A 576,716-nucleotide genomic window follows, 5' to 3' on the forward strand; every position below is an offset into this window, starting at 1 on the left:
CGTCTTGAAACTGATTTTTTTTCCTTTTCATATTTTTTGGTCTACAGTAGAATTACATGTTAATAATAACAGCAAAACAACACCCAAGCTCATTGTGAGAGTAAGTTGGTGCCACATCCATGATGCAGAAGAGAGAAAACAGACAACAGAACAACTGCAATCAGTTTTTCACACACAAAGCATATTCGAGGGCAACAGCATGGTTGATCAAAACAAGTTTTGGGGGGCAAGCAGCAGAAGCTGTAGGCCTGGAGCTACACCAGCAACCAGAGCCCAGCCTCTTGCCTTTACGGGTGTCCTGAGGGACAACAGTAGCTCAATTTGCCATGCGGCTTTGCCATTCTTGTCACCTGGAGCAACAGCTGAACGGCCACCTACTCACCACTAATTGCACTCCTGGTTTGATGGAAAACCAAAAGGAAAAGGAAAGGTAAAAGGCTCCTAGCTGGGGCCAAGGCTATGTCTTGGTCACCTTGGTTGATTTGGCAAACCACCAGCCAGTGTGAAATTGGGATCAACCAGGGAGGGCGCCTGGCTGGCAGGCCATTTGGAAGTAGTCTAGAAGCAAATTCAGACTGCCTAAGGTGATGTGACAGATTGCTTAGCCTTCTCCACCAGGGAAACCATGATGAACTCTAACAGGGTAGTCTGGGATCATTCTGCTAGCATAAATTCTCTAAGTTCAGCAGGGATGAGAAAGCATACATTCTCCATTGCTACAGAATTGCCTTTGTAAATGTCAGCATCACCAGCCACCAGAAATGTGTTCCCTACAAACACAGCCATAGCACTGCGACTGAAGCTCCATCACGGTTCCTGGCATCTCCTTTTTTTTTTATTTTTATTTCCACTGGAACTTCTGAAACAACATTCTCTTCAAGGGTAAGCTATACAGTTACGGTAGAGTTGAAAACATCACTAGCATCTTATTGAACTATAACTACGCCACACAATCCCAGCAAATACTCAAGCTGATCCTCAGTAGTGCTTGTCAACGTCTAGGAAAGGAACATACAGAAAGAAGATGATCAAACAGTAAAGGGAAGTTCTGGTTTGGATCTAGCCCACTGGCCAAAGTGATTTTCATTCAAGAGAAAAGGTGCAACAACGAAGCAGGATGACAAATGGAGGAGAATTATGGAAGTTAGTGTTTCTCCATCTGGAGAAAAAAAATAGGGCATTAAGTTATGCGGCATCTCTAATCAGCAACATATGTTTTGGCTTCTTAAAATAAACCTCAAGTTATCCTTGGTTTCTCAGTCAAGCACTGTCTACATGGGGCTTTAGTACCATGCTGAAAAAATTGAGTTTGTGCTATATTTAAATGCAGTTCCAGTCAAACTAGTTTCAAACTGACCATGTAAAAAAGGAACAACCTATTTAAGAGCCATTTAAAACTCTACAATCGCACTTACGTCCAGGAACTGATCTGGTTGAGCACTGTAACTAAGTGGGAACAGAGGCTGGAATGTGGCTTTCTGAAATGGTTTGGTTCTTCTCTACATGGACGAGACTGCTTTTGTTGAAACTGAGTCAGCTGGAATCAGGTTTAAACAGGCAGAATTCAAACCCCATTTGGGAGCATGGCTCAAAGCCCTCTTCTCCAGGTTGCAGTACTTTTTTTCAAAAAAAAAAAAACAAACTAGTGCAAATGGCATCTTATCACAGCATTGCAAGCATGCAGTGTTCCTCTCCTTGTCCAAACACGGCTGACAGCAGGTCACACCACAAGGGAGGAATATGCAGCAATCAGTCAGCCAGAACAGCTCAAACTACAGAAGTTCTTTATTTCACCACAGCAGGAAAGGCACTCTGGACACAGCAGGCTCAGTAAACCCTCAGCTTCACTTTTTTTTTCTGGAGCAGTCCACTACTCCTCTTTGACAATGCAAATCTACTCTGACAGTAGCAATATATGCAGCTGCCTTAAACGACAAAACAAAACAAAACTCACCTAAACAAAAATGGGGACTATTGGCTCATAACCCAAATTAACTTCAGTAGACAGACTTGATTTCCTCCCATATCATGACTTCGTAGCCGTCACCACTCTTACAGAAGCAAATGCCACTTAAACTAAATGTGCTCTCCTGCCACTATGTTATGCTGGCTCTCAAACGAACTGTGCTTTTGACGGGCATCCACTGCCTTGTTACTAGAAGATGGCCTTCCAGTGGTATTCATCTTACAGGAGTCCTGCAGATGGCTCAGAAAGAGACTGCCCTGCCTGCTCTCATGGGAAGAGTCATTCAGTAGTTCACCTAACACTACCTCAGGGGACATCTCCAGTTCTTCTCTTCCAGTACTTCCAAGCCGCGATGGATGAAATATAACTAGGAGTGGAAATCTCAGTTTCCCAGACAAGCATATCCTTATCTCCAAAGTCTCTTTTGGTTCCAGACAGACTTGCTCCTTCTCACCCAGGACCCGCCTCTGATATATTACTTCTCCTCTAGTTGTTCATACTTTCCTCAAACGAGGCAGTCCAACAGACTGACCAACAAAACCAGCTCTGTGTAAGGTCTGTACCACTGCCCATTCCTTGGTACTAATGGAGCCAAAAGGTCTTAGCTTCAGGCCTAAGGAGAAATTCAGGGTGTGAATAGGCCTGTGAACACCTGATTACTGTAGGCTTTCCTTAGGAATTGGATGCCTGTCTCCCCTCTTTTGCTCATGAAACCTCCGTGCACATCAGACAGGTGGTCCCTATACCGCAGAACCAAAGCAGATGCACTCCTGTGTTACACTCTTCTCCTGGCTGCTACACAGAGCATTTTTCATGATTCTAATCTGCCTTCTAGCAGAAGTTGTAACCATAGTCTTACTGAAGAGATTCAACACAAAATTTTGATAGTTTGTAGACCACAAAGAGCTACAGCAGAGATGGACCTTGCTGCAAATTAGTGTTGTTTTGTTTTGTTTTGTTTTTTTCCTCATATTATGCTTGTTACGAAGTCAATGATCAAGGTATAGGCCAACATGCATCATGACTGTAAAATACTTTCCAGCTTAGGATTCTGTTTGGTTCCAGCCAAAAGCCTTGGTAATGCTTGACTATCTGTTTGAGGAGAGAAATCAGACTGAAGATCTAAAAATGCCGGAGAGCATCTTAGCCCAAGCAGGAATATTCCTTACTGTACTGAATTCCACATCGCCCTTCCTTGTCCACATCCCTCCTGCTCCCTCTGCCCCCAAAGGCTTGAATGGAACATCTTCAATCGAGTGTTCAGAATGACTGTTTATTGCACCATCCCCATTACAGCCTTTGAAAGAAGTGCTTTATTTATTTATTTTCAGTGACCTTCCCCTTTGGTAAGCCTGCTTTGTGGCTTCACTTCTTGAGCTGAGAGATCATGCTTACACCCAAGGGATACTGATTACAGTCAAACATCTCTGAGGAGATCCGATCTGACAAGGCAGGTTTTGAGCAGATTTTGAACTAGGAATTGGTGTCTTCATGTTGAAGCCTGACTCTGGTGTTGTGCTAAGCAGTTCTCTTAACGCTCTCACAGCCGCAAAGAGCACTCTCTAGGAAAACGGGGGAAAAGATCTGTAGCACCCTGAAACCTGTGATGCCTCTTCTGTTTCCATTATAGTGCTTTTGTTACTTTATTATTATTATTATTATTTTACAGAAGCTATCCAATACAGCTATCTCAGTGTCTGACTAGTTGCTTAAAGTAAAGGTAACCTCAGTTCTCTTCCAACCTGGTCAAGTTTAAGATACATCCTGTTTTCTGTGCCCATCCCTTTCTCTTCTCCCTTCCTGCTTAATTGGCCCCTTCCAATCCCACCACATGTAAATACATTTCAGTAGTGCAATGCAGTGCAGTGCAGTCATACTTAGTGCAAAAATAAAAAGCCTTATCCAGACCAAAAAAGCACAAACTCCCTCCCCACCCCACCCAATCCCCCAAAAATCAGCTCTCAGTAAAAGTACACGAATGCCCCAAAACAAAGGGGGATTTGCAGTCTCCCAGCCACACTTTCACATGCCTTATTTTCTCTCCTCCTCCTGCTCAACGTAGAGATCTCGTTAGTAGACAGGACATTTACTGAAAACATAATAAGCTGAACAACTGGAAATGGAAAGGAGACAAGTCATTGTCTGGGGGCTGCAGAAAGAAGAGAGAACTAAATGGATACAGCAAAAAGGTCAGTAGTGGTTTTACACAAACTTGTCAGATGCAAACTTTGCAAGGGTACGCCTTGCAAAGGGCATGTGTAAGTGTGGATAAAAAACCTAAAAAGCTTCCCTGTTCCCAATATACAGTCCTTATTTTAACAGTGCCCAAGCTAAGGTTCTGTAGTGCAATCAACTCTTCAACGTGGCAGCTCTCTGTGGCCACCCTAGAACAAATGGACAGATCGACACTAACTTCAGTTTTCTCCCTCTCACGCAGAGACACACATGCGTGGACAGCTCCTTCCCTCACCCTTCAAATACACAAGCAATATATATAAAGGTTTTTTTTTTTTTCATAGCCCTTCTAGGACTATGGTGGGAAAAGCAGGAATTTTAATGACAGGCATATAAGCTCTTACGTACCTAAACATGAAAACACACAAGACAAATAAAATAAAGCTCGCTAGTAACAAAGGCAAGTCGGTTACTGAATCCCAATCAGCCCATACCTCCCCATGCCAATTGATCTGTTTTAACAAAATAAAACGTCTGCCGGGGCTTGCTACTCATTAAGATATCACTTGGGAAAACACAATAAAGACCTTGGGATACTCACTGGTTTGGAGATTAAGTTCAGTCTGGACAGCCACAAGAGCTTCCATCTAACCCTCATAACAACGAGAAAGGACTGTGGGGAACCACTAAAATCATGTAAGAGGCCACAACAGGGAAGGAGGAGCAAGAAGGGGAAATGTATAGAAAGAGGAACACATTAGGGCAATTCCACTGCTGCTGTATGAACCTCTCTGCAATTGCTTGGTACATAGAGTACATTGCATGATGCTTCATCTAGGCTTAGGAACGTGCTTCCTCATGCCTCTTTTCTCCTATTCCCGATCCTTTGTTGAAGACTGCAGCCAACCAAGAATGTAAACAAAAGCAAATACCAACAAATAAACCAAAGAATATATGAGAAACAGGTTCCTCCTTTTTCTTGGTCTTGCAAAGGTAGAAGAACTGTGCCCTCGACTCCAGACACACAGATACACTCTGTTTCATTCTAGTGCAGAAAAGATTAATGGGCTTTCAAATGCACAGAAATAAGGAAAGAGTCTAAGAGAAGGAATCTAAACAAGGGTGCAGGGACCCTGAATATCCACCTCCAAAGCAGAAAAAATACCATAAAAAATAGAGACTGTAATTGAATTGCTAGGCATGGCAAGGGGCCAGCATCTAAACACACTCTGTCTGGGTGCATTGCTACAGCAGTGTGTCCCATGTCAAAGCATACACAAGACACAAAACTGATAAAGCTTTCTAGCTTTTCTGTAAAGTCTGTGAATATCAATTTTGCCTCTCTAATCATCAGCAATGAGTTTTCTTGCTGTTCAGCTGGCTGTACTTTGAGGGTGCCCAATCTGCTTGCTGAAATGCTAGGCTCATGCCAGACTACATGGGTTCCAATCCATTCTCCTGCACATACGATGCAATAGCATGGTTTTTAAAAAATGTCTAAAGAAAAGCTTGATGTGTACTCTGCATTTGGGGTTATATAGTCAGATGTTACAAAGAAGCAACTTTATTTTACCCACAGAATTACAGAAAAGGTATGGCTAGAGAGCTTCTGGGTAAAGTAGTCAGAAACCTTGAATCAATTAACTCCAAATATCACTGCTGCAATGACAGTGGGTCATAGCTGTCATTCACTCCCCAAATGTTTTACACTGTTTTGGTAATAGAAAAGTGATGTAGCAAGGCTGTAAATTAGGGAAAAGCAATTGCCGTGTTTCATATACATATACACCAGCTGTTGTGGCTCACTACTTAATTATTGAAGACAAACATGCTACTATTTACCTCTCTCTGGACAAAAAGAGTCCCATGTCTTGTTCAATGGGAAGCAGCCTTCTGAATTTTGAAGCCTCCCAGCAAAAAGGAGAGACCATTTAATCACAGAGCCCTTAACACAGGTAAAATCTGTCCAGTGGAATGAAATCAAATCTTAGGTCAGTTTTACGAAGGATAAAAATTTTGGGCAGAAACATGCTAAATTAGCAGGAGCAGTCCTGTGACATCTTAACGGATGTATATGAAACTAGCTCTTCGGACTATGACTTTCTGTAGGACTACATATGCTTTCCCTGTCTGAGAAGATGCACTGAAGTCAACAAAAGATTACGAGTCACGCCTGGAGAATTTAGCCCAGTGAGTATTGGTCCGATCAGTTTTCAGGATTAAGCATAGACCTCACTGGTGCTGACAAGAAAGGTTATGCAGTACATCCTTCCTGAGCTGAGCAGCCTATTTATCTTATGTTTGGCAACAAAAGCTGATTATGGGTGGAACTTAGGGGAAACCACCAATTTTCTGCCTCATTTCCTTGTAAGAATTTCTTTGAATCTGAACTTTGGAGCAAAGATCCAGGGGACTGAATGCTCAGCGTATGTGGAACTGGGAATAAATCAAAGATTTAAAAGATTCATAAGAATTTCACAGCAGTCTGACCTACATCCTGTCATTAGGACAAAGGAAACAGGGCACCCCAAAAGACAATGAAACTTGTTGAAGATGCTTGTGAACAAGATTAGTTCTGACTCCAATAACTGAAAGAGTGACATCTCTTCCCTCAATACATAGGAACTATACCTTTTTAAAAAACAAAGATAGTCATAAAAGAAAAAGAAAGAGCAGCAGCAGATGCTGAAGATTCAGTCTTTTCCTCTAAGTGGTGTGGGTGATGAGCAAGTCTCTTGTATGGAGTTCAAACACTCCTCTTTCCTGGGAGCCCCCCAGTCTTTGGTGCAAGCACCCCCGAGGTGGGGGGACTCTCCTCTTGTTCAACCTTGCAGTGAAGAGCTTTAAAATCCCTTTCTGTCCCTGCACAGTAGCACAGAGCAACGTTCTCTTAGTACAAGGTTCTCCCTCTCGTGGTGACAGTGTTACCTACTTCAAATGTTGTGTTCCTCAAAAGCTGTACAAAACAGAAAAGAAGTGCAAAAGGGAGCTGAATACAAATGCTGTCAGCTACAGAAACATGAGACCATGGCTTGCATTAGCCCAGAAGGTCTGCTCGGTCAACGAGGAGATGGGAAACAAAAGAAATAATGAAAACCATATACTAGAATAAAGCTAATACTTGGACAGGGGCTTCCCTTGATGTTTATATCATTCAAGGAAAGTCTCCAATGCAAGATTGTATAAAACTGCAAAGCCAGTATCACTTTCTGTTTTCTGTCTCATCAGAAAAGCAGAAAATATGCACATATGAAACGAGTTTCTTAGAACAACACAATTCTCAAGACTAGTGTTTCTTCAGAGAATGAAAAAGAAAGGATACATGTTCAAAAAAGCAAGATTTCTGGATTCACAGATGACTGACTGTCCTTTATGTTAAAGATATGTTAAAATAGTGTTCACCAGCCGATTATTTTGTTAGTTTCACTTTCCCTTAGGCAATTGTATCTGTACACACTGCATTCTAAAAGTACAATCTCTAGTGTGGATAATCTACCTGTTTGGTACCATCCTGTTCGTAAAACCACTTCTTAGCCTAAAAATATAAACTGTAAACTGTATAAGATGCAAAATGAACTGAGGTGCTTAAAAAAAGCATTAGGAAAAATAAAAGGCAACAAGGAAGTTAAATCAAGAAACATATTAACTAGTAATTATCCTAAATGAATTACTGAACCTTACAAAGGATTAGCAGGGGAAGCGTGGAATGGGTATGCAGCCACTTAAATGAGCAGGCATTCTCAGTGATGTGAGAACACTCTCTACTAAAATATGTATGATTTAGCACTCAAAGGAAAAGGCAAAGACCATGGTCAGAAATCGTGGACCACTGAATCAGCACTCTGTTGCAGCAGCTAACTGGAATTAATTTGGGAAATGGCACCTTTTTGGCTTAAAGGGTCAAACATCATCCTTTATGTAATAGGGCAAAGTAGTAGTCTCTTCCTTCCCTCAGAAATGGATATACAGAGAATAAAGACAAGCCAGACTTAGAAATCACTGCTGGAAGACCGTGACTTTTAAACTGCAAGTAGAAAGAAAAAAGGACGTGGTAGTGGCCTCCACATAAGTGCAAATGGCAGATGATAGGAGTCTGTAAGAAATGCCAGCACTTGATGATTCCTATGCTTGAAGTTCTCATCTTATTATCCCAAGAGGTGGAATAGTTAACTCTTTCCCTCTCTTCCCACTCCAAAATCACTTTTAAGTTTACTGATTTTCAGTAATACATTTTTTCTCATTCTCAATGTTTGTAATTGATGTGACCATCTCTTATTTCTTCCAGTCTTTACAGTTAGAAGAAATGAGATACAATGAATACCTCCTCCACAACCCTCATCCACTTGATCTTGCACGTTGTCATTTAGGAGTGATATGTTATTGACCAAAGGAATGAAGGTCAGCTGAGATGTACCTGAATCAGAAAAGCAACCATACTTGTACAAAGTTTTGATGTGGACTCACTGCACGGGCAATCTGTTACAAGATGAGATTTCAGAAAGAACACCCCAAGGTTGCCACGACGTTTGGGCATCCATCAGCTTCCTCTGGGCTCTTTGGATCTAGATGTTGACATATCCCTAGTGACATTTTTTTTCAGTAGCTCCGTGTTGATAATGAAATCCTAATGGGTCTGACTCAAAGTTCAGAACTGACTGGAAGATGATAAAGGCAACACTCACCTTGAAAAACTTTTGAACTGAAACTCTGACTTATGGAAGTTTGTTGTCATTTGAAAAAAGGAGGATCAAGCGGATGAGGAACGATCTAATTGTGATATTAATAGTGGTGGATAGAGGTATTTTGTATCCAATTCCTGTCAAAATCCACTGGCCACATTCAGAATAACTGTAAAATAGAATAATATATATTCTTCTAAGTGCAGGGAAGAATTTTAGGAAATCTTAAGACTTTGAAGAAACAGATCTTGGAAAGAGTGAAAGACCTCTTGCGGCATCTTTCTCCAAGGCTAATAGTAATGGAAGAGGAAAGTCTGACATACACTTTTACAAATGAAACAACAGGACATCTTTGAGGAGAGCTAATAGATAATCTTAATTGTTTTGACTTATTGTTCTTCTGATATGAAAGGGATAGCAGGGAACAATATCTAACTTTTTGTAGAGCCTAATACTGTTTTACCTTTTCTTAAAAAAAATTACTTTCCTACATCTCGCTACACAGAAATTTTAAAAAAGCCTGAAAAAATACGTGTAAAGACAATAAAGAAGCCAATAATATGAAAAAGCACACTAGAGCTGTAATAATGATTGTTAAATGCTTCAAATAGCTGCAGCAGTTGATTGGGTTGTGAATGATACATGTGAAAAATAATTCCTCTATGATCATAGGCAGATGCAAAAGTTAAATGATTATACTATGTATATATATTGATATAGAATTGCTATATATATTGTGTACTGTATGTTCTAGCTTTCAGAAATACTGTATTGTAGTGTACTGTACTTAACTAAGCAGATCTAAATAGCAACTTGTCATTTTCCACAAAGTCACTAGTACTGTTAACAAAAACCAAAAAGTCTATTTTCTCCAGTAAAAGAAATACGTACTGTTACAGTCACAGACATTTTGACTATAGAGAGACAATGTACATTAAACCAAAGAAAAACCCCAAACCAAAATAAAAACCTCACCCCAAAATCAACCAGCCAAAATTGTTGCATTTATCGTCTTACTCAAAAGGGGAAGGGAAATGCCACCAATATAAGAAGAGGAATAACACTTACTCAACTTTGTATGAGAGAAAATGAAAGGAAAAAATAAAATAAAATCATCAATTACCCTTTCTGTGACGAGGACAAAAGAACTCCAGAGTGAAAAGAATAAAAAGCTACTTCAGAGCCAACACGATACCAAAATAGCCAGCTGTAGCTAAACATACTGATTCATCCCGCTAACAAATTGAGAGCAAAATGAGTTCCAGAAATCCCTCAGTTCTTGTGGATTACATGCTGAATGCTCTCACCAACCAATGCCTTCTTCTCCTGACAACCTACCAGTCTTCTAGACACACTAAAGATGTTCCTGAAAGGATTTTGGCAAAGACCACGGGAGAGAAAGTTAATTGTTAGCGACTGCACATTCTGCCTACATTGTTTTTCCTGCTTGTAAAGATATTCATAGCCAACATATTGCAGAGTACATGAGGTGGGGAAAGAGCTGTTTGATGGGGCTCTGGATACAAGAGATTATTTTAGAGCCTGTACGTATCAATACACTGCATTGCTAACTGTTTAATGACTTGGTAATTTTTTACTGTCCTTTTTGAGGGGAGCAAAGAGGCAAGCGGGATTACATTGTTTGCATTTGATTCCCCTGTCAGGTGAACATGATGAAATTCAGTGGAAATGAGTGACTGAACTCAAGAGTATAGCTCGAAAGCTGCCAGTCCCCTGGCTGTCCCTTCTGCTGGTGAAGCCTGCTGAGCAGCACTGTTTTATGTATGTTGTGGCTGCAAGACCCTGCAGTGCTCTGAGAGGCACTCATAAAAACACACTGGACCAGGTCTGGGAGTCAAGTTTTCAATGAGGGCAAATGCTTTGTTTGGGCAAATGTTCAGTTAAGGGCATTTGGCCAACCAGGTGTGTTTGGTGAATATATGTGTACACGCATACTGTTAAAGTAGCGTGCTACAGGTTCCTGCCAGTGCTCCACAGTTCATGTTGTAACCCTTGTTTTATTTAAACCCTTCCCTGACCCATACCCAATTAGGAATCTGTAAAGCCAGAGCTAGCTAGCTAGCTACCTACACACGCACACACACACATGCATACTCACATCTGTTGGCATGTACACACACACAGAGGCCATACAATTTAGTTTCATTTGAAGATCCCATAGATACCATCAGACTGTGTGACAAATGAGAACCGAAAAAAAGACTTCATGGGTGAGTGAGAAGAGAAAAGCTGTGATGTATTTCAGGGCACTTTTGTGACTGTAGTCCTCCTTCCTGAATGTGATGCTCCTCTCTAGTCAAACAGAATCTATTGGGGGTATTTTTTAAGGGACTTTATAAGTGCCAAAAAAAGAACGTGGTAATATCCAGGTGGCAAAAAGGAGTGAAATGAAATAGGTGCCTAGTTATATGTATAGACCTCAGAAACATACCTGTCTGTTTTGTAGGAACAGGACATTGCAGAATCGGACAGCTGCGTATAACAGTGAGTATCTAACCAAGCTCTGCACTTTCCCCAACTGTTGTGTGACTGCTGAACGTGGCAAAAATCACCAAGTCAAATGCAAGAAGTGTGCAGTTCTGCCAGGAAAACACCTAAAGCAGTAAATGCGTCGCTACCTTGGTACCAGTTTTTCCAGCATGGTGAGTCCCAGTGGGGACCTTATAGGGCTACCTGAGCCCAACCTGACAGATTATTTACTAGAGATGCTTGTGGTGTGGTTGCACAACTGGGTGTGAAACTTCACAAGGAGGACTTAAATCTGCAATGAAGAGTGGAAACATGAATACATGTATGGGCTGCAATGGACAGTTCTCACACATGATGGGATATTGCTGCTTCTTTAGTTTTTGTAAAGTAAATCATAGGAAAACGATTGAAGTGCCTACATTTATTTCCAGTGATGTGCACACAACCCCAAAAGTGCCACTACAGATTTCACTGATAGAAATTAAGAATGGGTTTTGTCAATGGAAAACAGCTTTTCACTGGGTTTCTCTCATGTGGATTTATTTCACTGACATGGGTGAGGCTGGAGTCACTAGTCAAATCACACAGCCTTACCCTCATAATATTAATTTGGTTTAGAAACAGGATTTATCCTTCAGTATTTTACAGGGAGCTAATGCCAACCAACCAACCAATATAAAGGAGATCACTTTGGAAGAGGACCAAACCTGCAGCTGTAACAGAAGGTAAGAAACAGCTGAGAAGCAATGTAAAGAGACCCCTATGTGTCGCTAATAATTCTTTACTCCTCCCCTACCCTTTCAAACAGGAAAACACAATATAATGCATTTTGAATGAAGGGAATGTTATAGACGAAACTTTGCTACAGATACAAAATGTAAGTATACTCCATGCTGCTCAGATGCATGCATTTTAAGGCAGAAATTTTATCTCAGGCTGAATTGTATTCATTTCCAAAAGACATATTTCACTGCTTTTTGCTTTTTAAAAATTAGTTAGGGACAAATGTGTAAATTGGAGAGGTTAAAGTCCAAGTTAACAGAGTGTTTGGAAGACCTTCCTGGCCTGCTTACCTCAGTTACACTCCTTTTTTTTTTTTTTTTTTTTTTTTTTTCTTCTTTCCCTATTTCAACTTACTTGCTGCAGAGGTCACAAGAGCTACTGACAGTCAAGCGTTTGTTATGCTAAATATTCCTGGGGGAAACATTAAGATTTTTCCTTGGGCATTTGTACTTGTGCACAAAATCTCAGTTCACTGACTGCAAGGAAAGGAAATCTGTTAGAGAAGTAGACTTAATTCAAGCAGTGGAAACTGTGACCATGAGATACTATCAGAAGATTCATGTAACACTAGCAGAATTCTGTGTATCTTGAGTCAGTCTCTTGTTATTATTTTAGAAGTTTTTATAGATAATTCTAGGGGAAACAGGCATTTAAAAAAACATGACTAATTCTGCTCCTGACGTGACTTTTTTAGAATTTTGGTTAGGATTATTTGATTCCCTGTATTTTATAACAAACCTAGGAAAATCTTCATTGGAATTACCAATTGCAACATGAAGAGTGACTTAAAGCATATTACAGGTCAACTTTACTATTTTACCTTATTTACAGTAGATGAGTCAACTCTGATTCTCCTACACCTGGACTCTTGTAATGCCTGGGGATCAAGTACTGCTTCTGAGGCTTAAGTGCAAAAAGAAACATGCACCATTCCTAAATAAATCATGGAAAAAATCTGTCTATATTTAACATTGTATTTTTTTTCCCACTGAAAATATAAATTTTAAACCAAAATTATCGAACAGTATCCTAGTAATGATAAACTTTAACTCAGAGTGGCTGCATGTCCAGGTATTCGCAGACATACACAGGGAAATAATTCTTTTGTTCACCACAAATTTTGCACTTGCGTAACTTGTGTAACTCCAATATTTTCATCTAAGTTACTCCTGATCTGTACTGAAGGAGGATCAGAAACAGAAACATTGAATGCATAACATTTTCTCTGTTCCTAGAAGCACTGATCTAGTCGCTTAGTTATCAGCATTGGGAATAATTAGGTGGATATATACTATTACTTAACACATTTTTTCTTATTTACATTTTTTTCTCAGAAAAATGAAACAGATTCTCCTTTGCATTTTACAATAGGTCTATGAGAGCAAAGCATTTCTGTTTTGTGATAGATCATCTCTCTGTCAGTGTCACACTTGTGGATCCTATTTGTCTGTTCTGCACTAAGGAAAAACATAACACAACTTTTTGCTTTGTCTGGAGTATATGCATATTCTTCAAACTATTTCATCTTAATTTTTCTCCAAATTTCCCACCTTAGCCATCTGTCTAAATACGGGGACTCCTTTGCTCCTGCTGAGATAAACTGGATCACTCTAAAGGAAGTTAACTGAGACCTTACGTACTACTTCTGGCAGGACAAACAAGAAGGTTAACTGCAGTATAACTGACTTTGCATGGCCAGAGCAAGCCACTGATGGACACAAATTGAGCATCAGGCCACCTTATGATACTTAACTGTCTTATTGGACATGTCATAGACATTTGGTCTCTACCCCTCTGCAAGGCCTTCCCACCTGATTTTGTTTTTTTTTTTTTTTTTTGTCAGGGGGACACTCAAATACTGGGAAGGGTTTTCATTCCATTTATAAACTTGGGACTCCAGATTTAACATATTAGTTGTAGATTCTCTCCTAAGTCTTTTTGCAGCAGAGTTGTGATCACTTAGGGGCTAAATCCTACAGAGTGACAAGCCTCTTGGGATCTGAGGAGGCTCAAAACCTCTCAGAGCCGAGTTCTCATCACGTTACACCTCCTTCAGGAATTTTCACAGCCAGTGTACCAACAAATCTGGGAATGTGAAAAGTAGCTATTTAGCTTTAGGCAGACGAGACGCTGTTTCAGTTAGGCTACCTGCTGATTCATTTCTGTCAGGTTTATTTCAATAGCTCAGAGGAGCTGGATACTGAGTTGACAGGGCTGGATTACCAAGGTCTAGTTTTCCTTGACAGAACAGTCACCAGGTACGAAATTGATATTATACTTCTTTTTGAGTAGCAAGTCATCTTGAGCACTGAGAGCTGTAAGATTAGCTTCACATAAAACTGTCTAAAAGGTCACAGTCATAAGCATACTGGAGGTCTGGTTATGTCTGAAATGGTTTGGGTGCTTCTGTTTTTGGACTGGATTCAATGCTCCCGCAAAGAGTATGTTTTGGAAGAGGGATGATCCCTATGGGATTTGTTTTCTTTACTAAGAAAGCCAAGACACGCTAGTATAACACTAGATTTGTTCCTCCACCATGTTAATGATGCAGAATTAATCGAGTAGCTCAAGTCTCACTGAAATCAGTCAGTTTGGGGTGAGTAAGAGTTGTGGAGGCTGATAGTATGTGGGTTATCTCAACTCTTCTTTGGATGAAAAAGAAATCAGAAGAAGAAAAATGGGTATCACTTGGCCTCTGATCTTAGAGCAAAGGGAAATCTTATTCTTTTAGAGAGTGAATTAAATTATACTTTTCCCTGTTAGCTTACTGTGAATTTGGGCTGATTTTGAAAGTATCTGACAGCATGGGCCAGACATGGGCCTAGTGGGAGCAAGACAGTTGTTGAGAAAGTGTCCCCAGAGCAGCTCCTACAGAACAGCTCTATTTCCCTTACGAGAGACTAATACTACGTGTTTTATGAGAGGAGTGACCGGCTCAAAATGCTCATATTACAGTTTCTGAAGACTAGTGTACTCTCCTGCTACTTTCTCATTATGTACAAGTTGTACTTTCTGTGCCTCTGGAAAATATCTTGTAGGAGAACCTCATTCGTGCACATACACACGACACACACACACACACACGCACACTTGCTTGCCGTTCTCTCCTTCCTGACCAGCAGACACTGACCTTGTGGTCCTGCATTCCTTGTGGATTCACATTTCCCAAAGAGAGGCAGACTGCAGGGGAATGGACAAGAGAAGACAAATTTTGGTCCTCTGATTTATACTTCCATGTAATACAAGAACAAGGGTGCTTCAATGAACAGCAACAAATTTAACCAGAAAATGAATCATTTCTACAAGGCTGTAATTAAATTGAGGAACTCACTTCCATAGGATAGCATTGGGGCCACCTAGCAATTAATAAGCTAGATCTCTGTAGGATAATGAGAATTATCTGCCACAATATATAATTTTTATATGGGATAAAAAGTTAAGGCCATCAATTATTATGTCTTCAGGTTATAAGCAGATACATATCTCATAGGGATTATAATAAATCTTCTCTCTTAGGCTTACTACTTTGTAATTATCCAACACGGGTCTTTAATCTTCCTCCCAATCATCTGTACCTTGCCACAGAGTCAGAGACCGAACACTGGGTGAGGTGGACCACAGGGCGGGTCTGCTCTGGCCATTCCTACATTTTCAATTGACTTCACCAGCCTCAGCAGCAGTAAGAGAAGGCACTTACCTCTCATTTAACCTAAGGCTTCCTAATTGCACTTTTGCCTTGTAGAGAGGCTTTGATTTGTATGCTTGAATCTGTGCCCCACTTAATGCCCTTTTCCATTGCCAAAGCAATATAAAGAGAGCTTTAGGGGAAGGGAGAATCGGGCTCAAGGAATGCAGGATATTGCATGCTCCAGCAGAGGGATGTGTGGTACTGTCAACTCTTTCTCATCTACCTCATTTTACCTGGTGTTTTGAAGGAAACCTTTCAAGCATACTGAGATGGATGCACTCAAAAACTGTCGACAGCAGTTTGTAGATCATTGGGACTACCAGTGTCCTACAGGTATTCTTTCTAGTAAGGAATATAATAGCAATGCATGAAGCTTGAAAATACCTGTAACATTCAGCTACTGTAGGTGTTTCCACATAGGAAATATATATTTCTACAGACAGGAGGAAGCCTTATTAAAGAGAAGTTAATGTTTCAAAAGATAAAGGGGTCTATGTGTGAGCTCATAGAAGGGCACTTAAATATGGAAGTGATCAGATGAGCACTTTCAGCTACATTTACAAGCAAGCTGCAAGTTGCTCCACGTTTTACAAAACTTAGTCACTAATTTTTGAGCCTGGAAGTTTGATAAAATCAGGTTGTATTTCAGGCAGGTATTTGTGAAGACCTTGACCTAAACTGTCCAAGAGATTTAGAACACAATTTATATGCCTTAGCTTTACTTTAAGGAGTTTACTTTTTAATTGGCACCTTTCATTCATTCGAAACCAATTTTTAATTCACTTAAACACTAGTATTTGGATTTTGGTGGATGTAAACCCTGATTCTTATTTCCTGTGTACTGAAATCTCTTCTGGTATCAGAACCATATTCCAGAATATGCTACATTTTGACCGTGGTTGACCAAATTTAACAATGACAAATTAAACAGCTTTTCCCCAGACCTCAGATGGCAAATGAACAGCTACAAATTTTTAAGCTGGGTGAAATTCATTAATTCCTCATATGGGAGAACACCAAACTTTTCAACACTAAAGATCTCAGAAAAAAAAAACTCCTTTTCCCCAGAGAAGCGTCTTCCAATCCTTTTGTACAGCTTCACATTCCCCACTCTCCTCCCCATCCCTGTCTCTAGAACCTGTATTTTCTGTACAGATTTAATGTTTCTTCGCACAGCAGATACCAGTTCTCCCTCTCTGTGTCTTAGGCTTAGTCTTTTCACTTCTTGGTTCACATGTCAGCATTTATTTTACCAGTGCAGTTATAAAAACAATATTTTTTAACTAGCTTGTGCTCCTCCTGTAGCCCAGCCAAACTAATGTAGATTCTTTGTGAAAATCCTTGAACTACCTGAAGAAACTGGTGACAAAAAAAGACATGACCACACAAAAGGCTCATTCGTTCTGGCACTTGCCTCAAAGTCTCTTTACGTTGTCTAGTGCAAGTGAGAATCGGGCCTTGGACATTTAGGATCTGCTGAACAATACCTTGCAGGTTACAGAAAGATTCTGAGAGTGAAGTATCTGTCGGGATTTTTTTTGCCCATAGTAAATCAGCAATGGAACGGGCCTAGAAGGTAGCAACGAGGTTACCTGTGCTGAATCACAGACATCCGATACAGAAGCTGCAGGTGGAAAGAACACACAATGTTTTATGTGCAGACCTATCGAGTCAATATTTAGAAGGTTGTCCAGCATCAAAGAATGTCTCATGTGAAATGCTCAGTGTTCACAAGCAAAGTTCTGTAAACTTAAGAAAGCTTAATTTAAATATAGACACGAGTAAAAGCTAAACTAGCCTCTTTTTTTTTTTTTTTTTTCTTTTTGCATATTTTTGTTAGGTGCTTCTTCTCTGCCTAAAAAATAAAGTCCAGAGTGCAGCTGGTGCAAATCCTAGCTATGGATTTCAAGCAAGACAAAGACAGTGTCAGACACTGATCCAACTGAACTAAGGACCCATGTACTTTGGGAGTTGGCTTTGGGGGAAAAATTCTCACACAGATACACAGAAGACAACTAGGGAGAACACCAGCCCAAACACAATAAAACAAAATACAGAACACCAACATGTATATGCAGATCAGGAATCAATCTGTCACACTGATCCTACATTCCTTGCATAGCTTTGCATATGCAGAGAATGCGGGATGTGGCCCTTCAGTTAGACGTTTTTGCAAATGAAGAAGGGAAGATTATTTGCAATGGTAACCTTTTAAGTTATTTTGGCATCAGCACAAATTACCAGGGGCAGGATCAGATTCCCACACAAATATGGAAGCTCTCTAGCGAGCAAGGCAGGGATGAGAGAACAATACAGCAGATTACTTCTTGTCCAGTGACCAAAAAGAAGGGAAATCCTAGTTATTACACACTTCCAAGACTTTCATTACATTTTCAAAAACGAAGAAAGAAAAGAAAAAGACTACAAACTCTATCAGCCTCAAAAACAAGGGAACGTTGCAAGAAGCTATCTTTCTCAAAAGGAACCTCCCTTTGGCAGAAATAAATTCTGAGATGGAACCAAAACCAGAAACAACAGAACCTTGGTAAGAGCCAAAAGAGAACCACGTAACTCAAAAAACAAAGTAGCAGTTCAACCCATACTGCAGGATGCACAAACTCTAGTAGATAATCCCACAGATGACTTCACAGAGCCCCTCATCGACCCAGGTAATTCTTGATTCCATTACAAAAGAGAGAGAGAGTGAAAAAAATAATACTTGAAAAGAAAATTAAGAAACATCCTTCCTCTTTTTTAAAATAAAAATCAAGATCATCTCCCCTCCCCCCCTCTATCTGGAAGCAGGTTAGCTAACCTTAACAGTCTCAATTTAAAATAAAATATATATTTATATATATATTCATATATATAATAAAAGAGAAGATATTAGTGGCAGTGTACGCAAAACAAAAAAGAAAACAAAGAAAAATTACTTTTAACAATCTCACTTTTTTTGTTTCTTTTTTTACACAAATACTGTTGTAAATATATTAAAAAAATCAGCATTCTATCTGGTAAACGTCACTTTTGCCCCTCTATAAAATTTTGAATTAAAAAAGTCCCAAGAACTCTTTTTTTTTAATTATTCCCCTCCCCACCCGCCCTCTATTCCTCTTTCTTCCACAAGAATAAATCCTGATGCATTTTTTTTTTTTTTTGCAAAGATTGTGGGAACTAACCCTTCTCTTGTACCTAGATCCATAGGTTGCAACCTCTGATATCTTTGATTTTCCTCTGTGTTTCTCTTTGCCTTCTGTGAAAGTCCCTCTTGATTGTGCTGAGGCCCTGGGCTCAGCGAAGACACTGAATAAATTACAAAAAGCCACCGTTGCTCGTTGTCTGAATCTTCTTGGTTTCTGCTGTAAGGTGGTGGTGGTATGGGAAAAGCAGCGGGGAGGGTGAGCCAGAGAGCGTGGGATGGAGCAGAATCCAGGTGAGGAACCTCTGATTCTTTTTTCCTCATCCTGCAGGGACTCCACACTATCCAAGCCACACTGCCTTGCACTCCCCTCAGCCCTTTCGTGTGTTTGTGGATGCATGTGTGTGTGAGAAAGCAGACACGTGGTGGAAACCAGCAGGGCCTTGTTTCCTCTGGTTGCTGCTCAACCAGAAGCAAAATATTCCACAGTTCTAACTGGATACTGTGAAGTCCAAAAGCGGTCAGCATTGTGAATTATGTCCATTGAAACACTGCGAGCGGTGTACTTATAACGACAGTAGGCCTTGTAGATTTTGTAATATATTTTGTTTTGTTTCTTTTCTTTTTCTTTTGTAGTGCTCTTCACAAGTGAGAAAAAAGAAATTGTTTTTTTTTTTGTTTTTATTTTTTCTGTCTGTTTTTTGATTTTTTATGTTTTTTTTTTTTTTTTGTTTGTGTTTTTTTTTTGTGTTTTTTTGTTTTTGTTTTTGTAGTAAAGAAGGGTTGTATTTAGAGGCCAGTAGCTAGAGATCCAACCAGTGGAGCTCATGAAGCACTACCTGGCCTTAAGGCCACCATCCGAGGGAGGTTGGGAAAATTATTATTCACCCAGCCTCCGGAAATGTAATGTACCAGCAGGCAAAAAACAGTTCTTCATGTAGTACAAAAACAACAAAACGAAACGAACCCAAAAAAAAGGAGGAAAATAAAGGTAAAAATGAAACAAAAATCATTTCTTAAATTCTAGTGCCATAGCTTTTTTTTTGTTGTTTCTATTTTTTTTTTTTTGTTCATAACAAAGAGAGAGAGAGATTCTACTTATCCGTCTGACACATGCATCCTCATGTGGTCGTTGAAATGCTCGATTTGGTCAAACTTAGCTGGACAGACAGAGCAGACGTACGTGGTCCCCTCCGTGCAGGCCACCACCCCAGCAGGGACGGCCCTGGCGCCGGTGCCGGTGGCTCCAGGTGTGCCGTTGGTGGCACTGTGCAGAGCCACATGCCTCTCCAGCAGGGTCTTGTGGGAGAACTTCTTCTTGCAGATGTAGCACTCGTAGGACTTCTCCCCGCGGTGGAGGCGCATGTGCACGTTAAGGGAGCTCTTCTGGGTGAAGCGCTTGTTGCAGATACTGCACTGGTACGCCCTCACGCCAGTGTGCGTCACCATGTGTTTGATTAAGTAATCCTTTAAAGAGAAGGAGCGCCAACAGATGCTGCATTGGTGGGGTTTCTCACCTGCCCGTTGCAAAAGACAGAGAGAGAGAGAGAGGGAGAGAGAGAGAAAGAAAAACAGACAAAAAAGAAAGAAAAAAAAAAAAAGATAACAGAATTAAACCAGCTCTGTACGACTCTTTGCAATAAACTAACGGTGAGTCTTTGGAGAGATGCTTTGGCTAAGAAGGTGTCGTTCTGTTAAAAACTGTTTTGGAACCCAAAACTTAGTCTGACCAGAGGTTTCACAGTGCTTTACTGTGGAGGCTGCAGGTATTCCCAGCTTACACACAGTGAAAAGCTGAGGTGATTTGCTCAAGCTCATGGAGCAGGCACTGACAAAAACAGGAGTTAAAAGGTGCTGGCATCTTCTACTCCCAGCTTCAATAGCACAGCCTCTGCTGCCCCAGGCAGGGAGGAGGAATGCTGTGTTCCTGTCTTGTCCTCTTACGCCTTTCTAGCAAGATCTTGTTCAAGTTATTTTACCTTTCAGTGCTTCTGTCTCCCTACCCGTATGCAATAAAAACATGATCTACCAGACCACTGACTTGTAACACACTCATTTTTGGTAAATTGCTTCAAATTTCTCAGAAGTGCTAGAGATTGCCGGGGGAATCCAATTCTTCACGATAGGTTTACATTTGCTGCCTCATTTTTGGTCAATTCTCTTAGCTGAATTATGGACAAGAGTAACTGAAAAGGGTACCTCAATATACAGGATTGCCCAGCCAGCACAACGGAAAGGGCGGCCTAACACATGAACATCCATGGTAACAGAGATGAAACTTAAATGACCTGACCACCAGATAAATAAAATTCCTAACCAGGTAAGCCAGAGATGTGAACTCCGATCATATCCGGACAAAATACAATCAGGCAGCATTAAAAAAGTATTTAGCTGAGCACATATAACTGATTTGTCCAGACTACTTGTAATTCCTCTGCGTGCGCACAGTTCTTCTGGGAGACAATGCCACAGCCTTAGGCTCCATAGCATCAAGCAACATTTTCATGATACATGGTAATTCATCATCCTCAAACCTGCTAGGGCGAGAGCCTCCGTGAAACAATTAAAACAATCCTCTTGTTTCACCAAGTGGAAAACTATTTCCTTTGGTCATTCTGCCATCTCCTATCTAGCAGACATCCTCTTCTTTCACATCCTGCTTCCTCCTTTTTACAATCTGCTCAGGACTTTTATATCCTGAAGAGTCAATTTGCAGAGACGATCACATGCCTGTAGTAATGTGTCATTTAGTCTTTGCATAGTGAGATTAAAATATGCTACTTATACTCAATTCTAAAAGGAGATCATTAATATGGATTGGATGGGAAGGACTGATCTTTTTTTTTTATCACCTCTAAGTCTTTCTTTTTATTTCACAGTTTGCACATATGATGGCAACATCTGTGGACGGATCCACATGCTGCACTTCCTTGCACCAATGATGAGTTTGTCCCAACTTGGTCAAAGATACTTGGTCAAAACCCATTAAGTCCTTACTTTCCTGTCTTTGCTGAGCAGAGTGGTGAGTTTAGACAGGCCAATATACTTGACATGTGCTATCTGGAAAATGATGGTGTGTCAGCTATAATCATGTCAGATTAATTTACAAGAGACTGATTACATTTGCAACACTCATTTTTGCCTCAGGCAAGATATCTCCCAGAGTTTTTAAGAAGTTGGTCTCCTTTGCTCTAGACCCTGTTAAGACTATGCTATAAAAACACCCTAATTTTTTCCTGCACATATTTCTAAGATATGCTGTGTTCTGGCTTTTTCTAATTTTATCTTCTAAACCTTTCTGGGACTTCTTCTGTCCTAAGAATCTCAAAACTTGTAATGTTTTCTTCTTTGAATGTGGATTTATATGCTTCCTTAGCGATCACTGTGTTGCCTTTTCCAACTGCAGATTTTTTAGTCCATGATTCTTCATCTTGAAGCCAGGTGTTCGGTGAATTAGATGTGCATGTTCTTCCTTTTGGTTATTTCCTATTTGGTTGGTTTTAGCCAGTAATATGGGACAGTTACTGAGTATTGACCACAGCGTGATACATAGGAGGAGGCAATGATGTCTTATAAGGTGCATGGTGACTGCATACATTCTAGCTCTGCGTTTCCACAACAGTGCATGTCTGAGAACACCACTGTGGGCTACATTAAAGACAGCCTGCATGGAACATGGCAAAACATCAGTCTCCAGCCTGTTTGCATCTATATGAAAGGAGAAAGGGAGGTAGGTTTGTGTCTACACTGCAGTGCTTTCATTGCATATAAAGCTGCATCAGAGTATCATTCTTGGAAGTATAAAAACATAGAGAGATTGGGTGAACTTTAGCTTGTTGACTTATGTTTTCTGATTAGACTCTTCCATGGAGCCCTCCTGACAGCAAGACTAATTCAAACATGTGCATCTCCCAGATCTTCCCCCTTTTTCCTTGGATCCCTTTCAGAGCCACTTCACCTGGCTACTTTTAACAGGGCTGAGCAAAGTCATCCTGACAGTGGGCACAGCTGTCTGCACTCAGTTTTTTGAGTGTCCCCGTCCAGCAATGGACAAGGTAAGAGTGGCATGCTTTCTTCAAGACTGTACCTACAAAGGTTATTTTCAGAAGGACTTTTTTGAAGCCCTGCCCCCTGTTGGTCAAGGTGCTATTCTTTTCCCAGATATTCCAGAAACCAGTTAGTTCCTAAATGAACTTGGAAATCATTTATCTACACTATTCTTTCCTTGCCACTGGAAGTTCATTATTTTTGGCTTTCTTAGACACACACAAACTAAATATGAATTCATGATTGGAAATGTCTATCAATTTCCTTGGTTGACTATCCATAGCAGCTAGGTCTTTCTTTTTGGTTCCTTTTATCCCACTTTAAATACCAAATGTAGTATGCAGTTGAGGGTGGGGGAAGTAAAACACCTAATCTCAGTGAAATTATTTGTGACAAAAACCTTTCTAGCTTTTAGAACAAGGATGCAGGCAGATATATTTTACTGTGTTTTTAATGGGATATTTCTCTGAAAAATGCAACACCATCTACACGGTATTTTAGCTACTCATCCACAGCAGAAGGATGGAAGACATAGACAAAGGGGTAGTCTTGGGATTCAGAATTCTTGATCCTTGCAATCATGCATTTTGTACCGGTCCTGAGGAGTGAACCTTTCTGTATATTATATGTATACGTGAATGTACAAGTGTGCCTTAGATTTCTAAAGGATTTTTAAATTTAAATGATAATTATACATAAATAGTAGTTAAAAGTTTACATACACACATGGAAGTTAAATTTATTTGATACAGTAGGGAGGCATGATTTACATTCCTCCCATACCTTAGGCAATTTCTCTAGGTTCTACTCCATATATCATAAACCCAGCATGTATTTTAAGACCTGATGTTAACAAAATGACTGCTTGGTGAGAGAAATATTTACACTTTCTCTAAACTAAAATTTCTCTCCAAAGTCAAAATGAGCTGAGGGCTAAAGCAAGCAAAATTTTGTCTTGAACCCAGAACAGTGTCTTCATTTTATATATATATATATATATCCATGTTTTTAAGTCTCATAATTCAACAAAGCTAGAAAAGGCAGTTTTGGATTAGTAGCAAACATGGTTACCTATTTTGTCTCAAAAGACGATATACTAAAAAAAGTTACATTTTTTAGACAAAAAGGGTGCTGTTGTTGTGTTACATTCATTATTTTAAATTTTTCTCTCATCAACTCCTATGTTTCTGTAACCACAGACAGCAAAACATCTGGCTTACCAACAGACAGGGAATTATAGCAATGAGCTTCAGTGAAGTACAGAAAAACTTCCTGAAAAAAAAACTCCAAATTTACTTCTTTATAGAAATATGTGAAATTTAGAAAATATGTGGCAGAGTGTGTGTAACACCCAGGCCTTGGACCTACTGCTGCAACTCCACCAGGAATGAGCTTGGGGACAACAAATGCTTACCATTTCCTTGTATGGAAGCAGGACACATTTCATTCCAAGCAAAAAGCGCTTGTTTCTGCACCATACACAGTTAGGCCCCTCTATGGGACCTGTGTGTGTCCACAGGGGCTCAACTTCAATGCAGTCAGCTTAGACAGTGTTCGGTGAGACCAGCTCTCTGGGCAGCCTCTCCCTCCTGCTTGGGGGCTGGCAGGTTGGGAAACAGAACTGAAGTCCTTGTTTGTAAAGGACCTTCCCTGGCTTCGCGTGTAAGCCAAAGGGACGTACTCTTACCTGTGTGTACAAACATGTGCTTGACGTAGTTCTGTTTGGCGGTGAAAGTCTTGTTACAGAGAGTGCACTCGTAAGGCTTTTTTTCGCCTTGCCCACCAGCTGTGCTGTGGCCCGCAGATGGGGCCAAGGGCTGAGGGGCTGGCAGCTGAGCAGTAAAGGTTGACAGGCCAGGCTGGGACACTGTCACAAACTGTGTCTGTTGGCCAGCTATGGGCTGGGGCAGGCTGAAGAGAAAAGGCTTAGGGCCGCTGCCAGCAGACTGTGTGGTGAAAAGGGCAGGCAGGTAGGTGTTGCCAGCTGTGCCAATGACCTGAGTGTTGCTGGTCAGAGTCAGTGGCATCCTCAGATTGCTGGTGAGGGTTTCTGTCTGGCGTAAGTAGATCTGTGTGGTTGGCAATGGTTGGGCAACAGTTGTGTTGACAGAAGGCTGCAAAGCCCCCTTTTCGGTGCTGTTATTGACTGTGAGCACTTTGCTGTCCATTTCAACGTCATTGCTTCTCTCTGGTGAGGAAGAGTTGGCATCTACTTGCTGCTGCTGCTGCTGAGGCTGAGCGCCGTCAGCAGGGACGTCGTTTTGATCTGCTTGAGAAGGTTCTTGCTGCCCATCCCGGCCCAGACCAGCCATAAATTGCTGCTCCACGGAATCGGGCTCAGTGCCAATGGAGGAACTGACTCCCGAGTCAAAACTCTCCCCTTTGGGCTCACTCTCAGTGCCTTCTGCTTGGTCAGTGTCCTCAGTGCATTCCTCAGACTCGTTGCGCTCAAGGATCTGCACCCTCTGTTGGCCGTAGTAGTCATAGTCATCCTCCATCTCCTGCTTAATATGGATGTTGCCCATCAGGGTTTGAATTCGGACAGGGCGTGGTTGCTTGCGGCAGTGTGTGGTCTCTGGAGTGGTGGAGAGGTACCGCTCCATCTGTTGCGACCGTTCGTGGATCCGGGTAATCCAGCTGGGGTCTTCCATGTGATGGTCCCTGGGGAGCCCCAGGGCTGTTTCGTGGTGGCTGACCACAGCCCCACTGTAAAAGGAGCGCTCCCCGCTGCCATTTTGCATGGAACAGGCATAGAGGGCTGAGTAGATCCTGTCCACACTGTGCTGCGAGTGGCTCTGCAGGTAGCCGGACTCTGTGTCGGTGCTCTGCCCCGAAGTGCCTGATTCGGGTGTTCCCCTGGGTGTCTCCTGGCCAGAATCCTGAATCACCGGGTAGACCTCTCCCACATTTTGCGAGACAATCCTTGTGCACTCATCAATCACAGTCTTGATCTGCAGGATGCTGGCAGCTGTGAGGATTTGGAGGGCCTCTGATTGCGAGACCCGCAGCACCCCACTGTACATGAAGTCAATGAGCTTTTGCACGGACTGGACTGACACCACCGAGGGGATCTCGATGTCGCTGTAGCCCAGCAGCAGCTTGTCCTGGAAGAAGGGGCTGCCAGCCGCCAGCACGCAGCGGTGGGCGCGTAGCATGCTCCCGTGGATGCGGACCGTCACGTCACAGAAGTGGCCACGGTTGCGCTGCTCGTTGAGGGTCTCGAGCACAGAATTGCTGAAGTTGTGAAGGTTGATGCTATGAATGCGCTCTGTCATCCCCTTGCAACTGATGTTACCTGTAGCAAAGCAGGTGACAAAAAAAAAAAAAAAAAAAAAAAGAAGAAAAGAACAGATTGGGTCTTGTCCTCTGCAGAGACATAGCCAGGACATTGGCAAAGGTGACTGCCCACTGGGTAAAAAAAAAACAGATTATACTGTAAAAATCACAAAGGCACCAATAAGAAGACATTGCCTTTGTAAGGATAGAAGTAAACTTCTGCAATTCTTCTGCAGAAGCTCATGTTCTGAATTTTTTGGACAAAAGCAAATAAAAACAGGTGTAGCTGGCCTAAGTTTCAACCACATTCCTGGGCCTTGGACTTCCTATCAGATTATATGGCCTTAAAAAGCCTAGAGCCAGCCAACTGCAAACACTGAGCTGGATTTTAGGCTGTTTGGATGTGGACCTACTCCAAAAACGATCAGATTCTTACTTTAACGACCCTTTACTCCAAGTTGTTAATGCAAAGGGTCAACATAAAAATGTGGTTTCTATCTAGATCGTCATTTTAAGGGATTTGGATCCTAGGTTTTATGCTACAGCTATTTGTACAAAAAGTTGGCAGTCACTTTGCAAAAATCCAAATCTGGTTCAAGATTTAGACTGTAAATGTTCCTAAAATCCCACGCACAGTTTTGTCTGGGGCTGTGGTTTAGAACATTTGCTACCCAATAGTGACAAACAGTCCTCTATAAGAACCCAAAGCAAAAAGTTAACATGAGCTGTCCCCTTCATTTTTAGCATATCCCAAGTTCTGACTGGCACCAGAATGTCATCATATAAAAACAAATGTTCTCCTGCTGTTATTTACTTGACAGAAACTGGAAAATTACAGACATTTACTCTAAGGAAGACTTTGTCTTAGGTTGGCTGAATGATATAAACAGAGAACAGTTTAGAAAAGCACCTAACTAATGGGTACAGAGCCAACATATCCTTCAAAATTAACTTTCACAAGTAACTTCTTAATCTCTCAATCCACTTTTCCCTCTCGCTATCTTGCTGTCTTTGGTTGTAACGTTTCTTTTTTTTTTTTTTTTTTTCTTTTTCCTCTACCTATTCTGTTCTTTACTCATTTTTCACCTGTTTAGCTTTTCATGGCAGAAACTACATTTTCATCTTTTAACTGTGAATAACCAACTGCCCTTTGAGTGGTAAACAAATGAAACACTATTAATAAATTATCTCTCTTAGCATTCATAGTACATCCATCACCTTGGCTCCCAGAAAACTACGCTTAGGAAAGTAATGAAAAATCACCCCTAGTATTATGGGCATTTTGTCTTGAATATTCCTACCTAGGTTACAACTCCTTTTACACAACTGGTTGTTAGTGTGTGAGAATTTGAAAATGAAATTTGGTAGAGAAGCATGAATAAATTAAACTAGCTTATTGTCACTGTCTGTTTTAACAGAAATATAGAGAGCAAATAAATGAGACTGAAAATGGTTTCATATACATGTTTTTTAACCCCAAAATGTCCCTCTGGTCCAGCCTAAAGGGTGCTTCACGTCTCAAACTCAGGCAGTAAAACAATGTGCACTGCAATTTGCAAGAAAATATGGAGTGCTCCCTCCTCTGCTTTTTCCTTCTCATTTATCCATTCCTGCACTCAAGCACCTTTTATTTTGGTGCTTCAAACAGAAACCACCTTGGACACAGGCGGTCATTTCAATTCCATGAAGCTGATGATACTAAAAGGGAAGCATAAAGGTCAGGAACTGGAAATCCTGTTGGGGCCAAGCTGAGTGAAGAAATCAGATGCTAACAGACGCGAACTAGCCAGTATCAGAAAGGTACTAATTTCCATGTGAGGTCAGAGCACTAGGGAGATGCTCAGATAGCAGTAACAAGGAGGAAACCATTAACAGTATCGTGGACGCTGTGAATTACATCTGTCTTGTTCATGAGCTTTGTTGGGAAAGCTGAGCTTTTTCCTCTGATGAGACTGATCACAGAACTGGAAAAACATCTCAGCAATTAGGAGCATTTCCTTCAAGAGCACTGTGATTACTATTACCAAAAAAAAAAATAATGTACAGAAGAGATCTATTTCCTCCTCCTTTCAGCCAGAATCATTCAGCCAGAGGCTTCCAGGGTAGATCCTTTTTTTTTTTTTTTTTTTCTTTCCCAGCATGTCAGAGCACACAAGTATTCAAAATGTATTTAAAAGAATAGGAATCCTCAATTTGAAAGGACGAGAGCTTGGCAAAAGTTTTGTGTTTGTGAGTACACAGAAAGGTGGAAGATTAATGACAAAAACTTCTTTTCAAGACTTACAGTAGGCAACGGCAACTGATTGCATAGCTCCCCATTTATCTGCATCTGCCTTTGAGTGCTGGCCTATCAGTATACTGGAAATCTTTCTATCAGTAAATATTGATCACTACTTGGTCTGCCCTATTGCTCCCTTTTCATGCAAATAGGTCTTTAAGATGTTCCCTTGAAAAGGGAATGACATATAGTTTACGTTTGGTTTTGTCAAACTACGTATTTCATAATAAGAAGAGCATCAGTCTAATACAAAAGCAGTCTAAACCAAAAATCACGCCTTGTACATGCACAAGGTCGAACATGCTACAGACAGGTCTCTTGACTTGAGTTGGTGCAAGGAATCCTGACTTTGTTCATATGCATCTTGGCAGACAACAATAACTTTGTTGCCCAGGCTCTGAAAAATGCATCCTCAGACCCAGCTCCTTTTCAGAATGATTTGCATCCAAAGTCTGGGAAAGTAAATTTCGCAACCTGGTCACAGATCATGTACAGAAAGGAGGAAGGACAAGGTTCACCTCTAAGTTTCAGCATACCTCCTCAGGTCCCGGCTGGAAGGAGTGAGAGTTATGTAACCACAATACATTTGATCATTAGCTACTGATGAAAACAGCCAGAGTTGATCAAGGTGAAGAGGTCTGTGCATGTTCATGAGAGACTGGTGTGAACAGCTCTCCTATAGGAACTGATCTAGGATGCTAAATTCCTTGAGGTGTAGGGACTAAAATAAAAGTCACTTGAGTCACTTCATGTAAGGCAAGGAGCACCTTTAGGTTGCTCCTAGTATAACAGTGCTTTCCCTTAAAGATCCTCTTCTTATTTTTTTTACTGCTTCAAGTGAAATTGGAACATCAATCACCTCTTCAACTGATTAACAACTGAGATTCAGTCCTTAAGAACAAAACACGAGCAGTAGGTGGAAGAGACACATAAGAAATGGTAAAACAACTAATGCAGATTTTGAGGATGTTTTTTCCAGGCCACCTCCCTTGACTCTTAACACTGAAAACCAAACCTACTCAAAGTACAGGCAAGCAAATCACTTGCAGTAGTGTCAGGGATGCTACAAACCACAGCAGCATAAAAAAGCAGTAATTCAGTATAACAACTTCTAGAGATCGGTCTGTAGCAAAATTCACTGTCCCATGAATTCTTCCTCTCTGTAGGGAACTGTGTCCAGATCCAAGTTTTGCTCTTGCTCCTTACTGTACACTGCTGTAAGCAAATAGTCCCATAAAGGGGGACCCATAAAGGGGTGGACTTACCAACGCAGGCTTAACTCTAAAGTAAATGTGGCATTCTGACAGAGAATACTAGAGCCTTGGACAAGCCCCAGTGGCTGTCAGTTCTGCACAAGTTGCACACACACACATGCACACACTCACCTACTCGCCGCACTGAATGCCTGGCTCAGGAAAAAGATTGCTGTCTCAGGCTCGTCTCAGACCTGCCACTCTTTTAAACTTGAGACAGTGGGAGATTTTCTGTGAAATTCCAGGGGTCTTTGTTAAGTGTCCTCCTACCCCCCTTCCCTTTTTTTTTTTTTGTCCAGTAAACACGACGTAGAGAACCCAATGGACTCATTCTGAGAAACTCCTGTAAAATGGTTTTGTCCCCTTTCTGTGAAGCAAGTTCTGATTGGTCGGACATTCACAAACCATATAGGAAAGAATGGGTTTGAAAATGCAAAGGCCATTCTTACCCAGATGGGCAATGAATAGGCATTTGGCCAGTATAAAAAAAAAAAAAAAAAAAAAAAAAGTAAGAATAAAAAAAAAAAAAAGAAAAGAAAAAACTGCACATTTGCAATCCTCCTGGGACGCAATTTGAAGCTGGCACGGCATAAAGGTGAAACATTTTACTGTGCAACTTTGAAAAAAGCTCCGTTTCCCCATATGCAAATGCAGCGATTAAACTGTCAGGCTATTCACAGAAACATGCATGGAATTCATCCTCAACGAGTAAGAAGGAGCACAACATGGATGGGAAAGGGAAAAACTTTTGTTGTGTAATACATGACTGAGTGCTTAGATTAGTGTTTCCCTGAATCTCATCCACCCCTCCTGCTGACTTTTATACTAAGGGTATTCAAAGGAAGGCAGATTTTACCATGAGAATAACAGTGACAACCTCTCCAAGTACAGTACCAAAGGGGAAGGCAATGGCAGAAGGAAACAGCGGGCAGTGGAATGCTGGAAGATGCTATAGAAAACGTGGAAGTGCACCCCTGAGATATATCAAGGACTGCCTGAAGGCAGATTTCTATTCGCCAAAGCTACAGCACATAGACCTACATAAAGCTAGAAAGGTATGGCTCATAAAAGTGATTTTTTTTGTTTGTTTGCCAGAAACAGAGAGAATGATCCCAGCGAACACATGGTGTAGCAGAGCTACAAAGATGTATGGAATACTGCAGGTAATACACAAATGACTATGTTGTACATTTTAAAATGTATTTAATAAGGTTTTTTTTTTTTTTTTGTACAGCCACTAGATGTCCCTTTCTGCAAAGCCAACGCTTGCTGTTTTAAAGCTCATAACCGAACGATATCACAGAATTTGATTTTCTCTAGTGTCCTTTAAAATCACTGTATCGCAAAGCTCATTGCACAGTAATGAATGACCATTTCTAGAAACAGTGATGAGGAAACCACCAAAGCTATTGTAACTCAGCAGTAGCTCAGCGCATGGCCTTTACCTGAAGCAAACTAACTCTGATGCTGGAATCCAGGCTCTTGTTACTGCGTAGTCTTTCACAGGAATAAATAGCAGAGTGAATCCCAAAGGCTCTGTCTTACTTTCATCCTTAGAGGGTAAAATGAACAGTTGCCCACCAAATGAAAGAGTTGGTGGGGTTGTAGAAACATATATAGATTGAGTTTTGGACTCAATTTTTCTTTAAAAGCATTCAGAAAATTGTTAGGCAATGAATCTTGTCTAAGTATCAGTGAGAAGAACTATAACTAAAGTATCAGTGAGAAGAACTACAACTATTTTGAAATTGCTGCTTACTTTGTCTCGTTCCTGACGAGCTTCTCAGGCCTTGCATTGAGAATACACAGTCTGGGAGACAGAAGAAAAGCTGGAGGCATTGTATCTCCTATAGAATATGTGCATCTGTAATTCAGTCATTAGCTTCTGGAAGCACCACAAACTGAAGTAACCTGCTGCTGGAGACAGCATCATCATCTACTCCTTCCTCTAATCCTTGGTCTCCAAATCAAATGTTGGAGGATTACAGCCTCCTAGTTGAATCAAAAGGATGCACTAAGTTCTTCACACAGTCATCTAGTCTATTCCTCTTCCTTGTGGTGGAAACAATTTACTTACACTACTTCTTCAGCAACTCACCTAATGTTTGCAAAAACCACCGATGTGGGGGATTTCCACTCTCTCCCCCGACAGACTGCATACTATCTTTAAAGTGAGAAAGTTTTCCTAGTATTCAACTTTGAAACCAATTAATCATCCTTTCCTCCAGCAGACACAGAGAACTATTGACTATTTCCCTTTTCATAGTAGTCTCTTATATACTGGAAGGTGCCTCACATTTCTTTTTTAAGCCTATTTTTTCTAGAAAATCCAAACTCAGTTCTCTCAATCACACTCACTGGACTTACATGTATGTTCTCTTCTCATTCTTATCTTCTTTCATATTCTATCTAGCTTGTTCTTCTTTCTTTTAAAATGCAGTAGATAAAGTACTAAAGTAGGTAGAATACTTTAGCTGAGTGATGTGAATGAACAGTTGCCTGAGACATCTCATATACATACACTTTAAATACCTTAAAGAATAAATAAAACCAAGCAAATAAAGTTCTGTTATCAAAATTAAACACTACAGATTTTCCTTAAGGAAGGCATGTCTCTGAAGAATCCTTGATTTAGGATGAAGAAATCTCAACTTCTGCATAAACATGCCAGTTCAGGGGAAATACAGCCTGTCCATCACAACATATGAAAAACCCACAATTTCCATAGGAAGTTTTCTCATTTCCATGTATCAGCGTCCCAGCCTTAGCAATCATAACCATGGGTGCTTTCTTCGGTTCCAATGACCTGATTTATCCCTAGTGATGAAGTTTTTATGTTCTGTTCTTCTCAAATTAGTTACCCTAAAATAAAACGACATTAATAGAGTAAAAATATGTATCTAGTGTTTCCATAGACAAAATTAGTCCTGCATCAGGTTCCAACTCTTTGGGACCAAATTTATTGGAAGAACACTTTTTCCACTTAAGGAAGTGGCTTGAATTTCAAATCCTGAAAAAAATGGCAGTGGCTGACTTCTTAGTATATGTATTTCAATGATGCCAGAGGGGCCGATGTAGCCAATCCTTTTCAGACTGATTCTCCTGAATATTTGGCCTCATTCTGAAAAGGGACCTTCAGGGGAAAAGCTTGTGCAGAGTTTCGGGAACACAGGAAGAACATTTGTATCCTCAGCAGGAGATCTGACCAGGAGCAGCCCCTGCTTTCTGTTGCTTTAAAGGTTTGCTGGAATTTTCACCCAATCATCTGCTTGAACATCTTGAAAATCAGTATCTCCTTCTATAATATCTATCCAAAACAAACACCAGATGACACTACACGAATTGCCCTAACCCTACCAGATTGTTGTTAGAATCAAAATATGTAGCAGTCTACATTTAACAGGAAGTACTGTATTTTTACCAGCACAACATCTATTAATGTGTCAGTAATATACTCTATGGAAGAAAAAATCACTGTGTTCTGAAAGCTGTCAAACTTCTCTAAATTTCATAGTCTAATAACTACGTTTATTTGAAAGACAGAAATGCATGCACACGCAAGCACAACCTTATTCTCTGAGGAGCAAACATATCGAGTAGATGGCTAATAAGAAGGAGTTTGTTTAAACTTTGCTCAGAAGACAGGCTTTTTCTGCAGACTAAGCCATGTGCAGCAAGTTTCCTGTGGACGATTTATTTAGCTAATTGCCCAATCCCTTTTTAGCACCTACCTAATGATGAGATACCTATTTTACATAAAACTGGAGACAAAACCATAGGTGTCCAGTACATAAAATTGCTTCTATATCCAGTGGACCTAAATCCCAAACGTCAAGCGTAAAAGCCTCTATTTCGGTCTCCGTGCTTGGCAGTGAATCACCTCCCTGTGCTTTGCCTGGAAGTCTGCAGGCGGAGTCCATCAGCAGTAATCCCATTTACTGCAGGACCTGCAGGGCAGCAATGTCTGTGCCTCAGTGTGCTTCACATGTAAAAGAGGGGTAGCATCTCGCACCTACCTCTGCCAAAGGACTGCCAGCCTTCGTTAATCTTTACCAATTGTTCTTCAGACCTCCAGGATTACCAAAATAAAGCTTTCTTCTCACACTACTCTAGTGCTTCGTTTTCTTTACAACTCTCCTGTGGTGAACATCCTACTTAAAACTGCAAAACACCAGGTAAAAACTAGCTTCAAGTCATAGTATTCTGGTGACCAAGGGCTTAGAAGTGTTATAGGACATTCACCTATTTTTATGTTAAAGAAATATTCAATCTTTTGACAGGTTACTTATTTTTCCTGCTAGTTTGTATTCTTGCTATTTTGGGAAGTCCAGATACTTCAGAGAAAAGAGTGCTTTCAAAAGCCACTTTTATTCTCAGGCACATATTTGAGGTACAGTCCAACACACCTCCCTTGTGAATACTGGCATGCACTCTGTTTTACTCAATTCTCTGCTCCTCTCTCAACTTTCTTTTGCAGACCCTTCACTGTTACGGCCATGCCAATATATCCCTGTAGTGCAGACACAAGCCTATATGGATGGAGGCTGCTTTATCCGTAGGTATCTACAACACCGACAAGCAACATACACTATGTTAACAGAAGAACCACCAAAGCTGTCATCATTACAGGGCATTTTACCAGGATGGCAAGGTCATGACATGGGTGATAATTCTTATGCTCCTGCAAGCTGTAATCAATGTACATTAGCAAAAGTCGGGATCACCAAACTCCACTGAAACCCAAAAGTGAGAAAACTGCAACTGCCCTCTTGTAATAGGAAGCAGAGAAGGCCGTGTGGCCACATGATGGCACCATTTCCTAGGAAGAGAAACCAGGCTGCGCTCATCTCTTCCTCGTTATGGCACGTTTTAATATTCTAAATGAAAACTGTTTCAACTGTGTTCGCTTGTTCCCAGAGAGCTCATGCACGATTATGCCAAGCCCCAGCATGGCCCAACTGTTTTAATTGGCTATAAGTTTAAGGCAGCTGGGCTCTTTAAAAACCTAGGTGCGTGCATCTATTGCTAGTTTTTCTCTACGGTGCCAGGTACTGTTACTCATAAGGCGTGCTGAGGATTTGCAGTGAAAGAGTTACCAGCCACGTAAGAGTTAAGATGGGCCAAAAATGCCCATGAAGTTACTGTGATAACACTCTCCGTTTAAACAAAGGTTAGGGGGATGCTTCTTGGAAAAAAGGATAAACTTTTAGAAAAATGGAAGTAACCATGATGATGTATTTTGCTACTTTATGGTCCCGATTAAAAGCTTACTGTATTAATTAAGAAGATTTCCACCTGTTTCAAGGGCTTCTGTTTAAATCTTAATGGCATATTTCACATTGCAAACCTGCACGAAAAGTGAACAGGGATTCCTTTTGGTCATCTCACTGTGTTGGATCGTATACATTTATGTCCTCTCAGAAATCTTGTTCAGGGAGGAGAAAGGGCTGGGATTGGGGGGTGGGAGCTGAGTGTGGAGGAGGAATGAATTAGAGGGATAATAGGTGCAAATACATTAAAATGTGTCGGCCAAAAGAAACAATTGCTATTCCATGAACTCTTCAGATTTGCCCTGTATTGTTAGGTTTTCCCCCAGGCAGAAAGACAAGGAGAAAAAGCTTATCAGTTGGAGTGTGGTTAAATACAGTAAGACTAAAAGCCTATGGGCTTTGGTTAAAAGGAAAATATAGATTAAAACCTCTTAAGATAATTACCTGTTTAGAAGATTTCTATTCAAGCTAGAATCCTCTAGGGGAGTGGTTGTAGCAGTCTGTTAGGAAAAGGGTGCAGTCAGAAATGGTTGGCTTTCATGGGAGAGCTGCAGCCTGTGGAAGAGCACTGCTTATACCCTACGTGTTTCCAGAGAAAGGTCTTTAGAAGTAGGAGATTTTGTTCTGGTCACAGAAGTAGTGGTTGATGGGAGTAAAAAGGAACGGATGAGAAGCTGTAAATGCCAGTCCACAGGACCGGGAAAAGAATTCTTGTCTCTCTTCCAGTAGCTGTGTCTCAGTTCTGGGTAGAGGAAAGCTATCACATGAAAATGCTAGGTTTTATTTGGTTATTTTTTCCATTTATCTTTTTTACCTGTTAGTAAAAGGGTAATTGTTAACTAATACAACTGGGTAGTTTGGTGAGCATCTCAACTTAGAAATACTGTGAGGCAGATACTCATACTGTGCTAGACTGTGGCTCCTTTATTTTGAGTTTAGGGGGTGAGTGTTCAGGCCTGCTTCTGATTCAGATTTAAATATCAGCAGTAAACAGTATAAGCTCACATCAATGATGCTGACGGCCACAGGAAAAGTTTCTGTCCTCATTGAGACCTCTTCAGTTCCTGGCAGCATGCATATTCCAAACCCACCTGCTTAGTTTTGATAGAAAAACATAGGACAGAATGCTCTAAACTAACAAATGACAGTACTAACCAAGATCATAGCATTCATGGAAGACTTGATATCATGAGATGGATCTGTAGCATTAAATGCACATTGCTGCTTCCTTTTTTTTTTTTTTTTTCTTTTTTTTTTTTTTCTCTGCAGGGAAAAGGCCCAGGAATTGCATGTATATGCATGCATACAGGTGATACAAACAGGTGATACTACTGTAGTACTTAAGAGTTATTTCACAGGTGTGCCTTCAGGCACATTCTACCCTTTGCTCAGCCAAAAGACGTGAGTGATAACATCTGGGAGTTTTACTTTTGAATACAGGGAGGGCTATGCCCTGTTTTGAAGCACTACATAGGATCAAAGCACAAGGTATTTTTTGTTAAAGTTGACGTGGTTGCACACACAGGCATGAAGCTGTGGGGAGAAGTCCCTTGCTCTGTTTTTATTTCCTCTATCATACCCCTTTTCACACAAAAATTGCTACTTTGTGTTTTTTTTCTCAATCTGTGTAACATCAATAAATTACACGTTATCACTCCTATCATCTAGTTATAAAGAGCCTTTCAAGATTTTTAATAGATACACAATATTGCTGCACTTACATTTTCACTGGTAAGAACTCCAAAATAGCTGTTGTGAGATTACTCTTAATTTATACTACTTCTCTCTTGTGGGTTTTCAAGAAGAAGCATTTCACCACATGCCACAGATTGATACGGAGCATGTATTGAGCATCCCAACCGGGCAGAGATCCTTTCAGTGTTTAATACAACAAAGCTGGGATGAGTAGGGGTTCTAGGATTTGTTTATTTTTTATTTTTCTTTCCATAGGCACAGCTAATTCCTCTAGGAGCTATTTGTGCTGACAGATTAACTAGAGATCTTGAATTCTCTTTATATTCCAGTTCCTGAGTGGTGGAGACGTAAATCTAGATCTCATGTTATTTTAGCCTTCTAAATGACTCCATGGACAATGAAAAAAGCATAGAAGGCATAAATAAAAAGATGGTGCAATGGCATTCTCTTTAGAAACAATCACACTTGGTGTACTGTGGAACCCAAACGCACAAGGCCAGCAAGACCACATTGTCGTGTTTCATTGTACACCAGGCTGCCAAGACAAATGCCATGATAGAAATGAAGGAATTTAGCAAGAGTTCACTCCCCAACATCCCCTAGTACACTTAATAGACATTAATAGGTGTTATTAAACAGTATCTTGCTTAATGTTTCAGGTTCTCTCCCAGTACCATGTTAAGACTTCACCACGTAAGCTGAGACGAAAAAGCTCCAGCACCAAACAGAGCAGTGATGAAAAGGAACAGAAGGTGACCAAGTCTATTTTTACATCTGTAACTTTGGAGTTGCATAGTTGCAACAAACCAGGTAATTAATGCACCACTCAATGCTTCCCAAAGCATTGAATGTGTCTCCTTATAATATTGGAAGAACCACCCAAGAGAGATGTAAGCACTGAGGTATGCAGGGTATTAATAACACACAGCAAGACAAAAGAAGATATAGATGTAGCTGTTTTAACTTTCTTCAAGGAAGAGTCACCTGTCAAGCATATCAACATCTTTTGTGTTTGACTCTGCTACAAAAAGCATCCTTCTGTAGACCATAGCAGGGAAATGGTACATTTGGCTTAGGACTGAGGAGACAAGAGCAGTTGCAGGCATGCTTAAAACATGAAATAGAAATGATCAACATGATTATGCTTCATACCCTTTGAGCAGATTATATAAAAAGGTAGTATGGGCATGTGCAACTTCAGGAGGGAGAATTAGCAGAAAAAAAATCACAAAAACAAAACCCCAAAACAAGAGGAAATTAGTCAGAAAGAGTCTGAAAGGAAAAGATAAGGAATTAAAATCTATAAGATCAGCAGGGAGGTGGCCTTAATAATACCTTATTAGAATCCATATCTAAGGACAACAACAACAACAAAAATAAGGAAGAAGAGAAACACTACAATGGTTAAATAACAAGGTATAAGAGTTCAGCAAAGCTGACAATGTATCCTTCCAAACACAGAAATCATGCCCAAGTAACACTAATAGAACAGAGCATAAACTGTTGCATGCTCGATGTAAAACAAAGATTAGGCAGGATGAAGAGGAAATGTAAGGAAAAAAACAGCTAAAAGTATGAAGACTGATATCGTAATAAAATATTCTTTAAATGTATCAGACAAAGAAAGCATACAGGGCAATGACTGGTACCTAAAAAGAGCATTAGATTACGTGGACTGATAGATTAAATAGGCAAGAAGCAGACTCGGTAGGTTAGCTAGACTAGGGATCTATGAAAGCAATAAAGGTAATCCAAGAAGTTACAGAAATTATCCAGTGGAATTTGCATTTTTTTCCTTTAATTTTCAGAATGGAGGATGATGGGAGAAGGAAAGCTACCTCAAGGAGGTGAAGAAGAAAGCACTGTCCTGGAGATTGTTACTGAAAAAAAACAAACACATCAAAACTAAACTAAAACAAAGAGAAAAAAAAATCCAGATCAACCAACCTACCAGAAATCCCAATGAAGGAATATTAAAATGTCGTAACAAACAGTGATAAACACTTCGGAGTTGTATAGTGTTCATTATTCACTCTTTTCATGAGTGAAATAGTTGAAACACTCATGTAATACATAAAGGAAGGATTTATAGAAGACTCATAACTTGAAGAATGGCAATGAAAATCAGTGGGGGCAGACTCTGAAGACATGAACAGGTAAACTCAGAAACACGCCACATATGTTTTACTTGACAGTTGCAGTATGTCTCGGTGGCTGCAGCATGAGTTAAAAATGGAAATACCATGGTATTATCAACCTGGTCACCTCACAAACTTAAGAATGGAAACTATGGAATTTTAAAGAGTAATACACCTCTTTTCTTCTTCCCTGAAACTTAGAAATAATAGACATGCTGGGGACATATCTTCAGGCTCTTCCCTGAAATCATGAAAGCTGGAAGCTTGCATGGTGTTTTCAAACCAAAGCTGAAATTATGCGTGTTATCACTTATAGTTCTCTAAGTGGTGACCACTAAGAAAAGCCCTGAATACCACAAGCCAGTATTACAGTGTCATCAAATAAGAGAATCAGCATTTAAGATAATTAGATAAATTTTAAAAAGCCTGTATGTGACTTATACACGTGATTTATGCATCAGTAAAAGTTAGGTTCCAAAGTCACTCGGTTGCTTCTGAAAACATACTCACTGACTTCATAACTGAAGTACCATATGTTATTAGTCATTTCTCATGAGAAGAAAAGCCCGAGAGACCAACCTGACAAAACTCACTTAGTGTACTGATTAGGAATACAGAGACCAGTTCCTATCAGTAGGACAACATTATACAGCACCACTTCTTCAGTGGATTGTGACAGCTTTTTCAAGAGAGGCAGGGCAAGCTCAGCTTATAGTTTTACATACCTTTACTTGTACTTACTTCTGGCTCCAAACAATTCAAACAAAACACATCTCTTTCAATGAAAACACAAGTCATTCCTGCCTGATGCTTCTTTGATAATATTACAAACAGAAATAAAAGCCTACAGGATGCAGAAAACACCTATGACTTGAAAAGCAAAGTGTTTACTAAGCAGAATTCTGAATGTTCTACAAGATAAACGTATAGCTACCTCTTGTGAGATCAGTATTTGAGAACTATGGATGTCCTTGCTTTCAGCTTAGCTTCCTTCAGAAAAGGCTCACATCATTATTATATTGTCTACAATAGGTTATCTAAACATACATCCTTTCTTAGGTCACCAAAAACAACCTAAAAATACTCAGCTCTAGCTAACACGTAGATAACACATAGATTAGCAAAAATACAGATGAAATGACAATTAATGTACTGCCTGCCACTGAAAACAAGGAAACTGGTAGAATCAGGGCCCTCCTTCTCCCCTCAGTGTAGAAATTGTTTCAAAGCTCCAGAGCAGTTCTTAGGGAATCATAATCACACATTTCCAGAGGCAAAGAGGGAAGACCATAAGGGCACATAACCATTCTCTTCCTGCCACAGAGCCTCAAAGAGGAACACAGGAAACCTAAAACATAAAGATGAGGCCAAACCACCTTAGGATCCATCTAGTCTCTACATTAGCCATGGGCAAATCAAACCTGTTGATTCACGAGAAGGAAATGGACGATCCCTCTAGCTGCACAAGAAAATTAAAAGCTGGAGTTTCACACCCACTCGCAATGCTCTGTGGAGTTTAGGAACCTCTTGAGGTTCCCTCTCTGCCTTTCCCCACTTTGCTGGAAGGCTAACAATCTACAAAAAGCAGAATTTAGAAAACAGCCTAATTTCTAATTTCCCATCCTGTGAAAGTTAAAAACTCTGGAATTGGACCAAGTCAGCCACATCACTTGAGGACATATGGACAAATAGTTCAGATCTAGTTCATTACCAGAAGTGCTTATAAAATGCGTTGTATTCAATATATAAGAACTCTCTGGCCCCTTGGTAAAACATTACTTATTAAAGTCCTCCCCATCACAACAACTTGCCAATGATTATTTCATGGATTTTTCAAAAGTTATCCATGCCTCACTGTTCTTTGCAACTTTCATGCCCTATCACAGTCTGAGGTGTCTAAGAATTCTGTGTTCTTTAAAAATCACAACATTTGCTCCAGCAGTGTTTCCAATAATTGTCCAACCTGCCTCCCAGTCCCATGGAAACTCTTTGCTAAGATGTTACTTTTCCCTTGTCTGGAACAAATTCCTACACAGATGGACCATCCAACGTCTAAGAATAACTCTTTTAACTATCAATAGAGACAAAGAGATTCAGCTGCACTTTTCCCATGGGATTCCTTTAAGTTTGGACACATCTGTTAAGATGCATACGTCAGAGCCTGAATGAAGTTTTTGTCTGATTGTATCTCTTAGCACTTGTGGAAGTTTCTGCCAAAATTATCTTATCTCTTGGCACTTGCAAAAATATATACTGATATATGCTTTCTAAAGGCCTCCTGAAATAAGCGGCCTATACAGACCAAATCAGTTTAAATAGAGAGCAAAGTCCCGATGACTTCCTTTCCTCCTAGCAAAATCTTTAGAAGCTTTACCTGAGGGAGTTCAGCCTTCGAATCTACTACCAACTTTACGCATCCTCTGTCCCTAAACAAAAAAGTGTGTGGAAAGTTGCAAACAGCACCAATCTCATATACTTTACTTGGCTTCTCTGTAACCTTTCCAGAACCTGTGCCTCCATACTCAGCTTTGTAGTTTTTTGCACAAACACCTTTCTTCTGAGCAAGCAGCTACATCTGTTTGTGACAGCTGAGTAGCTAGAGGTGTTTGGAGCTCTATCAACTCACTCTATGATTTAATTCCAAATTAATTCAAAGTGGTGCTTTCTATTTGCCAAGCCCTACATGAAAACAGTTACCTCATGAAGCACCTCTTTCTCTAACCTCTTTCTCCAATTGCATGGCATGAGCTCGCATTTTCCAAGACTGAAAAAGATGAGACCTGGACACAATGTGTCCTAAGTTCTGGATTTTGCTTCGAAGATAAACCTGCACTGGAAATACATCATAATGTTCAAAACCAAAGTCCTAGAACAGTCAGAAGCAATTCAGTTTCATCGTGAATAAGCAGCACCAGAAGCAGCAGGTAGAATATACTACATTAAGCCCTAAATTAAGTTGTATGTCACATATGACTTCACTCAGATATTTTTTTTCCCCCCACTAGGTACTCATTTCAGTAAGACTGGCATTCAGACTATTGCTTAGGCTTTCTTCACCTCTGCCTTTTACGGGCGAGAAGCAGATGGCTATCATGGAGCTTTTATTTCCTATGCTTGGAAAAAGTATTTTGATGTGAATCATTCCAAAAGCACCCTGATTTTTTAAAGTAAATTGGCTTATGAATATTTCTCATAATAAATATGTGGTGGTGTTTTCTGCCAAGCACTAGTGATTGTGCATGCAAAATGGTCAGTGAAGATTTCAAAGTGATTTGAATAGGTGGCCCATAAAATCCAAGTCTTTTTTCCAGATACATGAATGAGGGCTTATGGAGCCATCTGTACATCAGTACATTTTTCCAAGAATGGAAATACCCTCCGTGCTAACTCTTTCAGGGTGTTTCTAATATTTTGCATGAGACAATTCCTCTCAAACTTCCTGCCTAATCCTAGTTTCTAAATAGAGTATTTATCATCCTACCCCACCAGAATGAAAAATGCCCTCTTGAGAATGAAATATAATCTGCCCAGTCACAAGGGTAGAGGCTGCATGGTGGTCTGGGCAAGGGAGGAGAAGCAATCCTGTAGTGTTTAGAAGGTAGGGAGAAGGACAGGAGGTGATGCTGGCCCAAAGAAGGAAGATATCATCACAGGTCCAAAAGCTGAGGGCAAAAAAGAGATGTGGCCATGTAGTTCTGAGAGGAGGGGAAGAGAAGGGCAAAGGGAGGGGTTCTAGTGTGAGGGGAAAGGCAGGGGAGGACAGAGGTAAGGAAAGAGTTTATAATGACAGGAAAGCACATTTTTAAATGTTGGGAGCTACAAATACTCATCTCTTGGGTCAATGAATGTGTTCCAGCAGAAGGAATTGAGGCAACATTAAAAAAAAAAACACACAAAAAAAAACCAACACAAATACATAACGTGGTAGATAGCTGTAGCAAATATGCAGACATAAATTCATCATGCCTTATTTTGTCTTCGTGTGAGAAACTGGCATTGCTATTTTGCAAGAGCATGCCAAACACTAATTATATGCATACTGCCCCAAACAAATACAGCCTGATGAAGGTTATAACCCAGCATAAATAATGGAGGTTTTTCCATTGGTTTCAAAGCACAAGGAATCAACTAACAGAGATCAACACCACAAGAGGCTTTATCATTTCTTGAATTTTTGCAGGACTCTAACTGTATTTTGGGAACTAAATTTCAACAGCTACTGAAATAGGAGAGTATTAATGTTGAAAATATTATTAAACTTATTTACTGAAAAAAACAACTTCCATGTGAAAGGAGCATCTATTCTGGGTTTTAAGTTTTTCATTCATATTGGTACTGTGAATTTAGTAGGAGTGAAGGTGATTTGGGGACATTAAAACCTTTGGGGTGTAAAAGGCTGTTTGTCCACAGAACAGGTAGAGCATGAAAATCTGTAGGCTCCACCTCCCCATGGTGCCCTTTGCCAATTTTCCTCACCCCTGAACTTGGCCACCTCAGAAAGCAAAAGCAGGAGGTCATTCTCTGAGTTCCCTACAATCCCTGCTGGCCTCTGTCCTAAGGTTGCTTTCATGGGTTTCTATTTGTACTGTCAAAAAACATCAGTGTGAGGTTTCAAATCCCATTTAGTAATGAACTCTTTCATCTTTGTGAATGGGATAAAGAGATTCTTTGTTTGAAAATAAGGATTATATTTTTCTTGTTGTTCTGCTCATTTTTGCATCTTTTCACAAGCTTTTTGTTTCCAGAAAACATTACAAGACAAAACTGTACCCCGGTTTTAACAAAGAGTTTGACATCTCCAATTTGAAGAGAATTCTTACATACACTAAATAGCATGCTGCCTGCTGCTCAATTGTTTCACGTCTCTTTCTTCTCCCCAAATCACCAGGTGAGATTTAGGAAAGTCTCCCCAATGTTTTTATCAGCTCTATTAAAACCAAGATCTCTAGAAGAAGCTCATAATGAATACAGTCAGAAGCCAGCAGGAATGAATTGCAGCTAAAGTGATTTTGATAGTGATGAGCCCTATAACCCAGCTGCTTCCAAGTTTGGCCCTGAGGCAGGATTTTTAAATTAAGAAAAGAAAAGAATATACATACTTTTTAATCTGATTTTTTTTTTTTTATTGTCATGCCCTGATTTTTTTTTATAGGCCTTTGCAAAGTCTGGTTGGCTTCTGAGCTCTTGAAACCTGGCATCATCATCTTTCTTCCTCCTTTTTTCCCCTTTGTAAGTTTACAACATCCTAAAACCACCACAAAAGAGGTAAGCTATATTTTATACAACTAGTGAATGATGAGGTTGACATCACCCTCTGTGTTCCTGCCCAAGAGACTTTTAGGCAGGGACCACTATGAAATGATGTCGTTTTGAAGACTTGACAGGGTAAGTGCTGACTTTTTAAAGCATAGTTTTAATCATTTCTCATTCTCTCTCCTTTTTTTTTTTTTCTTTTTTTTTGGGGGGGGGGTTGAAAATTTTGCATGTCCTTATGTCCTTTAAAAGTTAATGTCCTTTAAAAGTTAACCCATGCTGAGTAATCTGAAAGTAAATGCACTGAAAACAAGGGTCTTAGGCTGCTACAAGCACACAAGTTCACAAAGATCTTCCAGAGCCCTCACATGCTTTATATGAACCCCTCCACAGAAGCACTTTTCCCTGTCTTGGTGGAAATCCTTTACAAGCCAGAATGTTAGAGCCAGACACTTGTTTTCTCCCACTGGAAAACAGTACAGGCTGAAACTCCCTGCCAGTAGATATGCTTGGGTAATGAGAAGCATATGACTACCTGAAGACGAGTAACTACAGTTTTAGTTTGAAGCAGACACGCTCAGAGGGTTTTCCCTTTTTACTTTATAAGAAGTAGGAGCAGCCAACATGCTCTCATCTTCCCTCGGCTGGCTGCATTATTGTGACCCTACCGCAAAACACTGTTTTAGGGATAATTTCCAAAAAAGGGAAAAGGTAAACCCTGAGGAAGTCATGCTTGTGCCATTATGGAAAGATCATCCAACTGGCTGGAAAGCCTGTTCTGCAGTAAGGAACGTCTTTTCAAGAACCCTTGTGCAACCCAGCAGTGTGTTGGTGTACTCACAATCAGATGACCCTGTGTGTGCGTGCAGGTTTGTTGGTGAATGTGGTGAGTGGATGAGGGCCGGGTTCAGAGACGGAACAGCTTCAAGGTTCAGGCAGGGAAGGCCCGGCTTGGCGCTGCATGCACCCGTCTGAGTAATCTCATTCTCCTCAGACGCCTTCTGGTTTTCAGCTGTCTTGGGTTTCTTCCTGAAAATAAACAAAGAGACCTTTGAAGGGACTGACTGCATATTTGGGAAAAGGCATTTTTAGAATCTGTTAAAGATAACTTTCTTTCCCCCCCCCTCACCCTCCCTCTCTCCTCTCTTTTCCCTTACAGGGGAGGGAGGCAGAGAAGACTCTCCTCCATGCTTCTTGTTTGGAAACAAGCTGCTCCTTGTTTTGACTCTGATGCAATGGCCCTGAGACTGTATTACAGCAAACAGGCCAAGAACGAAGCTCCTCATTCTGCCCCTACTGATGACATATAAAATGAAACTAGTCCCAGTGGTTTAGACAGTTGAAGCTCCATTTGACAAATATTAACTAAGGCTGCAGCATTCTGAACAGAAAGTTATACAGGAATGCAATAGACTTGTCTGAAAAGCAAAAAATATGCAAGTTTCCAGTTCAACACAAATCAGGACAAAGACTCATAGAGAAAAGCAGTGAAGTAATTTTGATATGCAGAGGTCATCTAAGTAAAGCATTAGGATTTGGAGCCTGAAACAACAGAGAACATGCACGATGCATGCGAATCCCCAATGCCTCTGCCTACCCAGAACCTTGTGGCATTTTGTATACACAAGGGATTAAAGCAAGTAGTGATTACTCATTACACAAATGGGGAAACCGAGGCACAGAGAAGAGACTTGATGGACTTTGGCTCATACAGCAAGTCCTCTGTACAGGCAGGCAAGAACCTGGATCTCCTCTTTGCTTTTCTATTTTAGACTTGAGAGCCACACTTCTGATGCTCCCTCGAGGCAGGTAGCTGCCGGGGGGACCTTGGGCCACAGCCTCTAGCAGGGGACACCGCTGCCATAGCCTACAATGTGGCCAACAGCACCCAGATAAACATTTGGCACAGGGTGCTGCTAGAGCCATGGTAGCGCAGCCTGGCATCCACCACTTTTTTGTCTGGGTCCATGCTGGTGACAGAGCTCCTCTCGATGGAGATGGAGACAGGTCCTATGTGTGAAGGGACAAGCCAGCAGCCATTGCCAGCATGGGAAGGGCTCCCCACTGCATGTGCGTCCACCTGGGACAGCTTGCAGGCGACACACTGAAAAACGTGATTTTTGAGACCTGGCAGGGCTTCTGTCTCAATTTTGAGACAACCCAGCCTTACAGGGACAACGTGGGGCAGCGGTACTCCCGCCGGGCCGAGCAGAGGCCCGGGCCGCTTACATAAAGGCGTTATATAAGGGCGGCACGCCCGACCGGGGGCAGGGCCCGGGCCCGCCGCCATTTCCTGGCGGTCGCCGTCGGGGGGCAGCAGGCGCCCAGGCCCGGCCCGGCTGCCGTGGCCTCGGAGGTGTCACCTCGGCCGCGACTGAAAGCTTCGGCGGGTGTGGGAGGGAGAAGAAGAAAACAAAAGTTAAACGGGCCAAAAAGAAATAAAACAAATCACGACGACCTTCCCCCTCCTGCCCCTTTCCTCCCCCTGCTCCCCTCTTTTCACTAACAACCCACAAGGTGAAGAAAAAGCGGGGAGTTTTTAGTTTCCTAAAAAAAAAGGAAAAAAAGTGATGCACAACACCCCCTGCAGAGGCCAAAATTCCCCCAAATGCTCCCTCTTGTCCAGAAGGAGTGCTTTTGGGTGTTGCAGGGGTGGTTTTCAGGGGAACCAAAGGTGATCGTGGGCAACACTGCTCTGCCTGAGAGTGCTGGTAGCCCAGATGTGTTTCTTTTGGGTTACTGGGGTTAAAAATCCCCACAGCAGACACACTGAGGCATGGACTGAGGGCACAGCCGGCTGCTTTCTCCACATATATAATCAATATGCTCAAAATAAGCCAGGCCAAAGTCTAATTGGATTTAAATTAAAACAAATAGGAGATGACAAAATGGACCTTACTTAAAGTTTTAAAGGTATAGGTAAGGGCTGAACCAATGAACTCTATATTAAACAGAAGGAAAAATCAAAGTATTTTAAAACATATTTTTCCTGAAGAGTAAACAGAGCACCTCATCACCACAAGCTCTGGCATCCCTCAGTCTGTTCCCCATCCTGTCACCACGATCCACGTCTTGCTGCATAGATGAGGATACATGAGATGTATAGCTTGCACGTGAGCATGTATAATTTAAAGTGCACAGACTGCATATGTTTTGTTCATAGCAGTCTGTGTAGCTCCTTGGCATACTAACTCTGGTAACTCCCATTGTACGCCCTCACACGTCGCATGTCCTGACCCCATGACTTTTCCATGTGCACCCAGCACGTGCTGGATACTGCAGTGTGTATAAATCAGTGCTTTTTTTTACAGCATTGCTACCCAAGAAGCTTTCAAATAGAATGGCTTTTGTCCAGGCAGCAAACGATATACATAGTCAGTTAGACTCTGGTTGTGTCTGGAAGCTGAGCTCCCATATTTCAGCCCAGAAGTTGAACACTCAGAGTATGGCCTCTGACTCCAGCTCTGTCCATGCACAAAGCTGCTTTCCCTGGGCTGGACAGTACTGTTATTTGCAGGGTAGGGGCTCAGTCTGAGCAAGCACTGTCTGTTGGTTGCTAACACATCCAGAGTGTTTTGTTAGACCAAGCATGGACCAAAGCTGAGCTTTACTTCATCATGATCAGGCTGATCCTGTGTCTACCTCCCAAAATTCATTAGAGGAATAGGTTAGAAATACTTGAACTACAGTAGTGACACCAATGAGGCTGTGCACATCATCCCCCTGACTCTTCCTTTCCAAACTTGTGTATTTTCTACCTCGCTCTGCAGGCTGATGCTATATTATCGAGATGCTCTTGCATTGTCACTTTTCCACATCAGCATCCTGCAGTGTGGAGACTTGTCCTCGCCTGGATGGGAAGAGAAGCAATGGTACTGACTAGCACTAAAGGCAATACTTTTCCACAGCAGTTCTCCATTTCTCTTATGCTGTTTGTACGTGCCCTGTACCTCAGTACTACCTGAAATGAACACAAACTTCCACGTAAAGAAGTCTGAGAAACAGACTTTACAGTCTGGGAAACAGCCTATAAAGAAACTCAAACGAGGTTCTTCTCCGGTCTACAACATCAGACCGCTGTTGTCAGTTACGGACAATGGGCCAAACCAGAAACACGCTCCTATTGCTCTAAGTATATTGCTATCTTTTGTTCTGCTCTATCTCCCATATAAAAACCTCCTATTGCTATGACCTCCACCTACATATTCTACTTAAATATTCATACATTCACGTACACAGTCTATGTATATTGCTATCTTATTGCTATATTCTTCACAAGGAGAGTTGTTAAGCACTGGATCAGACTGACAAGACAGGTTGTGGCACCTCCATCCTTGGAGATTTTCAAAACTTAATTGAACAAGGCCCTGAGTAACCTGATCCAGCTTGGAAGTCAGCCCTGACCTGAGTGGGGAATTGGACTAGAGACCTCCAGAGGACCCTTCCAACCTAATTTCTTCTCTGATTGCATAGTTCTTCTATGAACACTTCCATCAGTGAGCTCTCTAATAAATCTCTATGTTCCAGAAGGTAAAATGGGACACTAACCGTGGAAGAGTATGAATGGTCTTAGCTATGTCAAAGAAAAGAAAGAGGAGAGGAGAGGAGAGGAGAGGAGAGGAGAGGAGAGGAGAGGAGAGGAGAGGAGAGGAGAGGAGAGGAGAGGAGAGGAGAGGAGAGGAGAGGAGAGGAGAGGAGAGGAAAGAAAAGAAGAAAAGAAAAGAAAAGAAAAGAAAAGAAAAGAAAAGAAAAGAAAAGAAAAGAAAAGAAAAGAAAAGAAAAGAAAAGAAAAGAAAAGAAAAGAAAAGAAAAGAAAAGAAAAGAAAAGAAAAGAAAAGAAAAGAAAAGGCACAGGGGTGAGAGTGAAAATGAAGCAAGTAATAAATATTGATTGTGGAGCCTTCCCAAAGTATAGCTACTTATGTACTATGCCTGGACTTCATTGATTACAAACCTGGACTGATTATTTCAATTGTGGAGGTCAGTCTACCTTGTTACTGTAGTTCATGTGAGTAAGTTTTCCTCTACAGACTAATCCTGGAAAGAAGAAGTTTGCTATTATTGCTACAGTCAATGAAAGTTGCAAGATATTTGTAGAAGACTTGGGAATTTGCCCTTGGAGCATGTGGGTCCAGTCTGATCCCCAGTTATCTCTCTGAGCTCCTTCTCCACACTCACCTGTACTGCATTACAAGCCCTTCCAAATACTGCACGCACTCTTGAAACTATCAGAGGGCTATCCTCATCATCTTTGCTTCTTGTGAAGGTCAGCAGAAGGCCAATATAGCAAAGAGAAGGTACTTCTTTGTATGAACCTGATGGACAGACTCACAGAAGTTGGGGACAGAAAAAACACTGGCTTTTCCAAGCTAATCTGAGTCTTGAGGGTCACTACAGAATTCATACTTAGTACTGATTTAAAAGAAATGTATCCAGTTGAGTTTTAACCATCCTACTTACTCATCTTTTTTAAATGATGTGTCCTATGTGCAGACATGTTTATTTGTTGGTATTCATTTTCAGCGTTCCTTTGTGTGTGTTGTGTTACTTCTCATTATGTTCATTTACACCACTTAAAATACGTTCTCTTTCTTGACTGCACACTCTCCAATACCTAATATCAACCTAACTACATCCATTGTCATCCCTGAACAGAACTGTGTGTATTAGTGTAAAACAGGACCTACAATCCCTACCAGCTTTTTCTTTCTGTTTCCTCAAACTCCTCTGTCACTATCTTCATTGCAGTGAGGCATTCCCTCCTTTCCATCTACCTCAACCCTACGGTATCACACGCTAAGGTCTCGTGTCTAACACACTAAGACGTGGACAATTCACAATATTGCAGCTACTGCAGTGATTGCACTGGACACAAAGTAGGATAGTCCCCTTTCTACTTAACTGGAAGGCAGAACAGGTAATATTTTGGATGTCCTAATGTTGAGAGCTATCTAGAAACTAATTCCTACCACTGAGCCTTTCAAACTCCTGCTACCTTTACCCCTTCTTGCTGCCACTAATGCATTTGGCCTTCCTGCCCCCAGTTCTCCACTTGCTCTCCACACATGATTTCTTTGCATACATCTCCCCTGCAGCCAATGCTTGAGTTTGGAATGAATTTCCCCTTGATGGGTTAGCAAGTTCTTACAGCTGAACCCCCTCAAATAAGCTCTCTGTCAAAACCAGGTAATGTAAGTTGTTGAGCTTCAACTACTTTTTACAGGGCAGCTACCACAAATGCTTGAACACACCTTTAGGGAAGGAGCAGCTCTTTGTCCTGCGGAGAGAGCAGGTTAGCAACGAACAAACCAGCTCAGGTCTTGGATCCTGTGTCGCTGCACAGAACCCACAGCAGTATCCTGGCTCTCAGGGGAAGCTATGATACTGTGACTGTACAAGAATAATACTACATAATGAACAATAATGAGGCAGTTTTCAGCCTCTGAATACAGGGAGGGCTGGGTCACCAACCAGACCTTTGTTCATCGCATACTAAGCAGCATGGAGGGAACATGCCACAGGGTTGCTGATGTTAGGAGTGCTGCTGCTGGTTGAGTTTGCCCATCCATGTTCCAGGTGTTATTTCTCTTCCTAGCTGATACTGCATCACCTTCTAGTAATTGCCCTCTGGTTGCCTGTACTGCCCAAGCACTGTACTTAACTCACTAGTGAACAGTTTGTCTGTAACCTTAGTAACCCACACAGGCTGTATATAATTAAAAAAAATGGCTTCTTGGACCCTAAAAATACCAGGGTGTGAAAACAATTCATGTCTGGTTTTAAGCAGTATTTTTTCCCAGTGCTGTGCTGCACATTCTTCCTCTGCCTGTATGCGACTAACACAGCTCCTGATAGCAGAGCTTATCACTGCCAGTGTTGTGTCTCTTCCAGACGTGACATTGACAATACATATTTAGAAACTGACAAAGTGAAAGAGAGAGATGAGTATAATCACTGAATAAAAAACAAAACAAAACAAAAAACCCACAAAACACACCACGACAACAAACAAAACCAAACAAAACACAAGAGCAAAAAGCACTTAAATCTGCTCAAAGCCCTCACCTCAAAATTCAGGGCACACTGAATTTTGGAGCCACAGGTGGAGCTTCCTGAGACAAGCTCGCTTTAAAAAAAAAACCCTAAGCCATTCCAGTTTTCCTGCCAGAAGTGTTGCTTCAGTAGTAAGAAGTCCTGCACAGGCTGACTGCCTGAATATTCACACAGCTTCTCTGATGATTTTGCAGCCACATTGATCTTCATGCTGTTACAGCTACATGAGTGGCAGTTTGTTTAAAATCTCTGATTGCAAGTTTGTATCATACAATAGAAAACACAAACTCCTGAAAACATCGCCATAAAATGTAATATGAAAGAGAAATCCCAGCAGAATACTGCAGAACAAGAATGGGAGGCATGGAGAGCTGACAAGAGAGGCCCAATGTTCTTGTGCAATAAAAGCTTGGAAAATTTAATCAACGCAGAAAAGTAAAATAAACTCCAAAATCCCTTACAGGAGACTGATTAACATAATCAAGTTAAACTCAGAGATTAAGTTCAACTTAGATTGAAATTCGCTGGGTCTGTTTCAGACCTGAAATGGGGCTGATATGCCCCCAAATTTGTCCGTTTTTTCCATCTAAACCACAAACCTCATAAAAGTTACTCCCTGCCTATGAAACCTGCCTCACTTACAACCTCAGAGCATCTTGGCTACAGCAACACTGCCACAATACTGGCAAGCGCTGAGAATTGATCATAAATCAAAACTATGAGATCTACGGGGAAAAAAAAAGCGGTGCAAATAACACACAATTGATCGTCTCAGAGCATAATAGAACCACAATGCAAAGTCAAAATTGTCTTAGAATCTCAGGCAACTTTACCTATGTAATCCAGCCAAAATTTACCAAATTGTAATGGCCTAAAGTAACTTCTGTCCAAATTAGAGATGACTCAAAGCCTGGAAAGAACAGATTAAACCTTTAAGGACTTGCAGTAAATTCAATCTGCATTGCATGAAACACCAGCGAGAGGAAAGGTGTCTCATTAAAAAGTAATAAGAATAAAAAAGAAGATAAACACTCTGAAGACAAACATGGATGAATCGACTACAACAGCACGAACTAGAGCAGGGAGCAGGGAGAACCTGCCAAACGAAAAGACACAAGCACATCAAATCAGCCATGGCTGAACTACGCTGTGAGGCTACGACTTAAATATTTAACAGCTTTTTATTGACATATTTTTTTGCCCACATATTTCCTTGTAAGTTTCAAAAGCAAAACTTAGCTTACACTCATCAGTAATGCTCACAGGTGCTGCAGTTTGTTTTTGTTTTTTAAATGTCTTTTTTTTTTTTTTTTTTTTTTTTGCTGAAACAAGCAGTCTTTTATAAGAGATAAAATATACTTACAGTGGTTTCCAAATGGTATCACTCTTCAGGTAAATTACTCCAAGCCTTGGACCTAGTGCAGACGTTCATTGGGGCAGGGAACAGAGAGAGGCTGTGTCTGTACCAGAAAGAACCAAAAGGAAAGGTCAGGGGGGAAATAATAATTATTTACCAAGAGCAAGAAAACTTGCTGCAATGCTAACTGGCATTCTCCACTGTCAGTACAGCTGGCTGGAGCCTGGTTCAATCTCCCCAGCCCCCATCTGTAAATGACAACAGAATCGGTCCCCGGCTACCACAGGCTACCCATGCAACCTATTCTGGTGAAGTTGGGACAGAGAGGACGAGCCAGCAAAAGGCTATCAGTAGGATTCATTCTGAGAAGTTGCTCACTCTGACGGCATGAGCACGGAGAAGTGATGGAGAGCTAGCACAAACTTGGCACCAAAATGCATCTCATCAGAACAACAAGGCTAGTCCTGTTCAGAGCAGCAACAAACACTTCCTTAGAACTAAAAGGCAGGAAAAGGAAGGAAAAAAAAAAAACCAACAACCTCCTTCGCCTCTTTTGCTGTCTTTGCATCACAAAAATGACGGCTCACATCAAAGCAGAAACCCCACTTATCTCCCATCGGCCACCAGGTCGACTGCAGTGAGGCCAGTGAAACAGCTTATTGTCAGCCCTTCGGGAAAGAGGCAGCTCAGCAGCAGCTTTAAGTCTGAAACGTCCCGAGCTCAAGAGGGAGTTGGGCTCAATGGACTAACACAGAAGTGGATCCAAAGAGAAACCTCAGCTCCAGTATTTGTTAGAGGGTGATTTCACCACCCAGACCTAAGTTTTTGGGAGTATTTACATTTTTGGGGGACTTGAATCCTTCGCTAGACTAACAGAGCTCCTCCTTTGCTAACTTCGTATGATCTTTGGGTGGCTCGTTGTGGATGTTGGAAATGTGTCTGAAGTTAACATCCAGAGACAGAATTAAATCCTGCTTACTTCACTTATGCAAAGAACTCCTGGGACATCAGCATATTCAGTCCTACCCACAGTGAAGCCAATGGTGCTGTTTCCATGAATAAATAATTTTGCCTGCTCTGATCCGACAAGAAAAGCAAATATTTGCTTTATCAAAGAAATCAAGGAGGTGAACAAAAAATGATAAGAGATGTAATTGTTATTTCACAGGTAGTTAATGTCACTGTGCAAGTTGGAATTTATGTCTGTAAATGCAACACAATAAAGAAAACCCCACTGTTAGTGCAGCAGGAACACTGGAATGAGTGCCAGCAGACACAATGAAGGATTTTAGATGACATTGGAATAATGTGCTTCACAAAATATACATTCAGTTTTATGTTCAATTTACACATTTTGTAATGATGACGCTTACTGGAGACTGGGATATATGCTACATACTCATTTCAACAGGCTACACAAAATCCATCAACTGCACTTCACAGGGGCTCAAAAACCATCTTCTTTGATTCCAGTTTTTGTGGGCTCTCCCTTCTTGAGGCCTGCTTTGAATTGCAGATTGTGAAAATTTAAACAGAAAAAAAAAATCCTCAACTCAGCCTGAACCTCTGACTTTCACCGGAGTTTGGAGTGGAACCATATGCCAGCATCAGGTTAGCTCAAAAGAACTGCACAGAACAGTGACACCTTTGACCAGCGCGAAGGGTTGAATTTCAGAAGTGCAATAATGCCCAGCGATTCTGCAGATTGAAGTCCTTGCTAACACGCAGTGTGGCTTACTTTCAAACTCTCCTTTCCCCTTCTGTGCGCACCCCACCTATTCTGTTAATGCTGACCTCCCTTCTTTTATCCACTTTGAACACATCTGTCTTTTGTCTGGCTGCTCCTCGTCTTTTTCAGGCATACATCCTGCATGCCTTGAAGAGTGCCCAGTACTTCAGTCGCCATGCATTTTTAACTTGTACCAGAAGCAGAAAATCACAGGATCGGGTCTTTAGTCTTTACTTCGGCAAAACTCCTGCTCACTTCACTCCTAATTTCACACAAGAGAAGTCTAAGAACTGAATGTACTAATCCTGCATATTTTGTCACCTCTCTCTTTGTGTGTATCATTTATTGCTCTTCCAATCTCTGGGATTCCAATCCAAGTGGCTCTCTGTCATAGCGCTGCCTAGCACTCAATCTGGCTTCACATCAAAGGTCAGGGAAACAAGTTGTTAGAGATGGGCTGTTCAAAGTCTTCTACAAAATCTGTGCACTAAAACCCCCGTGGAAATCTGCGCTTAGAATATTTCCATTTTTCTTCATCTTTTTTGCTAGGGCTTTGGAAGATACATCTCTTTTCCTCCAGCGTGATGCACGTAAAGCACTGAGATCATCAATGGTTGGCAGGTACGTTTTAAGTACAAAACATCAACAAAGCTGGTGGTGCTTCAGAAGACATGCAGAGCACCACAGAGAAGGAAACACCCCCAAAATTGCTAAAAGTTTTTATCTAGCTAGAGAAAAAATAGAGGAAAATGATTTTTTTGACCACGAGAAGATTGGGCAAAAAGAGAGACATGCAGGACAGCAGGCAAATTTGATGTGTGGCACTGGGTTTAGTCACTTTTCCCCTATCTACCTGGGCTCCTCTATTGAGAAAAGGAAAACATTAACATCCCTGCTCCACGAGGTACTGTGTTCTTAATTAAGATCTTGGAGGATAAGCTTTCTGGATGAATGCATTCCAGAAATGCAGACTGCTATTACTTAAATATTCCCACTAACAATACTAACTCGGGCATTTTATATAACCTCACATTTATTCCACCTTGCTCTTCTCAAGCTTTATCTGGTAATTTAGAGGGTGTAAGAAACATTAATTGTATTACTGCTTTTATTAAGGAAGGTCCGTTTTATGATAGCAGTGATGTACTACAGATTTTGATTTAGGATGTACACTTCAGGTCAATTTCTATAGTGGCTTCAGTGGAGACACAGTGGGCATAAAGTCAGCAGAAAATGTGGTACTTTACATAATAATGCTGATGATTAATGGGCTCCCAAACCATAACTCCATATTCTGATGTACTGGCCCTCCTCCTCCTCCCTCCTGAAATTTGTGTCTTGACCCTTTCATCTCGTTTGCCACCTTTCCGGAGCCGTTCATTAATCAGCACCATTGATCTGATGCGGTCTGTCATATCCTATTACTTAAAACACACACAAGCAAGCATTGGCCTGACTCTGATCTTTATGCAACACACCGCCACAATATTTCCTTTATAGAAGGCTGAAATACTATAAACATCAATTTCCTGTTGGTGCTCAGTCCTGAAATTTGCTTTTTCTAAGTTTGTTCCCTGTGGGACGTTTCTGTCTCTGCCCCTAATTACACTTCTTTCTGCTCAGAGACATCACCGGACCCTTTCAGTATTCCCTCTTTGTTCGGGGCACCCACACGTTCGACCTGCAAGACACAACCAGCAGAATAGCTCTTTCTCTTCGTGCATGAGCTTGAGACCTGGTACCACAGTTTTCTGTTACTTTCTTTTAGTGACTCCTGATCAAGGGAGCTCAATTTTTTTTTAAGTTAATTGCTATTTATTTTATCCCTGCAATGCTTTTTCCCCCTCGTATCTTCAGAAGTCTGCTCCTTTCTGCCTTCTGTGTGATCCCTAGTAATGAAAAAATTAAAATATGAGCTTTTTGTGAGCTTATTTCTGATTATTATTTGCTGCGCTGGCACAGCACAGTCTATCATGAGGCAATGGAAAATAAGAACTCGCTAGTGCCACAGAAGTAAGCATGTCTGATCTTAATCCACATATTGTACAGGTCTCTTGAGTAAGGTGGGGTCAGTTTTAAATGACGCTTTCACAATCACGGATATATTTTCAGACTCAGCTGTCTAGGTTAAATGCAATTCTTTTTTGCTTACTTTTTCTCTGCAGGAGTAGCATTTTGGGTGAAATTTTTAAAGCAGCACTGAGAAGGAAAAGATGAGAGCAGTGGCGTTAACCATCAACAAACGTGACTCGGGAGCCAGCTTCTTGCATGAAGTGGGTGATTCCAGATGCACTTTACTGTTTCCTTTTCAAAAGAAAGCACATCCTCTGACTAGGGCAGGCTGTGGCATTTATGTTAAGTGAACAAGGTTAGGACGTCGGCTACCTGCAGAGGTAGGTATCCGACCGCAAGGTCTTCAGCAGAGATCAAGATGCGCTATTATATACACGACACCTTTCCATCAGAGACCAGAACTCATGCCATAGAAAACAGAAAAAATTACCAGCACAGGGCACATTATCAGAAGGCCACAGTGTGAATTTTTCTCAACAGTCAGGCCTTCATCTGTGAGAAGAAACCGCTCATTTCTGTACTCTACTGGGAAAACCGTATGTCCACTATCTGTTAAGTGGGCCTGAAATTCAGAAATTAATTTGTTAATGGATTAGACATTTGCAGAAAGCCTGTTTAAAGAGGCTGGACTGCTCTAGCCTAGTAAAGGCCAACTTCCCATAAGGACATCTTTGCAAAAGTACTAGAGAAAAAAAACTCTCCCTGAAGTCCCGTGGGTTCTTACTGAAATCTGGAATAGCAATGCAGTTTGTAGTAATGTCTACATCACGTTCCCAGTGTTTGTCTCACACACCCTCTATGACTTGTCTGTATCTGCTTCTTTTTCCCGTCTCTCACTCCTTTTTATCTGAGAGTCTAAAATTTCACTTCTCTTAACAGGCAGTTCTTTTCTTCACTTTGAATTTGGCACTTCGAATGGGCATTTTCTAGGGATCACTTTCATCTGATGATTCTTCTGATATTTCTTGCTATTTTGCAAGTGGTATTTCTTAATGCAACAACTACCTACACTTAAGAGCTAAGGTCCAAAAGGACAACTCTTCTACCAACCTTCCCCTCTGCTTCCTATGCTGGACACTCCCTCCTGCCCTAGCCAGTGGTACAAGGCCACAACCACGAACTTTTGGAAATGTTCTCTCTCATTTAACATATATATTGAGTTGATGCTTATTTTCCACTGATGAAGATCTCATAATGCTTGGTGTGTCGGGTGCATAAGTCCAACCTTTGCAGAGAAGTAGGTTAGATAGCACATAAGCAGAGTGTAGGTCAGTCTCTTGGCTAAACCTCGCTGTGGGCAGACAGTAAAGTCAAGGGGTGCACCTTCCCCCTCATCATAAAGGACCAAGAGAGGAGGAAGTCCAGCCCAGCTACTCTTTGGGTTTGGTCCTGAAAAAAATCAGGGGAGACGGAAGAGCTCTGGCAGGCACATGAGGAAGCTGGAGAAACAGAGGAGATGTTGGAAATTCAAGCTTAGAGCAGGCACATTTACACACGTTTCGGCTTAGATATTTATGGAGAGGGCCTCCTGGCCCCCATGGCTCTGAAAGGAAAAAAAAAGACTTAAGAAAGCCATGAGGTGCTACTTAGTAAAAAGATGTTAGACATCTGTTAGGACTTTGCACTCCTGATTTGAAATGCTGAAGATAGCTGGTACCTGAAAGAGGCGACTAAATGTCAGTAGACGGTAGGCTTAATCAGAGCAGAAGCAGATCATTGAAAGGCCTGATGTAACATTCAGCCAGACATTCAAATGAACACAAAAATCTACAGTGCCAGACTGAACCATGACAGTGTGTCAGACTGTGAGTTGTCTTTCACAAGTGGTAGAGAAAAGAAACGGTATTGTACGTGTAGATAGATACACACTTACATGGCAACAATATATGTGTACAGTTATAAACACAATTACTATTTTTAAATTATTCTGGCAAAATATTGTTCTCTATAATGACACAGAATTCTCCACATTCCTGCAGTGGAGCCATCACAATCGTTTCTCAATGCTCAATGACAACACGTACTTCTTAAAGCAGTTCATTAAAGTAGGGCATGACTGGGGGAAATACGTAAGGTCATGAATTTATTGTTGCTGTTTTCAAATATGGGGTAAATCTATGCTCAGTGGAACTGCACCTACATGAACCTTCCATGGAACAGACTGATTTCTGGATCATCCTTGTATACCGCTAGTGTTGTTGAGTTTTAAATGCTCATTTTCTACTGATACCTACTATTACTAGAAGCAGTTTGAGGATATAAGAAGCCCCATGCATTCATGTGCTGCTGCAGTAGGTTACAGTGCATCAGGACTATAGTATGAAACTCAAAAGGTTGATGGGAGGGGAACAAGGTGAGAGGTTTTGAAGCCATGAACACTGAAGAGGGCCAGCACAATCAGAATATTGCCTTGTTACCAAGAAGAAGGAACTTGGACAACATGACCCTTACTTGCTCTCCTAAGCAAAGTTCTCACAAAAAAACGAAGGTGCAGTTGTGCTGCAGTTATCACCAATGTTTCTGCCACTGAAATATGAGTTGCCATCACTGCAATCACCAGAGACGAAAATGTGTAGAAATTAAATTGTTACAGCAATATATCTGCCTAAGCTACTGCTTTGGCTAGATGAGCCAGATTAGCTCATGACAGATGAGCTTCATGAACATTTCATTGCCAAGGAACCCTGTCAAAATATTGGTGATTTCTCCGAATCTGTTCAACATCATGGAGATGTCAAACGAAATCTGAAAGGACATTATTTTTCAGGAAGAACAAAAACAATGAAAGCATATGAAGAGAATGAGCTGAGTTTTTTCCTCCTCCATTATACATTGCTGTGGTTTGATTGACTGCTGTCCTTGCAAATACTTTAGCATACACCCTGAAACCCTTACTCCAGTAGATGTTGGTGAACTGAATGTCTGCAAAAAATACACATCTCCGTGTTCCAACAACCAGGATTGCAAATTGATAATGTACTTTTACCAAGTTGCAGGTACTGTTTCATCACAACACGTATCGCAGTTGAGTTACACTATTCATACTACCGGCAATGGTTCTACCATAATCCTCCTCACTCATAGTCGCAATGCTACAGAATTGGATGTATCCAATGTCTGGCCATCACATTTGTACTTCTCATCAATCACAAATCTGAACTGCATTGATATAATTATGGTAGGTGATACACAATGGTAACTGATAAAAATCTTAGAAATCAGACTCTACTTCTTCAAGGTTTGTTATTTAGAAGACACAATGAGATACTATTTACCTTCATTTATGGTATAATTCCACGCAAGCCAAAGGAATACTATGAGATATAAATTTTGATGGATTTGATCCATTTGTCCCAGAATAAAACAATTTGATCCATTTGTCCATTTGTCACAGAAAAACAAAACAAAACAAAACAAAACACCACACACAAACACAAAACACACACACACACAAAACAAGATAGATTAGTAAATAAAACTTCTACTCATATATCTGGTTTTCTCAAGAACCAAGAGCCAAGCTATCAACCTGATAAACAGAAAAATCAAGTACCCTTCCCTGCTCTCCTCTCCTCCAAAAAAAAAAAACACCACAAAAACATCATCTTTGGGGAATTCTCCTCTCTCACTGAGCTTTTATTATGAGACTTGTTTTAGAAGGAGCAGAAGAAACTTGCTACCTAATCCACCGATGCCTCTGCTAGAGGAAGATTTATATTAAAGATCATGTCTGCCTACATTCTGAGGGGCAAGGTCTGAGACAAGGAGCTTTTTCCTAAGATTTTAAGATTCATAGCACTGCTGCCCAAATGCTGAGCTAAACAACGATGTTACTGACAGTCAGGAAAAATACTCAAATGATTTAGAATTTCGTTGTTGTTGTTTTGGATGACTGTCTCCTGTCTCTGAAGATTTCCCTTGCAAGTCAATCATTAAAGAGTCAGTAACCAACACAATGAAAAGACTAGGTAAAAAGAACCACAAACGTGTTTTCCCAAATATGCATACCGTTCTTCCCGTGTGCTTGCTGCCTCTGGCCTCAAACTGTACAAATGAAAGCTTGTTTGATTTATGTCAAAAACTATATATAAAATATCACACAGGATCCACAGAGAAACAGAGCCACTCTGGGCTTTGGTTTCATTACCCATTGAGGAATAACTGACTGCAGCCTTGGAGTACGTAGAACTGATCAAAGCGTTTGCTTCCTCACAAGCAAAGAGAAACCCACTGTAGATTTCCTGTTTCATGCTTCAATGCCAAAACACAATGAAAAAAAAAGTTCTAGATGAACACGTGAATTATTCTAAAACATTGTTCCATCAGATCTGATGGCTACGCGCATTTGCGAAGCTCGTCATTTGAAATGTCAAGTCACTGACAGCAGCGTGTCCTGAGGTGTGAGGCATGTTTGTGATGATAATAGTAATTATTATTATTTTTAAAGTTATGTATCATCTGCATCAAAACAGGATTTTTCTTATGTATATCTGAAATGTAAAGATGTCAGTGACAACCGTGTTATTCAGGTCTGGGTTTTAAATACCCTGTGCTAGAAAAGGTCAGAGTCAGGATATGACTAAATACCATTTCTAAAGCGCTTTGAGTTATTTTTCACTTTTCTCCTTAAACTTCATGCAGTGTGGCTGATGGAAAATGATTACTAACATTAATAGTAGCTGAAGTGATTTCTACTCTGCACAGCATATACAGCATCATGCGGTAAGGAAAATAACAGCTATAATTATTGTTATTCTTATTCCAGTATTAACAAATCATAAACTCTTGGGATTTATTGAAATTCAGCTCTCCTCTGAGCCTCTCTGAGGCTATTTCTCTGGTCATTTCAAAACTTTCTTGAATGAAACTGAAGGCAGTTGGCTCTATTGCTGGATAAGTTCTGCTAACGTAGGAGGGCTGTCTCCTGAGTGCTAAAAAGACCATTTCCAAATCTTCAGCATCTTCTTCCTTGACAGCAGAAGTTACTACACAGAATGATTTAGACATTGCTGAGATGAAATTTTGCAGGAGATCCAGTCTTCCAAGAGGAGACGTGGTAAGGAATGGCAGTGACTTGTGGGGACCTAATAACAACTTCCCCACCTTTTATTCCTTGAAGGTCACACGCTGTAGACAAGCAACTCTTTGGTGTTTGCTCTGGTGTTCTGAACGTAACCCTATTTTTTCCCCATAAGAAACAAAGTTCTGTAAAGAAGAGATTGGATCTTTAACTATAGGCAATCTGACAGCTACCTTACTCCTGCTATCTCCCAACAGAAATTGTCATACGAAAATGGCTCATATGAACAAAATCATGAAGGAGCTTGCAGATATTTTGATCTCTGCCACGACCAGCAAGAAGTACCATAGGAGATGGATCAGGAATCTTAGCTGTAGGGGAGCTCAGAGCTATTCTAGTTCAATCAGGTTTCACAATTTGCTCTAATGAAGAGCGCTGGCAGAAGTTCAAAGCTACTCCAGGTCTCGACTCTCCCTCCACATTACTATAAAAATGACTGTAGAAGTGTTAACTGCAGAGGAGCCAAAAGTTGTTTTGGTTCCAGCCTTCCCCAGCAGGAGTAACTGAGAAAATAGAGTAGGAGTGTTAGTTCTTCTCACAGCTCCCTCAGCCTCGTGCAGAACACCAGAGACGCCGCCGGGAACACAGCAAAGCGTGCCCAGCGCTGTCCCCTGTCCCAGCTCCTCAGCCGCTCCCTGCAAAGGCCATGGATATGGGTGCATCAGCTTGGTAACACCCCAAATACTTCAGAATTACCATTAACCTCTGCTGCTGATAACCCCACGGCTGCTGGAGAGGCAGAAGTTATCAGGAGAATGGCTGTATTCAGCCAGCATTGATTTCTTCAGCCTTTTGTCTGTGTCTGCTTTCTGTCTCGTTTGGAGGTGGTTACTGTTACTACAAGTAGCATGAATCATGTCTCTGTTAAAAAACAGAGCTTCAATTGTCTTACATAACCCCTGGTAACTGAATGTCTAATAATAGCAAGCCATTTCCAGGTAGGGAATCTGTCTGTGTCCCAGACCCAGACACATGCGCGCGCATGCACACACATATTCATATTACTTTTTACACCTCACTTCTGGGAAGGAGAGAGCTTTTAACATGCAATGTGACAGTTCTAAGCTGCAGGACCTGGCAACTACTATTTTAAAATGCCATTTTTTTCACTTATTGCCTTGAGAAGCTGGTCCAGTATGAGCAATTTGCTTCGCAGCCCAAGCAGCGAGAGGTAGGGAAAAGAAAACGTAACAGCAGTGTTTGGTTTTGAGAAAGCATTAAATGGCAAAGACCGTGGCTGGATCTTGACCTGAAAGGTTAACTCTTGCTAGATGTGAACTCTCCATCTGTCTCTTAGAGAAGGCTCACGTTTTGATAAAGCTGTTACTTTCCCTAGTTCTGACAAACCTTTATGTTTTAATTCCCTCAGTTCTCCCCTTGATACAGTAAAGGAAAATATGCAACTCCCTCATTAATACAAGGCTAGTAGATAATGTTGCAAATCAACATTGAGGTCTTCCAATGAAACTTTTTATTTTTATTGTAACCCACAACTAGTAAACAGAAAGGAGGAGTTTCTAAAGATTATAATGGCCTCATAACAAATCTGAACTTTTCAGTAGGAGGTCAAAGAAGAAATTCTCCCTGGTAATATTGCTGCTGTTCTGTGAGACATTGGACTGTCTCTCCTCTTGCCAAATGGGACAAAATTTTGCTGTAGAGAAATGTGCTGTCTGGCCCATCAATTGTAGTATCCTGATTGTGGTTAATAACTAACTTAAGACTCTTAAAAGGAAGAGAAAAATGCAGATGGAATGGTTCCAGGCTGTTTCACAAGGTTTTCCAAAGAAACCTGTTCCTCTGACCTCTCTTACCATCAACCAGCATATCTTGGCACCTCAGTTTGTATTATATGGTATTACCAACACAATCTCCTACGTTTTCTTGCTTTAAGAGATGGATCAGAGTCGGGGATTTGGAAAGCCAATTTCACATCTGGATTTTTCAGATTTGAGAGATCAGTTTAGGTTCATCTCTTCACATTCAGGGAATTTGATAATAAATAGTTAAAAGCTTAATGGATGACATAATGAAAAAATGTTTTCCTTCAGCTTTTATTTCTAAGGTTATTATCTTTTCCAGCTCATAAAATCTTTCTTGTAAGTTTGTTGGAAGTATTTGAAAATAGGAAGGTTGAACAGATCAGATGTCAGACTCTGGTTCTATGTCTACTTCTGACCAAGACGTACCATATAACCAGACAATAACTTTGAAGAAATCCATATTTGCCTGTTCTGCGACCTGTGGACAATCATTGACAAAGTGGTATTGTGGGATCAAGAGTCTTATTAGCGTCCTGGATCCACCAACCACTGGACAGTAAAGTCTGAACTGAACTACAGCTAAATAGTTTTTGAACTCATGAACTGATTGGACTGGTCAATGGGTGCACACTGGCTTTCATGGATGCCCTCCAAGTAAGTTAGTCTCTAATATTCATATGATCTCAGACGGATTTCTGTGAGTACAACTGGGAAAAAAAACAGACTGGTACTTTTATTTGTTATCAAATAAAAACCAATGGTTGAGCAGCCACAAGCCTACTGTGAAAAGTCCAAAGACCCAAGCAAGTGAAAAAAACAAATCAAACAAGAAACCTGCTGAGTTGTAAACTGTAGTTTATCAGTATCATGCAGTCATGATGAGCTGACTGTGTTACTGCCCTAGGGTAAGAAGTTCTTACCTTTTCTGCAGGAAGTCAAATTAATTTGCCTTCACTATCTAGTAATCCCCTTGTCAAGCAGTAAGAAATTCAGATATTGGCCACTGTGTTACAGCGTACTATTTAGAAAGTTGAAAGAAAGAGAGAAATGAACAGAAACCACAGATCATGCATGAGTTGCTGAACTTGCAACACTCCCTCTAGAAAAACAGGATTAATATTTAAATTGCTGATCACAGTGCTATGTCCCAGATTCCAGCTAAGCACCTGGGAACACAACACACCTTGTTACACCAATGGGACTGCAACTCCCATTGAAAATGTTCACCAATGTTCACACAGTAAAGGGTTAAACCAAACTTGATCTCAAGTTTATAAAGGCATCCTAACTGGCTTCAAGTAGACACCAAACATCTCTGCATCTGGAAAATGGAGCCTGCAATTGACTGTTCTGTGCCATCTGCTCTCAAGAACATTTTCTGCTTGGGAGTTGCATAAGCAATGAAAAAAAAGCACACAAACAACTTCCTGTACCACGTTTTTGGTCACTTGTAATGACGCATTACAAAGTAAACCAGCTAAATATGCACAACTGTGCCTCACTCCAGATGACAACATGTATTATATAAGAGCAATCCCTGACAGAAAGGCATTTACTTTAAAATATCACGACACGAAGAGCACCCAAGGGTAAATATTCACTGTATGTGAGAGTTGGGGGCAAGTGACATGGAGAATTTTGCCTCCATCTCAAAGCCCAAGTACAGGTTAGAAACTAGAAAAAAATTAAAAAGAGTACTTTTTTTTTTGATTTACAAAGTTAGACAGAATTTGTGGCATCTCCTTCTGTAAAGGGGAGTTTAACTTGTAATGAATGTAAGCTTTTTGTTGTTATTTAATATCCCTTTAATGTGTTTTAGATTCAAAATTATTCCTATCCCAAAAGCTTTCAAAAACATCATTTGTTTAGACTCACTTTGTTTGTCTGTTGGGAAGCCATGGCCTGATTTAATCTCATATTGTGACATAAATAAAACAATATCCACAGGAACTAGAATAGTTTCACCAGAATAAAAATATCTACCTCTGAATGGGTTTCCAGCCCTTTAAATTGGGTAAGTATGTATGAGTTGGCCTGCTTCTCTGATGGAGCCGAATGGAGATGTATTGGGAAAGCCCACTATCACTGCAAGCACAGGGAACTGCTGAAGAAGAAGGGTGACTGAGACCTAAAATGAAGCCAGGTGCTTAACTAAAGGAAGGGAGTTTGCCTCTGCCTTGGAGGGTTTTTGGTGCTGAAGTTGAGACGAGTTTCCCCACTAATGAACAGACTCAGGCTATCAGTTCACAACCCTTAACACTGGATCACCCTACAATATAGATCTGGCCCACTTTGGGCATGGGCACGTGATCGCATTACTATCAAATTAGCAAGAGTTTATGTTGCTGCGAGAGAACAGACGATATATAATCTAGCCTGAAGTCAGAGTGGCGCAGACAGGTGATATCTGATCTGGCACAACGCCTGCCATATGAAGTTAATCCATTTGTTCTGAAAACATTTGAACTGGTATGTGAATTTATCCTAGATCAACACTTCATGTTATATGGCTACAGTGTTTTCGATCAGGTATTATGACCTGGATCCACTGTACCACCAAACCACAGCTTCAGAAACTGTTTATCCCAGAGATGTTATATCGGCTCAACTAACTTCATCCATCTACAGGAAATTTGGGGGTGCAAACAGCTCCAGGGGAGAGGAGCTCCCATATACCTGAGAAGCAGACGGTCCTTGTAAAGACTACCCTAGTACAGAATAAAGGGGTTTACTTCCAAATCAGCATCTACTAGTGCCAACAGGCCGAACAGACTAAGAACACCATATTCTCTGATTATCTTCAAAATATGGTGTCTTTTGTTGTTAATATGTGTTTTTCCTAGATAACAGACCCTGTAGGCTAGAACCTGCAGGACTAGATTATTCTCAGGAGAGCAGTTCATTTCTACGGAAATATCTCAGCCTGTGGCAAGAAAGTCTCAAGTTAATGCAAACTGTTTTATGATTTCAGCTGAATTAAGCAGGTGCACAGTTCACGTGGGTCACCTCTGCATGGGAAGGAACATCAATATATTTTCTGTACCTACAATTCATTAATAACAGAACCTGGTTCATATCCTCTTTGCTACAGCATCCTTCCTCTGCCTCCCTTTGCCACCTAGCCCCTTCCTCCTTGACTAATGCCTTACACCTCCAGCCATCAGAGAGACACCGAACAAAATTTTGTTCATAATTATACTGGTGAGTCTCCTCCAGTTTTCATGAAAGTTACATCCTCATAAATGAGAGCAGAATCCGTCCCTCTGTCTTTTCCAAAGGAAGACTAACGATCAAATAATTTTCTCACATCTCTGTTTGCACTTTCACAGTCTGGTTACATTGATTTGTGTCTCATAAGTAGACATTTCCTTTGTTGGTTACAAATCAATGTTATAGACCTAGCCTGCCTGCACATTTTTCCCTTCCCTCTTACTGTGTGAAAAACAAAGTGCAGCTTCAATTCTTCTTGCTTTATAAATGCAAACTTCCTTGATGAAGCAAAAGAGAGAAAAGCAGATAAAATTCCAGCTCTCCTGCAAAAAAAACAGGAAACGTCTGTGCTTAAATTTCTAATTACTAAGATGCTTTATGGTATGATAAACACCTTTATCATTCCAGTCCTGCCACGGTTTTGTTAACCTAGTTATAATCCTCTGCTTCAGATATCACAAGATTTCCCATAGCAGCCCACTGTGATATCACAGACAGATATGACTTCATGGCATGAGTAAGGAAAAAAAGAGGCAAAGGTTTTAGTCTGCAGCAGGACTGAGCTGCCACACAAAGCTCCTGAAAAGGATGGAAAAGAAAAGGGTTTGCAATTGGTTACTGAGAGGCAGTGAGCTTTTTGACTGGAGTATGAAAATACAACATTGAAGATAGCTGGGTATTTTACTACAAATGGATACGCATGATAATAGAAAAGGAGTAGTAAGAAACAGAGCCATCAATCAGAATATACCAAGTGAAAGAAAGAACAGGTGTAAATGTGGAACATCTCAGTTTGATTTGCCTTTATTAAAAGAGCAAGAAAAAAAGAAAAAAAAAAAGTAAAAGCAGCTTCAAGTCAATCTCATCAATTTTAATACTAAGAAGAAGTTTAGGAAATGACAGTTCCACCAATGTGATGGAAAACTCAGGGCTGCCAAAATAAAAATAGAAATATATTAGAGCTGGCATCAATAAAAATAATAATAATAAGGTTTAAAGGATGTGAGATCAAAAAGGAAAATAAAAAGTCTTACAAATATGAAACAAGGACGGCTACGCTGCCATCACCACCATCAAAGAACATCTTCAGAATTCAAAAGGGAATTTTATTTATTTTAAAGAACAGCTCTATGAATCAGGAAATCTGGGTCCTACTTACACCTCTTCTGGGGAATCTATGCCTGGCCTCGAGAAAGATATTTCAGTGCTCTGTGCTTCAGCTTCTCTGTAAGGCCAGTCAAGTTAATAACAGATCAACTTCACAAGCAACTTATAAAGTTTAATTCACGAGTGTTGAGAAAATGCTTTGAGTTCTTTATGTAGAAACTATTGTAAGGAAGGAGAGACAAAAAGGAATGTGAGGATTCAGGTAACGCTTAAAAAAGAGATTCCACAACTCAACCATTTCCTGGAAATCACAGGAAAAGAACAAATCACTTCCTGCCTGGATTTTATTTCCAAAGGAAGCTTAAAGTTTCCCAGCCAAGTAGGCAATGTTCTCAGTACATTCCCCAACATTACCTCCCCTCCAAAATAGGTAAATCAGCAACTAAGTGGTAACAGGGAGCCCTGGCTTTGCTGTTTGCTTGCTCAGCCTCGCTCCCTCCTGGACTGCAACCCTGCAGCACTGTCTGCGTGTGCCCCGTCCCAGCGAGGCAGCGCAGTGCAGTTGGCCTGGTGGGAAAAGTGCTGAGGAGAAGTTATGGCCAACCACATCTCCCATTCCCTCCTCACTACTTAAACAGCTCAGCACAGCCTCTTGCCAGCAGCAGTTCGGGCAAGAAGCCACAACTGTTGCTCTAAGACTTTGGGGACCAAACACTCAGTCTTTTTGTCCCACCATTCCTCAACTCTAGGCAACTATCTGCTTTGCTTGTGTTTAAAATAGGCTTTCTAAAACTTGTGGGTATTGTAATAGTAGACATGATAGATTGCCAATGATAGATTAAATCCATAAACTAGGTTAGAAAGAAAGAAGAAAGAGACATGAAATGAGCAGACTAAAATCAAGAGAGTTATAAGAACAAACCAAAACTATTCTGAGTTGATGCAACTTTTCCAAACCATTTTACTGAAATGTAAATGACAAAGCTACAAGGTAGCCACGAGATGGACCTGCAGTACCAAATCCATCCAATAATGTTGTTTGGGTTTATCATTGTCATAACTCTGGTTTCTAGTAAGAGTTAATTATAAGGTAAGGACTCGAGAGGCAGAACTGCCCATACTTGGGTTAGTTTAGTGATCAGGAATACAGTCTACCAATAAATCCAAGCAGTGATATCTTTCCAGTTCAAGAGGACCAGCACAACCATGTTCACCTATAGCATGGAGGAATCTCAGCATGCATTTCGATGCAACTATATTTATAGCTACTTGTTTACAGCATATGGTGCCTTCCACTCTACTCTGCACATTTTTCCTATCTTGCACTATCAAAGCTACCAGACAGTGGAGAGGTATGTATCTTTCCCTTATCTTATCCTGACCAGGCTTCACTAACAAGGACATAAATTCTGCCTTTTCAATACCAGGCTGCAATTAGCACGGAGGTCGTGACACTGCAGTTAGCACAAAGGTCACAGCAGCTCGGCTACTCAGGGGTTTCCACATTAGAGTAAAGCAAGAGCCCAAACCACTCCGGGCATATGGAAAGGTATAAGCTTCTATAAGTCTGCATATATGCATGCTAGGAGTAAATATTTAAGTAACAAACAGCATGAAAACATGAGAATGAGAAAAACAAAGTTGGGAAGCACAACAGCGGTCAAAATATCTAATTGCCAGATGGACAAAATAAATTTACCTGGTGGTGAGCACTGTGAAGAGAAACGAAGTCTTGCCTTTTACATTTCATGCATTTTTAGAAGCTGCTCAGATTATTTATTTACTTTAATCTGACGTCAATTCTGCTGACAGTAAGTGCTAGACCAAAACTTCAACTGGAATACAAACACCTTAAAAAATTCCAGGTTATCTCAATATGGTGTTCCTTCTTGGTTCTTTATATACATACATTCATACATATATACATATATAAACACCAGAAAGTGAAACACTGTGGTTCTAGTCACCTGGAGACCAGATCGAGGATTTTGCTGCAGGCTCATGTTACTTTAAAACCTAGTCTCACAAAGGCTCATTACAGGTCAATGTGATTTCTTTCCCTTAACATCTCCAAGGAAGCATCCTTCCCTGCCTTGGATGGACTTAGGTAGCCAAAGGTGAGTGCCGGTATTTGCTACACGTTGGAGCAAGTGGCCTCAAAGTCCCAGCCCATAGGACTGGCTCCGAAAGCAGGTGTAGCTGTTAACTGCAATAACTGAAATACATGTAACGTGAGAGGCTTATATTCTTACACTTTAGGAAAAAAAGGGGGAGCAAGGGGACTGGAGGAGCCTGAAAGGAAAATTAATAAATTGAGATCAATGGAAGCAGCCTGGAAGCTGCTAAAAAGTCTCTTTTAAGAGCCACAGACAATGGCCACAGTCTAGACCTAACACACACAGAGAGAAAAGTCAAGACAAATCAGCACCATTAAAAGCTAAGTAATCACATCACATAACAGCGAGATACAGCAACAGTCTCTCTGTCTGGGCTCGGAGGTGAAATCACCTGGAATGTGACATTTGTTTCTGGGCACCTCCTCATCAGAGTGATTGGAGAGAGTTCAGAGAAGAGCCACATAAACCGCCAGGGTGGTGGAAAGACTGAGCTACCAGGAGACGAAGAGCTACATCTGCATAGCCCAGTTACATGCCAATGGCTAGCAGACGAAGGGAAAAGCAGGAAAACAAGCTGGGTGTAATTAAAAGATGCAAATGCCAGGGGAAGGGAAGAGAAGGGAAGGGAAGGGAAGGGAAGGGAAGGGAAGGGAAGGGAAGGGAAGGGAAGGGAAGGGAAGGGAAGGGAAGGGAAGGGAAGGGAAGGGAAGGGAAGGGAAGGGAAGGGAAGGGAAGGAGAGAGGATAACTAATAACAAAAAGGTGTACAGATAAAATCAAGAGCAGTAACATAAAGATGAAATTCCCGAGAGCAAATAGTGTAGAAGAGCAGGCTCCTTAGGGAAGGAGCTGAAGGTTGACTGTGTGTTTAGGACTGTCCTAGACAAAACAGTAGACATGTGATGCACACACAATCCTTCATTGGCCCTGGCGAGATGGGCTGAGCAGGTCCTGATTGTTTTTCCAGTTTGATGACTCCAAGGTACACTGTGTTTTTCTGGCCTAAAAACCATCCTTAAAAAACATGGAAACCCGCGAAACACACTTTGGCAGGTTAGATGATGATTAACCAGAAGGAGACTAAAATTAATGTTTGGTGGATAACCCTGTGAATTAGATGGAGTTGCACAAGAAGAAAGGATTAGACCAGCAAGGAGCAAAATCTCAAGGGTTGAGGAGGTGGCTCTTTTAGCATCAGATGGTACAATCAGGAACAGCCAGAGGAGTGGATAATCCATTGCATGAAGAGGGAACAGCATGTATGGATCAAGCAATGGATCTTACAATAACGTGGGGGAAACAGCTTAAAAGAATATGTGACCTCCTGAGCTGTGAGTTGGTCAGCCAGTATCGAGGAAATATAAGTGGCCGCACCACAAACCCAGAAACCTGACCTAGGCTCTCCTTGTAAAGCATCCTAAAAAGTCAATGACAAAAAGATCGAGCCTAGCACTCTTCCATACTACTGAACAGTGGATATAAGCTTATAAAAGAAAAAAAAAAAAACAATACTCCCATTACTTAAGTATTAAAACACAGCAAAAAGCTGCATGCAGACAAAATCCATCACAGATCCATGCAGGGGGTGGCAGTGGAAGGAGGGCAAGCGTCTAGAAATGATGAGATGAAACGCTACTGTCACTTCCCATTCATAACCCCCCAGCAGCAAGGAGTGCAGTTGGGAAAACCACCAGCTATACCTGAGACATAAAAGTTAATACATGAAGCAAAACAGATCCTGACTGATTTCAGCCTGCTCTGGAAATATTCCTTAGCTTTTTAAATGGGAAAGAAAAGAACTTTTAGATGAAAAGCAAGGGGAAGGTAGAGACAGACAAATAAACTTGATTTTACTGATAATTTTCAGCAAGGATGAACTCTGTCTTTATAGCAGTGGTGTTATTAAAGACGAAAATTAGGTTAGTGGCCTATCTATTTGAGTGTTATCTGTTATTCTTTTTATATATTTTAGAACCAAGGCTAAAACATAAAGTTTCTTTGGACCAAAGACACTGATTTAACTCCCCTGTGGCCTTACACAGGAGTTTCTATTGCAGACCCCAGGTAGCCCTGACAGTGCACCACCTCCTGGCACAGTCAGCTTAGCCTAAGGTCTAGGAATACGCCTCTACTGACTATGGGATCCTTTTATGATGTGAAGGAAAAAAATCCCACAACACTTCAGGTGACATTACACAAAGTTCATCTCTGTTTGTGAATTATTTTTGCACTAGCCCTCCTCACTGGCTCAAATACGATACGCAGAAGACTCCCTTTGTTCTACCTTACTCAGTGGTGCTTCCTGCACAAAATCCTAAACATAAACTCAATGCTGCTTACTGTGCAAATCATGCACTGGAAACTGAAGGTCCAACAATATGGAGATTTCAGAATCAGTATCAGATAATGTATTCTCATTAGTCTTCAGACCATTGCAATTCCTTCCAAACCCCATGATTTAAAGATTGGTTGTCTCCATTCATAGCCCAACTCCACAACCCCCTGTGCTGGCACAAGTGGGGGACTTGTGAGCTGCAAAGTGTTGGAAAGTCTGAGTAGCCAGAGCGGGATGTCTGTTCAACTGGTTTGGTCCCTGCAGCCCACGTATTGTCAGGCCCCAGCCTGGGCAGCCTATTTCTGCACTTTCTGCAGTTCCCCTCTAACTAATTGTATGTACCTGTCTGTCTGCAGAGCCAAATATAGCTCCTTCTGAAAGAACAGAAAGGAATCCCTGCTGAGCGTAATGGAAGACAAGGCTGCCATGTGTCTCACTGGTGCTGCAGAGTCCTGTGACAAAGGTGGCTTGAGGCTTGTGTGTTCATTTTCCAGCTGATACACATTGATAACTTGACCTCTGCACTTAGAAGCTACATGCAATGTTTCATTGCTTACCTCAGCTTCTACAGGCCCCGTATCTTAAAACCCCACGTATGTCACCGCGGACTTTCCAAGCAGCTGACAGACAAAATGCTTCTGACAGCCATTCTGGCTAGGGTAACACTTAAATATGAGGAGGAAACACAATGCTGCTCGCTCCCTCAAGTGCAAGCTAATTTTAAAGTTAATGCTGTAAGCCCATGGAGATGGGATGCTTTAATGACCATCAGCCTGCCCAAAACCAGCGCTCCTAACCCCATGGGTAGTGCTGACGTGACTGACAGCTGAGAGCTCTTCTAAACACCAAGCAGAGTACTGCAGTCACTAGCAACTCAAACTGCTTAAAATGGTGCGATTTTTATCACTTTGACAATACTTACGACAATTCTCTTTAAGCATAAAGGGATTTTTAAAATTTGCTAAGATTTATAAAATGATGCTGCCTAAAAGTTTGATGGGTGTATGTAAACTGATCTTTGAAATCACATCCAAAGAACAGTCTGATTGTGCCTTATATCAACATTAAAAAAGGTCTCTCAACTCACAGATATGACTTGGGATCTCCTTCCCTTGGTTTACGGAGCCTCACACTCAGCTCACTTTCCCACTTTCCTTTTTCCCTAAAGTCTGGGAAACAGATAGGGCTTTTCCCCCAAACATAACAATTTTTGACTTCCTCCGAGAAAGGGAGAGAAACGAATGTGATAACCTTTGAGACAAGGAGTGTGAGAGATTCGATGTCTGAGCTGATCAAGCTAATTTGTCTGTTGAGAAAGAGACCAAACCCCCTGAAGTCCCTCAAAGATCCAAAAACATCTCTTAGATTATGCCTGAAAACAACCTGGAAGTCGCTGCCATCCAGAGAGCACTAACACATTAAATGCCATGGCAGAAAATATACTACGCAAGCAAGAAGTTGCTTTGTACATGAGCTGAAGTTTTTAAACCATCCCCCACAGAGATAATCATAGTAAGATCCATAACGAGAAAGATCTTGTTACAATTCCTCACCAAACACTAATGTAAACAACACCACGCTTCTATATTCAGAAAGCATCTACATCCCTGACAAGTCTTCGGAGTTTTGAAGGCCAGAGAAACGAAAGCTATACAAATGCAAGCAAGTCTTAATTTCCAGATACGGGTATCTTAACAAGTGAAGGGTGAATTAGGATTTTTTCCTGGTACATAAAGTATGAGGTACCAGAATACCTAATCTCTAATTTATGGCTGATTCAGCTCCTGCTAAAATAAGAGATGCCGGCGGATCCAAATAGGAGGCTAGGACATTTCAAGAAACCCCAGAGCTATTGCCAGGTCTGACTGGCTATGATACACAAAGATGCTTCTTCAGGCAGGAGCAACGAGCGTGGCGGCACCCGACACGAACCGTGGTCCTGCTCGAACAGCCCCTTTTTAGCAGGGATCTGCACAGCCTCCCCTGTGCTACTGACTTTCTGTATGCTGCCAGCGTAGGTGCACCTACTGCTGGTGCAACAGATGTTAAAGCAGGAAAACCTGACTCCCAGCGCGGAGGGATTAATGGGGCATTAACATTAAGGCCCCAGTTGTGGCCATTTAAATGCTAACAGCCCTAAGTAAGTTAGCCAAAACACAAGCTTGCAGTGCGAGCCACTAGAACTTAATTATAGAACATTTGGGGCCAAAACTTGCCCCAGGATATGCATGAAGTCATCCTGATGATGCTAATGGAAACCCATGTGCTATATATTAGAAAAGCAACTGGTTCTAAAAAGGGGCTATTTTAAAGCAGAACATAACAGGTTAGTTTTTGCTGAACAGTCCTTTTACTATTTACATTTACAAAAATAAATCACGTCACAGATGCCCCGACTCATCAGCTGGACTCTGATTTACATTCTTCGCTAATATTCCTGCAAAAATCAGCTAAAGAAAAGCTTGGTTTTGAAGCCTAGCATGTTGAATTAATGTTCTGTTAAATCTGGCAGATTTTGTCCATGGTTCTCTATTGACCCTTGTTGTAATTCTCCTTTTGACGCTCTTCTGATGCACCTTTTCCCATCCAAAGTGCTTTTCTGCTTTTCATGGTCCAGAGATGCTTTTTTTTTTTTTTTTTTTTTTTGACTGAGCAGAGTGTATTTTCACCTCCTTTTCACCTCCCAGAGCAGTATTTCAGGGCCCATCACGAGGTATACCATTAAACCTAAAGCACACACGTGGCTCCCCTCGCATTGCTGCTAACAGGCCTGTTAGATTTCAAAGCTGCTGGGCAGCAGCAGGTAAATGCAGCTTTTGTTTTAGCAGCTCAGTTACAGCTAAGTGAGCATCTGCCCTGGCTGTACACAATCAACCTTCTATTTCAGAGGGGTGTAATTGTCAGTACATTTGCTGCCCTTTGAAACTTGGTGCAAGGCTTCAGCCTGAGGCCCCGCTGCAGCCTTTAGGACATTAAAAGCCCCATCCTTCGCTGCTTGCTACCATATGCCATTATTTATATCCATGTAAAATGAGAGGGGAATACCTCACTACCTAAAGCTCCCAATGATCTGTTTTGTAAGGGATTCATTAACTATGAAAGAGGCAAAGCTGGAGAAAATCAGTGTTGTTACATGGTTCTGTTACTTTCTATACACAAAATACTGAGCAAAACCCTGCTGTCGCTTTACAGATTTTCCCATTCCTGTGGACAGGATGGGGGCTCTAGAGAAGCGTGCAATCAGACTTTGGTTTTCAGCTCTAATGCATCTTTTTGCAAAGTGGGAGCTCAGCTGGCTTCATCTGCCACTTCTCTTTTAAGAATGTCACCTGTGGAAGTTATGGGACCATTCACTCACATCCAGCTTCTGGTTCCCCCAGAAAAGACTTTTTATCACCTCTTCTTCAGGGAACGCATTTGTACTTCTGTTTTATGTCTCCATGAATGGCCCAGATGCAACTTTGGAAGCAAAACTGGGGTGAAATTCAAGATAGTAGAAGTTCCCTGCCTTCGTTGTGGACTGCCTTGTGGCCAAACAGTTTTCCTCTTTAAAACCTAGATGCAATCTGTGTCTTGCATTCATTCCTTGGTCTTCAGAACATCCCTTTGGGAACAGGCAGCAGAGTTATATGGTTTACAGAGAAACAAGGAGAAAGTAAAATAATAAACGTCCACTAATTGCAGGCACCCAACCTGAAATACTTGTAACTAGATTTTGGAGGTCTTTTCATCGCTGCAAGTGTGTTCAGAATAGTTCCCACAAAGAAGGCTGAAAAGTAATCAGCACTGAACCAAAATCTAAGAATGGACAATTTCAAGCTACTTTACCTACGTGAAGTTATTTATAGCATGTAGGCAACACATACCTGCATTTGAGAAAAAATATCCAGCCTCTCAGTGCACACTGACATTGCATAGCATATGCATTAGTGTTTAATGAAGTGTTTGGGGTCCATGCTAACTTTGATTTGTAGGGCTTTAAGTCATGCAGCTCCTGCGATGCTACTGTATGCTGCTATGAATACAGAGAAGAATTTTTAAGACCAGCTGAGTGCGTTACACTCACAACTCTCTTTATTTCAAGGTAAATTGTGAGTTTAATCTCTTCCAAAGTTTTCAAGGATCCTATCCACCTCTTCTGGGCAGATATTCTCAGGAAAGGATGTAAGCTGTGTCCTCCCTTTCCATTGTATCCATTTGCCACTCTTTTCTTTCTGCCTATTCCTTCATCTGCTTTTCCTTTTTTTTGTCTCTATTTATTTCCAGTCTTTCCCTTATCCTTCCACTTGTTTGCAGCTTTCAGATACATATTTTGTAATACTCTCTAATGCACACTTTTTTTTTCTTCTGCTGTTCCTACTCACCACTCCTGGCACTGTCAATGTCATATGCCACCACAGTATCTGGGCTGTAATTTGTGTGTTTACCTTTACCTTGCATTTATTATGATAAACTCTGTCTCCCGCCCTCACCTTTCGTTAACTCTGATTTCCTATCCTCTTCAGTTCATACCACTCCAGAAAAGGCAGGAGGGGGAATTAAGTGCTTGTGGAGGCAGTGCTGGCTGTCACTGATTGATTGACAACGAGCACGGTGCCTGCAAGTGCCGAGATGCTGCAGTTTGTAGAGTGAAGGGAGACCTCGGTGCCCGCTACGCCCTCCTTGATTGGAGAGACGTTTTGAGTGTGACTGCCGATCATTGTTAGCCCAGTGACTCCCTGCATTCTCCTCACTTCCTTCTCCCAAGCTGTCAGACTGGCAAGGCTCAGGAGAAATCACAGGTTTCCTAATTGCATTTGTGCCTGCACAGAGAAAAAAAAAAAAACTTAAATACAGGCTGGTCAGATCTGTACTGATGATGGAGAATGTTGCGCTCCATTCTGTGCTAGTGCGGGCTCTTCAATTTGTGCCTGGCAGCTTCCTTGTTCCCGAGGACAGAAAGATAAACTGTGGCTTTGTATAGATGGGGAAGATGACAAAGAGAAAGGAGAGAAAAGGAAATTCATTACATTTATCAGCACAAACACTTTCTCAAACGATTCCTGCATTTCATGTACCAAGTCCCCTCCATAGGTGTCTTTCTCCTGGATGGCTGCATCCTGGATTCGTGGAAAGAGCTTGTGCCTTTATCCACACAGCATGATTGAAGACCTTTCATGGTGCTGGTCTGTCTGTTCAGACTCTTCTGACTACTCGCTGCTCAGATGCAAGGCACCACGTACCACTTCCAATGACATTTCCTCAGTTAATAATGCCTCTGCTACTCCCTCCCCCGTTACAGTGAGAGGCTGAGAGGGGCTTTGGCTATTTCAGCAGCGAGTTGTGCTTTGGCAGCCAGGTGAGCCAGACAGGAACGCACAGCAGCAGCCAGGCTGGACTCGGAATCTGACTCAGAAGTGTTGAAGTTTTCCTATGATCGCATAGGACAGATCGTTCTTTTAACAGGCCATTTTTCTAGTCTAACCAAACACAAGGGTTGACTAAGTCAAGGTGGCCCAGAAGCTCTTGGGAATCCCAGCATGTTTAATGATCTGAGAGAAAGCAGAAGCCACGGGCAGTCAATCTCCCGGGTTATGGGTGGCTCTGTGGGTAGCCTTAGTTTATGCAGCTCATTGGTCACGATTACTGAAATAACAACAAATTGCTTTCTTCTTTTTTATCGCAAAGTCTCCTGGGAAGCTTATTTTGCATACAGTGACTCAGAATGCTGCCTGCTAAGCTGCACGTACTGTATGTCTGTCTGGAACAAGTCAGGGTAATTTGTCCTCTTGTTTACAGCAGCCTATTTATAATGGTACAGAGTTGACCCAGGGATACACGAAGTCCCCTCTCTGAACTCTGAGAAAGGGGCTTTTCACCCTCACCACAAAGCCCAGAAAGCTACAGCTCCCTCAACACCGCCTTCCAGTGAAGATGATCACCAAGGGCAACAGGGATCAGAGTGGCTGGGAGCAGGCTTTGATGAAATAGATCGACAAGAACACTTGTTGTGTCATGAACACAGCGACACCCCCCCCTGCCCCAAGTTGATGTGAGGCCCAAAGAATGGAGGACAAGTATCCTTGCATATGTAAGGATGGTAGTATCCACTCTCACTATTTTCCCCAGAAATAAGTTGTTTGCAGAGGGTAGTGTCCTCAGAGAGACTGCTTTCAAAGCTCAAAACTGCTAGAATGAAATCTATAAAGCCACAACCTTTCTCTGTCAGCCAATTTCATCTCTTAATAATATCTGTTTCAGAAACCACTGTATGTCACATATGTGGAAGGGATATGCATGTAATAAATCATACATGTGCACTCTAAATTAATTTTTCACAGGAGTAATTTTAAGCGTCCTACATTAGCATCTCCTGCTGGCTAACCTTTTCCCCCAAGAATTAGATTAACTCCAAACAACCGCTTCTTCCCATACAATGAAACAAGTTTGTTTTTTTTTTTCCGTTACAGATATAGCATTCCTCCTCAAACCTGCAGCCTAAGCCTAAAGTCCAGTCTATATTCAAAATGTTGTCTTTATATTCATGTGCAATTTCTATCTCACCTTAGAAGAAATGGAACGTCTCTGCTGTGGAAAAGACAGCAGGTTTCATAATCAGATGTGTCATGCTTATTTTTGACCCTGTTGTAAGATCAAAACTAGTGATTATATGAATAGATTTCACATGTTTCTTATATAAATATCGACATATATGTCTGCACACACACATGCACAAAAACCTCCAATAATACATATTCATGCATGCATACACATAAATGACTAATTAATCTTATTTTTTCATGTATATATAATTACTGACTTGAGTATATATTTATACTTACATGCATACACTCACATACACAGCTTGTATGCATTTTACACTCATTAAATGCTTTCTTCCCGAGCTTTGTGCTGTCTCTTTTGTGATATCTGAAGTATCTGGCTGAAGATGAAGGGATAAGATGAATTACCCCTGTACTTAAGAAAAGAGACCCAATATGCCTAAAGCTTACCTAAAATATTTTTCTGTAATCTATGTATCATTAAAGAATACAAAAAACTTTTCCCTCCATCCTCTTTTATTTGCAATGAGCAACACCATTTGGAAATGGAGATTACAAATCTCCCAAACTCATGTTAATAACACTGTGTGCCACATCAGGAATACCATTTCTACTATAGCATTCTCCATAACACAAGCTGAAGCAGGCACTGACTCTTCTGCCTTTGCTCGCAAGCCTCTCCTCCACAGTGCAATTTCTAGTATCTCAAGCTCCTTAATGCTTACAAAGAAAACAGCCTTTTTTCCTGCTCCCAAATTCATTTTTCTTCTCTCTTTTCCTTTTCAGATTTTAACAATTGCATAGATTTTTTTTTTTTAATTTCACCACATATCTGACTGTAAATTAAAGTGGTCCAATGCCCTCAAAAAGAAATTTTCATCTCTGAAACAATGACAAATACAAGGTGTGAATTTTGCTATGACAATAAGAGTTCCTCAGTCTACAAGACAATCCTTTCATTTTCAAAGAGGATACACGGAACAGGGTTAGAAGCTCGTGCAGTCCTGAGAGATCAGCAACACTATATATAGCAACACTATGTACAGAAAAGCCCTAGATGTAATTTTCAAATTATTCTAAAATATGTTTACAGTTATTCCCTATCTCTAAGGTTGGTCATGAAGGACCAGTAGAGTTGATTGAACAGATGAGTCAGAATGGAAAAATGTAACCCCTTTTTACTTATGTTACCCAGGTTTTATTTATTTTTTAATTATATTGTTATTCATTTGTGTGTGCTGAGCAGCTAGGATAATTGGTTTATATCCCTTTGGTGATATATGAAGGATTCATTTTTTTTTACCATCATATTTATGCTGTGTGTCTGGTCATCTAAGTCATATGCTTCCTGTTTTTAACTGGATGACAAACTTTTCAAACAGGAGGATAGATTCCAAATGATGCATTAGCATTCATAATCATAAAAGTCTTCACCTGCACATTTCTGAAATATTCATTAGGAGAGAATTATGGCAGAATAAAGCAGAATCTGAACAAATATGCACAGACACCATTTTGTGATGTTTTGCCAGGCCAGAGATTAAAGACATTTTAGAGACAGAAGAAGAGTACAAACAATTGAAATGGGGAACTGTAACATTTTTGTAAGTGGTTTTACTTTACCACAACTTTCATATTATGAATTAGACAGTGATATAAAATGTGATAAAATCATGTGGAAAGTTTTATGTTACTAACTTATCATAGACTTCTCTACTGTCCAGGAAAGTGACTCTTTCGAACTTGTGCCTTTAAAAATGTTATTATGTCAGGTGTCAAATATTGTTCAGCCACATTACACCACTAAGAGAAACCTTCCTATTATTAATCATTTTAGCCTGTGGTTGTATTTTGTAGTTTCCTGGCAATCCCACTTCAGGCCCTTGAGCTTTCTCCATCCAGAAGGAGTGGGAAAGAAGTGGAGGTAACAAATCTGGTTATTGGTTGAGAGCCACACACAGCTTTCCTTTCCCAGAGAACAGATTTCTGCAGTAGTACGTGATGGTGGTGGCAGCAGAAGAGTCTAATTTGGAGTGCAGCAACTTTAAACGTTTATTCCTTGGTCTTCTAAAAAAGAAGCCTTTGAGCTCATTTGCATTATAGTCTCTCACCACACCAAGAATATGGCTGGCAAAGAACTGCTTTCCCCTAAGACAGCTCCATTTTCACCCTAGTAGACCTGGCCACGACACCCAAGGGTGGCGCAGGAGGGGAACGCTGCGTGGGGCCGGGGCTGGAGGGGCGAGTGGCGCCAGCTCTTCCCCTAGTACCACGGACAGAGCAGGCAGCCCTGGGCTTCCGCTGACAAGAGCAAAACGAGGCCAGCGAAGAGCAGGAACTTCTTTCTTCTTAGCTACACAGGATGATCAGACTAATTTTTGCACCCACTAACCTGTTGACTGGCATTCTCGACAGTCGCTTGTCTTAATCACTGTGACTTGGAGGGAAAATAAAGGAGAAAAAAAGGATAAGATAAACTCCAAAAGCTGTCAACAATGATTTCTTCTGATTATGAGAGCTGCTGAGATCATATACCACTGACATCAGTAGAAACCTGTGCGTAGCTCAGTATCCATCAGATTCCAACACCCAAAGATGTGATTAATGTATTCTGATATGAGTCACAAAACTAACTCCTTTGCACAATGCTTTGAAAATTATACTTAAGACTGGGAGGAGAGCTGGACCTCACCATTCATCTTATCATCATCCTCTTATGAGGGAAAAGCATTTTGTACAACCAGTTCTATACCCTACTGCTTTCATATTAGGTCTCACTCCAAAGGTCTGCATTCCCAACATTTCTTTCTTTCCTGGATACTTATGTGGGATCATGTAGCTGTAGCATCAGCTCATCTCAAAACCTTTAATATGTTTTGTCTCATAAAATCCTTGTAGATCACTTAGTGCTAGCATTCCATTACACAGAGTAAGAACCTAAGGCTTGGAGAAGTTAAGTTACTTGCCTAAGTCACTTTTAATATGCAGAAATCTGAAAATCAGACTTTGGAATTCCAACTCAGTGATGATTTAACAATTGCAATAGTTATGGCTTTCCACTTCAGGATTAAAGACCCTCAAGACCCTTTTCTCCTTTCCTCCTATGTCATTAAATCAGATCTTGCAGCTTTGTCATTTCTTATTGTAGCTGGTATTGGCCGAGGCTGTAGTGCTGAAAGTCCCAAGAGCCAGGAAACACCCCCACAGGACTTTTAACTTTTGACCCTACCTTCTTCCTTTGCTTCACTGAATTGCTTAACATTCCATGCATTCCAAACATTTTGCAAGCTTGAGTCTGAGTTTCTCTATGGGCAGCATCAGCTATTTTTTGTTTTGGCAGCATTTTCTCGTGGTGTTAAGGTGAGATGCACAGAGAGCACCGAACACCTATTGAGTCTTTTATACATCTGAACTCATTGCCTACAACAAGATTCACTCTCACAGACCATTTAAGAGCATGGCTGTTTCCTAGACCCATACCTCCTTTCCTCCGTTCTCTGCCAGGATGTTCTACTGCTCTGTTCAATCTCTGAGTGGTTGGTCTCAAGACAGTGCGTTTTTCCCTCAGCTCTACTGTCCATGCTCTTGGTGGCACAGTCACGTGCAATTTAGATCACTCAAACCCATCATTAAGAGATCTTGTATGCCAGCAGAGATACCACAGTAGACTGAGACCATCATGGTCAGGTGTCATAAAAAGAAAAGCATGTTTGGCAGCCACAAGCTTCATTACATCTCTAGGAAAAGGACTTTTACAAAATGAGGCTCCCTTGGTGCAAGAATCTTGTCTATGCACATTTCTCTACAACTTCAAGAACAGTCCTGGAGCCAGATGGCTAGCAAGTGAGAAGCAGGCTGAAGGTTCTTCTCCTGATGGAAACAAAGCATGAATACCAGTTACTTTCAATACCATGCTCACTGTGCTTTGGCATTAGGAGGCATCCTTATGCACGGATTTCTTGCTTTCTAGTGTTTGTATGTTCTGGCCCAATGCTGTTGCAATGTACATGTTAATGAGTGCATTTATTATATAGCTCACTGCACAAAGATTTCAGTTATATTATAGAAAACTCCCTAGTACTGATTTTTGGATCAGATATTTTCTGCATGTATTTGGAGTCTACTGCTGGTTATTAAGCAGCTTTTCTCAATTTTTTTGCTCTTGGTTCTGTCTGGGAATAAAGCTTAAGATGGGTCTGCCCTCTACTACTACCTTTTTTTCCCCCTCCCCTATATCCCAGACTACAGTGTAGACCTCTCTTAACCCAGTGAGACAAGATAAGCCTTTTCTGCCTGGCAGCGTTTCAGAGACATTAAGTGTAAGAGAGAAGGTAAGTAATTCACCATGCCTCCCCATTTCTGTAATGGGGGAGGACATCTTGATACATTTACAATACTCCTCTGGGGATATTTCATCAGTTATACCTAACTCTAATGGACAATAATTGATTTGAACTTTCTACTTAGCACAGAGCTGTAAACAGCTTCACTCCAGGTTGCAGCAATGAACTGGTGTTTTGTAAAATGGAGAGAAATTTGGAAAACTTCTGCATCGGTCTATTAAGTAAGCTAACACCTGAACGATCCAGGAATAAACTAACTTGTCCTCTCAGTTTTAATAACTTGGAAAGCAGTTATTAACCTAAATTATACATTTTTTCATTCTAATATCTCTCCTTTTTTTTTTTTTTTTTTTTTTTTTTTTTTTTTTTTTGTCAGGGTTGACATTTCAGCTATTTCATTTACTTTCAGCTGAGATTTGTTGAATCAGGATACAGTCTGAGAAGGTATTTTAATTGCTCTATTTAATGTCAGATGCTTATTTTTGTAGTTCTCAGAGCAAAAAGTCTAGAGAACTCTTTGTCCTGCTGTAGTCGTTAGACAACATTTGCTAGTGTCTAAAGTCTGTCAAAAAAATAGCATCCAAGGCTCTCGGGGTATTCCCCTCCCCCTCCCCCAATCAATTTTTCTATTGGTTGGTACCTTGGGCTGTTTTATTCCTGGGCATGAAAGCAAAATTCCATCATTTTTGAAAATTTGGCATATACAGCATTATATTTTTGCCAAGGTTTGCAAAGTGAAAATACAGAGTTCTTCTTAGCTCTGCTAGGGAATAACTAAGCAGCCCCTGTTATCACATGCTGTATTTTTTAATGCCTGTTGCATTAGAGATTATCGCAAAAGGTTGCAACTGGGGCAAATGATCACATCAGTAATCCATATTTTGAGATCCCTACTTCCAACATACTGATCATTATGGTGAGCTATGAAAACACTTTCGCAAGGCGTTAACAATTTGTTAAAGATAACACCAATGCTCACAGAAAACTGACAAGCAAAGCAGCTTTGCTTTACGTTAATAATGCTAAGGTTAGAATTCAGGCAAGCATGAGCAAGAAAAGCCAAAACGATGACCTTCCCATTTCAGCCTTTTGTTCCTCTGAACAGCAGATGTCATTCTGCAAGACTGTATTTATGCACTGTTTTGTTGCATTGAGACAGAGAAAATTGTCTTGATTTTTTTTTGTTTTTTTTTGGATCATAATCTGGGACTGGTGCTGGAACAATTTACTGGCCTTGAAAGCTTTCCTACAAGGCCACAGAAGTGTCTCTAACGCAGGCAGGTCGGAAGATGTCAGATTTCAAAATCAAGAAGTTCTAGCTGCCACTTCTGCCTGACGATCTGAATCAGATCCCAACCTATTTTCAGCTGGTATGAGCTCTGGGAGCCTATTCCTCACAGGCCTTTCTCATTTTGGTACTCATTACCACCACGGACACTGGCCCTCTGAGCAGGATCAGGCCTTTTGTTTCCAGTTTTTCCAGCTTGCAACAGATGACTGAGATGTACTGAACCAACATAGCAAAAGGCAAGACAGTCACCAGAGTAACTTTAATACCGTGAATGATTAGGACGAATAATGAAGAGCAGCCTAAGTGCCTTCAGAAAGTTGACAACTTTGGTATTTGGTATGCAGTTCCTGGTGTTTTAAGAGATAAAAGCTGCTAATTTCCTGCTAGTCCCTTGTTGCAGAAGAGTTTTTGGCATTCATCCCACACCAAGTTAAGGAGTTAGTAGCAAATAGTAGGTGCAAGTGTAAATTTTACTCTCCGGATTGTGTCCTGGTGCTACAAACACAGCAACGGGGAAACTGGACTACTGCTGTTAGCAGGCTGCATTCTCTTCTGGAGTTTGTAAATAACCGATTAAACGGAGTATTTCCACATTTTGAAGGTTATGTGAACCAACGTTGAATGCCAGCATGCTTCTGCTTATTACTGTGGTGCTTTTGTTTTCTTAGATTTTTTTTGTAGCTCAGTCTACCTTGACTTTATAACGAGGCACAGCTGTATTTTGAGTATTTTCTGATGAATTACTCAAAGGGACACATTTCTGGACCCAGTGCCTCAATTTACCATCTTTCTTGAGACAAATTTGCGATTTGGGAATGGCAGAAGACGAAGAAAGAGAGGTGCTGGCAGGAAGGATTTCATCTAAGCACTTCACATTCCAGCACATTTCAGGCAGAAACTGTTAAAAGGAACTGGCTCTTCTAGTATACTCCTTATCATGAAACCACAAAGACAGACTGGACTCAATTATTAACTTCTGTAGTGATAACATTTCCCCCATCTCTCCTATCCCCGTGGATATCCCAGGAAATGGATGCTGGATGCAATACATGGTACCAGCTGTCAGCTTGTGCTTCATAGAACAGAGCCTCGCTGGTAGCAGCGAGCAGCAGAATATCCTGGCATTCTGTGCCTCGAAAGGTGCCTTTCCATGGAGGTGACAGCTGAGAACAGAGGGCTCTCCTCTTCACAACAGGAGTCTGCAGGAATTTAAGCAATCAGGCACTGACAGATTCTTCCAAGCAAGTGGAAACAGCCAGTGAAGACTTAGAAGCCTACGAAAATCGTAGATGTTTTTAACTACAGTAGTAAACAATTTTGAAACTACTGAAACACGTTTTACTAAATACATTTATAAGATCACCTCTTGGTCTTTCAAAATATTAGAGCAACCCTTGAAACTCTTTGTATCTCTAGCTAATTTCAAGAACAGATAATTTTATTTTTATTTATTTATTTATTTATTTATTTATTTTGCTAGGAGCACCATCATCTTCTTCTCAGTCCTCTGAGTGCCCCAGGATTCATATGCAGAAAGATCCTAGATGATACACCACTACTTACGGTTGTTTCCTTTTCTGTACACCCTCTCCGAATGTGGTCTAAAGAGGATGTTAATCAGTGGAAAGTCATAAGAGTTTCCAGTATATACAATGATGACAAATGAAAACAAATTCTTTACAACGTTGCATCCTTCCTATCCTGTAATATTTCCTCTCTTCTTTAATAGCAGCCCTGCCCTTTCCCCCTCAGACTCCTGAGCATAAGTGCAGAACCTCTTTCTATGGGTTTTCTTTTCCAGTCACCGTTGAGTCCTTTGTTCTGTAACTTTTATCTGAGGCTTATCAACCCTTCTAATGGCTCTGCTTAGACCTGTGCTTTAGGAAAAATACTTCTTGGGCTTCTACAGCCTCTTACACCTTTGCCCAGGTAGGCATGCTTACCCTTCCTTCCTGCACTGAGCAATGCGTGTCTCCATGACTCCTCTGGGCTGCTTAAGAAGCCTCTGTGAATCTTTTTATTTTGCCACCTGAGTTTTACGGTCTTCCCCTGGATTATCTTTTTTTTTTTTGCATTTCTTTAAGCAAAAATAAAGTAGGCTACCATAATGTGTCTGTTCTGGTATTCAGCAGTATCAGAACTGTTTCTGAAACAATTCCTAAACACTTCAGTGTGGGCCTGGGCCAAAGACCAGTTCTTTAAAGACATGTTATAAATGGAAATCTTCTCCTATAACATATACTATTGGCAACAACTGATTCCTTCCAGCCATTTCGTAATGAAAATATTAATAATTTTAATTTACCCAAGTAAATAATTATAGGTGCAACTTTTAGGCTCTCACAATATTCTCATTTTCATTAAATCGTATTAAGGGAATGCAATGAAATGCATTGTGATGAATTTATTTTCATGAAAACGGGAAGGAAAAGAATGAATCCAGTAAGACAAGATGCCAAGATCTTTGTAAACAGCAACCTTGGAAACCTACCTCTTCCCATTCTGTTCAAGAAATAAATCCTGCACTGAACTGGCTTAACCCAAGGTGCTCCGATCTTTGGAATTCAAATTAGACAATTAAATTTTCAAATAAGTCTTAGATACAAAACCATCTCGCATATGGCTCCTAATGATGATCTCCAACAAAATATTGCTAAAGGAAGGGATAATTTTTATTGCTCACCTCTCCAAAACTTTCCCCAAATGGCAGCCCACACATCTGATCTTGATATTTTTCACTTGTGATTCTGGATACACGCAACAATTGTCTGGGAAATATTGCAAGGTCCCTTTATACAGGGTGAATTGGGTAAAGAGTCAAAATAAGTGGTGCCAATCCTTTATCCATCTGGTTTATGACTGTTCCAGATGGAAGGAAGCTATTAGAACACCATTCTTAACTCCCAGCAAAGGCAGAATATAGTCTCCAAATTAATGATTTACCATATGAGCGACCCAAGCTTAGTCAGAAGGCCAAGAAAGTACTTGGCCCACTCAAAAATGTTCAGATCGGCCCCAAAACGGAAAAGACCAGATTAACAGTTCCTGAAGCCTAGTAGCTGAGGGAGCTAGGACAGCTTGACGGTGCCTGACAAAAGCAGGACAGAAGTCAGCCCTTCCACTCCCGTGAAAGTTAAAAATACAGGTCTACCATCCCCTACATGTTTTAGGACAACCATGCTCTCCTGCAGCAGTTTCAAATCTGGCAATATGGACCCAGCCTTTGACACCAAGCATTGCTTCAAATGAGAAAAGCTACTGAAATGGATTACCTTCATTTCTTCAACTAAGCGCCCTACTTAACCACCAAACTGCACCAACCCCGTGAATAAAAATGTTCCATTAGCAACAGAAAACACACGGCGAGTGTGGACAACTGGGGCAATCGAGAACCGAGTAGATGGGGGGTGACCAGCGGGGTCCCCATCTGCCAGTGCAGCTGAATGGCAGGGCAGGGCACAACTAAGCACACAAAGGGCTGGAAGAACAGGAGGAACCCAAAGCTTCGAGTGACACCTAAAGGCAGCTGGGATAATAGAGACCTTGAAAGAGGTCTTTGAAACGGGAATGTGGAGCAGGGAGAGCAGGGGGACAGGAAAGGCATAACTGAGGATTTTTCTGTTCGTTAAAGTAAGTAAAATACAGCCCTCGCTCATTATGGAGGCAGACAGCCTAGCCAAGCTGGTACATCTCATCAGCCTATTAATAAAGCTGCTCTCGAATCTAGTTTCACAAGGCAAGCCATTGGAGTCTGTGCTTCCAACGTGTTGTACAGACACAGGGCTATGGAAAATCTCACCCTCCGGAGAGACCTGAGTGAGGCAGTCTTTTTCATTAATACCAAGTCTGCACAATGAATCAACAACAGATTCAATAAGGCCAGGAAGAGCAAAAATAGAGCTTCTGACCAAATAAAAGACATGTAATGAGATCAGAGTGAATTTAATGGGAACCTCTATTCCACTGAATAGACAAGGTCCCAGACATCCTCCTTCCTGGGTCTCAGGAGCTAAGCCAATAGACTTCGAGTTGCATCATTAAGTTCAAAATCAGATGAACTGTAATTGAAGTAAAAGTCTTATTTTTGGCTTGTTGATCAAAATGGAGATCAGATGTGCCTGAGGGCATGATTTTCATCAGGACCTCAATGCAATCCTTGATTTCCAGAGCACTGCACCTGCAATGAATCATGGGCTCAACTAGGAGCATATTAATACCCAGTTACCTGGTGTGCAGGTGGAAATAGCAAATGCAATATTTAAATGCTTTAAAAGCACCTGCCATTTATTATGAACACAATTCTTTTCGGGCACAAAATTGCATCTTAACTCACACATGCCATTATTGAAAATCATGCCTGATGATTTCAAAATAGTATATTTGCATTTGTGCCTACATCCTGATAGCCTTTCATTTTCCCTCCCTCTAACAATTGGCCTAAAAGATCCTCCTCCTCCTTGCTAAGGAATCTAATAAAGCAGAATGATCTCCATGTTGTGATCTTAGCAGATCCATTAAACTTATGGGAGAGTACAGCAAAGCCACATCGACCAAGAGCAGACCGTACACTGTAACTTGCAGCCAAAGATCACTAGTTAAATCCACAAAAAGCAGTGTGTGGTCCCTCCTTTAATATGTAATACAGCAGACGATGGAGAATTGAGAGAAATGAGAAATCTTGTTCTCATGGGTGAAGGGACAGCCTGTCATCCTCCCAATTTTTTCCACACATGAGTAGGTAATAAATACAAATTAGCATCCATTGTCCTAATGTCTTGAAGCTTGCCCTCTTAACTTAGTGTAACACACAGATTCAGCACATCCTGTGGGATACGCTGGTACCTAGGCAGAAGAGAAGATAATTTGGGGGTTTGGTGATTTGGTGCAGACAAATGAAAGAAATGAATGGCTTCTTCATTTCACTTGTTTCCTGCAGAAGAAAGCATCTGCATCAAAATGAGTTTAAACATAAGGGAATACATTTTCAATGTGTTGCACAGGGATTTAGCCACATGACTCCCATTGATGTTTATGGGAAATGAGTGGCTAAATCCCCATGTAATAGGTTGAAATTTTAGCCCAAGGAGACTGACTGTGGAGCAACTCGTCAAGGTCTTTGCTTACAAAAACTGTGAGCGTATCAACCATTCTCAAATACCATCTCTCTTTACTGATATATAATCAAGTGGACCCCTTGAAAGGGACCGGTGAAATTACCTCTATTAAAAGGTCACTGAAAACCTTTAAACTGCTCTAGTAGTGAGCACATGAACATGATCAGCGGGTGAAAGGGCATGTCAAAGGCTGACTTTTGTGTTGATCATGTCACATTTTACATGCTGACGCTCTCCTGGAAGACAAAAATAAGGGGTTATTGAATGATTTAATGCTTCAAACTTCACCAACAAAAGGCTTCTAGCAGCATGGACATCCTGCTATAAAATGCATCAAGAAGAGCTTCTAACCACAGTTAGTCTCAGTAGGTTGCAAGAAAAGAAGGAAGATGCTAAATCCCTTGGCTTTTCTCCTGCCTTAAGGAGGATGGAGATAAGCGTCAGATTAAAGTGAGAGAATCTCTTCTGTTTTCCAATTACACAGATACAGGCCTACCGCTAGCCAGAAAATTTTCAGTAGCCAAAATTTGCTACAAGATCTGCTATATGAGTATCAGATTAGAGGTTTAACTAGAAAATACAAGTCTAATTCTCTCCTCTGACATATGACAGTTACTTCTCAGGGTAAATTTGCAAAGGGCAAGCTTTCTTCTGACTAAAATACATGGTTGGGGTAACAATGTTTCTGAGAGCTGCATCCCTTCTTGCACCCATGCCAATGAAATTCTGCAGTCATTCTTCATTCCTTCCCCTCACGAAAAGGGTGTTCAGGAGCAAGTATGGGGAAAAATAAAAAGTTATAACATAGCAGATGAATAGGTTATTGAGGCACTAGCACAGGTTACCCAGAGAAGCTGTGGATGCCCCATCGCTGGAGGTGTTCAAGGCCAGGTTGGATGGGGCTTTGGGCAATCTGATTTAGTGTGTGGCACCCCTGCCCATGGCAGGGGGTTGGAACTGGATGGTCTTTAAGGTCCCTTCCAACCCGAGCTGTTCTGTGGTTTCTATGATTCTATAATTATATTCTGTCATCATAGAGTTAGCTTAAAGGCAGTTCTTTTATAAGCAGGCTCTTTATAGACATGCAGCCAGCAAAAAGATTGCTGTGCTTCTCTAATTTTTGTATACAGCTGCTGAGAAAAAAATATCTTCCTATAGAGGTCAGTATTCATGATTATCATACAGACGTGAGAAACTTCAGAAGGTTTTGACTACAGAAAAGAATATTATTCTTTTTTTTTTGACAATTATAAACCATCAATCAGAGGCTTTTCATGAAGTTAGGGCAATGCACACCTATTTTTCTTTAGCCATCACACTATAGTTTCAAAAGATAAACTGCACTCCTCTGTGTATTTCAACTCTGAAATACTGTATATGTGAAAATTAATCTGGCAGACGTCTGAATCTGCAGGCTTCTGGGATGAGCAAATGGGTACAGTTTTCTTTTAACTGTTTTTTGAACCCCATGTGTTGAGAGAAAACAACAGAATGGAAATTGCTCATCAAAATGTTAACTTGTGGCACGGCAGAGCCACAAAGCAGGTGTGTGGCATGCCGTTCCCTTCGCTGACATGCCTACCACATGTCACCCAGTTCTGCCACCTCCGTCACTTTCTTTTGGAATCTCTCCTCCTGCAAACACTGAAATGTGGCTCGATGCGGAGTCTAGCACAGAAGTGACATGACCTTTTAGAGAGCCGGCAGCTCGGGGAAACATTCATTTAGGATAATGCCTCATGGAATAATCCTTTGGATTAGTGACCACGGTCTTCCAGCCCAAACATAAATGTCTTTCAGCTAATACTTTTGCTATTAGGAGTGTATCTAGTCAGAACAAAATAATACAATCTTGCTAATTCGAGCTAACAGCTAGGATGCTGACCTATCACAAATAACTGAATTTTTCAAATTAGCAAACACTTGAACAGACAATACAAAATATAAATAAATAAAGGATAAAGCATCACAGAGCATACTTTGTTCATTTATTTTGACAACTGCTTAGGTTTAATTTGTGAAAATACTTTACAGTGTTCTTGTAAATGCGCTGTGATGAACTTTCTAAAAATAATGAAGTCTTCATAATCTTTGAATGAATGTCTATCTTTGTGGTTCTACTGCTTGCGGCTGGAAATGAAAGCTATTAATGCAGAAGTCACCCTATAGGGTGACTGAGATTTTCAGAAAAAAAATGTGAGAGAAGAGGTGTCTTTTTTGACTGCTCTTTTTTTTTTTTTTTTTTTTTTTTGTTCACTGTGCTCTGTGCACTTGGACATCAGAGACCGCAAGGAGACAAAAATGTTCCATGACTCCTGGATCCTTCAGTCCTCTGCTAAACCTCTGTGAAGGATCACTCAGATCTCCCTAAAACATCTCATGACAAACACACGATTGTGCCCTGGTCTTCGGTTCCCCCCTCCATTTGCCTTAACAAACTTTCACTGGGGTCTCAATGTGATGTGCTAAATTCCAAACACCTGCAGCAGTGCTTCCCCTGGGGTTTACATTTTCTTTCCGTAGCTAGAAACAGAGAACAACAATGACCCGAAATGGGCAACTTTTGAACTCTCAGCTATTTCGGTTTTGTCTCTCACAGTGACTGCTGGTCGTTCCTCTCACCCACAAAGTGGAAGCTGAAGAACAACAGGCTGAAGGCAGGACACAGCAAGCAGCTTGACTGAACAGACAGCAGCCAGGGGAAACAACCACTGGCTGGATGGGAGTGGAGAAAGCAGAGGGCTCGACCCAAATAGCTGCACAAAGCATTCCTAATAAAACATAACACAGCAGCAATCACCATCACGATATTTACTACAGTGTTAGTGTAGTTCCCCACTCAGGTGTCACAGTATCCCGAGGTTAAAATGGGGCGGCTCTTGCTGTGCAGACGGCAATGACGGGAATTTCAGGCTTGCCATTTTCCTGTGGCCAGAGAGGTAAATAACTCCCAGACGTAGTTTGATTTCAGCCACAGCATGGCAAAGGGAGAACCAAGTCATAGCTCCGCAGATAGCTCCAAGTCAGTTGCTCCACTGGCAGCCTCTGACTTTCCTTTCTTCTCAGGATGGAATTTATTATCATAGCTCTGACTTCATTCTTAGTGGCTGAAGCTGTGTCCAGATTTCTCTTTGCCCAGATTTCTCTTTGCTGCCTGCTTAGACTATGTGGGGGCTATTGCCCTAGAGGATCGTGCTGTTTGAGGACAATAAACAGCTCCAAAAGTCCATTATTTCTCTTTAACCCTCATCTCCTCATTATCATTTTGCATTGGTAAATATGAAGTGCAGACAAGCAGTGAAAACAGAAGACATAAAGTACCCACGACAAAACACAGAAGCATTAAAGGAAAGCTTCCTATCTTCTTTACTTACAGCTGAAGTTAGCTGACCCTCTAGAAATAATAAAACTGAAAAGCAAAAAAGTTACAACAAGAAGAGATTCGATTTTTTTTTTAAAGAATACCTATAACCTACATTGCACTGGAGAATCCAAGTCCCCAGGAGTTGTTGGGAAACATGCTGTATAGCTTTCAAAATGCATACCAACCTACCAACATCATACTATCAGCTGAGCTGCATTAAGAGCCACCTGATGCCCTGAGGTCTAAGAGCGTGGGCTTTCAGGGTATGCAATGTGGGTCAGACCCCTCCCTAGGTCTGGTGGGCATGACTGTCTTGGTGTGAAACTCACTCACATCTTCAGCATTACCGAGGTAAAGCTTGAGAATATATTTTGCTTAGGACAATTTTAACAGGGAGATGTGTCTTTAGAGGAAATGCTGGGGTGAAAGAATGCTAGGTATCGTTCAGTATTTTTTCTGAAATTTCCCGGTGCTGCTCTTATTCAGGATTAAGTTTGACTTTATTTTGTTGTACCAACAAACAAACAACAAATCCAACTCCAAGCCATTAAGTCTAAATCCACTGGAGTTTTATAGCACTACTGCTTAAGTGGGAACAGACCTCAAATGCTACTTCTCCTTTTCTGAAAGCAGAAGACCTTAGCACTTGAGCTCAGAAGCTTGACCATTAATTGTTTGTATTGCAGAGCCTATGACATACTTAAGTAGCTGAGCATAACAATAAACACAATAGCTAGTTCATTAAATCATTCTTTGTTAAGACTTTCCAAAGCTTTGGGCTTAAGCCTCTTAAAATTGAAATCATTATGCTATTTTTTTAAACAAATGAGCAAACATAATTCACACAAAAAGGGGAAAGCACAACAGAGTCTTTGATGTATGCATCATCACTGTGATGCCTCACTGAGATTAAACTATATGTCTTAACACCGCTAAGAGGTTTCAGCAGCTCTTTCCAAGGCAAAGCTAAAATCAGGAAAGGCTATAAAGTGCTGCTGTTGCTGTCACCTCTCCTACAACAGCTTTCCTTGGCCTGTCACATCACGAGAGAGGCTATCAATAAACTCTGGAGAGTAGTGTTTGCAGCTTCTCTTGTTGTGTCTGTAAGATCCTGTCAAAACCTTGACTTGTTGACACATCCTGCCAGGCTCTGAGGATGACTGGGGATGATGAGAGGTGGACGCAGGAGTGGAGGTTTGCTGTGCTGGGAGAACTGGTTCTGTTAACTCAGATGTGCTGGTGCCCCAGCTTGGAAAAAACAGGGCCAGGCTATTCACTGCCTTGCATTTAGGCAGGTATTTCACACAAGGTTATTTAGAAAAGGCTAAAATACCTTCAGAAAATGCTACACGGATGAACACACCAAATTATGCTGCCTTTTAAATAAACTCACAATCCCCACCCTTGCTTTTGCCACAGCTCTGGCTGACTACAGCTTGTTTCTCCTCTTCGTGCCAACACTGCAGCCGCACTTGTAAGAACTGCGTTTCCCTTTCCCCATAAAACAATCCTGCACCTTTTCTCACATCATATGTCACGGGCAGAATCTCTGCCATTCCCTTCTTATGAATACCGTTAGCATGTGAATTCACACACTATTAGCATGAGAACACGTTGTAAGGAAAGCAGAAGAGATGTGCAGAGCTGAGCAAAAGGCTTAAAAGGAGAAATTGTCGTCTTATTTTCCCACTGTTGCTACTACCTTCTTTTTCCCTTCCCTCAGATGTGCTGGTTATGAGTTTCTGTATTATGGCTGTCGGACTTTAGAGCCTGCTTCTGGGGGGTGCTGAGCACTCCCTGTTCCTGATGGGGTTAATGACAGCAAATACAAAAAAACAATGGGTGTGTGCTCAACATCCTCATCTATTAGCTCAGTAAATCACTTTCTTGCCATTTTTACCATTTCTTAGAATTGCTGTCATGATGAATTTTAAGCCAAACCTCACACTGACAGGCAAGTCACAGAATTGTGGCATGGCAAAGGATTCCTGCTCCGCTGCATACCAGCCTCCAAGGCGTCCTTTCTGAGAAAAGGAGGGTGAAAAAACAAAACAAAACAAAACAAAACAGGGGAGAGGGAAGAAGAAGGGAAAGCCCAGCTTCTTTTTCACATATAAGGTTCCTCAGCCTGAGCAGAGGGCTTGCAAACTATCTGCTTGGGACCTGTTGAGGCCTCAGATCTAAGACTAGGCTTGCCTCTCTGAGCAGACACAAAGCACATACGGCTTTAAAGAAAATGCATAAATGAATTGAGAGTTAAAAACTACTAGAGAATACTCCCTGGGATTATCTGTACTATCAAGACAGGAAAACTTTGCAGATGCTACTGTCTCTCTAGAGGAATAAATGCTTGCATTTTAATATTCTCAGCAGCTGGTTCCTGTTGAATGCCATCAGGATGATTCAGCCACCCACCAGGAACACCAGTAGCAAGTGCACACACAGAAATCTGTAAAACTTTCTACTCCCGATGCCAATGCTGTTACTTCGGCCGAGGCTGATCTGTATCAACTATTCTCCATTACTACCAGCAGCAGGTTTAAGCTCACCCTGGGATGGTGAAAGAGAACAGCTAGTCCCTGGTGCTGCCATGCTCAATCCAACCAGCTGCCCCCTCTATTAGCAGTGCTTCCCACAATCTATATCCGTAGCAGCGCACTCTGTGGTTACCTCATTCACCTTCAGCCTCGCCGCAAGCAACATATCTCTCCTGTGAGCTCCTCTCATCAGAGTAATGCTTTGGGCAGTCTGATGTCCTTCCCCCTACAGTGGTCAACATCCAATGAAAGGGACATCACCCTATAACAGACTTGGTTTCTATATGAGACTCAGATGTGACAGATTACTTCCTTACCCTGCTTGATAATCAATTTAGCTCTAAAATCTGCTCTCTCTCCTCATTTTTGAAAAAATCAACCTCAGTGACATTCTGTCTGTGGTCTGCGGACCACTTCCAGGTGTTTTATGGAGGTGGATCTGTCTAACAGCAATAACGAAACATTTATTTTTCCACAAGCAGCAATGCTTCCTGACGTTTGTTGACCGGGTCAGATCACTCAAGGCTTCCTCTAATCCCACTGAAATAAATTTATGTCTCTCTTTTGTCTGCATTTCTTGGAAGTAGATTCAACTGCGATCCCAGTTGCAGAACTGTACCTAGAGAGGACAGAAACTAGGGAAGACAGAACTAAACAGCAGAGCAACCTGGGGAGACTGGGCCACCCATGACTTGAGGTCCGATAGCAGGGGAAGAGTCTTTCAGTTCTACTTCATGTGATGATTGACAGCCAGACACTGGAAATAAACAGCTCAAATACAAAACAGTGGGAAATTAACAAAGCAGCTGCACCCATCTGGTCAATAATGCACATTCAGTTTTCCTCCTTGATGCTCCTACCATTCAGCTGAGTACTAAAGGTGCTACAGGTGGACAGAAAAACAGTATCAACACCTATTCTAAAATGATAGCTTTTAATTTCATCATCACAGAGCATCCTAATTTCACTGTTGTCTTTGAATACTTTGAAGAAACAGCATGCCTTCAACGTGGAGATAAATGTTAGCTCAGACCAAGCCAGCAGCGTTGGTCTTTCATCAGGAATGACTCCAAATATCGGTGCCATCTACATACATAACTACTTAAGTAATCTCTCTAATAAATGAAAGAAACATAGGTTTATTACCTGTGCCAAGATATCCTAATGTGGAAAACAAGCCAAAACAGAGAAATCAGGGATTGTGCATGACTGACAGAAACACTGACAGAAACATTATGTACACAAGAGTTTTAATGTCAGATCCCTGATGTACCCATATAGCTTGCGACACCTACTGCTGACTGCAATGATATTCATCCCAATTAGAAGTGATGCTATCATTTTCCTTCCTTGCTTCACGAAGAATATCTTCAAGAAGCAGTGTGATTTCCAGAATCCAGGGTGGTCCCTACCATGATCTCACCTTAAATCAACAAAGTTATGGAACTGCCACTTGCTCATTCTAATGAGTGAAGCAGTTAAGTGCCATTCAGAGTCAGCCAGGAGTCTGTGCATGAATATGGAAAAGAGAGGCAGGAGGGCAGCAAAAAGTGAGAGAACAACCTTCTATACCAAATTAAAAATGCTAAATTTTAATGAAAATTTTAACTGCTTTCACAGTTTCCTGGTATTTCATCTCAGGAAAATAAAAAGGAAAACTAAATTTCACAGAAATTGAAACAAATGAAACTGAGAGTTATCTTTGATTAAATAATAAAAACACTTTTTTTTTTTTTTTTTTTTTTTTTTCCTGCCTTGAAGAAAAGAGTGAGAGGAAAGGGAAAGAGAACATTTTCATTTATTTTTTACTTTTCTTTTTTTTGCAATCAGTAATGAAGTTTCTTGACCAATTCTTCCAGTAAGCTATCTCATTGGATGCGATGTGGAAATGAGGATCTGTTACCCATTATGGTTTCAGGACTGAGAATGGATTGGATCATCTTCTCTGTTATTTTAGCCCCAAAGTATATTTTAAATAGCCTTAAAGAGAATGAAAATTCTTCTCATACCAGTGACAGGCAGAAATGGCTTTAGAAATGACTTTCACGTTTCCAACAGTTTTTGCTTTCTTCCCTGAGTAAATTTTTTTTTCCTTTTCTTTTCTTGCACAACTGCAAGGGGATAGCCTTGTTTGAAAGATGTCAGAATACAACCCTCAGTGATCCATCAATCAACAAGAATACCCAGAGAAGTGTTTCTAGCAAGTAGTGAGTGTGGTGGAGTTTACTTCCATGGACTTCATTCAAATCAGTGACAAGTCAGCTACACAAAACCAGTCTGAAGGGCTGGCTTTTTTTTTTTTTTTTTTTTTTTTTTTTCTTTCCATCTTTAAGTGTACGACAAAGGCATGTATCTTCTTGAAAGCTAACTCTGATTGGTCCAGATTGGCAGCATTTCAGTGCTTGGCCTACAATGGCAACTTAGAAATTATCTTTTGTCTCACTCTATTTTCCCAGATCAGTTAGGAGTTGGCATGTGTTTTGAAAAGAAAACCTAAGTCCTTTAGAAAAAAGTATTTTTTTTTTCATAATAGAAACCAACCAGAATTTTACCTTGGCCGGAGGATTTTATCAAGATCTGAGAAGAGAACACTAATACCTTCAAAGTGAAAAGAATTAATTACACTCACACACAGCACTTTTGTAGCACCAGTGACAAGCAGCACCAGAATTATTGCAGAGGTGAAGGGAAGACGAGAGAAACGACACAAAATTTGAGGTGAAGATGCAAGAGCTCTTTATACTGAGATATGTGAAAACCAAATGTGAACACAACCTTACTGCTTGCGCCTAATGGCTTCGTAGCATTTTACAGGCCATATCGATCCAATCTTCTCAGCTGCCCCTGAGGCAGGAAACCACTGGCTACTTTCGGAGTGGTTTGGAGCAACTTGGAACAAGGGTACTAAGGGACTTGTCCAAGACTGAGCGGAGAGAGGGCACCGGGGTGAGGAACGGGTCCAACCCGTGATGCTCCAGCCCCTGGTGCGAGCAGCGGTCCTGCTACAGAGGAGGCTGATGGGGACAGAGGGAACTTGAGAAAACCGAAAGTACAGTTACCCTCAGAAAGTTTTACCCTTTTCTTTGTTCCTCTGTCATTAGGAAAAAAAAAATAGCTATGTATGTACGAAGAGCTTTCTCTCGCCTAATTAGGCCTCCCTTTCGTTATGCCCTGAACACTGGAGTTTTAATCCTGAACACAGAGGGGCCTTGGGCAGAAAATTTGGCCAGTCTTTTTCACAGAGTCTGAATGCGTTCAGACCCTTTAAAACCATACCAGCCCCTCACTAACATGAAGATTAAGCAGTACATTTTCAAAGCCATAATGAGCTAAGCCCGGTGGCCTCCTGTGAGATAGGAAACTACCCACTGACTGAGAAGCATTAGTCCCTACTACCCAAGGTGAATTACCGCTACTTTTTGTTACTTTCTTAACATAATTTGGTATTCCCCATTTGTCCTGACCTTATTGACCACTACAGACTACATTTGTTTCTTTACTGTATTTTAATAGCTTTAGGATGCTTCTCTCTTCACACTATTTTCTGTATCTATTCTGAAGACCTTTGCTCTTATTTTCCTGCTTCTTTCCCTCTTTATAACTGGATCTTCACCTTTGCCCATGTATTTCTTTCATTTCTGCCTCACCTCACAAAAAAGAAACCCACTGCTTCTGCATACTGCTTCTCTTCTAGGTTTTGCCATTTTTTTCTGCCACCAATAATTCCTCACATCTCACTTCAAATTCCACTAGTCAGTATCCCATACCTTCAAACTGTACCATGGCTGTCAAAAATTCACCACCAATTAGCCTGACCAGTAAAGTTTATTGATACCAAGTATGGGGAGAAGATTTCTGACAGTAGAGGGCTCCTTGATACATCAGGCAAAGGAGTAGCTGAAGTTAGACGGCAAATTCAGATTCAGTAGAAATGAAACACACATTAGACTTTGGAACAGCTGACTTAAATAAGTGGTTGGGCTTTACTTAAGGACTTCAGGATTACCTGTCTTTCTGAAAGATACGTTCTAGCTCACCAGAAGATGTGAGCTTTAAGAAATGCAGTGGGCTTTACCACATGAAGGTAAATAGACAGGACTACCACAAGGGTCCTTGCTGCTTGACCATCTTCAGAGATGAAAAGGCACCAGCATCCAAGCTGCCTCTGAGTTTGCTTGGCAGTCTCACCCATTGCTCCCACCTGCTCGTACATGTTGGACACTCTGGGATACATTCTTCCCTCCTCAGCTACAAGGATATTTCTCCCTTTTTGCTGGGGTTTCTGCTTCCAAAGCTAAGGCTTTCTGGTTGTCTTAAAAATGGTGATTGCATTCCCCTACAACCCATCCATATGCAGAGAGAAAAACAGGAATTTTTACTTTTCAAGAGTCTTTTCTCATTTCACAGCTCCGGTCCCTGCCCCAGTGTCTGCTCGGGGCTTTTCCTGACTGCCTCCAATAAAATTGACCTACTTCTCCGTGGCTCAGTGAGGTCCCCAGAAGCATCAGGAAGAGCTCAAGATTAATACATTTTTTTCTACTACATCTTTGAAAGACCTTAGCAGCCACAGAGCTGCTAGGCCCAAGATACATAGAGTTATCAATGACTCAATTTACATTCAATTACCATTCGGAAATTCATCTTCGTCATCATAACTATGAGAAAATAGAGTCATGTCTTAACTATGGTACAACTAACAGAAATGGAACGAACCAGTACCAAGTAAGTGGACTTTTCAAGATCTGTTTAAATTCATTTTTAACCGTGGGTTTATGGCATTGCAAAAATTTACTAAGAAAACATGAGTTAATATTTGTCCAGTACTTTCACATGAGAAGTGCTGTTACTGTTGTCAAAAAGTCTACTGTGGACTTAAGTAGCTGTGAGAATGCAAAACAGTTTAAAATGTGAATAGCTTTCGTAACTAATAGCAAGTAGGCAATATAACAGATGGCAACTCACATGAAAGATAAACCACATCTTAATAACAATAACTTGCATTCGGAGGGGTAGTGTTTCCTAGCAGTTACAGCACAGGACTGGGATCCAGGATTCCCATGTTATCTTCCTGGCTCTGATGCTGACTTGCTGTGCACTGAGAAAAGTCACTCAACATCTCTGTGCCTCGGTTTCCTCATCTCCAGAATAGAGATAAATCTTACAAGTACCACCAGGCTGCACAAGGGAAGAGGCTCAGGTCAACACTTTTTATAACAAGCATTGTGAGACAAATGAAGGTACGGGAGAGAAGTGTTTGCTAATGCTGTTCTGACCAAATTCCAAGGCGGTTACTTTGCTCGGCGCTGAAATGCAGCCGTCCCCGGAGCGGGAAGTGGCAGCTGCTTAACTACGCTCCACACCATAATGATATGGTTCAGGCCAGGAAGTGAATATCTCTGTACCCAACTGACACTTCAGAGGGAATTCAAGGAGGCCAAATATAATTACCTTAATTGAAATTTAGCCAGGACATTATGCAATCTTTAACGGCGGTCTGAATCTCTATTTTATATCTCCGACAAAAGGGAGCACCTACGGCTCTCCAGGTTTCTGTCATCATTCGTTGGCACATTATTTCGTTTTGATCAGAAAAAAAGAGAGCTTCTCAGTCTCTGTTTCTGCTTTGTGCAGCTCTACAGAGTTTCATGAAAGTCCTCCAAAGCAAGCATCAGAACAGTCTTACGATATCTGACGTGAGGTTAACACAAAATTAAGAGGCTTCAAAATAAATGTTCCCTTTTGTTTTCTGCTATATATCTTTTTGTTTGTTTGAGTGATAGATTGCATTTTTAACTGCATCAGCAGCAGACACTCTAAGAGCATCAATTTTGCCATGCTTTCCAGACAGATGTTTCACCCTGAATTTGGTGACAATTTCATGCTAACAAAAGTTGGAGAAGTGGACCAGGAGGGAAAAAATGACCAGTAACAGAGGAGAAGATTCCTTGCAGTGTACAGCCTGGTGCTTCAGCAACGTGCAGGGAATAGCATAAACTAAAGCACAAAACCAACTTGCTGGCTCATACCATTAGTGGGGAAGACAGCCTCAGATGAGCTCTGTCTTGCTCCTTCCAGCTTTATAGGGTTATTGTGGCACTGACAATTTTCTGTGGCTTCTGAAGATTATGGGGATATATCTCAACAAGCCAAAAAAAAGTCACAACCAACCAACCAAGCAAAAAAAAAAAAAAAAAATAAAGAACAGCTGATCTCACTGAAGAAGACTCTGGCATCTTCCTACACAGTTTTCATTGGTATTTCCTGATTCTCCAGCCAAAGAAATCATCACAAAACCATTTTTTTCTGGGAGGAGGGGAAAAAAAAATGTTTCTCACGCTAGCTCTTTAGGCTTTATGGGATATGTAGTTGAAATTACCAGGTCAGAGTGCTATGGGTTCTATTCAAAGGACTACATAAAGAATATCCTATGTAACTAACTTACTGCTCTTCGGATGGTCAAAACTGAAAAGGCCATCTGAGCAAAAATCAAGTTCTGGAAAGTGCCATGAGAAATTTTACCCAGAGGAAGTGGATTCTGCTTCTGCTGGCTTCAGTGGAAACATAATCACTCAGATTTATTAATTTTTCTTTAAATATTAAGTTCGTATAAAGAGATGTCTGGAAATTCCATGTTATTATTTTCAAAAGAGATGAGCTCGAATCAGAAAATCTGGATCTGGATGCCTAATAATGCCAGAAGTTCAGGAGAGTTTGGACCGACAAGGCTGGCTCAGGCAAGTGTTGAGTGTTTTCCCAGGATTTTTTGAAGGCCAATACAAGGCTTTCAAAGAGGAGAGAGGCATGTGCAACATGGCAGAATTACAAAAAAACATCGCTTGGAATTTCCTGGGTTTTGTGAGATTAAAATTCTAAGTCTAATTAGTTTAAGGAAATTAGCTCCTTATAATTTTAATTTTGTATTGAAGAAACACTAAAAAATTAAAAATCGAATGAAAGGGGAAAAATTAATGGGTTTCAGTAATTAGTTAACCAGAGAATGCTCCTGTCTTAGTGTGACTGTCCAACACACATGAAAAAAAAAAGAAAAAGAAAAAGAAAAAGAAAAAAGAAAAAAGTAACCAAGACTTTCTTCATATTTTCCAAAATAATATAAGCTTCACCTCTGAGCTTGGAATGAGTCCTTGACATTTCAACTCAGCTAGCTTTTTTAGTGGTAAACCACTGAAATTGGTGTTTAGGTTGAAATATCATCTCACCATAACACTAATACAGACACAGAATAAATACATGTGTCCTGGCAAAAATAAACCTGAATTTATTCCTTCTACTGGCCACATCAGATTTACATGAGTTTTATGCACTAATGAAACGTTAAATGAAAGGGAAACCTCTTCTGCAAGCAGACGTTTTCACCGAGTGCTGAACTAGAGATCCCTGACACCGGGAAGCAACAGGACAACTTATTACGCCGCTGGAAAATGTATTTCTCTTAACGGTGGTGATCCCGTCTGAGGCCCCACGAGCCACACACTGGTGCACTAAAGAGACATGTGTTAGACAAGCTGTTTTGTCCCTTGGCTATCACCCTCCCAAGCACTGAATAGATCCGGATTGGGCTGGCTTGTGAAAAAAAAGTCAGATGAAAGCTGTGAAATTAAGCCAAGTCAAAGCACAACTTTGGTGCAATTCCACCGATTCCAAGTTATGCTAACAAAACTTCATCAGCAACGGATCTGGCCTACCCGGCCCAGCCCAGAGCCGTGCTTGGAAACCTAAACGCAGCACTTGGCTTGAAAGTTTCTGCGGCCCTTCACCGTATTTATGCAACCAGGTAGCTAAATATGTGTCTTGCCATTATTTGAGCTTAGAGTAACGCTGAAATAAGACGCAAAGCCCCAGAAGTTTGAGAAGAGCGGGCTTTTTCTTTAACCAAAGCTGCCGAAATAGCCACAAACCCACAAGACCTCACGTGGCCACAGCTCTCGAGCTTTGGCCTTGCCGCTGAGCTGTTTGCTGACTGTTGAGGCAACCGAATTCACGGGCGGCTATGAGAATGAGCTCACAAATAAATATCGGCAGCTATGACGGCTGGAGCGTGCGTAGGGTAGCAGGGAACATAATGTACCATGCATGAACAGCATGCAGTTTTGAAACGTTTGTAACACTTATTTCAAAACCAAATTTCTTCCAGCAAAGTCCGGAATTCCTGCCTCAGGACCACGAATGTGCCTCGGCACAAAATGTTAAAACAAAGCCAGGTTCGAGTTTCTAGAGTAAGAGAGAAAAGGCAAGGAGCCTCAAAATATTGTCTGAGGTCAAAGACTCTCTTCCTTCTCATTCAGATTACCAGTGAAAAGGAAAGATCTGCTGTTGAGAGCAAATAAGTGACACTTTAGACAACTGGTAATTTTCTGAAAGATCTGGGAGCATATAAATATAAAGTTTCAGACTGCAGGAGACATCTCAACTCAGGTCTAACAACGCCACCACAGAGCGCACGCACCTCATGTTGTGGTTTCTGGTGTCCAGTCCTAGAGGATCACCCGAAATCCCGATGTTCTAGCTCTGTTTTTAATTAGCCCCTTCTCAGGAAAACCTGTACTGGCTTCAGTGGGAAGGTGCCTCAGCTAGATAAGAAAAAAGAAACACCACCACCTAGATGTGGTTCAACACGGCGTGAGCGAAATACAGTTGTTCCTGGATTTGTAACAAAAAATCTGTACTCTGTACCTGCCTCGCACACAAGACTGCTTTTGTACACCGGCCTAAGTATACACCAGTGAGTAAATGCTAAAACTTATAGAATATAGTCAGCTACGCTAACAGGAGTGTCAGTACGAACTGTATATATGGGCAAAAACACATACACATACTTCTCCCTGGAGCGGGGCAATCAGCCCGAGCCCAGCCAGCGGTGGAGCAGTGTGAGTGGTGGCACGGCTGGCCAGCCAAAGCACCCACCTCTTACAGAAAGTGTCACTAACTCCTTTGTGTCTCTGCAGAGCCAACAGGATTTCGGCTGTGACGATCGTACCAAATTCAGATGGAAACAACGCGGAGTTTCACAAAGACACAGCAGAAATTACAGAGGGAGCAAAGTAGTGTAAAAAGCTCGTTTTCTGGTTTGCTTGCCAAAGCATATTACAATTCAGGGTGCACAAAAATGAAACAAACAAACAAACATTGAATTCCTCCCAAACACTCTCAACACCCCCCCCCCCAACCCTCTCATTTTGAAATGTGTTTAAGGATTTTTTTTTCCTTTTCCTTTAAAAATCAATTCTGAACAATTGTCAAAATAAATCCCTAGTTCAAAAACAGAAATGAAAACATTGCATAGGAAAGTATCAAAACAAAACATTACCTCTGTTTTGGAAAGACAGACCTTTTTTCTCGCAACAATTTAATGTCTTATGGCAACTCATTGTTTCTGTTGACGTGACTTTGCATTTCCAGGTAAAAAGTTTTCGAGCAGTGTTTATCTAAATAATGCATTGCTAAAACCAGCACAAATAGGAGCAGAAGTCATCTTGCTTAACTAAAATGTGACTCAGTATCATAAATATTGCTCTTCTACTTGGCTATCCACCTCCGATTCCTAGTTGCTGTCTGGCTCTTTCCGTCCTATTATTAGGCACCAGCGTTCTGGTACAGCAAACTTGTGTGGATGGCATGCATGAAGCAGCTCTAATTTATACCTCGGACTTTATCCTGTATTCCCGGAGCGCAGTATTTCATTTTCTGACGGCGCTAACTTCCCCGTTCCTCACCTAAATGCAGAAAAGCCCAGCATACGGCTCGCTACCCAGCAGCTTTTCAAAGTCAGTGAGTAGAAGGTGCCCAAATTAAATAAACAAACAGGTAAAAGTTTAGGGAAGTGGAACAAACGGCGCAGGTTAGCAGGGGCAGCCATAGGCAGCTCCGTGTTCTTGCTGAGACTGATACAGGTGCATCCTAACTTCACCAACCAGGGCAGGAAAGCCAGAAGGACAGACACGTGTGTGTGGACACATCGACAAGTGAGAGAAAGGGACGAGGAAGAGGTAAAAGAGAGAAATAAAAAGGAAAGGTGTTTGTTATTTTTTCAGCTCTACAATGAACTCCAATTTTGGCAGAGGATTAAAAACAGCCCTTGGAAATAATTAATTTTTTTTTTTTTTTATTTCTTCTTTTCTCTAAAGCTTCAGCACAGAAAGAGGGATTATAAAAGGAATACACTCACACAGGCACACGTAAAACCGGGGGGGAACTGGGGAGAAGGAAATGAAAGGAAAAGAAAACAAACAGACTCCTAACAGGCCCATACTGCTAACGGGAGTCCAAATAAAGAGTCATATGATATCTGATAGTGCAGGACACGTCGCCAGGAGCTGGAGCGGATTGCCTACAGGAAGAAAGAGCCAGTGTGTGACTGCTCAAAGAGCTTTTCTTTCCCCCCTTTTTATTTTTTTTTCTTGCCCTCTCTCTCTTTTCTCCTGTACTGTGAACGTGTTGCTCTCAGGTCAGGTCCACGAAGAGTCCCCAAAAGACGGCTATCGTCTTTCTCTGCACTTCTGGAAGCAAGGACAGTCGCTGGGAGATGCCTTCTGGTTGAGATTGAGGGGGACTAAATCTAGATTTCAGCTCTCTCTGCCCTCCCTCTTCTGTCACCAGCTCCATGGTTGCAGATACAAAATGCTCACAAAAGCATGTTATATTAAAAAAAAAAAAAAAAAAAAAAAAAAAAAGAGGGAGGGAGGGAAGAAGAAAAAAGATTCAGGGAGGGAAAAAATAGAGACTGCTTATCCTATGGAAAACTTCAAAGGCCAAGTCCCATTTCAGGGCTCTTTTGTTTAGTTTTCCTCTGATTTTTTTTTTATCTCTTTTTTTTTTTTTTTTTTTCTTTTTTAAGAGTGAGAAAGCAATAGAGAGAAGTCACAGAAAACACTCAGACCATGAAAACCGTCAGGAGTTGGGAAAACTCTCCAGAGGAAGGAGGAAAAGGAGGATTTAAAATAAAAGAAAGGGATTTGTGATTTGCCGAAAGTTCATCTATTTCCTAGGTTTGCCAACAGAACAACGAGCTCTTTTTGGAGCTCCGTCCGTCCCCCACCAAGCGTTTTACGAAACCCGGTGGAGCCCACAAAGTACTTTCGAGTGGAGGCTGCTCTCCCCACTACCCACCCAAAAGCAGGGCACACCGGGCACCTGCAGGGAAGGGATCCTGGGCTGAGAGCAGGGGGCTCGAGGCCGCTCACCACCCTCCTGCTGCTGCCAAAGCCGTGCTCGCCAGAGCCCTGGGGAGGGAAGGGCCCTGCCAGCACAGCCGGTGGGGTGGAAGCCCCTACAAACACCAAGCTGTGTTTTAGCTGGCGGTTTCCCTCGCCATGCCTGGTTTTACTTCACTTTTGCAAGGGACGGGCTGTGTCCACCGGGACTTTTTGCCTCTACGGCACAGTGGCGTTCCCACAGCGGTGCAGGCAGAGCGAAAGGACGCAATTTCCCCCCTTTTCATCGTCTGAGGATTTGTAAGCGCACTAATTCTCAGTGTACACTCACACGACACAGAGATGTTGCTCAAAAACAGTGCCACAGATACATCTGTGATACCTACGTTGCTGTTACACACGACCTCTTCCGAGGGAAGCCTGCAGCATGAATATAAAAATCAAGGTATTGTAGCAACAACGCTCTGCATCCAGGAACGATTGTTGTAACTCTCTGGTAATTTCACCTAGTTCTATATAGTGCGTGCTGATGATTCTTACGGGGTGGATATAATCTACAGCTTCCTCTCTTGTTTTCTGTTACAGCTGATATACGATGCAGTTTCGAGACTGGTAATTTGTCAAAGCCCTGAAAATACAAATCAATAAAGGAAGGAAGGCAGAATTTGGCTAAATAAAGCACTTCCCCGAGCTACTGAATTTGCACTGGTATATATTCTCAAACATGTTCTCAAATCCTAACCATTGCACAGAAGACAGTGTAGAGAAGATATCATGTATGTTATATACCAGATGCAATAAATTTCCAGTCTAAACACCTCCTCAAATATGATGCATTATTCCTTTTCTATACGGTGCGTGGAAAGGTCTATGCCTTTTCCACATAGCGAATACACAAAGAGTGTATATATAAAAAACACAGTCAGAAGAACAAAAAATCTCCAGTGCCAGGAGGTCCGTCCCAAAATCCTCAATTTGTGGCTCTAGGAGAGAAGTAAACTCGGAGGACGAAATGGAGCCCTTGGAGAGAGGGTCCCATCTACCAGGAGGAACAAACAAACAAACAAACAAAAAAATCCCTGAGCTCCGACTAATCATTTGAGCTGCCAATGAGAGGTGACTTTTAGACAGATGGTCAGGGAAAAGCTGAGTCCATGGACACAGACGTTGGTGCCCCATCTGTATTTTAGGATCCCAGCTTCAACAAGCCATTACCAACTTTTTTTCTAAGTGACAGAAAGTGAAAGATTTCTGTTCTCACTAACGTATTTATTTCTCAGTGAAACCACCCCGTTCCCTCCTCTTTTTCTTCCCCTGGTAAGAATTTATTGTTTAATTTTTTAAGTAAACAGAAACTGCTCACAGTACAACTTTTATGCCAAAAAAAAAAAAGAAAAAAAAGAAAAAAAAAGAAAAAAAGACTAGGTAACTTGGCAAAACAGCAATCGGATTTAAAGAGAGAGTGAAAAAAAGGGAGAAAAGAACGACATATCAAACTCACTTGGTCTCGTCCCCCTTCCATTCCTGTTCTTATTAATTCCAAATTACAATTTGGAGGTAAGGGAACTGAATTTCCTTTCAATCTATTTTGCTGCTGCCACACATTCTCTGCCTTGCTTCTGTCTCTTTCTTTTTAGGAGGGAAAAAAAAAAAAAAATCCCTAATAAAAATAGAAAAACATATCTCCAGCGTTAAGCTCGCTCTCCCCCTTCCTTTGTAAAGAACTCTTTGTTCTCTAGTGAAAATGCTGAAAAAATCCCCGGGCTCCCTGAAACAAGTGCAAAACACTTAGAGGCTTTTGGGCTGGCTGGGAGCCAGAAACCCTCCCGCTGTCTGGTTAGGAAGAGAGGGAAGCGAGAGAGAGAGAGAGAGGAGAGAGAGAGAGAGAGAGAGGGAAAAAATTGGAGCTTCCTTTAATAGACATAGGAAGCAGGTCTTTTTTTTTTTTTTTTCCTTTTTTTTTTTTTTTCAAAACTGGCGGTCAAGCGTTAAGTAACTCCCTGCCTAAATCCACCTGCTAGCGATGAACTTGGGCAAACCTCCCCCCCCCTCCAAGTCCCCCCCGGGGGTGCACAAAGAGGAGCCACCGCAGCACCGCGCTCCAGCCAGCCTCTGCTCCCCGCCGCCCCCTCCCCGCTGCCCTGCTTCCATTCTCCCTGCTCCCGGCACCACCGATGCCCACAGCTCCTCTTCTCTTCCCCCTGCCACCAGCCACAGACATACCAAAATACCACGCTCGCTCCGGCTCCTTACAGAGCAGAGAGGGGGGGGAAAAAAAATTAAAAAAAAAAAAAAAAAGGAAAAAAGAAGAAAAAAAAAAAAAAAGGAAAAGAAAAAAAAAAAAGCTTTTCCCATCTCGGTTGCGACAGTGATAAGGGGTAGGGAACATCTCATACCTGGTGTGAATGCTAATCAGCCAGGAGTTCTCCTTTTTTCCCAAGACAGGGAACTGTTTCCTTCCAAATTTATTAGAACCTCCTCCACTGCCTCTTTGAAAAACCTTCTTTGTCACCCTCTTCCCAAGTCCTGATACTTCTTTAAAAAAAAAAAAAAAAAAAAAATGGCTTCGGAGCTCCTTCTATTCTTGATATTGATTCTCTCTCTCTCTCCCTCTCCCTCTCTCTCTCTTTCTCTCCCCCCCACCCCCCCCACCCCTCCTCCTTTCTCCTGTCTCTGTCTCTTCTGAGTGGTCTATTGATAAGTCCCTAGAGGCACTGGGTCAGCCTGCCCGTAGGAAACCAGACACAATGCACAAATCTCCGAGTGCCATTCTGCCATCAGCAAGCAGACCACGTTTAGGAGAGAGGAAAAAAAAAAAAAAAAAAAAAAAAAAAAAAAACACAGTAGAGCAAAAGACAGAGAGAGGGAGAGAGAGGGAGAGAGTGTGAGAAAAAGACTGATTGGAACAGGAGGGAGGGAGGGAGGGAGGGAGGGAGGGAGGGAGGGAGCGAGGGAGAGAGAGCGACACTGCCAGTCAGGTTAATCATCCCTACTTTAATTAGCTGTTCGGCTTAGACATAAAACAATTGAATTTGAATGATCTGTCAGTGGGCTCGGCTGAACCAAAGGGGAAATGCGAATATTACAAAAAAGACTGTTGGTGTATTCAGATAAGCCAGCCTGGAAAATCCTCAAAGGGTAACTATTAAAACTTACCACCAAACAAAAAAGTACCGAGTCAGATGGCGTTATACGGGGGGGCCCTCTCTGAAAAGCTGGGAGATCCCTTCCCTCGCCTTTTTACACGCCCCACGAGGTTTCACCGACACGAAGATGCACACGTTCCTGGAGCCCTCACGTCTACCTGTCCCTGCAGGGTGGCAAGGGGAGTTCAGATTCCCCTGCTACTTCTGGCCATAGGAAGCGAGACCGCGGCGCCACTCAGCTGAATTTTTCCTGGTGGATCGGTGGAAATTTCTGATTCTGGGACTACACAAGCTCCGGGAGCGTATCTCGGCTACGGATGTCTACATCCACACAGATAAATTGAGTATCTGCTCGATACGTACAGAGATGCTGCGAGAAGGCAGTGCCAGGTAGTGGAATAGATGAGTCCCAGGCACCGGGAACGGAAAAAAAAGTTATACCTAAAAATAGGTGGCAAAGCAATCTATCCGTTCTAGCCCGGGTTGCAATCTGAAGTGCAGCTCGAATGGATTAATCCTGGCGATAAACAGCGCGGTGGCAGCGCTGCGTGGCAGGCAGGGGAGGTATTTATGACACTTCTGCAAAGTCCTCTTCGGAAAGGTGCGGACAGGCGCCCGCTCCCCCGCAGAAGCCAGACGGCAGGTAACGCAGCTGCTGGCACCCTACCCTGCCAAAACCACCCCTTGTCAGAGGCTGGGGACTTTCTCCGTGTTTCAGGGCACACACACACACCGTTGTCCCCCTCCCCTAGCTTGTGGCAGCAAGGCTGGGGGTGAATTGACGGTGCGAGGCAGGTAATCTTCCCCGTGTTTCAAATACATCCTCTGTATTGCAAATAGGGTTACAGCCATGGCAGTGGACCCATAAATTCCCCATCGGGGCTATGAGCATCTCCTGTACACAAACTTTTAGACGGGCACGGCTAACCTGCAGGCGCTGCTCTCAATACGAAGAGAAAGCAGAGAAGGAGTTTAAAACGCGGCTGGCTGCTGGTCTTCAAGAGGGAGCTCTGGGATTCCCTCTCACTTTGCATTTTGGGTACGGATGCTTAAAAAAAGATACCAAAAAAAAAAAAAAAAAAAAAGAAAAAAAAAACAGGCAGAAGCCTTAGCAACTTCTCTACGTTAATTTCATCATCTTTTCTACGCACATCTCCAGGCAAAATTAACATCGTTTTTTATGGGTTTCGCTGTTAATGGAGAACTGCCAGGTGGTGACAAAATTATTAATTCCCTCTATCAGCCTCTGCTATGGGAAAAGGTGGGTTCCTGCCATTTTCCACCCCTTAAAACGCAATGTCCTGGGCGGCCCTATCCCATCTGCCTACCAGGCAGTTGGTGCCCGTTTACCCAGCAGAGAACTGGCCAGGTTCAGCAGGAGAGAGGTGCATTGCAGATGCAAATGGGGCACTGCACTTAATGAGGTCTGCTAAATGCTATTTGTGAGTTTGTGCCCCCAGCCTCCCCGAAATACGAATTGCTCCCGTTTGAAATACATGCAGTCCTCTAGCAGGATTGTGGGAGGTAAGGCACTACCAAAGAACGATAAAGGAGATTTCAGAGGAACACCATGCCATCAAAGGCCTCAACTGCTTTCCAGACGAGATTTTGCAGAGCACTGTGACACAGACAAGCAGTTTTCTCTTCTCTGGGTCAGTACCAAACTAATAATCCAGCAGGGTGCAAAACAGCCCTGGGCTGTGTTTCTAATGAAATATGCAGAGGCTCTGACCACTTGATGCAGGAGTTCAGTGGAAGAAGCAGTGTGAAGTCATGTAATTACGGGCTACAGCAATGGTACAAGGGGCCCTCAGTAAGGTTGCACGGGCAACATTAACTGTGGCATTTCCGAACTTTTAAGTGCTTGACTTTGTAACATTAACGTTACCGTAATGCGCTTTCAATATAATTTCTCCGGGTGTTCTTTTAAAGCGAGCTCGAAAACCAAATGCCATTCCCGCGGAGCCACCGATGCTGAGGCACCTGCGGAGCTGTAATACAGAACTTCACCACCGCAGCCGGCAGCGTCCTCGGCAGCACGAGTCGAACCTGCTTACGACGTGATCAGCCACTGGAAGCGTGATGCTTTCTCCATGGCTCTGGTGGTATTTGCCTGACCATGGAAACGCTGAGACACAGGAGCCCTAGGCTGAGTGCCCAAGAGCACAGAAAAGCGCACGGCTGTGGGGAGAGACCCTTTGGTCTCTGGACTCAGTAATTTGTACCTCTTCTGTTGCTGTCACTTTTGCTTCCAGCCCCTCCATCCAGTTGACTCCATGGATTCCTCCTGCTTTCTAGCTTGCCCTCTCTCGTGCTGTTTCTTCTTCCCTACACCACTCCTTGTCAGTCTGTTCCTCGTCCCATGAAACTAAAATGAGCTTCCCCCCAAATACCTCTCCTCCATCCCGGGCATGGATGGGCACTGAGAGCACAGGAAAGCAAGCTGCTCAGCATGGTAAATGAGGCTCCGTGGTGTTCTGGGCTGCCTTAACTAGACCACTTCTTGCAAGACTGTTTAAAAGTAATTCGGGTATCATAATTTGCAATCCACAGTGTAGACATATCAAAATGTCCTTGTTCTCATTTCCAGTGCTTGCTGCCATAGCAACCCTTGGTCAAAAGGAAATTTCCATTGATATCAGAAGGAGCAGCATTTCACCCAGGTGAGTTTTTACTATGTGGCACGTATTTTATTAGCATGTCTTCCTCATGTGGTGATCCCCAAATCTCCTATAGTGCTTCATGTAGAAAGTGCTACTGTCAAGTCCTGCTCTCAGAAGGTCCTCTTCTACTAGAAGCTACGCAAGTCTACGACCTCCTGATTTCTATGAGAATTTCAACCAAGAGCAGACCCAGAGTCTAAATGCAAAAAAAAAAAAAACAAACAAACAAGAACAGCTCCAGAAATGTGCAGCATCTTCCCCTCCTGAGATTTTACCACAGCTTTTAATTTAGATACATGATGATGATCTCTTTCTTTGCATTGCTCTCTCTTGCTTGCTCTTCCTTCGTATAAATCACTGCATGCATCAGGGAGGTTTAGCCCAAGAAGCGAGATCTGAAAGCTCTATCTGAGCCGCTGAATAAAGTTTGCTGTTTCCTGTGGAAAAGGCAATCAGTGCTGCAGCAAGCTTTCAAGCTCTCCTGCATGATACCCACTCAGTAGGAAGACAATGTGGCAACAGAATTGGAATAGATGTTTAAATATGAGAACTGTAAATGGATTTGCCAGTGGCAAATGGCAGGATTTATGAAGGGAAAAGCCACCAGAACAGCTCCTTGCTTTCTGACTTCTACTTGTATTACACAGCGGCAGCCAAAAGGAGGACACGAAGCAGCAGCAGACTGGGATGGACCTGGAAATGACACAGCGCTCGTTCCTTTAATGTATATGAAGTGTTCTGCAGCGCAACTCATAACACTCAGCACGGCTGACACGAGCTGACGTTAATGGGAAATCAAGAGATCTGGGTGGCACGGAGAAGAATCTGGTTCTACAGAGAATGAAGTGCTCTGCAATGAAGGACAGTTAAGAGCTCCATCTACCTGAAAAGGGGGTGTAACTATGTAATCTCAGGATAAATTGTTTAAGTGTATTCCTTTAGATTTATGGGCTTGTACTCATAAGCAACGGAGTTGCTGCTTTTTCTTCAGAGATGTAAACCAGCACAGCATGTTGCAGAGGGTGAATATATGGTTAGCTTCCCATTCAAAACAAATCAGAAAAAAAGACTGGAAACTCTACCCCTTACAGAAGTCTACTCCTTGCTCACGAGAAGATCTTCTCAGCATGCAACCATTCCTAACTTACACTACTATGCTTGGTAGATAGCTTTGTATGCTAAGGTGAGAAAGCTACCCTGCTCTGCTCCTAACCCAGTTCACTTCTGTCTTGTATGCAATTTGATTTTCTGAGGCAAACAAAACAAGACTGTTCCCTGTTGCTTTGATGACCAGAGCTGGCTCTGCCTTGTGTATTAAATCTCTATCAGGTATCCAGGACTGGTTCCTAAAGAACCTAGTACTGACACTGGGCAGTTCCCACGACAATTCCTTTCTGAGATTTGCTGACAGCAATGAAGTATTAAGGGGAGCATCAGAGAGACTCCATAGTTTTTTTCTGTCACTTAAACAATACAAATATAATGTCCTATGTTGTGGAATGAAAAATGAAAATATTGCAAATTGGGCTGAGAGATATATTTTTGTTCTTTTTTTGCAGGTTACCACCAGCAATAAGATGCTGCAAAGTGAGCCATGCTCTCACAGGCACCAGTGTTATCCCCTTACCTTCACTGGACAAGCAACAGCGCAACCTATGGGAGCTCTAAGAAACATCTGATTGAGAAGATAGGAGAAGAGCAAGACTGCTGCCTTTCTTCCTCTTCAGTGAGCGTTTTCTTAATGAATTAAGGAACTCTGATCACTGATTAAAAAGCAGATGAATAAAGAGGTGGCTTTTGCAGGCAACATATGTTTTCTATACGATTCTGTGGGTGCTTATCGTGAAGGCCTCAGAAGACTTCTAAACAACAAAAACATTAACTCTCAACCTTGGTCCACCCTCCATCGCTATCCATACTGTTGTTACCAGATTGTAGTATGTCTGCTCCAAAATTAAAATGACTTAAGCAGAACTGTGTGTTATGTTCAGTCTACTCTATGCTGGTCTGTTCGGTTGCAATCTATTCTGTGATTTCTGAAAGAAGTATCTTGGGGTGTCAGGAGCCTCAATTTTCTCTCATTTAATTTTATTATTTAAATTATTATTATTTAAATTATTTTATTTATTTATTTTTTTCTCTCATCTTAATTTTCTCTCATACTTGCATGGAAAGACAATTATAATTTTGATGTGAAGAACTTTAAAGCAGATGTCTGCCCCACTTCTGTGATGCTGATGTGAGACATGCCATATAACCCTCTTTCGAACCTTGGTCCTGTTGCACATTCTCAAATCTCATTTCCTGCACCTCCACACAGACATATACTGTGCCTCTGCACCCACTGTCTTCCCTACCTAAAGACGTCTCGTTTCTGTAAGCTTTTCCATAGGCTCAACACTAAGTAAAAATCTTAATTATTCCTCATTCTTCATTCAAGACAAAACCTTTGTAGGAACAGTATTACAGTATTAGCAGTTTTAGGAGTTGCACAGCCTCAGCATGCCAAAACCACGAGACTCCCACCAAAATCATGAGACTGTTTTCTGAAACTACGTTGGTCCATCTTACTTCTTAACTTTTCTTGCTCTCCCCCGGATGACAGTGTGAAATCAGTGTTGCCAATACCACAGGGGAATACTGATCCCACTGAGGGGCTCTGGCTTCTTGCCCAACAACAATTTAGTCTAAAACTACCCAGCACCTCCTCTCTATCAGTTCTGCCGAGCTCTGTGACACACACCAAGGGGTGAATTTCTCCATGCTCTATCTCCAAGCTTTCCTTTGCTCCTCTGCAGTTTCCCAAGCCTATTCTCTGCTACAAGGGTCCCTACTCTGTGTATACCACTTTCTTTCTTAGGCTTGGATATGAGCGGAGCATGTAGCCAAAGAATCAGATGAGAGTGTAGAGTTCTGTCTCTTCTGTAGCAGATATGATTGTCCATCATATCCTTGGGCTGGGGGAAGCCATGAGGAAGGAGGACACAGATAGGTTGACTGCCACCTCCGCTCTCTCCACAGACACAACTACTACCACCAAGGTGAATGGAACAAGACAAGCTCAGGAAGAAATTAAGAGTAGTTCATCACTCATTTTTCCTGCTTGTTTGTTCCTAATCATTTTGTAATACATTTCACTGTTAGCTTTGTAATACAGAAAGACAGATCCTTCTGGTTTGACCACATGATGGCTACTTTTAAAATGGCTTGCTATATTCATTCTGGGGCAAGTCTCGAACTCTTCCTCCCTCCCTCCAACTCATTGCTTCTCTTCTGGTTTTACTGGTGTGTGTCAATTCTCCATTAAATGTTCTCTGACAAAAAGAAAAGAAGGGACAACAGAGGCAGCTTTCGCTTTCTTTTGATGAGATTGGGGGCACACTGAAGGAAATGCCAAAAAAAAAAAAAATCAGTAATTTCTTTTTGGCCAATACAACACCTCTTGCAGGCTTGAGCTATGCAAACTCCTATGTAGCCCCTAGCACAAATCAACATAGCCTCTTTTATGTTCTTCTTCCGATATTTCTCTCTGACCGTAGAGAAACAGAATATTGCTGTAGGGCAATGAACTCTCATATTGCCCTTGACATTTCTGCAATCCATCTCCCTGAGTTGGGAGACCCTTTCACAGATCTGGAACCTCACCAGCATAAGGAAGAATTAGTATAATTAAGAATTAGACACAGGGTCTCTAAAATGGGAATCATAACAATGACTAACGTCACAAGAGTGTTTTCAGAATTAATTCATGTAAGTAAAGCACTTAAAAGATAAAAATGAAGGAGCTGCCACATCAGATTAGACCACTGCTCCATCTAGTCAAACGCCCTGTGTACAACAGAGAGCAGTGGTGCGCACAGGGCAGCAGAATTAGGGTCCCTACCCTGTGCAGGAACAGGGTTTGGTCTAAGCCAAAGGGGGAGGGATTCGTGGTCAGGGAGTGTAGCAATAGGACAAGGGGGAATGGCTTTAAATGAAAAGAGGGGAGATTTAGATTACACATTAGGAAGAAATTCTTTCCTTTGAGAGTGGTGAGGCACTGTGCACGCTGGCACAGGCTGCCCAGAGAAGCTGTGGGTGCCCCACCCCTGGAGGTGCTCAAGGCCAGGCTGGATGGGGCTTTGGGCAACCTGGGCTAGTGGGAGGTGTCCCTGCCCATGGGAGGGGGGTGGAACCGGATGGGCTTTAATGCCCCTTCCAACCCAAACTAGTCTGTAATAATGTGGCTCTATGACAACCCTCCTGTGAAATGTCACTACTTTGGATGATTTGATACTTCCTTTTAGTTCTTATATTTTTTTCAACTTTATGAAACATCCCAGTCTGAAAATAAATTGTATGGGTTTGGATGGGTTTGCCTTCATGTAAGGGTGGGGTTTTAAAATTGATTTTTACTTTTGTATTAAATGTGCAATGGTTAATAGAAACAACACGGCAAAGCCCTGTTAAAAGATAGAGCTACAAGGTATTTTAGTCTATGATTCTACTCTATTCTGTATTCTACTTCAGGACAGAGTAAGGAAAAAAATAATTAAAAGATAATCTGTGAAAAAAAAGAATTCCCTCATAACTGACCAACCTAGAAATGAGTCTTACATTACTGGGACTGGATAAAGTATCACCAGTGCCGGATTATTACATAAGAATATGTTAGTAATGTAGCAGGAGTCTAGTCTTTTAAGATGTGAAAGAGCGTTATCTAACCTCTCCGCAAAGTTCAGGAAGAAGAGCCATATGTCCAAATAATCATTTTCTTGGTGGTGTTTAACATGTCAGTTTTTTTTAAGGGGCCTATTTCAAGTCAAAAAAAAAAAAAGTGTGAAATGCATTTCGATTTTTTTTTGGCAAAAGCAGCTCATTTTCAAGCTTGCAAGGAAACAAGAAAAACAAAATCAAATGTCAAGTAGATTTGCTCTTTGTTGTAATTAATACGCAAGCATTTGCTCGTAGATGGTCCTGAGCCTGCAAACAAGTAGCGCCAGTCGTGGTGCTATTAAAAATGAGTAGTTCTCTAAGAATCAAAGGGCCAAGTGTTCAGCCAGTGAAAATATTCAAATCAATGGCCCTAGGCCAGTTTACATCAGCTAGGGATCTGACCACAAAGGAAGGATGGCAGGAAGCAGGATGACCGAGGACGTGCCACGTGTTTGCAGGCTTGGGCTCTGCGTGCTAAAAGCAATGCAATAGCATAGAAAGGTAGGATGGACTTTTTTCAGAGAGGGAGGTGGGAAACGATTAACTGAAAATAAGGAAATTGCAAAGCTCTACATGCTCGCACAAATTCTGGTCAAGGAGGTTAGATGAGATTTCTCTTTGAGTCAGAGCAATGTAGTGGATAAAAAGGCCCTGTCTAGCCAGGGGGATTTCCTGAGGCCATCGCAGACCAGCTCAACACGCTGTTAAGAGGCTCGTTTTCATGAGAGGTTTTGTTGCATTTGTAACGCTTGCTCCAGGTCCCCCAGAGCTTTAAGTGCCACATCACAGTGCTACAAGCGCAGTGCTGAATGCCTGGCACGGGACCAGGCATCTTCCCTTTCTTCTCCTGATTTCCTCAAGTCGGCAGGTGGGGCTCCATGGCTCCATCTTGTTTTGATTTGGGGGGGTATGTTTTTCTCCAAGAAGGCTGAAGAAAAAATTCATGTTGAATATTTGTTCTTCCCCTCCTTTCCCCCATGTTGTTCTGTGGAGGCGTTCAGAAAGAGAGGGAAAAGGTTTTTTTTTTTTTTTTTTTTTTTTTAATTTTTCTTCAAAGGGGCTCACTATTTTTCCTGAAATGGGATGCTGGAAACAGCTCATCACCGAGGTCTGCTGGCCTGAGATGTGCTCGTATTTACATCAGGGTGATCCAGTAGCAATTCCACTGAGGTCATTGGAAGTGCTCTGGCATCCAGCACCCCTCACTGAACGCAGGATCAGGCCAATTGCTCCAAACTGCTCAGTGAGAACAGCAATGGTTCAAGCTCTGGGCCAGGGCATGGATAGGTGTAAATGGATACAGGGCAGAGAAAATGTAAACCTGTACCAACTCTCCTGGTAAGATGTTAATTAAACCGCCAGAACTTGAATGTTGGACAGAGGAAGCAGGGGGCAAAGCCAGCACATCAGAAAGTGCTACCAACGTTACTGCGTGATAGCAGCTGGGAAAAGAGAGAGTCAAGGCAACGTATATTATTTTGTCACTTGTTTTCCCACAAACTTGTGTTTGCACACAAGTGTAATTCTCTTCTTTCAATCAGGTCACTGCTGAATTTAGCCCTATAGGTTTGAACAATCAATTATTTTTCACAGTATGACTACTTCATTTCATGACTGGTTTGAATGGCAGATTAGGTCTAGATTAAATAATGTAACTATAGACCAGTAGTAGGTTATTGCTCTATATAAAGTTGGCGTATCACTGAGCAGGTATTACTTTTTAATGTTTCAATGTACTTAATAACTAATAACACTACATTGTAAACTGGCAGGCAGATTAACCATCACCTTAGCACGCTACAGCCAACACCTCCAAATCACTTCTCCAAAGAGTCTTGTTCAGCCTTTTAAATGGTCAACTCTTTCGAAAAGGTGAGGAATGGAACCACAAAAGACTATGCAAAGAAAACTGTTTAACTCTGAGCAGCAGCACTCAGGTTGTATAACTGTAGGTAAATGCTATGCCTCAGTTTCCCCATCTCTACATAACACTGTTACCTAATTAATCAATGCTATAAAGAGTACAAAGTTCTTTTTAAGATGCATTTCAGCAGACTACTTGAGGTAGATATTTAAAAGGGTTTTGCAAGAAATCTCTTAAAAATGACCTTTATATTAAAATAAATACGTGCTTATGTGTTCTGCCAAATCAAGAACTGTTCCTCAGTTTCCTCTGTAAATAAATGGTGAAATGCTGAAAATATGACATCTCTACTCAGGGAAATCCACGGAAAGTTAATTCATTAGCAATTACCCACAGAAAACTCTCAGGCAGAAAGTCTTGGTGGAGTCACGTTAGATACTACTGATAACTGAGGCAGAAGAGGGCCAGAGCTCACCTTGCAAAGAGTCTGGAGGTTCCTTGTAACAAAACCTAGAAGATCTAAACTGCTGTTTGGGCAGAGCAGCAGGGCCTGGGAATGCTGAGGATGTGCTGTGCTCTGCTACCGCAGGAGAAAGGAGGGCTTCAAAACTTGTTTCACTAATGCCATGTCTTATTACCAGTGAGAACCACAGACTGCTTCTACTCTGTTGAAAGATGTCTCCTTTCTACCACACAGATGTCTCCTTTCTACACTGGAAAAGTAAGAGTGAGAAAAAGAGGTAGAAGTGATGAAGGAAGGGCACATTTTCAGAGGAGAGAAAACTGCAAAACATTCAGAAGTGGCAAAAGGCCTTTACATGAAATAAGAATACTGGAGATACGTAAACTACATGGGCTGCTCAAATGTCATATTTAAGTTCAGCTGGTCATATGAAGGATTGGGAATGATCAGTCTGGGTTGAAAGGTACAGACCAAAATCAAGGAACAGGTGGTCTCTTCTGATATACAGCAGAAAATCTTGTCCTCCCATGTATGATTATTATGAGGTCTGAAACAATGCAGACAGAGAAGACAGGCGATATACATTATTGAAATAAACTGGAAGCATAGTTAAAGGTTACTAAGACTTTTTCCCTCCAGCTGCCATTGATACAAAAGAATAGATGAGTTAATGTCACTTTTTGTTCCCTAAATTCTAAGATCTGATGACTACCAGGCTACAACATTGCACTAAAAAAAAGGACTGTTTTTTACTTAAAAGCACAAAAAGTATACAGAGAGAGTCATTTTCAAGGTCAGAGGGTTGTTTTGACATTTAAGAAATACTAAAACAGCTTTTGGCTTTTAAATTTGTAAACCAGAATTACTTCCTCATCTGAGAGACAATCTGCCAAATTTCTAGCTGGCCACAGACTTCTTAGGGTAAGCTAGAATTATCAGATATATGAAGTTGTCTAGGTGCATGCCTCTGTGATTTTAAAATGAAAAGTTGATCAACCTTAGAAAAACACAGTTTCTGAGACCCTTTGTACAAATAACATGCTTCCCTGCTTACAGCAACTAAAGAGACAATCCCCTCTAATAACCATTTTGGTACAATATTTTGCTAACTGCTGGAGAACTGAATACCTTGAGACGAATATACTAATGAAAAAAATAGAGGGAAACAGAGAAATTTCATACACAGAAGCCAAGTAGCTCCTTTTATTTTATACCAAGGCTTTGATCCTCCCACCAGCCTTGTTGCAATACAAACCAATTTCATTTAATACTGTATCTGACAAGCCAGAATTCTCTGAGATTGCAAAACTCTGCTAAATCCCAGTGCAAACTGCAAATGGGCTGGCAAAATGTTTCACAAAGAGCACATGTGCAGGTGGGTTATACATGCATTGGTAGCACAACCTTGTCATGCAAGCTCAACAAAACTTTGGGTTCATATAGTATGAAAGAGTCAATATTGTTATTAAAGACATACAATGGAAAGCATGCCTGCACATTGCCACCTGTTGCTCTTACTTTTCCTGCCTGTGCCTATGACTCTGTTCAAAATAGGTTGCAAAACCCATTATGTGCATATGGAGAGGTACCTGCCTCTCACTCCAAAATGGCAACATTGATTTTTCTGTTTCAATTAGGCAAGAAAAACAAAATTTTCATTGCTCTCTCTCCACGCTTTTTTCAACCACTCCTGGTAAAGCTTGAAAAAAATTCAATCAAAAAAGGTGACCGCTCAAGATGCTGTCGAGCACAGGCAGACACGCTAAACCATAAATCCCTGCTGGAGTGGAAGGGCCATAAAGAGGATGCTCCAAAGTTTCTGTTGCATCTAACATACCTCTCATGTGCACCTGTGCTATTTAAATGATGTCAACTCGTGTATACAGCATACTGTTATGGAAAATATTTTTTTTTCTAAGACTCTGCTTACTGGGCTTTAGTTTGTTTCTCCTATTTCTGTCAAAGTTTAAATGCAATTGTCTTTAAAGGTCTGTTGTTTCCCTTCCTTTTTTTTTTTTTTTTTTTTTTTTTTTTTTTTTTTTTTTTTTTTAAGTGCTGTTCATACCAGCTAGTGAGAAAGCAGAGAATTTGCCAGCCTGCAAGTCCGTTGTACTGAAACTGCTCTGGGCTTTACAGGATGCAACTCTTTCTCCAGGGAAGGATTTATCTCCAACAGATTAGCAAACTCACTGACTTCTGCCTTTTACTAATCCTTCTCCTCTTTCCTCTATCCAGTCATCTCAACACATCATCCTCTGGTCACCAAATATTAAAAAAAAAAACAAAAAACACAACATACTATCTAAAAGATGACTCAGGAAAGCAAGAATGAATGACTTCTGATAAAAATATCCATGAACCTGAAACTTCCTGCTACACAGGGTATGTACATACAAGAAAGAGAGAGTTTTGTAACAATACTGCCCAGCATTTGAGTCGTTTTAGCATGAGAATCACAAAATGCAACAGTGGAGAAATTTTGGACCAGAAAATTATTTATAAAGCAGATGAGGCAACGCTGCTAGTGAAACGTGAAGACCCTCATTTCTTTCTAATGCCCGGTTAAAGGCTGGTTCCTTCTAATGCCTGGTTAAAGGTTGGCTTAAGCTGTAGCTTTGTTGACACTAGGAGAACAAGGACACCTTGTTGTGAGAACCACTGGCGACACCAGTCATCTCAAAGGGGCAAAAGATGAGGTGGAAACAAAACTGAGGTCCTTCATGAGCAAAGATGGTCAATACGTAGGGCACGCAGACAAAGCTTTCGAACAGTTTAGAAAAGATTGATGGTGGCCTTCTATGCCGAGGGGATTTGTGGAGTTAAGTGCTCCTAGCTGGCTAGATACATCTTTTTTTCTTCATGTGAATCCATAGTTCGGGTGAGCAGATTAAATCTAATGAAATCTGGGGCTGCCGCAAATATGCCTGGAAAAATGGCAAGCTGAAGTCTGCCTCATGATTACCATTTCTCAAGGACCTCAGATCAGCTGTGCTTAGAAAATGAAATGATATTTATGTCCCGCTGAAATATCAGCACTGAATCCTTAACCTGGGCTTGCTGCTAAAAATCTTCTGCATAATGCACGAGGCAGCCTGGCTCTCCCTTCCAGCATCGGGCGTTGAGCAGAGCTAAAAGGAGCGAGCACCAAAAAGCCTGCTTGATCTGGAAAGCCAGACATTGGCACTCTGCACTCTGACAAGGAGTGGGCTTGTTAGGTGTGAGCAGCATGCCTACAAAGCCACAGATAATAGCTGAACTTCGAGATGAACGGCATTCTGGAGAGCTGGGTCATGATCACCACTAATATACGGAGGGAGAAAGCGAGGTGCAATGACCGGAGATTTCCTCAGCATCGGAGGGAGCTTTTCTGATAGGGTTAAAGTGAAAATTCATGTCTCAGTCCCAAGAGCAAACCACAAGCTCATATTGCTTTTACTACAAACAGATTTCCCTTCACCATACTGTACTTCTTGCTGACTATTCAGTATGGTCATCCAAAAATACTCCTATTTGTGTTATTTTTCACACACACCGCCCTGAAACAAAATTCAGTATGAAAGAAGAGCAGTTTCCTCCAATACAGCTCCACATCCAAACTAAGCAGCAGTAAAATGGTATTTATTCACCGACTGAGGTTTCAAACAGTAAAATGATTGTTACTGAGTTACAGATTGGACCGTGCCCTGAACAAGACCCCAGAATACGTCTCCGGTGGCAGCTCTGTCACCTCGACAGCCCTCCTGTGGCTTAGGCCCAGGGGCAATGCTTGAATTCAGCCAAGTGTCACAGTTGCAGGGGGCAGGATGGGCCAGAATTTGGCTTTGGTATTAAGGTGGGAGACAGAAAGAGGTGGGTTGGGTACCTGTGCCCAGAGCCTGTGGATGAATGAGGCTCTTTCTTCACCTGCCACGGGAATCTGGGAGAGCCTAGCCCAGGGATCGGCAGTGCCAAGTGTGCCTCAGAGCGCAGCTGCACTTCAAAAGCTGAGCAATCTGAAGGCATGGGGGTGTTCAGGAAGGGTCTTGGTTTTGTTTTCACTTCATCTTTTGCCCCTCTGTGACTGGTGTCATGAGCAAGATGGCCAATATGCAGGGCACACAGTCAAAGGGCCACAGGTCAGCAGGAGAGCACCTGAAGAGCAGCACAAGGGAATTTCAGCTACTCCAGGCTATAAGGCACCTTCATCAGGGGCCCAGCTTAAAGGTCTCTGTGCTATCAAGAGGGCCATGAGGATGATCAGAGGGCTGATCATGACCAGAGGAGCACCTCTCCTATAAAGACACGCTGAGGCAGTTGGGGATGTTCAGCCCAGAAAAGGGGCTTGGCAGAGACAGCGGTCTTCCTGCACCTAAAGGAGGCCTACAGGAAAGCTGGAGAGGGACTCTCGGTCAGGGAGTATAGGGATAGGACAAGGGGAAATGGCTTTAAAATAAAAGAGGGGAGATTTAGGTTAGACATTAGGAAGAAATTCTTTTCTATGTGAGGGTGGTGAGGCACTGGCACAGGCTGCCCGGAGAAGCTGTTGAAGGCCAGGGTTGGATGGGGCTTTTGGGCAACCTGGTCTAGTGGGAGGTGTCCCTGCCCTTGGCAAGGGGGTTGGAACTAAATGGTCTTTAAGGCCCCTTCCAACCCAAACCGTTCTGTGATTTCAAACACAGATGTATTCTCTTTCTACTTGAACTTTGGCAAGCCCCGTACCTTTCTCCATGTATTTGTTTTCCTGTTTGAATATGTGATATTCAAATGAAATATAAATATTAATATTTGATTAACTCACAGCTACAAAGCTTAGTTCCTTAAATTCTGGTACAGATCTTTGAAATCTTTGAAAAACTATATAAATATGAATTCTTTTATTTTTCTAGCATTACATTAACGACCGTACAGTGGAAGTTGATGAATTAAATAATCTCTGTCTATATTTGCTTATATCTTTCTGAAACAGTTACCTTTCTCATGCCTTGTCTCAATCCAGAAATGACATTTTTGGTAAAGCTTTGCAAAAACCCATTCAGCTGTTTTTGAGTCATCCAAGTATGTAAAAAACAGTTTCCAGCTGTTAAGTTTTCCATAAGCTTTTTTTTTTCTTAAACACGCTTGTATAATTATAACACAGCTTTGTTTTAAAACATCAAACTTGACACGTACATAGTCCTGAAAGAGAAGTAGCTGTGCTGCCATGTTTGAAACCACTTGGTTTTGAAATAACAAGGTTATTACCATATTAAAATATCTTTCTTTTCTTAAAGATTCTCCCAGACTCTAAGCTACAGATTTCTAACTTTAGACACCACTGAAACTTCTCAATTGTGTAACTGACCAAAAAAAAAACACACCACACAAACAAATGAAGAGAAAGAATCATTATTCCTGCAATCTGAGCAAGATGCAACACAGAAGACCGGTGAACACTGTTTACGATGGGATCACGCTCAGTCCTGCCTATTGTGCACTTTGTATACACATACACACTCTCAAGGAGAGCTGCTAAAGCTCTGGCATGATCTTCTCGCTGGAGAGAATGGCGATGGCTGGAGCTCTGTGCTTGGCAGCCCTGTCTGCTGGCTGGTGCCTCCAGGCTGCTCCTGCTCTCTCTCCTCTCAAGATCATGCTTCAACTAGCAGTACAGACCTAGGGTTATCCTCTCTCCAAAAAAATTTGGAGTTGTCACTTATGGTGAGACAAGGACAACTGTATCATTTCCCTTCATCTACAATATGTGGGCTCTCACTGCAGTGGCAATAGCTTTCCATAAATGCTCTGAATTCAATTTACCATTGCATACCTCTGCAGTTTTACTATTGCATCTTTGCATTTGGGTAAAGAATGGCATCAAATCTGACTGGAGAAGATTCTTCGCTTACATTCTGTCCAGATATAAGTGCAATGACTTGATACCAACCAGTCATTTACTTAAACATTTCATTTCACCTGAAGCATTTCAGTTTTTGATGTCTTAGTGAAGTACATATTGGTCCAGAGAATATTAATGGTGGCTGAAACAGGAGCTGCAGTTTGATTGATTATTGCATTACATGTGCTTTGCTCTCAAAACTATTTTCTCATTTGATGATGTAAAGGCATATGTAGTTTTTCTGCCTTGCACAAACAAATAACCTCAGCACGAATCCTCCTATTAGTTTGCAATAACTCTTTCTATGCAACATTTATGCAAAAGGAAAGTCACTGCAAGCGCAGGTTTCTGTATGGGGCTAAAGTGATTTGTACAGCCAAGAAGGGGCTCAGTAGCTGTTTCTCAGTCAAAGTAAACAGCAGTAGCTGCACATATTCTCCTACTGTGCAGGTGTGAGTCCAGAGAAACTATCAATGTCAGTGACACAACAGTGAATCTGAGAAGTCAGTCTGACTCATCTGGAAGTAAAAGATACAACTCTGATGGCTTTCATGGAGATAAATGTGTGCACACATGTGCATGAATACATCCTTCCTCACTTTACACTATCCGTGCTTTTATCAGTATATCTATAACTTGTTCTTATGTCCATTACATTGAGAGGCTTTTTCAATGTATTTCAAACCACAGCAAACATGGACAGTGCTCAACAAACAAAATGTCACTGTAATATAATTTCAGGGAAAAAACTCAGCAGCTCCTACCCATCAAACTGTCTTCTCTATGTACTATATTGCCTTGGTAAACCCGCAGCTAGGGAACATGCAGTGAAAGACCCTATTGTATGGAAGGGGCAGAGGTAAGGTTGCTGTGGGAACCTTAACTCTAAATTTCCTGAATTTACGGAGATTAAAATCTGTCTTCACGTCACATTAGCATACTTTTTGTGTATACGGAACATGGCCTAGGCAAGTGCATTGTTTCTAAAGGAAAAGGTATGTTATTGGGTAAATAGATGCCTGCACATTTTGGCAAGTGTAAGCTACATAATTCACTTCTAATCAATGCTACTGGATTCTGAAACCAACTAATAAGATAATGAAGTGGAAAAAGCAATAAAATAAAATAAAATAAAAAGTAAGCTATGCTGCATGCCCCACTATTCTAAGCTTCAGTATCAAGACAAAATATGGGTAAGAGTTTGCCATTTGCTAGTTGTTAATAATCATCATCAGATCTGCCAGACACTCTTCAAGGGCTCTGTCTATCTGGACCAGGTAGATGCTGCAATACACAAAGGACATCACATACAGAGAAAGAAAGAGTGTTCGTGGACAATGATGCAGCAGTCTTAATTAAGATTTTCATTACTGATACATACATTAAGGTTTTGCTAATGCAAGTGCCTAAGCACTGTCATGTGTAGGTAGATGTCTCTGATTTTATCTCTAGAAACCCTTTTGCAAATCATGCGAACACTCACCAGCCAAGGCTCAAAATCAGCTCACCTGCCCTTTGCTATAATGACAATGAAAAATAATAAATGATACTTTATTTGTGTGCCAGATGAGAACTTAACACTTTGTAGGTGTCAGAATGAATAGGATTCTGCAAAGCTGTACTATGGTGTATTGAAACTGATTTGCATCTCACTTACACCTGTTTGATGTTGATGTAACATCATGAGCTTCAATAGCATGAGTGTAGCAAATACTCGAGGAAAAAGGAATGAAAGACATGGAGGTAAATGGAAAATGGGATAAAACACAACACGAGTTTCCGAAGATAGACTGTAGTAGACTAACCCAGTAACTTTCTTTGATAAATAACTGATTATCCAGACAAAGGAAGTGCAGTAAATTTAATCTATCAGTAAAGCATTTGATATAGTATCACAAGGGAAATTATGAATTAAGATGAAGATTAGTAAAAGGATTGTAAAGTGAGCAAATGCTTACCTGAAGGGGAGTTTTGAAAAAAGAATTATTGGGCAAGGTGAAGGCTATATTTCCATAATTTTTAGTTAAACATAATAGCATTTTTTAAATTAATAGGTTTGGGAGGAGTGGGTGATTTTTCTTTATGAAACCCCTTATAAAAGGAGGGGACATCATAAAGTAGGAAAAAGAAAGAGTATGCTTAACAGACATAAAAGGATCAATCACCTTTAACGAATTGCTCATTAACAATATTTAGGCCTTATTCACCTGGCAGGAGAATAACTTTCTATAATATTTCCATGTTATTTCTATGGTTCTGTCCTTTGGGAAGTTCAAAGATGCCACAGGTCTCTCAAAAATGCCAGAGCAGTTTACTTGTGCAGTTGAATTAGGCATCCAGTTCATTTTTATGCTTTTAAAATATTGTTACACCCAGAACAGGAAGCACATTCACCTACTAATCTGCTAGTTGAATGCCTCAGATTTCTTGCTTGAATACTGGACCCTGCCTTCCAGCAAAATGCTGCTGGAATAAGATCTGGAGGAGAAATATTGGGTGAACAGAGGGACTTACAAAAAGAAAGCACCACTTCTCCCTGAACACGTCACATGCTTTTCTTGATCTATTCAGGCTATCACATTTTGTGAATTTCTTCAACAGGACAAACTGGGCAGCCCGATAGCAAGGCTATGATACTGCAATGGCACACTCAGTACCAAGATGATATGCAACAAAATATAGCCATGCCAGGAAGTAAGGTGAAGGCAGCGCTACAGAAGTCACAGTAGAAGGTACCAATATGAGGTTAATTTGAGGCTCCGAAAGAAATGATCTGCTAGCATATTTTCAATGAGCTCACAAAAAAAACCAGGATTTTTGACAATCTTCCCTGAGGCATGCCTCAGTCTACAGGTAATTCAATGACTAGAATTGTTACCTTTCCATTAAAGTTCATTGGAAGAAAAGCTGCATTTTTCTTTTAGTCTTCTGTGGCAGAATTTTATTCCTTAGTGTCATAACTAGATCATGCTAAGCATGCATGGACATTCACAGCGAGAAATTCACACTGAGAACCAAAACTTGTAGGATTTAAGTGCAAGAATTGAAAAACAGTTTGTCAAATATATTATTCTTTGAGGTTGGTTATATGCTGATCACACATAGAAGGTATCCTTCACACCCTTCAGTGCTTATTGCAGAGCATTCAGAATGTAACACATTAATTTTTGTCTTTTATCTAAAAGGGAGTTTACTGCAAAAAGTGAAATTCAATTAATCTCTTTTACCAGTATCAAGGATAAGCGAAGACAGATGAATATGAAATTTAAACACATATCCAGGTCCAAATGTTGCAACTGATCCTTACTTTCGTGATTGGTTGAGGCATGAATAGTTTTAAATTGTATGTTATTTGAAGTTGGGATTCCAATTTTGTCTCTGACAATCAAGCTGTTTAGCATATGCTTAAGAAGTTAAAACATTAGAAAACAGTATTCAGAAAACGGATACAGCCATTCTATTAAATTTAAACTCAATCTGATGGAAGAGAAGTCAGCAAGATCTATTCAAATCCAAAAGCATTTTCTTCTGGTTGTGTTCAAAAATCTAATATTTTGGGCATGCAAACACATGAAATGAAAATATTACCTGGGGGGCTCTATTCATGAATTATATTCAGCACGATATTATCCAAAATGATGGAGGGAAGCAGCAGTGAGCATGAAGTTCAGAGGAAGAAAACATTATTTCTTAATACACTATGAATCTTTTATGTCTAAAATTTCCCATTCCCACCAAGAGGTAAGCCAGCCTTCATGAAGCACATCCTGAGGACTAATCAATGGTCACATATGTTTTGCCATGTACATCTGTGTAATGGCACACAGGTAAACTAAATAGCAGATGGCTTCCATTTCTTTTTTTTAAGTGAGAGAGGTGGAAAGAAAAGGGAAATGGTTGAGATGCTCTTTAAAGCTCGTTTTCAATCATGGTGCCCTATATGTAGGATGTTTAGCATAAATGTGGAGACTTAGTCCAGCATTTCGACCTCTGTAAGAACTTGCATTTCCGTGTCAGTCCCACTAGTCAAATTTACGACCTTTTGATCAAGAGATGGTTTTTGGGAAACCAACCATTTCTGGTTACCTGGCTTTATAATAACCACTCCTCCAGTGCAACTTTCTCTTAGTACTTTTTTTTTTTTTCCACATTAAATCTGGTGCGTACATTTTATGGAGACAGGTATGTGCCCATTTTATGTAACATGACGTTAAAGCTGAGTGCCTCAGAGATTTTTTAGATAAGGAGAAGGACTGACAGTACATTTCAGGAAAAAAAAAAAAAAAGAGAGACATGTGGTGATATAAATGTAGAACAGCAACATGCTTGCCCAAGTTGGAAGATAATTTACCGTAACTGCAAAGGGAATATTCTGAAAAGCTCTGCTATATTCTGTAGTCGTGCCATTTTGCACAGTGATTTCAGACCTAACAAACTGGACTGTCTCAATATTTGGATGGTTGATATTGTTCAAACTGCTGTAGGCAATGCTGCTACTGCCTCAGCAAGGTGGTCTTTTCTATCCAAATATACTGAATTATGCCAGTGTGGAGTAAGACAAAAAAAAGGTGCACTAGACGATTACATTTTCTTTGTCCTTTTCTTTCTTTCTTTTTTTTTTTTTTTTTTTCTAGCTAAATCTAAATACTATACTTCCAGAATTTTCTAGTCTAATGTCCAATTTTTCTGCTGTAACCTGTTACATTTCAAAGAAAGCTAACACTCAATATATTATATTACACTAATTTGATGAAAAATAACCAGAACAAAAGAATCTCCAATAAGCATAATGGCAGAAAGGCGTGATATTTCCAGCTGTCATGCTGACCAGTCTCAAATTCAACCTCATTCAACCTCTGTGGATATTTTGTAGGTATTACAAGCCTAAGCAGGTCACTTACATGCCTCTGTCATAATCCTCACATCAACTTCACAGCTGTGGGTAGCCATTATTATTTGTTAAATAATTTGAGTATTAACAGTGAAACTAATGCTTGAATGAAAAACTGGTATCAGATGTGGCCTTTTTTCCCCCGGCTACTTCTCTGGTTTTCTGGATATTTGGTCTGTTTTTATTAAAAATGTTTTAGAACAAACAAACAAGCAAACAAACAAAACCATGAACTTCAAACTTCATAAGAGTTGTTTTAAAGAAGATAATTTTTTTTTCATGCAAGTCTATTGCTTAAGTCCATTTGATGGTTATGTCTTCAGACATAGAATTAAGTTTGAAGTCCTGGCAATTATTTAAGAATGTTCATCCAGGGGTGGATTTTCAGTCATACAGTTTGATTTCTATACGCACTTCAGAATATAATTTCTACTCCACTTCTGTTTCTGTCTTGTTTTACCATTTCTCTAATTTGCACACACCAAATAGAGGGTCTCTGCCCATGTTTTTTGCTTTTTTTTTGGAGAATTCCTTTTCTTCAGGAGACATACAATAGCTGGGAAAATACTGTCCTTTTCCTGTCTTAAATTGCTGTGTAGGTGACAATTCCCTTTGAACCAACTCCTTACTCTTGTAAGTGGATAAACTGATTCTTCTGGATAATTTGTATGTCAATTTATTACACTAAATGTGCTAATTCTTGAAAAATGAAAACAGCTCTCAAAAGCTGTTGTAAATACAAGAATTAGTACATCTAGATTTTTTTTTTTTTTTTTGTCATTTTGCAAATGTTCATTTTTGATTCATTAATAAGCTTGATCTGGAGGTTATTATCCTCCTTTGAAGTAACGGAGAATTTCTTAAGAAACCTGAGAATAGAAAAGATGCCTCCTCCCTGTTCCTGATGTAGCAATCATAGTTGTTATGCTGAAGTTCCTCATCTGCAAAATAATATGAAGCACACTAACTAAGTAAAGAGGTTCAGATGCTGCTATTCATAGATATTTCACGATGATGGTTTGGATTGCTACCAGATGACAGTTTGGTGGTGAACAAGTACCAACAGCAAGAACATGTACAGAGAGAGATATCAAAGGCTATTTGAGCATCATCATGTCTGATAAAGTGAATACGTACTCTCAGAAACTGGCAACTGGCAGCCTGGAACATTGCTGGGTGTCTTTTGACACACAAATCACTGATCATATGATGGATGGTTCTCATAACTATGATGAGATCAGTAAGATGCTGCTCATCTTCCCTTAGGTCATCATTACTTGACCAAGTATATCTTCATGAAGCTGAGGAATAAATGACACTTTTTTTTTTTTTTTTTTTTAAGAGGATGTCAAAGCACAAGGATCAGGATCAGTGCAGAATCTAATCGGAATGATGCTGGAGTTCAGTACACCCCAGTTAGATCAAGGAAATGAACAGATGTCCATGGAATCAGGTTAACACAACATGCAGTTTCTTTGTATCTGGATCACTTTGTGGCATTTTTGCTTTGTATTTACCCAAAGATAACAGCAGGTAATCCTTCAATATTGTGTGAGTTCCACCTGAATGGGTAGTGCTCTGGAAGTAAAAAGAGCATCCTACTGCAGCTACTTATCCTACAGTACGTGCCTATCTTACTGCAAAGCACCTTAGTATTGTCAATACTGTTACATGGTGTTGACAATATGATAGAAAGGCTCAAGACTGGTAAGAAGACTTTCTTCCATGAAAAGGTCTATTTTTGACAAAGAATCCACCTGCTTCTCTCAAAACTCCCGAAGACATTCAAGTGGAGCAGAGATTAATTGCATTCCTCTTAAGTGGGAATACTGCTTGGGGAGAGATACATGAAATCCCTCCACCTCCAAAAAGCAGATGACATATAGACAGACAGACATGTACATAACCTGCGGGAGGAGGAGGAAGACTCTGAATCAGCAGCAAGCTGTGGGTAGGGATATGAGAAGAAAGCCCAGCAGTGGGTACTGAGGCAGAGGGCAGAACAAATCAATTATTATCTATAGATTGACAGGTACCATTAACAGCTTCTAACGTGAAAATGTCCCAATTCTACTTTTTTTTTTTTCTTTTCTGTTACCCAAAAGGACTTAAAAGATCAGTGGCCTGAAGGACCTACCTTACAGAGAGAAAGGAGAGAGCCAGTACAAGCAATACAAACTTTACACACATGCCTGAAATAACGTGAGGCTCCTGTGGAGCTGGCTGAGTTGGGAATGGAGGAGCACAAAGAAGCCCTCAGCTATAGAATAAGCCTGACTTAAAGAGGCAAGAAAGTGTGTGACTCGAGCCATACAGGTCAAGAAACAAAGGGAAATGACATCTTCATAGTCACACAGCAAAGCACTGTCAGAGAGGGATTTCGGCTCTGGGTTTCCACGTGCCTATCCAACTTGAAGCTAGCTTGTTGCTTCCATCAAAACTGCCTTGCACACAGCTACCTCACACTGCCAAAGCAGAGCAGGGATAAACTGGTGAATTTGTACAAATGTTGATGGCATGCAGTCCCTGCCACAGAAATAAACGGCTGCACCGCTGCTGCAGGAAGTGTTCACACAAGAGGTGTGCCTTTCGAGTCCCTGAGTATCATTAACACTTTTTATCGATATCATGAAGTTCTGCAACAAAAATAATAGGATTTGTCAGGGACCGTTATGAACCGCCTCTGCTGGATAAATACATAATACATGATGGCAAAGGTCTGATGGGACTTTAATCAATTGCCTTTCTGAGTCAAATAAATGTCACATTAGACGTAAGCCATGTTGTATTCTGTGGGGGCCTCTGCTCCCCTCGTCTCACAGGCCTGACACTGCCACGGGGAGCTATGCACGCGCATAGACTCCTACTTATTTGTAGCAAATATATCAGAGGAAAACGGGAACAGCATGTTGTAAATTACAGATTTGGGACACCTTATAATGAAATGAAAAGGGGAATGGAAAGAAATATGGGGAGATCACTGGCATGAGAGGTCAGCTCAAATACGTCTCCTTGGTAGTTGGCATTGTCATATCACCTTTGGCAGTCACTGCAGCATATCTCATGTTTTTGCCCATAGGGCGGGGGAGAAGCAAGTCTGCCATTTCTTTCTGCATGGCAAAAGTACCGAGTCAACTTTAAATGTTAAAGTCACATATTTTAGCTCTGCCATCAGCAAAAGAAAGCTCTTTGTTTCAGCATGCACCTGAAAAAATTCTGAATGTCTCTTTGCACTTCAGCATGCCTTTGAAGGAATTCCAACAATCAGAACTCAAATTGAACTAAAAGTTGCAGTTTAATTTCTCTCCCAAATATAAAAATGCTATTTTTTCTTACTGTGCTATGCCCTTTTTTTTTTTTTTTTTTTTAAATTTTAATTCCAGGCAGCACTTTAACAGCCATCTACTTTCCTCTCTGAACATGTAGTAGACACGAATTTAAATTGCAAAATGGAGATCTGAAGTAACACAAAGTCCAGACAGATTTGGACATGGAGTTCTAAACATAAATTTAGAAGTCCTCATTATTTTTGGCAATAGCTCCAGCTTGAACACCCCAAAACAGTGGCTTAAAATGCTGGTGGACATTTGGAAAACTTTAGTCTATCTTTACTTTAGTAAATATTATGATGTGGTAGTTCTATATTTCCCTTTATATCACAACAAAAAGCTTCATTGTTACAAAACAGTAGATTTCACTGCCAATATGTATTAAAAACTCAATGCAAAATGTAAACTTTTGTTCTAAATACACAAAACCATCACAGATTAGAGCCTGGCAAGATTAAAAACTAAAAGAAAACAAACAAATTCTCCCTAAGTTCCATTCCCCGTGCCCCCAAAAACGAAAAAGCAAAACTCAAATGATTATTTTTTTTAAATCTTCCTGTTCCAGTTCTTAAGAACACAATTATCTGGATTTATGTTGTATTTTCTCCAATGAAAAAAGTCACTGCACTGATAACTTACATAGCAGCAGCCAAACGCAAGTGAAGGAGAACAGGCAAAAACAGAACCCTACCTAATATTTTCCAAAGAAACTACTAACAGGCTTTTAGTTCTGATATTGTTAGGTGTCAAGGTGAATACAGCATATTTAGTTTACCCAGATAAGAAGAGCAGGTTGGTATTAGGTTGGAAAGGACTGTGGTAAGGAAGGGTTCTATGTCATGAGGGGAGGTATCAGCAGGGGTGGGCTGAAATGCTAGTTGACTGATTCCTACACTTGTTTAACTCTTGCACAGCACGGAATACGACACGCTTTATTCTCAGAGCTCAACCACACAATACCCATCACATCAAATATGTCCCCAGATTTAACAGAAGTCCTCCAGAAATGCACATATTAATTCCAGATCAATTGATCACACAATGTCACTGAACTAAGCCTGAGTCCCATAAGCTGATGCTGCATTATAATTCTGGACTGCTGCACCAGTAAAACAACTCAGTATTCACTCTTATGGCCAGTAACAGAGAAGTTCACAAGGGCTCTCTACTGCTGTGAATGGAACTTGAACAAAATGTATAACTCATATTAATGAAAAGTATAAAATGTTTGGAAACAAATACTTACAGAAGAGACAGGAGAGGTTCCTTCGGAGGAAGGCCACAAACTGATTGTGAGTGATCTGTAAAGAAAAGGGAGAAAAAAAAGAAGAAATTATGAATTTAAGTGATAATAAACACTCTAAATGATATCAAGATAAAAAAGGGATTGAGGAGGCTCACAGATGGTAGCAGTTCCCACAGGAGAGAAAAAAAGTGCTTAAAACTCACAAAATGTATAAATTTTGGAAGTTTTGAAATTACCTGACCCCAAAACTATATAGCTGAGAAAACTGTTAATGGCGGAGGAGCTTTTCAGTCCTGTGATAATTTCAAGTCAGCAGAGACTAAATATCCTCTGGTGGCTGTTCAACAGTCTCCATGAAATAGGCTTGTGGCTCCTATGGACAAATGCTCTTATCACAAAAACACTGCCAGATTTGAATGGCATCCTTCTTAGCAGCCGTGCCAGATGATATAGGCCTCTGAAACAGAACTCGCCTTCTTGATCCTGACCTTCACAGAAGAGGGGTTAGGCATATTATTAGGGCTGAGGATGCTTACATTACAGCTGATAGCTGCACAGAAAAATTGTGTTGTCTTAGTTCCTTCTGTCAACACAGTATCTTTTGGACTTGACAGATTTGTTACCCAGAGACTCCTAAGAAAAAAACAACACAACAAACGGATGTATCAAAGCGGAAAGGCTAAAGGATTACAAACTTTTGGTAGACTAAAGGTCTGGTTTCCCAAGTCTACTAAGGAATACTAAGCTATACGGCCAAAATGTATTAACATAGGATTAAGGAATGGACAAAATGAATTAAAACTCTGAATTGTAAGAAGAAGATACACGCCTCTTTGACAACGAAAACAAAGGCAGATGCTCCCAAAGTGTTTTATGCTACAAATCAGTCCTGTCCTGCCTTTCCTTCATCAAGCTGAAATAAACTCAGGCAGTCAGACCAGACAGTGTTCTCTGAAAGATTGCTGGTCTGGGGACCAGAAGCACGGTGCATAACGGCCCCGGGATCCATACGGTGCTCTCTAGTACTTAATTCAAGCCATGGCTCTCATCTACTGTTTCCTGTCCAGGTACAGGGAGAGATTAGCTCATTACTCAAAGCAATTAAAAATATTCACAGAAGTACGAACCTAAGTTGAGATAGCGAAGGAAAATGAGGAGCTGTCACAGGAGAGAAAGAAGGAAGGCAGGTAGAAAATCTATTCGGAGTTATAGCTATTATTTGTAGGAATTTTGGGCTTGGTAGAGGAGAGTATGAGAAAAAGCATGAATGCTTATCTACTGTTTGGTCATCTACCCAGGAAGGTAGAAGAAATACAGCAAAGAGCAGAGAGAATCATCAAAACTGCAGGTCAGCAAACAAGATATTTATAGCATTTGTTGGATAGACTATCCTGAGAGGCCCTATTTAGCTGCAAGATTTCTCTTTAAAGAAGAGAGGAAACTGATTACTCCCACATTTAAGAAAGATTTGTATGAGACAGATGACAGGATGGATTCTGCCCAGACTGAAGAGCTGAAGTGTCCCAAGATATGAGATGGTCAAGATCAGGCTGGTAGAGAACAGGTCACTATTTATGTTATTTGGAAGAATCTGTAACTGATAAACTTTAACAGGGAAGTTCAGGTAGAAAAAAACATCCTTTTCTAAGCATGTATCCCTTATTTGCATTTTAGATGGCTCCTGAAGATTTGAACATGAGGCTCACGGACACATCTGGAATAGACTGTATGCAAAGGACTGCAATGGCTGCTATTTGGGAAGTACTTTTTTAGGGTTTTGGGCAGCTGGGACACTGAGCTGCACCATAACAGAACCTGAGACAAAAAGTTTGAGCCAAAGAATGTGTCTGGGAGACCCAGAGCTTAAAAAAAAAAAAAAAAAGAAAAGACAAGAGAAAAAAAAAAAAAAAAGTAGGAGGCATCCAGCATGGGAAAAAAAACACAGAATGGAAAATTTTAGCCTAGTGGTTAGAGTTTGGCTGTGTTATAAGCAATATAAAACAAGTTCTCTTAAGGGAAAGCATCAAGCAACTTTGATGACATGGATGCCAAAGAATTCTACAAATTATGGTCTGAGACTCTGGAGGTGCTGAGTAATGACTTACACCAGCATTACCATAGAATTTGCTGTAAGGAATGAACAAGACTGTCATACCTAATTAAAACTGTAGGGTAATTTTAGACAGGAGGAATATACTAGAAGCTGCAAACTAGAAGCTGGCAAATCGTCAGAACTGAAAGACCATAATTTTTTAAATGATCGCAATTGGTCTGGACACTTGATTACAAGTTTTGTTCAAAAGAAAATACATAAAAACAAAACTTTCCATGTAAGTATTTGAAAAACAAGACGTGTCTGAGGAAACTATGATTCATTCCAGGTTAGATAACTGCAGCACACGTATGCTGGAGAGAAGTGGGCCAAGTTCTCTTCTCACAGCCTTGTGCAGTCTTGGTTGAAGCCATGAGCAGAACTGGGGTGAAAATTTTCATCATATGACACTCTTTGTCACTAGAGATGGACATAACCTAATTACACTATATTAACACAGTAGATTTCTTCAAGATATACTATTACATGATAGATAAAAAATGAAGTCTAAGAAAGCTGACCATTTTTCTCAGTCCTCCAAGTTATAAGCAGAATAATTACCCTTCTCTACTTAAGTCATTTGTTTCCCACCCAGTATTGCTCTATCTGGTGGGGTGGAGAAAAGGAATCCACTGATCTTTTTCATATTCAATTCCCAGTGTTAATTAATCATTATTACTTGGAAGCTGTTTTGGCCATTGGACAGGATAGCCAGGGGCTAATCTTAAATCTGCGCTTGTGTCATTGTGGCCAGATTCAGCCCACTTTCTCTTTCTTTGCCTTGTGAATAAACTCCATTTAAATCACAAAGACTAAGAGACAAGTAAGGCCTAAACATTAAGGATATTTAGGAATCTATCTCCCCATGATTTTAATGAGAATTAGGCTTCTAAATGTTCAATGATTTCTACTTACGGGGAGTTAAGATAGTGAAATCCAGTCATCTGAGCTACTTTATGTATGCAGGTAATAGATTTATGAGTCTAAATACAATTTTCAAAGGTGACTTAGGCATTCACATCAAATTCTACTGGAAGTTAGTAAAATTTTGGCTGTAAACCACCTGGGGACTTCAGAATGTTTTACCTGTGTTAACTTAAGTAGCACTTACTTTCAATTAAATTAACATCTGAGGTGCCAAAGTCATTTTTGCAATTGGCATTTAGTTGCTTCTAACAATTTATTCACTAAGTGGCTTGAGTTAACCTGCTTTGAGTGCCTTCTTCTTCGTGGTAAATCAGGACAGAGATTCTGCTTCATTTGTGCAAAGTGATTTAGGCTCTTTCAGATGTATTGCATTACCAAGATGAGAAATGATTTTCATTCAACCCCTTTGCTGGCAAAAAGCAGGCAGGTTATGAACTACCTAAACAGGGAAGAGTGGCAACAGATTCGGATAATCCCAACCTGACTGCTCTTCCCTCAAAACGTTTTCAGCCTTTACCAACAAGGAACCAGCAAAGGGCACAGATTTATATGACACCTACTCAGGGTATTGAATCTGAGATGTAGAGTATTGCCATACACCTTTCTTCTGGTTGCACTGCACCTGCTCTGTATATAAACTAGAATTTAATCCTAGCAGAAGATGAAGACAATAATTTACTAGAGAATCCCTCAGTTCAAAGGAGGCCAAACTGAGCCACTGCCATGATGGGAAAAAATGGTAAAATGGGAGGTTGTTTCAGCTGAAATTCAGCAGAGCTCTGTAAATGATCTGAGGGGGCAGAGAGGCTACACTGACATAGCAGAGACGTGTCTCTGACATAGCAGAGACAGATTACAGTAAAATTAAATTGAGGATTTTAGTGGATATAATTGTTGTTTTTATATATTAATGAACAACAATAATACGTGATTCTAAACTGAATACCAGGTTTGACATTTAATCTGAGCGCTCGTACTATCCATAAATGTTCATAAACGTCACAAGACCCCAACCCTTTGATTGAATTACAATCCAGTATGCAATTTAGGAAACATGGATTAATCTACATAGATTTATATTTCTCCAGGTTACATAGTTATTTGTTGATTTATACCCTTTCCCCCTAAGTGTTCTTTTCATCGAGAATCCAGGAAAATACATGCAAATCTTTAATAGGAGAGCAAAGGAGAGCAGCTCAAGATCCAGCGACTAGCAGCAGATGGAAACTTAGTTCAGTGAAACCTATACTAATTATCATTTGCTTTTTGAAATCACCTCTGCTAATGGCCAGCAAGATCTTAGTCCCTGTGATATCTCCTATTACCTCCACATTAACTCTTACTACAGCCAACAATCACCTAACAAGTTTCTTGGCAAAGCTGTGCAATTAAACTGCCTTTCAATCATCTTGCTGAGGAATCCAGAAATGGAAACTGCTTTAGTATTACAAGTTAATTGCAAAAATGCAAAGGAAGGCAGTTAAATGTTATGTTACCATCCATCTCTGGGGCTCCCAGCACAAGAAATACATGAACCTGATAAAGTGGGTCCAGAAGAGAGCCACAAAGATGATGAGTGGGCTGGAGCACCTCTCCTATGAAGAAAGGCTGAGAGAGCTGGGGTTTCTTAGCCTAGAGGAGGCTCTGGGGAGACCTCATTGTGGTCTTTCAAAACTTAAAGGGGGCTTATAAGAAAGATGAAGAGAGACTTTTAACTGGGATAATAAATCACTAATAAAAGTGATAGGACAAGGCTTAATCGTTTTAAACTAAAAGAGGGTAGGTTTAGATTAGGAAGAAATTATTGTCGTGAGGGTGGTGAGGCACTGGCACAGGCTGCCCAGAGAAGCTGTGGGTGCTCCATCCTTGGAGGTGTTCAGGGCCAGGCTGGATGGGGCTTTGGGCAACCTGGTGTGGTGGGAGGTGTCCCTGCCCATGGCAGGGGTTGGAACTGGGTGGGCTTTGAGGTCCCTTCCAACCCAAACCATTCTCTGATTCTGTGATACCAAATGTATGAGAACATCTTAGCCACAGATGTCACATGCGAGGCAGGGAACTACATCAAAGTGACATATAGATGAAAATGATCTTAAATATCTTCTTTTCCTTCCTTCCTTCATTCCTTCTTTCTTCCTTCCTATCTCTCTCTCTCTCTCTCTCTCTCTTTCTTTCTCTGTGGTCATGCTACTTGAGGTGACCACCTCTTTTACCAACCAAAATATCTAGAATTCCATTGCCATTTATATTAATAAGCTTCACTGCACAATGGTATCTGCTTGGGGACTGATAATGACACCTACTTAAACAATGTGTTAAAGCACAGAACAAACCAAAAGGCCAACCAGGCAGTAGCACTTCCTGACATCCTCAGAAACCAGGCAGTAGCACTTCCTGACATCCTGCTCCCTTTGAAATCAACAGTTTTCTCAAAGGATTATATAGGCCAATTCCCATTTTCCTCTGCATTTTTACTTCTGTGTGCCTATGAGAAGAGGGACAATGCCACAGTGCAGCCCCTGTAGTTGTGAATTCATTCATTCATTCATACATATATTAAGAGAAGGACTGTCTGCTTTATCTAATTGGAAGGGAAATAAGCATCACTCTGTTGACTTAGTGCTAGGGAAGTGATGAACTGAAGAGATGGTTTTACAAGTGACAGCTTACTCCAGTGAGGGAGAAAGCACAAATGGAAGAGGGTACTGCAAATTGGGCTTGAGGGGCAGTTACATGGTCATGTATCAAGTGTTAGCCTACTACACTGGAGAATCAAAATAAAATGATTTTTAAAAAATGACAAGGATTATTTGTACATGTTAGAAGTACGGTATATTACACTGAAATGTAATTTCACATGCACTTTGGTTACAAATCATTTAAAAAAATTGAATGTACTCCTTACTAAACATGTGCACACTCCTTTTAATGAAATAAAAAAAAACAACTAGTGGTTCTGCAGAGAATGTAACAGAGACCTGAGAACAATTTTGAATCACAATTAATGAGGATATGCCCATTACTCGTTTTCCAAAGATTGTTTAGATTGTTTGTTTAGAAGATACAGTCCACAAAAGGTAACAGAAAGGGTTAACCGGCTTTTTATTCCTCCCTTGAACTAGAAGACAGAAAGCCTTGCTGTTTACCTTATCACATATTCTAATGGGTTTATGAATAGCCATATCTTATGTTTTCTTTAATTAGTATGTAAGTAACTACTTAAAATAGTTGTTAAATCTGGACCAGAAAGCGTAATAAAAGGAGAGTAGTGATTTTGTTTTTCAATTAAAAATAGCTAAAATGTTAGCCTTGTCTTTTTCAAATTAAGAAATATGCAATGGGCAAGGGATACTTTAAATATGTGCTATGCATGCATGCACACACAAATGCTTTTATAAACCAGAAACTTCACGGACCCTTAACTAGAAAATACAAAAGAAGTCTTGAAGGAATAGATTTTTCAACACACATTGCTTGCCAGGAGGACTGGATAATATTATATTTTGATAAGACCAAAGAAATTAATCCAAAGTTTGGACTTTTATGTTTCTGTAAGCTAATTCAAAAAGACACCAAGTCAAAGAGCTGTCTCGTTCTGTCGCTAACTCAGCCCAAAATAAGTCCTACCAGCTGTTCTCAGTGAAAACAATGAGGTAGATGAAATAAGAAAAGGACTCTCTTACATTTGCAGACTGAACTCTAATTAACATCCATCAGAGGTCTCCAGCTCCCCAAGAAGAACTTCAGTCAAGAAAGGTCTCTATATAAAGCACCTCTGAGGAAAACATCTTTCAAAGAAGAGCAGGAGAACTCTCGGAAGCAACATCACGTTACAGCTTCAACAGCAGCTGCTGTAAGAGGTTCAGGGTGAGAGCAAAATGAGCAAAAAGCCACTCCCCCCCCCCCAAAAAAAAAGGGTTAAATATATAGTTGTTTAAAAATTTAAATGTAGCATTTTGAGTGTGCATCTTGACCTAAAGATGGCATGAAACATTATTATGATTAATTTTCAGTAACTCTGACTACTGACTGTGTCTTTGAGGATTTAGTAAAAATAAGGGAAACCAGGACGTTGGGTTGGCAGGTACCTCCCAGCACAGCGTGGCAGAAGGAAGCTGCCCACCACCACCCATCTTGTGCCAGGGCACTTCTGTGCACCACTGCCCCAGAGATGGGCACAGGCAAGCAGGTGCTGTGCTTCTTATGTGCCTGGGGATTAAATCTGGGAAACAATACCTGGGAATGGAAACAGATTACCTGGGAATGAGCAGCCATCACCAGAATAACCCATACTGCCTACATCTGAGTGCCCAGGGGTGCTGTGCTGTAGCATATCTTCTGCTTCTCTACTTGGAGATTTGCAGCTCCAGTGCACAGTCCACATTCCCTTCGCCCTTTCTTAAGTACCTGTCCTGAATTGAGCGGTGCCCAAAAAGTTGGATTACACGCTATAAGAAAGTACAGTCAAATAACACCAAACTATTTAAGCAGACTAAACTTGAGTAACTGAAATGTTAAGCTGAAAAAGTATGGTACGAGGAACCAAATGCATCTGTATTAATAAAAGCAATTAGTGAAGTTTGGCTTGTTGTCTCCTATTAATAATGAGATAATTGCTCTAAACTCTAGTGATACATATAAATAGGTTACTGATATGAGGAAGTGACCCTGGAAAATGAGTTTAAGTTATTGGTTGGGAGCTTTCTGTTGCTAATTACTTTCTTTCTGGGTATTGATGTTCCTCTAGGATGATCTGATAAATCTAGCAATGTTGTGATCACTCCTCTAAATGGTATCTTTGGATCATGCGTGGTCCCAAGAGCCATGACACTCCAGTGTACTTTACGTAATTTATTTCCAAAGTGAGACGTGCTGACTCTCCATAATATTTCTTTCATTTTAACATCTGACTAACATTCAATTTGGGACATAAGTACTCCAATATATCATTTTTCCCTGAAGGCACTGCAGATCAGAACTAAAGGGCACTGAGTTTGTGAGCACCATGAGGCTCAGATAACGGGGTGGGCACTGTGAAGCTTGGCTGAGGGAAGCTGCAAGGGGACTGGAGGGCAGTGCAGAGCTCTCAGAAGCCCCAGCCTGGGGTTATGCTGGGCTTGAAAAATCTACCTTGCTCTCTTTGGAGAGAGCTGCGTAGTCTATATAGTGTTTTAGGACTTGAATATGAGGGTGTCTGTGAAATCAGGAACCAAGTGGCAGCAAGATCATTATGGAAAAGTGTAACGATGTCAAATCCCTAATCACAATCATTTAAAGAAAATGTCAGGATGTTTTCCTAACGGCCTACCCAGAAGAGAAATCATGACGTGAATATATGAAGACCTATAGGAAAATGCTAACCTGACAGATACCAGGAGGAGCAAAGCCTTGAAAGGTACCATACGGTTTGTGCTCTCTTCTTTACAATTTGTACAGCCTCAAACATACACCGTGTTCTTGTGACAGGATGCAATGCTTGGAACTAGACAAAAAGCATTACAGAAAGTATTTCATTTTCCTTTAAACCCCCACAGGCCCACTGAAGTCACCAGGGTTATGCAGCTGCGCCGGTGTGTGCAGTAGTAAGCCCTCAGCATCTATAAAAACAGGTGAAACATGTGCTCTTTCTGAGTTTTCCAGAAGGAAGTCCAACTTTTTTTTTTTTTTTTTTTTTTCCTAAAAGGCCATAATCAATACTTTGGAATTTATTTTTCACCTGCTTCTTTTCACTCTATGCCTATTAAAGTAAATCAAAACTACCATATAAAGACCCACTAAAACAGCTTCTGGGAACAATACTCTTCATTTTATATTCGGTATGAGAACAGCGTACTCTATAGCATGCAGTTAGTTTTGTGACACGTGCCCTGAAAATTGAGTTTCAGGGGAACTAAATTTTTCGTTGCCTTTTTAGATGGGGATGGGTGCCTGAAGAGGCAAGAATGTAGTCTTTTATCACAGAATCTGATTCCTCTTAACATTGAATCTGATGCCATTTTATAGGATCCTGTCCCTAAATTTAAATGTTACTGCAGATTTATCTAAACAACCTTTCTCTTTCATTCCTTATAATAATTATTATATATAATAATAATAATAATAATAATTATTATTATTATTTTTATCATTCCTTACAGAAAGAGGGCTTTAAGTGGTGCAGCAGCCAGGTAGCTTAGATGGTCATTTCACTCCAAATCTTCAGTCTTAACCAGGATGACCATTTGATAATTTAGAGAATGATACCAGCTATTTGGCTGAATCAATTTATTCCAAAATGCAATTGAAAAGAAAAGATGCATGTCCCAGTCAGACATAATATTAAAGTAACCACACTGTAAGTCCCTAGCAGCTTTTCTAATTGGTCTCATTATCTGAAGCGACACTGTTCCAGTCCTGAACTTCCTTTCTTGAAACACCAAAACATTTTGAGGTATCTCAGCCTGGCAATTTCATTCAGTCAACAAGTGGAAATAATATTTATAAATGAATGGTGGGAAGGGCTTCAAGAATATCTGACTTACTTTGGGAGTTTTCCAAATTTTCCAGGTTTATCCAAATCCATACAATTCATCCAGGGGGGAACTAACGTGCCTTGAAGCTCTGGAGCTCGATATGCATAGTCACCGGAGTTTTATTTACAGAAAAATATCTGCCAATGAGCTGAATGCTACATTTTGCTTTACAGAAGTCATCCTTATTCCCATTTTATGGAATGAACAAATGAAAGGATAGGAAGCTAAACTGATCTTGAAGTCGATCAATGCTAAATGATAGGAAGCACAGGAAGAGCACAAAGCTGCACCAGGGGAGGTTCAGACAAGACATTAGGAAAACTTTCTTTACTGTAAGGGTGGTCAAACACTGGAACAGGCTTCCTAGTGAGGTGGCTGATGCCCCATGCCTCTCAGAGTTCAAGAGACATTTTGATGATGCCCTCAATAACATGCTTTAACTGTTGGTTAGTCCCAAAGTGGTCAGGTAGTTGGACTAGAAGATCCTGGTAGGTCCCTTCCAACTGAACTACTCTATTCTATTCTGTAAAGCAAAACTGAGAAATGATCTCACATCTTCTGATGTCCAGTTTAGAGCTTTAGCCACATGAAGTGAGAATAAAAATCCTTAAGGAAACCTGAAAAGCCATCTGCATACTGCTTTCAATGAAGAAAAGCTGATCCCTTTGATTGCTGAAGCCAAGCCGAACAGCAGACACAGAGATTTCACAAAGTCTCTTAGTGGCGAGCCATAGTTTACATTATTTATCAGCTTTCCTACAAAGCGTTAAGTGTCCATTTCACAAAGACAAAACCAAAAGCAAACAATTCCAAGAACTCATCCAAACCCAGTTTACATAGTTCATTGCATCCATTTTCTTCAGAAAAGTAAACCTTTCCTTATGGGTTGGGTTTGAATATAATCATTATACCGTTTTCCCAGATCAACTGAAAATGCAACAAGTTACAGCAATCAAAAGGAAGTTCACAGGTGAGTAAGTTTAAGAAGCAGCACAATAAACTAACATTATAGTATAAGAACATGTCACTTCTATAGATGGACTCTATCTTGTAAAGCAAATGCAAAGTTACATTCAACGTTAGTTTGGGAGACAAGTGGGTGGAGGAGGAAAGAATCAGATCCAAGGGACACTGTATAGCACAAGAGCAATGCTAGCTTTATTTTGCAACCCATTATTTTCATAAGAACATGAATCAAAGAGATAAACTATGCCAATTTCTTCATAGCTGACTTGTTACAGGATATTGTTTGAGTCTTCACTAATGACTCCTTGAGGTTGGTTATTACTGTGATTAGGAGTTGGGAGGATAGAGGTCTGAGACCTTTCAAAGGAAACATTTTGTTCAGAACTGTTACAGAAAATAAAGTCAGCATTGCAGTAACTTTAACAACCCAACCAGAATAATGGTCTGTGCATGCAGACTGCGCTTTTGCTATTTTAAATGAGGGAGATAAACTCTACATAAGATGGGAAGCCGAGATAACCAGCTATTCAGTCTTGGGGATCAGAAAGCTGTCAGCCTGAGAAATATGAGTATCTGTGGAAACACTCTGGAAAAGGAAGGATAGTGAAGTTATTAGCAGGTGGGGAAAAAAAAAAAAAAAAAAAAAAAAAAAAAAGGCTTTAAAATTTGCTTTTGGTTTGTGGCAAAGATAAATACATCAAGGAATCTGAGATGCTTCTGTACCTTTGGCAGCATACTGAGATTTCTCTTTATGCAAAAGCAGGGTGTATGCAATGCTATTCCGCTCTGACAGTTATCCCAAAAAGACCAGTGGTCATGCCCATCACTGAGGTCAGCATGAAAACTCCTACTGGCTTCATGAAGAACAAAGCAGAGGTAGTTCTACACTACCGCATGCTAGTTTGTGGCAACGGCAGATAAAAAGCACTGCTTGACGATGAGGGCAGGTTTTGTGGGATCTGGTCCCCCACAGACTCCTTGGTCAATTTAGTCATAAAACCTTAGTATTCTCATGCCACAAAACTGAGATTATAACAACTCAGTTCCTCAGATGGTATATTGTGAGGGAATGCATTTGAAAATTAAGAATCCTTTTCTTTCCTTATCAACTCTATTATTTACCAGTCGTAGCTTTTTTCACCAGCGTCTAGCACTTACCAGAATGGCAGGGGAAGGGCTGACAGTGTTTGCCCAGACTCATTTGGTACCTTAGAGACAGAGCAAGGTACCTGACAAAGGTATCATTATACCCCGGTGAAATTTCACTGGAGGATTTTGAGTTAACCACGTATTTGAGAACAACTAGGAGTTTTCCTTTGTCAAAACACTCAACAGTTTCCTTGTTGGCGCAGGTGAAACAGTGAAAAATGCTGTGGAGAGCAATGTCTTCTCTAGCCAGAACTTTTTAATACACACAGATATTAACAAACCAACCTGAGTGCTCTATGAGCTAAGCTCGTGTCAATATCCTGAAAGACCCTCCAGGAAAAGTTATGTACTAGTCTAATAAACAGACGCTATTTGCTACGATAGCTATATAGAAAATGCTTGTGCTTCCTCAAAATATGTTTTCCTGGGGAAAGGACAGAGATAAGACATACCATGTAACCTTGCAGATGATCACTGTTTTCTAGCTTCAAAGAAGGGAAACTCATGCAAGCAAACAACCGCTTCCACCCGCACCGTACGAAAGCGATCACTGTGAAGGATTTAATGGAATCAGCTTGTCAAAATGATGAAGCTGAAAAAGCTTTTACAGAATATGTCCATGACAAAAAACTTTAGCATAACGTATATAGTGCAGAGTGGTTTTTGTCATGGCAAAAAGGAAGGAATATCATTAATTTAGACACTAAGTGTAAGGTTCTGCTGAAAACCTCCATGGGATAAATCACAGGAATACAGCCTTGACCAGACAAATGGAGCCAGGCAAGTCCCAGTTCTTGTTAGAAGTTATCGAAAGTGCCATTGAGTTTTTAGAGTCTGTCATCTCCGGTAGATGATAAGAAAAGGGTTGGGCTGTTTTCTTCAGATCTACAAGCATCTGGCTACAGTCTTGCTGAGGCATATACATGATTGGAATCGAAAATGAGCTCTTTTAAAAGTGCTCCTTAAAGGGACCCTATTCATACACAGTACTTTCTCCCCAAATCTTTTATGGGAAAGAAGCTCATTACGGTCACACAGACAAATGCTGTATAATCTTTCACCCTGTCCACTAGCGATGTGTTCAATCCAATTTACAGCACTTCCCGCTATTCTAGTTCTGGACTCCCCACACAGCTCTCCTAAATGCATACCCATCCTGACCCACTGCTCCCCACCTGCTGTTCTTTCAATTTCAGGCTTCCCTGGAGCACTGACTGCCATTCATGCCTAATAGCAAGGTGGAGCAACTTGATTATACAACTCTGAAAAGTAAAATTTCTGTGCCTTTTGTGCTGAAATGCCATAATTAAGATACGTATTATCGTATGTTGGAATGCTCCGAGATAGCAACGCAGTGGCCTTCACTTCAGGAAATGACATTTTGTACCCGTGACAATTTATATTCATCGAAAAAAAACCAAAAGTTTCTGATTGTAGCTCCTTTAAGCTTCCTCCATAGCTAGCTGATCCATCTATCCCTGTTCCTTTCCTCCATCTCCACGTCAGCACTCAAGGAAGTAGAGGTTGGTAATAAGTACAGAAACATTTTCAGGGAATCATTTACTTGGCTTATTCACGTCCTTTGCTTTTGGAATGTCCACTAGCAGACTGCATATATATATATATATATATATATTTTTTTTTTTTTCAATGCAGCCTATTCTTTTTATCTACCTTGGGCAATACTGTTCACTAAGCACCTGCAGTCTGCTTCAAGTACTTGAGATTTGGAACAGGGGTGCAGAGGTGGGATCAAGCAATGCAATCAACCACGTCACACAATAGGTGAACAGCATTGTTTTTGCTTCCTGACTGGATTAATGTTAAACCCTTGAGCCCTGAAACCATGTACTCAAGCCTGTGCTTAACTTCAAACGTGTGAATGCAATGGGACTCAAGCATGTAATTAAAATTTAACCTTTATTTCAGGTTTTAGTGAGTAGAAATGGACTTACGCATGTGCTTAAATGACTTGCTTTGCAGAGACAATTTATTGAGCTGAAATAAGAATTGGGAAGAAGAGATGAAGACATCATTGGGATTTGGATTTATTCAAGATGAGAGGGGAGAGAAATGCTTCTATGGAATTATAAAAGTGAATGACTTCTTTTGGAAGAGAGAAAGCATTTTTGATACGATACTCCTAGATTTACTGACATTCTGTAGCTTCCTGGTTAGGGACGCAGTTTAACTTTCTCTCACATTTTCTACTTAAGCTAGTCACATATGTATGTCCGTTGCCATTTGCAGAAGGTCAGGACAGCTTCTGGGCTGCTTCCTTAGACTGCACAACGCAGGTGAGAAAGGTGTGTAAAGCCACATCTCACAGCGCTCACCACTTAGAGAGTAAATACATCCACGAGCTGATAGTTCACTATCTAAGAGAATACGAGCATGTGATTTTAAAGTGGGCCTTTTACCTTTGCTAGAGTAAAGCCTGCCTGCTCGCATGTTTGCACAAAGCAAACACATGAAGGGTGTGACCACAGCCGGAGCAAACTCATTTGTAAAAGTAAGCGAATACTCATGGACTTTTGGTGTGTGCATGCGTTAATGTCCACACAGTTGTTCTTTTATTAGGTATAAATGGCCTTTCTGGTTGACACTGAGAAACTGTACATCAGTGTTCATCGCAAGGAAATATTCACATCTGCCAGCCTCCCTCCTCTGTCAATACAGCCACGTCGAGGCTATGAGCTGGGGTGACTCCTAAAGATGATGCAGGGCTGACAACAAAACCTTGCATCAAAGGTAGTATTCTCTGCCTCTGTGAAATGCAGGCATTTTACAAGCCTTTCTCCTTAAGGAATTAGGATTAGACTTCAAAGCTGCAGAACAAAACAGAGCCATACAGGCACACAATTATTAGGCTAAGTCCACGGATGATGATACCAAGGGGTTTAACGTTCATGAGATCTTTTCAGACTATTGTAGCATCCTCTCTGTTCTCAGAATCCTCTTCCCTGAGAGTGCCTCCAACCCCTCGTGCAGCGCCCACTGTATTAACTGGCATGACATTGCCATGTGTCCCCTGCCACACAGGTGCCATCATATTCCCACTAGGAAGGTTCAGTACACATCTTTCATTTTTTTTAAATAAGGGAAGGATTATAAGGTACTAAAAGTATCTGGCACAACTCCACTAGTCCCTCTTTCACCCCAATTCTCTTCTGCCCAGCTACTCATTACATCAAGTCTAAATTAATTTATCTTAGGTAAACATCCCAGAAATATTATAAACAAAACCAACTCCTCTTCAACTTGTTACACTTTTTTTTCTTTCACATTCTTTACAAACAGAAGCAGAAAAAAAAAATAATATATGTACATAACAGCAAATGTTCTCTCACTATTTTTCTTTTTTTTTTTTTTTTTTAAAAAAAAAAAAACAAACCACTGTTTTTATCTTATATAAACAGTGGTGATGGAATTATAAACACCATTATTCCACCTCCATGTTAATACTCTTATTATCTTGCATAAACAGAAGTGAACAAATACGTACATGACACCAATCAATCCTTAAAAAAAAAAAAAAAGAGAAGTTTTTATCTTTTATAAACAGCGGAGGAAGAACTTAATGAATTCAAAATGTAGTTTTCCTGTTTATATTATTATGATCCGAAAGTAGAAACCAAATGGATGTATATTCAACATCGCACGAGCTGTCAGTAATGAAATACTTTCTTTCTGCATACTTCAAGAGTGAATGCAGTACTGGTGAAATCTGCTGGTCCAAGAGATCTGAAAACTGATGGCCTGAGTTTATCCATGGAACAGGCAGGCAAGGAGCTGTGCTGCATTCCCCTATGATACTTCTGCCAAAGTTCTTCAACCCCTTCCTTGAAGAGCCATCCAAGATAAAATATTATAGCTCGGTCTGTGTAGTGAAGTTAGTACTTGGTCCTTCTGCCGAGATTCCCAGATATAGGGGGCCAATTAATACAGATGGGTTTTGCGTAATGTGGACACCTGCCACCAGAAACTAGGCTCAGACCCCTAAGTCATTTCACAGAGGCCACCCAACAGCTGTTTGACAGCAATGACTTTGGGGCATGAGTGACCTAGGTCAGATATAAACGTGTAACTTCAAGCTGATAGGCTCCATATGTCAGTACTAATCCCCATAACCACCCACGCCTTCTGCTTTCTTATTTTTGTGTGTGTTTGTTTCTGGCTAATCTTCTAAAGCCCATCTCGGAGCCTAAAAGATTTTTCCCTCTACCTCATATGTCAGCCTTAATGGGGTTGAAGTGCTATTTCAACTTTTTTCCCCTCTACCATGCCTTCCTCTGGTGGATCACCTCTTCCTTTGCTTTAGTCATGCAGATTGTACCACCCTGAATTGAAAGGCAACTGAGCTTCCCAGAAAGGACAACTAGAGCAGACTTTTTTTTTTTTCCTCAGGTCTTGCCTCTTTTCAAAAAGGAGCTGCTCTTCAGGTTCATGATGTTCACTGCTTCTGCTGTCCTTTATGGAAATGAAATGCGTTCTGTTTCAGCTAGGCTAGGTATAAATGCATGCTAGGTTCTCCTGCACAGCTGGGTGCAACTGGCAGGCCAAGTGATCAGCCTTGCATTTCTTTGAAAAGCGTTTAGGCTGAGGTTCCAGCCAGAGGACAGCTGCCTCAGGCATGGAGGTTTCAACTCATATCCTGCTTGCCCACTTCCCACAAAGTTGGGACCTGGGTATTCGAAGAGAAGATCCCTTGAAAAATTAGGACCCAATTCCACTGTACAGATTTTCACAGGTGTTAAACAAGCATGGTTTGAACCACCTGCTAAAGGGCAAAGATCTCTTCTAAGAGTTATTCCATTTGCTAAGAAGAACAGGGAGGAAAACCTCTGTAAGAAAATTCAGGGGAATTAGGGTCAATCAGGGAGTGCAGAGTCCCTCTGTTTCGGGACTAGAAGAAATACTTTTGTTTGGTGGCAATCTGCTTAGCTGCGTCTCAGAGTGTGAACAAATGTCCTTAAAATAATAATTGTTCAGATAACTGGGATGCTCTGATTGTGAAAATAGAAACAGTGTTGTCTCCCCTTCCTTCCCCCCTTTCTCGTTCCTGTATTCCATTGACTTTCTATATTTGCACATACTCTGAGCCCCAGTTAGTGACCCTTCTGCTTGTTATCAGAGAAAAGCCCTGAGATGCAAAGACCTGGACAGCAGAATCTCTCTCTGAATTTTCCCACTTCGTAGGGACGTTTAAGTCTAAATTTTGCAGCATAAGCCCCCTCTATCTAAAAAGGCTTCTTAAAACACCAAATTAAACACACAAGAGAGAAGTAAGGCCTTTCTGAGGAGGGTAGCCAAAAATAGAAGGAAAAAAACATATTTCACCATTTGTTTTGAAAACACCAAAAATGATTAAAACATATTATAAACGAAACTAAACTAAAAAAAAAAATCTTACCATATGAACAAATTCCCTGCCAAGTTCCATTTTTAAATCAAAGCCTTTTTAGGCTCATATGTTGAAAAAGAGAGTCTTAAACTAACAAACTTATGTAATGGATTTTAAAAAACTGCACAGACGTGCTTAACTGAAATTGCCAAATCTGTTAGGACTACATGAGAAGAGAGGAGGAGGAAAGGGAAGGACTCACAAAGGTTTGGGATTCATCTGTGCAACTGCCCCCAGATTGAGACTCCCCTTGAAGATGATTCCAACTTTCAAGAAGCCAAGAAAGATGACTCACTCTAATTTAGTTTTTACCCCCGCCCCCTTTCAGTAGACCTCAAAATTTGAGACAAACACAACTGGGTTTCCTTACCCATAGAACAAATGACAAACTTACATGTGGATAGGAAAGGGAAAGGAAAAGAGGGGGTGAGTGAGAAGAGAGATACAAATATATCCACAAAGATTCTCAAACAAGAGGCGAAAAAGGTTAGGGAGATTTTGGGGGTTGGTAGAAAAATATACACTGCAAACTAGGACAAAGAGATGCATCGAGTGGTGAGCAAAAAGCTGTTAAGTACCATGAGGGGAAAATTTTTGAAAGACGATTGAATGCTCTTACATGTACCCAGCTTTTGGATTGTTCCTTTCCACCTAATAAATATTAGGTTTTGCATTAGCTGAGAGGCTATCATTATGCTTAAAGTAAGTATAAAGAAAATTTCAAGCGTAAGAGAAAAAATCACTGAAACAGGTCTGCTGCAACTGAAAAGCCAGTCAGAGAGGGAGTTCTCAGCCTGCCAAACCTTTGCTGTCCCAGCAAGGGCTCCTCGGTCCTTCTCAGGCACCGTGTGTCTTCTTCCCTTCTGAAAAGCATCCAGATGTTGCAGGTCCATGCAGTGATAGTTCTACTACCACAGGCAAAGTGCAGCATCCTCTGATGTGCTCAGGTGCACCTGTTCTTCTCTTCATGCCAAATTTTGGGTGGCCAGGAAGGCCTGCTCAGGTCGCCCGAATGATCTTCCAAGTCTTCTTACGAGTCAGTTGCGTTCCTTCACCTGACATCTGTCCAGGTCAACTAACAGGCCTCTTTCTTTCCCTTTTAACAGGTTCCCCAACCAAGCTTTGTTCCTTCAGGATTTAAGCCTTAGCAGGAACAACAAAATTACTTCTGCATCTGGTGACTGTATGGTCTTGCTTCCCTGGCATGTCTCCGCGTTAACTTCCTGGTGTTCAGACAAGATTGTGCCTGGATCCAGATTTAAACAGCTCTTCAGAGCACGTAGCTGGTTGGGTTGCTCAGAGGCAGTGCTCTGATTCAAGCCTATCTCTGTACTAATCTGACAAGAATGCCGCGAAGACCAAAGGGTAAAGAGTTATAATTACTTAGTATCGTAATTATAGGAGGGCAAAGGGGGTTCTGTTGCTTTTTGAAAATTAAAAATGTGTGCAAGTTCAAGAATACTTTTCTGTCAAATTTACACAGAAAAATAATCTCGGTTCATAATGATGAACAATGACTTAACTAGAAAAATAAATCACAGCCAGAAGGCAGGTCCCAGGACTATGCAGTCAGCAGAAGATATAAAATCCCTCATGATATAAGAAAAGTTACAATAGGGCCACAATAAACTATCCACGTTCAGTGGCCTCAGCTATTCCCTCTGTTACTCCCGCACAACCCAGACATCTGCAGATGTTTCTTCCAGTCACACTTCTACAACCACGAGGCCTACGAATCACACCGTCGATGATTCCTGCTCTACCCCACCACCTCCAGGGGCATAACCTACAGGGAATTGGCCTGTCTGGGATGAGAGAGTTTAGAAATCACTTCAGGAATGTCTCATTATAACCGGATTTGTAGACTATTTATACAGGCACACGCAGCGCTATTCTTTATACTCCTTGTTTACATTAAGGTTCCTGACTTGGAGGATCTGAAGCTTCGGGTCCCAAGGAGCCCTCTCCCACAATGGCACTGAGTCACTGCCTTGTGCTGCCAGCTGCATGCAGCGGCCTTGATGCTTTTCACCTCATTTTCACCTCATTTTCCCAAAAGCAAAGCTTGGATTCAGTTTGCTGAAAGGCCCCAGTTTTAAGTAGCCTTCAATTCAGGCCGAGCAAGGTCTGATCTGAGCTTAACTATGACATTGTCCCCATAGCTTTAATTATTACCAAGCGATACATCACCATCGCCCCCAAAGTGAGGAGTTGCACCAGGCCTACAAAGCAACGGCATCTGAGTCTGAGTCCAGCCTCTGGTCCTGATCAAATCTTTAAAATGCTTTTTGCCTAGGGAAAACAGTGATGAAACAAAATGCCCATGCAAAATTAACCCCTTCTCGGTGACTATCAACAGCATGAAACACGACACAGTAAATTAACCTGCAGTATACACCTAACTATAAGAATATAAGCAAGACAAGAGGCTAAAATGTGCCTTCATTTACATTTACAACTGTATAAATCTTGTGTGTTGTGCAGCTGAAGTCAGATGTTGGTTCAAAAGCTCTTAGATAAAGGTCTTAGATGACAGATCCTAGAAGGTCCTGAGTTCTCAGTAAAGTTGTGGGTGCTTCGCACCTTATCTTGTGGAGTCACCTGTATTTTGAGCTTCTAGATTTTAAACTTCAGAAATTATCCTCACCAGTAAAAAATTGAGAGAAACCCACACTTTTGCTTAATAAAATAATAATAATAATAAACCAACGGTACAGCTCCCCTAGCTTCAGTTCACCTTTTATGCGTGTATGGAAGTATCTCTCTGGGTAGAAGAGCATGGTTGTTCTGGGGAAAACGAGTAATTTCCAGCTGGAGCACCACGCAAAGAAAAAAATTTAATTTGATCAAGGGAGCAATCTCTCTTCCATTCTCAAATCAGTGTTTGCTGCCAGAAATGGGAAAGCTGTGGCTCAAACCTGTAAATGCTTGAGAAAACATGATGGTTTGCAATAAAACGTGCAAGCGCTTTAGTTACAGCCACCTCTTTAAGTGGAAGTAGAGAAGGAAGCATGGTCTAGGGGCTACTGAGGCTTCACAAAATTACCATGAAATTCTACCAGCCCCAAGGCAAATAACTACCTAAGAGCAGTTTTCCTGCCATGGCTATCTGGCACTAACAATCTGATAGTTCTGTGATGAGCAACAGTGGAAACAGAAGATCTTTTAAGCCCGCCATCAACAACTCACCACCCCCCCCACATCCTTGCACCCTACAGAAAACCGAGGTTTTGCAAGAGTTGTTTAGAACACCACGAAACAAGAACACCCGAGCTGTAACCCCATTTTTCCATGGGAACCCACAGCGAACCCCAGGGCAAATAAGTTCATCCAAATGCTCCTGAAGTCGTCTGGAGGAGAACTTGGTTTTCCACAGAGTTAAAAAAGCATGAAAAAGTACGGTAGGAGACTATTAAAATGCATCACCACACTGCAGCAACACTGTGTTCTTTTAATTGGCCCATTCCTTTAACAGATGTTTGAGCAGTGGGCTGCAACGTACTATAGCTGAAACCCACAAAAAATGGACGTGTGCATTGTTTAGTTTTTGGAAAGTACTCTGTGGCCTTTTAGAGCTGGGACATAAACGTAAGGCATACCTGATCCCAGCTCCCAGAAATAATTAAGAGCCAGTGCCAACGTTTATTTCAAGTCTGATTTACAGTTCTTGTCAGTATAAATACAACTGTCCTTTTCTGCCACAGGGAAGGGTGAACTGCATTAGAAAAAAAAAAAAATAAATGCAAACCAGTCTGATCTTTTACCCGGAACGCTGCTGAGTAACTAATCCTTTAGCCGTTCCAGTTTGGGAATGAACAACAAAGGCACCAGGCATTTTGTTCTGAGAACTGTTGTATATTTGGACCTTGAATCTTTTTCAATTTTTAAAAATGTTGGTGGAATTAGTCAGCTCTTTGTTATTAAATACATACAATGAACTTTTGGAAGAAAACAAAACAAAACATTGTTTAGAAATACAATGCATTTTGCTAGGCCTGTGACACTAAGTGAAAAAAACCACTCTGTACAATACAGCCCTTAAACAACTTCTTGTCCAGTTTTGCAAATAAAAACATTCAACGAAGTGCCTACCTCTCTGGATTGTTAGCCAAACCGATCTTTCTAGTCCTTTAGCTACTAGTACTCAGAGGAGAGTCAAATGGACAGAAAACAGGTGAGGAGTCTGGCATTATCTGCAGAAAGTCTGGTCCCTCAAAATCAGCTTTGCCTTTGATTTAAAGAAGGCAGCATTAAATGTGGGATTACATTCTTTGCTTTGACACTCCCTTGTATGATCTAGACATTTCCTGCCTCAGTTTCCCCTTGTCACCAGGGAACAACTTCAGCCATAAAATGAACTCTTGTTTTTAAATGAGAATATGTCATGGTCAAAATGAAAAGTTCTGGATCACTACAAAAGTTCAAAGAAGGGAAGAAACTGAAATTCCACTAGCCTTAACACAGTCAATATCTCAGCAAGATACTGAGCGCCTTAGCATAAAGCCTGTGCCTGTAGTGAGCTTTCTTACATCTTCTGCTTATATTTCTGAGAAGCAAAAATCCTTTGGAAAAGCAAAACTGGATCAATATAGAAAAGAAGGGCTCTGAAGGGAGTTTAAAGAAATCTTGCTTGCTGCAACTCCCCTGTTGACCATTGAAGCATGAAGCTTAAATGTTTCCAGCCAAGTCTTCAAAAATACATATACATTGTGGATCTCCTCAGAGCATTTTGTCTTTCCAAATCTAATAGTAAGGTAGATACACTGCATTAGGTACAGAACATCAGATCAGCATTCCTGCTGAGCAGATGGAGCACAGATGGAGAAGCAACCTGACCTCAAAGCTAGAGCACAAGGAACTGGTACAACTTAGAATCAGTCCTGGGCATCGGGATGTCTAATGTTGGTGCCACCCCCAGCTCCCTATCCACCACTGCTACAGTGATGCCTGAAATGCTCAAGAAGCAGATTTTGAAATGCTACTGCTCACAGTTCAAGACTATAAAGGAAGTTAGAAGTTGTGATGGTTTTCTTCAAAATTTTGGGTAATAAATTGTGATGGTTTGGGATGCTTTAGAACAAGCTCAGATATTTGCAGAGTTGGGACAGAGCACTGAGTTTGGGGAAATAACTTCATTTACCAGACCACTGCAAGCTGTCCCCACTTGTGAGTCAAAAATCTTGGGTTTTCTGCTTGTCTGAAGTGAATCTCTCACCATTAAGCTTCAGTGCCATAGCAGAAATTGTACAGCCAGAGGAACCTGGGCTTCCCCCAACTCCCTCAATAGATTCTGTGTTCATTATCTTTTCAAGTACTTGTACTATCCACACTGAACCCTTCTTCATTCTTGCCACAACTATCTTTTAAAACCCACAATAAATTAGAGGGATGTACATACGGGTTGGAAATAGTGCCACAGAAAAACTAAGGCTGAGCTCTAAAAAGGTATTTTTGTTCCTATTTCCCAGTAATTGCTATGGATATTCAGCACCAAAAGGGGAGTTAGGTGCTGAAATGGAGACCTTACTCCAGCTGACAATCAAGCAGGAGGAAAACAATACAACAGCTAATTGAACTCAACACCCAGCTTAAGACCCCAGACCATCTCCTCGTAGGCTACAAGAGTGGAAAGGAACTGTGCCATTTGATACAGATGTCCTAGAAATGTTCCCCTTGCAATGACTGTTCACCCTTTTCCCCCTATATCTTCTGCTTTGTTAAACTGTGTCAACCTGTTCCACTCAAACTAGCTTTATCATCAACTTCATCTGCTAAGAACATGGTAAGCTCAGTTACCAGAATATCGTACAAAAATACTAGTAAGAGTTTGGCCAGTCAAAGGTTCAGATAATGTAGGAAGCTTTAATAGGAACAAACAGGCTATAAAGGACACATACCAATCTGAGATACATGAAAGTTATTCTGTATCCTAAGCTAAAATAAAAATTGCTGAAATGAAAGCTGTAAGTGATGCTTGGACTCAAAACTGGTTATTCTGAAGTGCAAGCAGAGGCCTCAGTGTCATTTACACTATCACTTTCTTGTTTTCTTCTTTTTGTACTAAATACCATACGATGGAACATATCATGAAACTGAGTATCAGCTGGGTGCATACAACAAGGACTACTTGAGAATTTTCCAATAGAACATATGGCCATTGGAAGATGCTGATTTATCAAAAGTGAAACATTGAAGATACAATTTCAATTACTTTTTTTTTTTTTTTTTTTTTTTTTAAGAAGAAAAGGAATGATCTTCTACAATCAAGTTAATATTGCATCTCAGTATTGAACCTTTTAGAAAGTTTTTTATTATTCAGATGGAATTGCACAATAGAAAACAAAAATAAAAGGAGAAGTCAGAGCAAATGCAGTGAGCTTTTAATGAACTATCAATTAATTTTTTTTGGAGCAAAATCATGGGCACTTATGCCAGAAAATGAAAAACAAACAAACAAACAAAAACCCACAGAATCCTACAACTCTCTGAAAACTTGAAAACCAATTCTTAGTTCTGCATATACAATACAAGAAAAAAAAATCCCTTCAGCTTTGCTACGTAAATGAGAGCGGTATACATGGAGATAGGTCTGTGTTTCATAAATGCTGCAGAGGTGTGCTGTTTCAGGACCATCTGGGGCCTGGTAAGAAAAGGAAATGACAGGGAAGAAGGAGTATGGCTTAGTGAGCTGTCTTCTGTATAGGATCTCCTGACAGAAGCAATATCAGTGTAGTCCACTGTAGTCCTAAGGCTACAAATAATTTCTGCAGTGGCATCAATCAGTTTGTGGGCTGGGACAACAAGGTCCCTTGCAGAAGGGAATAAATGGGCTGAGAAGTAATGAATATTAAGGGAATTACTGAAGCTGCCGGATACATCAAGGTTACATAGTCCCTCTGACTTTTTGCCTGACACCACAAGACTGGATCTGCAAAAAAGCCTTGCCCGGGCTATGTAACGGAAGGATGAGAATGTCCCTCCTGACATGCATTTCAGCACAGCCAGGCTCCTAAGTGCTTCTGTGGATCAGGGCCTGATGGCTCTGTGTTTCTACAGCACTACTACGAAGCCCATGCCTATTTATGCAGAGTTGGCATGAGGATCAAGATCAGTATTTCAAAACGTGGAGGCACGGCAAATACCGTACAAAAATATAACCTGAGGTTAAATTCCAGAATGCTCACCCTCACATCTCCTTGCTGCTGATATGCTATTCCTCAGCCCCTGCATTTGTCTAAGTAGTATGGCTGTTGAAGATGAAGCATTGCATTTTGCGCTGACTCCGGTGGGGGAGAAGAACCATCATTCCCATAGCAATCAGAAAATGAAAGACATACGAGGACGTAGTTCAGGCATGAGAAAACCTTACCCTAATTGCTGATTACTAAAGTACCATAATGTGCTAGAGAAGAAAGGATTCCTGAGAACATCAGGACAGGACATTAGCAGATTAATATTAATCTCTAGAGTTCCAGATTCATTTCCTGTCCATGCTAATGTCCTCTTGATTACTGCAGAAAACAATCACACAAAAAACTTCAATTATAAACAGGAGAAGAGACTTAAAATATTAACATTTTTGAAGCTTTCAACCAAATACATATAATTAAATGAAAAGCCAGGTTAATGCAATGTTAAAGTTGAGGTTTTAATTGTGCAAAGGTCATGGTATTTAGCATCAAAGTTCATCAGTGCAATTAAACATATTGGGCCAAATTCTGTTATCAGTTACATTGGCATAAACTTAGAGCATCTTTATTTTATTAAGTAGAATTATACTAGAATCATGCTAGCATAAGGAAGGCAGAAGTCGATTCCACATTGGTGTGTATAAACACTCGAACTTCCTCACAATGTATGCAATACACAAGCCATATAATACAAAACACTATATGTGTATTAAAAAATAACATTGTAGACATGTACAGTGACATTTAATTACAGTCTGTGCAGAAGTTCAGTGAAAAAAAAAAAAAAAAAAGCACTGCCTTTTCAATTGCATGACACTTTATCATTTGTCAAATTATTTCACATTGTCCAGGACAGCGTCATGAAAAACTGTATCCAGTGCCTGCAAGACAGCGGAAGTATATTGATTGTACATTTGCACGAGTAATATCTGAATCTTCACACTGAATTATCATCATTGCACAAGTAAGGATGCACTTTCCAAAGATGGCCACATTTTGTCTCTCTAGCCTTGCACTGCATGGTCAGACTTGCATATGCACTCATTCGCCTATCCAGTGCAACCACAAAGGACTGAGCTGTTTTCCTGCAGAGAACAGGATACTGAACACCCAAAAGCTTTGCACCCATAAACAGTCCTGCTTCTGAGCTAAGTGCAGCCAACAAGCGTGCTTCTCTGCACAGAACTGCATGTCAACAAACCTCCGTTGAAGCCTGTCTGAAAATCCAGTATAAAATGTCCTCATTCTCTTTTAAAAGACAACATAATTTAAAACAGGAGAAAACAGAATAATAATGTACTTTATTGGAATAAGTAGGTCATCAAAAAATAAATGCGCCTACGTTTATTGGAACGTCTAGTCCTCATAAATGGCTTAATGGATTTTTTTCAAACTTACTGAAACATTATTCACCTCTGAGCTTAGAACAAGCTTGAGAAATTTCAGCCAAAAAGGTAATTGTTTCACAAAGTTATAAACCACCAAAGATAGGGGGCTTACAATAAAAGTGCTGTTTCAACCATAACTACAGTAAATACAGCTAATGAATAAATGTGGTCTGGCAAGAAGAAATACAATTTGAAAAGTCTGATGTGGCCTGCACAAAATGCAAGAAGGTAATCGAGTGAGTAAATGTCAAATGAAGGATTATCATGTCTTCTGAAGAATTCATCTCTGCAGAAGATTCAGTGAAGGACCTCAAGATCCAAAGGCAGTATAGCTACATTTAAAAGTGAAGAAAATCTCTCTATTAACAGCAGTTGCATCCAATGCCTGAAAGCAATAATGATGCATCAAAGCTTACGTATTACTACGTAAAAGCTTACGTATTACTTGCACTGGTAATCTCTAACTGAAATCATGATAAGACCCTACTTTCTTTCTCTTCCAAAACCTTCCATGCTCTAACAGCACCAATCTGCACATTCAAACACAAAGATATTGTATTTCCAATGGCAACTCTTTGTATGGCAGCCCTATAACTCCTATTGTAGCCACCTTGGGATATATTTACATATCTGCAGTATTATTATCTGTACACATCATGTCTTTGTGCTCTAGAACTGTATAGCCAACAAAATATATGTTTGATAACACAGCAAACAGAAAAGATAGAGAAGTTATAATTACTTGGCTTAGGTATAAAAGAACACAGCTTTTAGAGGTTATACTTTTGCTCAGACAGATTTCTGGATGATGAAGACTGCCCAGCCATTCCTACTAGACTAAGACAGGCACTGCTTTCAAACACCTTTATCATCTACGGCATAGTCACAAGTCCCTGCTTATATGCATGCACATGCAGTCTCAAAAATCCTTTACAAAAAGGGTAGAATTATTTTATATTGGATTGAAATTTCCCCTGTATATAATGAGGAGGTACATGTTCTTCAGCGTCATTAGATATCACTAATTTTTTTTCTCCAGCTATCCTTCTTGAAAAATAAAACATAATGCAGAATCCTTAGGAGAAAAATAATCTCACAAAACTTTGGTTCAAGATACATAGGCAGAAAATGACAAGGAAAGATTCAAAATGACCATCGGTTTTGCCTTGAAACCCCACCACACCCATACTTCAGCAGGGCCCTTTTGGTTCAGCTGTGGAACGCTATACATCAACTGAAATGTAGATGTCCAGGTACTAAGGCTGCTTGAGGAGGATTTAGCAAGTGATAGAAAGTTATTTCTTCCTCAACTGGATTTTACAAACTTCTACACCAAAATAAACTATCAACCAAATTTCCAGTTGTGGCAAACTATAACAAGTTGTTTAACTTGTGAAATATTACGTGAAAGGAAATCAGAACTCAGTTTCGCAGTTGATATTTGGGCTTTCCAGCCTGTGAAGTCAAGGGGGAGTTTGAATGAGGAAAAGATGGGAAGATCACAATGCTGGGATCCTTGTACCATCTCACTTCTAACAACAAAGATGCTATTAAGGATACTGGATCATCATTTCTTTATACCCATTCTGCTGAACTTACTATCTTGCACAAAAGGAAAGGAAGCAAGTAACGTAATGAACCACAATCGCCTTAATTAGTGTTGCAATTGCAAACAGTGCCACAGTTATTTAAACATTAATCCAGCAAAGCTTTAGCTCACTCAAGGTCCCCCTCAAATCCTACATCTAAGCTGCCTTTTGCAGGTGTTTTGCTAGCTAAAATCCTAGAAATTTCTCCTTGTATAATTAATTCCACCATATGCTTGGTATAAAATACCACCCTCATCTCTTTCTGAATAACTTTTATGGGGAGTAGCAAAAGAACTCGACTAACTGTCAAACTAATTCTAGGAAGAACAATGATTTAATGCTTGTGTTGTGAGATCACACTTTCCCAATTCAAAGGTTTTAAAAAAAAATAATTTTTTTTCTTCTATTTTTAGGGGTGCTGAATTGCCAATAATCTGACTCAAGGCACACTGAACTCAGTGGGAATTTCTCTGTCAACTCCAATTGGTTTTTATCTGGACCTTCTAGAAAATACCATTAAATAAAAAGATATTTATTAAATCATGATATATTTGTTATTTCAATTTTTATCTACTTCTTATAGCATGCTATCTAAAGCACTTCCAAAACACTTCCAAGTTATAAAAATTCCTAAATTCTTATGAAATGTCAAGTGTGTTGAATTCCTCCTCGTAACTACAAGCAGTTCTATTGCTATTTGGCACAGCTTTGCTAGAAAATCTCTATGGTTTATGCTTATTTTGTTGGAGTAAAGATATCTGAGGTTTTGTAATTTATAGATTTGGTTTTTCTTTTCTTTATCTGTTTCATGATTCAAAAACTCTGAAGATTGACACCTGCAAATAAGAGTGACATTTATTTTTAATTCAGTTCAAAAATCTATGTTTGAAATTTTAGAAAGTGAACATCCCTACAGAAACATTTAACCTACATGGGAATAAAGATCTTACTAAACGAATTATCTCAAACCAAGGGCTGTGTATTTTGCAAATGAATTTTAGTATGTTTCAACTAAGATCTAAATATTCATTCTGGTTTTACAACACCTAAATGTGTGGCCCAAGATTCTTTTTGGCTAGTTGATATGCTGTTTCGACAGCTTGATATTTTATCATTTCCTTCTTGCTTGATTCTTAGAGCCATCTTTTCTCTCTCAGTGTCACTAAATGTACCATTTGGAAGCACATAATAGCCAAAACATAATATAAAGGAGAGCTACAGTCACTAGCTTTTCTCTATGCCTGGGCTGGTGATGTAGGTATCTTCTGCTGAGAGGCTGTTTATCAAGCCAAGCTATGTGTCCTGCTGAATAGCTGAAGTTCCCATTGCAGCTGATTTGTCTGTTCAGTATTTCAGTGTGAACAAGATGCCCGCCAAGCCTGCTATCCTTCAGGTTTATCTCTTCCCTGTTCAGCAAACAGCATAATGACAGTATTTGTGCTGTTGTGACTTACAATGCAACACTCATTGTACAAGATTTCTCTATCCTTTACAAAGTCAGTTGAAATTTCCTATTTTTCTAGTTCCCTCTTATTTATGCCCTCTTCTCCTCAATACTTGTCTTTCGCCTTCCTCCTGGCTAGTTTCTAGTGTCAGCTCCTCAGTGTGCCAGGCTCCTCTAGTATGTTCCTGAGAAAGAAATCTCCCCTACTGGAGTGTAATGGTCCCTCCAGCTCAGACTGAAGCTGCTGAAAGACCTCTTTGGTTTCAGAGCAGTAGACTGCAGCCATATCAGCCCCTGACATGCTTCCTGACATGACTCCAAACTGCTCTGGTGGGCAAGCCGGCAAGTCTTGGAGGTGGCAGCAAAGGTCTTTAGGTGAATTGCTATAATCAAACCTAACAGCAGGCAGCAATCAGGATTTGAAACAACATCCAGTGTCAATGGAACATACCCTAGTCTGCTAAGGTGCTTTTGAAAACACCTTCAGGCTATCAGTGATATCATTAAGCACATACATGCTTTTGATAATCTGGCATCCAACCACTGGATTACTCTACTGCAGAGTCTCTTTAAACGGAAAAAGTGACAATAGCATACACTTGTAGCCAAATACAGCGTAGGAAGCCCTACTGTGGCTGATATTCACATCTTATCCTAAATACTGAGGTACAATCCAGAGAGGCTACACTGCCACGCAGCAATCCACTGTCTGGTTCTAGGTATCTGGTCATCCCTGCATGCAAAACCCTATTCTCAAGAAATAACTGCAAACTATTCGGTTTCTGTAGAAAGCAAGGGTGTCTGTGAATCTCCAGACATTATTTGCCCCAGGCAAAACCTGCATTCACTTCAAGGGTTCAGAGGTTATTGTTCATTTACTTTATGAAAGCATTTGTTCCAGTTTCAAAATATAGCAAATCTGAGAATTATGAAACATCCCTAGTCAGTCAGATGTCTGCGTATCACCAACAATCAGGACAGCAGGCCATTGCAAAGCTCTGTTTTTTGGAAAAAAATCACTGCTCAGAAAATTTTTAGCGATGCTTAGAAAGTCACAGGACCTAAATAGGTTCTCCACGTCAACAATAAAAGACAAAGCTTAAAAACAAAGATTAGGTTGGATAATCATATGGTTAAAAACAGTCAGAAATCAGGGTTGCTATCCACCCTAATTAGATTTCGGTCTCCAAAGTAGCAGCACAAAGCTCTTTTCGTACAGGGAGCCGAACAGTAGCTCTCTCTGAAGTATTGTGAGACGGTAGTAAGGGTTCAGGAAAGCTCCATCCTCCAAACCTCTTTATTTATCTGACCAGGAGCAGGCAAAACACTCTCATTAGCACTTGCTCAGCTCCAAAGTCCTGGTTATAGCGTGCCCACTGGCATTTCGTGACTCCCGAGAGGGATGACTGTCTGTTTAACAGCAGTGCCAGCCTCTTCCTATTCCCCCGTTCCTGCTGGCACCCTGAGGCAAGCATCTGGGAGTGTATGCTGCCCCTTTCTGAAGCAGGTGCAAAGAATGGTAGTCAGCGTGTTCGTTCCCCATGAGCCTGCTACAGGCAGACAGAAAAGCCTGGAAATCCCTCCAGTAACCCTCCCGGGGGAGAATGAGAATTTAGCCAAGTGCACTTAAGACCAAAATTGTTGCAGAAAGGAGACACATACACTTGTTAAAATCCGTCTGCAACACTCCCTCCCATCCTCCCCTTGCTGTGGACTGATCTGGATTTCTAAAGAGTATAATTATGTCTTGCACAATGATTATGAGCTTTGGGAGCTCTCAGAGAAAATTTCCTCACTGCACATGTGGCCATTGGCTGACATACCAAACATATCACTCCGTTTTTTATTTTTTATTTTTTAAACTCTGCATTTTGCTGGGAGGGAGGCCAAAGAGAAAGGACAGACATCCAAGCTCAAGGCCAGGTTCTGCACTACGTGGGTACGTTCTGGAGGCCAGAGGGAGAAACCACAAGACTGATCTTTGTTCACTAATGCTCCTGATCCTCCACTGGCCTTCCTACAATCGACAGCAGGATGCCCAATCTATCCACCCATCACCAACAGACACTTCACCAGAAATGTATTGATGCATTCTTGATTTGCCCCTCCTGTTATATGTTTTCCCTTAAAAGGCATACAAAATAGATTTTGTCTTCCCTAAAGCAGATGCTCAGAATTCATTGTATGCCCATTTAGCGACGCTAAGGTTTGCAATCATTGTCAAGCTACCTGGAGGCCTTAAAAAAACACTGACTGGCAAAATGTTAACAGCAAAAATTACCCTAGTACACTATCCTCCTTTCTAAGTGGATCCTGATGGGCTGGACATCAGCTTTATCAATGGGAGATGACTTTGAACTGAGTACAATTAATATTTTTATTAAAAAAAAAAGCACTTTCGTGAATGAGACACTGTCTGCTCATGCGAAAATGGCACTACTACATATCACAAATGATACAGCCATTTGAGAATAAAAGATACTATTCCACCTGCATGCTGTGAAAATTTCAAGCCACCTGCACTTGGTAAAATGAAGGTATGTAAGAATAGCGTCAGTCAGTCAGCTTGTATGCCTGAGGGTAATGGACATCATCCTTTTTCCCATCCAAGTCACCATCTTTTCCATTTCCAAAGGGCCTCCAAAGATGAAAATGAACTTGACAATCATTCTGCAAGGCATACTGATCCTGATTCTTCCAGTCACTTTGTAATTCACTGCAGATGGTGAGAGTGAGATGTTTACTGGCTGGCAGGTAATGAGCCTCGTTGTAGATAATAGTGATGGACGGGCAATCTTGCCTGCTGACAAGGAGGCAACTCAACATGGGTACATGGCATTCATCCATGACTTCATGTAAAAGGATAGCTGTGACAATGTACACAGGTTATAAACTACCATCCTCTGTTAATGTCAGCATGCAGCTACACTTAAGTCTATCCAGTTCACATTTAGGTAGCGTGGAATTGATCCTGATTGTCCATGAAAGTAGAACAGGCTCATTTGTGACCTAATGTTTACTGTTCTATAAGAAGAAAGTTGATCTGTTTAAACATCTAGATATCCCCTCTTCCCAGGTAACACCATTCATCACAGCTGTCAGTGCTTCTTTAAACGAGAAAGGACCCTTAAGCATAGTGTAAAACTCTCCAGAAGAATTACGTATGCCATTGCCAAAAGCAGGAATAGTTCCTTGGTTTTTTTTTTTTTTTTTTTTTTTTTTTTTTTTTTTTTTTCTTTTTCTTTTTTTTTCCACTGTTTTGTTTTTTTGTACACACGTTGTGAAAGGCCTATACACACGGAATTATAAGTCAGTACTTCCATTTCCCTCCCCACCCCCGTGTAAAGGAACTCATATTAGAGACCTACATGCTGTCCTGATTTTATCTCAGACATAAGGGTAGTGGATTTGGACTAGCTCAGCCATTTGATGAGATATACTTAAGCAGCTGGTTCTGAGGGAAAATCAGAGTAATTCAGAAATGCAACAGAAGATAAAGAAAAGCCCTAACTCCACTTCCCCTCTCCTCCTAACTTTATGAAGTGAAAATAAAAAAATCACATACTTAACCAAATACCATGGATGTCTTTTGTTTCAGCAGAATACATTCCTCTCGAAGAAAGGCAGCATGGTTCAAATTAATAAAATACACATCTTAAAAAGGTATTTGTTCTCATATATGTCTAAATATACACACATTTAAAAACTGGTATTGTCATTCTACAGATAAATAACAATTAGTCTTAATTTTCCTATTCTGAATCAAATATCCTTTCCCTCTTTCTCTGGTGAAATCTGATCATTTGTACTGTACCTGGGCTTCAAAACTTGATAAACGATCCCAGTGCTATGAAAGTTTCATCCAAAACCTGTCTCTTCATAGATTCACTCCAGATATTCTTTCTGCTTTAAAGACGCATGTGATCAGTGCTTTGATCCTTTCTCCCTCTGCTCTATTAGGGGTACCATCTCTTCAGGGCTTGCAGCTTATAAAAAGACCACCATATTTTTGATATGCCTTTGATGTTGTCTTCCAAAGTATCTTTGATTTTTAAGTTCTGTTCAACTCTTTCGCCATTAACCTTGATTTCACTTAGGAATTAATAGATCTATAGTTTTCTTGGAAAGCTAATTTAGAAATTCTGCTTTCTCTTTCGCTACTTTTTCCCTCTTACTTGGGAAGGTAGGTGACACTACAAAAAGCTGACCAGCGTTAGAAAAAAAAAAAAAAAAAGAAATTATACATAAGCTAATGCTTTTCTTGCATTTTCAAGCTTATTGCATAAGTGAATCATTAGACTGCCAGCAAATGAAATGGTTCTGCATGATGATAACGAGCCACACAGACTTTCCACTAGGTCACTGGTGACTGAAAGTTGTTACTAATAGATGACTCCTCGATAGGACTGTAGGCTCAGTCCCATGCTTGTAGATGAAATCTCCCCCACATATGATAGTTGCATTCCCCCTTCTTTTGACGCTCAGCAAAGAGGCAGAAGCTGAAAAGGTCACAGGAACTACATTACTTGAAGTAAACTAAACACAAGGCAGTAGAACACTTACTCAAGAGGAGAAGCTGGTGTTGTCTTTCAGGTCTCTTTAGTAGGTATTTTCAATTCTTAGCTTATGATAGTTGAGATTTAATCCCCCTCCTAAGGCACCACTAAATGTGACTGAAGATTCATGTTCATTGGGATAAATAGACATCTGAAGGCTAAAAACAGGTCAGCCATATACGCACACACACATGCCCTACAGGATTTATTTATGCATCCTAACCATGTTCAGGTAACATTGAAATACATTTCAGGTTCTTGAAGAAAAAAGAAAGAAAGAAAGTTCCACCTATGGAAGCTGTAACTTGGTGTGCCTTTATTTGAAACTATCCCACTTTCTTCCCACTATGTCCTTTTTTATTTCCTATCCTTTAGAGAAAGAACTTAGAGGACATTATATCCCCCTCCTCACTAACATGAAACAGCTATAAAAGGAGACGAACACACTTAGGAAGTCCCTGAAACAACCAGCATGTGCATACCCATCCTGTTCAGTATCTGCATAGGGTCAGCACCGTAGCCTGTTGCCTTCGCTAAGGCACCACCAGCACAGTTTAAGGGTTCCTTCCCAAGAGCGTTTGTGACTCCACCACAATTATCATTCTGCCTTAACACTCTAACACCTAACCCTTGGGACACCCAGAGCTTCTGATAAGACACCACAACGAGAGAATCCAAATTCAGCTCATAAGATACGTGCCCCTACCAGCGATCTTTCCTATCACTCATCGCACTCGCAATCTAAATCATCTTTGGCAGAGAAGCACGGGCTGGGTGCTACATGACCCGCTTGCAGCACTTCTCACCCTCCACCGTTTCAGCGTATGGTCTAACGTCGTGGCTTGCGAGCCTCATCTGAGGCTCTCTGCCTAGCCCCATGGCCAGGCACGGCTCCTACTGTATCATGCCTCTCCCAGAATCTTAGCCCTGCTGGAAAGCATTCAGCATTGAGAGGACCCGTCTTTATGCTGATAACACTAAAATATAAAATAATGCCAACAGCTGGTGCTACAAATGGCTTTTAAAAACGATGTTCATTCACTAAAATTCCTCTTGCTACTTTTGACATGAAACACGCAGTCTCTAATTATTCTGATCAAGACGGTGAAATACAAAAACAAACTTTAATTGTGTTTAACAGATATTTAATCAGGACTCACTGAACTACAGATTAAAGCTGAAATTCATAAACCATAATTACCCAATTGTCGCAAGCTTTTTGGTCCACATTCTGCTTCCGTCTGGGCGTCTGGCACTTTGCCCCGAATTTCTTTTAGTGTCTTCTCAGTTTCATTGCTGTTCATGTTTTCCAGCAGAGATTTAGCACAGATTATAAAATATCTGTTCTTGGCAACTTTACTAGTTGTTTTTTTTTTTTTTTTTTTTTTTTCTTACAAAAATTATATCCCACCTATCCCCTTCCTGGGGCTGAATGAACAGGCACACCCTGTGGGTTATTTCTTGTCACAAGCTGCCCTTTCCTCCTACCAGAGTCCATGGTATTCACCTATTCTGTTCAGCTTCTGATTCCCTGACCATCGCCGTGCAACCAGAGCACCGTCCAGATATTGCTTCGAGGGTGCCATCTCACATATCTACCATGAATTATTCCTTCCTCTCGCCTTTCTCCAGAGATACAAGTGGGTGCAATATGGTTTCCTATTTTGGTAGGGTATTTTAATGTGCTCGATGCCCTGTATTTATATTTAAGAAAGCATGATGGAAGATATACTCTTCCCATGGGAAGCAGCAGAGAGTGGTGAGGTATACGCTACCCACCAGTTCCTGAGGGAATTAACTGCACAGGCTCCGACTGCCTCCTGAGAAAATTACAGATTGTCCTTTAGCACAGAGAGACTGATTGTGCCAGAGAAGCACAGTTGTTGACAGTAATTTTTTGGGCTCCATGCATTATGTGCGGGTTATGTGGGTACGCTGAAGGCAAGGATTTGATTTAACCTACACGGGGAAGCAGCATCGATACCCAGTGTTTTTACAGTAATCTGTGCTCCCAAGCACATACAATCTGGTGTTTTTTGCTAGGCAGAGTTTTCTAAGTCCTGAAGTCTTCATGCCCAGCTACAATAAATCGTACTCTAGCAGAAAAAGGATGAACCTCAAAGGTGAAAGCAGTGCCCATTAGGATGAGATTGATACACTCAGCCTCCAGGAGAGGTTAGAGAGTGGTACTCCATGATGCTTTGTGGAACCTTAGCTTCTGCTCCATAAAGACATCTACACTATGGATCATGTGCCCTCGACAAGACATTATATTTTATTTTCACAGTGGACTTCCAAGATTTGGCAAAGCGTAAGTGGAAGAAACACTAATCAAAAAATTCAGAGAACTGACAGCCAGAAGATGAAACTAGAACTACAGAAGCTTTCTTGTGCTGCTATTGTACTGCACCAGAGGTAGGTTCTGCACAAAAACAATGCTGATCTTACTGGATATTGATGGAGCTTAGTTGCATCTTGTTTATTAGCCTATCTTTTTTCCACAAAGCTGCTGATATTGCCTCAAAAATCCACGACTCTTCAAACTCCGCGTTAGAAGACTCCCTGAAAAAAAATCCTTCAGTCTCCACTGCAGCACCTCCCTCATCAAGAATCATTCCCAGGACTTTGCAAAGGAAGGGTATGATGTAGCCTCTAAGAAACAAGAACAGCAGCTCACCAAATTGCAGCTCAAGCTGGCAAACACCAAAGATATGTTACCCTGTCAGAGCAGTGAAGTAGGTTCTGATACTGGCACCAGGCAGAATAGCCAGCTTACTTAGTGGTGGAAAAATAAACTGGTGAAGATAGGGTCAGCCTTAACTCCTCTTAAATTTGGGGCATTGGGAGTGGAACAGACATGGATAAGACAACACTGGGGAAGCATGGGATCTCAACCTTCTGTTGAGACTCTAAAACAAGTCAGCTTGATAAGAAATGAGATGTCCTTTCACGCACATCTGTGATTGATTTTTCTCTTAAGAGTTGGAGTATTTTTGAAGAACTCTGAGTCTGGAAGAAGATATATGGAACCACGTACTGAAGGTCTTCCACATATTTGTCCCCTACCGACATTAATAAAATTCAAACATTTTTCTTTGTCATCCCGACCTATGTGAATACAAGCTAAACCTTTACCTATTTTCCTGGACCTGTTGTCAACTAAAACACAAAACGTACATGAATTTTTTCCACATCTTTCACATTTTTCACTATCAAACCCAGTATTTCATATGTTTAATTTGATCACCATCATTTTGCCTAGCTTCACTTCCACCTCTTTTGAAGAGCCAAACAGTTTTCTTCTGATTCCCACTGAATCAGTAACATACCTTCCTCAAAAGCTCCTTTACAGCAAGTCTTAGACAAGCAACAATGTACTACTTCAGTAGTCACTGATGCATGTATATCAAACTTCTTTTTTATTTTTTTGAAACCTTCTCTGAAGCCTTCAAGACTTGACTGACTTCAATGCCTCTGCAAGATCCTGTATCTGACTTCACAGCAGTCAGACACCAGACTGGGAAGATAGACAAGAAGAAATTTGTTATTTCTTCTGTTTCCTCATTTCTTTTCCTACCTAAGAGAGATTTGATTCTTTGTGTCAGCCACACGCTATGAAGTCCAGTCACAGTCAGGTCTTTGCATCTCAAGCTGAAGGCTGATGAGAACACGTGCTACAGGATAGCTGATTTTTCACAAACAAATTGTTTTGCAGTTTGGCACAGTTGTTTGTCCAAGAGTTTCAAGCTCTATATTTAAACGGTGATAAAGAAATTGCTATACGGTGTTAGTGTCATTCTTCATTCAGACTGTTCCTCTGAAAACAGCCTACAGCCTTTGAGATGCGAAATGTATTGTTTTAATGTAGTCAAGGTCCCTGCTTGCTACATTGCTAAATCTATTTAGCAGATTCTTCTTGGTATAATCTGTCCCCAGACCTAAGGAAGCTCAGTGATTTTAAGTGTTTTAAACTAATGATAATGGTTAGTGCTGAGAACAGATGTACCTGGCTGTGGTGTGATCTATTCTATTAGGCTGTTAGGAGCTGTGTATTCATATTGACTTACCATTTTATGTCTATTTTCAAGGTGTGATGGCTGCATGGGGTGTAGTCTGTTTTTTCCCCTGACATAAGATGTATCATCATATGTGTATTTTTTGATACATGGTGACTGCAGAGAGAGAAAGAGAGGGAAAACATCTGCATGGTTGTTTGCATGCCTTCCTAAGACTTTGTATGTCTGTTCCAGCTGTCCACTGGCAAGATTAAGGGAAGCAGTGGTATATACCTGTCTTCATACAAAACCATAACCCAGAGAATGGTTGCACATATTAGATGAGCATGCGAAGAGTTTGGCGACTATGCTAGGTACTGTAGAAGTTTACTTTTCTTGGTGAGAAAGCACTGTGCATGAGTGAATTCCCTATGGTGTCTGCACTGATAACATGCAAAGCGGAGGCTGTTTTACTATTCTGCTCTATCCATAACACAACAGAATGTAAAACTCTTCAGTCATATCAATAAATGGTGCTTCACTTCCCTTCAGCACAACGGAGTGAAATTTCCACTGAGAATTATTTTCCCGATCATATTGTGGGCTAGGTGTCACCATACACAAACATCTGCTATTGCCACCCTCTGGGGAGAATACAGTATTTGGGTTGTGCTATAGGAAGCCTTGCATCTTAAGACCTCACTTCTCACTTAGGTGTCCATCAACACCTAAGCAAATCCTTCCTGCTACCACGGAATATACTACTGACTCCCTGCCAGTAGGACTTAGAGAATTAAGCTCTTGCAGAACAGAAGCAGCCTGCAATCTGCCTTGTCATAGTGCAATAGGAGACATGCTCACTGAAAACGAATGCAGCCTCCTTAAACATCTCCCATACATGCGACCATTTCCCTGTCAGAGTTCAAAAAGCAGACAAATGCAATGCCACGTGGGGGCTCTAGCAGAGACACCATCTCCTCCCTGACTAAATGAATGGAACCTGCACAACCCAATGAGGTTAAAATCAAAGACCATGAAAACAACTAAAATATGGACAAGCTGAGAGAGATGCAAACACCAGACAAGACACTAGATCTGAACAGAGATGTGTAAATTCCTACCCTGATCTGGAAAGATGAACTGCAGGTGTCAGCGCAGCTGGGCCACGTTGGGCCAGCACACCATCAGCTCAACCATATTTTCAGTGTGTAACCCAGTTCTCATCCTCTAGGCCAGTGCAGTTGTGCTGCAGGCTAAATCCAGGAGCCTCTCTGTCTCTGATGCTTTGGCCATGTTGACTAAGGCAGAGCCCAACTGAACAACAGGAACTATACACTTAGGCCTATATCTTCAGCTCTCTTAATCAAAGAATTACACCAGTATCAAATATTTAATTTTTATTTAAATACAAAGAATTTTCGTCTCATGGCTGTAAAGAAAAACAAAAGAGAAGAAAATACAGCCGAGATGTAACTGATAGTCATGTTCTGCGTTCACTAAACCACGTTCTGGGCACATTGTCTCTTTACAAATAAGTGTGCATTTTTACAAAAACACTACAGGTTAAATACCTAGGCCTTCGCTTCAGAAAGGAGATGATTTTGCAATGAAAAGTCAGAACCTATAAAGATAAATGTTAATCTATGCCTGACCTTTGAGGCCCTGCCTATACTCGAATTTTCATTTTCTTCTCCTGTTCTTCTCCTCATCTCCTTCCCCATCAAGTCCATCCACCACAGAGGTCAATTTGCCCTCCACAGCCTCTCACAACAAGTGCCACAAACATCCTTCCATTCCCCAAATCCTTCTTAAAGGGTTCTTTCTCCTGCCAGGATGTTATACACATGCAGGGGGGGAAAGGCCAGGTATCTTACATTTAATAATTATCTCAAAGAGAACACATACAAAGCTCATTAAGAATTTCTCCCTGGCAATGAGAAGGGAGTAAGGACTGCTTGCCCACCTCTAGGAGATTGCTCTGTATCTGAAGCTGGCATCTCTGTTTCTGCAGCTGGTACCACCATTTCTCTCTTTTATTTTACATTCTAGCTAATAAAGTTCTTTTTTTAAAGCCTGAAAGGAAAAGGTGTTTTAGGAAATCATGTTTTGGTGGAATCAGGTATTCCTCAACAAAAAAAGGGCAGTTAGCTGGGATCTTACACACTAGGATGTGATATTGTATCAGCTTGGCTTCAGTTACAGTTTTAAGGCATATTTCTTGGCTATGCTGTTGAGAAATTTCTGAGACTTTGGTTTTAAACGGAAATTGATGCTGATATAATTCAACCTGAAGATCATGATAGGAGAAGATCTAAAAATGCTTCCTTACCTTACATTACTCTAGTGATCTTACTCATCTCCCTTATGTTGTTGTTATGCATCCATGTTATCTGCATATACTGGACTGTGGGTCTTTGCAAGAAGCAGCCGATACTCCTGGGTAGGTGTGGAGCACCATGCACTGATGGAGCTTTTTAAACCTCAAGTAATAATAGTGGCAAGAAATATCATCTGGAAATTGTAAAATTCATGACCATAATACCCTAGGCAAGGAGAATAGCAGGATCCCAAAATGATTTAGGCATTTATACATATATTGAGAATATATGAGAAACTCCCCTCAAGTTTCCAACATAAATCAAGTGCTTAGGTCATTCTGGCATCGATCATTGCTGAGCGTCTTGCTCTTCTCTCCAAAGCATTCATCACAAGACGTTGTGAAGGACAGGGTGCAAGGCTAGGGAAGGCCAGTGCATCTCCCTGCCTTCTCTCCTCAACACTGCCACCGCTGAGCCCTGCAGCACCACCATTTTGGGTAGAACAACAGCTAAGGGAACATGCTGGAGCAGCAGGAGAGGTGCAGGCAAAGGGGCTGGCTTGGGAGGGGTGGAATTACGTAAGACCTGGAGTTAAAATCCAAAGACACCCAGCAGTACCCTGCTATACCTCCCTGCACATAGCCCCCGCAACCTCAGCAGCTTCCCCAGCGTAGAAATGCAGAGAGCTGAAGCTCTTCCCAAACAAGTGACCACAGCCCACAGGGAAGGGGTGACAAGTACAAAGCACAAAAATGTCGACAGAAGAGACACGAGAAAGACAGGTGTTTTCTACCCCAAAGTCCCTGATGGAAGAGAGAGCAAGGCAAATCTTTCTTGCATTTTTTTTTTTTTTAAATGTTATTAGAGATGAATTCTCATCAGAAGGTAATGAGGCAAAAATTGCTCTCACACTAGCAGGGGGAAATGGCGAAGCTGGCATCACAGCTAGCACAGATCCTAGGGTCAGGATCTGGTCACAAATGACAAACAGACACTGCATGACGCATAAGGTATACCACGGTTTGCATGATACCTGAAAATCTGCCTTTTTGCCCCTTTGCAAGACCTTCTGCCATCACCACACCAGTACCAACTCATGGCTCAGAACTCAACTGAAGCAAACAGAGCCCGACAGAGTGCTGCAGGGGACTGAAGAAGGTGGTGATGCACCCTGAATATAGGACAGGGAGGATGCTGTTTTTCTGTTAAACAAATAATAATTACTTCTGCAACCAGAAAGGAAATGGGAAGATGGCAAAAACCTATCTGGCCATGTTGCAGAGAGGAAAGTATTAATTATATTCTAGTAGCAATCTTTATTCTCAAAGAAATCTTGTCAAGCCTACACTTCTGAAGAAACTTCTCATGAGGGAGGGAAAAAACCCCTGTCATTAAAAGTAGCCCCAGCCTGTGCCTTCTGGTTTTGGTCTGAGTCCAGTATCCACAACAGAAACCTTTCAACAGAAGGCAGCACAGACTTCTCATGGAAAAGGTACAAAATCAGGCCCCACGTTCCCAGTAAAAACTGGCCTTTTTCCCCTCCTCCCAATCTTATTGTTCCCAAAAGATACTATGAAAATACAAGATTGCTGGGCTGTCTATAAGAAGATTTGGCAGGTTTTTCGTATTTGTTTAGACTGCAAGATATAATTTGAATTTGGGGCTTGCCTTTCTCTCTGTCTCTCACTAAGAAGAAGAATGAGTTATTTGTTCTCTGAATAAGTATTTGTTATTAGTGGATCAGACATGGATAAGGTATATTATTACAACCATGTTTGTTAGGTATGATTTACATTGTTTGCTGCATATCATCTTAGGCTGTCTTTAATTTTGTTATACTTTAGGGGTTTTTTGTTTGGTTTTATGCATTTAGTCACAGTTGGTTGTGTTTTGAACTTTGAAAAAAAAATTAATACAAAGGAAATTAAAAAAAAAAAGAAAAAGAAAATATTTTCAAAATGATGTGGAAATCAAATCTATCCCTCAGTAATTTGATTTGTAGGAAATGGAGAGCAAAGCATTACAAAGCATTACAAACAGAATGCCTTGAAGTGCATCATAATTACTTACATGTGCAAATACATTGTCTAGGTTTAGGCATTCAGTTAATAACAGTCATAAAAATTCTATGCCCTTACACAGGGTCTTTCATTCAAGCTTCTCAAGGTTTGTGTAAGCAATCACTAACTAATGCTTGGGTACCTGTGAGTACTTTGCTGCTCATAAGGACGAAGAAATAGGGGCAAAAACTCTCAAGGTCAAGGATAAATTATGATCTGGTATCAAGGCAGGACACAACTGCAGAATGATGGTTTTCTACCTGCAGGTGGATTAGTGATGCAGAAGTTTGTAGCTGATCCTGATCCTACAATGTAATGGTGTAAGAATGAACAAGTGCAACAAATGTGCTGTTTAGACCTCCTGTTCCACAAAGTTTAAAGGCTGAGAGCTGTCATAAATCAGATCTATTGCTAAGGACTGGCACAAGGACTGACAAATTTGCCATGTTTGGAACCCTTTACAATGTAAATGGTTCCTATCTGAGGCTCCACAAGTGGTTTTCAGACCATGTATCGTTTATGGAAACCTGGGCTGAATGTTGAACAAATCTGGAAGAAAGGTAGCCTATTAAATTCAGTTGATGCAGAAAGTCAAAAAGGCCAATTAATACATTTTGAGATTATTTTCACCTCGGTCTCTAAAGTTTTAAGTACCTGAAACTCATAACAAAACTCTGAGAGTCTCCACGTTACCCAAAAGCTTTTCCATTGCTCCTGCAATGGAAGAAATACTGAATTTTGTACTCTTCTGCTGTTTAACCTCCATGCCACATCCTAACTGCACAGCTGCATTGCTCTCTCCCAAAGCGAAGAGCAGAACCCAAGGCTTCTGCACTCCAGCTCCTTGCTAGCCAGAACTCCATTCCTCATTCACTAGAACATATGTTTTCGTGTTTCAGTAGATGACCAAAACCCAAGACTGACAAATTATTTTTGTTGTTTCATTTAGCCATGCAATAATGCTCATGCTTTAAAGTACTACCTGCTGAAATAGTAATAAGTGCTGTACTGCAGCCACTGACCTATGTACGCATGCAACTGCCAGTTCCAAGGATTTGACATTAACACATCCCATTTTTGTTTAGCCTACATTTTAGTGCTCCACGTAGCTGCAGCAAGGAAATGTTTCTCTATACATTTACATTACCTGTTATGCTTTACACTAATAAAAAGTGGATATTATTTATTTGTCTGGCTGACTGACAAAGCCAGGCATCAAAGCATCATTCCAGTGTCACATACTTCAACACTCTAATCTTTCAGAACTTGTAAAGCAATCTCTTACGGCGCTCTGTGGGCTGTGAGATCACCCTGACAAACTGTGATAATGTTGGCAATCTCCAAATGGGTGTTCATTTGCAATCTTACTACAGAGGAATTGCTACATTTCCAAATTTGAGGGCTTGACATAATCTGTCTCCACAAAGCTATCAGGGTCTGTCATAAGGCTATCTGTGACCTCGGGATTTTATGGGGTTAACATCTATCCCCAGTGCAACTTCACTGTAAGCCGTGGAATTACCTAGAGTGTGACTTTATCTATTTGCTTCCTTTCTTTTCCTTTAAAACACCCCTTATTTGTATGTCTATATAACAAGTGCCAACAGCACCTAGTATCAATATCCAAGTCAGGTAAGGTGACTGTACCTCAAAACCACAAGGACTTTCTTGCAGCTCACACTAGACCCTCTGCTCCCCCCATCGCACTCTGCGGCTGAGAAACAAGGCAAATGTCAGGTCAAGCTACGCAGCTATTGCCATCATCTCTTCCGTTCCGTATGCTCCCAGTACTGGCAGTCTCTGGGCTGCAGTCCACAGGATATCCACAATTATGGCCCAGATTGAGGGAGGGGTAGAAAAACGATGGTGCTCTGCCAAGTGTGTCAGAACCTGAACTTGATCCATTTTCAAATTAAAGCTGGGGACTGTGGGACAGCACCACGTTCTCTCTAATCCATCTAAAGGAAGGAAAATAACTAATCATCGCAAAAAAGAAGAAGTCAGAGTTAGTGCAGATCTAACATAAATAACTATTTTACATTTGCCTCTGAACCTTATCTTTAACTAAAGAAATATGCTGTCTTGATGCCGAAGGAAGATTTTTAACGTGCCATAAGACAGTTAAGCACCACAAGAAAAAGTGAGACAGAGGGAGTCAGTCTTCATCATATTTATGAGGGCCACAAAACTGCTAGTGAGGTAATTTAATTCTGAAATTACTTAGGAGTCCTTTATAAAAGCAGGGAATGCAGGATGGAAATAGAAAAAAAAGCTTTAAAAAAAGTGCATCCAGTGTTTCAAAATACATTCCAGGCACAATACCCTTTCCCTGCTATCATCCCCTTGGGCAAATTTGCCAGCTCCACAGCTCAATGCAGTTAACAAAGTTAACAAAAGATGCTCCTCAAATCCTGCTCAGGATGCTGGTTGGCCAGCGAAGCCTGGCCACGTTCTGGTCAAAGAACCTGTGACAGGGCACAGACATCCCACGTCCATATAGCATTGGAGGATAGCCTTAATTCTAAGCACTGGTTTGAATATTTTAATGAATTAATGCTAGAATGTTTTGCCTTGCTTAGTGCATTTTTACCAGAAAAGTTCCCTTCCTTGAATTATGCTATATAACCAAGGCAAAAATTGTTAAAAGATTTACTGAGCATTGCTTTATCCCCATTTAAACTATTTTCTGCATTTCATTTTCTATGGAAAAGGAAACTTAGAGTCACTACCCAACCTCAGGAATAAATACCTAACTGCAATGCTACTGGAGATTTTTTAAAAATCCAAGTAAATTCCAAACATTGTATTTTGACCCCAAAATTACAGCAAACCAGCTCTTGCTTTTGTTAGTAAAACACTGATTCTTTTCACCAGGAGTATTACATCCCTCACATCTCTAACCCTTCAGAAAAGCATGTGCAGCCTTGAAAGCCAAAGGTAAATATTTTAATGTGTGCATTATCCTACTGAAATCAGTAGATTGTGTAGATATGGAAAAAAAGGGAGGATATGAGCAGGTATCCAAAAGATTCATGGGCTTCAAAGGTTTAAATAGCATCGTTAACACAAATGCTGCAGATGGGACAGTCCTGAATACAGCAATGAAGATGGTCTGTCCTTTTCCTTCCTACAACACATGGACTTGTGGTTAAAGTTTGTATTCTAGACTAAGCTGAGAATTTAACCTCCCTGTTAGTGACACTTTTTGCTAACCACAGATGAATTATAATAATGTTTCCCCTTTTTATGAATATTTTTCAGTATTTTTAATACTAGCAATAAGTCACTATAGACTCCAAACTATCTGAAGAATAAAGAAGACAAAGTATCTCTGGTAGATCACTATTTATAGAGGGAAAGCATGCAGAAATATCTTAAATTTACCATAAACAAGGGGTTTTGTACCCTGACAGCAAATTTTAAAGCAATTCATTTGTCATATAAATTGTGTCCATGGAGAGGTCCTATAAAATTAATTAGGTCAGAGAGAAAATGAAAGCAAATAAAAAACTTCTCAAAACTCCAAAGAATATATTTTAAAGATAGCACTATCAACAGTATCATTGGAAAGTTCTTCCTTCCTCTTCCCCTCTTCGTTCCAGGAGACCAAGGTCATCAGATTGAGAATCACCTTTGCCCTCCAAGACAAAGGAGATCACATAGGTTCAAGTGCACAACATTTCTGAAACTGAAAACTTTGCAAGCAGCTCTGCCTTTCCAAACTACAAACTCCCAGAGTTCTGAAATATAATTCAGTAAAGGCATTCATTGTGTCAGTGTGGCTTTTAAGCACAAAGCTACAATTGCAAAATCTGGGCATGATGCATTCATCTCACAGCACAGAAAAGCAAGGGGAGGAGGGCAGAAGAAAACAATAAGAATTTTAGACGAATTTCAGTTCTGGCCAAACTCATACTAAAATCAAAACTCCGAAGCTTTGTCTGTCCGTTAGCTTCTCTAGTGTTTATGTGAAAAGGAATTTGTCCTTGTACTTTTCCTGTATCAGTCTGGCTTCATTTAGTGAAAGAAACAAGACTTCGCTTTTTGCACTCTTCTCAACACAGCTCAGTGAATTGGAGGTGCTGATACACATATACAAAATCCAACATACTTTCCAATCCCATTCTGAACACAGATCAGATTTTGCTCTTACTGCTTTACTGCTGCCTGTGCAACCTTTCCGGGTAGGGTGGTGTAATAAGGGAACAACAGGAAGACTACGAAATGCAGAGGAGTAACTGAGCTGATGGTGCTTGATCATTAACAACATTAACAGGCTGTGCACTAATGGCTAACTCCACAGTGCAGATTTCATCTGGATCATGTGAGGGCATGAGATCCCATTTATACTTGCTCTTATATGTTTTAGTGGTAGCAGCAGGGAACATAAGATACCGGGTAAGGCATGCAGTTTGCTGCTATAAAGTCAAAGCGTCAAACCATTTTTCAAAAAAAAATCTTCACCAGAAAGAATGAATTTATAATGGATCTGTGCTTTGTGTTTTGAGGTGACAAGAGTTCTCGATCTGGTAGAAAGTTCCTAAAGCTCGATTTACTACATTGTCAAAATATAGCCTGAGGGGACAATCTGACTTACAGCATCTTTATGACTGGTGATGAAAGAACCCTGCTTGGCTTTTAGATGCTGAGTTTGGCTCAAGATAGTGCAGTAGAGAACAGAACATCTTTTATTTTATGCTGGGAGTTCACAGTGTTCCCCTTCAGCACAGAATTAGGTTTTACTACATCGAATTCTCACACACAGTTCACTGATGGTTAGAATTCACACCTTCAGATTTTGGGGATATACTTCACACCCGTCATTGTTACTGCTACCGAAGATATGGATTACAGTGTCCTCATGTCATTGTAGCATCTGTAATGGGAATCTTTAGAAAATTTGGGAAAAAAAATTGTGTATTTTGCCAGGCTTCAGAATGTCTTATTCAGCCTTGGAAGGGCTTCAGAGCACAGTAACCACATTAATTGGACATTATATGGACAGCCAAGGGTAGCTCAGTTACTGCGCAGCTTTTACTGGTCCTTGTCATGTTGCTTCAAAACACATTTTGTGTTTTAACCAGTCATATATACATATGAAAGCATTGCACAACACTGGTCAATGCTGCAGATCCACAGGAAGTAATTGTTTCACAAACATGAAGCAATCTGCACAAATATAAATAGCATGGCCCAAGTCTGTTCTAAATTATACTTATGCAAATCCATGGAAGTCAACTAGTTCTACTAGCAGAATAAAACAGATAAGAGCATGTAAAAATGTAAAATATGGTTCCGCTGTACAGCTCTCCTTGGGCCAAAGCCTGCCAGCCTGCCATCATTTACATTCTCCTAGTTCCTCAGCATGGCTTTACAGGAAATAAGAAAAATAAGAATATCTGGGAATTCGAGTTCTATCATGCACTGGAGGACACATGTCCAAGAACATATGGACATAAATGTGTCAGCATCCTACATCACTCTTATTTCAAGGATGTTATTAATTTTTGTGGGTGGAGTCCAAAATCTTAATGCCATATTAACACACAGTGGCTGTTTCTGTAACGCACGTGTCACAGGGAGCATATGTATAGCAGTCCAAGGATAACATTTTAGCTCAATTTTGAATGATTTTTGGATTTCTAATGCTCTCAAAAGATGAAGAAATGATGCTACTAACAGGGTATTGCGCAACTTTTGTTTTCACAGTTTCACCATACACCAGGATATGATGCAATTGCAAATCTGGACTCTCCACACACAGCACTTTAAATGAATCTCTTTTTGCTCTATGATGCACAGCAGGTGACTTCAGGTTTAGTACCTTCAATATTGGAACAATTTATATGAGTGATATATGCTCCTCTAGTCAAAAAACAAACTGAAAATTGGAGAAGTCTTTGTCCATCTAATAACCCAAATTTCAGTCCAAACCTTCCCAATTGAATTAGCCTCTTTACCGAAATTGCAGGTACAGACAGATACTGTGGGTACCTGCCACACAAATGTTCCAACTGGAAACAATGAAAAATGTATTGCCAAAGGGCTTTTCTGCTGTGAATCAACAGGTGGTTTGGCACTGAAATTTCTACCTGTTTGTGGTTTTCATCTTTGGTTTTAAGACAGAAAATGAGATGATACCTTTCAATGCTGCATCTCAAGCAGACTGTTCGGAGAGCAAGGTTTCATTCCAACCAAATCTCTCTGTCTCTCTTGCAAAGTTGAGGAAAACTGCCAACCACTGCTGCTCTTGCCATCAGCACACCATGTAGATGTTAGGAAAAGGCAAAGTAAAGGGAGAGAAGAAAAAGGGAAGAAAAATGTAAGTTTTACATAAACAACAAACTGCACATAATGACTGCTTTTAAGGACAACAATATTAATTTCCTTCAGTGTGAGGAAATAAATATATGAAATCTTGGAATAGCTTAAACTGAGAGCTTTTTTTTTTTATTTTACAGGATATTTGTTTAGATTCAGCTCCAAGGGATACAATATTTTGAAAACATACGATAAACTTAAAAGGACAACATTAAAGAAATATACCTACTGTGTCGTCAAAATTAACTATGCTATTACTCACGGAGCAGGCTAAGCACCTCCGACAAACACTCTGTAAAGCGGCATAAGCAATTACAACATATGTCCTTGCCTGCAAATAGCCCAGGGTGCTAGAAGTGGGGTTTGGTTTTTGTGTTTAAAGCCTTCTGCATGGGTCTAACTGCCTTTGTGGAAGGTAGTGTTAACACACATCAAATGCAGTGGGAACCAAATGTGGGTAACCGCATACTTTGAAAAATCACAGCCAATATGTTCATCTGATGCCATCATTCTCTGAGGACAAAGTGTAGGCTATGGAATAGTACAAGCAACAGGGAGCAGTAGTCTCAAGTAAGCTTTTCAGAGACAAGGAAGCTTATTTCATTTCAGGGGTATTTTTTAACAGATAATTGGGAATGTGCATCTTCAAAACAGCAGTCAAGAGTAGGCAAAGACGGCCTAGATATCCTTACTGTGATAGAAGTTTCAATGCCTTTTCATGAAACAAGTGTTCTTCAATGCAACTCTCAGCAACCATTAAGGGAACAACAGCCAGTGAAACTACGCTTCTCCGATTAAAGCAAGAAAATGAAAGTCACTGCCTCTCCACTACCAGTAGACATAATGAGAATGACTTCAACACAGCTGCTACTAATCAAAATGGGTCCACATTCACCAGCGCACAGAAAAGTGGAATCCTCATGACCAGTGAGAACCTTTGTTTTGCCCCAATAACTGTAAAACTGTTTTAGGAAGTTGTATATACTAATTTAGCTACAGAACATGAAAACTGCATGATTAAATTATTTATCCTAACAAAACAGAGGATCAGAGACGAACAGAAAATGGCCCTGTCTTATCATGAAGATGTAATCACTGGGGCTGGGGGGCAAAAGCTTCCTGCTCTTGAGCTGGAATGAGAAAACAGAAATGTGGGTCTTTTTTTCCTATGATAAGGTGCTCCCACAAAAATTTGCCTCTGAGATAACTGAAATGGAATTTTTCTGTTAACTAGCTAGAAAATAGAGAAAAAAAAAAAAAAAAAAGAGAGAGAGAGAGAGAGAGAGAGTGAAGAGCCTTCCAGAACCAGCAGTTGGGAAATACTTGTTTTGATTTTTTTCTTGGGTAAAACAGTTATTCCCAAGGAAAATTTATATTTCAAGAAAAAGAATTTCCACTGAAAAATCATTCCAATGGAAAATGCCTGGCCACAGCTACAAAGGCTCGGACCACTGGCCTCAGCCAGGGAAAGGAGAATGCCAAGGCCAGTGGACTGGGTAACCCAAGTCCCAGGCTCTATTTCTGGTGCTGCCACGGTCCTCTTACACAATCTGTTGTATGTTGTATGCTGCCCAACGTAACACGCACGTTTCATGACTTTGAGCCCTTGCAGTAACAACAGTATTTTCCCTCCTACAGCAGCTAGTTCCCGATGCTGCGCTGAAGGGAAAAACACGACCTATGGCTGCAACACACTGGTAATCAAACACTATTGTATACCATAGGGATGTGTGTGTGGGGGTGCCGTTTCATCGTAGAACTAATCAGATTTTCTACACACAGAGTCAGACAACTGTATAGTCCAGTCTTGTGATCTGCGTTCCAAGCTGCCAGAAATAAGGCAGGAAAGAAGGGGGGCCATCTCCTGTGTCCTTAATGAAAGAAGAAGAGAGATGACTGGACTAAGAGCTGATGAGGTTACAAGGCAACAGCAGTGCCATGAGTTGTTTGGGCTTAAAGCCAGATGTCTTGTATTTCCTTTGATTGTTTCTAAATAATTAATGGAATTAATTTAATCATGTGACACCCCCTCCTCCTTTTTTTTTTTTTTTTTGGGTAGTATTTGGCTCTGTGTACTAACAGTAAATATAAAGGAGAAAAACGGGGCTGCCTATAGCACACTGAATATTGATGCGGTGTGTTTGGACTGCATCAACAGCTGATACTCATCTCCACCAGACTATCTATCTACAGCACACACACAGCGTTTGCATGAAGGAGATCGAGTAGTAGCCTTCATACTCCATCCCTAAACCAGCTCGTCTACGGCATATGGACACTGCATGTTTGAAGTAGTAAAAGAGAGGGTACAGCTCTCTCTCCGCCCACACTAAGATGAACCTGCCACTACTATTTCACGTAACGTTTTCTGGCAAGCTCCCAGTTTTCAGTCATGCTGGTTTGCTTGAAAGAAACACTCAGAGGAGACTCTGCTTGTCTTGCTGTTCGCACAAACAAAATAATCACGCATCTTGAGCTAATTGTCCAAAGCTTAATGAAGTTCATAGGAAAGAGGCTACCCATGATGTGAGCATTCCCTCCTGACTTACCCACATCAGCCACTGCTGTTGGCAACAGGAAAGGGATTATGAGGATAATAAGTAACCCTGAGCTCTGGTCTAGACAAGCCTTTGCTTGGTCTTAGTAGCAGTCGGTGCACAAAGAAAACAGCATCCACCAGCAGTAAAAATTCCACTTCTCCAAAATTTTCTACACCAGGGCACTGACCACAACAGCAGGTGAACCCATGCTCCTGTACCTCTCCTTGAGGCTGCAAGTCTCAGAGGCAATGTGTAACACTGTGAACAGTCTGAGTGTTAGCATTGGACTAATGATGTAGGACTGCCAAAATACAACAGCAGAAATCCTGAACAAATGAATACTAGTGAAAGCAGCTTCTTACTCCCTATATGCATGTGCATGTTTGCCCGTTCTCCTACATGCTCCCACGGCATGCTCTCAGCTCCCTCATACAATTCTTACACAATTCTCTAGTCCCACCCATCTCATCTATCCTTTTTTTTTTCTGCCACATCTGTTTATCTTGAATCTCGTGGCACCCACTAGCAGATAGTTTTAAACGTGGCAGCTGAAAGGTGATGGAAGTGAGAGAGAAATATGACAGACCCCTGCTTTGTCCAGCAATGCCCCAGAGATTTGGAGCTATGGACACAGCAATGGAAGACCTTCACGGATGTCAAGAGAAATATCCAGAAACAATGCACAAAGCTGACCTCATCAAGGATAGGTGATGCCCAGCATTTGCATCACAGCACTTTACAAACAGCCCCTGTACCTGCTTGCTCTCCAGGATTTGGGGAGTGGGGTGTGCTAGAGTGGATGACGACATTTTTCCTGTGGCACCAAGGATCTCTGAAAGTGTCTACATATCAAACTTTGCCGAGAACGTGTCTTTTGTTCCTTCTTCTGCTTTATTTCCCTTTAATGATAGCTTTGCAGTGAATCCCATTTGTAAGCAGCTCAAATAAATGCAAATTTTATCTTGTAAGCAATACCCTCAAAAATACTACTACAACCGAAAATAAAAAACTAACAGCTAAAAGGCACTGGGTCTTCCCCAATGCCCTCATATCCCCAGGGTACTCGATGGCTTGCTATTATTATATACGGAGTACCTTGCAGGGTATTTGGCATTATAAATATGTACCGTATTGAAATATATAGCCCAAGTCCCCAGGGCCCTACATTCTAATTAGAATCAGAGTTGTGCAAATAACTGATTTATTTGGGTTGCTGACCAAACTGCGAACACTGAAAGGAAAAACAACACCTACGAGTTTTATAAAATGGGGTAGCCATTTGTTTGCATTAGATACGTTTCAATTAAAGCAGACTTTGTTTCAAAACAAAACTAGGAATCTTGTTTAGAAATACAAAACCAAATTTTTTTTGGTTTTCCAAAATATTTCTCTTTTATTTTTTTTCCCCCAGTTTGTTTGTTTTTCATACTTTTGGATAACCCATATCCGAGACTAGCAGCTTTCAGTGAGTAAAATATTATGCTCAACAGTTTTACCCAGATCTAAATCTAAGGGCTAAAGTTTGAGTCCATCAGCTCCAGGCTTTGCTAGGGAGGTGCAGAGGCAGTCTAGCCACTGGACATTGGTGCTGGCTGCTGGAGGGAGCCTGATGGTGAACCTCAGGCCAGCAGAAGGATGCAGGAGCGTAAGAAGAGGGCTCAGACACAGGAGATGGCTGAGGTTATGGGCATGCTCCTGCATACCTGTGTCAGCCTCTCTGGGGATGGCTCCTAACTCTTTGTAGTTAGCAACTGCAAGCAGCAGATTTCTGTCAGCTCTCGTTTCCAGCGTACCAGAGCAAACCAGCCCTCACTGCAGCCTTCTGTAATATTCATTCTACATGGGAAGAGATGGTATGGCTCCCACACACACAACAGCGAATTACCTGCCTGACAAATGCAAATGGGTTTGACCAGGGAGGCAGGGGATTTGCCTTCATTCCTTGGTTCAGCCCCTGCCCGTGCATCCAAGGAGAGTTATTTCATTTCTTTATGGTTGTCTCTCTGTCCACACTTTGCCTCTGCTGTCTCCAAGCTCTTCAGGTTTAGATTTGCCTCCTGAAGTGTGTCTGTACGGCACCTAACACAATAGATTGCTTATCTCAGCTGGGGCCTCCATGATTTATTTATCTTATAAATAACTGCTTGACTGCAGTCAAATCTCTTTTTAATGCCAATAGTTTCACTTGCATATATTTAGTAGTCCATCATGGGACCATCAGTTTCTTTTTAATTAATTACTTATTAATAGAGGTAAAATATGAACGGATAGCAAGTCTAGATTTTTCCTGTTTCATCAATTCCAGTGCTAAAAGAAAGCATCTTGTTTACAGCTACTAGAAACCAACAGGGACATGTACTGAATGAAGTCTGTCACCTAAGATCCCCTTGGCACTTTTATGCCCCATTATTTGGGGACAAACCCATTCAACCCTCCAGGGAGGGCAAGGTAGCTGGGTTGAAAGAACCTCCAAATTCTCTGTGCAGGGGTCTGGCCACAAAATTACGACCAACATGAATAGGAAATTCAAGTTCCTAATGTATTCCTAGGGCAGGTCTGTAAAGAGGTAGAAGCAGTTTGTGAGGCAGAAAGAAATAAGTCTGCTTGCCTCTGCTTTGGAGACCCCGTACCCCTTATAGGGCCCACTCGCTTACCCCGAAGACGACTTTAGAACTCGTTAGAAAATAAACAATCCAGAAATAGAAACGAATGCACCATGACGAACCCTTCAAGTTCGACACACAGCACCGGGGCTGGGGGTGGGGAGTTTTTTCAGAGCACACGGGGCTGTCACTGACAATAAAGTCAGTCACGTTTTTAAAACACTGGGGACGGAGCTGAAAATGTGCCCCATTATGCCTTGAGATGTACTCCCTGGGTACAAAAGGTGCGTGGGTTACCTCAAGCTCGTGTGCTACTTTGCCGAGATGGTAAAAGGCAGAACAAAGTACAGACGGAGAAAGAAGAAGGATACGCGATTGTATCTGCTCTGTGGGCCCGATCCTCTGTGCCTCAGGCATCCTGGAGTACTATTTCTCTCCATCCTCCCGACAACTGCTCTTTAGCAGGCAAAACCACGCTGCTGCTGACAGGCTCCAGGAGACAGCAGTGCAATCTCACAGCCTGCACGCCCGTGAGGCTGAGCCTCGCCCGCAGCCTCCTGCTAGGGGACTGTTTAAGGCTTCCCGGCCCTGCTGCTCTTGGCCGAGCTCTATCCAAAAACCTCCTCTGCAGGCAGCGATTCCCCTCCCTGCACACTAGTGCCCCTGCTCCCCCTTCCACACCGTGCTAAAGGAGCAATTCTTATAATCAAAAATAAATCCTTCTCCCTGCCGATTGTACTTACTGGCCATTGCTGCCATCTAGCCAGAAGCATCACCAATATTCACAGAAGCCTTCAGCCTGTTTGTTTTCCCTCTGCTGCTGGCCTAGCAGCAGGGATAAATGCCTCCCTTGTTACTCACTACCTCCATGGAGGCATTTGTAAACTTTCACAGAGGCTTCCTTTTTGGTTTGTTTTGTTTTCAACAGGTGACAAAATACTGTACAAGTGCAGTTGCTCTGGGGACGCGAACAGGAAAATGGAGATCGGGTGCAGCTGTAGCTAAAAAATAGGAAAATTCAATATAAAGGTAGCTGATAAGAGACTGCTAAAAAGAGTGAAGAAATGTTTGATAAGGGGTATTTAGCTTTTACTATTATTATAATTCTGACTTACTCCTGCAAGGTGGTTCTAGCAGAATAATTTTGTCTATTTTGTTATCATGCCAAATTTTGGCAGGTGTTACTGGGGGAAGGTTGGAAGTTTACTGAAGAAAAGTTTCTGGATGTTATTGGAAAGGGATTAAGAAGTTGTTGACTCAAGCTAGCATTGAAGGTCACAGCTGAGGGACTCTGGCTGGTGGTACTGGACTTGGTGAAGGAGGAATGATAAGGATGTAATTTCAGAGAGCTCCCAAGTTCAAATTCATTCTTCAAAGAATTTGTTCCCAAAATTCAGTAGTGGAAATGTTCATACCGAAGGGCTCACTCTGCAGCCATCCCTTCATCTCCTTTCAGTACACATGGCATGAGATACGATTGCAAAAGAATATTCCAAGAAGGATATTTAGAAACATTCAGATGGAGTTTCACAGACTGCTTTCTGCCTAAAATTCAGCTCTAAGAAGCCAGCTGAAACTCCCTGCACTGTAGGCATTCACTTCTCTAGACAACATGGTTTCAGAGACACGGTCCCAGCAACATAATAAGCAAAAGGCGAAGCACAATGGGTAAAGAGAAAATAAATGTGACTGCATCATAAAATAAACCAATTGCTCTCTGCCCATAACGTTCAACCAAATAAAAGACTGGAAAGGAGGAATACAATGAATATTTGTGAATCAAAATTTCTGCTACTGTACTTTCTATTCCACACGGGGAAGAAAAAAAAAAAAGTTGTATTTTACTTCCCTGATTTTTTTCCCCCACTAAATAGGAAGGTTTCATGGGTATTCTAGAGTAATATTCAGCTGTGAATCCAATTTATGCAGTGGGATAGGATTAAAAAAGGAACAGAAGGTCTGGATTCTGAACCTGCTCTAACAGCTTTGATTTGAATACAACCCAAGTCTTGAAATGGCTTGTTTTCCACTTCTGGTTTGGAGCTGGTTGAAATATTGCCACAGTAGCACTTCCTGTAAAATTTTTGTCCAAGATTCTCATTATTTGGAACTAAACTCTAAAGATTTTGGCACCATGAAATCCAAACAAAACTCCGCTCCTGACTCAACTGGCCCAGGAGTCAACCCAAGCTTAATCTGGTTCTGGGTCCAAATCCAGCTTCAGCCCATTTCCATTGTTATATAGATTATGCCATAATACCACCTCCAGCTTCAGGATTTATAATGCCTCCTCGCAGGATGCATATTTGTGTGTAAATACATAAATCACATCAGATAAACAAAGAAGACATGCCAGAAAACAGGAGGGGAGGGAAGAGGAGAGATACCTACCAAGCAGTTTGTCTCTAAAGTGTTGCCAGTTGTGAAAGGACTTGACGTGCTAATATCCGCTCATTCAGACTCTTACAGACATGCTAAGAGCGTGACGGCTGGCAGGCAGTGCATTTAAGTGCTGTTACTGAGGCCCCCAAATATTGACAGAGTGCCAGACTCTGAGAAACTATTGATGTATGCAGCCGGCCGCTGCTCCAGACACCTCTCAGACAGAGTCTTTAAATGTCACAGATTAATGAATTTTCATGAAATGGAGAATGAGAGAAAGAATTAAAAAAAAAAAATATCCCACAGCACCAACATGAAAGCATCTTTTATCCCTACACAAAATTCTGCCCTCAAGCCTCAAGATTCCTAATAGATTGTAACAGATCGCGAGCCAGCAGTAGATGCAGGGTCAAGGAAGGTAGACCCTCAAGATCATGCAGAGCATCCTCAAAAAAAGTCAAAATGAGAGATGATCATTCCCAAGGGGGAAAAAAAAAAAAGAGGGGGGCAGATCTTATTTTTATTTTAGTCAAACCCATGGGTTACACAGCTTAAGGGGTGGAATTGGTTAAATGGTTCTTATTTGAGGTACAAATGGGGCCAAACTGCAAAGTTCAGATGTTGCCTTTGAAGGACTCTGACTTCAGAGTCATTCAGATAGACAGCTGCACTTGGACCCTCTCTTAGTACTTGCTTCTGTGTTTGATCTTATCCAAGAAATAGGCAGTTATGATAGAACATCTTTATGTCATCAGATAAACTAAGTATGCTGATTATTTATCTTTTTTCATTTATATCAGTGAACTCAAATATGTATGAAAACTTCAAATATCATTAAAATGTAATAATGCAAAATGTGGTTGGAGCGTAAATGACAAATCTATGCATAAGACAGCACTTAAAGAGGAAGGAAGTGAAGGGATCATGTAGATGATGTATGCAAAGGTAAAAATGGGCCATTTATAGCCAACCATTAAAAATGCAGCTTCAGCAAGTCCTTCTTCACACAGCCACTGGGAAGCAGGGCTCCACATGCCACTTGCTCGGTTGTTTCCAGGGGCACGGGCTTTGATTCCCACGAGGCCCAGCTGCCCTCTGTGAAGGGCAGCATGATCTGGTGTGGGATTACCAGGTTGAGGAGCAGGAACTGTACCCAACATGGCCTTGGTGTGCGGGGCTGGCTTGATGAAGTAGGCTGCATACACGCAGCAAAGCATCCCTCAGCTTCAGCAGCACAGTGAGACGCAGTGGTTTTCCACGTACATTTTTTGCTGCAGAAAAGGCAACATTCTTCACTGAAAAAACTTCTCCTAAGTATCCTCTCTATCTGGCCACACAAGGCTTTGCTGACCACAGCAGCTATAAAATCTCACTGTATGTAAGAACAGGGACGAGCACAAGCAATGTTCAAGAGGAGCTTGCTTTCACATCATCTTGTCAGGCAGGTTATTTGGAACTACCTTTGCCAAAGCAAAAATAAAAAACAATATAAATAAATAAATAACAAGACTGAGCTATTTTTTTGACTGTTAGGGCAACTGGAAACAAGTATAAGGTCTTTGAATTTAAGCTCCGGCTTCTGACGACTAAAAAATGTGTTTTGAAAGCCAACAGGCTCCTTCACGTTGGCACTTGTGGTAATCAACTGAAACATGGACTACAGCAACCAGCCATTTGCGTCACCCACTCTTGCCATCACCTAAAGCAGGCCTTCCCTATCACCACACATGCCACGACTGCCAGCAGGCTCTCCAGCACTGTTATCCTGTACCCGTAGCTCTACAAACGATGTGGAGGAAGGGGCAAGCAGCCATCCTTTGCAGATCAGCCAGGGGGAAGGCAGAGCACACACGCATGTAAAAGCAGATGACACAAATGACTGATTAAGTATATGAGAAGGCAAAATGTCAAAGCCTTTCTATTCTGAGAACAATCTCTATACAAACAAAGAAAAAAATCAATATAGATTTTCACACAGGGAAGTATTTTACACATCATTGAAAGCTTACTTTTAAACAGTACTTTTTCTGGAGGGTTTTTAAAGAGCCTAACATTACTGCCCCTTCTGGCCTTCCCTGTCTCCTCACACACTCTCTTTCCATTCTCTTCTCTTCCTCTCTCTCTTTATTAAAAAATAACCAAGGAACTACTATTAAACACTAACCCAGTGGTTCTCTCGGTCCAGTAGCTCCTCTTCAACAAAGGCCAGCACTGGTTGTACTGAAGAGATGCAAAAACCCCTCTTTAAAAAGATAAAATTCTAAGTGAGCATGTTGGAAAGGGAGCAAGTGGGGCAAATTTCTAACTTACTTCAGGGATGGACACGTTTTCAAGAAGGCTTTGGCATTTTAATTAAATGAACGGACTGCATTAGATGCAACAAAGTCTTGTTACTTGTCTGAAGTTATGCAAGATGCTTCTCTCCTTGTCTTCCTTTGCAAATACGAGTACAACAACAACAACAAATAAAAACAGGCACAAGTCCTGTCTCTGTTTTCTCTCTATGCTATACGTGTTACAACAGCCGTATTAATTCCATAAATTCTGTGCTTTCTCCAAGACTGGGATAATAAAAGTGGGCAAAAATTTGCAAGAACTGGAAGTGCTAATAGTTACACAAAATTAAATAAATTATAAATGCACACAAAATATCATTTGCAAGGGAAGTAATAGGATAAAAGGTGTTACAGAATCAAAGTTATTAGGTATGAAAGGGACCTTGGAAGTTCTTGAGTTCAAATTCCTTCATCTAGTCTAGGGTAGTACCAAAGGCCATCTCCTTGATCTCATCTCCTCTCTTTGACTGTCTCCTTATGCTTTTGATCAATTAATTAATTCTTTGTAATAATTTCTAATTACTATTGTCTAACTTCCATCCTTTTCTTTCCTCTCCTCTATGTGTGTGCACACATCATAGACCACAACTCGCTTGCACGCATCCCTGCTTCTTAAAAGTCCCACCTCTTCTGCTGACTTACTGCTCTCCTAATCAAAAGGGCAGGAGGAAGCAGCCAGGATTCATTCTTCTACCTTTCTACTTCTCTCTCCCTCTCTTTTTTCAAATGGCATAAATGTCAACTTTCTAAAAGGATGTTTGGCATAGCTGAGTTCAGTCATGTAATGTATAAAGTCGGCATGATCAAAAGGTTGCAGGGCTGCCCACTGCTAAAGAAGAAGAAAAAAAAAGGAAACTGGGATCTCTTCTGAAGTGTGAAAGAATGCGTGAGCCAACTGTTGCCACTGGAAACACCATGTCTATTAGCAGTGGCAGTGGGTCTGAAACAAGAAAGCGTAGGTCCAGATTCCAATTTTTCCTAAATTCAGAGCTGTTTTAATCTGATTTTCCTCCCTTAGAGAAACCTGGATATACAGAGCTATGGAACTGAATACTTTTATTCTGTGTGTTGTTATACAAAAAGACTACACCTATGTAAAAATACAGCAGTTGTTTTTTATAGACAAAGTTGCTGAAACTAATCAGACAGAACACGGACCCACACATCAAAAATACACAGTCTTTCTGGTGGTTTTATACTGCTATCTCTCACCACGGTGTGTTCATTCTCATTCTATCCACCATTGAAAAAGAGCAGAGATTATTCCTCCTCTCCACAGAACTAAGATCATTTTGATTTCATGTGGAAACTGGTTTGCAATTGTAGGGTGCTTCAGGATTGCTAAACACATGCTCACATACTCCTCTACATTTCTGATGCAACGCTTCTGGTTTTATTCAGCCGTCCTATTTGCTCCACTTTGCTGAGTCCCTGTGAAAATTTTTACATCTTCTTACCTAGTGTCAACATTAGAGAACACTCCTGCTATGCCATGGACTCCTCTGAAATGCCTGAACTCAGTGGCCCAAAAAACGGTGGTCCAAATACTCAGCATTAATAATCTCTCCATGAGCCATGACTGAGTTTTCTAGCCAGAAGATAACCCAAAAATGTAGACAGAAAAGCTCATCGTCAATATCCATTTAATAGAAAAATCTTAATTATAGATAGCTTTCAGTCCCAGAACAGTAGACAGGAACTTGAGATTAATTCCCCCTATGACAAAGTATGTGAACAATAACCAGAATTTGTAATCAATACCCAGAGGAGAGAACATCCAAATTGTAACAGGGATTTGGGATTCATTCCCAGAGGACGTAATATATGATTTGGAGCAGGTAGACTGGGATTAATTTTTGATTATGAAATATTTGAACAGCAATTTTCAACTTTTAATGAAGAGAGGACGTGGACACCACAATTAATATAACTTCTAAGTCTCTCCATCATATTTCAAGACACAAATGACAGATCACAAACAGCTGTTCGGGTTGTACACAAGTTAATGTGGGAGTGCCACCTAAAGGAAAGTGCACTAGGATGGGACTCTGGAGAGAGGCATGCAAAGGTAAGAGTTGCAGCTCATTTCTAATAAAACTTGCTTATTGAAAATTCTGCATTAGAATGAATTACTCTGTGTTTGCTGACTTTACATGGATAATCTTAAGTCAGAAAACATCAGCACAAAATCAGATCTTTTCTTCTGCACTAGGAAAAATTTAAAGGTATTCAAAGGAGAAGGAATTCTTGCTCTGAAGGAAAATTTCAAAGCAGAAGTATGCAAGTCAAAATATACAGAATCTCAGCATGTCCTGGAGGGGAATACAATCAAAGTTTGTGAAGTTACTTAGAATATAATAAAATAGCTAATTATTTACCTAGAATAAAGGTAACAAGTGAGCTGTGAATCTTACCCTTTTCTGTTAGCTTCTCCAAAATAGTTTTCTTTATGTTTTCCTCACAGACCAATGAGTAATTTTAATGATAATGAGCTACATCTGTAGCCATGTAAGATAAAGCAAATTTAATCTGCCTGCATATTTTGCCATTTATGAGTTAATGTAACAAATTGATGCTTCAGGATGGCAAGCTGATCATTGCAGGGGGCAGAAAGAAGCTGGCCTCCATGTCCAGTATTGCTCTGTTGGGTAGACTCAGTATCCAGAGGAAAAAGGCCTTCCCCAGAAGCAACCTTCAGATGCAGGACTAATGATAAGATGAATCAAAAGCCTTTTTTATGCTCAGCAAATACTCCTAATTTATCTTTCCTATCTTTTAAAATATTTTAAAAGCTGCTGGGATTTCTGGAATTGGTGATTAACTCTTTCTTTTTACTTTTGTTACAAAATATTTTTGGAACTTTCACTAGAAAGAGCCAAGCCAGGCGGTATTCCTTGTGGGGCTACCCTTCTCCCCTAAACCCTCAGATTCACATCTGCCAATGGATCATTTCCTAACCCTCCAAAATTATATACAAGTATTCTGTCTCTGCCAGACCCTATTAATCATAAACTTCTTCTCATTTCATTTCAGTATTAAACTCATCTTGTTCAAATCTCTAATTTTCCACAGTGACAGAGGAGTTCTCTATACATCATTCAGCTCTATTTCCTAGATATGTTCAGAATTACAAAATTCATTCAAGCCCATCTGATCTCTTCTCACTAAACCTTCTGCCTTCCACTGACTGACAGAGAAGAATTAGCCTTCCTCCTGTCAAGTATACTTCTTTCCTCACAAAAGTATGTGAAAACACATCCAAATACAGCCAGTGACTCAGCGTGCCCTTGTACTTGTGTCTTTGCTCTACAGAGCAGTCAATTTTATGGAGCAGCAAGTCCCACTGATACAATATCAAACAGACTACTAATATTTCTAGAGTAAAAACAGCTGTAGCATTCCCTACACCACAGGGTATCGCATGTTGAAAGCACCAATGTGGATGAAGTGGCACTGTTTGCACCGCTCGTTCTTGGGGAAGCAGGAAGTCTCACAATGAAGTCATGCTCCGGAGTGACACCGCTGAGCCCAATACATCACAGGTCGTTTTAAGTCATTAAAAAGTAAAAATTGCCAACCACAGTTATCCTCAGTGATCCTATCTAATATTAAACCCAGATGCAGATTTCAGGGTTGGGAAGAACGAGTACGTCAGATAGCCTCCCTTCTTTCCTTGCAGTAACAGTGCCATCCATTTCGTTTTTAACCCGGTGCCACAGCTTTTCTACAGTTTTACAAAGAAACTGCAGCATTGTGCCAGCAAAACAAACGATGGTACTGCTGTAGTGGACAAACAGAGATGGGACCAAAAGAGCACTCAAGCCACTCTTTGAGGTTTTTGGTGAGCCAGGGATTCAGCAGACACAATGACACCACGCCCAGAAACTATGTGGAGCAAGAAGTTTGGTGCCAGGCAGAGTCCTTTTTCTCACACAGGGTCTAAGAGACTCAGGCTCCAAAGAAGCAAGCTTCCTCACCATGACACGAGACCTGCAGGGCCCTCCACTGCCACATTCACACCCAGGCTACACCAACTCTTCTGGCAAGTTAACCAAAGCATCTAGAGCAGGGGACTTGGAATCAGTGAGATTACATCAGGGCTTGGTGTTACATTAGTCACCTCACCAACCTCTGCCTCAGTATCCCCAGGCATGAATTAGTTTTTGGCACCTACCAGTTCATAGGGTTGATATCTTTCTAAGCATTAGACAGACAGATTGATATTTCATTTTAGAGAACACTCTCTATTCTATTATACTTTTGCTGATTGGAAAGCAAACAGACTCTGTAGCAGTATTTCTTGACTAAAAACCTGTAGAAGAAATTAAGTTGCAGTCTTTTGCAACCAGAATCTGGAAGGGTGTCCCATTGTAATATTTTCAAAGAGAAGTTGTGCTTGCAGTATGTATGTGCATATGGTGTTTATGAATTGTTTTTTAACTTTAGATATTTTATTCATTTTTCCACATGCTACAAGTAGAACACACATCTTTGTTGGACAGACACCAATACAGTAACACAGCTTTAGATTTCAGACACTCAGGATTTAGTGGGACAAAAGGCTACCCTATCTTCATGCCAGGACATCACGTCCTGAAATTAGGACACATGCCATCAGGCAGTCAATATCTCACTAAAGATATGCTGCCCTCAATACATTTAGTTATACTAAACGAAGGAAACTGTAACCACTTCCAGTTATTCCATACAGAGATAAGGACCATGAGAACTCTAAGTCTTGGCATCCAGCATCCTATTTTGATTACACTGTATTGTGGGATCTGCTGTTATCCACAGTTCGTGGACTTCATTTTTTTTTTTTTTTCCCACTTGCAGTATGTACACAGCCAGCATAAAAACATCAGTCATAACAAGGTTCAGAAGTCAATAAAGTAGAGAGAGGAAGGTGGGTAAGGAACGGCACAGAAAAACCTGGCTAGTTCTTTCTGAAAGCGAGTCAGAAAAAGCACAGACCCTATTGGTATCCGCATCCTTGGTCCCTGTAGTCAGCAACACAGAGTTCAAAATTCACTTCTCCCATTTACACTGTGCGTATACACATAAGTTTCTCTGAAGAATACTTAATGCATGTTCTCTAGGATAACGGGCTAGTCAACCTAAGAAGTGCAGTTTATTGCTCAAACTCAGATGAAATGCAAGCGTGAACAGCTTCCCCTCACACCAGAAAAGTCCGTCCTACTACTGCCATGTCTAATAACTACACAAACCTTGTTTATTTACTTTCAACACTGCTGTGTCTTTGTAAGCCATACCACTGTCAAAGGATTCACAGGATGGTGGCATTTAAGAGGGAGAGGCAGTGGTTTAATCGATTTTCCAGAAAAAAATAACTCTGAAACCAAAATAAAGCATTCTTGATGAAGAATGGAAACACTAATGTTATAACCGAGTAGGTTTTTTTTTGTAATTTAACATGCTGAACGATTATTCTGGTAAGTGCAATGTAAGACTGGACAGACTGGTTCAGAGAAAATAAATAAATACTCGTTCTGTTCCCAGTAGCAATTTAACACCTCTCTTGCACACCAAGGTCTCAGACACACTGAGTACAAAAAATACTTCTTTCCCACCATCTGAAAAAAAAAAAAAAAAAAAAAAAAAAAGAGAAGAAAAGGGAACCAAAGATTAAAATTTACATGGACTTCATGCGCTTCAGTTTTTAGATATACAAATTAAAATGTCTAAGTTGGTATGTAATGCACATGATCCTAATGATTCTTGTCCAGAGCCCTACTGAAAGTCTCTTCCTGTGCCTGGGATAAATATGAGGTTTCTTGACAAGCTATAATGAACGGTTAACCTCGCTTTCCTGATAAAACGCAAACGCTTTCTGACTTCACTCTTTTTTTGAAACAAACTGAAGCGGGTGAAATACATGAACTTCTGTCCACATGGCTGCTGCTCTGTGCATGAAAAAAACAAAAAGGAAATTCTTGCTCAGGTGTATTGGGCACTGCTGCTGGCAGGTTTGGATCTGCTCCCCAAATGCACAGATTCGGGGCAGAACCAAGTCATCTCCCCCACCACCACTGCCTCTCCAGTGGCACGCCAGCCCCGGGGCTGTGCGCACGGATTTGAGGGAGGCACGGTATAAATAGGAGATGTGCCGTAGCCCTGCGGATCACAGGTGGCACAGCACATTTATCTTCGCGTGTGCCAGGCTGGATATCTACAGCGTAGAAGTGGGAAAGGTCAGACGTGTCAGCTACGATGGCAACAAACAGCCTCACCAGCCAGCACAGGTGCATTCACCTCTTGCTGCTCGCGGTGCTCGAGGCACAGCTCGGGAGCACCGGGCATCACGTCCCACTACCGAGTGCCACCGCCTCAGCCTGGGACGCTTGCTCCTTCCCTGGCTGCTCCAAAGGACGCTGTCTGGGCTGCATCCTGCAGCACAGGGGGTAGATAATGCCCGTATTTTGGAACCGCTCTCTTCAGGGGCCGTGGAAGAGATGTATTATTTATAGGCACACGGATGAAAACATTAAGTACGTACATAGGGGCCCGCATGCCCGCCGGGGAGGGGCAATTACTGCCAGGCAGTAATTTCAGTCTGAAGTTCCTATGACTTAAATAGCCACTTGAGCTCTGCTCTCGCAGTTTACGATGTCAATAGACCCCCTAAATGAAATTACAGCCTTCTGATACGCAGCAGGGTAGCTTTTCTTCACCGTGTAATATACGCGGCCGGGAGAAATTGCACTATATATGGAGTTTCACTAAAGCAGAGTTTATCATAAGAATGTTCCCACTAAAATATGATTAGGCTTCTTGTTTGCCGGATAACACATCTAATGAATCAGGGTGTGCATGATAGCCATGTTTTGTGAACTCAGACACATACCCTGAGGTGAACTGGGCACTCCACCGCCTCAAAGCACCAGCTATTTCATTCCCACCGTAATTTGCACCTGCTTTGTTTTGCCAGCAGCACAAACCCATGCTAGCTCTGGAACTTGCGTCTATTCTAGGAGCTTGAAACATGAACAGGGGGAAAAACAAACAATGCAGCACCAGGGGGATCTACGCACTGGATTTAAAGGGTTTTAAAGCATGTCTGAGCATCGCTAAATGGGAAGAAGTTTTCCCTTCCCTCGAAGAAGCCCCATAAGGTCAGAAAATAATATTTCCACATTACAGATGGGCAAGTAAGATAAAGACAGAGGTAAAGGCTACAGAATGACGGAGCTGAGATTCATGTCTGCCAGAGACTGTTCTGTTTCCCTTTGCTCTTATTACACTGTTCATCCACACCCCTTTTCCCTGCCCAGGTCAGTAAGAAAAGCCTTCATTTTCCAACTCATACACCTTGTTTTTCCTTTAACCTTCAGCTATGATGATGAGTTAACTGTTCTAATGCTCCAAGTAACAGCACAGCTTTGGAGCTGATCATCAGTGGTCCATGGCCACCTTCCCTGGGTAACTTGCAAATCATAGAACGGTTTGAGTTGGAAGAGACCTAGAGACCTAGGAAGATCATCTAGCTCCATCCTGCAAAATCCCTTTTACTTTCATAAGTTTCCCTCTTATTTGCCTTCAAATCAAGCTTCACTTTCTTTTCCGATTTACAGAAAGTGAAAATAGTGCTGTTTCAATTTTGTGGCCCTAGGAAATAAGCCATTGTTTGTCTTCTGGAAAAAAAAAAATCAAAACCATTTGTAATACCTTAAAAGGGGCAAGATACTCAAAACGAAGCAGTTGCTTTTACTGTAAAACCTGATTATCAGTATGGCTTAAGTTCTTGTTCCAGTACCTACGAAACTGTCCATCTTTATCATCACAACCTTTTCCGTGCTTTGTTCTTGCCTGATGCAGTCAACAGCACAAACACATCACATCAAACACAATCGGTGCGCTGGTTTGAAGGCAAATGACAGGCTACCATTTGCTCTTTGACTGTGTCAGGCAGGAGACGATACCTTCCCCACCTTACCCATGGGTAACACGGGGAGGTTTAACTCAGCAGGACTTGTTCAGCACTTTGAGATTACCGGTTGGAAGGGTAACTAAAATGGTTGCCAGTAGAGGCAAACAGGGCACTTGTAAAAGAACATTCATTTTGATTTTCTAAAGCAATTATGGCAAACTATTACATGGTAAACAAAGAAGTTACTACTAATGAGACAGTTTATCATCTTACTGTCCCAGAGCGTTAAAACAGACAGTCAAAATATGATTTGAAATTGCAGATTTTCACCCTAATGATTTTAGACCATAGACAAACCATTATAACCTTGGACTAGAGTCAATAAGCAGCTTATACCATAATAAGAAAGACTGCTGATTTTCTCCACACTGTTGTACATAAATACCAGTGAAGACAAGTTCCCTTACCTCCGCAGAGACTTGCAGAATACATTAATTAAATAATTTAAACACCAAGAGGTTTAGAACAACACAGAGACTCTTAAAAAAGAAATAAAACACTGTTTTGCCTTCTTGGTGGAAGTCGCCAGAGTGACAGCCCTTGACTACCGTATATCCAGAGAACAAGTGTTACATAGGCAGAAGTTTGAAGTTTCAGACATTTAGCGCTGTGCTTTGAGAACTTTCCATTTCAGAAGTACTTATGTCTTTCAGACTTACACTGCCTGGAGGGAGAAAGTAAATCAGAGATAAGCTTCAAAGATCAGACCCAAAAGTGTGTGTGGGCGTTCAGTATAGCCCATTTAGAGAAAAGAAAAAATCCATTATATTTCTGCCTGTGATGTGAACTGCCTGAAAGTTTGGGATGTTCTGATCTGTCAGCTTCTTTGAGTACACTGTAAAAAGGTGATGCAAATGCCAACTTTGGATCTTAACATCCATTTAGTCAAAAGCAGAGACCATTTGGATTAGGGCTTCGATGGATGTAAAGATTACTCTGTGTGTGCATACGACTCTTTATTGAGGGAATTGGCCGGCCTAATTGTGGGTTTTGTTAAGAAGTAGTGATTTAGTTTAGGTTCAGGGAGAGGTTCCACAGTCGCAGTGCACCAAGAGAAAGAGCTAACCCTCGCTGCTCAGTGCTGAAGGAAATCTCCAGTCATCTTATGGGTCTGTAGATGAAAAACAAAAGAGGAGTCCACAGTTTTCTATGGTTCTAACGTAAACCCAGAGGAAACTCAGAGGTTTTGTCTATGCTCCATCTACAGTTTTTGGGCTTAGTTAAACGTTAAGCTGAAACTGAAACACTGAGAAGGACTGAGAACCCCAAATGGATCATGACCAAAGAAAATATTTGCAAAAATTGCCAAGCAGTAAAACCACCAAGTCTTGCATGGCTTTACTTACTGGTTATAAGAAATAGCAAGTACTTTAATGGGGCTTGAGTTTCATCTGACAGTAAGGTCGATTCCAAAGTCAATGGCAAAGCCTCCGATAACTCCAGTGAAAGACTGATCAAAGCCAGACTTTGTATGCTGTCCTTAACAATTTGCACTGGCCATGAAAGCAGGGAAAAGCTGACTTGATTTCCTCTGTGTGTCACAGGTGAACAGCAGTGTTTGGTGAGGGGGTATCTCCAGGGGAGTCAGAGATGTGTGTTTGTTGATACACCTAGTGAGTGAATCCAAGTCAAAAGCAAGACTACGTGGAGAAGAACACCTTCTAATTAATACCACATGTAAGATACATTGGTGCCATTAAACATTTTGTTCTTTTGCCAGGGACAACATGTTTCAAAGAACAGGATAACACCTCAAAATACAAATATTTTGACTGCTACTCTGTGTCTCTTATATGCCTACTTTGTTAACAGTAGAAAGGATTAGTCAAGAAATGATTCATTTCTTCAACTCAGATAACATGGGAGATGATAAAAGATGAATGGAACAACCCACGCGCTGCCCTGGCCTTCTTTAGCACTGCAGCAATGAAAGATTTACAGAAGCGATACATTTAGCTGGGCAGGAGAGGACAAAAGGAGACCCTGAGTAATCTGGGCCTGGAACCAGAGACGCACATCCTATTCCTTTTTTCTTTCACTGGCTTTCCCATGCAGCCTTGACCAAATCACTTCACTTTCTGTGCCTCAGCTTCCCTATCCATCAGCTGGAAATAACTGCGTCAGTGCCTCGATGCCGGTTGAGATACTTAATTCTTTAGTAGCCAAAATTTTGTAGGTGAAGTTTTCAAAAAAAATATTTTTTCCTGACTGCCAGTTCCCCATACAAAGGGAAAAGAAGGGAATTGAGAGAGTTAATAAAATAAAATAAAATAAAATAAATGCAACCCTTCCCTCCCCCTCGAATGGACCAGCAGCCTATAAACCAACCAGTTCTTCCTATTCCCAGAGGTGGCTTCCGCAGAAGCATTTTCTTTTACTATGCATCCACTGTAGAGTTTCTTTTCTGCTTGGCTGGGCAATCAGGTATTCAGAGCATAATGTAAATGCTCAGAACACAGAGGCATGAAAACTTGCCAGACAGAAACTCCAAGCGGAGGATTAACGCTTTTTTTCCCCCCTCTCCCATGCCCTCCCTTTCCCAGCTCGCCCGGCCCTCTCTCATCAGCGTCGTCCCCCATGTGTCCCCTCCCTGTTCCCCCCGTCCCCCATCCCCAAGCCCCCGCACCTCGGGAGCTGCTGCCGACCCCGACCCCCCGCTGGTGGCGGCGGGGACACGGGGCGCAGCCTCCCCCTGCCCGGAGCTCCCGTCCCTCGGCTGCTCCCAGCTCCGTATCCCTCTGTGGTCGCTGCCGATCTTGTTTTTAAAAGCTTTAAAAAAAAAAAAAAAAAAAAAAAAAGGCAAAAAAAAAAAAAAGGCAAAGCAAAAACCAAAACAAAACCCAACCAACAAAACAAAACACCACAACAACAACAAAAAACCCTTTATTTCCTGCTTTGCCTCGGCGGCACCGAGAATAGAAGCTTTGACACATCAAATTCTGGGAGCTCACCACTCACCAGGGCTGTGGTTCCTGGTCCAAGCGGTGACGAAGGAGAATCACCTCACAGTCTCTGGAGAGTGGCAAGGCTTGGCTGCTAAGCGCGCCCCGCGCCGATGGGCTTTTTGAGTTCACTGTGTTCCAGAGCGAGTGCCGAGGCAGAGAAATTAGGGAGGGGAGAGGTGGGAAGGAAAATCACTGGAGCCTCTTATGATCAAACTTCCACTAAGCAAGAGGAAATGTCTTATAAATAAACAACAGCAAGAGAAACAAAAAAATCCATCCCGTCCTGCCAGAGGAATGTACATTATTGTCTCTCGACGGAAAACTTTACACCGCACCAGAAGGCAAGAAAGCAGCCATGTCTCCCGAAGCTGCCCTCCCTTACTGGGGAGGAGGGAGGGAGGGAGGGCAACACAAACTTTAGGAAAAAAAAAAAATTAAAAAAAATATTGGGAAGTTCATGCGATTTCCCAGTAGACAAACAAAACTGTCCAAATTCAACAGATGTCACTGTTCCAAGGTTTCACGCAGTGCTAAATTTCTTTAGAACTGCTCATCGCCTCGCCGTTCGGACAGATTCGGGGAGGAAGTTCAAGGCAAGGGGAAGGAGGAGAAGGTCACGGTATACATGTGTGTGTGCACATATATGCGTGTCCATGTCTATTTATATATATAATATCAACGCTTTATGCATTTTATGATGCATAACTATAAGAACATTATATATAAGCTTTTTTTTTTAAAATACATACATGAACTTCTCTTCTCCCACACCTCCTTTTGAGGCTTATGGGCTGGAGACCTTCTGCCTTCGCTCTCATCTCACAAGGCTGGAACTGACGCCTACACAAAGCTCACATCGGATTGCACTGCAGGTCACAAGTGACACGAATTTGGTGATTTCAGTACAGTCCCTAGCTTTGCAAAAACTATTGCGTGATTTGGCACAACGCACGGCAAATAGCAGTCTCTTTATGAGGAACCACAGATGGCAACAGAAAGCGTAATTCAAATAATTTATCAAGCATATTTGGAGACCTAGAATGGGGGGATGGCCTGAGTCTATGAGAAACCAGTATGCTACAAGTCATTATTAGGGAGCTTATTAAATCTGCCTGGCATGTACAGCATTAGAAGATCATGGATTGCTGATGGGAGCCGAGATGCTTGGCAATGCTGTGTTTTGGGTCACAACTAGAACAGCAGAGTACAGCAGGAGAGGAGTGACTTCAAAGGAGAAGGGGGACAAAAGACTAAAAGATCATGAGATGCTGAAAATGTCTTGGCAGTCCCAATTTTCACTTTGTTTCTCGGGGACTCCTCCATTTGAGACAGAGCTGCAATGCTTTGTGTGTGTAGTGCTCATCCATGCCTCTCCCAGATCTCGATGTCCCAAATCTGAAAAATATTCCCTAGTCTGTTGAATACCCGAGGACTACTGTATGCACAAGACACAAATGAAAACATGTTTTTTAACCTGATGAGCTTTACATCTCTGTGTTCTTGCTGGCGAAGCAATGCTGTCATTGATTTTTGTTAGCAACAATCAGTCTACGAACGCAGGTGGATAAGGCAGAGATACGCTTAAGACTGAAGTACCGTTGAAAGAAAAACTTGAGAGTATTTAATGCAAAATTTATAATAAATCACAGCTCTGTTGGGCTCACATCTTTTGGGCAAGCTTTTGTTAAAGCATTTCTAGATCTACAATACCAAGGTGATCTTCATAAAACAAAAGAATTTTCAAGAGATTTCTTAAGACAGAAAAATCAAAGTGACATCACCCATACAACACCTGAGGAGCTGTGAGAAGGAAGGAACTCAACTCGATTATACCAGACTGACTGGTAAATTGTAAATTTGACCATCTGGCTCTTACATGCTAAAACCAAACAATTAAAAACGTGTAATCTGAGTCCAAACATTCTTCCTGCCCAACACTGTTCACAGTAAAATGACCGACCTAAACCCAAGGTCAGTTTAGCAGCCTGATAGCTGCAGCTTGTTACCTGTGCTCGGATATTTCAGTAAAAATCCTCAAGGAGAAGCTTGGCAAGGACTTTACTAGCCCATAGCACGTGTTCAGATTACAGGAATCCACAGACAGGCATGTGTCCCCTTCCCAACATCCATGTGAAGTGCTTCAAGGCAGCACCATAGCTGACTCCATTCTCCAAAAAGGGAGAAGCTCCAGAAGCCAATGGTTTCTGCTCTGTTTGAGCAGCCACCAGCTGATCTAATCTCATGAGAACTGTTTTGCTCATGTATTGGGTTGGCTCATCATTCACCTCTCACTACCGCTGTGTTTACTAGCATTACCAGGAATATTTAAGATAATTAAGAAAATTTCAAGCACTTTCAAGTGAAACCTTATTAGTGAGGGGTGCCCGGAGAACGAAGTGCTCAGAAAGCAGCAGTGCACAGAGTATAATGGAGCAGAATTTGAAAAAATAATTCCTGACCATGCCCAGTAAAATCTTCCCCATTTCTAAGCAGGAACCACGATTAGCAGGCTGATCAACTGACCTTAGGTTCCCAATAACTTAAGCTGCCTTTAAGGGATTTACATAGATGAAAGTGAAGGCAGTATATGGCCCTCTGTGTTTAATAAGTCATTTGCTAAACAGTCCAGAGATCAATAGCAGACATTAAATTAAGCACTCTGGCATTCTGATTATTTAGTATCATTAAGCATTAGGGATGACTGAACTATAAAAACAGGGAACAGAGAACCAAATGAAATCTTCCATTAAAAAAAGAAAAAAAAAGAAACCTATGAGGTTTCTAAAAAATTAGACTAAAAAAAAAAAAAAACAAAAAACCAAAAAACAACACATGCAGCAAACAGATCACGCAATTGTGATCAAAATCTCAGCAAATTCCAACTGGCTGCCTGTCAGCACAGACTATTTCCATTACAGACTTCAGGAGAGACTCTGAATTGTGCCGCTCTTGTTTCACTACCGTTAACAGTGGCCGCTGCCTCAGAACTGCAAAATAATAAGAGCCAGGAGGACAATCATTTTCCTCCGATTTTTTATTTTGACATTTCCCATTTGTGCCCTTTTTCAAAGTTTTAATTTGGTAAAGGCACTTTTCAGCCTGTCTTTTAACAGGTCACTAATAACTTGGGATGCAAGATCTCATATTTCATTTTTTTTCTTTTTTTTTCTTTTTTTTTTTTTTTTTACTGCTGCCATCACTAAATATTTCATTTACCTTGAGTACAGCAGACCACTCCAGAAGATTTTATTTATTTTTTCTTTCTGTAAGAGTGTTTACAGACCAGTTTTTTGCAATTCATTATTTTGCATTTGGCTGGTTTGATCCTACCTGTTAAAGTATCAGACTGCCTACAGAAATATTTTCACCGTTTATGTAGTTCGGCACAGTAACTGTACTGACATTCCTTCTTGGGACCTGACTTCAAATAATTTAAATTTAATGTAATTTAAATTTAATGTAACTTAAAAGCTTTAATTAGGTGACACCTAAAACACATGCTTTATCTAGGCAGTATTTTGTAATATTCATAACAGTGTTACACACAGAGATATAGATACATACATATGTGTACACACTCGCATGTATATATAAAGAAAATAATCGTGGTTTTATTTCTCCCTCCTGACTTGGCTGTTAGCTCTTGAACGCTAAATGTGTTTGGATGCAGTTCTACACACACACACACACAGAGCTAACCAGAAACCTTTTAAGAACAACAGTACAACCTGTGGGTTTCTCTGCCTGCCTTATATAGCCCTAGAGAGGACAAGCCTCCAAAGGCTCTCCCACACCTTTGCAAAGAAAGGGGGAAGAAACCCACCAGAGGCTTGGAGACACGACTTTTCTCCCCTCGTTTCTCCATACAGCTAGAGACTGAGACTAGACCTCAGGAGCAGCTGCTGATAAACACACAGAGGTTAATTCTGCTTTTTGCTCCATTAACCCCTGCTCCACCTTTGTAATCCCCCTCGAGGAGAAAAGATAGCAAGATGACACGGGTGACACAGCCAGGCATATGCGGCAGGCTGGGCAGCACTACAAGTGGAGTCGTACCATGGCACAGCTATCTCTGGACTCCTGGGTTTCCAAGGATTTAGAGACAAGTCTCCTTCGCTCCTGTCAATCCTGTCCTCCAAAGTGAACACTTGAAGGATCTCTGCAAGGTAAGCTTCATGGCCCTTCCCATCAGCTCTCCCCTCTGCTCTATGTTCCTCTGTGTATGAGGAGATGCATAAGCTTTGGCAGTGGATGCAAAGAGAGATAGAGCAGACGAGAGATAAACAGAGAAAGATGAGATAAACCTAGTGGAAAAGTCTTCTCCAGATGTAGCATCCCTATCTATAAATAGATAATCCACTAGTGTCCTCCAGATGCAAACACAGGGTTGAGATTTTTGTTGTTTTCTTGTTTAGTACAAAGCAATTAAAATGTAACAGCCTCTCTAAATATTCCTTTATTAAAAAAATAGGTCATGGACACAGAAGCAGTCAGTCATGGTTTGGAGTGGGCAAGCAAACAATTTTCATTTGATTGTGCCCTTGTTTTTGTAACTAGCTTTTCTGCTGTGACCCGCTATACTTACCCTGTCTGCTGCGCTAACCAGCAACATGCCTTTTTAATCTGCCTTCCTGGGGTCTGCATTTGATTACAGCATTCATGTTCTATTTAGATTCTTTTGAATCATGCCCTGTGGTGCTAGCACGAAAGGTGTTATTTATAAAATGAAATTCTGTTGTATTGCAACTTGGATTCAAAGAGGACAAGTAATATTAAATACTTACTTTATTTAATAATATCTTGGATTTATTAACTCAATTTCATTACAAGATTAGAGATGGTAACCTGGAGGGGGTTATTAACTAATAAACAGGCCTCAGGCAACTTCGCCCCATATAAAATAAAATAAATAAAAATACATATATATGCATTTAAATTACTTCCATTCTGAGGGGCCAGATACACACCTCTAGCTCAAAAGAACGGCTTTCTTGACAAATGGCGTTGCGGAGAGATATTGGCTGGAAATCACTAAGCTCACAGTGCCCTTAGTACAACGAGCATCCGTACACAACAGCTAACCCGAGTGAGCGACCCCATTGGGTTGGTTGCGCCACGTGGGCTGAAGGCTACCACTCAGCTTTGACAGATCTGATACAGGCTGCAGTTATTTCAAACCACTGTGGGCAGCACATTAGAAACCGTGAAACCCTGCCAATCCATCTGACCCTCCCTAACTTCTCCTGTACCGCAGGGCTCACATTTGTAGGATATTCCGCAGCTCTTACTCTCCCAGCATCAGTCCTGCACACTGCAGGACGTACTACGGGAGACACGCCTCAAGCACGCAGAGAAAACCATAGGCAATGTGCTAGTTCTCTCAAAAACAAGCCTCTGAGCTACTGAAGAGCTTCTCTTTTCAGAAGGAGAGAGCACAGAAGTTCCTGACTTTGTATACAGTATGATGTGGCTCTATATTCTGATACGTAGCTGTTCGTGGCAGCTTACATTACATTTCGAGCTAGTGCATTTTCTCTTCAGCAGGATACAGCCTGACTAGCAGCTGAATTTAACCACCTGGCAGCAAGCTGAAACACTTCTGCAAGCATCCCAGCCTACTGATTAAACCCAAGTTAGAAAACTCATAGGAGGCTCAAAGCTCCCTAGAGTACAAGAATATTAAGTTACAACTCTTTGTCCATTTCCTAAACAAAACTAATGAATGCTAATGTACTTAACTCCCTCCTCTCTAAAACACTCCAAGCCCAGGCATAGCTTATGTCACTTTGAACCTGTCAGGTCCGTGCTAAAGCCTGAGTCTGATGTGGGAAAATAGAAGAGTGTCAATGTCACAGGTATGACGGGCTGGGAATTCCCACTTGGAGGTGCACGGCTGCTAAAAGCTTTCACCCCACATCTGTTGCAGTTATCTGTGAGTCACCTGCAGTCAGCTTCATTAGACCCAAGGTGTCACTCAAAGAAGACAAGCTATTGCTAGAACAAGAGAAATCAGATTTTTAAGTGTTTGATAGATTAAAAGGAAAGTGTCACGATATGTTAAATGGATATTCAAATACTCTAGGTCCCAGTTTTCAGCTACTTGCACATCATATGCCTTCACATAAAGCTGGATGCTAGGCAGAGACCAAAAGTAAAGGGCGAATGTCTTTTTTTCACTCGTGTGGTGTTGTTCACTGCAGTGACTCAGTGAAACATAAGATCCAGTGCATGCAGATTATGAAAAAATATGAATATTTAATTAATTAAATCTGTCCAGAAATGGATTTGAATTCAGAGCGATCTCCGAAATTCAGGAGAGAACACCTACAGCATGGTTGTATATAGATATTCCCAAGAGAAAATGAGGTTAAGTAACAGAACTGTATGGAGAAGAGGTTAATTTGGGTCAAAAATGAAGGGAGATTGAGAAACAGATTTATGGTGAAACTTTCAAAGGCAGAAGCAATAATTGCACCCGCAAAAGGCATGTGCATCATTGCTACAAACAAAAACACATGCTTGGACTCTCTACAGGCAATCTGGCATCTGTTTCCCATTCCCTCCCTCCTCCTGACCCTAAGACCTCTTTCTCTGGAATTTTGTTCCATGAATATTCCATAATGCTCCACTCTGCTCCTATTTTCATGAAAAGTCAGTGAAAACGCATTAGCTAATAAATGGAAGTTCACAGCATTACTGTCAATCAGTGGTTGGTTTCCATGAGAATGGAGAGATCTCAACAGAGAAAAACAGTGAGGTACAGGCACAAGTGATATTCAGGCTACATATGTTACGCGTACGGACCACTTTGAAACTACTGAACTAACTGGTTTGGCATTTGATTTATGACCAGACTCTCTAGGGTATCTATAAAATAAGCCAAATTTAAACAACATTCATTTGGGTCATTTTGCAATGAGGCAGAAACAAAATATATTATTGGATATGTTAGAAATACTGTAATTCATTCTCATTCTTCCTTTCCTTATTTCTATATGATCAAAACCACCATTAAAAAAGAGAAAAACTGAAGGATTTTTTTTTAAATTTCATGTCCCCAGGTCTCAAACAAAGTATAACAATTTCAATCCTAAAATAGTTAGTGAGAGAAAATTGTAACTGATAACGTGGATTATAAAATGAAACAATCTCCATATTGTTGATAAGAGCATGCCACTATTCTTGAAATTAATGCAGTCTGTTTACAATGAACAGGCTAGGAGAGTATACCCCATGATGCAAGGAGTAAACTCCTTGATGTAGATTGTTACAAAGTCTACTGATTTCCAAAAGCACCTTTACCTTCTATTATTTTTACCCAAAGTTTCTTGCATCTTCTCTATAACTAAGCAAAGTAAACCGTGCAGGAATTAAAAAATAAAAAACCCTCATAGTTATTCCCATTTTTTTTATATATTTTTTTAGGGAATACCAAAACCAGAAATGCTGCAGAAGGTAGTTTTGTAAACTTTATATTAAAAAAGACTCGGTTTTAAAACATACCCAAGTTTGAGACTATTCAGATAAAAGCTGGTTTTATTTCTGATTAAACTTATGGAGAGTGAGTTTATGGCTGGGGGGAGAGAAATAGGGGCAAAAGAAAAAAAGCACCACCAAACCAAAAACTAGCTGACAGATGAAGTAAAAAAAAATAATTAAATAAAAAAACCCAAACAACTAATTCCATACAACTGCTTCAGTGTGACCAATCTCAAGAAGAACAAACAAGTGCTGCAGGGCAGATTGTCTGAACAGTGGATGGAAAAACAGGATGAGAACTCGGGGAGAGGACATCACTGGATTAAGCCTGCATGAACTGACATCACTTGGTCTCTCACAGACCCACCAAGTTATAACAAGCATATATGAAATGTCATTTATATGCTTTCTCCTAAATCCCCACTTTTTTTTTTTTTTTTCCCTGCTCTTTTCATGCAAGAATCTCTCTGAATATATCTACCTAATGAAAAAATTCTCTTCTTTTCCTCAATGAAAGTCTCAAAAGTTTCTGGGACAGACCGATTTCTAAGGTAAATGAGAATCGCACTCTAGCCACATAGCAGGATAATTTTATCCCCCTTGGGATGCTCTCCTTTTGCCTGTGTAAGGTCAGCCTTTGAAGCCCACTCACAGAGCCCTACAATATGTTGAAAGAGCTCTTTAATTAGGCAGCCACCAAGATGAATGTGATACTTTGCTTCCATACGGAGAGTTGGGTATGCCCCGTAGGAAGCCGAAGGACCCAGTTACAATACAGCTGTAACTCAAAGGCCATCCTGTTTCGTAGTATGCAGGGAAACCACAGTTTAAGAAGGTTGTTAAAATGCTGCAGAAGGACGGAGGCCCTGCACAACCATATTACATGTCAGAACAAACAGGCCAACCTCGGTCAAGGCTTCACCCTCTCTGTATCTCAGTTTCCCCATATGGCAGGCTGGAAGAGTCATGTTTTTCCACTTCACAGGGATGTAGCCTTGGGAATTATCTGCTTAATATCCAGATTAAAGAAAAAAAGCCTGGGAATGGCAAACTGTGGTGGTGCTGAGTGAGCGGGCCTGCTGCTGTAATGTGGCTGTCGACAGCCGGCAGTGGGTAGCACGGACCTCGTGGAAGATCCCTCCTGTCAATTTTAAGTTACATGCACTTCTGTGCCTGTTCTGGAGGCCCCTGGAGATTAAATACTGCTGAGTGCTATTGCACGGTTTCCTTCAGAGAATGAAAAATATACTCTTTTAGCAGTTTTATTCCTTTATCAATTACTACTTTAAGAGACTTGTACTGTATTATTTTATATTGGCCACTTGTAAAAATAATTTATTCCCTGAAGAGTTTTATTCCTTTAACATTTCAAATTCCTGTTCAATGTTTACCATGTGACTGTTTTTGACAGACACTCAATGGAATACTTCATTAAAGGAAATAATACAATGACAGATTTTTTCATAGGTACACTTTGACCATGTTTTACACTAAAAGACCTGGAGAGGATTTCTAGTAATGGAGAAGGTCTAATAAAATTTTTTTTCTGTTTGCAGGTTTATTTGCATTAGTGCATTTTCATCATAGAAAATAATAATAAAAAAAAGGGATCTGGTCCAAGTAAAGTGCCAGGCCTATCTATTGAGGACCAAAACCACTTTCCTCCCTTCTTCTGGACAAATCACATTTTCTTAAGCTTGCTCCTACCAAGGGCTGTATAGAAGGCAACTTAGTTCTCTCTGTAAGTAGCTCAAACCACGATGCAAATAGCTGTCATGATGAGAAAGATGTCTAAGTGGGTTGGAAGGACACCCTTACTTTGGATCCTGGATGAAGGAACCCAGCTCACATCCAGCCTGTGATATCACAGAACTGGGTGACATCACTGTGCATGCCTCAGCTGTCATACACAGCCCAGAATCGATGAAGGATGAAGCCATCTGGGATGAAGCTTATCTAGGGATGAACAGAAGACTGAACAGGACATGCAGCAAAGCGAAGCTGCCATGCGAGCACTGCTGAAAGACAGCTAAGCTTTCGTGGCGACAGGCCTACACAGACTGATAAAGCCTTTACAGCTCAACAGAAGATGCTGGTTTCATTGCCAGTTCATAATTCAGATCAGATGATGAAGGATTTGCTGAGATTTACAAACCCCTTTAATGAAGGTGGGCCTAGCTCAGAGTAACCCTGGAGCTGTTAAAATGATACTGTGCAGTACTGAAGGTTTTGTACAGCTTCAGCACAAACCCTGGAGGCTATAGAGACTCACCTGAGTTTTGCTTTAGGCTACTAAGTTCAAAAAAACTTTGGCAGAAAGGGTTGGCAAAAGAAAACTCCTAGCCGCCACCTTTCATCAGCTGTTCCCAAAGCAGTCTAGACTACAGGGGGATTTGATAATTTATGATGGCACATCTACTACAAGGAGGAGGAATGCTTTCTTCAAGATCTTGTAGCATACCAGTGGCAGAGCAGGGACAGAACTCAGGTTACTTGTGGTCTAGCCCACCATCCTTCCCACCAGGCACAATGCCTGAGGAAAATGCTTCTCCTGGATACTGCAAATTAGTTGTGCAAAGTTTTGGACAGCTCTGTGCAGCAGCTGGAGACACACCATGCCCCCCCCCCCCAAGCCAGAGACACACCATGTTCCCCTTCACCCCCCCCAGCACCTCCCTTCAGCTCAGTCACATAAGTTTATTCACTGGATCTGGATGAAAAGAAGTGCTTTACTGACTGGAATGACTTGTGTCAATCTTTAGCCCTTTAAAGCACTGACTAATTTTAGTCTTTCTGTGGTTATATGCATTTGTAAACTATTAAAACAGTCTCCCCGGTACATGGAAAACATATGGTTTCAACAATGTTATTCCTTCATGAAGGCCTGTTTCTTCCAAGTTTCCTTTAGTTGTACACTAAGCCTGTTTGTTGTTCAGAATGCTTATTTTTATAACTGTTTCTCCCCCTTTCCACAGTTATTTACTTAAATGATATATATGTACGTGTGTGTGTATATATAGATATTAAAAACACATACATTTACTGATTGAAGATGTAACTACACAGTGCTTGTCAGAAAGAGTATAAAAACTGCTTGTCCCCAGGAATGCATACCCTCTCACAGCTGGTGCACTGCAAGTTTGCAGAAAGCAAATGCTGCTTGTTGTGTGTTTTTTCTTTCTTACACGCTCAGTTAATACATTAAGAAACAAGAAAGCCAGCCGAGACTGACCTCCATATAAATTCAAAATGAATCCCTGCATTTTATTGAGCCAACACTCTACTATTGAATATCCATTGTTTCCCCACCACTCCCAAAATATGAAACCATAACTGTTCTCAGTTTTAATTTTTTTTTTCTTTTTCCGTGACTCTTTTCTGTGTCAGAATGGCTTCACTGTAACCACCATTTCTGGCTAGCTCTTCGGTCAACCTGAACTTGCTGAAGAGCCTTCCTCTTGGAATTGAACTCAGCGGTCTTGCATTATTCCAAGCTCAAGCAATTTTGTGAACTTGAAGGAAGCTGTGTTTTTCTTTGTTATCTTGCTTGGCAATGCAGACCGCTGTTGGGTAACAGTTAATCTTAACCTTATTTTTACACTTGATGGTTGAAATGGGAGAAGTGGAGAAGACAAGACCAGGCTGGTAACTGGGAAACAGTCATTCTTGACCATCTCGTGGAACAAGGTGCAAATTCCATCAGGCTTCAGAGAAAAAAAAAAAAAGTCAGCAAGAAACAATTTTCTCAGCAGAGAACTAGGTTACGATAAACATTGCTCATTCAGGTCTGAAAAACTACGAGACTAAATCTAACACCTGGAATGCCTAAAAGAGAACAAAAGAATATTGCTTATATCACAGCAGAAAGGTTGCTTTAAAGAAATTCAGACCTGTGTCTCCAGCAAGCATGCTAGACCTACATTCACTGAATTAGGGGAAAAAAAATTAGATAAGTGAGTAAACAGGACAGATCAGAAGAAGTTAATAGCCTAGAAACAGATTTGGAAAAGGCATGGTGACTCTAGCAAAACAGCATGGAAAACCTTGCAGGTTGGGTACCATATCGCATTGCTGGAAGAGGAAAAGCAGAAGCAGGATGAGGAAAAGCAAAAGCCAAACAAGACTGCAAATTCATGACAGATACTAGCTGCATTGCCTAATGAACTTCTGAGACGTGCTCAAATACTGTGACTGCAGAACAATAATCTGCAAAATAGAAATGAACATTTTTCTTTTCAGCCATGTTTTTGTCCTTGCAATTTACAGATTTCCTTGCAATTTAATCTAATTTATTTAGATTTAAAGCAAAAAAAAAAAAAATAAATCTGAGTGAATTTATGCTATCAAGATTGGAAACTCACTGCTGTGTACGCATCTTTTTTGCATATCAAGATATAAAACGTTGCTCCTGCAAAAGTCTGGATGCAACTAAGAGGTCAGAAGGAAATATCCACAGAATCAAAATGAACAAACTACAAGATTTACTGCTCCAGCAGTCTGTCCAAGTAGCATGGTTTTACCCACTAAGTAATATAAGCCATAGAATTTCACTTGGTTATGTCTGCATTCAATTCATAGGGTCAGAGACTTACTTGAATTGTGAGAATGAGAAAAAAAAAAAAAAAAAACAGAAAAGAGATCAAGGAAATGTGTACTAGACCGGGCATGGCAGAATAACCGTGAGTTAAGCAGATGTAATGAAGGCAGAGGACCACTTGAAAAAATAGATGTCTGCACAGTGAGTGGAGGTACTTGCAAAAGACCTGATAAATCTGCAACACAAATACAATGAAGAAGCACTAGGACAGCAAGGGAATAAGGAATGATAAAGATGAATTCCCTCTATACCTCAAAGTGACCTAAAAATACAGTATCTGCAATACAGTAGCTGCTAGGTGAGCACACCGGAACTGCAATGCCTGAATTTTGACCTCTGGGTCTGATGTAAAATTAAGTTTCAAAAAGACAGAAAGGAAAAATGAGCTCAGCCTTCAGATGGGGCTCTGACGAAGGGCTGTTTGCTTTATTTGTCCATTCAGATTTTTGCCACTCCTGCTGGAACAGTGTGAAGGACAATCACTTAAAGTGCAATGAAATGAGTGCCTGAATGTGAACAGATCCAAAGACAAGATCCATCATGCCCCGACAAACTGTAATGCCAGAACCCTCCACCATCATCACTCTGTCCGGAAACTGCCCTCAAATATTTGAAACATTCCTGGAATTAACAAATAAGTGCTGATTTGGCCTAGCTCCTTGCTTCCTGATATCTCCGGCTGGCACTGACTTACAATGGATGGTATTGTTATGCTGGAGGAATTCTTTTGCTTTTCTTCTTGAATTTCCCAGTGCCAGCAAGAGGAAGACTGACTCATTTCAACTAAAGTGACTCTTGAATCAAAGACCTGAGTAATTTAGAGGAAGTTTTTTTTTTGTTACATGCTTAGTTCATCATATCATTCATAGCTTAGATTTTTAAGCTTCTAAAGATACAATCAAGGAGACACAACCATTTCTGTTATACTCAGGTACACATTATTTTTATACTGAAAAGTTGGACATACAGGAACAGTAATGGTGTAGCCTCCTCTAACCTCTCCATCAAAGCCTTTCTATGCTATCTGGAAAGAGCTGCATAGCACAGTATGTTTAACTTCTTAGAAAACGGCAATAAGAAAGTAAAAACGACAAAAAATATTTGTCAGTTCCCAAGTCATTGAAGCTGCAGTGCTCAGAATTTGCTTTATGCAATATACATAAATGTCAGGTCACAATGCAAAAACTGGAAAAGGAAAATAGAATACTTTCTCCTGTTGTGCTTTGGTCCCATAAAAAGGCCATAACTCATCACTTAACTGGTGAATGCTTGCTGAACTAAACAGAATAATGCCTTTCAAACATCTTTTTAATGAATAAAACTCAATGTAATACTACTAATATCTCCTATGCTTTTTAAAGCTCAGAGATATTGAGCTGTTTCAGGTGAAGTTCATCAGAATGTCTATAGACCGTACATCTATATATTTATTCACCCATTTTCACAACTAGCTTCCATTTGCAAGGATCCTTCCAATTATTAATCAAGGCTCACAATGGTTCATTCAGATGGGAAAACAGTGGAAAACCAGTGATGTGATCTACTTAAGAACATAATAAGAAATCACTGTCAGAGACAGTACTGTTAGAAATTTGTATCACTGGAAATCTTCCTTGTGTTTAAAACATGCTTTCATTATCATAGAAAGTGCCGGTTCAGAACACTCATGTTTCTTTAAGACAAATAAAGTGCTGGTCCTACTGTTCAAAAGTGTCTAGAAAGATTGAATTTGCATGAAAGGCATGTAACATGCATGGCCCTTTTGCAGAAAAGAAGGAACGACTGCTATGGGTATTTAAATTATGTTCAAGGCTTAGCCCCCAGGCCATTAGAACCGCAGCAGCTAAATGCCAGTGCTTCCCTTGGATGCATGTAGGCACACTTGTATATTTTTACATATTTATACAAAAACTATGCATACCATACATCTATATGTATTTGAACACACACAATATGAAGTGACTAATGTATGATTATTTGGCGGCACTGGTAGGAGCACTACATGCCTGGGCTCCATGAGCAAGCTCAACTCATTCTCTACTGGCCTTAGCAAAGAGCAGCTGCAAAGCATGAAAGTGGCGCTCCTGCCATCTCAGCAGGAAGGCTGGCAGCTACATTCCCTCTTCACACATTAATCTCCTAACAGCCCCATACGGTGATCTAAAAGGGTTTCTTTTCCATCACTGGGCTAGGCAGTTCAAGTTGAGCCTGAAGTATACTGAAGAGTTCAAGCAGGAAGGATCCATGTGTAGGTAAGAGGCACAACTAGAGATTGAGACTCTGCGTTCTGAACTAGTATCTTCATGTGACCTGCTAACCATGTCACAGGAGAAGATGACAATAATTATTCACTGTACCTTGGAGACTGAAAGGCTTGCTGCATATGCATACATATATTCAGGTATGTGTATAAGGTCTCCTGAATAGCACATGGTAACACATGGGGATAGATGGTCCATTTAGCCCAGTCCTCTGACTCTAATGGAGGCCAAGAGCATGCATCTAAAAGGAATGGTATAAAAAGATATAAAAAGAAAGCAAACCTCTTGTGATATCTTCCCAGGATATCCTCTTTCCCATCAGTGATTTTAAAAAGTTTGTGGACTCATATATAGTTTGTGGACTCATATATAGTTTGTGGACTCATAATGTATACTCATTATACCTGCAGGTGGGGTTAAACTAGGTTGGTAAAACTAGTAAGCCAAAACATAGGTATCACTAAGTGGAAACAAAACACAAGCCCAGCTGTAAACATATAGCAATATTCTATTTAAAAACTGCTTTGTGAACTGTGAATACCTAACTGAACTGTTTCTTTTAGACAATACTTTTTCTTTTTGCTACAGCTAGCCCCAGTGTCAGTCTGAAAGGGGCTGTATAACCAGCCAGCAGAGTACAGTGCAACATGGATAATCAAACCTAGATCTCAAAGGCAGAATAGCATCATGGTGCACCTGAACAAATAAACACTTTGAGAAAGCAGTGCTTATGAACTTGGGTAGCGTGCCATGCTATCAGACCTATGCTGCTGCTTTTTCCTAGAGGTGGTTTGTTCACTGCAGACTTACATTCACTGTACTATGCTGAACTGCACAGGATACTCTTAGTGACTGGTTTTCTCCTCTGTCCTGGACTAACTTGCCCTGTAAAAGGACCACACTGGTAGTACAATACCTAATGACAACATCCATATGAATTACTGCAGCCTAGTATCTTTTGTTTAAATGCTTTCTGTGATACCAAGGTGCCTTTAAAGAGAAATTTGTCCCATCATAAGAGGTCTACCCAAGCAGAATAAATCACCCTCTGATAGGGTCCATTTATCTTCAGTTATTTTAGAGAAAAAAAATAAAATTCTGACTTTCAAGTTTCCAAGGTTAAGCAGGATTTTTTTACACATAGCTGAGACTTGGACCATCAAATAGGAATGATCTGGACTCAAATGCTGGATTCCAGCACGTCAAGACTTGGAGGAAGTTGAAACCCAAGCTCACACCAAACTTCACAGTCTTCTTCTGTAAGCATATACTTCTGTTTCACTGCAGGAGAGGTGTGTGGTGGGAATTCCTCTAATACTTTTCTGCTGTAAACTGGCACTCCTTTCGTCCTCCTCATCAGATAGCATTCCCAATACACAGATGGGAAGAATAAAACATTCAAGATCCCTTCCTCTCCATCTACAAAAGGGATTTATTTATGGATCCCATTAAAATTAGCAGAAGTATTATGAAGAAATCTGTACTAAGAAGAGAATATGGCTCTGAGTTTCAAAAACTCAAACATCATTTCCAAAAGCTCAAACATCTGGGCACACCTATCACAAAGAAACAAAGAAATAAGGAATGTAGCACAGCTTATTTTCCCAACAAGAGGACATCTAGTCCGATAAACTCAAGTTGTCTTGATCCAGAAGCAGAAACAATTTCAAATTAAACATTTATGAGTTTTTGCTTTCACTTATAATTTATTTGGATATTGAAAAAAAAACAAACCTAGAAAAATTGACAGATCCTCATACATTTCTGTATGAGCAATCCAGTTCAAACAGTTTCTGTAAAGCAATCCAGTTCTAACCGTTGTTTTAAACACAAAAGAAATCAATGTTATTCCCACCAGCAGAGATGGATCATGATGCTACTCTTCAGTCAGTTCAACCTCTGCTGTACCCAGAAGGAAGGTGCAGAGAGGATTTCTAAGCATACATTCCTGTTTTTCTCATTCCACATTGAGAAATGGAAAGGACATGTGCATATGTTACTTCCCATGCATCAGAAGGTGCTGCATGTAGGGTGCTGCAGTGAACTGCCTGCCTACAGGGATGCCTTAGAAAAGCTTTTAACAGATTCCTGCAAGAAGAATTAAATAGTTCATCAGAGAACAGATGTGAGGGGAAAGAGCATTCATTCTTCCATATCCTGCACCTGTTCTGGCCTCATATAACCAGACGATTACAGCATTCCTGTCTTTTATCATTCTCAGAAGGGGAAGGAGTTTAAACTGCACATACCTCAAACCCTAATTTAACCAAATAAAATACCACTCAACCCTGTCAAATGCTTTATATGCATTCTTAAGCAAATGACGTAGGTTCTTCTTGAGTGAGGTATCCTATTTATTTTCACTGTAGACTGAACTGAAATCCTGCAACTCTTTGCGCATGAGACAAGGAAAAGAAGAAAAAGTACTGCAGTGTGCTTGCCACATTCCAAATTGTTGGGTAAATATAATTTTCTCTTTCAAGTCCGTTTTGCAGTATCAACAGTGAAGTTTTATGCATTTCTGTTGTAAGTTAGTGAATAATGTTCTCGTCTTATTCCAAAAGTATTTTTTTTTAAGTAAGTGATAAGATTTTTGTGCAGTTTCTTTAAAAATGTAAAACTCTGATTACAAAAACATGTACACACATACTCAGCTTACATCTGGTTAGCTATTCCCCTGAATTTTTAGCTTTACAGGACTACTCTCACACTTAAAATTTAGTAAGTAGTGGTAAGTATTCACAAGAGCAAGAACTATGTTTATAAGGTCCTTTATAAATTTTTCAGGTGAAGAAACCTATAAAAATTCAAGATACTATTACCAGTTTTTATATTACTGTCACTGTTCTTAAAAATATAACAAATATATAAAGTAAAATATGTATGTAGTGTAAATATTGCAATATTTACAAATGCAGTTCCCCGTAGAAACGAGATATCCCCAAATCAGTGACATTCTCAAATTCAGTAAGAAATAAATCTCTTTTCTGAGCCTTTATGTATTACAAATTGCAGTACCCATCGTATTATTTTCATAATTCCTATCAATAGCTTTCACTTTTGTCACTAGTTTTGACATCAAAACTGAACTATTGATCAGAGAATTTAATTTGTTTTATATCTTTCAAACAGGAGAATAGAGTCTCTCCAGTAGTACTCAGTTCAGAAGCACATGCATGTGCAGCCCAGAGCAGGGCACACGGACATTACTGGAAGCATTCCCATGTAGCTAAATGGTCTTCAATGCAGGTTTATTGGGAAAGTTCCTGAAGCTGTAAGAATAATTGCACTGAAGCCAGAGGAAGCTCTGGGCGTGGATAGGACAACTTGGAAATATTCTAAACAGACTGAACATCTCTTGCTGACACCGTAATTTGGATTTCTAAATGAGAAATTTCTTCCTCTGCTTTTCATGCAGTAATATCTTCATTTTGTCCTGACTTTCAGCAATCTGCTCACATACTTGGTCAAGACCATGAACATAAAAATCCGATGTTGAATCCTGAAGCACTATTCACTTCTTAACTTGGACAAAACTCCCTCTGAAATCAATAAAAGAGTATGGGCAAAAAAAGCAGCTGAGAATTTATCTAACTAGAATAACAGATGACGCATGATGACATGTCCTGTGACATTCTGCCCAGACTGGGAGAACTGACATGCAACAGGATTTTTTCCATGAGCCACCAAATGCCCTTTGAACTCTGCTTAGGAGGTTCCTTAGGCCTTTCACCAGAATTCAAAACAGTTGAAAAGTCCATTGCCAAAAATGCAGACACCTTACAGCACTTCACTTTTAAATCCCTTCTCAGAAAGACATCTACGTACTTAAACTGCTCTCATCACTGCGCTAAGTGCTTTGCCCTGTTAAAAAAAAAAAAAAAAAAAAAAAAAGCAATCTATCATTATAGATGCTGTTCGATGCTGTTCTAAGCACCCATGAGAAACAGTGAGACTAACCTAAAACTGGAGTGGATTACTATAACCTTATGCACAAGCAGCAGAAAATCATATTTACAAAAAATAATTCAGTCTTGTTATATAGTCAGCTGTTACTGGATGAATGGATTAATATACACTGAAAATTAGATGGTTTCAGTGTCCAGCCCAGAACGGAAGATACATGAAGTGGTACTAATGCTTATGCACAGGAAGTAAAAAGACACACTTAGATCAGCAGAGTTCTACACAAGGTCCATCATGTCAAACATAATAGACTCTCCTAACTAAGGGTCAAGAAGACCTGCCTTCAAGGAAAGCTAGTTGAATGGCACTCATCTCCAGAAACCCAAAGTACAGTTTTGAAAATGAGAGAGGTATCTAATCTGTACAAGGAAAGGTCCTGAAGTAAACAACAACAACAACAAAAAAATCTATGTACAGCCATATTCGTCTATATGACAATTAAGATATATTGGGCTATGGAAAAGAGTTTCTGGGAACAAAGTGTCTCTAAACTGAGAGACAAATTCTCTTGAATAAGATAATAGGGTTTCCACTCTTTGTCTCTTTTTGGAAACTTTCCTGTACACAGTTAAAAGCAAATCTGCCAGGAGCTGGAAGCTCTGCTACTAACAGAAAAATTCCATGCAGCAAAAAAGTAAAATGTATTTTGCTCTAATATCATGTCCAGCAAGCCAAACAAGGTTTCTTTGCTTACATGGAAATCAGCATCTTCTGCATCATAATCTAGAACCCTAAATCATTGTTTGCCATGATACTACACACATTTATATGTGCAGCTGTGATCTCCCTGCCTAGCAGGACAATGCAATGAGAGGAGGACCAAATAAATCAATACACATAACACAAAACTATTATTCCTGTCCTCAGATACCAGGCTCATGGTTCTGCATGCGACCTTCTGAAAAGACAAGCATTCCTGACAGAAAATACAGCTTACCACATAAATCCTAATGCTTTGAACACAATGCTAGAATAAAAAGCTCACACTACTTTTCAGGTAAGGGCTACCCTAACTTCCTCCTTTACACAAGCAGGAATAGTCTTGGAGGGTAGTCCCAAACACCATCGTACTTCAGACCCTACCAAATAACAGCAACAAAATACTAGAGAGCTTGAGAATGTTCCCCAGCAAACAAAAAGAAGAAACAGCAAGTGACTACCAGCTCTCCTGATCCCTAGTACAGAGTCCTAATCCAGGAAAACCTTCTGACTTTCATGCCAAGGCTGAAAATACCGTTGCAACTTTTGGATAAATACAGGATTTGTATGATGACGGTGGTGGATCTTGACTTTGCAGGTCCTTAACACAATATTTAGAGCAAAACCGTCCAAATAGCCTCCTTCTGAACATCTGCCCATTTAGCATGCAATCCTGCAGTGCTTACAGTGTATATTCACAAGCCATGGCATGAAAAGACCCCAACCACCAGGCAGAAGGCTCACTGAGCACAGGCAAAATCCATTTTTCGGAAAGGCAGGCCCCACTGGACCAGGCTTGGTTCACAGCATCTTTCTTCCCTGGGTGAGAAGCCCTTCACCTCCATTTTAAGCAACACAGAGCAACCAGGAGCCTATTCTGCCTTCTGCAACATGGCAGCACGCGACATTTTGAGTATTTGCTCTTCTCTCCACTGAAGATTGTACCTGCCCATGCAGCAGATGAGGAGCTGAGAGCTCAAGGCTCGTTTCAGCAGTGACCCTCAGAAGACATTCGTTTGATTTATGCGCTGTGTCACCCCCTTGGTCTGACGAGAGCCCCCCCCCAGCTCCCCTCCCTCTCCTCTCCTTTAATCTCCGCATGCTGTTATGCGAAAGGTGCCAACTTGAGAACAGACAGTTCTGAAAAGAAGGCAATTAAAAAAAAAAAAGCGCCGTACTTTAGAAATTTAAACAACAAGCCCTGTGATCAAAATAATTCATAAAGGGAAGGATTTTATGAAGTCATTTCACGAGCACACAATGCTTTTTTTTTTGCTTTGTTTTTTAAATAAATCCGTCAGTACACATGCCAAGGCAACACATCTGAATACAATATCAGCAGACACACCCTGAATCCCTGCGCCTGTGCTCTCCCAAGTTACAGCAAAAGCTAAAAGCTGGGCTTTTTGCCTACATCTTAACCATTATCAATTTCTTTCTTTAGTTCGGATGTGTTAGTTAAAAACCTTTTTTCCCCTCTTTCCTTCTCTATCCTCCTTTACAAGTGCTCCTTTCCTGCTCCCTTCACACAGAGAAAAAACATTATTTGAAAAATGGATTTTTCCCTTACTGACGGTAAGTGTGTCTGTTTAAAAAAAAAAGAAAAAACACACAACAAAAACCACACAACACATAAAGAGATCTAACTTATAATGAATCCCTCTGGCATAAGGAAGCCTGTTCTAATCTCTCTTTATCGGGTTTGAGTGATAGTTTTGCTCAACGAGTATTGACAGGGCCGTCCTGTTTCTCAGGCTTTCATTTTCCCTGAGTTGGAAAAAGGATACAGTGCATTTTCACATTCTCCAAGTCTGCAGTTGTTTTTATATAAGAAGCAATTTGCTTGGGTCACATCAGGTCAAATGGGAAGCCTGCCCAGCTCTTGGTTTTAAAGGAAAAACATACAGAAAGACACAAAAACACAGCAGTTTCCTTCATTAAATTCCACTCTACCTGCCATGGGCTTGCAGCCACAATGGAATTTCCCACCCTGGCTGACCATAGCTAAACTTTTATTTTTAGTTTTTTTTTTTTTCCTTTAAATAAAAAGCTTTATTAGTTTTCTTTAAAGTGAACTTTGAGGTAAGGGTTATTAAAGTCAATGTAATTGTCCATTTTTTAAAGAATATATAAATTAATAAAAGCCTACACAGAAGCAGGGCCAAATGCTGAAGTCCTTATTGTAGTCCAGACTCTGATCCATGTTACAATGCTGTAAGTCAAAAGTAACTCTTCCAAAGTTGCTGGAGTTGTGCCTGGGTAAAAGATCAGAATCTTGCCTCAGTTTTTTAACTCATTTCTCACTTAGGGAAAACCTCAACTGACTCCAGGGAGAGTTTGCCCAAGCTAAGCCTGCCTGTGCAGCACAGCGTGAAGCCTCTCTCTGCAATGCACTCGGCGTTCTGCTCAGCCCTTTCAAACTAGCAGTAGCTTCAACACCTGAAAAGAGCGGCACCCAAATAAGTCTCTTTGTTACTAGTCAGCAATTGCAAAGGTTAATGGTAGCAGGAAATCTTACTCCCAAGCAAAAGGAACGCATCCACAATCGCTCCCCAGACTCCAAAACAATCACTGAAACCTGAGGTGAAATCCTACCCTGAACTGCAAGAAGATGATGCTGAGGGAGTGACTCAGCGTGTACATTTTTAAGAACAATAGATCATGAAGATGCTTCATTGATTTCAATATAGCCCTAAGGAGAACCAAACATAGCTGTTTGCTTTGCTTTGACTGTGATTTTATTGTACACACATGTAATGAAGGGAAAAAAAAAAAAAGAGAGAGAGAGAGAGAAAAGAAAAAAAGGAGGGATACAACCTGAACCACAGGTGAGACAAAGTTTCTTTTAAGATGCTGAAAGGTGTCTAATTCAAATTCAGATTCATATGACTAAAGCATTTGTACCTGGACTCTCCCTGCTGAACACTCAGCTAATCCCAGTGTGCTGTTACTAGTTTGCATTTAACAGCAAACACTGTAATTAAGTTTGCAGAACAGTTTCCATTCAGACTGTTTGCCCATAACTTTCTGCAAAGTCCTTTTTATCTGGCTGAAAGATTGGCCTCAACTGAATGATGCAAAATATAAGGCAAATTGAGGGCAGGTGGACAGAGAGTGGTGGAGAACACGCTCAGCCTCGCATTACCAGCGGGTGGCCCCCTCCCTTTCTCACAATGTCCTCCACCCTGAAAAGTCTTTCAGCCTTTTCTACAATAAAGTCAAAAAAGAGAGAGAGAGAGAAAAAAAAAAAAAAAAAAAAAAAAAAAAAGAACAGTTGGCTCAATGCCCCTGTATCCTCTGTTTTCCAGACGCTCATGTATGAAACAATGGCAGTTTTGCCTGAATTGGGGCTAAGGACTGCTGGACTTGCCCTTTGAAAAAAAATTTTGGACTTACTATCGAGACTTTCATCCAGAGATCATAAAGTGCTTTGCGCCACTTACCACACTGGGCAGACCTTTGAAGCAGTTTGAGCTGTGTGATAGCAGAGTCACTTCGTCCCTTGCAGTGTCCTTTCTCCAGCAGTCTAAGAAACAAACGATATTTTAAAAATCTCACATACTCCATTCAGTTTCAAAGGCTGGCTAGTAGGAAACTGCTAAGTTCTCTTCATTTTATTTTCCTATGGTCAAATGCTTCTTTTCTTGTATTCTGTCTGCTCTCTCTGGTGTCTGTTTTTCTAGTTGATTCATCTATTATCCCTCTTTATATAATCAAATTTCTCTAGTCAGGCTGTCATTGTGCTCTGGCCTTATTGTACTCTGTCACCTCCAACTTCTTTCCTTCAGAAACTCCACACCCCAACTCCTCTTTAAAGTTGCTTGCTGAAGCATTTGCTCTTTCAGCATCGCAATACGTTTATAAACTGGAGATTAGTTCACTTTGTCTGGCTTCCAAAGCCGTTTGCTGCTTGAGACCATTTCATGAGCTTGTCTATTCATGTGGATAAACAAAAAAAAAATCCTCAACTATAATGTGAATTAGGAAGAGGAAACAGCAGTTGCATGGAACAAGTATCAGTGAGGGTGAAATTAGTAACAGTCACAGTTTTTATCAGTGCTGTCTCTGAACTATTCTACTCTGACCCACCTTTAGATAGACAGCAGGATTTCACAAGTTAAAAGGACGATATTCCTTTTTAGTAGAACTGAGTGACCTACCATAACATTTTGCTAGTGACTTCAGCATTTCTATACTGAACAGTCCCTAGACTCACAAACTTCTGTCTAGATGATTAATCTGAATATTCCGCAGTTCCCCAGAGCGGTCCATTATTTTCCACAAAGCCTTTAAAACTTTCTACTAGAGTTAGGTTTTTGAAGTGACGTCTGGCTAACAGATGTGCTTATTCTGGAACTTTTAGATATCTTTCCTCAAAACAAGAGCCTTTTCACAATTTAAATTCAAGTCAATGACAAAACTCCTACTGATTTAAAAAGATATGCCAAACTCTTGTTACAGGGTGCGGGGCCCACGGAAGCGTATCAGATGCTTTGTATGTAACATCAGTGTACACAATCAAAGTCCACACTCTGGATGTGTTCAGGTAACCTGTCATCTGACCACCCTGCTTCTTGTGGACTTTGTGGTAGTATATTGAGTAGTAAGCAGGACTACATGCGAAAGAACTTCTTCACGGTAGGGGTGACGGAGCACTGGAACAGACTGCCCAGGGGGGTTGTGGAGTCTCCTTCTCTGGAGATATTCAAGGCCCATCTGGATGCCTACCTGGTCAACCTGCTCTAGGGAACCTGCTTTGGCAGGGGGGTTGGACCCAATGATCTCTGGAGGTCCCTTCCAACCTCTACAATTCTGTGTGTGGACTCTGTGTGTGTGTGACTTTAAACACATGAGGCCTGAGTTTCCTTCATACAAGAAGTGATCAGTTAGATATTCATATCACTGACTTGCAGTTGTCCAGTGCCTAAGAAGACAACTGCAATTTATTGTCTGTGTAGCTACTAAGAGTAAAATCTGTTCACTATCTGAGGCAAGCATTTGGATACCTACAGAAGGATGAAAAGGTTATAAATATAAGTGACACATTCTATTTGTTGTCATGAGTGTCCAAAGGAAACACTGTTGTCCCGGAAAATAACATTAGATTTCTAAATCGTGTGGATTACTTGCATTTTAAAAGCATGCCAAAGGAGCTTCTCAACTGGGGAAAGGATGGCTGAAGTTAGGCATAGCACCACGAGCTGCGTTGAGCAGCAGAATGCCTACAGGACAGCCTCCTTACCTTGAAGTCACTAAAGATATGCCATTTAAAGTGGAGTAGTGTCATTTCCCCTCCTCTGCAATGCTCCTGAAAACTCTCAGCAGACAGCCAAATTTATACCCTCCTCCCCACTGGTTTTAAAGGCCTTGGGCCTGCAGAAATGCCCACCGCCGGAACCCCTCAGGTGTCAGGGCAGCTGGTCTAGATTCACACCCTCAGGATTCAGAAAATTAGATCCTCTCTATGCAGTAATAAATGGCGCAAAGCAGACAGAGGTGAGAACCTGAAATTCTTGCCTATCTCGTGGAAAGCTCTGTGCAGTCAGTGGTTCATTACAGCCTAATGATCTAGCGGAGCGAGGGCTGCCAGACCAGGTTCGCCGGTGACTTCTCAAGGAATTCAGCAGAACTTCCCTGGTCAGGGAAACTTAGCAGCCTTCAACACCACAACTGACTAAATAAATGTCTTATAATTTTATAAATGACAGCAGGAATGACTGTAATTATGCTTATTAGCAGATAAAAATGTCTCTAAAGGATTGGATTGGGGGTGCTTATAAAGCAAAACAGGAAACGGGCTCATGAATGCATCTGTGGCGCATGGTTAATCTAAGCTGAAGCCTTGCATACATTCATTTTCCATGCCAAGCATGATCATCATAAGACTTGATTATATTCTATCAGTTCTACGGGTTAGAGCTTAAACTACTATAGGAAACTGGCTTAAAATGATAATCATGTTAAGATATAGCATGTATTTCCTTGAACACGTGCTTAGGAATTCTGTCTTTTGAGTCCTTCAACCATATTCCTAGAATAAAGCCTTTAAAATGAATTGCTTCATTATTTGTGCTGCTTAGGAGCTTTCTGAAGGCAGACTAGGAAAAGAAACATTTCAAATACAAATTCTCTAAAATCTGCTTGTGCTGCATATATTTTGATTTAAATTCCATATAATAAGTTATTTTTATAGCCCTCAAGAGAGTGGTAAGCACTGGTAAGAGTAAGTAAGATATACTAATCAACCCTACCTCAATGACTTGGATATTTAGGATGAAATCATGGCACCAGAAAGAAGGAAAAAACAAACAACAAAAAAAACCACCACCACATTGACTTCAACTTAGCTTAGATTTCAGCTTTCTTATTTGCTTAAATTGTAGATAATTTAATTTCCAAGGTACCTAATTGCTACAGTAAGTGAGCAGAGGTAAAAGTTCACTAATGATAAGTTAAACACCAACAAAATGAATATTTACCCTCTTAATTCTCTTACGTCAAGATCCTTCCTGTCCTTAAAGCTGTGTGCCACACCTGATCTCTATAGAGCTAAAAGACACTTATTACAGATAAAGAAAGCGATGAGGTAGGGGATTTCCAAAAGCAGCTGAGAGGTTGGAGATCACAAACTCTCTTAAGGGTCCTGCTGTTTTACTGCACAACTGGGCAGACAGAATGGAGCTTGCAGCTGGGATCCTGGGTGAGTTGCTAGTCTTGGCCTCCGTGGTCCCTGCCAAATCACTTCTCCCCCACCATGAAGGACGGAAATGATTCAGCAGTGCCCTGTGCCAGCACAGCCCTGCTGTGGATCACACATCAACCCTCCTCAACCCTGCAACAGAGTCAAACACGAAGTGCTGAAACTCCAAATTTTTGCTGTCATTATTAGGAGACGTGGATTAAAGGCTTGAAGGTCTACAACGCTCACTGTGCTGAAGGGTAGACAACCAGTGTAGGGCAGGAAGAAACAAGCCCCATACTGGTCTGTAGTAGGGGAGAAAAGTTACCTGCCTAATAGGAATATTTAAAGTTTGTGTTAAAAATAATAATAAAAAAAAATCATTGCAAAGCTGACATTGTAAGGCAGGTGAGGATATCCAGACTTCTAATTTAAATTTCATCACAATTTAAATACTTGTATTTTTGTTCACATCCCAGAACCTGCCAAGACCATCCTTTTTATTAATTTAATAGTATCATCATTATTTTCCCAACATGTTTAATTCTTGCATCAAAAGGAGCTAGCTGGTTGCTATATTTGAGATGCTAAAGCTGTATGAATTCTCTAGAAATACTCACCATTCATTTAGTCAGAATGGCAAGTTTCAATGAGATTTTCCTTGCTTTAATCGGTTTGAGCTAGCTCTTTGGCATTCTGTTATAAATAATAGAAGCTACACACTGCACTTTTATAACATCATTCATCTAAGGATCTCATAACTTAATTAAGAGGGACACTGTCAGGTTAAAAATCATATATTTTTTATTAAGTAATTTCCTTATCTATGTTACTAATAACATTTTAGGCTATTAAGCTGAAACAAATTCTTAAAATCTAATTTAACATCTACTACTAGCGTGTATATATTATATATACACAGCTGGTTTACTTTCTGAGATATTAAAACAGATGTGCTAGCTTTACTTCTATTTCAAGTTGGTTTCATTTACAGATTTTCATGTGTGAACGATACTCTTTCTTTGGAGTGGTATAAACACTCCAGGAGAACATTTAAATGCAAACAAAAAACTATATTAACATTTAAGAAAATAAAACATATGGTTTTGTTAATATAAGACTTGCAAGGATTCAACAGCAATAAAACTTTAATTTTTGAGAAAACTATCTAACATTGTACAGTGCTTATTTTCACTTTCTCTAAAGGGAAGGTGAGAAGTATTACTTCTTCACCGTTTAATTACGGGAGTTTATTTTTTAATTTTTTTTACTGTTTGCTGTGAGGGAATACTTCATTAATAAATTCATTCAACTATATCTGAGCCTTTTCAGATATCCAGAAATGTGCTGCTACTTCACAGAGTTCACAGAGGCTTAAAACAGAGATTCGGCTTTGATGGGGAAAGTTAACATAATGAAGTTTCTACCAGTCACAGTTTAGTTAAACTGGAAGTTGTTGAAACATATGCTGCATTTCCAGAATGGGCGCACAGTACCTAAAGCACTGTTGCGTCTCTTGGAATCTACAGAAATCAACTGCAACATCAAAAACTGCAGTATGCATTTTTGCAACCTTCACTAAATACTGGGGAAAACTGAGACAGAGAGATTAAATGATCAAAGTCACAAGAGTGAGTCAATGATAAAACCAAGTATCTATATATTAGATATATAGATATGCCTGCACTGCTCACTCCTCACTAAGCTACTTGGTATCTTCCTGATATTTCAATGTATTTTACGTGAAGAACAAACAAAGCTATTTTTCACTTCTGTGCCTATCTGCTAATACAGCAAGGAAGAGGTGGTTTTCAAGTTTCCAGTAGGTCTTTTTGCTTAGAAAGACATTCCTTCTCTTTCTTCAGTTCCCTAGGTTCAATGATCGGCAAAGTGGGTGTTTACTTGCACCCTCGGAGCTCCTGCCACGCAAGCCAAAAGGATTTTTACCTTTTGTTTTGCTTTTCAGTGGTCCACTGCTCAGACATTAGTCCCAGGAGATTGAACCACCAACTACTAAACTTTTTAAGCAGGTAGAGGTTGAAATGGGAAGCAGGTCATGGAGTCAGCAGCAGTGAGTCAGCTCTGTCTATTGCTTGAAAAGAGAACTGTAATAAGAGTGAAAATAATACGTACAAATAACAAAATGTACAACCAAAAGGCCTCCCAGGAGCCAGTGAGAAGCAATGGACATGTACTAAAGCCATCTTTGCAAATGGTGGTGCAGCCCAATATTCAAAACCAAACACAGGACAGTTGTGCAGAAGAATCCCTTAAATGAGATGTTCAAGGTTAATCAGCTGGGTAGTGCAGAGACAACATGAAATTAGGCCAAGGACCACCTTCCTATGACAGGAAGAATTAAAGAAACACTTTGCTGTTCTGCCTGAAAATGTGTTTTACCTAATAAATACATGAGCCTTCAGAGGTACTCTTTTGCTGGCTGACTAGAGTAGTGGGACTTGAATATGTATTCGTTTGGTGATAACCAGTTTTTTATAAAATCATTGGAATTCCCTGATAACCTCTGATTCTCTGATAAAATGTTCATTATTTCACTGTAACATAGTCAGGATATATATATTTTTTTCAGTTATGGACTTCTCATGTTGTACCTATTCAGGACCCAGGACATACAGCTGAGAACCAGTGGCCTGGGCCTGAGTGTCAGCATTTGCTTTATGGCTTCGGTAAGTCTTTCAAATTGTTGGTGTTTCATTTTCTTAATTTGTCACGTGTAAAACATGTCTTAAGAGACAGTGCTTCAGTACTATGAAGTCCAGCTATCGTTACGTACATCTCAGCCAACCCAACTAGTGACAACTACAGACAGCACAATGCTTTTCAAAAATTTATTTGTATCTTTTGTTGCTATTTTAAAAGTACGAGGTCTGATTACTCTGATATTAATGTGTATAATTGTCTCATTAATCATCACGCAGACACTTCTCAACAGTAGGTATGTTTACGAAGTGAATAAATAAATTGTACCAGTGATGGTATTTTCCAAATAATATAATTTTTAAATGTCACACACATGTATGGCTGAAGATACCTGCCTCACAGACCATTCTCAAAAGCAGAATTTAAAAGGTAACTTGTCTAGTACAGCAAAGTCAATCCTGAGACTCATACACAGGTATATCTCTCCATGTCCTCTTTGTCACAGAATCAGAGAATGGTCTGGGTTGGAAAAGACCTTAAAGCTCATCCAGCTCCAACTCCCCTGCCATGGGCAGGGATGCTTCCCACTAGACCAGGTTGCTCAAAGCCTCATCCAACCTGCCCTTGAGCACTTCCAGAGATAGGGCACTGGAAGGAGCTATGTTAATGCCCAGAGAGCAAATTTAGTCCTGTATTTCTATGCCTAGGAAGTTCTCTCCTAAAAACAAATCCCTAGTACAGTGATTTAAAGATAGCGCTGAAGGCAAAGTAAAAAACAAACAAAACAAATCACCACATTGCTAGAAAGATTAGCCAGAGCAACCATGAGCTAATGGCCTCATCCCCTGCCACATAAAGGCTAAAAATTTCAAATTGACCATTATCCTAAAATAATCCTGTTAGGACATCTCATGGTGATATTTATTACATGTGTCCAATTCAAAGGTGTTGCAAAATACATGCAGACAACTTTATTTTTCAAAGCTGAGTATTAATTACAAAATGCTCAGCTTCACAGTGCTCATTACATGGGAAACAAAATGAGCTTCTATGTTCCAGCAGCTGAAAGCAAATATATGCTAGTATTCCACATCTTTCTCTCCTTTGCCCAGGATGATTTGGGCTCACGTATTCAGTAGTTCACCCTCTCATCCACACAGTCCTTTTCTTTCGCCTGCTTTTTTCACTCATTTCTTGCACTCATCCAGGCTCTCCCTCCATAATCAGCTATCCATTTTTTTTTAGAATCACAGAATGGTTTGGGCTGGAAGGGACCTTAAAGCCCATCCAGTTCCAACCCCCCTGCCATGGGCAGGGACACCTCCCACCAGCCCAGGCTGCCCAAAGCCCCATCCAGCCTGGCCTTGAGCACCTCAAGGGATGGGGCATCCACAGCTTCTCTGGGCAGCTTGTGCCAGGGCCTCACCACCCGCACAGTGAAGAATTTCCTCCTTATAGAATCGGAATGATTTAGTCTATTGGCATTCTTGTTCTCCTTTCTCTCTTTCATCACCCCACCAGCTGCTGGCAGGCTCTTCTCCCCACGGAGCAACCTTTTTGTCTGGTTGTGGAGAGCCTCAGCAATGCTGTAGCTCCCACAGGACTTCTCTGCTGACAACGGACCCCTGTAGGGTGCATGCAGAGGACCAAAACACAGCGCCTTTCGCTCTGAGTTTGAGACCCTGATCAGACGACACAGCTGCTAATTATAATTTTGCCTAGTTCCTCACCTCTCCCTGAACCAGTTTTCTCTCTTCCCTATGAAGACAGCTAGTAGTAGTGAAGTATATCCTTTGGGTACAGAGGGAAGGCCTCCTTCATTAAATGCTATGAAGTGTTTTGATATCCTCAAAAGCGTGGTGTTATTTAAGTGCTAATCACTCTAGTCTTCAGCATGTCCAAAATGATTTTGCTTGTTACCAAAAAGCTCCATTGTCACACATTACATTGCCATTGCACTGAAAAATAATTAACAGCCTACATTTGGGGGTCCATTATTTGAGCTGTCTGACTGACTAGGGAATTATCCAGAATTCCCAAGTTTTCTACGGAGAAATTAGAAAACATTAAAAAGGTAGGCCAGGGAACATCTCTATGAAACAACTCACACAAAGAATGAGAAAAGAGACCATTCCTTGCAAGCATGAAGGCAAAGCAGTAGGCAAAAGTCAAGGTAATCTGATGTAACAAGCAATCTATATGATAATTTAAGATGGTAATCTAAGAGAAGTCCCAAAGATTATCTAACTCAAGCATTTAGCAAACCATTCTTAAAAAGCTAGAATCTTGAAAAGTTACCGAGAACAGCACACACTGATCAAATCAGGAGATGTAACATACAGCTGTACCATTCAATATTTCAAACACCACATAAAGCAAAACGTGATGTGTATATGAGAAGCAATCTATAGCACTTGAAGCACTTGCAGATCCCGAGTTAACCACCTCCACTGTTGCTTGTTTGGAATCTCTTCACCTCTTTGTTTCCTTGTAGGAAACCAAACTAATCAGCTTGAACCTAACGCACACACTGCTATACATACACAAAAGTCAGAAATTGAGTCAAAATTGCTGGCTGACCCAAATAAACCAGGTAGGACTGAAACTCTGCATCCAAACAGATCTCAGGTTTGAATATCCACTGGAGTTTGACCTGGATCACTTCCTCATCCTGCAGAGCTCCCACATTCTATTAGCTAACCTTGGACATGTTACATAATTAAAAAGCAAACAAACAAAAAATAAAACAAAATTAACAAAACAAACAAAAGCATGTAAAGCATGGAAGAAACCAAACGATAAACAAATAACAAAACCCCAAACATTTCAGCAGACTTATACGTAAGATGCAAATTTGCCCAAGACCAAAGACAGCTGGAAGTAGGTGGGATATATCTTGTAAAGGCAGTACAGGTATGTTAAGAACCTGAACCCAGAGACAAAACTCATAGGAGCAGCAGTCTGGGAAGGAACATCTTTGAAAGATTCCTTCCTTACACTACCAAACTTTTTTTTTTTTTTTTTTTTTTTCGAAATTACAGTCTCAAAGCTGGAGAAAGTCATCCTCTTTTCCTCTCCAGTTTCTGCTCCTGACCTCCAGCACCAAAGGCCAGCCCTGCACCCAGCACACTCTGCTTCCAGCCACTGTGGAATTTCTCACCCTGGCACCACATGCCCAGCTGTGCTCATGGAAGTGGAAAATCTGACAGCATTGTCTGAAAGACACAGCTTGGGATAATTGTTCCTCGTAGTTCCTCTGTCAGTGAACATTATCATATTCCTCTCACAGGAAAGCTACTAAACCTTTCATATTCCTCAGCTCCCAGCCACAGAACTCCTCTTTGCCTTTAATGTAGTAGTTATATATGCTGGAAAGTGAGAAAAGGTTTTAAAATTTTGTGCAGATTAGAGATAAAATGTCCATAATGGTATTTGCTTTAATAATTTCTTTGTATGGCATAAACAAGGGAAAAGGAAGAAAAGGAAGCAAAAAGTATCTACGTTTATGTAACATAGGATGGATGTCCTTCATGCCTGTAAAATTCTTATTTTAGAAATACAATATATAGATTTCCCTTGTTTTAATGCGGGACAGAAAACCTCCAACACTTTCACTGTGTAAATTTTGAAAGAAATGCAGAAGGAAAAGCTATGAGCAGCTTGCAGCTAGGTGCACAAGTGGCACAGATCCTTACAAAAGGAAACATTTTCCAGCACAGATCCCTGCTTTGTACCTTCAGTTTGATGAATCCCATGCATCTTATCACACCTTGGTATCTCTATCAACCCCTTGGAAGGCCACTGTCACCATTATGTCACAGCTTCACTTGACCTACAGTGCCTCTTCGCCCAGCCTCCCTGGGAGGCAGAAAGAGCTGTTATGCCCAAACTGGCTTCCCTAGGGTCCTCTGGGAGAGCTGTGGCAAAGCAAGGGTAAGAGCCCAGGGTTTATGTATTTCAGGTTAGTACCTGACAACTTAACCCTCCAGTTTCTCTCTCAAATGCATTCTGCAAGTTGATATTCATTTTCTTTAAAGGGACACAACTGAAAAAAAAAAGATCTCAATGAAAATCCTACTCACTCCTGTAAGACGAAGGCTGCACTTTCTAACATCCCCTCATGATTTTCGTCCCCTTCTTCCTCTTTCCTCTACTTTAACCAGTAATGTTGCAAAAAAAAGGTGATGGCCTTCCATTAGAAAGCTAGCCAACACATAAACATTAATAACACTGGAGACTATCAAACCCGAAGTCATGGCTGGAAGGATATTCTCCCTGCTGCTTCTTCCCATTTCTTTTGCTACAGGTAAGGGTGCAGTTGTTATTCAGAGGAGAATAAACAACATTCCTACATTACCCTGAGAACTTGAATGACAGTTTCTCTGAGCAATTTTCCACCCTCATATTTGTGCACACTGCTGTAATGGCAAGCCTCGTGCTGATCTCATCTTAACACTTTTAGGTGAAAGCTTATGTTAATAGAGCAAATTAAGCTAGGGATTTTCATACCACCTTGGGCTGGTTTCAGGCCAGGCTTGATTTCCCATTTTCGGATGAAATGGAGATTAGTCAAAATCAGAGTCCACTAATCAAAGCCACCGCAGTATTAAACAGGAACCTCTAAGTACCTTTGGTGATCCAAAAAAACACATAAATAGCCGATGCCCAGGTGTAGAAAGCAACGCTGCTGGTAACATAAGTGATATTATTTCTTTTGATGAAGTGAAGCAATATCCACAGTCTTCATCTCTTTCAGTAGCACAAAGAAGTATTCCCTCCACTTGTCTCTACATAGAAGTAGGGCATAGCCTAGCTATTCACATACCAGTATGTTTCTTCCAAGAATTAGTCATGATGTGAGGTGATTAAGAGATACCTTAAAGACCGCAACAGTGCACTGAAAACGTAGGCACACAAAATCCCTAGACGTTTTATGAAATTCAGGCCAATATATATATAAAATTTATGCATGCATAATGCATGTATCTAGTGCAATGGATGTCTTTTTCTATATATTTTGTATGTTATGAATTTAAAGAAATAAAAAAACATGAAGTAAATACAAATACATGCACACACAGAGAAAATTATGTGGGCCTTTCTAGCATGAAAAGGAAATTATTAAAAGTTGGATAAACAACAACTGAGGATATGACAGGGGCAGCTGGAGAACCACACTGGGGGACAGAACTTCTAAGTGAATCCACACAAAAAAATGCCTCCCCTGACAATCCGTTGTTCTTCAAAGAGAATAATGATTCTAGAGATGAGTTTGCATTTGTCTTTGGATGTCACAGTAAATGCTAAGAAAGCAACTGAATGAGAGTTATTATTTCCTCTGAGCAAAGAAGGATTTGGGTAGGCTGTCAGAACAGCAGCACCAGCGATCCGAGGGCAGATACAAAGCAACGGCAAGTTGGTAGGAATCTGCCCAGGGCCCTGGGAAAGGAAGATGAAAGAGGCCATAGGGCTAGCTGGAGATCTAATAAAGGTAGATGTAAGAACCGCAATTGCAAGACAGCTGTTAAATCACGAGGGAGAGGGACGTAGGAGCATTGTTTGAGAAAGAGATCACAGGAGGCATAATTCCTCTGATTCGGTGACCGCCAGAACACAAACCTCTGGGATTCAGTGGAGAACGTGTTCCACTGAGGTTCAGACTACTTTGCTGGAATAATTCGGCTGGTCTGGGGGTACTGGGGGCTGTATCCATGTCCCTACCTCATCCATATACTTGCCACCCTAGGAGAGTGAGCGCAGCATGAAGCCCTGGTAACCCCTTTGTGTTCAAGAGTCTTAACAGTGATATTATGGGCTATCTAATCCTCTCTCTCTAAATGAGTGTGCTGGGCAGAACATAAATCCAGCCCTACCTCTGAGAAACAAGATGCTTTTCCAACTGGCCTGATTGAATACTTGGCCTGATGATGACTTTCACAGTCAGATGTGCAATCTGCCCTCTGGCTCCTTGTTGGTTTGGACTCATTGCCTAATCTCTAATACCCGACTGCAAGAGATAGAGATTCCTGTTTGACTTTATAAGACAATATGTCACAGACGATAGGTAAGCTGTGTCTTTGCACCTGATGTTTCCACAACAGATCCTTTCCACAGTGCACTCTTCCTTGCAGTATGGAAAATGACAACTGTAAAGGACACAAGAAGTAACCTTTAAAACTGCTGTACAGAAGCAGGAAAAAAAAATCAGAAATTGACCCAAGAAAACAGGGTGCATGCTATCCCACTTGGATTGGCTGCTTTGGGGTGTTAACATCGCAATTCAGTGGTACTGTTTCATTATTTGCTAACCTCTATAGCAAATCTGAATGTCTTTGTTTAAGAAGAATGGTCTAAAATGGATTATGGGCTGCATTATGAAAGCATAAAAACATTTATAAAATCCACACCCCTGCCCTCCACGCCCATGCTGTTCTATCAAAATATACAGAAGAAAATATTTACAAGGTATAATCTTCTCAGTTAGGCTTAATTTCCTGTATATATTTTAAATGCAATTTCTCAAGAGCATACACATAAGGAAATCCAAGAAGTGGGAGGGGTCCACACAGACCTGTGCTCCAAATTTTAGAAGAGAACCATGTTATTTTCTTATGCACTGGTTTTGGTCTTTCAGTTTGCCCCATGACAACAGGAAGAAGATAGGAAATGAAGTTCAGACTAAAGCTGAATGAAGGAAAACCCCAGTAGAGCGCAGCTTTTTCTGTATACGAAGTTGCTAACAATTAAGGGGAATTCTGAATCACAGTTTAATTTGGCATTTTCAGAGCTAGGATTACTTCATTTCAAAGACTGAGCTAAGTCTGCAAATTTCAAAGTATCTAGCACGCTATAAAAAACAAGAAAATGGAGCAATCACCAGAAGAAAGAGTCAAGTGCTTAAACTAGGACAAAGTAATAACTGACACGGAACTGGGACTTTCCCCATTTTCACTCTCACAATCCTGTGGTAAACCATTTCACTTTGTCTTTGGTTTAATTTAGGAAAAAAATATTGAAAACTCTCATGCTTGGAATGAGTATATATTAATCTTTTGTTCTGAGTAATAAGGTGCAAAGAAATGTAGTCCTGGCAGGATACTAATTTCTGATGTTGTCAATTAAAAAACTTCTGCTGGTGTTTTGAATGGAAAAATCTCTCAGAAAGTGTTTTTATCGAAGCACCCAGTTCCAAGTCTTGGATTATTAGGTTAAGCTCCATCAGCAGAGAGACCAATATAAATGCTTTTCATACCATCTGCCTCGATGCCTTGACAAAAAAATAAAGACGAGAAAATATGTAGATCCCAAATTCCCTGATTTTAACCTGTTTCCCTTTAATATAAAGCTGGGAATTCAGGTCCTAAAATATAAAATGAAAACCATGATTTCTTTTCTTTTTATCTTTCCTCAAAAACTCGCAGAAAATCCAAAATCTCAGTGTTCCCAGGACTTATTTCTTTTATATTTTGAAATCAGAAAAAAATAAATGTTTTTATCTGATGTTCATCAGGAGGCTCTATATAATTACAAAGGTTCTGATTTCCCTGTTTAAAAACAAATTAGGGTGTTGTACAGGGCCTTGGAATATTAGGAGGCATCTCCAACAGCTAATGATGGAGGACAGTGCCTCAGCAAAGGCATTAGCGATCCATCTGGCCAATTAAAGAGCAACTTAGGCAGAGCCCAATACTATTTCTCAATTATGGTGGCTGTGACATCGAGACTTGAGAAGTAGTGAGATTTAGCGTGAAATAATACTGTGAATCCAAACAGAGAAAAGCAAGGAATAGGTGCTGTAACCCCTCAGCAGAGAGAAATGGGAAAATGCTGTCAGCCAGAGATGTACCTTGACTACCTGCAAGAAAGAGGGCAGGACTTTAAGAAAAATGGCTCAGACATGAAAGTAATACTAACAAAGCCCATCTTCCTGCAGATTGGTGATCAGAGCCTGCAAGCTCTACACAATACGAGTACAATTATTGTAGGTCTCCCCTCCTACAAGAAAGATAAAATTCTCAGTGAGCAAAAGACAGCGTGCTGTGGTTGCTCTGGAGCAAAGCATATGCTGGCCAGCCAGCCGTCCTCCACTAAGCTTGGTTAAATGGTAAGTTCTGCTTGTTTTTGCCCAGCAGTGGCACTAGTTTGAGTTTTTTCTCTTCTCTTTAGACCCCCTTTTTATAGAAAATGAATTATCTTTTCTTTCAGACTTCTCTGAAAATGGTCAGCATGCTCAAAAGTTGTGTATGGTCATGACAGACAGGCATAGAGACAGAGTCCCATAAACTTACATGAGATAACTTGGCAGCAAAGTACAGCAGAAATCTGTGGTGTTTAAAATCTAGAAGCTTAAGTCCATGCCTAGCAAAGAGAAACCAAAGCCTCACTCTTTGCTGCTTCCCTATCCTGACCTCCACGAGCTCTGACTCTGCTATTTCCTCCTGTGGCCATGACTGCAGACACAGCCAAGCAGGATCTGCCATGCCAGAATTTGGACCTGGACAACGTGTAAGATTTCCTAATGCCTTTACATCACAGTATATTTTAAAATATTTTTTTCCATGTCTTGCACCTTCAACAGCATACAACCTGAACTCATGTGTCCATAAAAGCATTTTTTCCTGTCCCTCCCCACCTGTGCCTGCTTCTGTTCCTTTCTCCCATCTCCCAGCAGTGAAAGGAGAAGGAGTTAAAGATCACACTGCCTTCCAGACAGCACTTTCTCATGTATGTTACCTCCCTCCGCATGCAAGTGACGCTGCCCTCCCTCCGGATGGTTCCACATATCTGTCCTCTGAAGCTAAAGAGATGGGAATGATTTCCCTCAACATGAAATGCCGTATAAAGAGTGTGGGTGGGAAATATGCAGTGTAATGGAACTGAAACCCCATAAGGGAAATCAACACAGGCAGTTGCTGATACACTATTTACTTGGATAAATCATCCATTTTCCTCCTGGGCAAGATGACTTGAGGTATCACCTACCCAGGATGGCAAGTGCAAATATAAATAATAAATAAATCTATCTGAGGAAGAATTTTGACTGTAATGGGCTTTGTAGAGAAGTAAGTTTCAGTTAAACTTAATCCTTGCTGTCTTCTGTGTCTCCAGCAACAGAAACATCTGGTCGGTTTTAGATTCCCCTTGGATTCCCAACTTCAAAGGGAGTTATAAAGAATAACAAATACATGTACTGGCACTGAAAAAAAAAATTAGAGCAGCAGGAGAGAATGGTAAAATTGTCCTTATTTGACTGCTAGTGACAGGCGCCACAGGCAGAACTGTGAGAAAAAATCTTAACGGCTCAGGCAAATAAGCTTTTTTTTTTTTTTCCTAATGACTGGCTCTCTCTACTAATGACGCAGAAAATCTATGGGATCTGCCCCATAATGGCAAGAAGCACATGTGCCAAGGAATATGCATGCAAGGGTATGTAGAAAACAGATTTCAAATCAGATATGTACTAAATTAATAGGCAGGAAACCAGGAACTAAGTTTTGTTCCCAGCTCTTTAGCTGAGAGTTCGCCGTGTATGTTGTTGGTTAAATTACAGAGGGCCAAATTTGGGCTCTTTAAGTCAGTAGGACATCGTGAAGTATGGTCATAAACAATGACTGCCATACGCACTCGTCAGAACCTATTCCAAAACTCTCAGGAACCGGGGTAAGGGTAAGCAAACAGAGTAACAGACGTCTGCAGCATGACGTCTTTCCTCTGCTACGTGGTGGCTGGAAAGTGAATGGGTGGCCATGCTGCCTTTACGAACGCAGCACTACCTGCAACAGCCTTTGACGTGTTTTTGCCCGTCTGTGCACTGAGCTTCATGCTGATCTTCTGAATCAATGGGCTCGTGGAACCACGTCCCCCACTTGGCTCATAGAGCATCAACAGTCTTCTTTATCAAGTTTTGTTCTTTTACCATTTCAATCGTAGGGCTAATAAAATAAATGTAATGTGAAGGATCTGTGAGGATTCATGAACCTGTGTGAAGCCTCCTACATGCTAAAAATTAATTCTTGTAGGAACACTAAACTTGTTAGTCTTTTCATCAAAACTGTAGTCTCTTAAATGCCTGGCTTCATGTAATGCAAAGACAGATGCCAGAGGGGAAAATTACAGAATAGGCTTTTGCAAATAGTATTAAAACCACAGCTATCCCTCTTCCACCTCCAGTGACAGAGAGTCCACAGAATATAAATATTGAAGGTAGTCACCAAATAAATTCCAGTGATTCCTGAATCAGAGACTGATCAACTCATGGATATTTGATTGCTATATTTGGCAACTAAATTATTTCTTGCAAATAATTCTTGCAGCTCTGTTACTGGACTTGCAAACATGACTTTTTTCCTGACCTTATTTTATCTTATGATGTCATGAGGTATGCAGCTTCCCATTGTTTCAGATTCAAAGATATTTCAGGATCTCTTAAATGCCCCACATAGCAGCAAGACTGTATCAAGATTTTGCCACAAATACAGCAGTCTCATATTTATATCAGAATGTTCAGTCATAAGAATCGTAAGTTCTTGTACCATGCAATGTCTGAAGGACTTCTGCAACAGGCTCCTTACTGAAGGACCCTAATCCTAAATTGATTTCTCACTGAACAGTAGAACACTGGAAATGAAGATGCTCAACAAACTGCTATAGAAGAAGGAATTTAAGCATATGTCTGTGAGACAGAAATCAGCCATTTTTGAAGCTCATACTGCAGTGCTACTAAACAGATGAATCTAGAAAGGGAACCCCAAAAGAACTTGAATTGCACAGCAGAGATGGGACAAATCAATTCCATGTCTGGTGTACCACCATTTCGTGGGAGCTGTTCTGAGATAAACACGTCCTTCTTGCCCAGGAGCTACCACTGAAAGCAATGATATGTGCAGCAGGGTCTCTAGGAACATCAGACTGTCAGGACCTATGAAAGACAGTGCTCCCGGATGTACTACAATCCACAACGTACTGATGCAAAATTAACTTTTCTAAAAGTCTTTTACCTCTTAACCTAAAGATCTTTGACTCTTGAAAGGGGGCCTGTCTTAGTATGGCTCTATTACCTGTGTTGCCAATATCCTCCCATTGGGAACCCTTTCAGATTAATGCTTACAATCTTAATTGTCCAGCAAAATCATACTTCTAGAGAAAGTAAAGAAAGATTTTGTGAACACAACAGTAAATCTAGGATTCCCAAGAGAGGATTTCTTCACGGGCCACTTTATTTCAAGGTAACATCAGAAGTTTTCTAATTTCTGTATCTGCAATCAGAGCTGGCCCACCTGGGTTGAGGGCAGCATAGGCTGAAATAGCTTGAAAGCCAATTGTGGGTTCTGACTGCATCCACAGTCTGCATGGAGAATCCCCAACACAGACTTGATCCCCACAGCCTGCTAAAGCCAAGGGAAAAAATTAGATCAGGTTTAATATATGTTACAAAAGAATAGTTTACCTTTTTTCTACAGGAAATGCTGCCTATAATGAAACACAGTTCATTAGAAAACCAAACAGCCACGGTTCCTGTCTATACCTCTAATATTTACTCCTGCACACTGCAGAAATGACCTTGACTTTCCAAAGACAGACTGGCAAGTATCAGTCTGGAAGTGAAGGCTCAGAGAGATATGTTATAGCCTTCAACTATTACAGATAGCGAAGGAAACAAAAGGCACTGGAAGAGAATGGGGGCAGAATAGCTTTCTCTCTACATCTGTTACAAGTTTTTAATGATACAAATCTTTCCAGTTAAATCATATCTCTGAGTTTGGTGTGTTATTTATTAAAGAGAGCAGCACAACAAAGGGACATAGACAATCCATCCTGGGACAGCAGCTAACAAACACTTCAGTTGCATAGCAGCATTTCACCAAGTACCTTTATAAATTTTTCTTCACATCTTGTTTATAGCACGTTACATTCTCCTGTAACTAGAGCTGGTAGACCAGATCCGGCATGGTCTATCAGTTTCTTGAGTACCTTTCCTGTCCTCTTATGTGTCTGTAAGCATTCAGGCACAGTGCAGCAATTCAATATAACCATTATAAAGGCAGTTCAACTCCTGGCCAGCCCTCAGCATGCACATATACATTTGCAAAGCATTAATGGTATGTTAAGCTAAAAAGAACCATCCCAATAATACTAGCCAGCTAGGCAAGATCTACAGATGCTTTCTGTTTGCTTGGGATATTTTACTGCTTACATTATTATTATCTTTGTGATGTGTGATGCTCTACCAGCATGCAAGGAATATTGTGTGTCCCACATACACAACAAACTTTTTCAGAAATTTATTTATAGAGTGTGGTGGCAGAGCTTTTTTTTTTTTTTTTTTTAAAAAAAAAAAAAAAAATATCATTATTCCAGCTCTTCACGTTCAAGACCAGTGCAAAAATATATTCTTCAGATTAAATCAGCCTTCTTAAGACTAAATTCAATATATACTGATACGGCAGGTTACATGCTTAGTCACGTAAAAAATTCTGATGAATAGAGGAGACAGCTGTTAGACAAAGCATATATTCCTGCCTGTCTCATCACTGGTCTGTGACTGAGAAATATCGAAGCAACTACACTATTATCCCTAGAATGAGTATTTGTTTAAAAGCAGCTTTTCTGTATGACAAAATACCCCTTACCAAGTCTGAAAAACAGAAACAAAAGGTTAGGTGGGCAAACAAATGGAAAATCTTTTCATTTCTTGTTTTTTGTCGCCTTGTGTTTACCTCAGACTTGAGCACAAACTCCAAAGTAGAGCTGCAGGATGCGTTTCTTCTGCAGGGGTGATCAGATGCTGACTGTTCTATCCCTAACTTACAAAAGTCCCAGTGACAATATTTCTAAGCCAAAGGACATTGCTGTATCTAGCCAAATTCAAGGAAGCCAGATGAGAATAACCAAGGTATCGTGTGAGCAGGGAAGTACTGCAGCCCTTGTTGGAAAAGCAGGGATCCACACATTGCTGAGACAAGGTCAGGTCCTTTACATTTCATGTGAAACAGTGCTTCCAGCAACAGCGCAATCCTTAACTACGTGTTTTGCTTTTAATCTTTACCCTCAGCCCTACTGCTCAAAAATACCCCCTTTAAATTCATGTTGTTCTTTTGTAGAGTGCTCCCACGGAGCTGGGTTTATGCCAGTCCTGAGGAACTTAAGATCAGCCAAAACCATAACCTAAAGTAGTACGCCTCCGAGGCACACCATATTGTGGCCCCGGACAAGAACGCTGCCAGAAGAACTGTAGTATTTAAGCATACCAACCCCACATGAGAAAGAGGAACGGAGCAGAAAAAACATCCAAGACATTAAGAAGAGAAATCAAGAGTATTTTGGATGTTACACAGGATGAGGAAAGACAGCAACAACCGGAAGCGCTCTAATAAGGGAAGGTCCCTTTCAGATCAAACCTAAGAAGCAACAAATTGAATACACTAATATTAACTACATACGTTTCACAAACACACCATGATGTTGCAAACAATGGTGCCATGACAGGCACCCAAAACTGAGGAAATTTGATCTATAAGCACTCCACAGTGAAGGAAGCCAGTAGAATTGAAATGGTATCAAAGGCTTCTCAATTTGCAGAGCAGAAAGAACATATCTCCAGGGGGGACCTACACGTAGATGCAGAGACAGACATTATCTCTGTAACAGTCGATCAGAAAGTCCCATTATAAAATCCCAAATAATCCAAGGGACCATTTTTGTAATTTTATGAACATCCACAGAGAGTTAAATCAACAACAGAAGCATTTAAAAAACAGTGGTGTATTTGAAGTCCATTGCTGTGAGTGACATCAATACAAGACCTCAGCAAAGTTTAAGGGTCCACATCTATTTTAATATTTTTGTTGTTTTAATAGAATATGAGAGATTTACTTTTTTTTTTTTTTTTTTAAATAGGTTCAGTAGAATTCTGATGATGTGCTCCCCTAAACGTCACCTAGAAGAGCCGAAACACAATCCCATATTTCTGCTTTACAGGATAGCTACAGACTTTGAAATTTGCTTTTGTTTCACAGTTGAATTAAACAGTGTATGGCAAAGTTGCCCATGAAACAAATATAAAAAATGATTTCAATCAACTGAATGTTTTGTTTTGACAAAATAATTTTGTTTTGATTGTTGCTTTCAGTTTTGATTTAAATTTTATATTAGAACATAGAGCACATTTTTGAAAGAAAAGTTTGAAACAAGCATTTCTATTCCACAAATGTAAAAAAGCTTTACCTGTAAATATAGATAATGAAAATAAATTGAGTCTTAGGAGTGTGTGTGTGCATTTTATATATATATACAATCATATATATGTATGTATGTACATATATATATATATACAATGAGCCAGTATTTCAATCAGAAGAGAATTCCACTAGATTATTATTTTTATTATAATTATTTTTACTAATTCTAGTCCTCGCCTTCCATACTCTTTAGTGAACCTCAGCAGCTTGTAATACCTCTGGAATTCTATCAATATATCAGTGACAATCTAATTATTATTAATAATCTAGGTGGTATGTTGTTCCCGTCTACTCCTTAGACTGACGGAGCTTACTGATGTATGAAAAGTAAAAAGCTTTTCATACAATCATTTATGTAGCAACTAGCACAAGTCTTGTTGGGTCAAGTGTTCTTCATTACCATTGTCATTTGGTCTGTTCCTTTAAATTTAACTTATAGATAAATAGAAGTATAGTTGAGATTTGTAGATGCTTAAGCACCCAAGAATTCTTTTTTCTTGAACCACTAAGATTCTTGCTCACTGCTCACACATTTCCAAACGAGTAAAATGCAAAATACCATGAAGACAATGCAAGCTTGACTGAAACTGCAAGATGAGTCCTGACCTAAAGCAGGAGGAATTCAAATTAGGATTCACCTAAATCAGGTAGCAGCAAGAGCCCCAGCATATGAAAGTATTCACTTAGGAAGACCAGAAGGGGAGCTGAGGTATGGCTTGGCCTGTAAACATGACATCATTCCCAGTGATTGGCACCCCCTGGATATTTCAATGTTGAGATGCTTTTGAGAAGTGGTTGCCTCCTGTGCCATTTGGTGAAGGGTTTTTTGTGACATGGACGGAATCTCATTAAGAATCAAATAATTTGTTTCTTATAAAGCGCATTTTTAAATGCAGTGCTTGGAGCAGAAATCCAAGGATTCAAGCAATTAATTGTACTGTTTAGTCCCCCATGAAAGCACTTTCTAACTTGAACCTATCTACTGGAACATCAGATGCCACACTTTGCAAAGCAGAGACGAGGAAAGTCTTGGGGAGGGCTGCTGGGATCACCTCTCCTGTGGTTTTTTGAAGTATTAGATTTGGGGAGCAATGTATGGGAAGAGAGTGGGGGGCAAAATAAAAAGAGTTTGTATTGCATATCTTTACAAACAGGTCATTACCATATGAGAGAAATACAAAGGCTTGTTCAAATGCCTGAACTACAATTACCTCTGTCACTTCTCTAACAGAGCTTTCCCTGCTGCACACCAAGCGGACTATTGAATGTGCCTTCTGCATACTGGGCCCACGGGCTGACAGCTTCCACAATCTGAAATGAATTGAATGCGCTCTCCTTCACCCTGCATATTTCTTCAGCTAAGATTGTCTGTAACCCCTTCCCAGCAGTAAGATTTCAGAGCCTAGCTGCCCTGCCTGAGGAAGATGACCGACTCACTTATTCTTCACCTTCACAAAACAAAAACACCGATTTAGAAACTAGAGAAAACTGAAAATATCAAAAAGCACCTCTGTGCCTCAGCATCCTCAGCACAAGTTCCTTATGCTTAGATCAACATTATGTGAAAAAATTCCCCTTTCCTACATACATTGCCTTTTCCAAATGAGGGACTGTCGGTTCTCTACTACCAGCTTTCCTCTCCCTTGTCTGGTCTTAAACTTACTGAAAAAATAAAAATAAAATGAAGAAAAACCTCCCTCTGCTAAATTTAATACCTCCCCTCTCCTCTCTCAGCTTCCTTTGTGTCTCCCTTCACGCCTCTCAGGCTTTGGTGTTTTTAAGACCCTGTGCTGATACCTGATCACTTCGGTTTTTTTTTCTTTCTTCCTTTTTTTATTTTTATTTTTTTTTCCTTTTCTGTTTGCTTAAAACTCCAGCCCCCAAAAGAGAATTTGGAGAAAACCAGCTTTCTCTAGTTACCCCATTGTTCTTCTCAGGCAAGATCTATTTCAGATGTTTCTATTTCAAATATTTAATGACAGACCTATTCATACAAAGATATGCCAACACCACTCCCCTGTCTCTTTGGCATGATGTAGAGCACAGAAAAAGATTGTCACAAGATAAAAGGATTCAGTTAGTCAATAAAATCAAGTTCAAACTTATAAACAGTACGTAGCAGATTCCATACATCATCACAACTTCCCCAGTAAAAGTCTGACAACAGCATTTTTCAAGGGAGACCCCATGGGACAAGCACATCCACTTAGTGCTACCACAGTAGATCCTCACTGGCTTCCTTTCCAATAGGACCCAAAGAGAAGCCGAAAAGTGTAAACTTACTTTTGGGGTCTTGTCTTCACTGCAATGCCACTCAAAAGTAATGTGCTAATGTTGCACCCAGCACAACTCCCACCCACAAACAGAAGTCTCTTGCTCAAATTAAATGCTATTTTAACTTGACTCTTTGGCCTAAAAAAAAAAAAAAAAAAAAGATTTGAAGTGGCAGCCCATGTGTTGTAGTTACTAGTGTTAGTAATGCAGTGGGAACTCAGCAGTTATCCTGCTATGGGTTTAAAGAGCTGATCTAAGGCCTTGCCTTGCATCTGGGATCTAGACTAAAAATTCCATGCACAACCCTTATACCCAGTTATCTACATGAAGCTCACAGAGATAGCAGGTGACAGTCTGACATTAATGATCTGCTTCTCCTCTCTTCAGTCTCTACAGTACATTGCTGACAATGAATACCTCTTATTTATAGAAGAAACTAATGCCTACAAAATCAATTTAAGACACAGAACTCTTACAAACATCAGTCCGTAACACTTTTGTGATAAAATTATTCAACACATGTAAAACTCTGCTGGTTTTAAGTAATTTTACTCACTACTTGTGCCTATCCAGGCTATAATTGTTAATGAGGAGGGCCTCTTGCAAATACCTTAGGAGTCTCTCTGTGAAACAGCCCAGTTACACCTATAAACCAACTTTCACATGAACACATCATGATCAGATTTCAGCTCCATGTGAACTGCAAGACTTATTATATACACGGACAAAAGAATTTTAAGGCACATTGTGGTGTGTGAAAGCGGGCTAAAGTGTCCATATAGACAACGTATCTGTGGCAAATCCAACCTCTTGCATCTTGACCATTACCTATATAAAGCCTCTCTTCACTCTAATAAGCTGGCACGAGATGACTAAACTCAAATATGGACAACTAAAACAAACCAACACAAAAGCTGCCATATTGTCATCTGAACATCTCATGCACCAGTTTATTTACATTCTCCAGGGCTATAACCCCAGCTGGTAGTTTTGATTAGTAGTGAATGTGCTCACACAACAAATTGGACCTTCTCCTTCTTGGGCATAAGCAATCCCTTCCACAGATGACTGTGGAATACGAAGAAGCAAATTTGGGGGACATTGGGCAGGCAGTTTTGTCACATCACATATCTGAAAAACTACCATCGCTGTCTGGCTCACAAGAGGATTTGGCAGCAAGTCAGACTATTTTGACTATCTGGAGGACTCTTCCCCACTGCCAGAGTAGCAAGATACAGGCATCATAGAAGCTTATAACAGAGCATAAAGTAATGTTATTTAGAAGTGAATACAAAATTGTGGACCACAAGGCCAGCTGCAGGGGCTGTCTTTTGCTAACAGGTTTCAAGCCAAAGCACAGGATAACATGGCAAGCATCATCAGAGCGTGTACGTATCTACTCTTTTTCTGTTATCATGCAAGGGCAGCTTTGCCCACTGTAGCCATTAGCAAATGCCTTACTGTAAAACTACAAGTGTAGCAGGGTTTTAACAGCCTTTTTCCTCTAGCTGCTCTGGGATTTTTCCTTTCTTGGCTGTAACCAGTTGCAACCAGTTGTGAATAAGTCGTTATCCCTCTGTGCAACTCACAGCAACTAAAAGAAACCAATGTCATTATGCAAGTTTCAAAAAAAAAAAAAAAAAAAGAAAAAAAAGTTTTGTTTTATGGTTAATTATCCATGGTCTATTTACAAAATAAATCAACTCATTGTGCACCACCAGGATTTGAGGCCTCATTTGAACTTTGCTTTTCATTAATCACTTTAAAAATAAATGCTAACTAGATTTTCTTTATTTCCTTTTTGGTTTATTACTTGCATCTGGGTATAAATTATAGAAATGGTGAAAGAACAAAGTATGGATTATTCACCCTCAGTTTCATGACTTACATGATCTCAGTCTTGTCTTTCTCCACGTGCCTAAACAGATGCACAGTCCAAAAATTCCAACATTCTGTAAGAAATGCAATCACAAGATTGAAATATTTTTTAAACTCAAACTTTGACGTGCTCAAAAAAATAAAAAGGAATTCTTGAAAAGCTTCCCTTAAGAAACAAAAAGCTGGGCAAATATTTACAAATATATTTAAGCTGTTCTAAGAGGCAAATAAAATTACTCATGTAGATACCTAAGTAATACACAAATGTTTGTGAGCTCTGAGTGCAAGGCTCTGTTGTTTAGACAAAATCTACTTGCAGGCAGGCTAGAGAAGGCAGAAAATGGATATCTGATTTTTGCAGTGCTTACAATTTATAAAAGAAACCAGAAATATTTTTTTTTTCTGAAAATGTTTTAATTATATAAGATGTTTAGATCTTGTCGACATGTGATGACAGAGAACTACCGAATTTCTGAAAACTAGCCAATCGAGAAGCAAAAGGACATTCTTAGCTGCTCTGTTAAAAACTAACTTTATTAACACTTATTTCACTTCAGCAGAGAGTAAAACATATATTTGCATAAAGCTGAAATTCCCCTCAGCTCCAACTAAGACAGTTGGAGCTACGTATTTGTTTCGATTACAGGCTGCCTGTTCAAGTAAGACAAAATAAGAAAGGCTGACAAACAGCTGAAACAAGAAAAACATATATATAACACTGAGATGTTAAAAAACTGCCCACAAACTCTTTTTTTCTTTTTTTCTTTTTTTTTTTTTTTTTGGTCATATACAGTCACCCTTAAGAATTCTGTCTCCTTGCTATGAGGAACAGAAAGTCACAGTTCTCCAAGTTCTCCATGCAATCACTAGTGAAATGCTATGGAAAAAGCTGTGCTGTCAGTAGGTCAAAAACTGTCGTTCTGCTGCTCTCAGGAATTAAACTACAACATTTAGCTTCAAAGCTCCTGAGCTGGGTGCAACTATAAAGAAGACTGAACACAGCCGATAGATATTTTTTAGAAACTGAGATGAAGAGCTGAAGCTAAGACATTAGATCATTAATACTACATATTGTTACTAATAGGAGCTCAGGAAGGTAATTTTTGCTTGCCTGTTGGTGTGAAATAGAATCAGAGACATTTGAAAAGTTAAAGAAATCCACTGCCTCCTCCTCCACTTTGCAGATAGCTGAGTCGCTTCAACTTTCATTTCCAAAAGTAAATTAGCTCCTACTTAAATGAAAGTAAAAAATTTAAAGCTGCCTCCACCTGACTGCAAAGTACTGCAGCCAGGCTGGAAGAGGAAAGGATAGGTCTTCAAAGAAAATAAAAGCCTTTTAAAGCGACTCCGAATCCGAACGCCTGCCCTTGCAGCAGCGAGCTGTGGCCCTACAGCCGCTTTCCATTATAAATGCTAAATTGGGAAATGTTTAACATTCTTTGTTTAATCTTTGCAGTATAAAGAAAAAAACAGCTGATTCTCAGAAACAGCCCGAACAACCATTACGGGTCTGCCCCTCCCTTTCTCAGAGCAGAACAGACCATTTCCAGCCTCAGCTGACACTGACGCTTTTAAGCCAAAATGTAGATTTAGATGTACCCCAGATGACTAGATTGAAACTTCGTGATCTTTTTCTAAAGTGATGTCAGGAGCATAAAGCAACCAGGGTATTTAATAAAACCCTTAAGCAGAAAAAGTTTAGGAAATACATGGAGTGAAAGTTATGGGTGAAGATGCTTTCAGATGTTTTCTATAACATTTTCTATTCACACCTTTCCACAAAATCTTTCCATGAAAGGCAATATTATTTAGTTTGATGGCAAAAATTATCAACTAAGTGTGTTATACTCCTGTTTGCAGCACAGCCAAGGCAGTGAGTCCATCCAATCTGCTGCCACCGATCACAAATCAAACACCAAAAGCTTGGAAGCAAACAATCCTCTCTCTTTTCCCCACATTGACAAGCTCTCCTGGTATCTTGTCTCTACAAGAACGGCTTTAAACAGCTGAATTTCAGCATGTGTCCTAACAGCCAAACAAGTCGGGAGCATCTTCAGTCAAAATTATGAAGTTAATACCCCAAACTGAGTCCCCACAGAAACTGAATTTTTTACAGTTACTTTTCTCACAAGATTTTACCCTGAAGCAGACTGTCGGGAAGATCAAGTCTATATTTCCCTTCTCTCTTTTACTTTAGGTATAAAAGTCATGTCCTAAAGAGTACTTTTAAAGCCTCATAATCAGCTAGGTGAAGAGCTTTGCCCTGTTTCCCACCTCAGGCACCAGCTCAAAGTAACTGCCAGGGATGAAACCAACCATCCATCCATCCATCCATCCATCCATCCAGGAGGTGAACCCCCCGAGCAAATGAGGACATGCACCTTCCCCAAAGTGGGTATGACACATTGCACGGGCCATCCTCTCACTGGACTCACACGGATACAGGCATTCAGTCCAAACAGTACACACTTCCTTTCATGGCAAGAGGAAAATATTAGCAACTGTCCAGAAGAAGGAGCAAGGAACATCCAGATGCCTGCTCCTCAAAATAACCTCTGCCAAAAGCACTGTGCCCATGCTGAGAACCTCTCCACATCACCAGACTTCAGTGATTCCTTCCCTGCAGGTGCCATGGCTCACTTGCCTAAACCGTATTTAAGAGCAAAGACAAGGATACGTAGGTTCTTGTGATGGGAGGAAGGAACCTTCGGCCTTGTTTTCTGGGAAAGTATAAGATAACAGTTTCTAAAAGGAGGTGTACAAGAACATGCAGTGCAGCTAGACTTGATACTTTAGTTACAACCACTCTACATATATTCCTTCTGGCATCATATCTTTGGGATGTGAGTCAAAATAATATGAGTCAAAATAAGTCAAAAAGACCCGTGAAGCTATTGAAGGTACGAGCAATGAGTTACTGACAGTGAAGGACACAAAAATTGTCATAAACTTTAAACAAAGTGTCAGAGCTGCAAAAAGAAAAGATATTTTGAAGAACAGGAGGGGGTTAACCTTGCAGAAATATTAATAGATAGAAGAAAAAATACTGTTGTATCTAATTCAGCACATTGCTAGATATAGCAAAATCATATTAGCTAACTATTTTTCCAATATACTCAACCCCAAGCATGTGTCAGGAAAGAAAAATAATGAAATTTTAAAATAAAAATTATCATAGAGCTTCTTTTTATTGTTGTTGCTCTTTTTAAACACTTAGGGCTCATATTTAACCTTTTCTCTAAAATAACAAACTTGAGTTTAAGAAAAATAAGGCAGAGATCTGCATAGTGGCAGGACTCGAACAGCTTTGTTTAAATACTACAGTTTTCTTAAGTTGTGAAATGAAGTCTTGTTTGTTAAAACTGAATATTAACATCCCATTTCAGAAACTGCTCAAATTTTTGTCTGATCTGTTTATGAATTTAGGAAGACAGTATTTTCCTTCACAGGTTGAATGTCTAATGTCTGGTCAAATCAAATCACCCTCATAAACTAAAATTAGATTTTACATCTAATGTGTTTTTTGCAGAAAACACAGAACTCCACCATTCTGGATGCCATTCGATTGCACAGATATAACTAGAATTTTAGCTACATGCATTTCCAAGGTTTTTAACCTTGTTTAATTAGTAAGTACTCAGAAAATAATTAAACATGTTGGACCATTCAGGAAGGTTAGTGCCCTGTTACAAGCCGACATAAGCTTACAAATCAAAGCTGGGTACTCAAGACTTGGGAAGTCAGAGGTAACCTAGTGATACAAACAGAAATTTCCGTAATTGAAAAGCAAGAAAATGATTTTAAGAGTGAATTCTGCTTGTCTACTGTTAGAAGTTATCAGGTTTTGTAGAATCTTCCAGTGCAGACAAAAAACTTACAGAATAAACCTCCGGGAAGAATGGCAGAAAACACTTTTCTTTCAAAGACATATGACCACTCTTTTGATCAAGTTAAACACCGGAATCATATTCATCTCATACACACCTTCCAAGTATTTTACAAAGGGTTGACAGCAATTAAGGACACCAGGATTAGGGATTGTCATGCTCAGGAAGGTTAGTTGCCTCCACTTCATACAACCATGTCATAAAATACTACCAATTCAGCTCCATCCTTACAACTACATAGGTTTCCAGGATGTATTATTCCTATAGAGAATTCATTCCAGAATTCTTCCTCTAAAGATCAGGGTCATCTTTAATTTGCAGCTAACATTTATTTACAGTTAGTCCCTACAATTTGGTTTTTGTGGCGATAGCAGTCAGAAGTGTTCTTTTTTTTTTTTTTCTTTTAACCTCTTTGAATATCTCATTACCTTCTGCCTTTACATTTAAATCCACTTTATAAGCATTAATGAAATAGCTTTAGAATATTTCTGTAGGGCACAATAAACCAAGTACCTGTGATAATCCCTAAGAGATTCTGTACCAAGACAGAAATAGAGGCAGAAGATCTGGTTGCCCAGAGCTAAAGCAAGAATTGGATTCAGAATCAGGGAAGGAATCCAGGTGTTCTAGTATCCTTCTGAAGATCTACGTACTGCCCAGCAATTTTGTGAAATACAGCTTATATAATCAACTCATAACAAAGTGTACTTATATAAGATACTTATATAGCTTAAAATATTCCACTTCCTGTTTTCAAAAAGCTTTTCTTGATTGTCTCAGGGATCATTGTCAAAAGATGTCAACTATTTCCTTTTATTCCTGAAGTGGGCAAAATTTATGCTTGTGCTCACTTTATGACTGCTTTACATTGCCAGGACAACACTTTAAAATAACCAAGAGTCAAGCCCTATAACTTTTTAATTGACCTTATGCACCTCTGACGTAATATCAACAAAATTAGCAGCATTACACTAGGGAAGAATCTGCCCAAGAATGTGCACACAGACAAGAACTATTTGTAAAGGGCAAAAGAAAACAAACCCCGACACAATGCTCACAACCACAAACAGGTCAGATCCTCAGAGGGTACAACTATGAATAAATTGGTTGCAATAAGTATAAGCATATTTTCCTCTTGAAACGTGATCAAAAAGCATGAAATTTTCATACTACTGACCGTTTTCTTCCCCCTTTTATTTGCCCTCCCCTGCCCAAACCCTTCATCTTTGATTCTTTTAGCAGGGTTACATATTTTTCACTTGCATTTGACAGAAATCAATTTAAAATATCCCAACCAATCCTAATCAACAGAATTTCTGGATTTCTATGGATATCAATCACCTAAATGTGAATAAAAAGTGAATAAATAAAGTTAAGTGCAGCATAAAATTTTACTCAGCTTCTGCACTTGCTGCTGTTAACGTGGAGAATGACCTGACACTTTCATTCTGTACATCTGAAGTTTGGAGGGGGGAGAAAAAATATAAAAAAATAAAGAGAGGAGGGAGAGCACAGCACTGTGCAGAAGTCATGGATGTTCCAGAGCACACTGTGACAGGAAAACACTCAATAGGAATTCCAGCAGCCAAAAAAAGATCTTAAATAGATCCATTGTCTTCCAGTCTGAAGCCCTTAAAAAGGCTAGAAATTAAAGCCTGTGCTGCCGGCACCCAGTCGCTCTTTCCTTTCATCGGGATTTGCAGGTCTTAATGCGATCTGTCGTGAGGAAAAACAGTGGAGCTATACAGTCCGGAGAGGTAGCAGAAGTGAAAGGCAGACGAGAGTTACATAACTGGCTTTTTACATAAATATTGCAGTGAGAGGTATTTTGCTTTTCAGAAAGGAAAAAAGATATTAAAAAGCACAAGAGAATTCAATCCAGCCTCCCGTACTCCATGTCCCTCTTTCGCTTTGTAACATGCATCGAGCAGTTCAAGGGAGGTTTTTCTTCTCCTTTTTCCTATTAAACCTAAACAAATAACCAATTCTGTCTTAAACATGTTGTAATAGTTTTTCTCGTATTACCTGGGAAGTGCACCACATCATGGGAGATGGAAGAAAGTCTTATTTTAAAGCATAAGCAAGGACGGCTTGCTTATCTGCAGCACAGGGCACTTGAAATGACCATGGATGTTAAACTAACTCCCCTCAGTACAGTCTGAGAAAAGGGAAAAAAACTGCAAGTCTCCCCATCTGTTATTTCCTTTTTTTTTTTTTTTTTTTTTTTTTTTTTCCCCTCTTGGCTGTAGAAAAGCAAAATTATGCAAGAGCTTTTGAATGTAAAGCCTGTGTGTGCTTTTTTTCCCTTTTTGTCTCTGTGTACACGGTATGTGATATTGCGTAACTGAGCACCGAGTGGGCGGCTAGCATTTACTATTGATTTACACTACTCCATATAATGAATTCAGAGCTCTGAGGGAGAGACGCACACGAAGAAAGACAGAGGGACAAGATGGGGATTTAAGGACGGGTGAGGAGAGGAGCCATGGAAAGAGGGGACCGAAGCATCTGGGAACAGAAATATGCCTTTATGAACCAAACAGGCTTTTCCCAGCCTCATCATTTTGGTGCCCTTCACCAGGTCTCTGGCAGCACAGATGCTCAACAACAGCCACTAACCCCTCCAGACAAAAGCAGGGTTTCCCTCCCACACACACTGCCCAAATCTCATGAGAAACTACAGAACAATATATACTTATGCCATTGTGGCACTTCTTGTGCTCACTGTGATGATGCACAGGAAGCTCATATTCAGACATGAGGATTATCACTAAGAAAAACCTTCTTTAATTACTATTCTACATCAACTTTTGACTTATTCATTCAGGATCTGCAGGCTTGTAGATCCTTGAGACAGTATGTCATCTAAAGCCCTGCATCTTTTGAGATGAATGGAAACAGGGAACACAACCTGTTTTGCTCACTCATCACTGAGCAAGCACGTGCCTGGAGCCCTCAATTTAGACAGCAGCACACCCCTAGCTCTATAATGAGAGCCATATCCAGTCAAGAATGTGAAATTCTCTCATTCCCACAGGTGAATGCCCTGAATCCTTTGCCTCCAAGATAAGACAAGGGTTTCCAAGTTCTGCCTGCTTCCACTTACCTTTAGGTCCTACAAAGCAAGGAAACACTGCCAGGTTGGCATGACAGTGGCCTGCTAGATGCCACTTATTCATATTAGGCTGGGGATTTTGCTAATAATGTCGATGTGATTGTAGAGGTTGTTAATACAGTTTCTAAAGCACACTTAAAGATTGAAAGACTAAAATAGCAGGTTTACTAAATGCCACAGCAGACATCTAGCCTAGTGGCAGAAAAAAAAGAGCATGCTGATTACAAGAAAACAAACAACCAAAATCAAAAAGCCCAAACCCGCAGCTATCAATGCCCTTAAAGCTTCCTTTGCATTATCATCTTTGCCAGAAGACACGTATCCCCCATGTTGCTTTCTTCAAGCGCTGTATAATAGACAACATGCTTTTGTTTACAGGTCAAGCAAACAAAACAAAATAAAAAATGACATTATAAAAAAGGTAGATCCTGTTTTGAGGAAATTCCATGTATATACAATGTTTCTGAGTGGTTTGTTGATTTTTATTTTTTCCTGCAGATCCACATCTACTAACATTAACTATGATACTACCAGCTGGCATGCATTCAGAATCTCTGTTGGGATTTTAGGTTAGAGAGAAAAGGAAAATAGTAATTCTCCGTCTCACACATGCTTATTCATTTTATTTGCACAAAACTGAAATTGCATTGAAATAACCCCAGAAATGTTTTACACACAAAGTCACGTGTGGCCTAACTAGTCTGATTTGTCTTAAAATGAAACTGATCCTTAAAGGAAAAGAGTAAGATGTTCATAAAGAGGGACCTGGGTGTGCAATCTCAATTTAGCACTCTTTAGCAACAGGTCAGGCCAACAAAAAAATGTGTTCAGACATACTGGAGAATAATGGGAGAAAGAAATGATACAGAGGAGACACAAACTCTCCCTGACTCTCAAGGTGACATTAGAAATTATGCCTAATAATTAAACTTTGAGTGATGCTATACATGATGAGTATCTCAGGAAGACTGATCTACAGAACAGACTTAGAAAAAAAATTATTTCCTAACCTTCTTTCTTCTGAATAGACTGCACGTGAGGAGGAAAGTTTCAGCATCAATTAATACACACTTAAAGTTAGTTCATAAGTTGTGTATGTCCTCATCAGGGATGCAGTGTAGAAGCTTAAAATATATTAATCTCATGGGATGTTATATAAAAGAGATACACAGAGAAAATAAAGAAATGCCAGCTAGGGCAAAGCAAGCTCTCATGTCAATAAGAGCAGTTCCAACAGTGCTATGCTTGTTTAACCAACATCCAGAGTAGACATATATTTAAGCACTAGTCTGAATGCTAGATTTTAAGCATCCAGCAGTGGACGGCACGTAACAGGCTCAGACAGAGATCACAATCCAATAAAAATATGGGGACAGAAATTATGGAGTTCAGTTCTCATGTACATTGTACTTCAGGGGCTATCAAGCTGACAAAAGTTTCCATTAAAATCATCTTGCCTTCAATCACTCAAAAATGTTGGAAACTGCTGTGCAAATTTTCTATTCTTAATGTTTACCTCATATGCAATTCCATGAGATCTTGAATAAACAAAAGTTCATCTGTTTTGCATGTAGGGAATGTGAAAAGAAGAACATCCAGAGACTTAAAAGAAATGTGAAGAAAAGAGATTAAACTATCTATAGTATAAAGCATTAAAAATTGAAAATATGAATGGACTCAAAGCTTATAAAGCCAATACTGGCTAGTTTCAAGTTTCAAGAATAAGTTTTTTACTAGGATGAAAACATTATAGTTCTAAAGAGTCCACACAGTTATGAAATCCTACTAAATATTTTACAAAGGGCATCATATACACATACTTAGGTCAGAAAATCAAAACAAATTTTGTTAGCGCTAACAAACTGTCTTGTTTTTGCATCGGGGTACGTAACAGTTTTTAACTTCTGATACACATTCTCCCTACAACAAAACATACCTTCAAAGTAGGTTCATTTGTCACTATACAAAGGAGTTCTTTGGAGCTTGGGATTATTTTTTTTTTTTGTCTGCTTGTTGATAAGAGAAACACATTAATTGCAGATGCCATTTACATGTATCAAAGATTCCATAGCTCTGTATTTGCTGAAAAACAACGTGACTTCTCAGTAAAGACTGTATCATAAGGGAGAGACTAAGGTTATAAACAAGTTATTACTCCAGAATTTCATGATTTTGCATGAAAACTTAATGTTTCTCAGTACGGTTTCTGTCTTTTTAATGACTGTAGGAGGAGATAAGCATGGTGCTAGGTTGTCATGGGCTTTTAATGGCAAAATGAATAATAAAAAAATATTAAAACGATAGAGACAAAAAATAAATACATTAGAGATGCTTGCCAACTCGTCTTACTAATTAAAGAATCAATAAACCTTTTGCAGACCTCTTGCAACATGATTTTCCTTGCAATGAAAGAAACTCGCAACAAATATGCTTTTCTTGGCAATTTACTTTGATTTTTTTTCCTATAGGCTGCTGTTTCACACGAACCTTTAAGACTCCACCATTTTGGAAATGACCATGACACAGCAAAAGTTACTAAATTTTCCCCACCTCCCAACCAGCCAACTAAACGTGTAATGGTGTATTTCCTAATGGTTCCTGCAGACCAACATATTTCCGAGACAGTTTTAGTTGAAATGAATGGCAGTAAAATTGGCAAAGACTCGGAAAGCAAAGGCCAAGGAGACTAGCAAAGAACTTAGAGGCAGAAAAATGGTCTCTGGATATTATTGCCATGTCTGCCAAAACCAAAAGAAGTGAGATTATGTCAGTGTTTCCATAATAAACCTCATTTTTCAAGACTCTGTAACTCAGCTACAATGACCCAATCCAGACTAAAATCGGTACATACAAGGACTGAGATCATGTGCAAATATTTATCTATATATTTAAATGTATTTTCCCTACTGCAAAAGTAATCTACTGTTATAATTTAATCTGGCGAGGAATTATTAATGTAACAAAATTAAGGAGAGAAAGGAGAAGGGATACAGAAGACAAAAATCAGAAATCACTGTGAATGCTTTCAGGGATAGCATAACTTCCCTACCAGATATTCCCTATGAAATTTTGAAAAGACCATAGAGTAGCTGGGGGCTTTGTCGAACAAACCTTAAATTTTGTTCTGGTCCCTAAATTCGAAATCCTATTTTGAAGCTCTTCTGGATGTTATAATAGGTAGCAGAATATGAAGAGACTACAAGAGACCCAAAGGAGTTTGCAGGATAGATGATAATGTTTGTTAATCTTTGAAGTACTGTAATTCATCACATTCATTCACCTCATTCCTCTCAAATATCACCCCTATACTATACAGGTTTGATCCTACAGGGGCCTGAATAACTCAGGGATGTGCAGACAAAGGGTAGGTCAGAAGTTTGAGGAGCCTTCAAACTGCAGAGCGCAAGGCAGTACCCCACAGCACATGAAAGCTGCTGGAACAGGGTACTTCATATGACTTCATACTTCATAGGGTCCTTCACATGACTCCAAGATCTTTTTTTTTTTTTTTTTTTTTTTTTAATGCACCTAGATGACTGGAAATTGGGGTCTAACCTGGATATCTAAATGTTAAAATATACCTGGAAGAGCTTATTTTCAGGCAGCAAAGTAAGAAAGCTGAATAAGAAATAGCTTGCAGCAAACCGTGCAACAAGTTCAGAATGCACTAAGATGCTCTAAGCTGCCTTTCTCTCTTTATCCATTGAGGAAATTAGCTCAGACTAGATAGTATAAGAAAGTGAGAGTTACATGAGCTGAATATGACAGCAAGGCTTCCACCACTTGACATTTTAATTTTCTGTCTTTGGTTATGTTTTGTCTTATTGAGTATTGTTGGTCTGAGTGTGCATACATAGTGGCATTTACCTCTCTCCTGCTTTGCAGAGAGTTGTTCAGAATACAGAAACGTGACAATACTCATCAGCTAATGACATATTTTGAAAACAAGTAAATAAATTAAATATCAGTGAATAATTTGTAACACAATACAGAGCAGCAGCAACAGTCTTTTGTACCATTATATCTTAATTTTTCTCCAAGGCTGTCAGAGCACCTTGTAAAAAAAAGATGCACTCATATTAAGCACCTTGTTCCATGAGTAGTTCCAATGAAACTGTGAGACCTTTTAACAAAATAAGGTATTATTCAGTTACCCAACCCTGTGACATAATTATTATCCATTCCACTTACAAATGGGAAAATAAGCACACAATTTGTGTAAGATCCCAAGCTAAGCAAGTGGCAGAGCTGAAAACAGAATGCCAAACTCTCAGCTGCTGATTTATCTGCTCACCCTCAACAAAATGTTATATAATAATAATAATAATAATAATAATAATAATAATAATAATAATAATAATAATAATAATAAAGGCTTTCCAGGTCACCCAGAACAGCTACAGTGGTTTTCTTCATTTCTAATGGGATTAGGACATTCTTGACTCTAACTACCTATATTACAGCTATGGATTAGCCAAAGTGAAATTGCTATAACAGAGAGAAAGCTGGCTGCGAAAAACTGGCATCAGAAATTTGCAAACAGAAGGCTAAGATACATACATACACACACAAACTATTTAAGTTAATTTTGCTGTGAACTTAAATGTTTTTCCCAATATTCTGCCACAGAAGTTTGTCTGGGTACAGCAGCAGCAGAAAGTTGACAAACACCGTGTGTGAGGCTTACTGTAAAAATAGAAACTAGAGGTTGCACTTTCTCAGACTGTGGGTCAGGATTTTTATTTTATTTACTTATTTTAAGGTAAAATTAGAAATGTTATGCTGTTTTCATTCTGTCTTCAATTCTGGAACTATACAATAGCTTGCATTAAGCAAATAATTAAAGATGGTAAATCTTCTGTCCTAATTGCTACTCATATTGGAAATAAAAGTTCCCTTACCTTTTTACTACGTTTGCTGAAAGCCAACAGTGTCATCTCCCCAGTCATTTCAATGTCAGCTACTCGTTCATCATACAGAATGAAAGTAATAATAAAACTGTGCTGATCTGCTTGCTTTCACTCTATATAGTGCCTATATTTATAGGCTTATGCTTCTATTTGAATCTATATTTATCTGCTTTATCTGCCTACAGTGCATCTGTTTCTCATACACACAGACATATATATACACACACACGCGTGCGTGCACACAAATATACAGGCATATATAAACACACATACGGGTATACCCAAAAATATGCATACTTACAGTAGGCTTCTGTTCAACAGTAAGATTTGTATAAATATAAACATATGCAGCATACACAACATAAAATGAAGACACATACACAAAGAAAATCATAAACAATTAAATGAATATGCCTCGCTGGCTGTAGGAAGGTTTATTATTCAGTAGGCTGCCTTCTAAAGAGGACTGTATATAATTGGGTTCCTTTACGTTAGTCTGTTGCTTTGCAAGCAGTAACAATTTTGACTGTTATTTTGCCTAGAGTTTTTCTGTGTAAGCTCGCTTGGCACAGCTGTGAAATCACTGCCAGCCTGTCTGCAGCCTGATTCCCCGTTGGTACCACTAGCAGTTTCCCTCAGGCTATTCATTAAAGAGGCCAGAGTTGAGTCACCCTGTACCAGTTCAGGAGACAATCCCCTAGAGGGAAAGAACAAGGTGTGACTCCAGATCCAGGTCAATCTGGCAGTTTTAAGTCCAAACACTAGTAGTGCGCTTCCCTGGGCCTTAAGAATAAACAGCGTTTTCCCAAATTACCAGAGGATAAACGGGGGTATTCACCTTCTTGTTAGCAGAAACCAGCATGCCACGCTTCCCCACGTCACTAGGCAGGGTTCCAGTTGGTCTGTCCCGTCACTGTGGTCGGAGCTAGGTCCATCTCAACCATTTTCCTGCTAGCTAGGCTTCTGCTAAGTCTATTAGAGCTGCAAAAGGAGTTGACTGAACTTTAGTCTCTGATACTAAGGTCTCTGTGATGTTGTAACGTGATAAAGCCTGCATTAGGCTAGTTATGGAAACAGATTATAGCATGTGTCCACTGGATGATCTTCACGTCTTAATTCAGTACTTTATTTGTTCCCATCCTATCATCTCACAGGTGTGTTGGAGGAGGAGGTTGTACAAGATAACAACAAAGCCAAGCAACACAGTCACCAGGGACATCTGTTTCTCTCACTGGAGAAGCTGTATTTTGGGTTTTCAGTTCCTCGTAAGACAGTGAAAATGAACTGTCGATTCAGTATGTTACCTCTGGGCTCTCTGAAGGGAGAAGGAAACCCTGAGCCAAAACCTATTGGATATATAGACTACAGAGATAAGACACAAACATAAAGAGAACCTACTGGGTATGAAGGACAGTTGAAAAAGGCAACCTTACCCATAAGATCAAAAATTTCAAAATTGACCACACAACATATCTTCTCTTTTTACAGGTGTAAAAAACTGTATTCAAGTCTAAGAAAGTCTACACAGAAATCCACACAGTAAGTATATTGACAATATACTTTGTAGATAAAAAAAAAAAAAAGGGTATATTTAAAAACACAAAGTTCTAAAATCCTGCAACTCAGTATCAGGAAGAAAAAAAACACCCTTAAAAAAACGTTTTATGTCAAGATTGTGTTGGCTAATTAAAACAGAAATTCTACTTCCTAAATCAAAGAATGCTGGATAATTATTCTTTCATCCACTTGATAATATCTGGAAACTGGTCCTGTAGTAATTTAATGTTTAACAGGTATTCGATGGTCCATTTGAAAAGGTTTTTAGATAATCTACAGACAAGAAGGAGTTTAAATATAGTATGTATCTATTTTCTGTGTAGACCAAATTTTCTACATATCTTCACTTAATTTCTGTTTGGTCTTAATACCCCAATTTCTTGATCATTAAAATCAACTGCAGCTATTGAACAAAACTCAGTTCAAACTTTCCTCACTGTTAAAGTTATTCCTCACCCACTGATGACTAACTTAACCATTTTAAAATTTACAAAATATCATTCTTTCCTCTTAACTTGCTAGTTTTTGTTTTTTTTAACTGAAGAGCACAATATATGTAGTGACATGACATCGACAGTACTCAAAAAGTTTATCTATCTAGAAATAAAATGCTAATTTGAAAAAGAAGAGAAAGGATTTTTAGTTAACTTCTGTATTATCTGACCACCACCAATCTGGTAGGATCTATTATGAAAATACTACCATACGGCTAAAAATAACAATCCTGTGATAACTGTAATGAGCCTACATTTATGCTATTCTTAGCAGTGACCATTTAGCAAACAGTCCATTCATTTTTTTCTCAGCAGGATATTTTACAGTTTTAGCGTGTTTAAGAGCATCTCCAAATTGAAAAGTATTATTTAATTATTGAGGTGGCAACAGATTGATTACAGAATATAGTTTCTCTTTGAGAAACTGTGCCTTACATTGTACCTTTATACATATAAGAAACTATTTAGGCATTTCTTTGATGCACAAAAGTACAAACTCCTACCTCATTTGTTCAGCATTCTTTGAAATTCTGTAGGTAGAACATAAAAGGGATCTGTTTAATGCAAACTCCCTCCTTCTTTTGACAAAGAGAGTGAATATTACCAGAGTTCAAGAAACGCATCTACCTTTCTCTGTATACAATGTACTAAAAAAATATAGGCTGGGACAAACGTCTAATACATCTTCTATTGCTTGAAGGAGAACAGCTATGTTAATACATAAATACATCTCAATTCTTGGCACATAGTCTGCCAATATATCTTAATATCTGACATACATCTATCGCTCCTTAGGAGTCCTTCCATTAGATTTCCTAATTGGTATCTATGATCTTAAACATACTGTATTATTTCTTGGAGAAGATTTAATGATATGTTAAAATTCAAACTAGATAAAGGAAACCTCTACTTCCAAATAAATTAAAATTTAAAAACTTAAGGCCTATCCTTGCCACAACAAACTAGTCACGTAATTTCATGCTGATGCAGTCGAAAAGGTATATAACTCAATCTTGTATTAGTATAACTATATCCATGCATTAAGTTGATCTAGTATAATTGCTTCAGTAAAAACATCAATCCTTTTAATCAGATCAATTATATTAGTATAAAATCTATGCACATACTAGGCCTTAGTTGATGAGACCACCTAAGCCGAAGTGGTAAACACCCAATTCCTAATTAATCTCAACAAATCTGAAACTGCCCCAGATATATTGGACTTAAAGCAAGTAAAATATACAGGCCACATACTAACAAGTACAATCAAAATTTTAGAATCAACAATGCTTACTTAAAGATGAAAAGAAAGAAAATAATTGTTCAATTTCTCAACAGGCAAGCCGTAATGAAAAATTCTAAAAAGAAAATATTTTGTCAAGTATAGTAGGACAAACTCGAAGAATGACATGCACATTGTAAACCAACCAAGTCTGTTTAGCAGTTCTTCTTAGAAAAGACTGAAATCTCATCAGCAACAACTGATCAATAGTGCTTTCTAACAAACAAAAACGTAAGTTGTATATATACAAGTACAGTTTGGTCCTATTATGGTCTCTCTACACTAAAGAAGCTCTCCTATTTTGCCAACAGCAATTAAAAGTTGGAAAGACAGTAGGCAGCATCTTCCTGAAATATGCCATTACAGCATTATCTCAACTATTTAACCCATAACAGAAGGATAGAATTCTAACTTAGAAAATTCAGTAAAAGAAACAACAAATCTGTACTAAAATTTGAAGGCTGCAGGAATGCCTAGCTTAGCACAATGCATGCATAGAGGTGTGTTTTTTTTGTTGTTTTTTTTTTTGTTTGTTTTGTTTTGTTTTTGAAGCATTCCCAAGTACTATAGATGACTGAAGAACAAAATAAACTCTTGAAACTGAGATATCAGCAAATGAATTTCAAAATATTATAAAAGACCTTCCCAAATGGCAATGCTCCAGGGCTTTAGCACTGAGCTTGATGTATCTTTTCAGGATGTTCTAGTTCTTTATTGTCCTCAAATAATCTGTGGTTCTTTGAATACAGGAAAAAAAAAAAAAAAAAAAATGTCTTATTTCTCTTTGGAAGCCAGTAGAAACCAGTTGTTTAGCTCTGTAGATCATCTTGACCAAAATAATGATTTGCGTCAACAAATAAAATGCTGGCAAAAACTTTAGGAACCTATCTTAATCCTATCTCTATTAACTTTCACTGATCATCTCAGCTTTCTTGGAGAAACGTTACAAATCACTTGCCTCATTTCACAATGAAAGAAAAGTATCTTCCTTTCTGCAGTAAGCACTGAAAAGATACCAAATAGGGCTTTTGTGGGTAATTATCCTGAGGAGTTATGTTGAAGACTCAAGTGGAACCTTATCGATGTGTAGAAAATACCTGATACGGGGAAGTAAAGAAGACAGCCAAGCCCTTCTCCAAGCTATCCAGTGAAAGAACAACAGAAAACAAGCACAAACCGAAATGCAGGAAATTTCCCTTAAACATAAGAAAAATGTTTTGACTGTGAGGGTGGTCAAACACTGGATGGTTGCTCAGAGAGACTGGGGAGTCTCCATCCTTGGCGCTGTTCAAAATCTAACAGGACACAATGCTGGCCAACATGCTTTAGGTGATGCTGCATTGAACAGGAGAATTAGAGTAGATAATCTACATTGATCCCTTCTGACCTCAATGATTCTATGAAATTTTCTTTTCAGATACTAAGTTATTTCAAAATGTATTGAAATATTTCCCTGTGCATAGCTTTATCTGACTTGGTCCTGTCCAGAAATATAAAGCTTGTCTGTAGGTCCTGTAAGCTTAACAGGTAGAAGACTGAGTATGCATAAAAGCATACTGAACACCATTGTGAGCAGCAAAAGTCACATCCTTTATCGTGTACTTTGTTTATGATAGCTGCTGCAGACTGATACTCAGGTCACCATAATCTATACACATCAGTTCTGCCTATCTTGACACGTCACCTTGCTTTACATTGCTGAAATCAAATCTTCATTCTGCATTTCAACAAAGCCTAACAACTCTTCTATCCATCTGATGTAAATAAGTCAGGGATAGAAGTAATGATTTTCTGCACCCATTCAACGAGATTTATTTTTCTAGGCTAACAGACTCTTCTGAAATTCCAACATGTGAATGAACAGATACTACCCAACTGATTTACATCAATAATACTAATATGAAGCTCCTCTTGCCTACCTTAAATTCCCACAAGTATGTTTATTCACAAGCAGATATAAAATAATTATATAATTCCTAAACATCTTTCCATTATTTCCCTTTGGTACAAATAGGAACTCGAAACAGTCACAACAATTTCAGCACAGAAAGAGAGAAAACAATAATAATTTCATTCAGGCTTCGAAGCCTAGAAAATAGAAGCCTCTGCTAGAAAATCTCATTTTGGACAGGCCCAATTGGATGTCTACGTAGCTACCTATGTTCTTAAGAATTAAAACCAGTCATACATGACAAAGCTATGAATCGGAGAACAGCAAACACCAGTTTTGTCTTTCACTCACAAACTCTGATCTCCTCAGAAATATGGGGGCCATATTCTGAACTCCTCAGAAATATGAGGAAAATCGATAATGGATAAATATAACAGAATCAGAATCCTTTGGCTTTCCACCAGTCTACAAGATGCTAATTTTAAAAGGCAGTATTCTCAGGCATATCAATCTTTCCAAGCTTTTACTAGAGCACAGTGCTACTGAATTTTCAGCTGCTCAGAATTAAAATTAATTTGCCTTCTTGAGATTTCGGTAAGTATCTACAAGTGAGAATCTTTTCAGATGTGATTGCTAAAAAATATGCTCTACAACAATTGATTAGAAGAAATGCTTGGACAGCAGTGTAATTTAAAAAGAGTTTTCATCATTACTGTCCAATTCCATGTTAAGAAGAATTTGCATTTGGCCTGTCCATCTTCTATTCTCAGCTCAGAACCTTTAAATTCCTTACATGGCCAGGTGATCATACTTTTACTACGACTACTTTTGAAGGTTTAGAAGATGATCAATAAAGGGCTCAATAAATGGCTTATTAGATTTTATAAAGGACCACGTGGAACAAACTAGGTGGTGTTTATAATAACCTATAGATTCATCTGTGATATGCCAACAAAGTGTATAATATGTACTACCCATATCAAAAATATTCTTAGAATATTGATCGATCATATATCAGCTTTCATGAACTCCTTTAAAGTGTGTCATCAATATATGCGTAGCTGGATAAACAACTCAAGATGCAATTTGCAAGAAGGCTACTATTTACAGCACCTGTAAACATGTACAATACTTCATTGCACAAAGACTTGAGTAATAGTTTATTGGTTTCACAGGGACGAATCCTTCATGTTCCTCAGCTGCTGATCCAAATCTTATCTCCCCTTTCTGTGTATTACCAGTAGGTATCTCAAACATCCAGGAAAACTGAGCAAATTGCACCATAGTGACATATGGACCAACACTGCCTACAGTATAAGTAGGGAGCTGCATGGCTTTAGATTTTTAATGACTTCCAGGAAATTTCACAGTGTCTTCCAAAGAACACCCTGGGGCATATATGTAGGGAGATTTTCTGAATTTTCTTAGGGGAATTAATGCTAATAAATCAATAAATGGATTACTACTATGAATGCAAGCAAGTTTACCTATGTAACAATTATAATATTGGTGGTATTTCTCACTTTATGTGTAGTCATAAATTATGCATTCTGCTGTTACATCAGTAAAAATCCTTTAATGCCAGTCAAATGACCTCACATTTATTTGAAAGCAGACTCTGGTCCTGAGTGTCACATCAGTGAGAGTTTAACAAAACGGAAATCTCTTGTGAGAAGGCAGTGCAGAATTTCATGGCACATTAATGAATCTTTTCTGATTGTGGAAAGGCTTTCACTTCATTGATGCACACTAAATAGCACAGACAGCTACCAGTCCTTACAGTCTGCTTTACAAAAGGAGTTTCCTAGTGACAACAAACGGCCATCCAAGAAGTTAAATGCTGTCAGGAAACTCACTGGAGGAAAAGAAATACACTAGATATTACTTACTGAAAAAATAGATATATACATAAAGAATGAGGCTCATACAAACCTTCAAAACTATTTAATTTTACCAACTCCAAAAACAGAATGTAACTTCAGTGACTTGATTGCTGGGTCACGTTTCTACATGAATCATAATTCTGCTTTAATAATAGCATCTTTTATTGGCTGTTTTCAGTAGAAAATATGAGGATTGTCATGCTCCAACAAGGCATCTATGTTTCTAAGTCTACAATGAGAACAGAAATTCTCCATTTTTATTATTTAGCCCCTAATTCTATTATTTTGAGGTAACAAGTCTACTCTCTCAAATCCAAGCAACATTTCCTATCTAACACCACTGACTGAACCGCTGTGCTGCAGTTCCACAGATTTTCCCAGAGGCACAACCACAGAGCATGACTCTGCAGTGTGATGGTTATGCACATGAATATACGGGTAAGTTGTCTGGGTTGGAAACTTTGTCAGGTGAATACATTGTACCACGTCAGTTCTGACCACGTCAGAGTAGTACATCAGAAACACATTATGGGGATAAGTGAATACATAAACTTATTACACTTAGTGCAGGAAAAATCTAAGGGCATCGTAGAAAAGCTGGAGTGAGTGATTATATAGGCTCAGGGGGATATCAGCAATTATGAAAAGGACATTGCCAGCCACAACTGAAAAGCAAAGAACAAAGCCAACAATATGGTATTAATCACATGCCCTATCTGCGTATGATGCCAAACTATTCAAAGCACAGAATGTTCTTTATTCACCTCACTTTATATTGCTGAATGAATATAGCATTTATGAAAACGAGAGATTAAAAACATTGATATTAACCAACCTTTGGGCCAAATCCTACTTATCTTATTGATGCAAGTAGTTCCACTGATTTAAATAGATGTAATTACCATTGACTTCAATAGAGCTACTCACGGAGTTAGGAGGGCAGGATGTGGCTCATTGCATAATCAAGCTTCCCTTACCACCATGAATGGTGCCAACTCATCATTTCTGACACAACCCTCCCTGCTTTCCGGTAACGGATTCCTTGAGCAGAGACTTCTGTACACAGCAAAGTCTGTGACACTTTTGACGCAAGCACAATCAAAACTTGAATGAAATGACCGGTTTTATTTTTACCTCTCCAGAAGCAATAGACAGAATGCTGACAGCTAGAACTTCACAGCACGTTTGAATTGTGCGTTCCTCCAATTCATTGTGAATCAAACATCCAGATGGGGCTTGAATTAAGCTACTGCAAAGTCTACCTGTCCTCGGATAATTGTGATATATTTGAAAAGGATGGCACAAATTAAATCGATTTAAGGTATGTCTCCTGGGTACAAAACAATGTTTCCAGCAACAGTTTTCTAGCAATAGTTAGCCCAAGTGAAGAAGACTAGACTCATCCCATTCTCTCTACTTTCACATTTAAATGCTGGGTCTTGTTTTTGACCACACCTGTTCTCTTGTGTAGCATCCCTCCAGTCAATGCCAGAATGGACAAGATTTGAGGGAGGAAAATACAGATCACAGCAAATACCATGAGGGAGAGAAGAAAAGGAAAGAACATTGCATTTTGACAGCATGAGAGTGATTCTAAGGCCACTGCCTGTTAGGAGCTCAATTCTTGTTCTTCTGCCATCCTGCTTCAATGACTCAGAGGAAGGTGTTAAACATGCAAAATGGCAAGAGACACAGGCAAAGCAGAGGAAGGCAGAAGTCTGGAACTCTTTTTTCAATTACTTATATTTGAAGATGTACCAAAGCAGTGCTTTACAGCATTTAAGACCATTAGAATGTACTGTGACCCAGGAACCCCTATCTTCAATCCCATCCTTTCACTTGCTACAGCATATTTTGAATGGCTATTTGTAACAGGGCCCAGTTCTTATCTCTTTCTTATTTCATTACAGAATTTAAGTTATCTCCATCGATCTCAAATTGCTTTGTGGACTGCTGAGATAAGAACCAGCTTCAAGATGTTCTGCTGCACTGGTTCTTCCTTTTCTTGATGAGGGGTTATTCACTGCCTTGTGAAATCCCTTACTGGCATCTGAATGTAGTTACAGATACAAAATTGACAGACCTATATATAAAGGGACACAGATTCTGGACACTTCAAAAAAAAAAAAAAAGGGCAAATAAAAACAAAAAACAATGAACTTTTCTTGCAGAGCAAATCTTTGCATGTAGGGCATTATGAAATTCTTCCTTGTTTTGTAGAAATAGTACAACAAGACTTAGATCCTGGTATGTGCACATTTTTTAAATGATTATTATCTCAAGCACACAGAATAATAGTTAATATTTCAGATTCTAAAATACAGTGGAGCCTCAATTATCCAAATTCAGTGAACCCAGACAAGGTTTTGCCCCTTGTCATTTATTAATTAAATGGTAAATTGCTTCTATTACTAATTATTTCCACAGATCCATGGGCATGCAGGGCATTTTGGTTACTCATAAACGCGATTATCGAGTTCTATTCAGTGTTCTTTCCATGTTCTTCAGATAATTGCGATTCTGATGTACTCTGAAAACCATTTAAAACATTTTTTACAATGTATTACTGGGAGAGCTTCCAGGTCTTGTTCATCCTCTGGGGTAGAGGCATCCCCAAGATTGTGGGAGGCAGCACCCTTGACAAGCCAAAAGACAGGGAAGTGTGTCAGCCAATATGTAGAACAAAAGTAAAACTACTTCTTGAGCACAATCTGACAATTTCTGATCCCAGCTGTATATCAGGTTGAGTGAGTGAGTGACTGTCTGAATAGGATGCCAGCAAGTCAGATATTACATTAAACTCACTCTTTTTTTTTCTTCTTCTTTTTTTTCTTCCCCCTCCCCCCCAGCTGGTCTCCATTCACGGGAAGACAAATGTAGCTTAAGATTCCTTTAGATCCTACAAAATCCTACAAAAAAGAAATGGTTCCAACTATAGCAAAATGGACCACAAGTTGGCAAAACTCAGGTACTGAATAGCAAAGAACTGCCTCAATAGCATAAATACGCTTTAAGCAGAGCATCTAAACAGACAGCCAGGTCAAATATGTAAGCATTGCAGTACAAAACTAACTGTCTAAAGACTGAGATAAGAGAAGTGCAATGCCTATTTTTCAAAGACTTATATATGACACAACTTGAGCTGCTACAGAAGACATTGTGCGTTGCGCTTCATAATAATGACTGAGTAAAATGCACAGGTGAGAGATGGGTGCTGGGAATTAAAGAAAGCATATATAAATAAAATGAATAAATTAAAATTAAGAAGTACTACGTTTTTTTCAATTCCAGGCTTACATACATAGAAAGGGATAGGTGTTAGAATCATATTATGCAACATCTTCCCAAAATGCTGACAATGCCTATGAATTGTAAAAAAGATTTGAGAAGCAGCAGTTAGTTAGAAAACCTATGAAAAAAGAAGCAAGTGCAATTTAGTGCTAAAAAGAACACTAAACCTACTTTAAAATGTTCGTATTAAAGAATCATCCTGTATTTATTATTATAATGCATGTAAAATCAGTTATCTATAGGACTGAAAAATAACAGCAAAATCTACTACAGCAATATGCAATTTCAGGGGAAAAAAGTTTTTGAAAAACTCATATTTAGAATAAGGAAACTAGTAGAAAGGAAATTGAAAAAAAAAAAGTTAAAAGTAAAATGCTTTAAGATGTTACTGTTAGAAGATACATTATCAGAGACTCAAGTCTCTTACAAGTAGAAGGAAAGCCTTACCTTAGAGTAGCTATAATAATCTTGACCCCCAGTTGTCTGCCTCAATCATCTTGAGAAACATCTCAGCAGTTTGTCTGGCAGGCACAGAAAATTACAGCCTGCGGTACTAAAGAAATCCAGAAGCCATTCTGATTTACCTGAATATGCTAGATTGTAAACTGTCATAATTCGATTGCCACTTTAGATGAAAATCCTTTGCAAGGTGGCAAAATTCTCCAGGAGAGAAGCTTGATATCTCGCTGGATGCAGGAACTTTTAAAGTTGTCCTACAGTAACGCATATCTAGTCATTACTCTGAATTCACAAAACAAATATATAATCACCTGTGAAAAAAGAAAATCTCTAACAGGATTTTTTTTTTATGAGCTTCTTTACTAGAAGTAAAAAGTTACCATCCAAAAAGAGAAAGCCATATTTAACGCAGAATATATATATATTTTTTTAGTATGTAGAATAAAGTAGGCCCATGAAAATGTTGAAGAAAAACTTTCTAAAGCCATAAATAACTTTTCCAAATACTCTGCACAGAATCTGTAAGGCCAACAGATGAGGTGAAAAAAGTGTTGACAGAACAAAAATCCAAAATTAATTCATTGTACTTGTGTTCCCTATGGACAAGTTTATAAAAGTCCGAGAAAATGTGCAATGGAAAAAAAAATGGTTCTAATCTAACAGTTCTAAAGAAAATCAGACATGAAAGAACTTTACTAATAACTCTTGCACATAATCAGTGCAACAAAAGAAAATTAGTGTACAACAAAATAATAGAAAGTGACTTGCTGGCAATATCAAAAACGGAAAAAGGACTTTAGAAAGACCAATGTAGATCAGTCTATAATCAACGACATAGAGACTGGTAGAAAAATAATAAAAATACTTGGGCAGATAAAACAGAGAAGATACAACATGAGTTTTTTGTAGAAGGAAGTCTTGTTTTGCAAATTTGCAGAGTTCCCAGGAGAAGTGAATAGGCGTATGTGGAAGAGATTCAAGTAGTACTAGTTGCTAAAAGAAATAGTAAAATTGAGAAGCCTCACCAAAGACTCTAAAAGAAAGTAAGTTATCATGACATAAGAGAAAAAAGCCTCTCAGATTAATAACTGTCTCAAAGACACACAGTAAATGGGAGGAATAAACATTCGGCTTTTACAGTGGAAGATGATTACTACCAGAGTCCCGTAAGAATTTGCAGCAAGACTTACACTGTTCAACATTTTCATAAATGACTAGGGAAAGAAGACTAGTGACGCAACAAAATTTGCACTTCTTACCAAAAAAATATACCACAACAAAAGCTAAACTGAAATGTTGTGAAAAAAAGACTTGGTAAAATGGAGATACTAGACAATTAAGAGAAAACCAAATTTTAACCATTATAACAATGGTTAATGGCTAAATGGTTAATTATAGCAATATTCATAGAAAAAATGACCTCACATTCATACAATAGGATCTAGATTAGCTATCACTACGTAGGAAAAAGAGTAGGGAATCCTTGTGGATATATCATATATCTATGAAAGCACCAGCTCAATGCTCAGCATTGATCATAAAGGTTAAAAAAAAAAAAAAAGTAAAAAAAAAAAAAAAGTTGGGATTATTAAGAAAGAAACAGAAAATAAAACTAAAAACATAATTATGCCCCTCTAATAGATCCACAGTAGACTCACATACTGAATGCTACATGTAGGCTTGAGCTCCCAGTGCAAAACAGGATATAAGCAAACTAAACAGACGTGGAAATGTACAAAAATGTATGGAAAAATCTTCTGTGCAAGGAGAGATGAAAAAGAGTTGGGTTCTTTGCCCTGAAAAAATAAATTCTTGATGAAAATATAAAGGAGTTCTATAAAATCATAACAAACAAGAACAAAGTGAACTGCTAATAACTGTTCCATATTTCTCATTACGTATTTCTAGGAAACGTCCAAAGAAGTTATCAAGCACTAGGTTTAAGGCAAACAAAAGGAAGTACTTTTTCACACAATATGTAATTAAACCATGGAATTCACTGGCACAGGATGTTTTCAATGCCAAAAGTAAAAACGGTTTCAAAAAGCAATTGGACAAAATCTCAACAGAAAGGTCTACCAGGTCAATTAAACACAAAGATCCGAAAGCAGAAAACATTACCCTGCACTAAGAAATAGGAAGGCTCACCTGCCACTTTCTAAGCAGCAGAATGAACCAATCTGACACATATCAGACAGCGGCTAAGCTCCGACATAGCTAACACGTAGATCACAGAGATTCTGGCTTTAAAATGAATTTATGGAGCACATGGATTATGGCCACAACTGATGATTTACTATTGCGCTGTCAACCTCCTAGGTATTGATTAATATCCTTACCAGGTACAACTACAGTTAAACTCTCTTTTAAGGACAAAGACTTCAGAGTGAAACAGGAAGAGCAATGTTTGGGGAACAAGGCATTCTTTCAGACTTGTGATACGGATACAGCAGCTCTTCCTTGCTGGCTTGGATTCGAGGTGGCAGTCTTCATTCCTGAGATGAAAACCATCTACCTCATTTCATTACCAGTGATAACCTCTTAGGTTCAAATGGGTGTTCAAGATTCACAATGATGGAATGATGTCTGTGGGAGCTGGAGATAGTCTACTGTCTATGATACACCCAAAGATGTCTTTCAAAAATTAAGTAAAAACATTAAGGCCACAAAGCAAAGCACTCAGAAGTAGGAAAATATCAAAATGAAGTCTGTCACAACAACTGTAGTGTCACAATACAATCTTCCATGTTATGATTGTATATTTTGTGTTCTGCATAATGGACGGCATCCAGGGAATGAGACTAATTCAAATATTCTTTTTTTATCCTCTCTGTTCAGTGTGTGGCCCCAAGCCTTGTTTACTGAGTTGCATCCAAGTCTTGCATGAAATAAGATGGCTTTTTGTTTCTGGCTTTTCTGTGGTACTCATCACTATAGCGTCTGAATATCTCAACAATCTTCATGAATTAATCCTCACAATGTACCCTCAGATGTCTGGAATGATTATAATTCCTCATTGAAGAAAATTATGAGAGAAACGATGTGACTTTTTTGTGGCCACACAGAAAGTCTCTATCAAAGACAGGAAGACAACTTAGATCTTTTCATTCTAACGGCTGCCAAGCATCTCCTAAATTTATCCTACAGGAGGAGCACTCTGAGGATTCATGCTCTTCCAGCAGACCTGCAGCTCATCCATGGCATAAAAGTTCTCCAACAGGGATGGGATAGCAGGGACAGGAGCCTCTTTCCCATCACACATATATCTAATTCTGTCAATTGGGAAAAGCTGCTCTAAGGATTAATTGCTGTGAGATTTGCAAAGTCTTTGGAGATACTCAAATTATCAGGATGATGAAGGACAAAGTTTTGGCACTTAGTTCTTACAACCTTTTGCAGAAATTTCTCCTCCTGATTTGCATCCTCTAGGATTCTTGCCAACACGAGGTATTTCATATTTTTCTAAAAAGTCTCAAGAAGGGGTAGTGGTGTGGGTATAAGATATCAACAACTGACACATGGAGCATTTCTGTAATATTAAAGATTGCTATTTATGGTTGTGATGTAGTTCGTAACTACAAATTACAACTTTGTGGACTATTTATACACTGCACTTGTGCTCAAAGTGCACAAAAACACACAAAAAATTACCCTACTGTACGTGAGAAGTCTGTCTCACACCTAACAAAGCCAAGAAACCAAGAGTAAAGCTCAGTCTCTGTTCTTCTATTGTGTTTCCTATTGTGTCTACGTATTGCAGCATTTGTGGTCTGTAAGATCACCCACTGTAGGAACAACTTTCAGTTCTCTGTGACAATAGGGTGAGCTGAGGACAGACTGGCAATCTTCGGAGATGAATTTCCTGCCCTTTGTGGGTTTCAGTTAGACTCTTAAGCATTATTTGAACTTTTGTGGTTTAATTTTCTTTGTTGTTGTTTTAATTTTAATGGCAGAAAACAGGAGAAGAAACAACATCCCTCTGGAGGCAGTGAATCGCAGTATCTGAAGAGTAAACGGCCATGATTTCTCTTACGGGCATTTTAAGATATGTCAGCAAACAAAGACAACGTAGTAATTGTGTAGAATGGCAAGAGGATGCAACGCTTCTTATTTACTGCTAAATATACCAAAAGCCGTAGTTTCTGTTCATGGTTTATGGCCTTCTGAACTAATTTCTCTCCATTAGCATTCAGCCACTACCACAGCCTCAGACACTGCTCACCGATATTTTCTTAGTAAAGACCAAAAAAGAAAAGGGGTAGAAGAAAGGCTATTGCATTCAAGCAATCCTGCATATGCAGTACTGGTTGGACAAGACATGTAGGAAAGAAAGCCTCTGCCAACCTGAGACCCTTATATTTGTTCCATTTGACTATTAATAGTTATTATAGTTATCGTGCACATGTTATTCAGAGAACAGGCTCTCTTAATTACTTAGGGAGCAATGGAAATCCTTGGAAAAGGAAGTGGAAAATTCATCCCATGTTCTCTATTTACAGATCTATAGAAGACTGCTTTTCTGTCTCCCCATTTCCAATATCTGTCGGCCAAATCAACTACTTTTGCAATGAAAAAAGTAATGAAAAAGCTGCTTTCCTCTGGCAATGTGCAAGCCTGACTGGACAATGATATTTTTCTTCAACCACTGGTGGCTTGAATCAAGAGACTTTCAAATAGCAGTGAACAGCTGCAAAGATGAGATCAGGAGCTATACTTCAGTAACTAGATTTATTAAATTCTTAATAGGGGTCAGATCTGTTTGTTTTGCTTTCCCCTCATAGACTCAAAGGACATTATAAAATAATATTTGTTATGCATATGCAGGGGCTTTCACTTTATATATTTGAAATGAAATTATAAAAAAAACTTCAAAGTAAAAATAAATAAGCCACTAAAAAAGTAACAAAAGACTTCAAGGGGGAAGAGTGCCAGCTATGGGATAACAGTCACTAAATACCACCGTGAGTTTTCTCAAATTCCAGGGAACGTCAGCATGAGAGAGTTTTAGTTAGGTCCATCTTGACTAACACATGCAGAAGGAAACGTTTCTGTTCCTTCATTCCCTCATTCTCTCGAGTGTCACAGCTTCCTATCTCTTGCTTCCGTTTGCAGATGTCTCTCACCATGTACTTCAGGAAAAGAAAAATTTAAGTAAAGATCACAGCCTGTTCCATTATGTGCCCTTCCTCTTCTTCTCCTCCTCCTTTCTTGCATTTGTGCAGTGTTGTGGCACCTATTAACTACCAATGTTTTCAGAATGACATTATACAAGGTGCAGGATGTACCACTGTGCCCTAAAAATATCAACAACTGCATTAGTCTCACAATAATTAATGGCAGGCATTATGCAAATGACAACTTTTTCACTGCAAAATAATGACATTTCTTCATTTTGAGCAGAGTTATGCAAAACAATGAATTGGGGATGATAAATCACACAGGAAAATTAAGAAAGCCATAACGTTCCTGCCCAGGCAGGCAGAAAGACAGACAGACCAACAATTTAGAACACATTGTTTGTTCTCAAACCGCTATTAAGAAATAAATAAAAGCATAGCCAGTCGGTCATTAGAACGTATGTGTAATTTAGTTTCCCCCCTTTAGGCAACTATGCATAAGGGGATGTTAAATTCTAGCAATTGGATTATTACAAGTCACAAGCAAATTTTTTTTATTAACCTTAATAAGTCATTCACTCAGAGACTACAGTCATCAGGCAAATAAAATGTATCACATGTCATTCTCCTACACATTAACTAATTTCTTATGCAAACATCACAATGTATAGCAATTACTGCTGCTCAAAAAAAAAAAAAACCGAAGTCAGTTTCAATTTATTTTATTGCTTTTGTGCTTGGCCATTTCCTGTAGCACTTGATTGTTTATGCCCATATTTCAGATGCAAAAGAAATACAAGAAACGAGATGTGACTTCTCCTAAACGTTCCCACACCTTTTTCTCCTTATTGTGACCGCTGTTGGAAAAAGCAGTGAGATTGTCTTGCAAGCCTCAAGAAGCTTCTCAAAGACAAAAGCTAATGCTGACCAGCTGTGGGGACCCTCCCTTCCCCAATCCCTTTCTCCATTATGTACTTCCCACCTCCTGAAAGAGCAATCCCTGCCCAGTCCTCCCAGTGCCTCCTGCAGAAAACCTGGCACAGGAAGGGCTGGGAGCTCCCATTCCCGTCCTGCTCCCTAAAGCGCTGGCTTCCCAGCAAGACAGGGACTGGAAGGTAGCTTTGAAGCCCTCTACATACAACCCTCCTCTGCTGTTCCTTACAGTGTCTCCTGCTGGAACTGAGGTATCTATAAGCTTTTTAATAGACAGCACTCCTGGATCTTTCTTTCTAGAGGTTCCTGCTGGGAGAATGTGATGTATCAAAGAATCACAGTGATTAAAGTTCGAAAGACCTATGGTATTTAATCATTTCCTCCATCCTCCCACCTGAGCTAAGGTATTCCTTACAATATTTTTTTTCTGATGTTCTATTTAGTCTAACTTCAAAGCATGCCAAATAGCTGGGCTTTCTCCACCTCCCTGGGGAGGTTATTCCACAGTGATATGCCACGAGACTATAAGTTTCCCAAGGTATTCAGTGTGATTTTACTTCTTTACACTTCGTTTTCAGGCATGAGTTTCCAGACTCCCAATAATACCAAATGATTTATCCCCTCAGTTAGCAGAGACTGAAATCACACCAGTTCTATTTTCCTCACATCCATGGCTCTATTGTGAAATTTAACAATATTATCCACTGGGGAAAAAAAAAAAAAAAAAAAACACCTGAAGGATTTGCAGCACCTCTGAGTTATCCAAAGACTGTTTTTTACCCCTCGCTGTGACTTCTGACGAGACCTGGTATGAACAGGAAACCAAGAGAGGACCTTTACAGCAGCTCTGGCATTATCTCCCTCCCAGCCACATCAGCCACCCTCCTCAGGAAGCACTGGTGGCATTTCCAAACACGTGAAGCCATCACCAGCAAGGAGTATGTGTTTCCCTTGATGTCTGGAGATTAATGGTATAGTTCCTATTAGGCATAGTGAGGTGGACTGGGAAATAAACAATTCACTCAGCACATTGAAGAGTCAACTCAATCAGTGCTGAAGATCAACCACCACACTTTCTTCTCCCCAAATGTAAAGCACCTCCTGCCTTCTCACCTTAAGACAACTCAGTACCGCATTGACATAACCTTACAGAGAGCCCAGAAAACAAAACACTTGTGTTGGAAATAATGGGTGTCTTTGGAAACAAACTGGGAGCAGTTGAACCCCTCTTCCCATGCCCCCTCAATCCCCTCAGCCCCCTTCCTATCTATTTCAGGACTTTTCAGATTCGGTGCAATTTCCCCCCTTGGAACAGTGCAAAAAATTCTCCACCTCCAGCCTCTCATCCGGAAGTTAATAACATTTTGCAGCTCTCCTTAAATAAAATCCAGCCCATCCTGGATCAATAAGACTGATGCCTATTTCCCTAATGGCAGCCGATTGCCATTTGCTATTCAAATCAGACTAGATAAATTACAGTACATGCCAAGGAACAGGCCAGTGAATTAAGACAGGCCTCCTGAGGACCAGCGATATTATTAATCTTTTAAGACACTATCATATTTCTTCTTGACAGTGTGCGTAGACTCTCAGACATGCTGCACCCAGATTGAAATATCAGCTGCTGCAAAAAATCAATAGCGTTAGAAACACAATAATTTTCTGTCTGCAGGGCCCCCAATAAGCAACACTTGTGTTTCTCCTCCTTTCCACATCTCTGCTCCAAATGCATTTGTTTTAAAGCAGAGGTCTAAAATCTGAATAATAATTGTTGTGGGCAAAGTTGCTTTTGTTGTCATCCTCTGCCACAGAAGCCACAGCTGTGATTTTTGATAAGGTTGCGGTTCTCAGAGACAGCGTGAGGTACGAGAGGGTCAGATACCTCGTGTATTTTACCCTTTCTCCCCACACCCTCACACTCAGTCTCTTGCTCTCTCACTGCAGACATGATAAAGACAGATATTGCGAGAGCTCCTGCTAGCCCTAAGAAAAATGAAAACGGGGACCTCGGACGTGAACTGACAAAGGGAGACTGTACATGACAAGAAAGCAAAAAGCTTAAGGGATTTCTCTTTACACTGGCAACAGAAAGGGTCAATTCAAACAATTTTGATCTCTTTAGACCTGTGGACCAATTCAATAGAGGCTCTGACAGTCATGTAAGTTGCCCCCCTGGTTTCTCAACTACCTTTTATGCTAAAGGGGAAAAAGATTCTACTGCTGATAAAATTCCCCAAAAGGGTATTTTATCATTTACTGGAGCAGTGGGCTTTGAGAAAAATGCGTAGCTTAGGGGACTGGCAACAAGGTGTTAAATGATTTTTTTCCTCACCCTTGACATGATAATAGTTTAAATATGTGAATATATATATATAAAAGCAAAACAACATCAAAAGTCTCCACACGATCATAAGCATGAGTGCATTTTACGTATAATCGGATAAGGAAAACATTTGCAGAAACAGACCAGAGCGGATAAATCACCTCCAGGTTGGCTAAGTTGCTTTTCAGGATTGCCAGATTGCTGGCATCCCAGGTCAGCAGTGACCAGGAAGAGCTGATGAATGTCCCAACTGGGTGAGAGGAGTAGGGCGATGAAATCATTCAAGTTACATCACAATTAGCAGTTGCCTTCTGCCCTTAAAATATTATTAGCAGCATCGGAAGGACCGGAGACCACAACTATTAACTCTCCTCTGGCTCTTGCAGAATCTCGGGGGCTTAAATTCAACATCTCTTTAGCCTCCATTTAAAAAGTGGGGCGAGCACGGCCAAAAGCAGTGCAAATATTGATAAGCTTTCTAGTGAATCCCAAAGCAACCTGGCTGATGGCCCTGTATTATCAGCAGGGCACTCATTAGTGCCTGGATGAGGAGTCGACCTGTGCCGTTGCAGGGTGTGCTCCACCTCCTGTTTGCTTAGGATGTTCCTTCTCCTTCCTGGGGTTCTCAGAGCAGCAGCTCTCCCTGGTGCACAAAGAGACGTGCTTTGACTAAAAGGACCGTGGAGTAGCCATCAGGCTTGTTGCTGGGGAGGGGTCCATTTTAATTAGAGCTGGGCAGTGGATGAGAGTTTTGGATTCTTCACAGGGACAGAAAAAAAACAGGTTTCTAGCATGCTAAAAAACAGTAAGGTGGCCAAATGCCTTCAGTCCTAAAAACCTGAGGTTTTCAATCTCTCTGTCATCAAAAGTGACCAGAAAATTCTCTTCAAAGTCTTTCTGCTAAACAGAAAAGAGAATATTATGATGAAGTGACACCTTGTCAATAGTATTCTTACCAGCTCTAAAACTAATAAAGTAACACAATGATGCAATTTTCAACTGGAAAGCAAGTCATTTCCCAGTAACTTGCAGGAGTTACTGGGAGTTACTCAAGGAGTAGCCTTGAGATTCAGCTCTTGCCCCTGGTTCTCCCTGAGTTGGATTTGATTCACACATTTGAGTGGAATTGCTCCTGATATTTACAAATATCACCCTACTTTCAACAAATTCTGTTTGTCCACCTGCATGTATCCTTCTCCTGTTGTAAAGAAACACAATTTATTCTGATCAATATACACTAATTTCTTCCTTTCTTAGTAAGTGACATTATACACTACCCTATGCCCTCCATTATCCTCTTATTTAGAAAAGAAATCATTTCTGTAGTAACTGGCCATAAAACTATTGTTCAGGTTCCCCTGGCATTTTTCCCCAGGGAAGCAAGATCATCAGTGCAGAGGGATGGTTTTAGCAAGGCCATGTAACTAGATGGACTCCTTCATGCTGAAAAATACTCTCTTGGGATTTAAGAGAAGCTGTGCACATCTTCCTTCTGACATTTCTGTTTCTAAAGCAAAGGATTAGACTGAGGGCAAAAGTACTGTACAAATAAAGCGCCAGGGCTACTGCTGCTGGTCAAAGCTGGTTCAGAGATGATTCTCTAGACAGCCTCCTCTGGATAGATCCTGCTGGAACTGAGTCTGCAGTCTGCAATGTTTAAATACTATTCAGAAGTTAAAACACTAGTGACAAACCCAGTTAGGTTTAAAGCCAGATTTCCATTGCAAAACACCCTGCATGCCATCCCTGCTGACAGGCAATGCTAGGCACCGCTGTCAGCTACAGGGTACAAAAGGAAGAGGAAGAAAGTAAATGTATTGCAAGTTTAAGACAGAGACACATACTGCTAACAAGTGCTGTCTGATATTCTTCCTCATCCCCAGTCTCTGCCCTAAGACATTGCTCTGATTTTGCAATACAGAGGGGAATTGGTCTTTGCACAGAAATCTACCCACAGGCTATAACTCCAGGATACCTTGAGAGTATTCATCTTACCCTGTGCTTGGCCTCTTTAGTCATAGGTGCTGAACACAGCAACCCTTTGATGAGGATGTGGCTCAGGGACCGTAATCAAACCGTGGTTGTGATTTGCTCTGATAGTCTACCAGCTCACTCTCTAAAAACAGATGGATAGAGAACAGATAGAGATGGAAATTGCAAGTGTTTTTAGGGGAGAGGAGCTGGGAGAAGAGCGAAAGTACAAGACCTCCACACTAGAAGGGTGGAACAGAGAATCCTAAGTGCAAATCAAATGGTGTGGGTTGAACGGAATACATCACATGAGAAAAGGAAGATCTGGCTGGAAACAGTCAAGACAGAAAAGACACAAAGATGAAAGCAGAGAATGTAGAATAAGAAAGATGAGATAAATCAGGATTTGGGGGATAGGTAGGGGAAGAAAGCTTAAGCATTCTAAAGACACTAGCAAAATCACCCAGACTTCACCTCACCAGCACAGGATGTAACATCCTCCCTAAAAGCTGCAGCTAGGTAAAAGTTGTGTTTCCTCTTCTGGTCATTAGCATCTATGTCTTCACAATAAATTGAGAGAAAACTATTTTTGAGGGCTTTGTCAGCTATTCTTCTTTTTGTACACTATCACAATTTCCCTGGCATGGCCAGAGAAGTATCCAAATCAAGCATGCGTTAGAAAATTTGGATCTTCTCACCTCCTGTTAATGATCTTCAGCTGAGGTCAGGGGTAACAGGACATCACTGCTACCCAACTGGTATACTATATGCACTGTGAAACAGTGTTGGAGCAGGTAATGAACTTCTTGAGAATAAAGTTCCCTGTGGTATATTGAAAAGAAATTACTACCCACACTCCCTGGTGTCACTTTCCATAAAGGAGGTCAGGGAGAAGGAAGGCCTGACACCGACAGAACAGGAGCACCCTAAATCCTCCCTTTGCTTCCAGTGGGACTCGTTACGAGTTCCCACAGAGCTGTGGGAGCTGAGCCCTACGCCTGTGCAGGACTCATTAAGTGATTCGTATCAGTAAACCGTGGCTGCCTCCTTTGTCTGAAGGAACAGTCCCTCCAAGTCACGGCTGGTATCTCCTGGTGAGGGAGGGAGGAAGGGAGAGAAGGAGGGAACGTCTCACACAGTGGCAGCCCCGCAGTAGCTCTCACATGGGTAAAAATACATTTCTCTCTCGCTCGCATGATTCTGTCCCCTCACTGGAACCTCTGCTGGAGACACTCCCAGATCAGTTACAGGTTTTAATTATGAGATGACAGTACCGATGGCTGGCTTTGCTTGAACCGGCATGTGTCACTGAAGCCGATGGGAAATATGTAAGAAAGAGACCCAGTTTAATTAGCCTGAATATTTTACAGTGATTATTTTCTACAAGCGAACCCTCCCACATCTTATTTGTCACCTGTCAGGTCTCTGTTCTTATCCACCACAATCTCTCCTTGCCTCTTAGTGTCATAAAAAACCAATGGCAAAAATGACAGACAGATGCAAACAAGATTTTGGTAATTACAGCACTGAGGCTGGTGGTTGTTTGAACATCGTTTTATTTCTTCCAATCAAACAAGTCCTTGGACTTCACAGCCCTGGAGCTTCAGACAGGGGTGAAGCTGATTATATTATGACATTACAGTGCAGACTGGCAGATCAGACAAAGTGGATTTCACTCAGTAATTAAACTGCAGTATCTTTCGTCTAAAGTCCAGGGCAGGATTAATCGAAAGGTAGCTCTTTATCATTGCGATTAGTGCTGGGATTTGAAGAGTGAGTCCACAGATTTCTGATTTGATAGCTAGTCCTGGGTACCAGCTTATCGGTGCCGGCACATCTGTCTGACTTGTAAAAATAGCATGAGGTCAAGATGTATTCACCAAGTTGCACTATTTTCCTTTATTTTATTTTTAGACCAAGGAAATTCAGATTGATTTAAATATTACAATGTTCTGTGTCTTTCTTTGGCAGTATGAAGATTTTTGTTTAAGACCTGTTAACATGTAATTCCTCCACCCTAAACTGCACTGAAACTATAGGTCTGACTCTAAATTTTCTCTGCAGCCTCACTTTTACTCTTCAGGGTCCAAAAAGTCCACCTGATCTTGGCAAACAGAACAATTCAGATTTAAAAGGTAATAGTTTTATAACCGCTATAAAGAGTTCTAGCAAATCAAGTTTCAAGCTTTCAAGGAGCTCCTAAGATTCACTGGATGAAAATACAGCCTTCAGATTTTGCTTTTGTGTCAGCATTATGTAAAATTCCTAACATCAAGTGCCAGCTGATGCTTTTTTTAAAAAAAAAAAAAAAAAAAAAAAAAGTTTCCAAAGCTCCTGCTTCTCCTCACAAGTTTTGTAAACACAGAGCTGGGAAATCTTGCAGTGTACAGCTAGACAGTTTCCTTATGTTGCTGGCTGGGGAAACAGCACTCCTGGCAGATGCCCTGATTTACTCAGTGGAGATGATTATCTACAGGTGGAAGCAAGGCAGGGAAAAGTAATGGATCTCTCTTCTTCCTTTCTCCTGGAAGTAGGCATTACGTTTAGGAAACAGAAAAAAGCAAATGGAAGAGAAAGAAACAACACTACTACTTCTCCTTCCCATCAGCAAAACAGTTAGGATCCAACTTCAAATTCTGGAGATACTCTCTACCTAAAATCTCTTGCAGAGAATGCTGTTTCTGGTTAGACCTAGAGGGAATACCCATGCAAAAATCCCAATGGCTTGCAAAAGTGTCTGGAGGGTGATTTGGCATTTGCTCTTAGGAAGTCATATACATTTTACATTTTAGGTTCATTTCAACAAGTTCTCAAGCCACGGTAGTCACAGAAACCAGTGAGTCACAGGCACTATTACTAGGTTCCAACTTTTTTCCCCAACAAATGCTGATTAAAAGTATATACTTGTAAAAGCTTCAATTAAAAAAAAATAAATTGCAGCTGTTGAAGAAGAATGCCTTTAGTGGCAGTGTTAAGATTTTTATTATTAATAATATTACTATATATATATATATATATATATATATATTTAAAGGCAAATCTGTTAGCTGAAAATCAGAAGTATTTTCTCTGGAAGTCAATTTTTTCAACAGAGTTCTTTGAGATCTTCAACCTTCCAAAAAGAAAAAAAAAAAAAAAAAAGAGCAAAGAGAAAGAAAGAAGAAGAAAAAAAAAGAAAGTCTTACTTTATGCTGTTTTGTTTCTTGCACGGAACAGGTACCATGCCTACCACAGTCTGCATGATTCAAATCTGACTTGGAATTGCTTGGCCCATTTCTACAAAAGGATAATCTCCAAAATGTCCTTTGACATTTTGCCTATAGCGATGTCTCCTCTCATTTGTATGAATCTCCAACATAGATTACAAAGACCTAAAGCAGGGGCAATCTCTTAATTTCTGCACAAACATTTAGTACAAACAGACCCTAATTCTGTTTGGGAACTGGGGCAGTACGGCAATCCAAATAACAAACTAAACAATTCCCTAGGCAAACAAACTATTTTATTTGCAGTTTTATTGTTATTGTTATTTTTGTAATGGAATTTATACAGAAAAAAAATGATTCATAACCATTCATTTTAAATCTTGAAAGCTATTTCATAGCTCTCAAAGCCATAGAAGACCCTCTGTAATCCTGCAGCCCAATTCCCATACAATAAAGAACATAGAATTTCACCCGGTAATTCTTATACCAATCCTAATAACTAGTGTCTGAATGAGTACATACCTTTTATTAATGAATACCAACTTAATTTAAGGAGTTAAAGCAGCAGAATATCACAAAATACCTTGGAAATTTAACAAGTACTTTCACTGCCCAAACACTTGTGAGTGTGAGGAGAAGAGAAAATCTAGCCAAGCAAACAGGCAGACATGCAGAAGCATCATATAAATGATCATTGAATAGTGCACCTCTTGTTCAACTAATAAAAACACAGATAAGTAACACAAATATTTCTATGAATGGACATATGCACAGACAGAAGATCGTTTCAGCAATCTTTGTTTAAATGGTTAGCAAAATATATAATAAAATCCCACTGCTGTACTTGTTCTTTGCAGAGGTGTGAAGGTACAAATTTTGTTCCCAGTCCTGCTGCTGATACTGTAGACACGTACTCAACTTGCACAGGGATTTCAAAGCTAGTATTCAGACCACTAAACTATTCCTCAGACCAAACTGAAAACAAAATGCAAATGAATACTGCCAATCCTAATTTCATACTGTTCCCTTCCCGTCTTTCACAGTTTTCCCCTGAAAATTCTAGCATCTTTTAAAAATACTAACAATCTAATAAGTACCAGGTTTTATGTTTTTTCCTCATTTCTGAGTCGCTGTATGATGCTTTGATCATGATAGAGTGTCTCCCCTCCAGTCACGAGGACCAGAAACATTTTACAAACAGAAACTGAAGATCTGGACATTATCTGTTTACTTCAATCTTCAAGGAAAGCAGGAGATATTATGACACTTTCAGTAAAACCACAACTATTGCCAGCAAAGTAAAATATTAATCTAGGTGTACACATCATGCATAAGCACTGAAATTCCACAAGAAAGCCTTGTAGTTTTAAGTAGCTCTGGAAAAAAGCTGGTTTTGTAACATACCCATGTTTTCACAAAGAGTGTTCAATCAGCAAGTGCTTCCCAGTACAGAGGAACAGACCCTAAAATGCTGAATCCCAGCTTTAGGGACACAGTGGCAAATCTCATATTAATATAAACGAGAGCAAAATCTGTCCCAGTATAAATACAACCATGTTGTATTTTAGACTTTCTACCCCAGAGAGGAGGAACTCTAAATAAATTCTCTTATTTTAGAGAACTACACATTTCTTCTACCAATCACCAGGAAAAGGGGAAAATACATGCCTTGCAGAATGATACTCTCTGAAATTATATCACAGGTGAAAGCTTGATAAATCCAGCTAGGACAGGAAGAGAAATTCCCAGACATCAGTACCAAAAGTAAGTGCAGGTGTTCCCCAAACACGGAAGATGCTGTCAGCATCTTGGTTCCTAGGCCATATGTTACTCAGATGAACTGAATCGATCCACAAACCTAACCTGGAAGTTACCACAAGTGTTGTAACTGTGATGCACTGATTAAGAATCTGTTTTTCTCAATTGAAGACAACCATAATTACTTTCAGCTGAGTCACACTCTCATAACGTACCCATCCTTAAATGATATTTAATGTAGTATACTAAGCATGTCAAGCATCCTTTCCATTAATAACACTTTGCACTTCTATTCTGCTTTTTATCCCGGGAGTCCAAAGCACTTTGTGATCGTGAATTAATCAATGTTACTACCACCTCTGCGTCAGAAATAGTCGGCCAGAGCCTACACAATGATCTTGGATGATAGCTGGGGATGTGAACCTCAGCCCTCTTATTGCCTGTCCCAAGTCTTGGCCAGAAAACAAATCACCAAGTCATAAAACTGACTGACAGTTCTTCCCCTGATTCATTGAATACCATACAATCAGAAGAAATTTCTCAGAGAAAGCAGATACCATAAACTTTGTATTCATCAAGGCAGAACAAATAAAATCAGAAGAACTACAAATAATTGAAAAAAAGCACAAGTTATAGTTTCTTAAGTGAACACCAACTTTGCAAGGGTTATGGTACCTCATTCCACTGCATTATCATTAGGCAGATTTAGAGTATCTTTCTCCTATGCTATGCTTAAAGGCAGCAGGTAAAACTGTACAGCATTAAAAAAAAAAAAAAAAAAAAGGATCTTGGTAACCTCAAATCTCCAAATCTGGTTCTAGGTGAAGTTTCATGAAGTTAAACCAGAATTGAACATCAACAAAAGACAGGTTCCTGCCAAAAGAATCTATAGATTTCCTGCTGGAAAAAGGTTAAAACAGTGTTGGGCAATATTCAAGAGCTCCTCAGATTTCACCACCAAAGAAATCTGTCCTTTCAAGTTCCTGTAAATAGAGCATAAAACCCTGAAGTACCTCACTAACTCTTGATTTGGTCTCTACTTAGGTAAAATACTTACGGAAGTCAGTGGGAGCTGGAATAGGGGCCAAGAAGAGAGTTTGTAAAAGACATTATTCTTGTTTTCATGATAGAAAATAGTTGAAGAGTGCAGGAAATGGAAGGAAAAGATTCATGCTTCACTGTGTTACTTCTAGTAAGGATAATGTCTTCAAAAAAAAGGGCTCAGGTAGCCAAACCAATCATGTCAAACTGTAGTTGGTCCCTGACATTATAAATAGCCTTGTATTAACAACTAAAAAGAAATAATGTCATTCATGACACCTGTAAAATAGGACAAGATCAATATACATTGTGCAGTACCTAAAATTATAATCCAGTTGTTTAAAACATATGGTATATCCCTTTGGGTAACACCAGATAATATATACTTTACTGGAGAATTTAATAAATTGCAGATATTTAATAGATCCTCTCTTCCTACACAGATTTCAGTAACATGGACGTAAATTCATGTGTTTTTTGTTGTTGTTGTTTGTTTTTTAACTTTTGCTTGATACATTTTGCAATTAACACTAAAGTTACAATACAACAATTCAACTTCCAGTAATTTTTTTTTTCAGTGACTAGTAGGCACAAATGCATAGCAACCTGGGAAGTCAAGTCGTACTTACACCAGTCAGCAAAAGTGCTGAGGGGTTTTTATGCTGTGTCAGAATCACAGAATCACAGAATTTCTAGGTTGGAAGAGACCTCAAGATCATCGAGTCCAACCTCTGACCTAACGCTAGCAGTCCCCACTAAACCATATCCCTAAGCTCTACATCTAAATGTCTTTTGAAGACTTCCAGGGATGGTGACTCCACCACTTCCCTGGGCAGCCTGTTCCAATGCCTCACAACCCTTTCAGTAAAGAAGTTCTTCCTAACATCTAACCTAAAACTCCCCTGGCTCACCTTAAGCCCATTCCCCCTCGTCCTGTCATCAGGCACGTGGGAGAACAAACCAACCCCCACCTCGCTACAGCCTCCCTTGAGGTACCCATAGAGAGCGATAAGGTCGCCCCTGAGCCTCCTCTTCTCCAGGCTGAACAAGCCCAGCTCCCTCAGCCGCTCCTCGTAGGACTTGTTCTCCAGGCCCCTCACCAGCTTCGTCGCCCTTCTCTGCACCCGCTCAAGCACCTCGATGTCCTTCTTGTAGCGAGGGGCCCAAAACTGAACACAGTACTCGAGGTGCGGCCTCACCAGAGCTGAGTACAGGGGGACAATCACCTCCCTAGCCCTGCTGGTCACGCTGTTTCTGATACAAGCCAGGATGCCGTTGGCCTTCTTGGACACCTGAGCACACTGCTGGCTCATATTCAACTGACTATCCACCATCACTCCCAGGTCCTTCTCTGCCTGGCAGCTCTCCAACCATTCCTCTCCCAGCCTGTAGCTCTGTAGATATACTAATATAGTAGATATACTAATGTAGATATACTAATATAGTAGATATACTAAGATATAGTAGATATACTAATGTAAATATATAATGTAGATATACTAATGGTTAAACTGTATGCTTAACTATCCATCACACCCACTGTATATAGTACACATAGAATGAGCATTTATAGGTAAAAATCCTGACGTAGGTGCTGATCTAAAATGCCGGAGGATCAACATTGTAATCAATTAATCATTAATGAAATTAACTGGTCTACATCTGACCTCCGTTCTTTTTATGATACTTAATTCTACTAAGTGCTAGGAAAAGGATTTCTCCTGAATTATTGCATATTAGGATTATGATCAATAAATCATGTGCCAGATGTGGTTACAAATGTGTAAAGTTTGATTTTTAGGGCTTAAGTCATTTGCTTAAGCATAGCTTCCAAGTGCCATCATAGAAGCCCTAGGGCTTCTACACATCTGGACACATCTAGCAGATATGACTTACCACTTCTGGAATACTCGTCTTTTGAGAAAAGCAGCTGTAAGCCAGGAGATGTGTCATAACATCTCAAATTGTACCAAGAACCAATGTTTAAGCAACTGCAGTGACCACTTACTGTACAGACAGTGGATGTGTATTAAGCTGTAGCTTTCCATCTAGTCATTGCTTTCAAACCTTCTTATTCTCAGCACCGATGTAAGAAAATAAAATTCCTTCAATTTCTGGCCAAACAAACATAAAATTAGATATTAATGAAAAATTCTGCTCACAATACTGCCTTTTATGTCCTCCATGTCTTGGCTCAGGAAATTCACACTATCTCTGCAAAGTAAACTCGCTGTAACACACAAAATTTCTTCTGACTCTGGCATAAACTGGAATTCTAAGGAAGAACATCAGTTTTATATTTTATAAAAACATTGAGCTCAATCCTGACAGAAATTCACAAACAAAAACCCTGACTGCACAAATTGTGTTGGACTGCATTCCCCCTGACTCTTGAATTTTCCTTTCAAGAGCATGAGACTGGATTTTCTGGACTAGATCCTGAGTCTGTGCAAGCCTTTTACACCAGCCAACGCACTTAACCCACTGATTGCAAATGTTTGCCCAGATTCCGTAAGATGGTATTGTTTGCTCTTGTTCTCACCTTCTGTCTTCACGTACTGCAAAAGCTACCGGGGAGACCAGCTGACACAAAGAGACTTCTATCAAAAGAAACCAGAAATACCTCTCTGTAAGGCTCACCCAGTGCGTCGTCACATTTCAAAACATGAATTTAAAAAATGCAGAGACAGATCTGTATTTATTCAAGATCTCACAGAGATCGCAAATACTGTTAGACGAGGGTTTTAAGGCAAATAATATCATCTGCTGTCTCTGCTTCACTTTAAAAAAAGGAAGCCCAGCACTGATAGAAGCTTTCAAGCTGCAGTTTATATTCTTATGACTCTACAGATTTTATTTCACCCATACTTGCTTTTTTCACTGGCAGTGGTGGTGTTTTTAGATGGCTGTATTTTCCCCAGTATGTCCATTAAGAACAAGACTTTTGGTTCAGAGCACTGAAAGATTTGGTAGTGCAATGTGCACCCACAAAGGAGACATGGGTTTGGATTGAAAGCAACCTCAGGGACCTTGGTCAGTGAAGTACAGACATATCATAACCACACATTTATTGAAATGGGAGACTCCTCATGCAGACTGTTACCGTTGAATTCTTGAGTGTTTTTCTTTCAGAGGCTTTGAATACTGTCTTTGAATTCTACAAGAAATCAAATTAGGACTCCTGGGTTCCATTTCCAGCTTGCCACTTACCCATGATAGGATATTTGGCAAATCATTTAACATAAATATGCTTCAGTTTACAGAGCTGAAATACTGCACATGGGTGTAGTAAGACTGATGAAAAGTACTATAACAGTATTATTAAAGTGCTTTCTCCCAGATTCTTAAAATTCCTTATCAAAGGTTCTCTTAACCCTCCTTGCTTAATTTTAAAGCCTACCCATTTTCTTAAGAAACTCCTTTTCAGAGGACAAAATTCTTCGAACGCCTAAAGATTTCCTTGCAGACATTTGTACAAGATTTTAGAATAAGGCAAAATATGGTGCCAGTAGACTAAAATGATTTATGAAATGATTGCCTTCAAGTCCCAACAGAGACCAGCCTAATATGCTAGTATCTCTTTACATGTCTTTATCCACTTTAGCTATAGTTCTGGGTACATGTGAGAAAGGACAGCTGTTTCTTTCTCCGTCGCCTCAGTCCTGCCACAGAAACCATTCAGCTTGTTCTGTGCTTGGGCTCTGCTAAGCAACTATTGGTTTGTGCAATTTTATTTTTTTATAAACAAATGACATTATTTTAAATTCACTCTTTTAATGCACAAATTTATATTCACCAAAACCCTGAGGATCAGATCTAGAAGATTAGAAGTAGTAAAGGGGAGTTGCGCTACATCAATTAATATTTAAAAGAAAACAATAATTTCATATACAGCCAATTTTATCAATAGCATACAGTACCCATGCTGAAACAACTGACACAACCACTCAGTGCTAATTTTTACTCATACAATATGTAAAAGTAGAAAGAACTCATAAAATGTAAATGCTAACCATTTAGGAGCTAATAAGAAGTCTCATTATTATATCTGTGTCCTTCTTACCAGTATTATTTAACATCTTTGTCTGACGTGGACAGTGGGATTGAGTGCACCCTCAAGCAGGTTTGCAGACAACACCAAGCTGTGTGGTGTGGTCAACACACTGGAAGGAAGGGATGGCATCCAGAGGGACCTTGAGTGGCTTGAGAGGTGGGCCTGTGCAAACCTCATGAAGTTCAACAAGGCTAAGTGCAAGGTCCTGCACCTGGGCCAAGTCAACCCCAAGCACAAATACAGGCTGGGTGGAGAATGGATTGAGAGCAGCTCTGACAGGGACCTGGGGGTGATGGTGGATGAAAAGCTCAATGTGAGCTGGCAATGTGCACTTGCAGCCCAGAAAGCCAACTGTATACTGGGCTGCATCAAAAGTGTGGCCAGCAGGTCGAGGGACATGATCCCCCCTCTCTACTCTGCTTTTGTGAGACCCCATGGAGTACTGTGCTCAGCTCTGGGGCCCACAGCACAAGGACATGGACCTATTGGAACAAGTCCAGTGAAGCACCACAAGGGTGATCAGAGGGCTGGAGCACCTCTCTTCTGTGAAGAGAGGCTGAGGGAGTTGGGGCTCTTAGGCCTGGAAAAGAGAAGGCTCCGGGGAGACATCATAGCAGCCATTCAGTGCTAAAGAGGGCCTACAGAAAAAAGATGAGGAGGGACTCTTTGTCAGGGTGTGTGGCAATAGGACAAAGAGTAACAATTCTAAACTAAAAGAGGGTAGATTTAGATGAGATATTGCAAAGAAATTCTTCGCTGTGAGAGTGGTGAGGCACTGGCACAGGTTGTCCAGAGATGTTGCGCATGCCCCATCCCTAGAACTGTTTAAAGCCAGGTTGGATGGGGCTTTGAGCAACCTGACCTAGAGGGAGATGTCCCTGCCCATGGCAGAAGGGTTGGAACTGGATGGTCTTTATGGTCATTTCCAACCCAAACATTTCTATGTCTTTACAATGGTCTCACAACCTGCAAAGGAGCATAGTGCCCCCATTTTACACACAGAACCAAAACAGCTAAGACTAACATTTCTAGCACAACTCCCTAATTTCAGTTACTCAGCTCAAGGCACCATACAGAAGAATCTTGGTTAACAATTTTTAACAGTTTACCATCTTCATCCAGACTTTCTTTATAATCTATGAACAGAAGTGAGCACTTACATGAGAGTATTTCATATGCCTTTCATTGTGATAGGGTGAATCACCTCTAAGTATCTACTACTCTCCACCTAACTATACCTGTAGTTGAAATGAGGAGATAAGATGGAGGTACCTGCACCATATGCTACTAAACGCCAGAGAGAAGATCATTTGACCTGGCTTTCAGAAGCTCTGAGCATCTGACTGTTAATGAAATCCATAAAAGCTACAAGTGCTTAGCCCTTACTTGAACTGAAGATGCTTAAAATGGAGATTTCCAGAATTAAAGCACAATAACTGGGAATTCATTAACACTTTGTTAATTCAAAACATTAACATCATAAGCATAAGGTTGGAGCTTTACTGCTCCTGCAGTCGTTTTCTTTAGATGATGTCATCTCTTCAGCTACAAGTAATACAGAAATCAGACTGGCCATGAGGAAGTCTAATGTTCGATGTTCCACTACAGACACCATCATTTTAACCACAACAGGACTTTTAGTGCTATCCTACCAGGAAAACTTTCTGATTAGCTTTTCCATTGTGATAGCAGACAGCGTTATCTGCTTTACAGCAAGGGCATTCTTCAGCAAGCAGGACTGTCACTAAATGTGATTCTGTGGTTTTCATGGAAGTTGCGCAGTTGCCTCTCTTGCTCTTTGCAAGTATTCTTTTTCCTCCTTCCCTCTTGAGTGAAAAAAGAAATCTGATCTTCACAGATGGAAAATTAAGTATTGCCAGGATGGTCAATATACCCAACAGCCATTCAAACTGGCCTGATAAATGAAAGCATTTAAATAGTTGCAACCAAAATAAGCAACAGAAGGTGGGAAAAGAAATGCATAATTATTCCAGCTAGTGGGGTACTGTTTGTTATACCAACTGGAGCATCACATAGTACACAGAACACAGACTACTACTAGCAATAACAATATTTTTGCATGCTTTAATATCTGCTTACTAAATCACAGGTACATGTGGTATACCAAATCAGAAAGAGTATAAATTAGCCTACTTTCTGCCATGAAAGTGTCAGCATTGTCAATCAGTTGTTCAAACCTCACGGGCAAGAAGACTGCTCAGAAACATAAAATGGCCAGTCTAATCACGACAATGTGATCGATTTAAATTTACTCCACTGCCTACATGACATATACATGCTTGCTTGGTGTACATGCTAGAAATACTAGAGATGAGGTAAACAAGTTTATATAAAATTAATAATCACCTTTCTTTCTCATATGGTCACACTGACCTCCAAGGGTCAAATTGCTAAACCAAGTAGCAAAGAATTGGCCACAAAGTAGTGGAGAAAGGTCTTTGTGGCTGTCCTTTCTTTCCCCTTCACTAAGTGACTTTTCAGGGACTTTCCTGCATGTTAAGCATCTTTTTTGCATTGCTTAATATTGTTATTAATAATTCATATTTTTGTCTTTCTCCTCTCACTCTGACAACTTTTATTTTTAATCAATGGGCATGTGTCAAATTGCTTTGTTATTTATTTATAATGTAAGCTGACAAAAGAATGGGATATGTGGTATAAAGCTGAGAGCGTTCCTTTCCTATGGTTGATATCCTCAGTAATAACTGTGTGTCTTGTTCTAATCAGTATGGTCTAAAAACTAATTTTGCCACAAATAATGGAGGACATATTTAGCACAACTGTACAACTGTACAACTGCATGTCTCTACTCTGTCTCCATATTCATGTACTGCAATAAAAGACAAATGTAGTTTTATTTGTATGCATGCACACTTTCTTTGGAAAAGAAAAGGAGTAGAGCTCACAAAGGTGTTTCTAGCAATGTACCAAATGCTTATACACTTATTCAGACAGATATATTACTCAGATCAATGTGTACTGGTCCCCCAATATATCAACAATTTTCATGAGCTGCTTATGGCAGAAATCAGTACTACCGTTTCCAGATAACAAAAAACACACAGAATCACTAACTTGCCTGACTAGAGAAGTCACCAGCACAAAGCATGCTTCAAACAGTAGCCCACCTTGCCATAAAGCTAGAAAAACAACCAAACATTTCCTCACTGAACATATGAAAAGCAAGCTGTTGATTACAACTGGCTTCTGTATTGCATGCTTGCGATTTGAGTCTTAAAAGTTATTTTATGCACACACATTTTACCTTGACTGCTACTTGAAAGCTCATCTAGTTACTCTCTAGAATTCTTATTTTCACAAATAGCTGCAGCTGAATTGAATTCAGTGTTGTGACTGTCTTGGTGTGTCCCGAGGCAGAAGAAAACCCTGTCTGGACTGTAGGAATGGTTTGGTGGTGATCAGGACTGTATTCAGCAGCAATGTTTGCATGGGTAGTGTCATACAGCATATAGTCATTGTAAAATAAAGGACTGGGAAAGGCAAAGGATTAGTCACACTTTTTTTGGATGTAAAGGATCCTGTGCCACACAACTCCTAATTCAAAGGAGGGCACAGACTGAGGTTGTCTCCTTAGACTCCTTCTGCCTGAAAAGCTCCTGCTTCCCATTTTCCTATAGTTACCACCACCATGCATGTTGAACACTCAGTGGGAACCCTGTTTGAACTTTTTTATTTCAAAGTGTAGTGAGAGGGTTGGTGCAATACACTAACATCCCTTCATATCACATGCCAAGCACAACGTATTATCAGCGGATGCTAGGTCCAGCAGAGTTATCTGTTACAGCTCTGAAAGCCGAGCAAGTGACACAGCACAGCAAAAATCTCAAAGCAACCATATGGGCTGGCCAGTGTATTTGAGAAGGTACGTCAAAGAAAGCAAGGTAGAGGATTATGTTGTTAGAGCTGTGGTTTGAGGGAGAGAAGAATTGACTTTGATTTTTAGAATAAACTGCCATAGTCTACATACACACATTTGATTTTATTTTCAAGTTAGCTGGTGTTTCAGTCTGTTTTAATTAATCCGCCATGGAAGGGAGAATAAAAATTGAAGCATTTTCTTTGATGTTATCCTAGCCTTAATGCTTTCTTTCAGTGCTTTCTTCACCACACACATCATGCTGAGAATAAGCATGGCATTCAGAATGATGATTCTCCCTCCTGATTCACGACTCGGGGATACAAAGAATGCAAATGCCTGCTTCTTACAAGTAAAGACCTGTTGGTAGCCAGATCTCTCCATCTTCAGCCTCCTTTTGATACAGTTATGGGGGAACCCAGAATTCATCATGACACTAACAGAAGTGGACAGTTGACATATTTCTGCCACTAACATCACTAGGAAGTGAATTCCACTTCTACAAAAAAAAAAGAGACCATTCAGATTCTTAGTGACAGAGAAAATAGCGGCCGTTTAACATACTGCCACGTACAGCATCTAGATGACTTCAGAATTGGAAAGCATGGCCCAGGGAGAGGGACTGAAGCAGTCCAAACCTCGTGACACAGCTGAGGAATTAATCCAAGAAACCAGCCTGAGATTTCTGACCTCAGAAGGCTAGACAGTGTTCTCCTCACATACCTTCCTCTCCCAGGAGAACCTCACAGAATTAGCTTTATATTTCTATTTGTGTTACAAGCTACAAATGGCATAGGCAAGAGCAAAGGATTCTTGTCTAGTTTGCTTCACAAGTTTATGGATTTTAAAAGGCCAGAGACAAAATCCACTGGATGCACAGACAAGCTGTGCTGCAAGACAATTGAAAACACAGCAATTCTGAAATGAGGACATTGTGCTGGAAAGCGCTAGCTCTCCCTGGGTAAGAAATAATGCCCATTTCTGTCCGTTGTCTTCCCAAACCTGATTCAAGAATCCAAAAGTGAAGGTGGGTGAGTTATTTAGTTGTTGGGGTGGTTTTTTGTTTTGGTTTGGTTTTGTTCATTTTCCTACGTGTGAACCTGCTTTTATTTAGGGGTGAGATTTTCACAATATTCAATACTGATATAATTCACCTCAAGTGCATGGTACTCCCCACATAGACTTCAGCAGACATAAAATAAAGCCATTGCTGACTTTTGAAAAGCTTACATTAAAAACAAACAGAAATCTAAAATAATCATTTAGTGACAGCGTATACGTGATGTTTATAGGTGGTCCTGTCTTTTCTCACCATATATTTTTCAATTCCTACCAAAGGAAGCTTCTCTTTCTTTTTTCTTTTATAACATGCTTGACTACAGATGCAGTTTCATACTGAAATGATATAAAAGGTACAAAGATACAAAGAAGACTAATTGGAGAAAGCCACAGGTATTAGAGTTAAGTGTTCAACATATACTTGTACATACACATCTATGCAATTACAATCTGCCAGTATCATTATGTAAATACAGTTTACAATGTTTATGTTTTTTGTTCAGTCTAAAATCTACTAGAAGTGAAGAAAGGCAGGCTTGCCCTAGCGGACAAGTGACACTACCTAGGATTACTGCTTTGACAGGTTGGCTCTTGGGAGGAGGGAGTCAAAACAACTGGATCATCTGAAGCATCACACATCCTTGCAAGAACAAAAATGAGTTTGAATTATAAACAGATGTGCGTGCTTCCAAGGACTATGGATCTTCTGACTTCGAGAGGAAAAGGTCAGGGCATCTGGTTTTTCTTCCTCAATTTCCACTTCATTTGGTGTGCGGCTTACTTTATTTCTCTGTGCCTATTTCCAAATTCCTGAATAGGAAATGCCAGTTGTACACAACACAAACACCGTGAAGTGTTGTGGTGTATTTTGATGAAGGTCTTTTGAGATCTCCTGAAGAGGCATGCTATCAGGGGATTAAGTATTGATCACAAAACAATTTGAGGATTTCATGTAAAAAATAATGGTATTATTACTGATGTAGAACCAAAGAAAGCTTATCTTTTTATGTAGTCACTTCCAAAGTATTTACTTCTACTCTACAAGCCTGCCTTATGCACTTATGTGTATTCTGAAATCAAGTACACTAAGAGGCAAGTCTTCTGATCATATATACACCATGAGCCAAATTTAATCCTGCCTCATACAGTGGGTAGATACTTTGACCTTCAAGAGGTGTCAGTCAAGACAGAATTTATCTCAGTACCTTTCTCTGCCAAAGTTTTCCACAATCTTGCTCATGTGTTTTATAGTAATACTTTCTTTTTCCCTGTTCATTAACTATTAAAATAAAATATTCACATGACAGATTTTTGCCTCAGTTTTCCCACAGCAATCATATTTCCTCACCCAAGAGGATGTCAGGAAGCTTCATTAATTGTTTCTGAAACATTTACAACTTTTCATGGAAAAAGGTAAAGCATCCGTCTCCTAAAGGAGAAAAATAATTTCCAAATGGATGAAGCATCTCAGCTCCCCTCTGCAGCGCACATGTATTTTTATTCTTCTCTCAGAGAGAAAGAATATGAGACACAGATGTTATAATCAGTTTGTCAAGTTCACACCTATTATCTAAAGAACAGAACTTATGTCTTTTCCCCTTCAGTTGCAGTCTTTAACCTCAAAGCAATGCTTCATGGTTAAAATACCTCTGGATCTGGTGACAGACCAGAGGGTATCTGAATAAAACAAATCATCCCACAAGCAACAGCAGCAGCGAGGCTTGGCTTTCTTTGGATTTGGTTTTAATTTCTCCCCCTCTCCCAGACACAATATCCCCAGCTATGACTGCCCTCTCCCACTTCTCCCTCCCATGCTCTTTCGTGCTTCCCTCTGGCCAACACTCGCAGCCCCTCCAACTCCCTCCTCCATCCCTAGTGGCAGGGCACCCAGGACGTGCTGAAGGGCACAAGTGTTGGCTCCCAGGCCAGTTTGGGTGAGCTGACTGGTCCTGCTGGCAGGACAACCGTTGTGTGCATCCCAAGTGCATGCTGTTACCCAGAGCTGTCGCAGTCCACAGTGGTTACCCTATGTGAAACAGAAGCCCGCTTACAAAGAAATTACCTCCTGGCTGCAGCTCACTTGAGCTAATCTTATGTAAGAGTTGCTTTCGTTTATTTAAAAACAAGAAAAAAATCATTTGAAAACTGAATTGAAGGAATGGAAATTTCCAAAAAAAAAAAAAAAAAAAAAAGCTGTAAAATTTCTAAAAGAAAAAAAAAAAGCCAAAGATAAAAGCATCAGTAGTTGATGCAAACAGGTGAACATGCTAAAAAAAAGGAAAACAAGAAGAAAAAAAGACCCTGAACTTTAAAACATATCACCAGGGATACCACAAGGGATGGTTGCCACTAATTTAAAGATTGTATTGTCCCTTACCAGAGGGTGCATTTATTTTCTTTCTTTCTAGGTATCAGGACAGTAGATGTATTTTCACACCAGGTTAAACTATTGCTATCAAAATTATAGGTTAGGAATGAGCTCCACAGGTATGCACTGAAAAAGTTCTTTGCTGCAAACCGAAAAACAGGGACTGGTGCTCAGAAGAGATTAGGGATATCTCAGGAGCAGAAAAGGGAAAAAAAACAACATCAGAAAGCTATGTCTTCACAACAGGAAGCCGTGGGAGGCTCGGGGTAGATACTAAGCCACTGTTTGCTGAGGACTTGAATTAATGTATTATGGCTCTATAACAATCAATTCCAATGAACATATCCAGACCGAGATCCTCTAAAGGAATGATCAGCACTGGCTTACAGACTTGAAAGCAAAAAGGCATCATATGAATAGTATTCTGTCTTCATGCGTCACATAGGCACTTTACATCCTGCCTCCTACAGGCAAACCAGACAAGTCCTATGTAAAATAAGGATCTACTGGGTTTCACTTGTTCTTCCTGAGCTTTCCTCATCTGATTCCAGCCCTGCAGTCTCCCACCACAGTACAGACTCCCTGCACAGCAGCATTTCAGCTTTTCACCCACCCTGTGGTCCTTTGTGCCAGGCACAGCTGGGCAGCTTGTTCTCGTGTCTGCTAAGCACGTTGCTTACATCCCTCGCCCAGAGCAGGGTGGAAGCCATGGCCCTGTACTGCAGTTTTCCAATGCCCCATATTGAAATTCCTTGCAGAAGCAGGACACACTATATCAGTAGAACATTCTGGCTCCTCAGCTGCCATGGGGCTGTCACATGCTGTCTCCTTGGCTATCCCGGATCGTGACCTAAATCATGTACATTCTTCTAACCCCTCTACAAAGTGACCCCAATGCATAGGTCTCATGTGCTGAGCCTGAAAGCAAACAGTACATTTGGGGAACCTTGGATTTATTTCAAAATAGATGAAGTCCTTTTCCAAAAGAAACAGGAACATTAAAGCCTTTGTAATGGAAACAGTGAGACATGGGCTTCAGACTGATCAAGCTGAAGCAATCTTCAAGGCAATCTTTTGTCACAAATGAGCAATATTTTCACTCCCCACCCCTTAGCAGACCCCTGTGATATATTTTATTTCCTTTGCAACTGGCATCAACTCATTTTCCAAAGTCAAATACATCTACCTTCCTTGTTTCTCTCTCTTGGGACTCTTTGAAAGAGAAGGAAAACATCAAGACTAGACTGTGTTGTGGGATTTAACATGTCAGGAGAGAAACAACAAAGAACACAATTATAGGAATGATACATAATACAAAATAAACTGGGAAAAGGGTGAGACAAAGAAAAAGCGCAGCTGAATCATCTGAGCTATAGCTGCAGAGATCCCTGCATAAATCCCCCCTATAATTTGCCCTATCACAATCACTTGGTTTAGGATTCTGCTGTACTCCATTTCACCACTGCCTATCACTCACACACATAAAACCAGTGCTGCTTTGAGCTACGCTACTCCTTGATCATAAAAAGCCTTCCTTCCCCCAAACCCATCTGCCTGCCAGCTCAAAAATCCCAGGTAAATCCACCACAAGGTATCACCTCCTCACAGCACTTAGAGCTGCAAGTTGTGCCCAATCACCATTTATCCATCTCACTTTGGGCACCATTTTGTGAAGACTGACTCACTCCACCATGTCCTTTACTTCTTAGAGTACTAGGTAATTTGTCCTTTGCAGTAGCATCCATTTTGTCTACCTGATTTCCTCTCTTCTTGGAATTTCATGAGGTCACATCGGTTCTATGTCACAGGAGAGTACACGAACTGGTACAAGGGGAAAAGTCACCATGGAAAGAATAAATGTCTTCATAAAAGGACACTATCACTGCCTGACATCTATTTACATTTCAGATGTCATCACACAAGGCTGTTGAAACTCAAGCAGTTTTGGACAGTAGCTCTCATTCTGTGTCACTGACATCTCCCTAATAGGGTGTGTTTGTGGCATTTCTCTGGGCTTCTTGCATCATTTGTACACCATTCTAAGTACAATCCTAAATGTAATCATTCTTCTGCTGTCCTTCAAAGCTCCTTTCTATCACTGGCCACCTTTCACATCCAGGGTTAAAGAAGCTCTCTCAAACTTCTGTTACCTTGAATTTTTCTGCTGCTTCATAGGAAAAGAATCGCATAGTAACTCAAGCAATGCTTTAAATATGCAGAAAAGAAGTAACACCTTTATAATGAAAAGGTGAGCCTTCTAGTGAGAGAGGTCACTTTCTAGTAGCAATGTGCAAAGAAATGCTAAAGCCTTATTATTACTCACAGCTATAGGGAGATCTCCTTCAGCTCAGTCGATGATTGTGTGGAACCAAAGGACCAGGACCACGAAGGCAATTTGTCTGAAAATAGGAAAAGGAGAGCAATCTTTTATTTAAGAGTATCATGCATTTGCAGTTGGCTGCAGTATTTTCTCCATCAAGGCTCCATCTTTAAAACAAATGCAGAAAAAAATCTTTCTTCTCTCTCAAATGCTCAGAAAGTTTTCCATCCAATTTATCTTTTTCATTTCAACTTTTCAAAATGTTTTATAGATCGCATGACTTGTTTTTCCAATTTTTATGAACTTTGTTCCAACCTGATGACTAATGGAAAAATCTTTTTATGGAAAAATTGTGAATGTGATGTACCAGATTCCATAACTCTTGGAAAAACTTTTGCATCAGATTATCTATAATACTCTCTCATACCTGTATTCATTGTTTTTTAAAATGTGATTATGATTACTGTGAATTTGTTTTGTAATAGACTAAATACACACTTTCCTTGCAATCTAAAATTTAAAGACTTAAATGCTTGCAGTAACGACCAAGTTCATTATTTGTTCCTTCCTAATTTCTCATGACTAGATAAAATGCTGATTAGTTATCCTCTTGGTTTCCTCTACCTTTACTTTTCCCTGAAATGAAAGACCCTGTTTCTCTAGTACTTAAATCAGAAGGCAAGAAGTTAAGGTCTCCATCTTTTCCTCCACCAGCACTGTGAGAATCATTTTGTCACCTTGTATGAATTACTTGCTTCTGCAAGGATAACTCTTGTGATCTCTAGGGAAAGATAACATCACAAAGTCCACTGGTGTCCCAAGATCAAACGTGTTTAAAGCACCCATGACAATGAAGTGCTCCCAGTCCTGCACTACGGCCCTTATTCGGTAATCACAGGCCACAGATTTCACTTGGACAGCTCAAGCTTAAAATCACAAAATTAGAGCCTAATGACTTTATTAATAATATTATTAATAATGAAGCATTTATATTCTCTGGCCATTTTCATTTCAAATCGGGATTTATGGTAACGTGAACAAAACCCCAAATAAATTGCATCTGAAATTATCAATAGTTCACAGAAGCCCAGCTCTGTCAAAATGTGAGGAACAAAAAAGGTGCAGCCATAGCTCCTTAACCACTTGAATGCTGGCTGTATTTTTTATGACAATCCTGCATTAAACCTGTAAGTTGGGAGATACAGGACTAGGAAGAAGTATCGGCAGTGGTGTGATTTTTCCTTCTTTACTGACGACCTACATGTGGTGTTTTGCTTGAGGCATTAAATACATCGCAGAAACATATTTGAGTTGCCTCAGTATCTAGTGTTTCAACAGTAACATACTTCTCCTTCCTTATCTTTTCCCAATACAGGGTTCACAATGGTCTGTAGAAGCATACATTCATTATTCCTCAGCTAGCATTCTGCTTTCCTTTTTTTTCTTTTCTTCCTTTTTTTTTTTTTTTTTTTTTTTTTGGTGGAAAACAGACCTACATAGAGTTGTGCAAATTACTTGGCTGGTCAACGACCACAACAGAACTCAACGCAGCTCTCCCTTTCAGCACTCTGCTTTATCCATAAAGCTTACCTTGTTCTTAGCAATAGATCGCTTCTTTCAGCATACAAATGCTGTCCCTGCATCATCTACCACAAAAACAATTTTTAAATGTATGCATTTGAACTCTTTGAGTCCACCTTCTCACTGTTTCTCCTCTTTTTTTTTTTTTTTTCTTTTTTTTTTTTCCTGACAAGATTTCTTTGCATTGCAGAATCTGAATAGGGAGCTGCACCTGTTAGCTCTGTGATACCTCAGGGCTCTCTAGTCAACCATCTGCTTCTCAAAAACTGTTATCTCTTGGGCAAATGAGAAGACAGTAAAGTTTGTTTTATCACCTTAATGCTGGACGTGATCATTTATACTGTACTATAATGTACAAGGCCAGTCAGAAGTTTTACTAAGGAAGAAAATTCCAGGTAAAAAGACAAAGAGGGGCAAGAAGAGGAGGGAAAAGAGTCACGGGGATGAACCAAGAGGAAATGAATGGGAAAAAAACTAGCTTGCTTCCAACAAAAGTCAACTTGATATGCTCTACTTGGACCAAGTGACTTATTGCACATTTCTATAACGTGCTTCTATATAGTTGCAGAAATAAAAACAAATTGGTAAAAACTTGTCAGAATTTTTAAATAAAAAAGCTTGATCCAGCCATTTTAATGTGACTTCTTGTCTTGAATTACTGCCTGAAACTCATCTCTTTCGATTGAATGAAGTCTCAGAGCGCCACCCAGGCTCTGCCTGTTTTTTCCAGGAAGAGAAGACCAATGCCTGATTCATACTTCCATTATATCACAATTGTGCTTTTGTTTGGCATCCTCTCATCTCTTGCAAGTCACTTGCAGATGGTCTAGAAGCCACAGAACAAGCTGTACTTCCTTTTGATGTCAGCCATCACCATCTTGTGGAAGCCTTCCAGTTTACTACACACAAGGTACAATGATCACTCTCCACAGATCTCTCTTCTGACTTTAAAAAACTTGTCATAGGATTCTGTACTTAGCTTTTCCTCGGCTATCAGGTTCCCATTATTATCAGGAATAAAGAAATAACTCGCACCGCTTTCATCTCACGAGGCACGCTAAGTTCACAGCACCCAATTCAGGAAAAGGAACCGGGGATTTTGTGGATTGCTCAGTGCCTCGTGCAGATTGGTGGTCCAAAGGAAATACTTTGGAGAATACTATAATGCTGTTATGTAAGTTGGTGTTATGCCATCCCTCTGGATTTTGCTGTCAACCCTGATCACCCTGTCTCAAATAGGATGTAAAAGAAACAAAAAGGGTTCAGAGAGTAGAAAGACTCATTAAAGCCCTCAAGAGCTTTCCATATGCAAAAAGTTTAGAAAGCTTCAAACTGACAGAGAAAATGAAAAAGACTGAACATAGGAGAAGTGATATAAATGTAGCTGCACAGAGAAAATAAAATAAATCTGACCTCCCAAGAAAAGAGGGGACAGTCATTAAAACTAAAAAGCGGAACATTAAAACCAATAAAAGGATTATTATTTTTTTATCCACATACTATATAATTAACTTGCAGGACTCTGCACCCAAGACAGCGGAAGGGCCAAGATTTTATGAGGGTTTGAAAAAGGACTAATTATTGCCATACTAACAATAATAAAAACGTAAGAATAATATAATTGTAGAAATAATTATTAGCAGTAGTCAATAAACAGAATATCCGCAATTATGGTACAATAAGGAATGAGGACTGAAAACCGACCGTGTTTAAAAACAAAAGCAAACTTCAATTTGATACCTATTAAGGAGAAACTATCCTTGTGGGAAAGGTTAAATCACTTACTCTTTACTGGAAACTCGGCAATTTTTTTTTTGAAGGACCTGATACTGGGTTCTGTGATGCTAATGGTGTATCTTTCCAGAGTGGTGTCTGAAACGCGTATTATGCTCCTCAGTCCAGTGTTTAACTTAAATACCCCACACGATAGAGTTTGTACAACCAAAATCAGATCCTTGTAAAATCAAAGAACATTTCTGCTCTTCAGGGGTACGTGCTTTTTTTATTTACTTGTGAAAAGTGAGATTATTTTGGCCATTTCTTTTAATGCATGTAATGAAGTGGGGGCAGAAAAGAAGAAGAATATTTTGTAGATATAACAAAAAAAATGCTAGTGATAGTGTTTCTTTATTCGTCAATTAAGACATGAAAAAGAATCAAATTTAAGGCAAAGCATTGTTAACCATCTACAGATCTCCATGCTCAAACAGACCTTTTTACTATTATAAAAAGAAGTTTACATGTGGGATAAACAAAAATCAGATTCTCATGAAGTTGTACCAGTTCACAGACAGCCAAATGAGGCTGCATTCTCATGGATTTCTGTCCATGCTGGGTCTCCGATGTATAATTTTGGTAAAATTGTGAGGTAGCCTCTCCCTCAGTGGGGTCATTAAAAGAGCCTTTCCCCTTTAAAGAGCTGCCTAGTTCCACAAAACATGTGGAAGCCTTGGTATCTTGGAGATTTTTACTCACCAAACTTGGCTGAATGTGGCTAAATTAAAAAAAAATAATAATAAAATAAAATAAAATAAAATAAAATAAAATAAAATAAAATAAAATAAAATAAAAATAAAATAAAAATAAAAATAAAAATAAAATAACAGAATTGGAGACAGGTAACACTAACTGCATCCAGGAGCAAACAGAGTGGGTTCCCAGAAATCTCATTTCCTCGGGGAGACACGCCTAGGGAAGACGTACAGATGCAGGCAGCCTCTGAGACTTACTTAGAAAAACTTCTGTCCCTGCAGAATCTCCCCAAGCATTCCTCCAGTGAAATCAGCCTGTAGCAAAATGCAAGCACATAAGGGCATATGTTTCTGCCCCACACTCAGCTGCTGTGGAGATGTTTAAGGTAGAGGAAAAAGCTGGAACCCATTTAAACTAAATAAAATCAGGCCACATACTCTCTGCCAAAAGCTTGTTTTATTTCCTTGTACATCGGTATATCTTTGCTGACACAAAAGCATACACTACAACCTAGAAGACTATCTCCACTATTCCAACTTTTAGACGAAATAGAGCTGTGAAACCAAAATATCACTTCTTCAGAAACAGGAAAAAAAAAAAAACACAACGAGCACTCCCATAAACAATGGTCAATCTAAAGCTGCAGAAAAAATATATGCAGTAACACACATTCTTACCTGCACAAGCCTGTAACATCAGCCTTTGAGGGTTTTTTTTACATCTACTCTGTAACGATGCATTTTTTGAAAATGCTTCTAGTGCTCAGGAATGCCAAGAATTTAGGAAGAGAGCCACAGCTTAAGAGAGCAATTATTTGCCAGTAAATACTCAATTTGCTTGTCCTGTGATTTTTCTTCTCCTAACTCGCCCTCTCCATAATCCGTCTCTTGCTGCGTCACGAGCACAAGAAGTCTTTTCTTCATAACATAACACTTCAGTTAGCTATTTTGTTAGCATTAATTAAGAATTCCCTCTACTGGTCATTTTCTATACTCTTACAAATAGCACCTTGAGCCCCGGACACTAGAAAGCAGTGAGTCAGTGTGTGGGATTCAGCCACCGTTTATAAACACCTTCAACCACATTCACCCAGTTTACAATATTCAGGACATCTCAGCTGAATTACTGCTTTGTGTCCAGTTTGTATTCAGATGGGGGCCATATGTTCCTTCATGTATTAGAGCAGAGCTCATTAGCACTGCTGCAGTCAAGCCACAGCAAACATATTTTTTTTTTTTCCTATCTTGCCTCCATTTTAACCTGATTAAAAACATTTTCTCCAGGGTAGATTTCTGGAAGAGAACTGCTCAAATCAAAAGTACTGCCAAAATGGATATGTGTAAATTTAAAATTACTTTTAAAATCAGTAGTTGCTTTTGCTGCAACAGAACTCGGTTGCTGTTTAGGATTAAACTACTTACTAAAAGCACTTTCTAAAAACACGGAAAAGCCTTCACAAAAATTGTTAAAGTAACCACAAGGGCTAAATATTCAGTGAGCAAAAAGACCTAGAAAAAATCAGTATTCGAGCTCTCTCTCAAGGATTTAGGCACATAACCTATTTTAAAGAGGGTATGCATCTGTGCAGGCAGCATCATACAACGAGATTAACACCTTGCAATAATGGGGAGAGTGGGTGTAGTTAGAAATCTGGATGTGCAAATTGTATTTCCTAAGAAATTTTGTGTAGGCAAGTTCCATTCTGCTCAATCAACAGTAGGCAGAGAAATACTATATTTGGCAAAAATTAATAAAATACAGAAGGAGTGACTTGAATCACCCACATTAATTGCTAAATGAAAATCCAGGTTTTGAAATACAAAACAGGAACACCCTTATAGGGAGTAGAATTAAAAAGTGACCCACCTGGGATTGAACGATATGAGAAGGAATGCGTTTAAATCCATTTTAGGATACAAGCAGGTCATCTTTCAAAGACAGTTTGGGTCTGGTTACTTCTTATGTGTGTGCAAACTACATTGTGGGCCAAAGACTGAACATTAACATCACGTTGTGGACACTTTGGTGCATTTAGAAGTACGGCATGCATTTCGTATGATGCAGCGATAGGGCAGAAAAACAGATCTGTCACATTCACAGAATCACAAAATGCTTTGGGTTGGTAGGGACCTTAAAGCCCACCCAGTTCCAACTCCCTGCCATGGGCAGGGACACCTCCCACCAGCCCAGGTTGCCCAAAGCCCCATCCAGCCTGGTCTTGAGCACCTCCAGGGATGGGGCATCCACAGCTTCTCTGGGCAAAAAATTTGGCTCAAACAGTAAAATGTATAATAAACAATAAACTGTGATAATAATTCCTCATATACAAATGTGCATTCTAAAATACCACATTCTGAGCACAAACAGAATCAGAGCTATCAAACATCCCTAATATAATGCACTCATTTTGTGTCTAAGCTATATATCAGCTGCTAAAAAGCAACAAGTGGGTAATGTGCTCAATCAATCCAGACATCTTTGGTATTCTTGTACGTCTATATCTCATATGCTCAAATTGATTATCGCATGTTAGAAATGATTTAATCTTCCTCCCCAAACCCACCTGTCCACCCGTAACAGAAAGAGATCTATAAAACCACCTCCTGCACGCAAGACACCATCCAAAAAAAGTGAAAGAATGATGAAACAAGTGACATGTGAAAGGTAAAAGAAGCAAACAAAAAAACTACAATTACATTGCTCTGTTATTCCCTAAACCTGATTTCCCTGTGAAAACATGACACAAAATACACCTGAAGGTCAATATACCTAGCATATAGGTGCCCTCAAAAAACAGGACAACTTCAAAATGCCCATTTAGGTCCTGTCACATCACCGTGGACATAAGCAACACAGTTTTCATTGCTTTTAATAAGAGAGAGAAAGAACCTTGCAACTGAGACCGTGTTTTCAGAAAGGGTCAGCTCCTCCGTAAGTCCTTAAAAGCAGTGGACCTGCACTCCAAAGGGAAAGTCTTTGAAAATATACTCAACTTTGGATGAACGGAGTCACATCCTAATTGCATGCAAGATAAACTAATGGTTTTCCCCTAGGCTTTGACTTAAACTGACATAAACAAAGCAGTCCAGAATTAGATCTGACTATTGTCTAGTATATGTTATGTATAATTTAAAAAGAGAGCAGAGAAGAGATCAGTCTTAGGCGGTACTTTCAGGTCTTTTTTTTTTTTTTTTTTTTTCAGTATTTATATGAGAATCTGAAAATGAAACTTTAAATCAACTTTAAACAAAATGAAAGTACATTAAAGAAAATGAAAGTGACAAGCAGAATTCTGTTGTTAAGGCTTGCAAGCGAAAAAATAAACAGCACGAACAAAAATAAATTTGATTTTTATAAACAACTGTAAGCAACCAGACTACGTTGCAATATTCCACAATAAATAATTCTTTCTGAAAAAAGGGGGATAAGGGCTTCCTAATTTTTGTTGTCTTAAGGCACGTATTTTCACGTTAACACACTAATTTGTCTTTGCAGAGCCGAGCTTCTGAAAGAAGAGCTGACACACTTAATAGGAACAACTGGGTTAAATGGGAATTTACTGGATCAAGTCAGAACATAACAAATTCTTACTTATCCGGTGTAATTAATGTAAAATTATACTCTTCTCAACAGGGACTGCACGGTAAAAGGGATATCTGGTTTGCTTAGGAGGTGCCCCCATTAGCTGGCTTTTTTTTTTTTTTTTTTTTAAACATGCTCAAAGCAATCAGCCAGTAGAGCCAGACACTGTCCTCAGGTAACCTCGCGTAGCTGCCTTGAGTGCAAAACACTGTCACTTCTCAGACTTCGCACACTGTGATCGGCTTCCTTCCTTCACAGCCGTCCCCCGGGGGAGGCCAGAAGTGCAGCCGGCCCTCTCCTCGCTCGCGTGGCACCGGCACCGTGCGGCGGCAGCAGGGCTGCCGGCAGCCCCGCAAATCTCCGTGCGCTTTTTGGGGAGAAACCCTTCCAAATTCAATTGACAGAAACACGGATACGTGGTCACCGTCACTTTTTAACTTCCCCTTTGGATTATTTTTTTTTTCTCCCTGCTAGAAGCTCCTACTTGCTCTCAGTTTCAAAGCTTTTTTATGATTATTTCCACCAGCCAGCCAGACTTTCTGTGGCGATGTCCAGGAAGAAAAATCTCTTAACGTGTCTTGGTGCTTTTTGGGGGACCACAGCAACTCACAGGACTAACGTCCCCATTCCATCTCCCCACAGAAGGGACCCTCAGCACTATCCATGCCACGTGTCACCACGACAGCACTATCCCTGAGCAGTTTCAGCTGCTACAGCAGAGGAAAGCAGAACTCAGAATAGTAACTTTAGAAGAACATCTTAACCTGGAGGAAAAGAGAAACATATCCTGCAAATTACACCCATGTTTAGGTACACTAAGTGGGTAACAAATGATTTAAGTGCTCCGGGAGGGTTAAAATTCAGCTGCTGAATGCTATGCCTTTATCCAGCAAATCCCTACCTAAATCCACAGACCAGCTTCTGATCAGAAAACCCCGAGGCAAACCTGAGCTACTTCTACCTGAATCCCTGCCACCAACACCGAATTTACAAAGGTGTGCCTCTGATCCAGACCCGACCCAAAGAGTGATGTCTTTGGGAAGGCTGAACAGTGGCTTGGTAAGCAGCACATGTCCCTTAGGTCAGCCTGCACGGGCTGTTACCAAGTGGAAAAGGGATTTTGGGCCCCGGTGAAGAGGCTGCATCCATTAATTGGCTGGCTACAAAGAGTTTGCATGTGCTCGACTGTTTTTGTTGGGGTTTCCCACCTACCTCTGTTGAAAGTTGCCGGAGAAAAGCTGGCTGGCTATTTGGCAGAAGATTCTCCCTGATGGGATTTTAACCAACAGTCCAGGTGCCCAGTAGACATCACTGATGCACAGTTCCAGCTCTGCTTTTTTTTTTTTTTATATATAATTTTATTTTTTACTTATTTATTTATTTATTTAAAGTTTTATCCATCTTCACTTACGGCACGCAGTGCACTTATTTTCAGCTCAGGTTTAAAAACTCACCAGGAGAAAAACCGTAATACCTTATCCTATCAGACTAATAATGCAGAGCTTACATGCCCTTTAAATCAGAATTGCTTCCCCCCAGCCAACGGTGGATAAAATTGTTCTAGACTGCAGCAGATGGAACTGGAAACCTTTCCTTCCTGTTTATATCTGGGGCACATATGATCAGCCTATGCGGATAAGGCTTCAGCAAAACATTTCCAAAAGAAGTGTATCAGGAACGCGAGCATTTGCAGATAATAAATCACAGAAAAATGCTCCATTAGAGCTCTGGAAACAGCCCTTTTCACCCTGCAAAGGGGATCAAAAGCTCCAAAGTACTAAGCCAGGCTGGGCAACTTCAGTCTCTACATCCCTCAAGCATGAGAGGAGCACACAAATCTTTTGTATGTCAACAGCCAGGGCAACAGCGGAGGGAGAAGCAGAGGTTTCCCGAAGCAGCTGCTGACAAGGTGCGCTCAGGAAGGAGCACAGAGGCCCTATGTGATCGCCTTAGAGTAAGGAAGGTTTCCTGGTAGATCTCCAGGACTAGGCACTGCGAGAAAAGACTCCCCACTCAGGCCACGGACTGGGAACCTGACCAACACATGCATTTTCTAGTGCTCATTATCAGTTTCGGAGAGCAGGTTTATCTTCAAAGGCCCTAATGCAGCAGGGAAAGAGCATCCCCTGCCCTTTGCAGCCGGGGAACACAGGCACAGATATATTGACTTTTCCAAGGTTACAGAGCCGGAGACGAGGAAAAGAACCCAGATTTCTCTTGGTCTGCTGATCAGAGCCTTAAAAACACCAAACAATCCTCCCTCCAGCTTCAAGGCCACAGTTTGACGCTTAGTACTTTCGGAGGGCATAATCTGGGCACAAGTGAGGACGTGCAAGACAGGGAAAAAAAAAACAACCTTGTTTGATCTTCACGGGAAACCCTAGCCCTGAAGTAACCTTGAGGTAACGAATAATGAAAAACATGATTTCTACTTGCAAGTTTAACACATGAGGTTTGGCGGTCATCAAAGTGGTTTTGACTCTGAAGTGAGAACTGGTGTTTTTACACTACACTTTCAGCACAGTGGTTTTAAAATCTCTCTGTAAAGATGGATACAAGCAGTTTGTTTATTAGGTTAGGAATTAAAGAGTGAACAAAAAAAAAAAAAAAAAAAACATTTTAAACTCTCCTTGGCTTAATTACTCTTAACATTTATTCACTTAATCAGAAGAAAGAAAAAATCAGCTTGACTTTTTTGACAGCAAAGACAAACCAACCGGAAAATTCACCTCCTACAAGAAATGTTGAAAGGCAAAACTCTGGATAGCAACATGTTAATAAAATGCTTTCAAATACAGACACAACTCGATTGTAATGAAATCTTATATTCTCTTTGACCTGCCACCTCTGCATTCAGCTTCTCCCCTCCAGAAGACAGGGAAGAGTCTTAGATTCAAGTATCGTTTTTCACCTCCTTACCCAGAGGAAGGGGCACTGCACAGGATACAGATATGCAAAACCAGGTGCCTGTGAATTTACTTTGCAAACTACCTGCTTACATAAAAATAAAATAAAATTAAAAAAAAATGGAAGAAGCTACAGTAAGGTCAGAAAATATGACTATTTCTTCAACATTATTTTGTTTCCTTCCTTAATTAATGTTGCTAAAACAGATGAATACTCTTAAATTCATTTCAAAAATAGGGAATACTGGGGGCCACTGATAGTTTTTTTTTTTTCCAAGTTTGCAACAAGTCAGCAGCAACGCTGGGAATGGACCACTGCTGCCAGGCTCTCATTTTGTGTCTCTGTCTCTGCTCCGGGGCCCCAGATCTTCCCCAGCTCCTGGGAAATAGTGACTTTTATATCTAGAGATCAAAGGGGCAGCATTTATTCTCTGAGGACATGAAGTCCTAATACCAGCTAAGACTAAATGCTCTTAAATTGTTCACTGTAGGGAACTTGGAAAAGAGACTTTGTTTTGCACCATTTATAGTGTTCTGCAATCAAAAAATTTCAGAGACTGCAGGAAGATACGTACTTACATTTAGGTTTGAGATGACTGTTCCAGGCCTCACCCTAACATAATATTTCATAGGCAAATAATAAAATGGATAGAGATGGTCTTTCATAACAAGCTTCCAATTTTATTTGGTTCTATTTAATCACGTATTTTGCTGAGGCCAACTGCATTCTCTCTGGTTGCTTAGACAGTGGGTTTCATGCATTCTTGCATATATTTGAACTTTTGATCATTTTCCAAAAATTCACTGCTAGTATCCTAGGCAGCCATCACTGGGTAGTGATATGGGTCATTCTAGTTCAGAATAAAAAGGAGATGAGTGTGACTGATCCTTTTTCTCAAGGCCAAATCTCATAACAAATCATCTGGAAAACTGCCAGTGACTTCAATGAGACCAGAAATTGTCCCTACTGTTATCTAAAAAAACTTCATCTTCCTTATGAGAAAAGCAGGGTGCAAATTCTCTAGCCAGACTAGCTTCATTCTCCTATAGACTAGGAGCAGGAGAATCAGATGAAAGAGCAAAGAAAGGGATAGAAGTCTTTACTGCTGTCTGTACATTGTTGCTCATTGAATTCCAAAGTAGATGTAGGGAAAGCAGCATCGCCTCAGTTCATTGCAAACAGTATTGCATCAGTTCTTTCCGAGCAAAAGTGGAAATCCTACCTTTTTTCTTTTTTTTTCTAAGAGCTATTTAGAACACTTTTAATTTATTAAATTATATAATACAGGCCTGTTCCTGTCTTAATCCTTTGGACTTAGCTCCCAGCAGAGGGTGAATGGAAGAAAATGAAGCTGGAATATAAACTACTTATGAAGTGCCTTTTGCCAAAAAAATAAAAGGACAAAGAAAAAAAAAACATGTTTTTGTTGTTTGTTTTTAATTTCATACTTTGGAAAAAGTATCAGCGCACCTATATGTGTGTGCGTGCACATATGTCAGAGTTACTGGAATAACAAGAAAGAAAGTGAGCTGATCTTTAAAAAAGTCAGGAATCTGGGACTTGAATTCTCTGACTTCAATAGTGTTGCAAGGACTTGGAATGTGACAGATACTGGCATATTGTGTCCTGCTGTGAATGAGCGCTTGACTCTGAAGCTTTATAGCGTCTCTGTTCCTAAACAGCAAAACGCACTACTCACGAGGCACATCTGAAGACTTAGGATTTGATGTGCTATTCTTGACCTCTCCCTTTCCAGTGTGCAGTGCTTACCCTGTCAACTGCCTGGCCTGTTATTGACCTTTAATTTCACAATAGGCTCGTGTTGACAAATCACTTCGAAATGAGATCAACATAGATACGTAACTCATGGTACGATACAAACAGAACGGAGTTTTCAAAAGCTGGTGAGCACAGGAAAACAAGCAGCAGTCATTATGTATAAGGGGAGTTACACGTTTAGCTGTTTGCATGCTGGGCTGACATCCTCAAGTATGGTATTATATTGCTAAAGCACCTTTTTTTTTCCTGAAAGCCTATAACATTAATTTTTTTTCTTTTGTTGATCTAGTCCTATATTGTCTCTCAGTTCTGCTAGGCAGCCACCTCTAAGACGATGGCAGGTATACAAGCAGGACACAATACTGAACCACCAGGGGGTAATGGGATTTTTGGTTACTCCAAACACCACCAACCTTCCTTATCACCACATACCTCTTGTAGGAACACAAAGAGAACATATAGGAAGTCAATTTCAGGGTGAATTACATGATAATCAATTTATGTGCCAGAGGAAAAAAAAAAAAAGATGGAAGGTGGAGGGAGTTTGAGATGCCTGCCCACAATGAAGGAATTTCAGTCTTGAGCTTCATACCCCATGAGCAACCCCTCTAGCAAAGTTATCTTGTTTCACTGCTCTTTATGTTACGGGGTAAACACTTAAAGTGATAAGTTAACCACAGAATGTTTGTATTAAACATGGGCCTCCTGCTCCCTAGTTTCTATAATTTACAACAAAGAGTTTATTAAACACAACTCTTTCTGTCTGACATTCAAATCCATCTCTGCAACACACTCTCCTCTGGATTTGCGCCACAGAATGAAATGCTATGGAAAAACAAAATAAACCAAAACCCTGCTGTGGAAACAGGACAAATCTAGTTTCACATCCCCTGCAGAGAGAGAAACAAGACGGAAGTAAAAAGCACCAAATGGAGCTCATAAAGCTTCACTCTGATCTCAGCCTCCACATTCTGGCAGAAAGCACCACCTAAGAGATGTGCTCTGCTTCAAGTGACAACAGCCTCTGATTACAGCGTGAGCGCAAAAAAAAATATATTGTCTGTGAACAATTATCCCGAACAAACTCTGAATAAGGGAAATCTGACGGCAGAACAAGGGGAAATGTGGTGGGAGGTAGGGCCGATCGCCCCCCTCCCTCGCCAAGGCCTTATCTCACACACCAGCCATCTGTAGTAGCTGTGCCTGCTACTACAGCTTGTGGGCTCCGCAGAGCCTCCTCTCCGCAGCCTGCCTGCCTCTCACTGCACCCGTCAGAAGCCTTCTCCACCACGGGAGGGAAGCTGGTGTAGTTTGGGAACAAAACCGATCCCTTTTGTCGCAGGTACATGCTTGTGCTCCTCGTAACACTCCACATAGCGGCACATAAGCAGAAGGGAGCCCATCCCAACCCACAGATGCCACGGGGAGTTAATGGAACTAGTGTTCGTTAACTCTCTTGATAAATCTCCAAAGAAAAATTACATATTTGTTAGCAAGTCACTGCCCACAACAGGAAGAGATTCTGGACATTTTGAGCCTAACATGACAGAGAAAGATGCACACCTTTCACTACTCATAAGTTACTATTCCTTAGCTACACCTTTGAAGGCAACCAACAATGCAGAGAGAAAAGGATGGTGAGCCTGAGGCAGGGATTCTTCAGGGGAGGATTATTACTTTTACATTACAGGCACATAAATATGTACTTAAGTGTACACACCCTCGTGTACTTAGGTACGTATATAAATGGTAAAGGAAAGAAAAAGCAAACAACTAGATACAGAGAGGCCAGCGTGGGATCAACCAAGCTGTCATCTTACCAGCAAAACTGCTCTTAAATTCAGGTAGGAAACAGCTCTTCTGCAAAAACGCTTTGCCCAAACAGGGGAGACCCTTTAACACCTTTAAGCATGAGGGGAAATCCTTTAACACCTTTATTGCTGAAAGCCCTCTCATGATGCCCGGGACATCATGTCCACTTCTGGACTTTTGAGCTTGGTTCCTTGGCGTACTTGGCACTCTGTGTATATTCCTCGTTGGGCTTTTACAGGAAGATCATCTCTGAATCCCATGTCAGAGGATTGTCTCCATTTTAGATTACAGTCCTCTATTTGACTAAAAAGACAGCATTCCACTGTGATTTTTTTTGTGTGTTGTTAATTAATTCATTTGAGACTATTCCTTAAATTTTCTTTTTAATGCGTTTTTGTGTGTGGGTATTATTAATCACTTCTAAAGTTGCTTGCAACTGTCAGGGATTAAAAAGTCTTTGCTAACGTACATATATAAATCTGTTTACGTTATGCATGTTTATGCATGTGTGTGTGTGCTCGTATACATCCCAAAACAAAGCAAAACAAAAAAACCTTCCAACTGCATCTTTCTCCCTCCTCCCTTCTCCATTCTGAGCAGGTTCCCGCTATCAACTGCTGGAGTGTGCTCACTCTACACCTAGAGCTATAATTATTTTGCTTTAATTTTACAAAACCTTTTGTTCCATTCCCACGAGCCCACCTGATCCTTATATTACACTTGCTCTATTAAAACACTCATGCAGAACAAAGCACAGTTGTACTGATTCATAAGTAACTCGCCCCCCAACCCCCTTCTCTTTTTCTTTCTACTAGGCTCATACCTCTGACTGTAGTTTCATGACACTGGCCGTGATGCCAGTCCATGTTCCCATTTTTGCCTTGTTTTCTTTTAAATCTTTTTTTTTTTCTCCCAAATGTTCTTAGGGTCAAATTACACTATTGTTTGCTTTTTTGTTTGTTTGTTTGTTTTTAATTGCTGTCATTCTCAGTCATTATTTTGTATTACGCTCTTTGGCATGACAACAGATATAGTGCATAGGGTGTTATGGAATTTATTTGTTGTAATCAGACTCTAGGATTTATTTATTTTTTTTAAACGATTCATACAATACAGGCACTAAAGCTAGCCCAAGATGTTACAGAGGCAAGGAGAAGACCATTTTTAGCCCAACCTTTGACATCAGCATCCCCTATCTACAGGAAAAGGGCACAGAAGCTTAGGTCGCGCTATTACCTGAGCATGGCCTGCATGAGCCACCACATTTTCCAGAAGACTAAACACACTGACAACACTTGCAACAGGATCTTCAGAGGCATTGGGCATTTCAGATTTAGGAAAAGAAAAGAACAACACACACAACAAAACACCTTCTCATAAATTATTGCTGAAAAACTGAAGGACAGAGCCCAGCTCATCAATAAAGATGGGAACAATAGAAGGGCTTTTCCGTCTATTTGTCCTGTACAACAACAACTTTGAGCTGAGACAGCCTTTATTTTCTGGCTTATGAAGCACCAGGCATGTTGTTAGGACTCAGGAACGGGTAAATAGTAATCAGCCAGAACAGTGAGGAGTGGATGCTTATGAAGGAAACAGTAGCAAAAGGGAAATAAAATTGAGTTCTCAGCAGCCATCTTTTCAAGATGGGGAGCAAGACATTTTGCAGTGCCCTATGGCACAAAGCTGGTGGGTGGCTACTGGAAAACAGACCAGATGAAGGTGTAAGAGGAGGCAAGAAGAGGAAGGGAAATGGCACGTGCGTTTTCTTTTTCCTGTGACACGTGTAACAATGGTGAATGCTAATGATTTACGGCAATGAAAGAGAATAACAGGGAAGAAGGGGAACGTGGCAAGGCACAGAACAAACACGGCTGTAAAGGGTGCAAATGAAAGTTGCAATTTCCCAAAGAATAACCGTTCTGCACATTTTATGTAGCATGTCAAATCTATCAGATTTTCTCTTATTAAATCATCATTCTACAGCAACAATCATTCTCTCAATCAATCCCCCGTGTTGTTAACTCTTAGTAATGACTAACTTGGCAGGAACTGATGTTTACATATATTTTAAAGTCCTTAGCACTGCTCTGTATTTTTTTTGGATGGTAAATTTCCTTTACATTTTGTCTTTTGTTTTTTAACCAGTTTTTAAAGGATGGATGCATTCAATTGGAAAATAAAGTTTTGTAACACACATACACACACACACACACAGATTATGTTAGCTCAGGAAATTGGCAGTGGGATAAGAACAATACCATTCACCTCCTGATTGCTGATTCAAATCTAGCCCAAGTGAGATAGTCACAGAAGCTGTAAACCTCCCATGGTGGCTTTGTGATTTGAGATTATATTTTATGAATCTCAATCCACTTCAGGCCAAGAACCAGAATCGCAAATCCTCTGCCTCAATGAGCATTAACTGGCATCACTGCACACAGCAACACAGGAGATGCCAAACGAAAAAAACAAAACACCACCAAACTGGTCCTGGATACACAGATCCCACCTTATCCTGGGAACTGATCATTAAGAGACAGGGTTGGTGCATACAAATGTAGAGCATGAACAGGGAAATGTATATCTCCCTCTCTACCAAACAGAAAAAACAACTTTCCTGCAGTCACATCTGCTAAGTGCTGCAACATTTACCTGAAATGTGAGCTCCAAGAGTTCAGGAGTCCTAACTTTCCCCCAAACCAGAAGGGGTCTGATGTTATGTCCCTGTATTATGACAGAGCCAAGAGACTAGGACAGTACAAGGAGAGTAAAGCCAAGGTTTTTTATCCCAGTTACTGAGGAGGATGCATTAAGCCTATGCACACTCCTTCCCCCCTTAAAATCAAAAGGGGCACAAACAGACTGACTGCAGACTTCAGTCATTCTTTGGTTTACTTCTCCTGCCTAGATGGGAGGAACAATTAAGGCATTTAATTTCGCAGAAGAGTAATCCTGAGGAAGGCTGTGCTACACCTTTTACATTATTAGGGACACGACTGGTTAGATGGTGATTAGGAGAGCTATTGCGCTAAACAAAAATCCCATTGCAGCCAACAAAATAGCGATGTTGAGGCACATTTCCCATGGCTCCTTCTTTTAGGGAGCATGAATGGCTAGAATCCCTCAGGAATTACCTGCTCCACTTTCCTTCCTTAGATACATTCACTAACCTGAGGTGTGTGTGTGTGAGGGGGGGGAGGTCTCAGGACCCAAGAGTAGATTTAAGTTTTTCTACCATCTGTGCTGAAGTGCAGCCAATGCAAATTCCACCTTCAGATCTGCACTCCAGTGCCTCCCTGTTATGTTTCATTTCACACTTGTGATCTTTATTCCTTAGAAACAGGAAAAATGCACAGTTGATGAGCCATGTTTGCATGCAACTTGAATTTGTTCCTTCAGTGGTTGCTGCTTGGACGTGCACTTGACTATTCGAAGTGAAACTGAGATAAGAAATAGAGCCACATTTTAAATGGACAGCTATTCTTCATGCCACACAGGGATTTTCAGAAGCACGTAGTTCTCTTCAAAGTTTTCAGAGGCATCACTGAAAGCATTCTCATACACAACAAGAAATAAGGTGGGATTTTCCTCTTCCTTGGCTATTTATTCATTTTTTCTTCTTTCCCCTTTGTGCCAATGAAAAGGGGGGACACTAAAAATGAAAAATAAATATGGGTTTGATGGTCTTTATCCACTAAAACAAAATATTAAAAATGGGTAGCCCTCCAAATTTTAAAGGATAGCTATGCATACATAACCACAAAATTTGTTTGTGCTTCTATTACAGAAGCTTCAGTAAAACGTATAGAATAATTATACACATAGCTAAATACAGAGAACGAGTACAGTTAAATTCAGCTGATTAAGCAGAAGAAACACAAAAACAATATCCCCCAAAACTATTAAGAGTTTGGGGGAAAAAGTACATCTTTTATATGAATTTAAACTTCAGATATGACAGAGAAAGATTATTTAATTTGGGAGATGTAAGGTTAATAATGTTGGTTCACTGGCAGAGAATCGAGATACTCACTGGCATCTTTCTAAACCTACAGAAGTTGCTCTAAGTATGTTTTGGGGAGTCTCCAGAGGGAGCCAACTTGCCAAGGGAACCTGTACGTCTGTGGAAGCACACATTACTCAAGATGATAAATTACACGATGGCTTAATCTAGCAAAGCAAGGAACCAGTACTTCAACATAATAGGTAGAGTTTCACTGGAAATAAAAAAAAAAAAAAACTCACTCTCGGAAGGCCCAGCAGACATTTTCAGCTCTCATTTAGCACGAAGTTTTATGGTTACTAGCTACACTTTGAAAAACCTCTTGTGAACTTGCTGGGTGTTTTGGGGAGAGCTGATTACAGCAGGGATCAAGAGAACTCAAAACCTAAGTATGCTTCAATCTGCCATGCCTCTTGCAAGGAAAAAGGCAGCACCAGCCAAGCGTAGACGCAGGAGCTCCACACAGGCCCACGCTGATCTGCTGTGCGCTGTGATGATGTGCTGTGCATTCACAGTCTGAAGAGCAAATCTGGACTCTCGTGAGTCTTAGCCTTTGTGGAAGCTCAGATCCTTTGAGCTCTTTTAGCTTATTTAATAACTAACACGCTGGTCTTGCGTGCACTGCTGACTCCGCCTATGCTGGAATCCCATCATTATTTTGCGTACCAAGTGACCCACCAGTTTTGAGAGGCTTTGCCAAGAATAAGAGAACACAGATGTTTACCATGACATTTGCATGACAAGGTGTTTATCTTGGATAACAGCACGGACAGTAACACAACAGTGAAAAAAACCTGTTCACGTATTTCCTAGGAGAAAAGGTCTCAGATGAAGAAAGAGTACCCAAAAAGAAGATGCTAGTACACATGCACCCTAGACTCAGCCCTAATATATCTGAATGTGGATCAGGATTTGTATTGTACAATTAGGTTCAGTGTCCTAATTAGTTTCTCAAACCACACAGAGAGCAGAGGAAGGTCACTTTAGACATATAAAAGGAGACAATAGTAAACTTTTGAAAAAACATTATAGAGAATAATTGTGCTCTGGAGGATTTATTTATTTACTAATGTAAACAGTGCACACTGAGATAACATCTGGCAATGTTTATTACAATGAAACCCAATCAATACTTCTGTCTGCTACAATATCTGTCCACAAAGCAGTCATTCCTCCTGGCACTCACAACAATACTCAGCTATCTGTTAGAGCAGCCTTAGTCAGCAAAAAGGGAGGTGCTCACCTGAATTCTACTATTTGAAACCCAAAAGAACACAGAGAATCAGGTGTACCTGGACAGAAGAATGACGGAGGAAAGTCAGAGCGAGAGATACAGGGTGTAGCATTGCAAAAAGCACACTAGTTATCCTTATAGCGTTTCTAAAAGCAACAGATCCCAGGGTTGTTGTTTTTCACAGAATCACAGAATCACAGAATTTCTAGGTTGGAAGAGACCTCAAGGTCATCGAGTCCAACCTCCAACCTAACGCTAACAGCCCTCCACTAAACCATATCCCTAAGCTCTACATCTAAACGTCTTTTGAAGACTTCCAGGGATGGTGACTCCACCACTTCCCTGGGCAGCCTGTTCCAATGTCTAACAACCCTTTCAGTGAAGAAATTCTTCCTAACATCTAACCTAAAACTCCCCTGGCTCAACTTAAGCCCATTCCCCCTCGTCCTGTCACCAGGCACGTGGGAGAACAGGCCAACCCCCACCTCGCTACAGCCTCCCTTGAGGTACCTATAGAGAGCGATAAGGTCACCCCTGAGCCTCCTCTTCTCCAGGCTGAACAAGCCCAGCTCCCTCAGCCGCTCCTCGTAGGACTTGTTCTCCAGGCCCCTCACCAGCTTCGTCGCCCTTCTCTGCACCCGCTCAAGCACCTCGATGTCCTTCTTGTAGCGAGGGGCCCAAAACTGAACACAGTACTCGAGGTGCGGCCTCACCAGAGCTGAGTACAGGGGGACGATCACCTCCCTAGCCCTGCTGGTCACGCTGTTCCTGATACAAGCCAGGATGCCGTTGGCCTTCTTGGCCACCTGAGCACACTGCTGGCTCATATTCAGCTGACTATCCACCATCACTCCCAGGTCCTTCTCTGCCTGGCAGCTCTCCAACCATACCTCTCCCAGTCTGTAGCTCTGCTTGGGGTTATTGCGCCCCAGGTTTTTGTTTTGTTTTGTTTTGTTTTTTGGTGTCTCTAGAGGTTTACACTTTGGGCCTTCCATTACTTTTGCTAGTAAGCTAACGTGCCTTCTGTTGCATTTTAGAGATGCATCTAAAAATCAGAAAATTGGACTTCTCATTTCCTTTTGAAGTCAGAATTTAGAAACAACACTGAACTTTCCCACAGAATTGAAAAGACAGAAATGAATCCATCAGAATTTCCACGTAAGCCCTTCCATGCTTTCATATTTGCATTATTGCATGATCCTGTAGAAAGGCTAGCAGCATGCCATATGACTAAAAAACATTCACTAGGCATAACCTTAGTGTTTACTGAACCTTCACCTTTTCTAAACCTGTGCCTCTTCCAGTCTAACAAATAGATTGGCATGTAATGTCATGCATTACTACGACATACGGGTGATGAACTTAAGCAAAAAAGAAAACAAAGCCACACAATATACACACGCAAAACCAATATTCTGATTTTCCCTCTTCACATTTTTAATTGATACGGCTTTACTTTTTCTCGAAACTGTCTTTTCCAAATAAAAATGATATGCCTGATTAATGTGAATATACAAAAAGTAAATGTACATTTGCCCCTCTTTAATTTCACATTTTGCTGGCTCACTGTTCAAGCTATTTCTATTTGTACAGGGCCTGAAGGTAAAACACAGCCTTCTCTGCTACACCAAGTCCTCAGGCAAGAGCTCTGTTCAGAAGTTATTGTGGTGATATGTTACCTTTTTCCCATAAAAAACATCCCTCTGACAAGATAATTGGGATTGTAGTTATGAAGTGGAGAGCGAGGGGACACAATTCCTTTCCCTGTCTACAGGTAGAGATCTACAGGGCAGCCAAGAGCCCATTTTAACTCAGCGTAGTAAACTGAGCAGTGACAGCCAGTAAGTGTGGCCATCACAGAGGAATCTGTTGTATACAACAAAATGCCTGTAATTTGTATTAGGTAAGATGTTCTGTGGAAGTGCGAAGACTGGGATTTCAGATGTGCAGAATGAGCTCCGTTAATTTTTCTAAGTTTAAACAAAGCCAGGCCAAATACACGCTCCGTTTTGAAAGCTCAGCATTGAAAATGATCAGCCCGGGAGTCTCCATTTGCAGATCAGCACTGCAGAGGAGCAGAAAAGCCAAACTGAGGCATGGACTGGGGATTTTACACCTGGTTTTCAGCACAGCCCCTGCCTCACAGAGGACCAGTTTATCTGAACTGGGCATGGAATTTGCTGGTTCCTCCTTGGCTCCACGGAAGAAAGATCTGTTCTGTTAGCTAATATTAAATCAGGGCTAGATAAGATGGGAGAATAATTTCTAACCAATATAGTCTTATGAACTTTCACAGAAGAACTCCAGACAACCTAAAATGAGGAGATTAAAAGCGAAATAAACCTTAATTTGACCATTACTGGGCTAAAACATGCATGACAACTTCTACATCATTATTTAAAAAAAAAAAAAAAAGTTTAAACAGAGCATCACATGTTTATTTTTCTGCTGTAAACTGTTTTTCTCTATATCACCTAAGGAATTTCCTCCATTTCCTCCTTTACCTTGAGGCTGATAACACAGCAGACAGGAGAGTCAGCACCTGCCCCTCATCCAGGCAGCACTGCTGGAGAGGTGGGAACTGATGCACATGTGCAATGCAGCAGGCATCCCATAACCTACCCTGCAGAGCCAGGCAGCTCAAGCACATATATTTGCAACACAACCTGGCTCCACTGAAAGGAATGTGGAAAAGTCCCACTGACTTTATCGAGGCCAAGATTTCTCTCCATCTGTAAGACGCGCAATCAGAAAATGGCTGTACTCAATAAAGAAATTGTAAACAGAGTTCTGGTGGCAATTGCAGGTGACATCCTGTTTGCCTAACCTCTCCATGTGCTACAAAGAAAACTTGCTTTGTCACACAGCTTACCTGCAGCCCAGAACTTCATTCCCCTGTTGCTCTCTCTGGGAAGCAGTAGAAGGAAGTTAAAGGCAAAATCCTATCCCATTCAGACATGGAGATGAAGTAGTAGGAGCCGTAGAAGTGAGTGAGCCTCAGTGTTTTACAAGATAGATTTTTGTGACTCCTACCATCTCATCATGGAGAAATCAGGAGAAAAAGTCCATTACCCTTGCTAGACTTCCACCACTGCCTCCAAGAGTAATCACGACTCAGCTCTAAGGATTAGTTCAGCATTAGGTAAGGAACGTCTGTTCTGCTATACAGTATATTTCTTTTTACAAGATTTCCTAGGTATAAGGAGCCTTAAAGAATAACTACTGTATGGTAAAGATACATTCTAAACATTATGACAGAGAGAGCGTACAAGATTTTCAGAAAGTAAATGCTTTTAAATGTAATTAAATCACAATAATGATAATCACATAGCTGTGCCCTTGACAGTCTGACAATGCGGGGACATCAGAAATGTTTTCCACCATCGTAAGGCATGGGAAATATATGCCTATCTCACGCAGCTGAAAGGATAGGGGGATCTAAAAACGTGCTTTAGCAGCTGGTAATTTCATAAAGAGTAGAGATTACCTGACACACCTGGATTTCTCTGGGACACTAATGGCTGCAGCAAGGACAGGATCCATTCTGTGTTTCAGCGTAATTGCCGGTAAGAAATCCTGTCCATGAAAGAATCACCAAACCTTTAGCCTCTAGAGCTTCCCTTTGGCTTCCTCCAGGCAGCACTCCACCCAGCGAGATTCTTACCTTTGCCCTCAGTACTTGCCAAATAGTGGATAAAGACCCTACCTCTGGGCTTTGAATTCCCCTCAGAGTCAAGTACCTGAATAATTACTACACCTAGCTTGAAAGCCCCTGTGATAAATTTGGACATTGTAGTGAAGGGGCCTTTCACCATCAATTTCCACATCTCTGCAAAAGACTAAGGTTTCACATATGAGAAAATAATGTCCCTGAATTTCTGGGGTTCTAACCGAATACAAAACTTTGGCCCAGTACCATTCCAAAAAACACACACATTAATGTAGGAGATTTCATATTTACTACAGATTATAATCATACATACCAATTATGATTATCTTCCTGTATTAAGAACTATCCTGGATCCTTACCAGAGAGCAAATTCTCTGGACAGGGCAGGAAAACATTTGAAGTCACTGTGACTGGTATCCTCAGGGAACAAAATATTTGCTAGATACCTAGAGGGGTGCGGGCAGATTTTCTTCAGTGAAGTTCTAGAGCTCAGGAAGACCACAGCATAACCAAGACCAGTAAATAGAACAGGAGATTTTCACAGCAAATAAATGTCTTCGTGAATGGCAAGCATGATTGGAATACAGGCAGAGGTAGCTGTGAAGAATAGTATTCTCTAAACTACAAACACAAGGAAGAGACAGCAAATAGTATCATTTCTGGGGTCAATATCATATGGCAAAGAGGCGCTGGCACAAATCCAGCGGCACACTCAAGTGCTATCCATGCATAAATCAGTACCTATAGGAGCCTTGCCTATTGAGACCCGGGGATTTCTCACCTGTAATCATGCTGTATTTTCCATCAGGATGACACACTAATGCAAGCCCACACCCTCACGGTCACCTGATTTCTGGGTTCCTCAGCACTCCTCTCCCTCTCTGCATTCCTCAGGCTTGTGTGATGTCTGACTGCTGGAAATTCCCTCCAGTTGTTAACTGCATCTAGGCAAAAGCTGTCATCTGCACACTAAGTCAGCTCAAGGGGTAATCATTTTATAATTGTTTGCTTCAGGAATCCGGTATCATTTGTTCTGGAGAAATGACAGCCATTCACACATAAGAAGGCCAGTTTTGTATTAAAAGAGGGCAAGAGACATGACAAAACAGATTACCCTCCACACTAGAAATCCTAATGAATGGAAAAGGAAACCGAGCAGAGATGAGAATTCATCTGTCTCTGGCTCAGACTCTGAGAATGAAGTTTGGCAGGTTTTCCCATTGATGGTCTGATCTTACAACCTACGCTCACAGGAACTGTGCCACTATACCCCACACCTAAATGAACTGGGACTGCAGGATCACGACCTCAAATGATCCATATTCAGAGAGGACATTGAGGGATCTGGTGCAAAAATCCTGTCGTTGCTGGGAATTACACGCCTAATTCCATGGAAAGGTTCTGCCAGTCTTAAAAGAGGCAAAATAAAATAACGCTCTTCCATTTTGCAAAGTAATTACATTATTCAGAATTTCCATGCAAACATGAGCTGGAATGAAATTCCTAAGAAAACATTATGTAGACAGAAAATAATAATAATAAAAAAATAGCCTGCTGGGGAAAGCTCAGTGAAATTTTGATTCAGTGATGCCTTCAGCATTACTGACACAAACACTCTGCAAAGCCAGATACTTTTGCAATAGCCTTTAACAGCACAGACTGACCTGCCAAGCGCTCGCTATCTCCAACCCAGCTATCTTGCTGACATCTGAAGGCTCCTAAACGAGACAGGTATAAAAAGAGGAGGGAAGGAGCAACAGCTAGGTCCTTTTAAACCACAGGATCACCAAAACGCTACAGGATAATGACACGCAAAGAACGAGAGATTCTTTTGTCATGAGGAAATACAGAACTACCAAAACACATACGGAATGACAGCACATCCTGTCAGGATTTTGAAGACCCTGCAGAGCATGCATTGGCACCAAAGCCACGAACATGTCAGCGGCGAAGCTCTGCAGATGATTTATTTAAAAATAAGTAAGTATTCTGATCTCTCTTGTGCCAGTGGAAACTGATGAAAACAATAGATCAATTTTGATACAACTGAGATTTAAATCTATTCTAATCTATTATTTAGATACAGGGGCAATGACGGAAAGGAGGGCAATAAAAAGAACCAGATCCTCTACAGTGAAATTCAGAGTTAAGACCACTTACACTGATGAAGAAAATAGACCAGAAAGTTTGGGTAACTGACATTCATCAGACTGTCCTACATCAGGCTCTGAAATTCAAAATGATTCAGTGAGAGTCTCCCCAGGGGCACTGATGCAAACGTGGAATAACCACAGTGCCTTTCTGTGGAGTCCCTCCCATTATATACTGGTTTAGCCGAAGAATTTCAGTTTGGATAGAACAAAATAAGAGGGCCAGGAACTGGAAAAGGCCAGGCCTGTATCATCTTTTTTTTTTTTTTTTTTTTTTTTTTTTTTTTTTTCCTTTTGTAGCTTATCCAGGGGCATCTCTGCCCAAAGATAATATATGCTTAATGGTCTTTATAATCATGATATATGCTCAATAATCTGTAGTCTTTCTTTTATCTCGAAGCTAGACCAGCAAATGCTTTGATAAATGGAGTGAGATATTTTCCACTTCCACCATAATATCTTCAGGTGCTGAAATACCGAAGTGTTTTACAACTTACTGCAGTAGTGCTACTGAGGGAATCAGTGCTGATATTCCCATGCCTTTTTAATACGAGTGAATCACAACCCATATTCCTTTATATACTAAAGCAACCACACACTAGAGAGCCATTTTCCTATCTTCATCTGTTGTGGCCGCTCTTCTGTAAAAACAAGAGCTGCCACCTGTGATAAAAGTCAGAATTCTATTCATTTGTACGCTACAATTGATACTCTTAACATAGAGACCTGGAACAATAACAAACACCACCCTTAAACATTTGCAAGAGAACAAAAAAAAAAAACACAACACACCACACATGATAGACTTGATCAACAATCATTTCCAGCGCTACTTTGTGCTAAGTTGTGGATGGGACTGATTAAAACCAGCCTGAGAGCTAACAACATTATCAGGCTGGACAATTGTACTTTGAGATTGGCAGTTTCACAAAGTGAAAATATCTTTCAAGTATGTTTGCATGGAAATTCAGAAAACTGAAAGTTCATTATCTCCTGAGAAATTACTTTTTGCAGACTGCTTTACTCCAGCCTCGTTACATGCTCGCTCTGATCATCAGCCGTATTTGCACCTTTAAACCACCTCCATGGTCTGTATCACAGACTTTTGTACTAGGCTATACCTGGAGTGTCATCCAAATTTTCAACAACAGTAACAAACAAATCAGCATTATTAGTACATTGACTGGGGGAAAAAAAAATAGGCTCACAGCAACCGAAAAAATCCGTCATTTGGTGTCTACACAATTCCTCCCCCTGTCCTTCTCTAAAAAAAGAAGGGTCAAATCGAAATGCTGGCAGCCCACTGAAATCTTTGAAGAGACAGTATGGTTTCAGTTATGAGAGGATGGAAAAATGAGAACCCTAGGGATCTTTTGGGAACATTAAGCTTTATTAATCAGGAATGTACTAGCCACATACCAACATTCCCAAACGGTATGCTGAATCAGACAAATGCAAGGGAACAACAAAAATCATCTAGTCCAGCATCTGTCTTATGGCACACCCCCAGAGGTGATTTTCCAACCCACTCCTTCAAAAAGAAACCTCCCTTGCTTCCACAGTACCTAGAGGTTGCGTGTTTTACTGTCTACACAGTCAGAACATGGTTCTTAATATGTAACTTGGTAATTTTCACTGCTCATTGAACTGATTTCTTTAGGTCTTTCTCCCAGTGGATACGAAGAACAATTAATCACTGTGCTCCTGATTATAACTTCTCACTCACTAGAATATTTTTTCTTACTCTCTTTAGTATATACAACAAAAGCAACACTTTTGGAAGCATATATTGCCATGTAGGACTCCTATGTATCCCTATGCCCCTGAGCCAGGTAACAATCAAACAGTTTCTGCTTTCTAAATGATGGTAAGACTTGGACAATTTTTGCCTTGACAAACATTTATGACCTCTCCTCATTTCCACTGGGGTTCCACAGGTAGAAATCAGGGCAGAATTTATCCCCACGACTTTATGGATTAATGCCTTGGTACAGGAAGGGGAAAAGGCAAAATTAATTCTCTTTGTTAGTGCTGAAACAATTCCTCAGTGGCAGTCAGCCTCAAGACACTGATCTTTCTTCAAAGGAAGCATACTTCCATATTTATTTCACATTCAAACAAGTCTTCTCCAATGCCGTTTCTACGAGCCACTCCTGCATCTAAAAAGGGCTGAGTAAACTATTGAGGGCTCAAATTTTGTCAGAGGAATAGCAACTGGGAATGTGCAGGGCTCAACAAAGCACGTGTTAGACATGCAATTCTAGTTAAAACAGCAAGTTACGGGAGGATAGGGCAGAGCCCTTATCCATCAGGATCCACAAGGATCCTTGTGCTGTGAAGAACGTGGTAGGGTACCTTGTTTGTTGCTTCAAAACTCTTCCTTCATTTAAAAGCACTGCTGTGATGGACGAAGCCCTTCCTAGCCCTGACACTACACACGCCGTATGCACTCGGGGATGCCAGCTCACTGTGTCACATTGGCTTGGGTTCTGCCTGTTCCTTTCCTTATGCCTGCAAGCTCAGCTGAACTTATGAAAATGCAAACTGTCTTCTGTCTGTTTCATACATCAACAGCAAACAATCAGTAGACAAAACGAATTTGTTCTCTGTAATTTGGAGTCTACACAAATGTCTCTGCTGTATAATACAGAAAAAGGGAATAAAGTTTGGTATGCAAGGTTAATTCAGCATGGAGGGAAGTAGCAGGGAAACAGACAGAGAGAACACGAACAATAAAATACTCAACAGTGGAGAGAGTGACATGAGGAACACTTCTGTAAATTGGAGTTGGCCTTGATACCTTTGAGTGATGGAATTAAACAAAGGCACAAGTGAGTTGTGAAAGATCACCCCCATGAGTAGCTGTATCTCCATCCCTCGTGTTTTGTCTACACAATATACTTATTAATAATAACAATGGTTACTATTTCTCCTGTAAGAGCTTTGCAAAAAGCAACCTCAATAATGTTCACAGAGCTGTATCAGCACGAACCAGATTGAAGTGATCTGCTGAACAAGGCGCCAAGAGGTTAAATGACTTGTCCAATGCCACTCAAGGAGCCAGCATCCATCAAAATTAGATCAGCAGATCTCTTGGTCATTAATCAGATCACAAGGCCACATAAGACTGAAACTATGACAAAATCTCACTTTTTAACCAAAATAATGCATTGTATGTTCTTTATTGGTCTTAGCCAACGGCAGCATAACTACAACCATTACTTTGAGAGCACATCCAGTGCATCTCTTGTGTATGTTTTCATTGTGCGTACAGGTTTTTTTTTTTCTTCCACACACAAAATCCTTTCCCTTCTGCCTCATTCTAAAGTACATGCTGAATGCCAGCAGAGGTAACGAACTCCTCATAGTGGACTTTATCCTATTTTGGGTTAATTGCAAACAGCAAAGTACTTAAGCACATCTTTAAAGTTAAGCATTTGAGTAGTCCTGTGGAGCTCAGTGAATCTACTTGCCTATTAATCTATGTAATTTTAGTACATAGCTGAGCTGAGCACCCAGCATAAGAAGAATCAAGCCCACAGACCTTTCCCATTAGGAGCATGCCTGCACTCCATTTAAAAGGCTGTATTTTTATGCAATTGCCTGCCAGATGTTCACGTGTTGTGAATCTGTGCTCTCCTCTAATGCCATGTATCAAGTCAAGAATGTTTTTATACCAGTTGAAAATTTGGCCTCTTTTATATTAAGCTGTTACTTCAGAGACATCCACACCCTAAAACAAGGTTTTCACCCTTGAATTAAAGAACTCCAATTAAAACAAAACAAAACAAAAAACAAAACAACACACCAGAAAATTACCAGAGCATGGCTTTCCTTTTCTTCATACTGTCTTCAGGTTAATACAGGGAACCCATACTTGAATTCACTTAATTGAAGATCTCAGAATTAGAGACACCTAACATCTCAGAATTAGTGAACATATGTAAGAAAAATCTTAAGGACACTTCTGTTTACAATGAGGGTTTCCCATAGTTAGGTAGATATGAGGTACAGCAAGAATCACGGCCTCATTTTACAGCATACGTGTGCATACATAAAAATTCTCCCTCCTTATTCGTCTCTATTACAGGCTGCATGCCAAGGATAGAAATCATCGGAAAAAACAAAAACCCCAACATGACAAGAAACTCAAAGATTAGACACTTGGACACCTCTGTGTCATGGAATGGAAAGAAGAACTAGGCTGAACAGAAGAGATTTGGAGTCATGCACCCATCCTCCATTCACAGTTTCACTTCTAATTTACACTGCTCAACATTTCTGCCTTGATTTATTTGCCACCCTTGATAAGATAGATGCTTGTTTTTTTCCTGCATGTGAGTTCTACACTTGTGTATTTATTCCTCCTCAAAAGCTTAGACTGTCATCTCCTCCCTGACTGAAAAAGCCCATTCCAGCCAGCAGCATCCATCAGGCCCTTATATTGCTACCTGGTGTTTTGCCTTAGGGCTGTCTGCACAGGACTTACTGACCATCTGGATCCTATGGATTCAAAGAACATGCTTTAATTCACTCCTTGCTCTGCTGTTGCATTTTGGAAAGAGAAACACTATTACTTTCCAATAAAAATTATCCTGGTTGTTCACACAAAATTTCAAGACAACTTTGCAACTCAGTACTCTCAGATTCACAAGTGTCCCCTAACTTTCCCCCCCCATCCCTAACGCCTCCCCTTAAATTGTTGCTGGACCCAACAGACCCATTAGTGTGTTCAGTTTAGGCCACTGGTTTAATTGTAAGGTTAACCTCTCACGGCCAGGGAAGCTGTTCGTGGCAGATATTCAGCAATGATGAGCAGAAAATGTTAAATACAATTCACTGGCCACAGCCTGCAGTTAATGCACAATATTTAAGCAACACAATGGCATGGCCCTTGCCAGTAATGTAAAAACACAATGGAGTCGAGCCAGAATGGCACAATCTGCCTGCCTGAGTCATGCTTGGCGTTCCACACTGGAAGGGGCACGTATTCGCTGCCCACAGTGTACTGTACCCTTCAGCGAGTTTAAAATAAATCACTAAAATACAATTAAAAAAAAATAAAATAAAATGGGGGGAGGGAGGGAGAAGGGGTGCAGGGAGAGAAGAAAAATCCCATGGAATAGTTAAAATATTTTAATACTGAAGTACAAAAGTACCACTTCGGGAAAAGTCTCTGGATTTCATTACAGACTGTACATTTTGATCTCAAACAAGAAAACAAACTGACTTTGCTTTGTAATATTCCACAGCTTTGCACTGCCCAACTAAAAAACATTTTTTTTCTTACTATCTACAAACTCATGGATTTTTATTCACATATTATTTCATTAAATTCAGAGCATCTGAATCTACTACATTTCTCAATACTGTTTTGCCTGCCTGTTCTTCAGTCACTGAAGTTCCAAATCATAATTATTTACCCAAATACATTTGGTAAACAGATTCTAAATGAGGGTAGATGTACAATCTGCCTTGCACTTATGGAGCAACTATGCTTTTAGAAAGAGACTCCTTTCTTGCTGAGACACAAGACATTATTTTGACTGTTTTGTTGCATCTCAGAACAGACAAAATGAGAATTCTGCTTTCATCCATGTCCTAAAGCAGATGAAGCCTCCTGTGATGTCATTAGAAAGTTGTTCAGTTTTTTCTTATATAAGGGACGAAAATTTATTATGACATCAGAAAAAGAAAATAAATTATACTTTATGCTATGAGGAACCTCTTTCTACACCAAAGCGCAGAAATCCTCACTGACAAAGCCACAGGAACTGTGCGTCAACAGACACACATTAATCCTAATAATATTCAAATTGAAGTGAAAAAGAAAGATCTATTCAGGGGGCTGAAATTAAAGATCTGAACGATTTAAGTTTAGTTCTAATTTTTAAATAAAACATCCTTTGAACTTCTAAATCCTATTCAAGGGGACTCTGACCTTTATCCAAGACTAGTTACTGTGCTAACACTTTGGATGCATATTGAGGAAAAATACTCACACAAAAGGTACCGGAAAAGCTTTTACTTACAAGAATGCAGTGCAGTTTAATCTTTTTGTTTTTAAGGTGCAGTGATTTCAGCATCTACAATGTAACTTCAGGCAGTCTGAAAAGAAACAGGTTAAAATCTCTTTCAGTTATAATTGGTATTTCAGATTTAATTAAAAATTAAACTTTCATAATGTTTCACCATCCAAAGCAATGCATTATCAGTCAAGCGTAGCCTTTTTTTTTCCTCCCTCTTTTTTTTTTTTTTTTTTTTTTGGTTAAAAGAACCTCTTCCCAGAGTAGTTTGCTATGAAAGAAGAAGGGGGAAAAAAGGCAATTGAGAGTAGTAAAATATATTTCTACAGCAAAAGATCTCTGAATAACTCGGAAAGAAGCCTTCTGCCACTTAATTTTAACAATCAACCTTGTACTTATAATTAAAAAAAAAAAAAAGCATCACAATTAAAGAAGACAGAAAAACACCATCACATACCAATGACTGCGAGGGGAAAAATGTTAATTTCAGCAAAACAAGGACATTGCTAGGACCAGAACATACGCACCAAAAGGGAAAATATGGTTTTACATAATGCCAGCCAACTTTTTTTTTTTTTTTTTTTTTAAATCCGTTCTACAGCGTGTAGCACTTTCAGACTGTTGCATGGAGGAGCAGAGAAAGAAAGACAAGTTCCAAAAGAGGAAAGCTGTTTTTCAAGTGTACGAGGCAAAAGGTCCCTTGCACCCATTTGTTAAGGGATATGAAATAGCTACTCTACAAAACTGCAAAGTTTCTTATCGTGTAAAATAAACGTCATTCCACTGCACAAAACAGATGATTAAGAAGTGGTAGCTGTAGACGAAGCGTTTGAACAAACGCAAAAAAATATATTTTTTTCAAAATACAGTTAGAATGACAATAAAACTCCAGGGGTTGCACCATAAAGATGAGCTTAAATGTTAGACTGGAGTTTAAAACCTGTGGTTTTAATTATATCTAATTATAAAGGCTCCAAACCTAGGAGAAATGAGAAAAACAAAAAATATTGATAATAAATTAAAACAATTTTGCAGTAAGTTGTCAGGATTTGACCTCATAATAACAAACCGGACACCTATACACAGACACATGCAACACAGCAATGATTCATTAAAGGAATAAATCAAAACTTGCTCAAATTTTATTTTAAAAAGATGACAGCAGAACTTTCTGAATTTACCCCATTCAATGTCAAAGCTATTCTCTTCACCAGCAGCACGCAGACAGAGACCCGCAAACAAATTCTGGATGCAAATCTAATACTGATTTTGAACATCTCACAGTCCGTGGGCAATTCCTAAGTGAAATTTTATTTTTGTTCTCAAATGAGTTAAAAAAAAACAAACAACAAAACAAATAAAGAACCAAAGAAACAAAACCCAGCACCACAACAAAAAAGCAATGACACAAAACAGTTCTCCAGGCTTCAGTGTTATACTTAATCCTGCCCCACAGACATTTACCAGGGAAAGTTATATCATGCGATGCGCTGTCATACAAACATCATCACACACACGGGTACTCTACAAACGTGAGCGAGCTCTGGAACTTATTTTAAGGCTTAACTCTGTCAAGATGAGATGTATTAAAGAGCAGGAGGCAATGCAGAGAGCACCTGAAGGGAGAGCACAACAAGGATCACCAAATCTTACGCAGAACAAAATCTTAAATGTTCAAATGAAAAGAACAAGACTGCACAACAAGAGGTCCTAGGATAAATAATAACCTTTGAAGACTTGGATGATTTTTTTCTTGAAGTAGCTTGGCAAGAGGAATCATCTGAGAAACACATTCCTCGTTCCCTATGCCATCTTTACATCACGTAACTACCCTTCTCTCTCCTGATCAGCATCTAGGAAGCTACACAGCAGAACAGGGGAGAAATCCAGGCAAAAAAGTTGTAGAGTCCATCAGTACCAGGCAGTGGCACAACCACCAGATGAGCAATAACAGCTTCAGCCTCTGGACTTCTATTCCTTTCTTGTCCTTCTCCTTCCAAATTCACCCCCTTTTCTAACATCTTAAGAACTGTAATGCTTGCTTGCTGGCTGGGAAGGAGAGGGGCAGTGGTATTTGCAATCCAGAGCTATTTCTTTTAATGAATGCAATGAAAAACTGACCTCAACTGAGAAAACAAAGAGCATTCACTGAGGGTGAAATGTATCCCTGTATAGAGAGCCAGCATACAGACTGCACCACTGAAGCCCTATTCTGATGACCTAAATAGGAATAAATCGGTACATGAACTTCATCACAGTGAGTTTTGTCCAAATCCCCATTTTCTTGTAGAGAACGAAGAAGCATTTTGCCCTCTCCTATGAAACCACAAAGATACAGCCCCCTCTCCGCATGCTCCGTACCCTCCTGACGGCCGCACGTTGACGCGTTTTCCGAAGAGCTCTAACCCAAAGTCCTTTCTGTTCTTCTAATTGGAAAGAGAAACAAGGAAACACAACATCTAGCATTACCCTGCGTGCTGAGCAGCGGGGCATGGTGCTTTCAGAGAAAGCACTCCCTCTCCTCAAGGCAGGCGTCACCGGCACACGCTACGACCCACCAATTAAAAGAAATGGAGCCTCGGAAACAACTCACCGTGAGACCCTTTTAACTGCCATCTTGAAAAACTTCAATTAAATAACCGTAGTTAACACAACACCTGAAGTACAACACGCACAGCCAGAGCGCCGTAAAGAGCTATTTTAGCTACGAGTTGGAGGTAAACCCAAAGCAAACCCCAGAGAAAGCCTCATTAAACACAGGATACCAATTGCTGCCATTTTAACCATATGTTTGCAAACTAAGGAACTCATGACCTCGGGATGAAATGATTTGGAAAAGCATGCACGAGCAAGGAGTAAAAGCAGAGATGTTGCTGGTGAGTGTGCCTAGCACTGCAGGGCAGGAGACCCCTGTCCTAAAAGAGGGCCGTCGTCCCCTGGTGAAAAGCAAGAAACAAACCTGCCTCGAGAACAGCTGGTGAACGTCTGCTTTGGAGAAGCCCAAGAGCTGGAATTGCAGGAATGAGGAGTATGAAATGAGGTACATTTGTAGAGCATTAACAGGAGAACAAGTGTTGGCTCTCAGCAAATGCTTCAAAAACAAATCACAGAAAGGTAAACATGTTTCGCTGTTCTTTTTCGTGTTTTTTTTTGTTTGTTTGTTTGTTTGGTTGGTTGGTTGGTTGTTTTTTTTTGCTTGCCATAAAGCCTGAAAATTGTGAAAGCAAAGCTACTGAGTGTACATGACAAGTTTATCAGCAATATTTCATGGCTTATATGGCACCTAACTCTGCTGTGCCTGACAAATATTAGTGGTCAATCCCCCACATTCATAAAAATCACATTCACTCCACCTAAAAATTAAATAAAAAACAACAGTCATTTGTTATCAGAAAACATTTCAGAAGATTTCAGCCTTTTGCAACCTGTCTCTTAGCAATAAGGAAGTTCTGCATCTGCAAGAGTTTGATTTACTTTGAATACCTGATGTCAGCTGGAGGAGGTTAATGAAAATCATATGCAGTTGATTAGTTATGGGGAGAGACAAGGGTAGGAGAGAATATAGCACAACGCTTATTGACATCGATCAATTGACTGATGGTGTAAGTCAATTGCTCATACCATTGCTCTCGCTCCTAGAACTGCAAATCAATGCTGAAGCAACTGCCACAAATAACAATTCACACAGTGTAAAATACTGATATCCTTACTTTTGAGAAACCTCATTGATTACAATAAGAAAGCCCCTTTAAAGAACCTGGGAAACAAAAGAAAAAAAAAAATCAAGCCCATTAATTTCAAGATAATTTTCAAATAAATTCAGAGGCCAGTCAAGAGACCTCATTCCAACTTTAGAATATGGACAGTGACTTAGGGTATGATTACTTTCTGGCATTTTAGGTTTGAAAATGTAAACAGGGTCATGTCCCTAACTGTGTCACGGAAATCAGAGAGAGAGGTCTATGCCATAGAGGCTCACCATGTAAGAACAAACAAGCAAAGTTTGAAATTGGAACCCGCATATACAATGTTCTCTCTAGGCTCATTAGTAATGCAAAAGAATAAATCTTATTAACGTAGATGCAGCATTACGCTCTTGTGCTTTTTAAGGTGAACGTACTTCAGTTGCTATTAGTCCAAGAGTCTTTTCTCCATATATAGGTTCATTTTGTGTCACCATTCATTTGTCTTGAGGGGATAGTGTAAGAAAACAAAAAGTAACGTCTGTGCCTAAAGAATCCTCCCAAACAGGGATGTTTTCCTGAACTGAAGCCCTTTGTACACTTTAAAAAGTGTACAAATGAGCTTTGCTCATTTCCAGCTCTTTCAACTCATGGCCATTTATAGGGTATAGCACCAATCTCAGACACAACCCCACTATCAGCCAGGGAGCTGAGCTGGGCATCTTCCAAAGCCAGGACTGTGGCTCCAACCCGGCTCACAGGGCTGCAAATGGAAGAAACCTGGGTTTTGTGGTTCAGCAGAGGAAGAGCAGAAGACAACCTACAGCACTATGTTGGGAACAAGAACTCCTGCCATTGCAATAAAGGACAACAGCAGACTGAAGGTTTCTTTGTCAAAACAATAAATTTCCATCTGTTATTACTTCACTGCAAAGCTGCGCACCCACAGAGATTTCATCTTCCTTATGGCATTCACCTGTTAAGTTTACTTTCCCAGAGAAGACTCGCTCTCCATCACAAATTGTAGCTTCCAAGCCATGGTTGTTTCAGTTAGAAAAGCATTTTGATGGGGAAAAAGGCATATTTTTGGCTACTTTTCTTCCAATTACACCCCACCACAAAAAAAACAAAAACAAAAACAACAACAACAACAACAAACACATCTAAACTGTTTTTATTCGAGTATGAAAAATACTGCTTATAGGCTAAGACCAACACACCTTGAAATCCAGATTTCAGAAAATCAGAGATAAACAAAAAAAGCTGTGATGCATAATCGACCCTAGTGGTCCCTCCAAAATAGGTACTGGTTTTAAAGGCATTGGATCCCTTAATACCATAGTCCACCCCTCTCATTTATTCCTACTATTAACAGAGTAAGCAAGAAGTACTTGAGAAGCCCAGCTGTGACAGCACATTAGTAGCTGAACTTCTCAACCCACTGAAGAGCTAGTCTCTTTATAACTGCACTTAAGACCTGCCCTGGACTCCCAAAGTGCAGTTCAGCTGATGGTTATGCTATAGCCAGGTGGGTCCCAGCATCCTTCTAAATACCTCTTGAAGCTTTCCTCCTACGCGGGGGTGATGATGGTAATCAAGTTGGCTGCTGAAAACCATGATATTCCCTATTCCAACTGTTTTCTTGCACAAGCTGTCCCTAGATCCTGTTTATGTTCCCAAGGAACAGGAACAGTGACAGCATGCAGCTTTCACGAGGCCTTGCCCAAACAATTCTTCCTCTGAAGACACAGTTTTTTTGCGAAGCAGCTCTGAAGCTGATATTCTCTGAACATCTCTTGGAATACAGATCGAGGTCTTCGCTTATACCCTTCATAAGTTACTGTAGCATATAAGCTTCTCCCAATTCTTTTCAAGGTTCATAATGCTTTGATCTTCACAGCCTCACTGCTCCTGTTGAATGGTATCATCTCCCATGGCTCAAATTATCTTTAGTGCATAAAATGATAATACCTGTTAAGAAGCAGGCTCTATCATATAATCACAGCAGAACCTTCACATTTATTCTGGTTTAACACAGAAACTTACATCAATAAATGTTTCATTGTGATGGGTATTTCAGTGTAGTGACAAACTGGGCGGATAAAGGAAATGTGGCGGATATAATTTGTTTGGATTTTAGCAAGGCCTTTGACACAGTACCACACAGGAAGCTCATAGTGAGACTAGAGAATTATGGTCTGGATAATAATACAATAAGGTGGATAAGAACCGTCTGACAGATAGGAAGCAATGAGTTATTAATCAATGGTATTAGATAAGAATAGAAAGAAAAATCTACTCATACGCCTCGCAATGGGGCTAGGATTATTATCATTAAACAGATTCATTAAGGAACAGAAAAAAAAATGTAAATGTTGACAGCATCCTAAACTGATGATTCAGAAATAAGATGTGTGTCAAATGCGAAAGGGTATTAAGGATCAAAATCTTAAGATCCAAATAACAGAGATGTGTACAAGCCAGAACAATGCAGTATTTAATAGTATCTTAACATTTAAAGTTGTTGAATGCTGATATAAAATTTGGTTTTGAACTTCAAAATACAGAGTTTTCTCTATGTGAGCATATGACCATGTCACATTACTCTGCACCAGTATGGTCTGGTTGTGAAACTTGCTCCCTTGCAAAGCAAACTAAAAACAAAATTGCTGCCACTGTGGTCATGCAAGATCATTTAGCTTCTTTTCTTAGAGTAAGGATATTTGTTCTAATGGTTAAAGTTTAAAGCTTAAAATAATCTCATACAATGCCTTTAAGTTCTTCTTTGTAAACAGTGTACTTCTTTAATTTTCATCTTCAATTTCCACCCTCCCCGAACAGTCAATGCCTTTTCATTGCTGATTTGTAGTACAGGAGGTGACATTGAGCTGTCCCCACAGAGACACTGTATGCACATAACGCTTGCTGTATAATGGGTAGGTACTCCCTCTCCCTTTCACTTCCATTACAGACCTGCCTTGAAGAGGTTCAGTCTGACCCTTATCTATTAAAGGGCAAGATCTTGCATGACAGGCATTATTCTGAGGTGAAATGTATGTTCATTGTTATGTGGTTTTTCATCTCATTGGACATATGGCAGAGAAGATCAGAGTGATAAATCTTTATTCTGAATTTGCAACATCCCTTAAAGTTGAGCAATTAAATATGACAGTTGAATATATTCAGGATAAACTCCATAACAGCAGCAAGGCATGAAGTTCATCACATCCTCCTCTCCCCTCCCTCTTTCTCTTACTAACACAGGAGCATCCTTTTCCTTGCACAGAATGCGCAGCCCCAACTTACTTGTGCTACTCCAAGAATAAAGACTAACTTCTAATCAGGACATGTAAGATAGGACAAGTTATCTTTTAGTAAAATGTACAGGTAATAGAAAGTAAAGTCAGGACTACGGGCTAGGTTTGGATTTCACGCAAGCAGGTGCACCTCAAGTGGTACCAGGACACTTCCAGGCTGTGTGTGGAATAGGTTTATCCTACCTTTTGCGCAGGGCCACAAATTGCTGCACTTTTACTTGGGAAACGTTATGTACTTTTGCCAGTAGGCCATTAACCTGAAGTCCAAAACGAGCTTCAACTTGCACAATGTCATGCATAAACCATGGCCAGAAGTTTCACATTATTTCAGTTTATGTAACTACCATATTAAGCTCAAGGCCCAAGGAGGATACTGAACAATATCTTATTGTACAGGCTATTAAGATTCAATATTACAGGGACAATGCTACTAAACCCCCCCCATTTCATTCATCTCAGAAATCTTTGGAAATTTAATACCAAAGGACTTTGAGACCTTTGGACTGTATTGTAAACCTGCTGCTTAAACTTTCAAATACTTCCCAGTGAAGTCCACATACATAATTCCTGTTTAATTAGACATCATTTTACAAGAAGTGAAACTGAGACCGAGTTGAGGCAGTACAAAAGTTCGGCTCCTGCATTACGATTTGGTAAAGCTCCACTGTAATTTTTTCCCCCTCTCGAAACAACACAGAAAAGAAAGCATATCAGCAATGATTCAAACCGATCATTGCTTCAGCACAGGAAATAGTATTTGAAAGAGGAGAAAAAAGCATTCCATTTACTTTCACTATTAGTAAAAACAACAAAAAGGTTTATACTGCCAGCCACATCCTGCAAAGATTTAACTAATAAAGCAACAGCATAATGACTAAATAAGTTTTAAACAAATTTGTAAAAAGAATAGCCTACTTTTGCTGGAGGCAAAGGATATCTAAATATGTTGCAGAACTGGATTCAGAGACCTCAGCATCCTGCCAGGCTGGTCCAATACAAATTACGTTTGTAGTCATTCCAGGGGCCTTCAGTCTGACTCTCTACTATAAAGTGTATGTATGCTTACATCTATGCGATATTCATCTCCAAATACATGTGATAAAATGTATAATGCTATGTATGAGCTCAGACTAGTAGGGCTTCTGCAATGGTTGAATCGTTTGAAGTGCCAAGAATGAAATTCACTCTGGCTCCATCTGCATTAAAAAAAAAAAAAAACACCACACCCCTAATAGACAGTAAATGATTATCATTAGAAAAGTTTATGTATTCAACCTGTTCTAGAATCTATGTTTAAACAAAACAGATTAAATCAAATGCACCCCCCTGGTGGTCAACAAAACAACAGGATTGAAGTTGGTCGAATTTTTTTTTTTTTGCTGTACAAATATTTTTTACTGTTAAACTGCAAAATCAAGTTCCGACATGTTAACATTAACACTGGGGAAAGGACTACAAGACCATATGCTAATTATCTTTCAGCATTGCCTCAGGTAAAGAGGAAGAAAAGTTCAAATACGCAATTGGTAACTAGATTTGTAATAAAATAACAAGTGAATCTTTTTCAAGCCTTTTCCAAAATACCAGAAGTGATTAGAACACATTATGGACCAGTCACTTGCCAAGTTTCATGTTTGAAATCAAAGCTGTTTTAAAATTTCCTGAACAACAGAAAAAGCATTTTAAAACTGGTAACATTCAGTCATGGTGATATAAGCAAATACCAGCCAATCTGAATCTTGGAACATTCTTGATCTAATGCCTTTGTGTTGCCACTAAGCCCAGAAAAATATTTCAGGCCCAATTACTAAGACAGTGAAAATAATATTCACAAATTAAAAAAAAAAAAGTATCGTTTACATATTACTCAACTAAACTCTTTAGTTCTTCAATATACCTTAATAGAACTAAAACCCGAGATCCTTCAAGACCTTTTGTCATCACAACTCTGAGATGCACCTCCAAATACCAAAGTGGACCTTGCCTGTAATTCACATAGAAGGTCAAAAAGCCTCCACAAAGATCTCAGCACGCTTAAAGCACGCTCTCTACAAATAGTATACAGAAGATATCGATAATATAATATCATGGAAGAGCTGTTTCATTCCATCTTACACGCTGAGGAACTCTGAATCAATGCAGATGAGTACCAACCACTCTTCTCCTACCAATACTAAGCAATGCATAGGAACTGAGGAACTGAACCCAAACCAGATCTGAACAAGATCCATCAGAAAGGTGCTTGAAAAATACACTAAGCCTGCCAGGAAACAAAACTCCTAATGCTATTATACTCTGGGGTGATCTGTTTAAAGATTGTTGCATGTTTACTCTAGTGTGTGCAAGCAGAAAAAGAAAAAAGTGATAATAAGCCAAACTTAAAGGCAACAATTTACAAGAAAAAGTACAAGAGTTTAGGATTTATATACACCTATAAATTCTCATTATGCATCTGTGTTTACTGAAGACTGTTACATAAAATACTGCATCATTTAATGTCAATTGAATGGAGGTTTGTTTTCAATTACACATAGTCAAATGCCCCTACAATCACTTGGTACAATGACTAGGCAGAAATTTCCAGACATATCCAGCCTTTCCTCCCCGAATCTCAAAATGATTTAGAAGCTTTCTTTTCCCACAAACAAATACAATAATGCTGACTACAGCTACATTATTCCCTCAGCGACCTAGAGATGCTTGGACAGAACTTGAAATTCCAGCTACCAGGTCCTCTGCTGTAACCACTTAACATGAGACCCTCCCTCATGCATTCTTGTCTTTAAGCTTAAGCTTTTATTTATTTTTTTTTTAAACAATGCATACAATATTAATAGCTTTAGATTTCCTAACTGTGTCTGGAACTCATGTTTGGAGAAAAGAGAAGCTTTCCATCTCCTGAGCCATACCACAAACTAGCCCAGAATTATAAGTAATCAGCGGTCCTGTCTTCATTGACTGGAAGTTTGCATTAACATAAAATAACCAGTACAGTAGGGCCCTGACATTCAGAGAGCCGAAGACCTCTCAAAATAACTGTATTTAGAATTCACCAATTCATTGGTGAATTCCAGGAGAAAAGTTGTTTTATCTTTGTTCTAAGTCACATAAAGTCCAAAGGGAGAAAGTCCCACATTAGTGTATATAGAACTACTTACCTCTGTAAGCTGCTGAAAATCTCACTGTGTTAAGTAAGATGGATACCATGGCCACCTAAACATATTAACCTATAAAATCTGCGCTCCCTTATTTTTAGGGAAACATTAATGAGATGTTCCAGGTCAGTGTCTACTTGTAGACTTCTGAAGAGTAATGTCCACTATTTCTCTAAAAGTAGCATGATAATTAATGTACCACTGGTGGGGCTCTTCCTGATGGCCTGCAGGAAACTAGTTAGTCACCTTATTCTGGTTCACCTTATTCCCAATTGCTAAGCTGCATTAAAAAAGAGGGGAAAAAAAGACATCCAAACATGCATCCAACATTTAAATTTGAAATCAACAGTGGTTCGATCTCAGAGAACTACACAAATCCAAGCTGGAGAGGAGAGAATTCTCACAGCTATGAATAAGAGGAGAATTGGCCAAGATTTGGTAAGATGCCTCCCACATTAATGTGTATCCATAGCAGGAAAAAAATTAAGAGCCCTATCTTTAAGTTCCGACGAACACAGCATCAATTAGCAAGGGTTCTTAGCTTTGAGCTATCACTGTACTAAAAAACAGAGATGTTCAGGAAACACATTACTCTCAAAAGTGATTTCACATACAGTCTGTAAACACGTTGCCCTTTTAGGTAAAATGGCAATTGGTTGAAAGCCAGAAATATTAAGTGGAAGGGATCTTTAAAGATAGCTTGTAACCCTAGGAGGAAAAAAAAAGGGTGGGGGCGAGGCTGAAATAAGTAAGTACAGCAGTAGGGGTGAAGGGAAAGCAGAAACAAACTTCACTTTTGCTTTGATTTTTTTTTTTTGTTTACACATATTGTATATGTAATATATATAAGAGAAATGCAAGTGTTTTTCTTTTCATACTCTTGTATGCATCTCTGAAGAATGTGACCTGTACCAATCCCCAATTTTATTTTATTTTTTGTGCAAAAATAGTGTTTTTATATTGTCATAGACAGCTTACAAAAGACAGCTTGAAAATCACGGTTAAGGTTACAATGCTGTAGCAGTTTCCTTGAGTAAAAACTTATTTAAAAAATAATCCTTATTTTCCATTTCTGTTGTACCTTTCTTTTACATTTTAAATGTTATGATACAATTTTATTGAAAGGACAGCTTTCGGGTTGTTGGACACAGAGCATGGGCCTATTGTATTTAATATTGGAGTTGGAAGCATTAAGCAGGAAACAGCTTTTTACTCTTCCAGCAGTCCAAAATACTGTTTGTTATGTTTCTTACTGCAGCTTCTCAATCAATACTTGGAAAAATACGTATCTTGCTAAAAGAACCACTAGAACTTTCAATATGGAGTTGAAGCAGTATGTCACCTCATTTAAGGATTTCATAAACTCTTGTAAAATAAAACTTATTTCTGTCCTTGTCATTACTTGAAGGAGAGACAGACAGATAAGCCAGACTGGACAGTAAGAAAGACAATCTGATCCTTCTTTTCTCATCATACTGAACTCTCTCAAATGGAGATTAAAGTACAAAGATCCAAAACACAGCTCACTTCTATCCGAAAAGAACTGAAATAGCACTCCTGCCAGTGAAACTCCTACAGATAACTGTTACTATTGCTCAACCTTGAATATCAGTACCATTAGCAGAAGATTAAAAGCTAAAACAATGCACTCCAGGTTTAGTGCCAAGGGTGAAGAGAAGCAGTATAATGAAGTGAATCATATTGCAGATCTCTTCTTGCAGTCAAGTAGCACGGTTCTTCATAATGTCATGTCACGCCATGCCAAGTGGGATGTGCACCGAGAACCAAAACAGCAGTCCTTTCTGCTTGACCTAAACCAAACAACCACGCAAAGACAATAAATAGGGTCTAGGACCCTTCCTAAACTACAACTTCTGTAGTTTTTAACCACCTCTTCATAGTCAGTGCTATAGTCTGTATTTAAGACTAACACCGTGTGAGCAACGCCATGTAACTACCCAGTGGTAAGCTCCTACCCACCCTCCTCCTTTTCCACAGAGATGCCCAGAAGCATCCTTCTATTTTTCTTCACTATAGACAAGGGCTACAGAGCTCAAGGGCTTCACACCTTATTTATGAAGACATCCTTATGTGGTCTTTGTCACATTCCAGTCTCCCATTATTTTTTGACAAATGGGACAAGTTGGGCCTCTGTTAATAACTTGGTAAAAATAAGACAAGGCCCGGGGCAGGGGGAGGGGGGTTAATATATTAGGTGTAATCTGGCATAGCCAAATGTAACTTCTGAGCAATGATCAGAGAGATTTCTTGCATAATGTCTGTTGGCTAATATTCACTGAAGATCCTCTCCCTTTTACAAAGCTTTATAGCAAATTCTGAAAGCACCATCCCTTTCATTACACAATCAGGAAAGGTCAAATTTATGATAGATCAAATGCTCATCTTCATGCCTGATGCTCATACAGAGCTCAAACTCTGAATGAACAAAGCAATACCCATGCATCCTTTAACTTTGATAACAAACTCAGTTAATCAGAATCATTATGGGCTCTGGGAGATCACACAATGGACAAATAAAAGCTACAAACAATAAACTATCTCCTTGCAGAACTGTACCTGTTATTCTTACTATCCTGTCCCCCCAAGGAGCATTAAAGATGACAGCTCCCACACCAACTGAGCAAGTGCTTACCCTAAAAATAAGGCAGCACTAAGAACAGATGAAACTACCCCCCTTTTGAGCAGGAAGAGGGCCAAGAAGCATAAAAACCTCAAGTAAGAGCAACTGAAAATGAAGAATGAAGAGGTTGATTCCCTCATAAAGAAGCTCTCAACTTTGATGACCTCGACCTTGGTGACTAAGATCACCGGGGACTGTAGGACAACTAGCAGGTATTAAACTGTGGTATTGTATGCTTGTAGCTAATGGAGGATGTGATTGCTAAGCACCGACTGTTTGAATATGCAGTGACAGTAATTAATAATGACTAAGAACTAACCAGTGCCTATATGCATTGTTAATGAACGCCAGTGTCTTATAAAGATTTGCTTTTAAGCTTTAAACTGGCCTGATTTACCAGTCTTCCTAAAGCTCTCATCACAGAAATATCCCATTCCCTGACATGTGCACATATTTAGCTGCAACAGTAGGGAGGAAGGACAAGTCCCCGAAGCCTCCCCCAAAAGCAGCAGCAGGAAAGCTGTAAGGCAAGCTCCACAGTGGACTGATTTTAATGAGTAAATTATAGGCTACCAACTTGTCTAATCAAGCAATACACTGGACACAATAGGCTGGGTGCTAAAAAGCTGAGGAGCACTTGAATTTGTTATAACTGATGCTGATACCTGGCTTCCCACTACACTGGTCACATGTTGCATCACATTATCAAATAATAGAAAAAGAAAGAGGGGAAGGAATTGGCTCTAGCATACATTAGGTAGATGAAAGGAATGAAAAAGATACCTTGATGCTTTCCTTGTCATAGGTTTGCCAGTGATAAGGAGAAAAACAGAACAAACAAAAACCCAAGCAAGTAAACTTATATAGTCTGTTTCTCTTATGGCAAATTTCAATTGACAGCAAGTCATAGATAGCACGTGAAGAGTTAAAACCCTCCTTCTTTCTGGGAGATTGTTTTATTGAAAGTAAAAGTTCAGGTAAACCTCTCCAAACCCATAACTGCCTTCAGGTCTCCTTTCTTCAGACATTTCAGACCATACTCCAAGCGCTCCTTAATTCAGAGAAACGTTTTCAGCTGCATTATTCAATCAGCAGAACCTGATCAAACCTTTCAGTATGAATCATTTTCAAGATATATGTTAGCATATCTTAAGAAAATACTGACAGACTGTTTACCATTATCTTCTACCCTCTCGGTATTTTGCAATAAAGAACTCTGAGAACCTCAATCAGCAATCTGAAAATGGCCTTCATCCCATGAGAAGATCAATTCAATCAATCTTTATCAAGCATAAAGAGACAAGTGGTTTGCCAAAGGTCATAGACCAAATCATTGGTTAAACCTGGAATAACTAAGGATATCCATCTCTGGATACCAGCTTTTTCTCTTGGCTTTCTTCAGGCTAAAAGTGTGCTGCCTGGATATATCCTCTCCCTAATTATCTTTTACATAAATACACCAATTTCAAGAAAATATGCTAGAGGAGAATAACCATGAATAAAAAAATAAAAAAGCTTATTCCTGCTACCTTCACACAAAATAGGGGGTAGAAAGAGACACTAAAATTCCCCCAGACAAGAACAGCAGTACCAGTTCACACCTTTCAGTTCACACCTTGACTCATGAATTCTCATGCTCACTGAATTAATGTTTGTTTTTTTTTGAAAATTACTGGAAATGCGTTCTTTTCCTCTACCACCCTTCCACAGTCCTAGGGTGGTCGTGGTGAACCACCTTTGAGTAGAAGTCTTCTCGAGATGGGGGAAGTGTCACCAAGAAGCGCTATATTGACAAGTAAATAAATAAATTTTCTGCTTTCAATCAACAGCTAAAGATGTCAGAAGACTAGATCTGCATTCCTGATCTATTAAGTACTTACCATTTTATTTTGGCTAAAATGAATGATTTGCATGCCCTATGGAGATTGTATGAGGTTTAACAAACATTGTGAAAGAGAATGAAGGTTCTCAAACAAAACTAAAATATGTGATTAGTGGGATCTCCTATCTTTATCTGCTGATGTCTCAAAAGATGTCAAGGACATTATTGTAATCTGGATTAAGGGGAAAAATTGATTTCCACTGTATTTCAGTTTCTGCAGCTTCCCATTGGTCAGCTTCTGGCTTCAAATAACAAAGAATAACAACGTGTTAATTGCACAAGGCACATTTAGACACAATCACTTGGGAAGGGTTACATAAAAGACCTCAAGACTGCGTAAACAATCTGAAGCTGTTAAATAGTCATTCATTAGTACACCCTTCAGTTGCTTGAGGTGGGGGAAAGATAGCATAATCCGGAAGCGTTAATGAATTGTTTAGCAATAGGCTACATACAGACAAGCAAGTATTTTCAGTGGTGTGTTCAATTCTTTTTCCCTCCGGTAAAATGCAACATAGAAGAGCAATTCTCCTACAGTTACCCCAGACCCTCACAAGAAGCTGGGTTCCAGCCACAGCAGCAAAGACACCAAGAGGGATGAGGTAGCCGCTATATGGGAATGGAGAAGGTGCAACATGACACGGTCTGCAAGATAGAAGGTGGCCTCAAAATTAAAATGCATCCCTAATTCTAGCAGATGCTGTGCTGCAGCTGGGAGAAGCTGCAAGAGTAGACTGTGTGTTAGGTTGCAGTGTCCTTTTCACATTTTATGAGATTTTTGCTTCTACCTGTTTGACTTCCGTGCTTTCCCTTTTAGGCATCAACAGCCATTTCAAGGGATTATCATAGAAGACAAGTCTAAAAATATCTTTCTTCTTCAACAAGTAGTATGATTGCTCCATTAGCCAACGCTATCACTTCTCCAGAGGCTGTCACTAAAATGGCAACTGATACCTACATAGGAAATAACCACAATACCTCAGACCTCACGGCATGACAGCAGTGTGTAAATACTGACTACTGTGCACACGGAACTTTATTTTCTACTTGCATCTTCTTTATAATCATGTGTCTCCAGGGATTTCAATGCAGTAACCCACAATTTGACCCTCATTTATACCTTAATCAGGCCTGCTGCATGTGCTGCAAGCTGCCTAAAGAAGCTGGAAAACCTGAAACAAAACAGAGTCATTTTTAAGGCTTCTGTCTTTCCCACCTGCACTAATGCTGTTCGGACATCCCTTACATTTGAAGTACCTGCAGACAGTTTACCTCTATGCTTATTTCATTACTGAGGCCAAAATTTTGGCACGCAATCAAATGGCTCCTGTTTATAACTTAGAATGCTGCAGAGCTCAAGTACTGATTTCTTGAAAGCACCTTGCTGCGCTAGAAATCATTACAGGTCCTTGTTGCAGGTGGTCACGACACATTCTCTTACTGTGATTTTTGTTTCCCGTAATTATATTCTGGAATAATTATTTGGGTGGTCTGGTAAGGGAGTGAAGAAAAGTAACATACTGTCTCCTGCACTGACAGAACGACACAATTAGATCCTCAGGGCAAATGTGAAAAGCTCCGCGTCTGAGTACCTCCAACAGGTACAAAAGTTTGAAATTTTATCCGAGTGTGAAGTTGGTGGCCCAGGTCCTTCTGTTTTCTTTTTCTCCTGTGCTCTACTTTATATCCCAACTCTGGCTCTATTCGGCAGTGCACATTAGTGAATTCCAAATCATCGAGCTCATATTTAGTCCCTATTTTCAACTGCACACTAGAGACCTGCACCTATTCCACAAATAGAAAGAATCCAAATGCTTTCCCCTAGGCTCCTGCTTAGGATTTCATTATTAATTATATTTGAAGGTTATACAGTTAAAATACTAACTTTTTATTTGAACATTTATATTAAGCTGCTGAGATTTCTAGCAGCTTAGCAGCATTATTTCTGTGTAAGAGAATAAGCCTCTTAAATTCTGCACGCAGGCCTCTCGTCTAAAATGAAAGATTTTAGAAAGGCACTGAAAGGTAACACTGAGTTAATGATGCTTTTTAAACTGAGACCTCAAAGACTGATCATACAGAACTCTATCAGTTATGCACCCCCTTGACCTTTTCACAAGCTCTGCCAACAGTGCCTGAATTCATCTAAAGTTTAGCAAAAAGTTAGTTCCAGATGATGGACCTCAGCCTCTTTGCTAATTACAATTCGTTACGTGGATTTTCTATTTCCACTGCAGTAAGACATTTAAATATTTGTTAGCCAATCCCAGAGGACTGTATTTAACATTTTCCCCTGAGATAATCTTGGATAGGTATGAGAGTCATCCACCAAGAATGGGGGATTTTAAGATAATGAAATTTTTTTTTGCAGGCGAGGATGCTGGCGGACAGATCCTATGACCTCAGCTGAAGAAGGTCTATGCCAACAAACTGCTACCTTATAGCACAAAGTTAATTAAACTCCCGCATTTTAGATAGCTAACCATATTTTGATCTTAGATATAGAGTAAATCCAGAACACTGACGTGTATGAAAATCCAGAATTTATGATTGCATAAGACAAGAAAATTTGTTTTACTGGACAGATTTCACCTCTAGTGCTGTTCTTTAATCACTGGATTGAAGCCAAAAATTAGATGCCCAATGGGACAAGTGCTGAAAAGCATATGGACAAAGTATGGACAAATTTTCTTTCAAATACATAGTTGTATTTATTTGTTATAACAAGACAAGCAGCATCTTCCTATACAGGTCAGAAGCTGAATTTCAACAAATGGATATCTCTCTCTCTCTCTCTCTCTCTCTATATATATATAACCTTTGCCCCCTGGTGTTCCCCCAACAGACCTTCTCTTTTGTAATATTTTGCCCATACTTTTGATTCTGACATATAGAAAGGTCCGTTTTCCCAAAACAATTTAGATTTCACAGCCAAACCTACCTACTTATAAATCTGAATAATCATGTGAAGAGTCACCATTATTTGTTTGCTTGTTTAAAGGACTCTTGCCAATTTGCAGCAAAGGTACTCCCTGGTCACTTTGACCAGCTGGAAAATCAAAAAATATCATGATGTCATTATTTTCAAGATTGCAACTCCATAAAGGCATCTGATCAATTTGCAAAATGAACACCCCTTAAAACAACAACAACAAAACAAACAAACAAAAAAAACCACACACACAAAAAAACAACAAAACATAAAGCTGATCCACATACCTTGACAAACCAGAGCTCACAAAACCACCAAACAGTGCTCTTCGCACGATTACAGCATGCCTTGTACCAAGTTACCTTGGATTGGAGCAAAGGTTGCATCTTTATAACCACCCAACAGTTACAACTGTGTTACAGCCTTGAAATCCACCTCTTCGAAAATATATTTTCTAGAGGTCTTGAATAACCATCTACTTCGTGTACTTTGAATATATTATATTGCCCAAGCTCCACACAAATATTAACTTATTAATGGGAGCTGGTTAAATGGTATTTAAACCTTAAGGTGCAGCAAAACAGCAGGGCACTTAACTCCCCTTTAAACAAACCCACGGAAATAGCTAGATGGATTCTCTCCATATAAAACTAGAAAGAATGAGAAGAGATGAGTTACACACAATTTAGATGCAAGTCCTCTCGGGTCTGAGACGTGTGCGAGAACATCGGTCCTTCCAAGCATGCCACTAAGCAACCACAGCGCCGTTTTCCAAAGGCACAAAAAGCTGGGACCCTGCCCTCTCTCCCTCCTGCCTTTTGAACACCGAGTGTGCTTGAACGTCATGAAGCTGCACGAGGACAGCCTAAGTTTCAGCATAACTTGCCGAGACTTCGTCTCACGTGCCAAGTTTCAGCCCAGAGTGAATTTTTAACAGTCAAGTTATAAACCCGTGAAAATAGGGGCTTAGAGTTGAACTGCTGACAAACCCGTAAGTATAGCGGTGCACGCGGCGCCAATAATAGACAAAACTGCCCCATTTTATAGCACGCAGGAAGGCTGGAATTCAGCTGTTATCAGGGATAATAATAAACTTCTGCCAATGACTCAGGCTCTCAGCCTCAAATTTACATTCCCTCTGTCACTAAGAGTTTTTAAGTTAAACAGTTTTACATGAAAACGCAGTCAACAGCATTTACATTACCGAGGGCATTCGTTCCCCCTGCTTTTGAACGATGGCACAGCCTTCCTCCCGTTCCCCATCCCCTCCTCCCCTCGCCATGCATGGACGGATCCTTGGACTCTTGTACATCCCCGATTAAACCCAGGCCCGCCCATGGCACCCAGCCCATCCATCCTCAGCCCAACTCCAGCCACCTCATTGCACCGCGGGGAGAGGCGCTTGGCACCGCACGGCGCCGTTCCCCTGGCGCTGTGCAGCGGCTCTCGGTCCTCTTACTCCAGAGAGCAAAGGAAAAGCAGCCCACGGCACCACTAACAGATCCTTTTTTTTCTTTTCTCCTCCTTTTTCCCCTCCGGAATACTTCTTGTTGCGCTCACAAACCACCTCAAGGAAAAAAAGCTGTAGCTTAACATCGCATCCCAGTTCTTCAGTGTTCCCTCCTACTTTAAGAGCTGAGCTCAGATATGGAAAAACTAGACAAAAAAAAAAAAAGAGAAGCTTGTTTCTTACGTAACAGGCACTTGAAAAAAAAACACATCTGGTCTGGAGGATAGAAAAGGTCCTCCAAATTGTCACCTGAGCAGCACACAGAGACCAGCTATCCAGAAACCATCTTGTGTACAACTCACCATTCCTGTGTGTGTGCTGCAGGAACGGCAAGTTATCCTTCCCTCCCTTAAAGATCAGAAATACATCAGTGACCGATACGTTTAAATTTATCTGCTCAATTTCTATATTTTATTTTTTTAATCCATCTCTCAGGAACAGCTTTTAACGCATTTAGATTTTTTTTTTTTTCTGTCATAAAATATTCTATTTATTTCCCAGCAGCTGGTGTCAAAAAAGTTGTTGTTTTCTTTAAATATTACTCTTAAATAAATAAAATCTGTTTTCATATCATGTAAAATTAGTTTTGCCTGCTGTGAGTTTGTGGCACTATGAAGTGATCATTTTTTTCCATGAATTATTCAAAATGAGGATAAAAAGGAGAAAGAGAAAGATGACGGACAACAGCACGTCGTTCCGTTTGTACAAATGCAGCAGTCCTGCTAATAGTTCACTCCGTGCAGCACAGATGAAACACTTCTTCCTTTGTTAAACGTAGCCACTAACCTTAATTTAGTATTTCAGAGAAAGGTAGTGAAAGATTTATTTCTTTCCTTGGTGTCCCCTTGTGACTTATCTAGTGGGGCAGATAATAGACATGTCTCCTTTTGCTAGCAAGACATCAATGTTTTAGACAAGAACTTTTTGGCTGCTTACACTCTGTGCTAAGGTTCAGCCGGCCCCTCATGGCCTTTAAGTCTTTTTTTTTTTAATTTTATTTTATTTTTAACAACCTATTCTTTGTTTAAACCTCTGGTTTGACAGTGTCTCTCTGTCTTTTATGAAAAACTATTAGAATTGTTAACATTTCCTCTGGAGTCTTCATATTACCCTGTCTTTCAGAAGTGCTGTAACTGCACAGCTGTAATTATTCTCACTTTGAATCCTGATTGTCGTATTTGGAAGGGGATGAAGGGTGGGGATTTTAACATATCGTTCAGGCTCCCCAGGGCACGTAGTATGCACCAAAACTACTACGAACTTTTAAGATAGAAGGGCTTGCAGACTGAATTTACAGGTAAACTGCTAAGACACAAAATGCCACTTTCATCAAGAATAAGAAAATGGTAATAAATTAGAGGGTGAAAAACTGTAGTAAGCTAAAAAATGCTCTTTCAAATGGTTTATTGCTAAGCACTTCCTTGTAAAGGCATCTTCTCCCGAAAACAGAAGGCTTTCATTAACTTTCAGAATATGGCTACTAAGTAAAATAACAGCCTAGTGCTAAAAGAGTGGGCTTGAAACTCATGAATTTTACCTGTTATTACAACACTGAGATCACTTAAATTCTTTTTCAACTTCTCCAACCTGTACGTTATGCAAATTAAAATATTTGTATCACAGTAACGCCCAAAGGAATGGATCAGAAACAACAGTCCCTTGCATCACACAGAAGGAGTCCCAACCCCAAATATTTTCAGTAGGGATAACCTTAACCTGCCACACAATACCCATGAAAAATAGTGACCTTCACTCTTTTGGACAGGAAGAAGTTTAAGTGTTTAGAAAGGAAGTAGAGATTTATTTTTATTTTATTTTTTGAGGGATGAAACTTCTTTTAAATCAGAGTGATTTTCCCTCAGAACATAATACAAGTGGTAATACAAATGGATCCAAATGAAAATCCCAGCCCTGAACATAGGAATCCTGAGCTATTTGCTCTGAACAGCTTCTTAAAAAGGATGTTTCACACAACGGTATGTTGATCACAAGGTCCTTCCATAACAAAGCACAAACATCTTTGTTGTCAATTAAAAGTAAGATTAGGATGAAGTAGTCACCAGTGTCCCAAATTCCATTATCCCATAGCTACAAGCCATTAGTCTTTTTTTCCAATTTAATTTTTTTTAAGTAGGTCATTCTTGTGTACTCTAATTCTCTTTTTTCCCCCCCTCCATCCATTCCAGCCCAATTTTGGCCAAGTTTCCACGCCCTAGAGACAAAATAAAATTGACACGTTTATTTTATGTGCGATTAGAATAGGTCTGTACATACAACTCTCATCCCTACCTTGAAAATTTCTATATGCTATACAGAAGCAACTGCAATCGTCCATGCATCTTGGTTGCAAAGCCCTTCAATATTTTTCATTTGGAGACTAATGTAAATGGAAGACATTTGAGGCTTCCTAGACAAAATAGGGTTTGTTTAATGTGAAAAACATCGTAAGACCTGACTGGGGGGACAGGGCGTGGAAATCACGTCTCAAGCTATCTGAAAGGAAGGCTGAGATGTTTACAGGAGACATCAACCTCCCACCTCCAAATCAGAACAGCTGCTTCACAGCCATCTCATCACACCTACAACTCTGCTGTACTTTTGAGAATTTCCCCTCTAGGTCTCCATTGTGAAAGGAGGCCAGCTGAGGAAAATCAAACTTTACTTTGAGCTTTAGTACAAACAAGGGAGGAGAGTGGGAGTACAGCATAGATGCCCACATAGCACATGCTTTATGCAAGATACAGGAAGAATTCAGATCCAGCACTAACTTTTGTAAGAAGCTCCACATGCCTTTTGGTAGGTCAAAGGTCTAGTTAGAGACCTTCCCCACTCTGCCTGCAGTCACTGGGACCAGTGTATTCCATTCACAGCCACACAAAGAAGTTACAGACTTGCTTCTCCAAACATTAAGGTACTTTTGCTTATATTGCTGTTCCCATTTTTGCTGGTTTTTGCTTTGCTACTTTTTTTTTTTTTCTTAAATACAAGCTCATTCAAATATACTTTAGACAAGCAAAACGTACAATTCCACTGACAAAGATGAAGTTGCACCCACATATGCCAAGAGTGAATTTATCGATAAAGATAGGAATATAATTAATGCCAGTCACCATGGCATTATGATGGAAGATAGCTCGTCAAAGAAACCTGATTTCATTCTTTGGTAAGCATACGTGTTTACTGAACATAACAGCATAAATGCAATACACTTACAGTTTCACAAGCACTTGACTCAGTACTAGCTGCACAGAATCCAATTCTGCCAATGAAAGCACATGTGGAAGGGCTTAACAGCTAGCTAATGGAAAACCCTCAGAAAAAAGTTACTTGGGGGATCTTCATACGGAGGCATTGAGTAAGATTTAGGTAAAAACAGTAATAGCCCCCAACATTATTCAGCATTTGGAACAATGACTCCTACATTATAAAAGCACTGCTGAGAAAAGTCTCTAGGTGACATAAAGACAGGTTGACTGACAAAAGATCAGCAGAACAGGGCATCTGTGGGTGGGGAGAATCAGTCATTGCACCAACTGCAGCTCCTTCAAATAACACACTTTTTAGCTTGGCATATGCTTAAGAAAAAGGAACATATATTGTATCTACAGCATCGGGCGTGGGGAACGTGCTGCATCCTGGAAGAGAGCAGCTCCAAAAAGGATTTAGAGGTCACAACGAACAAACAACTGAACAAGAACACCCAGTGCAATGTGGTAAAGATGGCTAAACACAATCCCTGGAGGCATAAACAGGAGGTAGTGGGTAGGCTTAGGCAGGCATTTTTACTTTTCTTTGTTGTATTGTTTTCGGAAGGGATCTTCAATTGGGTGAAGAAAGGCATAACAAGAACCAAAGTCTGGAACGCGAAGCCAAGAAAGAAAGAAAAAGTCAAATCGAACCAGAAACGAGTCCCACATTTTGAAACAGCAAGGGAATTAGCCATCGGGACAAAACTACCAATGGAAGGGAGGAGCTTTAACCTCCTGATGGCTTCAAGATGGAGAGATGCTGTGTGTGCACGTAACCGGGTTCAAGTCAGAAATGGCTGGTCAAATATAACAACTTGTGACAGAGAATGTCAAAGCAGATGATCTAATGGTCCTTTCTGACCTCAAACCATATGAGAGGAAGTTTCTGATTATATATTTTTATGCAACTTGCAAATAGACCATTCTTCTTTCTGAGTGACCTTAACAAACAGTCCTCTCACAGAAGGGTCTGTATATGCCCAGCACCACACAACCAGTTGTGCTGGTTCTGAAGATTTCTTAAAAAAAAATAAAAATCAATAAAATAAAATAAAATTCTGACGTCTGGAGGCAGCTTGGAAAGATACTGCTCATGGCTTCTGAAAAATGCGGTGCTTTCTTTGTTAGTTATTTCACTAGCACATAGCTCAGTGGAGAGCCATCGCTGAGAGCTCACATTCAAGCAACTCCCAGCTCTGGAATGTTTGCAGTTCTCACTGAGTCTGCTTCTAGATTCAACTCTGCTTTGTTCTTGAAGCCAAATTTGATGCTACCTGAAAGAATGCTATCCACACAGCTAGGAAAAAATCTCCCTTTTGCAGCCGTTGATTTGTTACATGTAACATTTTCCTTTTTTTTTTCCCCTCCCTTCTTCTTTTCGGTTATGACTCCTGGATCCCTCAGATCATGAAATTTGCTTCGAGCTTCAGGTTCAAGTATGTATGACATGACTCTGAAATCACTTTTATCCTCTGTTGCATTTCCCACCCCCCACACTCCCAAGAGTTCAAATGTGCATCTAAGAATACTACTACAGCTAACAAAAAACACAAGCGAGATTTGTATTGCAACAAACTACGGATTTTCAGGTCCTATCTGAAGGCTAAACCTGTGGAACATAGACCCCCTCCCTCCAAATATACTGCTGGGCACAGCATCAGAACTGGCTTCAAGGGAATAGCACCACCTACTGAACCACTTTTACAGCTCCCTGCATTTCATCCCGGCAATTCCCTTGACCAATTACTGACCAAGACAACTGCCTTTGCTAAATAAATCACACCCCAAGGTGGTACAGCCACGGGCACCGCAAGGGGTAAGAGATGTTCGGTTGCTACCCCTAGTTCTGAGGTTTCCTTCTACCTGCTGAAAATGGCTCAGCTTATAAATGCAATAATTTTTTCTTGATGTCACTAAAACTATGTTTTAGTTACAGTTACAAGCAAATGTCACTCATCTACACACTCTACCTACTGCCTGAAAACAATATGATTTAAGGAGTATGTCAGCAGTAAGAAAAGACTCTTCCCACTGGATTAAAATGTGCATTTTAAGAAAGGAAACACTTTTAGAAAGAAGGAGAGGGAGTCTTCTGTTTCTGTAGTTTATTTTTCTGCTTAATGAAACAAGGTTTCCAGCTTCTACAATAGCAGCTGCAAAGGCACTTCATTAATCTCCTGAGTGCACTGCCTCTCCCTGCATACCTGTAGCTGCCCTGTTTTAGCCTCCTAAAAATTATCTGTTGGCATTGCTTCAATATTCTTATGAAATTAAAAAAACACTCAAACTATGTTAATTCTGCACCTTTCAGAAAGAAAAAAAAAATCTTAACCAAAAAGTTCATTTACTGATATTTCACCCATATTCCAAAGGCTTTCAGAAGCACTAAACTCCAACTTATTCCTATTAGGAATTAATTAAATGATTGTCAATAAAGATCAAGTAAAGTAAATGTAGACAGTAGTCATCTTTGCTGCTGTCTCAACATAGACCAAGTCAAATTCCAGATGCTTCTTCAGGCCAAATCCTTTAGGATAATAATAAAAAATAATAAAAATATATAAAAACAGACAAAGAAAACAAAACACATAAAACAGCTAACCAAACACCAGCCAACCAACAAACATATCACAAACTTTTCACAAGTGCTCAAGTACGCTAGGAAAACAAATGCCATGGGAAGCCAATATTTCTGTTTTCCTAATGTTAAGTAGGCATTTTGAAAATCTCATCTGACAACATTTGGCCTGAGGATTTAAGACAAACTTTTCTACCTGATTCTAGAGTATTTAATGTAACTCAATAATGTAAAGTGGATATATAATATAAAACACAATATATTTTAAGGAGGAACAACATTGGTCGTTCATAGACCTCACCATCTTGCATTTCTTAGACACTAAGCACAAATAAAGCAAGGACTTTATTAAATAAAGGGTTCCCAAACCCTTTAACGAGGGTAATGGTAAAGCTGTAGACAGGAACGACTGCTAAGAAAAGCTAGTGACAGAGCACTGCTCCTAAGTCCAGGTACTAGTTACAACTGCTCCCTTCTATTTGCCATCTGCCATAATTATGATAGAAGGGTGGAGTTTCAAATAGAGTTGATAGGAAATTTTGATGGAATGCCCCCCAGACCATTACAAAAATACCAGACTTTTCATAGTACAATATTCGTTGAAAACATGAAGGCTTTTCTCAGCATCCATGCCACAGTTAATCCACAGTTCAGAAAATTCCCTCACAGATGGGAAAAAAATATCAGCTATACCGTGCAAAGATATAAAAAAAAGTTTCAGTTGACTCCAAATATAGGGCTTTTTAATTGTATGGATAAGCAAAGAATACTTTGTTTAAAATCCATTTCGTATATGGGTTTACAAAAAATTATTCTCCCACCAAGTGAAAATTCTGGCTTTTGTTCCATTCGAAGTTTTAGAGAACGAAAGGGAAATTAATATGTACACTCTAATCTATTCATGCAGTTACATTTTAACTCTGCAATATAATCTCTTCCTCTTCACAATATCATAATATTTTTCCTAACTTATCTCCAAGCTCTTGAACTTCACTTATGCATAAAACAGGACATACTGTTTTCCACATGTGTACTGTGTACACAGTAACAAGGAAATCAAATGAAAACTGCAGAAGTCTCCAAAATGGAGAGAAGGACAGGGGCTTACTTACAGTATTTTTCCCCTGCTGGCGGATTGTCTTTCATAACAGAGTCCCTTGATTCACCCAAAAAAAAAAAAAAAAAGAAAAAAGAAATTGATTGTTCCAGTACCCATTTTAACCATGAAGTACAGAAAAAAAAGGTTGGGTAATACTTCTCAATGCAATAAAACAATAAATACCATTCTGCCATCAGAAGAACAAGCCAGTTAAACATGTTACTTTATTTTAATTCACAGGAAAAAAAAAATAAAATCAGAGCTGTTTAAGGAGCAACCAGTCCCTCCCAGCAACCCCAACACCCCCAAAAAAAGAAAAGACCTTAAAGAACGCGCAGATGAACAGAGGAAAAAAAAAAAAAAAAGGATCCCATGCATTAGGCAAAAGTCTGTAATATTATCTAGAACGACAGCACAGCCATTGTTAGTGCTGCCAAAGCACTGCATGTTTGCTATATCACCCGAGGTCCTAGGAGAATAATAAACTAAGCAGATTAGACATAGACTGATGTCTCCGTGCTGCTTCCCACCTCCACCAAACACAGGCGAGGGGCTGCACTTTAGGAGGCGGGCGGGCAGGTAGACCCAGAAAATGGGTACTGCGTGCTGGCGGGGGTGGCGGGGTGGGGAGGCACTGCCAACAACCAGGGCCTGTTTATTATTTAACAGTTGGTATTGCTAGAGGCCTGGCACTGCAATAGAGCAATCTCTGTTTCAGTGCAAGGAAGCCTGATTACGAGCGCTCGGGAGCCAAATCATGTTTACCGTAGTCTGTGAGAACCTCGGTGCCCCCAGCAGACGTGGAAACTCTGACAATAGCTGCCGTCCAGGAGGAAGGAAGTCTTCCTGAGGCAGAAGCAAAAAAAGGAATTGTGATCTCTGTGCAGGGCAGGAAGGTTTCGGATGGGATGATCCTCAAAGCTATAGTGCATCATCTGCACTGTCACCGACCAGTCCATCCCCTCCCTCCTCTCCATTTTATGAGCTGATACATAAGCATCAATTCACCCTCTCAAGCAGCTGGCATTATCCAGTGCTAAAATTGCTTTCAAGTTTGAAATGGGGGATGCCAACACTCTCGTGTATATAGTCTGCTTCCTCCCCAGCAAGGACAGTATGCCATGGAGAAAGCACTGTCCCAGTGTAACTCCTCTGATCAACAGAAAGATATCACTGAGAGAACTTAGCTTGAAAACTTTTCTCAGCTTCTGCTGGAAATTGTCCCTGTACACAAGAAAAATCTGGAGCATCTCCCTGCGCACACACAAACTCCAGCTAATTCATTTTTATATATTTAAGTTATCTATGGAAACGCTCACAAAGATTCAGCCACACTCTAAAAAAATAGTTGTAAAGCATAGAAGCTACCGAGTAAATGCAATCATCAAACTGAGTGAACACTACCAGGTGAGATCTCAGTCCATTGCTGTACAAAAATCATAGTAAAGGAAGATCAGACCGTCCTGGCGATGTGAAGCCTTCAGTTGCAGCTTGTTGATCTAAATGCCAACTCACTGCGGTAACCACAAGAAGCTAATCACATCTGATAGCTGCTCCTCGGTCTACATAAAACAAGCTCAATGAATCTCCTTCTGCTTCCCCATGAACGGGACTCGTTATCTCTGGTATTTCTCTGATTCTGGTGAGGTCCTGAGGGTGGGCTGCTGGAAGGCATGTAGGATACTGGGATCTCCAACACCAGCCTGCTGTAATGCCCTGGGAGCTGGTGGAAAGCGACTTTTGCTACATCCCCTTCTTAAAAAGAGGATAATACATACAAAAAGTAACAACTAATTTGTTAATATTGATGAAGAGCTTACCAGCAGGGACATGGTACATGTGATGAGGAAGAGTTTTATTATATTTTGCATCACTACAATGGACCTTGACTGGCTTCATCAGCAGAGGGATGGCAAAACAGAGAAGTCTGTGGAAAGTCAAGGTTAATTGCAAGATGAAGTCACCCCTGAGAGAGCACAGTAAGGTGGGATCCCTAGATCCACCAGTTATCTTCTCACCATGAGGATGGGAAGGCCCTGAGCCTCACGCGGGATCCCGTGCCCAGGGCAAACCAGCGCCTGCCATCACTTCTGTGCAAAGCGTTCCTCGGACAGGTGGTGAGGAGCACCAACAGCCACCTGCTCCTGGATCTCCTCTCGCTGTGTTCCCCAGCTGACTCTGGCCCTAACTGCTTTCAGCTGGCCAACAGCAGCTGCCCCGTGCCGCTGTGAGCGAGATGGCTGCAGGCCGTGAGCAGGCAGAGGGGGGTGGCAGCTGCGTACCCCTCCCCAGCTGCCTCCAGGCCTCCTCCACCAGCCCCTCATCCCCTGAGAGAAGGGCCCAGCTCGGCCTGCTGTTGAAATCCCCTCATCCAGTCAAAAACCTTTATACTCTGGCAAAACCGGGGCTGAGGATGCCTGGGCACAGGGCAGGGTGGGCAGAGCACGCAGCACCTACGCTATGGATCCACGTGGCAGCTGGCAGTCCCCAGAGCTGCCAATTTGGCAGCAGCGTGTAATTTGTACTAAATAACGCTTCAAGAATGCAACACAAATAATGTAATGATAGCAATTAGACCCTTTCCCAAGCAAAGCTGTAGCAGCCATGCAGTCCAGTCATTTCTCAGAAGGTGAAAAGCACTTGACTAAGGAATCCGCACCTTGACAGGCACTAGAGGTGTGCAGGTATATATAATAATTGCATTCCTCGTGTATTAATGTTTGCATATACGAAATGCATGCTGAGCTAGCATAACACCTCCTTCCTCAAATAATAACTAAGTTTCATACTGTGCCTGAAGTGCTCTTTATATAGTACGCAGAAATGGGTTATGTAAAGATCAGAGCTGCGAGAGCTGCTCACAACAGAACTGAAAAGCTAGTAAGAAAATCCAGTTCTGGCTTAGGTTTCCCCAACACAAAACTCAGGCCAGCTTTACAGAAAGCTCCGTGCATTTTTGAAGTTTTGACACTGATATCATACCAGTCTTGTACCCAGCAAGGGAAAGGAGAGTAGGAGAACAAGAATAAAATGGCATGGGAAGGGACTGGAAAAAGAAAAAAGCAGCAGGAGCAGCACTATCACTTTTCTTCTGTCCTTCTTTTCCATATTGTGAAGGGGGGGAAATAGCCCCTAAATTTGAGGGAATGCATCTGGTTATCTGTGAACCACAACACCATGTGTGCAGTTAGGACTGCTTAGATGCTTTTGTATGCATGTGCATTGTTACTAGGAGATGACTAGATTTGGTACCAGGATAATATTCCACCATTGTGTGGTGTGTTCCCATCTGATGTTGCCTTTTCCCCAGTTCAAAAAAAAAAACTAATAAAAAAGAAAATTAAAAAAGATACAATAATTGTTACTGCACACTCTAATGAATTATTGTGTTCAAGGTTCCTACAAAAAAGTAATATTATACTCGGCTTATGTTTTAATTGATTTATTAATATTTTATCACAGGAATGTAATTTAAGCTCCTCATGATTTAGATCTCATAAACCTTTAGCATTTTGCAAATTCAAATTCCAATTTAAAGCCAGGGCGAGCAATTAACTTTTCTATCATCTTGTCAGGGGAGAAGGTTCGTGTTTAATTTGAGACAAAATGACAGAAATATATATACACTGTATGTATTACTCCAATTTAATTTATGAGTCAGCACCATCCACCTTCCAAATGTAGATTTAATGGAAGGGGAGGGGGAAGAGGGGGAAAAGGGGGAAGACCCTGCCATCGTGGCACTTGCTGTGATACCTACCCCAAATTCCCTGTGAAAAAAAACATCCCTGGTTTACTGAGATACCGGGGCTAGATTGATTACAGCTCTATTTTCAATCCTTTTGTTTTAATTTCCATTCACTCATCACTTTCTCATATAAAGCATGTTCTCTCAAATGTCAGCTGGCAGCTCCCAGCCAGCAATGGGCAGTTGATGCCACAGCAGGTTCTCCGATAGCCTGTCCTAGCTGCTCTGCTTCCTGCCCCCCAGCAGTCCCCCTAAAAGGCAGATAGCAGGCAAAGAAAGCTCCCAATAGGATTTATATGAGTTAATACCTGCTGGGCCAAATCCTGCGGTCCTCACTGATGCAGTAGCCTCACTGAAGTCTGTGCCATGTTAGCTTGATTAAGGAGAAAACAGAAAGAGATGGGGCTGCTTAACCATCGTTGTTATTATTTCCCACTTAAAAGCACATTCCAACCTCTTAACGTGTAAGGCAGGAAACCTGCAGCCGAAATTTGCATGGGCAAAAAATTTGCATGAACAAAACAAACAGTTGGTTAGCATTTGCATGCGCTGTTTTAAGAAAGGAACGGCCAGTTTATGGCTACCTGCCAGAGATTACACAGATCTGCAGTACCCACAACGCGCAGCATAGCAAAGCATTGCACAGGAGTTAGCTCATGAACTTAAAAGGCAGCCACTGAGAAGCTGCCCCACGTATTAGCTATTGGTCTTCACTGGGCCTTTAGACACTTAGATAAAGCTAAACTTCAGCTTACTGGAGAGAACGTGGTTACATGGGCAAACTTTCCCTCAAAGGCAGAGACTCCTGAAAGCCCTATCATATCAGAGGTGACCGTTTCAGAAGGTGACTATGGGCTCAGTTCCAATATTTCTATAAGCAACCCAGCTGAATCTCAAGATTCCCAAACTCCTGATACTGCAGACTTTGTCCCAGACTTTCCAAGATGTCAGAGTAGTCAGATCCTCTTCTGCTTTACAGAGCTGTAACCCTGCATCCAAACCTAGCTACATACGATTGCAACTTGCAGTGTTCAACGAGTTTGTCAATTGGAACCATGTCAGAAACATTCGCCCTCCTCAAAATCTGAGGTCTTGGCCTTCATTTTTCAAAATACCTGAAAATAAAAATCAACCTACTTTGGGAGAAAAGACATTTTATTTTTTGTTTGTTTGTTTCAATATTTTCAGGCCATTTCATTGGAATTGTTGAGCATCTTCACTACAATTTTCTTTTCTTAGAAATAAAACACCCTTGTATTGAACATCTCAATTTCTTTAAACAAAGAAGTATTACATACACATACGTATGTATATATAGACACACAGAAGAGAAGTCCATCCAAACCTTTACTCCAAAGCTTGCTATGCAGCTCTCCATCAACTTATAGTTAAGAATTATGCAGCAGAGATCAGACTGCAGGTACAGTCATGATACAAAGCCCCAGATGCAGGAGATCTCTGATATTCAGCCACGCTCCAGTCTCGATAAACACTGGACGTCAAGCCAAACTCGAAAATCTTGTTTCATGCCCGATTCATTTATGAAGCTCCACTCTAATTCAGAGCCTTATCACTTTCTAAACTCAGGTAAAAAAGCTTTGCTGTCATGCATATTTTTAGACAAATTATAGTAGAGTGTCTTGCAATTTCCATTACTTTGTGGTGTCTGCACTGCTGATAGACACCAGCCCACATTGGCATCGCTGCCGAGGTGTCCTAATACTTGTCTGAAAAATACTATTAACTGCACATCACAGGCATTTGAAGTGCATAAGAAAACCATAAACTTAATTACACTGGAGGACTAGTGTGATCTCACATGATATTTGAGCTAGTGTTATTAAAAATAGAGAGATTGCATTTACTTAATGCTTCTTACAGTAAACCAGTCAATTTTAAACTTTCAAGGTTGTATAATCAGGCAAAACAATATTGGGGAATGGGGGGCAGAAGCTGTCTGTGGGATTTACTAGTACAAGCACTTCACATGTCAAGCAGCAAAAATTTGTTTATTCTACTAAAAAGAATATTCCTTGAATTACTAATGTATACGAGATAGGATAACTATTCAGACTGCACAGGACAAAGATTTAGACTGAAATAATTTGTGTAAGAGACTCGTTGCTATACAGCATTCTTCCTCACCCCACCCCCAAAAAAAACACCAACCCTTTCTGGATTTCAGCCAGCTCTTAAGATCTCCGATCTTTCCCTGCTGCCGTCTAGCCATTACATCTGATACTGGGTAGCTTTGCCTCCCCACTCCTAGAGTGGGGGAGAAGAACTTTTCTCCTCGCTTCCCTTCTGGTATCTAAGATTTGAGACTATGGGGTTACATAACAACACCCAGACTTTACATACTGAGCTCAAGAGATGCTCTGTGGAATGAGTCCCATGCAGAAACACTCACCCATGGATACCCTTGTGCTTGCCAGGTCTTCATTAGGAGGGGAGAGGTGTTCCCTAATAATGGCTAGGGAGCAGAGAGTTGGAAAGCAACAACCTCTGCCTTGACTTCAGGGTGGATGAAGCACTATACAAATGCCATTAAACCATCCTTTTGCTTGGAGAAAAGCAAACCCTTCGTTTCTCTTCCCGTGCCCACCCAGCCTCTTCAGTCTTGAGGCCATTGGAAAGGGAACAAGCATAGAGAGCAAACTGCTTTCCAGATAAACGCTGGTCAAGCACGTCTGTCTCATAAAGTTACAGAAGCTACACAGTGTTTTTGAGAGAATTGTCTTAAATCGGCTCACAACATGAACCTGCCTTGGGATCACACCAGCTGGACTCTGAAGCCAAGGTGTTGAGTCTTACTTTTGAACGCTAATTCACTTACTTAAAAGCAGATTAGAGAAAAAAGGTTTAATCTTTAAATGTTTTATCATCAAAGATATCTCCCAGAGTAGTGGCTGCTATAGGAGTCTCAAATCTTATAATCTGTGCTGTTGGAGATTTTATGCAGAAATGTTTGCTGTTCATGCTGCATTATTTCAGACCTCTACAACTGACTTTGACTTACAAGAAAAACACAAATCCTACCCTGTTTTGTTTTTTTCTCTCTGAAAATTATCCATGCCTAAGGTAGCATAATAACATGCAAAAGACAACTTTTCAGACGGAATTGACTCACAAATGATTTTAACTATAGCTCTTCCCTTCAGCAAGAGATGTACAGCCACCCCAGTTGGATAAAAACACTACCACTTGTAACACTGATGGTAAAATTTGTCTGGTGATGAGTGCATTGCTGTCATAGTATCCCACCTAGGACCAAGTTCTGTCCGAGCTTGCATTACTTTCACTCAAAAATGCAAAATAAACATTTAGAGTAGGCAAAAGGTGGCAGTGGGGGGAAGAAAATCTCCTCCGAGTCTTCCTGAAAGTCTGCATGAGGGGAAAAAAAACAGATTTACCTGGAAAATCAGCATGGTTTTGGCTCATATAAACAAAAAAAAAAAAAAAACAACACCAAAGCTAAAAACCCCACAACCTTTCCTGAACTGGTAACTTAAGTAGACAATAAAAGAGATTAAAGAGAAGTAGCCTAACAGCCTAGAGGCAGGCCACTGTTTCTGAAAGGGCACTTCAGAAAGTGCTTCAGAAGCACACCTACAAAATTCATACACCACTTCAGTTAACACTCCTTTTCATGTCTGCCCAGGTTCACGTCAAGGGTACAGCAACCCGAGGTGTTTCCACAGCAAACTTTCATGTCCACTGCAATTTTCCCTTTCAAATTCAATATGGGAAAATGAAATGAAGCAAAATGAAACAATCTTTATACACCAGTTCAGCCAGCATTCCCTAGCCCTCATTGTGCTGCATCTCTCATCAGCTCTCATTTACTCAGACAAGACAGAAAAGATTTGCAGATCCTATTACATTTTCCCACCCTATTTCCCATTCTGTGTGTAATTTTTTTTTTTCCTTCAAATAATACTGATTGTGTCAACTAGAGGGAGAAAAAAAAAAAAAAGAGAGAAACAAGCACTCTTTGTATTCTCTTCATAGTAATAAAATATGAAAAGAATTCACAAGAAAACAGCTGAATTCCCACTGCTTAGAAAATGGACCTGGCTAGACAGACCAGTTCTACTTAGAGCAGCATCTCCAACTGATCCCTCAAAGCATCATCAGGGTTGCGTTCACTTTTCTCAATGAGTAATGTGGAACACATCATGCTTCCTACCAACTCAAAGTCAAAATCCTGGGAACTGCTATTTTATGGAAAGGGGAGGTGAGGGGAAGGCATTTGTATACCAGCAAAGTGAAAAAGAAGGCAAAGGCAGCACAGGCTGTTACTACTGGACTTGACTTTTTTTTTAGGGGGCCCTTATGAATGCAAACAGAAGGCTTTAAAAGGATACAAGTAGTGAAGGGTTAAAAAGATGCCAGTGAGCTGAAAAGAGAAGGGAGCAATACCTGCTTTCCTCGTAGCCCACCTATAGATGTCTGGTTTTATAAGCAAATCAAAAATCAAGCACTTTTTTCCCCTTTAAGCATATGCACGGTGTCACCTCAATCTTAAGAATAAGATCACCCTGTCTTTTGCAGCTATCTCCCGCCTCATTTATTAAACATCTTGCAGTGTTTGCAGTAAGTGAGCCGATTGATCTTACAGAAAACAGCCTCGTGCTAAGGAACCTCCACTCAACCTCAGACCAGGTCCATTAGGTGTACTAAGAGATGATCAGTTCCCACAGAAAAGAGCGTGATCATGTAATTAAAAACTGCAAAAGTACAGGGAAGTCAATTTGAGGCTGCTAAGCCAACTTCAGTTCTGGCATTCACAGATTTGACTTCAGATAAGCAAAGTATTCTGTCACCTTGTTTAGCTAGTGTATTTAACTCTGGATTTTTAAATAGCCAGCTGAAAAAGAGAATCTACTATACCAACACATCAGTGCTCTGTTGTTATCATGAGTTTGGCAACCTTCCGGCTCACCAGAGAGAAAATTAAGAAGAATCGAGAAGCTGACAATGGTGTTAGGTCCTCCTTATTTTCACAGTACAGCAATTATCAGGATGTTGAACCACCGTTTGGTAAGAAAGGAAAAAACCTCCCTGCCACAAAGGTCATTGCCTCTTTTCAAAGCTTCCTTCCAAGTAAACCATGAAGGCATAAGAACTCTTAGAAAATGCTATTAGGCTATTTTACTACAGGCAAAGCCAAATATTTCTATCTGGTGTCACATCGGTCAGCAGTGCACCCATAGCAGAAGTTCTTCCTTAAAAGTTATGCTTAAAGTTAATAAAATTAAATATAAATAGTTAAAATTCAGTCAAACTTATAAACAAACAGGAGAGGCTGCTGTGCTGCAGTAACTGCAAGACAGCAAAACCTGCCTCTAACAAACAGAGAGAATGTGCACGAGATGGAGCAAAAAGGAAAAACACTAGGCAGGCTTTAAGGAGTTTGGAGCATCAGAAACATGATTTTAACCTGCACAAATACAACAGAAGCACAGGTTTGAGGAAAATCCCAGCAAATATGAAAAAAATGATGACCAATTAAGCTGAATTCTTAAATGCCCATTCAATTTGGTGGACAGAAGTGCCTGCATCAGTTCCCAAAAACCTCTACACATTCCCACTACCCTAGACACTGAGATGCTGACAACAGCAGTGGTGAAAGAGGGAAGAGTTGGTTTAATGGCCAGGCATAGAAACTGTGAACTGAAACCAACAGAGTGGCAGGAGGGGTCTCTGCCATCGGGAATTTTGGCATCTGCAACAACTTCAGTCGGTGAATCCCAAGAGAAGACATGCATCATCACCAATGAAACTGCGAGCACAACAGACTTGATTATTAATCAGATGCAAAGCTAAACTAACTTGGCTCCTATCGGACAAATCTTCAGCAGCCTCTTCTGTGCATCTACCTGAGCACAAAACAGCCTGTTAGCTAATGCTCCTGCTACAGCAGCCCTCTCTTCCACCATGAGCACAAAGACTAATTCATCACGCTGGAAGCAGAAAAAAACCCGCCCTCTATTCAGCTGGTAATGTTCATAAAAAGCCCTACCCTCACCAACTCCCCAAACCTTCCCACTCCTGCAAATGTATACATCATAAACATCCAGGTCTGGAATTTACAGTCAACAAACAGCAACACAAACAACCACCAGAGAATGTATAAACATTTGGAGGAGCAAAAATACTCAGTCTGGCCGCCCCACACACAGTGTTTATTTATCTCCGTTGCAGAAGATCAATGGGAGAAGACATTCAAAGCAAAGTGTCACTCTGGGTTAGCTTGTGTCAGTGGGGCTTCTTCCGAGTACTCGTGTCACCATAAGAGAGGTATGCGTGCAGATAGTTTTCTTGGTCCTTTCCTCCAGTCGTGGCAGCTGGGCACCAGCAAGCAGGGAGGAGAAGGGCTGCTAGCCCGATCGAGTTACTGATTTAACATTTAGAGTCTTTGCAGCTCAAGAGAAAATTGCTGTGTATTTGTAACCTGAATGCAGGTCAGTAACTTCCAAAGGTCAGGCTGAATGTTTAAGATCTTTTTGTTATTAATTCCCCCACCCCCAGCTCCCAGCTCTGTGAATGCCAACGAGCAGACTCAACTTCTATTAAGCTGCAGAACAGTTAGCATGCACCTCTGAAGACCAGGTCCTCAAGAAGATACAAAACGGTTTTGCAACAATGCCACTGTCACACAAGACCTGCTTTTGAAAGCAGAGATTTCTTTACTGGGGTTTCTTCATCTGTTGCTAACCTATTAGCCTAACGCCAAGGCAACTGACTTTTCTCCATCCACTTATTTCACTTTTTAGGGATGCACGCAAACTATTTTTGTGTTATCTTGCACAAATTTACACAAGATCACAAGATTTGATGATGCTCCTTAATAACACAGCTAACTCCCCGTAATACATTGCCCTTCCACAACGCCTTTAATCCAGAGATATCAAAGCACTTTGCAAACAATGCATTTGCCTTACAACAACCCTCCCACACCTCGTGTTAGGTCCGGATCATTATCCATACTTCGCTGTCAAGGAAAACTGAAGCAGAGTAAGATAATGCAATTTAGCAGGGTTACAAAGAAAGCGGTAAAAATTGGAGCAGAATGTGAGTTTCCTGACTTTCTAGCTCCCTGATTCATCAGAAACCCACTCATCTGGAATAATGATAAACTCTATTGCATTTCACAACACTTTGGGTAGATTTACATGTGGTAAATTTACATTTGTCCCACACAAATACTGTAGGTGGCATATGCTATTGGCTTTGCAAGTGTCCTCTGTCTATACATGATCTTTTAAGTTAGGGGATAGGGGACTAGGGGAAATACTTACACTAGCACAAAAACTTTGATGTGTTCTGTCCAAAGGATGAAATTCCAGTTTGAAAATCTTTAGATGATGACAACGAATACACCTAAAGCATCACAATACCTTTCAAGCTAATTCCATTCTTGTGCAATTTTGGAGCCCAGCCTCCAAAAGAGACAGGACAATAATCCAAGTGTGTGACTGTTGCATTTCTGTGGGTAGGGCAATCAAAGCAAGCATCTGCCTCCTGCGAGGCTGTGCGATTCCAAGGGATCACATGAAGAAGTCAGTTTTTTTCCCCTACTGTGGTTGACTATACACACTCTCCTATTGTGTCTCATCAAAGAGCTGATGAGGGAGGAGTGGAGCGTACTGAAAGAGCAAACAGAAACAGAGCTGGGGACAATAGATGAAAGCAGAATAGCAATTCTGTGGAAATAGTTTGTGGACTGTACTACTTCAGGTCAAATTCAGATCTGAGGACAACAGACTGAGCTTTTCTGGAGCAGCACCTCGGGTACCAGGGATCTGATTAACCATCAGCTTACGGGAAGCTTTGCATTAACTTCAGACGGTTCTGATCGGAGGGAAAAGCATCTGCACTCTCAGGACTCTGGTTTCTCCCTTTCACTTAGGGTTTTTAGATCACATACTCCTCTATTCCAGGTTTAAAGCACTGGAATTGATGGTGGAGCAGTAGTTTAGCTTTCTAAAACCATCACAAATTTTTGAAACCAGATGAGTATGTACCCACACACTTGGTAGTAAAGCAAACTTGGTTTGAGGGCCAACATCTTGTGGAGTTTGTGGACAATGCTGAGAAGGCAATGCTATTAAATTTCAGGCTTTCGTGTAAGTTATAATGATGCCTTACTTCCTACCTTAAATATAATTCAAAATTTGCCATGACATCCCCTAGGTAACCACCTGCAATGATTAATTTTTCCAAGGAAAACTTTTTTTGCACTACTGATGCAATAACCTTCTACCACTATAGGCCTTATACAGGACTAGTCTTTTGTTTTAATGACTTGAAAAATCTCTTAAGATCCTTTACCCAAGACTTTTATGAGCAAGTAGCTCTCTGCTCTGGGAACGTCATCTCCATTACTAACTGTAAAAAGTGGTGCTTATGTATCCCACACCAACACTGAAACATAATCAAATAAGGAATACTGGTTAGATATTAGACACTGAGCACAGCAAAATAGACACACTGAATCTTCAGTAATTGTCAGAAGAACACAGCTTATTGAGAACAGATCCTGCTTCACAGGAATGCAAAATTCTAATTTGTAATTTAGCACTAAAGAGGAAGAAAAAGTGCAGCCTAACATACGTTCCCCTGATAAGGCACCCTACATTCCTACTGCTTGTAAAGGTATCACACTGAAAGAAATACAATTTGGATGCTCACACAGTACCCTCAACCATACGAGCATACGATCAAGTGTTATTCATGCAACATTATCAATATTCTACTTACCGGTGTCTAAAAGTTGACTGTTCATTATACTGAACAAACTCCTTTAATTTGTTATTTTTCTGGTTATGCATCTCAGTTTCTCAAGTGGGGGCACACTCCTACCCCATCCATTACAAGACCCCTCTGTAATATATTTGCCCAAATCAGTGCACTCAAACTCCTACAGAAATTATCCAACAGCATGAGCCAGCCTGGAAAAAAAAGTCTGCCTTGCTGTGAAAGAAGACATTACCCCACCAGAACTATCACTCTCATGGCTTTTTCTTTTTTTATTTATTTTTTTAATGGAAGCAAAAACCCCTGTCATCTCACCTACTCCTCTTTTAATAAGGAATGACTGCCGTGACTACCCCCATCTAGAACCACCATTCACTGCCAGCACCTCTGCTCTCCTCGTGTGCTTAGAGAACAACTGATTAGCACTTTGCATAATTAACCTGATTAGCACTGTGCATAATCAAACTGATTAGCACTTTGCATAATTAAAAAGAAATAATAATAATAACAATAATAAGCAGTAGGTAATAGCAAAAGCTGCTAGTCCCATTGCCTGTTCGTTAGCTCTAGGATTAGTTTAGTGCAGCATATTTTATTTAAAACTTTTTTTTTAAAAAAAAGATGCACAAGCTCATAAGCTCCTGAGAAATAGAAGTTAAAAAAAATCTCATCTATTTTCAGATCATTGATGAAAATATTGGTTGTTTCACATCACAACTAAGCATTTCTTTTGCCCTTCTGTTGCAGCTGAAGACATTTAAGAGGAAGATGTCACACTCGATGGACCACTGGTCTTATTCCCACATCTGTCTAGAGTACTGATTTTGGATTCATTATCACAGGATATGGACACCTCACATATACCTGCAATATATTTTGAGCCCAGGAAAGCTGTATAACACTTTTTGTAAAGATGACCAAAGTATTAACACATGTATCCTCAAAAAGTACACACTGAATTCTCTGCCTGCCCTGAACACAGGAAGTTTGGAGAGCAATATGCAGTTAATCAGACTCCTGCCCCTAACCCTGTATCTTTCTTCTCCCATTTGAACATATTCTCATCTGCATGTGCATTCGGTGCCCTGCTCAAGAACACATTGCAAGCCAAAGCACTGTCCTTGACTGTTAGGCTCCTGTACAAACATCCCAACTGGTGTTTCAGGATTAACACAAATTCTTCAGATTTTGGGACGTGGCTGAAGTTGTTCCTATAGGCTGCACACTGCATGAAAACAGTGTTAAATATTTATATCACTAGTGACTCAACTCTCCTAGGACATGCAATGCCAGACAGCCTAGAAGAGCGGTGCCCCAAGTGAGTGGGTAAACCATTAACATTTTCTGTTTACTCATGTTGCCTCATACCTCCCACTCACCACAATACACTGTGTTTCACCTTACTTTATTAATCTCATCTTTCTCCAGAATCTTCATATTACAGCTCAGGTTCTCCTTGTATTCCCATTAGAGTAATCCTCACCTTACATCTTCTGTTTGAGGTACTTTCCTTCCAGAATACCTTGAATGTTCAAGAATAATTTGAATAGAATGAAGGCATTCTCCTTCAAGAACATTCACTGCTGACCCTCCACTGTATCCTTACAACGACCTTGCCTACGCTTCCCATCATGTAGGGGACACACATTGCAGCCCCTCTGCTGATGGCTCAGCAAGCATGGTGGGGACGTGGAGCAACCAGGGAGCCAAGCTCCTTCTGAGTGATCAGCCCATCTGCCCTGCAGCTGTCTAGACAGGAATTGCTGCCTCTGGACTGTATGTGGCTCAGATGCAGCACATTGAATAGACCTGTCCTAGAACAATGACAAAAATTCCCCACTGTGCTATAGTTTCTCTCATAAATGTTCTCTCATAAAATAAACCAATGAGAAACTGTGGGGGGAAAGAGTAATAAAAGAGCATCTTGTCATAATTAACTGGAAATGTATTACTCATGCACGGGGGCCTCTCCATCACCCCAAGCAAAAGAACCCATATGAACAGCAAAGGGTGCAGAGCTAGTTCCTCTTTTCACAAGTTGTTTAGTTTCTGAAAAGTGTTGCTGTAGAGATTTTTCAAGTCCAAATGTTCCTGGGGAAGGTAGTTCCAGTAATTCTGGGAAGGAAGCCAATCCCTTGGCTTTATGTGTAAATATTTAAACAACATTGTTTTTATATACATACATTTATACACATATACATATATGTCTTTAGACTTCCAGACTTGCAAAACGGGAACTGAAAAAATATGCCAAAGTATAGTTATCGGCTCGCTTGCCTGAACCATGACAACTGACCATCAGAAACAAAATACAATACCAACTTCGAGCCATGTTGTCTGTGTATACTAATCCACTCAAACAGAAGAGTGGACAGATCAGAGCTACAGATTCTAAGGCAGAGAGATTGAAGTCTTAAAATTTATCTCCTTAGAAGTGGCAAGAGCATAAGATTCATCAATTCTAAGCCTTTCGGAGCCTAGATGGACGCTGAGAGCTCCACTCACAGGTGTGGATTCTCCAGCCTTTAAGGACACAAAGCTTCACATTCCTAGCATTTTAATGTTCCAAGCTGCAACTTTATGTTTAGAAAAGTCACTGCTGTTTTAAGCTTGAATCAGGTTCATACTTCAAAAGGGATTACCTGGTAGAAAATTCCACCAAAGAATGGAAACATACCTGGCGTTGAGATTTAGTGAACAATGTGGAAAAAATACTTTAAAATTGTTGAGGAGGAGGTCGATAAAACGAAGGAAGATGATTTAGTGAGCATAAGACAGACACTCAGGGCATATGATGAATAAATCAATCCATGAATATAAAATTTACCACATGGACTCCACCTGTATACACTCAGTAAGCAAAAACACACCCTAATACAAAGTACATGCATGTATGATTTAAAGAAATCAAACATTTATGAACACAGGATTTGTGCATCGCTTCAAATACATATATATACACATAGAACAGCCACTGTGAGTTTTAAGATCAGAGAAGTATACACACAAAAACACAGAGAAGAAAGGACCAAGAGTAGGGCAAGTCTTTTAGAAAATATTTTAATGGCTTTACAAAAAGCCCTCACCCAAAGTTTGAGGATTTTTTGCAATCTTACATTTTCTATTGCAAAATACACCTGCTTTCTTTTCTCCTCCCCCCCCCCAACTAAATATTTCTTCCATCTAATGACTCTCTTTATTAGACAGCATCTAATTTGCATACATTTACATACAATTTAACTGCTAGCTTGTGAGAACAAAGAAATGGCTCGGTATTGTACTGAAGGACAATACTCAGAAAAGGAAGGTATAAAATCCTGCTAGCTCGGTGGCTGTGTATTCTCTTTGTTTCAGAAATACCAGGATTTTTAAACACACCACTTAAAGGGTGAAAAAGATTATTTCATCAAACAATGAAAAAAGATACAGTGCAGCTCCCTTTTAACACATTCTCTCTCTGGCCTGGTTAATGGGATTTAAGGGTCCAAGATTTCTTTGCTTTCTTCTGTTTCCTTTATTAGAACTGATGGATTTAATTCTGTCACATATTTTACTTCATATTTTATTCCTATAACAATCTATGCTGAAGTTCAGCTCCAATGCTAATTCAATACTATCTTCCTTTCCTTACTGTCAGCCTGGAACAGGACTGAATGATCTTTGATGGGCATGAAGTAGTTTGCCCTCGATGCCCAGTGCTAATGGATTTTAGAGAGAGTCTGCCAGAATTTTACCTTGTGGCAACAAGTAGAGAGATAATAAAAACTTACCATGTAGCTGACTGGGAATCAACAGGAAGGGAAGCAGGGCAGAGCTCCACTTGTGAGAACAGGGAGGGACTGTGGTCAGAGTAAATGCAGGATGCAAGGGATGTATCAAGCCCCCTAGTTCCCTGGAAGAAGAGAAAAAGATCTTTAAGATGTCACAAAGGCAAAAACCTTTAGAAACAGTTGGCAGAAGCTCCAATACAGGCCCTACCAAGAGCACAATACGTCAGCAAAAGCTTTTTCTCCACAGGCTTTACAGTGAGGGTACCAATTGCAGAGAATAGCTGCAATTCTATTCCATGTGGAAGCAAGCGACATAAAAGTTTCACAGAAAAAAAATAAAGCATGATTTCAGGCTGCATGCTGCACATTTCCATGTCCCCTCAAACGTGTGAAACCCAGCAAAGCACAGTAGTTTGCCATTTGTTGCGGCCTACACAGCAGCTAGCATCGCTGCCCAACTCTCCTCAGCAACATACTCAAGGACTTGTGCTCAGCAGGCCAAGCAATGCCTGCTTTTGGAAAGGCAAAATACTGACATTCAATAGTAGAAGGACGGGGGAGAAGAGAAGAACCCATTAGGCACATTATATGAACCTGTCCTACAGAAACATGGCAGGTGTAGCCCTTTCCAGTGCAGGCAGCACTATTGAAATCTACTGGAGTAAGGCATGGTAACAAGTACTAGGCCAAGCCAGCTTGTTTACCAAGCAGGTGTGGTATTCAGCATTCAGCAGTCATCTGCTTGGTTCATTTTGTCCCAGCCACAGTTTTACAGGCCCAGCAGAAGGCCAAGGGTTAACGTGGCAGGCGTTCTCAGACCCATTCTCAGCACAGGGACACCGTGACAGAAGATGGAGGATCTGCGTTGCAAGCTGTACATAGAGGAAACTCGTACTGATGCTTCCCTGATGTGCCTCACTGGCACTCAAAATACGTTATAGATTATTTGCAGACACAAATTTTAATTTAAAGCTGGCTGAAATGTTAATGAACTTTTAGCTGTTTTTCAAAGGGGAAAACTCCCTACTGCTTACAAAAAAAGAAAAGCCTACTGCTTCCTCCTGCCTGTTCATCTTCTAATGGCATATAGCAACCAAACCCAATAAAAGAAATTAATCAAGCCTTCAAATCATTTTCCCTTTTTCAAGGATGGAAAGGTTGAGGTGTGTGATCTTCAGAAGTTCTGATGCATACCAAAATGCTGGTTTTAGCAAACAGCAAAGAAAGTAAATTCCAAAGCCAAAGTTCCTTTAACTTCCATATCCTGTACTCATGGCTTACATTGCTGAAACCATTGGGTTATTATTTCCAGAACCTTACCAGTGTTGTTCTACTGCAATCTGAGCTAATTTAAATAACAGCTGCAACAATCTCAGCCTTCCCTCTCATTTTTTTCTCTCCTGGACACATGTGCCTGACCCCATCCTTGAGCCAGAACAGGGTAACTGGTTCAGGGGGCTTTCAGCTGAATGAATGTTCCTTTTTCATGTTTCCATCCAAATCAACCTCCAGCCACAGCTCAACATCCAGTCATGACATTTTGGGGTTAGAGCTAAGGAGGCAGCAGGACTGTACAAGTGAAGGCACAAGAGAGGCCTTGATGTCAATCAGTTTAAGCTTCTGCGTACCTTCATCTTGAGAAGTCCAGGGCTGCTTTGGTATGGTGTGGAAGAAAGGCTCCTATCACATTGCTGGAAACCAAAGCAATCACGGTTTTACAGGTAGAAAAAAATGCCACCACCTCACATGCTAACCTAAAATAAACTGACGGGCTATACAGATCATGCAGAACAGATGCAGTGTGCTTTTGATGAAAAATAGCTTGAGATAATGGTGCACTGCTACAATCTGCACCAGGGGCAATTTCCAAGTGGCAGATTGAATTAGCCTCAAGTGACATGCATTACAGTAATGCTTCCCTGAGGCAATAAGGCAAGGTCCCACATTCAAAAGGAAAGAATTGAGCTTTCTTGCCAACGGCAAATGATAAAGCGCACGATTAAGAACCACTGTTACTAGGACATCCAGAAGCTCCTGGAAATCCTTCAAGGACTTCAGAAAATACACTTGGAAATAGAGAGCAGGAATTTTCTTTTTCATCTTTGCAGTTATAATATTAAGCATCTCTTGCTACTTTCTCAGTGCACAACCATTAATTCCAGCCAGAGTGGAATCTAAGCTTTCTAACACCATCATTTCTGAAGTCACTCTGCCCTAGCAATTGTGGAATATAAATCTGGATTTCAGGTGAATACAGATGACGTTGCAGTCCAAATCTACTCCTTTAGCTTGTTTGCTTCATGGGTAACAAAAAATAAAATAATTTAAACCCTACGTGAGAGAGATCCTAGGGCAACAAGTAATCACCCAACACCATCATCCACAATTTCTTCAGGAGGAGTCACTAATGAACAACTTGACTAGCCAGTTACAATCCACAGATGATTCATCATCTTGGAAATTACAGTGGCTAAGAAAACTAAAAGGAACAGTGTGGATACCTGATCATTAGTTCAACAACCAATACCAACCTTTTCAGTACCAGAGTCAGTCAGAATTTTCATACCTCAATTGCAACCAGGCCTCAAGGGCAGAATACCCTTCAGACATCAGAACTGGCAGCTTTTTTTCCCTTCCACAACAATGAAATAATACCTTCTTATGCAGCGTTATATAACAGCACACGCAATTCTGAAGCAACGGCATCCACACAACTAATTATTTTTATTGCAGCGTTATATATGCTCTGAAGAGATCTGTAGTTACCCTATCAGTCACGAACAGATGCACAGGTTGTTACACAATTTTATACATGTTCAAGTTATGTGACCAATATGATAGCTTGGCTGGTTTACCAACAGGAGACTGCTGTTTTCTTTCAGCTGCCCATAGGATATGGCTTCCCAATAACTGTACAACCCAATCAGGCATACATTCTTGCTATAGTGTTTCTGAATATTTCTTTCTATAAAACAATGGTCCACTGGAAGACATGCATACACATTAATGTATGTATATGCATACATCTATAAAATACTTCAGTAAATACTTGTAATTAACACCTAATTGCAACAGTATCATTAGCTCATCATCACAATTGTTTGATTAAATGAATTACATTCTCCAACTTACAACAGTGCCTACATCAGCTTTGACGGTCATTAAAACAATGAGGAGAACCTAAGGATTTTAAATGATGCCAATATTTGAATACTTCCTATTCGAGGGTTCTTGATTGGTTTAAGTAGTATATTACCACAACACTAGCCTCAAATTTTATCTTCACTCTAACAATTCTTCTTGGAACTAAAAGTAGGTGAAACAAACTGCAAACTGTTCATCCAATTTTTCCCTTTCTTTTGTTGTTACATACTCCACTGAAGCAGAGAGATGAAAGTATAAAGTTGGTGTAAGCAGAAGAATAATTCAGTGAAAAGTAGCCCCTCTTGTACCTAATTAAGTTCTGGCATTTATGAATTTCCACTTTTTTTGCACATAGCTGTCTCATTACATTTTGCGTTACACATTATGGGTGGGATTATCAAAAGGAACAATGGTGTGATTCTCTTTCCACTGAAACCACAGTGAAGCAGTTCTAGCTGAATCCATCAGCAGCACATTCAGACCAGCTTCACAAGCTTTTGAAAATCCTCCCCCTTCCCCACCTGCCTGCAAAGTGGGGAGAACCAGAGGCAGAGCACAAAAGATTCCACCAGCTTGTGCCTGAGTAGCAACAAGTTGCAGCTTGTACAATTCTGTCAAGATAAAGATGCTGAGAATTCCCTTCTAAACACAAACAATATTTCAGAAGCTAGAAATTCTTCCAAACATTCACTTTGACTTGATAAATTTTATTAAATACAATTTGCCACAGCAGCATTTTGAAACACGATAGCTAGAGCATGAATAGGTCATTTTTACACACACAGAAGTAAAATCTATCCAGTTGTGTATAGAGCGTAGATTATGTATGCAGGCCCACACACCCCGAGATAACAAAATTACCCAGCTTGCACACCAAGCAAGTCAGAAACTGTGTATTCACAGATACCAAAGTCAAGCCCAAGCCAATCAGTCCTGCAAAGCAGCTGCTATCTCAGTTGCTTATTAGTTCACGAGAACACTGGCCACGACCAAAGGCTTACAACATGCACTGAACAGCATTGGGTCTGCTTTCAAAAGCCTGCACAAACACAACCATGGATGAATACTATCAGAGGGAGGGGGTAGTACAGAAACCTATTTTAAAATTTTCCTCAAAACATGATTTATTTTTTTAAAAAACACTGAAGAGAAAACCCTTAATCTTCAATACTACATAATAACAGAATCATGCTGTTTTGTGGCAGAATGCTAAGTTTCATTTTCAGCAGGAAAAAAAAGTGTATAATAATTTTCCTGATTTAGATGGGTTTTAGGTCAACCTTAGCTACATACAAATGAATGTTTTGTTCAAATTACAGGGTAATTTTAATTAGGACACCCTGTTAGACATCCTGTTGTTCTATTTAATGGACTTTCTCAATTATGAGAAGAAACACCTCCCCATCCACCCGTGATTCAAGTTAAGGTAAAGATTATGCTAAATAAATATACAAAGATAAAAGATATTTATCCTGCATTAGATCTTTTTATTTCTCTTGATCTTTATTTGGCAACTTCTATATTAAAAGGGCAGAGTTCAGAACTCAGCACCCATTAAACACCTGTTTAAAAACCACTTGAAGCACTGGAAACAGCCAAATATGTCCCAATTAAGCAGAAATGTTGGCACTGCTGTCCCAAGTAAGGAACACCCATTGCCATTTGCTCTCATTAAGTTAAACAGGTTTCTTGGGACATAGCTGAATTCCTGATTATGTGCATTGCAAATGGATGGAGAACACCAGAACAATAAAATTTAATTCGGCATAGCCTTCTGTCCAGTTGTCGAGCACAGTATTTCAGGAGAAGCGGCTGAAGCTTTGGGAAGCTGGGTACAACATAATTCACTCTTCTGTCAAGGAACTCTTGGTTGATCTGAGAGAATCAGGCCTGGGTTTCTTCTCAGCAGCACTCCCTGAGATTAAGAAACAATTCCCTTTTCTCAGCATTTCCTCCTCTGTACCTGGTGTTAGTTTGACTGTCTTACACACTTTCATTTGTTAGTTAGAAGCACGATACGCTACCTTTTATATTCACTCCAGTGTTAAATCAGTCACCGACTGCTTGATTTCATACGTTTACGAGTTCAGTGATGGAATGACAAGCCCACAAAATAAAGGCTTTGTTCATAGATCAGACGCGGTACTGCAAGTTTTCAAAATATTTTTGTCAATGTATTTTAAGACTCTTCCAGAGGGACCAACTGCATGGCTAACAGAAGAATCCTGTCTCTATCATCCATTTAACCTCCCGGCCTCTATCAAGGATGCAGACATGCTTGCCAATAAGTGACAAAGTCAAGTGGTCTTTTTCCAAAAACTCAACAATACATTTCAGGGTGGTGCCACTAGAAACCCACTAGACAGAATCAGAGCAGAGTTGTAGTGATTAAAAAGTGTGTCTGAAATGGTTCTAATATCCATGCTCAATCCTCTATAATCCCACTTCATTATCAATTTATTAACTTCCTTTGTTGTCCTTTCTGTCACACTCCTGTGCTACTCACTAATATATCTTAGTTTTTAAGGTGATTTACTCCATAAGCAAAAAAGCTAGCATGCATGGCATAAAACCGATCAGTCAACTGTATCCGAGTAAAGGATGTGCAGTCTCTAAACTGATACCTTAAAATTAAAGTTATTTAAAAAAAAAAAAAAAAAAAAAAGATGGTTTAGCACTATATACACACAACTTAATTTACAACTCATATAACCAGGATGAAAAAAAAAAAAAACAACTCTATTTTTCTCTTCAGTTTTGCCACACAGACTTCATATAAAGCCTGTTGGTTTTCTAGTACCTTTTGTACTTAGTGTAGAATTCACAATTATTTAGCGCCTACATTTCTAAGTAAACTTCAGTACAAGAAAAAAACATTCTGGGAATATAAGATATCAGCTAGCAATAGCTACTGACCTAAAACTATATATATTTTCAAGACAACCATAAGAGTGGCAGATGCTTTCTTGTTCTGGCTGGCTACAAAAGACACCAAGAAATCCTAAGATAGACGCTTGCATACTTACTCTTTGCTTGTCCTCTCCTTCCCTCCCCCCCCTCCAATAGCAAGTATTTTTGCATACAAACAACACTTTTCTGATTTGCTGTTGCTCTTTATTTAGATATCCACGGGTGCTATATTCACTGCGGTCTCAAGAACAGTTTCCCTTCCATATTCCTACTGATCTCAACAAGAACGCTGGGCACCAAAAACATCTGAAAGCGATAAATACTCCATGCTCTGAATAAAATAATGAAGAATAAATAAGTGTTGCTGCTTATAGCAAAAACGCTTTACAGCAATATTCCCAAAACTTGAGGGCCACTGTCCTTACTAATGCTTAAATTAGGAAATTACTAACTTCCCCTCTTACAATTGCGAGCTGACATGTTCAGTAGATAGCATTTGTAGTCGCAGCACTTCCAGACTACAAAGAGCTGTAAGTGCTATCACTATGAACGGATGTTTTTATTAGTAGACTTTTTTTTTTTTTTTTTTTTTTTAAGACAGTAACCAGAAGGCAGTAAGGAGGTGGGAGCACAGGTACAAACAAAAAAAAAAGCAAACCCCACTACAGATCGCTACAGCACATGAGAAAAATCAAGTGATGACATGACCTTACTGGCCCTGTCAGAGTGATTCCGGGTTGATTGGAATACTGGTTTTCATCTTCTTCTGCATCTCTGTTAGACAATTATCAAAACTGTTTAGCAGCATCACTTTCACAGACACTGATGAACCATTATGTATGACGTGTACCTAAGCACACCAAGCAACCTGAAAGCAAATTTTACTACATCTAAAACAGTAGTATTCCACGCTGTAGAAATAAAGAGCACCTGCTCTGCAATACAGTTACTGAAAGGGTAGAAACAATTCATGCTATACATTTCAACTGGCTTTTCACTTCTGCTGAAAGGGAAGTGTATATCTAACCATAAAGAAGTTGCTGCTAGACCCTTCAATGCCCCAGCTTGCCAAAACAAAGGGACTTGCAGATTGATGCTTCAGCATCAGAAATTATTCCAAGGGAGGAAAGACTTGGCTTAGATCACAGAAACCACATCATCTATTTATATTTGATATAAATAAGAGATATAGGTTAAAAGGAGAGAAAAGAACAACTTTTGACTTCTAACTGCATACAATAGCAGATTTTAAGGCGGGCATGACCATGTATCCAAGCCCTAGTAAAAAGTGGTAACACCCAACAGGTGGGGGGAAAAAAGAGAAAGGCAGGAGATACTAGAGTAGGCTAATACTTTCTGCAATACAAAAGCCTACCCAAATATTGACACCCAAAGAAACAAAATAAGATTTCAAAATCACCCTTGTATTAGGAAATACTCTCCTCATACTATCAGGACCCCACAGTGGAGCAGCACCTTTCAAGACAAAGTGCAGAACTGCAGTCTTGAAACAGAAACTGAAGTAGAGAAGGAAGAGAGCAAGGTGTGGGAAGAACAGGGAAGACAAAAAACAGCTGGAATTAAGAATCCAGGTAAAGCCCTTACCACTCAAGCAGGGCTGCAGGGAGTTAAGAAAAAAGGAGAGAGAGGCACATAAACTTTATGCACAAAGTGAGGGGAAGTCAGTGGAGGGATATATTACAAAAATTAATGTTTCAATATGCCATCTTGCAATATCATATTGAAAACCACACCACTGTGTGTTGTTACTGTATTTGACCAAGTGTACCATCGTGTTTAATTTGAACTTTATGATAAATCACATGATACAGGAAGGCAACCAAGTGACTCACAGTCCCCTTTGAAATCTTACCCTATTAAAACTTAGATTGTAGCAGCAACACAGTAACCAAAACCTACTGACACTACACTGTAGGAAGGGAACAGAAATATTGAAAAGCACATCCCCGGACTATTTGGTCATTTGTTAGACATGAACAGTAACTTCCCTGTGCCAGCAGTTACTGTTGGACTAAGCAGTAGATAAATTTGATGTGTGCATTTGATACAGCAAGCCACAGGCTGCCCAATTTTCTAAGGAGTGCACAGACACTCTGCACACCTGAGCACGATTAAGTCTTACTGCTTATGAAGAAGAGTCTGTATTGGCAGGGTATTCATTGGCTTGAAGGCGAGGGAGGCAGTTGGAGGAGAAGCACAAACCTGTTTCTGCTCACTGCCACCAACATTACTGCAGGCACCAGTAATGAGGTGGACAGGCTAGAAGGGAAACGGGATATAGACCAGGAATGCTTTATCAGCTGCAAGACCAATGCTGGTTTTGGCACTACTTCCCCTCTAGTGAGTTATGGGGAGAGGAAAACAAACAAACAAACATACACACACACAAAAACCACACACACCAAAAAAGAACACAACCACCCAAGCAGGTGCTAGCAATCTGAGACCACATGATGCCAGCTACAGCTGCTTCAAACCGATTCAATTACATCTGCCTGAACAGTCCCAGGACATTGAATCCACTGAAGAGAACCACAAGTTGAAGCGAGACCCAGTTCTTTGGGATTCTGACATTAAATTAAGGTGGAAATCCCCCCAGTTGAATTCAGGAGAGGAAATTCAGGCATACACTGAAGCACATGGACATACACAGTCTAGGATAAGATGGAAGCTGGAAGATAGCAGATGCAGAACACTGGAATACACAGCAAAAGCCCTTTGGAAAGAATGCCTTAACATTTTCCTGAAACAGCCTGACAGCACTGCCTTGTTTCCCAAAACACTGGGTGCAGTACATTTGCTCGAACATGCTCTTGGGATTGGGACTTCACTCCAAACCTTGTTTGTACAAAAAGGGGCCAAGCAGCTGGGAAATTCTGGAGTGTAGTGTGTCCTCATTAGCTCCCATCTGCCATCAGAACTCAGCTCATGGCAAGTTTGGCTAAGTCCTGGTGTTCTCAGGTCCAAATCTGGGTCAGTTTTAATTACACTATACAGAATTCAGTGTGCAGTTTTTAAATCCTTATTATACAGTGCAGAAGAACGGGCAGCTCTCCAACTAATCAATTTTTTAAAAGTACATATATAAAAATTTTAAACCAGGCTAGACAGACAGTGGGTGGAAGAGGGAAAAAAAAAAAAAAAGTATAAGCGAGTACAGGGGTGAGTTAAGAGAACTGTTAACAAAAGTGGGTCACCAGCAAGTTCTGCCTTAAAACTTCAAAGGAAGGGGGAAAAGGAAGAGAAAAAAAATATTTTTTTTTAAGACAGTACAACTGATGTGCAAGATGTGTACAAGTCATACTCCTTTTAGCATCAGCATAAGTTACGCACAACAATGCTACAGCCAGATCACCATGAAGGGAAAAAAAAGACTCTTGTGGCTATAGGACCACATAGCAGGCACTGCCTGACCTATTCCTATGTGTTTTAACAGTCATATTGCCTGGATTGAAAAAATCTTTTTCCCCATGGACAAATACGAAGATCATGGCCTTTACCCCACAGTTATAGAAAAGGTGCAGTGGTTAGTTCACCAGGATCCTTGAACGCGATAATGAACTACCGTAATATTACTCTAAATCCTTACGTATTGAGTGTTTTTGAGCAAGTCTAATTGCTATTTATTTCTCCTTTTTCTATGCCCTCAAATAGCCATCAGCCAGGTCAGGACTTGAAAAGAGCTTTGCTTGCCAGGTTGCTGGCAAACAAAATAATAGGAGAAACAGAGAATTGCATGTTTTTCACTGAACAGACACTTGGGGTAGGATAACACGCCAATTCTTATCTGTGTAAATTGGGCTAAAATCTACTCTTAAAGTCAACAACCAGACTCTACCCTGTTCAGAATCTTTGTCAGATGCGAGGGAGCAAACAGGAGTCTTCAGTGACAGCTACATACATAAAGGTAGTTCAAGAATGGAGAAGGATGATCAAGGAGCAACGTAAATCTCAATGAAATGATATATGCTTGTTAGAAAAGTATAATATTCTGCCATTCCCCCTACACAAAAACTAAACCTTCAAAGAATTTCAAGTCTGCATTAACCATTGGTGTGAACAAATTCCTGTTAAAGAAAGATTTTCTCTTCACATACCTTGTGAAGAATCGTCAAAGCTGTTGTTTTATAGCTACAGCATAGGAGAAGCACAACACAATTCTGTTCTCCTTTTCAAGTAAGTTTTCAGCTAGTAACTCTCCCCCACATCTCCAACTGATAGGTGAACCTAGTATATCCTTCCACAGTTCAGAAGTCTGCTGCTGACTATTTCAAGATCAACAAGCACTACAACACTAAACTAACGTGGTTTTTTTTTTTCCTTTGAAAGAAAGCTTTTTCTTTATTGTAACCTCTCTCCCTCACACATCTGTAATAAATGTAAACCCACAGCTCAAACATACATTATGCAACAACCCAAGCAGAAATCAAAGACATAAAACCATACCACAAGAGCATTACAGGCTTCAGTATCACCAGCTTCTCCATTATGATAGCAGGTCTCAACCGTTGGAGGGCTTTTTGCCCATACCACCTGACTGGTCTCGAGCTCCAACAATCCCCACCTGGGCCCTCTTGTATTAATTAGGACAATTAGCCTCACCCTTTCTGGGATAATTGTCAATTTAGTTGAGCTGACACCAAAAAGTGGATTAAAAAAATATATATAAAGAGTCTGAAGCCAAAAGTGGAGGAACAAGAAAATTATCCCATGGAAATCTGTTTTCTAAGTGTCTGATTTTTTTTTAGCAGAACTTTTTGCTGTGAAGTTTCTGTGTAGATCAACAAGGCAACAACGTGCAGAACATAAACATAGCAAACACCAGGAAATTTATCCTGGGCATTATCATTGCATCATTCTTGTAACAGAAGAAAAATTTGAGTGCCCCAATGTTTGCTTCAACTACGTTCTCTTTTAAAGCCATGATAGTGCAGTCAGGCATGTTTGATGGACCCTGGAAGACGTGACCCTCAGTGACAAGGTAAAATAGACAACCTGTAACTACACACACTGAAGAGTGGAATAATAACGCTATGTAGTGCTGTACGTGCTCTGGAAAGCCGATGAGGAAGTTCAGTGGTGAAACAGGCTGGCAACTTGGGAGCCTGGGAAGGGAGGGCTCTGCACTTCAGAATGAAAGTTCAGCTTCTACCTGCCTTTGTTATATATTTATATATCATCTGTCAATGTAGCTTTATTAAATATTTTTGCATACCTCTTTCTTTGGCCCCCCTGCTTTTCCTCTTCTTCCACTTGAAATATATTAACAAGCCACCCCAAAAGGCAGGAGTCAAAGATGGCTAGCAAGTGCTCAAGTAGACTTTTACTAGGCTCTGACCAATCTTAAGGACCACAAGTATAACAAAAGGTGTCACCGACTACCTGTTCGGATGGTCAAACTATAGAATAGAATGAACAGTAGCCTCTGAAGAGCCTTTGCATTCCCCTCTCTGGACGTGTGGAAGCTGCAGCCAAAACAAGGCCAAAAACAAAATGGCTGACTCCAGAGTGAAAGGACAGGTTCTGCTCACCTCCATACAGATGGACTTTTATCCCCTCTCTCCTCCCTCTAAAAACATGTTCAGGTGTGATCCAAGTCAAAGTCACTAAAACTCTTCAGGTTCTCCTGAGCTGATACTGCATCCACCTCAGTTACCTGCCGTCACCCCAACTTGTTCAAGGTGTATTTGGTAGTTCTGAATTCTGACCAGAGAGGCTACAGGAAAGGAGACTTGCTGATACTTCTGAATAATCCATGCTGTTCTTGCATGGCAAAGCTCCCACACAAGCACAGCTTCCTGCTGCAATTCTGTTCATTAGGAAATGGTGAAAGATCTGGCATGGCAGATGAATGCAGATATACTAAATAGTAACAAAGCAAGTATGCCATCCTGAGACAGGGGACGTTTTATTTTGCAGGCTGTCAGCACCTGAGGATGTTAAGGAGGTGAGAGTAATTTACCGAATGAATTAAACCATGGGGGTCCCAAATAAGAAATTAAAAAGAGACTCTTGTCAAACATATCTCTACTAAGATTTGATGATACTATATCCAACTATCTTACTGTATCTACAAATAGCAGCTCACGTAATCCTCTTAGTGGGGGTCTGTCCTTTTGACTACATGTGCTGAAATACCTAAGAAAACAGTCTGATTTAAAAACAGAATGAGTTTCCCAACTTCATTGTCCTTGGTTGTGAGATTTTAAGTCATACCTTTAACATTTGAATGCCCGTTTTTCTATTGCATTTTATTTGTGAGTGGGTGTTATACAGTCTACATAAAATGAATCACTACATAAAAATGCAACACCTATTATCATGTATTTCATAAATACCCAACCCGTAGTGTGTGCTGTGCAGCACAGTTGTTATTACGAGCTAACAGCATGTTCTACACTAACAGAAGTCCTACAGATCTCATTTCTGTGAATTTTAAGAATGGTAGAGCAGGACTGAGGAGGCATTTGTCAAATTTGTGTGTTCCCTGTACCTGCAAGGGAGGTGGCAGCCTAGAATTCTCTCACTGCAGTGAGGAGATGGTATCAAGAGGGGACTAAACAAGGCCAACCAAAGGGATCACGAGTACTTTCCTAAAGAAAAATACCATATTTATTCAAATGTCCTCAAATGAAAACTGTATCCTGACTAAAGTGATGTCATTTTGCAAGTTGCTAGCAACATTACTGTGGTCTAGTTTCCTGTCTGCATGACAAAAGGCACTAAAAATGTGCACAGACCTAAATACATATTTTCAGCTTATTCCATTATTGGATAGCCAAACTAATGCCAGCTACTGAATTCTGAAGGCCCTCTGTGATGAAATAGACGTTAACACAAGTTTAAGACCAAAAAGAAAGTGACAGCAGATATCACAAGAAGACTATGAAAAGTAATTTTACACTATGCTGCTTTCATATAGCAATATGAGATACAAACACCAATTATTCCCAATTATCCCCATTTCCTAGTTGAGGAAATAAAAACCCCTCCTTTAAGACACAAAATAAATTAAGGGACTCATGTGCTGAATGTGCAAGTTCATGGCATACTCTGTTTCCTATTCATTTTATCACGTGTAAATGTGATAATGTGTTAAGTACCCTTGGTACCTAACGATGAGTACTTTGTTTTAGTCAGCTTAAGAAGTCAACAACAATACACAGGCATCAGAGCGTGCATCTGGAGCATTACTCAACTGAAAATCTACCATGTCCACATAACCTCTTCTTCCAGACCATATGGACAGCACAACCCTGACACTAGCCAAGGCAGTTAATGTCAGAAAGAATCTGTGGATGGAGCAAATCAGAGGTCTTGCTGCCCTCCACTAAACCTTTCCAGTTCCTGGCAAACTGCTGGTTACAGATTTTCTGAGCAAGTGGTTATATTCCTACCTTTGCATTAAACAGCCCTGGATGGATTTCTTTCAGGAGCGTATCTAATTTGCTTTGTAGGCAGATTTCCTTTCGCTTTTTCTTCATCTTAGGTTAATGACTTCTACTGTCAACATTTGCACTAAAGGAGATTTTCTAGAGCTGCAGAAAAGAGATCTCTGATACAAATATGAGGAAGAGACTGGACTATAGATCACTCCTCCTGGGCTAACCAGTATAAAGTAGAGTCTTACGACGATGGCAGATCTGTTCCTGTCTCATGGTGAAAATTTAAAAAGATCACAGCAATGCTGTAGCTTTTCTGTTGGTTTAAATGGATATATAACATACTCAGTCCCTTATAGAAGAGCACACAGATATTTAATTTGAGCCAATAGGCACAAACTGAGTAGGTATGAAAATGAAATGGTCTCAATTTGCCAGTCAGACACGCAGTCTGACTGTATCGGCTGCTAAGATGCTGCCTAAGTAGGCCAAGATCAAGGTTGCAAAGATTGATTTGATTCCCATCCTTCAAAGTAAAGAAGACCCAGAAATTAAAGCTCCTAATAAAATTGAAAATTATCCCTGGAAATCATCTTGTACTGCCACACTGCAATGCACGTATGATGCGTGCATGCACACATACACCCCCCATTCACTCTCCAATCCATCTTATCCCCTGCATTTTTCTGTTGCACCATTGCAGACATACTCACACTGAAAGAACATGACAGCTAGAAGAAACTAGCACTCAGTGGTGCAGAGAACCTATGCTGCTGTTCTCCTTTTCTAATCAGAAAACATTGATTCACTCCTACTTGCCTCGCCTCCCTGCCCCTTACCAATGACAAACTCACCTTACATCTCTATAATGCTTTCCTTGGCCAGGTCTGCAACCCCAGGCAACCCAGCCTTGATCGTAGGCAGCAAAGGAAGAGAGATCAGCTAAGAGTTTGCCATGCTCAGTGCATGTCACATAACACAAGCAACCTGCTAACGAGCTGCTATGTGCTCTCTCAAAGTCACAGCTGCCAGCAACAATTGAGCAAGTGCAGCCTAGCTTTTCAGGATTCCTGCCTGTTGCCCAGGAACCACACAAAGCACTGGAGATTTTAAACAGGTGCAAACAGTGCTTTTCTCCCATGCCTGGTCCTCCAGCGTGTCAGGCAGCACAGCCTCTGCAATGGCAACACAAGAAGAACCAGAAAGCAGCAAATGAAGTTTTAAAATGCAATCGGAGGTCCTGCCGATAAAGCTACACTTTTATAGCATGAGAAAAATGGCTTATACGTAGCACTGCGGGCAGATAAAGGAAGACTTGGTTGGGCTTGCCTTTGTGTAGATCTGTTTGTTTGTTTGTTTTTTTAAATGCTTTAAAGCTCATGCTTACAAAATTTCCTAAATTTGTCAGTATTTATCACCTGGAAAAGATTTTGGTTTATTGTAAACAATAATGTTTCAGAACTCATAATGAGAACAAATAATAAATGAAAAAGGTGCATTTTAAAGCTTACTTTTAAAATAATTCTATAGCTGTATATGAATTTTTATTGCTCAAGCCTGTATGTTAAATAAGTGTATTTACAGGCATAATATAACACAATTATCTGATTTTGTGTGTGTATAGAGATTAGATATGTACCATATGATTAGAGCCCACAGCTTACCACTCTAATACTGTGAGTACACAGCTCAATGCATAGGTGGTACCATAGGTAGACAGAAAAAGTATTTCCCCAAAATCTGACAAAATTAGACAAATTATTTCTAATAGTTTTGCTAGGCTTGTTAGTTTTCTACAATAACTCCAGAACAGTTTGTTTTGTCAATATTGCCTACACTCTGTTAAGGTCACCTGTATGGGTTTCTTAGCCATGTTCCCATGTTGACAATCCGGCAAATTCCTGTTAATTTCAGGCAGTAGCTTGCCTGACTTGGGAGAGAGCAGGAACTGATTAAGGTCATTAGGATCTGGCTCTCCAATGTTATGATCAACTACTAGTCTAGTTTCTATCTGCTACTTACAAGGCTGCTCACAAGAGCAAGCACAGGTCAAGTCTTGAGCAAGGCTCTCGCACTGTTTGTTCAAAAATATTGTAATGCTGACATGCATGCTAAGGGCTTCTGTCTAAAGAAAAACTGCTCAGATAGACTTTACCTTCCCTTTTGGATTCAGCTTTCCATTTGGATGGGAGGCTGAAAAGGCTAAAGGGTTCTCTTGTACAGACGCCAACAAAAACAAAGGTAAACTTAGAATTTTCATTAACTGTAAATTACAAGAGCAAACAGAAATAAGGATTGATGTGAGCAACAGGGAATGCTAAAGCTTCACCAAATGTAATGTGTAATGCCTCAACCCAAACATATTTTGGGATGACTGCCAAGAAGATGGGTATAAATGTGGGAGGCTTAGTAGAGTACAGTTTGAGCTAAAATGTGTAAAGTTTTCACTTGTGCTAAGGAAACATTCATAGCTAGGTAAAAACAAGGCCTTATGAAAAATTCAATTTTGCATCTAATCTAAATTTCCCTGGGCAAAGCAACTGCTCTCTGCCTAACTGATCATCAAGACAGTTGTTGGTAGCATGTAATTATTGTGGACGGTATTGCCATGTGTTAGGTGCTAGCTAAACTTTGTAGAGCCTGGAGGTGTCTAGCCCAGTGTTAAGTGGTTTGATGTTCTCACTTCAACCTGAACTGGAATTGGTCATTACAATGCTTTTGCCATTCAGTGGACTGATAACACTTGTACAACCACCAGGCAGAAAGGCCAGCTCTGTCTACCAACCTTTTATATGCTATCTCACTTTACACTGTTATCTGGGATATATATTTTGACCCAGAATCTCCTAGTAATGAAGGATACAGAATCTCGAACCACCAGAGCTTCTCTGATGGAGAATAATCATCATGGTATCTTGAATATTACAGGGGCTGTGGTGGAAACATCATTAAACAACCCAAACAATCTCTTGGTTGTTAAAAATTCCCCAGCAGAAAAGAGCCAACGTGGCAGAGTTGTGGTTTATCCGCTGTCAGAACTGTGCCTCAACAGTAAGAGCATGAGATGCTTGACTGGAAGCCTAGTTCACGAACTGGGACCTAGGTTTATTTTCCATCAGATAAGCAATGGGCAATTTTAGTAAAGACAAGAGACTGGGGAATATAAGACTACAAATTCTATGGAAATGTTCAACACAGGCTCATTTGTCAGCTTTTCTTAAGATACTTTCTTCTTGAGTTGGTAAAAAAATTCTTTCAGCAAAGAAAAAAGAAAAAAAACACATCAATGGCATTAAAGCTTCTTATCTGTTTTGTCTCCATAGACTTCAGAAAGCATACACAGTAATGAAGTTCCAAGAAGACATTTTACTTAATACCGCTTCAACTTTATTCGTATGCTTGGTTCCAAGATCTTGAGACAGTAACACAAGTTACTTCGTGTTTCTCCATGTTAAGTGCAGGGTGTGATCTTTCCTTCTCTGTGCCTGAGATGATATAGCATCTGCAGGTGACATACATACAGACAAGCTTTTAATTCTCCCTAATGCACCTCCAGTTCGAAAGATGTGGAAGTATGAAGTGCCTATTGACAAGACAATATAGGAATCATACTGACAATAGCCAATGCATCCCATTACGTGGCAAATAAACATGACCCTGTGGTAAAGAGATGGTGACAATAGAAACATCTCCCATCTAGAAAAGAATGAAGCTCTCTAAAGAAATTGCCTTTTCATTCAAGATGTAGATATATTCAGCTAACTACACAGTTTGATGAAGCTTAATGACAAAGTGATGCAAAAGACTGCAAAATCTAGGCAAGGATCCTAAAAATTGTGGAACAAGCCAGAAGTCGGTATTTTGGCAACAATCTTAGGGTGAAGTTACCCTCTTTTGCCTTCAAATTATATCAAGGCAGTGAACCTCAACTAAGCTTAGAAGAGTCTGAAAGAAGAACGTATCCTTCTCTGCAGTGGCTTCAGTAAAATAAAAAACTGGACTAACCATAGTCTTTACTGGTGCCAGCCAGACCACAAAGTGTACCATCAACTCCACTGTAAGGTAAAAGCTACTGTAATTTTAAAAGAATATTGATTATACATCCTGCCCCAGAAATGCTACAACCTGACTTAGGATTTCTCATTAACTAGGTCTTCTTACACCAGTTGTGATTATTTAACGAACGATACCAGAATGAGAAACATCAGATTACTTTCCAGAAGATATTTACAAAACTCAGGGATATTCTAAGCTCATATAAGCAAGCATTATTATTCTGAATAGCACTACAAGCTGCCCTCCATCCACAGCACCATGCAGGCTGTCATTTTTGTAGTTAGGATTCGTTTTGCAGTAAGACTTAACTGTTCTTTCAAGTGCACTGTACTGCTAGTTGTTGTCACAATTATTTATAACCAGGGACATCCATCTCCTACTAACCTTCTGTTCTGGTCCAATACACAGGAAACAGTATTTGGAAGGCTGAAGTGCATTTATAAGAATTTCAACTCGATATTTTTTAGCCAGATTCTGCCCTCTCTGTTTCACTGCAATCCCAGAGAAGTCAAAGATGGTATTCAGTCTTCCTCTCCTGTGTGAGTGCTTGTATAAAAACTCAATTTTTTATACAGGGTCGGGACAGCAAATGAAGATGCTCAACTAAAGAAGTGTTTTTTCAAGAGACTTGTAAAGATGAGACAACTAGTTGAGCTTCTTCTTTAAATTGTATCATGAAAGTATTGTAGCTTTTTTTTTTTTTTTTTTTTTTTTTTTTTTTTTTTTAACACCAAGAAGCAGTGGAATAGTGCAGGGAACACTCAATGTCAAGAAACAATCTATCCCCAGCTTGGCAATGAATTATCCTACAACCTTGAGAAAGTTACTTAACTGTTCTGTGTTCAGTTTCCCCATCTATCAAATGGGGATAATGATACTCTGTATAACAACTCTGAGGTTCTTTAGAAAATATATTTCCATTTGGCAACTCTTAAAGTGCACTGGAATCTCTGAAAAATACTGAGAATACAGAAATAAGTATTGCTTGAAAGGTTTGTTGCAGTATGTTAATACAAGTCATACCTTTCTTGTAAGTACTTTGCATTGTGCTTAAGTGTTTCTACGTACTGTTTAAGTGAATCAACTACAATTATCGTACCTATAGTATTCTGCATTTGAAGATACTACAGGCTTTTAGTTTTAACTTGCAGCAAGGAATCTTTTTCACTGTCCTCAGTAAGAAATGGACTGGGCCCTGTATTTTTTTTCTAACACCTGCAACAATCTTTCGGTTTAAGTATCATTGCATTCTTTGGAATATACAATAATTAGGAAAGTCAAAGAGAAAAACAGGAACTTTGTGTCCTGCCTCCCCAACATTATTTTCAGTACCTACATGACACAGATGCCACTGAAGACTCACTCTTACTTTGAAGTACAAGAAAATATATCCTGGTAAGAGACTGACTGTCATTCAAAGCATCCTTTGAAACTTCTTAAAAACTGCAGCTGAGCTTTACATCTGGAGATGTTTTAATGACTATATTTTTCTGTACTTTTAGAGCGCAGAAGAGCAAATTCATTACATGTTGAAAACTCAACATACTTCGTAGGCTTTAGATATTTAAATAATTCTACTTCTGAAAGTTTGTCTGCTTAAATATGTGCTCTTAGGGTATAATACAAAAGCAGCTGGACATACACATTGTAGGTCAAATTCCAAGTCAATGATCAGTTAGTTATATTTTTTACGACAACTGCTTTAGAGCAGAAGAGAGCTTTTCCCTTAAATTCATATTACAAAAATGGGTCCCAGAGATTCTCAAATAATCAACCTTACAGATGGGACCAAGTATGAAAACTGCCAGGCCCCCAGAATATTCTTTTCTGGACATCAGTAATGATCAAAACCAAGAGATCAGAACTGATTAATCACCAGTTTAGAGACAACACTCATTACAAAGCAAATGCTAAAATAATTGCATTACCACAGGAGAACAAAGTTGGGGGGATTCTACAGCCATATCATCTTTAATAAGTGCTTCATTCACTAACTTTGTAATAGAGAGAACAGAATTTCTGTCCATCAATTCTATCAATTATTGTATCATATTTATAGCAGATAAAAATTTACAAGCATTGTTAGATAGTCACCTTATCTCCAAGTAAAAAAAAAAAAAAAACAAAACACCTACATATTTGAATACAAAGGCAGCAAACTAGATTGTATTTTTCTTATCAAGATTAATATAATGTATTAATACAAATAAGACAGCTAGATAGGAGTTACAACAGCAACGAGTGAAATTTCCCCCGCTTTCAGGTATGATTAAAAAAGCAACACCAGAAATATAAGCAAAAGGGGAAAAATAAGGTCATTCAAATGAAGATAAGTTTAAAAAAAAAAAAAAATAAAATAAAATAAATGGTCCTGAACCTGTGGTAAAACCATGAAGACAAAGCCTACAAGAAGAAGGTGAATGAGGTGGGATGCCCTCAGATGTTTCACAGGACAGTCTGTGGATGAGGGCAATTGAGTGGGAATGTGGAATTCCACAGGTAATGTTGGAGCTTCCAATGTCTCCAGCTCCAGTGACTAATGTGCATGTGTAGAGAAAAAACTACTTCAAACAGAACTTTTTACCGATTAAGTCACTACCATAAATCTCAATATGTTCCCTGCCATATTGGCAGCCTGTCCTTTCTTCCTTTTAACTGTGGGCCAGATCCTCAGCTGGTACAAGTTGGCATCACGTTTTGTTGCCTTCCGTGGAGCTAAGCCAACTGATGCCATCTGAGCATCTGATACTATATTTCTGTAGCAGTCAAAAAAAAATAATGATACAGTGGCATTAATTACTGCACCACCATGTCTCATAACCTCATGGCAGAGGTGGAAAGACTTCTCATTTAGAGTCACTGATCAGCATGCAAACTGAAAGGGTCACTTGGCATTCTAAGATCAGTTTGATGGCCATCTAGCTACTAGGATCTATTTTTTTTTTCAATTCCACAAGTCACTGGTAGTCGTTCCTAACACAGGAGACACCATTTCTCATTTTCCCCAACGTATTCAAATACTTAAAATTTGTTAATCCAAAGGTGTTTAGTAGTTGTGCTATATCCTTAAAACACCATGAGCTGTTGCATCCGAAATGCAATGATCTAACACACAGAACACATACTGGGGCAGACAAAAATCCATTTAACTGAGAATCCTCAGTCCTACGGCCAGCAGCGGATGCTAAGGGAAGGCGGGTAAGCACATATTCATCTGCAAGCTTTCTACTACAAAGTAATAGCATGCCAGAGATGCAAACTGAAAAATACTTGAGGTTATACCCACAAGTCAAAGTCACAGAATCATGGAATCATTTAGGTCGGAAAAGACCCTCAGGATCATCATGCCCAACCAAATACACCTATACTTTTATTTGTAACTCTTACTAAGAGTTCTACAGTGGCAGCTACACAGAGTCATGCTCACCGTGGTATGCAGAGAAATCAGAAGATGGAAGGCAGCCCTCTTTCCAAGGTCCAGAGAGACAGCAGTAAGAGAACTCAAAACATTATCTTAGTCTTTCCATATCTACATTTTTTAGCGCTTGGGTTTTGTTGTGCACATCTTTGTTTGTTTGTTACTCCTGCTAGGCCACACTGCCCTGTAGAGCTAACTAGCCACACTTCCATGGCCAGTTGGAATAAGGGCACTGGATTTCTGACACCACACTGACAACCTTGCCTCAGACACCAATATTCTCTGCTTTAGGATCTTCTTATAGAGAAGATGGTCATTTTTTGTTTCAGCAAAGGGTGAAACGGGGTGCAGGACTCATTATGGACAACTGCATGTTGGTTTTGACTACTCTCTAACAACAGCCTGACACTCACAGTTTATGCTCTTCGTATTAAAAAAATGTATATGCTGCATTTCAGTGTAGAAGGAAATAACCTTAACAGGAAAATCCTAGCACCCAAATAAAGCTCTTCGCCAATGAAATGCCATTTCCTACTTTCTGACCAGCACAAAAAGGTGTAGCTTGGGGCTTTAAAGAACAAGGGTGGCTCAGATACTCAGACATCCAATAAAAGCAATGATCACTTGCATCAACCTCTCACATATATCAAAATTTTCATTAACTCAAGTAGGTTATTGAGGGTTACTGTCTGTGTGTTTGAAGGAAGGAATAAATGGGAAATCTCACCGAATCTATCTTGGCCTGCCTGTATTTGCATTTCTTGCCCTTCCAGTATTCCCTACCATATAAAATTATCCCTTCTACTCCTAAGTTGTTTTGTTTTAAGCACTTTATACCCCCCAAACACTCAACATTGAGATCTTACTGAACATTAAACTAGTGGATTCCCATCTTTGTCTTTAAAAGGGTAAAATAAAAGTAGTAATCTATTAGACTAAAAATATTTTTTCTTCACTTGCTCGTTAGAATTGGCATGTTACAGCAGCATGCACATGCCTAACAAACTTCCAAAAGAAGGACTGGAAGTAATTGAATTCATCTAGAAGCAAATGTGAACTAAATGGCCTTATATTGGCTGAAGTGTATGTCCCAGAATACAAATAGTCTGCTATGGATATAATGTAACTACCTGCTAACAGGAAAAGACCAAAACATAGGAAGATACATCCTTGGCTTGACTGACCTCAACAGAGGTTTTGCCTGTGTAAGGACGAGCCAAGAAATTCAGGGATTTAGCCATAAAAGAAAAGCACTACCAGGAAACAAAGAAAGAAGAAAAACAGTGAGAGAAGGTAACATTAGAGAAGACAACATGTAGGGGAAGGATAACAGTAAACAGGAAAATGCGAGGCGATAAATAGGAAACAGGAGAAGCAATGGACACATTGATTTCTTAAAGCTTTTAAAGGATTGACTGCAAGTCTCTCTGCTCAATACATATTAGTGTTTAATATGCCAAAAGACAAGTAACTGAATTTCGTTATATTAAAAGGAAAGCCTGTTCTGATTTGGATGCATTTCACTAAGTTCCTCTCCTCATCCATACCAAAATGGTAGTCTCCAGCTTTCTCTTAGCCTCCTCCCCCACTTGTACTCATAGCTTCACTCTCCCTCTAGCTCTCATTAAAACGGTTTGCTGATGAGAAGGAACCATTTTTTCCCTTGCTAGTAATGGAAAAAGCAGCAACAGCCTCTCTTTTCTCTCTCTCAGGCCCCAGCTCAGCAAGGAATTTTTATCAGAAGACTGCTGAATTGACCCACAGAGGAGCAAAATTTGCAACTGAGAAGTAAGGAGTCATGTGACAGCTGAATTTCCCTCCAGCCGTCTGTTTACATACCAGGAAGATGCCAGGATACTGGTGAAGTGTGCTCAGCTTCTTTTTAAAAAATCCCTCTGTGATAAAACGTCTTAGCAGCCTAGCACATTTGCTATTAGGTTCTGATATTACAAATGAAGGAAAATGATGGGAGCTCTATTACGATCATTCCAGAGAGCATTCCACAGGGAACAACTCTGGATGAAGAAAAGAAATTATGGACTTTCTCTCAGAGATGAGCAGATCTTAATGTGGCAGATATGATCCACACGACAAAAGGGTTTCAAACCTATTACATATCCAGTAGAAAATGTAAGAGAATTTTAAACAGACACATTCTGCTTAATTCAAATAAAATTAAACCAGTTGATTAAGAATATGTCTTAAACTCAACATGAAGAGTACCATCCATCTTTAAAAGTCTGGCCCCCAATCTCTGTATATTATTCTTGGCAGAGATATGTCCACACTCCGTCATTTTGTCTTAAGTCGGTCTTAGGACCCAGCTGTTCTGATATTGATGAAAATGGAAATTTAGACCTTGAAATATTTCATTTAACTATTATTTAAGAAATATTATTGCTTAAATGAGACGCATCATTCACAAAAAAAAAAAAAGAAAAAAAAAGAAAAAGAAAAAAGAAAGAAAAAAAAAAAGAAAGAAAGAATAAAAAAGCTCAAAAAATCTGCTTTTTTGTTCTTTTTCAAATGCATTATCTGTATCCAAATTTTAAAACAATCCACTAATGTGTTTAGTCATCCTTACCACAGGGGAAGAATGTAAGTAGGGAATTTCTGCCTGACAAAAAACCTGCAAAGTGATAAAGCTTCTAATTTTGACTTCAGTGGAAATTTTGCTTGAGTATGGATTCAAAGGATTTGGCCTATGCTTTGCAGATGACTGGGATTCAAGCATATTATTACTTAGATAATCGTTTTGCTAGAATCATCAAGTGTGCTCTTAAAAGGACTGGAGGGAATGAGTTTGACGAGAGATCAAAGAGATCAATTATTATTGTGTCCAGTAGACATAAAGTGTCCATTGGACACCAGCTGGATGGGCAGAAGAGAGGAATTAATCCAATTTAGTTTTAGGGTGCTAACATAAAAAGTAGAATAATTTCTTTCCTTCCCAAAAGCATGGTTGGCATTTATATTGCCATTTCTTATGTAATGAAACTTTCCTAATATTTATTATTTATCAAAAATACTAGTTTTGAATGTTTCCCTAGGAAGATGATGAACCTAATTTTTATTTTTAGTTATAAAAAGGGGGCAGCTCTTTCTAGCAGGCCAAATACTGAAATCCTTTCCCAGCATTTAGACTGTCCACTGTTACAGATGCAATGTGACCAAGATTCCCCATGAGAGCTAGCTAGTAAGTCTGGAGAAATCTGGCCAGGCATCTTGATAATGAAAAGAAATATACAGGCTGTGAGGCTGTGCAGCCTCATAACTTTCATGTCTGGAGTCTGTTTCTCTTTTTTTTTTTTTTTTTTTTCTCTCCATTGAGCGTTCTTTCCCTTCTCTGAAAAGATGTGGAAGGCAACCAGGAAAAAAAAGCAACAATCCATCACAGAGTTGATCTGAATCTCCCCAAAGAAGCAGACAGAACAAATGGCTCCTCAAAAGTAAATCCCAGGTGAAAGCTCCATGTTTCAGTTTTGTAGTGCTAAAGAAGAGAAGGGATGCAGATATTTACTCCGAAACAACCTAGCCTCTAAACTTGTATTTAGAGCTTGTAAGTAGCTCTTGGTTTAGCCTTTGATTTTGCTAGGTAGTAATAATTTGGCACTATTGCTCAGGGTCCATCACTTTTATTTGCTAACTATATGTTATAAGCAACTTACATATACACATGTCATTGCAGAATTTGGCCATGAGATCTTGAAAGTAATGTGCAGCGCTATGACTCAAACCTGATACAGGTTTCTTCAAAACCTATTCCGTCAAAACTCTGTGAAACTGCAAAAAGGATATGAAGATAATATTGATACACACTGCAGCTGGCTACACAAAGATTTGTAGAGGAAGAATAAGGGTTACCAGAGCAGGAAAATACTGTTAATTACTTAGCATTGTTCCTTGAAGCGTAATACCAGTATCTGGAAACTGCACATTCCTACCTGTATACCACATCAATATTACAAGGAATAAATCTTTCCAGAAGAAAGGAGAAACTGAAAAGAGAGATGGAAAAAATAAATAAATAAATAATGGTACTCACTAGACAGTATCTGCAGATGTTCAGCTGGTAACTTAACCTGTCTCACTCCCTCTTTCAGCAAAACTATGAGTATCACAAATATCAGATTTCTTCTCTGGCATGTCCAGTGATGGAAGTTCATAAAAATCTAAAGTATAATGCTCAGTAGAAGCCCAAAATAAGTTTGTGTTAAAATATCCACTTAATAAGAATGCCACTGTGACGGTAAATTTCCACCTTGTGTATGAAACACTAGCGTACTCAAGTTTCCCCTGTTTGTGGGGCTTAGGCAATGCTCTGCTCAGGAAGCTAAGGATAAGCCTGTACTCCCATTATTCTGTTGTGAATTAGCTCAGCAGAATGGACTTTTATTCTGACATGACTCAAGCAAAAAGTACTCTGGACAGATATACTACGAAACCAGAAAATATCCCACAAACAGCAATCATATCATTATTATGTAAAGTGTTTACAGGATTAGGCAGTAACAGCAGTGACATGATAACACATACTAAGGCCTCATCCTGGAAGGCTCTTTCGTCTGAATAATCCTAAATAAGTGTGTGCAGTCCTTTGCAGGGATTGTAAAGTGTGGAAAACTATGAAATTTGGGTGGAAAGAGATCAAAAAGCTCAAGCACACAGTAGTGGTGCGACTCACTTAAAATTCTACAGAAAACAGAAATTCATAAATAGGATTGTCTCTGACTTTTGATCTTGTCTGTGGGACACAAGATCTCTTCCCTGAGAATAAATACACGAAAGCAAAAGCAACCCCTCCCTTGACATTTTATTATATTTCTGTAATTGTCTCGATATACCAGATCAATTGCATTTGAAAATGCAGCTATTAAACCATAACTAGACCATCTTCGGAGCCTTTGTTTGTCAATTGCATCAAACAACAATTCTTCTGCAGACAAGAAATCAGACTGTATTTTCACAATAATTGCAAGTCATTTCTGGGAGAAAGAGGTAGCAACAATACCCAAGGAAATAAAATAACACACTTTTGTGCTTTCCCATCAAACCCGATAGTGGTATGGGTTTAAATCAGTCAGAGGCAGCTACGCATGAGAGATTGCACTCTGCAGGCTCTATCAGTCAGAAGTCAAGGATACACGTCCATGATTTATCATACTTTTCATGGTAATTAGCTAGAGTGCCATTTTGCTTCCAGTAGCATCACTCAACTTTCTTTTTTTAATTTGGTCTTTTTTTCTGCAAATGAATTTACATATTTCTCAGTCTCTCATCCCCTACTATGTTTTATTTATGAATATAGGCCTTCCTGATGGTAACTTTAATGTGAAGAAGGTAGTAATTAGTGTACCTATCTGCTAAGTTAATCCCTTTCCCACAATGTCTGCAGAGAAGTTTAAGGTAAGTAACAGTTTACAGTCAATATTAGGTTTAATTATGCTTAATGAGGGTAACTGTCTCTGTTTACTAACTGCACCTAGGTGTGTAGCTCCTATATGAGTTTTTCTCCCAGCCTCATTCTGCACTGTTAATAGTGCCACTGTGCACGGTATGTGTGGTGCTTTAATGCATGAAACTGCTCCAGGAGAGCCAAGCAAGTGAGGCACCTGTTTCAACTCAGATTCAGTGGTAGGAGAACAGTCTTAAAACAATGGCAGCTCTGTGTAAGGAGGAAGTTTTACTGTCTGGTATTTGAGTGCATGCAGTATATTAGAGGGAAAAAAAAATAAATCAGACATTCCCCAAGCCCCTCCTCTTAACAAAAAATAAATAAAATTACATAAAAATAAAATAAATAAAATAAAGCGCTTGTTCCCAATTTGGAGAGACCATCCCCCAAAATGTTTCCTGTAGGAGTTACTACATTCGTTTGGTTCACCTAAAGCTATGTTAACAATTCATATCTTAAAGGAAGTTACACAAAACAATGAAGGCTTCTTGTCTTACTCATATTGCATGAGCAGCTATCTTTCAGAGCTAAAAAGTTTCTAGAAACAACTGGAGACTACACCAATGTCATCTTATAACTTCATACCAGAAAAAACGAAAAAAAAAAATGTCACATCCAAACCCACCTCGACTCCAGCTGCTCCATTTTTAGTCTGTTACTTCAGCCTGCAACTTCCTAAAATGATAATCTAGATTTGAGTTTACTTTATTACTTTTTGCCATAATATTTTCCTTTGTGACTTCATGTATTATCCCCTTGGGAAATTCATGCAATGGGAAATTTTTTATACATATTTATAACAGCCCATGAAAAATGTAACTTCCTAAGTCTTTGATTCCCTAGGATGCATGGATTTGGCTTTTGTTATTTTTGTGTGTGTGTGCGTGTGTATGTGCATGCACACGCATGAGGGACTACGTGTGCAGGAGAAATGCCTAAAAACAAAGCAGTTTGATTTCTGGTGAGAAATGGAACTAGAACACATAAAAATTGTTCTGGAAAAGGAGAGGTTAGTTCATTTCATTTTTCCAAGGCAGCAAGAAGCAAGTTCTGCATTCTGTTCATATCAGAGAAATGTGAAGTTTACTTAGACATAGCTTAGGGGGCTTGTTTGTATTTCTGTTTTCTTTTTTGGCCTACTGAGCACTCTGCGTGAGTCCACATGTTCCCTCCTTATTTTTGGCATTGGCAAGACTTCAAGAAGAAAAAATCTTTGGTTAGAAAATTGTTTAAAAAAGGGCGAAAACCTTCAGCTTTTGTTTTTTTTTAAAAACACCCAATTATTTGAATGTCAAAGTATTAGTTACTAAAGTAAGATTTTATCTAAAGGCTAAATTCTAATTCTAGAAGCTAAATCCAGATCAGCTTGCTTTGATTGTACAGGTTTTAATATCTAAGCTCAAGTCTCTTTCTTAAGGCTTGTATTATTTCTACAGCAGGCCAGACTATAATAACCCTTACATCCCTAGTACTGGATGTTATATTCATATTACTAGATGTTAGGGAAAAGAATTCTAAAAAATAAGTGAGATTTTGTAACCAAGGGTCTTTCCTTCTCAATACTTCCCTTCTAATGTTCCAGAGAAACATGATCTAAGCATTTAAAAACAAGTCTAACTATGATGCAAAACTAAGAGCTACATAACAAAAAGTAGACACCTGTTTTCACAGTGACAGTATATTCTTCTCTTTTCCATTTAGGACATCAATATGCAAATAAACATGGACTCCATTATGGGATGAAAATTATTTACATGCACTTATAATTTTTTTCAGAGAACTAAGGAGGATTTTTATCCAAGAAAGGAGCAGAAGTAGGAAGGGTCACTTTACTGTTCAAACAGAAAATCCAGCAGCTAGTTTAATTTAATGAGTTAAAAAACTACAGAATGATTCTAAGGATCTTGAAAATTTAAAGCACTCATGATTTCAAGCATATGTCATGAAAAAATCTAAGTGAGTAATGCATACAGCACTTAATATAAGTGGCCAACACCAGGAAAGGGCATATTCAAGATACTTCTCACCTGCTGGTGCCTTTCAGTTACTGCCATAAACAACGTTTGGGTGACTGAACCTGTTTAGAAAGCAAAGTCCTAGAAGTAGAGGCAACAGGATTACCCGCAGGCCACTGATGCTCAGTGTACATACGCGTGTAACTGTCTCCTCAAAAATCCACAGGCAGATCTCCAAACCATAGGAAGTAGATCTCCCTGAGAGGAAGATGGAAGTGTGCATTATTATGAAAATTTGTGCAGCTCCCGTCCCCAGACACTGTCTGGAAAAAAAACACCACACACTTCTCTGCAGAACCTGGGAGGATGGTGGGCTTGCTTACTTGGCTCAATGTGGATAATAACTAGGCTTTTCCCATTACAGTGTTGCCTCCATGCACCTTCCTGCTCAGACTCACCAATTATAATGAAGAACCTTGGGAGGATAAAGATTTTTTAAACTAATTGCAAGATAACCAAAGAAAAACTGTTTTTCAAATGTTCAGAGTTTGCTTCAGAAAAAACATTTTTTTTCCAAGATCTGGGGAAATTCAGTCACCTCTAAATGAATTCAAGAGTCTGCTGCAGTACAGTGTCTCAGCAGAGAGGAAGGAGGTCATGCTCCCTTGATGACCTCTGAAACAAAGATGAGAGTCTCCAGTCTTGGTTGAGGAGCTTACCTGAGAAACCTACAGTTTGACGGCCTCCAGAATATCAAGCAGGCTTAAAGCATGTGTTCAAATCATGTTTATATCTCAGGTGAGCACTTGGGACTTGAACACTGTGTTTTCACCACCTACCAATCAAACTGTTAGAACATAACTTACAAGAGAACTCTTACACATGGGAACTGAGATCTTGGGGCCAATCCCATCTCATAAAGAATATCTACATGGGCCTATAAACATCACTGTAAACATACTTTAATTCAGAGTAAGGAAAACGTTTCTGATCACAGTTCTGCAAATGACAATTAAAAGTATTAAAAAATTAAAGGCAGAATCTGTATGGAATGAAAATACTCTATGAGTGACTAAGTAGCAACATTTCTTGATCCTTTATTTTCTTCAAAATTGATTTCTTTCCAGAAAAAAAAAAAAAAAAAAGAAAAAAAAAGCTTTCAGCTGCTTGTCTCTCAGAAGAGACTGCCTACTTTTCCAAATTCCCTCTGCCTTCCTTAAGATATGCCTTCTGAAGGCAAAGGGACTCATATAATCCCCAAAGTCCTATTAATATCAATAAGAATGATACAGGTTTGATTCAAAACAACCAGAGGGAATGGCTACAATGGGCTCAAAGCTGTTTTTCAGAGTCAGAATGGTCTGTATCATCTACTTGGCACTAAAATGTGCTTGCTGCTGCCATGCAAATGGTCCAGCTCATGCTGCTGCTGACTTCTTGCTGTCTCTCATTTTATTGTCTGCTATTTTATTTGCTGGTACAGGAGAAAGAGGGTTTGGTCTTTTAAATGACCCACATTTCTAATAGCACTGAGTTAAGCAGAAATGCTCTCCTGCTATTGATACTACTGCATTACGTAGGTTGGTCTTGACTAGAAGGTTTACAGACTTGGATGAGACACGTGGAAGGTGTTCAGTGGCACCACCACATTGTCACCATAAAAACATTTGAATCAGCTCTACGAGAAAAATAGATGTTCATCTATAGAAAGGTGGCGTAGGGAAAGAAAGAGGGAGATGCTGTGCTGAGACAGAGCAAGAGAGGGAAAGGGAGGGAGAGAAAGAAAGGAGGGAAATTGGGAAGAAGGGAGAGATGAAGGGGGGAAAGAGGGAGGGAGGAAGAAATTAGAAAGGATTTCAGAGTACTGCTCAGTGGAAGATACATATATGGAACTTTATGGGACACAGTAACGTTTTGAAGAGAAAATCTTGTTCTGCCAGATGAAGGACATACCACTCCCTTTTACAACTAGTCCCTTGCCAACCCAAATTCTACTTGCATGAACTGTGGTAGCCAAGTGCCTACTGGGTTTAAAAAAGACAACATAAAAGAAATCTGACCAGGGGAGAAAATCTGACCAGAAGCAAAAAAACAAACAACAACAAAAGAAAACAAAAACAAATACAAATACTGCCCTGAGCTATCCCCTGAAGAAAACTACCTTTCCCCAAACAAACACCAGAGATACTAACGATTAGTATTTTAATCTGTTTGGACACCTGAGTATTGACATTTGGGCAGCAAAATAACTATTTTTTTTTCTTTCCACTGAAGGTAAACTGAGTCGATGAAAGAGAAGAAAGGCTTTATTACCAGATTTTGTTCTATGTCCCCAAAATGCTCATGTGTCATCAAAAATGTGTCATCTGTACCACATCCACCAGGTATTACAAGATGACTCACACTTAAGATGAAAAAAATCCAACTTAAAGGAAAGTTTCGTCTTGGCTTCCACCCCAGCAGTCAATACAACTGCATATATCTGAACAAGACCTATGGTGGCTAAGTACTTTCTTCTGAATCTCAAAAGACTTCACTGACGTTCTGTTTCTTGCCCATACTTTTCTTCACTCCCAGCGGACAGGGACGTTGTCTTTTTCAGAGAGAATGTGTCAGATCATGGCCCCTGGCAAATCAACATGAATCGCTAAGAAAGAAAATTTTAACATCCTCCAACTCCACTTTTAAAGTGCTAAATGAGGAAACCTGTTGTGCTAGTGTGTTGATTAGAGGAACTGTAAATGTCTTTACCAAAATAACACATTCTCTCTCCCATCTTTTCTTTTTGTATAGGAAAGTATACACACTGGCCTGGCATTGTTAGTTTTACTACAATATCTGCTGAAAACCACAGTGCGTATACATGCAGGTAAACATAAACACACACACACACACACACCACTGAACTTTGTGTTGGCAGCCAGACTGTGGTAACCCATGTCCCCTGGGCAGCAATCAGCTATGAAGGAACAGGAAAAAGTGACTGTAATGATTAACTAGCCCAGTGGGCTATTATTCATGGCAGGTAGAGCAGCAGCATTGCAGACTGTGATGCTGGTCGCCTCTCCCTCTGGAATGCTGCCGGATGCCTGGAATCAAACTTAGCCCAGAAAAAAAACAGCAAATCTAATGTCAACATAAGAAAGAAGCCGAATTTTGCCTCCTGGACTTCGCATGTAAGGAAGAAACTTGCAGGAGCAAAGATTTTCTGTTAAGCTTGATGTTGAAAGGATATGACAAATATTCCCATTTATCAAATACGTATGCGTAGTTTATGGTAAGACTAATAAGGTTATTGGTATCAGCTATAGGCAATTATTTTCTATACAGCATGAAGTAAACAACTTTAATGGCAACTGGCAAGTACCAATGTTGTTCGGAGCCACCATGGTATTAATATTGGAGCAGATGGTTAAAGGGCATCCATTTAGTTGAAAGACTAAACAATGGGTTTCCCTCTAGCCAATCAGGGAAAAATCAAAGTCATCATAGCTGTCCCCCCTATGTTGGTGCTTTACCCTGCAGTCCCCAGAAAGCTCCAGAAATTCCTGCAAAATTCTTTCAAATCTTTCCAATACTTTTCTAGCAGTGCATCAAAGGTGAGCATACCACAACACCCACTGTACTTCTCCCACTGTTACCACAGTCAGCATTTAGCAGTGAGGCAATACACTACTGCCTGGACTTCAGCTTTGGGAAACCAAATTCAACCTGATCTCTTCTAGTTTTCAATGATTTAACTTCATCATCCATGATAAAAAAGAAAATTAAAGTTTAAGCTTTTTATTATTATTATTATTATTTACAACAAAAGCATTTGCTGTTTATTTAAGAAGACCTTGAAAAAAAACTATAAAAAAAAAAAAAAAAGCAAATTCCTTCTTTCAATAAACTCCTTTTCCCTCTGAAAGGCTTTGCTCTGTGTGTGGATTATTCATTTACTTTAATTATTTTGAAGTGCCTCTGTTTGAGTGGGCAGGATTTAAGTATCCACAACATCAGCGTAAGTCCTAGAACTAGTTGTTGTAAACAAAATGTTCTGCAGTGGCCTAAATCTGCATAAGTAGCAAGCCTTGAGAATTTTGGAAGTCCTTTTCCACAAAGAGTAATTCTGAGGACCCTGAAACCTATGGGACCCAATTCCCTGAGCAAATATTGTGGGACTTACATTGTATAGACGGGTCATAACTCCTCTAATCTTGAATGCAGATATAAATCCTTCTTCTCATCTAGTAGGAAAACAAACTTGTTGCTCCTATTTAAATGTGGAAAGCAAAATCTCACCTGTAAGAGGCTGGTGCAGAAAATGCAACTGACCAGACATTTTCATCTACCACAAAAAAAGGGTTTATTAGGACAAAATGACCAAGTGATATAACAGAACTCAGAGAGTCAGAACAACATACGCAACTAGGCATGTAATCAAAAACAAACAGAGATCTTTCATAATCTCTGTAATCACCTCTCTCTGTCTCACGCACAACCACACATATACTCATGTACAGTAACAGGAATACGTAAATTGTTGTCCCTTGTTAAATGTTTTCAGCCAAATGTCTTCCTGGTTAATAAACACACACACTAAGTACAACAAGAAAACAAGCTGTAAGAAAAAGCCCTTGGAAAACTTCAGATGGAAGACTTCAGATGTAGTTATGTTATGAAGACAATCACAGAAGGGAGAAGAACAAAATCTGGGGAAAATATACAGGATTAAACCGTTATCACTTCACATGCAGTGGACTTTGACTTGAACAAGGATTCCAAAAATAAACATAACTAACATTTAAATTGCAAGCTGTATTTTCAGTGGCCCCTTCTTGCATGACTGTATGTATACTCAAAACCAAAACCTCAGCAGCTAACACCCACAGCTTTGAGGAATTTTGATCCCAAGGATCGAGCTAACATTCAAACTTTCCATTGTACCCACAGGCTTCTATGATCACGCTTTTAAGTACGAATGAAATGAAACTAAAACCAAAGAGAGAGAAACCAACTGAAACCAGATGAAATGAGGATATGGAAGGTGTGATGTAGGCATCTGGAAAACGAGAAAATATCACCTCTGGTAAATCTCATTTTGTAAGTCTTCCCACTTGCAGTCTGCATTCCTGTTCTTTGTGTTTACTTCCACATAAACATATAGCTCCTCTACACTGTTGCCAGTAGTTACACCCAATACTTACAGGTAAGCCTGCAACTCTCTTCCTCTACAGAGGTAAAAGAGAATGGAGGGAAATCAACAGCAAGAAGGAAGTATGAAGTATGAAAACAATTCTGCACTTACTCACCTGCAGTTGGTTATATCTAAGGAACAGTTGCTTTAAAATACAAGTTGTTGTCAAGGTTTGATTTAGAAATCCCTGTCAGTTTTGACATTCAGGTGAAAGTATTGCTGCTGGCTCCAGAACAATCTGCATATCTTATCACTAAATAAAATGTCTGAGGTGTGTACCAATCTGATGAAATTATAAACAAGAGTCCACATAAGCACACATGTCTTCCTGTTTGATTTCTGTCCTCTTCGCTCCTCTATAATAAATTATATTATCATCTCATTCTAGCCAGAGGTTTAACTGTGCATGTAAAAAGGAAAATGATAGCAGCCTATTCTTTTTCACACTTTACAGCTGAGAACCTGACAAAATTGTGGATTTGGTGAACAAGCAGAAAAGCTTATTTTGTTACCATCTACCCCTTTTTATAAGCCACAGAACTGGTAGAAAATCCCGTATTTATGTATCTTTGAAAAGTCTCCCATACTCGACATAAACAAATAAATAAATACATAAAACTACACCTTTTTTTTTTTTTTTTTCCTGCAATGACTAATATACATGCTTAACTTTATGTCCTGCAATTAATCTCATCTACTTCAACAGGATTACTCATAATGCTGTGAGTGAAATACATGTGTAAATCCTTGCAGAATCATGGCCTGAATTGCCAACAGCATTACATGGAACGATTAAATGCCCAGGCCTAGAATGGCTCTTCAGAAAGATTAGAAGAAATCTTTAGGCATAAGAGGTAACAAAATCTACTCCAGGGAGAAGCTATGAGAAGAACAGTGTTCTGGGAATTGTCTTCCCTTGGGAAATTCATCTGTCACCAAATTCTTCCAGTAACATTATATTCACCTTCTTCATCTACCAGTTATCACCTTCACTCACCACTCCTTTCTCACTCATCATAAACCTTTCTCCTTCTCCCAACATCCTCCTGCAGCTGCTTTGTGCCAAAGGAGACAGGAGATACATCTCACTTCTTTTTATTCTTTTGTGCAGTAAAACAGGATGAGAGCACACTCTGGCCCTTATATTGACTACCTTAGTAACAAAACAGTTCACATGCTAATTAACTGAGCTGGGTGCACAATTGAACAATGTCACCAACTTTGCTTCTTAACCTGCTACCGAGTCATTCACATGCTGGTCTCTTAACCCTCTCACTGAAGATTATTTGTTCAGTATACCCTATGGACAATCCTTAATCTGTATTTTCTTTACGTGAGTTTATTACAAGAAGCTGCTGATCAAAATGTATACAAATTGAATATCCAAAATGTCTAGTTCCACCTCCTGATGAGTAGCTTACCACCTGACTTCCTATGTAAATACTCACAAATGCTATATCAAAATTTATTCTCTGTACATTATTTAGTGTTTGGATAAAATCCATGGCTTCCACAAACACTTCTGCTTGACAAAGTCAATCCCTTAAAAGTTCAAATGACTATTATTTGTCACTAACATTTCACCTCTACTAATGAACTGCAAAAATGAATGATAGAAAATGCAAAGCTGTATTATGCTTAGCAGTTAACATTTTAATAAGGAGGAGATTAGCAATTTTTAATACCTCCAGTGCTTTGTTATATACAGTAGCACAATAACTGAATATTTTAATTGCTAATTATTTAGACCTCATTCAGTTCTCACTCAGGCAAAACTCCCATTGAGGGACTCTTGCCTGAGAAAAGAGCTACAGGATTTGTCTTACTGTAATTTGAAAAAAAAAAACTTTATATATCATAAAAACTATCAAGTTATAGTGAGACAAAAATCATTAAATCCTTAGCAATATTAAACCCTACTGAAAGTCCCACTGACTCCTAACGCCAATGTTTTTATATTAAGTAAAATAGATAATTGCAGTTTACCAGTTGTAACTTACCTGCATAATTTAGGCCCAGATATGCTGGTGCTTTTAAAGAGATCTAATAATGTTTTGAGTCTTCTTATCATACCCCTGCTTTTCTCCTGTGGGAAATCTCAGTTCAAATGTGATAGGGAAACAGCATTTCCAAACAATTACAGTATCAACACCTGCAGAAACCTAAAAAGTAGCATTTGATTTTACCTTTTGACTTCGGACTCCAAAAGGGTTAAGAGCAGCTCTCAACACTTCTTTTTTATGCTGCTGTAAAGAGAAAAATAAATAAATAAATAAAATGCTTATGTTTAGAGATTTGCACACACAATACCTTCAGTCTTCATTACAGTCCAATAACTGGGAGTTCGGTGGGGGAAGTGGGTGGAAGGCTGTATATATATAAACATATAACTACATGAAGGAAGAACAAAAAAGTCCTACACATTAATGTTTAGCACACAGGTGGCGAACAAATAAGCTAATTGTACTCGTATCCAACATGTCACGTTATAGGTGAACTTCAGAGAGAAACGTTACACAACCAAACACCAATTTAACAGAGCGATTCACACGACTTCATGCTTTAAAAAACAAGAACAACAACAACACAACTCTCATTTTTTCCATTAAATGTAGTTTCATTCCTGCTAGGGATAAAAACAAATGGGTGTCACAACTGAAGTTTCACCAGTTATGTTTGCCATTCAAATGCATTTGTGGGAAAAGTTACAGGTAAATACTCCAACAGTTCAAGAGTTTAAAGAGGTTCTTTTATTCTCCTTAAATGAAGAATCGTGTATAATGTCTTTGCATCTGTCAGCTATAAATGGCTTTAATGACTAGAATGCTCAGAAAATGTCTCTATAGGCTGCTTTTTGAAAAAAAAAAAAAAGAAAAAAAAAAAAAGAATTAAAAGCAGACTTAGAACCATATAACACTAATTAATAAAATGTTCAGAACTGGCTGCCAAACAGTTGAGGAAGGAGTATTTTGAAGTCAGAAATGAGACTTGGGCACTCCACTTCCACCAATTCAGAGTATGGTTTAGGGCCCTAATTGGCATCACTTCCAGTTCCTGTTATGAGAGGTTCACTCAGGTTTCAGCTCCCAAACCCACTTCAGCCAGCCTTCTTGCTTCCTCACAGGAGCAGCAAGGTCTTTTCATTGCTCCCAAGTGCTGACTTCCCACCTAGGAACCCATGTCCAAGTCTAATAACCAGCTCAAGTACGGCAGGAACGGGCTAACCAAGCCTACTGGTAATCCTGTAATCCTTTGCTGGTGATGGGTTTTCCAAGCTACCCACAAAGGCATTTTAATCACTGAGATTTTGACCCCCTTGCCATACTGTAGAACTGATTCAATGGCACTTATTTGTCATAGACTTGTTTCTCCAAAGCTCAGATGATTTGCTATCTGTTAATGGACCTGTGATCTCTTACCTGCTAAAAGTAATTTGTTAACAGAAAAGAGGTGAAAGAACTGCTTTTTGGAGCAACCTTCTTATTTGGAAAGAAAGGACACAAAGCACTGTTTTCTCAGGTTAAAGAAGACACAATGACAGCAGGCCTTCTGGCTGATCGCTCCCGAGCCTGACTTCCCACCAGATCCTTGCTACTACAGGTGCTACTACAGGTGCTACTACAGGTGCTACTGTTTCCACCTCGGTGACACACTCACAGCTTCATGTCACACCTGCAGCCTTCCCTTAGTTTCCTGGGTGCTTCCTACCTCTGATCATCACCAGCAAACCATGCCCCAGGTTCTCCATCTGGGGAAATTTCTCCGGCCTACGTGGGTCAGCCGTGAGTGCGCAGAGCACGCAGTCTGTTAGATGGTGGCTTTCAGGGAAGGAGGTTTATTTTGCTGGAACTAAGGCCGTGCAGCATGTGCTTTAGCTTTCATAAGGTCTGCTGTTGCCTGAATAGACACGCCGGGCGGCAGCTGGTAGCACTTTCCAACATTACACAACCAGGATCTCGAACAGTCTGTCAGTTCTGCGCCGACAATGAATAAAGCAAACCAGGAGGCCTAAAATATTGAGTAACGAGGATCAGGTTTTGACCTTTAGATGTGGGTAGATGTATTGCACGAGGGTATGTTTGATTTGAGCGATACTAGTAGGTATGAAACGGTGCTGTTTGCCTAATGTCTAACTCATCTAACAACTGAAACGCTCTGCACTGGCTGGCAAACTACGTGCTGCAGTGAGAGACGGCTTGAATGCCTCTACAGTGTACTGGGGGAGCCCAGGAAGAGAGGGCAATGCTGGGGAATCAGAAGAGATGAAAAGCAGGAAAAAGTACGGGAAAAATCAATCACAAGATGAAAGAAATCTTTTCTGGTTTAAAGTCCCTGAGGACCTGTGGTGGTGCTCAGGCATCATCTCCTCCAGCTCTGCAAGGTCAAAAGTTTCAGTTTCTCTTCTCTGGTCTACTGGCATTTGAAATTTTGTACACCTACCCATAGCATGCATAGCTACCTTTCTCAGTTACCATTCTTGCCAGAAAGTGCTATACAAAGGTCTGTGTCATTATAACTGCTACATTTGTTTATTTTCACTACCATTAATTTATCCTTTCCAAACTTTTGAATGCCAGAGTTTAATTAGTGATAACAATTCTGCCACACAGTTTTTAAAAACTATTTTTATATGGAATTTAAAGTAATCGAGCCTTATATTTGAGATGGCCATTTGTAGGACCAAGATTGTTAACAGAGCTTATCATATCTAAAATTACAGGCCATTCATTTTGTTTTAAATTCCACCCGCTGTGTTTACCTTTAATGGTTTCACTTGGATCAACAGCTTATTGGTGACTCAAATTATATCAAATAATACGCTCAAAACCTGATGCAGCTGTATGACATCGTGAAAAACTATGCACACAACTCAGGAAATTCATTTCAAATCCACTTGAAAGTTAAGTCCCATGTACTAAGCAAAAGTGAATACTTTGCAGCATTGGCTCAAAACAGACTTACTGACTTCAACGTCACAAAATACACAATCCTCACAGAGTCTTGAGGTAGATCACAATAATTTTCCAGATTTTTTTTTTTTTAAATGATTAAGTCAATTAGTTAAAATACTTAGCTGTTTTTTAAAATGTCTAATCTAATCGAGATCTACAACAAAGATAAGAAATACAGAAATGGACAATTTAAACAGTGCTAAATTAAAAATGCCTCTTCTGCTATATCAACAGCTTACAAATGCTAACAGGAAAAAACTACATATATTTGTTCACTTCTTTATGTTAATAACTTATAAGCTGCATGGCCTTTCGATTTTTGTATGAATGAAAAAAAATCCTATTCAGTGAACTATTTTCAGATTAAGTGAAACCAAGATAAGTACATTCCATATAAAATATGTAAATAAAATTTGGACATTCTTTACATTTCTCTCAGTTTATGGAACCTTTCCCAAGAGGGAGAAAATATTATAGGATGACAACTGTGAGGATCTTCCTTTTTTAAGACCCTATATCCAAAGAGTGAATTTCAAAGAATAAAATAAATTATTTTAGCATTACTCCAGTTCCTCCAAAATACAGTCATCATAAATGCAAACTAAAATCCTGTAGCAAGTGGATGAAAGGAAACACTGTTGATTAATGCTAAGAATATAGCAGCCAAAAGGATTTCAGACAATGATTCATGGTAAGACTACCAGTAAATTGCTTGGTCTCTTGAGGTTCAGTCAACCTGGCATGAGCATTGGGTAAAGTATGTCCTGAGCAAAATGGACAGTGCATCATAGCAATGCACTTTTAAAAACAAACTGAAGTGTGAATGTAATGCTTATGAAAAAGGCTAATGTCGCAAGCTTAAAGGTTGAAATCCTCTCGTTTTTCCAGGACAGTACTTTGAGTAGAACGAATTTATAGGCTCACCACTGCCCTTGAACTGCGGGATCGTGTTGAGTGGTCACATATTGTGACTGGTTCAACCTCTTCCATTGGATGTCCAACAACAGACCAATTACTACTGACTGTAGTAACATTTTTCATGATACTGACTTCTGTCCACTGAGAACTAGACTTGAGATCTCTTTAACTTGTTTCATGAGTCAAGCTTTCTGTCTGGTGGGAAAAATAAATCAAATGACTAGCTTTAAATTTCTAACATAAGGACAGATTTTAGAGAATTTCTACATGAAGACTGCCAAAAACAGACTACTGACCTGACCTGTGAGTGTAAGATAACAAACTGGATATGAATTGGCTTTTTGGCAGGAAAGGTTTTTAAAGAAACAATACTCGGTGCTACAGCACCATTCTTAACGCAGGATAAAATCTTTTAGAAAACAACTTAAATTCTCCGTGCACTTCCAAATTCTACTTGAAGAGGACTATTTGCCCACATTTATCTATACGGAAGACTTGGATTAATAACCCTCTAGGAGAAAAACAAAATGACCTTTCAGGCAAAAGTCATGCTATGGAGAAAGGGAAGTAGGGGAGCTTCTGTAACACTATCTACCAGCTTAACTTCCTCTTAACTTTATGTACTGTCTTTCTTGAAACAGAAAATGTTGCCTGGAACACAAGAGGCAGAATTTTTAATATTAGAGGTACTAGAAACTAGCATGTATAATTCTTCAGAAGGAAATACCAATGCAGACAGTGAATTAAAACATGCCATGGTAACAGATGAAGACTTCAACTGTCAACAAAATCAGGCTATTAATTCTCACATAAACAGTCTTTTTAAATCTTTGATTTTTAATATACAGTCCAAAGATCACTCTCACATTTCAGCAGCTTTTGTCTTTTAATGCCAATCATTTCAACTGACTTTTCTCACTACCCTGTGCTTTCTCTCACCCTTGGAAAAGGTGAGTGAAAATATCAAATGTTATCTTACTCTGCCAAGACCAAAGGAACAGTTCAAATACTAAAAAAATTAGGCAACGGCTTTGCTTAAGGTGGGGAGGGAATGATCAACAGTGGGGTGGATCCCTACCTCTCAGCAGAAAGAAAAAAAAAAAGACAAACCCAAATCTCTTCTTACTCTCTGTTTCAATCTACGCTTAGGTCTAGCCTATGTAAACAGTAGCTGAAAATTACTGGGTGGAAAACACAGAATAATTTTGCTGCTAATCAAGTGCTTTTTGTTTTTTGTTTTTCCCTCAAGAAACAGATACTGAGATTCAAGAGCAACCTGGCAACTTCTTGCCCTGTTCATTACCACTGAGAGTAAAGATGCCCTGACTGATCTGTTCAGACTGAACTACCAGCTACCACAGAGTACAGTCTCACAATGAACAACTCTAAATATATTTGTGAGAGAAACTCACACTGCAGCTGGCCTCTCTGTACCTACTCAAATGACAAAGAAGATTTTAGACTTCAGAGCCATCACCTTTCACCAACATGTAAGTAACTCACTTATAAGAAAACAGAAATATTATGTGCCTGTTGGCTTATTTTTTCCTTCAAATTTCTGTTCTATTTCTGAAACAGGACAAGGCTGAAACTTCTCCTTGACTGAGATGTCACCTCGTAACAGAATCCTCTATCCCTAGCCACTGGCATCAGAAAGTAAGAATCAAAGGTACTGCTTTTGTCAAAAAAAAAAAAAATTATCACGTTTAAAAATTAATTTCCTCAAAGCATTGGAAATTAGTTTGGTGGAAAGCATAAGGAAAGAGAGAAAGATGACAATTCTCCATTCTCTCCAGAGACCATGTGTCCCCACAGGTTTTGGTTACTGTGCAACACTTAACTCCTTGATGGCTATTCTCTCATCTCCTCCTTGGCAGAAACTTCTTCAAATTTAAAAATCAGAACATAAGCCAAGTATATAAAAATAAATAAATAAAGCTCAACATCTATAAAAAGTACACAGACTAGCCTGCTTAATTATTAACAGGTAAACACAACAAATTCTGAATTATTTACTTAATCTTTTTCAGCTACAAACCTCAGACTTTTAGAGCATGAAACACATGCTTTATTTTAGGACATAAAGCAGATATTTTATAACGCTGTGTGGACTTTTTTTTTTTTTTTCAGAGGTGGGGTTGTTTTGAAGAATACACACTTCTTATTAACCCCCAAATACCTTTCTCTCACTGAACCCTGCTGGAATTTTAAATACAGAAATAAAAGTTTTAGTACAAAGATCCTGTATTCACGTGTTCACCAGTGAATGAGCTGGCTTGTTTCTGACTTGCAGCTGAGTGAAAACGAGATTCCTGTGAGGCATATGCAACCTCTCCTGTTTCTGTAAATCTGCGAGAAGGGAGCTGGGTTAAGAGAAGCTGGTGAAGGTTCCAGCCTGAGGTGCTACAAAGAAGGATAAAATAGTCTCAGGCACAAGCCCATTTTCTTTACTCAGTAAAGCTACCCTGCTGAAGTAAACCCTGTCTACCCCTCAAATAAAAGTCAATGCCACGGGTCCCCGATGATCCTACAAGCAACTGGTCTAGGCCCAACCATCTTTACGTTCCGTCTTCCTATGTATAATTCTCCCTAAGGCAGTGCTGGTCTTGTGCATTCCCTTTTTCTGGTGTTGCATTGAAAATGGGGAAGTTCCAAGCTCCTTCCCGGAGGTGCGATGAAGCAGTGACAGCCCTGCACATGACAAAAGTTGGCGCATACCCTTTGAAGTCTTCAGCAATCAGCAGTGTAGAACAACGCTATTTCCATCTCAGTAACCTCAGGCTGAGAACCATGCAGTCACTGCCATCCAGAAAAATGCAAAATCATTATCGCTAAGAAACGTGGTGGTGAATCTGAGACAATTTTTCTTAACTAGCCTTTCTTTGCAAACAATTTCATAATATTGCTTTTGAAGCCCTGGATAGGTATATGCAAATATACTCAAGTTGTGTATGTGAATGATGCCACCAAAAATCTATTCCAAAGCTTTCACACACGAGCAGAAGTCTCTACAAGAATTTTAGGATAATATCTGAGAAGGTGTTAACAGACTACTATCCCCTCATCGTTTCTACAAAACTGTGCAAATGTGAGATATTGCATCATCTACTCTTAATTGCTGAAATGGTCCAACATAATTTGTTTTCCCTGCTTTTAGATATTAATAATTTTGTCAATATTTATGTACCATACTTTGCTCAGCCTGCTAAAACCTTCCAAAGGTGTAATTCAGGAGATGAGATAGTTAAACACAGAGCTGGCTTAGCCTCTAATTTAGGTGGCCTACTTACGTTAGCAACATTTTATTAGCACATTATGCTGTATGTTTAATATTTAGTACATTGTGTGAAAATGGTTTACTGTGTACTGCTCACATAAATGACTTACAAATTCTGTTTGATACATAAGGAAAAATGTATAAGTAACACACATATTTCTAAACATACCTAACACTATAGAAAATAGGGATAAACATTAGATGTAGAGAAAACACAAAAATGGATCTTATAATGGAGTTAAAAGCTAGGTTATAATGTGTAGACCAAACAGGCAGAATTGGGGATATATGCACAAAGCCCATCCCTCTTTTAACTTTTCATTTCAAAGCTTCCTCTGGAGGCCTTAGAAGCTGTCCAACTGAAGGAAAAGATGACTTTCTTGCTGAAGTCTCACAAAGGAGACAATTGTAACAAAACACACAGGAAATCTCCCAAAATCTTTCATATTTTACCAAACCCACAAAGATGAAGTAGGACATTTGCTAGAATTTATGCGCACTTTGGGGACTTTTTTCACGAGGCAGGTAGATTGGCTATGTCCTTGTGAATGATGCAGCCCCTTTCCAATGTGTTCTTAAGCAACGTTAGCTGGAAGCGCCAGTGAAAGATGCCCTGTGAGTGAGCAGTAGGTTGATCCAAAGGACAATAACTCAGCCAAAGCAGATTTAAGTTTTCCTGGAACAGCTGGAGAGCAGTTCTGAGTAAGCATCCAGTTATCTAGCTACGGCAATATCTATTTTGGAGGTACTGATATTCAGGAATTATCACCGAAAAGGAGTTTTTGTTTGTTTTTACCTCATAGTTATGAGGGAAAGTGCACTGGTTTTCATTTTCCTCCTATCTAAAAAGTGAATCAAAGATACATCAACAGGCATTTGTAAGAACCACATAAGGGAAAATTCCTCAGCTTCCTGTGAATTAAGCCTACGCGAAAGGACCCATAAGCAGTCCCAGAACAATTCTTACTACCTTTGAAGTGCATGAAGAATGGATTTAGTCTAATGGCTTCAGCTCGGTTCTTCTTAAATTTCTAAGTATTGGTAGCTAAGACAAATGCTAAGGCTTTAGCAAATACCAGACTTGTTTTCTGCAAAAGTATCTGATCGCAGAAAAAGCATTTTTTTTCTACTGGCGAAGTATTTTCAGCATTATTACGAAAGAACCTTTATTGGCATCCCTGCCAAAATATCCGTTCCAAAGCTTTTCTCACTTTCTTCAGCTGATGTTTTGTCAAGTAACATTCAAAATCATTTTTATTTTGCAAAACAAAAACAAAACAAAACTGATCCTATTTCACATTCTTTTTATTCCTGTACTTTTGTGAATTGTTAATAGTTATTCCAATACATGTATAACACTTACGTCCTAAAATGACTCACAATACAAAATTTCAGTTCATATTTCCTCTATGAAAAAAAAAAAAAAAATCTTTGAAAATGTATCTTTGCTCAGTTAGATTCAGTAGGGGACATTAAAAATTCAATATTTGCCATGTTGCAATGACTTCCGGACAGAAAACAGTTCCTTCAGGCTACAGTAAATTCTTCTAGTCTAAATATAAGGGGAATTATAAGTACACACTTGCAACAGTACTAAATATGATACCCACAATATGGCTACAATCCTGATTATCACCTTTTCCTTTATTTTTTTCTTATCATTTCTATCTTTCATTACGGATACAGTATTTATTTTTTATAATGATTAATATGCAAAAATTGATTCATAGAAACCAAGTAACAAGAATGGGTCTAATTAAAAATTCATATTATTACAAAAATAACCATTAGATTAATCAATATGAAGACTGAGATATTCGGATCAGTAGGATTTTTTTTAGTTCTAACATTCATCCTGCTATAAGGCCATCAGGACAGTTGATTTAGTAAAAATGTTGGCTGAGATACATCAACACACAGTATTCAGATTAAAACCATGTTGGGAGCTATATTACAAACTAGTAGATATCTCCATTATGAGTATGCCTCATATTTTATAGAATAAATATAATGTTTGTATAGATTAAGGTCTGACGGAAACAGTTCAAGAGGGATTGTACACTTTCAGCTGAAGATAGACCCGCAGAAGTGAATGGATAGTTTGGGATTAAACTAATATTTGCTGTAATCTTACTCAAATCAGTGAGATTCAAAAATCAATTCAACTCATTCCTATTAAAGAATTATGTTTATTATGCTGTAGAGTTTTCAAATTATGAACACTTTAGTACAAATACTTTATGCAGTAAAATCTGTTTCTTCAAGTTGCTATCCCTCAAAGCATGTGATGCATTTGATATTATTATTTTGTTACATATGCATATATGACCTACATATATGACTTCCATCCACATTTTCCTTAAACATACACAAAACGACCTCCACGTTTTTCTCCATTTGTTACAGGTCAATGGATTATTCATGTTTTTGTCCTCTTATGAGGCCAAAAGTTTTTGAAATACACTGTATTATAAAAAGCTGTTTTTCAGGTAATAAATTATTTATTTTACAGTAGAGTTTAGAGATTCCAGTGAGACCAATGTACCAGGCATTGCAGTGACACAGACTGTGAGATAGTTGTCACTTGAAAGAACTCTTCAGACAAGACAAGCAAGAAGTAGAAATGCAAGAACTACTTTTTCAGATGCACTGAGACACACAAACTGGAGTTACTTTCTTGAGGTTACTCAGGAAATCAGTGACAGAGTGCTGAACTTTTATCGCAAGTTACACTCCACTGCTTTAACAACAAAGCCTTCCTTCCTATCTATTAATTAATATAAAAGCCACAACAAAAATCCCGGTATTACATCTGCCCCATTAACTCAGCATTTCCAAACATCATACCACTTTGCATTTGCGTAACTCTGGCATGAAGAAATTCAAAGTACATATACTCTGAACGAAGCAAAAGCAAATAGAATTAGATTGTTCTTACTTTGGAAGCAGTAGAACAAACAAACAAATGAAAAACAAAAACAAACAAACAAACAAACAAAAACAGAAGGATTAAGGGTAAATTCATCTCACCTAACTTTGGCCATCTAAAAGACACTGTTTAGGTTGTTTCTTCCGACACCAGAACGAGGTGAGCATCTCGAGAGTGAGATTCCTTCTCTTCTCAGATACATGGCTAAGTAAATCACCAGAGAAGCCTCTCCCTTTCTTTTATCAATAGAGATAGCCCAGGTGTCATGACTAAGTGCCTGATGTTTAGATGAATGAGCTAAAAATTCCTATCCTAGCACAAAGTAAATCTCCCCAAAGTTCCCTTGATATCTTTCCTAAGAGGCAAAACTGTGGCATGCCAAGGTCTATATGTGTTAGTGAACATATGCGAGAAGTTAGGTGCATACTGCTAGATCGATTAATGTACTGACAAAAATCAGATCAAAAAACAGACCTCATTGCTTCTTAGCATCTGCATAGCCCAAATGTTGACCACCATCTCTTGAATTACTGACAATGGGAACAAATGGCAGTAAGTCCCTAGGTCTAGCTGAAACTGGTGCAGCACTTAGCCCATAGTGCTAACAAGCAGTACCCCAGCAGAAATACTCAAGGTGCTGACACGACATAAATAATGGTTATAAATAAAACTCACATCAAAATGAGATTTTTCAAAGAAAGGTGATGAAAGTCTGCTACCAGACTTTGATCAAAAGTCCTGCTATTCAGAGAAGGAAATACCTCTGAATCCCAGTGAAAATGAATCTGATTGTGACTGACATAACCTTTAAAGAACAGAAATGCTTCTATCATTGTCTCTGTAAATCCAAAGATTAGATTCAGGGTCCAAAAATACTTGACTTTTCCATGCCATCTTGCACACTTCTAATCTGGCACTAAACTACATGATAGGATTCTGAAGCTCTAACCTAAATGTGAAGTAGTATTTCAAGTAGCTCTTCCAAAATGAGAGCTGGCTAACATAAAATTCAAACGATGCCTCTTCCAACATTAGAACGGACAAGAGGCATGAAAACTGCAGTACCTCCAACACGAGAATGACTTAGACTAACAGCTTCCATTCTGTGCATGCAAAGCTAAGTAATTGTATTTCAGTGTTTTTGCCAAATAAAACATGGAAAAAAAGTTCTCTCAACAAATCACAGGATTGCAATGGAGTTGCATGAAAAAACACCACTACTTTCACTTGATCACCTTTCGAGCCATAATGGGTATGAGAAAGCTACAGGACCTCGAGAATTAGATTTTGCAAATTGAAAGTTCTCCTCTTTGGATACTGCCCCAAAGCCCCCATTAGGTGCATATAAAAGCACTGAAGTCTTCGGTTTAAGCAAAGCACTGATGTGTGGTGAACTATCCTGAACCTCGCCTACTTTTCACAAGCCCAGCAGTTAGCATTGAGCCAACAGCTAGGAACACCACTGCCAGGCTCACGCTTCTCAGTTTTAGCAAGTTACTGTTTCAAACGAAAGTTATATGCTAAAATGCCCAAAGTAGCATTGGTATCGCCATTATGAATGGTTATCTGTTATCAGCTGAGAAGAATCAATACCCAGTGCAGCAGCTGGAGACCGGCTCTCAGTGCATCATCTCACTGCTAGGATGAGCAGGCAGAAGAGCACGATGGAGAGGACTCCAACCTCTGTCTCCTGCTCCATGAAACATGGCAGCGATGCTCACCTCACTTATTAAAAAGGACCTTCCAGGGCCAAAGTAGTGGAATGGCCTTTCCTAGGAAGAAAGTTGCATTGCAGGTCTTAACACCTTCTTCCATGCATGCACAATTTATCTGCTTGACCTGCCTTTTCCAAAGAGAGGAATGCTCAACAAACAAAACCTTAAAAAAAAAAAAAAGAAATAAAATAAAAATAAATAAAGAGTAATAAAGAGAAATAAAATAAAATAAAATAAAATAAAATAAAATAAAATAAAATAAAATAAAATAAAATAAAATAAAATAAAATAAAAAAATAAAATAAAAACACTGTGTGGCCTCTACTCTTTCTCCAGATAAGACAATGAGAAAACAAATGGAAAAGGTCTCAGCTGACTCAGTGATGAGAATCTTTTAAGAGCCCATGTGCTAATAATTCCTTCTTCATTTGTCAATAACACTTTTGTACATTTTTTTAAGGGCACGAAAGTAATCATAATGCTTTGCCAGAATATGAAGCTATGAATATCTTTATATCTATCTACTGCCATAAATTAAATTTCCAAACCAGGTCAACCTCCATTATGCATAGGTATTAGATTGTTTTGTTAATGTTTATTTTTGCAGGGAGGAAAAAGAATATCTTAACTCTGAACTTTCCACTTTTGTTAATGATTAAGAAGTTATTTAAATATTAACTTTATTAAATTAATAAATTATATTACACTCCTAAAATTTACTTATTTACAACTTATTTACTTATTTAAAATTTACAACACATATTACCCAAACCTGTTTGTTGTTTTGGGTGCAGGTGCATGGAGTGGGTGAAGTATTCAGACAAAACAAAACAGTTTCCAACAGAAGGATATAAACCATGTTCTATTTATCTGAGAATAACATCTATTATTTAGTGTGGAGCAAATATGTTTAGAGGCTAAATGGTCCCTTTCAAATGACAGAGGGATTTTTTTTCTTTTTTTTTGTTTAGTACAACATGCCCCTGATATACCCAAATAGCTCTATTTAAAAGGCAATCTTTATTAGGTGATTTTAAAATGGGAATTACAATATGTACTAGCAAAAATTGCTCGACTGTTTACTTACCACTTATTTACAGAGGCCAAATATTTTACCAACAGGCAAGATGAAATCTGTTACAAAAAAAAAAAAAAAAAAAAAAGGACTTTTCTGTTAAATCCCCTTTGTAACACAAAGTTATTTTGTGTCTAGGTCTGGTCACCTAGAAAAAAGGACAATGAACAAAGACTATATCATACTACAACAGTAATAACCGGTGGCCCAAACACCTTCCATCACAAATCTCCCTGGCATGATTCCCACTTTGCAAGCAAGAAAAACTTATCTGAAAAACAAGTCAGGGTGAGATACAGAAGAACAGAAGGAAAAAAGGCTTCCTAACACTGAACTAGTGACATTGTGTCTCCTTTTTTTTAACGAAAAAAATACCGTGTTTTTGAAGTTTACCTCGCACACCCAACTGTGCATCCAGATTTGTGTCACCCACTATCATGACTAAAATCGTACATCAAATAGGTATCACAGCTATTCAAATCTGAAAGTGACGGTAAAAATTCAGTCCTTACAATATTATCGGTGTAAACCCCTTGTAACATGCAGGATTTCTGCTCAGCAGACTCCCTCCAACAAGTATCCTCACAACCCTCTGTGTGATACCCCAGGCAGCGCTTTCCGGTTACACAGAGCCCCACTAATTTACAAAGTCAAGAGTTAACAGCAGGATGCTGTCTGAGAAAAAAAGCTTAACTTACGAACATGTTCAGATTGCCATTGCCCAAAAATCTGAGTAATGTTCCAGATATGTTATGTTAATCTGTTACACAAGATTGTCTGTAATGTGAATATTTTTTTAAGGAGTACCGAGGGTGGTGTTGGGGGTTGGATGAAGGCAGGTGGCCAAAGTTATTACTGAATTGAAAAGGATTATTTTAATTATTGTTGGACTATTAACCCTCTGTTTGGTCCTATTTAGCCAGTTGCATCATGTTTATGACTAATATGATTTATAACCATTCTACTTGAAATCACTGTTGATCACCGAGCATTTGGGAATAAAAATAGATATGATTAGATGTGCAAAGCTCATTTGAAGGCAGTTTTATGCATAGACTGAGTTTCTATCCACTAAAAAATAGCCCTTAATAATAAGATATCAAGGAAAAAGCAGTGAGAAATGATATTTTATGTATATTATGTGATCTGTGTATTCTAGATGCACCTCATAATGAACGTGACCAAATACTGAACACGAACTGAAGAACAAACCTTTTGTGTTGATGCAAAATTTGAGTGGCAGGAAAAAAACATAGCAGAAGATAAGGGTTTTCATTCACAATGCAATGTAAATTAAAAAACCATGGATACAAAAGAGTAGAAACAAGAAGGTAATATAACAAACTTACATTTCACCCTCCATCATTACGAGGATCAAAACAGGGGCATACATCTTCATTCTAGTCAGATGGCCACTATAAGAATAAATTATAGCAGCTCATACAAAAAAATTAAAATATCAAGGACTCTGTTATGTATTAAATTGAAACAAAGCTAACCATAACAACAAAAAAAAAGAAACAAAAAAAAGCCACTAAGTCTGTTTTTTGTTTGTTTGCTAATATATGGCAAAACATACATGAAAGTAAGGTATAACCCTGTTTATTCGATCACTTTGCCTTTAACTTTACCAGGAACAGCGTGAAGCTCGGAGATTTCCCTTACCAAGCCTATTTTCTCTTTAAATAGGTCTTGATGGTGCTGTAGCTGCGGAGCCAAAAAAAAACGAGGCCAAATTTAATGTGGCCATGCTAGTGTGGTGAAAAAGCCTTTGTGAGGATTGGATGTTGTAACTGCATTTGTACATCTGGCCCCTCGCAGACCTTCAAAGACGTAGACATCTATAGATGCTTACACAGATTATTAAATGCCCTGTTAGTAGAAGGGGTGGCTTCAGGACACTGCCACATTTGAATTCAGTGTATGCAACCGGACTCTGACATTTCATTTGGATACTTAGAGCATTAATGTTATTGTATCCTGTAGACCTATATTAACAAGTTTGATGTAACAGATGGGAGCTTTTTCAAAAAAATGTAAACAGCTGATCTGAGAGCCAGCACTTTCTATAGACAGACCTTACAGTGAAATATAGCACTCTACTGTTTATTCCAAACACATAACAGCACTGTAAGTAGACCACTTTATACAATGAAGAAATACAGTAAACTTAAAGAAGATACCTCAAGAATTTCTTTTCCCTCTTCCTGTTTTAAACAGAACATGCTCCCTCTAATTCTCTGCTTCTGACCCATCCAAAATAAAATGAAGAAAATATTGCCCTCTAAAAGCCAGCACAAACAACGTGAACCAAATCTCACCGAGTCTCCTTGCAGGGCATTCTCAACATCACCACATTTCTAAATTTTGCTAATTTAAATATTATGCTCATTTTAATTTTATCTAGTGCACTAGACCTTGCTGATTGTCTGTAATGTATTTTCCTAAACTCATTTAAATGGGTTTTAACTATTCTTGCTGGATTAACCTCTTCAACTTCTGTCTCGAGTTGCATGTTTGTTCTTGCACATGTATTTTAAGGGCATGTTAATAATGTAAATGGTTACAAATACAGGACTGTCTAGTTTCTACATTCTTCACATTGCATATTTGCCTTAACACAATTGAAATGAACAACAATAGCCGCATCTGACTGGGGTTGCTTCTTGTATGCTTTCTGCGATGCAGTAATAAAAAGACACTGAAAGTTCAGTGCTCTGGAACGGTAACTCTAATTATTGTAATGTTTACTACAGGAAATTACCTATTGGACAATGCTGCCCAGAATCCCTAACAGGAAATGGGATGTATTTCTGTTTGCAGAGAGAAACAGAAAGCCTAGTGCATTGTTAGCAGCGCTGCCTGAAGCCTCTTCTCCGTTATGTAGGATGAAAGACAGAAAACTGCAGCTCTTCCACAAATGCAATATGCAACAGATTCCCAGAACAGTCACTGAAAATGAGTTGTTGTTTTGTGTGTTTTTTTTTTTTGTTTTGTTTTGTTTTGTTTTTTTTTGGTTGTTGTTTGTTTGTTTGTTTTTTTTCCTTGGAACATAAGAAAATCAAACTGCTTTAGAGCAATGCCCCCGAGTCGTTGATAAAATGATCTTAATTCCTCTGTTAAATACGTAAACAACAAGAAAAAAAGCTCACAAGGAACAGTGAAAGCGGACCAGATCCACAGGATGGGATCTGCCTAAAACTAGCCCTGAACCACTGTGGTCAGAGTCCACCTTGACTCCCCTTTTATTAAGATGCTCTTCTGCTTCAGTAAATCCATACAATGCTTTTATAACATGGTTAATACTTATATAAGAAGAAATATCCACATTTATTAGGCTTATGACTGTAAAACAAACAGACAAAAATAAAAACAACAGTAAAAATGGTTCTGGCATGGCAACTCTTATTTTGCACTTCTCTGTTTCTAACTCCTTTCATCAGTTCTCACTCTCATTCACTTTGCACTTCCATTTATTGTCTCAGGACCAGGTTTTTGGTACTTTCTGTTCATCTCCAGCTCTCTCTGCAGCTTGATGCGACAACCAAACTGACTCCCCTGCTGTCATTTGGGATACTTTAACATTAACTGGGCAAAGTCCACATTCTATTACTTCAAATAGTTCTCGAGTATCTGTTCACTCTGTGCTTTAGAGATCTCCAGACTTTAGTTTACATTCCTTAAGACTTGATTTTTGCCCCGAGTCCAGTATCTTTGCAATATAACCTTTATACAAAACAAATGTTCCAGTATATGCAGAAGACTAAAGGAATGACGGAGGTACTCGGCTCTCCATTAATTTTGCATGTGTTTAATGTTATCTGAGAGAAATGTACCCGTTTTCATTTTGAATCTCATCTACAAACTATGCTGGGTGATTGTACAAAGAGCCAGCAAGTTAGCTTGTTTAAAGAAAATGAAATGGAACAAGCTAGGAACAAGCACTGGTTGTCCAGTGGCACAACTCACCAGATAATAGGCAGTGTTTGCTTACTGTCTGATGCTCTGTACCTTTGATTTTATTTGTCATATCCAGAGGATAAAAATCCAGAGGCAATCAGGCTGATGTTTTTTGGTTGGCCTCTTACACACAGAAACCAGCTAGGCACTTCTGATCAGAGTTCAGCCACCAAACTCATCTTCTAGTTGTGGGAGTGGAGATGAAAGCAGGATATTTCAATTAGGCTCGCTATAGAGATGATCTGGAGCTGTGAATTAATTGAAGACCAAGAGGAAACAGCTCCTGCATAATAGAGGCCATGGAATCTCGCTCTGTAATTACAGTCAAGTTCAGCTCCAAATCCAATAGAAATCAAAGGTGACTATTGCAGGCCCATCTCTAATCAGAAGTGGTTCTATCCCCCACCACAAAGTGTACAAAAAATCTTATGTTTCTTTCTAGTTCAAAAAGCCATTTGGGTTGAAAATGAACCTGTGTGAAAGATCTTTATTCCTTCGTGGACAGGAACAAATTTTCCACTCTAACACGAAAAGACCAGAACAATGAAAGTATTGGGAAGGGAAGTGGCAGGGGGGGAGGAAAACTGTGCCTTTTTGGCAGCACTTGCAGAACATTAGTTAGGCTAGGTGGAGTCCTGCTGGGTTTAACCAACTGCTCAGATCCCCTGTAACATTTTACTGGCCCCCAGCTTTTACAGTGTACATCTCGGAAACATGACGAAAAAGCTTATATATACATTCATTTTAAAAGACACAAAACTCTTGAGCACACATCCAAAGCAGATCAATTGCCTTTGCAATATTCTCAGAACAAAATGTTCCACCAGCAGATCTGATAAGAAGAGCCAAAAAATGGAAAACACTTGCTACCAATTTATTGCAGTCACCCATAAACTATTACTAGAACATTATGTATTGGGGTTCAAGCCAGAAAGCTATTAAAGCGGACTGCACTGGTGTCTTTTCACTATGCTACTGAAGCATTAATAAGTCCTTAGAGGATTGTGTTTATGTTGAAAGAATCATCTTATAATCAAATTTTCACACACAAAAAATGCAGCTCTTTTTAGAATTACTGTGTGCCTTTGCTCTCACCCCCACATTGGCTAGTGTCTCCACAAATACCATCATTTTCTATGTTTCTGTCTGGCCCAAACCCTGATGTACATACTTCGTGTTCCAAGCTGGACAAATTTCAAGATAAATGGTGCTAATTGACAGTGTTAATGGGTGCAGGATGTACCACATCCCTTCCCCTGTTGTCTCTGCCTAAGTGTCTTTCCTACTCCTTACACTCATTCTTCGTGCAAAGAGAAAAAGAGTTAAAAAACAATGCTAAAAGGGTATCATTACTTTTCTTCTTCTTCTTCTTCTTTTTTTTTTTTTTCCCTTGACTTAGATACATAAATAATAAACATCCAGTGGTGTTCTGTGGGACTGTGTTTCGAATCACTGTTACAGGAAAACCTCTAATAAATCACAAATCTCCTTTCCCATTTAAGAGAGAACACTGAGAACAGCGATATGCAGCAAAATGATGATTAACCCCATGACTTTTTTTTTTTTTTTACCCCAACAATTATGGTTTTCAGTTGAAAATGTGTATGCTCTCTTTTCAGTTACTTTCCTGTGATAGTGCATAGGTAGAAAGCACATAAAAGAGCAGGCCAAGCAGAATGATGGCAGTTCCTCTATCACTGGAAGGTCCTTAAAACAGTATGTCTTAAAAGTTAAAATGAACTAGGCCAGCATGACAGACAGACTTCAGCTTCTACTTGAATTAAGTACAAAAAGACCTAAAATTCCAAGGAGGCAAAGCAAGTCCTTTGTATGCATTTGTTCATATTATCCTAAGCAACTAGTTTAGCCAAGAGTTGAAATTTGCAGTATTTCTTCTCATTAGTAGGAGTAGTATCATCATCATCATGTAACTATTTCACCTATATCTCCACTCACAGTCCCAGACAGTGTAGGCTGTGTTACAATACCAAAATACCTTTCATGGTTTCTGTCTTCGATCCCTGGCATATTCTTATGATTTGAGAGTTCACTGGGGAACCTCTCCTGGCTGCCAACTAACTTGTAAGCTGTTCTCACTGGGTACAAAAAGTTAAACTTCCACGCAAACAAGGAGAATGTTCAGCAATAAAATACCATTTTAGTGGCCAAAACTATTTATTTTTTGAATTTGTTGGACAAATGTCATTGAATTTGATCAGACAGTTCTGATACACTCAACTTCAAACTTTCAACTTTCTTCTTATTGGAAGAAATGTTAAGAACTTGAAGCTCTCACTGATGTCAATGGAAATCACAGAAACTTAGCACCTCCTTGACTTACAACAATAGTATACACTCAGAAAAAGAAAAAAAAAAGGGGGGGGGGGAAGAAAAAAAAAGGATAGCCAGTCAAATGTATCCCTCAAGTAACTTCACTTGATCCCATAGTGTTTTTTATCTCTTGATTAATGACTGTGGGATATATTGCTTTCTCAGGCAGCACATTTATGTGTGGAGCTTTTGTAGTTGCTCTTGTAATTAGTTATATTCCAATCAAACTTACAACAAAAATAATAAGCAATCATTTCAACCTTCACTAGTGCACAGGACGCCAGAGAGCGATTTTGCAATAGATAAACAGACCAAATCTACAACTAAATCTCTCTCTGTAGTTTGCCTCTTCACAGCAGGCCTCAGGCTCTGCTGTCATCGTGAGAGTCAATGAAATTTCCAGCTCAAGAGGTCCTTTTTGATTCTTCAAAGAACACAGAAACACGTGCTGGCATAACATGCCTGTGAGTTGTTCTAAGCGAGACCGTTAGCATAATGCTGAAACTGCCACTATGCCAGGGAGAGGAACGTAAAGACGTAAGCAGACAAATCTGCACCCCAGAAAGGCCTGGGAGGGTGCAGGTCTCAGGAGGAGATTTCATCTAGAGCCTATTCAGCGACTGAATTATTACACCTTCTACTTCAGCTCCATTAGTCCATACGCTTGCAAAAAAAAAAAAGTTGTCCACTGCTTCACTGAAAGGTTTACATTAAGGCAGAAGGTTGGTGCCCAAGAGAAATGTCCTAGATGTTGTCTACGCCTAAAAGGCAAGATGTGCCTAATATGATTTTTCTGTAAAGGGAAACTGAAGTATGGTATTAATAAAAAATAAACGATGTTAACTTATGTTAAATCTTTCTTCTCCAAAAATACACAAATGAAAAAACCCTACCCATCAGTACTAATGCACAAGCAAGTCCTCTCCATCTGCCAAATATGTAGGTCATTTCAATGAGTGACGGAGACAAAAAGGCCTGATTTTAATTCATGAAATATTCCTGCTAATAGCAAAGTTATTGAGACATCTGTTAAAAGCCTGACCTGTTACAACAGGGGGATATCTAAAATGACTGAAATTTCTATTTAAACTAATGCTACACTGTTTTATTGGGCATTTTAAAGAGGTACTGCTATTAACGAAAACATTATATAAATTAGAAACAGGCCCACAATAATCCTCCAGATAAAATCTAGTGCTGTCTTCTATTGCTCCGGTATGAGCTTTTATTTGCATGTGCACTATTTGTATATATTACAATATAGCAGTTATAAAAAATATCTAAGAGTCATAGCAGCCCTGTTTAAAGTTTGGCAAGGAACAGTTGGCAGAAAAAAAAAAAAAAAAAAAAAGAAAGAAAGAAAAAAAAGAAGAAGTAAATATGTTTCATAGCCTGTATGTAATTGAACATTCTTCAAATTCCTCTAATGGAAATGTCAATACCATGGAAATCCTTGAAACACGGACACTGATAGATAAATGTGACTGAAGCCAAACACCTCCACCCAGAATGAATAATGAGCCTTCAAACAAACAAACAAAAATAGTTAATGATGAACTGCCCACCCAATCACACTAACAAAATTAAGCTTTTGCTTTTGGGGTAGTAGTGAGGTAAATAGAGAGAGATGGAAGATGCACAACAAAAGCTGTCATGAGGAGTGCTCAGCAGGTGTAAGGTACGGACAGGATCTCAGCACAGTCAGCAAACAAGGAAAGGGAGGACCCTCCAAGAAGGATCCTCTGAAATCGTGTCCAGGACTGCATCCTGAGTCATAATGAAGATAATGACTATTCTGCTATTGCCTTCAACAGAACAGGACTAATGACTAGGATTCTTTTTATATTAGATGATATATGAGAAGATGCATTACAAACGTGGCAATTATCTTGATCTCTGAGGCAGGATGCTGCTTCAGGAGCTCTTCACTCAATGCTCTTCTTCATATTGCCTCGCTCCCAAAAGCCAGTGTCAGAAAAGATGAGCCACAGAGATAGGAGTTATAGTGAGGGGCAGAAGTTGCAAGTCTCCATTGCACTTCCTAAGAAAACACTCAACACAACATTTCAACTCCAAAATAAAGTGAAACCTGAATATATACCAGCATTGCTTCTTTCTCCCCCATGTCCTGGTATCCCACAAGACGTGACGTGCCCACACAAAAGGAAGTTGTAGGACTTTCTGCAGTACTGCTACTGCCACGGATGCCTTGTGGACTGATGAGATACTGAAGTGCACACCACCAAATGCATAAATAACCAAGTATAACTGAGTAACAGTTCCTCAAAAAGCTGCCAAAAGCCTTTGAATCATAATACAGGATAAAATACAGCTCTGAAAGTTTACCACCGGAACACTTACATGTCTTTTATATTTAATTCAAGCTTTCCTTTTTTCTGAAGCTAAAAATGCTGGGTAGCAGATCGATATAATCTCATAAAAAATGCAATCCTGTTTATAAGAAAAAACTCAAACACATCATTATTTAAAAAGTGTGGGTTAGCCAAGATAAACTCAATACCTATGACAAAAATACTAGCATGTACAGAAAATATAAGGTCTAATATGTGCTCTTTCACCATTGCAAGATATAACACATACCCTCAACATACATTTAAGTCATAACATACAGTGGCTTGATGTACCACCCATGTAAAATCTAGTCCTTTTTAAATAAAATTAGCTAGGCAGAGATCTGGGTTTTACTACTGCTCCTAAGATGTTCTACAAATGTTCAGAGTTTTATAAATGTGTCTTGAATTTTTTCTCCTCTTGCAGTCTGTATTTTATCACTTTTCTTATTGCTTTCTCCTTCTTCTATAGCTGTGTGAGACATCAACATACAATGTGAAATACATATACCAGAGAGACAAAGTGCCTCAACCAAAGGCCCATCAGACATACAATATACAGGTTTTTTTCTTCAGCATTCAGCTATGAAAGCACTACACACAGCTAACAATAGTAAGAAAGAAAAGTGATGATTTTAAACTGCCACTCTCCCCTTGAAAACAAAATGTTCTTGACTTCTCCAGTCCCATAATTCTGAATTCTTCTCAGTGCAATTCTAATAACCTCTTAATTGTACTTTTGAATGGAGTATAAACAAACTTTAACAAAGCAAAAGAGCAGCAAACAATGTCTAGATGGGTTACCTTCTACTTTGGTGAGATCAAGGGATATTTTTGCATTATTTAATTCCTCTTTCCAAGTCCGTGTTCTTTTGGTGCAGACAGTGGTTTCAGGGAAAATTCTTAAAATCCTACTTAACTAGGATCAAATAAATATCACTGAAGAAGCACAATGGTGCCTTTGCTTTTAGTCATTATGAAATGGACACTGGGAAAAGAAAATGGAGTAAGAATCTGATCTATTCAGAAGTGTGTAAATATCTCATCACTAATTTCAATACTGTAATATATACAGACATGCATACAGTGCCAATCAACATTGCATGCTCTAAAACTAGTTACAGTTTTTCTTCCTGTGTGTTAAGTATTTTTTATCCTTTCTACTGGTAGGAGGGACAGAGTAGGGAGCAAGGTAACAGTATTACTTCTGAATGGCGGAGAAGAGGTGTAAGTGCACTACAGACTTCACAAACTAATCCTCAGGCTTGGCCAAATATGAAGCAGGTGTGGCACAGCACTGTGTTTGGGACTGGCCCAGTATCCCCAAATTTGCCTGCTACAGCACTAGCACCAAACAAGCATTCCCAGCTCCAACTCCTGTACGTTAAATATGGGTCAGAGCATGGTTCACAGAACACTGCATGCTCTACAATTTGGATGCTTCAGCATCTTCTAGAACGGATCTGATTTCCCCCCTTTTCCATGAAACCTTACAGTTTCATTTTTTCCTATTCTGTATCACAATAGAACATCGATCTCCCGAGTCCTTCATGAAAAACTAAGAAAGATAAAAAAGACACATGAGGCTCAGAGACAAGACCTTAGTCAAATAAAAGACTTCAACATGGTTGTTCTCTGTCTGGGGTAAAGGGATTTGATGTCAGGCAGCTGACCATTCTGAAAGTATTCTCAAAGTTTCCATTACTTTGGCCAGGCAATTTTTTGATCAATGCTATAAAACCCAGGAAATTGTTAATAAAATTTGGTAAAACCCCTTAAAAACTCTAAAACCAAACGTAATCTCTACTCGTGTCAACATTACGGCATACGATGATTAAATATCACTTTTGCTGATGTATTTGCACACACTTGTTTGTAAGTCCTTTTGCTGTCTACTGTGTTTCACCAGAGAAGTGAATAAATTTAAAGCGAAACATGATGATTATTATTTAATATTTTTTTTATAGGAAAGCTCTAAATGGAAGAGAGGTCTAAGTGGATCTCCAAACAGTGTAGGAGCCCCCCAGCTGGCCTCAATGTAAATACATGGAGATTTAAGCAGAAACCTAAGAGGTGCCTAACCTTTAGGCACCTCTGAAATATTGCACATTTATATGGGGCCTGATGTTATTAAGGGTAATTCAGAAGTTCTCGCTTCTGCAGCAAAAGTTGGAACAACACCAGGGCTTTGGAGGTGGATTTACACCAGATCCAATTTCTCCCATGTGCGTTCACTTCAGAGGGATTCAGTGGAGCAAAGCAGAGATCAAGTCCTCTGATTCAGGCTTCATATAACAGGATTGAAATCTCAATTCTTTTTTGGCTTCTTGAAAATTAAAGCCTGGGGGTGCAGAGGGAAGGTGGAGAAAATCAAGACATTAAACTTTACATTCCCATTTTGCCTCACACCTTGGAGGAATTATGGGGCCTCCAGTAACCTGCATCCTGCCCTGACTTTTGCACGTACTGGAGATTTCTTACTATTTTCAGTATTTTTGTTTCAGAAAAGATGAGAAGACGAGTTTCAGTTTCCTGTTTCCCCTCTTCTTTCACAGCCAAAAGATGATTCCAACAATAGTGCCCGACCATATCCCACTGCCCTCCAGATGTCACCTGGAAGGGAAATGACCATTCCTAGTCTGGATCTTTTCCCTTTTACACCAAGTTCATGGCATTTTTACTCAGGGAGGCCTTTGATTGGAAAGGCCTCTTTTCAAGGTACAAAACAGACCAGTGAAGTTCAAATCTTTGCTGAGATGAGAATTCTTCTCAGGTTCCACTAGACAAACATGTGGTGCTTTAACGTATAAACACAGAAACCTCACTTCACTACAAACAAGACTTAAGATTTTATTTTTTTCACTGAGAGAGAAGAGTATAAAAGATTTTCAAACTGGCTGTGATAGATCTCTCCACAACAGCTTGGCAAATGCAGTATGCAATAATAGTTTGTCTTAAGAAGAGAATGATCGATGCTCTAGGGCACCAGCCATAGGCTGTGGAGAATTGGGTTCATCTGTAGACCCTGCACATTTAGAAAGTGGCAATCTTACCATGCTCCAGTTCCACATTTAAGTTAAAGTTCTGATAGTAAATATGAGGCCAAGGGTTCTAGCTCAGCTGGTTCATTTATCTCTACTTGGATTATTCTAACACAGCTGGTTTATTTGCATTTTAAAAACATAGTTTTAGTTTAAAAGATAAGGTGGTGGGTTTTGTTTTATTCTGTTTTGGTTGGTTGGTTGGTTGTTTTTTGCTTTGTTTTTGGTTGGTTGGTTTTGATTTTTTGTTTTTAATTATATGGAATTAAATTTATGGCAGTATCCAGCAGCCTTCTGTTTAAAGTTACCCTCATTACAAAACCCATTTTCAGGTAATTTGGGGTGAGGGGATGGGGGAAGATCCATCTGATGCTTTAAATTATGCAGGGATGGAATCTTCATACAATCTGTCAGACCTGATGAGTATTTTGAAATGCTTTTCGTGTTAAAAAATAGAGTAGTTTTGGATGATGTTTATGCTGTACTGAACAAAAGCAACAGGATATGTGCATCGATATTTTTCTCATCTTTACCTCTCTCAGTGTTTTAGGGTACTGTAGGGCTAGAAATGAAGGGCATAACACTGGTTTCATTGCCTCCAAAGTTGGAGAACTTTAAATACTGTGCTGATCATAAAATAAGCATTTCAACAGTTTCTTAAAGTAGAAAAGGCTTTCAGGGAATGGAATGCAAAGAGAAAACACAGGATGCTGGAAAGCAGCATGGAGAAAACCAGATTGAAAAGATTTAAACTGAAGTATTTCTACATTTATTTTTTTATTTGCATTTTTGAGCCCTAATCTTCAGACCTAAACCTTCCAAAAGTTTCAAAGAGTACTTTAAGGTCTCTGGAATATAGTCTGCCAGCCTGAATCCACAGCTTTTGTCCTTTTCACCCGTTTTCCTTCCAACACCACTACTATCCCACACATAATAACTAAAACCAAACCCACCTAATCCATCAAGTTGGGTTTGATTTACACAGAAAAAAAAAAAAAAAAATATATATATATATATATTTCTCTGAGTATCGGGCACTTCTATTTCCAAACTTTAGACCAAAAATACAAAGTTAGACCTTAATGTGGGCTTAATGTGATTTAAAACTGGCTAGATTTGGTTAAAAGAAACTGCAATGAAATTTAAGATATTAGAAGAAGTTACATGATAGAAACCACTAGGGGTTGGATTGTGCTGAATTTTTACTTGCATTTATTAAATATTTCCAAAGAAAGAGAGCATTATGCCTTCCAAAGGAACCCATTAATGAACACTCAACCTAGTCTAAGAAACAGAAAAATGGCAAGTAAAAAAGCAACTATGATCATAGCATCAATCAAATTCTCTTTGCCCTTTCACAGGCAAGACCAAGACCATAAACAAAAGTGATGTGCACGGGCCAGCACAGAAACCTCACATTTTGATTCAGCCCTACCAGGCAGTTTCTCAGCAAGCATAAATCATCACAGACAATGGGAGCAGGCTGACAGCAAGCATCTGATTATTTGGCCATCTATTTTGTCCTGCACGATGCTGCAATCAGAGACTGCACAGAGGAAAGTAGAGCTTCCATTTGCTCACAAACTCACTAGTGCAGTATACTTTTTACAGCGAGCTGAGAAGCCTTCAAGTCTTCGTTTAACTTCAGTGGCAAAACCAAAATGGTGGCAGAGTGCCTCAGTAACGTCAAAGCAAATGTGCTCACAGGCATTTTTAAAGTTGATGAGATCTGCTGCTGTTATGCCCTCTTGATGAAGGCACACAACAAAGAACAGTGCACAAGAATGCCAATTCCAAATTCACATTTGGCACAGAAGAGAACTAATTACTATTTTCACTTCAACAGGATCTTTAGTGTCATCAACCCAGTCTATCCCATTCTTAGCTAAAACTACTTGAAGACAAGGGGAATATCCCACTCCCCTTCATCAGGCAATTAGTTTTGGGTCACAGTGACAATGTCTACACAATGACACAAAACAGTTTAAAAACAAAAGAACCCCGGACCAATCCTGGTTCCTAAGCTTACACAACACAGACTAGCTCAAATGTGCCCAGTGCAGAGCTAACCTCTTGCTCTCCAGCAGTCTAGTCTTGGACAGAATTAGTTAAGAAAATACAAAGCAGAGACACGTGAAGAGCTAGCAGGTGAACTGCATGGATGACCATGAATCAGGTGTTTAAACTCACCTCCTTGCCCTCTCTCATTTAGGGGAACAAATCATCTGCAATATACAATTTCCAAAATTTGACTTAAAAAGTGTTACTTAGGCATCAACAACTCATTTTCAAAAGCGACTTTGGGTAGTTCTGATCCTAAGGTAAACCAAGCAGCACAGAACTGCAGAGGACATTATCTCCTAATTGGATGATCCACTCCTGAAACTGGATTGTAAGAACTTCAGGCATGATTGAATCTTTAATTGAAATACTGAGCTGACATTTGAAAAAGATAAAATAAATGTGTACAAATAGGAAACAATTACAGAGTTAAGCTTCTGGGAGAGAAAATGTAAGGAGGTTTCTAACGCAGGGTAGGCAGATACAGGTAAATAAGAGCCAACTGAAAAAACCCTTTCAAGCACAAACTTTATCTGCTACCTGACAGATAATGTTGTTCTTCTGGGACTACTACAAAACCTTCACTTATTGAAAGTGGTAACGCTGCCGCGCTTTCCATCTCAACTGCCCAATATCATGCCATCCTCAATCTACCTGCCACACAGAATTCTGTTACCGGTAAAGAGCATCAAAACCTTCTAAAAAATACACTACTGAGTATTCACATACACACATAGCACATATCACATACTCACTGAGTATTCGGTAGTGTATTTTTTAGAAGTTTTTGACTGTACATTTCTGAGAGAGTCTGCAAACCCAAACAGGTTGACCATGCGGTGTCCCCACTGATCATTACTGGCAAAGCAAGTTGTAAGACAAAGTTCAGTTTCTGTCCCAAATAAACCTCTATAGGGGAAAAAAATTAACTAAATACAAAGAGAAGTTTAAAGAGCATTTTGAATTGGAGTCATCATTCTGTATTCAATTCCAGTTTATGTAATGCCTTCTTCCCTCCTTTTTTATCTCTGGAAAATGGAGTTAAGATATAGTTATCTATTATTCTTGCTCATCAATACCATCTATGCCAAAAGACTATGGAGTTACAATGGCCAGAGAAGACAAAAAAGCTTTTACAATTACCAAGAAATCAAGTGCAATGTACAGTTCTGTTGACTGGTCTGGATTAACTCCCCAAAGTGGCTGATAGAAAGACATGAGAATCCTTCCAGGAGGTTAAAACCTGTAGCTAATAAAAGTAGCTGCAATATGAAAAAGTGGGCTCTTCTCCCTTTAAATCACAGCCCGTAGAGGCACTGAAGTAAATCCCTTAATCTCTTTTTAAGTAGCTATTTTATCCAGACTTCCTCTGTGGTTTATACCCTCAAAGCATCCACACCACAACTCAAGAACCGCCTGAGCAAGGAGCTGCAAGTTCCTTTTCTTCAAAAACCATATATAATAATTTAAAAAAAAAAAAAGAGAGATTGAGAGAGAGAGAGAGAGAGACCCACTAAGATGGGTTTGGCCTTCCTGATCTTTTAACCCTTCGTCCAAGACCATGCTTCAAAAGAAATATTCTCCACTTTTAAAACCACCATCACATACTCACTGAGGCATGACAATGATTAATACACTTTATGATTTCATGTTGTACAAGTACATATCAGATCATGAATCTGTTCTGATCCTTGTACCAATTTATGGATGACAAATGCTGAACAGAGATTCTAAAGCCTCAAGTCCATACCCATGGACAAGTTTCTGTATTCTTCACCACGATGTTCAGTAGAGCATTGGGCACATCCAAAGGGATTTGTCAAGAGTCAGTCTACAGGAACCAAACTGACTTGCTTCGGGCTTTCTAGCAAGTTTAGGTGGATTGAGATGTGACCTTATAAGTCTAAATCTCCTAGCCATTTGCTCAAGTTGAACTGATGGAAAACCTCAGAAAAAAATGTTCAGAAGAAAGGTTCAGTAATGTGTTAAATGATAACAATGTTCCTTGGGGAAAACCAGGAAGGTGTACTGAAGATGTTGGACCATGATTTCCTCAAACAAGCACAGTTCCACAACGTCATGTTTCCATGTTCAACTCATTGAACTATAACATAAAAGGTGCTGGATTATGAAGGTGGAAGCACTCACTTACACAGTCTTCAATTTACTGAGGACATCAAATGGCGACACATTATTTATTCGTTTATATATATTTTTATACAACCCTTTGCATTTTCACAGAACCTTACAAACATTAACTAACGATCAAAATCCTCACCGGGGAGGCAAGTGGCATTATCTACACATTACAGATGGGAGATGCCATGCAGAACAGTTGGGTAATGCATCTAAGACCACAGAGGAAGTCCTATTGGTGCCAAGAGGAGTACATCCTTGCCCCCAGACTCCCGTTCACATCACACCTCTCCAATTACATACCAGACAGGTCTCTTCATCTGATAAAAAGGTCAATCCTATCTTTCAGTGGTGATGAATAATAATTTGCTGTGGATGTTGACGGCATTTACCTTGAGATCTAGATGATTCCACTAACTCAGCAGAGGAAACTCCACTGCAGTGTTGAAGGTTACAAACTGAAGTGTAAGATTTTAAGGAACATGCCAGAGAGGCAGATGGTTATACAGTAATGAAAGGAGAGCAATATAAACTAATACCACATTCTACAATCTCCTTCCTTGTTTAGACATATGCACCATGACTATTTACTAAACCCATCGCACATCTTTACATTTCATCATCTGCATCAGCTCTGAATTTTTTTGTGTTTGTTTTTGCTTAAATAAAGATAAACAGAAATCTTCACACCTGGTGCTCACATTTAAAGTCACAACACAGACAAAGAACCACTCATGAACTGGGAGAGAGACACTTGGTAGCTGAATTATGGGTTCCCATAACATTTCATTCGTTTGGTTAATGCATTTCTTTGAACTTTTCTGTCCTAAGTGCACAGGATATATGAGCATATCATCACTTTCATGACAGCCCAAATCACCCACTTTCCATAGCAGTAGATTGACATGTCACAGAGAGTGTGATTAGGAGGTCATCAGAGTACACAAAGCACCAGATTAAAGCTCAAAACCAAGACATATTTGTTCCTTTGGTTATTAAAAAAAAAAGATCAGCAGAGGAAAAAAGCCCTGTTGTAATTGAAAAATATGAGGCTCGATATATTGGTGAAAATACTGTTGTGTGAGGCTCGTGGATTTTTTTAAGTCAATGGTACGGTTTTTATGAAAGCAAAAATATGCATTTATTATAAAGTGGCCTCTACTTGTGTTGGTATCAACTTATTAGGCCAGGAAGATCTTTTGCTGCACCAAACTCTTTTAAAAAAATCAGCAGAAGGATGAGTGCAAGTTTCTAGCTTTCAGATCTTTTTGATTCTGTCTGTAGATCACATTGCCAACTACCTTACAAAAAAGCTGATGATTCTTTGGATCCCCACAATTCTCTCAACTATAGCCCAATATGATCCATCTTCTGCTTTTTTCATACAGGAATCTAAGTCTGCCAGCTTGCTATTCCTTTCTGAGAAAAGCCCTAAGAAGGAAGGGAAGCAGGCAAGCCATCATAAAATACCACTGATGTCCAGGAAATGCCAGCCTAACAGCTGTCACAACAAACGGACTTCAAAGTCACAGCAAAAAAAAATAACAATTGTCCTTTCTAACACTGTATCATTAATGAAAAACTTTATGAGAAGCAAAACCAACTTAAGAAGGAGAAGAAAGAAGTGAAAAAAAATAAAAAAATAAAGGGTAGTCAGGGAGTTACTTCTTTTTCTTTGTATGTTTTCATTTGTTTTTCGTTACTTTGTTTTCCTATTTTTAAGGATAGATCCAAACGCCCACATTCTCCAAAATGTCCTTGATTAAAATCTTCAAGAAAGTTATCATTCATGCCACCTCTAACCTTATGTGTTCATGCTGCAAATTTTCAAGGAAAAATGCTTCCATCACGTCCTTGGTGCTAGTACTCAAGGATGTGCCTTTCTCATGAGCTCTGAAAATCTTAAAACCCCTTGTCTCCTTGAAGGAAGTAAACGGATGTCTGCTAAGCACTTAGGTTTACATAACATTTCTTCCCCCTTATTTATTGAAAACAAATCTTTTTTTAAAAGCTCTCCACATTTTGAGAACACAGAATGCTTTCTTTCCTTTTTTTTTTTCCCCCCTCTTTTTTAAAAAAAAGTATTTTTGGCAAGGTATGTTTTTGATTATTTAAAGATAATCTCTATTCTAAATTGCATCTGACTCATATAACCTCCATACTTTAGAAACCACAATAAAAGTGCCATATATTAGTTATAAATGAATAGGGAGTGAGTCAGTGAATAGTTAAGGACATTCCACGGAAATGCGTGAGCTGCATACTAAGTTTTTAGAAAAATATTCAATTTCAATTTTAGAATTAACAGTATAGGTTACATGGAACAAAGGAAAAACTCCTTTTTTAATTCCCAGATGCAATGTCTTTTGTTTTCCTTATGGATCTTTGTCTGCTGTATAAAGAGACCTTTAGCGAAGGGATAGAAACACTGATGTTTTCAGAGAAAGAATAAACACAACTCGTACATACTAAAGGATTTCTTTAATTAAGACTTTTTTTTTTTTTAAACTCTTTCACTGGGAATAGCTCATTCTTCGGCTTTTGCAAGGCCATCCTACAATATCCTAGCTTAGATAAACGACTTTAATGAAGTCACATGCTTTTCTCTAGCTACTAGTTCAAGTGTGCTTACGTTCAGTGCTTTAAGTAGTTAAAAAACAACAACAACAACAGTTGATACTTCTCCTTGCCAAGGCTTGTATTCTAAGCCATGTCCTCACACTGAATACATGAAGAAGTTCATTAAATGCTAACTGAAGTTTTCCATGCATCGTCATGTTTGCAGATCCACACTGGGGAGTCATGCCCCTTACTGAATGCATCCCAGATCCAGTATGGTATAAATAACTACACAGAAATCCTACGTAGGGGACATGAGACAAACAGAATTCTTACAGCCCAGGATTATGGCTATAAAAAGTCATAATAACTCCAGTTCTATCAAACCCAAATCCTTAGCTTTTGTCTGAAAAACCACTGCTTTCAGGATCAAAATCTGACAGAAATAAAACACTCTGTACTGATGACCCTAAGAAAAAGGTTTGCCATTCCAACTTAAAGCCAGAAATGTTGACTGGACCATAACACGAGCATAAACTTAAACGTGATGTGGGAACATATCTGGGATAGGGCTTTAGCATTTCTGACGGCCATAATTCATTTCCAGAACAGCCATTAACCACGTGGATGCTCAGCATGCTGGAGTATCCCAGCAGAAAACTAGGAGAAAAAACAACAACAACAATATGTGGTAGGGAATTCCTCGGTGGATCTATGTGTACTAAAACCAAAGGCCTGCAATAATCTTTCCCACTACCTCCTCTGACCTGGGCTGCGCTGGGTGTCTGGATGGAAACTGCAGGTCAAGTTCCAACACAATCATCCAGCCACGTCCTGGCCATTCCCTGCAGACTAGGGGTAGGCAGTCAAGGAATCTCCGAAATACCAAAAGAGAACAGTGTAAATTAGTTATTAGGCTCACATTAAACAGCAAGGACTAAAAAGGTCAACGCTCATAGACAGTATCTTGCAAGCATAGCCCAAGATCAAGCACAGCTCTGGGACGGACGTGCCTTGACCCAAAGCTGCTGGTTGTGGACCCTGGTCTTTTTTCCAACCCGCTTGTCTGTCACTACCGCACAGGAAAAGTTCAGGGTTCAAAAACAAGTCCACCCACCTATACCCTATACCTTTGGCTCACAGCAATAGTAAGCAATCTGCTCTGTGTATGACAGCTTGGGACAGCAGCTCTTGTAGCTGAGTACCTAAATAAAGAACCCCTGGGCAAGATACTAGTGACTAGTCTTAAATCAACAGATGTTTTCTATACGTGATAAAATAAGGGTATCCACAAATGAGACAGGTGTGGGAGAGCCTAGACCCCTTCCCACTTAATCCCCATTGAAAATAAAAGTTAAAAAAAGGCAAAAAAAAAAAGCGTCCACCCACACAACCAATGCAAATCTTTTCGCCTCTTCTCAGATGGAGATATACACTCCCCTGATAGCTCTGCCAATAAAACCTCAAGGAGGAGCGAAACTTAATGAGATATAAAAATATAACTGGATTCCTTTTTGTATCATTTGCTGTTTTTATTTTTGGACTGTTTACACACTGAGGTGACATGATCTGTAGCAACACAGCACAACCCTAAAACCCAGCATCCCTCTCTGCAACACTTGCTCGAGTGTGTCCAGCCTGCCTACTGAAGCTAACAGTGGCAGAAGCAGACCATCCAAACTCCGAAAATGAAATGCAAGAGATAAAAGGATAAAATAATTCTTATTCTTCAGGGCTTAGCCTCCAGCTGGCCACGTGTGCCAGAGAGGCAAGGATGGGAAGGGCACTTCCCAAGGGGATGACTGGGGCAGACAGCCCAGCATTTTCAATCGGAAAGAGAACAGTTCTAGCAAGTCTAAGGAAAACAGCTATTGCTTTCTATCATATAAATTTAAGAGAATGGTTTTCAAAAGCCCAAGGACTAATAGGTCATGGCAAAACTTCACATGCTGCCCACAAAGTCTGTAATGGTTCTTTACTTCTATAATCAAAAATCAGTCCCCCTCCTAGGCCTGCCCTGACTGTCTTCCTCTGTGGCCTCTGTCTGACCAACTGGTCTCAGTTTGCCTGGTCAGGTGCTTTTATACAAAGCAGAACAAAGTGCTTTTATCAAATCAAAAATCCCAGAGTAACAAACTAAATGACATTTCCAAATACATCTGGTTCACCTGGTGCAATTTCCCCCTCTGCTTCCAGTGATTTACAGACAATGTAGGATTACCAAAGTTGGGAGTGCTCCCAGGTTTATATCTGGAGTATTTTAAAGAATGGCATTTGGTTTTCTTCTGTACATGCCAGTAAAGTAAGACCTTCTTAAACTGAACCATGCCAGAATTGAAATATTCCAGCCCCCTAATATCAGACAAGCTTAAAGGCCTATCCCTAGATGCGTGATCAGAGTTGTCCAGCAAATCTAAAGCCACAAATATAAAAGCTTTATATTACACGGAAAACCCTTTAATACAGTCAGCTACAGAACGCATGCAACATGGGTACTGCTCTGAAGTTGGAAGCAAGCACTATTTATACTGCAACAGAGAGCAAGTTTGGTCTTAACAGGAGGGATGCCAGCTTCCCAAGCTGGCACGCATGATGGTTTTGCACACACGAAAATAAAAATGAGGAACAGAGGGCAGAGTGGGGAACAAGAGCTGTAGTGCTCACTCCTCCTGCCCATATCTATTAAGAGTGCAAAACGAGCTATAAACAGTAAAGATGCCCCTATTAAACAAAAATACCGTCCAAATTAATCAGTGCTCAGGATAGTTAAATATTTTTAGGCTTAAAATAGTCCACTACAATTCACTAGGACAATAAAAGACCTCCTAATTAAAATAAGCCTACAGTGTAAACCTGCAGCCTTTATCAGACCTAATAAATAGGTGCTGAGGGTTCTTAAATTGTGGGGAAAAAAATCTAATTGAAAACAGTTTTTAATATGATTGCACCAAATAACAGAAATGAAAGAAGAGGGTAAAAGGAAAAGGAAAATGCTTAAGACGTCATTTCAGTCCTCTGCCAGGACACTATAAATGCTTTCTTCATTACATTTCCTTGAGTCTTCTGCCTATTTGAGTCTTGTTTCTTAAGAACTGCTCTGTTCAGTGGTGTTCAGTTTCCTTCCTGGATGGACCATTTGTTTTCTTCCAGTATTAGACGGCTGCAAGTCCTTCTGACAACTACATGTCCAGATTTCCTATAGGCACACACTCGTGTTACCTGTGAAACACCTCTGCTTCCAGGTCAGGAGAGCGTGTGGGAAGACAGCTGCCGAGGGCAAACCATCACCAACAGACCAGTTCCTGCGGTGTCATCTCAGCCACCCTCTTCCCTGGGCACTTCTCACACCTCAGCAGGGAGCGAGCTGAAAATGAGATTAATTATTCCATTGGTGATAGCTTGATTCTGCCTACGCTTATCAGACGGATGGGTACACGTACAGCCATCTGATGGAAAAGGGCTGCTCCACAAAAATAGCAGCTGCAGGCAGGCTGCTGCCACCAGCACGAAGCCCCTGTGCTGCAGCTCACTCTTCAGGAGCCCTCAGGAAAGCACAATGTAGGATGCAGGCAAACCATGACCTGTGCAGTCAGACCCACGTGCTTGTGTGCATGATCCCAGGGTGGCATGAAATCGTAGGCTTTTTACCACCTTCTTGTAGACTCCATTCCACGAGTCCAGCACACGCAGCTCCTCAGGAATTTTTTGTGGTTCACGCTGAAATTTTTCCTTGCCGAGTTTTACCCCTTTGAACATCTTAAAATAATTCTTTTTTTTTTTTTTTTTTTTTGTCTTAATATTTTACACCCTTCAAATACTTGTGGATTGTTATCATATGTCTTAGTCATCATTTAGTCCAAACTGTACATAATAAATTCTTGTAATCTTTGCTCATATTTCAATCTCTTCAGCCTCTTAACTTCTGTTGCTCTTCTCTGAATTCTCCACTAATTTCTTGACAACTTTTTGGCAACAGAGTGGCCAGAATAATAGTGTCATGGACACCTTACGGCTGTACAGAGAGAAAGAGGAAAAGCTTGCGCAACACCAAAATGACATTAGCTCTTCCCAAAAAAAAACAAATATGTCTAATCTGTTGTCCAGGATCATTTATTTTTAGTGACTACATCATGAAATGGTCCAAAATACAAGTAAAAATATTCACCTACAGGGATAACTTTGATATACTCAGAACTATGTGCAAACATAAATCTTCATGTCACCTGTGAGGAAGGTAACATGGAGTAGTATTTACCTGTAATGCTGGAGAGTAATTGTTGACCTATTAAAAAAGAAGACACACCAAAACGAACAATTTGAACAGCTTCTTCACCTCCAGCAACATTAAGGAGCAGGTTACAACCAAAAAGGGAAGGAGATAAGTTGAGTTTTTTTTTAAAAAAAGTAAATCTTTTTAAAAGGTCTATAACCCTTCCAAACTCTGAAAAATTCTAACATACAAAATTTCTCCCAAGCTAGACAAACCATGGTAGATTTCTGTGTTGGATACTTTAATAGGGGAAATATTCTTCAGAGAAATCTGATCAGGAGATCTAGGATGAAATCTGAAATCTGATCTAGGATGCATACAATCTAACTATTAGCTTCCTAAAAGTTAAGTATCTCACTGAAGCCACCATAATCATCTCCAGTGAGCCATTAATCCCACCCTGAAACTCTAATATATTTAGGATGAATAGCTCTGTAGGGGTATTTCTCCTCCACTGATAGCAGAGGGAGACTGAATTGCTGTCTTGACTGCATTTTCCTCTAAGTTGACTGAAGTTAAGGAACCTGTACTCAACTATCATTTTAAAATGTTGGTCTCTGAATGAACTAATGTAAGAAACTAGATTGTATAGATAATTTAAATATTATCTTCTCTGGAATTTTCCAATGGTTTGTTATTAAAAACAAAAAGAAAACAAACAAAAGGAAAAACTTGCAGATCCGTGTTCAGATGTCCTTCCATCTTTCCAAGTACTAAGTCAAGGGCTAATGAATATCTGCTGTGAAGAAAATTTCCTCTCAGGCAAACATTGCAAATGTTGCTGGCTCAATACTATGGAAATCTGTTGTTGCCTTAAGATGTACAGTTCAAACTCTCTGGAATTGCTATTAGCTAACTAACCAAGGTTAAAGAAAGACCATCCGACCTTCACCTGGTTCACAACAGACTGAAACAGCAAATGAGAATGAACTGAGTTAGTCAATAGAGGAGACTTGCACAAAGCTGGGACAAAAATTGGACAAAGTAATTTTAGAGCACAATTATGGGGAACCATATGGTTGCAATGGCACTGATCTGCAAAACTTCCCAAAAAGCTACCAAGAAAAGCAAATTATGTACAAGGAGAACTGAGAGAAAAACAGCAAGTCTATTGGGACATAGCTGACATGAGAGAACAAAACCTTGCTGCAAGGAACTTGCAAACTAAGAGGAAGAAATAATTAATAATAATAATAAAAAAAAAAAGCAGATTAAAAAAAAAAAAAAGAAGAAGTGGAAGCCAAAAGTATAGGAAAATAAATACAATATATTGATACTAGAAACCAGTTTTTAAGTCAGTAAATGCAGATTGCAATAGAATTAAGTGGCTTTGAAGTGAGGACAAGATAGCCTCCTAGACATTTCAACTCAGAGAAATAACAACAGAAGAGGACACAACACAACAGAGAGGGCATAATGAATACCAAAGGATCTACAAAAATGCTTTAGGGACATCGAGGTTCAAAAGTGACTACAATTTTCTAGAAGCAAAGTGGTGAAGGAATCAATGTTCCTCCCAGTCCTCACAGCAGAAGCACAGATCAGGCAAGGACAAAATCCTAACGATAACTACATCACACACGGATCCTGATGGCATCTCTAAGAGATTTGTCTTCCTGGACCATGGGAAATGCTATTATGGGCAAGTTGACAGGTCACTTCACAAAAAAGGAGAAGGATGTCAGAGCACCTTCTTGCTAAGTTAATGGAGGTCTTTTACTAAGATGGGCAGGTGAAAAAAAATCTGTCAGCTATTAACTACAGTAGCTTGGATGGGAACTGCAAAGAGTAGGTGAGTGAGATAGAAAAGAGGTTGCTGGAGGAGGGAATGAAACTGGAAAAAAACATCTATTAGACAAGCATCTTCTATGTTCACCTAACAAGGAGTTTGGTGAATAGGAAAATAAACTAGAAACCATAATGCATCATCAAGATCGAGGCTTAATTAGTATGAGAGAAAACTGACAGACTTACTTATATGGCTGTAACATATATGGGTATATAACCTGTGTGAGGATACCTATAAGGAAAAAAAGGAAAGGCGTATTGCCTTGTAAAACTGAGAAAGCACAAGCACACTCTGAGGTCCAGAATGTGCAGAGCGTCAAACCTCATGAAAAACCACAGGTAGTGATTAACGGCAAAAGAACCCAGGCTCCACCACGACGGGGAAATACCACAAACTACCAAGCAGGAAGATGAGTCTGACTTTTCAAAACAATTAGTGAGATAAGCTGAAGTGTCTGCATGAAAACGTTGGTGCAAATGGATTAATTATGCACATTCTTTGGAGAAAAGAAAACAGCAGATCACACCTTTCCAGACACTTCATGGAATGCACTGGTGAGATTTTTTTTCTTTTATTTGGAAAGTAAAGAGAAGACCAAATGGGCATTTTTTCTAGACTGGGCTCTAGCCTGTATGGACAGACGGAGTGGGTCAGAGTGCTACACGGACAGTGATGTTGTTGAGTGAAGTCTCTGGGAGAGTCTACAGGAAAAAAAAAAAGAGAGACATAACCATTCTTTGAAGAAATTACAATAAAATCATCATTAAATTATGAGCTCCTTACTGCTATCAAGTGGGAAAAAAAAAAAAAAAGCCCAAAGAAAACAGAAGGATATCAGAAAAGAAGATGATAATTATTAAAATAGTACAAACATGAAGGAGCAAAATCATTATGCTCAAAGCACAAAACTAACGAGGGATACCAAGAGTAACAAGAAGCCACTCTGTTAGTACATTAGGTAGATGAAGGAAAATGTGGATCTGTAAATCAATGGAGAGGAAGATCAACTGACAGATGATGTGAGTAGGCTGAAGTGCTTAACACCTTTTTTTGTGTCACCTTTCATTCAAAATTTCCAGTGGAGAGACATGGATAATTTGCTTAATACTCATGAAGAGGGATATATTCTTACTGCAGAAGAACAAACAGATTAGACTACTTAACTAAGTTAGGTATTTTTCAAGTCATTTGGGCCTGATGAATTTCATCCCAATATCCTTAAAGAGCTGTCTGAAACGGTTTTGGAGACATTGTGAAAGACAAGAAAAGTTTGGAAGAATAAATATAGTACCTACCATGAAAACTGAGAGAAAAAACGAGAAAAGAAAGGACAAAGGAATTATTGACCAGTCAACTTAAGCTTAATTCCCAGAAAAAAAAAATCTTGAACAATCAATGAAAACACCAAACTGAAAAAGATGAGTAGTAATCAACATTGATTTAAGAACGAATCATGTCAAAACAACCTAATTTCCTTCCAGAACAGGATAAGAAGCCCTGTAGAAAGCAGCAAGTGTCATTCATGTACCTTAACTTTATTTTAGCCTTTGGCAGTTTTATATAACATTCTTATAAGCAAGCTTGGAGCAAGGCAAGCATAGTCAGATGCAGATAACACAGATAGTCACAGATACAAAACTTCTTAGATAAGAGAATCCACACAGTAATTACCAAAATACAAGACTACAACAACTGGGTTGCTGCCCTGAGTTTTGTTCTATGTAACTTTCTCATTAACAACCTAGATGATGGAATAGAAAACATATTTATTGAGCTTGCAGACCACATGAACCTGGAAATGCACTGAGTGACTGAAAAAAATTCAAAATGACCTTGGCAATAATAGGAATGGTCTAGAGGCACTGGATGAGATTCAGTGGGAGTATGGATAAAGTACTGTGCTTGGGCAGAAATAATTAACGACATAGATACAAGATGAGGTATAACTGAGAAGGTAGTTTTTCAGAAAGGGATCTAGAGTTATTGTGAATTATAAGCTTGATATAAGTTTGCAGTATCTTGGTGAAACAAGGGAACAATCATAATTTGGAGCTTTCTATAAGCAGGCATGCAGCCCTGAGGACACGGGAAGTGATCTTTCAGCTCTACTCAGTTTTGGGAAGTTTCAAGAGCAAACTGTCCAGCTATGGACAGAGTTTTTCAAGAAACAGATGAAGAACATCCAGAAAAGTGCATGAATGATCATAAATGCAGATACCATACACAGAATGGAATTACTCCCAGAAATGACTCCATTACCCAGATTACCAGTACATAAAAAGCTGTTGCAAACGGAACAGGAATCACTGTCAAAGAAGTAAGTGAAGTAAACTGTAGTAAAGAAGATTCAGGTTAGGCAACAGGAAAATCTTTCTAAGGGTAAGAATAATGAGGTACTAGAATAGATCACTTGAAGTGGGACTCATAACTTAAGAGTCTGGACAAATACTTGTCAGGAATAACAAAACATACAGTCTATCCTCTTTTGGACAGGGAAGAGGACTTTGAGTGTTCCTTACACCTTTTTTTTTTTTCTTTTTTTTTTTTTTTTTTTTTTTTTGAGGGTTCTAGAATAGAACTGGCAAGGACTAAAGGAAAATCTTCCCCCCAAAAAAGCCACGTATGAAGGACAAGAGTTACGAAGCATTACAAATGTATCATTATCTTAAGAAGACAAAATTTCATTACAGAAAGGGTTTGTCTTCATGCTTGGATTTCAGTAAGATATGTACTTGAATAAATAATCTAGGACAGAAGTAGTGGTGTCCCTAACGATCCTTCAGGACAGCCTCATTATAGCATGCCTGTCAATCCATTAGGCTTCAGGAAGTGCTACATGATTACAAATAAATCCATTGTGTCCTGAGATTATCAAAAACAGTACCTGCTAGGCCTTTCAGCTGGTCTGATTCTAGCACCAAGTCATGGCAAAATGGCGGCAGTAAATTTAACAATTTATTGTCATCTGCTTCCTGTCAGAGAAAGAAAAAGGAACAATAGGGAGCACAACAAAAGAAGTAACGATAGAGTGCTGAAAATAATTGTACCCAGGGCACAGTACTAAAGCATGATTTTGTTAATAATGCGTTGATCAAGACTGGACTATTATATTAAGAAGAAAGAGCTGACAATCCAATAAGGAGTGGGCCTCAACTATATTTAGTTTTAATATTTTCAAGCTTTTCAAAAAGCAAACAAGTTTCATGTGGTACCAACGCACTGGCAACATCTCCCAGTTCTGTGATGAACCCCCAATGTGCACAGGTGGCAGCATACCTGTGTTGTTTCTTCTTGTCCTTCAAAGCAGATCTCTCTCCATTCCCTCACCTCCCCACCTTTCTAACACCGATTCTACTTAAAGCACATTCACACAACGCACTTTCCATGCCCTTCTATCACAGCCCACCCCATGGCACTGCCTTCTGCTTCATCCCTCTCTCTGATCTCCTCTCTGCCACAGAACCAGGGCCCAACACTATCCTCTCACCCCTCCATCCCACTCCCTGCTCACCTGGTCAGTAAGAATCCCCACATGGGCAGGGCTGGGAGCTGCTAGGTATCTGAGCGGTTCATGTAGTTTGCAATTTTTCTTGAATAAGTCATGCAGGCATAGATAAAAAGGCCTAGGCCTATTTACGTCAGTGGCAGAACTGTTTGGGGAATGGGAGCAAGACTAACTTCCAACATTTTCCAAACAAATTGAACCATTACCCAAACTTACTCAAACACTGCTTGTACATTCTGACTCTTTCCAAATGCACTACTTGTAAATACAGGCATAAGTGTATGAGTTAGCACATACATAAACATATATAAACTATTTTCTATATTTCTGTGATGAATGCAGCCAATGTGGAGCCACTGGAATTCTGCTGATGACTGAAGACATATGACCACTAGTGAAAATAAATGAAATACCAAGAATTTATACTACAGTGACTGCTGCTTCTAACTCCATCTAGTTGCTCAGCGCTGTCTGCCTTTACATTACCTGAAACTTCACATTTCCAAAACTTCCGAAAAGTTAAGCCATTCCTTTCATGTGTGAAACAACCTGTAGATCGCATGATACCTGCTGCAAAGTGACACTGAGATCAAGAGCTTATTAAAAAAAAATAAAAAAGGAAAAATTTGTATATAGCTGGTAGGAATATCCCTTACAACATCAAACAGAACTCTAATCGAGTAGAAAACCTGTACCTACTTTTTTCAAAGACTTGGCCAATTATCCCATGGCAAAGTAAGGCAGGAACTTCCTCCATCACCAGTTTTTACCATACTTATTCATTGGAAGGCCTTCAGAAGTTTCTGACACTTTCAGAAGCAGAAGTGATAGAATATGTGCACAACTTACTTAGTTTCTTCAACAGCTCCTGTCTTCCTATAGATAACTGTATGTTTTACTTTCATGAAAATACTATTTGCTACAATTATACAACTTTTTAAATAAAGTTTTTGGTAGAAACGTGACACCATTTATCTGGAATTTCTAAGCTCATCTTAACCCAAAAGTCCGCTGGCTAACAATTTCAGAACTGGTAGCTAAATTTGCTCTTCTAAATCCACGTTACTAAAAGTTCTGAGCATCCAGCACACTCAGCAGGGGCTTCTGGGCATTGAGCACTTTGGAAAACGTAGCCGCTTATTTAGAAGCATAAATACGGAATTGGGCAAGTGAGATGCAATAATCAGTTCTTTAGAACTTCCATCTTGACAGTTTCAGAATATATGTGTTCTCTGTCTCTGTATCATATGAAAAAAAAAAAAAAAGAAAAAAAACAAGATCAGCTAGCACACTTGAATAAACACACCCAATTTGAGGCTAGCAGATGATTACTTTCAATAAAGCCTTCAAGCTCATCACTTACCACTTACTTTCTCTGCTGGCCTGGTAGAGGTAGAACCTCCAGATATTTTTAAAATCCCTCCATTTGCAGAGGTTTTCGCTGTGCAAATGATTGAAGAAATCTAATGTTGTTTAGCATGGAGATCCTATCAGCTAGCTCACAGTTTGTCAATTATAAACTTTAATTAACAGCATTTTAACCTTATATGTGCACTTAGGAATAAAGTCAAATTAAATGAATGTAATACAAGTAAGGCTGGCAAACATACTTTAAAACATTCTTCAGGGCACAATCTGAACATACGCTTATGAGCTCCTATTTTCACACTGTGCATAGGCCTCTTTAAGAGAAAATGAGTTTCTCCCAAGATGGCTTGCCACTACTATGCTCCCAAGATATTCTGTTCTACCTTTACAACCAGACAAAAAATGCAGATCCCTCTTTCTCACCTTTGAGCTAACCTTACACCAGAGTAGCCACACGTCAGTAAGGCAGCTAGTTGGAAAAGGGAAACAGAACTTGTGAATACACTTGTTTTTCTTTTAGTAATTCTAGAAGTCACTGTAAGTATATGGTACCTCTACCTTGGTATGTTTTGTTCCCAAGTACTGGGGCATAGGTGTGTACAAAGTGACTCTAACAGAAAGCCATCCTCATTAGCTGTGGATCCTCCAACAACTGCACCGTAAAACCATGGTGTCCAAGGACAGGCAGGGCAACTGATACTCTGACAAGAACAGCGCAATAATTAGCAGTATAATATTTTCCACAGAGCAAAGGAGATATTGCAATTTGTTTTGTTCTGGATCCCCAATATCAAATGAATTGCTTGGGACAGCTTATCTGTCTCTAATGCCAAGTCTGCATGGAGGTGCTGAGAAAGTTAAGGCAAATCAACTGACGTCTGACTTCAATATGCACACATTTAATTGTCTCGAAGCTGTCAGTAGATGCTGTAATTCAACAGCAAAGCTCCCTGTAGCTCCTTATTCAGTTAAGCTACAGTGGCCTAAGACTAATTTACTCCTGAATTAAAGCAGTCCCCTAAAGATTCCACGCAAGTCATTTTTGTGTACTGACTTCATGCATTTAGCCAATTTGCCTCAGCTCTTCCTGAGTTTCTCTTAAGGAGTTTTCAGTCTATAGCTGAAGGCAGCTCAGCTACTACAACTCCTATATTTAGAGCATTAAAATTTCTTTTTCCATCTAGGACACAGAAAAACTAGAGGAAGTCCTTAGCTTAGCTGCTTCCTGCTCCGAGCTTAAAATTTATTGGTATTGGAGTTTATCATTCCTACTCTCACTCTTTAACTTTGTGGAAGCCAGTTTTGGGAACTGGTATGTTAATATAAAGGAAACAAGCAGAAACAAGCAATGAAAAAATTGCAAGAGGACACTAATCTGAAAGTGGGATTTGAACTGTCAGATCATCTTCTTTAGAAACTTCAAATTATGTCAAAGCTGTATCTACTGACACTGGTTTTTGCTTACTAGGATTTGGTAATTGCAGCCATATCTCTATGTTCTACCAATTCTCATTGCAATCACTGTTGTAGTACCTCTGCATGTTCTGGAAATGAATCATATTCCATGAATTCAATATTAATTCAATTCAATGCTAATCCTAAACTGGGATTAACGTTAGAATCATAGAGTCCTATATTTTTCAAAAGACGTTAATAAAATTACCTATGGAAAGGAGCTACGATTTTTAGAGCAAATGAGTTGCTTCCTTACAGCTCTAGCTTAGAAGATCATTTTATTTAAGTCAAAATTTAAAGCACTTCTCAAACTATATAAGCACTTAGGTGAAGTAAAGGCTTCCGTGTTTCATCCAGGCTCATTAAAAATTACCTGGACACTGGCAGCAGTTGGGTAATACTTCATTACGGCCTTAATGCAAGGAAGTTCAGGTTTCAGAGATGCTTTGAGTGCACTCGCACAGACACACTTAAGCGCACACATATGCAGATGATATATCCCAAGGTACCTTAGAAAATTAAAGTTCCTGTATTACGTTCCTTGATTGAGCTATCTGAATGACGAACTAGAGTTAGAGGCCCTACTGTATAGCAGCTGGCTGCACGGAGTGTGTAGAGGAATAAACAAATACACAAACTGCCTGATGCTTCCTTTCCCCAAAATAAACTCATTCATTATAAATGAACTGTCAGATCATCTTCTTCGGAGACTTCAAGTCATGTCAAAGTCGTATCTCCTGACGCTGGTTTTTGTTCATCACGATTTGGAAACTGCAATCATACCACCACGTTCCACCATTTCTCATCACAAACACTGTTGTGGTACCTCAGCAGCTTCTGGAAATGAATCATATTCCATGAATTCAAACACAGATCTAATATCTCTAAACACCAGCCAAGCCAGGCACCACCAAAATAAAGAAGTGGATACCATGCAGCGAGGAGTGTGGACTTTTTTAACATGCTTTTTAAATTATAGATGGTTTTAAAACAGAATATATAATCTCTCAATATCAATTAAAAAAAAAAATCTCAATGCCCAAACTATCAGGCAAGAACTTTTTAATATTTTTGTATTTTTTATTACTCAAAATAAAAACAATAATAAATATGCAAATGAAAGCAAAGCCCTCTGGACAATACTTTCCCTGATTTGCTGGAGGGAAGGACCCCTAGTGTCCATCTGGATGCTAGCCAGCCTGGGGTCTGGTGACTACACAGCATCCGGGATGAAAGAACATCTTAGCTTGTGAAATATTTCCTGCAAACACTTTCCTCTCTCCCTTATTTGTATGCCGACTGATTAAAAATAATAATAATAAAAAAAAATGTATACGGTTCTGCTTTCTTAAACTAATTATTTCAAAATATTATCAAGGTATCATGTGATCATCTGGACTCTGAGGATTCATCATTACTGATGAACGGGAATGTGCCTTGGCACAATAGTTTCAGTGGTTGATTATGCATTGCAGACACCTATAGATAAACATCTCTATTTGTAAAAAATGAGCACTGTCTCTGAGAGCAGCTTCTGATGAGGCTTTAAAAGCAGCATCAAAAAAATGTAATGCTAGAAGGATGAGGGTGCCCAGCGCTGTCACATTGCTTTCTAAGAGGGAAAAAAAAATAAAAATCTGCACCGTTCCTTATGATCAGGGTTTTACCCATTTATTTGGCTAATCATTCAAATGGCTAAACAGACCTCTAATTTGAAAATAAAAACCGATTGATGCAATCACAAACAAGTTCTGAAATTGTGATTTATAAAAAAAAGAGGGGAAATCGTGTTCTAAGCCAAAACACACACACAGTTACCTTTTTCTAATCACAGCATTCATTTCTCCTCATTATGATCTCACAAGCACATTAAAATCTTATTAACATTAATTACTTCTGAGCGTCTATGCATGAGCAGCGACAGGCTTGCGTGCGCGCGCGTGTGTGTGTATGTGTGTGTGTCTCTGGATCATATCTACATTTATATACCTTGCTGCACTTTGCTTATAAAACATGTGAAAATATTGCTGCTAACACCAATTAGCTAATTTCACACACACAGATAGTAAGCTGCTGTCTCGCTGCACAGCTTATTATAGACCAGCAGACAGATGGACAGACAAACAGACGCAAAAAGCATCACGGCTCCTCCTAAATGCAAGAGCTGAAATGCCTGGCACCCCCAGGAGTGCGAGTTTTATCCTCGTAAGTCTGAGGGAACAAAATGACAAAAATAATAAAAAAAAAATAATAAAAAAAATACAAGACAGCCAAATATCCCATTTTCTACACAGATGGGTTCAATGATGAAGTGATAGAGACAAAGAAAAAACTGGCAGGCAGACAAGCAGCAGGCGCACAGAGAGATAGACGGAGACAGATAAACAAAGCAACAGAGAAAAGAGATGAAAGCGTATTAATATATGTGATTTGGGGCTAAGCAATATAAACTTTAGCCCACCAATAAGGTAAGGAAAGCAATGGCAGAAAGAAATGAGAGTCACAATAGGTCCAACTTCGCAAGCAAAATAAAATCCTGACTCTCTACAAAACTATTTATGGATTCTATTTATACCGAGAACACTACACACGGCGCTGCCACTGATGATATTCAGCTCCACCACAAACTCCAGAATAAACACAGGCACCCCAGCAGTTGCTGCTGGAGAACCGCACCTTCCCCTGCTTTCCCACCCTTTGTTCCCGATCCAGCTCAGCTTCACCTCTCCCCTGCTCCTAAATCCTGCCCTCCTGAACACTTCGCTCTGCCAGGAGTTAAGATACAAACAACACATCGGCATCGCTCGTCGTGTCACAGCGACGTTTCTCCATTGCCCGGGGATTACCCTCTCTACTACAACTCCTTCAGTCATTCGCACGACGCCAGCGGACGCTCGCTTCTTCTCCACGACGTTTTCCTCCCTGCCCAGATACCCGCCTCTGCTTATCCTCCGCTACCCAGAAAGCTAACTGCAACCCGGGGCTGGAATTAAAACTTCCACTGGCATTGGCTGAACACGAGGTTCAGAAGTAGCCCAAATTTGCCTTTTAGCACTTCCCTCCTTTGTTTCACTTCTGTATTCTTCCCCTGATGACGTGATCAGGCAGAACACTATACAGGGGGAAAGGATTAAAGCTTCACAAGACAGGTCTGCGGAGAAATTTCCAGATGGCATGAAACGCTACCTTACTGGGAAAATTTCTGAAATGAGCACGTTTTCATTTCTTGTGGTGACACAAGTGTTTGGATTTTCTGCTCACTCCTCCTGGATAAAGAGAAGGTAAATGTGGCAACAATCGCTGTCTTATCCCAAGCCTTTTTCACCCAAAGCTTTCTGAGCACTCAGCAAAATGCTCGTTAAGCTTGAAGGCATGAAGAAGTTACTCACTCCATTTTAGAGCTAGGGAATGGAGGAGCAGAGAGGTGAAATTGAAGTACCCAGATCCGTGAGATGGTCTGCAGCAGATCCAAAAAGTGCTTTTAGTTACATTTTCCACATCTTCTCTTTTTACATGTACCCTACCTAAGGCCATTATAAACAGTACCTGAATCATAATAATAATAATAATAATAATAATAATAATAATAATAATAATAATAATAATAATAATAGTTTTTGAGGATTATACTCAGGAAGCTTGACCTTTGTTGTGTTTACACACCATTCATCTTGCTCATGACCTACTCCTAATGATGCTCATCCAGGAGGATGCGCTCCCTCACAAGCACAGCACTACCAGGGATGCAGTCAAACAACTGTGGGACACATCAGATGCACCTCAGCCAACCAAATTAGTTAGTTCTGGTGCATTCAAAGTAAACCCAATGATTCCAGGAAGCTTTGGAGCTCCTGAGCACGGACGTTACACCTGTATCACACATAAGGGTAAACTCGGTGTGTGCAGAGCAAATTGGGTCATGTGGCAGAGAAGGAGCCACGGCATATGGCCCCTTCTGCCACAAGGAGCAGGTACATGACCTGCTCAGGCAGAAAATAAGCAAGCAAATTGAACACCCCTGCATTTGCTCGGCTTACTGTGCTGCTTTTGTTAAATACACAGATGTTGAGAGTGAAGACAGAGAAGAGCAAAAGCTCTGTAAACGAAGCAATGAGCAAAAAAGATTTGAAGTCTTACAGTTTTAGGCATATGGCAAAGTGGACTGTTGCCAGCTTATTTCCTAAGAAATAGAGCACGGGCCTTTAAAATTCCTCTTGAATCATGTAGAATTGCATCTTTCCTGGTGTGTCTCCACAGAAGTACTTGGAGAACAACTCTGAGTAGGCAAGGTGTCTCACCCATTCTGGCTGATGCTGGTTCAGTTAGAAATTCAGCTTACGAACCCAGGCTTCCCAGACAGCCAAGAGAAATTCCCCACTAGGCTTTCTTCAGCCTCCCCATTGATGCTCTCACCTTGCTCTTGGCATGTTTGAAACTCTGGAAAACAATAGGGCCAAGGAGAACTTCTCCCTAAACACATCAGTTAATCCTACTATAACAGGAGGAAGGGCGACAAAAAGATGAGTTCAAATAAAAGAAAGGAGAAAAAAAATAAAAAGGTTAAGAAATACGTATCCACAGGGCTTGCTGAATGAATGCTTACATAGCTGTTGACTCTCTAATCCTGCTTTCTCCCAAACCCCGTGTAGATACATATGGTTCACTGCACCCTGAAGGAAAAATGGAGTGCTACGTAAAGCGCTCCTTTGGAGTTCGGAAGACTCCGCGTGTCTTAATTACATGCAGCAAAAGTTGTACCTCTGCAAACTAAAAAAAAAAATCAAAAACAAAAAGCAGAAGCTCCTTTCTGTAAGCAAATGTATAACAGTGGAAATGCTTAATTAGGAAAAAAAAAAAAAAAAAAAGAAGTTGCCAGTTTTTATTACCACAATAGCATGCAGAAGCAAGTGTGTAACCTGCAGAATTTCCCACGTTTAGCATGTAAACAGGATTTAAGCGTTCTAAAAAGTAGGAGTATTCAAATGCAACTGTCTTGAGGAACATCTCTCGTAGGACCAGTGCTTACCAGCAGAGGCAAACAAATCTCAGCGACCATTCAGTCTGTGAAACGGGTCATTATGCATAAATGAAAGGATAACAGGGAAAGATCTCCAGTGAGAGAAAACAAACAGTGAACAAACAAGGCATTTATTGGCTTTCCTGTACAAAGCAGCTTGATCTGCCTCTCTCGGGTGGGAGTTCTCCCTGCAAACCTGGTCCCTTCATCTCCGGTATGAACCTTATTGTACTGTGTCTACCAAAAGTTACAGCAGGCTGAGACAATATGAGAGCACTTAAGAGGTGCACTTGGCATCCAGACCAGCCTTGAGATCCAAAGCTCTTTGTGTCCTTCTGGAGGTTAATAAGATGAGATTTTACTGACTCCATCCTGGCTTTTACAAGCTTCTTGAGGATTACTGAAATTGGAGGTTGCATATGAAAAAGACGGTTCACCCGTTTCCTAGAAGGGATGTTCATCCACTTTGCCCTTCGAGTCCTGAAATGTGAGACACGCCTGAGGAGTGTTCTTTGTTATCGTGTCTCACAAATATATCCAGCGATGGTGAGTCCATATGTCTCTGATAAAGAAAAAAACCTTACTGTGCATTCCAGCCTTTTCTTTTGTAAACATACTAAACTAGACGAATTTGGCTCTCAAAGGAGAAAGTATTAATTGTGCTGGCTAATAAAACTTTCTGTTGCTCTCCTTCCAATCTGGTCTTCTAAGCATCGACAGACATTAAAACTGGCTTTTGGGAAGTGGGAACGTATCAGAAAGTAGCACGAAACCAAAACTTGCTTGCAAGTTTTCAGGAATTGAGATTTGAATCTCATTCCCGAGTAACAAAAAAGTTAAATGCACCTACTCACTGCACAGCTTTCAAGCTGAACGTACAAATAGCTCAGTTCCTCCTACTGTTCATTCTCTGACAGATGCCTCAGCAGTAATACATCTGTGCTCTGCCCAAATCCAGTACTCGCAGGCTCCCATTATTACTTGCATATGTTTGTTTCCACTGACAGTTTAAACAGACAAGTAACAATCCTCTTTAAATATGTGTCCAAAGAACCCTTAGGGGCTATTTTCTCCTCTACATATTGCAACTCCCACTGAGCAGCTATGCAGACAAGCAGTTGCACACACAAGAAGCCCAGAACAATGTAACTACTTGTAGGTACTTTTATATTCGTGTGGGATACCGAGCTTCAGGCTTCTTTTGATGACTGTTTCAAGAAGCAAGCAACACCACTGTTTATTTCAGCCAAGTGTAATCTTCCCCTATGATTATTATTGTACAAAAAGAGGCAAGAGACTGGTCCAGGTTTTGAACTTGTCTTTCTTGGACACAATGGACTCAAATCTAAGGCTGGACCCCACTGGGAGATACCCAGCTGTGGGAAAGCCAATTGGAAAAAAAAGTTACTTGTTGCTTACCAGCCTGTGAAGTTACATTAACTGGGTTAAAAGAGCAATTATAAATAATAATAATAAAATAAGCAAGCAAAAATTTAAAAAGGATTTTTTTTAAATCTGCAATTAAAAATAAGACTGTTGAGAAGTGGACATGTTAGATGTATTTGGCCTCAATTTTGAGCTATGGTAGGGTCTACCTATAGTAGGGTCTTTTTATATCACTCTGAAAGTAGAATAAGATTGTAATGAAAAAAAAATGAAAAAGAAAAAAGCTTTAACAGTTTTTAATATGGCCAGGAACCATTTGAGCTTCCGTTGTCCGTGGAACATGGTCTTGACTTTTCCAGGTCCCATCTGCTTGTACAATACACTGAGGAAGGAAGAAAGAAAGGCATCACTTCCTCTTTCTCTCTGTGCCTCGATTGTTCCTGATTTAAAAAATGGAAATCATAATGTTGATTCAGCTACTGGAGTTAAGCAAAACTGACTATTTTCATTAAACTCAACAAGATATTTAAGTAAGTTTTTTCAGAAAGGCGAAGTGCTATTTATTCGTATCAGCAGCTATCTCTGGCTAAACTGTCCTGGAATCTTTTGTGAGCGTTCCCTTCTCCGGCTGAACTCAGCTGATAACTGTGCTCTGTTTTGAAGTACTTGTGTCACTCCTTTATCTAAAAAGCCTAGCAGAGACTTAGAACGGGCACTTCTCTTTTGTGGGTAATGAGAACAAAGCAAAACAAAACAAAACAAAAAAATCATGGCAAGGTCTCAGGATTAAGGCTTTGCAGAAGATCAACCAAAAAAAAAAAAAAAAGGAAGAAAAAAAAAGAAAAAAAAAAAAAAAGGAAAAAAGGCATCTATTGGATGTTAAATTCTTTGCAGGCTTTGCCTGGATATGACGAGAATAATCACCAACACCTCCTGAAAGCAAGCCTTTTCATCAAACCTCCAAAGCTCAGATTTCAAGGAGAGATCTGGTAGGAATCTTATTAATACACCTATGCACGCTGCCACAAGGGAAACAGTATCTAACACAGCAAAAATGAGGTCAAATTCAGCAGCACTGTCCTAGAGAAAACTGTCTCCTGGTCACAAATCACTTGTGGAGTACCATGTATCATCTTTACTGCTTCAGATGTACGCCAGCTGCAGCCACTAGGCTAGAAATACAAAGCTAAATTCAGCTCTCAGTTCAATGTTGATTCTTTTAAATTTCATGGAATTACGACACTTTTATATAAATGTAACTTAGGGCAAAACACGACCTACAAACTTTTTAGCAGATACACAGACATTCAGAAACTTGACGTGGAACTTCTTATCCCATGAGCACAGTCCTCTGATGATTATTGTATGATGATTATTCCAGCTCACTGCTCACAAGGGAAAAGGGAAGGGCTGTGGCCTCATCCCACCTCACTCTGGCCCTATTCGAACCAAGTCCTGCTGCTACAATTTTCTCCCTCTCCTGCCAGTGGGACCAAGTTAGCCCCTCTTTTTGCATGAAGTTCAGACTTTTTGTCCTCATTTTCTTTGAACAGCTCTGCCCCCTGCCTGCGTCTCAGCTTTTATTTCTTCTAGCTGCTCACATTCTTCCCAAACCTCCCTCCTAAATGCTCCATTTGTATCCTTCTCCCACATCGAAGCCAATGTTCCATAGTAACATTACTCAACCAGATTTTAATAACTCTTTAAAACAGCCTACAGACAACTAAACCATGCTCGTGAACAACCAGCCTTAACCAGGAAACTCCAGAAAAGTTGTTCCTATCTCATCTCCTTTTTGCTAAAGCAAACCCAGTAGAGTAAAGAAAGAGATGGCAATGCACTTTCAGGGTGATAAGGCAAAAAAAAAAAAAAAAAAAAAGGGAGAGAAAGACTCTTACAGCAATAAAATTAGCTAATATAGCTATGGCTAATGCTCTCCCAACTGCTCTCAGGAACTGATAAACCTCATTTGCCCTATCTTGAAGATGAGCAACTGAGACACTGAGAAGTGTAGTGACTTGTTGAAAATTACACAAGCAACTAGAAACAAAGACTCCTGCTTCCATAATCAGTGAGTTATCCTTTCTGGTACCTATGTACTTGCATACGTCACTCTAGCTACTATACTTCAATCTCACTACAACTTCTGAGATCACAGCATGGCTTTAAGCTGACTAAAATATTTAAGAACTTTGTACAGAGGTTAAAAAAAATATCTAAGAGGCATCATGAAAAGCTCTGAATGGGATCCTGTCTCCTGTAAAAAGGGACTCGGAGATTTGCAGGGGAAAAAAAAAAAAAAAAAAAAAAAAAGGTAAATTCCAGAATTCAGAAATGCCTTGCACCAGGGAAGAAGACTGAGCTTTCTCTTGCCCAGCACAAAGTACAAAACAGCCAAATGTACTGCAAGAGTACAACTGGCTTTTAACCTCATTCAGGAGCAGCTGCTTTCACAGCAGTGAAACGTTTCAGGCTGAGCTTGACTGACTTAGTGGATAAATGGTTTGAAGTTGATATAGCTCAGAAAGAATCAACTCATTTAGGAAACGTCAGTACCTTAAAAACATTCTTCTTCTATTCAATCGGAGCAAGTTTTGAAGCTTTCAAAACTTGGCCATGGCTTGGAGAGGAAAATGTAAGCAGTATTTTTATGAAATGCTGGAAATTACAAAACACTGCTTGGACTTCAAATGGTTCACCCATGAGTCAGCAGAGGCTGGGCCTTCACTGAAAACTTGCATTGGTCCTAACTATTTTATTAGTTTAGCGCTAGCAAAAGGTGCCAGATTGGTAGCCCCAGGCGCTGCATTCTCTATTTATCCCCAAAGCAGGTACAGCAGGAGGGCAAGCCATCTCCGTACCAACCCCTGCTATGATTCCTCATGTCAGGGGACTTGGTGACAGGAGGGTGATCTGGTCTTGGCGCTGCTCTGCTTTCCTGATGTCTCTGCTGTGGCTGCCCGCACGAGGGCCAATTCCCTATGTTGTGTTTCAGGAGGAGGGGTTCCTAAACCGCTGGGCCTACGAAAGGGAAATAATGGAGAATCATCCTACAAGCATCCTAGGAGACATGTTGAGAAAGAAGAACCAGGGATTATTTTCTTTGTATTATATTCCAGCCGTCTCAAAATGAACGAATACTGGGGAGAGCAATGAGGCCAGAGAGAGTCAATGTACTGAGTACAAATGAGATTTATATGTGGCTTGAGTCACTCCAGCCAATTAGCTACCCACCAGGCTGTTTGGTTTATTGTCCCTACTGGGTAAAGATTTAATAAGCAGTCACCTAGATGAGAAGCATGAGACTTGCAGAAAGGAAACTTTTCACTACTCTACACTGAAAACTTGAGCCCAGTCCTGCAACAGCTCTGCAGAGCCGATTCCCACTTCCCACTGATCTGTGGATGGCTGCAAGATGAGGCGCTTTATTGTGACAGTCCACAAGGTGGAAAATATGGGAAATACAGGACAATCTTTCATTGTATAATTACCATGTCAGAAATCTTCCGCACATTCCAAATATTCTAAGGGAGTTAATAAAGCTTTCTTCATTTTTTAATCCAACACTCAGACTTATCCAGAACTTTGACATTTTCCATAGTACGAAAGTACAAAAGGCTGGATTTTAAAAGCAGATCTACTGGGGAAATGCGCTGTGTAGGGAACATATTAAACAATCCCGCCTATGTTTGGAAAAGAAATACAGATGCATCACAACGAGGAAGAATGTTCAAGAGCATCCCGAAAAAACAGCAGCTATTTGAGCCAAAGGACAGGATGAAGTGGGCACAGCAGTATAAAGCTGACAAGCAGATTTAACTGACAGGGACAGAAAGAATTGGAGGCAGCCAAAGCCTTAGCTACACTAGGGCTTCTTCAGATCCTACGTGCACTCTAACTGAAGCTAAAAGCACCAACGAGAACGTTTCTAAAACTCCTTCAGATGGGAAGAATCCTAAAAGCAGCAGCAGCAAAATGGAAAATGCAAACTTTGGGAAATGATAGAAAAATGAATGCCTATCGAATATAAGTAAGACTGGAAACAAAGCAAAAAAAAAGGCTAAATTAGTGGAACGGGCATTTCTTGACCTTACTTAGCAGTCGTGCCTGGTATACAAGGCTTTAGCATACTTTGTAAGAAGGCTTCTTGTCCTGTTAATGCTGCTCATTGCAACACAGCTCAGAGCCATTCATTTAAATGCAATTTTTTGTAAGGCACTGTCCCAGCGGGTGTGGCCCGGTCTCCTGGGAATAGCATTTGTTAGTTTTAGAGAACCAGCAGAGGGAGCACATTAGCAATTAAACATGGTTTCGCATCTGTTTGTGCCTAAACAATGAGTTTGGGGGGCTTTCTGTTTGTTTGTTTTTATTTTTATTGTCAGCATTCCTCCCTGTCACTAATGCCAATGACTCACACAGCTATCAGATTGCTAGGGGTTGAGGAGCCAAAGCCACAGAGAATAACAGGCTCCACATCCACCCCGCATAACATGTTAGCAGACAGAGGCTTTTACCTAGGTGTCTTTCTTCCCTCTCCCACATATCAGCCTCCACCTTACCTGTTCCCGACCACCTGCCCCTGAAATCTTGTGCTGCCACAAAACCACTACTCCCAAACTCCTGCACTGGGACCGCTAACTTTCAAGCCAGAAAGAATGGCATACGGATCCCTAGGGAGGGAAGAGAAATCAATAATTAACTTTCAGTCAGCTGAAAGGACAACTCTGAAGTCCGTAAGGTAACTTTCCCAGTCCTACGTCAATAGCCACAAGGGGCGGATCATACTTTCAGCTGCTGATGGTTTTAGAAGCAAGGTATTAAAAAGCCCGTCTTATAGTGGGGAAAAAAAAAAAAAAGTCAGTAATTTCCACACTGTGTTTACCTCAGGATCAACTGGCACACCACACTTGCCTGCATTTTTAGCTCTACCACAATCCCAAGACAAATCTACTACGGCAGCATAACATTAAGAGGTCATCTCCAGACGTAGCTTACAGAATGGCAGCACTACTGACCTGCAAAAGATGTCCCAAAGATGCTCTGCAGAGGGGGACATGCACTACCCAGTCGGGTTTCCTTGCCCCTTCACCACAGTTATCAACTCCTGATAATCCAAATTTATGTGATCACTGATTTGATACTAGCTCAAATATTGAGGAAGAACATACTGGCATTAGTTTGCCTTTTGTAGTGTCATTTATACTTGTACAAAGCAGACAGAAAATGTTAGCTAGGGGTCTGTGTTCGCTTACTTCACCAAAGCACAAGGAAAGGTATACATGTATGAGACAGGGCACTGATGAATAAAGTCCTGAAGATGCTGCCAGTGCCTGAATTCAGCGGCACTGGCTTCTTCTACAACACCTTTTTTACTACGAGGTGTTGAGGAGCAGCAGAGCAAGGGCAGCACAGGCCGTGGCGCTAACCCTGGGCCTGGCGGGTGGGATATCCGTGGTGGGGAGAGACCCCTCTTTGGCACCACAATCTTTCGGTCTTTGTGCTTGCACAGACCATGGCCTTTCTTCCCGTGGTGCCACCTAGCGCCAGCTCCTTCAGCGGCTCTCTTTTCCCTACGGTGAGCATCTGCCCCGCAGGCCTCAGGCTGGCACCCTAGGCGCCCACCTCACCCAAGCCAAACCCCAAGGCTAACATCAGGCTAACCCATCAGGCTAACAGCATATTTGTTCCTACAGACGGCTCTATCTGACTGGCCCCGTTTCCCACTGCTGTATTTTAACTGTTTCAAGATGTAGAGGCTGCTGCGTGTGAGGCAGAAGAACTTGGGCCCTCCTCACACACCTTTGGGGTGCGCAGCGGCCCTCTGGCAGTGGCATGGGGCTTGCCTCCCTACAAGCAACCTACCTGCCCCAGGGGAGTGCTTTTACGAGACCCCTTCCCAAACCCAACGTCCACCAAAGCCAGGCAGGCAAAATGCCTCCGTGGGACACGAAGAAACTGAAGGACTGAGCAAAAAGAAAAAAAAAAAAGCATGAAAACGTCAAGTGCATAGGCGGTAAACATCCAGCAATGCCAATTTCCTATTAAAAGAGGATTGGATCAGTGCTGCTAGAACTAAATATTAACTTTTGAGATAAATAATAACCAGGAATATAGGTGACGCTGTCAAAGCCAAAACCATCCCGGACAAAAGCCTTTGCCTTTATTCACTCCTCACTGAAATGTGGATAAATCAGTAAAAATCTGCTGAAGTTAAAGCTGTGTAGGCATTACAACAGCCCCTCCGAGTTTGGAGCACAGTTAAACACTACTCTTTTACCACGAGAAACTAGGATCATTGGAACGGATAGATTATTAAAAATCCAATTTATTTTTCCCAGCTGATATGGTTTGTTTACTTTCTGAATCTTCTTGGGCCAAACTAACGCAATCAATGAAGTCAGTTTCACTTTGATTTGCCATCCTTTTCTCTCTGTAGCACGGTTTGAACTGCCGACCTTACAGAGGGAACAAGTTATTGTTTAAAAACAACTATTTCCAGTACATTGTTTCATTAAAAAAAAAAATCTTTAAAGCATATATAAGGGGCTCGAGTTTTCTAAAAGTTTTGCTTTTTAAAAAAAAAAAAAAAAAGTAACTTGAAGTTAAATTTCAGTATTTAATTCTCCATTAACATTTACAAATCTCTTTCAGTAGGAGCTCTTTACCATACAGACCACACTGTAAAACAGTCCTATAAAATGAGACAGGAGTGAAACCAACTAAAATCTATAAGGCCACAGCATGCCATCAATTTCTAAACAGAACTCCTATTCAAATCGTTCTGCTTAAAACCTCATATGGCCTGCAAAAATGAACAGGGTTTTCTTGAAATGATTTAAATAACAATTTATCTAAGACTGTAATCTCTCTTGTATGGGATTTGTAAGCCATCCCACAGAATTCTCTAGCAGGGGACACTGTTCCCTATTTACATCAAAGTTTTATATAAATAATAATACTTTTTTTTTTTTTTTGAGATTTTCTGCAGCTGTTCTCCCTTATGAATAAGCTGGGCCTATGAAGAAAATGTGAAAATAGGAAAACTGTGAGTAATATTTATAATAATGATATATCCAACTCAGGAAATTGCTACAACTGTCTTTATCAAAATAAACAAGATTGGTATTTTTTCCTCCTGTAAGAGAAGAGCAAAATCCTCTACTATTAAAATTAATCTGACGTGGTATTTGTTTGGTATTTGGATTTGATTGTCTTATACCCCATTTTTGGTCCCGTTTGAAAAAAACAACAACAACAACCACCCAAACCAAAAACCACACGCACACAAAACCCAACTGCGTTGCTTTTCGTCTCGCAGGAGTGGAAGAGGCACATGCACACGCCATTCAGTCCAAAATTACTCTAGCTACAGGGCATGGCAAAGCATGAAATAACTGCTCCGGAGCACTTCCTCGTGTGGGTGTGTTAGATAACTGTCTGCTCCAGCACTAAAATAAAGTGTGCTGAGACCCAGACGACACCGGGGAGCTCCGCTCTGGACCACCAAGTGGGCTGGGGGCATCTGAGCCCCCAGACCCCGCAGCAGCCTGGGCACCTGGTGCCCCTTCAAACTCCGCTGTGCCCCCTGGCCGAGGGGCTTTTGGCTCGCTGGGTTCCTGCCACAGCATCATGCACTGGATTTAAGTTTACTTAGGCATACTTCACCCTTCGCTGTCATATCCAGATTGCAAAAGGACTTTGTGCAGTCAGGAAGGGCTAAGACTTATTAATTTTTTTATTATTATTTTATAGAATATACTTAGGTTTCAAAGAAATTGAAATGCCTCTGATGGGAAAGTTTTCACGATTAAAAAGAGACCTTACTGCATCACGAAAAATGTTTCTCCCACTCCGACTCTCCGTTCTATGCTCACATTTTTCTTCCCTGGGGTCTTCACGAAAGGAAGAGATACACCACAGTCATTTTAAAAGTTTTCCTCAAACCTAAAGGTGAGGCTGGGCTTAGGCACAGCGTGCGCGCGGGACTCCCAAGGACGGGTCTGCCGGCCTCCCTGCCGGAGGAAAGCCGGGCTGCTGAAGGACACGGACCTGCCCTGGCTCGGGACAGAGCACCAGGTGCCCGACAGCATGCACACCCCTCCAGGGGGGCTGCTGCTGCAATCCTGCTGTGGGCTCAGCACTAGTCCGGGCACCGGGAGCTTCGTCCACCGTCAGGGCCCCCGCGCGCCTGGCGGGACTTGTGCATCCCCTCCGGGCCCAGGTCTGAGTGTCAGAGCTGGAGGTGGAAGCTAGAGGAGGAGAGGCAGCACCTTGCTGCAGGAACAGGTCATTTGGAGCCCTGAGCACTGCTCGAGCCTACCGGCAAAATGCTGGCTTAGAAGCCTGAGTAAAAAGAAGGAAGGGGGAAAAAAAAAAAAAGAGAGAGAGAGAAAAGAAAAAAGCGAGAAAAAAGCAATGAATGTCATTCCCTAGCTAAGAGATGAGCCACCAATTCTTGGTACAGCGCTCTGTAAAACCTTGAAAAGTTTCACTCGGTTTCTGGAATAAAGCTTCTAATAAAATGGAGCAAGTAGTTTCTGCAGTTGTCGTGCCAGTGAATAGATCTGCTGCTTTGGATTTCAATTAACTTAGTTTGTTCAGCGAGGAGGCACTTCGGTTGAAACTGGGGAGCTGCAAGTTAAAGGACAGCTAAAAAAAAAAAAAGCAAAACAACAGGAAAAAAAAAAAAAAGCCGAACCTGTTGGCAGCAAAAGTTCTCACTGGCTGTAACATAATGAATTTTATTAAAACATTTCAAAGGATCTGAAGGTTTGGGAGAATCTACCAGGCAGTCCCAGGTGGGTTAGGAATAAAGCATTATGGACTTCTTTGTGCTGAGAGGAAGGCCTAATGCATTTTTTTAAGAAGTCCGTCCCTTGCTATTAAATAAATAACCTTCTATTAAAAAAGGTGATTGTTATTGCTGAGAGATCTCCACCGATCAGCGTCCATTTTCTATAATTACTTAGGATTCTCCAGAACATTTTATGTAACTCACTTCCACTGACTGTCTCTTTTCTTTTCTCTTTTTTGTGTGTGTGTGTGTGTTTTGTTTTGTTACCAGCAGAGTAACAGTCTTACTCTCCAACAGAAATGACAGGAGCTCAGATAAAAAGACCATTTGAAATGGATCGATTTAAGCAGCCTTTAGAACCCACGATAAATCTGGGCTCCAAAAAACTCGACAATGCTAGATGGGCTACGAAACGCATCGCCAATCCCTCCCCAGGAAAAATAAAAAAAGTAAAAGGAAGAAAAAAAAAAAAAAAGGAAAAGAAAAGATTAATTCGGAGAAAAGCTTCGATGTTGGAAATTACAAATAAGCAGCGTGTTTGTGGAAGGGAAAATGGTAAATAAATAGTTACTATTTCAGGACAAAATGGCTCGATAGATTTCATAATTTGCCACCACTGTAAAAAATATCTATTCCCTTCCCTCCCCCCCCCCTTCCCCGCCAATACAGACGGAAACGCGAGCATAACCATGCAGAAAGTGGGAGGGTGGGGGGCAGCCAAGGATACGAACTCCCTCTTAGAAAGTTTGAATTCTTATTAACCCAGTGATGCCTCCAGAACGTGACGTTCGATCAGCAACACAAGAAAGTTGCACTATACGTCTCCTTTCTCCCCGGGAAAGGAAACTGGAAAAATACTAATAATGAAAAAATAGATGTTAAAAATACCCAAGAGGGAAAAAAAAAATAATAATATAAAGTGCACGTACGATAACCCAAATTAACCCCCTCCGCCCCCGCACCAAAACAGACAAACAACGAGATCTCCGGCTAAAAATCCCGTCGGAAGGAGTGGAACCTGCTTTCTCTTTTCTGCTGTTATTATTGGATGTATGGTTAGGCATGGACTTTAAACTTATAGCGTATAGATAGGCACAAAACAAAGGACGAGAGTCACCGTTAGCCCCGGCATTACAGCCGGGAGTCGTCGGCAAATAGTAATAAAAGCCCGTTTAGCAGTAAATAAGGAGGGCATGATATATGGACGGACAGATGGAACTGCATAAACAGAAAAAGAAAAAGGCAGAGGGACCCACAAACAGGCGGAGAGGGCTGTTTTACAAGAGTGAAAGATATTGATTTACTTGGAACTAGTGTTGGAAAACAAACGTATTTGTTTCCTTCGCGATTGGGGGGGGGGGGAGGAGGAAGGAAAAAAAAAAAAAGTGATTAAAGTGAATCATAAGGGGGCACACCCTGCAATAAGTCCATGGGGGGGGGGGGGGGGGGGAATATATATATATTTAGAGAGGGTAAGGCCTTCTGTAGATGTTCCCAATTTGCAGCGAGCGGCTAGGGCTGCCAAACTTACACCTCCAAATTAAAACCCGGGGTGGTGGAGGGGTGAGAGAGGGAGGGAGGGAGGGGGGGGGGGGTAGGCTGGCTGGCCGGGTTCGTGGGGGAGCGGAGGCTTGGTGTCGTGCGTGTGTGCGTGCGTGTGTGTGTACCCCCCCCCCCAAAAAAAAAAAAAAAAAAAAAAAAAAAAAAAAGGCGAAAAAGCCAAAAAGCTCGCTTCCTTCCCAAAGTTGGCCGGCCTACCTTGTTCCCCCGTCCTCCGCTCGCCTCCTCATAGCCGCTGCCTCCCCGGGAGCGCGCAGCGTGCGCGGCTACCGCCTGCCTGCCTCCCTAAGGGGTCCATTTTCCTGCTCGGGGCGGTGTGTGTACACCACACGCGCTGCAACCTACCTTCCGCACCGCGCCGCGGCGACGGGAGAGGGAGAGCGAGAGCGAGGGAGCGGGCGGCGGCGGCGGAGGAGGCAGGGGAGGCAAAGGGGGGAGCCGAGACAAAGCCCTCCCTCCCTCCCTCCGCCCGGGCTGCCTCCCCTCCTTCCCCGCCGCTCCGCAACAGGTCGCGCCCCGGCCGGCACCGACGGGGGGGACCGGGATGGATGGAGCGAAGGAGGGAGGGATGGAGGGATGGAGGGGGGGGATGCTACACGCCCCCGGAGTGGGGACAGCCTGAGGGGAGCCCCCAGAGGTGAGGGGACACCCCCAAGAGGTGAGGGGATCCCCCGGAGAAGAGGGGACCCCTCGGAGAGGAGGGGACCCCCCGGAGAAGAAGGGACGCCCAGAGGTGAGGGGATCCCCAGAGGTGTGCGGACCCGAAGAGGTGAGGGGATCCCTGGAGAGAGGACCCCTAGGGATGGGACACCTGGAGAAGGGACCCCCAGAGAGAGGACCCCCAGAGAGAGGATCCCCAGAGAGAGGACCCCCAAAAGGAGAACCCCCAAAGGGAGGACTCCCAGAGAGAGGACCCCCAAAGGGAGGACTCCCGGAGAGGGGACACCTGGAAAGGGGACCCCCGGAGAGCGGGGACCCCCCAGCGTTTTCCCCCACTGCTGCCTTGCCCCGCTAAACACCGGGAAGGGATGGTGTAAAGGCAGCTCTGCCAGGGATGGGGGCTTGGGATGGGGTAAACAGCCGGCCCCACACAATAAGGGGGGCCCAAACAATAGGGGAGAAGTGCGGGGGGGTGAAGGCTCCGCTGAGGTGGCTGTGAGCAGAGAAAGGGGGCTGCTGGCCCCGGCACCCCCAAACACACGCACGCCGAAATCCACGGGCATCGGGAGGCTCCAGCCCCTACAGCTATAATAATGCGCCGTGCTTATGGCTGAACAGGTGCAATGCATATAGTACACGGCGTTACGAGGACGGAAATAAATCTCTCAAGTAAAAAAAAAAAAAAAAAAAAAAAAAGAAAACAACCAAACAAAACATTTTTCCCGGTTGCAAACAGGCCGAGGTTATTTAAAATAGGGGTCTGGTTTGGAAAATGTGCTCCCCGCTCCCTGTGTTTTTTTTGGCTGGGGGGGGCAAAAGGGGGGGGGGGGGCAGACAGAAAGAAGGTGCAAAAGGGAGACAACAAAGCCAGGAAACCCAGCACACGTAAGTGGTTACTAGATTTTTATTTTTACAACATTCTCTCATGGCTGAAGACGATCGACGCTGCTACTAAAATAATTTTCACTCGGCCCTGCCTCCCCTCGCACACAAACTTGTGCTGCTCACAAAATTTCTGATGATTTTAATGACAGCCACAGCCACGCGAAAGTAGCAAGAGGAGGAGAGCAGGAAAACAAGCTTTTGCACCTGTATTTCATCCTCGGACAAAGGTTCCTCCGAGAACTTTATCAGCAGGGTATCTTTATTTTTAGTTGGAGAAACTGGGTCCAAAAAAAAAAAAAAAAAAAAAAAAAAAAAAAAGGGTTAAGTGATATTCCCAAGGCTGTGCTGTAAATCAGCGGATAAAGCGATGAGAACCCAAATCTCTTGGTGCTTAGCTCGGAATTGGCTTCCAGTAAGTCACGGCCGTGGAAAAGTTAAGGGTCCCGTCTGAACCAGTCGCGTAGGCTCCCCCTGTTGCCAGTGGAGGGACAGGCACCTCCACAAAGCCACCCATCCCACTTCCCCCACCCCCCAAAAAGAGGAGGGAGCCTGCACAGCTGGATGAGGCCAGGCAGCTAGCTTTTAGCTGGCTAAAATTAAGTAAAATGAATCGCGTTTTGATCTAAAGGCCTATTCCAACATCCTGCTGCCCAAAGTATGTTTTTATGCCACATTCACTATTAGGCAATATATGCCTAACTGGTACCGATCGAAAAGGGACAGCCTACTGACTAAAAGAGACAGGTAAACCCCCTAGACCCATGGATTTGTACCCTGTGGCTGGCTGGATGTTCACGATTCACACACAGTCTTCATAACATTAATCAGACTGGTGAATTTGATTAGTTTAGTTCACTGGTAGCTGCTACACATTTCTGTATTTCACTCATAAACATCGTATTTTCTGTACAGCTGTACAGGAAATACAGAAAGATTAATCTTTTCTCAAAAGGTTAATTTTCATGACTGCCTTCATCATCAAAACACGACCTTTCTTACATTAGGGTAAAATACAAAGAATTAAAAGCTCTACTAGGTGACTTAGTTCAACTCCTTCAGTAATACTTAGCAAAATGCACACCTGCAGTACACAGATGTAGCTCTACAAGTTGAGGTGCTCCAAATACATACAGCAAAATCCAGGCGTTATATATTTGCTTCTCTGGACTTTATGACCATATTCAACTTATTGAAGGGTATGTAAGGTTAAAAAAGTAGAAAGTGATCTAGGAGACTATTTCTAACTGCGGTTCTTTATATGGCCGTCTACGTGCCAAATGACCACTTTCTGCCTCAGTTTTTCCATCTGTAAAATGGACCTGACTGTAGTTCTGTGGGCAAATAGTACCAAAAATATATGAAGTGTTTTGTTTTCCTCATCCTAGCATCTCAGCCTAGAATCTCTCAGACTTTTATGATGGAGAATATCATGGGAAAAATACAGATAATAAAGGTGATCTGTATTAAAGCCAGCTGATGAAAATCATAAGATTTTACATACTGCTATGCAGTTTAAATATGAGTAGTCTCAGAATTTCAAGTTTAAAAAACAGATCTACACCAAAATGAGGATATCAGACATAAGAACTTCTTAGTATTCTGGCATACTTGACCCAAAACTGACATTCACTCCTCAGTCCTACCTACCTTACAGATTCAAATCTGAAGAGAGTCAAAACTTAACAAGTTTCAATAAAATACAGATCTGAACATTTTCAAATGCTAAATGCAAACCTAATTTTGACATTTAGGTTACACTAATTTGGAACCATGTAAGTTTGAATGATGTTCAGATTTGCCCTTGATCCAGATCCAAAAACTTTAAGTTGGGTGGCATCTAGAGCCTTACTTCCTGTAACTTTCTCAAAATTTTATACAAATATCTAAACCAGGATCACAGGGATCACAGGGTAAACTTACTCATATTCTCAGAAAGTCTGTATCTCAGTAAGGACCCTAAAACTGAACCTGATTCCATCCAGATCTGGAGACACTTAGAACCAAACCTCAAATGACACCTGAAGCAAAGCACATTCAGAGTAGTGCAGGGTTTGGCTGCATGTCATTCTCTGAGATTGTGTGAAAACAAATATTAAGCAGATCCCAATGTAAGCTAGTTTTGGCCCTTAATCAGAAATGAATGCAATTAGCCATAACCTTTATAAAATCCAAGTATCTATCTGACCTCAATAATAAACCTCTCAATTTGCAATCTGCACAGCTGGTTCTTCACCTGTGAGCCTTTCTGTATGGATACGAACCATCAACGGTTTGATTCTCTGTTGTCTTATACATCAGTCATCCTACCTAAACCACACAAAAAGTGTCCACCAGAACTGGTACGGCTGTGCAAGTCTTTGTTGCACATGACAAGATTCTGGATGACAGACTGAGAGGGAAGGAATGCGCTTTGGTGCCAAATAACATACTCTCTGCTGCTCTGCTCTCTCCTCTCCTTTTCATGTTCCCAGGCTCACCAACATAGTGAGTTTAGACATATCTTGTAGGCAACCACAGCTGGAAGAGGAGTCCCTGCATCCTATAACCATACCTGAGGATATGACTGACCTCATTTAAAAGACTTTGACCTTTTAGCAGCTATTTATCAGGTGATGCTCAACTTCTAAAGAAATTTAAATAGGACTGACTCCATGGGCTGGTTGGGTATCCTGCCCATCATTGTGATGGGTTAACACACTATTTTGCTATATTGCTTCCAGCTGGATGAGAAACAGCAGCTCAGAACCCTGGTGTAAGGTCCTCACAGACCTTACAGACCTTATAGAGCAGTTGTGCAGCTGATCCCAAGTTCATCTTGTCCCATGCATTGCAACAAGCAAAATGGTGCTGAGGCTTAGCATACAGATGCCACACTGGTGTTAAAAATTTCAGGCAAATTTCTGTTGCTGTTCTCTTTCAGATAATACCGTCAGGACCTAGAAACACTCGGCAACGTGTCTGAACTTGATTACTTCCACTTAGTCCCCTTCACCACATACTCAGATCTCCTAGACTCCCCTGGTATATCATACCGTCATGTTGCCAGCCCGACAGGAACGGTGATTCAGTTGTCTCTATTCATGTCCTGCGGTGTCTCTGCAACTTTGTTCAAATGTAATGAGAAAGATGCCAATTAAAAAGGCACAAGAGCCCTGCAGCTTGGCAGGCTGATTCAAATTAGATACCTGTATGAAGTGATTAAAATAGGTTTTTCTAAACCTGAGGATAACAGGAGGACAGTGTGTTTGATTTACATCAGTGGGGGTCAACAAAAATGTAGAAGAACCACACAGATGCTCTTTACCTCTGCAGATTTACTGGTGAAGATGATGGGGACAGAAGGAAAAAAATACATTGTGCTCCTGGTGTCTTTCAATATGCAAAGAATCACAACTGTTGCCCCATCTCAGCAGTCATTACTTACTGCCAGACCTCCAAATCAGTAATATTTTCTTTTAATTTAGCAGCTTTGATCCATTCTGCTGCACATACATATTAAAAAAACAAATCTCACAATTTCATTTGGTAAATAGCTACTGTCATTTCCATTTCACAGACAGTAAAAACTAAGTGGAAAGAGTTAACCACTTAATTGAGAGTAGAAGTGGGATTGGGATGTTAGGCTTTCCTGACCAGGAGTTCAGGCTGTGCTGCCTCTATAGATCAGAATCTCAGACAGTCCAATTGATTGGCAAGACTGGGGCACACTTGCTGAACCCAAACTGTCTTTTCTATTAATTTATTTACTTATTTTTAATTTTGAATCCAGGAATGTTGTGAATAATAGATCAGATGCAAAGATGAGATGTCTCCAACCGTTTCAATGGATTTGTGAAAATCTGCCTCCCAGTCATAAGTACCATGTACCATAAATGCTCACTTTCTTTTCTGATGACAATATCAGCACTTTGGTCAAGGAACGCTTTGCACAGTGGCTGTTCCCTTACAGCACTTAAGCCACCTTGCACAAAAGATGCAAAGTGGTGTTTTCCATGCCAGATGCAACAGAACTGCTGCTACATCAGTGAGCTGTGACAGTGAGGTATCTGTGACAGAAGAAATTTTGCCCCACAATAGCCAATCCCTTGCTATCTATACCCATCAATACTGCTGTGTATCATCATCATTCCTATCATCAATCATCATCTACAAGGGCTGAGAGTCCTAATAAAGCAAAGTCGAGAAGACTGATATCATAGCACCATTCCTTTTCAGAGTTCAAGAACCGAAAACAAAAAAAAATCCTCAAACTCCCACATGGCCTCTCCTAATTTCTCCATTATACACACATGCACACACACTTGGCATGTTTGTGTGTGAACTTTACCTCTTAAATATACAGAATGTGTTGTAATTATTTAACACAAAACAACCTGTAGCTAAGTAGATGGCATTGGCTACATCTGTGTTCGTCCTCTCCATTTACAGAGCGTTGGGATATTACCTTTATTTGCATCAGCAGGCAATTTGTGACCAATTTAGCTGTTGAGCTAATGTGTAAGGCCCTCATCCAAGCTGTGGAGTTACAATGGAATCAGATCTTGTTACATAGCCTACTGCATTGTATGGCACACCCTCTATTATATAACTACATGCTTCCCAAAGGTTGCCTATAATTTGATTATAAAGAATCATATTGCAGTTCACTCAGCATTTAAAGGACAAGAAATTTGATGATTTACTTATGGAAATCCTTTAGAAACTGATCAACAAGTGGTAAAAAGTAGTTTTGCCATCTGAAAGGAATTATGGTAACAAGCCAGGATGCACATCCATCACTCTCTTCTACTGGATAACTAGAATGACTATCAAAGATTTTTATTTTTGTCCCAGAAAGTTAGGGAGCATGCAGAAGGATTTGATTTCTGTCATAATAATTACAGGCAGTCATGTGGTTATGACATGAACCACAGTGAAAATGCTGAAGCTCTAGGTGGTCATCAGTTCACTTTTATATAGTGAACTCTTTATATAGTAGGAAAAAAAAAAAAAAAGGAAAGGAAAAAAAAACACACACCACATACTTCTGAAATTCTAGTGCTTGTCACATCAGATCAGATGCGCAGATTTTATTTTGGATGAAGATGATCTAGTTGAGGAAAATTGTAAGTATCGCTACCAATGTTTTGGACACTTGTGAATTGAGTGTATTTGCACAAGCTTATCAACATGAATCCCTTCTACCTGGAAAATATTTATGTCAGCGTTTTCAGAGATGGTACTCCTCCAAGATGTAATTATCTTCCTGTTTAAAATATTGCATATGAGATTATTGCCCTCAAATAAAGAGCCACTTCTAGGAAAAAAAGAAAAGGAAAAGGAAAAAAAAAAATTTGTATGTATTAGGTGGACAAAAAGAAATTCCACACTTTAACTTTTATTTGATTGACTATAAATAAAGTGGATGGAACACACCTCTACAGAAAAGAGACAGATAATATTGAAACTTGAAACATTCAAAACTCTCAAGTAGGCCCTAAAAGTTAAGAAGTTGTCTTAAAAGGTATGGGTTTATTATTTTCAATCTCTATTGCACTCCCAAGTATTTTTATTTTTTTCTGCACACTTATGAAAACTAAAAACTTATTTACTTTCTTAAAGCTAACGTATAACCAACAGCAAAGAGATCGCAAGTACAATAATGCTGTAAGTTTTGAAAGGAGCAATGCTAAGTGCCATTATTCACCTAACACTTCACCACAAAATTCCTGCAGCTGATGAAGGATTCTTGTCCTCAAATACAGGCACTGTGTGAAAGTTACTATATAAGGTCTTTCTCCATGTATTCCAGGCAAGGGGAAACCAATGCATTGACCAAGCAGACTGGAATTGTAAGTTATGGAAAATGCTGGACTCTCAGGGTTTTGGCTTTATCACACCTTCAAGGAGCTCAGCACAAAATTTACCCTAGGACCCAGATTCAGACGGCCCAAATGCCTGCTAAGTCACCATGCTTAAGAATTCTGGATATATGCCCCTAAAATCCCACATCCAGACAATAGAAATTACCAGGTTCAGGGCCTTCAGGGGTGTTTAGGGTAACTGACTCTGACACGGGGAGTGTATAGGGAAGTACCTGATTCTGTTTCTGTTCTCCCTAGGCAAGCTAAATACTACAGAGACCACGGAGCAAAAGAAAATGGAAATGAGTAAAACATCAAACAAAGCTTTGTCCTTTTTAGTCCAAGAAATCAACTCCAAGACTCGACTGGTGACTTTTGTACCTAAAGCAGGGGAGACACTAGAAAGGATGCTCCCATTTCACCAGGGCTAATAACATCAGTCTTCAGCGTAAAAGTTTCCCTTTGACACAACTTGATTATCTGTGATCTATAGACCACCTCTGTGGGATTATTTTTGTGAGCAGGTGGGCAGGACTTAGTATTCATTGCCTTTGAAGTTTTACTCCAAGATGTTCTTGAGGGATAAAAAACGCTAGATGTACTAGATGTAACAGAGAAAAGGAATGTCCTGGTCTGGATATTATTTTATTTTATATAAGGTAAATTCACTTAAAAAAAATAAATAATAAATTGGTTACAATTAGTCCATCAGTTTTAGCCTAGGAAAGAATATTTTTGGATAATCAGAACAGACTTTGCTCAGCTCTTTGAAAGGTACATTTCAAGGTACATTTCTTTCTTTCTTTTTTTTTTTTTAATACTAATTGAAATTAACTTTGGATGGAAAATATTTTTTTTATTATTATTTAAAGACAGAGGAATTACAAGCAAAAAGTTGCATTAACTAAAATTAAGCCTCAGGTCTTACTTACACATGAACAGAGATAAGAGCCTTTCTTTCAATCAGACCTATCAAAAATTGGAAGATCTGGTGAGGTTGTTAGTGGTGTAAGCCTGTCAACCCAACAGAAATGAAATTAAGTATCCTATAGGCAAACAACTCTTTTATTTTACCTGTATTTGAACAAAAGGGTCTTTCATTACAGAACTAGAGCACACATAAGAAGGTGACAAAATATTTTCAAAATAATATAATGGAAATGAAGTGTACCAACTTCAACGCTATCCTTCAGTCAGGTTTTGTGAAGAGCCTTAGTTAGATATTATCTTATGGTCAAAGGGCTCCTTTTCTGTAACTTTCTTTGCAATTATTAGCAAGGACTATAATATTTGGTATTGCTACCAAGACAGTCTATGATCATGTAATGAGATCCCCATTGTAATATCTGTGCAATTACACATAATTAAGTTTGCCAGGGGAACTTTAATTTCCTGATTTTTGAGTAAATAAAGAATCAATGTTAATATTCCACTAATCAGTACTAACTAACATTTAATTTGTTTTGTTTCAAAATCAGAGGTCACGTTGTGAAACCGTTTGATAGTATGCAACAACAACAACAAGAAAGCACCAACAACATAAACAGAGGTTGGGATAAGGATAACTTTGTATTAACTGGTACTTTGCTGTCCCACTGTTCCATTTGTTCAGCTGTCCCGAAGCCAACAAAAAATCAGTAAGAATCAGAATGCAAATATGACTTTAAGCACTCCCTGTTGTGGTCTTGAAATGAATCAACATTTGTTTTTACCATACCATGATAACATCGCAGATGTGAGAATCATAAATGTCAGTAAACCTTAAAGATTTCTGTTTCAGAAACAAATTTGCTACCACTACAGTTACATGAAAGTTTCAGCTAGCTTCAGTGGACCATTTGTGGGCCAAACACCAAACAAGAATGAAAAATCACATCTGATAGAAATACCAGATGGAATATCAAACTATACATCATGCATACATCCAACTGAGTAGGAAAAGCAGAGTTTCAGTCTGGAATTCATAGAGATTCAGATAGTAAAGCTGTGACACACCACAGAAATTCAGGAGGGGTTATCAGATACAGGTTTTGGGGGCAGGGGGACAGCTGGGAGCACCCTGTTGAGAGCTACCTGGTGCAACACACATCCTCAGTCATCAGAACTGGGGCTGGCTCCTCAGGCACCACATCCCGCTCAAGCATACATCTAGTGTTGATGGTCATTCAGTTTAAAAACTGGTATGAGAAAAATAGACACAGAGTTATAATAAACAGAATTGATGGGGTATTTGTCTCCCAACCTGCTGTTTCAATCCAGACACTACTCCAGGCTCGAAGTATCAAAGTGTGATGACAATGCACAAGGTGCATAACAGAATTATCTAATTTCTTTTCCTGCCTTACTTCTTGAAAAACACTAGAATAATAAATAATGTTATCATTTAAATGACTGTCAATAGTTTTCAAAGTCAACACTGCTTCAAACATCCGAGACTTCTTGTATTAGGAAGCTGACTGCAAATAACCAAGTGTCAGCTCACATCTAGTGCAATCTTTAATTAGAACCTCACAGCCAGGCAGGCTACAAGCTTTTCAGCTCCTAAATTAAAGCTGTAATTTTGGAGCACAGGAAGTAAACCACCAGGGAAAAAAAGCACCAATTTACCATACTGCCAGAAGTCAGCTCAATCTGACCTCTGCTTCAAAATAAGGAGGACAGAAATTACACCATTTTCTGGAGAAGCCACAACATAACAACGTCTATGTGTTTTTTGATGTTAGGTACTTAATGATGTAGTTAATTCTTTAGGATCACTTTACAGACTACTCCTCTGAGAAAAGAAAAGTTATGCACAAGACAAATGAAACCAAAAAGTTGACTTACAGGCTCCCAGCACTATCCACAGGTCTCAAAGCTCAAGATTATCCATCCTCATCACCAGCAAGGGTTCCCTTTCAGAGGAACAAGAACATTTGCTTCACAATAGCTCAAAGGTGTTCAAATCCCTGCAAGATACTAACACTATATTCCATTCATTTTAATGGAAAATAGATGTCCAAATTCCCAAAGACAGCCCTTTTACCATTGGGCCCGAAGAAACAGATTACATGAAAATATCTTTTTATCACAAGAGAAGACAGGAAAAAAATTCCAATTAAAATTGATGGAATTGATCGAAGAGTGAAAGCCATCAAGGAACAGACAGGCAAAATGGGGAATAAAATAAGGGAAAAGTGCAGAAAGTTATTTCATTCCCCTTAAGGGGTATAATAAAACCTCCCTACAAGAGTAAAGGAAGGTATTTCCAATTTGTTTCCTAACCATCTAACTGAAGTATAGATTAAAGAGTGGGAAGGGTGCTGAAAATTGTAACAAATGCAGACTCTAAAAGTTGGGAGTAAAACATTGTAACTTGAGCTCCTCCGTTGTCACAATTCAATGATCAGAAAGCATTCCCATGTTGCAGTAGGCATGACCACCCTTACCTTCATGGTTTTGAGTTCCAGCTGAAGCCCTTTCAGCTCCAAAAACATTGCTTGGGCTAAAAATGGGTTTCCTACAGCTGGAAACTGTCAGCATACCATAGGTATCTGTGCGTGTCTGGAAAGAGTTGTTAATTGGGTATGTAGTCACCAAAACTACAGTTAAAATGCTTTGTTGCTTTGTAGCCTTAATCCTGCTCCTCTGTGCATAGCTTTATACTTCAGACACCTGCATACGCTCTCCTGCCAATTTAGCTCCTTTCGGTACTCAATTGCATCGTGTTCACTCAAGGCTAGATCAGAACCCAGGAATTTTTGAGTCGAGTCCTGGAGCTAGGACAGTCTGTGTGGGGACAAGGAAGGGAGTAGTACGTGGTAGATGAAGAGCAGACCATGCCACACTGTTATATTCTCTTATTCTGGCCAGGCTCTCAACCCCCAGAAAGCTGCCTGGGACTCTCCACAGTACCTCAGGAGCTCTTCTCATTCAGGAGGTGATGTGTGTACCTGTCTTTGAGAAAATGTCAATACGCAATTACATGGAATGTTACTTGTGCCACTTTTGGTGGGCTTTCATTCTACAGTGCTGTGTCTGAGACTGCACAGAGAAGACAATACTGGCATGTAGGTGCATACTACTTTGCAGCCAATAGAGAGAGTTAAAAAAAAAAAAAGGAACAGGAAATGGAAGATGAAAAAACAGGAAAAGGAAAAAGAAAAGGAAAAGGGGAAGGGGAAGGGGAAGGGGAAGGGGAAGGGGAAGGAGAAGGAGAAGGAGAAGGAGAAGGAGAAGGAGAAGGAGAAGGAGAAGGAGAAGGAGAAGGAGAAGGAGAAGGAGAAGGAGAAGGAGAAGGAGAAGGAGAAGGAGAAGGAGAAGAAAGAAAGAGAAAGAGAAAAGGAGAAAGAAAAAGAAAGAGAAAGAGAAAGAGAAAGAGAAAGAGAAAAAGAAAGAAAAAGAAAAAGAAAAAGAAAAAGAAAAAGAAAAAGAAAAAGAAAAAGAAAAAGAAAAAGAAAAAGAAAAAGAAAAAGAAAAAAGAAAAAGAAAAAGAAAAAGAAAAAGAAAAAGAAAAAGAAAAAGAAAAAGAAAAAGAAAAAGAAAAAGAAAAAGAAAAAGAAGTGAAGAAGGAGAGGAAGAGAAAGAAAGGGAAAGGGAAAGGGAAAGGGAAAGGGAAAGGGAAAGGGAAAGGGAAAGGGAAAGGGAAAGGGAAAGGGAAAGGGAAAGGGAAAGGGAAAGGGAAAGGGAAAGGGAAAGGGAAAGGGAAAGGGAAAGGAAGAAAATAGTAAGCTATACAGGACCACCTAATATGCCAATGACAAATACGGACAAAAACAGCACAAAGTGTGTGGTACTGGTAAATTAGCATATTTCTCTCTTTTCAGCAACTGAAAGCATCTGAGGAACACTTGCTTCTAGAGAGATGCTCCTTTTGCCCTCTCTGCTTTAAACAGCAAAACTCACAGAGGTAGGTTTGATGGATGAGACAGAGCCCCAATAGACAAATCTACAGATGGTCTCAAAAGCAGAAATTTATTTGCCCCAAGATACCAGGCCTGCATCTAATTTTTCAAGAGCACGAACTGTAGAGGAGCGCTGAAAACGCAGACAACACAAGTTACAGCAGAACACTCCTCAAGCACCACACAATGGTCTCAGGGGAAATGTTATTACATTTTGCTGCTGCTGCTTCTATCGAGTTTGGCCAAGAGTCCATGAGTCATGATACCTATATGTACGATGTCAGGTGCAGGAACAATCTGGTAGCATTTTTCTATTAGTGCTGACTGCTTGGAATCTGCCACTTAGAAATGCTTAAATGAAAATAACACAGATGAGAAACACACAATGCTTGAAACGTTAGGTTCTAATTTCAATCCGCAAATGAAAAATGTAAACATTCTTAAACTTAATAGGGAAGTGGCAAAAGTGCTATGATTTTTGTCCCTTGTAAAAGACAGCAAAAAGTGTTCACTTTAGCATACCTACATGGGGAATAAGCAACGCTATCAGGGCGTGATGAGAGAGATGCGGCTGGTTGATGGAGTCATTTGTCATCAGATACTAAAAAGAAAGTAATAAATGGGTCCGGTTTTGAACATGATCTTCTGATATTTTTAGGATCTAAAAACTGCCTTTAAGTCGTCAGAGTATTCTATAACAAGGTTCTAAGGATAGCTAGCTATCTCACCCAGGTTTTCAATCCCAACTATTAAATCCAGAGAGTGGGTTTCGTGTTCTACAGTTAATGTTAAAGATACCAGTGTTAAAAACTGGAGCTTAATGGCTAAAACACATAGGAAAAAAAATCATTTATTTGACTTCTCTTAAAGTTGAAGTTAAAGCAACAGGAAACAACTGTGTGCATGTACCAAAGTAATACAAAATCTGAGATAATTCTTTGACAGTATACTGCAGCCACTATCAAAAATTGTTTTCAAGAAGATGGGATGAATTCGCATCCATTTCAAAAAGCGCAGACAATTCACTTCTGCAGATCCTTTACGATGAGATGTTCTTTTAAGTGAAACTAATGAAGCAGAACTCTGATGAGTTTGATGATCCTGAAAGTGAGATGTTTTTAGTGCTGGCATTATCATTATTAAACGTAGCTGCAATGACAATTTAAATCTGTTCCAAACCTCCTAGATGCTCTTCAACATTAGACACCTTTGTGTCTTGAAGACCCCAAAATGAGCTTACTAGTTGATTATGCTATAAAGAAAAGCTCTACTTACCAAGACAGATGCAACCTTCTTTTATCTTAATGATATTGCCTTCCATAGAACACAAAAGGAGCAATTGATAGCAATGATTGAAACATTTCTTTTAAAGACTCCTAATTTTAGCTGTCCACTAGAAGACACTCCAAGTGAAGAAACAGGGAGAAAAGAAAGAAAAGAAAGAAAAGAAAGAATAAAAGAAAAGAAAGAAAAGAGAGGAAAGGGAAGGAAGAAAGGAACACCATTGAACAGTGACATTATTGCAGGATAGCTAGCTGACCATGACAAATGACCTCCTGATGGCCACAAGCACGCAGACAATGAAATGTATGCCCTCGTTTGCTGCTATCAGTTCTGGATTGAAATGAAAAACACAAATATTGGTGCAATGTTACCAAAGATACCATCTGAGACCAACTAGAACAACATGAGAAAGATGGCTTTACTTTTTGGTTAGGCAGCAAAAACAAAGTTGCAGCAAAAACAAAGTTGAAACAAGAATGTTTAAAACAACTCTTCTGCTGCTATGTGGCTGCTCAGTGCTGTATTTCAACCACACTGAGTTACGAGGCAGTAACCAAACTTTCCCAAAACTGTACTGTAGAGCCTATGGACAAAAATTGCTCCACAATCACTCACAGCCTGGCGAAGTTGAGTGAAAAAGGAAGACCAATGTCCTTGGTTTCCAGTGACACTTCGAGTTGCTCTCAGGAACATGCACCTCTATCTACGTTTGCATCAACAAGTACGCTGAAATCGGCAGTGAGAACAAGAAGGACTTTTTCGCAAAAAATAGCAAATGTTTTCCTCTGCGAGGAATTTTACAGAGAAGTACTAAATTTGCAAAAGCAGTTGAAGCAGGTTTCAGAGGGACTTGACAGATTACAGGCTGATGACACTACCGTTACAGCCTCAGTGGAAATGTGGTTTGATCTAATTAACAACAAAGAACGAGAACCACTGAAGAACAAAATTAAAAAACTATTCAAAGACGCTTGGAAGCTTTCCATTTGATAGCCACCAGGACTGATTCCAAGCACAGACGGATGGGATTAAACACAAAATAGGATGCAGAGGTTGGAGCAGGAACGGAACATATTCCAGATATCTCAAATCTTCTAAGATTAAAAAATGCAGGTCCATATTTTTGCCCCAAACCTACAATTACAAAGTGGATTTGCCTGAGCACAATTAATTTAATCGTGTGAGTGGAAGATACAGATGTTATGGTAGACAAGGTGGCTGACTTAGAAACGCTGGGTTTTAGAACAGATGCGTTGCTGTCCAGCCAACTCAGCATCACTTTTTACATGTTTTTAGTTTATTCATATTGTTTTGATTGAAAATGTGGAACATCGTAGGCGCTAAAATGAAAGGATCTGGTATGCAGAGTTCGATGTAAAACCTCCTAGACCAAACTTTTTCACAGACTATGCAGACCAGGAGCACGTTCTTCAGTTTTAATTAGGGAATCACACTCTTTGTACTTTAGATAACGGGTCTTTTTGTGCTTAAGGATTAAATATGCCCACAAAATAAATCACATCACATGTGCAATGTTTGAGCAAATAAAATACTACATGGGAGTGTTTTCTCCAAGAGGCTTTTGCAGAAATAGCCAAACGAAGTCATGCTGAGGAGAAAAATCAACCCTGATATGTTGGCTGCTGTTGCCACATACAAATTTTCTCTCCACACCCAATGGAGAACACATACCTCGGCCGAACAATTGTGAGCATATGTTAGCTATGCCAATATCCTGTGGAAAGTAACAAAAGGCTTTAACTTATTTTTAACTGAGAGAAGGGCATAACCAAGAAAGTTTGCACTTTATAATTTCAAGTCAGATATGGGATTACTGTATTTCCCTCCTCGGGAAGTTGCATGATTACTAATTTTATAATTAAAAAAGTAAAAGTTAATGAGGAAACATGTTAACGTCAGATGATTTATGTGCCTATTAATATTACAAGTGTATTGGGGAAAAAAAAAAAAAAAGAGGGGGAAAAGGAAAAACCCATTGTGTAATCCAGTTCTGATGAAATGCCGGACAATTTTGAGACTGATAAAATGAGTCACTGCCAACTGACTCAGCATGACAACAGGAGTTCATTGTTGCATTTTGACTGAAGGAAACAAGCAGCCAGTTGGTTTAAACTGGATTCTTTCTTTCCCTAAAATGTGATATTTCCACCATCTTCTTCCCCCGTCTTCCACCAGCCCCTCTGGTGTCTCCAGTACATACTGCTTTTATTAAGTCCCGCGCTAGTCGGCTAGCACCGCATACAACACACATTAAGCCCTCGGATGCTGCATGTTACAAAATTAACTTAAAAGGCTGGAATACAGCTCCGTTTTTAAGTCCCAGTGTATTTATATTTCACATATGGTTTTTGCTAGGCTATTCACAGGGGGGACTATAAAGCATCTCAACATGTGAGGTACTCTTATAAATTCCACGTTGTCCTTAGTTGCACTCGCTGTCCTCAGGCACGGGGGCTGTTGGACTGCACGCGCTGATACTGATATACGTGCTGCTTCTTACATCCACATCTCCCCCTCCCTGCTCGGAGGTTTGGCAGCGGCAGGACGGCTGAATTCAGCTCAAAAACTGGAAATCCTGCTCCTCTCCCAGGCCTTCTGGAGATTGCCTTATTGCCTTCTGCCACCCGTTGCAACTTTTCTCTGAAGTTAACAAAACAAGGAGAGTTCAGCAAGTGCCAAGGGGCTCAGGACCCTGTAGAGCCCGGGCAACACACCCACGCAAGATATACTGTCCCCATCACTGAGCTCTCTGAGGATTGGAGCTGTGCCCAAGTGCTTTTAAATATAGTAATGAGGTGGATTTATGTCGTTAAGACACAGGAGAGACCAAGAGGAAGGTTCACCTGTTGCATAGCGTTGTATAAAGTGTGCGCTGTGATGCTGCAAAATCTGGTTTGTGGCTCTTTTCCCTCAATATGCTCAGATCTCTCAGTCTCATCATTCATTATTTTCTGCTTTTTTGCCCTTAAACTGCTTCTCCTGTAGTTGCCCAGAATCGTGAAGACACCCTTTTTCCAAAGGAGATCATCAAAGTCTGAAAAGTTTATTGATATTAACTGCAGCTTATGAGAGAATCCTGAAAATGAATTATTTTTGAGAAGAAACAAACACCAAGAAAGGTGCGTACTTCTTCAGGCAGCTAAAACATCTTGTGTCATTATAACTTTTTAAAAAGCATATTTTGCCAAAAGCAACTATGCCATGTCAAAAATTATCATGCCAGGAGAAAGAAACTCCTCACAACAGAAACACTGGTAGTCAACAAACTGGGTTATATTCACGATAATTTGCCAGGTGACTTTGACTAAGTCAGTCGATGTCTCTAAATCTGAGTTTATCCATCAGTGCAAGAGGTTACTAATGCCTCCCTATTTCAGGAGGGTGTCTTAAAGCTTAATTAATTGATGTTCATAAAGAACTCACATTCTCAGATGAGAGGCATCAGAGAACACCAAAGTATTATTAATCTCACGTGCCAAAAAATTATCCCTGCTCTTGCAAGAAACGGCTCTGAAATATTTGTAATTTCTATGGTAGCAATATCCCCAGTTCAGTTTGCAAATGATGAGAGTTATCCAAATAAAATAAATGTCTGGTCATCAGAGTAAACAAAGACATCATTTTAAGAGTCCAATCTAAATTGTGGAGATAATCAATATGAGAATAGCAGTGCCCACAATGAAACCTGTATTAATTATGAAGAGAGTTTATGAAAGAAATTAATCATTATTATGGAGTTCACTGTAGGAATTTAATAGCATGAGCCAATTCTACATGACTCTTATGATGCTTGAGGTCAAATATGCTGAGTTTGAAATAAACTTTAATCTACTCTGAACTAACTTTGTATAAAAAAAGAAAGCTTCTCATAAGTTCCACAGTACTGCCCAAAATAACAAATCTACTCTACCCCATAAGTGCGTGTGGTCTGATATGCCACCCTGAAAATAGATTCTAATGTCTCTCCTCCCCAACTTTTTTTTTTTTTAATCAGTGCTATAGAAAAACTACATACAGCGATTACAAGAGAAAATGAGATATTAGAGGTAACCAATATGTTTTTATGATTTTTTTTTTAACTAACCACCCATCCAAAATAAACACAGCAATGTTTACGGAAATAAAGAAACAAATTATAGCAATTTTAGGTAGCATACCGCAGTCAAATAAATACCATTTTCTAATAAAACAAACTGGGAGAAACCCTAACAGAACTTAACCCGTAGTAACCAAAACAAAAACTCAGGAGACTTTTGTTCCAAAATCAGAGTTGTTCTCGAAAGCAAAAGATTCATATCCACTGGTCAACTCGAGCGCTAATCAATTAATCCTTTTTGTTAGATCATAAATTCTCCGGGGAGATGCGATGACTGGAGTTGTTGAAAATGCTCAGTGTTGGCTTAATTCCATCTCCAGTCAAGTCAAGTCCCCGTTGTCTTCAAAGAGAGAAGAGCTAGACTGATGCTGAGAGCTTTTGAAAAGCCTACCCTTTGCATTTATTTGCTTTTGTGAAGTACTCCATAAAACAAATAAAAGCAGGATGACATAAGTAATGAGCCCATCCTACCTCTGAGGTCCACACGCAGCAAGTACTTTGTGGTCAGGAGCTGACAGAGAGTTCTGGGGGAGTTTTGTCTGGGGAACCTTTGTGGGGGTTCGTGAGGGGGAGGAAGTTGTGATGCAGCCAGGTCAAAAAGGCTGGCTTCCCCTACAGGTGCACAGGGAGGCACAGCAGAAAAAATACCTTGCTCTTTTCCAAAATATGGGACTATCCATTTTGGAGGCTACTCATAATGAACACGGAACTTGCAATACTGTCAGTACTAATTAGATGTGCAAAAGGAAGAATGAACCCTTAAAATATTGCAAGAACAAATGGTCCAATTAAAACAGTCTGAAAGAGCTCAGTGGGAATATTTCTCTTAGCTTCCTTTGTTGATGCAGTAGGATTTCTTTGTAGTTGTACAATTCTGCTCACTCAAATTCTCTTGGCAACTACAGACTTCCTTACGTCTGATCTCATCACACACAGATGGCTCATGCTTGTAAAATATTATTTGGGGACGTGTTGGAGTGGCCTGAACATGGGTCACTCCAGCAGCGTAATCTGACTCTAACAGTTTCTCTGGACTCGGATAACCTTGAGTCCAGCCATTGTTTCCCAAACTGTAAAATGGGGAGAGCGTCAACCTGCTCACAAAGCAACGAGAACGTGTGAGCCAATATTCCTACAACTCTGGGAAAAAAAAAAAAAAAAAAAGGAAAAGTGTTACTGCTATTTGGGGAGAGTATGAGAGGGTCATGTGGGCTTCAGTTTTATTCTCTTCACTGAAACAAACACCGACACAGATATAAATAGTGCCCGCAGGAAAGCAAGGGTGAACTGCTTGCTTTTTTTAAAAAAATAAAATTGTAGCTTTTGCATGTGAAGTCTGTTTAGAAGAGTTTTGAATAGTTTAATAATTAAAAAAAATTCTTTACTTCTTATAGTGTTAACATTTACCAAAGTAGATTTTTTTTTTCCAGTGGTGTCATAAATTCGCAGTATTTACCCACCAGTTCTGGTTTTCATAACAAGACTGTGGTTTTTATTTTGATCACTGGTTAATTTATTGCTGCAGCACATCATTTTCCTTTTCTTTTGGAGGTTCTGAGGAAAAGTAATTCTTTACAGACACTGTTCAGATGGCATTTTTCAATTAAAACCACTTAAAGCAGAAAAGAACGGTTGTCTGGTGGGGGACTGAAGATCAGAGTTCAATGCTTGGCTCTACAATAGACTCCCTGGGGAAATTTTCAAAGGCACAAATGGCAGGTTGGCACATCACTCCCATGCTTGCTTTAGTGGGAGTTAGTTGCCTCTGAAAACCTCGCTTTCCTTTCCCTGGATTATCCTGATCAAGTCACTAAATCTTTCTGTGTCTTAGTCTGCAGTCACTATAGTGGGAATTACAATATTTTGTTCCCTTCACCTTTTGCTTGACTTGCTCATTTAACTGAGGCAGCGAATCTATTTTACAGGATGTAAAACCCCTGCACCAGTGGATGGGGCGCTGATCTCATCTGGGACTTGCCTAGTTCCACTGCAATACATACACACAGATGATGTTAATGCTGATCTGGGAATCTGGCTAGCATTAATTTAAACTGTTTTCTCAAAGCCTGGGTTATTGTGCTTTCTAGGAGCAGCACTGAACTGGAAGAAAAACTGCCAAGATAACACCATCCATACAGCAGGTGCAGGACAGGCAAGATGGGGCAAACATCTCTGATATGGCACCAGCAACACGACCCCTTCACCAAAAAGTGGGATTAGAGACCCTCCTCACCTCAATCCCTGATTGAGGCGAGTGTGCACAAGGCACAGACATTTGTTTCAGAAGATAAATTGCGAATCTGAGTATGTTTTGACACCACGCGAGTATGTGTGCTGAGCCACCTCAGCAGCAAAAGCAGTTCTGTTTCATTTATCCTGCAAGTCAGGACTAGGCAACGCAATTTTTATTTTCAAACGGCAAATGCAAAAATCTCAGAAATGTAACACATGCACCCAATTAAAGGGCAAGAATGACAATAAGTGAACAAATGTGCATGGCACGTAAATTCAAAGCAATTTTGAGCTGCATTTGTTTACCCAAAAACTGGAGTGCCCCAAAGAGCTATGTAAATGAAAGCAAGAATTGTTTTATCTCGTGAACTTAAATGTAATGGGGCTGCAAGTAAAGAAAAAAAAATCATATTCCAGGCACACGCATTAATTACCTTGTAGCCTACCAGGAATTGCCAAATTTGCCAGCTGTGATGAGGATAGAGCTAACTATGTTCCAGAGCTTCACCACTGAATGACGATGTATTTCAGATACCCAGCAGTAGTTAAACTGGGTTTTGTACTTTTGCCCTACTGTATAAATGATTCTCTAAGCCATTCATCTTTCTCAATGACCTCTTTATGGCCGTAACCAAGATCCTAAGTTTTGTGGGCAATTTTTTTTCCACAAGTAAACTCTGCTGAAGCCAGCAGCATTACAGTAGAATAATTTTGATATTATGTATGCATAAAACTTACAGGTATCTTTATGTGCTATAGGCACATTCCCTGCTTCTTTCTCCGTCATTCAGCTTGCATCGTCCACACACTCAGCCCAGGATGCAATACAAGACAGAGTTCCTACAGTAGACGTAAATAATTCAAGAAAGTTTGTTACTCCTCAGGGAGATTTACTCACAGATCACCTGCTCACAGAGCTTACAGAGATGTCAGAAAAGTTCCAGAATTATTAAAGATCAACAATGGGAAATAGCATCAGAGAATATCAGTATTATTTCTGCACAGAGCTGAAACTGGTTTTGATTTGTTTCTTTTTGGATAAATTCACAAACTTCAAAGGGAGCGGCTTAAATTTGCCAGAGAAGAAATGTTGTTTGATTGCTTCATGTACTGGGGTGCTGCTGCAGTCGGATCCAGAAAGAATGACGCACCACAGTCTGACATGGCTTTGATAATAGATAAGTAAACCATAGGATTGCCAAATAAAGAGGTCAAAAAAAAAAAAAAAAAAAAAAAAAAGAAAGGGAAAAAGGAAAAAACACCCAACAACCCACTACCAAAAAGAAAAAACAAAACAAGAAGACAACAAAACCAAAAGGAGCTGCTAAAGCAAATCACACCAACAGACTATGCAGTGCAACACGAGCAAAGGAAACCCAAGGAAACCCAAACAACCCCCTTCCCTATTGCTGATGGCCTGCCCCGTGCCCCAGATGGCATCATCACAAATGGATTCTGCACAGAGGCAGAAAGATATGAGCAAACAGTTCTGCAGCAACAGCAGCCCAGGCACAACACCACCACTTGCCAACCGAGAAGCCTTGACTTACTGGCCACGTGCCTCCACTTCTGCTCTGCTGATCCACTTCCACTACATCAGTGGCACCTCGAGGTGGGTTTACAAGCACTGGTGACAGAAGCGTTGTGAACGTGACTTCCCGTCTGTGACAATCTTTGTATTTTCCTCCCAAAGGCAACGTGTACTAAGGACATTCTTTACGTGTCCGGAGGCCAACTGGCTGTCACTTTCTTTACACGACATACCACATACATCTAGGACATAGAAAGGGTTATTTCAGACTTCAGAGGGGACATCTATAGCCTGAGCGTTTCCAAAATAAGGATGGCAAGTTGCTGAAATAACTTATTTAAAACTTTTTCTCAAGTACAGAGCGATAGAATTGGAGTAAAATCATCTGGAAGGGGTTGGAAACACTTCCTCGTGAAGCCTTAAACATCACTTCTAGTGACATTAACTTGAGCTATGTGTCCCATCGGAGAGCAAGTGTCAGCAAAGTAAATGCATTAGTTAAAGCTTAATAGTAGTTTGGTGTTCAATATCCTGAAATATTTAATATGTTTTTTTCCCAAAGTAAACTGTTATTCAGTTTTAATGAAGACATTAACCTGCTTGATTTGTAAGCTCCTGTGGGAAGTCAGTCTAAAACACTGTCACAAGAGGTAGGCAGAAGTAACAAGAGCTCTGACAGGAAATCAAGCACATTTTAAATGTTAAAAAAGCAGCCAGAAAACGAGTCTCAATATGCTCTTGTTTTCTTTTAGTTTTGTTTATTTTTTGGTAATATGATTTCTGCCCTTTAAAAGATGCCAATTAAGGCTGGTTACAACGTCGCCTGCACGTAACTGTGGGGATTGAAATCTATGTGAGTTTTCACCAACTATTTTGTAAACAAGAAGCGGTAAGAGCAGAGGCTCAATAAAAAAAGTTTGGGTCCAAATCTGAACTTTGAGACACTTCTCGGTTGCCAGCATTGCAGAATGCCAGCTTTGAACCGGAACCTAGTGCGACATTTTAGTCACAGTTTGCTTGTCCTGGACCGACTCGGGATGCAGGCTGCGCTTCCTGGGAACAGCCAGCCTCGGGAGCCTGCAGCTTGAAATAAGAGCGATAAAACAAGATGAGCAAAAACGGTGAGACCCTGAGCAATTACGGTGGGTGTGTACTCTTCCTGTACTGCATCTTGGTGGTTTGACAAGGGAGACAAGCTGGCTGCTTTGTTTCACAGTAGCTGCGTTCAGTTCATGCTGTCAAGCGTGGATTCCGACACTTAACAGTATTAATATTGCTATTTCTATTGATATAATTAGCGCTTCTATAAATAATAGCTAAAGCTGCCATAGCTAAGTATATTACTGCAAGCAGCACCATCAGGCCCTTCTTGGTTACACCCCCTCCTGGAAAGACAGGCTGATTGATCGAAACGAGGAGACAGCCACCGAGCAGGGCTGTTGATTCTCGTGGCCCAGCTTCCACCACGCAGAAGACTCTTCCCTACAACCACTTGGGATGTGTGAGACTAAAGTTTCTCACCAGTCTTGCACCTGCCAATGTTTGACTGCTATAAATAGGGGCGCCTCTTTTCAGCCGCCTGATGCAGAAACCTGGCGTTGAGCTGGCGGGTTGTTATTCACACGCCACAATGGGGGGAGAAAGTCCTGCGAGAGTTTTGGAGAGAAGCGGGACCCAACCTCCAAATTCCACCTAAAGAGCACAAAGGGTTCTATTTATTTATTTTACAGCGACGAAATGGGAAGCTGCCTAACAAAACAGGCAATGCTGCTTGTACAGAATAACAGCACCTGCTCTTTCAGCCCCAAATTTCATTCTGTTGCACTTAAAACTACCAAAGAACAGCTTTTCTAGTGGCCTGAACACCAAACTCCAGGCACTCCCAGCCTGTTTTAAAGAATTTTGCTGCTGTTTCACTCTTCCTGAAAGCTCCGACTTCTACCATAGGGTAAAGCACAGAGCGAGCAGTGCTGGTCACGGAAATAAAGCCTCAGTACCTTGCAAAAAATACAAAGAGTTAAAAGTTATCACCCATTTTGGAAACAGCAGGGATTTTCTGCTTTCTTCTTCCATAAAGTGATGTGTGACACAAAGGCTTGCTGAAGGCCAGTATTTACAGCGTCTGGAAATATAAAGTGCTATGTGTAAGAAAAACAGCCGGCGTTTCTGACCGCGGTTTGTCACAAAAAAAAAAAACAAAAAACTTTAAAAGTTGGAAGTCCTTAAGCTTTAGACCTATGGATGTGCCAAAGGTAGTGAGGGGATTAAGTCATTTGTGTATAGGCGCATTTTTAAGCCCTACAGGTTGTTGCAGCAACGCGACTTGCTCGCTGCAGTACTTGAAAACTGAAAATGGTAAAGAGGATACTACAACTCAGAAGGAGCTTTGAACTCCTGTACTGCTAAGACAGCTCGCTTTGTATGAGGCCAAAGCACTCAGAGCCGTGTCTGGCAGTAATATCAATGCCAAAATCATTCCTGTATAATTCCACTGATGTCACTTCAGTTATTTCAAAGAGGAAATTCATGTCTAAGCCACGTTCTGTTTTCTGATGCAAACCCAGAATAACTACAGTGAAGTTTATGAAGTTACTAACACTGGCACTCACTGTCAAACCGAATAGCCAATGGAATAATTGGCACCGAGTCTCTGAAGTTATTACTGAGATATTCTACATAACCATAACAACAGCATTTCAGAATTCTCCGTGTATGTACCTTTGCAAATATCTGTGATGACAGCACACGAGCATTATTCCTGTTACAGATAGGAAACAAAGACGGAGCAATTTTCCCTAAAGTCAAATATGCTATTCGTGGCACAGCTGAGAGCTTCAGGGTTCCAAGTCTTAAGCCAGGAACCAAAACCAGTAAACAAGCACTCAGTCTTCAGTCTGCTTTTATGAAAATATAAGAAGCAATAATTGGGTTGGACCCTGTATTTGAGAAAGAAAGAAAGAAAGAGGAAAGAAGGAAAGAAGGAAAGAAGGAAAGAAGGAAAGAAGGAAAGAAGGAAAGAAGGAAAGAAGGAAAGAAGGAAAGAAAGAAAGAAAGAAAGAAAGAAAGAAAGAAAGAAAGAAAGAAAGAAAGAAAGAAAGAAAGAAAGAAAAGGAAGGAATAATAGGAAGAAATAATTTTTTTTTTTGAATAAACAATCAGAACTATCCCAGATGAGAACATATGATTACAAAAGGTTGTATTTAGGTATTTCTTGAGGCACCTTTCAGGACTATCTGAGAAAATCAGAGCAGAATCAAGTATTTACTAGTATTGGTAAGAGCAAAATAATCTACTCCCTGAACTCCTTTTTTATTCTGCTCACACTGCTCGGGATACAAAATGTGGGACTTCACAAAGCAATACAGAAATCACCTCTGGTTGTGAAAACCTGTCAATGACAACTCTTTTCTTCTGCTTCGGGATTGCTCAGTGATTCATCTCGGAGTACACTGCTCATGAAAATTAAAGAACTGGATTTTGTTTTGTTTGTGTTGCTCTGATACCTACGATCAAGGGTCAGCATGACTATGGAAGGGTAAACAAACAAAGTTTACTAAAAGCTGCCAGTTTGAGACATTGTATTGTTTTTGTTTTTAATACCAAAATAATTTGTGCATACTTTCGACAACAGCTTGCCTCTTCTGAGAGTTTAAACTGCTGGTAAGATTACTTGGGCTACTATGCATGCAATTACAGATGAATTTTGATCATTTAACATTAAGTTGGTACTTTGAACAAATTAAAAATAATTACTTTTCTCCCTAGCATCTTCTATATTAGTAATTCCAGTTGCTCTGGAATCTCAATTAACTAAGCATCCTAAATTCTGTCCACGCTTGGCCAGAGGACAGCCTTTTCCTTCACGGTACAGGTGTGATTATTTGGGAACAGTTTGCAAACCTAAAACCCCACCTTGCTTGAAAGGATTTACAGCCTCGCATGACAGACTGTACTGAACAATACTGAGGTCCTGTGAAAAATAAACAAAGAGAACACATTTATTTTCTAATACCGAGATGGAAATCGTAAGTCTTAAGAGGCACCTGGAATTTGACCAGAGTTACCCAGCAAGGATCAAATCCTATTTGTCTTAGTCAGGCAGTCCTGCTGAAATCAAATAAGCCTACAGCACGGATCAGTCTACTAGGGCTATGGTTTAACCTCTGAGGCATGCCATAAATCCTGTACCATAAAATAGGTGCTACGGATTAATTTCTAATCCCAAATTATAACTCCTCGTTGAAGAACTGAAAACCCAATTCCCCTCAAAGATTTAAACAACCAGGATAGAACCACACTGAGACCTTTCAAGACCTTACTTTTAAAACATTGAACAAAAATATTGTCCACAATACTAAATTAATGCAGTGACAATTAAACCACACTGTTTGAAGTAACAAATCATACACTATGACACAGCATCTTTTTTTTTTTTCTTTCCCAAATTTGCCTGCACATGTAGTCACTAATTTACCCAATAAATTAGTTCCACAAGTGGCTCTCCGAGTCATCAGTTTGAATTATCAAGTTTCTGCTGTATTTCCAAAACAATGCCAGGCATGCATGTGCGTGGGAGGGATGGGACAATGAAGCCAATAGGTGCAGCTGTGGCCTGGGAGGCAGAGGGTCTGTGCAAACTGTCACTGCCTGCTCTTTGACACTGGCAAGTCGTTTCACTGCTGTTTAATTCAGGGTCTTATAAGATTTTAGCCCTGAAGTCACCCCCCAAACATTTGGAAGGCAAAGACGAGCCTTCGTGAGCTTCACAGAGTCCTTTTCCACTCTCAAACAGAAACGTGGGGAGGCAGCCTGGGTTCATTGCTTTTGTATCTTCCCCACGTGTGAATCAGAAAAAGAATTCAACCTTTACAAAGCAGATTTATGCAAGCACAGGTGAAAGACAGCCTCTGTAAATGCAGAATACTGAATGAAGTAGCTGGTACCTTACGCACCTGGCCTCACTGCTGCACAGGATCTGAGCTGCTCTCCTCTTTAGGTCGAGTGCTATAAGCCCCCTGATTTGAAAGCAGGGGGCTTTGGATGCCATTCCTAACATTACAGCGTTACCATGAAATCCTTGGCCAGAAAGATTCTATGTGCTAGCACAACAAACAAGCCAAGTTTTATTTTAAGACTATAAACCATTTTATTTTGGAAGCCACAAGACATCCATACCTTGAACAACTGACTAGTCGCAGGTTCTACGTGCTATCAGAAAGTTTTCTTCAGCTAGAAATGAGGATTTTTTTTTTTTAAACACCTACAGATTAAATGATGAGATTTAAAATAATGCTAAAATCTTCTGTAATGTTCTTCCTGCATTACAAATGGACTATTAAATCAGTGAAGTGCCAATCAAATGCTTTTGTACTTTGAAAGAAAGGTTTAAATAACAAAAGCAGTTTTTCAGGCCTCTCTCTCCCTCGGTAGTCAGTGTCACCTATGCACTAATTACAACATATTTACTCTCTTTTCTAGTAAGATCACAATTGAATAGATTTTCAGAGCACGATTTTTAAGAAAAGTTGCAATCAGAGTCTCGTGGATTCTGGCTCTTATTAATCCAGCTTGTCTAAGAAAAATACAATGTTGTGCAGTAAACTTCAAGATATATGACAGGACTGAATAATAACAGCTCCGGATTCGGTTCCCAGCTTTAAAATCAACTCGCTGCACGACCTCGGGTGAACCATTAATTACCTAGGGCCAAATCCTCTGTGGACTAAACACAATGGAGCTAGCCAGTTTGTACAAGCCAAAGATCTGGCCCCAAGTTTCCAGAAGTTTTGATTCAGGCTGGTCAAACACTGGAATTTTCATCCTACAAAAAAAAAACAACAAAAAAAAACAACCCTCGGTTGCGTTTCGGGACAAAAAGTAAAGCTCTCACATCCTTTGTGGAATAAAAGGTGTAAGCAATTCCTTGTGTGTGTGTGCTGGGGGGGATGCGAAGCTCCCTCACAGGAGCTGGCGGCGGAATTGACAGAGGTTGTCGAGGCAGGTAGCCACGAACCATCACTTCAATTTTCTGGTCAGAAAAACTTATTTTATTATTTTTTTTTCCAGTAAAACTGGAACTTTCCTGCAGAAAACTGCAGCTTTACAGACACCGCATTTTCCACTGGGGAGGGAAGGCTCCTTCCAGTCAAGGCTCGGAGTGGCCACCGACTGCAGCCCAGCCGCTAGAAACGCTCTCACCTCAGAGCTCCTTACAGAAGGCTGGCCCTGCTTTATAAAATAGCTTTTTAAATAGACATTACAGGATTATTTTTGTTTTAAGTCGTTTTTTGTTGCAAAGCGCCCCGGGACCCTCAGATGCTAAGGGGAACGGCGCTTCTGTGTTAGTGCTGGGATTTCAGGGGCAGGATTTCTATATGGGATGCAACTTCTATATGGGATGGAGTTTCTATGTGGGACTTAATTTTCATGTGGGACTTAATTTTACGTGCGACACCTCCCCAGCCCTCGGGAAGCCTCAGAAGCGCTCAGATTCCGGGACTGTTCCGTAGATGAGGTGTTTATGCAGACACTTTGCCACCCCAAACCACTACTTGGACCCGAGAGCCTCTCTCTATCTCTCACTTTATTAACATTTATTAACATTTATTAACATTTACTCCTCACACCTCAGCCCCGGGGCCGCCATCCCCCCCCCCGCTCCCCTTCCCCTCACAGGCGGCGGTTGGAGCCCAACGGCTCCCCCCCCCGCGAGCAACCCCCTCGTGGCCCCGCCCCTCGGTGGGCGTGGCCTGTGCGCTGGCCCCGCCCCTACCCGCCCGCTGACCCCGGAAGCGCGGTACCTCTCTCATCTTCCCCCTCAGCGCGCACCGGCTCGGCGCCTCCCGCAGCCGGCCCCCCTCATTGGCCCCCGCGCACCCCCAAGGCCCTGCCTCCATTGGTTGCGAGCCCCGTCACTCCCCGCCTGGGACACGCCCACACACACACCGGGCCCGCCCCCTTCCTGGCGGGGGGATTTTCGATAGGCGAAGCCGCGCTCGCCGGCCCGCTATACGCGCTTCCGATTGGACCGCGCAAACGTCGGTCAAAAGCGCGACACCTCCCATTGGCCGGCGCGGGAATGCTAACAGCCGCCTGGCTCTGTGATTGGCTCCGCCGAGGTGTCACTCACTGCCGGCAGCTGGGCGCCGATTGGCCACCGCGGGAGGCTCCGCCCCCGAGCAGCAGGTTAGGTTGCGCTCCCCCCCCCCCTTCTACGCATTTCTCTTTCCCGCTTTATTTATTTATTTCCCCCCATAAACTTAAATGACCCCGGGGGGGCGGGGCCCGGCCGGCACGGCCAGCCAATGGGAGAGGAGGAAGGTGGGCGGGGGCGCTCTCCCTGCCCTCGGCCAATAGGAGGCGAGGGAGCGGGCCGCGCTTGGCTGCCCGCCGGCCAATCGCGCCGCGCCCTCCGCCCCCGCCCTGGCACGCGGCTGGGGGGTTTGGGGGGGAGGGGGGGGGGGGCAGTTAACGGCCGCGGGGGGCGCGAGGCGCGGCCGTTGGGCGAGGCGGGAGCGGGGTCGCCTCAGGCGGCGGCGGGCGGGCGGGGTGCATGAGGAAAGGACGCGGGGTTGTTTCCTTCCTGCGGCTGGGAGAGCCCGGCCCTTGCCCTGCAGGCAGGGAGGGAGGGAGGCGAGGAGGAACTTGTCGCCTCGGGTCCGCAGGGCTCGGTGTGAGAGCCCCCCCTCTCCCCCCAGCCAGCTGTGGTGGTCTTACCGTGAAGGGATGGTTCGCATACACCGGCACAAAGCAGCCCCAAAATGCACCGTCGCCACAAGCACCACGAGGATTCACTCAGTCCCCAAGGCTTGCACCGCTGGTTCCTTCACAAGGTAACTGAGTGTGGAAAACATGCAAAAAAAAAGTACCCTTGATTGCCTAAAACTGATTAAAATCATCCAGTCCACATCACCCCCTCAAAGAGGAGGCCAAAACCTTATTTTTTTACCACATTAAGTGCACAGGCAGCAACCCTTGGTGTGTTAGCCCCCATAATCCCCCACACAACCGGCACCATAATAAAGAAAACCTGTTGAATAACTTAAGTTTTTGAGTTTTCAAAGCATCACATGAACATATTTATAAAGTTTTTACTGTCCTTAAAAAACCCTTATGCTTTGTTTCCGTCAGTTTTTGATCGTAATCCTATATGCCCGTACTGTTCGGTCTGAGTTCTGTTACTCTGACCTACCTTCCTCTTTCCGCCTTTTCTTTTTTTTTTTCTGAGGTCAAAGAAGGTCTCGTGCTTTAGCCAATTTTGCCTCAGTGTATTTCTTTTTTCCTTCCTGTGTGCTAGGAAAGTTTAGATTTGGCTATTATCATCCCTTTGAAGAACCCCGAGCTTCCTATCTCCTTTTTCTCTTGCAGCCTGCTCTTGTGCAATCCAGAATCATTATCCCGTTTCCTCATCCCTCCATCAGCTGTTTGCTCTTCTGACCTTCTTTTTGCATGGACCAACAAATCTGAGGTTATCACCTTAACCCAAGGTGATAACATTCACATTCATACCCATCTGTGGGAGCCATGTGGGGAAGATCTCCCCCCTTCCAGCTGGTTTCTCCATCTCTCACATCAGAGTTTGGCACCAGGGTTTTCCAGGAAATGACCCCGCTGGGTTCCTTCCTGCACAGCCGAGCCTCCCGGTGCCATCAGCTCGGGCAATTCTGCTGCCTGTCTGCACATCTCCTGCCTGGATGGTTGGATGCTGGGAGAGTGCCCAGCTCCTTTGCCTCCTTTCATCACGCCCAGGACTTCCAGCAGCTCACACGCCCTTAAAGCATTATTTTACACCATTTCTGAACACCAAACAAGGCCATCTCTCTTCCCCAGCCCCTCACTACACTCCCCGAAAAAAGGATTACCTTTTAATTTATGTTCTGGTCGTGTGCGTCACCCCACATGAACCCCCCCTTTATTTTTCAGCCCATGTAACCCTTCAACCCTTAGCCCATCAATAACCCCCCCCCTGCAGGGGGGTTATTTATTTATTTAATGTAACAGGAGTAATTAGTAGCGCAAATTACAAGTGGCATTTAAAGAAGGGAAGGAGCCCCATCAAACTCAGCTCGGTATTTTACTGAAGTACTTGGGTTTTAAACACTAGCATAATCTGACTACATAACTACTTAAATGTAAGCATCAGCCAGAGTTCTTTGCTGAATCAAAGCTTTAATTTTCTTCCCATTTTCCTGTGGCCTGTTCTGCATTTTTAAGCTGAGAGAGTGTGGAGTAAAACTCTCAGAAAAATAATTTCTCTAGGGCATATTCTGTTTGATAATGTCATACCTGGAACTTCATCTGGGCTGTCAAAACAATGGCGCATGACAGTAAAACTGAGCACACTTCATATACATAAATCTTTCACAGTCTGTAACTAAGTGTCTAGAATGAGCTGAAGGCTCCTCCAGCTGAGTTATTTTTCTAAATGAGAAATTATGTGACCGTTAGAGCAGGTAACTTCCCAGACGGTATCTTGAGATAACGACAGGTATAGCTGATAATACGTGGACATATGAGGAGAGGGCACGCTGCAGAAGGATAGGTAATTCTAAAGAGGCATGGAGGAACAGATTCCTCTCCTTGGGCGGTGTTTGTCACCCACCTCAGATCACAAGGCTGTGTTTTTGGTAGGAATAAGACCCGTTCCAGATGCCCAGCAAGGTACTGGTGATTTGCTGACACAACTGGGGAGGAATGTTTCCAGGGGTGATGCGAGTCTGCTTCTATTTAATGCTGTCATTAATGACTGTGGGATAGCACAACTTAAAAATTTTGGTTGAGAAATTATGCCTGAAAATGTTACAAACCGCTCTGAAAACATGGCTATAATGCAAGCCGATTGCATTAACCAGATGAAGTGTTGCAACCAACAGCAATTCTATTAAATATCAGACTAAGCATGGTATAGAAACAATACTATCAACTATAAAAAATCAACTAGAGGAACAGCTGAGGAATTTCTTCCTGAAATAGGAATAACTACGGAGGCAGAAATATTCCCGAGAAGGATCCAAGAGGTCAGGCTAGGCCACAAGTGAAACACAAAGCAAAGGTAAAAAGGGCAAATCTCATTCTTGGGTATACAAACAGGAGTCAAACTAAGCCCAGGAAGAAGCGGCTCCTCTATACTCAGTGCCAAGGAAGCCTCAGCTGGAAATCCACGTTTGGTTTCAGACACTGCATTTAGAGGAGACTCTGAAGAGCAGAGAACAAAAAGGTTCGAAGGGACAAGAGACTTCGAAAACAGGACCTATGAAAAAAGGGCAAAGGAACCGGGTTTGTTTAGTCTAGCAAAGAATAAAGAGGGTAACGTTACAAAGTTCTTGCATTAAGTTACTGAAGAAGATGAATTGTTGTCCAAATCCACCAGGTCAAGACAAAAAGTAACCGCTTTCATTTGCGGGAACATTTTTGCTCAGATGTTGGGAAAACCTCCTAGGAGTTCAGTGGTATAACAGCATCCTTGGAGGCAGTAGAATCCCCAGTACTGAATGCTTTAAAAATTACATCAGATGGGGGCCGACCACTGTGTCTGGACAGCCGTCCAAGGTAAGGAGGGAAGACCTCAAGTGGCACACTGCCTCAGTGGGAACCGCACCACTGGGAGAAAGCAGCCCAAAAATCCAAGTCTTTTGGCAACAGCCAGCAACTTCTGCTTTACCTAGGGACAGGATGCTGTCAGTCAGCTCAAGGGGAGCACAGTGCTGCTCCAAGAAGCACCAATTTCCATCCTCTGCTTAGTTTAGGTAGTAAATAGTCAGGGCACCACCTCCGGGAGGCTACCAGGCAGCAGCTCTCAGATAACTGTCAGCTATTGCCCCTGCAAGACCCTTCAGGATTTTCCTAGTGTTGCAGTTTTATGAGCATGGATTTAACCAGAGGAACATTACAACAAGGGGACAATTTCCCATGTGTAGCTTTCCTTGGGGCTAAAGCCCTACAGAGCACAACTCCTTTCAAACCAGCAGAGTTGCACGCAAATCCCTCTATTTATTGAGTCATTCAAAACAGATCTTAAAAATAAGTTTTCTGGTCACACAGTACAAAGATCGGTAAGCTTAGAGTCTTGTAAGCAGCAACATCAGAACGGGTTGCATTTTTGTACTAAATGTGTGTGAATATCAAATTCTGTATAGTTGCTTACCACGTTCAAGTTTTGGGGCCCAAATTTCTTCCCTTCATTGACAGGAATGAAGAAGTAATCTCTCGTCAGGCAGAACTCACAGTAAAAGCACAAGAAGTTTAATTTATTACATTCCTACAATATGACTTCATTCTTGAGCATTCTGTGACAATCTGGCCTAATATTGCACTGATTCAGACAATAGAGCTGTTCTATTGTACTTTAATGACTGGAAATGTAATTTGCTTCCTGTTTAATATTTAAGCCAGCAATAATACCAAAAAGGCTTATTGCTCCTAAGAAAAGATGAAAGGGGCATAACTCTTTAGCTTTTTTGTGTTCAGAATCTGACCTACTTTAAAAATACTAGAAACTCATGGGAATGGCCTTCAGAATTAAAAATACCAATATAAGATTGTTGCTTGGGAATTTTAAGATACATCACTTCCAGCTCATTGAAAAGCAGAATTTCCCTCCCAAGGGAAATCCGGATGATTCAAAATTAATTTTTGTCTTGAAATACTGAATTAGCAGAGTGTTTTTCCACAGAAAGTAGACTTAAAAGAAAAAAAAAAAAATCCTGGACTTTAGAGAGATTTAATTCAAGCTCGATGACTAACCCAAAATCCTCCAGTCTGGCTCATTTTCAGATCAACCTATGCCTGCTCTAGCAACCATCATATTATTGGTGCTTTGGGGGGCTTTCTGCTGTCTTCACAGAGAAGAACTCCAACTCTAGCCCACACCGCCCATAAAACTCTTGAGTGGTAAAGAAGGAAGACACATTTTGGTGATCATGTGAGGAAGACAACTCAGGAAGGCCAATCTGTGGAGGACAACGGCACGATCGTGCATGGTGTGAATGCTACAACAGCGACAGATGCAGTGGCTCAGATGGAGATGCAAAATCAGAAATAAAACAGCTGGCTGACACCTTCTGGCTGTCCCCATGGCAGGACCCAGCAGGTTGTGTCAGACACCTACAGGGCAAAGAAACCAGAGTGATCTGAGGCTTCCTGAAATGCCGTGGGGACGGAGCCATTTCTAGTACTTCATGAGTTCGGAGCAGTACCACCCTGCAACTCTAAGGTAGATGGATGCACTGTGTTAAGCCACTGTCATACATCCACCTGACAGCTGGAAAGGTGAATCTTTTTGTGAAAATGTTATGTTTTAAGCATCCACTTGGGATGAATATTGGTAAATGTATGTAAAAAAAAAAAAAAAAAACAACACAACAAACCTTTCACAAGTAATTCTGTGCAAGCATCTATCACCAGGCCCTACTAACGTCAGGTATCACTGGAAGGAAGATGGAAAGAAGACATTCTTGAATGTTTTTTTTCCACTTAGTTTTATAAATAAGAGGGTGGCATCTCTTTTTAAGCCATGACATTTTGACAAACAATGATGCTTTGTGTTACCCTCTGGTGAGGAGAAATGTGAACAGAATGGTTTCAGGCAATCTGAAAAGCAGCTTGGGAAGGAAGACTGCTGTGTACTATTCCCAGATCAGTCATTTGCTTGCTCCATATATTTGGATAAGATACTTAGTCCTTATCTATATGCCAAGGTTGTACTGCTTTAACTGTACCAGTTCAGTAAAGCTGTACAAACTCTAGTATTAACACAACTAGATTGGTATTAAAGTACTTTTATCAGAATAATGTGTTCATGTGGGCAAAGGGAATAATCTTACCACTATAATGTACCTTTGTACCATTATAACTGCTGGCACAGTGGGGAGTGGACTGTTATAGCACCAAGATAAAAAGATCTCAGCCCTCACCAAAATACTTACACCTAGTGCTGATATTGTGCATAGACCACCTCTGGTGTCTCAGCTTCCCCAGCTGTAAGAGACTCGTAGTTCGTGTCTTGCAGGGCCGAAGAGCCTTAATTCATATCTGTAACAAGGCTTTGAAAGTCTGCATGGAAGGTGACAGGGTTTTTTAGCCACTCAATGCTGTTTTTTAAAAAAAATAAATTTCTAAGAAGTGTTTGCAAGAGATAGCTGTGCCCCCAAAACATGTCATAGCTGGGCTTGCCTCATTTTTCTGTGAACATTCACATTATGTTTGACTTAGACTTCTGACAGCTATTTCATGACATATTGACTGTGAAACCATCCCTATTATTTCACTATTATTTCATGTGTTAAAAGGGAAATCCACTCCTCTACTTCTCTGGCCTTCAGGGACTGGCTTTTCCCTCCCACTGCCATTAGCCTGACAAGGAAGAGTTAAATCAAGGGGTACAAAAGGGAAAAAAAAAAAAATCTTTCTTTCTCGAGACAAACGTACAATAGGGGTGTTTTCTGTGCTGCCTTTTACCACAAAAAGAAACGAGAGGGGGAAAAAAGTCAAGAGACTGCCACCTGTTGGGAGAAAGGAGGGAGAACATGAGAGCCTCAAACCCTGGCAGCACCTGACAGCAGTTGAGCAATGTTGGGCTAATTGTTGGTGTAAATGACATCAGCAGTTGGCCTGCGATCAGTAGCTTCTCTCCGAATAATTTAGTAAGTACAAATATTAAAAAAAATACTTGGAGTTAGGCATTAACCAGATGAAATGTTTAGACAGCAATAGTAAAATGCATTTGATCAAACTTTATGGACTGAAACTCAAACAGTTTTATTTAGTAATAATAACGCGGATACTGATGCAATTCTTAGTTAATCAAAAGGGACAACTCAGAAGCAGCAGTCTTTTGAAATGGAAGAAATATCACTTCAAGGGCAACTCCAAATTTGTTCACAGAAGGTTTCCTAATCCACGAGCCCATTTTAATCGCTCCTTTCCCACAGGCACTCGCCCTGAGTGCCAAGGCCACTGATGTTTTCTCCAGGCTCACCGTCCATCTGAAAGCCACAGAGCTGGATGCTTTGCAGCGGGCTTTCCAGTGCATTTTGCAACCCACACAGGAGCTCCAGCTGCTCAGTCCTGCGTTGACTCAGTTGCTTGCTACAGTGAATGAGACTCAGAGCTGATGTTAATGGGAAAAGCTTTGAAGGTCTAAGGCCCCAGGAGATGCCTCCACAGAATTGGATGCAGAAGACCAGGATCCTCTTTGTTGTCACACCCTAAAGACTTACACACCTTTGTTTTCCAAACATCCAAGTAGAACATAACCCATACCATATACATGAATGCCCCTCACCTACTTGCTTTAGCACTATACATTTGGGAAGAAAAGTTCAAGGACATTACAACAGACTCTCCCCTTTTTAGGACAGAGCTTGTGTCCAGGAATTCTGCTAAGCTGTAGGAGAAGCGAGGCCTTTGAGGGTTCCCCTGGATTTCAAGAGCTGGAGCCTTCCCACCAAGCCTGCTTTCCAAATCACCTCCACCAGCATGGAGCTCCAGCCCGAAGCTGCTCGCTGGTGTCTAGGGAGGGGAGCACATCTGGCTTGAATTTAGCATTTGCTGTTTGTTAGCACTCCAAAGGCTGTTTAATTTATGTGCAGCCTGCATGTGTGCACACATGTGTGTATGTATGTATTAAGGAAGACAGCTGGTTGTAGGCAGGCAAGGTTGACTGTCACCCCTGAGGCAAGAGGCCCATGGAAAGCAGGGTGGCCGGTGTTGCATTATTGCCCTTTACAATTCTCTGACCTCTGCTTGATATATTTTTCCATAACCCTAGGCAGTGAGCTCTCTGTGGGTGGGAACTATCTGTGTGTTATTGTCTGTTAAATGAGGCCCTTGTTGTGGAACACAGTTTCTGAACATCACTGCTAGACAAATAATGCCAACAGGCAAGGTGGCCAGCATCTGTCTTAGCTGCTTCACCCCAGGCAGGCTGGGTATTGCCTGATCCAGGGGAAGCTGGCCTGCAATGGGAGCAAAACGCTGTCCCCTTAGAAATATGCTGACACCAGCAAAGCACAAAAGCCACAAGTCCCAAAAGCAAGAAGGATACACAACACGTGAAGCAATAACGAGGGTAGCAGCTCACAAAGGTGACCCACAGGTCTTCTGAGATGGACAATCAGGAGCCAAGGCAAGCACAGCCTCATGCAACAGCATGAGATAGCGCTCAGCCCAGGCATAGCAGAAGCACAAGGAGTCATTGGAGTTAGCCCTTTCAGTTGCTGCTGTGTTTATTGCTAAGAAGGAGCAGTGCTAGCATATCAAGGTGATGCCCAGGAGACTCATACCTACATTTCTGACCCTGTAATATTTCTTTGTCCCACAGGAATTGAAGTGTCTTTAATACACTGAGAGAACCCAGCGCTTTTCAGTGGAGTTTACAATGTGGGGCAGAAAAGAAGCGTAGAACAGAGGAGACTTTGCCTTCTTCACAGTATCCAGTATGTGACAGCGCTGTCAGGATGTTTATACACAGGTGCTACTGTTGTTCAAGTAAGTGACAGTCAGTGGTTGCAACAAGCACCATGAATAACAACTGAAATTCAAAGCTGTACCACTATAAAGTCGAGAGGCCCTTAGCTCAAAGTAGATGTGACAGAGGGCCCACACTATTCCCTGATTCTCTGGGAATAACATTTTTATTTTGCCATGAAACCATGCTTGAGAATGCAAGTCCTTGGGGTTACCAGGGAGGCACTGAAAGCATCAGCTGAATGTACCTGATGCAGCATTGTCTGACTGCTTCTGTGGCCTCTGAGGCTTTAGACTGGGGGGAATTACAAATATTCAGTTCCTCTCCAGGGGACATTAACTCTGGAACATGCTAGGCATTAAATTAGAAAGCATACAATCACTTCACTGTTAGCCAACCCATGCTTGTACCACCAGAAACCTCACTTAATCCTCACACCTTCCCCAGTCCCACAAACTCCTGTTGCTTTCTACTCAACCATCCAGTTTAGATGGACAATACATGAACCCTTTTAAGTGGTGTCAGGGCAAAGATGTTTGTCATTCTGAAAATCAAAAGTAAAAAGATTAAAATATTGAGCACTAAGTTCTGTATTATATTTTTATAAACAAGACTTGATTTTCACATTTCATTAAAAATGTACCTTAAAAATTAGATTCAAGACAATCAATGTCTAGTCTACTGCACCATCAAGATAAGAACCCAAGATGTTTTCTAAAGGGTCTGTCTGGCTTCCTGGGGAGTTTAATGTAATGAAGGGCCCTGATCACGTAGAATATTGTTCAAGAGGCTGGGAATCGTAACATACAGGTACTGCTCTGTTGTGCTGACAGCTTGCTGGGAGTCCTCGGACAACTTGCTCTTTGCATCTTTTTCTATCAGAAAGCAGTAATATTTGAAAATTCTGCCCGCAGTTAAGAGCACGAAGCAAGAAGAATAGAGCTGTTAAGTCGTATGCTATTTGCTAGCATTACTCTGGGATAAACAATGAGAACTGCAATTATGGGCAGGGTGAACATTACCATACTGGCAATAATGGAATAAGATTGCACAGAGTATTAAAGCTAGAGACCTGTAAGTATTAGCTCTTACCACTTCCCAGAACAAGCTCATCTCCATTCTCTGGACAGCTAACAGCACACGCTGCGTATAGTGACAAGGCAGAAGTGACAGCTCTCAGCCTCTGCTCACTGCCTCGCTTACATTCACATTAGGATATGACCTCCAGGGTTGCAGGGGCACCGTGTTGCCTGACTGCTGGATGATGTCAGCCCCAGTCATCTGTGTATCATGGCTCTGGGGCGCTGAATCATTTCCTTTTTTGTGCCCTTTCTGACGGGGAGGATCTGGAAGTAAGTGCTTTCACCTTTCATAGCCCCTGGCTAGCGGTGTCTGGCACGGGAACCCGTCACACTGAGCAGGCTGTGCTGGAACTTCACATTTTAACCATAAGTGCTTCGAAATTATGGTGCTGCCATCCCATCTAGTGGAGGGATCAGATTAATTCATCAGCTGCTTGTTGCTAAGTAAGCACATACTTCTGCTGTGACTAGGAGCAGAGCCACCAGCCTGGTCAGGATGTAAGCAATCCACACAGCGTGCTCACACGTTGTTGAGTGACCTGCTGTGGGACAAATTGGGTGCACTTCCTGGCACGAAAAAAAAGTCTGAAAGCTTACACTGACATCCAGTAGCTATACCTGAGTCAGAAGACCAAGTCAGGAAGGTGATCTAATGGTTTGGGAGGGATCGCCAGCAGAAACCCAGCTCTGCAGCAACGCTTCGCTAACCAAGAGCAATGGGGAAGTGAGGAATCTATTGCTTGACCTAGGTCTTCATAGCTTCCCTCCTTGCCCACACACAAATGCAGCTGTTTTGAACACATCTTCCTGTCATTTCAAGAAAAAAAGTGACCCTCAGCCCTCTCCATGGCTGTGTAAGAACTGCCTGAAGACATTTGCACTGGGAAGGAACAGCTAGCTACCCCTGGCTGCAGGCAACAGCTTCACTGCTGCAGGGCAGGAACATGAGAAACAGCTGTAGTTTCTGAGCTGCTGCCAAGAATTAAAACTAATTAGCCATTTCAAGGCTAGCATAAACACTGGTTCTCTTTGAATCCTCCTACAACCTCCATAAGGGTCACGATCCTCCATGGAAGAACTTTCACCTACTTCAGAGGCAGGATGGGGAGGGAGAGATCACTCCTTCCTACGTGGAAGAGGCTGGAGAGCCATAAACTGTCATGTTTCCCTTCCTTGAGTGAGGGAACTGTCTCCTGACAGGTCAGATGAGCAGGGCACATTACAAAAAAACCCTACCACTGGAAGACTAAGCCATCCCTGTAGCTGTACAGAACATTATTTCACCTGGCACTAAGGAAATGGAGCAGGGGACTACCTGTAATGTGTCTGATAGAATGAGTCTGCTTGACTCCTTGTTGAGGATCACCTCTGCCAGCCTGTGACCTCATTCCCCATCACAGACCCTCCCCCCAAAAGCCACACAGTGCAGAGCTCTGTGCATCTGCCCCAGGACAGGCAGGATTTTGCCATCCTGCAACCTAGCACGTGCTAGGATGAGAGGTAGCTGGTTCTGAACAAGAAGATTGCAGAGGCTTTCTAATCCATCAATTGTTTGGATACAGCCCTTCAGGTTTTCTCTTTAAGAGGTCCATACAATTTATCCCAGCTTTTCAGACAAGAGGAGTCCTTAGAGCTGTCACTCTTGCTGGGGAACAGCTTTGGGGCAAGTGGGCACACAAGGTAGGGGAGGATGCCCCCATCCTGGCAGGTTATTCACTGCAGGTAAGGATCAGACATCACCAAGGCAGCGTGGGACAAACTTCCTTTCACAGAGCTTGTGGAAGCAGGCTTTGTAGATCACCCACAGATTCCAGCTAAAGGATTGCTAATGCAAAATAAGTTAGAAGTAGCATCTGATTTTGTTCTTTCCCCTCACCCCCACGTCATAATTAGATCACCAGCGAGTTAAATCAGCATTTCTTCACACACCAAGAACACAATGCCTCCTGCTATCGATCAGTGCCTCCAGCCTCTGCACGCACGGCCCCACGTCCCGTTACTTTCGGTGGTACAGGAGTGCTGTGTTCAAAGCGCACTAGATGGCGGTGTTCCTTCTGAATCACTGCAGAGCCACCGATCCACCATGATCACTCGGAAAGCAAGGCCCTGACGTGGTGGCGTTGTCAATTCCAGGGTATTCTTCCAAAACTGGGGTTGCCAAGCCTTGGTGGCATTCTGAAATGGAGAATTGCCTCCTCGATTCCCTTCTGCTGTCACCGCTGGGAAAACCTTCTTCATATTTAGTTGTCCGCTATTGCTTCTTGTGGTAGAGCCCTCAGAGCTGGTGCTGAGGGCAAGGATGAGCTGTGTTCCTGCAGCACAGGGCTCACAGGTAGCTTAACCTTATTCAGGCTGTGCTTAGAAGCCACAGCAACTCCTCCATCTCCAAATGTCTCCATCGAGACACATATTGGGAAAGTCATTTTGATAGCATCATCTCAGGTTTGAGCTTGCTGTCCACTCACAGGGGGGTTCTTGACACGTTCATTAGCATTGCTCACCTCTAGTGAGAAACTTAATTCCAGCCAGCTGTCACCACTGTGCAGCTCTGCCCCCTCTTGTGCAGAAAGGGAAGCTTGAAGCCATTCTGCAGCTGTGCTGTTAGGAGAGGAAGCAAAGGGAACCGTACTCTTCATCTGATCTTGAAGGGATGAGCATTGACAGCAGCCTAGCAGAGGAAACAGAAGACGAGCAAAGCAGTGCTCAAACTGCCTGGGCTGGCTTCTACCCCTCAGAAGGCAATTTAGGAGGGAAATTTGCTAAGTGTTAAACAAATCCCAAGCGTCCGAATGACAGAAGTCCTGTCACCCTCAGACTCTGCTGGGAAGTGGAAGGTAAATCTGCTCCCCTGGTGATCAACCCTTGAGGAGCCCCAACACGGCATTCGCTGGGTGCCACACCCTGCCAGCAGCCCTGTGCATTGCACCAGATAAACCTCACTGCCCTGGAGCTGGGGATCTACGTCCTGATGCTACACCACAGGCTCCCTGCCAGCTGCCATCTCCTGCAGCCCAGGATTAAGGTGTCATTTTGGTGGCCAAACATACCGGCGGCCCCTGTGGGGTAGTTTCTGGTGGCAAACCTCGCTCATCTCCGCAGCCAAGAGAGGGCAGCATTCTCCCTCGGCTGGGAAGGAGGGAGCTGCCTGGCCACAGACTCTTTCTAGGAAAAGGCGTGCTTATCAGATGGCATTTTAGAGCAGACATTCATTTCAGTACTTCATGCATCTGTTTAGGGAGATGCCAACTGATTTACACCTTGGGGTCGCTAGGGACACTATCACACCCATAAACAAGATCCGAGCCCATCCTTGGCTTGCCACCCCCAGCTGCCCATGCCTGCCTTTATCCCAGCAAGGTGTGGCAGTCTCCTGGAAGCAAGCATCCCTGCCCAGGTGGTGGCACAGCACCAAAGGGAGCAGCACCTCTATTTCAGACTGGAAAATAATGCATTTAGCTTTACCCTGCAAGGTGGTGCTGGAGGGGAGGCATGGGAGTAGTGGGCAGGTGCTCCACATTTCTTACTGTCTTACATGTGTGTAAGCAATGCTAAAACTGAATTTAAGAAGCAGACAGTGGATGGAAATAGAGGAGTCCAGCACCTAGCACGTGACTTGCATACCAAATGGAGACCTCTGCTTCCCAGAGCTGCATCTCCTTCAAACAGCCTTCTACATGATCTACCGAGGATGCCCGTGGAGGCTCTCGCTGGTGCCTGCAGTTTATTTCTGGCAGTCTTCGGGCACTGAGCTTCTGATGAGCTCAGAGGAAGCATGGTGCTGTTGGAAAATCCCCCACTTTGGCCTGTGCAACAGCAAGGGAGAAAAAACACACAAAAGCTTTTCCCTGCTCAGGTTCCACCTGCAACAGGTGAGAACTCAAGAGGAAATGCAAGTAGCTACTGCTTCCCCATTTCTTTAAGCAAGGGAAGTGACTGATCACAGAAGGGTTCCCCATTCAGGGAACGAGCACTCACTTGTAGAGTTAGGGGGAAAAAAATAAAAGAACAAGCCCATGCTGACAGAGATGTGCCACCAGCATTTCACTTCAGAGCTGCTGTGGTATGCTTATTATTGGTCTAATTAATGAGCTTGAAAGACTAGGAGTCACAAGGTTCATATGTAAAACAGATGGTAGACAGGACATCAATACAGCTTTTAGATTGTGCTGGGGAAAAAAAAAAAAAGCAGAAGCTTTCTCTTGAAATAATTTCAGAGCAGCATTTGATTTACAGTTCTAATGCAGCACACTACTTATACTGTTGCAAACATTTAAGAATGAGGTTCTCACTGAAGTTGAACTTAACTACAGCAGTAGATGAGGGTGGCTTGAATCAAACACCGAGAACATTACAGCACCGTGCAAGATAAGTAGGTCTTATTGCAAAGCTCCACTACTGACCCGACAAGCCGTTTCACCCCTGCCCTTCTGCCAGCCTTATTTTAAAAGGGAAATACCTTCTCTTTATAATTCCTGGCAATACTTTTAAACTACATGTGATTAACTATCCTAGCAGACAGAAGGGAAAATTGAGGACTGTTAGAAGTTCACATCCTTCAAATTCCGAGCACTGCAGTATTTAAGCTCATAAGTACTTTTCACCAACTTTGCTAGAAGAATTTCAAAGGAAAGTCAAACTGAACCACCATGGGCTGGTACACTTGAACACTGCAGAGCTCAACAAGTCAGCTCTGGCTCAATCTGCTCCTTCCATAAGCCACAAGGAAGGAGAGAGGCCCTGAAGATTCACAGTGAAAGTCAACAAGTTGGCATTTGTCAGAGTACAGTTGACCAATCCTTGTCTAAACATACTTGGGGGACAGTGCCTAGTGGATAAATGGAAGATGAGCAGAGCTCATGCCACCGTACCCTTGGGAGTCAAATCTAAACAGCTGGATGGATCCAAAGAGCACTGAAAACGTTACAGATAGACACATCCTAGCCACTAAACCATGTGCCCGAAGGCCAAGCATGAGTTTGTGCTCTGGCTGTTGGCTCAGTCAGCTCTCCATCACAGCTGGACACTCCTACTCCTGAAAGTAGGTGAGCACCAGGGTGGGAGCACATGCTACCCTTCCACTTCCATTTAGCGTTACAGGCTTGGCTGTCAGCTTCACCATCACCATGACACTGGTTGCTGGGTTTAAGGATGAAGAGAAAAATGTGCTCTCCAGGACAGAGGCCTGTAACAACTGCAGTCACTGTACAACAAGCCCAGCGTCGAGCTGGAAGCCACGAAGTGAGAGTTTAGCAAAAGCTTGGTGTGATCCATTGATCAGAGCTATTGAAGGGGTGACTGCTGACTGAAAAGCAGCCAGGGACATTCAGAGCTTGGTCTCATAAGAAACTGGGCACAAGCAGAATAGCAGAGTGCTGTTCATGCAGCCTGTGCCTGCCAGGGCCACAGGGGATGCTGGATGTGCTCTGCACTCCTCGTGAGGACAGGGAAAACCCCACACTCAGCCATTCATCTTTACCTAAAGCTCTGATCCTGACTGATTTTAGCAGAAAGATGGAAGAGACTCTCCACACCCAGCAATTAGCTTCTGCACCAGTTGTGGCAATGGTCAGCGCAGAGGTCATCTGATAATGCTTGTCTCCGGTGAAACATTGAGGGAAGCGTGAGGATTCGCAGCCCTCAGACTTATTTCAGTGGGAAGCAGAGACATTTGGCATGCTGAAAGCAAATGGGATCAGTGGTTTTCCTGTATTTCTTTAAAGTACTAAAGGGAGCAGGTTCATTCAAGCCACAGGAAGGCACATTAATATCCAATAAGCTTTTGGCAGAACACAGAAGAGCAGTGGAACACTTGCCAGAAGGCTCACGATGCAGAGGCTTGGGACTAGGCAGATCCAGTAACAGGCTGGAGCACCTACAGTGGTAATTAGGCAGAAGTGCACAGCTCAATACCCCTTCTCTCCAGCAACTCCCTGGTCTCTTTGCTTTCCTCAAGAGAAAAGGAGGATAATACATGCCTTTAGCACAATTCCCCAAACTTGAGATCTTCACAGTGCTGCTTACATGTATATGAAGCCATATGCAAAAATAAACCCCTCCAAAGACAGACCTATCCTACTGCCTTTTCCACAGAAGGGATGAAGAATGAGAATAACACAACTGCATCCCTATGTGGGTGGCACTTGAACTTGCATGCTATGGATTTCCAACCTTAATTTTGCTCCTCTGTGTGCCTGATTGAAGCACTTCTGTGTTGTGTTCCTGCCTCACCCTGACCAGAGGGAAAGTAGTAAGCTTTCTTCAAAGTACCTGAATCCCCCTATGTCACAGACAACTAGTGTGAGCACAAGGTATTCTTTTAGGGAGAATCCTCTTTGGCTGCATTGAGGGAGAAAAGCAATTGCTTGCATGCTTCATGTAGGGATAGCAACACACCTGCATCCAGCAGAGCATCTAACAGCAATGCATGTGTAGGATGCATCCTTCTGTGGGATCATATTGGGACCCAACATGAGGAAATAGTCCACATTTCTTTTAAAGTCTCTCTTCCACTGCTTTCTGTTAAAGCCTCCCACCTCCTGACATCTTTTGGTTTCCTGACCTTTGAAGAAAGATGGACCTGATTACATGCTGTGACTGCACAGGCAGGGCAGAGGGCTCACACGCACCCCAGTGCTTCCCAATTGCCAGGATTTCAGCAGCTCCTTCCTGACCCTCACTCAGTGAGCTGGTTTCTGCAGATTTCATTCTGTGCCCTTTATCTCCCCTCAGATGCTGCACAGGGAGGCTAAATCTAACCCAGGTGCCTGGGCTGTGCCCTAAGGGGCATGGCAGCCGAGCACTGCAGCACCCAGCTCCCCTCCTGCATCTCGATCTGCACAGCAGGGAGCCACAGAGTCTGGTGACTAAAGCACAGGCTCGGGCATGGCTTTCTGCTGCCAATTTCAACATTGACATCTTGTGTTATTAACTAATGCTCACAAACAAAAAGGACATCGATGGTTTACTGCTTAAGCACACTTAGCACTTAAAAGAGGTTATTCTCTCAATGAGTGCTCCTGGCATTTAACGTATCGGCCCTCTGCAGTCTCTTATTTAGAGAGATTTCCTTACACTTTGTTTTCACTGCCTCATCTTTCATTGTAATTACACAAGCTCGCATAAAAAAATAGGGTATCTGTTTTTACAGAGGTTCAACAACTGCAAGCAGGAGCACTCCTGCTATTCTTTGGGAGGTATTTCCAGTGAATAATTGCTGTTTATGCAGTGCCATCCTTCCCACCCCTCAGTTCTCCATGAACTTCTATAGGAAGCCATGTTGCTCACCTTACAGCACAGATTACTTCTGAGGCAGAGCACAATTAACAGCGCTCAGAACCATAAATCTTCAGGCAGAAACTGACAAACAACTTGATAGCCAGATGAAGCGGAAGGGGAAAAAATGTGGCTAGACATCAGATTTTGGAGTGCCCGTGCTTTATGAGGATGCTCCAGGAATCACAATGACTATAAATGGTCAGAAAACTCCATTTTAGGTTTCATGCAAGAGATGGCACTGTTAGCACCAGCAATTAATTTAGAAGCAGGAGGGGGTGTACGTGGGAGGGCACAGATGTATTTTTAAAGGTAGATTATAAACATTAATATTAGAAGAGGTATTTTTGTTTCTGTTTTGATTAACAGAAGGATATTAATTTTTAACTGCAGGAAAAGCCTCATGCACTCCATTGCAAACAGATTGATATTTCACTAGGACACAGGAAACAGAAAATAGAGTCAGCTGGGAAAGGAAACCCAGAAATCCAATGCCAACCGAGCTAGATATGCTTCCTCTTTAACCCAGAATTGATTTTATTTTTTTCTTCCCCCAATGAAAAAAGCTGGGTATACACATGTGCCTGCACCAGCACCACAAGCAGGAAAAGGTGAAGAGCTTATATTTGCCTTAGCAGGCATTGTATGAATGTTCACTTGCTGGATGCCACAGGTAGTAGCCAAACATTTCTAGTTTTAAAGATCCCAAAGTAGAGTTAACAACCTCAGCAGAGCAAGCAATGTTCACAAAGTCAACTTCCATGCCTTAACTCACTGCTCAACTCCCCTTTCTTTCTACCCTTGTGCTTACCTTATCTGCTTGATCTGCCAGTAAAGTCTCACCAGCACTGAACCTCCACCACCCAGCAAGTAAAGCCAAAAGCACTGAACTGCTCAATGCCTCTTTTAAACCTTGGCCCTGGACTCGGATTACAAGTGAGTTAATGCTGGGCTGGTGGATCCTGACCTGGCAGGTGTCCCTAAACCCCCCAGAGCTAACAGTGCAGCTGAGCGAGGTGGTGCCATCGCTCTGATAGGCAGACGTACCCAGTACTTGGGGTATTTACTATGGTGTGAGGCATCCAGTCTTCCTTCTTAGCTAGGGAAGCAAGCAGAGGCTACTCTAGGATGTGCTTTTCAGTTTTTAATACAAGTTCCTTTCAAAAAAAATTGGTTTTGGTGCAGAAGCCCTCCCTCTACGCCACCTTAGCAGCATGTTCCCAGCCCTGTCTCGTGCAAACACGAGCATCCATGCGGCTGTGCATCCAGCTTTTGCATGTGGTTGGGCTGACTTTCAGTGTTGTGATCCAGTTTACCTTGTGCTCCATGAACATTTGTGACGACAAAGGAAAAATGGGAAAAGGGGGCTAAATGCACACTTTTTTCAGCAGTCTGCTTCTGGAGCAACTGAGACCATTTAGTACGTTACCAGCTACAGCATTGCTGTGATGCCCTTCCTGAAACGCTTCTGGTACAGGGACTGAATACATCTTCTTGCAGAGGGACAAAATGCTCTCAGAAACCGGATCTTTTTTTTTTTTTTTTTTTTTTTTTTTTTTTTTTTAAATCAGTCTTGAAGTCTTAGTGTGAAAGTGTCCGAAGCAATGAATGTACTTATTGTGCAAGGAGGAACATAATTAGTAAGTGAGAGAAATATAAGCTGATCTTGCTGACCAGTTAAGTTATTGGAAAGTGTCAATCTGATGATGCTTCAGCATTAGGAAGCCAGAAAAGTATTATAAGAGTTGTAATATGTGATGTCTGTCTAAATAATTTATTTTTAATAAAGGAAAGAAAGAGAGCTTGAAGTTTTCTACCATCAACCCACGAGCAGTTACGTTCAGGTGTTGAAATCCAAACCCACCCAGCTCTACAGTAAAGCATCTCTACTTGGGATATTTGGCATTTTCCTGAAGTAAGAAATCCCATAACGGTAATATAGGGAGGTTGTCACCAAATACACCGTGAGGCCCTTCTACTGCCTTTCAGAAAAAAATCATAACACTGACACAAAATGCATCCCAGCAGGTTGGTATTGTGATGTTTTGCTTTGTCAGCAAGAGTACAAAAGGAGAAAGAAAATATACATGTATAGTGCCCAGGTTTTTCCCCCAGACTTGGAGGGGAAATGAGCAGGACCATCACACCGCACACACATCTGGATGTCCTGGTTCCCCATCCTTCACCTGAATCTCTTAGGAGGATGGGAATATCACACGCAATTTAGAAAAAGCAATATTGGAAGTTAGAGGATGGTGTTGGTGTGCTGTCCACCCTGTGCAAGCTAACTTGAGAGTTTATATTTGTCCAGAGATGCCATTTGGGCAAGTTTTTTCCCCCTAAATACTGTACGTACTGCATACTGTGCTGGAAGAATTCATATTTCTGACTGCAAGGTAACTCGGAGTCTGTTCAGGTACCGAAGGATAGAGCTCTGTGCTCAACTTGTGGGTAGAGGGAAGCTAAGCTCTGCTGATTTGGCTGAAAAAAAGGTGTGAGAAGATGGTGCTGCATCCCCACCACAGAAGCTCGATTAAATAAGCTGATCAAAATATAGTCCATACAAACCTGTCTGCTCCGTGGGCTAATGCGGCTAAGGCAGGACAGTTTCTGCAGCCAGTAACACCGAGGGACGAGTGAGCCTGGTTGCTTTTAAAAAGGCAATCTGAATTATAAGGTACTTCTTTACCTTTGGGCACATGGGGGCGGCACTGTGGAGGAAGTGCCAAACACTGGCATCTGGAGAAGAAGCTTAAATGACAGTCATCACATCCCTTAGGGCTCAGCGTTTGTCACAGGCAGAGCAAAGCTGCCAGCTCTTTGGTAGCTTCCCCTGTCCTCAGCTTAATGGAGTGCTCCAGCATGGCTCACAGCACGAAGGGGTCTGGAGGGACACCCTAGCATCCTGTTGTATTATCTCTCTTCAAGGTGTTTGGAGCTATGAAGACATCAGGATCCAGGTAGAAGTATTTGCCTTGGTTCTCCAGACAAGCTGGGGGAAACCTCTACACTGGGATCTCAAGCATTTTCCACCTATATGCCAACTCTGACCTCACTAACGAAGAGGGACATGGTCTTCCCACTTCTACCTGCTGAAGTCAGCTCTGGAGGAGAGCACGGCACTTTTCATGTCAAGGCAACATTCCTTGTAATACACTTTGTTTCTTCACCTGAGCATTTCACCAGAGGATTGAAGAAGAATTGGAAAGCAACTGGGGCTTGGTGCCGTGGCTTATTCAAAAAACAAAACAGAATAAAAAAACACCACCAAAAAATAAAAGAAAAAAAATAAAAAAAGAAATCTGGCTGGAGAACCAAATATTTCTCCCCCCAAAGCTCCATCATCTTCTGTTTCTGCAGCACAGGACCCAGATGGGACCAAGGCAACAATCTTCATTGCTTCTGGTACATGTCATTAATTTAGCACAAGAGATGTTGTTGATAGACACCAGTTTCGCAGACTTCCAGTGTCATTAGCGATGTGGAATCTGCTGCGGAGTCTGCTCCAATGTCTTGCTTGCAGTCGCTTTGCTGCACAAAAAGAGAAAGTCCAGCGAGAGCAGTGACAGGCACACATGAAACGCTTGTCCTTTAGCATGACTGCTAATGCAGAGCTTAATTCAGATGTGCCTGAGCTGTCACAGTAACCTATATTACAAAGAAACGTCGGCTCAGCTGTACAAATGGTGGATTTTGTTCAGCTGAGAAATTTATGTTCTTCCAAATTTGCTGTTTTGCTGCTGCTTTTGAGGAGCTAGGACATCGATGTCTATTAACTACAGAAGTCAGCCACCATCCGGAGCGGTAATAGAAAAGATCTGAGGCCCTTCTCCTGTGGGGCTGATGTGGGCCAGCGACTGAAAAACAAAAAGGCCAGGCCACCTGTTCTCTGGCTTCGGATGTAGAAGCAGGTGACAAAGCTGGCAAGAAAGAAATGTTATTTTCACTGCTGGAAAACGGACCTGCCCTGCTTTCCAGGGCTGAAATCGCAGTACCTCCAGCAGCTCCTGACACACCGGCTGTCGCACGCCCTGCCTCCAGGCAGCACTGTGCCAGCCCCATCCCGTGCCACATCGTGTGGCCACGCCAAGCCCAGGTGCTCGGCTGTGTCCATCACCTTGCCCTCTGTCTGCTTCCCAAGGCGGTATAAAAGGATTGGTGCCTCTCAGCACAGATACCCGCTCTGGTAACGTTGGCTTCGTGCATGCTAATGAGAAGAGCGGCAAGAGCAGATTTACGTCGGGCTCAGCCCAGCGGTAACACGCATGAAAACGCTGACACAAATGCTGAATAAAAGGGATTTGAAAATCAACATCCCCTACTGTTACCAGCTACAGTGTAATCCTTTTCCAGGCCTGTTGGGAAATGTCCTCGGAGAAGCTCTGACATCAGCGCAGCTGCTTCTCTCTTTAGCGTTTCGGCTTGCTTTTGGATTTTCAACCGAGGCAAAAAGAGATGGCAGGGAGCGAGCGTGTGAGAGAGACAGATTATCTTCCTTTCTTAATCCTAGGTTTGGAGATAACATTGTTTACACTTCTGAGAATTAAAGGGCAACCAAAGAGGACAAGGGTGTCTGGGTGGAAGCACCTAACTCCTAGGTTGAATGTGGCTGAATGCCATCCTAGTAACAACCCCGGCCTACCGTGTAGGTTTTTGGGGCCCTTTGTACTGTAGTCCTTTTGCATTTGTCTTTGCCAAGAATATTACTTAGAGTGGACTATAAATGTGCAAATCTTACCTAGCTTCAGCCACCTAAAAGGACACCTAAATGAGCCATCGAGGCTTCCTTTAGATCAACAGGAAGAGGTGGAAGAGCCCACCCTGACTAATTCTCCCCAGTTCTCCTACGAGAGGGTGAATTACTGTCAAGATACACTTTTTTTTCATCTCTGTTGTCTATATCAGGTATACCTAGGGGATAGCTAAGATCTGTCTTGCTTCCAGGCTGCATCCCCTCCAGGGGGAGGAGGATTGAGCATTGTGACAAGTGCCATATCTCTGCTACGGGGATGGTCAGCAGGAGCCCCGATGCTCAGCATCGCCGAACCCACTTAGAGGGCGGTCTCATTTCTTTGCCTCACTGAAAATCCCACTAACTGCCTACATGCAGTAAGCATGTTTTGGACACTGGAAAGCAAGTGTTAGGTAATGACTCTTAGCAGATTACTTAAAATTTATAAGTGGTTATGAATAATGAATGGGTACACTTCAGCTTTTAGAGCTAGCTATGTACTCTGAAATTTAAAGCTTCCATTCAGCAAGAGCGTTTATTTAGTTTCGGAGAACTGCACTCATTTTTTTTTCTTCTTTAGCTTAACAGATAACCTATTAAAAATTGAATGAATATTTTAGGAGCTGTAACAGCCCTACAGTAAATAGAAAGCTTACTCCATAATATTGCACCCAATTTTCATTGTTGTTGTCTATCACTGAGTGTGACATGGTTGATCGACCGTATTTCTCTGGCCAACATGAAAATAAGGAGGTGTTTGTGTCCGTAGAGATGGACATCCAGTCACGTATGATTTGGATGACCTTGGAAGTGTCGCCTGAAAAAAACAAGCAAATTACTCGTTGCCTGTCGCAGTGGACCTGGAGCCCCTCTGGAGATGCTGACTGGTGACAATTCAGTGAGAATTGAGGGCAATCAGAGCTAGTGGGTACTTTATAGTGTTTACCTGGTGGGTTTTGATTGAAAGCACGTTAAAGTCAATGGAAGGAATGATCATCCTTGGTTGGCTTTTGCTCAGTTTGCTAGAAAGAAACCCATAGATATATGGCAAAGAAATCATGCTGAAGTAATGACCTTAGCACAGCCCTGGCTCTGTCAGCATCCTGTATGGTGATTTCTCTACATACAGTTGGAAAAAAGACCTGAAAATGAACTATCCACCCCAGCCATTTCCCTTGCCTGGGGGGCCTTTTCCTGCATGTCTTTAAGCATTGAGCTCCATATTAGAATTAATCTGCCCCTAATGTTTCTCTACCAGTTGCCAATGCGAGGGGATTTGATATGATTCGGCGCTGATTTGTGGTGCAAGCTGAGCCCACGTTATCTCCTCCTGGGATCAACAGGAGTTAAGTACTATCCAGGTTGTGCTTAGTGAGCCGCAGCCGGAAATCAACACCCACACAGATTGGGGAAGAATGAGGATGTGTTTATGTACATTGTTAGCATGTTTTGAAGTAAATATTGATTCATTCCACTAAGTTGATAAATAGGGATTAGTTTCTTTTCTGGTGTAGCTTTTTTCTTTTTTTTTTTTTTTTTTTTTTCCCTTCTTTTTAAGGAACTTTCAGTGCTTTCTAGCTTGCAAAAGAAGCACTGAAATAAAAATGAATGAATGAAGGTATCCCTAACTGGCTTTAATTTTCGCTCCCCGTCTGGCTTGCTTTGCACAATAAAGGAGACGTGGAAGTTGCAAACAATTTTGTCAGACCTGTAAATAACGTCGTTATATAATTGTCTTCTCTCTGTCTCCATCTGTGTCCTTAAATGGATGGATCCACGTGCCTTACATAACCCACTCCCATTTTCCTCCCGTTTTCCCCTCTCTTCTGCCTGGAGTCTCAGGACGGGGTCTGCTCCCCGTGTTTCCCTGTGTTTGGGACAAGTTTCCTTCTCACTTGTCCATCTCATCCTGTGGCCAAGGAGGGACCTCTGTTGCCTGCAATCCCTGCTTGGTCACCCCTCTGGCAGGCTGTGAGCACCAGGGCTCGGGCTCTGTGCTCCGTTCCTCTTGTATTTTTGGCCTGAACCCATAAACACTGCTGTCAATAAATACTGGAGGCCAGGGGCTTGCTGCACTGAGCGTGGCACCTCAAGCTCAGCACCTCAGGTAGCAGGTTAAGACAGCACTCTTATTGCCAGGCCTGAGAAAGGATGCCCTGAGTACTGAACCTGTCGGTGTTTGTTGGGGTTACAGGTCACCAAACACATCCTCCCCCGCCAAATATATTCCCACTACTTCATATTTGCCTGTGCCTCATGGGGCTGATGTTGAAATCCACAGAAATTGTGTGTTGGACCCGGCTCCTATGGTAAAGCCCACATGGTAAAGGCCAGCTCTTATCAACAGTGTCCTTAGGGTAAAGATAAGGGTTGCCCCAGACACTAAGAGCCTGGGGAGCCACACAGTGACCACTCCACTCAGAACAGCATCCCATGCCAACATTTTCTCCCAGGTCTTTTTCGACATTAAGCTGCTTCTCCTCACTCTGCTAAAGAAGACATCACGGAGAGGAGACACCCCGGACTGGAGGATCTTACAATAACAGCTTGGGTGAACCTTGCTGAGCATCTTAACTCCTCGTGCAGTGTTCTGTGACCACTGGGTGGGCTCTGCAGCAACACAAGGGTTCCCACCAAGGAGCCGTGCAGGATCCACGAAGCTCCTGCTCCTGCTGCCCCAATCACTCCTGGCCCACAGGAGGGTCTGCAAGGCATCCTCCAGGCTCTGCTTCTCTCTCCTTTACTGCTCCAAAGTCAACAGTCTAGAGGGAATACATCTGCAGGATATTACAAGCCACTCACACAGGCTCCAGTAGAAGCAGGGTATTGTAGTAAAATGATTCTTTATGGTCTCAAGGGTATTAAAAAAAATCTACCAGTGAGAGTATTTTGACAAATACCTCATTAAAAGCCCCAGAATCTCACACTGCACCAGTTTATGTAAATCCCAAGGACAAAGGAATATTTAACTTTTCACGTACCATAAATAAACCTGTTAAACTAATACATCTCCGAGGAATAATAAAATAGGCAAATACAGTAAATACGTTAGTTCTGCTCCACTTTTATGTGAGAGGTGCTTTCCTTTGTCTGCTATTCAGGCGTTTATTTCTGGAGGGTAAAAAAAAAAAAAAAGGGAAATTGTTATTGATGAAAGGTGGCAGCCTGTTTGAATCTCAGCAAAGTAATGGCCTTCAATTGAAGGAGTGGCCAGCACACGCAGCATACATCGGAGATAATGGAAAAATCAAAGGGAAAGGAGGGAAGCCTAGTGGCTGAAAAGGAGCAGGAGGTAGATGCCAAGCGCAGTGCCTGGAATGAGATTTGTGGTTGTTTAGAGGAATCTATAAAGTCAGCGTGTGCTGCCTCTGCTCTCAGCAAATGGGGGAGAGGCTTTGGCCTTTCAGCTTTGAAAAAGGTCTCTCTTTTCTTCATTTCTGGTTACGGCCTCCTTCATCAACATAAAAGCAGGTTTTGAGACTTGAGTCACAAATGAAAGGATGTAGGAGCACCGAGCATTTTGATCCTGACCTGCTGTACGTAAATAAGAGAGGAAGGGGGCTGGGTGCTAGTTTCCACACAGAGGCTGTCCCTGGGTGCAAGAAGGGTGCTGGGAGCACAGACAGACCTAGGATAGGACCACTGTGCCTTAAGGGTCTTGTTTGGAAGACTTTACACAACATCTACTCCTCTCAAAACGATGAGATAAATCCCTATACCCTTACAACAAACTTATGACTGATCATGACACCAAAAGCTAACTAAAAAGTTCCATGGAAGAGGGCAGGGGAGACAGGTCACCATGGTTAACATGCTGCATCACTGATATAGTAGGGTATTTGTATATGCACAAAAACACTTAAAGGAAATTTATGGGAAAGAAAGAAAGAAAGAAAGAAAGAAAGAAAGAAAGAAAGAAAGAAAGAAAGAAAGAAAGAAAGAAAGAAAGAAAGAAAGAAAGAAAGAAAGAAAGAAAGAAAGAAAGAAAGAAAGAAAGAAAGAAAGAAAGAAAGAAAGAAAGAGAAAGAAAGATACCAAGCAGTTTTCAGTGGTCTGACAGTGGAAAGCATTCCCTATTCTTAAATGCAGAGACCAGTTTAACCCTGAGTGCGTGTGCAGAAAACAAGCAGGTAACTGAGAAAATGCAGTGCCAGTAGGGATGCCAGCCTGCCCTACCTGCACCAGCTCGCTAGCTGTATGCAGTGAGTGCTTCTCTCATCCTAAAGATGAGTTGGATATCAAAGTGTGGGGAAAATTCCTATACTTGGCCCAGACAGGCCACCAGAGGAAGACAGGTGTGTGAAATTAATACAATGTAAATGTGATGCAAACACTATCGAACCACTCTCCTCTCAGCCCCTCAGAAGTCCCAAAACATGGGGCTCCCGAGGGTTTTATCGCAGCCTGGCTTTCCTAGCTCCGGGGATCCTTCTATCGAGCTGCAGATTCCTTTGCAGATGCTTTCAGGTCCTGTTTCTCCCAGGGAGCTGTAACTAAAGTTGCTCCAATTAAAAGCATGTGCTTTTCTGTGATATGAATGCTTATCCTCTTCCTTTCCAGATAAAAATGAAGCTTTTTTTCTTTTTTTTTTTTTTTCTTTTTTTTTCTTTTTAAAGAGCAGCAGTCCCGGGTCAGAGCAATGTTTTAACTGGCCCAGTATGCAGCCTCTGCTCTTGGCCAAAAGTGGGTGCCTAGCAAAGCGTGTCAGAGCAATGTGTAATACTTCCTCTGTGTATGCTTCCAACTCTGCTTCCAACTGAGGGACATCCTGAACCAGGATTTGTTTTGGTACACCTGAATCTCTTTATTCATCAGCTCGTTCAACCTCCCTCTGAATCTACCTAAGTTCACAGCAATGCCTTGTGGCAAGGAGCTCCCCCGTTCAGCTCTGTGTTGTGAGAAACAATTCCTCCTTTGTCTGCTTTGAACCAGCTCCCAATAGCTTCCTTTGCTGCTCAAGGTTCTTGTCTCAAAAAAAGTGTGTGCCCACCATCTTCGTGGCACTTGCTGCTTTTATGGGTCTCCAAGTTGTGGAGAGACTCTGAGTCTCCACAGTAGTCTGAGGATTGTCTGTATTTTCTGCTCACTCATCTCCTAGGGAGTCCTAATATTTTCAACTATAGCAGGCTGCCAGTCTCTGGAGTAAAATTTCCAGAAAAAAATGTATATTAATGAATCAGTTTTGAAAGGCAAGGGCCATGTGCACACACTTGGTGCCATGTGTTCTCTTACTTTTGTCCCGTGAATCCTACTGGAAGAATCATCTGAGTGCAGCTGCTAGCTGACAGGAGCAACAGCCTGCAGCTGGAGATGAATGGTGATCTCAAAGGTTAACAGGTACAAAAGACGATACCAAAAATCTGTGGATTTGCGAGAGGAAATCTCAGGCATGGATTGCCAGAAAGCACAGGGTCTTCAGATGACAGGAACACATCCTATGAACCAGGCATCAGAGCTCCCCTCTCTGTGAGCCCTATAACACCAAAATGAGACAAATATATATATTTTTTTCTGCCATCATTAGAACCCTTATTTTTCAGCCAGTTGGAGATGCAGTTTCCTTCTTCATCCCTGACAAACCTAACAGCGCTCAGCTTTTCTCTCTATGCTTTCTGACCAAGTTCTTTCATTCCTGATTTTCCAAAAGAGACCAGCTGCTCAGGTCCTTGAAGAGGGAGCGGGTGCAGCCCTGCTCTTCCCTGAAGCCACAGAGATGCTAGCTGAAGGTGTTGATCCAAAGGGGATATGGTACAGCATAAGAAATCACCTGTCAGAGGCCAGGCTCCATCTTCAGTGAGCTGGAACTTCAGATTTCTTGGAAACATTGATCAGTGTAAGTGCAGGTCAATAGAGGCATTTAAACGTTGATCAATCACATTTTATTAGGAGTGTGCGGGACTGTGAGTGTGTGTGTGAGTGCAGCAGGTGGGTAGTAAAGCCTGGCAATGTCAGATGAGGCAGCAGAGGGCACATCTTGTGTCTGGGCAGCGGAGCTTCAGTGCCACAGCAAAGCAGGATGGCACCTCCTGGGCTTCAGCATAAAGGGGCAAGAGGTAGGGGAGATACATAGGTCGTGACCAGTGCTTTGAAACATACCCCAGCACACAGCAAGTTGCCTGTGGTAATCCTGACTTGTGGGAGGGCTTTAGAGAGTCACGGGATCTGCTAAGTGTAGATGTGGCCAGTGCCTCTTCATCCCAACGTCGGGCTGGTAGCACCGGGTGTGGTCCTTGATAGCTTCACATCTCTTCTTGCATAACCCAGGATGGGATAAAAGCTGATCCCCAACTAAAGTGCCTGGCCATGGGTTGCAAACCAGGACTACAAAGGGTTATTTTCCTGGTTGCCACATTCCCTCTCTTCAATCCCAAGGGAACTACTCGCTGAGAGGTGGTGCCTGACTGCTGCTGCACCGTGTTTTGAGGCAGCTGGGCACACGGGGCTGTGAGGCTGCCTGCTAACTGTGAGCGGGATCAAACTGGAGCGACTGGGCAGATCTCGGAGCTTCTGCTGATCAATACCGGAGTGAAACCTGAAGCACAGGCTGATGAATCAAAACAGCAAAGTAGGGGGCAGAAAGCTCTGGTGATAGGTGGGTGACAGCTTGAACAAATTGATAGGAAGAGGAAGACAGACATCTAGGAGAGGCAGGCAAGAAGGCAGAGCATAAATCCCGAGGCTCAGCGAGGGACTAGTGAATTGCAGAAAAGCTCTGGAGTATATATAAAATGGGCCTTTTATTGTGACTTCCAGTGACATCTGGAACAATGAATGAATGAACAAACCAGAGATAAAAATCTCTAGAAAGAAGCGTATGCATCCTTCTCTCTATATAAATGTAAAAGCCTTCTTGGAAACCCGTGCTGAACTCCTTTTGTTATTCTATCCCTCCTATAAGAGCACAGGGAAATTATCACCGGGAAAGGCCAAGGCACTATTTCAGTATCGCGTTTCCCAAAGAAAACGAGAGTGAAATACAACTGTGGATGTAGTTTTACTGCCTTATGCAAGCAGTCAGACATATGCTCGTGATTATTTTAATTGTAAAGGGATGGCTGCTTCTGCCGTCTTAAGGAGAAAGGGAATTCTTTTTACTCCTGATTGTTTGCAGGGGCGGGCACACGTCAATAAAGGCCCACAGCACTTCCAAAAATCAGGTCAGGCGTGCTCTGGCGGGCAGCTGGCTTGCCCACCACTTTCCCTAGGAGCTGGTGTGACAGCCGTGGCTGAAGGGGACACTTCATGTTCCCAGCAAGTCTCTTTCAGGGGCTTTAGCTGCCACAGTGAAAGGCTCACATCTGAGATCTGGCTTCTCCCGGAGATCAACCTTAAGCCTGCAACTGTCAGAGCACAGAACAGGGCTCATGTCTGAAGGAAAACATCTTCCTAGGTAGGGAAAGCGTCACGCCTTCATTTGTCATATTCTTTAGATAATTCTAGCTGTCTGCTTAGAGGTATGCGCTGGATAAGTACAGTATCTATGCACACAGAGAACTTGCTTCTGACAGCTCACAGTCAAACCACGTTTCCTGCCTTTGAGACGTCTGTAAGGAGCAGTGGGTACCACCCTGATGTGTATTTCTGGTGTACCCATCAAAGAAGGGAAATAAATGACAGGATGGTAAGGGTGAATAATACCTTCTAAGCCATGTTCGGAATAATACGCAGCGTTTCCTGGGCAATATTTCAGATGGTGTGGGGTCCCAGAACTCCAGAAAGTTTCCTGAGCTTAATTCAGTTTATAGCCTTGCTTTGAGCCATAAAAGAGGTCAGCTTCAGATAGTATCACTGAATGTCCCTAAAGTATACAAACTTACCCGAACCTGAAACTCTCAGAGAAACTCTGAGCTGTAAAACTTTGCAGAGCTCACTGACACAAAAAGCCTGCACATCCTTTTGACTGCATTGAAGAACAGCCTTGGCTCTCACATACAGAACTGTAAGTCATGTTACCCTGCTCTTTTCCAATTTTCTGTCTTTAAATTCTCAAATAGCTCTGGGAAAGTCACTGATTATCTCCATGCCTTTGGTTTTCTAAAACATAAATTAAAATAATGGTTGCCATCGCTGTGATGAGGTCCTGATTTTTCATTCACTGGTGTTTTCAAAGTTTGGGAACCAGAGTAAAAAGTATAGAGAATGCCACAGTGATTGTTTATACAGAGCAAGAAAGTATATTTTAGCTAGAGGCAGGAGGCATCGGTGGAATAAGGTCAGAGGGAGATGAAATGACTCAGACCTTTGGATTTGAGAAGTCATTAGTCTATCTGAGGACCTGCTGTCGACTGGTGAACATTTTGCCAGTGGTTCTCCTGAGGACCAACTCTGACACAGAGAAGATGCGATGATCTGCTGCTAACTGGAGTTCCCAGTGAGCTGAAGCTCTCAGATGCCATCCAGACATCAGCGTGTCATAGGCGGGCAGCTGGATTTCAGGAGGCTCTGCTTACTTACGGGCAGGCTCTCCACCACAGCACTTGTCTCTGTGTTTGAATCCGGCACACCGACGAGCAGATGTAAGCGATGCAGGGATCTCACACAGAACAGCTTGGGTGACATCAGAGTGACTGTGTGCTTCTGATGGGAAGTGGTAGGATCAGGGCAGAGCAGGTGTGAGTCATCCCCCAGGGGAGACAGGCAGAAAAAAAATAGGAGATGGGGAGGGGAGGAGGAAAGCAAGAAACAGATTAGCTCATACAGATGTATTCCCCTTGCCTGGCTTCCCCACCCTTTGTGCACTCCCCTCTCCCTACACAACGCGCATACATAAGCACGGAGATTTGGCTGCTCGGGCTCACTTCCAAAGCCGCATCAGACAGATAATTCACTGCTGTGTTTTCCTCCCTTGCCCATCTTAGCCCCAAATTCAAGATCGTTTAATATGTGGCTAGATAAAACTTGAGCGATTCTTCAGTGTGCATTTACTTTCTGCTGTGCATTTGTCCCGTTCAATACTTCCCGTGGCAGGGACTCAAATAAAAGTGGAGTGGGGACCCGGACAGAGTTGGCTGCGGCAGGCTTGCTGTATTTCTTGAGTGATCAGCTTTCACCATATCCCCAGTGTGTTCCAAGTGCCTTGCTGTAATGACTTAAATACAGAGGGTCACGATCAGGGCAGGAGGTGCTTTGAGTCTGTTGGATAAGACGGATGAGCTGTATACGAGGTGAATGGGTGGGAGGGACAATTATCAACATATGGGAATGGACATTGCACTTTGGTGGCAACCTGGCTGGTGTTGCAAACGTTCCTAACCACCCCTAAGCTCCCAAAGAGGTACGTGTGCTCTCTGCAGCAGGCAATGAAACACAACTTCCAAACGAAAGCACAATCTCACTTGCCAGCCCTATGAATCATGCTGAGACTGTAACACCACTATTTAGGACAATGGAGCAAATAATCTCTCCAGAAATGGAATGGTACTCAAAATATTTGTGAGATAAAAAGCTAAAACAGCAGAAGAGTTCCTGGGAGGAACAGATTAAAAACAAACAAGACAGCCACAGATCCCCATAGAGAGTCCCTGCTCTACCAAATGACCTCATGCCGGTGTAGCGTGCCAAATTCTGCCAGATTGTTACCAAATACAGAATCGGTGATCTTAAACTGCATTTAGAGATGACTGTGCACCTTGAGAAACAATGGAGAAGAAAAAAATAAAAAGTAGGGTGACGCTTTCTCATTTAAGTCCCAAAAGAAGAATATTTCTTTTAATGATGAGAAGAGACACAAGATGTTCTGTTCAAAGGCAATAATGGAAAAGCGCCTGGCAAGGAAAGAAAGGGGGCACTGCAGAACAACCATCACTAGAGAGTATTAGTGAATATATTAAAAGGGGTCAAGTTGGAAAGCATTAGCCTGGGCAGGTACTTGTACTATTGTGTATGCCTATAACAAAGCCCAAAGTTTTGTTTCTCGCTGGATGTTGACAACGTTTTCCTCATCTGTAATGCTAGTAGGTTTTCTATTTGGGAGTGGGGTCTTGTGTCTGTATGTCATGGAGCAAGTGTTGCTAAGTGAAATAAGAATGAGTGAAATTTGACCGTGCTCACCAGTCCTGAGAGAACCCCCTTTTTTTTTTCTTCTGCAAGTGCTGAGCGCATTCCATTCGCATTATCTGAGGTGACGGGGAGAAGTAATTAAGACCAAAATAAAGAGAATCAAACCACTGCGAAAGTCTTTGTAACGCCAAAGGTTTCGTGTTCAACAGCAGACTGAGATGACTCATATCTGGAAGCACTCTAAAATCCCCCTGCATGTTGACACAAGCCCATTGTCCTGCTGTTCGGTGTCTGTGTTCCAGTTGTCACAGAGAATGAAAGGACAATAGCTATTGTTGTGTTGCAGCTGTATATTGTGACTGATTCATACTTTCCCTTTTGGGGAGGAACACATGCTGGTCTTGCATGTTCTCATGCATTTCCAACACACACGTGTAATTCTCACATTATCTGAGGATGGCAAGCCAGCGTTAATGGACAGTGGCCATAAGCTGTTGTAGGCAGCCTATATGAGTGCTTAAAGGTGTAAGTGAGGCAAGGTTTTTAGGCTGGAAAATCTCTTTATTAGGTGAACCGACACTTTTTTTTTTTCTGGAGGGGAACACAACAGAAAAGCCTTTGGGAACCCAAGACCGTCTTCAGGCTGAATGCTTTCCAGCAGAACCTGAAACAACAACTGCGTTGCCAAATGGAAATTCTGTTTTCACAACAAGTTTACGTTCACTGTTAAGAATAAAAGAGGGAGCTTTTGTTGTTTTGTGTTTAACTGAAGCCCCAATATTTCAAAAGAAACATGACATCTGTCTGTCTGCCTTTCAACTGATTTTTTTTTTTTGTGGAGAAATCCTTTCTAGATGAACTCTAGCCTGACATAACATCGAAGTGCATGCTCTCTTTCTCTCTCTCTCGTTTACATAAATACATCTTTTATTAACTGTCAGTCCAGGAACTATTCATCATGTAAGGCATAAAGAGCTAATAAGCAAACAAGTTGGATGCTTTGCTGGCATAAGTCAGCAGAACTCTGTGAGTTCAATGGGTCTCCATCACTTTACATCATCTCGAGGTCCAATCTGGAGACATAGGCAGGAACACGGGCCAAATCCTGGCTGAATCTCCATTATATTTTCCTCAGCTGTTGCTAAAGCTGACTTGGATGACAGACAGCAGAAAGCAAGCAGGAGTGAGCCCATACACAGAGGCAGTGCATGTGAGGCTAAGTATGCAGAATGTCTTCTTCATTAAGCCACTAATAAGCATGGATGTAAATGAAAGGCAGGTACTCGGGGTGAAACACGTGTGGTCGTAGACACTGCTCCTCAGACTTCCCTCTCTTATTGTTCATCTCTGTGTGCTAGCGTGGCAGACACACAACCGTCTGCCTTTCAATAATTCAGGACCCAGTCTGCATGCATGGCCAATCCTGCTTGTCACATTTTCTCACCCGATCACAGGTTCATCTCTCCATAAGTGAAGCAAGGGTTGTAAGGAGTTGCAATATCTTTTATTAGACTGACTGATGTATTTGCAGGGGGAGGGAAGGACAAGACGGAGAGCCTGAAAGCTTTATCATTTTTTTTTTTCTAACCATATCAACTGGTCTAACAAAAGATATTACTTCTCCCAACAGCTTGTCTTGCTGATTTCCTTAGACTGCCACGGCTACCTTCTGCTATTGCACTGACTCTGCATTAAGCTTGCGTGGAAGCAGAGCTTTCCTGCTCAGTGCACACCTCCATTGACATCTCTGTGCCACTTTACTACTATGAATGGTTCTACTGCAGTTTATAGGGTTATGGGAATAAACAAGACTTGTTAATGTTTGAGGAAAGATGATTATCAATGGTTTGTCACTTCAGGATGAGAACAACTGATTTGCCCATGTAGACCTGAAGATTTTAGCATCAGAACTGTTAAAAAATGCACATTGGTAACAAAATTGAACTCAACAGTGAAATAACTCAGTCTGAGTCTCGGACATGTTTTCCCTGTGTGATGTGGATTCTGCACTGATGGACACTGTTCTTTGCATTCCGAAGTAGGAGAGCTTACATTAGAAAGCTCAATAGCTGCACCCCTTTTAACCCATGCCAAGACATTTTTTGCTTGAAAAATATGCTTTGCTTCTTCATATTCTGCTCCGTAAATAAAAGTTTAAAAGATTTCACCCTCACAAAGTCAAGTAATAACAATAAGATCTTCAATAACAAGTCAATCTTTGCTTAAGTTACTATAGAAATAGTATGGTATTGAATGTAATGCATGTAGAGGCTTCCGAAGAGTGACACAATGTGCAATATCATATGAACATACAGATATAAGCTATTACAGATCTTTTACGGGGTATGCTCTCATGATGTGCAGAAGGGAGAAGAAATTAGAGCAAAGAGCCAAAGCAAAGTTGAAGGATGTTGCGAGTATCACAAACACCTGACTCATGTCTGTCCTCTTCATCTTTTCTTCCCCTTTTCGCCTGGCTGAGGTGGTGTGCTGAGAGAAGCCTTCCTTTCCCCTCCTCTAGGCAGCTCTTTTACAGTCCTAAGCATTCACCAAACAGGAGACTGTCCCCACGGAGATCAGTCCTGAGAGTTTTAAGCTAATTGTGTATTTTGAAATAACAAGGTTTGAGTTCATTTCACTTGCCTTTAGGGTGCAATTGCTTTGTGTTTCCAAGCTTTCATCTACAACCGAGCGCTGGGCGTCTCCTTTAATCTCTCAATTTAAGTAGTGTGAGGCAGAGCACTCTGATCTCTGGAGTCGTGGCTCCCACTCCTTGCTCTACCTACTGTGCTCATGTTCAGCAGGTGCCAGTTACAATTTCTGTATCTGTCCCGTTAGCAACTCCGAGAAATCTTTTGGATTATACTTGAGGCTTGCTATGGTTTATTCTTCTGTTCCACTCCCAGCTTTTATTATATACAAACATTTATACACCAATTTAGTCTGTTTTGCTCTCCTGTCTTGCCTTGGGTTATATTTCTGACTTGGTGCTTTCTGTTTTGATTGAAGTGGTGTCTAGGTGGGTCTCATCTTCTTCTTGGTTCAAAGAACAATTCATTATTTGTTTGTGTCCAGGGAATAAATGCCTCTGTATGGTGTGGTGGGAGACAGATGGATAAACATCCCTCCTGGCTGATTGATAGTCTTATTAAAGATTGCAGTACCTGAAATAATCCCCTGTAGCTTCATAAGGGTAAGAGCCCTTTCTCTTTTCCTCTCAGATTGGCTCTAGGGCATGCTTGGGACTTGGCTTATGCTCTGTCCAATCTTGTAGCATTACTTAATTAGCCTTTATTGAAAGACATTAGCATTGATCAACTGGTGGACACATTTTTATTGGGGGAGATGACCAAAGTGAGCAGTTTATCTGCAAAAAATGCAAATTCATTCAGTCCAAAACTGAATCAAAACGTGCAAATTTGAGTTTAGTAATCTTTTGCTATACTTGTATTGTTGCTATTATTTTATAACGGGTTTAATTGGTATGCAAGGGTTTTGAGCCTTTAGTTGCCATACGTAATATGCAGAAGGAGGAAGAAAGAGCAAGGCTAGTTTGAATCCCTAGTTCCACAATTCCTTCTTTGAGTTTCACATTTTATTTTAATATTGAACGTCTTGCCCTCCTCTTAAAGGGCTTCTTTGCACTCTTTCCCACCCTGTGGTCCATCACCAGTCGTTAATGACACTGTTAATGCATTCATCCTTGCTGTCTTCCTCCTGGTTCCCTCTTACTTTTTCCCTCTGTACCCTTCTGGACACTGCCCCCCTCGTTCCATAGATCCCTCATTGCTCCTTTTTTTTTTTTTTTTTTTTTTTTTTCTTTCTTTTTCTCTCTTTTTTTTTTTTTTTTTCCAGGCAGCTCCTAGGGACATTGATCACCTGACTGAATGTCCTTTCTAAATTAATAATTAGAGAGCAAACAAAATGTGTGCATAGCCAACACTGTGTTCAGCTGTTGTGCCTTACTGATCCAAACGATGTGAAAATCAGTGTGGACCCCTCCTTTTTTGATTAGGGTTTGCTGCTACGTTTCTGATCCTTGCTACGATTTTTTTTTTTTGCTTGTAATGTGCTGCTGCAACCCATATAATAAATTAGATTATAATCCCTGATGGGCAAGGACCTGTCTTTTTGATGTGCCTGTGCATTGTTGATCTTACAGTACATAGGCGCGTTTGCACGTTCTCACCCCCTGCCTCCAGCACGCCAGGATTTAAGAATGAAATGAGAAAAGAGGTGGACAGTAATTTTTTAATTATTAGCATGCAGATGAGCCCCTTTAATTAAAGAAATGATATACGCTAAAAAAAAAAGACAGCAAGTTCCTCTGTCAGACTGCAGCCTCGTAATGGCTTTGTGTTTGTGCAATTAGGACCAAATCCTGAAGCCACCAAAGTCAACGGTGGCCCTTAATGGGATTAATTCTTCATTTGTGGGGTGATGGGCTAGATGATCTAAGAGGCTTTTCGCGTCTTGTGCTTCTCCAATCTCTCTCAGGGCAAATGACACATAATGGAGAAGACAGCTGTTTTCAAATAAACTGCATTAAGCGTCCACATGTAATTCCTAATGCAGGTTAAAAAAGAATAAAAATAAAATAAAAAATAATAACCAACCCTGTCTCTCTGCTGCATGCGTGCCCCTCTTACAGAGCAGGTCTCTTCCGTGCTGCAGATACCGTATGAACTCGTCAATACCCTGCAGGTTTCTGGGGGGTATGTATCTCTGCATTTCCCGCGATCCTCTGGGAAAACTCTGCAGCGAGCTCTAATCAAATTGAACCGCTGTCAAGACTTCCTGTGAAGCTTCGAGGAAACATTTCTGAATATTAGAGGTAAAGGAGAGGAGAGTAAAGGCTGGGGGAGGGAGGCAGGACAGTTTTAGAGCTTAAGTGGATTACATAGCTCCATAACCCAGTTATGGGTCCATGGACTCGAGTGAGCTGTTTTTTCCCCTCCTCTGGCTGTCTGCCTGTCAGATCGCTCCCCTGACAGGCAGGCGTTATTAGCCTCCCCCAGCTGCCTCTCTCAGCATTTCTTCTTTCCCAGTGCTCACATCCCTGGCTGCTCGCCTCAGCCCTTCTGGTACCTCCAGGTTCCCCGGGGTCCTTCCCGCAGCTGCACCGGCTGCCCGCACCCACCAAGGTCTCCTTCTACCAGTGCTGGTGGCAGGTCTCTGATCCCTGTCTCTAAAAGGTTATCCACTTCTGACTCTCTGATTTTAGATAGCGAAGAGGGATAGATTAAAAACTGATGAGCACCTGAGCTCCGGGGCGATAAAGGTGGTGTGAGGGAGCAGCTACTGCTCGGCACATCCAGATCCATTCATATTTCCGCGCCGTGCAAAAAACGTTGGGTGAGCACGAGTTAAGCACCAGCCTGGTTGCTCAGCCTTGAAATTTCCCCTCAAGACTGAGGTGTGAGCCTGACATCTGCTGGGGACTGCACCACTGCTGCAGAAAAAGCCAGGCCGTCCTTTCTCAAAGCTCCTCGGCCCTCGGGAGGGCTGGTGGCTGGGGCAGCGCAGAGGGGCAGAGCGGAGCTGCACCTCCAGGCTTTGGTTTTGCTGACAGCTGGATATTTTCCCAAACCCTGCGCTCGTGCTGGGGGACCTGGCGTGGTGGGGTGGGTCCCTAAAATGTCCCTAAAAAGCGAGGGTTGGTTGCATTAAGGGCTGTGCACCTCTGTGACTGGAGCCGAGGTCATAATCGCTTGGGTCTGCTTCGGAAGGCTGATCCTTAAGCAACGTGCAGGCAACGTGGCAGCTTGGAAGTCTGTTGATAGCTGGCTTATCAGCGATGCCTTCGGGCTTTTTGCCAGCCCCTAAATAACTGGAAAGCGTTACTTTCTCCTAAAACTAAACCTGGCCTTTGTGCAGCTTAGTCACTGAACGTATTCATTGCTGGCAGAAATGAACAGATAAAACACGGATTTGAAAACCTTGAGGAGAAGAAAGAAGCTGGCAGGTCTCATGGTTTTAGCAGGGATCTTATGACAGAGTTTTTTTTTTTTTCTTTTCGTGAAGATTCATATTCTAGAGGAACATGACTAGTCAAGGATCTTGGGTTTTATTAATATTTTTAGAGCAAGTTTTTAGAGCTTTTGGCATGGAAGAACGCTAAGAGCTTGAAGCCAGTTTAACCTAATGATTCAGAAACCATAAAGCAAATAATAATAAGCCAACACATCTATTTTTAAACCCATGATTTAAACCACTGTCATGATTTTGATGGGGCCTGACATGTGATTTTCCAGCATTTGGGATTGGTAATAAAGCTTTTGTATACAGATTTGAATGGAAAATCCTTTTAAAATTGCTTTGCTTGCCTTAGTCAATACTTAACCAGAACTCAGTTGCAGCAGCAAAAAAAATACCCAGCAGTCAGGACATTTTCCTTGCCTCTCTCTTTCTCTTCCCACATAGAAAAAGAAAAAAAACAAAAAACAAAAAACACAACACTGACACACAAGGGTGTGAGGGGGGCTTCAGAGATGAGGAGAGGGGCACAGAGCCCCTCTACAGGCTCCTGCTGTCCCTGCGTGGGCACACGAAATCGCTTTTCAAGTGGCTGTGGCCATGGAAGAGTGGGAGAGTGCCAGCTGGTCCCCGTGGTGTTTCATTTCTCCTTGGGAGCTGAGTGAGGCAAATGTTTGTGGAGAGAAACCTCCGAAAGCAGGAAAGCTGAGCTGCCATTCCTGCTGCCCCCAGCCCCTTGTGCCCTCGCAGGCCGGGTCCAGATGTGGACCTAGGCGTGAGACAACTTCTTTTGCTGCTCCCAGACACAACCCAACCTTTTCCAGCTTGTCAAAGGGCCGTGGGACCAACAGAAGGAGCAGCAGGGCTCTGAGCAAGCCAGACCCATCTCAGGGCTGCGGTGAGGCACTTGGCTTTCTGGTCAGCGGGCAAGCAGTCATTCCTCTAATATAGAAGAATAAACACACGAGGAATATGTTTGAAAAAACAACAGGTGACTCATACATGAGAATAGCCTAATTCTGTCATTAGCAGAGGGTAATTTGCTGTGTGTTTGTATCAATATTACACAGGTCTGCACAAGGCTTCCCTCCCTTTGGGCCGTGCCTGCGGTCGCAGCTGCCTGCAGGAGGGCAGCAGGGGAGGGGGCGCAGCCAGCCGCTGCCCCCGCCTCTCCTCTTCATCTGGAGAAAGGAACAGGGAAAAACCCTGCTGCTTGGCCCTAAATCTGCTGGGAACTGACCTGAGACTTTGGGCAGGGCTTAGCTTTTTCCTCCTCCTATTAAATAGAAAGGGGACGGTGTTTTATGGATCTGTTACAGCAGCGCCTATGTGGTGATCCGGAGAGAATGGCGTGGAGAGCCTTGTGGGTTACTGTCAGCAGAAAGAGCACCTGAAATGAAATCTCCGAGAAAGAACGAACTGTGGACGGCCCTGGATCAACATAATAGGTGTGTTCACTCTGAGGACTAATGACAACAGTTCAACCAAAAAAAAGGCACCTCCTTATCTAGAAAATATCTCCCACCGCTGCCCTGCTGAAGGGAAGCTGGTTTATGAAGACTTTTTTTCTGAAATGACTTAGGAGTCTCAGATATATTTTTAAAAAAATCTACTTAGAGAAATCTCTTAATAAAGATTTTTTTTTTTCTGTAGTTTTTGAGGCAGAGATTTTGGTTTGGGTCTGGTTTAAATCTAAGCTCAGGTAGCAGCACACTCCCAGAAAATACCAGCTCTACAGCCAGCGGCATGCACACCACCTATTAATGATAAAATGAATGTACTGAAGGTGAAGAAGCAGGATGGGGAAGGACTGCAAACTCCTACACCAAGCCCAGGTTGAGCCCCAGCCAGCGTGACCGCAGAAATAGAAGGGACAGCACACTTCCCTGCTCAGCTTGGCAGCAGCATGGTACTGCTGCTGGGGGCAAGAAGGGGGCATAGCCTTCATCAGCACTCTACCTCTCCTCTTATTGTACAGAGAAATAAATTTTTTTTTGGAGACTGGAGAGCAGGGCAAGCTTTACCTTGGCAATTATCTTTTTCAGAAGAATGATCCCATTGTTTTTGGCGAAAGCAGTTGGTGATTTCCACCCAGTTCTGTTTGGTCCACAGCAGTGAGGAAGCTTGCAAAGAACTGGTGTGGAAGGTGGAAATCCCTCGGCGCCTTGGCTGCTGCCGCTGCCACGTTGCTTCTTCCTAAAGCTTGTCTTGAGGAAAGCCAGCTGCAGGCTTTCAAGGACTGTAAAGACCCGCTTCCTATCCATTTAGGTAGCAATTGTGATTGCGTGTAACCACTCATCCATTTTCAAAGTCCCAAGTGGGAAGGGAGCCTTCCTGCTTGCAGGTGAGTGCTTGCCGCTGGTCTCTCCCAGCAGCCTCCGATCCGCAGCGGATATGGCTTTGTCACTGCCCCGCTAATTTAGTTACCGTGATATAAAAAATATTTCAAAAGACCGGCTCGCTCAAATTGTGATGGCTCCAGGCAAGCAGGCTGCCAGCAGGGAGCTGCGTTACGGCTCGGCTTGGAGGAGCTCAGAGGTAAAGGCAGGTCCATCTCGCTGGCACGCCCTGGGCTGTGCTTGTGCCAGTGACTTAGGGTGAAGTGAGAGACGACCTGGCACAGTCCTGGGCATTAGGGACCCATGTTAGGGTCTCTGGCATCTCTAGGTCAGACGGTGTCTCCTTTTCTGGGAGCTGGTGGTGGCTGAAGGATGCAGGATGTCCCTTGTCAGGGTTTGCCAACAGGTGCCTGCTTGAACATGGGCTGGAGGGCTGCAGGCACATGCAGGTGCTCCTGCCAGCTTATAAAGCTGGTGTGAAACCCCACGTATCCGGCAGCCCCTGTGAAGCAAAACGATGCCTCCTCTGCCCTTCAAACACCTGCACATTGTCCAGTTAAGGTGCCATTACGGGTTCTGGTGTTAAGGTGCCATTACGGGTTCTTTGTGTGGAGCAGGAAAGGCAAGAGAGCCAAAATCCCAGCACCTAGAGGTGTAGAGGTGCTTTCCTTCCTCCGGCTGCAGGCCAGAGCCCGTGCTCCCTGCACCTAACTCCCCCCAGGAAAATATGGTGGTGCTGAAAGCTTTGCCTGTGTCTCCAGCGTGCCTCACTGCTCTGCCCGGGTGAGCCTGAACCTCCAGCCGGCGCAGCAGTGGCACCACCACGCCGTGCAAAATGCAGAGCCACGCTCCGCACGGACACACGCGTCTGATTTCATGGGCACGGCACACGTGGAGGAGGTCTGGTCCGGCACACAAACCCCCTGCTACGCGTGGTTTGGTAGGCACAGGACCTGGGGAACCTGCTTTTTGGGCACCGCTGACATCTTGACCACAAAGGCAGCGCCTGGTCCTTCCCCGCAGAGGGGGAGAGAGGAAGGAGCAATTTCAGGCTCGGCGTGCCTGGTGCACATATTGGTAACGGCAGCGTGCTGGGGGCTCGGTGTGCTCTTCCTGTTGCTCATTTGCCGGCGAGTGTGAAATGCAAATCCCTCGGGGGCTTCTGTCTCCGCTCAATATTCACAGGAGCATGAAGGCTCCTGCGAGGAGGGGAGGGCGAGAGCCGGCAGACAGCGGAGAGCTTTGTCTCCTCCTTTGTCTGGAGTTTACGGGTTAAAAAAATCTGCTCGCTCCTGAGGCTTTGCAGGGAGTCCCAGGGCTGTGGCACCAGGGCTGCGGCTCCATCCAGCCTGGCAGACGTGGGCGAGGCGGCGCGGGGCGGTGGTTTTACCCGCAGGACTCACCCCGGAGCGGGTTTGCCCCAGAGAGGGTTGGGTGCCCATCCCTGCCCTGCGATGGTTGCAGCCCAAACCCGGCAGCTTTCTGGAAATGGCAATGAGACACTTGTTGCCATGGAGATCCCTAATACTTCTGACTCAGATGTAGCGTTGCTGTGGCAACTGCATCCGAAGCCCTCGGGAGGCAGCGCCGGCGCTATTTATTTTTCTCTCCTAGCAGAAAAAGGGCTCCGAGAGCCCCACTGCGCTCCCTCCTCGCTGCAGTGCGGTGACGAAGGCTGCCTCGTTACTCTCCCACTGACCGATGGTTTTGATCCCTCACCAAAAGGGTCTGCTGCTCTGCGGGGTAAAACCTCTCCGGAGCGCCTCGCTACGGGTGCACCGTAAGGCGTCCCCAGCCTCTGCCTTGCAGTGGCTCACCAGAAAAGAAATCTATACATATATATATATACAATAAATATATATATACACATTTATTTTTCACAAAGGGCAGTGATATTGCTTCCTAGGTAGGAACCAGCTCCTTCCACCTCGGGAGCTCAAGGCCAGACCCAACTGGGGTGCGTGCACGGTTTTAGGGGGACGAGTTTCGGCGGCTGGGAAAGGAGAGACAAAGGGAGCGGAGTGCGAGGGGTGGGTGTGCCCGGGAGAAAAAGCCAGGCTCTGTGTGCAGAAAGCGTGGCCGTGGGCACGGCTGCGGCTGTGAATGGGAGAGGAGCTGCTGGGAAGGGAGAGGCAGAGCGGAGGGTGGGTGTGCCACGGCGGCTGGCGTGAGCGCTTTTGTGCGCGACGGAGAGCACGGGCACGGGGAGGGCAGGTTCACGTCATGTGGATCTGCTGGCACGCTCATTCAGTCCGCTCCTCTGTCATCTTTGGGGAGTACAAAGAGAGCCACGGGTACACGTAATGCCTGGAAGGCACTCGAGTCCCTGCAGGGCTGATAAGCTCAGGCGCGGGGGATGGATGCTCAGTCTGCTGTTACAAAGCTCGCTGCTGCAGGCTCGAGCAGCCAAAACCCTTTCGCAGGATCCTCCTTGGGCAGAGGCAGGTGAGAACGAGGAGGCACATGAATTCTCCACGTGGGCTCCTTGGGACGTACACCTCAGCCAAACCCCAGCCCTGGGCACGGCTCCCAGGGGACGTGGTCAGTGCTTTTCCTCGGTCAAACACCTGGCAGCTCAGGCAGGCAGGAGGAGTCACCAGAGAGATGGATAAAGTTGCCCTGAGGTCCCAGGAGGTTCATAAACTTTCTCTGTGATTTTTCGAGCTTGGCAAAGAATCACACCAGCCTCTCTAGTACCTGACATCCCAGCTCTCTCAGCCACCATCTTGCATTGGTAGGGCACAGCAGGATGCCCCAGAGCAGACCTTCAGGCAGATTGGGGGGACTGGAAGGATGAAAAAGATAACAAAGTCATCACCAAGGTGGGAGATAATGTCCCTGGAATGGGGCCATGAAGGTCTGAAGGTCTGAAGGTCTTGTGCAGATTAGGTTAAAAAGGGGGAAAAAAAGCAGAATGAAGGTCTGAGCTGTGAGGGTTCCAGCAGAGAGAAGCTCTCAGGAAGGGAATGAACAGCAGCACCTGGGGCAGCAGCAAGGCTTAATGCAGAAACTGGGTGTGAGTCAGGAAATAGCCAGCGTAAGATTTCAGGATGGGGATGGAAAGGGAGGAAAGCCAGATGGAGGGGCTCTAGGAGTGAGTCTGGGGAGCTCAGGAGCTTAATAGCTGCTTGTTCAAAGAGTTTAGGGAGGTGTGGAGATGGGAAGGTAATTGAAGAGACGTGGTCAAAGGAAAGTTTTAAACATGTGCAATGACATGCTTGGTATGCAGGGAGAAATTCATCCCCAGTGTACGCCTAATGAAATCAGTAGCTTTGGCTTTAGCTCTATCTGTTAATTCCACATGACAGAGGAAGAAGGAAGGGAATTGTTTGTTCTCCACGAAGCGATGATATCAAACGGTTTTGAGTGCCTTTTTTACCCATCAGAAAATACAACCCCAAATATTACAATGGCATGTGTTTGTGTTTTTTTTTCTCTTCCTTCACTCTGCGCTTTGCCTGCTTCCTTAGAGGAAACCTCTCCCTGCTCACCATCAGGGTGGTGGTTGTGATGGGATGCAGCAGTGCCTGCACTGGACCTGTGCTGTCACACGTGGACCCTTGTCACATACGGTGGGCACAGCAGTACCTCTGCCCCGACACGTGCTGGTTCTCGTGTAGGATATGGCTTTAAACTAAAAGGGGGTGGATTTAAGATACAAGAAGAAATTCTTTACTCAGAGGATGGTGAGGCAGCTGCTACCCTCTGCTCTCCGTGCTCCCATCTAAGCAAAGTGAGGAAGCCTCTGTAAGGACATTGATGGCAGGAAAGATTTTCCCTCCCTTGTTTGTCTTTGGGACAGTTCAATCTCTCCCACAGAGCAGCATTTTTATTAAACAAGAATTACTGTAAAGTAGCTGCGCATTGAAAAACAGATCATTTTTTTTATTTATTGAAACACCGCACCAGAGATCTCCAGCAACTACCAGGTGCATCACGAGTATTTCAAAGAGAAAAAAACATGCACCTGCTGGGAGAGGACTTGGAGGCTGGCTGGGGAAAAGGGAAGAAGAGACTGAAATACTGCAGCTGTCTCACCTGTTGTTTCTTACTCGTAAAAGAAATGTTGTGGTATTGCCGTGCAGGTTCAGCTTGACCTGAGCTACAGACCTTCCAGCAGTGTTTGAATCCATCGGAGAGGAAAAATGGGCAAGATTGTGGGGTGGGAGGGTGCACGCGTGCTGCAGGGGTGGAAGGGGAGAGGAAGGTTGTAGGGCAAGGAGCAAGGGAATGAGGGGTGCAAAGGAGAAAAGAGGGCAGTCGTGTGGCCTGAATGCTAAACAGGGTCTTGGGACAACATCTGCCTACTCTTGCTGATGAAAATTTTGTATGTTTTTGTTGTTTATTTTTAACAGAACCCTTTATTCACAATAAAACTTCCCCTAAAGCAAAGAAACGAACAAAAAAGCACAAGCAGGCAGTCAGAAACCTTGATACTTCCTGTCCCACGTGCAGTTGGGCTTTCTTGCTTTGAGGAATTACACTGTAGTGGGAGGTCAAAGCACAAGAGCCATGAAGGTTTTGTTATTTTTTCTTCCTCGTGCTTCTTAAGCAGTGATGCCCATGAGATTAGTATTTACCTTGATTTAATGTCTCATCAGAAGCATGACATCCCCAGAAACCCTGCTGCGGTGCTACTAAATGAAGCATGCCCTGTTTCCTCAGCTGGGATTTAAACCTCTGCCCTCAGAGACCTGAGGGGTGGGGAAGAAGGATGGGGAGAGAGTGATAGATATTGACCCACCTAGCATGTAGGCTAAATTAAATAACCAGGCTTTATTCTTTAACCTATTTAAAACAGTTACCGTTCTCTGCACAATTGATGTTTGTGTTTGTGGAGGTTACCGAGGTGGCAGCTGCTGCAGCGTGAGCTTCCCCTGCTCGGTACCTTTCCCCTGACTAACGTGCTGGGGGTGACCTTCGTGCGTAAGGACAGCCACTGTCTTGAGGAAAGGGAGAGCGGGAGAAAAGCATTTTCTCTGCCAGTTAATTGAATCCAGGTCTTCCCTTCAAGGTGGGCAGGGAAAGCTTTATTTTCCTCGAGCAGCAGGGAAACGGTTGCTTGCAGGGGAACTGAGGAAATGAAACCTTCTAAAGTCTCTTCACTAAAGATGTCAAACTGAATTTGAAGTGCATCCACTCTTAAACCAGAACTGACCGTGGTCTACAGAAGTGCTCTACTGCTTTTAGTACAGTACAGCTTTACACTAAGCAGCAATATGGCTTAGTGTCTATCTAGCCGGATGACCAGTTTCTCATTGTATCCTATATTTTCCTCTTTCCTGCTCTTTTCAGCACATCTGCCCCATACTGAGTCCCTAAGAAATATGACTCATTATAAAACCCTGCTTTGATGGCCTGTTGTGACAACTCTTTGAACTTCTGTGCTGGGAGAGCACAATGCACAGGGCAGAATTATGGGCAGCTAAATTGCCTCATTAAGAGAATATTATTAGGTCCTCTTTGGTCTTTTCCTATCAAGCACTTTTGAATACTTTATCCAAGACAGTTTTATGTTACAGGATATCCCCCCATATCCCCTGAGAGACTTTCCCTTTGCTCTTTCCTCTTCATGTCTGTGCTCTTACAAGGGCTGGATCCGACCATGATGTGGAGAGGGCGCAGCATCATTGCTATTCTCTTGCCACAGGTCATCCAAGAAGAGCTATCGGGGGAGGATTGTCAACAGTCCATCACTCCCAGTGCAGTCATATTCTTCTGCACCACAACCTCTAGTGTCTGCACATTCCAAAAAACATCTTTCTACTTACAGCTAAAATTGTATTTTTGTTTTTCATTTTTAATCTTATAGCTGTGTGTCCCCCACTGTGTTTAGTTTGGTTTAGCATTACACCTCCAGCTAGAAGCCACAGGATCTTTATGATTCCACTCCTTAGTCCTTTGCCACAGTGACTTACCCCACTGAAATCTTGTAGGTTGTACCTTTCCTGTCCTGACTGTTGCACATTTCTGTCTTATGGAGTCCCATCTATGCAGACTTTCCAGAAACGGCACGCTAACACTTCACAAATATTCTGAAATCTTCTCTTACTTACCGTTCTGTGCTTGTGATTCAGAATTGCCCCTGTAGCCTCAAGAGCCTTTGTCACAATATTCCTGTATTTCTCTGACTCAGGCCTCTTTCTTGGCCCTTACTCACTCCTTTCGGCAGCTAGCAGTGCCCTACAAGCAAGTGCTGCTTCACTTGCTCCACTGACTCCTACATGATGGTTTGCCTTTTAACATCACCTTAGCCTGTAGGAGAGCAGCTTACCCCAGACCAGGAATTTGTGTGTGCTTGTGTGCTTCTGACCACCTTCTAATTAGGAAGGCCTTCATTTACAACTTCACATGTTCCCTGCAGTGTGCCCTGCAGTACTGCTTAACATCACCCCACCAGGCTGGGAGCTCTGCTGGCTTGCCTGCATCGAGGAAGCCACCAACTGTGCTTGCAGGAAAGGTGCCTCAGCTGTGGGAGCTGGGGTGGGAGACTGGGGGTGTTTTACCACATGAGGTGACACAGGGGTTTAATTTTCTCCTGCATTGTATTTTTCAATGCACACTGAAATTGTACTGCCTGGATTAGGTTCTGCTGCTTCCCTCCAGCCCAAAAGCCATGTTTGACCCCTGGTCAGCTCGAAAATCATGCTTTTGTGCTGTGTGCTGAAACACACACAGTAACCTACAGCGAGGATAAGAATCAGATCCTCAGCCAGGGTAAATTGCTTCAGCTTCAGCAGAGTCAGTAAAGCTAATCCATTTTCTTCCAGCTGAGATTCGGGGAGCATGGATTAACTATACTGTCTGGAGTCAGCCTTGATTACAAATCCAGGCATAATGAAGGATGTGGCTTCACTCACCCCGTTGTTCTGCAACGTTTCAAGCATCTCCTTCGTGCAGCGGGGCTTTGAGGCTGGTATCTCCTGCCGTCCTACGGTGCGTGGTAGAACAACCTGGCCGCTCATTCACAAAGGGGACAAAAGACACAAGGGGAAAGGACTTTCTGTTCCAGCGCTGAGACACAAGGCAAAGCAGTCTGTATCCACGGAGGCCCTCTGATTGATGTGACAGGGAGGGCATGACAAGCCTGCTGATGTGCGAACAGCATTTTACTCCAGCTGATCTTGCCAAAAAAAATAAAACACCCATGACAAAAGCTAAACTAGCTGGCTTACTTAGAGCATAAATGTCCAGGAATGGAGAACTGCCACCTGGTGTGAGTTATGAAGCCCTACCTTCCTCCGTGAAGATGACCATGAAAAATCATGGCAGGTTGGGCCCAGGGCTCCCTGTTGTCCTCTGGTCTAGGGCAGGATTGGCTTCGCCCGTGTCTGAAGGGCTGCCAGCCTGTGGTCTGCAGTTCAGCCCCAACTGCAGGCCACGAGATGAAGGGTACATGTGTGTGCCTGCACATGTATGAACAAGTGTATGGCTTCTTGTTTACAGCTTGAAGTAGCAGGGATTGATTTTTCCTTTAGGAAATCTGAATTTTTCTTGCCAGTTTTACCACAGAAGAATGTCGCTTGGACTGGGAGGGGGGGGGTCATGCTGCGTTTTGGTGGTAGGCCATGATAGCTGGAGGAAATCCAGGCCATTTACACCTCTGTAGGAGAAGCACAAAGCATTCATTCCACGTCTCATTCCTCGAGCCTTATGGCAGCCATCTCCTGAACCACCCCATGCCATCAGGGCTCATGGTGTGAGGGGGCAAAGCAACTGCTGGACATGCAGTTTTCTGTCATCATCTTCTCCAGATTCCTCTAGCTTTTCCTCATCATTCCCATGTTAAACTGTAAAACTAATACAGCAGACCATGGTGTCCATACTGGCTTAGATTGTGATCCGTCTTCTGTCTGATTCAGAGTAAGGCTTCCCCCCTGAGCTGGAGGAAAGCAGGAGTACCAAAAGTTCTTGTTGTCACACAGTTTTGTCACACAAGGACCAAGTAACAAAATATTCATTTCCTCCTTCTCAGTATGTGAGTGTGAGCTGGGTCTGCCACAGCCTGGAAAGACTGGCAGTGGCCTACTTTGGAGGATTACGGCCTGGTGGCTCAGCCATGTTCTTCAGGAGTGGGCACGCTGCGGGTTCAAACTCCTCATGTCGGGGCTGAACTCATCTCCCTGCTGACACCAGCAGCCTCTTTCCTCTCCTTAGTCTCATTTCACATGAAATTATTTGGCAAATTCAGCTTGAGTTCACCGAACGTTTTGGCGTCCCAGAAAGCACAGCTCACAGGAAACAAATGATTCAGCAGATCAGAGAAAAAAATTCACCTGTCTCATTGCTGTCACACTTGCTTTAACCCAGGTCCTGATGGATCTGCAGCAAATTCTTCCTGTCTGTGACAAGCCTAGACTTACTTTTATTAGTAAAATAAAAACTGCCATCTGCCTTAGGAATCCTGAGGTAGTTTTTGTAGGGTTTTCCCTAATTTTAATAACATCAGAAGAGGACTTCTCGCTGACCTCGGCAGCCCTCGTGAGGGTTACTTAAATCGGGCGCAGCCGCCATTTTGCAGTCACCCGCTGAGGAGATCTGCTTGGGAGCGGGGAAGAGGGGAAGGCACAACCCCCTCAGGCATATGTCTACACCCAAACAGACCTCCTGAGGATCGAAAGAGAGACCCAGACCACATGAAGTTGGCTCAGTGTGCCACCTGCATCAGCACCAGTGCCACAAAAAGGGGATGAAGTGTGTTGGTCATTGGGGACTCCTCTCTGAGGGGCACTGAGGCGCACATTGGCCACCCAGACGATTTCTCCGGAGAAGTTTGCTGCCTGCCTGGGACCCATATTCATGACATTATGAAGAGGTTCCCATATCTGGTGAGTCCCAAAGACTAATACCCCTTCCTACTTTTTCACATAGGATCAAATGATGCTGTGACAAGGAAACTCCAACATATCAAAAAGGACTTTAAGTCCAGGTTGGATGACGCCCCGGGCAACCTGATCTAATGGGTGGCATCCCTGCCCATGGCAGTGGGGTTGGAAGTGAGTGGTCTTTCCCTTGATATATACATAATCTATAGATTTCTTTATTTGAAAACAGGAATGGTATTTCTTGGATAAAATATTCCAGTTCTGATTGCTCCAATGACCTTTCCCTTGCTGTCCACCATTTCTTGTGTCCAGTATGGCTTCAAATCCTGCAAGCAGTGGGGCTTCCATCACTTTTTATGACAATTATTCCTCTGCCTAATAGATCCCCCATTCTCTGCCAGGTTACACTGAAATGGTGTTTTCATTAATTTTATGTCAATGCATTTGCTTATGACCATCTGCTTCCTGTCCTTCAGTACTCAAAACCATTGCATTGTTTGTGTTTCCATCCTTGAGGCTTGTTTAAATCTCTAATCCTCCCATGAAATTATCACTTGATTAAATTGTAGAGAATTACTTTTTGTTGCTTTTCTCTCTGTAAGTTTTTGATCATTTTTGTTGTCCTTCTATGAATTTCTCTTTGATGCTGTCAATCTCTCTCTGGCTTTCAGCATCCAAAATACAATGCAGCGTTCAAAATCCAATCCAGTGCTCTAGTAGTGCCAGAAAATTGTACAAGGAAATGATCATTCCTCCACATCAAAACATAAGTCTGTAAGCTCTGCCTTTTCTTCTGCTTCGCCACTGTACCTTGTCACCTCTTCTTCTTAAAGTGTTAAATATTTGTTCCATTTAATAAGTCCATAGTAAGATTTGAAGATCCCTATGCATATTCTGCAAATACCACTCTGTCATAAACAAACAAACAAAAAACCAACAACACGCCGCCACCAGCAGCAAAAAGCAGACATCAGACATCATATCAGGCTATAAAAGAGTCATGTAACATAGCAGGTCATATTGTGCTCTGAGCAGGTAAAACCTAGCTGAAACACTGCATCCAGTTTTGCATGCTGCATGTGAAGAAATATGCAGGCTATCTGGTGAGGACAGCAGAAAAGAGGAATAAAAACGATCTGCGGTCTAGAAAGCACAACCTGTGAGGGAAGACTGAAGGATTTGTGGTTGTTGGAGCCAAAGAAGAGAAGACTGTGGCTAGAGAGAAGGAATAGCAAAACATAGATCTTAAAATATATAGGAAAATGCTACTAAGAGAAGGAGTAAACTAGTTTCTTCTTTTCCAGTGAGGATAAAAAAAGAAGTATTTATCTTAAATTTCAGTAAAGAAGACCTAGACTAAATACTAGAACAAATTTTAAGGCTAAAGAAAACATATGTGAGGTCAGGAATAGATGGCCTAGGGAAACTGTGGGAATTGCCAGCAGTGGATGATTTTTAGGATGGGTAAAACAATTGTCTGTTAGGAGGAGTCTATACAAATAGTGGTCCCGACCTGAAAAGCTGTATTTTCTGTGGCTCTGAGGGCAAAAAAATGACTACAGGTTGCTGACATTTTCAAGCAGCTCCCTTCTTTTAAGTAGATTCTGTGTGTGTGTGTGTGTGTGCATGTGAGTGCATGTGGATGCTGCTGGTGTTTATGTGAGAGAAGCTGGCAGATAACACCCAGAGAATGTTGTTTAATTCCCTTTTCCAACAAACAATTGCTTTATACTATTTATTTTAACCTTAGGTTACCGGGAGAGAAGTGATAAGGGAGAATAAGCTGAGCTCCACAGGCTAAGGCTTGTATTGCTTGTTCAGCACATCTGATGATAGCTCCTTCCTGCATCACACCTGGAATTAGGTATGGGATTATCCCAGAACGGTAAATATTGTATACTTGTTGGGTTGATCTGTGAATAGAAATGGACAGAGATGCTTACTGCTCGTCCCTCAGCTCAGCTTACTTGGCCTCAGGGCCAACTGAAACATTGGCCACGTCCTTCTTGTTATTTACTCATGTGGGATGTGTCCTGCTCACCCTGTCTTTCCCAGTCTAGCTGCATGCCTCTCCCCTTGGCTCTCAGTGAGCATCCTTTGGTGAAAGAGATGAGCATGTTGGAGCTAAAAGGACACACAAGGCAAAGAAAAAGATCCTTGTGGTCTTTGACTTCAAAGAATACCATAGAGGAAAGAGGTGCTTTTGATTTGTAACTACCAGAGGGTGGCTGGCACCAGTATCTCTCATGATAGAGACACCCTTGGATCCTGGGTTCCTGCAGGGCGTAGGTAGGCTGCCAAAGTGGGTTAAAGAAGCAAATATCAACCCACAAGGGCTGTCAAGAATTGCAATGAACTAGTCCAGCAATGAGGAGCTAGATGTTCTGAAGGGTATCCTGACTACACCCTTTCATTAATGTCCATGTTTCTTGGGCCTGGCTTTGACTTAGTGCTTAAGTGAGCTCCTATGCTTGGGATGAGTCTGTCCAGTCAAGGGGTTTTCTGCACCTACTGGGAGAGATGTGCCCAGTGGTGATCCAGGGTCCCTTCTACCTTCTCACAAATGGCATGGAGAGTGGTTGCTCTCCGGTATAAGAAGAGAGGAGCAGTGGATTACACTGGAAGCTGAAACATTCAAAGTCTTCTTCAAATGCATCATTCATGCGTGGAGATCTTTGCTGCAGATACTGTGGATGCTATATGCTTGCTTACATAGGATTAAGTGGGGTCTGGACTGGTTTAGGGAAAGGGATTCTACTGAGGTCAATAAAGATTTCAGTGGCTCAAGAAATCTCAGTCCTGCTGGAGACGTCAGAGTATTCTGGATGTTACAGATCTACATGTGACTTGTGCCCTCTGAAGAAGAAGCACTCTCCAAGTATTTTCTTCCAGTCACTGCTGGACACGTGCTTCTGGCTAGATGGACCATTTCTGTAACCCAGGAAAGCTGAGTAAGTTCTTATGTCAGCTTGATCCGTAATTATTTTATTGGAAATGCTGGGATAATTTAATGCTTTGGGTAAAAACTGACACTGTTGGGTTTAGCCAGGTGAAAGCTTCCACAAAGATTTCTAAACAGGGACTGCAAATGTCTGCTCCCAATACAAAACCCCACATGTAAAATGTGTTAAAATTCTCATCCACAACTCAGCTAGTCTTTGGTGATTTTAATCTTTTTGGTTGTTACAGGCAGCAGTTTATAAAAGGTGTCTTTGCAATATATTGCAAATCCCACTGTGCTGCATAAGACCTGATGCTTCACAGAAAGTCATGGGGCTACAGAAAGCAGGCAGCACTTATGATGTTAGGAGGAGTGTCTTCAGACTGGGTTTGCCTTCTTTGGGACAGTTTTTCAGATGCAGCTTTGTATCTCAGGCAAATAGCTATTGCCAAGCTGGTTTTCCGAAGGTGAGAATCAAGCTGTTCCCTTCCTGACCCCCTCAGCTATCTCCCTTCAAGTCAAGGCTGGCAAAGGCAGCGACCTAAACCACTCACAAACAGCACAGTTTTGCATCAATTGGGTCCACGCTGTGCAATATTACTCATAAGAATTTTCTGTATTTATTTCAGTTTTATTTGATATTATTTATCTTCGTATTTGATCTCCTGTGCTTTTTAAATACGCACAGTCCAAAGCTGGGTTAAGGGGCAGGTTTGTGATGTGCGATCCCAAGGCGTGCTCCTGTAGACAAAGCCACTTTGCTGTTGGTCTTGCAGACAGCGTTGCTGGGAACTGAGGGAGTGCACGTGTGCTTCTTAGCTGCCCTGATTGTTCGCTGTTCTGTGTGAGCACGGTGCATGGATGTAATAACCAGCTTACTGAGCGAGAAGAGCTGGGATCTGTCAGGGTGCTGAAAATTTCTGGAGTGATTATCTGTAGCAGCCAATAAGCATAGATGTATTTTTCTGCTAACTCTGGTTCTCCCTGAAGCCCCACGTCTAGCAGTGCAGCTTATCACTTTTCCACTGCTGCATGTAGATATAACCTTGGACAGTATTTTGGAGCATTTTTGTTCACTTCCTCTCACCACTAAATATGACTACTTTTGCCAGCTTTCTGGAAGAAAAACTCTTATTTCCAAGGGGATTTTTTTCAGAATTGCATATATCTGCATCAAATTTGGACAGGTTTCTGAATGCACCAAATCCAAGCTGTACTACACCAGGTCTGGACCTGGGGTTTGCTTTTCTGTTGCTTTTCTATACAAGCTTCTTTTAAAGAGCAGGAAAATAAAGCCCGGATAAAGATAAGCAGGAACATCTGATTCACAGCTTCTTCGCAGAATATGCAGCTATTCAATTCTTTTCCTGTGCTTTCTTGTAACACCGCAGGAACCGGACTGCTTTCATAAGCACTTGATTATATCCCACCAGCACTCTCATGCCCCATGAGGTAGTGAGTTTGCTCTTCTAGACTGATGAGAAATGAGAACTACTAGAAATGGTGGAGAAGAAGCCTCCTTAAATCTTAATCTGAGCCACTGCCTCCTAGCAGTATTTAGGAATCTTGTTTGGTCCCCGATTTCCTGGAATATCCTGCTGCATCTTCCTGAACCTTTCTGATCAATATCTTTCATTGCAACATTTTCTGGGGGACAGAGGAGATAAATGGGGGGAGATTGGTAATGATCTGAGTTTTCAGCTAAGGAAGAAAGGAGCTGGGCTGACGCTCACAGCAGAAATGAAGGGGGCAATAGTGAAGAGAAGAGTTTGAAAATTAGGGAAGTGTTCCTCAGGGTGAGATCTCAGGGGCTGGAGAACAACCTTATCAGACAAGGGGGTAGCAAAACAAGCCCTTGGTCTTGTGTTTCACAGCAGGTGACCAGTTCTGACACTGGAAGGATCTGTACCACGGGAAAATGGGGAAGGAAGTGAGCATTGCTGTATGGCTTTTGCATACTTTCCTTGCATAGCCGTATTACCAGGAACCCCCACACTGAAGAGGATAAGCAGAGGTGGCAAGATGAATGTCCACTGGTACCTGCCTATGAATAAAAATGACAACTGTTAAGTGATTGTGCCAGTCTAGGAAAAAAACACTCCTAAATCCTACTACATGATCTGGGGCACAAGCACTGCTATGCATTATTGAGAGACCTCCCAGAGTACTAATTTAATGAGATCCCATGCCTAGGAATGCCTTTGACCTTTTGGATACAGATGCAGGACAAGGTATCCCATACTAATGTTATCCCAGGTTAAGGTCCAGTCTTTACAGTGTGACAACGTAGTACCTACCTGTGGACATGCTTTTACTTACAGAAAAGGTTATTTATTTGGCAAAATAAACAGCATGAGTGACTGTATATGCAACACGGAGAAAGAAAATTCACACAGGCCGTTACTCCAGAGTGGTTGATACTCTCTGCAGGTTCACAAATAGCTTATTATAAGCTAACTTTTCTGTGTGCTGGTATTCACAGATTCCCAGGGAAGGACTGTTGAGTATGAGCAATGAGAAGCATGTGGAAAAGCTACAGAAATTGAGAAAAAAACACAGTGTGTTTACAAACTGTAAGGCTGGCTCTGAAGCGAGGGGACCAGGGAGTTATACCGGGACAGCACAGAGCAGAACTGCTGTTGTCTTGGAAACTCAAAGAGAAAAATTAGCATACAGAAGGATTTTATTTTTCAGAGGTGATCCACAGACACGCATGCATGCACATGCACACACACACACTATATATATACATATATATTCATCTTCCTCTGCTGCTTTGCTGATGACTTTCTCGCCCAAAGCCAGTCGACATAAGAATTCATTGCGTCTAATATTAAAAGTGAAAATAGGAAAAAGCAACTTTCTGTTTGAGATAATGAGAACCAATCTTGTGCTAGCAATTCAGAGAAACATCTATTACATATATAAATGAATTAAAGTTAGAGATAACAACAATTTAGCTTTCTGCTCCTCCCAGAGAAGAAAAGGAAGGAGACCCATCTTAGATTATGAGATGGAAAGCTGTGGGCATAGTTTAAGGGCTCCCTCACGCATCACACTGAAGTTTGAAGAGAGCCAGGAAGTCTCACTTTCCTCAAGTAGCTGCGATCACAGGGATGATGGACATTAGGGATGGAGAAGGCTTGTGACCTTAGCTATGTCTATAGAGATTTCTGCCTGGTCAGTGAAGCAATTTTCCTGCTGCGGGAGGCTGAAGGGACCTGCAGAAGACTCTGAAGCCGTCTTTCAGCACTTTGGGAGGACAGCCCCTTGCCAACAGGAACAAATTTGTTTCTGCCTGAGGCTGGGGCTTGTGACAGTATGTGTGTACACCAACACATGTAGAGTGAGGCACACTACTTGGACTGAAGGCAGCTCAAGCTCACGTACCTCCTGACCTCCTCTTGTACAGCTGAAATGAGGTGATATGAAGAGGAAGCAGTGGTGGACTTGGCCCCTCGACTCAGCTTTATGAACCTCTGGCACAGGCAGGCCCTGGCACTGTGAGGAGGAAGATGTACTGTCCATGTGAGAAAAGACTGCTGTCTCTTTTGGTTCTGGGACTTACTGAATGGGTAAAAACCATGCTGGCCTCTCCCTTCCGAGCAAAAATGTATGCCCATTTTGTCTGCTCTTGCCAGAATCTTGGTGAAATAGGTTTGTAATTTCCCTCTTGCCCTGTTGTGCACTGGTTTGGGAAGGCAGCCAGCAGCACAGATCCAGGCTCTGGCATATGCATGCACTCTTGCATGGGCAATGAATTCCTTTCATAAAGATTTATTTTACTCTTCCCCATGCCACCTCTCTTTGCCCACAGCTATACATTATCACAGCACCCATAACAACATGTAACTAGCTCCTTTAATTACCGGCCTGTATTTACTATCCCTGTTCCTAATGGCCTGGAATTCATGCTCCCATCCTTACTGTTCCCACCTACTCCACTACCAACAAGGAGCCACGTTGTGGTTTTGTCTGAATTAAGTCTTTTGGTACCCTGCAACGCTCTCCATGGGCATCTGTATCTGCCCTGGTCTATACCACACTGGTCTGTTAGGACCTGGAAATTCAGGGTCTACTTTGATGGTCCATAGCAGCTCCAGTGCTTGGTACACCACTTAGCTGTGGTCTCCTGTGTGACTCACAGGGTTTTTTTAGAGACACAGCTGTTCTCAAATTGCAGTCCTCTCCTGGCTAGCTGGTTGAAACAACTTCCAGCATTGTGTTCACTTCCACTCCCCCTGCTCCAGGTTAGGGTTTGTTTTCTCCTGAGCAGTCTGAGCCTGGCAGACTTTGCAGACGGGGATGTTGTGAGATGAGGAAGCCTGTTATCAGAAGGGAATATGCAGCCCGCTTGGAGTGTAATCTACCCTCAAAAAATAACTTGGCAGAAATAACACAGGTGGTAGTTTGGAGCACAGATGCTGGTGTCATGAGTAACATGGGCCTTGTGGCTAAGCCTCCCCTAGCGCCTCCCACCAAGAGATGTGAGCAGAGGTTGCCCTTCTATTAATTTAAATCATCAGCAGCTGGCTCTCCCGAAACCACTGCTGCTATCTTTCTGACAGTCTCCTTATCTGGGAAGAAGGGCGCTGATAAAAGACACATGAAAGCAGTCTGTCATCAAACATAACTATCTTCCCACTGCAAGTCAAAGCCACTGATTTACTTGTGATCGTTTATGACGGAGCATCAGCTGTCACAGGCATGACCTCAGCAAGGAGTGGCTGTAATAACACTCTGGGCATGGTTAGTCCCTTTCAACAAAGGACACCGAAATGAGTATTCAGAGCCTTGAGTGGGGGAAACAAAGGTGGTGTTGCCCTAAGGGCATCCTAGCAGTGAGGTAGCTGGGTTCGCTCTCCAAACCACTGCTCCTTTGCCCTGGCTGCTGCCTTTTGAACAGCTCAAGGAGCAGCCCTCCAACCAGCCAACACTGCAACAAATTTCATAATGTACCTAAGACTACACTTTTTTTTTTTGTTTGTTCTTTTCCATACCATTTTATCCCCAACTATTTTATACCAAAGGGCTATTCATCACAGAGATGACAAAATGGATGAGGAGATGGGGGATATCTTGGCATCAACAATTTAGTAATGGGTTAGACAGCATTTTCATGTAGAGTTTGCCAATATGAACCCAGCCCACACCGGCAGGGACTGCAAATTTCTATCAAGTGCTGACTGGCTGTCAGCCGATAGGAAACGAACTCAGTCTCCATCCAGTTCCTACTCAATCAGTGAACGTCAGAAATACCACCGGTGCTGGAAACTGTCTCCTTCTTTCACTGGCAAGCCTGGCAGAGAGGCTAGAAACTGAACAAGCTGCAAGCTACTCTCTCATCTCTGGGGAAAGTATCTGAGACATATTAACATCAGGAGCTGTAAGGAAAAAGCTTACTCAAGCATTGCTGGTATTAAACCTGCTCTGTCTTGATGCTTGTTGCTGTTACTTCAATATTTTTCATGTTTAGCACAAGCACAAAGAGGTTCTCAAGAAGAAAGGGGAAAATTGCGGGTGGTGTTTCAATTGCAAAGGCACTACATGAGTAGTCTAGGCAGTTTTAATAGGTGAATGAGCTTTCACCCAAGAGCTTGAAGATGTCCCAAATGCAACAGCTTTGTATTCTGAAGCTGTGTCAAGGAGAGGCAAGACTGCTCAGATGTCACAGCCAGGCCTGCTTGGGAATTTTTCAGCTGCACTGATTTTATTGAAATAGTGCTAGCTCGCTAGAAGCCAACATTTCTCGGTAGTTCTGATTAAACAGCAGTTAGGAAGGATTTTTCCAAATTAACAATTGAATTCCTATCCAGAGTGATTTTCTGTCTTCCCCTAAATGGAGAACCACTAGCCAAAAGCCTTCTCGTGCTAGACACAATGTCACACCACAGAAATGCACACGAGGAACTGCAGTGGAAAAGCAGAAAAGAGCCAGATGAGAGCACTGACACTGTGCTGCCCCACTGGCACAAAGACAGCTTGCTTTGCCTTTCACACCCGCACTGTTGCGGTGGCCCTAAGAAACACAAGCTTGTATTTCACCTGCATTTTCTCACCACATCCCTGTCTGTAGGAACAGGTCTGGAAGATCCCTTCAGACTTCCATCCAGCATTATTTTAGCTTCTAGTTTAGGAATTGTTGGAAAAATTCTTAGGAATTTTGGTACCTGTTCTGACTTTTTTACTTTTCTTTTTTTTTCCTCAAATAATTTCTCACCGGATCCATTACTTTGACAACTGGAAATGACAAGAAAGGTGATAGCTGGGTTCGTTTCCCAACCAGTTTGAGACTGCATTAATTGTAGCATGATGCTTCGGAGTTCTGGTAAGCGTTGCTGCATCTATCCCGCAGCTAGGGGAGCCGAGGCACACGCTCTTGTCCTCAGCCATCAGAGACAGCAGAATCAGAGCCAAAATCCAGAACTCCTGGTACCTCGTGCCCTGCACTAACTGCTCAGATGCTGCTTACTCACTGAGCTTACAGTCACATCACCTGCTTTCACTGCCTCTTTCACATTCCTGTTGATCAGAGCTCTCCCTTTAGCTATGCCTTTCAAGTCTTAGAAGCTGTAATGAATATGTATCAGCATTTCAAAGCCGCAGATCCTGTGGTGGTGAAACAGAAAGGGGACGGTAGAGACAGACACATACAATCTAGCTCATTTTTAAATGTCTGTAATTCATCCAAGAGCATTATCAATAATTACTAGAAGAAAGCGATAACTTGCATCATGAAAAATCCGTGCTTGGGCACAAAGCTGGCAGAAGGCCTCACAGATATCTTGCACGTACAAAACCCTTCCTGAGCATGCTAATCAGCTGGAGGTGTGGGGGGAAGGAGACCTGGCTGTCTGCTCACTGCTCTGGTGGCCTCGGCAGGGAACCCTGCTGTTCTGTCAGCGCTGTGCCTACGTCAGGCACTTCGTATCCTCCTGCAGACAAACTAGGAGGATGAATACTAGATCTAGTCTCTGCCAGGAGTTACGGGATTTCAGAGGAGCTCTGTGGGAGCTGGATGCATTATTCTCTTAAGCCTCCCTTGAAAGTTCAAGCCTGGATGCTCACTGGATATCCTCTTGGAGTTTCACCACTGCCTCCTCTCAACTGTGCTATGCTTATGACAGGGCGATGAGCATCTCTAGCAATCTGTTACACCACTTTTAAGATCCTTCCTCTTAAAGTAGTGTCCACAGTTGGCAAAGCAGAGGAAATGGGTCTGGAAATGGGTCCAATTTGCAATCCCCAGCAGCTATATCCCACCTGCAGACCAGAATCTCCAATATAGACAAAGCCAGGGAAGAGAGAACAGATGGGGAAAGGGCACTCAGGGAAGGGAGACTGTTTGTGTTGGAACTTGAGTATCCTGCTCATCTGAAGCCACTCACAGCTGCCCAGTTCCTGCACATGATGCTACCAGAGCTGTGGCATTTGGATCTGCTCCCCTCTCTTCCCATCCATTCTCTCACTGCTTCTCTCAGTCCCATTTTCATGGGCTGCCAAAACTTGCTTCAAGCACAGCACCCTGGGAGGACTGGGGTTGAGATGTGAGGATGCTGTGACCATTTTGTAGACCTTTGTGTTATTCTGCAGAGGATGAATAAACCTCTCCCTCCTTCCCACCACAATACCATAACCCATGTGATGCACCCCTACTTTGGGGCAGGGGCGGCTCAGGTGCTGTGAGCCTTTGCTGCAGCCCCCAGCCTCCCTTTCTCCTGTGCTCACCAGCACCTCAGTGATGACAGAGATGCTGGCATAGGTCCCATGGGGCATCCCTGAGTTCGTATCAGACCCAAGGCACAAAGACAGCTGGGGCCACATTGTCCTAAACCTAACAGCTAGGTCTGCTGGGGCTGATAAGCCTGAAATTTCAGCCTCCTCCACAGCTAGGGCTGACCAAAATCTCATTGCAGCACAGACAGTCACAGCGTTTCAGTCACCTCTGGTAGAGACCTCCATGCTGGGGTAAAAGTGAGGAACGTTTGGCAGTTTCAGGTAATATAACAGCAGCTGCTGGCTCTGTGGTGTGTGTCCCGTGAAACCGCCAAACACCTGTACTCTGCAGTCGGCATCTAGTTAATTAATGGATAAAATTCAAGAGATTAGCTTTCTGCCTAAAGACCTATATTCTTCAAATCCTGCAGGTGCATCTGGCACCGCAACTGGGAGGAAACTATCTGGGCTGGCAGCTTCTGGGCCACAGGTATGGTAGAAGACCCTCTGGTCTGGAGCCACCTGCCTCGGTGGTCTGAGAGGGCAAGGATAGCTCTTGGTCCACCGGTGGACAAGCAGCTTTCAGACCATGCAAGGGTGTTGAAAGAAGATGGCATTCTTTTTTTTTTTTTCTAGATGCTGTAGCTGAAGTCTTTATTTGAACCCTGCCCGTATGTTAGATGACAGTCTTCTTATACACTTGGCATGATCTCATACTTTTATATGCACCTTAGGGGCTTGATAAATGCATTTCATTTAATCACAGAAACCAAGTGGTTTTTAGCGGCCCTTGCTGTTTCTCGTGTCATAAATGGGTCATTTTGCTCCAGCCTGTAACTCAGGAGTCCACAAGCTATGCAGACACTCTTTGACTTAAGCCTTGAGGCATCAGTTCCCTTTCAAAACAGGATATTTTTCTCGTTGACAAAGCGACCTCAAGTAAATGCACTCATATAGTTCAGATAAAAACATTCCTCAGTCAGAAAATGGGAGTTTACCACAGTGAGGATTTTCAGCAGGAAAACACCTCATTTTCTCTCTCAAATAAATAAATAAATTGGAAAAGGTTGGCCCAACTCCATCTCCCCCCATCCCCAGCTTTCATTTCGTTGTCTTTGTTCTGTGTGCCCCCCTGCAGAGGAGCAGCATCTCATGGGAAACACAAATGCCCATCTTCTGTCAGCTCCTTGCTTCCCCCTACCATTTGTGCCCTGTGCTGTGCTCTCTTTGCGTCTCAGGAGATGAAAACGTGCAGAAATACCCATGTTTCCTACAAAGTGTGAAGTCCTTTGCAGGTGATCAATTGCTTGGAGAGACTGGACTGGAAGCTCTACCCAGAAAACAGAAACCCAGGCTTTGTTGTTTCAGCCCTAAAGTTGTGGCTCAAATACCACAATAGAGACAGTGAAATTCCGTGTGAAATTCGGCATCAGAAAACCAGGCCAGAGCCATGCCTGCTTCCTCTGCTTTGTAAGCATGGTGGGTAATGGTTGGAGCTATAGATTGGCCAGTAAATGACTACTCAACTGGTATGTCACGGCACTGTCATTCCCGTATCCACTCCGCGGAGCAGTATATGTAAGGTTATAATATTGGCTGCATAATCAGTGGGTGTTGCTGCTATTTTTTGCCTTAAGCATATGGTGGACAAGCAACTTCTCCACTGTACATTTAAACCGCTGTCATTGTTTCTATTCATCTATCCAGGATAAATTATATGGGGGAAGATGTGTAGGTGATGAAATTGCCCTCCATTTTTATCTTTTTTTTTTTTTTTTAAACTGACAAAGGAGAGACAACAGATGAGGTGTGTGTTGACACAGAGGTGGGTGGAAAGCATAAATAACTTGTGTCACCAGAAGGAAACCCTAAAAGCCAGCTTGGCTGTTTGGGGCTGGTGGCAGTCTGTGCGATAAGACGGTGTTCTTGTCTTCTTAAATCTTTCTATCTAGCCTTGCAATCTCTCAGCTATATTTTCTGTGGGTTTCTTAAAAACAAAACCAAACAAAGATCCCGTTTCACAGGGATTAGAGTTTCCATGGAGAGCTGGTAGCCCTTGGCGCCTGTGGTAGGTTGCGGCCTGGCTGTAATGATAGCCCTCGCTTGGTCCCATCAGCCCTGGGACACCGACACGCACACGGAGGAACACACACATGCACACACGGACACCTTGTCCTTAATGGAGTTTTAAACATTAATTTTGTGCACGTGGGAAGTGCCAGGTAACAACTCTGGAAGCAGGAGTTGAGTGACCACAGATCAGGTACACGATTTGAGGTGGCATGAACAAGGAAGGCCTCAGTGGCCTTGCCAGTCCACCAGTGACGTCTGAGTCTCCACAGCTTGGTTATTGCTTGGCCTCTTCAGGAAAGTGACCAGCAAGAAGGCCTTCGATGACCAACAGTGCCAGTGGTTTTTCTGACGTGGAGGTTGACCACTAGAAAACTAGAAAAACACCCTCTTCAAACTTCCTGACGTTTCTTTCTCTGCCCTTTCTGCATCCTGATCTCCAAGGCCTCTGGCCAAAATGAGCCTGGACTAGAAAGATCAGCAGCTGAACAAAATCAGAAGGCTTTACAGATCCTGACTGGCTGCGACAAAAGAACAGGGATTTTGAGAGGAGCAGGGTGCAAGGGGAAGATGAGAGGAGATCAGATTGGCAGGAAGGAGGCTGAGATGGAGACCCAGGGATGGGGAAGGAGAGGGGCTGATGCAGGAGGTGGATGGGGTGGGCAGAAGGATGCTGCTCCTCGCTTTTCTAAAACCTGGTTTTGTCACACTCATGAATCAAAAGGAGTAAAGGTTTCTCAAAGAAGCACCTCAAAGTTCAATATTACTCAAAAATATCACTCAAGTGAGAGGAAGGCCTCACGGTGCTATTTTGCCAGCTCTGTAACTCTAGCATGTTGTAAAGCTAACAAAAATACTCAAAGTTTGGACACTAATTTCTGGCCGTGCTGTCTCCAGAGAAGGGACATGGTGGTGTGGGAAGCAGAAAAGAGGCACTTGGTTTTCAAGTCTGGGTAATGAGGACTGGCAAAGTTTTCTCACATGTGCTGGCAGCAGTGTTTGGAGGGAGCGTGAGTAGGGTGCAGCCTCCCCGATATCAAGGGAGAGTGGCCAAACACAGAACCAGGCTGGGGGGAAGGGAGAAAAAGTGGTTTTACCCAGCCTCAGTTGAGCAGGAGATTTGTGGAACAGAGTGACTGAACCCATAATAGCAGACCGGTGATCAAATTGGCTGTACTGGGCTATGCTACGCTGTGCTGTGCTATTCTGTTCATTCCTCCTCTTCTCTCCGAAGGATTTTCACAGCTGCACCATGACTGAATTTATTCATTGTAGAAGATAGGCGTATTATCCCCATGACACCTGTAGACTGTTGTTCTCCTGCTGTACTGGCTCTCTGCTTACTGGCATACCTCACTGCTGGGAGGAGGCGATGGGGACTCTGACAGAAGGGACAAAAGCCAGCTTGAGGCTTATCTCGAAGCGCTGAGTGACTATCAGGAGGCATCATTTTGCAGCACAACAGCAGTAGGTAGCTCTTGCATTGCAGGCTAGGAGCATGTGCTGGGCAGCGGGAACAGCAGGGAAATCAAGACATGATCTGCTCCTGTTTAAGGCAAAGGGGATTTCAGTCATTGCCTTCAGATGGAGCAGGACTGGGACCTGTGAGCGGAGTCAGCCTGGCAGCTTGTTGTTTGCCTACTGATCTCACGCCAGGATCGTCTGTGCTGGTGCAGGGGACTGCAGAAGCCCGGTCGGAGGCAGGGGGGGGGAATAATTAGCAGCGCTTATTAAAAGCTTGGGCGATTATTCATTACTGCTGCTGCTGTTGGCCACCCTGTTTCTCCAGCGTGAGCTCTGAGGTAGGAGGCAGGGGGAGGGGGAAGGAGAAGCAAATGGGGGCCTTCTTCACCCTGGTGTTGCAGCGGACGTCTCTTTTCCAGAAGACGGATGTTGCGCGCTGAGTACCTCTCCAGAGAGCTAATGGCCGACATGGCATTATTACCAGCCTGCAATGAGCTCCATTTTTTTTTTATGATAGTAATTTGTTACACCGGTTTGCCACACGCCCGCTGCTTCCTTGTTAATCCAATAATCTATATGAGAAAAGCAATTTGACATTCCTCCTTCCCATCTGCCACCCATCACCCAATCTATATCTTAACTATCAGTGATTTATTAATGGTGTCTGCATTAAGCACATCTCCGCTTCATTGGCGCCCTCGTTCCCTCCCTCCTCTCTGGATACATTTAGAGAGCAGAGTCAGCATGGAGAGGAAAAGCAGCAACAAAAGCTGCCAAGCCAGGGGACTTTGGGTGCTTAGGTCAAATAATCCACCTGCTCCCAGGTGAGGGCATCTAACAGTCCTAAACCATTTCACTTGAGACTCAAGTGCACGCTCAGCCCTGCAGCTCCTCCCGAAACCTGGCACATAAGGAAATTTAGGAAAATACCATGTTTGTGTTTATAATCCCAGTATCAGTTGCATCCAGCATGGGTCAGCGGTCAGGGACAGGTAGGATGGCCTTGTGAAAGGGCTCAGTCTGGTGGCTGTTGGGCAATGCTTCAACAAGGTGAAACAACCACATCCGTGACCTGCAGCAACAAAGAAGCACGGTGTCCAGGATCCTGGGTTCCTCGAAGTCTGCAAAGGGCGAGTTTGTTAGCCTTTCTGACAGTGGCAGAATGAACAGCACATCCTTTGTGCGAGCAGCTCTTGCCATGACACTTGTAAGAACACCGTACCTTCAATGCCCACATCCTTCAGCAGGGATGGTTTCAGATCAGCCAACGAGCTCAAAAGCTATCGGAGGTGAAGGGCATCTGAGAGGCTAGCGTACACACACACGGACACACGTGCTCCTGTGTGCTCACAAAAGCCTGGTTTCCTTAGAAACCCAGCTAAAAATCTACTGCCAATATTTCAGCCTGCTTGCCACTATCAGCAAGGAGCTCGGGGAGCACTTGAGTTCTGCAAAATGAAATTCTCTTTTCCTTTCGAAGGAATTCTCCGCTTGAAAATTAGATTTGGGAAGCGCTGATTCTCGCACCGCTTGAAGCCTGCACTGCTCCACCTGTGCGGGTCGTGGGACTGGCGTTCCCCGTCATTCACCTTTCGTTCTCAAAATTCAGCTGATGTTCTTGCATATGCCAGCTGGGCGTTGCAAACAGGTTTCATCGATTCAATTATTCCCCATACAGCAATCTCATCCACGCTTACCATAGAGCTCCGCATCCTGCAGTATTTCCTTGTGTGCAAAAAGCATGCTTAATGACTTTTAATTTTCATTTCCTTATGGGAAAAACAAAAAAGAACATTCAAGTTTGCATCAAAGTTCATCACACACGTCTTTCCTGTCGTACTAGTGGAGATTTAAGGGTGCAGAGTGTAATAAGCAGATCTTCAGTGTTACATAATTTAACACGAGCAGATTTTGTCACGTTAAAATCTCTGCTATACAGAGAGTTCATACTGCTGGTTGGATACAACAGGGGGTGCGGGCATCGTGGCAGAAGACGTCTTTATTTCGTTTTTGCCAACAGCTTTTTTTTAAAGGGACTTCATTCATTCGGAACAGCCTAGCAGGACCTTTTCTGTAGTTATTATTACTTTTAAATTCCAGGAAAAAAAAAAAAAAAGACATTAAAGAACAAAGTTCTGTAAGGAGAGCCAGCTTCCCAGGGAACAATGGCAATGTGGAAATGAACCATTTACAAGCAAAACTGAAATGGAGTTCAGCGCTTTCTGCAGCCTGACTGGAAAGGATGCAAAGAGCAAGCCACTGACACCCACATGCTCCAGATGTGGAGAGGCAGGGGATGAAAAATTCACCTTGGTCGCTGGTGAACTGTGGTTGAGATGCTGCTCTTACTACTCGCCTCCCCAGCCACTTTCAGTGCCTCTGGATGCCAGTCTTAATATTGCTGAAGACTCCCAAGGTGAAAATTGTTGTTTTCCCCTTCCCTCAAGGCTGAGATTTTCATTGGAGATTTAGGGAATGAGTTAAACCGCACTTAACAAATGTCAGTATCATTTGGACTAATAACTCTTTTGGGCGTATTGAAAAATCTTGGGATAAACAGACCGGGAAGAACTTGGCTACAGACACATCTTTAGGAAGTGGGTCATCTGGTTTGGGGTTTTTCTTTTTTCATTTTTTAATTTTATTTTTATTTTCATTGTTATTTATTTTTCCCACCGTTGGATGTGTCTGGGTAGTGTTAAAAGACCCTGAGGAAGTTTCAGGTTTTAGCATGGCACTGTGCAATGACTGTACCGAAGGTCACAAGTGCCACCCCTGATTCAAAGAGCATAGCGCACAATTCAGAATGAGACAAAAAGAAACGTTTTTGGTAAATAATCTCTTCATAATCATGAAATGAGTCAAGGCCATACAATAATTATGTCTAAATCTGCTGAATAGCCAAAAAAAGTGTTTTATTGCCCCCCCTAAGCTTCCTAAACTAGAGGCTGATGAGGAAGGGCCCATATTAACACAGCCGTCTGCTCCAGGCATCCACCCACACTGATGGAGAGACAGACTCCATCCCTGTCTCTGCCTCATTGGCTTGAAATTATATTTCAACCCAAGATTTTCTAGGGTAAATCTCTTTTATTCACTCCTGCTGGCGCTGCTCCACTTTCCTATAACATATTTAAATCCTTTTTGTGCTGGATTTCTAAAGAGGTTGGCTACATGCACTGCATGTGTAGTACAAAGCAGAGTGATGTGAAGATTGACCTTAAATTGCGTAAGAACCTTCTACAGCAGAGGAGGTAGACCTAAAACGGGGAGCCCTGAGTATTTCATAGTCCCCTCAGATGGCAAATGCTGTCCATCTGTGCTTTGTGTGTTTTAGCACTGCGCTGCTGAATAAAGCAATGTCTGCCTCCAGTCATTTATTCCCATCATTTGTTGCTGTTAAACTTACTGAAAATGGAAAGGAAACATTTCCTTTTGAACTGAATGAAATGTTTTCTTTGAGCCAAAATAAGAAAAAAAAAAAAGAGAGAGAGAGTTTGTTTGTTTGTTTGTTCATTGATTTGGCAAAGAAAGTCCCCTAAGCATTTGAATTCTGGCTCAGATCACAGCTACTACAATGTTTTGTCTTTTTCTTGTTCATCTGTCAAACAGCAACAATAGTTCTCTACATAGGCATGCTGGAAACGCCATGCAATGGCTCAGGGTACCAAAAGATAGATAAGGGATGGTTATGGCTAGTCAGATGTGGGGTGTGTGGGGCACAAAGGTGTCAATTCAGCTGAAGAGAGTAAGGCTGGGTTGTGTGGAAGCAAAGTGCATGAGCAAATCCGCTCCCCTCCCTCCTCTTCCCCAGAGTTGTTGCTTGTAGTCCCTGCTGCTCTCCCTTCTGGGAAGACAAATATTTTGAGAACGGCATGATGCTGGCTTCTCCAGCTCACTTCCTCCGCAGGAGAAGAACAAAACCCCAGAAAAATAAAAAGGCAACACAGGAATAATCCTGGAAACCATTTTCATAAAGCATCCTATAGGCAAAGATGGGAAGCGTATCTTTGGTTTATGATCCTGAAAAAATAGATTGTACATTGTAGTAGGAAAAAAACTGTATATTTGCTCCAGGCATTCCCTCAGGCTGCTGTGCCTTAATGGCACAATGCTAAAGAAAGCTAATGCAAGAAAGAAAAACAACAGAGAATATGGAGGGCAGGGAGAGAGCTCAGGCTGAAGTTAGATCCTCATTTCATGTATCCCTTCCTACTCCAGATAACACCAGTTTGCCTGACCGGTAGCTCTTACAAATTAAGGCTTTTGATAAACCATTGTCTCAGAACCCGGGGTTACCCAGGATATTCCCTCTACCAGCACAGCTCTTTAGCAAATATTGCAGAGAAATTACTTTAACCTTTATATCATCATCTGCATCTACAGCCTTATGCTAGGAAAAAATAGAAAGTCAGCATTTTGCATTGTAAGACTGTCTGGTGCCGAGTCTTTCATGAGCTGCAGAGGGGCCAGGTGATGGATTATTTGCCCTTGCTACTGTGTGTTGAAGAGCTCATTTGGCAGTGCCATAGGAAGAAAGATTTCGTTAATGGCTGCAGAGAACACAAGTGAAAGCTGAGAATTACTTGGGGGGGGGGGGAGTGTAGTGAATGAGAGGAAGAAGGTTGATGTCATGGTATTTGTAGCTTTGTAGATCTCTGCAATAACCTTTTCAGATATGAAGCTATTTTATCCTCATAATCTGCTGGTGCTTTGTTTTTTTTTTTTTGGTTGTTTATTTGTTTTTTCTCCCAAGGAATACTAAGCACGTGTGAAATTCTTACAATCAAATGTGAAATAGCAATGCTGGAAGGATAATGGTGTGACAACAGCCACGCATAAGGTGTTTGAAACTTTTTTCGGTGGAAGATATTATTGTAATCATATAATTAATCTTTTCCTTTATAATTTTCTTAAGACAAATAGAAGAGATAGAAAAATCTTAAAAACCTATTTTACCCGTTTGTACTGAAAATGTTTCGTGCTTGATGAAAGCTCTTATTTTTACAGTGAGACTTTAGGAAACAAACACAACAACAACAACAAAACAACAACTAGCAATTCATAATTTAGACAAAAAATCCAGAGGAAAAAATAATAGTTTCTGACTTTAGTTATCATGTATTTTTTTTTTTTATTAAAATCTCCATTTCTTTGCATTTCTGCAGCTTATTTGACAGTCTCTGCTTGTCTTTCCTATATTCACTTATCATCATTTCACAATCTCTCTTTGTGCTCTACACTTCCTCTTTTTAATTGGAATTTTCTTCTTTCCAAGTCCTTCACCCTTTCTGTTTCAGAACTCTTAGATGGTAGATGATCCTAATAATATCCGAGTTGGAGCTGAACTTTAGACCCATGGTATAGCTGAATTGTTTTGAGATAGCTAAAGAATATTAAGAGAAAAAAGGCAGCAACAAGACGTAATAGAATATTTTTGACCTGATTTGGAGAAGCAGAAAGGAGATGCAACAGCTTCAGCTAAAACAGAGTTCACATTTCTTTTCCATTAGAGCTAATAAAGACTAAGATTGTTTAGATGGGAGAAGATATTTATTATTTATAAATATATCTATTTATGTATTTGTATTTTTATAATGAACATTTTCCATTCCAACTCTCTTCTTGCCCCAAAATATGTCAGCCAAACAACTTGAAAGATGGCTGAATCAGTGAATAATGGAGGTGGGAACAGACCCCTGGAAGTCTTTTGTCCCACCTTCTGCTCAAAGCAGGGCCAGTCAGGCCAGGTTGCTCAAGGCTCCGTGCAGGGAAATTGTGAACATCTCCATGGAGGGGGATTGCACCGCTTCTCTTTGTGCACCTGCTCTGATCTGTTGCAAAAAGCAGAAGGCAGCTCAGTTTGCAGATGTTGTCTAGATGGGAAGACTGAAGATGCATTGGGCAAAGCCTCAGCCTCTCACTTTGTTGCATCGTGCCCACGCTCTCTTTATCCATCAGCTTGAAGCAAATCGGAGAAGCTGTTCTGGTTTCCACCTTTCTTCACTGTCTAAGTGTAATTTGGGCTTCAGTGAAACACATGCAGCCTGCTCAAGGGATCCATTGGAAAAGCCTCCAGGAGGAGAGAAAGAGATGAAGAAATATTTTGGTTGAACCTGTCAGAGGGAGTCTAGAAAGCTGGACTATAAGGGACTCATACTACTAGAAAGTAGCACAAGGCGAAGGAGGAATAATGGGAGAAAAGACCTTTGGGCCTTTTCTTGCTTTTTGTGGGCCAGGAAGAACAGCAGCACCCAGGAAGGACAGATGGTTGGGATGCTGGCATCAGACAACCTTGGTCCCCTCACCTTGTGTGTTCAAGTCCTTGAGCTGTTTCCCTTTTGGAAGGCCACATGCAAATAGGGTCAGTCTCTTATGATGCCCTAGAAACTCAGCACAGGCTCTCAGGGGGTGGATGTGCAGCTGCCCAAGAAGCAGTGTGTTTTGCTGTGTCCGGCAGAAGACGGTGAAACCAGAAGTCTTGCTGGGTGGGCCCCAGCACTTGTGGGCACCTAGAGCAGCCTCCATCAAGCCAAGGGCCCTCCAAACACGTGAACCTTCAGGATGAAGGAGCAGCTGAGATAGCCTCACAACACAGACATCTGTAGCTTCTTCTTTAACTCCAAGTGGGATAACCTCAGCGTATTATGGAAAAAAAAAGATGGCCTTGTCAAAGTGCAGCAATCGAGAAGAGATTTAACAGTCCAGCCATTTTCTTTTGTGATAGGACGTATGTCTACTCTGTAAATCAGGAATAATAACCAAATTATGTATATTGAAAATGGTGGGGTCTAGAAGTATATGAAACATTTGAAATGAAACCTGAAATGGACTGAAATTGGACTGGTTTCAGCTGTCACTACAAGTGTAAAACTCAGGTAGGGCTCATTAAGAAGTTCACCTGACCTTTTTGACTGAACCCAAGGCTGATTTTCTGTCTAATCCATACAGAACATCTTTTTTCTTTCTTTCTTCATTTTTTTTCCCCCTTTTTATTTTCCCACTAGATGAAATCTCACTGATTATGAGTAGAAGCTCCTAAGTTTGCTCAGACCCACAGTTCAAAGCTAGTTCAAAATACAGGAAGCATGTACCCATGAAAATGGGAATATTTGAGTTCTGAATCCATAAGATCAGAGCAGCCGGAATTTGTACTTTGCTGAAGCTGCCCGAGCCAGAGCGCTCTGAAAAGATGAACATTAAATCCTGATGAACAGAGAAGGATGAAGAGGCCCTGGCTTTGGCCTTGATCTTAGGCAAAGATGGTTTGCTTTCTTAAATGGTTTTGCAATGCAGATGAATCCTATCCACTAAATATTTTGGTAAAGACTGATGTGAAATACACTAGAAATGAGTAAATCGGCGCATAGGAGAAATACGAGAAAAAAACACCTTTCCTGCTTGGCTGTTGAGCAGAAAAATAGCATGTTTAGGTGAGATCTAACTCCACAGAATGATCTAGTTTAGTCGGGACTGGTAATCTTAGTAGAAGTCTAAGCAGTGCTGTTCATAATCTGCCATAAAGAATTCAGGCTCACCCTAGGGAGTGGTGAAGCCATCAAGAGATTGCATTGCTAAGCTGAAGATAAAGGCAGAAAACATGCATCATCCTTGCTAGGGAGCGTAGGTAAAGCATGTGTGAGAATGCTGCCACTTGGGGAGTTACAGAAACAAGCAGCAAGAGAAGGACAAGTCTTATGTTTAATTTTTTCCCCTTTTCTGGAAATGGATAGAGTTATAGGATAGAGTTAGGATATAGGATATGGGATAGGAGTTATGGATAGAGTTTATACTTTCTCTAGTACAAAGTATTTACTTTGCTTCAGCGTTGCATTCTGCTGCTCTTTCTGTCATGCCACAGTGCAGGTTGAAGTTTCCTGCTTAGTTCTTATGTATTCTTCTGGAATGGGCCAGTACTGGAAAATGGAGCTGGGACACAGTGGCATTGATATGTCTGCTTCTTGTCACCATCAGGTTGTCCTGAGAAAGACTCACAGGAAAGAGGTGCATGCAGCTCTGACTGAAGACGCCCATTGGAAAAATACTGGACAGCAGCGAGTCCAGTCAGAAACAAAACAAAAACAAAATAAAACAAAACAAGAAGAACAAAAAGGGGGGAATAAAGAGTGAGAAAGAAATGGACCCGTCGAAGATTCAGTTCTGAAGGCTGGAAAGATCCACCTCTATCATCTTGCCTGATCTCCTTCCCAACATCAAGCAAGAAACCATAACCCACGGCCCCCCTTCCTGATACAGAATACACATTAAAACAAAAGTGTATCATTTGAAGAGTCTTTATCATCCAGTTTAGGACTGGCTTGGTGCTGGCAATCCCTAGCTCTGGCTTTATCATCACAGATAAGGGCCAGGGACTGTACTGCAAACTAATGTGACGTGTGATCTGCTACATTACCTCATCCTCTCAAGGGATTAGAGCAAAGAGCTAAGTCACAGTGGTCTCCTAGCACACTTCACTACCTAATTCTGGGTTGGTCTCAGGAGCCCCTTGCAACTCATAAAAAAAAAAATCCAACTGTCTCATATGCTTTGGAATAATGCACTGCCTCTGTCTTTGCCTGTAACGTGGAAAGTTATGAATGCTTTGGAGGTGGTAGAACAGGGATGTGGACACAAGCATAGAAAGATTGTTTTCAGTACCCTAGGCAAAGGTTTTCTTCCTGTAAGCTGCTGCTCCCCCTGGTTTGAGTCATGTGTATGCCTGCCAAATGCTATGGGTGTCAGCCATCCAGCACTTGCTGATTCTTCTCGTCCTGCTGTAATTCAATCAGAGAGGTGCTCTTTCTCCTGCCCCAGGGGCAAAGCGTTCACTCTGGACTGAAGAAGAATAATGCTGGCTCTTCTCTTGCTTGCACCCTGCCTCCATTTCCCTCCTGCTGCTACTGAACCCTCTGACCCTTTCGCAGGCAGCTCAGCAGCCTGCTCCACCTTTTATTGAATTGAATTGCAAATCTGAGGAGGCCGCGGTGGGAGCGAGCCATCCATTTCAATTCCCTGTCCCTGTTGTCCCTCCCATGGGACCAGGGCAGACCCCGAGGAAATGCAGCCAGCCTTTGTTGAACGGGTCCTCTGATGAGATTAACTCCTCGTTTAGTAAGAAGTCAGCCATACGATCCCAGCTGTGTTTGGTCCAGCCAAGGCTCAGTCATAAGACGGAACAAAATTTCTGGAGCCTCGTGTACCCTAAACGACTCACGGGCAGTGTCACACATTTTCGGCAGTGTTAATGGGGTAGCAAGCTCTGCCACCCATTAAGAAAAATGAAGCAATCGCAGGCAGCCAACGTAAACAGGACAACCTACCCACCTACTGTATGACAGGAACAATTCTGACACGAGCACCCTTCAGCAAATTGCCTTTCTGCTGAGGACCCATGGAAGATGGATGACCAACAGGAGGAGCACCATGACCTGCAGCACATGCTGCAGGGAATTACGGTGCCCTGGTCCCAAGGAAACAAGCACAGGCTGCAGTCCCAGGGCCTGTGTCTTTACTTAGGGTGACTAATTCCCCTCCCGACTGCCAGAGGTGAGGGGTCAGAGGGAGAGGTCAGAGTTGGGTCGCAGGTCAGTGGAGAGAATACAAATCAAAAAGAAACCCTTGGCCTTTCAGCTTCGTTGTATTAGCGGTCAGATCTATCTTTGTGTTTGTTTGTTGTGTTTTGTTTTTTTTTTTTTTTTTTTTTTTTTTAGATCCAGCCTTGGTGCAAACTGCCTTCCCCTGAGCACCTGCAGAAAAGTGGTTCCGAAGATGGCAGCCACAATCACAAGGCTGATGCTCGACGCCTCTCTGTGGTGACCCTGTGACAACAAGATTTCACTGCCAGGCCTCCCTGGGGCTGCTCTCACTTCGGTGACAAAGCTCCTAGCCTTTTGGAGCCATGCAAGGCTTGCAGTGAATTGCAACATGTCATTGCAGCTGGCAGCTCAGACACAGCTCTCCTCTGTGGTGTGCCGGGTGGCACATTGGGCCTTGTGCGGCCTGCTCGGTGCCCTGCGTTTACATGAGGCACCAATGCCCCCTTCAGCATGCTGTGGTTGTGGTGTTACTTGAGACCGTTCCCTTTCCCCCTTCCTGGGCTCCCAAGGGTGCTCATTACTGACTCAGGGATGGGGCGTGGAGAGCACAGGGGGAAGGAATTACCTCCTCGCTTTCTGTCTCGGCCTTTGTGTGTATTTGTGTGTTTGTTTTTCCTTCAGTGACGACAGCAAATAAGCCTGCAATCCTGTTTCAAAATTAGGAGGTTTCCTTTCTTTTTTATTTTTATTTTTAGATGTTTGGAAGGTCTTTCTCAAGCAGAACCCTTTCAATCTCCGGTTCTTCTGTGCCACCCCTGCAGCCCTTGCTATGTCTGTCTTGAAAGCAATAGTCCCATTTTGCAGAAGATTTGGAGTCTTTAAAATCAGGTTCGTTTCTGAAACAGAGAACTGAGAGGAGTCTTCTGTCTATTTCTTGAGGCAGAGTGCTTCACCCCCAGGTGACAGTAGCCCAATGGGACTGGCATGTCCTGATGGCGTGGAAGAACCAGGTAATGCAGAGTTACTGCACCGACTGGAAGCTGCAAGGAGAAAATGTGCTGCCTCACTTCGCTTTTCTCGGTGGCATCTCTTTCTGAGGATATGGCAGCTCTTTCTCCCCTTCCCTCCTGCCAGGTTTGGTTGATTTGGCGGGTTTCACAGATGCTGTCTGGGGGTTTTCCAGTCCCTTGGGCTAAGATGTCTGGCCCTGGGGGACAAAACTGTCAGCGCAGTGCACATTCAAAGACTTTGATGGGGAGCAGGAGTTGCAGGTTTGCATGGGGACATGTTCTAGCTGCAAAAGACATAGGGTACATCTCTGTGTGAGCAAGGCAGTTGTTACGTTGATAAACTCAGCCTTGTCGACAAAACGTCTATGGAGCATATTACTGTAGGCGGTATTTTTTATCCTGTTATATCTCTCCCTGTACCTACTATTAGAATTTGCTATCTTTGCTGTCTCTCTGGTTCCAGGCCCGGTGAGAAACAGTAAGGTCAACAATCCTACAAGGCATCCACGTCTCAGCAGGCTCACTCTTTTTGTCTCGACAATGGCCAATAAATCTCAGAAAGCTTCCTTGAAATACAGGAGAGAGGAATCTGTTTATAGCCTGCATGTTGTTACTTAGAATATTACCCACTTTTGTCAGGGGAATAATCACTTCTAGCTGAGCTGGAAGAAAACCAGACTGTCCCAGGAAAAGGTGGCCTTGTGCCGAGGAATGTGGTGGTTTCCATGGAGAGAGCTTAAGATGGGCTGTGTAGGGCCAAATCAGATCCCAGCAAGCCCCAAATGTAGCTGGGGCGTTGGTGCCCACTACAGTCAGCGAGCACCAGCACTGTGGTTTCCAAGTCTCTTTGCTTAGCTGTGAAATAGCAGCTGACTCTACAGCTTGCTAGGTCTTAAGCAAACTGGTCAATATTGTTGGAAAAAAGCAGTGGTGAAACTAGAGTTGCTTTCATAGGGGGAAGAGGAAAGAGCTTGGCCTTGAGTCATGGCAGCTCTGGTCATGACTGTCAGCATGGGAATGTGGGAGAAGGAGTTTGGGGATTATTTGGTCCCATATGCTTCGGGTACAGGGACTGGAATTTTAATCCTTTTGGTGCTGGTAAGTTTTTGCATGAGACTTACAGGAAACTTGAGATAGACGCATCGGGATGGGAATGTCAGTCTGTTTTCCAGAGATGTGTGTCTGCGTTGGACATCTGAAAATAGAAGTATCTCCACTAATGGACAGACAAATCACATGTGAGCTTTTTAGGAGCAGTAACAGGAGGAATTGCTTATTTGGAGATATTTTAGCATGCTGGATGACATCCATCTTCTTTTCTGATTGTAGGTTGTTGAGATGAGTGATTCTCTGCATAGGAAGAAAACTTTTTTTTATTTTTTTGAGAAGAAATCTGGTTTTAGTTTGACTACTTATTCAGTAACTAAGTGTATATTCCTTTTCTGCACAGCTTCACACAGAAGGCAACAAGACTGTTGCAGTCTCCGGCATAAGTCTCGCTCATGTCTTTAATGAAAGCATGAGGTTTGCAACTGCCTTCCTCGACAGGCTGCCTTGGTTGTTGTCCAGAAAGCAACTCCAAACTATGTATTAGCAGCTTGGGCTATTTCTGAACAACAACATGCTTCTTAAAATTAATAATTTATGCGCCTAAAATTTTCCCTGTCATTCTTTCCCTCAGAATGGGATTTCTTTTATTAGCTTCCTATTAAGCAGATTATGTTTTGATTTGGGGAGAGATTATAGCTACTCCTTGATGAGAGCAGAGAGAGGAATTACTGGGAACACACTGCATTTCTTACCGTCAGTTGGCTGCATTTGTCTGAACTGATGCTGGATGACATTTTCACTCCAGTGCAACACAGCACACGTCGTCGAGTGCTGGTGCCCTGCTGTGTGGCAGTTCATAACCTAAAAACTGATATCTCACCAGTGGGCAGTAAGATTGCCTTGTTCATTTTTAGGTTTTCAGCCTGGACACCTGGACGTGCTGAGGGAAGACTACAGGGAAGAGAACAAACAGTGACCAATCTTTGCTAAGCACATCTTCCCAGCTCCCAGCTGTTAGCAGGTAAGGAAATTGAAATGTGGCAGATAGACTATAAAGTTGCATCCTCACCAGTGGTAAACCTGTCTATTCTCTTTCTGGATCCATTTCAATCCCTGCCCTGCATTACTTCATATAACAAGAAGATATACATTTATTTAAGCACTATCTGAAAGAACTACTTTTATCTAAACCTGACAATTCTGGCGATTCTTTATCTGGTGAACAATAACTCATTGTTCTTTAAGTGTCCCTGGCTTATAGGATTTGTTGATAGTCATGTCTGATTATCTATACAATGACTTCAACCATAAGCTATTGTTTAGTCTTCTGATCAACACTATGTTATTTTCACGGACTTGTTGATGGTCCCAGTTCAGTGAGGTCAGTCTTTGGCTGCAAACTCACTCATCAGCAAATGAAACAGTATGCAAGCCTCCAGCACTAAAGATTGTGACTGGAAGGGTCTTTCAATGTATTCCTGTACCTGTCATTTCCATTTGTTTTCCTTTTTGTGAGTAAGCTGGAGGCTCTCTCATTTCCCTTAAGAGCCAAGCACCCCTGCCAGACACTGTGGCTGGTGATGCACTGCAGCACACAGCTGCAACAGCAATGAAGT

The 576,716-nt window shown here is 40.9% G+C and overlaps 1 protein-coding gene across 4 annotated transcripts; it reads right to left on the reverse strand.

The window, feature by feature from the left end:
- Positions 1-18,902: 18,902 nt before the first annotated feature.
- Positions 18,903-472,508, reverse strand: ZBTB20 (zinc finger and BTB domain containing 20). 4 transcript variants are annotated; one of them, XM_084301336.1, is made up of 13 exons: positions 472,386-472,508; positions 411,925-411,984; positions 376,219-376,340; positions 333,899-333,974; positions 302,677-302,752; positions 225,571-225,653; positions 182,192-182,294; positions 134,464-134,518; positions 108,709-108,847; positions 52,547-52,643; positions 44,972-45,159; positions 24,655-26,262; positions 18,903-20,437 (listed from the first exon to the last, which is right to left on the reverse strand). In XM_084301336.1, exons 12-13 carry the CDS (start codon positions 26,240-26,242, stop codon positions 20,019-20,021), a joined length of 2,007 nt encoding a protein of 668 aa, XP_084157462.1. In that variant the 5' UTR covers positions 26,243-26,262; positions 44,972-45,159; positions 52,547-52,643; positions 108,709-108,847; positions 134,464-134,518; positions 182,192-182,294; positions 225,571-225,653; positions 302,677-302,752; positions 333,899-333,974; positions 376,219-376,340; positions 411,925-411,984; positions 472,386-472,508; the 3' UTR covers positions 18,903-20,018. The 4 variants fall into 4 exon arrangements, with proteins under 4 accessions (XP_084157462.1, XP_084157460.1, XP_084157461.1 ...); XM_084301334.1 differs by lacking the exon at positions 108,709-108,847; XM_084301335.1 differs by lacking the exons at positions 108,709-108,847; positions 472,386-472,508 and adding an exon at positions 424,617-424,665.
- Positions 472,509-576,716: the final 104,208 nt, after the last annotated feature.

This window comes from Netta rufina (assembly GCF_964035555.1).
Source record: "Netta rufina genome assembly, chromosome: 1".
In the NCBI taxonomy this organism is placed as follows: Eukaryota; Metazoa; Chordata; class Aves; order Anseriformes; family Anatidae; genus Netta; species Netta rufina.

Bases quoted from the DNA above. Each gene is read 5' to 3' on its own strand.
- ZBTB20 (XM_084301334.1), bottom strand. From the start codon at position 26,242: ATGACAGAGCGCATTCATAGCATCAACCTTCACAACTTCAGCAATTCT. The intron at 20,438-24,654 runs GTAAGAGTACGT...TGCAACGGGCAG, and splicing joins GCACATGTTTGTACACACAG to GTGAGAAACCCCACCAATGC.